At 41.9% G+C, this 576,716-nt stretch overlaps 2 protein-coding genes across 4 annotated transcripts in view; both read left to right on the plus strand.

Annotated features, from left to right (window-relative positions):
* LOC124712526 (GTPase-activating protein CdGAPr) overlaps positions 1–10,129 on the plus strand; it is a 456,387-nt gene extending 446,258 nt beyond the window's left edge. The window contains exons 17-18 of the mRNA XM_047242840.1: positions 5,736–6,185; positions 7,494–10,129. Coding sequence (XP_047098796.1) covers positions 5,736–6,170 — 435 coding nt within the window. The 3' untranslated portion in view covers positions 6,171–6,185; positions 7,494–10,129. The remainder of the gene's footprint in view (positions 1–5,735; positions 6,186–7,493) is intronic.
* A 38,266-nt stretch (positions 10,130–48,395) lies between these two features.
* Positions 48,396–482,377, plus strand: LOC124712504 (acetyl-CoA carboxylase). Of its 3 annotated transcripts, none has more exons than XM_047242805.1 (39): positions 48,396–48,586; positions 199,255–199,483; positions 338,674–338,791; positions 342,133–342,262; positions 352,996–353,295; positions 360,413–360,615; positions 362,850–363,059; positions 366,338–366,508; positions 366,618–366,780; positions 367,920–368,082; positions 377,759–378,013; positions 378,230–378,396; positions 378,679–378,890; positions 379,150–379,399; positions 384,365–384,468; positions 388,103–388,242; positions 388,328–388,497; positions 410,160–410,248; positions 414,570–414,719; positions 414,830–415,033; positions 420,751–420,869; positions 428,833–429,124; positions 434,694–434,851; positions 439,514–439,694; positions 442,582–442,818; positions 443,125–443,328; positions 443,567–443,768; positions 452,551–452,642; positions 454,865–455,134; positions 458,406–458,526; positions 461,854–462,062; positions 464,251–464,394; positions 465,253–465,373; positions 474,540–474,733; positions 474,853–474,988; positions 475,691–475,868; positions 477,294–477,564; positions 479,259–479,429; positions 481,775–482,377. In XM_047242805.1, exons 2-39 carry the CDS (start codon positions 199,263–199,265, stop codon positions 482,066–482,068), a joined length of 7,014 nt encoding a protein of 2,337 aa, XP_047098761.1. In that variant the 5' UTR covers positions 48,396–48,586; positions 199,255–199,262; the 3' UTR covers positions 482,069–482,377. The 3 variants fall into 3 exon arrangements, with proteins under 3 accessions (XP_047098761.1, XP_047098759.1, XP_047098760.1); XM_047242803.1 differs by lacking the exon at positions 48,396–48,586 and adding an exon at positions 80,245–80,319; XM_047242804.1 differs by lacking the exon at positions 48,396–48,586 and adding an exon at positions 153,883–153,981.
* Positions 482,378–576,716: the final 94,339 nt, after the last annotated feature.

Below are 576,716 nucleotides of genomic sequence, written 5' to 3' on the forward strand. Positions count from 1 at the left end.
CAAAACCAAACTGTTATTAATAACAGTGTCTTTGTAAAACAGAAATGATACCCTGTACAGGCATCTGGGAAAAGCTCTTAATTTTAAATGTGAACATTTTAGGTAATGCTTTGCAGTGAATGTTATAAAATAAAAACTGAAACTACAGTTTACTGTAATCAATCACATTTTATTTTTATTTCCATTGTGTTTTGGAGAGTTAAACCTCCATTATTGGTCAGATTTATGGTAGTAATTAAAGTATATATTACATGTACAACTTTTGGATAACCTGTGGCACTGCCTAGTGGAGGGATTGGGGAGGGGATGGGGGGGGGGGGGTGAGCTATTTTAGTACAGGATTCAAAGTTACTTGAAAAATTTTTATTGCTTATGTGAACAGTAATATATGTTATGTAAACAAAACAGAAAATGGAGCCTGTATCACTGAAAGGAGTTTTCATTTATGGTATATTAACCTATGCAATCAGAAACCTTCCCATAACTTTGAACCTTCTAATAAAGTAACACTTTTGTCTTCTGCTACCAGGCATTGCCTCAGGTTATGCAAAGGACATACATGTAATACACACATGCATTATTAAACAATGGAAAATCCAGGATGGAATGTAACAATACAATTAAAAGGATAGTTGCTACTCACTGTATAGCGGAGATGCTGAGTCACAGAAAGACACAACAAAAAGACTGTCGCAAAGTTAGCTTCCAGCCAACGAGGCCTTTGTCAAAAGTAGAAAACATACACAAATGCACACACTCACACAAATGCAACTAGTGCACACATGACCACAGTCTCTGGTAACTAGAGCCAGACTGCAGGCAGCACGGCGTTAAGGGAGAGGCAACCAGGTGGGGGTAAGGAGGAGGCTGGGGCAGGGAGGGGAAGGGATGTCAGGGTAGGGGTGGGGGATGGTAAAGTGCTGCTGAGAGAGTGCAGGGACGAGGTGGAGAATGGGGCAGCTAGGTGCAGTCAGGAGGTTAGACAGAGGGTGGGGGAAAGAAGGGGGCAGGGCGGAAAAGGAGAGAAGTAAAAAGACTGAGTGCATTGGTGGAATAGAGGGCTTTGTAGTGCTGAAATGGCAATGTGGAAGGGGCTAGATGGATAAGGACAATGACTAACGAAGGTTGAGGCCAGGAGGACTACAGGGACGTAGGATATATTTCAGGGAGAGTTCCCACCTGCACAGTTCAGAAAAGCTGGAGTTGGTGGGAAGGATCCAGATGCCACAGGCTGTGAAGCAGTCATTGAAATGAAAAACGTTGTGTTGGGCGGCGTGCTCAGCAACAGGGTGGTCAGTTGTTCCTTAGCCACAGTTTATTGGTGGCCATTTATGTGGACAGACAGCTTGTCGGTTGTCATGCCCTCGCAGTCTGACTCTAGCTGCCAGAGACTGTGGTCATGTGTATGTGAGTTGCATTTGCATGAGTGTGTGCATGTATGTATGTTGTCTACTTTTGACAAAGGCCTTGTTGGCCGAAAGTTAATTTCCCAACAGTCTTTCTATAGTGCCTTTCTGCTACTCAGCATCTCTGACACACGCATTATTAAAAGAGATAAATACACCTGATATTGAAGGTTTAACCCTCTGGGTCACACATTGGAAATAAAAAACTTGCAGTTTCAGTAAATTGAGATGCCTCTTAAAGTAATGGCTGAGTAATGCAAATTGCAAAGTGTATCCAACCATAACTTACACTGAATTGTATGCTGAAATGTATTTAGTCAGCACTTAAGTCCTACTGGAATCACCTCCATTGTCACCAATGGCTGACTGCACCTACATAATTGAAAAGCAACATAACTGGGGGTCCTGCATTCATGGTTAAAGCTTTATTGCGATTAAGTTGTCTCTGCGCTGCACCAATGTTAAATGCTGGTTACTAAAATGATAACCAAAAATTTGACTGCAGTTAACTCCTTGTTACAGAGAAAAGCACCCATTGTATGTGCAAAGATAATGGTAATCACTGTCTGTAGTACCTATGCATGGCTTCTCAGTTTGTTATCGTAAAGTGGGTAATGTTACTGAACCAAGGCGAATGAGGAAGGAGGCCTAATTTTTTAAAATTTGAAACTGATATCCTTTTAGAGCTAGTTAGTTGTAATGCAAAAATTTTAGTATGCAAAAAAATAAACTAGTGTATTGTTAAGAAGATTAACTCGTAGGGCTTTAACAGCAAATAATGCTGTACAACAATTTGAAATACATACTAGTAGAAGTTATTCATTAACTCAATTAAATGTGTATCCCATTTTCAGTTTCAAAATTGAATATAGTTAAACTGCGGTGTCTAATGTCTGTTTGCACAAGCTTCACATCCACATTCCCATTGTCACATTAACTAACATCACTTTGAATAATGTACTTCTTCACATAGATTTCAAAATTGAGATTTGTTGTGTAATTTAATTTCAATGGAAGAGGAGATTTTTTTGAAGTTGTTCATCATCACTGAAAAAGATATTTACTGATAAGATGCAAACATGAGGCAGTCCACAAAATTAAGATATAGGTATGTACACATCAACAAATGTTTGGAATATCGTAGAGTTTACTACGACGACTTTTTCTAGTACAGCCACTGAGGTTTGTACAATACCTTATCAACAAAATAAATATAATTCCTTCTGAAAACAACAATGATTTCAGTTACTTACAAAAAACTCATTACAAAACACAGCAGGCTCTCTCCTAAATGTATATTTTAAAAACAAAACAAAAATTGTAAATCTTTATCTCATCATGATGATTATCAGTCTTTATTAGTGAGTACATCATCCCTGCACACCAATGTGCTGTTACACTGTGCAAGGCATGTTCTAGATGAGACCATCAAGTTTATCTTTAGGTATGAGGTCCTGCTCCCAATGGTAGCATCAGTGAGGTCTTGAAAATTGTCAGGTGGATTTGGATGCTGTGCAACAGCCTCCTTAAACAGGCTCCTTGCATACTCAATTGCATTAATGTCTGGGGCTGTGCTGTGCAGTGTAGTTGGTTGACATTGCATCTTTGAAGGCACCGAGACTTTGTCATCGAATAGTATTAAGTCACCTCCGACTTCATGTCTGCAGGGATTTTCAGTCATTTGTAGGACCTCTTAGAGGTATTGGGGGCCAATCTAATTGCCATAGATGGTAATTAGAGGGATCTGCAGTCCCATCATTATAACTGCCCAGAATATTACACTTCCACCTGCAAATGGTTGGACTTCCTGAATGTATTGGTGTTCCTGCTGTCGTCTAGTGCTTCTCCAAACCCTAACACGTCTAGCGTCTAATAGCAAACCAATCCTGGTCTCATCAGTTGGTTGGACTTCCTGAACATATTGGTGTTCCTGGTGTCATCTAGCGCTTCTCCAAACCCTAACATGTCTAGCGTCTAATAGCAAACTAATCCTGGTCTCATCAGTAAATGTGACATTACTCCATTCTTCAACGGTCCAATGTTGATGTACAAGAGCCTAGGTCATTCCATTGCACCGGTTCTGTGACTCTGTGCAAAATTTCTCATCAGTATTATGGAATGAAGACCACCATGATGCAATGTTCTACACACTGTTTGGTCTGACATATGAATCTCTGTTGCCTGTGAGAAGTCATTTCCAAAATTTCTGGCAGCTGATATTGGGTGTCTCTAAGCCGACAGTTGGAGCAAACGATCGTGCATTTGTGTTGTCATATGAGGTTTATCATTCACATTTTCCGCCCCGATAGCTGCGTGGTCAGCGTGACGGAATGCCGTGCAAAGGGGCCTGGGTTCGGTTCCCGACTGGGTCAGAGATTTACTCCGCAGTTGGTCGGAGATTTTCTCCACTCAGGGACTGGATGTTGTGTTGTCCTCATCACCATCATATCATATCATATCATCCTCATCGACACCCAAGTCACCGAAATGGCGTCAACTCAAAAGATTGCACCAGGCGACTTGTCTACCCGACGGGAGGCCCTAGCCACAGGACATTTCATTTCATCCACATTACCAGTCTATCTGTACTTTCTCCACACCTTAGACATACCACTTTGAGTGACATGTAACTTACCGGCAAAATCTTACTGTGTATGACTTGCTGAAAGTAAAGCCACAATCCTGACTCTGTCAAAGTGCTGTATGCCTCTACATGGCATGTTGCTGCAGTCCTGAACACAAACTAAATGAACCTGTCGTTGATACTGGATTAATCATGATGTGCTGCTGTGGCAGCAGTTCGTTTACTGGACTGGGGAATGGCCACAAAGCATACCAATTGTAAACACCGTCCCGTATATGGGCTCCAACTGGACAAGGATCAGTGAGACCTCTAGTATCGTAGACTACATTTTGCAATAGAATTCCAAACCTTTTTTTGAGCAGTGTACCTTCTACAAGAAGTTTCATAATAACCAAAACTTCCAGCATGTAACTTGTGTTTTCTTTCTGACATAGACTAACAGTTATGTTAGAGAGTTATGACCACTGGAATAACATTCCAGACTTTGGCATTTGCAACAAGAATTGCAGCAAATGCATCATTTATAATAAATAACATTGACTAATGCATGTCATACATCTGTTAAATTAAGAAAAAAGACCCAGAATCTTTTAGAAAACAAAAGATGAAAAAAATTGGAAGGAGGTGGGCAAACTTGATACCTTTCTCTTCACAGCTTAAGTCACTGACAAGTAGGTTACAGTGTCAACCAGGGCAGCCATCTCTCCAAATCAGTATATACCGTGTAAATACCTTATCTGGAAATGTTATTATTTGATATTTAACTATGACAAATTATATCAAAATTATGTGCTTTTGACAGATCATCATTGTGCTGTAGCACTGAAATCCACCAATGAATCCACAAGTACATCAATACAGTTGAGGCAACAATTACAAGGTCAAGATATAATATGTTTCATCTTCTACACCATCTAAAACATCAAAAGTCACCACCACCTTAAGCAGTACATATTTACTTGTACAGAATAAAAGTGTATGTACAAATTGCAATGTGAATGTAAAATGACTCATTCCACATCATTACAATGCAACATGAAAAATCATCCACAGGACATGTAATTAAATAACTAAGTAACTATCAGTTAAAGATAAATGAGCCTCTTATGTTGGTTTCCCTTCCATGAAGTCCTGGATTTTTAACACTTTATCCATGAAAAGTCTCATATTTCCTCTCATTTCCAGATGATAAAACACCTCATTTTAAAAATTATGATTTTTGTCCTCTCTCTCTCTCTCCCTCTCTGATGTCTCCTACGCAATAGAAGCTTGAATTTTTACCTGATTAATGAAAAAATCTTTAAATTGCTAACCTGTTAATGATTTTCTGTCTAACAGCTAATAATGCTCAGGTCTACAAGGAAGATTTTAATAATCATAAGAAAGTAGACTACATGTACCATTTTTTACAAAAATTATATAATTATGAAAAATAAATTTATCTGAATTTTCTGTTATGGAAGCAATATTTTTTATCCAAAGTTTCTGCTGCTGTAGCTACTTTTACCAGTACCACAGCCACCACCACCACTGTTATGGAAACTACTACTATGGGAACTAACTAAATTGTGCTCTTTAAGTTATGGCCCCAGGCAATACAGCTGTATAATAAAAGAGGAAGGCTTTTAGTTTTCTATGCCTTCTGCAACTAGTTTTCTGATTGTAAATTATTAATAAAGTACATAAATTTTTGTGAAATTTTCTACCTTTTATGGCTTAGCATTCCTTTACATTGCATTTTGCAGCAGCCTCCTGAAGGCAACAGTGATCAAGCCAGTGTTCTGAGTGCCAGACTACATGAATCATCTGCTGGAGAACCTGAAAGAAGCCCTAATATGTCAAGGGATAGAGAAATCAGAAGAGTGTCTGATGATCAGAAAAGTAGTGATAGCACAAAAATAACAGAGAAAGTATTAACTGATGTAGCACGTGAAAGGCGGATATGCGAAGAAGATAGTGTTGTGACAAGAACACGTCCAGGAAGAGCTAGATACACGGACAGAACAGAAGAAGAATTGCGGACAGGTTCACTACGAAGGTCATCAGCACCTCAGCAAGGTCCTGGATGTATTCGTGATATGGCTGCACTATTTGAGGCTCGAGATATGTCTGGCTCAACATCTACACCACCATCACAGCCGACCACAGTGGCTGCAAAAACTTATGTGTCTTCTGTGTAGCACTGTTCAAGTGAGGTATGTTATTTATTTCATCAAAGTAGTCGTTAACATCTTACTCATAACAAAATTAATGATAGTAGTAGTAGTAGTAATAAAAATGTAATAATAATAATATTTTTTACTATTGTCCAGCAACATCCATACAGTTAATCATCAGTTCACTCTTTTGCTATTCTTATCACGTGATATACTGTGAGGATAAGATGATTTTGTCTTTGTAAATATTAATCCTTTGGTCATCATCAAACTTGATGCTTCACATCAGATTTCATTGTTACTTGGCAGTTTTAGATGGTGATGTGTACACAGAATACACATTACTTTCTCCTGTCTCGTCAGTTTGTTGATGTCTACTCTCAGGGGAAGTAATTTGCACGACCCTATTATGTGATGATTCAAAGCTGGAATTATTTTCTGCTTTATCATGACTAGATACTGCTTCTCACAATTTTGAATTATTTTGCATCTTTTTGTCTTTCTTGATGTCTTCTTCTCATGTCTGAGCCAGAGCTGACAGGTGGTACAAAAATTTTAGCATTCTAAAAGTTCCACTTTTTTTAAATAATATTCAACACCCTGTGTCTGAGGAACCTATTTCTTTTCTTAAGTGTCTCTTTAGCTTTTGATTTATATTGTTGTTGAAGGATTTTTGTCTGTGTTTGAAGAATGCCCTTTACATATGTTAGACTTTTTTAATGTATTGTAAATCTATTATTGGTGTTTCTTTACATTTTAATTTTTCCCTGAGTCAATAAACTGACTATTGATAATAGCTAGGAAATAATTCTCACTTCGAAAACTTAAAGAATGCAAAATGTTGTGAATTTTTCTCATTAATTCTCATGTTGCTAAGATGATAAAAAGATTGTTGCTAATCCACTGCAATTCGAATTTTTATCTGATGTTCCACTTTATTGTGACAGTAGTAGTGATTTGTCATTCCTTGATGTAGTTTTGTAAACACCTTAAATATTTAGATTTATTCATATCTTAACAACTTAAATAATGCATTTATACTATTTATATCAAAAGGAAAATTCATTTTAAAAGACTATGAAAATATGAGACAGAATTGTCAGCCAGTACTTACCTGCAACAGGTGAAATTCTTAGCATTGCGGATAGACACACACATGTAGGTACAAGAAACTATCCTGGCTTTGGGAACTTGAGTTCTTTGCTCAGAGAATACTAACCAGCAATTTTGTCTCATAATTTTATAATTGCCATATCTGTTTGATGACATGTGTATTATTGGTGAGTACCCTGTACATGTTAGAATATTTGCTATACTTACTTATAGCAGATATTTGTATTTTTGCAGCTATCGAGGGACCTGATTGGTGGAGTGAAGTTTCCTCAAACCAGACAGTTTCTGGAACTGTACATCTGTGATATATTGCATTTATAATGTTTCAAGACAGTTGCAAAACTGGCAACAGAAAAACAAGTAGCTGCAGTTTTAGCTTTTGCTTATGGAGAGGCATAAGGATCATTAAAGATCTGCTGTTTAACAGACTGCTTTCTGGACAATATTTATTTATTTATAAATATATTTTTACATTGTTAATTGTTTTGTAATGGATGCTGTGTTGTGTTCTGTGAAACACAGGGTATTTTTCATTTGCTGTAACAATTTTTACTGCATTTACTGGACCTCACTGATGTTATGAAGAGAAATAAGTTATAGCAAAAACTCAGAACTGGCTGAGATTTGAGGATATAATGCTGGACTTAATATCCATATTGCCAGGAAATATTCATTTCTGTTTAAGACACTGACATATGATTTGTAGTACACTCCTCCTGAAAAATTATCTTTGTACAGATGTTCTCTGTATGAGCTTTTTACAGAATTATGTAGAACTTTTGTTTACCTTTGATTAGTTAGCTCAACTTCACCCTTTCTTTTATCATTTTTATTTTTTTAAAATAATTATTGAAATTTGTATTTGTATTTCATATATGTCTTGTTACATTTCAAATATATTTGTTACTGTTTTCTACTTGATAGTTAACATATTAAACACTTTAATAGTGTTATATTCACTCCAGTTGGTAATTATCATTTTTACCAAGCTCAGTATTATGTAGAGTGTTTCACTTAGGAGAGAAAGAGATAATGTTTCATAATGGTGTCATTCCAGTGGAATGGATGAAATAAAATTCATCTAACTATTGACAAATGCTGAGTAAAGACATGCTTTGAACTTTCTTATCATCTCTGAAAAAAACTGTTGTACTCCAGTTTGGCTGTTGGGCTAATGTATGGACACACATGGCAACACATCAATTAGAGACACAGTGGCAACACTGGGACAGAATTTTACCATTATAATATTATAATATTGGGGATGTTGCTGATCATCAGTGTGCCATCTGCAAATCACTATTTTCAAGGCTATTTTTGTAATAATATTCACATAAGCATATGCAATTTCTGAAATAGCTATCGATAAATTTATGTCTCTTTCATGGATGAGAATACTGTGAAAAATTCGGTTTTTGTTGATGAAATAAATCTTAACACTTGTTCCTCTACATCTTCTCAAAACGAATTTCTGTAAAGAAACTTGTGTTTTCACTGAGCAGTACATGCTACAAGTATATCGTACACTACAAGGCATTTGTATTTTTAAGAGGAGTCTGGTAGTAATAAAGCAACATGAAATGATCATAGATATACTTCAAAGTATTTACTCAGTACATTCTTCATTCAAGAAATTATATGCAAAGGGACCATAACATTTGATTGCCCAAGTAAGTAGTTTTTCCTTATCAGGATCTTCCATAAAAAATGTGTTTTATCAGCTGATTATTATTTGTTAACCATCATGAGATTCCACACTGTTAGATGTATTGTTGTTGTCATTAATGTATATTTATATCTGTACTTTGTACAAACACGTGCAATGTAAACATCTTTTTCGGTATATGTATATAATATATGAATGCAAGTTGGTTGCTTATACATGTAGAATGTTAATGGTAAAAGATACATTTTTCCTGTTCCTAAGCAAGATAAACATAATGTCGTAACACTATGCTACATGCTACCTGCTTGTGAAATTTTCATTGTAAAAGTTTTGAACAGTCTTGTTGCAATAAGTTAGAAGCTTTAAGAACATTTATATTGTTCTTGGCATATCTGCTGTTTGAAACATAAAAGGCAAACATGTTAGATCAGTCTCAACTTTCGAAGTAATAAACACACACACACACACACACACACACACACACACACACACACACACAAAATTCACATGTTACTCCAATGACATTCATCATGCTAATGAAAGATTCAAAACCTCATACTGCAAAAATATATTTTCAGCAACCGAATGGTCGGTTTGTTAATAATTGCAGTGGGATATAATTATAGTAAATTATTATTGCATCAGTATTTTATTTCAGGTTGCTGTACATAAGATCTGAACAAGAAAATGTACTGTTCAGCACTGACACTGTGAGGTTCAGAGGACAATATTAGCTCAAAAATGAGAAATATGAAGCTGCATGTATGATTTATATAAATGGTGTGCATGTAACGTCTTCTAAGATAGGTGAGGTTATTTTTATACATATTTGACTTGATTTCTAATTGAAAAACTGAAGTTGGTTGATTGAAGCATTGCTTTGCCAGAGGAGTGAAAAACGCAGATGAAGGAATTATTTAAAATATTGATTGTGAGGGTGTGAGAGTTCCATAACTGTATTGATGTTAATGAAGCTGTATTTGGAATGAACTATTATTTTCTGCTTCATATTGCGGTGATGCACCAAAGGATGGATTCAGTATGTAATATAACGGAAACCCACACAGCAAGTTCAGTACTAACAGTGGTTTTTACTACGAGACTCTTATATTACTGAGTAAATTGCATGGGCATTATGAGTGTGACATACTTGAAATGTTCTTTTGCAACTAGTAAAGCATTTCAATAATTTTCAAAAAACTGATGATTGTATTGTGACTTATACATATTTTATCTCTTTAACTAAAAATCCAGGACTTGGCTAAATTGTAACACAGTAGAACATTGAGAAAGAAAAAAAAAGCTTTTACATTTGGCAAGTTCTGTGTCGCACCCTGAATGGCACTGTTTTTTGTGAAGAACTATTACTCAAATTAATTTATGTCTTCTAAGCAATGAGTGGGATCACTAGTGCACAAATTTAAGAACGCATTAATATATTCTGGCACTTTCCATTTGTAATGGTTTTATGGATGTGCTGTTTTATGACAAATATGCAATACCTGTGTTACTTTTAGCCAGAAAAGTGTTCCCTTGAACGTGATTGCTTAAATCTCAGACATATGAGAGTTGCTTGTTTTTAAAATCTGTGTTTTAGACAAAGAGCCTCCTATAAACAGTCATTTCTATCAAATACATAAAAAGCTGCAAATCTTTAAAAATTTCTCCAGAGTATTAATAAGGAAGTAATATCAATATAATGGAAGGAAACATTCCACGTGGGAAAAATTATATATAAATACAAAGATGAGGTGACTTACCGAACAAAAACGCTGGCAGGTCGATAGACACACAAACAAACACAAACATACACACAAAATTCAAGCTTTCGCAACAAATTGTTGCCTCATCAGGAAAGAGGGAAGGAGAGGGGAAGACGAAAGGAAGTGGGTTTTAAAGGAGAGGGTAAGGAGTCATTCCAATCCCGGGAGCGGAAAGACTTACCTTAGGGGGAAAAAAGGACAGGTATACACTCGCACACACGCACATATCCATCCACACATACAGACACAAGCAGACATATTTATGCATATGTCTGCTTGTGTCTGTATGTGTGGATGGATAATGTGCGTGTGTGCGAGTGTATACCTGTCCTTTTTTCCCCCTAAGGTAAGTCTTTCCGCTCCCGGGATTGGAATGACTCCTTACCCTCTCCTTTAAAACCCACTTCCTTTCGTCTTCCCCTCTCCTTCCCTCTTTCCTGATGAGGCAACAATTTGTTGCGAAAGCTTGAATTTTGTGTGTATGTTTGTGTTTGTTTGTGTGTCTATCGACCTGCCAGCGTTTTTGTTCGGTAAGTCACCTCATCTTTGTATTTATATATAAGGAAGTAATATCATTGATATCGTGAAATTCATAAAATATTCAGCACAGAGTCATGCAGTGAACAGTGACGTATCAACCTTCTGACACTGGGAAACTAAAGGACTACTTTTCATTAGTATTTGCCATGGGCACCTTGGTATAACAACAAGGCATGTGTTACGAGCATGCTACCGTGTAGAGAAACAGCATAGAGACCACTAGCTCTCGAGCTACCACTTTTTTTCTAGTTTAAAAAAACACACACACACAAATCACAGTTAAGGTGATGCTTAGTTTGGAGCATTTGGTGGGGTGTGTAGTTGTGTGTGCTCTTAAATTAAAAAAAAAAAAAAAAAAATACACTTCGACATAGTAAAGTCTCTGGATGTAACATTTGTATGTATCATACATCAAAGAGCTACAGGTGAGTGACTACAAATCCTTATTTTTGTTTGGCATCAATGTAAAGTGTTTTAAGAACTGAATAGGACAGAAGAATAGGAATATTTCCATAGTTGCTGTTGTGGTCTTAAATCCAAAGACTAGCAAGGAGAGCTACATCAAACCAGTCAACCCTGTGCAAGCTGCTTCATGTCTGAGTAACCACTGCAACCTTCATCCATTTGAACTTCCTTGCTGTCTTAAAATCAATTTTTACTCCCCACACTTACATTACCAAATTAGTTATTCTTTGATACCCTAAACGTGTCCTACTGATCCTCTCCTTTAGTCAAAATGTGCCAAAAATTCTTTTTTCCCCAATTCAATTCAGTACTTTATCATTAGTTATTTGATATATACACCCATCCAATATTCAGCAGTCTTCTGTAGCACCACATTTGACAAGCTTCTTTTCACTTAGATCTGCATAGGTAATGATGAAGTACCATGTACCAAGAATGTTTTTAGGGTTTTAAAAGAAATGATGTAGGGTGTGTAAAGAAAGAGCCAATCAAGGTATAATAATGGTCAACATCTTGCCTCTTCTGAACTGGCTTTTCATCCTTTCTATAAAAATTCTACCATTGTTGGTAAGATATTTTATTAATATGGTGGTGCCTTTTGATTTTTTTAGATGGCACAGAAGATGAAAAATATAATATCTTAACCATGTAAATTGTCGCCACAACTGTATTAGTGTACTCGTGGAAAGGGGAAATCTTTTTGAAGATTACAGGAGACAGTAAATTTGAAAGAAGACTTAATCTTTCAAGAGAAATAGTCTGGTGGTTATTATGATAGTTTCATTACCTTTTCGTTGGTTGCTGCTGATGGTAATACTGTTCTGTCTTTAAGGACGGCTTTTTTGTGTCAAACCTCTTTTTTTTCCCCTGAAGCATACTGCAGTTTGAGAGTGTTTCATAGCAGACACATCACTTTTGTTTACAAATCATCATTAGTCATAGTCTGTGTTTATTAGTCCTTTTTACACATTAAGAAGTCGGCCAGCTTTCCTCTATCATTAGCAGAGGTTGAAATAAAAAAGAACTTGGTTGCTCTATCACTGTTGGTGATTTTTTGTCTTTTAGGAACCTGCTTTTTCTCTTGCTGTACTGCTGTTCTATGCACTTTGCTTCACTTTTTGTAAAACTCTGCACAAATTATCTTTTATAGAAATTTTACAAAGCTCAGAGAGTAATAACAAAGTTTTTTTTGACTTCAGCCTCTGCTCTCGACATGGGGAAAAACCTGTAGACTACAGAACAAATAGAAAGGAGTAATAAACACAAATCACCACTGATGATGTTTTGTATATAAAAGCCAGTGTGTCTGCCCTCAAACAGCAGAATGTTGTAAGATGGGGGGGGGGGGGGGGGGGGGGGGAAATGATAATAATAATAATAATAATAATTACTGATATGTAACAGCTAGTGCAGGAGATGGACATGCCTATCCAAATAAACTTTTTCTTATTTTCATTGTGAACTGCAAGCCTACCTGAACTTCACCCCAAAAAGAAGCGTGCTACCCCCATTCCACTGTAACACAAGAAGGAAAATAATAATAAAAAAATTGTGAAGCTCAGTATGCTTTCTTCCAATTCACATCTGTATTTTACATTTCATTTCATTGCGATGTGACACAAGGTTTACATTACAATGCCAATCTAAGAATTGTGGTTCAACCTCATCCAAATCTAACAACTTTAGTTCTCTAAATATAATTCCAAAATATTTTGAATAAAGTCCTTTTGTCAGCTATCAAGCAAAACTGACATGATGACAATCTTTGCAGAGTTTTGCTAGTAAAAAAAAAAAAACTATGTGAGCTAACTTCCAAAAAGGATTTTATGCTAATTGACATTGGTCAGGAAACCATATGCACAAAATATTTTATCTCTCCTATCCAATAGCGATATTATTGCACTTGGCCTCCCGCAGCTGTTATCAGAAAAACACGGTGACATTACCGTAAACAAGTACAGTTGTGACTAAACGAAGTGCATCATATTTTAAATGATTTCAAGACAGTTGTGCACATCCACTATCAAGTGGTTCCGTGTGCCTTCGCGAAATATCACAATGAAAACTCATGATATGCTGACCAATGTGCTGTCACTCCCAGGTGCAATAATATTGTGGTTGACTAATAAATAAACATTTTATCTTGTTTGGAACACACAGCCATGCCACTTTGGAAGTAACTGCTATTTCATTGTATGTACCACTCTTCTGTTGAGTTTTACATGAAATGTAATCATTCTGTATAGACTATGAGAGATGCATTACATAGCTGTTTTCTGCATCCTTCCATAACAGTCAGATGTGCACAGAGCAATTATTTATCAATTACTTTGAAGCATATATGTCACATAAGTGTCAATAAAGTGATGAACAGAACCTTTTTATCAATTTGCAGCTAAAACATAAGTGGAGTGTAGCAAAATTTAAGTTGTCATGAAAAAGCCTGACTCATTTCTACAGACTGTTGTCAAGATATTTATTTATTTATTGCTCCTCTGGCAAAATATCCAGAATACAATTTTTTGAGAAGAATGAAATTTGAAGTAATATACTGACAATAACACCATTTTTGTAACCTCACTGGCTCATTATGTCTCATTCCCTTGTATATAAATAAGTGTAAGCAATCATGTAACAAAAATGATGAAATGCCACAGGACACAACTGCCTTAAAAAATATGTCTTGTGTGCTTAAAGAAATGTGCCTGCATTTGCCTACATATTTCAACAAACACCTTCTGTTAGCACATTTTATTAGTATAAATTCTGTATTCAAGTACCGACATTATAAATTGATATCATAAATATTTGACGTACATAATGCACAGTAAATTTCAGGACAGAAAAAAATTTAGAAAATTTGTGTAGCATATTCATTCAGTAGGTTTGTGTTTATTTTTGCTCAACAGTTAAGAATACTACTGTCTATCTTCCTCTCACTGGACTCAGTTTGGATGTCTTTTCTCCAGCCAGTTGGCAAGTGATAATGTTATGCCCATTTTTAATGTTATACCAAAGTGTGCAAAGAAATGTAGCAGTTAAAAGATCTTGATAAGATTTGTATTATAGGTGTAAATCGTATTTTTTCATCAGAATTTGTGTTGTCACTTGACATTATGTGCTCTTATATAGGAATAAGTAGTTTACATAATGTCAGTTGGGATGTGAAGAACTGTTACATACCACTTTCATAATTTTATTGTTGGGTGTACTTTTTTTAATGTCACATTCATAGTAGGAGCTAATATGTTACAAAATGTGCAGCACATACTGAAGGCAAGAGATATTCATTGGAAAATTTCATTTCATTGTCTGATATTGTTAAATATTTACTACATTTATTTTGTTTATGAAGAATGAGATTAATTTCATTTAAATGACTGTGTAGTCTTCACTGAATATTGTGATTAAAAGCATTAAAAAGCAACATGTGTAAATACATAATAATAATAAATACTACTATTTACTTCATATTATTTGAAATTCTATGTTGCTGGATAGCCCAGTATCCCCAATTTATACTCCCCCCCCCCCCCCCCCCCCCCCCATGAAGTCAAAACTTGAAATGTTCATTGAACAGTATATGTAACATAATAAGTGATGGATTCATATTTAACATCAAGAAGTTGCTACTGCCAGAAATGAATTTTATTTGTCTTTGTCACAATACTGTTTTATTGGTGTACCTGTAAAGCAAACACATGAAAACTTACAATAACTGGGATTTATTTTCTTGTAGATTCCAGCTAATGTGAAAGAAATTTGACTTTAGGATTGTTGTGTGTGTATCATGTTGTACAAATTTACAACACACATTTAGACAGTTTACTTATTCACACAAAAAAAACACACACACACACACACACACACACACACACACACACACACACACACAGGGAGAGGGAGAGGGGGGGGGGGGGGAGAGAGAGAGAGAGAGAGAGAGAGAGAGAGAGAGAGAGAGAGAGAGAGAGAGCTGTTGATACAGTTTATCAACAGATTATTAATTTTACCTTCCCAGTATAGTGAATATTTTTACTAATATAGAGAATATTATTTGCTACACAACTACACTAATTCCTACACATCAATATTTTAATTTTAAAAATACTATCAAAACAGCAGAAGAAATTGACTGAGACACATTACTAGAGTTTTTCATTAGTATTTTCCCTCCATTTCTTTGTGCAAGTTCTTTCAACAAATGATTATGGTAAGTGAGCTACTACACAAGACACATCTCAATCACTGTCATGTTATAAGTAATTAACTTCAGGCATGTCTACCGATGACCTTTGTAGTCCAGTCCCTTTCAAACCACAACCCACCCCCCATATCAGGCATGTCTATGGAAGTAGGTTATTAACCCTTTTAGTGCCAAATACGATGTAATCGGTTCGTGCCGACCATGCGAAAAGTGCCACATAAGATCTAATCATACTGCCATTTTCGCGCACTTTTCTTTCAGTTTCAAACTAAGGCGCAGATCGTGGTATATCGATGTCGTGAAGACAAACGAAGATCGAAAGATAGTCGTCAAGTACTTTGTTTCGATTGTCGATGCCAATAATCGACATTTTCAAGTTCCAAACAAGGTTGTTTTCCATTCGTTTTCTCATTTAGAATATTATTCAAAGAAAGTCTGTTTAACTACTTTGATTTTAACCACCTTATGTGAATAAGAAATTAAAAATTATTTAAAAATTTAGATCTAGAAACTTCATTTCAAATGCATACAAAAATCCTGAGAGTTCTTCCAATTCTCTCTTCTACAGCACTGGTTTACTACAGGACAAAACATGACTATTATTAGGTGCAGCACAGGCGCGGCTCGTGGTTTCTATACTGGGGAAGGCTGCGGCATGTATCAGTCGGAGCCAATATAGACTTCTGGTTACGCTACAGATTAGTCTGACATAAACAACTAAGAATTCAGGGGGAGGGGGGTGGGCAGATCACTCTCTACACATAATTTTACGTACTGTGTCTTCTATAATCAGGTATTAAATATCATTAGAAGCTAACTTCGAGTTAAAATCTTTGGTTATTGTTTTTATACGTTATCATTACATTTCCTGACACTTTGCAGCAAATCATATGAAAAGACGCATTTCGGAGAGATCTTTAATGTGATGAATGTTAACTTTGCGGCTGCTTAATATTTTTGGTGTTTTCAGTTCTAAATTTAAGGCGTTTATTGTAGTTTACCTCCAAAGCTCGAAGTTAAATGTTTTTCGCTGGAATTATGTTTTTTCACCTTTGCGTGAAAATTCTTTAAGTCAGTGATACCAGTTTCAGTCCAGGCACTATCAGTACTATTTGTACGAAGACAGGTGAAACAGAAAAATGCATTTTTCACTTCACAACCACACAACCACTCAGCTGCATCGTACATTGCTCTATTAAAACTGCGTTTGTATCCTCGCCTAGATTTGCACTGTTTCTGTTCTTGATTGATCGTTAGATCGGATCTGGGTGTACCAAGTTCTTTCACTTGCATCCTATGGCCGTGTCCCAAGTTTTTACCTATTAAATTGCAAATTGAATTCATATTGCGCTGGTTTTACACTCGCAGTATGTCGCAGATATTCACAAGCAAGTAAAACTCACTAAAATCTTGCAAAATACACTCCGAAAAAGAAACTTGCTAATATCACACGGTATCAACAAAAGCAGTCAGCATCAGCAAGCAAGGAAAGTAAATTAACGGGACAAATTTCGCGCGCTTTGTCCTCTCGCTAGATGGCAGTGCTGTTATGCTACGGTAGTCTAGTGCACTCTGGCGGGATATTTGCAAACTTATTCTAAATGTGGCTAAAATAGCCAATGGTAGAAACAAAACAACTATGTAAAACATTATCAAAACAATAATACTAAACGTCGATTAATGACGCATCGAAGCGTAGTAAAGATGTGCAGAGACAGAGATTGGATAGCGAAGTTTCGGCCACTCTACATTCCTTTATTACATAGATAGTGGAACGTGAAAAACGTGTGGTGGTTGGTATGACACCCTTAGGCTGCAAGCTCTGAGCCTTCGGGTCGCCCATAAAGAGCAGTACTATGTAGAAGCCACGCCCCCAAACCGCTACTACTGACGTTCCAAGGCGCAGCCTAAACACTACTAACTGTTCGGAAAACATCTATCGATACAAACAGTTGCAAAAACGTTGACCGTCGTTATTTTAATCGGAATGGGAAATGTGCGAAATTCGTCCTGATAATTTAAATTATGTAATATGTTCTTGCGAAATTTACTTTAACATATATTTTGGGGCGGCTCCGCCTCAGAGCCTTTAATTACGAGCCGCGCCTGGTGCAGCATGTCTTTCATCTTGGTAACAATCTCAGTTTTCTTGTGACAAATACAAGATGATAAATGTGTAAGGTTTAGTGCACCAGAGAACAATTATATTATTATTAAAACTTCGTAAGATGTGGTGCTCGAGTAGGTTCTTTGTTTGTACCTGTTATTTTTTAAATATCTGCTTATATATAGTAAGCTTATTATTTGTCGGTAGAAGATATAATATAACCATGTATAACTTGTCACATCCCTGATAATAACCAGTGAGCAAGACAAGATGTTTTCCAACTCCCATGTACCAAACATTATTTTGCAACCGGTTGGCTGTATAATCCTATGTTGTCCCATGGATTAATTATTGTGGAATCAATAAAAATTACAGCACACTGTCAAAAAATGAGGAGATGCCCATGTGCCTGCTGTTATGTTCCAATAGAATTCTGGGTGCCACCAGCACACACATATTGTTCGGGCTATTTAATCTGACAATATGGTAAGCTGGCATGTCAGCTGGTAGATTACATGTATGCTCCCATAGGTAGTCTTCCACGTGATAACATGTTTTTAGTTTGGTCACTGGTGGGCCTCTGTAATACATACATCCTGTCCTGCCTCATACTGGAAGCAAGTGGACTCAAATACGATTTACAATATTTTAGGATCTGAAAAGAATATTATAGATGTTATGTGGAGAACGTGGTATTACTTTTGTGGCTTATTAATGATTTGAGGCATTGTTTTTGGAATCTACTAAAATGGCACAGTTAAATAAAATACACTCTGTTTCCAAGTCACTTCAGTTGAGTTATAATTCCCAAGCTCTCTCTGCCATTGTCTTCAGGGGATAAAAGTACTGACTGCCAGGAATGGCGAGGTATCCTCCTTATCTTGCAAGTAGCTGAGTGCGTATTCTTCCACAGGTAGTTTGAATTTATTCACTAGCAGGAAAGAAAGCCGAGCATTGCATAGATGTGGCCGCACATGAAGCCCTGTGATATTATGGACTGATGGAATGTGAGATCCTTGTGCCACCCCTGAGATAGTTCTTCCTTGTAGCTGCTGAGCACCGTTTTTTGATTTTGTTCCTTGTAAAACCTTGACTCCATGGCCAGTTATATGCTTTTCTCCATGCTCAGTCATATATTACCCTGACCTCTATCAAAATTACACTCATACACTCCGTCGTGCAATAATTGCATTTTAGTTGCCTCTGCCTTTCCGTAAAATTAATTAATTGGAAAAGCTGAAAGAGAGAGGAAGAGGGGCAGAGAAAGTGAGTAGGAGGGGTAAGGGGAGAGGGGGGATGAAGAATAGCCTGTAAAGCATGTAGTTGTGAGTGCATTATGTTGGAGATAAGTGAATTCGAACATGGGCAAACTGTTGGTCCCCCCACGTGGGTGCTTCTGTAACCGAGGTAGTGGAACTCTTTGGTGTTTCAATAGACATAGCATTAAAGATTTAGATGGCATACAAGAAAAATGCAGAAACATCCTCTGCAAAGTGACAACGCGGATGGAAGTATTAGCTGAGTGATCGTGACAGATGGTCAGTGAAGAGGACTGTCGTCATTGCAGAGCTGAATTTTGCACTCACAAAACCTGTCAGCACCAAGACAACGTAAAGGGAGCTTCATACACACGGATATTTGCAGGCTGAGCTGGAACTTAAAAAGCAATTATCAGTGATCCAATTACTTGTAGCAGGAAATCATTGTGCCAACGCCATAAAACCTGGAAGAAAGTCATTTGGTCAGGTGAGTCTAGTTTCACGTTGTTTCCAACTTCTGTCCAAGTTTAAGTCCCTGGAGAGAAACATGGCGGGGGTTCAGTCACCATTTGGGTAGCTATATCACGGTATTCCACAGGCCCCACGTTTACTCTGCAGGGTCAGATTACTGCCGAGGATTAAGTGACGATTCTGACCGATCGGGTCCATCCCACAGCACGTGATGTTGTGTTCCGAGGTGAAAGGGCTCCTGCTCATGCAGACCACATCATCCAGGACTGGTTTTTTGAGTGTGAGGATGAATTGTTGCATCTCCCCTGGCCACCACAGCCACCACATCTCAAGATTATTGAGTCCTTGTGGCCTACTTTGGAGAGAAGGTTGCATGATTCCTATCCACCTCCCATTATTCATACCTGAGCTTTTTTGCAGGAAGAATGTATAAGAGTCTCTTGAAAACTGTACAGAACCTCTATTTATCCATTACAAGGTAAATGGAGACTGTTTTGAATGACAACGGGTTTTCTACACTGTAACACGCACGGTAATGCATTGTGTTTTTAGTATTTCCTTATTTTTGTCCAGCCCCTGTAAAATGGCCACCAGAATGCAGTAGGGTCTTTTAAGTTTAGTGATGATACCAAGCCTAGTAGGGTATATAAGGACACGAGCAGCATCAGATGTTATCTCTGTGAAAGACACTGAGATACTGCATACTCATATGAGACAGCATTAGCAGCACCTGCCAGAGTCTGAAAGGTGCTTCATTGCAGATCTCCATTTGGTCGGCCGGTCGAATTGTGGAATATCTGTATTTTTGGGGGATTTGTATGTGACAGTGATCCAATGTGGGACTGCATAAGGGCAGGCAGACTTGTTGTAAAGGTTCCTGTCCACCACATCCAACCACCACAAGGGAGGATTGCAGTACTGCGCACTGAGCACATTGTAACCCCTTCCCATCTGCGTATGCCAGCTAAGAAGAAATAGTGGACTCCTTGCAACACTCTGTGTCATCCCGTACAAATGGTTGTACACTAGCAGCAGCCTGACTAGGGAATTAACATCTGTCATCAACACAAACAGTTGTGTTTGGAATGGTGCCACGATCAGGAAGAATGGACAGCTGATGAATAACATCGCATTGTGTTCAGTGACAAATTGCGGTTCTGCACTATCGTGGATTACCGTCACTGGTGAATATGGTAGCGGCCTGGGGAGGTAACTCACAGGACAGTGCCTGTCCACATACGGCACCTATGTCTGTGTAACTGTGAGATACTCCTCTGGCCAGCAAGATCACCATATCTGTCCCCAACAGAATACGTGTGATACCAGTTCAAAAGTCAATTCCGATCCAGTTCCTGTATCCAGTTACAATAATTGTGGGCCAGCTTGCCTTAGGAGGGGATACAGCGGATTTATGACACAGTTCCAAATCAAATCAGTGCATCCATCCTGACCAGAGGGGGTGCAACACCATACTGATAAGTGAGCTCATACTGCCAAGGTCTTTATAAATTTGAATCGATTTTGTGATCACTGTAATAACATCACATCCCATGTGTAGGCTGTCATCAACAGAAACAGCTGTGTTTGGAATGGTGCCACGATCAGGAAGAATGGACAGCTGATGAATGACATCGCATTGTGTGCGGGGTGGTGGTTTTTTTTTTTTTTTTGCCAGAGAGAGAGAGAGAGAGAGAGAGAGAGAGAGAGAGTGCACGTTTGTGAGTGAGTGTGAGTCTGATTGTATTTAGGAATACAGTGGATAACCTAAATCTGGATAGTCAGGTGGACATTCAGACAAGGGTTGTACCATATGTAAGTCCAGTGCCTTAACCATAGTAGTATCTTGCTTTTTAACTGTGTGACAGATCAAGCTCTACAGTGCTTTAGAATGCATGGTCCTCTTTGAGATACACATCTGTGACTTCTTTGACCTGAGGAACAGCTCGCTCAATCAGTTACAGATAATTTAATCTCCAATCTGGACCACCAAGTAACTTGCATTTTCGCAGGTAGTCAAAGCATTGACACTGCAGGACATGAGAGATCATCCTCGAGATGTGTGGTCCTATACTTTCCCACTGAACCATGAAGTCAAAGTATCCTGAATGATAACTAAAAATTCTCTTTGCATGGGAGGACTGCACGAACATAAGAATTGATCCATAGTGCAAGTCAATGAAGTTATGCGTCAAAGTACTACTAGAGGCATATTCCATACAAAAAATGAGGCATGCTTGAGGTGGTGTTTAGGACGGAATTGCTGACGCATAGTCGCCTACAGAAGAATTATCTACATTACTGAGACACTATCCCAGAAACTGATACCAGTTGCATGTTCCTATCTAATGGCTACCAGGGACAACAAAAATTTGATTCTTCAGTATTTTGCAGTTATTGGTCGAGTTTAAAATGCCATCATAATCTACTCATTAAGATGTATAATCTTATGTAACATGGTCAGTACAATAAGACAAGTATTACGGTTAGAAACTGTTGGTTTGTCTTGAGGCAGCATAACTGACAGTGTGCAAATACACGGATTTTTTCATCCTGTATTTGAGAATGAGAACACTTAGTGACTTCCAACAAACTTCACACATAATTTCAAACATTTGCAAAACTTTTTCTCACCAACATCCCCTGCAAAATGATGAAAGGAAAAAAGTTTATGATTTGCTACATTTTCATTGTTGCATCAGACATGAGATTTTAATTTATTACTTCTTTACTAATATTCATAACACAGTTTGCAGACAGTATCCACATATATCACTGAATGTTTCCACAAAATTACATCACTGTGCAACACATAGTTCTGAGGATATGTTGCCACAGATGTTGGTGAGATGCATGAAAACTAGCTTTTGCTTAAAATGGAGCACAAATTAATGAGAGCATTTAGCGACTTCCAACAAACTTAAAGCATAATTTTGAATCTTTCCCAAACTTTGTCTCGCTTAACACATTAACTCATTTGTAAAATAATCAGAGATTTGAAGCTGTTTTATACATGGGATTTTGATTCTTTAAAGAACTGAGTGCCTATTGGTGCAATTTATAAACAGCGTAAATTTAACAATGGGAACCACAATGAAGGGGTGTAATAAGCTTCCAGCATTCTGGCATCCAGAAAGACTTATGATCTTCCAAACATTGCTAATTAGAATGACAAAGTAAGTACTGTGGTATATGTTGTCTTTCTCTAGTTTTAAGAATAATGTAATTATTTCCCCCATCCCCTTCTCAATGATCCTGGAATATGTCCAGTCAACCAAATTTAGTTGCAAAGGTTACATAACATTTTCTTTGGTTCATTGACAAGACAGTGCAATATGTTGACTGAAGTCAATCACAACAAGTGACAGTACAAAGAGCATCAGTTAGCACCTGTTTTAGTTCCCTTATGAAGAAAGAACTGTTCTGTACCTTGGCACTGTTGGAGTGAAAATCACTATTGACTCGTTCATTGAAGGAATACAGATTAGAGTTCAATGTCCCATAGGCGGAGTCAAAATGAGACAGAGCATAAGCTCAACAGGGGGATGGGAGTGAGATGTGTCGTAGATATCATCTAGTTGTTTACTACAAATGGTTTATAGAAACACTAGATACCCTAAATCTGGCTGACTAGGTGGTGATTTGAGATCTCTTTTCGTGAATGTGAGTCCAGTTCTTAATAACATTTTCAATAACAGAAAGACTATGGAGAAAATCTGCCTGTTGGTAGGTACTAGTGGAACACCAGAGAAATATCCTGATATTGTCTCCGTAGTGGCAACAATGTGGATGTCACAAGATTCTTTGTGAGTGATCCTCTTGAACGTATACTGAACAGCTTATGTACTGCATGTAGTTTTTAGTGTTCATATTGCCAATGGATCCTTGATAACCGTCCACTCCGATGGTCCACTTTTTAGAACTGCTGCTACTGTCTTATGACCAAATTTATGTTTTGAAATGAGGCTTTCAATAAATTGATCCCAACATGTCAAATGTACATAAAGTTCCATAACAAAGTGGTACACTAAAATCTCCAAGAATAGAAAATGACTATCAAGTTGTAATTTACTTGGGCTCTGTTTACATGTTTTACCATTTTTTGTACCCAACACTTTATGAATTTCTGTATCCAGTGTCATAATTGGGGTATCATTTCTATCCAAAGCATCTTGTAAAGTTTTGTTGCTAATCTCACCGGAAAAAAAATTAGTCACCACAGTGCTGATGCACAAATGAATTGTTAAGCCTTTACCAATGGCGCAGTGATCAAGTCATATGCTCAATTGCGCAGGCACTGCCTCTATGTGGGTGTAAAGTAGTAACAAGCAGTGAGACATTTATGTTTCAGGTAGAGATTGTACATGAACATGGGTAAATGTGTGACTGTGACAGAGTGGCAAAATGGGGCAATCCTATTCAGCTGCATCTATTTTCATAAGGTTCGAAGTTACTGGGCTAGGTGTTTTGCAATGGGCTGTTCTGTCTAGAAGCAGTAGTGTAACAAATGTGGCCACAAAACATGATGTCAAGATTGTGATCAGAAAAAATCCTGAATGGGAGCACCCAGAGCTGTATTTCATGGCATGTGAATCAAAATCACTTCCAAACTTGACAGGAATTGCTGCAGGCAATGAAGGAAGGTCCATCCCAATCTGTTAGTGAGATAACATTGCGATGGGAACTGCATGCAATGAACATTTGGAGTCTGTCACCTCACAAGAGACCATTGCTCACACATACACTTAGAGCAAATTTCATCAGGCTGGAATAATATGTGACTGGTTTTCTGAATACTCCCCCACCATATCACATCTCAACTGGCCTACAAAATCACCTGACTTGAATCCCATTGAAAGTCTGTGGGACATGTTGGAACAGCAAGTAATGTACCGATATCAGCATCCCTGAAATTTGGTGGAAACGTGTGATCCAATTCCCAGTGATTAACATGTATGCAGTGTAGCTGTACTATCTTGTGGATTCACATCTTAACTGAATCCAGGTAGTCATCATGTCCAGGGACAGAATTACATGGTATTAAATGATGGCAGTAATGATTTCTCTGGGGGAGGGGGGGTGACTAATTTTTTGTATGATGAGTTTACATTTTCATTGTTTATTCTCTTCATAGTCTTCCATGAATCCTGTTTCTGATGGGTGTTTTCTGCCTGCTGTTATTATAATAATTGCTGTTGTTGAGATATCTGATTAAAAATGTGTTTTCCATATTCTATCAAGTGTATTGGGATTTTCTATCAACCTACAAGTCTTGAGACAAATGGCTAAATTCTCATAATTTCATAGAGTATCTTGACAGACAGTGAACAGCATTGCAGTCTTTTGAGTGTGTATGAAAAGCATATCCAATTGTCCTTTGCAGGTACTTTTGGAAAACTTAACAGTCAGCTTCAGAACAATTACTCTGAGTATTTATGTGAAAAAATGCTTATTTATAAAAATAAGTGACACAGAAACCTTCCCAATTTATACTTTAGACACTCTTAAGGAATGAATAAAATGTATCACTTTTAACTGTGTGAAAGTGTATTGCTCTTCCCTTGAATTATTCTACAATTTAACTTGACTTCACACCAGTCTTTAAGCTGTTATAATAATTGATACAGTGAAAAAGACCAACAGTACGAAGTTTACAATAAAAATGCAGGGATGTAATAATAGGTAAATATGCCACAGTGCAACAATTCACTTATCAGTTCAGTGCAGGACAACAACAATCATTGAGCAGCCATATAGCAAAAAACCTTGTCCTTACTTAGGAATACATAAGCCATTATCACAAGTGTATAGCCCTGTATATTAAAACTGAAGAAATTGCAAAAAGGTGGGAACTTAAGGAGATGGGACCCGGATAAACTGAAAGAACCAGAGGTTGTACAGAGTTTCAGGGAGAGCATAAGGGAACAATTGACAGGATGGGGGATAGAAATACTGTAGAAGAAGAATGGGTAGCCTTGAGGGGTGAAGTAGTGAAGGCAGCAGAGGATCAAGTAGGTAAAAAGACAAGGGCTGGTAGAAATCCTTGGGTAACAGAAGAAATATTGAATTTAATTGATGAAAGGAGAAAATATAAAAATGCAGTAAATGAAGCAGGCAAAAAGGAATACAAAAGTCTCAAAAATGAGATTGACAGGAAGTGCAAAATGGCTAAGCACGGATGGCTAGAGGACAAATGTAAGGATGTAGAGGCTTATCTCACTAGGGGTAAGATAGATACTGCCTACAGGAAAATTAAAGAGACCTCCGGAGGTAAGAGAACCACTTGTATGAACATCAAGAGCTCAGATGGAAACCCAGTTCTAAGCAAAGAAGGGAAAGCAGAAAGGTGGAAGAAGTATATAGAGGGTCTATACAAGGGCGATGTACTTGAGGACAATATTATCGAAATGGAGGAGGATGTAGATGAAGATGAAATGGGAGATACGATACTGCGTGAAGAGTTTGACACAGCACTGAAAGACCTGAGTCGAAACAAGGCCGCAGGAGTAGACAACATTCCATTGGAACTACTGACGGCCTTGGGAGAGGCAGTCCTGACAAAACTCTACCATCTGGTGAACAAGATGTATGAAACAGGCGAAATACCCTCAGACTTCAAGAAGAATATAATAATTCCAATCCCAAAGAAAGCAGGTGTTGACAGATGTGAAAATTACCGTACAGTCAGTTTAATAAGCCATGCAAAATACTAACACGAATTCTTTACAGATGAATGGAAAAACTAGTAGAAGCCGATCTCGGGGAAGATCAGTTTGGATTCCGTAGAAATACTGGAACACGTGAGGCAATACTGACCTTACGACTTATCTTAGAAGAAAGATTAAGGAAAGGCAAACCTACATTTCTAGCATTTGTAGACTTAGAGAAAGCTTTTGACAATGTAGACTGGAATATACTGTTTCACATTCTGAAGGTGGCAGGGGTAAAATACAGGGAACGAAAGGCTATTTACAATTTGTACAAATACCAGATGGCAGTTATAAGAGTCGAGGGACATGAAAGGGAAGCAGTGGTTGGGAACAGCGTAAGACAGGGTTGTAGCCTCTCCCCGATGTTATTCAATCTGTATATTGAGCAAGCAGTGATGGAAACAAAAGAAAAATTCGGAGTAGGTATTAAAATCCTTGGAGGATAAATAAAAACTCTGAGGTTCGCCGATGACATTGTAATTCTGTCAGAGACAGCAAAGGACTTGGAAGAGCAGTTGAACGGAATGGATAGCGTCTTGAAAGGAGGATATAGGATGAACATCAACAAAAGCAAAACGAGGATAATGGAATGTAGTCGAATTAAGTCAGGTGATGCTGAGGGAATTAGATTAGGAAATGAGACACTTAAAGTAGTAAAGGAGTTTTGCTATTTGGGGAGCAAAATAACTGATGATGGTCGAAGTAGAGAGGCTATGAAATGTAGACTGGCAATGGCAAGGAAAGCGTTTCTGAAGAAGAGAAATTTGTTAATATCGAGTATAGATTTAAGTGCCAGGAAGTCATTTCTGAAAGTATTTGTATGGAGTGTAGCCATGTATGGAAGTGAAACATGGACGGTAAATAGTTTGGACAAGAAGAGAATAGAAGCTTTCGAAATGTGGTGCTACAGAAGAATGCTGAAGATTAGATGGGTAGATCACATAACTAATGAGGAAGTATTGAATAGGATTGGGGAGAAGAGACGTTTGTGGCACAACTTGACCAGAAGAAGGGATCGGTTGGTAGGACATGTTCTGAGGCATCATGGGATCACCAATTTAGTATTGGAGGGCAGCGTGGAGAGTAAAAATCATAAAGGGAGACCAAGAAATGAATACGCTAAGCAGATTCAGAAGTATGTAGGTTGCAGTAGGTACTGGGAGATAAAGAAGCTTGCACAGGATAGAGTAGTATGGAGAGCTGCATCAAACCAGTCTCAGGACTGAAGACCACAACAACAACATAGCCCTGTTTACGGACATCACTGGGGCAGCAGAGACATAGTCACAGGAGTATTGCCACTGGATGCTCAAAGCATGGAAACACGCCATCTCGACTAATGAGTCACAATACTTATCAATGATAGGACATGAGTATGTTATGCTTAACAGTTTAATGTATCATAGAGTTCTTGCTACAATGTGTTACTGTGCCATCAGTACAAAAGGAGGTAATGCGCACTACAAAGTAAGCATGTCTAATAGAAATGTACGTAATGAACTACATAAAAGAATTCCTAAATTAGATGTGCATCGTCTTACTTGGTTATTTTCTTGTTAGACTTTTACTGCTTTTAAGATGGGCTGTAAAGAATAAAAGGGAAAGCCACCTGGTTGAATTTTGCACATATCGAAATTCAATCACTGCAGACATTTTGTTTACAAATCGTGAAAGAAAATTGTACATGGAACATTGTGAACTTCTTTCAGTTTGCTGATGACATTGTACTTTAGCCTCTAGTGAAGATAAACTTCAATAATGCATGGAACAATTTAATAACACAAGTTTTAAAGTAGGACTGAAAATCAGTTACAGTGAGCCTAAAATAATGTGCAGGGTGCATAAAACAAAACTGGTCCAGAAATCATTAAAAAAATATGTGGTATTTGTGGTGTCACCGCCAGACACCACACTTGCTACGTGGTAGCCTTTAAATCGGCCGCGGTCCGTTAGTATACGTCGGACCCGCGTGTCGCCGCTGTCAGTAATTGCAGACCGAGTGCCGCCACACGGCAGGTCTAGAGAGACGTACTGGCACTCGCCCCAGTTGTACAGCCGACGTTGCTAGCCATGGTTCACTGACAAATTACGCTCTCATTTGCTGAGACGATAGTTAGCATAGCCTTCAGCTAAGTCAATTGCTACGACCTAGCAAGGCGCCATTTATCCTTTGCTATGTATCTAATGAAGCATGTACAGTAACAAGACCAATGTTCACCAATTGTGGATTAAAGTTAAGTATTCCAGCAGCTACGTACTTTTCTTTATAGCATTCATTACGTATCCTGTTTCAGACCTCACGCCAGCCTGCGTGAGTTTAAGCGCGTGCCTTTCGGTTACCCATCACTGTGGATTGGCTGTCTTGCCAGTCCACAACAGTATTGATTTAACAAACATCACTGAGTGGGAGATCAGAAGTCATACTGGCCGCACACAACATTACAAGTGCGGCACTCCAAAGGCAGCTAAGTACAAGAACTCCAAGGTGGTCACCAACAGGCACAGCACTTGCTCCTTATTCTCCATCATTCACTGCAAGACTGATGGGTGGTGTTACATGTGAAGATAGAGGGTGCTGCAAACAGCCACACTCAAAACAGAAGAAACAGTATTCTTCTGCACCCATTTATGTATTGGCACATGCGGAGATGTGGGAGAAGACCCACCAAAAACATGACTTACCTTTGAGGCCTGCCATTGATGCCTATACCACCAACATCAGTTACCAGAAGCAACTACTGAGAACTAAGGACTTTATTTACTAAGATGGAGCATTATAAATCCAACGGAAGAAGTTACGTATTTGTCTTTGCTAGCTTTGACTACATGTAAATATTGTAAACAAAAGTATGTGAATGTTTCCCACGAAACTATTTATACTTACCCTGTATCCACCATATACAACTGCAGATACAACACAAATATACTGGAAATGACTGACATTGACAATGATACAGCACTGTGCTTGATTTATTAAATTGTGAGACACACACAAAAGCTTGCCTGAGGGATAGCAGCAATTGTGTTTTCAGTGTTCTGCAGTAGCTCTTTCAGTGAGTGAGTGTTATTTGAGTACACCTGATCCTTCAATTTGCCCCACAGGTAAATCCCAGGAAGAGAGATTAGGCAATCAAGAATGCCAGGAGATGACACTGCCTTCACTGGTTGTCCACTGCTAACCGAACACGTCATGCACTTGTGACAGATTGTCAAGGCAGTGTGTGCTGTTACTCCGTCTTACTGAAAACATCCATACTGTCATTCAACTTCTGTGAAATGATCCACATATAAATTAAACAGTCTGTAGGCTTATCAATTAGCATTAATATTTTTGAAGAAAGTACATTACGAAGTGGATGCCAGACACTGCACATCAAACACCACATAGAGATTATGCAATCGCTCTTCAAAATACTGATCAGAATTTTCTGATGCATAATGGTGCACATTCTGTGAGTTTATGTACCGTGAAATGCTGAACCAGGCATCATCTGAAAAAATGAAAACTGAGAATCCAGACGTCCTGATTCCACTCCACTCAGAAACCACTCAGTGAACCCAACACACAAAAGTTCATGCAGACGCTCTAACTCATGCACAACAATAAATTTGTTTAGCTATAGATGCAGGTCTTTTAATTAATTATTCAACACAGTGATCTCTTAATTCCTACTTTCACGGATAAACAGCACTGAGGTTTTGTCAGACTTTGTTTTATCCTTTCCTTCACTCAGTGTTTTCTGGTGTTAACTCTTTTCTGATAGTTACAGTTTTAATTTACTACAGAGCCCGTTTCATGCCATTTTTCCACTAAGTTTTGCATTGCAGACTTTGCTGGAGGTTTTGCCAAAATACTTCATCTTAAAGTCTTGTGCAAATAGTTCTGCACACGTTTTCCGCTTATTGTGCTCTGCATAACACTTGACAATGGACACATGCTGCTTTATTTTGAGCACCATTTTGAGTTGCATTCAAGTGGTCACTAAATATATATGTTCCTCTTACTCACTCACTCACTCACGGGTTTCCACTTATTGTGCTCCGCATAACACTTGACAATGGACACATGCTGCTTTATTGTGAGCACCATTTTGAGTTGCTTTCAAGTGGTCACTAAATACATCTGTTCCTCTTACTCACTCACTCACGGGTAACAACATAACTGAGTTCTCCATCCATATTCTGTACTCCTTCGACTGTTCATTCCATTCACCACATCCCCTGAACTTCAATCCCACTCCTGGCCCTATTTTTTATTTCCATCATTGCTTCTTCTAGACTGTAACTCTCATCAACACCACGATAAGCAATAGATATTTCCCTGTTTACTTGGGAGACAATGTGAGCAAGGAGAGGAAATTAAGTAATGATCTACCACAGGGCTCCGTCAGGGCCTCTCTATCATTCAACCTATATATCTCTGATCTCCCCAATACCAGGTCAACAAAATTCTGCTAAGCAGACGATATCACTCTTGCTTGTAGAACCAAGGATCTTGGATGAGTGAAGACAATTTTCACAGATCTAGCCGTTATGAGTGCCTATTTTAGAAAGTGGCAACTTAAACCAAAGTGGCGACTTAAATCCAGAACAAGTAAAACTGAAGTATGTACATTCCATCTGACAAACAAACAAGCTAATGCGGAGCTCAGAGGGAAATTTAATGGAAGCACTCTTTGCCATAACAAGTACCCTAAGTACCTTGGTGTCACCCTTGACCACACCCTTTCATATAGAAAACATCTTGAAAATACTGCTGCCAAGATAAAAACTCGTAACAATATTATTCAAAAACCGTGTGGGAAAACATGGGGAGCTTCAGCAGATACCTTGCATTTACCATCCATTGCACTGGTCTTCTTAGCAGCCATGTGTGTGCCCCGGTGCGGCTAACAGCTGCCACATCAACTTGATCGATGTCCAGTTGAACCACTCTATGCAGCTAATAACTTGGGCAATCCGACCAACACTAATTTATTGGCTTCCTCTGCTGAGCAACATCGATCCACACACAATCCACAGAAGTGAGGCCTTGCATAAGGAATACCACAAGCTACAGGAGAATTTGGAATTACCCATACAGGAAGACATACCAAGATAGACACGAATCCCACAGCTCGTGTATATATTGTGTATTATTTGTCCCTCACTACAGGTTAGTCCTACTTTTCTAAGAATTTCTAACATCTTGCACAATTTTACATTGTCAAACACTTTTTCCAGATTGTCAGATCTTATGAATGTGCCTTGATTTTTCTTTTGGTTACATTACCAATTGCAGCATCAGAACTGCTTGTGCAGTACCCTTATCTTTCCAAAAGCCAAATTGATTGTCATCTAACAGATCCTCAATTTTCTTTTCCATTCTTCTGTGTATTATTCTTGTCAGCAACTTGGATGGATGAGCTGTTAAGTTGGCTGTGCAACAGGTCCTCGCACTGATCTGGCCACCTTGTTTCGGAATTATGTGCGTGACATTTGTCTGAAAGTCTGACGCTACGTCCCCAAACTCGTAATAGATTCTACACACCTACTTGAGTAGTAGCTTGGCTGCCACTTCTCCCAATGATTTTGGCACTGGCAGGGGTGAGGACTTATCAACGGGCAAACAGAGAAAGGAGAGTGGTGGTTCCAAGTCCATGGGCTCCATATTAGGCACCACAGGAACAATCACTGCCAGAGTCCTATTCTGTGGGCAAAAACAGGACAATGGAGGGCGCACTGAGGATGGTAGTGGATGTGCGAGCTGCCACAGTTGGGAGCCTCCTACAGGAAAACGTTGGAACTGACTCCTTTGCTGGTTGGCGTGGATGTAACTGATTAGAATGACTCCTAAGCTGGTTGAAATGGATGTAACTGATTAGAATGACAGGTCAGCTGTTCCCAGCTGACAAACGTCAACCTTCGTGGCCCAGCACTGCATCCAGCAGCTACTGCTGCAATAAATCTGGGCGCCCGTGCAAATGTTCTGTCAGACTGCACCTGTTAACTGGCATGGTCCAGTACACAGCTAGAAAACTAGACAGTGCACTGTTGCGAGACAAAACAGACCTCTTCATTTGGATCTGCAACATTTACTCAAAGCTTTCCACCTCTGGGTTAGCAGCTGGGTGAAATAAGGCATTATTCAGATGCTGGATACCATTGAAAATGCAAAAATCCTCAAATTACCACAACACAAACTTCCAACCAATATCGTGTATGAGGGTCTGAATGGAGCCTTGGGTAGCAAAAATTAATGACTACGAGTGAATAGGTGCTTCAATGTTTGGGAAGACAGTTTGGCAACATACAACAAATTGGAAAATGCATCCACTGCCCACAACCATATGCTTCACAAAAACAGGCTCACAAAGCAAATGAGCACCCTGTCCCAAAGGTGCCCTGGACTGGTCAAAGAGAAAAGTGATGTGGATGTGCAGCTTGTTTCTGAGCACAGGCCACATGATGGGTTCAATGTCATGACCAATTGCCAGCCAGTAGACATGACACTGTGCCAAAGCCTTCACACAATAAATGCGGCAGCTGGAGTATGAAAGGACACAGTGCCAGAGGGACGAAACTTGACAACTTTTCTCCTCCGTGTCAAGCATGAGTTCCTCGTGGACAATGCTGAGTTGGGTACAAAGAAGGAAAAACAAACGCCACACTGAATCCACTCCTGAAAGTGCATGCTCGGGCTATCTTGTATGGATTGCTGAAACGATTTTCTGGAAAAGTGGGCTTGCAGCCGTGACAACTGTCCCCTCCTGTGCTGTCAAAGGAACTTCTGCTAAAATCTGCTGCAAGGATCATGCAACACAAACACAAGAACCTTCTGTCAATCGAACTCTGGGTTGGGCCCTGCTGGCAACTGCGATGGTGCACCTGCATTGGCATGCTGAGCAGTGAACTGGCAATGAATGTTATAGCAATAATTACTGAGAAAGTGTGTCTACCTTTGCAGTTGATGGGAAGTCCCGTCTGGTAACTTAGAATGAGGGTTGAATAATGAAACCAGTGACTTGTGGTCAGTGATGAGTAAGAACTTTGCTCCGTAAAGAAAAATGTGAAAGTCTTTAATGCTAAAAATGATAGTTGGCACCTATTTTTGCACCTGTGAATAGTTATGTTGTGCCGCTGAAACCGTCTTCAATGTGTGAGCGATGGGTCCTTTGTGTCATCTGCCATCTGGGTTCCGATGCAGCAGAACAGCACCTATGCCTTTCTAGAATACATCAGTGGCCAAGGTTAGCGGTTTGCTCAGTGTAAAAGTAGCCTAACATGAAGCGTAGCACAAACACTGCTTGAGGGACTAAAAGCCTATTTACAGTCTGCACACCATATGAATTTGAAACCTTTTTGGAAAAGCTGGTTAAGAGAATGATGGATGTGCATAGCCTGGGGAATGAACTTAGCATAATAAGACATCTTGTCTAAAAAGGACTGGAGCACCTTCAGGTTCTTGGTTGCCATCAGGCTGATGATGGCCTCGATGTTCTCATCCGTAGGAATGAGACCATCTTTGCTACGCACATGTTCCAAAAAATGCATGTTTGTGGAAAAGAAATTACATATCTAATTTGTAACAAAGGCCATTCTCCAGACAGCATTGCAAAATTGCCTGCAGAGTTCACAAATCTTCCTTTCACATGGATCCCATGACCCAGATGTCAGTAAGGTATTTGATACAACTGGGAATGTTCTTAATCAAATTTTCAAATATCTTTGATAATTTCCTGGGGCAGACAAAACTCCAAAGAGAAAGTGATTAAACTGGTAAAGCTCAAAGATGGTGTTTAGTACTGAGAAACAGCATCCAATGTCAACTGCAGGTATGCATCACCCAAGCTGACGCAGGAAAAATACTGGCTCCCCGACAACTTCGCCAACAACTTCTCTGCACATGGAATCGGATATAAACCCACAATATGCTGTGCATTGTCCGTCTGTTTAAAATTGCTGCAAAGGCACATGGTGCCATTTGGCCTCTGAATCACCACCAAACAGGTGGCCCACTGACTAGACAAAATAGAAGTAATAACACCAAGTTTCTGCCACTGCTGCAACTTGCTCCGACCTTCTCATGCATGGAGAGGGGAATGGGGCAGGGTGACAAAATTTACGTATTTCTGACAGCTTCAGGGAGATATGGGTCTTGAAATTTTCTGTCAAACCCCACTCCAACAGCTGGTCACATATGACCATAGTATAGTACAGATCTTGAAAGGTGACCAACTGAGACACTAAAAGGACTTGGTAATGATCTGGAAGCCAAAGATAGAAAAAGTATCCAGCCTGAAAATATTTTGTGCCAACATTGAATTAACCACTTGCAACATAAGCTATCATTCCACATTCTTATAATTTGCTGAGATGGAGAATTGCCCCCACAATGGAATGATGTTGTGGCCATTGCAACATAGTGCAGCCCAAGAGCCTGTACGTGTGTAAATTAATTACGATGACTGTTACTCCCATGTCTACCTGAAATTCAGTAGGTCGTCCATCCATGACGATCATTAGCAGAATACACAGAAATGATTCTTGTGGAGTGTTATAAACAGTTTCCAAGTCCAGGGAAAACACTGGGACCTCTGAAGACTGTCCTGAGGCTTGCCATTTGCCCCAAACTGATGCCAAAAGGCTTACTTTATGGCATACTCTGCACATCTATATGTGGCCTTTCCTGTCTAATATGCACCAAATGACAATCAAGGGAAGACTACCAACTCACCTACTGAGGGAAATAGATTTCCAGGAGAATTATGCTGAGGACCAAAAAAAGTCATGAGTGGGAACCATAATGTTTTGAATTACTTGTTCCCACTGAGGTCAGTGTGAGTGAAGACAGGCAGCATTATGACATCTCTGGAATAGAATCATCAATGTCATCAACACAGAGCAGCTCAGCAAAAGTATCAGTTACCTGGCTAACCCCACAGGGCACCAATGGCTGTTTACTACGAGTATCTAACTTTGTCACCTGCTGATTCTGGGAAAGTACACCCTTTGCCACTGCCGTAAGTTCATGCAATTCAGTAATCAGAGCAGCTTCAGCTAAAGAAGGGTTGTACAAGACAATGTCCTAGTTGTGACTTGGGAGTTGGGTGCTAATTGGATGATCATGACCAAAATCAGAGAGTCCGTATACAAAATAGCACAGTGAGGACACTCAAACTGACACCAGCGTGAGAGGTCTTACAAGTCAGCAGTCCTGGACATATATGAATGCCCATGCACTTGTGGTGCTGGCTAAACTGCAACCATGCTGACACCACATAGGTTTGATGCCCAAAACACTGTGTGGGCACCTGACTGAGGGCTTCAAATTTTGCACAATTTTATACAATCTTGTGCTGCTGGACAATAACGAGGTAGCCTAATCAGCTAGACAGATGATGTGCTTTACCTGGAAATGCAGCACGAACTGGTGCACGTGATTCTCCGAACTTTCCGTAGACTTGGCAAACAGTGTCAGGGTTGGTGCTGTGCCCGCCACCAGTGTAGCATTGGAGCAGATCAATTTTTGGATTATGTTTGAGCAGCTCCTGCTGCAGCTTTTGTTGCTGCTCTTGGAGGTGCTACTATTCCTGCCAGTGCTGAATAAATGTCAATCCATGGCCACCACAAATTAACGCAATGAAAAAATTTAAAGTGTCAAATATGTAGGAATGTCCTTCGTCATCACTTTTGCATGATAATGCCTCAAAATCATGTTATTGGCACAAATGTAACTACTCAAGCCAGCGGTCACTCGACTATAGAAGCAGGGAGCTGGATCTGGAAGAGGAAACAAATTCAACATGTTGGTTAATCTACGATCGGTAGGGAAGGGGTGGGAGGGGGGAAGGGGGGGGGGGTGTCCGAACGCCGCACAGAGACAGGCCCAGCCTACTGCCACTGCCAAGTAAACACCTGGGTCTGCAGTTCTGCCCATACAATGCTATGAGTGTGCCATCCGTGATAGCTTGTCACACTACTCTGCCGCAAGACCCACACCAGTTCATCTGCATCCATGTACATGTCTGCTAGCAGTGATATGTAAGCCGAATACTCAATCTTTCTCTCATTGTCACCTTCCCCTCTGTATTCTCCTCCCAAAGATATGAATGGAGGACTAATCTGGAATCTTTTGGCAATGGAGAGATCATGACGATACTTTTCAATTACAAGCCATGTGTTCTGCGGATACACATTGTGTATCTTTAATGAAGTGGTTTTCATTGCCTTCAGCCTCCTCATGCTTCTGATCATTGCTGATTCTTCTGCTTTTTAGTGTCGGTTCTCCACCCCAAGGCCATGAGGTTGCCCGGAAAACCTGTCCAGTCCTGTGTCTTCTTTTGCAATGGCATTGGCAGAATGAGGGTGATTCCTCATACTGGGAGTCTTTGGTTGCTGTTGCTGATGATTTTTTATTCAAAATTTAGGCGACAACTGCATTCAAACTTGGGATATTTTGATTATTGGTCAGAGACATTATCCCTATACCATGGAATGTATCTCTGACCAATTGGTGCATCAAAAATCACTGTATGGGTCAATTCCGTGTCAGCCTTATAAACTGTAGCAGGGCAGCACTTCTCATGCCAGTTTTAGTGGGACATCAGGATGACGTGTAATTAGGTATCCTGTTACAGGTGTGATAATGGTGTGAGTTGATTAGCTGGGCAGTGAGTTTGGATCTAAGAAGATATCTTCCGATAAATCATAAAAGAAGACATAACATTTGTTTATTATTACATCAAGTATAGTGGTTTTGCTGTAGCAGTCAGCCACCAGTGTCGGACATCTGCCCTGGAGTGTGGTGAGGACGTTGAACTCAGAACTCAGGCCTTTATCGATACGGACAGCTCAATGTTTTAACAGGCCATAGTGAAGCATAATCATGCCATCAGCACTAAGGCAGCAAGGAAGCACAGTGTCAGTCACCCCAGGCTGGCAGGCAGCATGCCGCTAAGTCAGACTCTGCAGTCGCTCACGTTGGCTGGTGTGGCTGCACAACTCACTGTGGAAAGTTGAACCGAGGACTTCAACTTCGGTGGAAATGACAGTGGCCTGCAGTGGCAAGTCTACAGTAATAGAAAATGCCTGCACAAGGCAAGCAGCAGCTGGGCAGCTAGTCAAGCCCAGGTGCAAACCATGGACCTCTAGGTAGGCACCCTGAAGTTGATAGAAGTTGGCCAATAGGTGATCCCCTGGCTGGAAGGCACCAGTGGCATCAGGCCTCGCGCAGCCAGTAGTTCTACAGCTGGTGGAGTGGACGTCTAGTGGCAGCTGCTAGATGACCCATTTCAGGTCAACAGTGAGTGTGGATTAAGTCTTGTGACTGACACGGCACACCTGAAATGGTCAGTGTTTATGACAGTTTGGTCCACCAAGGTTTTGCCAAGCCATCAGTCCCTGTCATGTAGCACAAGGAAGTAGTTCAATGTCAGGCCTGGATCATGTCGAAATCCAGGCCGCTGTGGCTACAGTCTGCTTCCATGATGTCAGCAGTGTTACCATGCCAGCAACAATTCTTCTGGGCTGGCAGAGTTGCGCTTGGAAGCAACCAATCATAACTACTTTCCATCAGTTTCTGACTGGCAGGTAAATTCATGGCTGGTTTTGTATTGACACCCTTGGTTTCTGTTAGTGACATGATCTGATCATTTTGTGGCAGTGTCTGTGACACCATAATATCCTAATTTCTGTAAGAGAACATTACGGGTCACAGTGCCTTTGTCATGTCACAGCTTTGACATGTCACAGCAAATATCAGCAGTCTAACATTTGCTATGCATTCTTGCTAATAGCCTGCTCAATATTGTATCTCTTTAGAAACCTAACTGTAGTTTGAACTATATAACTTCTGTGGTTAGACAGAGAAGAAGTGACTTATATATAACATTGTTTAAAATTTTGGAAAATGCTGGCAGAAAGCTGAACTGCACTTAAGCTGGATGCTATTTCTACACGTCCTTATTTCTACAAAGGATTGATTTCAGTATATGTCCACTAATAGTAAATTTTTTAGTGATAAATCAATGGTTACATGGGTATCTAAAGCTGTTACTATACCGGTAACAACTGCTTTCATTTTAAAGATTTTATGGTAGATGTTATTTCTTCTGATGAAGTTAATGTCACATGCATGTTGATGATATATATCTAAATGGCAATGTTGAACATTCTAGTACATCATTTACTTAACCTGACAACTCTGTGTCATCATTAATCCCAGGTTGGAATAACAACAATATTAGGAATAGGATAGATAGCTACTCACAGTAAAGATGACCCATTGAGCTGCAGACAGGCGCAACAAAAGGACAGTTACACATGTAGTAATTGGCCAAGGCCTGAAGGAAACATAAATATTTTCACACAGGCAAGCACGCACTTCACTGGTCAGTGCAGCTGGTGGTGGCGGCTCAGTGTGCATATAGATGTAAAGACTTGTTATGCAAATACATCACACTACACTCATTTGAAATAATGAGACTATATGACATAACCTGCACAATTTTTCAGTTTCATTGGTCCCAATAATTATTTTTTCAATGAAGAAAGTCATGTTATGTAGTAGACTGCATACAAAATGTTCTACAAGAAAAAAAGGCATCACTGTTTCTGCCTGTAATATGTTTGTTACCTACACTTTCAACTAGTTTTGACTAAAATGCCTTTTTCACACTGAAAATAGTGCACACATGATGACAACAACAAAATAAGCCTACACCACTGATCTTCTTCTTCTGCACTTCAAGTATTAGGCATTTTCCTGGTATGGTGTCCTTCTCCTTCTTGGCCTTCCCAGACTTATTTGGCTTACTGGATCATAATTTCTGACTTTGTAAGGTAGTCTGCCACTATTCATTCTAACAAGAGGTTCACTCCATTTTCTTCTGTTGCCTTCAGTTTTGTTTCTTCCATTAAATATGTTTCATTCTTTCCTAATGTTGCTGTTTTTCGGTCTACATTCTCTAGTACAGCCTTTCACAGCTCCAAGCTGCCTGGATGTTACGTTCTTGTTTTTGTAAATGACTCAAGACATACTTTTGTACAGTAATGTGGGGACAGCCATTATTTTTATAAAACCTCATTTGTCTTATTGTTAGTTTCTAAAGTACCTATTTATTGTTGCACATATGTTTCCAAATTTTGCTACTTTCTTGTCTACAGGGTGAGTCACGAGGATTTCTCCTGGTTTCTGGAGGGTATTCCTTAGGTTATTTGGAACAAAAAATGTAAATAAAATAACAGGATCAGATCCATAACTGAGGAGTTACAGTAATTGAAAAAAAATCAGGAAAATGGCAGAACAAAACTTTTATTGGAGGATTACACGATCAAAAAAGCACATAATAATTAAACAATTTTGTAGCAGTCTCTTGCATTCAGAGTGGATTTAAAGCAAACGTTCAAAATTTCCTCCCTGCATTTGAAGGCAAAGATTCGCATGGGAGTGAGCTGCGCGAGTAGCATTTCCTAATTTCACTTGCTCGTTCCTTATTGATGTTGCGGCATCGAAAATGCATTGTATTAATTCTTCTCATATTTTCCACCTTAACTTCATACACAATGTTTTTCATCCACCCTGAGATGCAGTAATCTAGCGGTGTTAAATCTGGGGATCTGGCAGGCCAGTTGGTAGGGCTCCCACGCCCTAACCATCAATCTGGAAATTGTTGATTAAGATAAACTGTTACGACATGGTGGAAGTGTGCAGATCTTGTTTCAGAGGAACATCTTCAAGAAGATGCGGTAAGTCTTCTCGTAAAAAGTTACTGTACATCTGACCATTAAAATTTCCCAGAAGAATAAACAGCCCCAGTAACTAGTCACACACAACACCACATTAGACCAGACTTTGACACTGAATGTGCTTTGAAATTGAGATATTACCATGGCATGGCGATTTTCGTCTGCCCAGACAAGCACATTATGCATGTTGTTGATGCCATCTCTTGTAAAGGTTGCCTCGTCACTGAACATTATGAAGCGATAGAGCAGCCGATTTCCATTTCACCAGTTACAAAAGTGCAAACGGTTGGCACAATCATGTGGCTCTAAGTGGTGAACTTTCTGCTCATGAAAAGGACACAGTCCATTCTCATGAAGAATCCTACATACCTTAGAATGTGAAATGTTCAATCGAGTAGCTAGGCATCTTGTACTTGAATGAGGACTGCACTCTACTGAATTAAGAATGGTTTCCTCTTCTTGAACATCATGATGTCTTTCGGAGTGAATACGAATACTGGAAAGAGTACCAGTTTCTAGCAATGTTCAATATGTTCCACTAAATGTTTTGACACTCAGAATCCTATCATTAGGATACCGACGGTGATATTTGGCAACAGCAAATTTCACATTACTGTCACAGAAGTCCAAAATGTACACCATCTCTCCACACTCCTGCGATGAAAACTTGTATGGCATCACAAAGTGTACTGTACATACGAGACAACAACAGTAAACAGTGACTGCAGTATCAACAATATGGTTGTTATGCAAATATACCACTCGCTGCACTTGTCCACCTAAGACTGATCGTGTGCCCTGTGAACACAAGTGTTGTGCTCCATACACTGTGGCATGCTTCAGAACTGTTGTAGCTCCTTAATTATGGATCTGATCACATTACTGTATTTACATTTTTTTGTTCCAAATAACCTATGGAATAACCTCCAGCAACTGGGGGAAAACCTAGTGACTCATCCTGTACATCTCTATCATACTCATATGTGATATCACATCATACATAATTAAAATGGCTGACCTGTTGCTACTATTTTTGTTCTTATGCGGTCGGACTTATTGTTTTAGTTTTCTTTGTGGATATAATCATACAGTCTTCACCTATATTACTTAGAAGGTAATTTTCTTTTTGCATGACACCCTCTTTTTCTGTTTAAATCATGTCAGCATCTGCATATAAAACACAATTCAGAGTAGTCTTTGCCTATATTAAAACCTCCATGAAACTTTGTTTTCCATTCACACAGAATCATCTCGGTATGTATTAAAAAAGCATTGGCAAAATGCTACATCCTTGTCTGACACTCCTGTTACTGATGAAATGTGCTGTCAGTTCTCCATTTCCATCTAATGTGGTAATTGTATTTTCATATAGACTTCTTGAGGCACTTATTAAATGGAGTTGGTATCCTTTCTTCACTGTGCTCCACAATTTTCCCTATTACCTTTATCAAAAACACTTTACGCACCAACAAATCCTAAGTGATCCCTTGATTAAATTCTGTACGTTTTTCATTGATCATTTTCACCACAAATACTGCACCCATTGTTGGTCTTGCTCTAACAGAAACGCATTTGCTCTTCACTTAATAAGCACTCTGACATTACTGTTAATCTGGTGTTCAGTATCCTGGCATACCTTGTATGTGTACCCACTAGGCTAATCTCTATAGTTCTGGCAGTTACTTCTATCTCTGTTTTTAAACTACAGAATATGTTTTGCTTGTTGCCATATTCTTTTCCAACACATATTGAACAGATTTTGCAGTCTCAGGTGGATAATAGCTGGAATATGCAGCTGAAAACATGCTTCTGCTAAATCAGCTTTAAGGAATCAATTGTCATCTACTATGTTCGTGTGCTAACAATTTTTTCTAGATGCAAAAAGGAAGGAAGGGGGGGAAACTTGTGTTTCGATGTTCCATTGGTGGTGAGATCATTAGAGATACGAGTAGAGTCTCAGATTGGTGAAGCAAATTGATCATGTCCTTTTCACAAGAAACTGACCCAGATTCTAGATGTGACAAAGAATATACAACTGCAATGTACTTCACACTGATAGTGGGTCAAAAGGATAAAAACAAGGACAGGTTTGATGAAAAAGTACAATTATAAAACAAAAACAATTAGATTATTGACAGTGGGGATAGAGTAGCAAATAAAAAGGTGTTAGCATGACTGACGACTTAAACACTGTCCGTAAACACACAGATTGCAAGCAAATGTTGACACTTAGCAGGCTGCACTCTGTGATTGTGACTACGATGGTCCACTTTTCACCTTTGTATGTGTTGATGAAGTATTGCCAGTGATGTGGACCATTCAATGTGATCGCGTTCAGTGCATCCTGGTACTACAGTTCAAAGATAATGTGCCATTGTCTGGGCTATAACTCTTGGTAAATTCTACTGACTTTATCATCCTATCATTATTATTGAAACCCTCCATACAGTTTTGTCTGATTAATAAATTCAGAAAGTCATGTCCTCATGGTATCTAACTATGTTTGGATGTCTGTCAAATTTTCATCCTTGTCACTTGTGATATTATTTGCTACTGGACTGCCCTTGAATCTTCTTAATTCTTCCTACCTGTCCCTTATTGCATACTGACACTCAAAACATTCCCAAGAGTGACCTGTCGAAGTAGAGAAGACTGTGCTGGCAATATGGCACACGTGCTACAAACATGTCTTGGCATTCAAATTCAGACAACCTACTATACAGTGTCATATTTGTGTCGCTATACATCTGCTTCATAGTTTGCTTTCTGACTCTCCTCCTTTTGTCATATGGTGGAATTATCCGAATGTGATTACTGGAGGAAGTTCATTTCCCCCATTCCTACTGAATAGCCTCCATGAGAGCTGGAGAACAGTGTGAGATTCACGTTTGACAATAACCCTGGTATCATGACAAAATGGTTCATATCTATGGTATTGAGAATAACTGCTAATCATATTTGGTTCGCAATCATTCATTCTCTGGTCTAGGTGGAGATACAGTACATTAGTGCATGGTAGCTACTCTATGGCACAGCTTCCCTCCTCTTTTCCCAAACTCCGTACAGGCTCTCCCAAATTTCTGTGAAAGTAGCACCTCAAAGAGGAACAATACAGTAGGGAGTTTAGTTTATCAACAGCTTCAGCATTGTTGCTGAGAAAAAGCAGTAATTTCTTGCATAGTATACAGTGTGCTTTGTTTGTATGTGACAACATCCAAAGATTTTTTCTCATTTTCACATGTCTTTTAAGATTGCACTCAGTGCAACTGTGGATTGACTCCATTTCATCTGAGGATGACCTTTCTCCAGAACACACTGTTTCACATGCTATTCTTAGAAGATCATTTTCCAATATCACATCTATTTTGATAAATGTAGCTGCCAGAATACAAAATGACTTGGATAAGGTTTTCCTTAATCATTCTGGACACTGTGTCCATAACACACGAGACAAACTTGTTACCACCAGTTCAACCAAGGTCTCATCGAACCAACAGCACACCACATCATGACTTTCTGAATTATACATTGCAAAGTTAAAAAGAGCCAATTTTGTTTTATAATAAACTATGGTTGCCTATAAATATGGAGCTAATTTCATGGTCTGCAAGTCCATGATGTACACTAATCAGCACTTCCAATTGAAATCTTTCTTACTTTCATCTTTTTGTAGCCTCGCCTGCTCTTTCCACTCTATGTGCTGCTTCCAGGTCTCTTCATTCATGTTCCCAAACCTGTAACTGCCACATAAGTCACATTGTTCTTTCTTCAGGAAAGATAAGCTAAGGTTACTGTCTTTGAAAATCAAGTTAACAGTGTTCAACTTATTTGTTGAATATCTACCACATTTCAGTTTGCCTTTTGGAATGTGTAACAGTGTAGCTTGGATTGTACAGTAGGCTAAAGGTATAGCTTGGATGAGGATTTCCAGTCTTCTCATAATTATTCTTCATCTGTTTTATCTGAGAGCTTGAATTTTCTGAATTAGGGCTCATCTTACATGGAGAAATATCCAACCAATATAGGATTGTCCATTCTTTGGTTCCAGGAGTATTGAAGAAATATTCTTTGCATATTCCATATTTTCTCATCTCATTCCTCAATTAATAAACCACTGTATTCTTTCTCGCAGATTATCCAATGATTTTCACAAGATGTTCGGTTGGGGTCATGACCAGAAGCCTGGTTACACAACTTTTCTCTGATCCCACATAATCATCTTCCAGAATATGCCTCCCCACCTTCGTCAGAAAATTTGGCACTTTCTTTGAAAGGATTTCTGACATATCTTTGAAGTAAAGGACAGACCAAATTTTTCTGACTGACTACAATGAGCCTTCACTGCAGCTCGAATGGCTGAGTGGTTGCATTGGGTGGAGTGGTTAAGGGGAGGAACTGTCACTGAGGAAGTTATACGAATGAAAATTTTTATTATAGTATTAGACCTCACTTAATAGTGAGGGCCTGCTAAGAGTACCTATGAAAGATAAAGTACCACAAATTATTGATCTATGAACCAAATCAAGAAGAAGTTATGAAACAGAATGGTAACCGTCATCATTTATGCTGTGTTGCAGACTGAACTAATAACCATGTTCTGAATAAGGTACAAAAGACTTCAACTCGTAGTTTGTTCATTGTCATACTGGAGGATCCTGATTGTGGCTTTATCTATTTTTGTATTTTATTTCAACCAGACATCCATCAACCTGCTGAAATGAGCCTGGCAAAGGAGGAACAATGAGGTAGTTGATAGTACTTTTGCAAGGATAAGGACGTATGCATCTGTATGTGACTACAGAGGGAATTTAAAACTAGTATGACCAGAATATGTTATTCATAATATTTACACACAGTTTTGAACCACATGTTAATTTATACCTTCCATGTTTATGTTATGTTCCAAACTACATATTTCTTTACATGTGTTATCATACACAACAGTAGAAAATGATACAAGCAAATATAACACACTCAGTGTTACTGTATTTATGAAAATACAATATTACAAGAGAAAAAGGATGGCCATATTAACAAATGACAAATGATACAAAAGGATGTGGCACAGGAACTAATGGGCTTGGTAAGTTGCTCGGAGGTATCTCGGTATACCCTCATAAGCAAATGTATTACTTAATACATCTAAACAACCCAGAGTGCATATTGAATAAGCAACAACCAAGGAACTCAGTGCTCAGAATAACAGAATCACAAATTTTTAATAAGTATATAAACCATTCAGAGTGCATGTAGGATAAGAAATGACCAAAGAATGCAGTTCCCAAAAAAATTATGACTTACAATACAGACAAAGCACTATTAATTAACTTTCTCCAATAGAATCAATCAACTTGACAATACAGGAGCACAAATGAATATGCAATTAAACAACATACCAGTACCCAGACAGAATATTAATAAACCAGATCCTCTAAGTTCATCTAGGCTACAGCACAAGAGCACGAATTAGAATTAGACACACAAGTAACAATGAACAGTGAAAGGATACGAGGCACTCAGTACATATCTCACCCCCAAGACCAAATTCCAAAAATACCCATCCAAGGCCAACATCTTACTTAATGCTAAACACACAAGAGACAAAATTCACAGTGGAGTCAACGATCTATACATTCTGCTCCACACAGAATATCAGAATGCTAAAGCAAGGAAATCCAGCAGCAATGACAATTTAATTTTTTGTAGGTGCACTTCCTTCAGCCAGTACTCCTCAGCTGAATACGCTAAGCCTACCAGTGGCTTCCTTATGTTTCACTGTATAGTAAATCGAGTAGGCAAACCCTGCCTCACTCGTATGCAGTTACACCAGCACTGACTACAGGAAAGAGACATTCCTATAACTATCACACCTAGAAATGTACCACAGCAGCAAGTACTTCACTCCCATCTGCGCAGTATTCCTTGAATTCATGAAGTCCAGCATCACCCAGTGCTCCAGCTGACACAAAGTCCCTTGTTGACAGCAAATGCCTATCAGCCTTGGTCAGCTGTCCACCAGGCTGCCTCTCTGGTCCATCACATGTTGTCTGCTTCATTTCCCCTCACTCTCCAAGTTCTGGTTGTGTTTGATTCGTTGTCCAATTCCCATCTGCCTCTGTCCCACCATGGTTGCCTGCCACAGACCAGTGGTGGCACTCTAAACACTAGCTGCACTTTCCTCACATCATCTTATGTTTTCCACCCCTTCTATAAATTTGAACATGCAGTAACTGGGAAGATGAATGTGCAACAACTCATGGCACAAGGAATAAGACAAAATTCAAAGTGAGAAAACATTAAAAATGGTATCACACAACGTTTGGTGCCTGGCTCACTCCTGTTCTTGATCTATATAAATGACTTGCTAGGGGAATTGGGAGACACTTCAAAAACTGTGAAGTCTGCTGATGACACAAGTCTACTGATGAAGGGTCCAAACACATCCATACTTGACACACCCAGAAGAATATGGGAACCGATTTACAACTGGCCCACAGTAAATAGCTTAATCTTTATCCTTACAGCCATACTGTGCAATTCCAAACAAATCAAAATGAGTAATAGGTAGCAGAAGTAGAGACCAATGGAAACAAACCGGATGAATCTCCATGTGTGAAGTTCCTAGCAACCAGACGGATGATAAACTGAGGCAGCACCAGAATTGGTACAACTCAACCAAAAGGCTGTTTACTACCTGTTTTGTGATTCAGAATCTTTCTCAGTATTTTGAACTGCAGACACAATTTCTACAATACTTCCTTTCAGTTGTCATTGGACAATCTTCTCGGGCATTGCTATTGAAATAGAAAAGGTATTTATTCTGCAGAAGCATGCAATATGAATACTGTGTAAAACTGATAACAGAACATCTTGCACAAATCTCTTCAGGGAGCAAGAGATTCTTTCAATTTCATGCTAATACAGTTACTTCCTAAGGATATTTGTGGCTCATAACACAAGTGAATTTAGACTGAACCATGCAATGCACAACTACACAGCTTGAAGTAAAAAAAAAGATCTGTATCATACGTTGAGTTCTGAATTGATTTTCATATTCTAATGTATCAGTCTAGGTTGCTTATGGGTGTCATACAGGAAATCAGAAATTCCTCATTTATTCCAAAACAATGTGTAAGAGTACATTATAGCAACTCCTACAATTTATTATAACTTACAGAGCCATGGAGGTAAATTGAAGTTAACTCTAACCTTCAGATTAAAGAAGTTTAGACTTGGCCAGAAAATAAACTGCTGTTCTTTGTAAAGTTGCAATATGTTTTTTTTAAGTAACATTTTCTCCTAATATAAATAAAGTAATTGAAAAGAATTTTCAGTGAGTATCATTGTGAATAGACTAGTCATGATTTATTGCGAATACATTTTACTGAGCAGCTTGCAATGCCAGTCAATTTGTAATTTGACTTGTTCCACATCCCTAATCGCTCTTCATTATCAGATTTACTGAACGCAGTGTGGGAATGAATGAATGAGGACAACAGTTGCAGTGCCCAAATCATTACGTTGTAATCAAATGAACAGCAGTCGTTCTTAGCCATCCGCTGACATTACTGGTAGTAACACAGGTATATAAAAATGTATTTGTGACATGCTCTAACATAAATCTAGAATTCTGGTTTACGACCGCTGTCAGGGCCAAAGCTGTAGAGACTGACCCGCTATTTTTAATTTTATTATTCATTTCAACTGTATCAAAAGGAACTGGTTGCTCATACTCCTACATTTACGATAGAGTAGCACGACACTATGCATAGAAAACATAGATTGCAAATAGTTTGTTATACCGAAATATGGGCAATTAAAAGAAAATTCTGTAGGTATCATGCCACGGAACATAATTTGCTAAGGGCTGGACGCAAAATTTGAAAGCTCTTACACGCGCATTGTACTCCCTTGTAAGGTTGGAATCTTTGTGCGCAAAAAAATAAGGCTTCGTTATAAATATAGTTTGCACCTTCTCCAGAGAGTAAGTTTTGGATGTGTTAGCATTACACGAAAGACACGAGCCACAAATAATGGTTAGTGTTAAAGAATTTGACATCGTTGTCAGGTAGCACGGCAAAATTTGTATCACTCCCGCGGTTTCATTTGTTTTTATTTTCAGTGTGGTATAGAAGGCTACGACTGCACACTAGCGAGCTCTGTGGCAATACGCGTAATCGCGCGCAGAAGTGCGGATGGTTAGTGTATGTTTACGAGTGTGGGCCGGTTCGGAAGAGGTTAGATCTGCACGCGAACTTAGTAGTAAAAGTGAGATACGTGTTGTATGATTCTGCTCCGGCATTGTGATAACAACCAGATACATCTATATAAACTACCGGTTTTGAGACGCGCTATGTCATTAAGACCGGCGTGAACTACAGTGTGTGAACAGTCAATCACCATAGGAAGTTACTGGCGTAAGTACAGTTTTGCATGACGCTTTCTAAGTTTCCTTACCTTTCATTCTCACACATTTACTTAGTATGACGATGGAACTGAGTGGAAAAAAAGAGTTGATATGAATGCTGGATTCTGTCATGCTCTAAGGCTTGCTATAACCAATGGCAATTCATCTGGGCGTCTGATGATCGTCAAGTCGACCAATCACAGGCACCGTAGGGTGATGGCGGAAAATATGAATCTTATCGGCTAGCGTGCAAATATTGTATATAGTTGCACATGTCACGGACAGCTACACTGCTATATATTTCATACAGTGCCCTGAATTAATAATTACTGAAATAAAGTTTCACCACAAATAAACAAATTACTGATCTTCAGATTTGGCAAAGTATAATTTTCACCAGCGCTTATTTATTGGTACAACCATATTGTAAGATATAAAATTTTACCGTCAGATTTCTTACCGCGTGTTAGTATCCCGTCGTTGTGGTTACTTGAAACACGTTGTTAGAGTATTCCTGAACTGCGTCAATATTTCGTATGTGATTAAAGAGACTTAATCGAAGTACGGTATAGTATTATTTGTACTTTCTGTGATCTGGTCCATGTCTGCTAGTATAATATATCATATTGAATACTACAATTGTAGCGATTGTGAGACGATTAACCAAAACCCAACTACACTGCCGCAATTAAACACTGTAGAGACATTGTCTAGTGGTGCGAAATTTCAATATAAAAAGAAACGCGATGTGAGATACGGAGCCAAAAGTGGAAGCTTTTTCGTTATAGTGATAATTATGTAACGTGGAATGTAGCTTTTGCCTCTTGAAGTAATGCCATGGGTGGTATCTTGTTGAAAGTAGGAAAATAACTTTTTAGTGCAAAATACGCTGTCCTGGTCAAGTTCTTGCTTTTATTATCTTATATTCCGATGCGGAAATTGGAGACTAATCGGTCATTTTCCTAGACAAGCGTGGAAAACGCCATAAAACCACACTCATCTGACCGATGTCAGATTACCGACCTTTTGTCTAGTACAACGACCCAGGACTGTCTCACTTTCCAGTCTTACAAGCTAGCGTGCTGCGACTTTGTTCACAACATTTTAGTCAATAAATAACCTAGAAAAATTTACACAGCCACAATAACAGAAATAATTTTATTTCGTAATTTGTTTCACATTGTTTAGCATTTACACTTCAGTATAAACGTCTTGTAAGAAATTTAGATCCGTCCTTGAGTGAGTTCTTTGTTGACTGGTTTGTATGCAACGTTTTAAAATGGAAATTCCAGCGTCTGCTGCAGCACAGACAAGTAGTTCGACTTGAAAGCATAATACTAACTTACAATAGGAGATAATTCTTTCTTGAATTGCTGGTCTGTTGCAGTGTTACAGTTCTATTACAACACGAACTAGGGGAAAAACCACTCCTCTGCCTACAAAGTGACCTGATCTTTTCGGGAGTGTCTAATGAGAGAGGGATTAGCCACCATGGTGTTATCGAGTTAAGAGAGCTCTTGTGTTTGGTCGAACTGTTAGACAGCATACGGGAAGAACTGAGATCATTTACTACAGACTGGCAAAAGCAGGAGAATTATTAAATCACGGGCTAGGTAAACTGATGAGCCAAAATATTATGACCACTGCCTAATCGATCGTTTGTCCACCTTTGTAACGAAATGCATCACTAATTCTGCGAATCAGGGATTCGATAGATTGTTGGTAGGTTTATGTCTAAGCACAGGTCATGTAATTCGAGCAAGTAACGGGCCGCTGATTTGCATACGCAGTGATGGCGCGCTATAGCGACGCATATGGGTTCCTTAGGATTTACAACAGACGAATTTGGCCGCCTAGACGTAATGTGAGTTCACTATAATCGTGCCTAGCCAGCTCAGGCCGACGTGTAGTGCATTCACACTGCGCGCCGCGCCGAGCCGGGACGGCGAAATGGGGGAAAATCCACTTCTCCGATTATCATGTTTTAAGAATTCTTAGCGGTATATAAGACTTAGCCACCTCATTTTATGAACTTATTTTTTCCTTAAAAGCGTTACTTACGTCGTGAAAAAAGAAAAAGTCTACTTTTCGTTTCGCGTGATTTCTTAGTTTCGTAACGCTTCCCAACCGATTTTGAAGAAAGTATGCGGCTAAAAAGTCTGATTTTTGTACACGTGGTAGTGAAACATCTTAGCTTCGTATTGAATCATTTATCTTTCCATAATTCTTAACAGTCATTGTGAAATGATGCTATTTGTCAACGTTGTGCACTTGATTCACAAATCTTGTAGTGAAAAAGTTAGGTAGCGGGTAGCTTACGGTTAGATCCGTTTTAGACCATACATTGTTGGGAATGAAATGTAGCTAAAAGTACCAAAAAGTTTTTGAAATGATAATGATACTGATAACTGTCTCTGGTCACAAGTAATGCGAGCTATTCTGTGGCGTCAGTGCCGCGTCCGCAAGCCACGGAGTTCGCGCGGTTACAGCTTGGTTTAGTGTAGTCATATAATGCAGGGCAGAAAAGAACTAATTACTAGTGATCAGCGCAGACCTATTGCCGGTCCCTCGTATTATTTTAATGGTCTTATTGTCTATATAAAGTGTCTAGATAGAAGTGTCAATGACATAGGTCTGATAAAATTTGATGTAAAAGTAATCACAAAAACAAACCGGAAATTTATGATACGTTTACTGCAGAAACTGAAGCGCAATTCTGTAATCTATTTGTCTCCTTTGACAGAAAAAAATAATGGAGAGTTAATGAAACTACTGTAGATCTACACAGATGCGCGTTTCATTGTTCTTCATTGTTTTGTTTCTTTCTTGGCGGGCTGCGCTGCACTGTCAAGGTAATCCCCACTCTTTGGCTAAATGGCTGTTAGCTGCCGGAGGCCAAATAAATAAATTTTAAAAAAATCCCCACCCTTCGACAGCTGACAAGCAAGTCAGTAGAAAACTCAGCTGCAGTCAACAGTTGCTCACCTTTAGCTAGTCTGTGCTGTCGTGCAGAACAATGTCTTCACTCTTTTATTGGTCATGTTTTGACTCTGCAGTAACTCGTCGAGTTTTGAAGTATAGAAGAACTAGGTGGTTATGGATTCATCCCATTAATAGCGACAGACATTTAGGAGAGTTTTTTCTTTACATGAAGAACTTAGAAACTATCCTGAAAATTTTTATTCATATTACAGAATAAATCATAATACATTGACAGAGAAGGATGCAATGTTGAAGCTGAAAAGTTTTGTAACAATGCTGATATGCAGACAGCTGGTGCCACATTCAACAGAAATTCCACATTACGTTCGAAAACTATCAGAAACACTTTTGTTGAATATTTCGTTAAAAATGCAACTTAAAATAATTAAAAACCTTTCAAAAATAAATTTTGGAATTGAAAGTACTTAGCTATTTACTGTATTTTTGTGTATCTCGTTTCATTGTAAATAAAACAAATAAAATTATAAAGGAAAATAATTTATATTTGTGTGTACTATCTGAAGCACACTCCTTGGTTACTTCGTTCCATAATCTGGAAACTGCATCATTACTGTCATACTAGCCGAATTTCTGATACCAAGTTGATGGACACAAGTTAATGTCATGTATATGTTATTCTGCATTCATTAAAGTAAGAACATCGCAAAAAGATGTCACAGACAACAGCTTATAGTAACGTGCCACAGCATGACTTTAAAATGCATTGTCATCTGGTTCAAAAATGGTTCAAATGGCTCTGAGCACTTAACATCTATGGTCAGCAGTCCCCTAGAACTTAGAACTACTTAAACCTAACTAACCTAAGGAGATCACACAACACCAGTCATCACGAGGCAGAGAAAATCCCTGACCCCGCCGGGAAACGAACCTGGGAACCCGGGCGTAGGAAGCGAGAACGCTACCGCACGACCTCGAGCTGCGGACTGTCATCTGGTAGGGACACATTTCCATCCCTCAGTGACACTCATATCTGCCTCCGTTTACAAGTAAATGCGAACTATTCAGTGGCGGCACTACCGCGATCGCTGGCAAGCTATTGTTGTAAATGCATGTAAATACGGTAGATTAAATAAATGAAATAAAAGTAATTTCGCATGTATCATTATAATAAACGTAATTTTTCCTCTCTGATTGTGTAATGTGAGGTAACATCTTAAAATAAAAGACGTGTGCAGTCACACTTGTGATGAAGGCAGAAGGGAGACGTGTGATGCGTGTACTGCAGAAGCTGTAGTGCTGCTCCACAGGCTCGCGCCTGCGGTCGGCTCGCGCCGGCAATATTAAACACTCGGGATGTCGCCGGCTCGGCTCCGGGAGGCTCAGGCCGTGTCGGCGCGGCCCAGCCGCCAGTGTGAACACCGCAGTTCAAAACCATGTGTTTGATACCAAAGCGGGCGGCGGCCCGGCCAGGCTCGGCTCGGCCCGGCCGGCAGTGTGAACGCAGCCTATATACTGCTGAAAGATGACCCCGCTGTCGGACAAGACAACAAGCATGAAGGGATGCAGGTGGCTCGGAGCTGTCAGCATGTCTTCGATTACAACAGGTCCCATGCAAGCGAAGGAGAATGTCTCCCATAGCATAAAATGCTCCCACCAGCCTGCGCAGCCGCGCGTTTTAAGGCGCCTTGCAAGGTCCGTGCGGCTCCCCCCGTCGGAGGTTCGAGTCCTCCTGAGCGCTCCATTCGGCATGTTGTTGTGCCCATCTGTACTGCGCTGCATGGCGTCATGGTGGCAAAGATGGACCTCGCCATGGACGTCAGGAGTGAAGTTGCGCATCATGGAGCCTATTGCGCACAGTTCGAGTAGTAACATGACGTCCCGTGGCTGCACGAAATGCATTATTCAACATGGTAGAGCTGCTGTCAGGGTTTCTCCGAGCCACAATCCGCAGGTAGCCGTCATCCACTGCAGTATTAGCCCTTGGGCAGCTTGAGCGAGGCATGTTCTCGACAGTTCCTGTCTCTCTGTGTGCCCTCCATGTCCGAACAACATCGCTTTGGTTCACTCCGAGACGCCTAGACACTTTCCTCGTTGAGAGCCCTTCCTGGCACAAAGTAACAATGCGGATGCAATCGAACCTCGGTATTGAGCATCTAGACATGGTTGAACTACAGACAACACTAGCCGTTCACCTCCTTCCTGGTGGAATGACTGGACTGATAGGCTGTCGGACCCCCTCCGTCTAATATGCGCTGCTCATGCATGGTTGTTTACATCTTTGGGCGGATTTAGTGCCATCTCTGAACAGTCAAAGGGACCGTGTCTGTGATACAATATCCACAGTCAACGTCTATCTTCAGGAGTTCTGGGAACTGGGGTGATGCGAAACTTATTTTGATGTGTGTAGTTCTTCAATACATTGAATTGAACTACGCAAAAAGGAAGAACGTACTTTCCTTTATATATTTGCCCTACGTGGCAACACTATGTAGCATTGATACCTAGTGCAGTCAGGATAGAGAATGGAGAATGTTAGAGCGACGAATAATCCTGTCGAACGAGGCGCGACATCAGAGCGGGAGTGGAAAGGGTTAACGTATTGGCTTGAGAAAGCTCCGAAAGCCCGCGAGCTGTCTTCAACACTACTCACACACACAGCACTATAAAATGATTATTGCTGTTTATGAAATGATACATTAGTGTAGTATTGAGGTATTCACCATAAACAATCATCAAATCGAATAATGTGACTATAACACAGTTGTAAATTTTACCAACACACGCATGTATTCTCTCGTCCAAACTGGCCACACGGCTGTCTATGCAAGGACTGCGCGAGGGTGGGGGAGTGAGTGGGATACGAGCCACGTGCAGAGTGCGTGTGGCGCGCGGGATGGCAAACTTGAACCGTGTGCGAGTTTCTTGCGTCAATGTAAGACAAACGAATTAGCCGAGTCCTTACACAAAATCGGTACATAACAGATATACCGTCGGGATTGGGGCAAAACTGTGAAAATCGGGACTACCCCGGTAGAATAGGGACAAGTGGCAACTCTGCATTCTTTGCAGCATAATACTCAAAATGGATCACGGTACTAATGCTTGAAACTGAGTTGAAGTTATAAAGCAGAGGTTCAGACGGTTCTTTGACGGTATCGGATGTGCATTTCTCGACCTCCACTATCAGGTGGATAACAGTAGTGCTCCACCCAATAGGTTAGGTATGCACTTCACAAAGGAAATTTCTTATTTGTGTAGCAGAGTACGGGTAACGTGCACTGTTAGGTTATATAGGTTAGTGGGCCCCTCCAAAGCGTCGATTATGATTTATCTGCCTTGCTTGCATGAAGATCAGCCACGACACTCTCAAAAGAACGTTCCTTCTTGTAGATCAGCGACAGAAAATGTTAACGCGGTATTAGGAAATGGCTGGAGCAACCCTGATAAAGTCCCAGAGTTAGTCACACTTCTTACGGGTAATAATTACGAAGTGGTATTAACACAGAAAGCTGACCAACCGAAATTGAGTAGCAGTGAAATCGTAAATTCAAATTGCAGTATGTACCACAAGGATAGGCTAGACGCCGATGGTGGCGACGTATTTATTGCCGCAAAGACCCTGTAGTATCTACTGAAATTATTCCGGATTCCGAAAGTGAAGCCGGCGGGAGTGGTCTCGCGGTTCTAGGCGCTACAGTCTGGAACCGCGCGACCGCTACGGTCGCAGGTTCGAATCCTACCTCGGGCATGGACGTGTGTGATGTCCTTAGATTAGTTAGGTTTAAGTAGTTCTAAGTTCTAGGGGACTGATGACCTCAGAAGTTAAGCCCCATAGTGCTCAGAGCAATTTTTTGAACCGAAAGTGAAATGTTCTGGCCGAAAGTAAATATCAACAGTGGGACAAATATGGTAATCGGATGCATTCATGACTGTTTGCTCAGGAGGTGTAGTAGGAGAGCACTTCAGGCAGAACTTGGAGAATCTAGCGAGCAAGTCTCGTTATCATTCTGTTCTGCCATTCAACTGTGATAACGAAGATGTGGAGCACAAATGCATTAAATTCAAAAGCATTGTACAACCTTTTTGTGCAGAGGAAGTTTCTGAGGGATTGGAAAGACCTATCGTGGTTCAACAGCCGTATTAGCAGAATTAGATTTTCACTTTGCAGCGGAGTGTGCGCTGATATGAAACTTCCTGGCAGATTAAAACTGTGTGCCGGACCGAGACTCGAAATCGGGACCTTTGCCTTTCGCGGGCGAATGCTCTACCAGCTGAGCTACCCAAGCACGACTCACGCCATGTCCTCACAGCTGTACTTCTGCCAGTACCTCGTCTCCTACTTTCCAAACTCCACAGAAGCTCTCCTGCGAACCTTGCAGAACTAGCACTCCTGGAAGAAAGGATATTTCGGAGACATGGCTTAGCCACAGCCTGGGGGATGTTTCCAGAATGAGATTTTCACTCTGCAGCGGAGTGTGCGCTGATATGTAACTTCCTGGCAGATTAAAACTGTGTGCCGGACCGAGACTCGAACTCGACACAGTTTTAATCTGCCAAAAAGTTTCATATCAGCGCACAAACATCCCCCAGGCTGTGGCTAAGCCATGTCTCCGCAATATCCTTTCTTCCGGGAGTGCTAGTGCTGCAAGGTTCGCAGAAGAGCTTCTGTGAAGTTTGGAAAGTAGGAGACGAGGTACTGGCAGAAGTAAAGCTGTGAGGACGGGGCGTGAGTCGTGCTTAGGTAGCTCAGTTGGCAGAGCACTTGCCCGCGAAAGGCAAAGGTCCCGAGTTCGAGTCTCGGTGTGGCACACAGATTTAATCTGCCAGGAAGTTTCAGCCGTATTAGCAAATTGTAACGAAAGCGTAGAGAGCTTCATCACGGATTGAGGAGATGTAAAAGCCTTGTCAACAAACAAAAGTCGTACAAAGCCGAAATGAGCGCAAGGACAACATCGTCATAAGCATATATGAATTCGAAAATACCGTATAGCGTAGGACTTGGGTTGGGGGCTGTGAAGCCGGGGGCTCAATTTTGCAAAGAATTTATTGAACATAAAATATTCTTCTTTACAATCCAGAAATGTTAACGAACAGAACTTAATCTATAGTCCAATATAGCTCTTGGAGCAGGCTCTACAGTAGATTAACAACATGAAATGCTTTTAGCAAATGAAAACAAAATTCGAAAGAATTATTTAGCGTATGGCTAATACAGACGTATCATGAAATTAAATTACATATACATATGTACATATTGACACACAATAAACTTAAGTTTGTCTTTACAACTGAATATCCAGTCCTTCAATCCAGCGCACTGCATCTGGAGTTGCTAGCAGGAAGTCCTCTTTGGCGCCGTGATAAGCTCGAATCCTGCATTCACTGACAGTGTGGTGAACAGTCTGGTATGGAGCCCCGCAGTCACAGGCTGGATCAGGCATCTTCTTCCACTTAAAGAGAGCATCCCTGCATCGGCCATGGCCGGTACGGATTCTGTTCAGAGTAGTCCAGGTCTTGCGTGGTAGGTCGAATCGACTTGGAAGTTTAGCACCTGAGAAGATGTTATGCAGGTGCACATCTGTCACTGCTTCCCACCGACCGAGGAAACGTTGCTCACGTCCGTAGGTTTAACCTTAAAATACCCTACACGTGCCTCCTGGGTGGTGCTAATTGAGCAACAGTGATTACAGGCAGCCAGACTATCCATAGGATCTCCTGGCAATGACATATCACATAAATAGCAGAAACAGATCTTTTCAGAGCCCATTAACAAGAGACATTGGACCAACTATCAGACTCCTTCAACTGACTATCGAAAGCATTAGCAGGGCAAAGTGTGACTACCTGTCGACATTTTTGCTGGACAACAGTATTCGAGAGAAAGCCACAACAGAAGAAACTGGACCAACAACAACAATGGTTGTAATATATAGCCTCGGGCAACAGGCGTAAAAGTGACAGTAAAATTAGCTTCTGCAGTTACATGCAGGACAGCAAACTAAAAGACAACTTTCTGACTTAATAAAAGATACTCATATTCGCATTCAATTAAATATGTATCTACGGCCACTCCCAGCACCAAGTAGTGCCTAAAGCAAAGCTAGCCGGCCGGTGTGGCCGTGCGGTTCTAGGCGCTTCAGTCTGGAACCGCGTGACTGCTACGGTCGCAGGTTCGAATCCTGCCTCGGGCATGGATGTGTGTGATGTCCTTAGATTAGTTAGGTTTAAGCAGTTGTAAGTTCTAGGCGACTGATGACCTCAGAAGTTAAGTCGCATAGTGCTCAGAGCCATTTGAACCAAGAAAAGCTATAATAACCGTCTACAGTACTAGCTACCCAATTTTCTCAGTACAATTTTCTGTACATTTTGGCATACAAAAAGATCACTCTTAGGGGATAAAATAACAACGTAATTTTTGGCACAATGGCATTAACAAAACCAGTCACATTCACAGCACGGTAATAGCAGGATCACATTCTGTACAATGGCTCATACAAAATCAATCACACTCAAGGTGTATAAATAACAAAATTATTGTTTCTCTTGCTTTTAGTGAAAACATCCACACGTCCTGCGTGCCACTTCACAGCAAACTTACCATGTCGCACTGTGCCCACGGACCTTGAGTATGTAATAGTTCTGATCATCCGGTTCACTCAGTGCACAGCCTCCGTCCTTCACTGTATTCTGTGTCAAATCTGTTGACCGACCAAAACACTGCTGTCCGTCAGTGAAGTATCCCTTAAGTGCCCCAGGAAGCCGCTGTCTGCATCTCCTCTGGTGCTGCCGTTCTCTTGCCTGGAAAAGACAACTGCCCACCGAGTTGTTTGTGTCCACACAGCAGTCACACTCCGCACTGCCCGCTAATAAGCACCAGCTCGGGGAAGCCTTTCTGTTCTTGGCTTTCCATCAACTGGCTGCCTCCAACTGCTTCACAGGTAACCACCGGACCGAATAGGCGGCCCTGCTTGTCTCGCGCACGGCATCAAGAACATCCCATGCCGCCGCCCGACTGCTCTGCCCGCCTCGCCCGCTGGTCAGTTCATGACGCTGGCTCGAGTGCTGGGCAGCCCAAGGCTCTCTGCTCCCGCCCCGCTGTACCACGTTCAAGCTCTGAGTGGCGCCAGCAGCGACCCCTGTACAGGCGCTGGCGCCAGCACAGTTCTAACGAGGCCGGCTGGGCGAGGCAGGAGACAAGACGTGCCGCGAATCACAAGTTCACGGCACACCCCTCCCATGCAAAACTGGCCTCCACCCCTGCAGCAGACGAGAACGAGACGCACGTATGTTATAGAGGCACATGTCTTGACTGCGGCGGCCCCTAGGTTCCGAGGAAATCGATGTTGAAGTTTCATGCGTACCTCCTGTACCCATAACGTAAGCAAGCTAGACAAATAAAGCAACCACGCTGGTGAACGGACTCAAATCTCGCTTCCTTTCGAATTTCGTCGTGCAGAATATCATTAAATAGTATATCTCATGACATTTATTCAAAAATAGTCATATTCGTCTTATTCACTGTAGTAATTTCATTAATAAATCAGTTACCACAGCAAACTTTCTTCAAATGTGTGATCCGTTTGTTGCAGAACAGAGTACAGAGTCATCTTACTCGCTAATGCTTGCCGTGGTAGAACAGAATTCCGGATAGTATATATCGTAGAATAGTGAGACAGTTACCCTGTGTGCAGTCAGATATTATCCAGTACCTCCCCTTCCCCCTCCTCAAACCCGCCCCTCCCCACCCGCCATTATCAACATTAGCACCTAACTAAAATTTAGAATAAAAAAGAATTTTCTTTGAATAAATTCATTTTTAAAATGAAGAAAGATTAATGATATTTAGTTTTTGTAGGGATTTTATTAAACCACAAACTAATGAATCAGTGAGGCTGTGACAGCATCTGTGACGACTGGTCCTATGTTAAGAAAGGTAGGAGGATATATTTGCTCAGCAAGGGTGACAGGATACAAATTTCATAATATCTCAGCAGTCAGCATCAACTCGGTAATGTGGACGAAGATGTGGAGAACAAATGGAAAAAATTTCAAAGGCATCGTTCTGTATGCCCTAGACAAGTATGTTCTGAGTAAGGTTTTAAGGGACGAGAAAGATCCACCATGCTTTAATAGCCGTGTTAGAAAAGAGCTACGTGAACAAAGAGCACTTCGTCTCAGATTCAAGAGAAGTAAAAACCTAGCTGACAAACAAAAGCTGAACGAAGCGAAAATGAGCGTAAGGAGAGCAATGAGAGAAGCGTTCAATGATTTTGAAAGTAAGACATTGTCAACCGACCTAAGTAAAAACCCTAAGAGATTTCGGTCATATGTAAAATCAGTAAATGGGTCAAAATCATTCATTCTCTCAGCGACCACACCGGCACCGAAACGAAAGCTAACAGAGAGAAGACCGAATTACTGAAGTCGGTCTTCCGAAGTTGCTTCACCGCTGAAGAATGTAACACTGTCCCTCCTTTCAATCGTCGTACGAATGTAGGAATGGCAGATATTGAGACAACCGATCGCAGAATTGAAAAGCAGCTACAATCGCTTAGTAGCGGAAAGGCATCAGGACCAGATGAGATACCTATAAGATTCTATAAAGATTATGCGCCGGCCGTTGTGGCCGAGCGGTTCTAGGTGCTTCAGTCTGGAACCGCGCGACCGCTACAGTCGCAGGTTCGAATCCTGCCTCGGGCATGGATGTCTGTGATGTCCTTAGCTTTCAGTAGTTCTAGGTTCTGGAGAACGCTGACCTCAGATGTTAAGTCCCATAGTGCTCAGAGCCAAAGATTATGCGAAAGAACTTGCTCCCCTTCTAGCAGTAATTTATCATAGATCGCTTGAGCAACGAAAGGTACCTAACGACTGGAAAAAAGCGCAGGTTATTCCCGTTTCTAAGAAAGGCCGTAAGACAGATCCACACGATTATAGACCTATATCGTTGACGTCAATCTGTTGTAGAATTATGGAACATGTTTTATGGTCAAGAATTATGACGTTCTTAGAAAATGAAAATCTCCTCTATAAAAATCAACATGGATTCCGCCAACAGAGATCCTTCGAAACTCAGCTCGCTCTGTTCCTCCATGAGATCCACAGCGAAGTGGACAACGGCGCTCAGGCTGATGCCGTGTTCCTTGATTTCAGTGAGGCATTTGACACCGTCCAGCATTGCCGTTTAACGAAAAAAATACGCGCTTACGGAGTATCGGAGCAGACCTGCGACTGGATTCAAAACTTTCTTGCAGATAGAACTCAACACGTCACTCTTAACGGAACCAAATCGGCAGATGTAAAGGTTATATCCGAAGTACCACAGGGAAGTGTGATAGGACCGTTGCTGTCTACAATATATACAAATAATGATTGAGCAGAAAGCGTCGGACGCTCTTTAAGGCTATTCGCAGATGATGTAGCTGTCTGTACCAAAGTAGCAACGTCAGAAAATGATAAGAATTTGCAGAACGACCTGCAGAGGATTGATGAATGGTGCAGGCTCTGGCAGTTGAGCCTGAACGTAAGTAAAAGTAGCATATTGCGCATGCATAGGAAAACAAATCCACTACTGTACAGCTACACTATCGATGACGAACAGCTGGAGACAGCGTCTGCCGTAAAATATCTAGGCGTAACTGTCCAGAGCGACCTTAAGTGGAATGGCCACATAAAACAGTTGGTGGGAAAAGCATATACCAGACTCAGATTCATCGGAAGAATCTCAAGGAAAAGTAACATCCACGAAAGAAGTGACTTATAAGGCGCTTGTTCGCGCGATTCTTGAGTACTGTTCATCTATATGGGATCCCTATTAGGTAGGACTGATGGAGGAGATAGAGAAGATCCAACGAAGAGTGGCGCGTTTCGTCCCGGGATCGTTTAGCTGGCGAGAGAGCGTTACGGAGATGCTAAACAAACTCCACTGGCAGACGTTACAAGAGAGGCGTTGTGCATCACGGAGAGATTCACTATTGAAATTTGTCCGCAGCTCGTGGTCGTGTGGTAGCGTTCTCGCTTCCCGCGCCCGGGTTCGATTCCCGGTGGGGTCAGCGATTTTCTCTGCCTCGTGATGACTGGGTGTTGTGAGATGTCCTTAGGCTAGTTAGGTTTAAGTACTTCTAAGTTCTAGGGGACTGATGACCATAGTGCTCAGAGCCATTTGAACCAAGTATTGAAATTTCTGGAGGATGAGTCGGACTATATATTGCTTTCCCCTCACATACATCTCGCATATTGACCACGAGGAGAAAATTCGAGAAATTAGAGCCAATACAGAGGCTTACCGACAGTCATTCTTCCCAAGCATTATTCGCGAGTGGAACAGTGTTGGAGGGATCATATAGTGGTACCGATAGTACCCTCCGCCACACACCATTAGGTGGCTTGCGGACTATGATGTAGATGTAGATGAGATGAGTCGTACAATTTATTTCCAACAACCTTCTTTTGTAGGTTGATGAAGCGATTCTCAGTGCATCGTGAGCGCTACCTGCAACTCCTTAGAAAAGATAGTTGACGACCCACACTGAGAGTAGAGACTTGTTACGAAACATGCTTCATCTGCACCACTTCTCTTCGTAGCGATACTTGCTTCACCCGGATCCTGCGTGCCCTTTTAAAATCAACCAAATTAAAATGTGTGCTACGCCAAGGCCTACTTTCTGTAAATATTGATTGCTGGACTCCTTACTTCTGAAGTGGCAGCAATAGGCAAACTTCAGGCTGACGGTGCTTTGTGTCTATAATAATAATAATAATAATAATAATAATAATAACAATAACAATAATAAGCGGTGTAGGCCCCGCAGCAAGGTGGTAGCCGTTTCATAACTCCTATTGTGTTGTGCTGTCAATTACTTCGTTTATTGCGGGGAAGTGAATAATGAACTAATTATGGTCTACTGCGGGAGCTGTAAGGGCAGTCAAATGAAACGGAGACAGGTACGAAAAAGTAAGTAAACTGTTTATTATATCAAAAGTAGTCGCCATAATACAGTTATCCCGCTGTTAAAACATTTATCCCATTATGAGATAAGAGGGTAAAAGCCTTCATGGAAAAATGTCTTCAGTTTCCTTCGGAACCGGATTGTACTCGGGCGTGCCCTTCTTGGTCAGAAGCAAATAGACGGCCACTAATGTCTTTCTTCAGGGCATCAAAAATATGGAAGTCGTGTGGGGAGAGAATGTGTAAGAGCTTGCCAGCGAAACTCCAGCAGAGCATTCGAAACCACAGGCACGTCAGCTCCGGGGAGGCCTTAAACCATTTTCTTTGACTGAAAGAGCCGCCTGCTGCTCATTGATTTTCTGGAACAAGGCACCGTAATAAACGCACAGCGGTACGTGCGCACTTTGCAAAAATTGTAGCTTCCTATCAAGTCCAAACGCCCAAGAATGTTGACGGACAACATCGTTGTTTTGCTGGATAATGCCCCGCCCACATGTTGCCAAGGCTGTTTCGACTACGGCGCAGAAGTTTCGCTGGGAAGCCTTTACACATCCTTCATACAGTCCTGAAGAGAAAAAAAAATTGGCTGTTTGTTTGCTTCGAATGGAAAGGTGGCACGCCTGGGAACAGTCATCTTTCCGTAGGCAACCGCAAACATTTTTCCATGGAGGCTTTGACCGCATTGTCTTACAGAGGGATGATGTTTGAAAAGATAAACAGTTTACTTAGTTTTTTACCATCTGTCTCATTTTCACTAGACTCCTCCTTGTACTTAAAGCACGGAGAAGGCATTTTCGTGAGGTATTTAAGCATACGTGATGCACCTGTCTCATAGATGCATGGTACAAAGCGTTTGTGTAGTGGGTGGACTGTGTGTGGAAGATATTGTTCATACATTAGTTTCACAAGCTGTAACCACCACCACATTGTCATGCGTTAATGCTAGAACAGTACAGTATCGATAATTCGAGGTGAACGGGACCGAGAAAACCTCGAACTATTGAAAATCGGGTATTTTGAATTTTAACTACTAACGAAATACATATTTAAAGAAAGTGTGCTGTAGTGATTGATTTACTAATGAAATTACTATAGCGAATATGAAAACTTGTTGAATAATTTCATGCGATACACTATTTAATAATATTCTGTACGACGAAATTAAAATGCAAGCTGCTAGAACCCGTACCGCCAGCGTGGTAGCTCTGAAGCTTGGCCGCAATGCGCTACACTCATTTGGTAGGAACTTGACTAAAGTTATGAATATGGGAGATACGCATGAAAGTTCAGCATCGATTTTCTCGGAAACCAGGGACCGTCGAGTGAGAAGCCACTAGCCGCTCTACAACATAACGAAGACTCAACAAAATCTGTCATTAGCAGGTCTGATGGTCCCCTTGTAAGTAAAACTTCTACTCTAGTTATATTCTCCAGTAACGCAAACGACACAAATCTAGTTTCCCCAGTGACAACTGTCAACACGTCATTAATACGACAGAGATACAGATCTCGCGAAGCTCAGTTCGCTCCGTTGGCCCCTGAGATCTAGAGCGCAGTACACGACGGAGCCAAGGTCGCTTCCGTGCTCCCTGACTTTCGAAAGACACCACACACAGTTCCGCACTTGCGTTTAGTGAACAAAATTTGAACTTACCGAGTATCAAACTAGATTTGTGATTAGATTCGTGACGACTTTCTTGCAGATAAAACTCATAACGTCGTTCTTAACGGAACGATATCGACAAGTAAATGTAATTTCGGGGCTAGCCCTGAGAGCGTTTATAGGGTCGTTATTGTTCACAATACATGTATAGATTTAGTGGTCACGTCAGCATCTCCTCCTTGAGGCTGTTCACGAATGATTCTGTTATGCACAGATCGATTGCAACGCCAGAAGACTGTACCGAGACGCAGGTAGACTTGTTACGCTCGAGGATTAGCGTAGGGACTGGCATTTTGCCCTTGTAACGCCGGAAATGCATATCCTCCTATTTCCATCTATTGTACTATTATTTTTTTTCCTTGTTTTGTTACCTCAAGATATGACATTTCTGTCTCTTTATATATTGTAATTGTTTTACTGTTTGTATATATATATTTATGCACTCATGTCGATGTATAATTGGTTTGTTTCGTAAATATTATTTGTATTTTTACGCTGGGTCTTGCCTAGGGAAAACTGCTATCGAACGATTACGTCGATAGGTCGTGTGACGAATCAAAGTGTGTAGGATCTTTGGTAGTGTGAACTCTGCCGCGTGGAGCGCGGGCAGAACAGTCAGAGTCTGGCGGGAGTAGCGAGTGGAGCAGGTGTTGTGTGACGCTCCCGCGAGTTGCCGCGCTTTCGGGGTTTGGCAGCATGTAATTGCGCTCGACTCGCGATGATAGTTTCTGACATGGTGTCGCGGACGGGAAGCATTAGCTGGCGCACATCAAGAGCCCGTTTCGCCTGGTGACCGTGTCGAGAAGAAGGCGCGCCAACATCCAGCTTCTGCAACAGCGACGGCCGACAATGAGTGACTGTCGCCACCTCCTCGATCGACGGCTTCAAACCTTCAATCAACCAACAAGGAAGACTAAAAGCACGTAAAGTTTCAGAACTGTATGGCAGACCTCAGCTTTTCAAATTGTTCCATTTGCCTCGCAAAATTACAGCAACTTAGCATGAACCTTTGTTGCTCATTGTCCCGATTGCATTGCCAAGCATGGTCCCTTCCTTTTCCGAAATGAATCCGAGTGTCGTTGAAATTCAAACGCCAGCATTAAAATAATATAATTAGATTTCACTGCTTTAATTTCAAAGTTCAGTAGCTGGCTACAATATTTAGGTTACACGAGCACAAATTTAGAGTGCGAGTTTTGTTAGCATGTTTTAGCTTACCTGTGACTGCAGCTCAGCTTGGTACGTACTAAATTTTACTATTGTTAATAGTTCAGAATCATTTAATTCAAGTTCAAAGTTAAATCTCTTGTTTCTAAATTGCGTAGAGTCAAGTTGCTTTTGAAATGATTGTTGAGGTAGTCCAAGACTAACCGTATTTTACTGGATTTCGATGTGCTTCAGAAAGAAAGCTCACTATTAACTTCAGTCACTAAATTAACTTTCGATTTTCCGGTTTTATTAATTCTTTTGCTAAATTAAGTCAGAGTGTAGCGAAATTTATTACTTCTGGCAAACTTTCAGTTTTCACACTACACGTGTCAACCTTCAGTTGCCACGCTTCTAGTGTTAATTATATGTGTAATAACCTTTCTTTTTCAGTTACTATAGTAATTGTCCTTAGGACTGGCGACCGTGATTTCCCCCAAATCTCAAATATCTAATTACCGCTAGTTAATTGTTAACGTAACGGCCGCACATGTACTTTCTTTATTAACTTTACCCCTTTTCAAAATTAATTTCCACCAGTCATTTGCATTTTTCCTTTCATTTAGATGTAACCCTTTCCTCCCTCTTTACCGATAGATTAACTTCGGTGACGATTGCTTTTCCCAAATTTCCATTAGGTACATGCGGTTTAATTTTTCACTGTCATTAAGGTCGATAAGTGAGGGGGGAGGTTACACCCTCAACCAAAATAAATGTGTAAATTGGCGAAGAGATCCATTACTGTTCGATTACGTTGTGGTGATAAATGACTGGATACGTAACCATTGTAAAATACCTCTGAGTAACTGTCAGGAATGACGTATTACGTAAGACTAGTTTTAGAAAAAGCAGATGCCAGACTGAGATTCACTGGAAGAATCTTAATGTAGCTGCAATTCAACGATGAAAGAATTGGCTTATAAAACACTCCTCTGACCGATTCTTGAGTACTGCTCATCAGACTGGGATCCTTACCAGGTTGTATTAATAGAAGAGAGAAAGATCAAACAGAGAACGATGCTTTTCGTGACGGGATAGGCTTGTAATGCAAGAAGGTGTAGTCAACCTTTCATGCCTACCGCCCATTTTTTTTATCTATGTTCCACAGTAATGATGATTTATAACGTGAGGAAGTAATTTTACATTAAAAATTTTGAAATCACAGTTTCATCATGTTAAAGCAAATAATTAAAATTACTTATCAAATACTTTATGACAAAATTTTATGGAAACATAATGGGAATGTTTTTGAAACCCATACCGCCTGCCGCCCACGCTGTAAACTGTAAAGCACACCAGTGGGCGGTAGGGACAAGGCCGACCACCACTATGCTAGTGTCACGAAGCAGCCCAACAAAGTTCAGTGGCAGTCGCACGCATTTACCGTTGAAATTCCTATATCGTACGTTCCAGAAAGAACCGGGCTACATATTACATCCTCCCTCATAACGTCTTGCGAGTCATGTGTAGTGTTCCACGATAGTGCAAATACGAGGGTCACTCCAAAAGAAACGCACACTATTTTTTTTAAATCCATCTTTTATTCTACATGTTTGAAAATTTTACAGTGCGTAAATGGTTCAAATGGCTCTGAGCACTATGGGACTCAACTGCTGAGGTCATTAGTCCCCTAGAACTTAGAACTAGTTAAACCTAACTAACCTAAGGACATCACAAACATCCATGCCCGAGGCAGGATTCGAACCTGCGACCGTAGCGGTCTTGCGGTTCCAGACTGCAGCGCCTTTAACCGCACGGCCACTTCGGCCGGCTACAGTGCGTAGATACATCCTTTGGGAACAATATTTTCATTTCTCCACATAATTTCCATCCCTCTCAACTGCCTTACGCCATCTTGGAACCAGCGCCTGTATACCCGCGCGGTAAAATTCTGGACCGACCTGTTGGAGCCAATGTTTGGCCGCGTGCACAAGGGAGTCATCATCTTCAATCCTTGTTCTACGAAGAGAGTCTTTCAGTTTCCAAAAGAGATGATAGTCACATGGAGCCAGGTCAGGACTGTAAGACGGGTGTTTCAGTGTTGTCCACCCGAGTATTGTGATAGCTTTCATGGTTTTTTTGACTGACATGTGGCCGTGCATTGTCGTGCAACAGCAAAACATCCTGCTTTTGCCGATGTGGTCGAACACGACTCAGTCCAGCTTGAAGTTTCATCAGTGTCGTCACATATGCATCAGAATTTATGGTGGCTCCACTTGGCATGATGTCAACAAGCAAGAGTCCTTCGGAATCGAAAAACACCGTAGCCACAACTTTTCCAGCAGAAGGTGTGGTTTTGAAATTTTTTCTTGGGCGAATTTGCATGATGCCACTCCATTGGTTGCCTCTTCATCTCTGGTGAAAAATGATGGAGCCATGTTTCATCACCTGTCACAATTCTTCCAAGAAATTCATCTCCACCATTCTCGTACTGTTCCAAAAGTTCGCTGCATACCGTTTTTCTTGTTTCTTTGTGAGCCACTGTAAACATCCTGGGAACCCACCTGACACAAACCTTTTTTAACGGCAACACTTCCTTCCCCTATCCCAACGTAGCGTGACAATCCGTTCACTGTGATGTGTCTGTCAGCAGTCACCAATTCGTTACCTCTCTGCACATTGTCTGGAGTGTGTGTGTGCAATACGAGGCCTGCCGATGCGAGGACAATCCTCAATATTGCCGTGCCCGCTTTCATCACGTAACCTGCTTGCCCACCGACTAACTGTACTGCGATCGACAGCAGCATCTTTATACACCTTTTTCAACCTCTTGTGGATGTTTCCCACTGTCTCGTTTTCACAGCACAGGAATTCTATGACAGTACGTTGCTTCTGACGAACGTCAAATGTAGCAGCCATCTTGAAGACATACTGTAACGGCGCCACTCACGGGAACAGGTTGAACTAAGTTTGTAAACAAGCGGGAAGTATGTATCTACACACTGTAAAACTTCACACATGCAGAATTAAAATTGAATTTTTACAAAAATAGTGTGGATTTCTTTTGGAGTGACCCTCGTATATGCTTTGTGGGAGCGCAGCAACTTGAGTGTCACGGTATGTGTCTGATGATGCAGCCGTTTGAGTTTATGAATCGATCGTAATACATGAACGCTGTCAAATACAGCTGCTTGGAATTAATTTCATAACAAAGAGAATAAATAGTTATTCTTCGCAACAATAATATATCAGCTGAGTTTCCATCTCTTCAGCAAAATGAAAGATGAAAAATTCTCAAATATTTCTCCTCGTTCAACTAAAACTAAAATGAGTTGCCCACACTTGTAGGTAAGATCTCGGTTACGCTCTGGCTCTGGCTCTGGCTGATGGTTCTGAGCACTATGGGACTTAACATCTGTGGTCATCAGTCCCCTAGAACTTAGAACTACTTAAACCTAACTAACCTAAGGACAGCACACAACACCCAGTCATCACGAGGCAGAGAAAATCCCTGACCCCACCGGGAATCGAACCCGGGCGCGGGAAGCGAGAACGCTACCGCACGACCACGAGCTGCCGGCCGAAGTGGCCGTGCGGTTCTAGGCGCTGCAGTCTGGAACCGCGAGACCGCTACGGTCATAGGTTCGAATCCTGCCTCGGGCATGGATGTGTGTGATGTCCTTAGGTTAGTTAGGTTTAATTAGTTCTAAGTTCTAGGGGACTAATGACCTCAGAAGTTGAGTCCCATAGTGCTCAGAGCCATTTGAACCACGAGCTGCGGACTTACGCTCTGGAATTGATCGGTATGAAGCTTTGACGCACAACGCAATTTGTTTCGTAACTAGCACGGCTACTTCTGGGCTTAAAATCAATACACAGGTTGTCTGTAATATTTATGTTTGCGTAGCCATATACCACAGCAGCTGTTATAATCAATTAATATTGGTTGTACCGTCTTAAGCTTACTGCAATTAAAGGGTATTCATCACCAGACGCCTTTCGCTTTTATTTATAAATCATCATTTGTGGTCATTCTGGATATATGCGACCGTATGCATATGTCTACAGTTTGGTAGGTTAGAAACAGTTTTTCGTTATAAAATTGGCGCACTATGTACTTACGAGGTTCTCGTCTCTTCTTACACGTTGTGAAGTCCCGTGCATTTTTTCCTTCCTCCTCTCAGTTTTTCCCCCGAACCATAACTATCAATCTCGCCAGAACAGCCCCCCCCCCTCCTCCTCCTCCTCCTGCCGGGAGAATATGGTGGGTGTGACAGTACCTGGAACCCCATTTCAGCGATGGCAGCTATCTTTTTCCGACCTCTATGGGACAGGCGTCTTCATGTTGCAAGAGCACTTCTCGTGACCGTGCATACTCTCAACGCATACCCACCAGTGATTGTCGTACTGCCTGCAGGGAAAAAACGGTATGTCTTAAATATACAGTTGATACTCCATTAGACTCACTATTGAGGACTCAATAACCATGATTCAATAAAAGTGATTAGACGATGAACTGGGTTGAATATCATGCTTATTAGCGACGCTATTTATATTCTTTTCTCTTTAAACGACGTAAACCAAGGAGAATTTTTGCCTGTTCTTTGTGTAAAGTTTTGCCTCTTCTAATTTTAGATTGATTTAAATCTTTTCCCATTCTTGAAAGGTTCGTTTTAACAATAATGTTAATTGCAGTTCGTGATCATTGAAATCATATGTTTGTGGCATGTTGACTGCCAGCTTTAGTAGTCTGTTCAGATATTCGTTGAATATTATTCCTATAGGGCTTCCTTAAACACACAAATTGTACACTTTAGCCAATTGCTTTGCTTATTTTCCACTTACTGCTTGATTTGCAGAATAAGCTTATGATATGTCTGCATCATACTGGACGATTGCAAAGACTGAATTACACTATTGGTATATGAAATTATTAGAAACTGCTTAGGCAATCCTGACTTCCATACATCACTGTTTATGGAATGGCATATGCTTTCGCGGAGAGGACAGACATTTTACGAGAAAATGTTTGGTGGTACTTGGTGTTTCAGCAAGAAATAACACAGCCCACATTTTTTCCGTCAGAGATTTTGCACCATCGGTATAAATTTCGTGGAAGCCTTTGCACTTTTCATGAATGGCGTGGCAGAAATTTTTAAGCTGGAGATTAGGACAAATTTAAGGATTTAGAAGCATATATCACTAGCGGATAGATAAACACCGCCTACAAGAAAATTAAAGAGGCTTTTGAAAAACAAAAATAGTAACAGCTCTATGAATATCAAAAGCTTTGATGGAAAACCAGTTCTAAGCAAAGAAGGGAAAGCTGAAGGGTGGAAGGGATGTATAGAGGGTCGGTACTAAGAAGGTGTACTAGAAGGCAGTATTATAGAAATGGAAGAAGACGTAGATAAAGATGAAATGAAAGATATGATACTGCGAGAGCAGTTTGACAGAGCACTTAAAGACCTAAGTCGGAACAAGATCCCATTGTAGATGACATTCCGTCAGAATTACTGATAGCCTTGGGAGAGCCAGCCATATCAAAACTCTTCCATCTGCTGTACAAGATGTATGAGACAGGTGATACACCCTCAGATTTCAAGAAGAATGTAATTATTCCAATTCCAAAGAAAGCATGTGCTGACAGGTGTGAATATTACCGAACTATCAGTTTAATAAGTCACGGTTGCAAAATACAAACACGAATATTTTCCAGAAGAATGGAAATACTGGTAGAAGTTGACCTCGGGGAAGAATAGTTTGGATTCCGGAAAAATGAGGAACACGCGAGGCAATAATGACCCTACAACTTCTCTTAGAAAATTTTGACAATGTTGACTGGAATACTCGGTTTGAAATTCTGAAGGTAACAAGGGTTAAAATACGGGGAGCGAAAGGCTATTTCCAACTTTTACAGAAACCACACGGCAGTTATGACTCGAGGGGCATGAAAGGGAAGCAGTGGTTGTGAAGGGAGAACTTTTAACATTGTTTAACTTTAAATGCGAACATTTTTAGGTTAGGCTTTACCGTGACTGTTACTGACATTAAATGAAACAACAAGTTTACTGTTACCAGTCACCGTTTTATTTTTTCCACGACGCGTTTCGAAGGTTTAAACCTCCATCATCGGGTGGATTTACATTAGTTAGTATTACATATGTGTGTATGTTGTATTACGACATTTGGAGGAACTTGTGGCACTGCCTAGTGGAGAAACAAGACACTATTTCAGAATATGGTTTTGGATAACTTTTGACAAAAAATTAAAGTGATATTTAATGGTAAACTTTAATAAGTAAACTAGAGCACCTCCAGTGGTCACAGGTTCCTTTTTCTGTCGTAACACTTCACATGTATACTGCCACATTTGTAAACAAATATGGCGTCTGGAATCAGCTGGGTGCAAGGTTCGTGCAGCAGAAGAGGAGACATAATCGCAAAGTGCAAAGAATATACATTGTAACAACATTATTACAGAATAATCGTTTAAACCATTTGGAGGTGTTTGTTTTGAGGTGTCAAATATATGTGTGTGTACTTCAGGTGGTATATAAATCCAATTTTGAAAGGTTAAAGCAGCTAAACATTCGTATTCGTTTATGCAATCAGGTGAAATGTTAAAATGGCTTAAACTTCATACTTTTAACATTGTATTCTGCCTTACGGCAGGTCATGTCTTGGGGGAAGCCTCGTCAGAAAGGTCCACCGCATTAGCGTCTAGGGAAGTGATTCCAGTGGTGGTTACCCGTTGCCTTCCACTGATGATGATGAAATGATAATGAGGATAACACAACCAGTCCCTGAGCGGAGAAAATCTCCGACCCAGCCGGGAATCGAACCCGGGATCCTCGGCATGACAGACCGCCGCGCTGACCACTTTTTTTTGCTATAAAATTATTTTATGCCAGTTTTTTTTTTTTTTTTTTTTTTTTTTTTTTTTTTTTTTTTTTTTTAAGGAGTGTTCAGTTATGAGTAGGCAAAGACAAGGCGGGCAGGGGTCGGAACCCAAGGCCTGGCCGCGATGTCTCCCCCTCCCGTCCCTGAATCACTCCCTCAAAGTAGCTTTTTGATTTATTTGTATTTTATTTTATTATTTTTATGATTTTTTTACCAGGAACAGGGTAAATGAACAAAAGATCTTTATTGGTACAAACTTAAATACAACAGAAATGCCATCCTGCCGGCGAAAATAACACAAGACATTATACTCGTACAGGGCGAGCAAATTTTTATGAGCAAGGTGTAGGAAAAAAAAGAAAGAATAATAATAATAAAGATGTAAGCTAAGAGGTGTGAAGCAATATACAGTGGAGTGAGGGAAAAACCAGTGTTTTCTGGTATAGTGCATAAAAGAAAGGAGGCGCGTGTCCGTGCGCCTACTCCACTGTGGGTTACAATGTAGAGAGTAGCGCGTGGAGTCTCAGATGTCAGCAGGGGGGGCGGGAGTGCTGTCGGCGTGGGGCACCATCCAACTGAGCGGGGGGTGACGTAAAGATCGCATGTAGGTAATTGGCGAAGGAGGCGCGGTAGCGCGGTCGGTGTTCGACTTCACTGTGGGCGGTTTGTAAGTACTGCCAGAAATCAAGGCGTGATTTGTCGCCATCATTATACATGTAGGTGATTGTCCATCCCTTGACCCATACAATCGCATGATTTTTGGTGGCGGGGAAATAAGTGTTCTCAGGATGGATAAAAGTCCATGGGTCAATCGAGTCCGGCGGAACGCGGAGGTAACAGGCAACGAACTGTCGGGCGAGTTTCCAGACGGCACTGGAGGCAGCACAAGTCAGTTGATGGACATCGTCATCCACGAGGTGGCAAATGGAACAAAGTGGAGAGTCCTTTAGTCCGATGGCGTGAAGACGATGATTTGTGGCGAAGTTTTCATTTGCGACTTGGTACCATGTTGCCCGGACGTTGGAGGGAAGAAAAGACTGGTGGATGTGACGCCAAACCGTGGGCCACCGCGTGGATGGATGTCTCAGTTCGATATTGTTGCTAGATATGGAACGAAGGAGTGGGGCGTAAAAATCTTTAGGTCGAGGAGAACGCGTGGTTGGTAAGTGTGTGTGAGCATAACTGAAGTCGACGATGAAATCAGAAATGTGCGTCAGATGGTGCTTGATGTGTCCGACTGGTACTGGTGGTGTTGTGGTCGCGGGCACAGGAATTTCCAGCAAGCTGCGCGTAAGGGAGGTGCCCCCGTGCCACTGCTTGTGCTTGGTGGACATGTACAAGGACGCCGCGCCGAGTCGCACATTGACAAGCCCGAGGCCCCCCGCTCGCGGAGGAAGGGTGAGCGTGTCGTAGCGGACCTTAAAGAGCGTACCGACAGTAAGGAAGTATCCGAAGGCAGCCTGGAGGCTGCGTCCAATAGTTGATGGCAGCGGGAGGATCTGTGCGATGTGGACCATTCTGGACGCCACATGTTGATTGAGGTATTGGACACGTTGTAAAGAATCGAGTCGTCGGAGAAGATTTTGTCGCACCGTCATGCGGATAGTTTGGAGTGCACGCCGAAAATTGATGGCAGCGGAGCGGCGCACGGTGGAGGTGTATCGTAGTTTTTGTACACACGGGAGAGGTGCTAAGTCGGCGTGTGAGAGGCCGCGTCCAATGGACATCGCCGCGGATTTAGCCACATTCATGGCACTGCCCGCTGCAGTGCCGTACGTTGATATCAAATCAAGTACCGTGTGTGTTTCACTCCGTGAGCGGATCAAGAGGAGGAGGTCGTCCGCATACGCACGACATTTAAAACTGTGCTGTCGCAAGGTGAGACCAGAAAGGTGGCTCGTCAGACTCCCGATGAGTGGCTCCAGGCTTATGGCATAGAGTAGGGTCGAAAGTGGGCAGCCTTGCCGTACGGAACGCCGGATCCCCACTGGTCCCGCCACACGGCCATTATCCTGAATCAGCGATTCAGCTGTGCCGTACAGGTGCCGGATCACGTCAATAAAGGCTGGTGGAAAACCCACGCGGTTCATCACTGAGAAGAGAAAAAGATGCCGCACTTTGTCGAATGCGCTGTCAAAATCAATGGCAACCACTGCGGCGCGGAGTCTGCACGCCGCTGCCAGTGCAATTAAATCGCGACATTCTCCTGTGGCCGTTTGTATATTAACTGAGCCGCCCGGAGTTGTCTGTTCCGGGGATAGAATGCTGGGCAGGACCTTACGGCATCGCGTTGCCAGTAGCCGTGTAAAAATTTTACAGTCTGCGTTAAGCAGAGTCAGGGGACGGTAATGTGCAGTCGTCACACCTGGTGTCGGTTTGTGGATGGTTATAATAATTCCCGTGACGAAGGACGGCGGTACGGCGTTCCCCATCGTCAGCAGTTCATGAAACATCGTTGTCCACCGTGACGCCATTAGTGTGAAGAAGGCGCGATAAAATTCAATCGGCAATCCGTCGACACCAGGTGACTTATTCAGAGCACCTTTTTTGATTGCAACGTGGATTTCATCACGCGTAATGGGCTCCATCAGCTTCGTCGCTCGTGAGGGTGCGAGTTACGTGTGGTAACACAGACTCCTCAGCGTGGTTGTTGGTAGTCTCCTCCTGGTACATTGTGCGGTAGTGGTCGACAAAGGCACTGACGATTTCGGCCTGGCAAGTGACGTGCTTGCCGCGACAGGTGGTGATCTCGGTGATGAGTTGTTGTCGTCGATGTTTCCTATCGGAGGCGATATGATGCATGGTCGGATGTTCTTGTTCCGCCGAATCTTGACATTGGGTTCGCACCATAGCCCCCTGCAGTCTACGGCGTGTCAAAGTTACAATTTGCGCCTTAATCCTGCTGCGTTCCCTCTGGGTGTCGGGGGTGGGCGGTTGGGCGTCCAGGTCGCGGAGAACGGCGTAGAAATAGTCGGTAGTGTGCCGGCGCCACATAGCAACTTCCTTTCCATACTGAATCAAAGTACGTCGAATGGCAGGTTTGGCACATTCCAGCCACCAGGTCAAGGTCGTGCAGTATTTAGGTAAGCGACGTTCACAGGTGGCCCGTGTCTCGGTAACACGTTGAAGACATTCGGGATCATGAAGATGGGAGGTGTTTAGCTTCCACGGTGCACGACTACGCCAGACCACTTGCTTGGGGAAGAGAATGTTGCAGATGTAGGCACAGTGGTCCGAAAAGGTCAGGGGCCAGAGTTCTGCACCTTGGACTGCAGGTGTGAGTTCCCGAGAGACGTAAATTCTATCAAGGCGGCTCGCGGAGTGACTCGTCTGGTAAGTATGTCCAGGCGCGTCGCCGTGCTGAACTTCCCAAGTGTCGCGGAGCAACATATCTCGGACGACAAGACGCAGTTCTTGACAGGTATTGTAGTGGGGCACTTGATCTTTGGGGTGCAAGACACAATTAAAATCACCCCCAAGCAAGTAATGGTCGCAGCGTCCAAGAAACAAAGGAGCGATTTCTTCTGAATAGAAGAGTGCCCTGTCGCGTCTGCGGGTGGAGCCTGACGGAGCGTAAATGTTGACGATACGCGTCCCCATGACGGTGACGGCCATGCCTCTGGCAGATGGAAGGTATGTGATATCGGCCACTGGAATGCCTTCTCTGGCGTAGGTGGCTACGCCGCGTCCCAGGTGGTCACCAGGAGACGGATAAGTGTTATATCCCGCGACGTCTGGAAGTGTGGCCAAGTGTACTTCCTGTAGTAGTGCGATATCGACGTCCGACGCCCATATCATCTCTCGCAGCAGTTGAAGTTTCACGGGTGAGCTAATGGTGTTAGTGTTGATCGTCGCTATTCGGTAGGTTTGGAGCCGTAACGCGCCGTGGAGGGGAACTCCACCGGCGGAGGATGAAGAGGGGCGAGGCAACGGTGAGTCGCCACCTGACGGCATTATCAGCGGCGTAACGATGCTTCCGTCTGGGGTAACTCTGTCCCCAGCGTGTGGTCCGGGTCCTCATCGACGTCCTCACTCCACACCATTGATGGCGCTGTCGTTGTGATGGTCGTACGTTCCACTTCTGTCGTAGGGGCGGACGACGTCTCGGCGGCAGTCGCAACGGTGGAGTCCACTGGTTCAGGAGCACCTGAGCGAGCCAGTAGAGTAGGCATCGACACAGACACAGTCGGCGTCATGTTGTCGGCATTCGTATCGTCGTGTAGGTTCTCCGAGGCCTCGTCGGGTCGGACGGCCTCTGGAGCAACAGGGGGAGGTGACCCGTCTCGTTCCGAGACCGTACGGCGGGCGCCTCCTCTTGCGCCTCTTAGGTGAACGTTGTTTGCGGGCTCGTCCCTCCGAGTCGGAAGACGGAAGGGAGTCGCGTCGCTCTGAGAGGAAGGCCGTCGCGGGAACGTCAAATGAAGGGGCGTCCATATGTTCAGGCGGGTGGGTGTCGGAAGTCGTCGCTGTTGGGAGTGGCGCCGGAGTAGCGCCAGGCTTTGAGCGCGACGTGTCGGCCCCGGCGGTATCCGTAGCAGCTGGAAGAGTCCCGGTACATGGTCCGACGGGTGGCGGCCGGTGGGAGGAGAAGTGAGCGCCGATGCGTAGGTGACCGGTAAAACCGTCGTCGGAGCCGGAGGTGTCACGGTAGCGGCTGGCAATTGGGTGATTCGTCGCTGAAGACACTCAGATCTGAGGTGGCCTTCTTTGCCGCACCCGCAACAGGTCTTGGGTTGGCCGTCGTATATGACAACCGCGCGGCACCCGCTAATTTGCAGGTAAGATGGCACGTGGCGATGGAGATCGATGGTGATCTGCCGTACACCGTTAAGAACGGGGTACGTTTGGAATTGCGCCCAGCGTTCGGCAGTGTGGCCATGTACAGTGCCATATGGGCGGAAAGCCGCGATAACGTCTTCCGCCGGGAGCTCGAACGGGAGTTCGAAAACTCGTATGGTGCGCTTTCCTAAGCCGGCGTGGTCGACAGTGACCGCTTCGACATTGCCGTCGGTGTGGCAAAAGCGTAATCCATAGTTGGTGTCACGAAGTATTCTTTCACATACCACGTCACTGACGACTTTGTCGTACACCGTACTGCTTAATATGGACAAATGGATGCCCAAGATGTCGGAAGCTGGGATCTTAGCAACGTCGCGTAGGAAGCGTTCCATTTCCGAGGCGTTTGGTCGTGCGTATTCGTTGCAGAAGTTGAATCGTAATGTTGATTTCCTAAAACGGTTGGCCATGGTTCTAGTGCACGTAAGCGACACGTAAGTGACGGCCGCTGAAATGTAAACAACAGCGAGCGCGCAGGCGGAAACAACAACACGCCCGCACTGCACGGCGGCGAAAGCCGGACTGGAGCTACCACTCAGCTATCGGGGCGGACGAGAAGGGAGAGAGACAGGGTTGTAGCCTATCCCGATGTTATTCAACCTGTACATTGTGCAAGCAGTAAAGGAAAGCAAAGACAAATTTGGAGTAGCAATTGAAGTTCAGGGAGAAGAAATAAAAAAATTTTGAGGTTTGCCGATGACATTGTTATTCTGTCAGAGACAGCAAAGTCTTGGAAGAGCAGTTGAACGGAATGGAGTCTCTCTTGAGAGGAGGCTAGAAGATAAACATGAACATAAGCGAAGCAAGGATAATGGACCGTAGTCGAATTAAGTCAGGTAATCTCCTGAAGGAATTAGATTAGGAAAACGAGGCATTTGAAGTAGTAGATGAAATTTGCTGTTTGGGCAGCAAAATAACTGATGATGCCGATATAAAATGTGAACTGGCAATCGTAAGAAAAGCGTTACTGAAGAAGAGAGATCTGTTAACATTGAATGTATGTATAAGTGTTGGGAAAAGTATTTGTATAGTGTGCTGCCACGTACAGAAGTAAAAACATGGACGATAAACAGTTTAGGCAAGAAGAGAATAGAAGCTTTTCAAATTTTGAGCTACAGAAGAATGCTTAAGACTAGATGGGTGGATCACATAACTAATGAGGAGGTACTGAATACAATGGGGAGGAAAAAAAAGTTTGTGGCAAAACCTGACTAGAAGAGGGGGGTCTGTTGACAGAAACACACTCAGACATGGAGAGCTGCGTCAAACCAGTCTTCGGACTGGAGACCGCCATAACAACATACACAATGGCGTATCGTATTCCAGTGAGTGGGTTGCACGTCGATACCGTATAGATATTTTCGAATTTCTCCTGAAGTGGGAGAGTTTGATCAGTTGCTCTACTGACAAGGGAACCTCCCCATCGCACCCCCTTCAGATTTAGTTATAAGTTGGTACAGTGGATAGGCCTTGAAAAAACTGAAACACAGATCAATCGAGAAAACAGGAAGAAGTTGTGTGGAACTATGAAAAAATAAGCAAAATATACAAACTGAGTAGTCCATGTGGAAGATAAGCAACATCAAGGTTAGTATGAACCTAAGAGCGTCGTGGTCCCGTGGTTAGCGTGTGCAGCTGCGGAACGAGTGGCCCTTGGTTCATGTCTTCCCTCGAGTAAAAAGTTTAATTTTTTTATTTTCAGACAATTATCAAAGTTCAGGCACTCACACATAATCAACTTCGCTCTCCAAAATTCGAGGACATGTTCAGATTTGCTTGGACATATGCAGGATTTGACGGTCTACACACGGAAAAATTTGAAAAAGTTAAAAACTTATGTTTTGACAGAGCACAGGGAAAACTGTGCGACTGTGAAACTGTTGCATTCATTTGTTGCAGTTTATGTGACAAACTCTTATGTTTCCATCACTTTTTGGGAGTGATTATCACATCCACAAGAAAACCTAAATCGGGAAAGGTAGAAGAATCTTTTTACCCATTCGCCAAGGGTACAAAAAATGGTTCAAATGGCTCTGAGCACTGTGGGACTTAACTTCTGTGGTCATCAGTCCCCTATAACTTAGAACTACTTAAACCTAACTAACCTAAGGACATCACACACATCCATGCCCGATGCAGGATTCGAACCTGCGACCGTAGCAGTCGCGGGGTTCCGGACTGAGCGCCTTAACCGCGAGACCACCGCGGCCGGCGCCAAGGGTACAGGTTAGATGGGTCGACAACATATTTCTGTCATGTGACGAATATGCCGTCACCAGTGTCGTATAGAATATATCAGACGTGTTTTCCTGTGGAGGAATCGGTTGACCTATGACCTTGCGATCAAATGTTTTCGGTTCCCATTGGAGAGGCACGTCCTTTCGTCTACTAATCGCACGGTTTTACGGTGCGGTCGCAAAACACAGACACTAAACTTATTACAGTGAACAGAGACGTCAATGAACGAACGGACACGTCATAACTTTGCGAAAATAAAGGAAGTAAACTTTTCGCTCGATGGAAGACTTGAACCTAGGACCTCTCGTTCCGCAGCTGCTCACGCTAACTGCGGCGCTCCTGAGCTCACACTATCCTTGATGTTGCCTATCTTGCGTATGGACTACTCAGTTTGTATATTTTGCTTTTTTTTTCATAGTTCCACACAACTTCTTCCTGTGTTCTCGATTGATCTGTGTTCAGTTTTACAAGGCTTATCCACTGTACCAACTTGTAACTAAATCTGAGGGGGGTGCGATGGGGAGGTTCCCTTGTGAGGAAGAATTTTCTGCTCTCAGCTGTTTATTGTACGGAAATGTTTATTCTTATGCTTGTAGGTACCTTTGGCGACGATTTGATTGGCCCGGTTTCGATTTGTGCCTTTGTTGTGTAGTGGGCTATAAGAAAATGTGTTGGCAATTTTGAGCAGGCGTTTGTTTGACTGTTCGCGGCAGGCAGGCAGGCTGGCTGTATGCACTAGAGCGGCAACGGGAGCAGCCGTAGTTGGCCACATCCGGCGTTCGTCCTTTGTCCACGGTGACCAGCCTACGTCAGCCGTTCAGTCCGCTGCGGACACGAACGCACTGCGCCCTAGAACGTCACTTTGTAGACGTCAGATGGTCGCGAAGAAACACCCAGCAAAATTATTTCCTTAGTGCTCACGTGGCCAAACAAGTTCGTGGTAGTGACCTTCCAAGATGACTCTGGACAAGACTAAACAGAATAAGAACTGGAACGGATTATTGTAAAAGCTTAATGATAAGGTGGGATCTTGCAAATGACACTTTGTGCGAGTGCAGTGACTCTCAAGGTATGTATCATATTTTAAATGGTATAATTTATGATTTCAAAAGAGGAGGAATTAAAGACATCCACAATGTTTCCGGAGAAGCCCTCCAGTGACTCATTTCAGTGCGCCGGTTGACTGCAGTGTGTGTAGTATATACCTTACCCCACCAGTAGGCTTATGCTCATTTTAAAAAATAGTTCTTTTAGATTCGTGAGGCTTTGTGCTTTTCATTTGAGATGAGCTATCTGTTTGCATTTTATACGGGGGTCAAAAACGGCTAAAAAGCCTGTAAGGATATTACAGGGGAGGTTGTGCTGGGAAATAATTGTCAAGAGAAAAATTCCATACGTTTTCCCGTTTCGACGTGTGCAAATCAGGCCATTGAGCGCGCAAATTCAAGCGCTTGTACGCGCAAAAATGCACTGATGTACAGATATATGTGGGTCCGTGAGTTATCACTTGCTGAATGCTCATTACTAGTTAAAATATCCCCTTTTCGGAAATGATAAAATTAAGCTACATGAAAAACGGTACGATTGTTAGGTTTGAGGAAACCAGACGAAGAACACGTTTTGCGACACTGTCTCTTGAATTTGTGCGCGCGACGATCTGATTGGCTAACTTCAGTGCTAAATAACTCGGAAACGGCGCAACGTATCGATTGTTTCTCTTAACATTTAATAACATCCCGTAGCGACACCCTTACAAGTTTTTCAGACTGTTTCTGATCACTCTGTGTAGCGTATTATGCTATCTACTTAATTTTTTCCGATATATTTTCTAGTTTATTTAGTAGATTATCTGTTCCAAAAGGACTGATTGAGGTACTGTACAAGATGCCCCTTGTACCACCTATTGGCAGCAATCTCAAGGATAGAGGGTTCAGGACTGGCAGAAAGAGGATACAACACCAAATCTCCGAAGGTGCAGTCGTCGAGAAGCCTGTCGTTATTCACCCAGCCACCCTGCGAACCCCTGGTTTCCATCACGAACTGGATGTTGCTGAATGTGTGCTTAGCACGATTTATATTGCTCCTTACGTGGAGTTACAGGAATCCTATTTGTCGAAATCCAACCAAATTTTGTGTCAGACATTGTGGGGCGATTTGGTTTCCCTATTCCTTCATTGCCTGTGATATCAAAGAAAGCTGTTGCCCCGAGAATCATATTTTTTGTGACACGCCTGCACAAATCTGGATCATTAAGAGGCAGCCCAAACGGAATGTTCCAACTTCTGGTGTCTATGAACTCATATGGGCAGTTCACTGCTGACATTGTCCACAATATCACAAGTACTTTTAATATGAGAATCATTAAGCTTGGAAGACACTCCGGGCTTACAAGTGTGTGATACTGGAACTACAAAGGTATTGTTTATACTTTCCACAGGCAGTGACACTTTTACATGTCATTCTTCTCACCCCTCCCCAACTCCTAGGAGTGGTTTGTTTATGTAACGACGACAATATTTTTATGTTGATAATGTTAATTATATAGATTGTATAATCAATCATTATACAAATAATTATATATACAAATATATAGACTACCCGCCAGGGTAGCCGAGAGCGCTAACGCGCTGCTCCCTGGACTCGGGTAGGCACGCCGGCCCCGGATTGAATCCGCCCGGCGGGTTAACGACGAGGGCCGGTGTGCCGGCCAGTCTGCATGTGGTTTTTAGGCAGTTTTCCACATCCCGCTTCGTGAATACCGGGCTGGTCCCCACGTTCCGCCTCAGTTACACGCGTTGCAGACATTTGAAACACGTCCGCACTATTTCACGCTTTACACTAGACGCAGAGAGTTGGCGTACAGTGATTCCGTCCTGGGAGGTACGGGGTGGCGGCGGGAAGGGCGTCCGGCCATCCCTAAAACTAACCTTGCCAAATCCGTTGTAACGACGCCGACCCTGCGATCGCTGTGGGACCATGACGTCAGCGAAAGAAATGTATATACAGGGTGTTACAAAAAAGGTATGGCCAAACTTTCAGGAAACATTCCTCACACACAAACAAAGAAAATATGTTATGTGGACATGTGTCCGGAAATGCTTACTTTCCATGTTAGAGCTCATTTTATTACTTCTCTTCAAATCACATTAATCATGGAATGGAAACACACAGCAACAGAACGTACCATCGTGACTTCAAACACTTTGTTACAGGAAATGTTCAAAATGTCCTCCGTTAGCGAGGATACATGCATCCACCCTCCGTCGCATGGAATCCCTGATGCGTTGATGCAGCCCTGGAGAATGGCGTATTGTATCACAGCCGTCCACATTACGAGCACGAAGAGTCTCTACATTTGGTACCGGGGATGCGTAGAAAAGAGCTTTCAAATTCCCCCATAAATGAAAGTCAAGAGGGTTGAGGTCAGGAGAGCGTGGAGGCCATGGAATTGGTCCGCCTCTACCGATCCATCGGTCACCGAATCTGTTGTTGAGAAGCATACGAACACTTCGACTGAAATGTGCACGAGCTGCAGCGTGCATGAACCACATGTTGTGTCGTACTTGTAAAGGCGCATGTTCTAGCAGCACAGGTAGAGTATCCCGTATGAAATCTTGATAACGTGCTCCATTGAGCGTAGGTGGAAGAACATGGGGCCCAATCGAGACATCACCAACATTGCCTGCCCAAACGTTCACAGAAAATCTGTGTTGATGACCTGATTGCACAATTGCGTGCGGATTCTCGTCAGCCCACTCATGTTGATTGTGAAAATTTACAATTTGATCACGTGGGAATGAAGCCTCATCCGTAAAGAGAACATTTGCACTGAAATTAGGATTGACACATTGTTGGATGAACCATTCGCAGAAGTGTACCGGTGGAGGCCAATCAGCTGCTGATAGTGCCTGCACACGCTGTACATGGTACGGAAACAACTAGTTCTCCCGTAGCACTCTCCATACAGTGACGTGTCAACGTTACCTTGTACAGCAGCAACTTCTCTGACGCTGACATAAGGGTTATCGTCAACTGCACGAAGAATTGCCTCGTCCATTGCAGGTGTCTTCGTCGTTCTAGGTCTTCCCCAGTCGCGAGTCATAGGCTGGAATGTTCCGTGCTCCCTAAGACGCCGATCAATTGCTTCGAACGTCTTCCTGTCGGGACACCTTCGTTCTGGAAATCTGTCTCGATACAAACGTACCGCGCCACGGCTATTGCCCCGTGCTAATCCATACATCAAATGGGCATCTGTAAACATTGCACTGACTGCAAAACCACGTTCGTGATGAACACTGACCTGTTGATGCTACGTACTGATGTGCTCGATGCTAGTACTGTAGAGCAATGAGTCGCATGTCAACAAAAGCACCGAAGTCAACATTACCTTTCTTTAATTGGGCCAACTGGCGGTGAATCGAGGAAGTACAGTACATACTGACGAAACTAAAATGAGCTCTAACATGGAAATTAAGCGTTTCCGGACACATGTCCACATAACATCTTTTCTTTATTTGTGTGTGAGGAATGTTTCCTGAAAGTTTGGCCGTACCTTTTTGTAACGCCCTGTATAGGCCATATATACATAGAAATTGCTCCAAAAGTTGCAGAGTTAAGCTTCTACGTCACTCCGTTTCACCCCCACCTCTGTGGGTGGAAGGTGTTCTTAACCTCACAGAAACCTCTGTGGACGTTCACACAACTCACCATCGCTCGTTATCGAGCAAAATTTGTAGAAGACGAACAAAAATCCTCTCATCTCTTCTGTCACTGTCACCCATTTATATGCCAGGATTGTATTCTCGTGTCTGGCCTGAATACCGACGCTGTCAGAAATACAGGGTGTTTGTAAATTAGTTATATAAAAGTATCCTTAAATTGTGAAAAAGTTAAATAACTTACAGAAATGTCCGATACAGCACTGATTACAGTATGTCTTCAAGTTTTATTTACAAATGTCGGATGTAGCTTCCTTTTGTAACACGACACGTGTCCCATCTGTAATCAGTTTGCTGTCAAATCGTATGAAGCAAGTCTTGATGCATAGTGGCAGCTGCTTGTGTTATCGGTTCTCGCAGCTCATCGACGTTTCCAGGAATCGAAGGAACAAACTCTCTGCCTTTAATGTAACCCCGTACACAGAAGTCCATTAGGGTTAAATCAGGATATTCTTCCACCACGTGCAGTCCAAGTCCGCACATTCCTATGCAGATGCGCGACAACTTCACGACAATAATATGGTGACGCGCCATCTTGCTCGAAAGTAAATTCTGTACTCATATCTCGTAGTTGAGGCATTAGATAATGTTCAATTATATCCAGGTAAGATAGACAGGTACAGTTGACTCGGCAAAAAAAGGTACCGTGAATCTTGTTACAGCGCAAAAACAGTTACATTAGGCGAGTTCCGTACTTGTTCTATTAGTGACGTGGTTTCTGCTCACCCCAAATGAGAACGTTACGGCTTCGTCACTGTACACAATTTTAGTAAGAAAATCATCTTCAGTGCGCATTTTGTTACACATTTATACACAAAATTCAGCTCGTTGTTCTTTGTCACTTTCTCTTAAAGCTTGCAACAGTCTCAGTTTGTAGGTTTAGATGACAGGCGTTTTCGCAATACCTTTCACACTGCACCACTAGGCATATTCAATTCTAAGCTGCCACGTCTCGTTAATTCACCCAGGGTACGAATGTAAGACTGCTGAACGTGTTCAATTGCTGTCTCAGAGACTGCTGGTCGACCCTGACCCGGCGTCCTGTGTGTTTCGTAAAAACGATTTTGCCAATTAATAAAAGTTTATCTTTGAGGTGGTGGCTTGCGATATTTAGTCCTGAATTGTCTATCAACTGTAGTAGTGAATTTATATTCATGAAACCATGAACAACACTGTGCACGCTCTATACCGTTATACGACTCCATTGATGACTGCATTCGTGCATGCCACCTAGCGGGAACGTCGGGAAGTTCGGCGGGAATAAAATTTGAAGATGTATGCATTCAGTGCTGTCTCAAACATTTCTGTAAGCTATTTATCCTTTTCACAATTAAGGATTACTTTTGCATAATTAATTTACAAACACCGTGTACAACTTGTAGTTACCCCTTCTGTATGACGTACGGATATTACGTACCTTTCATGAATCTTGGCAATGCTGACTGCCGTTTAGCATGTATGCTATTTAAATGCTCACGTTTCTGGTTGGGAAAATTATTTGGATTTTAGTTGGGAACTCTTTCATTGTTAAAGACTGCTAACATAAGCAAGTACGGTCTTGGACCGAATTATGGTGGTCGGAAAAAAAATTTCAGCACCTCTGCGTGGCCAGCAAGAGAAACAGAGGTGGGGGTCTTTAAGTATCTGAACAGCAGACCAGAGTTCTGTGTTAAATTCCAACTCAAATGTCTCATTGAGACAGAGCGCCTGACCCTTTGGTGATGATCTGAGTATCGAATGAGGACGTTGAAGTTAGAAGTCCCCTCGGTGCCGTACGAGAAAAGTAGTTTAAATATCGGCATCTGTCCTCTCATTCATTCCAGGCTTCTCCATAAACACGCAAACAACACTACTCTAGACAAGTGCTCATTAGTGTCATCCACTGCACGTCATTTCAGAGGAAGCAAACGGCAGACGATCTTCTCTAGGAAGTTGTCCAGGACAGCAACGTAGGATTTCTGCATTGTACCCAACGCTCATTACCCGAGTATGGACTGACCCTTGTATATTGGTATATTTTCTGTAATGATTAACAGACTCGAAATTGATACCTTAAGTGAAATGCGAGCAGTAGCTAAAGCAGATGGTCATCAATAAATCGGCGAGGATTACGAGTCGGGTCAGTCTGTTTTAATATTTCACCCGAAGTGCGACAGGACACTCCGTCAGGCCGGCTGAAGTGGCCGTGCGGTTAAAGGCGCTGCAGTCTGGAACCGCAAGACCGCTACGGTCGCAGGTTCGAATCCTGCCTCGGGCGTGGATGTTTGTGATGTCCTTAGGTTAGTTAGGTTTAACTAGTTTTAAGTTCTAGGGGACTAATGACCTCAGCAGTTGAGTCCCATAGTGCTCAGAGCCATTTTGAGACACTCCGTCATTATCAAGGCACAAAAAACAAGAGTTTTGTGCATAGGAATTTGAACCCTCGGTGGATGGGACTACGTCAGCTGGGGATCAAAAGACGGTGTATGCGGAGTGGAAGCACTCACTGTGAACAACTAGATCTACCAAACAACTGGAGACGACCAACATTGGTTCATGTGGAGGAGGGGACCAAATAGCGAGGTCATGGGTCCCATCGGGTTAGGGAAAGAAGTCGGCCGTGATCTTTCAAAGGACCATCCCGGAATTTGCCTGAAGCGATTTAGAGAAATCACGGAAAATCTAAATCAGAACGTCCGGACGCGGGTTTGAACCGTCGTCCTCCCGAATGCGAGCCCAGTATGCTAACCACTGCAGCACCGCGCTCGGTCATCAGACGTCGTCGATAGTCGAATATTAATCAACAATGGGTGAACAAGTTGTCTCAACTCCTTACTTTATTTAGTTCTCAGAGCCCAGATAAAATTCAGTTTTTTTTACTCCCATGGAAGTGGCTAATCCGTTAAACATGTTCCCGAAGGCGAGATGAACGTCGCTTGAAGACATTATCGATGTGTCAAAAAGAAAAAGTCGCGTTTGGAGATTCGTCTTATTTTTTCCATATGAAAGTATCTAAGAAACTGTAAAATATAGAGGCCTACCACTTTAATGAATTAGGTTGGTGCATAAGTACTCGTTTTACATGTTGGTATTCTAGTTGCTATGGATTTATTAGTCGATTGTCATGTTTTATTTGTAGTTCACTGTTGCTATTTGAGTTTACATGTTTTCCTTTTGTCAGTTGGAGGTAGTGAATGGAGCAGTGGACGCTAGAAAATGGAGCCCCAAGTGGAGAAATCGGAACATTTCCGGCATACTCTTCTCTTTGAATTCAATAGAATGGTGACAGCAGAATGATTTTCTCGTTACAAAGAGGATGGTTTTGACGTTAGTGACTCTCCACGTCGACAAAGACCTTCGGGGTCTGATGAAGATCGTCTACACACATTAATCTACAAAGATCCACGTCGAGAACAGGTAAATGTGATGAACTGTGATCATTCCACCATCGTACGATATTTGTATGCACAGGGGAGGCTCAAAAATCAGGTGTACATAGACCACATGGTCTAAGCCAAAATCACAAAAATCTGCAGGTGGCCATATGTACATCTCTGCTTGTTCGTCATGAACTCACTCGCGAACAACGCCTACCATTCCCACCCTGTATCGTTAGTGGTGACGAGGAACTGTGTCTTTATGCTAACATAAGGAAAATAAAGACGTGGTTGACCCTAAACGAAGCAGCAACTCTCCGTACAAAAACATGCAGGCGTCCACAAAAGATAAAGTTATGCATCTGGTGGAACAGCGACGGTGTGCTATACTGCGAATTGCCTATCCAAGGTGCAACCATCAGTGCTGGCATTTAGTGGCAACAGCTGAGACATTTTGCAGACGCACTCCGAGAACAACGACCGGAGAGACTGCGTGAACTGATGCCACTCCAAGATAACGCCCGTCCTTATTCTGCTGTTGTTGTTGTTGTTGTTGTTGTTGTTGTGGTGGTCTTCAGTCCTGAGACTGGTTTGATGCAGCTGTCCATGCTACTCTATCCTGTGCAAGCTTCTTCATCTCCCAGTACCTACTGCAACCTACATCCTTCTGAATCTGCTTGGTGTATTCATCTCTTGGTCTCCCTTTACGATTTTTACCCTCCACGCTGCCCTACAATACTAAATTGGTGATCCCTTGATGCCTCAGAATATGTCCTACCAACCGATCCCTTCTTCTACTCAAGTTGAGCCACAAACTTCTCTTCTCCCCAATCCTATTCAATATCTCCTCATTAGTTATGTGATCTATCCATCTAATCTTCAGCATTCTTCTATAGCACCACATTTCTAAAGCTTCTATTCTCTTCTTGTCCAAACTAGTTATTGTCCATGTTTCACTTCCATACATGGCTACACTCCATACAAATACCTTCAGAAATGACTTCCTTACACTTAAATCTATACTCGACGTTAACAAATTTCTCTTCTTCAGAAACGCTTTCCTTGCCATTGCCAGTCTACATTTTATATCCTCTCTACTTCGACCATCATCAGTAATTTTGCTCCCCAAGTAGCAAAACTCCTTTACTACTTTAAGTGTCTCATTTCCTAATCTAATCCCCTCAGCATCACCCGATTTAATTTGACTACATTCCATTATCCTCGTTTTGCTTTTGTTGATGTTCATCTTATATCCTCCTTTCAAGACACTGTCCATTCCGTTCAACTGCTCTTCCAAGTCCTTTGCTGTCTCTGACAGAATTACAATGTCATCGGCGAACCTCAAGGTTTTTATTTCTTCTCCATGGATTTTAATACCTACTCCGAATTTTTCTTTTGTTTCCTTTACTGCTTGCTCAATATACAGATTGAATAACATCGGGGAGAGGCTACAACCCTGTCTCACTCCCTTCCCAACCACTGCTTCCCTTTCATGCCCCTCGACTCTTATAACTGCCATTTGGTTGCTGTACAAATTGGCAATAGCCTTTCGTTCCCTGTATTTTACCCCTGCCACCTTCAGAATTTGAAAGAGAGTATTCCAGTCAACATTGTCAAAAGCTTTCTCTAAGTCTACAAATGCTAGAAACGTAGGTTTGCCTTTCCTTAATCTTTCTTCTAAGATAAGTCGTAAGGTCAGTATTGCCTCATGTGTTCCAGTATTTCTACGGAATCCAAACTGATCTTCCCCGAGGTCGGCTTCTACTAGTTTTTCCATTCGTCTGTAAAGAATTCGTGTTAGTATTTTGCAGCTGTGGCTTATTAAACTGATTGTTCGGTAATTTTCACATCTGTCAACACCTGCTTTCTTTGGGATAAGAATTACTGTATTCTTCTTGAAGTCTGAAGGTATTTCGCCTCTCTCGTACAACTTGTTCACCAGATGGTAGAGTTTCGTCAGGACTGGCTCTCCCAAGGCCATCAGTAGTTCTAATGGAATGGTGTCTACTCCCGGGGCCTTGTTTCGACTCAGGTCTTTCAGTGCTCTGTCAAACTCTTCACGCAGTATCATATCTCCCATTTCATCTTCATCTACATCCTCTTCCATTTCCATAATATTGTCCTCAAGTACATCGCCCTTGTATAGGACCCCCTATATACTCCTTCCACCTTTCTGCTTTCCCTTCTTTTCTTAGAACTGGGTTTCCATCTGAGCTCTTGATATTCATACAAGTGGTTCTTTTTTCTCCAAAGGTCTCTTTAATTTTCCTGTAGGCAGTATCTATCTTACCCCTAGTGAGATAAGCCTCTACATCCTTACATTTGTCCTCTAGCCATCCCTGCTTAGCCATTTTGCACTTCCTGTCGATCTCATTTTTGAGACGTTTGTATTCCATTTTGCCTGCTTCATTTACTGCATTTTTATATTTTCTCCTTTCGTCAATTAAATTCAATATTTCTTCTGTTACCCAAGGATTTCTACTAGCTCTCGTCTTTTTACCTACTTGATCCTCTGCTGCCTTCACTACTTCATCCCTTAAAGCTACCCAATCTTCTTCTACTGTATTTCTTTCCCCCATTCCTGTCAGTTGTTCCCTTATGCTCTCCCTGAAACTCTGTACAACCTCTGGTTTAGTCAGTTTATCCAGGTCCCATCTCCTTAAATTTTGCATTTTCTTCAATTTTAATCTACAGTTCATAACCAATAGATTGTGGTCAGAGTCCACATCTGCCCCTGGAAGCCGGCCGAAGTGGCCGTGCGGTTAAAGGCGCTGCAGTCTGGAACCGCAAGACCGCTACGGTCGCAGGTTCGAATCCTGCCTCGGGCATGGATGTTTGTGATGTCCTTAGGTTAGTTAGGTTTAACTAGTTCTAAGTTCTAGGGGACTAATGACCTCAGCAGTTGAGTCCCATAGTGCTCAGAGCCATTTGAACCATTTTTTGCCCCTGGAAATGTCTTACAATTTAAAACCTGGTTCCTAAATCTCTGTCTTACCATTATATAATCTATCTGACACCTTCCGGTATCTCCAGGCTTCTTCCATGTATACAACCTTCTTTTATGATTCTTGAACCAAGTGTCAGCTATGATTAAGTTGTGCTCTGTGCAAAATTCTACTAGGCGGCTTCCTCTTTCATTTCTTACGCCCAATCCATATTCACCTACTACGTTTCCTTCTCTCCCTTTTCCTACTACCGAATTCCAGTCACCCATGACTATTAAATTTTCGTCTCCCTTCACTATCTGAATAATTTCTTTTATTTCGTCATACATTTCTTCAATTTCTTCGTCATCTGCAGAGCTAGTTGGCATATAAACTTGTATTACTGTAGTAGGCGTGGGCTTCGTGTCTATCTTGGCCACAATAATGCGTTCACTATGCTGTTTGTAGTAGCTTACCCGCATTCCTATTTTTTTTATTCATTATTAAACCTACTCCTGCATTACCCCTATTTGATTTTGTATTTATCACCCTGTATTCACCTGACCAAAAGTCTTGTTCCTCCTGCCACCGAACTTCACTAATTCCCACTATATCTAACTTTAACCTATCCATTTCCCTTTTCAAAATTTTCTAACCTACACGCCCGATTAAGGGATCTGACATTCCACGCTCCGATCCGTAGAACGCCAGTTTTCTTTCTCCTTTTAACGACATCCTCTTGAGTAGTCCCCGCCCGGAGATCCAAATGGGGTACTATTTTACCTCCGGAATATTTTACCCAAGAGGACGCCATCATTATTTAATCATACAGTAAAGCTGCATGCCCTCAGGAAAAATTACGGCCGTAGTTTCCCCTTACTTTCAGCCGTTCACAGTACCAGCACAGCAAGGCCGTTTTGGTTAGTGTTACAAGGCCAGATCAGTCAATCATCCAGAATGTTGCCCTTGCAACTACTGAAAAGGCTGCTGCCCCTCTTCAGGAACCACATGTTTGTCTGGCCTCTCAACAGATACCCCTCCGTTGTGGTTGCACCTAGTGTACGGCTATCTGTATCGCTGAGGCACGCGAGCCTCCCCACCAAGGTCCATGGTTCATTGGGGGGAGGGGGGGCTTTTGCTGCTAGAGTGACGAATTCTGCTAGACTGACGAAAAACACAATGCCGGAGTTGGGCTGGGAAGTCATTCTGCACCCACCCCATTCACCTGACCTGACATCCTCAGTTTTTCACCTTTTCCACTCTCTGTCGAACAATCTTGAACGAACTGCTTTGCCTCAAAACTACACGAGTTCTACAGTCGCCGATCGAAAAGTTACCTTAGAGTTGGCAGATAATTGTAAATAATGAAGGAGAATATGTTAGTGGTGACTAAAGTTTCTGTAGTGTGTATCGGTTGTGTTTGTTAAACTTATAGAAAAATGTTACGAACTTAGTGCAGCAACCCAATAGATACTGCGAGAGTGGCAAATAAATTACACTTGACTGCAAACATGAGACTAAAGGGTTCAAATGGCCCTGAGCACTATTGGACTTTACATCTGAGGTCATCAGTCCCCTAGAACTTAGAACTACTTAAACCTAACTAACCTAAGGACAGAACACACATCAATGCCCGAGGCAGGATTCGAACCTGTGACCGTAGCGGTCTCGCGGTTCCAGACTGAAGCGCCTAGAACCGCTCGGTCACTCCGGCCGGCCATGAGACTAAAGAACAACGGAAAGACTATTCGTGAAGTAAGGTCTCCGCCTGATGAAATAAACATGCTGGAAATGCTGGGGTGACTCATCTGCGTTGGCAAGACGCATAGCAGCCGTGCTTCCTTCTAAACGCGCTCTACGTCTTAGGAAGTAGTGGTGGCAGGCAGGAAATCCCGTATCTGTTACAGATTACAGTGATTGAGAAGTCAAAGATACCACAATAACAACTTTACAGAATCTAACTGCGATTTCAGTCACAATTAGCATTTTACATTCAACGCCGTGTGCCATCTGTTGGCCGAATTTCGTACTGCTTTCTGAAAACATGGGGTCATGCTATGGAATTAGCTGCGATTTGAATGACATGTCGCGACAAAGTCGCAAGTAGCAACTAAAAAGCACAGTTAACATTCTTTGCCGAGTGCCATCTGTTGACCGACGTTCGTACTTCGTTGTAAGAAACTTGTACCTCACGAGATCGATGTACTGTCTATGCATACTATATGCCGACATGCACATTCAGCACCAGTTGTGATTGGTCAAACACAGCTGTGACTCTGAATGTATTATATCAATAAGAAGCAACATTGCCTTTTTGCCCGGAAAATATCATTGAGAGACAAGTAAATTAAAAAATGTGTTTGATTCTGCTTCGAATATGACAGTTGTGGTTAATACTCCATATGTTTACAGGACTCTGCAATGTTAACACAGCAGAACTCAGACATCGGCATAAGTGCAATGAAATGAAAACAATATTATTGAGTCATATGAATCCCTCACTTTTGTTCCGAGACAGTTCAAGACTCTGGAGAAAAATTTTACACCTGGTGTTCTACATTGCAACTGCACACATAATAACTTTTTGCCGACACTACAACCACCTACACAAGAAAGCTTTTCCTGTGTTACCTTCAAGTACTGCACTTAAACTATTCTTGATTTAACTGGAAGATCCATACTTCCCATTTTCACATATTATAGACCATTTCGCATATTATAGACCTTGGGCTATGTTGCAGATCAGCGTCACCATACCAAGATAGAGGGGGAAAAGGGGGGGGAGGGGCACGCCGTGTCACTCTCCAACAGGTCTTTACCAATAATGAAATGGCGGAAAACTTACGGGTATAGGACGGCTTAACACGGGGAAAATGAGATTTTCATTATTCACTCACTGTATTTAACATTTGTTTATCATTCCTTTAACATCGCATAATAACTACAATTAAACATAGTTCAGTCACTCATTCTGCACACTTATTTCATAATTATGGCACTTTTAAGCTGCAAGTCCTCTAAGAGTTGTCTTGAATCTTCACGATTCTCTCTCAAGAGCCGTGATGTGGATAGTAATTAGAGTCGGAACTGCGTCTGCAAAAACACAAGGATTATTAAACATTTTTGCTGTCACTAATTACAAGCAGTGTAACCGACAGAGTAGTGTTGCTAATAATTCCTGTAATGAAAGCTACTTAATGGGGATTTTTCACATTTGCAGAACGATCTCACTTAAGTAATTAAGTTCATCGAAACACTTAGAAACTAATCTCTTGGTTGACGAAAACAGTCTAAAGACGCAGTGGCAATTTCTCCAGATCTGTTGACAATGATATTTTGAATTATCGCTATACTGAGTGACTAAAACGTGGTTCAGGCACCTGTGAACGTACCAATACGTTAGAATTCGTTTTCTAAACACGAACTATTACGGTACTGTATGGCTACTCACGTATTAATTACACTATTAATATTTTCACAATTGTTTCTTTAATACAAAATTTAAGGCCAACGGAAGAACACATGTAAAACATACTTACTAAAGACAGTTTTTTTTTGAGGTGCAATTTTCTGTGTGGATAAGTGTAACTTTTTCATACGATTAGGAAGTCGCAGAAGTCTCAGAAATAGCAGTGGTAGAGTGCGGAGGGATACAAGAACTGGATTCGTGAACTTCGGTTCTTAACTGCGACAAATCACAGTTAAGAATGACAGATACTGAAAAGTAGCGTTCACGGAAATCAGTGATATCGGAAAAATTGCAGTTTAGCCCGTCACTATTAGGGAGCAAATCGATGAGTTGGGCAGGTGCCATCTGTGTGACAGGAAATGGCGGCCAGTGGACGTGAGGTTGTATCCGGCGTTACTGATCAAGGCTGCCAACTCCGAGACTGTGACGCCTCGAGGCCTATCCACATTCGACGTCAGAACGGAACGCGACGCCACCGCCAAATCATAGTTAAATGGTGGTGTGCCCACACTAGACGGAGCGTCAACATGTCACTTCGCTTAGTCCCGTCAACGGTGAAATTGAACTTCCGGGATGCAAATAGTCTAACTATAGTGTCAGAATTAAGGACCTAGCAATCAAGGGAATCACGAAACCTGGCAGAAAATCCGAAGATATTCTGGTGTTATGTTGCTAAACACAGCTTTCCGAAATTTCTTCACCGAGAAAGACGATGTAAATATTCCAGAATTTGTCTCAAGAACAGCTGTCAACTTGAGTATCCTAGAAGTACGTACTCTCGGAGTAGTGAAGTAACTTAAATCACTTAATAAGAGCAACTCTTCCAGTCCAGGTTATATACCAATTAGGTTCCTTTCAGAGTATGCTGAAGCAATAGCTCCGTACTTAACAATCATATACAACCGCTCGCTCGTCGAGAGGTACGTACCCAAATATTGGAAAGTTGCACAAGTCACACCAGTATTCAAGTAAGGCAATAGGTGTAATCCACTAAATTACAGGCCCATATCATTAACGTCAATATGCAGCAGGATTTTGGAACATATATTATGTTCGAACATTATGAATTACTTCTAAGAAAACGGTATATTGACAAACAGTCAACACGGGTGTAGGAAATATCGTTCTTGAAAAAACAACTATCTCTTTAGTCACACGAAGAGTTGAGTGCTGTCGACAATGGATTTCAGATTGATTCTGTATTTCCAGATTTCCAGAAAACTTTTGACACCGTGCGTCACAAGCTGCATGTAATCAAAGTGCGAGCTTATGGAGTATCGTCTCAGTAATGAACTAGATCGTGATTTCCTGTCGCAGAGGTCAGAGTTCGTAGTAATTGACGGAAAGTCAGCGAATGAAGCCGAAGTGATTTCTGGCGTTCCCCGAGGTGGCGTTAAAGGCCCTGTGCTGTCCCTTGTGTATATAAACGATTTAGGAGACAATCTGTGCACCAGTCTTGAGTTTTTGCAGATGACGCTGTCGTTTACTGACTAGTAAAGCCATCAGAATATTAAAACAAATTGCAAAACGATTTAGAAAGGATATCTCTATGGTACGAAAATTGGCAGTTGACCCCAAGTAATGGGAAGTGTGAGGTCATGTACATTAGTGCCAAAAGGAATCCGTTAAACTTCGGTTACGCGATAAACCAATCAAATATAAAGGTCGTAAATTCGACTAATTTCTTAGGAATTACTGTTATGAAAACCTAAATTTTAAAGACCACAGAGACAGTGTTGTGAGGAAGGCGCACCAAAGTCTGAGTTTTATTGGCAGAACACTTGGAAGATGCAACAGATGTACTAAAGAGACTGCTTGTACTACGCCTGTCCGTCCTCTTTTGGAATACTGCTACGCGGTGTGGGATCCTTACCAGATGGCGTAATAAAGTTCAAAGAAGATCAGAACGTTTTGTTTTATCGACAAATGAGGGGGGAGAGTGTCACGGACATGATGCGGAATGGAGGTGGACGTCATTAAAACACAGGCGTTTCTCGTTGCGGCAGGATCTTCTCACGAAATTTCGGTCACCAACTATCCCCTCCGAATGCGAAAACATTTGGTTGATGTCGATTTACGTAGGGAGGAACGATCGTAATAATAAAATAAAGATATTGGTGTTTGTTTTCTCCGCGCGCTGTTCGAGAGTGGAACAATAGAGAATTCTTGTGAAGATGATCCGATGAACCCTCTGCCAGGCACTTCAGTGTGATTTGCAGAGTAGCCATGCAGATGTAGAAAGTTTGTTGACTACTAAATCTAGAATCAAAATTTATTAATGACCAAAGCAAGAACACATGTTATTGACAAAGTTTGTATTATAAACTACTGAGAAGTGAAAAATAGGAAAAGTGTCGTCCAAACGTTTCAAAACATTGTCATTTATTTGCTAATGAAAAATGTACGTACAAACACAAAATATTTTTCAGGACAATATGTAAATTTTATACCGTATCTGATATGGTTTTCTTTCCAAATACCAATTAATATGCTTTTCTTTTCAAATACCAATTAACGTCAAAAGTAACTTTGTCTGCTTCAATAGAGCTGACGTATTCGCTGTTAAAAATGTTATTTAATGAGAATTGTTTCATCACTTTATGTTCTTACCAGTGCACAGTGTAGAAACTGAAGCATCCCCAACTCTCTTGTGGTTCCCTTTGTAGGTACCCCACGTCGACGACTCTCCGATGAGGTGCTGGCCTTGTGTTTTGCTATTACTGCGAGTCTTGTAAATATCGCTTTTGTTTAGTAATATGCCCGGCTAAAACTCCCCCTTTCATGATTAGGACAATCTCCGCCACCTTTCGGAGGGAGTGGGGACGTCAAAGAGTCACAAAAGTTCATATTAAGAATCTCCGTAATATTCTAACAGTTTATCGTGAATCTTAACACGATAAAGTCCAATCTAATTATTGCCTCGCTGACTGACACGGGTTCCCCGCCCTTTAACGATACAATCAAGAGAGAAAAAGGCAGCAACAATGACGATCAGGCCTTTTTACAGGTTTTTCATCACAAGAGTTTAACGTCAGTGTCTTCTGCATGACGGACCTGCCGTGGCTTTGCCGTACTTAGACGTTGAACTACTTGCTGGTATACTATAATTTTGATCTGCAGTTACCAAACTCTGATTCTACACTATTTTCCCCTCTAAAAATTCTATTCTTAATTTTAAATTATTCTTTCTATAGCTTTTATCACTGTAAACTGAACCAAGGTGTTACAGAACCTTCGCAATGTGTCACGAGAACAAAGCGAACGCTTAATTTATTTTACCTATTTGTGACGAAATAGCTAACGAGTGAACGGGTGAATGCCAGTGTCCAGCGGGAACGATATTTCGGTAAGCGACCACGTTATCATCATCAGGTGCGCTGACGAATTTAAGTTCCCGTCCCCGTTGGATATTGACGTCTGGATGCTCACCCGTGAACAATTTCGTCAAGAATTACGCTGCGAGAATCTGAAGGATCACTTTTTTGTGCTCGAATAGCAAAGTTTTTCAGCCCAAGATTGGTCTATGACCAGTGGTTCTTTGCTCCCTTGCCACAGTTCACCGGGGGTACATTACTGAGGACAGGTCAGGAGGTGTTGCAAATCATGATATTCTCTACAATCACATCTATTGTCATATTCATCTATAAGGCCCCACGGTTTGCCTAAAATGGTCAACTGAGGCACTTTAAACAATGAAATCGAAACAAAACAAAAACAGCACGTAGCTGTAGATAAAATAAAGACTAAGAAGGTACTAAAAGTACGAAATACACTATAGAACATGAGCAAACGCGGTAAGAATACGTTAACTTTGATAGGAGGAGACGACACCAACGGTTTTCCCTCCCTCCAACCGTCTTTCAGCCCGATCAACTCTGACATTGATGTCATATTCTGTCAAGAGTGTCTGGCCTTTAAACACCTCTGCTTGGAATTTGAACAAAACTTTTTACCTCGACGTTCAATTGCTGGTAAAGGACAGTTATATAACACAAATTCTCAACCTAGGGACTCCTATTACTCACGGGATCCAAAGGGCTGCAGATGTGAAGGACGGTCAAAGAGTCTTTAATTATCATCTCTAAAAAAAAAAATAAACGTATTTAGTTAATTCTGTGTGTGTGTGTGTGTGTGTGTGTGTGTGTGTGTGCCGGCCGAAGTGGCCGTGCGGTTAAAGGCGCTGCAGTCTGGAACCGCGTGACCGCTCCGGTCGCAGGTTCGAATCCTGCCTCGGGCATGGATGTTTGTGATGTCCTTAGGTTAGTTAGGTTTAACTAGTTCTAAGTTCTAGGGGACTACTGACCTCAGCAGTTGAGTCCCATAGTGCTCAGAGCCATTTTGTGTGTGTGTGTGTGTGTGTGTGTGTGTGTGTGTGTGTGTGTGTATCTGCGGTCTTGGTACATTTTGAAACCCTGTGCCAGATTACCATAGTGCACCGCTAGAGAAGCCAAAATAAAACGGCGAAGCGTACCTCCAATTTATCAAAGGACTGCGCCATATTTTTGCTTCTTTAGTGGATTACTACGGTACTCTGGTACGCAGTTTCCAATATGTACCAGGACTGCAGACATTTACCTCCAAAGAAGAACAAAGAAATCTTATTAGGTGGCTTTATAAGGTATTATTTTTTTATTTTTGACTCAAATCACTTTTTTATGATACAATCATTACCGGTTTCGGTCTTCAACGACAATCTTCAGATGCTACAATACACAACAGAAAAGCTTAAATTAAGACCTGAAACAATTGCAATTATGTGGTATCAACGTTCGATACCACACCTGTGAGGGGTTGCAGGTATCGACCGCGGTCCGTAATAGATATCGCTGGACCCGCGATTCGCGACTAAATAGCACCGCTCCGCGGCTTGTGACAAGTCTCTAGCGAGCTCTCGCCTACTCTTGCTCGGGACGTCAACTAGGAATTTAGCATAGCCTTCAGCTGATAGGAAGCGACCTCTAACAAGGCGCTTAGTCAAGTATGGCATAAGTAATGCCTCTCCAGATATCTGTTTGTAGTTATATGTAAGCAGCATATGAAGAAGCCTGTAACACAAGTTAAATACAATATATGTTATTTTTTACCAACGACTACTAATTATTTCAGTCGTTGCAGATACAGACTATGCAGCCATCCCCTTACCGACTTCACTGCCAAACCTGCAATATTTTTCTATTTAGCTTTGGCCACCTGTCATCATAACAACCGACGAGGAGAATCATAACAAATTATTTTCACTAGATCTACTTGTGAGCCTTATACAGCGCTATTACAATGCACACGGTTCATACCTGTGGGCGGCATTTGATGAACAAGTGCCCATGCGTTGTCAGCTAAACATAAAATCAGAAACCAGCGAATTACATACATACAACCTAGTGTACTTTTCCTTCCGTACTCTTTGCGCTAGATGCGCGCGTCCTATGTAACAATCTTCCATCATAATAGCCATAAAACGTGACAGTTATTACAATATTATTTCAGTCATTTATTAATCAAATACGTAAGCAAATAAAGATCCTTAACATGGTTAAAATTTATGTGGAAGAAAGGGAGGCCTTTACAGTGAGAGACATGCAGACCGCAGTTGGTGGTCTAGTGAGTGACAGCCAGCACGGTAACTCAGCGTGTTCTGTCAGAGGGCTTAATCGCTCAACGATGAACTTGAACAAGCGTCATGGGACGTCCACCCCGAACAAATAGAACGAACGAAAATGAACAAAATGAAATCACAAAAAAAGAAAAAAGTGGCTAGCGTTGCTGCCTCTGGATCACGGGGTCCCGGGTTTGATTCTCGGCCAGGTTGGGGATTTTCTCTGCCCGGGGACTGGGTGTTTGTGTTGTTCTCATCGTATCATATCATCATCATAATTCGTGAGAAATGAAATGATCGTATGGCATTTATTGGCCGGGATATCCCCTTCGGTGTTCGGCCGCCGTATTGCAAGTCGTTTTAGTTGACGCCACTTCGCCGACTTGCGGGTCAGTGATGATGTTTTAACGTACTGTATTTACACTAGTATTTTATGAATACCTGACTGAAATATTACGGTAATAATTAAAGCTGTGGTTATTACCATTGACGAATGTTTTACAGAGAACGTGCACATCTAGCGCAAAGAATAGAGACGGGAAAGTACACGTGGTTGTTTGTATATAATTCCCTGATTTTTGATTTTGTGTTTAGTTGACAACGCGGTAACACTTATTCATTAAGTGCTGCCCATAGGTACGTACCTTATGCATTGTTAATAGCACCTTATTAAGCTAACAAGTAGATATTGTGAAAATAATTGCACTTGTTTCAGGTCTGTTTTCTGTTCTCTGTTGTAGCATATGAAGACAGCCTTTGGAGGCCGAAACCAGTAATGACTGTTTCATTAAAAAGTGAATTGTGTCAAACATAAAAATAAGTCAGTCACGTCTCTGCAAACGGAAAACGTTTTTTTCCAAAGGTACTGTTAAAGCTTTACTACCACCTCTCGTAAATGTTTTTGATCCATGCCACCTCTCTTTTATGTAGTAGTGCTTTAGCAGTTACAAGACGAGGACCCCATTAAACTCCATCACAGAGGGTAGAAGAATGCTGAAGATTAGATGGGTAGATCACATAACTAACGAGGAGGTATTGAGTAGAATTGGGGAGAAGAGGAGTTTGTGGCACAACTTGACTAGAAGAAGGGATCGGTTGGTAGGACATGTTCTGAGGCATCAGGGGATCACAAATTTAGCATTGGAGGGCAGTGCGGAGGGTAAAAATCGTAGATGGAGACCAAGAGATGAATACACTAAGCAGATTCAGAAGGATGTAGGTTGCAGTAAGTACTGGGAGATGAAGCTTGCTCAGGATAGAGTAGCATGGAGAGCTGCATCAAACCAGTCTCTGGACTGAAGACCACAACAACAACAACAGAGCGTAGGCGCCACGATGGTATGTCCATCATTCCATGCAAGGTTTCTCGACAGCGATATGCTCGCGGCCGTGCTCTTCCTTCCAGGAATTTTTACTAAAAGATAGTAAAATAAGCGCTTCTGAAATCCCCTACCACAATACAGCACGTGTCGAGCATCTCATCAACTTGACTTTGTTACACAAATACAAGCAGATACACATACACAACAGCCGGCCGTTGTGGCCGAGCGGTTCTAGGCGCTTCGGTCCGGAACCGCGCTGCTGCTACGGTCGCAGGTTCGAATCCTGCCTCGGGCATGGATGTGTGTGGTGTCCTTAGGTTAGTTAGGTTTAATTGGTGCTAAGTCTAGGGGGCTGATGACCTCGGATGTTAAGTCCCATAGTGTTCAGAGCCATTTTTGAACATACACAACAGGCATCTATATTTTTGTCTGGGGTATGTAGCCCAGGAAACATTTATAAATAGCTCCTACCCTGTTTCTGATCAAGATTTTTGGCGGGAGGTTTCACTTGGTAGTACGGCGAAGACCGAACTGGTAATCGAAATATTGCCAATCGGAAGGAAGTCCTATCGGGTGTGCAGCCGACCTGAAAATTTTCTGACATGTGAAATGCAGCATTTTCCTCTGGGTCATTAGTTATAAGAAACAATGTCCTAACAAGTTAGCGCATTCCTTAGAAGAAATTAAGGCTGTATGTAGGATCGTGATTGAAGCGGATGGTTCCTACAACAAGGGAACGGCTGAGTTCGTTTCCTGCCATCGCCCAGCTAACGTGGTGTTGGTCTCTAATGACATCAATGTTGAGGACACGCTCACCTCTTGCTTACCACTTACCGCTTTGCGGTAGAGGCGCCGCAATGCCAAGAAATGCTCAGAAAGAAGTTGAGTATGCTGCGACAAAAATTTTTTGGTCATTTGTTCAATAACATAAAATGTCTGACAGGCATCGAACCAAGTTTTAAATTAATCATTTCTCTTGGACAGCTCCCTCTATTCCACTGATGAATTTCAACGTAAAAACTGAAAGCCAATTAAAAATATAAAATAAAAAAATAGTAAGTGTAGTTGCATGAGTAGGAACTAAAAATAATAAAGTTTTCATTAATGTTAACACTAATCATGTATACGTATCCTGTAAACTGACTCATTCCACATCATTTCGAGAAAAGACTCGTTCAGATGGTAAAGGGGTCACGCAACCTACTAACTCAGAAGAAATTAGGTCGTATTGATAAGCGAACAGTCAATTATTTTTCTCGCACAGTATCCGTGACTGAAATAAAAAAATGGTTCAAATGGCTCTGAGCACTATGGGACTTAACTTCTAAGGTCATCAGTCCCCTAGAACTTAGAACTACTTAAACCTAACTAACCTAAGGACATCACACACATCCATGCCCGAAGCAGGATTCGAACCTCCGACCGTAGCGGTCGCCCCTAGAACCGCTCATCCACCCCGGCCGGCTTGACTGAAATAGCAAGGACAATTAGGAATATACACACATCAAAATAAGTTTTGCATCACCCCGCTTCCCAGAGCTCTTGAAGATAGACATTGACTGCGGACTGTTCAGAGATGTCACTAAACCCGGCCTTGATGAACTTCTTTGATGTATGCCACGACGAATACAGGCATGTATCATTGCAAGACGACGTGCTCCTGGGTATTAGAGGTACCGGTGTGTACAGCAGTCTGGATTTCCACCTCTGAAGGTCTCGTTGTATGGTGGTACAACATGCAGTGTGTGGTTTTCATGAGCAATAAAAAAGGCAGAAATGATGTTTATGTTGATCTGTATCCCAGTTTTCTGTACAGGTTCCGGAACTCTCGGAACCGAGGTGATGCAAAACTTTTCCTGATGTGTGTATTTTACAGCGGCTTGCGAGGTATTAAGTTCGGTTTTTCAAAATTTGGCATCTGTATCATATTTCCGGCTCATTAATGTTGGACTGGCAGCAATCTTTGGATATACTCATCACACATGGTGCACGCAGAGAATTTTCTCATCATTGATTCATATTCTGCGTCTATAGTAAACATGTCGTTCATAAGTGGGCATAATGACGGCACATTTAAAAACTCTACATTTCCTCAAGGATGTAGTCGAACTCGCGACTTCTGACTCCTACGCCGAGACTTCAGAGGAGGACAAATAAAGATTCGAATGAAGTAGGAGACTGCTGTGCATGCTGATGGTACGTGATGTCTAATGTCCTGTCAGTAGCGAGGTTACGAGAAACCGAGCATTGATCCAGTTCCGAGAAGAATGAAGGAGCAGATCGCCTGCAACTTTGCGTGAGGGACAGCCGTCAAAATATTCTTCGTCGTTGGTGGCGTAATAGAGTCCTTAATTCGTCACGGATTGGGCCACTTGCCCTGTCGATCAACCTTCTCGTAATAAAAGCTGGATAATGTCTTGTTGAAGTTTCAAGACGCATCTTTAATTTCGGTTTGTCATTTGTGATAGGAAACAGGCCATTTTCACGGTCTCATTTGGAGCAAACTTTTCCTTTTACTGTAAGTATAACTTCATTCCTGCTGTTTTGATCTGGTCGTTATCTTAGTTTTTGCATTCGGGGTTTTAAAATAATATTTTCTAGAAATTTTTGGTATCAGAAGAAGGTTTCTGTTCAGGTCATTCTCTGAAGCTGCCTGTGGAACCTTTTCAAGGCGAATGAGAAGGTGTTAAATGTCTTTCACTGACTTGGATGGATCCCACTAGGTGCTGCTTTCTATGCTAGATCATATCGTCAACATTTACAGTTAATATTGCTGAATTGCAGCATAATTTTCTTCATTGATTTACTATTGTGGGATTTACGAACTCGTCGAAATTCTTTCCTACCAATATTTATTATCTTTGTAACATTAGCGTCCGTCTCTATAGTTTAGCGGTCAGCTTATCGAATGCCATGCGGAGATCTAATTTCGGGTACTGATAGGCAATTTTCCTTGGTGAGAGTACTGGAAGGGGGTGCATTTAACCTCGTAAGGCCAATTGTGGAGCTACTTGAATGGGTAGCAGCGGCTCCAAGCTGTGGAAACCTGACAGGTGACCCCATGCCTCCCAATACCTCATCCAAATAATGCCACGTGGCAGAGCCTGTTGTTTGGCACTGAAAGAAACTGGAAGGCATAGAGTAGTCAAAATAAGTATCTGGGCCTGGTCGCGGAGTTATTTGTTGTCGCTGTCATATAAATTGGAAAGCCCTCGTCCATAGCTTGAGACTTGCAACGCTGTAATATGCGTTTTGTACAATCAGTGAATGGAATGTGTATGTCTAAGTTAAATTCGAGGATCTGTTGCGTGTGTACCAAACATGTAACACGAGCAATCTTTGCAGAATCAATTTTGATGTTCTCCAAAAAGATGTCTCTAATGCGGGCTAAAACTGAAAACAAAAGCTGCATTTGAATTATGGTGGATAGGGAAGGGGCACACCGTCAGTGAACTGATGAGTAATTATTGTAACAATAGGGTTACTGCACTAGTTATGGTTTTTTGTGTGTAACACATCGCGTTTCTAAAATTTATAACCATTTTCATGTGCTGTGTACATTAATTTATTAATAAAGGAAGTAAATATCCTGAATGAGTCCGCAAGCATTGCGAATGTTTTGTGAATAAAACCATATAGAACGCTTAACAAACGGTCTAGGCGCTTTTCTTCACAGAATACGTACAACAATATTGAGACATTACTATTTAAGTTGCGGGTGAATGTTTTGGGTTGTTTGGTGGTGGTAGGTTCTGTCAGCTGCTGGCAAATCTTACGGGTTGTATGGCCGTGGCCCATGGAACTTTTTCGTTCCTGACGTTTCGTAGAGGTTCGTTGTGCATCTTGGGAGGTGCTCACGGCTCTGCTGAGTCTTGCAGGCTAACGGACCCGACGTCGGAGGCAGACTTAAATACCGTGGAAATGGGGCGTACTAAAAGATGCCCAATGCAACTCTGGAGGAAACGCCAGCATCAAGAAAGTTTCATGAATAACGCCAGTATCGAAGACAACCGGCCTTTAAAACCTACATTGTGTGAAATATCATACTTCGTTGACTAGCAGGATTCTCACATTATACGTTTCCCCTGACGATGTCTCTCTGGCGTGTTAAATGTGACCATGGAACCAAAGTCCGGCTACGAGTAGATGAGGTGACGAGGTATCCAGCAACAAACCTGAATTTTACCGCCTGGTACACTCAGGGCCGTTGCTAGGTATTTTGCCGCCCTAGATGAGAACTGAAAAAAGCCGTCCCCTCTTTTTTCTACCTTTGGTCTCCCCGACATCCTCCCCCCCCCCCCCTCCCTCTAACACCGCCAACATCCAAGGGCACAACAGAGCCAGTCTCCTATTATACTTTTAATCATTGAATTAAGGTGACCAGACGTCCTCATTTTCTGGGAACAGACCTCAGTGTTCATGCTTTGTCTTCAGTTCCTTTCAAACTGACTGAGGACAGCAAATGTCCTTTCTTATTTTCTGTTCTGTTTTTGAAATTTCCCAAAGTAATTGAAATACGAAGAATGTGCTCAAAATTTTAAACTAAAACACAACTGAATACACCAGTGTAACCAAATTTGGCATCAATTACTTATTTTATTTAATTGCAAGGAAATGGGCTAATAAAGGTGTGAAACTATTTCCTGGTGCGAATGATTTTTTTCTTGAATTTATAAATTAAGCCGTAGGCCTTCTGTTGGATGATATGCCGAAGCATCAAACTAGGTTATCTGTATAACTATGTATTATTTCGTTTTTTATTTAATTGAAATATTTTTAGAATGTGGAATAAACCTCATCTGTGTCAGCAACCTTTCTCTTGCGACAAAATAAATAAATGGTGCTTTGTTTACATTTTCTTTTGAGAGCTCTACAACGTTTGCTAGCCGCCACGGTGGCGCAGTGATGTAAGCGATTGGCTTCAGATCGTTCGTCCGAGATGAGTCCAAGTTCGAATACAGGTGAAGCACGGATTTTGAGGTTGTCTAAAGGGGCTTTAATAATTCTGAATGTTGTGTAGAAAAAAATCTGTATATTACATCAGTAAATTATAATTATATTACATTGTAGTTCTCTTTTCACAGACAAATTTACCGACAGGCTCCAACTCATTTTTATGCATATGTTGAAAAAGAAGTACAAAACCAAGGTTGTGAATATGTGATCAGTTATCACAGGAAATAACAGTAGACCTAAAAACATCAGCGAACCACATAGTACGACTAACGCTTGAGAAATGACTAATAGAAAAAGAGGGACAGAGGGAGGTATGAGATCGAGTTGCAACACGATCGCAAGTAAGCGCACGTTCGCCACTTGACAGAGGTGAACCAAGGTAATGTTTGTTTCCGATCCGTACTCAGTAGCGGGTGCTTTAGTTTTCAGGTAGGTAGAGGCAATGTGTTTACTTTCGTCAAAGTAAGTAAGCACTTATTGAGTAACTGTTCGGTATGCTTTTGAAAACAATTTGATGTTTTAATTTGTTCTCCTCATTTGCTCAGTTTTTTCGCTGATTGCTTTGAAATTAGTATCTTCCGCTCTTTGCCGCCTCCCAAAATTTTGTTGCCCTAGGCGGCCGCCTAATATTGACTAATGTTAGAAACAGTCCTGGGTACACTTGCTTACAGTGCGGAGCTGCGGCACCAGTGTACGTACTGCTTTATGCACTTGACTGTTGTGGGTCGCAGCTTGCTAATATCGTCTGGCTGCTGCGCCTGCGTTCCCACACGGATATCGTCGCTGGACTTCGCCAAATACTGGGTTACCGCCGTCAGGTACAGCTGTGTTAGTCTGCTCAGAACAAACTCCAGCCGCTACCCCATTAGAGGCAGGGCACTCGCGGAAAGGACGCAGGAAGAAATCGTCCTTGACTTTGCTGAAGAAGCAATTGCGCTAATCCTAGCGGACTGTACGGGAATCCTTCAAGCAGATGGCAACCTCAGGTTTTGAACCCAGCTGTCGTCGAACACAACTACCAGTCTTCCCAGTGTGTCGTGAACTGTATAAAAATTCACGGGTTCTTGCTGAGGAGTTTCACCTTATTTTGGCACTGCATTACCCGGTTATTGGAATATTAATTTTTTTCAAATTTACGCACAATAAAGCAACAAATGTCCCACAAGTATTTCATCTAAAAGTATGAGGGTCATACTGAAAGTCGTTAGGGACCTTTTGCAATTCCTGCATTGTAACAAACACGACTGCGTTATCATTACCTTCATACTCTGCACTATGTGAAACAAAGATAGCTATTTATTCATACACAACATCTTGCAAATAATAGTTACAGGTGAACAAGTAGTTTCCGTCTTCCTAGATTTCCGAAAGGCGTTAGACATTGTACCATGTAATCGATTAAGAACCAATATGCAGGGCATCCCGCATAAACCTGATACGCCAGACGCACCATAAACCTGATACGCCAGACGCACGAGATTCAAGTAACAATGTATTAACTAAAAATAATAGGTAATTTTACTTATGGCTGTCAACCATCTGCTGCGAAGCGCGGTTTAAGAGTAGAAGTAATCAGTCGTCAGCTCCACAGATTTTTATTAAATTAACTTCTTGATTAGTTTTGGCAAACTAATTTGCCATCCTCAGAAGATCATGCATTTAAGCTTACATCGAAAGCAATCGTTAAGCGAACTCTGGAGGGTCTAGTCGTACAAAAATGAGTATAGAGTAAGAATTTAGTGATTTCCATGGTTGAATCACACCTATCTTCTCTCAGTGGAGACGTTATTCGCGCAGAATATGGGGGTTGTCCTGCGACCAGTATCTGCAATTCTGGGAGTTTGACCTGTTAACTGAAACCAGCCCTCATTTGACACGACGTAAAGCAAGGGTCCAAGTAACCATTAGCAATTAATATTAACGGCTAGATACAATAATGAACTCTCTTTTTTTTCCTGAGCCACAGATTTCAACTCTTGCATCACACTCACACGATAGGCCTTAAATTCCACACCTTTCAGTACACAGCGACACGCTCTGCGAGATACACCAACCTGCTGCCATAATCTACTTACCGACTTCCGGGGATTTCTCATAATCCCCAAACGAATACTGTCTGTAGTTTCAGGAGTCCTCACCGTAGGTCTCATATTCCTCTGCACATTCTGAACGGATCCTACAGCCGTCCATCTTGAATAGTGTTCGTTGTGCGGAGCTTCCTGCCAGGATACTCAGCTTGAAATATTTATTTACATTCCTATGGAGTCTGTCTTTATGTAACACTCCACACTATCAATTCGCTGTTCTAATGCAAACTGTCCTATTTCTGTAACAATGCAACACACAGTTCCACTCAACTTTCCGATAAAGTGCAGTGTAGCCAACTTTCGAGACAGTGTTGCCACTTCACAAGCAGTTCCACTAGAGACGATTAACCGATACGTGAGAGATGTACTGCTTTTATGTAGGATACCATGTGCACTATCATACAGAATATCTACAGAGCGAATATGTGATTGCTTTGAGGAATAATGCATTAAGAGAACCTAATATGTTATACCGGATCACAGATGTTCCACAGAAATGAAAGTAACATCACCTCTGCCTCTGGGAAGAATAATAAGACCTCTCATGTTATCAATATATATATGAACGAGTTATCATATAAGATCAGCACCACATAAGATTGTTCGCTGATCATGCAGTTATGTGCAGAAAAGTATTGTCGTCGGACGATGGTAAAGAATTACTGGGGCGTGTGGGCAAAATTTCCCACTTGCTGGGTGTAAGGAATTGTATACTATGTGATCAAAATATCCGGACACCCCAAAAACATACCGTTTTTCATATTAGGTGAATTGTGCTGTCACCTACTGCCAGATACTCCATATCAGCGACCTCAGCAGTCATCGTGAGAGAGCAGAATGGGGCGCTCCACGGAACTCATGCACTTATAACGTGGTCAGGTGATTGGGTGTCGCCGGCCGTGGTGGACGAGCGGTTCTAGGCGCTTCAGTCTGGAACTGCGTCCGCTACGGTCGCAGGTCCGAATCCTGCCTCGGGTATGGATGTGTGTGATGTCCTTAGATCACAACTAGATCCTCAGCTGTTAAGTCCCATAGTGCTCAGAGCCATTTGAACCATTTTGATCGGGTGTCACTTGTGTCGTACGTCTGTATGCCAGATGTCCACACTCCTATACATCCCTAGGTCCACTGTTTCTGATGTGATAGTGAATTGGAAAAGTGAAGGGTCGCGTACTGCATAAAAGTGTACAGGCCGACCTCGATGTTAACTGACAGATCGCCGACAGTTGAAGAGTGTCGTGATGTGTAACAGGCAGACATCTATCCAGACCATCACACAGGAATACCAAACTGCATCAGAATCCAATGCAAGTACTGTGACAGTTACGCGGGAGGTGAGAAAACTTGGATTTCATGGTCAAGCGGCTGCTCATAAGCCACACATCACGCCGGTGAATGCCAAACGACGCCTCGCTTGGTGTAAGGAGCGTAAACATTGGACGATTGAACAGTGGAAAAACGTTGTGTGGAGTGATAAATCACGGTACACACTGTGGCGATCCTATGGCAGGGTGTGAGTATGGCGAATGCCCGGTGAACGTCATCTGCCAGCGCGTGTAGTGCCAACAGTAAAATTCGGAGGTGGTGGTGTTATGGTGTGGTCGTTTTTTTTATGGAGGGGGTTTGCATCTCTTGTTCTTTTGTGTGGCACTATCACATTGATGTTGTAATCACCTTCTTGCTTCCCACTGTCGAAGAGCAATTCGGGAGTGGCGATTGCATCTTTCAACACGATCGAGCACCTGTTCATAATGCACGGTCCGTGGCGGAGGGGTTGCACGACAATAACATCCCTGTAATGGACTGCCTGCACAGTGTCTTGCCTGAATCCTATAGAACGCCTATGGGATGTTTTGGAACGCCGACTTCGTACCAGGCCTTACCGACCGACATCGAGACCTCTCGTCAGTGGAGCACTCCGTGAAGAATGGGCTCCAGTTCCCCAAGAAACCTTCCAGCACCCGATTGAACATGCGCCTGCGAAAGTGGAAGCTGTCATCAAGACTAAGGGTGGGCCAACACCATATTGTATTCCAGCATTACCGATGGAGGGCGCCACGAACTTTTAAGTCATTTTCAGCCAGGTGTAAGGATACTTTTGATCGCATATTGTAGCTCTCATTAAATTTGGATAAATGTGGGATAGTGCTTATAAAAAAGAGGAAGAACTCTACCGCAAGTGATTACAAGATTAGTGGTAACATCGTACGCACGTCACGGCATATAAGCACTCGTATTTAGGGGTAATACTAAAAAGCGGCATGAAGTGGGACAATCATGCAAAATCATTATTAGGGAAGGCGAATAAAAAACGTTATGGAAATGAATGCCTTAAACCAGCTGCATTAAGGTAATGTTTTTTTAATATTTTACACGACAGGCGTGTTGCGACTTATTACCACTTATCAGGTGACGTCTAGTTGGACGTGAGAACCATATTGGATCCATAGTAAAGTCATGTCTCGGTAAGTGTAATAGTTCTTGTAGTTACGAAACATAAAAATACGTTTTTGTCAGATATTTAGACGTGACGTAGCATCATAGTAAAGAACTGCCAAAGATGAACTGTCAAAATATCTGACAAAAACGTATTTTTACGTTTCGTAACTACAAGAACTATTATGTTTACCGAGACATGACGGTCGTCACTTCCAACTAGACGTCACTTGATAATGGCAATAGGCCGAAACAGGCCTGTCACGTAAAATAAATATATATATATATATATATATATATATATATATATATATATATAAAATTATCAGCCGGCCTTTGTGGCCGAGCGGTTCTAGGCGCTTCAGCCTGGAACCGAGCAACCGCTACGGTCGCAGGTTCGAATCCTGCCTCGGGCATGGATGTGTGTGATGTCCTTAGGTTAGTTAGGTTTAAGTAGTTCTAAGTTCTTGGGGACTGATGACCTCAGATGTCAAGTCCCATAGTGCTCAGAGCCATTTGAACCAAAAACATTATCTTATTGCAACTGGTTTGGAGCATTCATTTCCATAATTTCTTATACCAATGTGTACTACGCCCGCTGGCTAACGTAACGTAAAATTTTGCGAATGAAAGACTTAGAATGATTGGAGCGGTTCAGAGAAAACGCAGTGCATTTGCAAAGGAAATAACACAAGACGCAAGTGCTGTGGTTGCCAGCCTGTAGGTAATTATCCCTGAGAGGTAAAACGTAATTTTCTGAGAGATGAAAACAGAAGGGTTCAACTGTATTTCATTCGTGGTATAATTCTTTTTAACAGATAATTACTATTATCGGTGTTTCATGAGACTGTAACCCCGATTGTAAATTTTACCAACAACTTCATTTCTTTTCAATACTAGCATTAACTTGCGACACAGTGTGGTGGGGGTGACAGTTTGTGTAACAAATGTATGATCATCATCATCTTCATTAAAACTGTATCGCCAAAGAAACTGATGTAGGCATGCGTATTCAAATACAGGGATATGTAAACAGGCAGAATACGGCGCTGCGATCGGCAACGCCTATAGAAGACAAGTGTCTGGTGCAGTTGTTAGATCGGTTACCGCTGCTACTTGGTCCCTCCAATCCCACAAACCAAACAACTGCTGTTGCAGTGGCAGGTTATCAAGATTTAAGTGAGTTTGAACGAGGTTATAGTCGGCGCACGAACGATGGGACACAGCACTCCGAGGTAGCAATGGAATGGAGATTTTCCTGTACGGCCATTTCGCGAGTGTACCGTGAATACCAGGAGTTCGGTAAAACATCAGATCTCCGACAACGCTGTGGCGGAAAAAAGATCCTGCAAGAACGGACCAACGACGACTGAAGAGAATCATTCAACGTGACAAAAGTGGAATTCTTCCGGAAATTGCTGCCAATTTCAATGCTGGCCCATCAACAATTGTCAGCGTGCGAACCATTTAACGAAACGTCATCGATATGTGCGTGGGGTAGCTGCGTGGTCGTGGGCGCCTTGCCACGGTTCGCGCGGCTCCCCCTGTCGGAGGTTCGAGTCGTCCCTCGGGCATGGGTGTGTGTGTGTGTTGTCCTTAGCGTAAATTAAAGTTCGCGTCATGTAAGAAGGCGACCCAATTTTCAGCCGTTCTGCGCATCCCCTTCCGTTAGTCACTGGCAGCCAATAATATTCATCGAATAAAATGTTCTCGGGTTTCCAACCGCGTCATTTGCTTAAAACTACACGAGCTTTCGGCCAAGCACTCCTTGGCCATTGTCAAGTGGTATGATTGCCAGTGGGCTGTTGGTGCGCCCTTATACACGCTAGCTGCCGGCTCTGACGCCACTGGTGCCCGTGACATTGCCATATACGGGCATGTTTTGGGTCGGCGTTCGATGTGCCCTCTTCAACCGCGCGATCGCTGGATCCCACGCAGCGCTGAGCTGCAAGTCACCGTCTCCATTCGGGGTGGTAGCGGTAATTTTTATTTCAATAGCTTCCTTTATTAAACTGTCCCAGAAGCCGTTAGTGCGAGCCACGACAGAGGTATCGTCAAATTTTATGTGGTGACCGTTTTCTAACGCATGCTCAGCTAACACAGATTTCTCTGGATAGCGTAGGTGATAATACCTCTCATGTTCACCATGTAGGTGGAAAAAGATAATGCATTGCACTTCCTCGACGTCCTTGTCCACCGTAAACGAAATGGGTGCCTACAGAAAACCCACCCACGCAGACCTGTACCTGCACGCCACCAGCCATCATCATCCAGCACAGAAGCGCGCAGTTACAAACATTGGTGCATCGTGCAAGAGTAATATTAGACGACGATAACCTGCCCCATGAACTGAGCCACCTACGCAAGGTTTTCAGGAATAACGGTTGCAGCGGCCATCAAGTGAAAGAAGTGATTTCTGCGAAATATCAGAATAAGACCACCGACGAAGAGCAGGAAAAGAAACTTGCCTTGCTGCCATTCTGTGGCTCTGTGTCGGGAAAGATAAGCCGCCTGTTTGAAAGACACAAGATCAAATCAATATTCAGGCATCCAACGAAAATCCGTCATTTACTGAGACCAGTTAAAGATGCAGTAGGTCTCAGAACACCTGGAGTCTACGGAATACCTTGTGAGTGTGACCAGAAGTACATCGGACAAACAGTGCGCACTGTGGAACAACGCAGGAAAGAACACGAGAGGTATTATCGCCTACGCTATCCAGAGAAATCTGCGATAACTGAGCATGCGTTAGAAAACGGTCACCACATAAAATTTGACGATACCTCTGTCGTGACTCGCACTAACGGCTGCTGGGACAGTTTAATAGAGCCTAAAGGAAGCTATTGAAATAAAAATTACCGTTACCACTCTGAATGGAGACGGTGGCTTGCAGCTCAGCGCTGCGTGGGATCCAGCGATCGCGCGGTTGAAGAGGGCACATCGAACGCCGACTCAAAAACATGCCCGTATATGGCAATGTCACGGGCACCAGTGACGTCACAGCCGGCAGCTAGCGTGTATAAGGGCGCACCAACAGCCCACTGGCAGTCATACCACTTGACAATGGCCAAGGAGTGCTCGGCCGAAAGCTCGTGTAGTTTTAAGCAATTGACGCGGTTGGAAACCCGAGAACATTTTATTCGATGTTATCGCCGCGAGGCTCTGCATTCATACAGTAGTATTCATTCTCTTTCCGAGCGGCTAGCAGTGTTTTACAGTTAGAGAGCCAGCATCTCGCTTCTACATGCTGCGCCGTTGCCCTACTTCGCGACAACCGAATTATTTATTGAACTGCCAGTGTTTTCTTTTTTTCTTGCAGCAGTATAGCTGTGAATGTGCATATGTAGTTAATGTTTAAGTGCGATTTAAAAAAAAGTCAGAAGTCAGCAATAAATGTTAAGTGCTTCACAAGCAGGGGAGGGGGATTATTCACCGCATTTATAACTTTTTCAAACGTGAATTTGAAAGCAGGTCTCCTACTGTTGACATCTGAAGACAAAAGAACGGTCTTCAGAACCATGTTGTGTCGACAAGAGAACTGTAACGAGAATTGTAAACGAAAGTGTTAGAGCTGTAGGAACTATAGAAAAAGTTGGTTTCGTGTCGCCCAGTAAGCATCGAAATAGCAAGGAACCTGTAATACAAATGGATGGTTTTAACAACGATATTTTAAAGTGCTCCATTTGAATGATGAATGCCCGACATCACAGAAACGTGTTACAGTTATGCAGGAAAAATTGGCTTCAGTGGCAAGTGCTTCTTTAATGTAAAGAATTTAAAAAAAATTGGGTCCAGACATGTTAAGAAGAGAGTTTTTGGTTCAAAAGAGTGACATAGGTGCAGCACGAACTACATCTCACATAAAGAGTCACGATACAAGAGAAGGAGGCAGTTCAGCGGTGTATTACCTTGTTGAAACATGGGTCATTTAGAAACATTCTAGGAGGATCTGCTTGAAAATGAGTGATGGTACTGTCGATTTTGAAGTTCTCATAGGAATAGGTTCTCAGATAATTATTCTGTATGCTGACTCTTCTTCTGGTTTTGTTTCTGAGAATAACTTATATTTACGTGTAAGAAAAATAGCAGTGACTACCATTTGGAAATGAACACTGTCAGTTTTGTGATGTGGTTCACAATTCTTGTCATATCTTGCTTCGAAGTCGGTAATTGCCAGTGATAGTTCGACTGTTACAGAGAAAACACCAAGCACAAACACCAGAAAAGCGGATATTCTTCCCTGGCTTAAAAATAAAAATATTAACCACAGTATAAACCAGACTTGTGCCACTCTCCTGGGGCCCCACTCTGTATCTTTCCGCCATTTTGCCGATCGGTTCGGTACTCTTGTTTTCGAAGGAGAGCCTCAACATTATTCTGCAAGCATTTCAGAAGCGATGCCGAACAGTCGTAGCGAACCGAAACGGTGTTGTCAGTTCTCCTCGCGCCAACCAATCAAAAGCAATCTGCCTCAGATCCGCGCTTGCGCACTGCAGCGACACAGTGGCACGAACCCGAAGCGGCTAGCAGCCGACACGGGCACGCTTCACAGTACAGAAAAGTGTGGATAGAGTATGTGGGCTTAATACTGTTCAAATTTCGCTGACCACGTGCTTCCATGAATGCAAGATAACGATAGAATGTTAACTGTGTTCTGGAAACTGTCATAAATGCCACATTGTCATTTTATTCTCATTCACATCGATGTCTTGTTTTGGATTTTACGTTTCGGAATATGTGTTAGGAATGGAGTGTAATACCACACTGTACAAGTACATCTATAGAAACACCCGAAAAATTCGTATTTTTTCTGATTTCCGTCGTTCATTAGTTTGCTTCAAAATTCATGAAGGTATGTCCCGTCTATGCAACTAATTTGAAGGCAGTTTCTTTATTGCCATACGCGTTTCGCTTCTTTTGTTCGTGAAGATGCTTCACAAATAAAAGAAGCAAAACGCGTTTGACAATAAACTGCCTTCAGTTAGTTGCAGCCGGCCGCTGTGGCCGAGCGGTTCTATGCTCTTCAGTCTGGAACCGCGTGACCGCTACGGTCGCAGGTTCGTATCCTGCTTCGGGCATGGATGTGTGTGATGTCCTTAGGTTAGTTAGGTTTAAGTAGTTCTAAGTTCTAGGGTCTGATGACCTCAGATGTTAAGTCCCATAGTTTTCAGAGACATTTGAACCCTTTTGTAAGTTAGTTGCATGGACGTAACACATTTTCACGAATCTGAAAAATTGTTTAAGAGAGTGTCAAAGAATAAGAACATGCATAGAATGTGGTTGTATCTCGCTCCTAGAGATCAAATGATGAAGTAGCCTACTTCCGTATATGATACATCAACAATTTGGTTTATAAAAACAAAATTTAAAAAAGTCTTTTCGAGAGCGTGTGGCGTGTGCAGCTGTAGAAGTTCGCTGTAGTTTATAAAATGCATCTGATGAATCAAAATGTTTCATATATGGTGGTATAGTCTATAAATATTGTGGCGGGAATCTTTCATCTATGACTACTGTTGTTAAGGATTCGATCGCAGAAAAATACTTCTGACAAGCTAAAGTATAAAGACGATTGGTGCTCGTTTCACATGCAGTAAATTAAGTTGTGGTCTTAGATTCCTGTGTGCCCACAAACTCGGAAATCGTTACGTATTCAGAAAAAAATGGTGAATTATTTGTGACAAGAAAAAGTATAAATGTCACTGTCAGTGTGTCACAGACTGCAATTTCATCTGTCATACGGAAGTCACGAAATCGAAGATACTCATTACTGATAAAGCGCGGTCTTACGTGTAAATAACGATGAGTATATCAGGAAAATGCCTAGTTTTGACGATCAACGAAGTCTCAGAATGTGTTGCAAACACGAAGAGGAGAAAAAATATTTTGGTACCCAGCAGTTGGCGAACCTTTGACATGGCAGCTCATTGCCTTACCCACTGTACCACAACAAGTCGCTTGTCTGCAGCGCTTTATTCTATATAATTCGAGTCGAAAGAGACGCGGGCTGACTTCGTTGCCGAACGATGTGGGCATAAGCAGTAAATGCGTGAAATTTTGGAAGGTCTCCTCTATCAGGCTTCACAAAGTTCCTTTGCATTGTTATTTAAAAGTTTTAAATGTGTTTCTATAGTTAAGAAGTAAACCATTTGCGAATAAAGCTACGCGAAGTCACTAATAATTTCATCTAACACTCATGCGATATACATAAGCAGAGCCGACCTTTTGAAATTTAATGATTTCTTAAACTCCTAATTACGTAAAAAACGGGTATTATGTGAGAATATTGACCGAAACTGTTTTTTATGTTATAATGATTCACAGTAACAACGATACAAACCACATTTCTAACAAAGGAAAATAGTCGATTATGAACTCACTTTCCACCCGGACACCTCTGGCGATTCCTCTGTAACAGTCACTAAATCCGAAGTTAAAACCGCCCAATATGTTTAAAATAACACATTTAGGTGTAAATAAACCATACTGAGCCGAACGAGAGGGCCATACCGAAATTCAAAACCTCTCGGTACAGTTGTCGAAAAATCGACAGGGGGACCGATCGGTTACAGGTCTCAGAAGCTTACTGAATAGGAACTTTGGATAAAGAACCGAAAATGACGTCACTACCGTGGCTAACCTGGTGCACCGATCGGTATGAACGATACAGAATAGTCGCGTGACCGAACATACAAACTTGACTTCCTTGCATGTGAATGGGGTCTCACAGTTCTGCGTTTACCTACCTGTCACTGTCAGTGTATCCTCATGGAATCGATTTGGGCAAAGGGTTAAGGCTATGTGAGAGAAAGAGAAAAAAAAAACATTCAAGGCAATATACACTGGATTGCTTGTGCATGAAGCAGTAGACAACATCCCACCTTTACTGTGGGCACAGTCTATGCAGCATGCTGAAAAGCTTCAGAAAGAAGAATCTGACAGGGGAGTGATGATGGATATAAGCCTTGAACCTATCATCATAAATATGCAATCAGATTGTTTGGAAACAGACTCAGATAGAAGTGATGATGGTATTACAATTTACACTTTGGAACAAAGTAATAATATTTCTTAGTTTTAAAGACTTGTGGTTTAAACAATGTATTTGTCAACATATCAGTTGCATACATAATAATGAGAACTTCGTAGCCTTATGGATTAGGACTTTGTATGCTTTGAATTATGCAGACTATAATGTCCAACATATTGCCCAAGGAGAAGTTAAGCTTCTCTCACCATTTTGAGAGCCGGCCGGTGTGGCCGTGCGGTTCTAGGCGCTGCAGTCTGGAACCGAGCGACCGCTACGGTAGCAGGTTCGAATCCTGCCTCGGGCATGGATGTGTGTGATGTCCTTAGGTTAGTTAGGTATAACTAGTCCTAAGTTCTAGGCGACTGATGGCCTCAGAAGTGAAGTCGCATAGTGCTCAGAGCCATTTTGAGATGACTGCGACGCTCAAAAGGTGAGACCTGGAATGCCCAGTAGGAGCCTGCTAAGCGGTCGCCCTAAAACTGCCTCACAACCATACACAACTAAGTAAGAGATCACCAGTTCACTAGAGGGGACAAATGTTGCACTGTGAACGAAATCGCAATAAAAATTGCAAAATGAAGTAGTGGAGTGCAGGAAATGAGCCTTCTTTAGAAATTTCGAAACGAAGGTGACTTTTTTGTACGTATTGTGTCAGGTAGTGAAAGTTAGTTCCATCATCATGAGCCTGAAACAAAACAGAGTATGGAAAGGCATCATTTCGATTCTACAGCAAGAAGAAAGCAAGGACAATGCAATGTACTGGAAAAGTTATGGGAATCATATTCTAGTATGCAATAAGTTGTATTCTGGATGATTTTCTTAAATGGTATCCTTTACATCCAGAAAATATGGAGCTCCGTCGTACATTAGAAATCTAGGAGTTTCTAAGCCAAGTGATATAATACCACTTACATCTAGTCTTGGAAAAAGCAGGTTCCAGACAGATTTGTTGGGGGCAATCCTGAAAGTGTATTTCATGCTCGAAATACACCACTTGAAAGACTCTCGAATATTTTGATATTGTTATCAGGCTGGGACTCCCACCAAAGAAAAATTCCTGACTGTATCGAGAATTGAACCCGGGTTCTCCACATGGGAGTCAACGGCTCTAAGGGGTATTAAAAAAAGAGAAAAAACAAAACAAAACCGGCGCACCACCAAGGAATAATCCGAATGGTACGGAAGTATGTAGATGTGATAGATAAACAAATGATTACAATTTCAGAAAAAAAACTGGATGATTTGTTCAAGAGAAAGAGTTTCACATTTTACGCTAGTCAGTAGCGCGTTGATCAGCCACTGGCCTTTATGCAAGCAGTTATACGGCTTGCCGTTGATTTTTGATGTCTTCCTGCTAGATTTCGTTCCAAATTCTGTCCAGGTGGCGCGTTAGATCGTCAATATTCCGAGATGGTTGGAGGGCTCTGCCCATGATACTCTAAACGTTCTCAATAGAGGAGAGATCCGGCGATCGAACCGGCTAAGGTAGGGTTTGACAAGAACGAAGACAAGCATTAGAAACTCACGCCCTGTGGGGACGGGCATTATTTTGCTGAAATGTAAGCCCAGGATGGCTTGCCATAAAGGGCAACAAAACCGGGCGTAGAATGCCGTCGCCGTAGATGTCAACCAAAAGGGTCCTGCTACGAAACGGAGTGACACCACAGACCATCACTGTTGGTTGTCGGGCCGTCTGGCAAGCGACAGTCAGGTCGGTATTCCACCGCTATCCGGCGCGTCTCCAGACACATCTTCGGCCTGGAATCTTGTTGACAGGACTAGAATTGCTTTCGGTGACGAGTCCCGCTTCCGACTGAACCCACGAAGACTCTCCAATCGTCTCTGGTTTTTGACGATCCAACGCCCCCAGTTGCACAGAATGTGGCACCATATTCCTCAGGAGGACGTCCAACATTATCACTCAATGCCATTCCGAATAACTGCTTGCCTGAGGGCAAGATGTGGACCAACGCTAATTTAACTGCTCCATTTGTGAAGCCTTTGAATAAGTCATCCAATTTTTAAGAAACCGTAATTATTTATTTGCTGTACATGTACATCGTCGTTGTTGTTACGGTCTTCAGTCCAGAGACTGGTTAGATGCAGCTCTCCATGCTACCCCATCCTGTGCAAGGTTCATCTCTGATTAGTGTATTCATCCCTTGGTCTACCTCTGCGATTTTTACCATCCACGTTTCCCTCCAGTACTAAATTGGTGATCCCTTGATGCTTCAGAACGTGTCCTACCAAGTACCTCAAGTACCTCCTCATTAGTTACGTGATTTACCCATCTAATCTCCAGCATTCTTCTGTAGCACAACATTTCTAAAGCTTCTATTCTCTTCTTGTCTAAACTATTTATCGTCCATATTTTGCTTCCCTACATGGCTACACACCATACAAATACTGTCAGAAAGGAGTTCCTGACACTTAAATCTATACTCGATGTTAACAAATTTCTCTTCTTCAGAAACGCTTACCTTGCCATTGCCAATATAAAGTGTACAGCCATACAAACAGCTTTAGTCCATTACAGTCCATTTTATACATATACCTTTAGCTAAAATAAACAGAATCTACTCTTGATAATACCCCAGATCATGTTAACACAACAACAGAAATAAGTCAACAGTTCATCGGAAGATTTGTTATTTATGTAAATATAAAGGCCCTAGTCATACAGACATCTGCATCTCACTGCAGATACAATAACTCTGTATTATTGATTCCTGGGTATTCATGTCAATGCCAATCATGATAAAAAAAATTGCTATAAACTGCCCGTAATATACAAATAAGATATCAGATCACCTGAAGTTTGTTCTTGTAGTAACTTATTTATTTATTTTATCTTGTGCTCTCATGTTATCGCTATTCTGATTAAAATACTTGCCCGTATATCGACTTTAATACATGTAAAGAACAACAAATTACATCTCTGTAGACCTGTTGCATTTTCTAAGTGTTCTGTCAATACACCGCAGTCTTTGTTTCGCTTTCCCCACAACATTATCTGTGTGATCATTCGCTTTCCGGGGTGTCCGAGCGGTTCTGGGCGCTTCAGTCTGGAACCGCGCGACCGCTTCGGTCGCAGATTCGAATCCTGCCTCGGGCATGGATCTGTGTGATGTCCTTGGGTTAGTTAGGTTTAAGTAGTTCTAAGTTCTAGGGGACTGGTGACCTCAGATGTTAAGTCCCTTAGTGCTCAAAGTCATTTGAACTATTTTTTACATCTCTGTACAAAGTAGGCCTATGCCATATCTTTCTGTCAAGATCTTTGTTACAAGCAACAGTTGTAAAGCGCATGCTGGATGCTGGAAAGGTCTCGCTGTCAGAGTGTAAATTAATATAGTTTGTGTGGAAGTGTGTGTACTGATATAACTACTGGACATCAAAATGGAGGCAGACAGGTGGACACTAACCGAAAAAAGCCGCCTATACTGTCGCAGTAAGTAAAAATTAAATTTACATCCATATCGACAGATATGCTATAGTCATGGCGATATATTAAAGTGTGACCCATCTTTTTGTCATAGTGCCAGCTCCCACCATTATGCTAGCAGTAATGATGTAACTTCCTGAAACCATCTGAAGATGAACCTGAAAAGGTTCGAAAACCGGTTCATAGAATAAAACATAATTGTTCAATAAAGTGACTGGTTGCAGTTCTGTATAATTTATTTACATACTGTCCATTCCGTTGTCATCGGCAAATCTCAAAATTTTTATTTCTTCTCTATGGATTTTAATACCTACTCCGAACTTTTCTTTTGTTTCCTTTACTGCTTGCTCAATATACAGATTGAATAACATCGGGGATAGGCTACAACCCTGTCTCACTCCCTTCCCAACCACTGCTTCCCTTTCATGTCCCTCGACTCTTATAACTGCCATTTGGTTGCTGTACAAATTGGCAATAGCCTTTCGTTCCCTGTATTTTACCCCTGCCACCTTCAGAATCTGAAAGAGAGTATTCCAGTCAACATTGTCAAAAGCTTTCTCTAAGTCTGCAATGCTAAAAACGTAGGTTTGCCTTTCCTTAATCTAGCTTCCAAGATAAGTGGTAGGGTCAGTATTGCCTCACGTGTTCCAATATTTCTACAGAGGTCGGCTTCTACCAGTTTTTCCATTCGTCTGTAATGAATTCGCGTTAGTATTTTGCAGCCGTGACTTATTAAACCGATAGTTCGGTAATTTTCGCATCTGTCAACACCTGCTTTCTTTGGGATTGGAATTATTATATTCTTCTTGAAGTCTGAGGGTATTTCGCCTCTCTCGTACAACTTGTTCACCAGATGGTAGAGTTTCGTCAGGACTGGCTCTCCCAAGGCCATCAGTAGTTCTAATGGAATGGTGTCTACTCCCGGGGCCTTGTTTCGACTCAGGTCTTTCAGTGCTCTGTCAAACTCTTCACGCACTATCATATCTCCCATTTCATCTTCATCTACGTCCTCTTTCCATAATATTGCCCTCAAGTACATCGCCCTTGCATAGATCCTCTATATACTCCTTCCACCTTTCTGCTTTCCCTTCTTTGCTTAGAATCGGTTTTCCACAGTAGCTCTTGATATTCATACAGATAGTTCTCATTTCTCCAAAGGTCTCTTTAATTTTCCTGTAGGCAGTATCTATCTTACCCCTGGTCATAAATGCCTCTACATCCTTACATTTGTCCTCTAGCCATCCCTGCGTAGCCATTTTGCACTTCCTGTCGATCTCATTTTTGAGACGGTTGTATTCCTTTACTCCTGCGTCATTTACTGCATATTTTCTCCTTTCACCAATTAAATTCAATATCTGTTCTGTTACCCAAGGATTCGTACTAGCCCTCGTCTTTTTACCTACTTGATCCCCTGCTGCCTTCACTATTTGATGTACGTCATATCTACCGATTCCTGTTCCATTCGGATAATTCGTTTGTGGTGCATTGTTTTTTCTTTTTTTTCCCCTTGGAGTGTAAATTTGAGCCCGTAAAAAGGAGTGCCGATTGTTATTCTTCCCTTGTATTGTCCATGAATTGAGAAGAAGCGGGAGGGGGGGGGGATAATTCCTTTATACCTACTCCATTTGCAGAGTAGAGATGTAGATGTAGAAATGTTACTAAGTTTAACTTCTTGTGGCGTTATTGAATTGTACAGTATTGGGTTAAGTGTCTTAGAAACTGCATTAAGTGTGTGGTTCAAATGTACATCACTTAGCTTCTGTTAATTACTATTCACATATCAGTACATCTTTCGGCGAAAATGGTTTCGCCGGTCGGTGTGGCCGTGCGGTCTAGGCGCTTCAGTCTGGAACCGCGTGGCCGCTCCGGTCGCAGGTTCGAATCGTGCCTCGGGCATGGGTGTGTGTGATGTCCTTAGGTTAGTTAGGTTTAAGTAGTTCTAAGTTCTAGGGGACTGATGACCACAGATGTTAAGTCCCATAGTGCTCAGAGCCATTTTTTTTTTTTTTTTTTTTTTTTTTGAAAATGGTTTCATTGGGAATGCGAGGTATGTGCCTGTCACTAGAAGCACTGGAGAATTCACATAACGGCGCGAACATTCGCACACGCCCACTGTGTTTCTCTTGAGGTTTCTCGCATGTTTTTTGATAGGCTGCTACGTCTAATGTAAAGCGGGATCCAACAGGGTAAAACAGTATGTTGATTGATCGATAAGAAGGAATGAAGATTAGAGTTTAACGACCCGTCGTTAGGAACAGAGAACGAGATAGAATCAGGGAAGGATAGGTAGAAGTAAATTGGCCGTTTCGTTTTCAAGGGCATTTTAAGTTATTTAATAAAAAAATACGGAAACCTAAATACTTATAGACGGACGAAGATTTGAACTCTGCTGCTCCCGTATGCGCCACCTCCCCCGGTTTGATTAAAATATCTGGTAGAAGAACCCAGAAAATTTCAGCATGTGTAATGGTGGCCACGGAAAACTTCATTGTCACAGATCGTATTCCTCGTCTCCAGTTGTTTACTGGTTAACGCTGACGTAGAAACCTGGCAGTGCTTTACCAATTGCGTACGAACTGCTCGGGCGTTGCTGACCGGAAGATTTAGTCCGAATTGCATTCCTCGAGCGCAGCTATCTGTACCATCACACATCTGCGCAGATGTGATCGCCAGTACAGAGAGCGAACCAGGTTCTCGTCGAAACCAGTACATCAGCCTTGAAGGTTGTGACGGCCTGCGGGACGACTTGCCGCGGGTTTTACCTGCTGTCCGCCATACAGTGGTTCGAGGAACCGTAGTATCCTTGAGCGGTGCGCAGAAACGACTATTCCGCATTCTACTTGTTTTTCGGAAATGCGTAACCCGTGGCAGATACTGAACGTATGGCTGGTTCAAATGGCTCTGAGAACTATCGGACTTAACTTCTGAGGTCATCAGTCCCCTAGAACTTAGAAATAATTAAACCTAACTAACCTAAGGACATCACACACATCCCTGCCCGAGGCAGGATTCGAACCTGCGACCGAAGCGGTCGCTCGGCTTCAGACTGTAGCGACTAGAACCGCACGGCCACTCCGGCCGGCCTACTGAACGTACCCTGAAAGTTAAGACATTATGTCAGCCACCCATATATTCCCGTTTCTAGGACGACCAAAATATCTTTCAGGATTAGAGGGCACGCCACTGAAGGAGTGGAAAGATATAAGGGGCCTGTCTGTTTATTTAGAAATAAGGAGACAGCCGACAGATGTTGAAAAAAAGATTCGAAGTACCGAAATTTCGTCAAGAGAATACCAATACCAAACGCGTGCACTCATTTTGAGTTCCTTTGTACAACCATAGCCGTCGTCTGGGATTGCTTGAGCGCCGTTTGGATCTGAGTTTGTCTTTTGTCCATTTGTCAGCTGTTCATAGCGAAGCTGCCGCGTTCATTCTCGGATGATGCACGGATCACAGGTGTAGCTGAATAACGTACGTCACTAGTAGTAGCAAAATTGCGACTGCCTTTATTAAAAACCAGGCAATGTCGAGTAGGACTTGCGCCCTCAGGAGTTCGTACAAAATCTCTGTATATGAAAGGCGGTGTCCGAAATGACGTGACTCACCCACTGACGCGTCATCTCTTAGTTCACACTGTTAAGGGTAGAAACTTCAAATTTGTAGATGATGTTCATCTTGTACTGTACGCGTCACTTAAGAATGGATTTTTCCACTCCTAAGTAGGTGAAATAAGGAATGAAAGGCTCTTTCAAAATTTGTCGGTTTTAAGGCAATATTGAAGACTGAACTAGGAAAATTGGTATTTGCTTTCTCAATCAAAAATAAAAATATACGTGTTTTATCATTTTTGGAAATTCAACCACCTAGGAGTAAACAAGTGGATGAACTACTAAAGCGTTTTTAAAGCTAAATCTGTGAAAATTTGCTATTTGACTTCTCGGATGGAAATAAAAAAGTACATGCTCCAGTGTTTTTGGAAATTCAGTCCCCTAAGGTAGTGAAATGGGGGAAGAAAAGTTGTATGAAATGATTTCATTATAAAAATATTTTCAAAGCTATGGTAAATCTATGAAAATTTGTATTTGGCTTCTCCGTTAGAAATTAAAAAATCCGTGTTTCACTGTTTTAGGAAATTCAACCCCTTTGGGGGTTGAAACAGGGGGTGAAAACTTTAAGAAAATATTTCGTTAAATTAAGAAAGTTTTAAAGCTAGATCTACGAAAATTGCTATTTCTCGGTTGGATTTACAGAAATATGTGTTAGGGGATAGAAGTTTCTTCGGAAGCATCACCACAAGAACGCAAAAGGCATGATTAACAAAAATCTTGGACTCCAGCTGCCAGAATCACTCTTTCACCAGAAGTACATTCGGAAGGCATTGCCTCTAAGATTTTAATTAGCGTGGAAAGTTTAGCTGTTGCAATGTGTAAACAACGTAAAAATTGGATTAAAGAAAAACGAAGAAATCTGTGCAGGTCATACAGACTACGCGACCGAAGCAGCGGGCTCTAAGCTGAATATGTATATACATAATAACAGTAATGTCGTATGGCTCAATAGCCTGGTGCAAATCCATCTATTGGCCTCCACTTCGGCGACTTTTGTATCCCTGACCTACCCCCAGCCGTCCATCAGGAGAAAGGCGACCTATAGTTAAATGTGGAATCTGATCCACTTGTTTCTGGCGACTCCTCACATCGTTGAGAGGTGAAGACTAGGTTAAAACGGAGACTGAAAAACCTCTGGTCCCATCGAGATTCGATTCCGCGACCTCGCCGTAGTCAGGCACGCGCTTTACCGCAAGACCACCAGGCCCAACATCCATATAAAAAAAGAACTAAACTCCTCCCGAACAGACCGTGAACGCCCAACGGTACCGACCGGCCGCCGTGTCATTTCAGCGCACAGGCGTCACTGAATGCGGATATGGAGGAGCATGTGGTCAGCACACCGCTCTCCCGGCCCTGTGTCAGTTTACGAGACCGGAGCCGCTACTTCTCAATCAAGTAGCTTCTCAGTTTGCCTCACAAGGGCTGAGTGCACCCCACTTGCCAACAGAGCTCGGTAGACCGGATGGTCACCCAACCAAGTGCTAGCCCAGCCCGACAGTATTCAACTTCGCTGATCTGACGGGAACAAGTATTACCACTGCGGCAAGGGAGTTGGCCCAACATCCATGCAGGCTACATAATTCATCTGTCGGCTTTGATAAATCAGTTTTCGAGTATCAAACTACGTAACATATATGGCCGTATCGTTAATTGCGTTGACTTAGAAGCTTCAGTTTTTCGCGCCGCCAACGGACCGTAGACCTTAATATGTGACAAATTGCAGCTTCATATCTCTAGCCATTCCTAAGAAAAAGGGGTCTTATCATTCGAAGAGACACACAACAGAGATATGTTGTAAGGGTTCAGTTTTTACCGATTGAGGCACGGAACCCTAACACCGTAGATCTCAGACGTGTCACTGGTAACAATATCACCACCACCAGCGCTAACTACACTATTATTGTCAGAACCCAGCTTATAACATAAGCCTCTGATAGATACAGAGCGGCTTATCAACACTTTCTTGCATCTCATTTTGAAAAACATTTCAGTATTCTGAGCAGGAGTAAATGCGTTACAATCAGACTCTCTACGAGACGGAAAGCATTCTATTCTGAGGTGATATAACGAGTGAAGGACGGAGATTAACTGACGTTATAAAAAAATTAAAATCAGTAATGATCTTCTCGTTAATCAAAACAGTATTAATTTATTCATCAGTTCCACACTGACAGTGCCCCTGGTTTTATTAGATCAGTGCGACCTATAACGGCCGGCCGGTGTGGCCGAGCGGTTCTAGGCGCTTCAGTCTGGACCTGCGCGACCGCTACGGTCGCAGGTTCGAATCCTGCCTCGGGCATGGATGTGTGTGATGTCCTTAGGTTAGTTAGGTTTAAGTAGTTCTAAGTTCTAGGGGGCTGATGACCTCAGATGTTAAGTCCCATAGTGCTCAGAGCCATATGACCTATAACGACGATAACAAGACATAGCGGTACCATTAAAATGAATGTATCAGTAGATAATTAACATGAATTCCGGTAAGTTCGTCCTCTGTGCGGTGACAGATCCACCCGTCTTTTTATGAGACTATAGTACCATGAAGGAACAATGGCAATGATATGCAGCTTACTGAAAATTTGCAGCAGGTATCACATGTAGATGGTTACGTGTTACATAACATTAGCGTATACATGGAGGAGCAATTCTATCCAAACATTCACCGTACGTAGCACATAAACTGCTGTAGGAAATTTTAAAAGAATGCTTTGGCTTTTTGCCAGCGGTAAGCATTACTAAGAAAGCGTTATACCTTTCCGGGACCTCATTGTGATTTGTCATATCAACAAATGGCAGCTTTTACGGATCGTAATTCTGCAAGTGTTGCGTGAGTAAAATACCGCTCCCTGATTGTACTGCACAGGTTGGTGTTTACTTTATGATTTCGACATAAGATGGTGTATAAACAGTAGTTCTGAAGTGCCTGGCGGTCTCCAAGTTGAAGTACCAGCTCTACAACGTATTTCCACACTTTTCCATTCGTTCGTGTGCTTGTTTTCCAACGGAATCTTACTGAGCAGCTTGTTTACGCCGTATAATACAGAGCGAGATGTGACTGGTTAGGTAGATGTATGCACTGTATATGGTAAGCTAAAAACCAGAATACATTTGTGCTTCACAGTAGGTGATGCTTGTCAGAGGTACGACGGTTTGTAGAGAGCTACATTAGAGTTTGTGTTTTTTATTTGCTCACTATGCCTGTGCACAGATAATTAGTGAAATATGGCTTAGCTGCTGAGGCATTTAATGTCAATCCTCTTTAGCCTTACTCGTTGAGGTGGTCCCCTGTGTATAAAAATGTTTACGGAAACGAGTGACCATATACATCACTTGTTTACATAGGCTGTAAAGTGGCTCGCCCATATCATTTTTATATAAATCGTGCAAATCTATGGGGCGTGTAATTAACGGCGTATCTTCTGAAATAGAGTTATTTCTTCTGCATCGCACTAGAAATGAGCCGCGTGGTTTGAGGCGCCATGTCACGGACTGCGCGGCCTCTCCCTCGGGCATGGCTGTCTGTGTGTGTGTGTGTGTGTGTGTGTGTGTGTGTGTGTGTTTGTGTTGTTCTTCGCTTAAATTAGTTTAAGTACTGTATAAGTCTAGGGACCGATGACCTCAGCAGTTTGGTCCCTTAGGAATTCACACACATTTGAACATTTTTGAGCTAGAAACGTAATTGCCGAAGTTAGGTCTGTTGCAGCGAGCAGCTGACAGAATATAGATTCTACACTACTGGTCATTAAAATTGCTACACCGCGAAGATGACGTGATATAGACGCGAAATTTAACCTACAGGAAGAAGATGCTGTGATATGCAAATGATTAGCTTTTCAGAGCATTCACACAAGGTTGGCGCCGGTGGCGACACCTACAATGCGCTGACATGAGGAAAGTTTCCAACCGATTTCTCGTACACAAACAGCAGTTGACCGGCGTTGCCTGGTGAAAGGTTGTTGTGATGCCTCGTGTAAGGAGGAGAAATGCGTACCATTACGTTTCCGACTTTGATAAAGGTCGGATTGTATCCTATCACGATTGCGGTTTATCGTATGGCGACTTTGCTGCTCGCGTTGGTCGAGATCCAATGACTGTTAGCAGAATATGGAATCGGTGGGTTCAGGAGGGTAATACGGAACGCCGTGCTGGATCCCAACGGCCTCGTATTACTAGCAGTCGAGATGATAGGCATCTTATCCACATGGCTGTAACGGATCGTGCAGCCACGTCTCGATCCCTGAGTCAACAGACGGGGACATTTGCAAGACAACAACCATCTGCACGAACAGTTCGACGAAGTTTGCAGCAGCATGGACTATCAGCTCGGAGACCGTGGCTGCGGTTATTCTTGACGCTGCATCACAGACAGGAGCGCCTGCGATGGTGTACTCAACGACGAACCTGGGTGCACGAATGGCAAAACGTCATTTTTTCGGATGAATCCAGGTTCTGTTTACAGGATCACGATGGTCACATCCGTGTTTGGCGACATCGCGGTGAACGCACATTGGAAGCATGTATTCGTCATCGCCATACTGGCGTATCACCAGGCGTGATGGTATGGGGTGTCATTGGTTACACGTCTCGGTCACCTCTTGTTCGCATTGACGGCACGTTGAACAGTGGACGTTACATTTCAGATGTGTTACGAGCCGTGGCTCTACCCTTCATTCGATCCCTGCGAAACCCTACATTTGGGCATGATAATGCACGACCGCATATTGCAGGTCCTGTACGGGCCTTTCTGGATACAGAAAATGTTCGACTGCTGCTCTGGCCAGCACATTCTCCAGATCTCTCAGCAATTGAAAATGTCTGGTCAATGGTGGCCGAGCAACTGGCTCGTCACAATACGCCAGTCACTACTCTTGATGAACTGTGGTATTGTGTTGAAGCTGCCTGGGCAGCTGTACCTGTACACGCCATCCGAGCTCTGTTTGACTCAATGCCCAGGCGTAACAAGGCCGTTATTACGGCCAGAGGTGGTTGTTCTGGGTACTGATTTCTGAGGATCTATGCACCCAAATTGCGGAAAAATGTAATCACATGTCAGTTCTAGTATAATATATTTGTCCAATGAATACCCGTTTATCATCTGCATTTCTTCTTGGTGTAGCAATTTTATTGGCCAGTAGTGTAGTTGTGTAGACAGACTACCCACAGCTTATCAGGACCATTTGCACATCATAATATGAAGTATAGCATATGGGATTCCGTGTAGAAGACAACAAGAGTTGACCTGTGTCGTAAATTTTATTAGGAGAATTGAATATTGACGTTTTTCGAGCGGGATTGAGAACTGAATGGACGTCTGTGCGTGATCATGAAGACGGTTCTTCCACTGTGTGACACTTCGGTCCTCGTCATCCAGACTTATTTGTGCACAATGGAAGTGTCATATGTGTTGCTTTGTAGCCGCTACTTCCACCGTCTCAGTTTGGACTATTGCGACGTTGTTCCCGTTCAAATGAAGTAAACGAATTACCGCATGACACTCCACTTTACCAGGGGAATGCGCCATTTTCTTGTGGTTCATCTAGTGTCATGATACGGTGTAGTGGTGTCGCGGATTACAATGTGTGTCAGAACTGCAGACATATACTTGCAAACAAATAAAATGAGTTACTTTATTTTTTCGAGGTGATAATTAAAATGACTACCTTCGGTACATCAAAAGGCTGAGCGAACGGTAGTTAATCTTATCCGAGCCGGCCGTCGTGGACGAGCGGTTCTAGGCGCTACAGTCTGGAACCGCGCGACTGCTACGGTCGCAGGTTCGAATCCTGCCTCGGGCATGGATGTGTGTGATGTCCTTAGGTTAGTTAGTTTTAAGTAGTTCTAAGTTCTAGGTGACTGATGACCTCAGATGTTAAGTCCCATAGTGCTCAGAGCCATTTGAACCAATCTTATGCGACAAACAAATTTAAATTTGACGCTCTTCTGCAGGACAGATCAGCAGCCTAGCATCTGCTGTATCACGCCCACGGGCGAGTGGCGAGAAATGTTGCGGCGTGAGCAGCAGTGACCGTGACACCGTGAACTGTAGCGGAGCGACGGCTGACCCACGCGTGCGCAGCGCCTGCCTGCGATAACCCTGCAACCCGCAACTGCGAAATCTGATGTGAGACCAGCTGATCACATGCATTCGTCTCAAGGACACCTACACGCTAGCCGCTTCTTCCTGGCCTTTATCCCGTATCGTCGCGGGCTCGGCGTGATAATTATTGGATTTACACTACTGGCCGTTAAAATAGCTACACCAAGAAGAAATGCAGATGATAAACGGGTATTCGTTGGACAAATATATTATACTAGAACTGACATGTGATTACATTTTTCCGCAATTTGGGTGCATAGATCCTCAGAAATCAGTACCCAGAACAACCACCTCTGGCCGTAATAACGGCCTTGTTACGCCTGGGCATTGAGTCACACAGAGCTCGGATGGCGTGTACAGGTACAGCTGCCCAGGCAGCTTCAACACAATACCACAGTTCATCAAGAGTAGTGACTGGCGTATTGTGACGAGCCAGTTGCTCGGCCACCATTGACCAGACATTTTCAATTGCTGAGAGATCTGGAGAATGTGCTGGCCAGAACAGCAGGCGAACATTTTCTGTTCCAGAAAGGCCCGTACAGGACCTGCAACATGCGGTCGTGCATTATCATGCTGAAATGTAGGGTTTCGCAGGGATCGAATGAAGGGTAGAGCCACGGCTCGTAACACATCTGAAATGTATCGTCCACTGTTCAAAGTGCCGTCAATGCGAACAAGAGGTGACCGAGACGTGTAACCAATGGCACCCCATACCATCACGCCGGGTGATACTCTAGTATGGTGATGACGAATACATGCTTCCAATGTGCGTTCACCGCGATGTCGCCAAACACGGATGTGACCATCGTGATCCTGTAAACAGAACCTGGATTCATCCGAAAAAATGACGTTTTGCCATTCGTGCACCCAGGTTCGTCGTTGAGTACACCATCGCAGGCGCTCCTGTCTGTGATGCAGCGTCAAGAGTAACCGCAGCCACGGTCTCCGAGCTGATAGTCCATGCTGCTGCAAACTTCGTCGAACTGTTCGTGCAGATGGTTGTTGTCTTGCAAATGTCCCCGTCTGTTGACTCAGGGATCGAGACGTGGCTGCACGATCCGTTACAGCCGTGCGGATAAGATGCCTGTCATCTCGACTGCTAGTGATACGAGACCGTTGGGATCCAGCACGGCGTTCCGTATTACCCTCCTGAACCCACCGATTCCATATTCTGCTAACAGTCATTGGATCTCGACCAACGCGAGCAGCAGTGTCGCGATACGATAAACGGCAATCGGGATAGGCTACAATCTGACCTTTATCAAAGTCGGAAACGTGATGGTGCGCATTTCTCCTCCTTACACGAAGCATCACAACAACGTTTCACCAGGCAACGCCGGTCAACTGCTGTCTGTGTATGAAAAATCGGTTGGAAACTTTCCTCACGTGAGCACGTTGTAAGTGTCGCCACCGGCGCCAACCTTGTGTGAATGCTCTGAAAAGCTAATCATTTGCATATCACAGCATCTTCTTCCTGTCGGTTAAATGTCGCGTCTGTAGCACGCCATCTTCGTGGTGTAGCAATTTTAATGGCCAGTAGTGTAGTTTGTTAGTGGTAGAAGGTGGCCATACGCTGCTCCTGTCGTCAGCCCTCCCTTCACCTTCCTCCTCGCGCTATGAACTCCCCCCCCCCCCCCCACACACACACACACAGACACACCCATCTCCTCTGGACGGAATTTGTGTACTTCAACTGCCTACATCTTGTGTCATCCCGTGTAAAAGTATGCCAACGTTATCTGAATGTTTGCGGATCGTGTAACTAAGGCGAGACGTGGGTACCACCAAACCCGATATTCTTCTAGTCGGATGTGGAAAACAGACCGAAAACCACATATAGGCTGGCCAGCCCAGCGGCTGTCGTCGTTAATCCATCGTGGCCATTCGACCCGGAAGCGTCGTGTCTCCTTGAATCCTAGAAGCGCCGTACCAACACGCGTCGTTGTCCGGGCTGGTTCTTAATGAAACGTTGTCGCACGTTAAATAATACCGAGCATCCCGATGCTTTCCGTATCAACAGTGCTGCTCCTTCGTAACATCGAGCTTAATCTTCTGTTTGGGGCACGGGTGGTGGACTCTATTCTTTGTATTATTATGGCGTATTATCATTATTACTTACATCGCCGTAAGGGACTTTATTGTTTGCGCATAGGTAGTGGAACCGTAAGCATAAATTTTCTGTTTATATAGGTTCAGGTACAATGAGGCATCTCTAACAGAATTACCGTCTCCGTACCAACCGGCACGGGTTACGAAAACATCGGTTATGCGAAATCCAACTCGCACCTTTCTCTCATGACATTCTGAGAGCCTAGATCAGCATTTCTCGGCTTACTAAAGTAATTCAGTAGCACACCAACGGCTGTCAATGAAAGTACGATCAATGGCGTATTAAACGAAATTTGTGACTGCTTCGACAATTTATTGTTAGGGAAGACGCAGCATGGTGGAGGAGTCATCGATAGAAGTTGAAATAACTTCAGGCATATCACCAGGAACTCTTCTGGGACACTACGTTCTTGTTGTGTACTAATGACGTGCAACCATATTAATAGTAACCTCTGACGTTTCTCAGGTGATGCAGTTATCGACAATGAATTACTGTCTGTGTAACTGCATAAATATACAGTCAGACCTTGACAAGATTTCAAATTGATAGGAAGATTGGCGTCGTACTTTAAATGTTAAAAATGTAAAATCGTATACATCACAAAACGAAAAAAAACATAGTATTCTATGAGCACAATATCAGTGAAATAAAATGATCTCATAGGTCCAGCCAGAGTTAAAGCAGATGACAGACTTTAGGTCACATGAAAAATTTATTCATTCTACAAAATATGATGTTCACACGATTCTTGTGGGACCCCTCAATTACTGTTCAAATGTGTGGAAGGCGTACCAGATAGGACTATTGGGGAATACTGAACACATACAAGGAAGGGCGATACGTGTGGTTTTGGTTTATGCGACCCATGGCAGACCGTAAGGGAGATGCTGAAAAACCTGAACTGGCAGTGCCGAAAGCCTAATTAAAAATGTCAAGGAGAATCTACGAATATTATACAGGCGCCCGTAGGAAACCTGGAGACATTTTGAGACTAATTACAACTCGACCAGAGGGATTTAAGCAATCGTTCTTCCCACTCTCCACACATGAATGGAATGGCAAGAAGCGCTAGTATGTGGTACATTGGGAAATATCTTCTGTAGTGATAAACAGAGTGTAGATATAGATGCAGGCATCCACTCTTTGTGCAAAAATCTTCTAATAATGTTACACGTTAGTAATATAAAGACTTTATCGTCTTCAAACCCTCTTCAGTTTTTATAGAAATTCCTTGAAATTGCCTTTGTTACACAATTCAGTATAAGATATATTTCAACCCCATGCATAGGTCAGATATCTCTTAGGAACGATTGCCTCTTACTTTCTTCCCAGATTTCTTCCGATTTCTGTATACAGCGTGTTAGTGATACCTCCAATATCAACAATTTTTGTATTTTATGTAGGTGATGCTCTACAGCTTCTAATTATGTGAAAAAGGGGATTCGTGACCACAGGGAAGTTGCAGCGTAGTTAAATTCAACGAATAGTTTTCTATGACATCGTCATCATCTGGTGGAACGTAATACTGGCAAACTCTTGTGAGCCATTGTCGCCATGTGTCATAAAATCATTAAGCATACAAATGCTTATAACGTTTAGCGATTCGTGGTGCATGGTGACAACAGCTCGCCATAGTTAGTCAGTATAGGAACGCGGTTAAGCTTTTGTAACAGCTTAGTGAACGCATTATCGTAGCCAAGATAGACACAAAGCCAACACCCACCACAGAAGTACAAATTTATATGCCAGCTAAAGCCGCAGATGATGAAGATATTGAAAGAATATATGATGAGATAAAGGAAATTATTCAGGTAGTTAAGAGAGACGAAAATTAATTTGTGGTGGGTGACCGGAATTCGGTAATAGGAAAAGGCATGAAGGAAAAAAACAGGAGAATATGGCCTTAGGGGAAGGAGAGAAATAAAAAGCCGCCTGGTAGAATCTTACGCGGTACTTAACTTGGTTGGTTCAAATGGCTCTGAGCACTATGGGACTTAACATCTGTGGTCATCAGTCCCCTAGAACTTAGAACTACTTAAACCTAACTAACCTAAGGACATCTCACACATCCATGCCCGAGGCAGGATTCGAACCTGCGACCATAGCAGAACTTAATTTAATCTTACTTAATACTCATTTTAATAATCACAAAAGAAGGTTGTACATGTGGACGAGCCGGAGACACCGTAAGGTTTGAGGTTGATTGTATAATCGTAAGGCAAAGATTTCTGAACCAGATTTTAAACTATAAAACTTTCCCTCGGTCAGAAGCGGACAACGACCGCTATTTGCTGGTTATCAATTACATATTCAAATTAACAACGTTGCAAAAAGGTGGAAAGTTAAGGAGATGGGATATAGATATTTTGAAAGAACCAGGGGTTTTAAGGGTTCCAAAAGGGGACCCTTTAGGCAACAATTAACGGCAACAGAGGAAAAGAACACACTGGAAGCTGTGGGTAGCTTTGACAGATGAAACAGTGAAGGCAGTAGAGGATCAAATAGTTACAAAGACAAGGCCCAGTAGAAATCTTTGAACATCACAAGACATACTAAATCTAGTTGATGGAAGGAGAAAATATAAAAATGAAGCAGGCAAATGAGAATACAGCCATATAAAAAATGAAATTGACAAAGTGCAAAATGACCAAGAAGGAATGGATAAAAGACAAATGCAAAGCTTCAAAAGCATGTAAGCTAGAGGAAAGATAGATACCATCAGTAGGAAAATTAAATAGATCATTGGAGAAGAGAGAAGCAGCCATATGAACATCAAGAGCTGAGACACATAACCATTAATAAGCAAAAAAGGGAATCATCTTTATAAAAAAAAATATATCTCCCCTCCCTTCGCCTTCTGGACACACACACACACACACACACACACACACACATTATATATATATATATATATATATATATATATATACTACTGGCCATTAAAATTGCTACACCAAGAAGAAATGCAGATGATAAATGCGTATTCATTGGACAAATATATCATACTAGAACTGATATGTGATTACATTTTCACGCAATTTGGGTGCATAGATCCTGAGAAATCAGTACTCAGAACAACCACCTCTGGCCGTAATAACGGCCTTGATACGCCTGGGCATTGAGTCAAACGGACCTTGGATGGCGTGTACAGGTACAGCTGCCCAGGCAGCTTCAACACGATACCACAGTTCATCAAGGGTAGTGACTGGTGTATTGTGACGAGCCAGTTGCTCGGCCACCATTGACCAGACCTTTTCAGTTGGTGAGAGATCTGGAGAATGTGCTGGCCAGGGTAGCAGTCGAACATTTTCTGTATCCAGAAACACACTCCTTTCTGCAAACCCAACTTCATTTTGACGTCACACGCAATATCGACGACCGCAGGAACTGCTATCGATTTTCGTTGGCGTTGAGCGTGGGCCTCTCTCGCATGGGTAACAGCTCACACATATCCTTAGCGGCAGAAATATGTCAACCGGAAGTACGAGTGGTTTGCAGGACTTGTGAGAAGACCGTTACCAGCGAATTATTTGTAACAAGGAAGAATATGAATGTTATTGCTAATGGTTTCACTCGCAGCAATTTAAACCGTGTTGTTAGGTTTCTACCTGACCACACACTCGGAAATCGCCTCATACTGGGAAAAAAGAGCCAAATATAAATTTCATTTTTCGTTTTCTAATCAGACGGAAATTATAAATAACATCGAATATTGCAGAAATATACGTATTGCATTCGTAAGAATGTATTGCATTCATAAGAATGTGTTGGCCACCACGTCCCCATCGGCTGGGGCTACCGCTATGTCAGCGTAGGAAATGTATAGAATATTTTTTGTCGTTTTGTTATTTATTGTTTAATCTTTATTATTATTAGTGTACAAGTAACTCATTTTTTTATTTTCTTTTTTTTTGTCCCGTCTGTGGTCATTAATGGCATACTCAAGGCTCGCTAGTAAAGGACATGACAAGAAACAGAAACAAAAAGAGGAGGAATAAAGGAGAAAAGAAAGAAAGATAAGTTCTTCGAGCGCGACTTCCGCTCACTGGTCGGCTTTAGACTGTTACACCATACTGTCCCGTAAAACGGTGCCGTGAATCCATTGCGCTACAACCTACTCCTGTGATGTTTGTCTCAAGTGTCGGTTGTCATAGCACCTCCATAGAATTTCTTGAAGTCTTATATCGTTGATGCGTGATTAACTGACATTTAATGATAAGGCGGAGGTGTTTGCCATACATCTTAAGTGCATCTTTGCCCTGAAACGGCATACTGCAAATTATAAAACAAAGCAGCAAAATATACCAAAATAAATATGGCGCCTGCCGGATTTATTGTCAATATAGCGGTGGGCCTCGCGATGTTGCGCGTGACGTCAAAATGGCGTCACGATCGCAGGAAGTCTTGTGAGAGAAGTGTTACCTCTGAAGCTGCCGAAAGTAATTTTACCCAGATCGCGCAAATAAAAACATATAAAAATAAAGTGATCATAACATAAAAGAAAGATAACCGATAGTTACGCTCCAAGACGCAATATGAATGACGTTGTACCAGTTAAGATGTAAGCATAATGTACCATACGTAGGCACAATAACTGCCATAGACGTAATGAATAGTGTTATAACTATTATACCGTCTGCAAATGTACGCACGATAAAGGAAAAAAGCTGAAATGAGCTTGTCGTGTAACTTTGTAACCACTACCAGTGATGAAATCAACTGTGCAGCAGAAACCTGTACCAAAAATAAAGTATGTCGTTCTTCGACCCTTTTTGTTGTTCTCAGGTAGACCTACTATCCTATCGCCTTGCATCATATTCTTGCAATTTCTCACCGTACTGCAGTAGCAGGTACTACTTACCAGAACCTAATAAAAACTTGCAGTGCAGAAATTCAAAAATTATGCCTTTCATCTCCCTCTTGGCACATACTGCGGAAACAGGGGTCATTACAACTCGTCTCCCGTGAGCAGCACTGTAAACGTAAATCGGTTGAGCACTGGAATTTCGACAGAGACACAAATGACAGATAACAAGATGGCCTGCTTGACCTTCAGACACGAACTTGCAAGCTGTCGCCATATCACCGCTGACTGCGTGGTTGCACTTTGGTGCTCGGGGATAGTCTTGGAGCGAGGACAAGATTCGGAAGAGTAGTACGTTTAGAATTGATGTACTTTAAGGAGACGAAGTTCGTTTTTCTTAACTGTGGTCGCATGTACTTTTTATAAAGACGCCATGGAATACTGTCGAACAGCTACCGATCAGTGGCGAATATGCTTTTATCGATTCACTTTTTGACGCCTTTCAAGATGTTCATTTCCCTTTATGCTCTACACCTTGTATTTTATCACGTGCCAAGTAATTTCGTTGTTATTTGTGTGTAATGGCAATTAGGCAAGAGAGGCTAGAGCTTACTAGATCTTACGAAATGTGTCATACAGTTATCAAGGAAGTACAGTAGAACATTTATATGCAATTGTTGTTTACTGGTATACATGAAGTTTCAACAGTGGCCCCAGTCTCGTCGTAATAAATTATTTTCCTCCTGAGTAATTTGTTCGACAAATCACATGGACAGGAAGGCCTTCGCCAGCTTGTGTACCCTGCAGGTTCAAATAGTTTTGAGCACTATGGCACTTAACATCTGAAGTCATCAGTCCGCTAGAACTTAGAACTACTTGAACCTAACTTACCTAAGGACATCACACACATCCCTGCCCGAGGCAGGATTCGAACCTGCGACCGTAGCAGTCACGCGGATCCGGACTGAAGCGCTCAGAACCGCTCGGCCACAGCGGCCGGGACCCTGCAGGTGGCTCGTGTTCTTACTTACGTTTTGTCAATAACTATTGGTAATAATAAATGCGCTTGCCTGGCTGGCAGATCTTGTCCAGTGGATTTCGCCTGGATACGGTGCCATACGTCGCCTTCTGTGGCGGTCGACGATAGTGATTTGACAGAGGCGGTTTCACCGTAACCGAAATCGGTCGCTGCACAACTATGTTGTCGCAGATGGAAGAGTTATTTCCGTAACTATCATTTCTGGATAACAGCATATTGTGTAAAATTTTCAGTTTATTTACTTAAATAACCAAATTTTATCGTAATTTACTAACGAAATTAACAGTTACAAGATTGCATTGAAGGCCGAGATCCTATACAAAATCACGTGGCGAAACTTGACGATCCATCATTTCACAAATTAAATTGTGAATTTTCTTATTTAGGTTTCTACATATCCCATTTTACGTTTCATCAAGGAATCTAACCTTTTTGATCGTTTGTTACAGGGTGGCTGAAGTGGAAGATGGTGTAATAACACTTCTTTCATGTTTTAGTTCCCTGGATTCATCATATTCAGCAGTGTGTAAAGATACCAGATGTCCTTTTAAAGAAGTAATTCAATGTTCTTTTTGTGGAGTCACCGCCAGACACCACACTTGCTAGGTGGTAGCTTTTAAATCGGCCGCGGTCCGTTAGTATACGTCGGACCCGCGTGTCGCCACTGTCAGTGATAGCAGACCGAGCGCCACCATACGGCAGGTCTAGAGAGACGTACTAGCATTCGCCCCAGTTGTACAGCCGACTTAGCAAGGAACGGTTCACTGACAACTACGCTCTCATTTGCCGAGAAGATAGTTAGCATAGCCTTCAGCGACATTTGCTACGACCTAGCAAGGCGCCGTATTCAATTGATATTGAGATTCTATTAATGTATCATCAAGAGCGATGTTCTACAAATGTGGATTAAAGTTAAGTATTACATCAACTACGTACTTTATTTGCAATTCTCAAGATATTGTCCTGTTCCAGACCTCACGCCAATCTGCGTGAGCTTAACGCGTGCCTTTCGGCTAGCAAGGCGCCGTATTCAATTGATATTGAGATTCTATTAATGTATCATCAAGAGCGATGTTCTACAAATGTGGATTAAAGTTAAGTATTACATCAACTACGTACTTTATTTGCAATTCTCAAGATATTGTCCTGTTCCAGACCTCACGCCAATCTGCGTGAGCTTAACGCGTGCCTTTCGGCTTCCTCTCATTGTGACTTGGCTGTCTTGCCAAGTCACAACGCTTTTCATCACTACCTTTTCTTGTAAATTTTACACTTAAGAATTTTCTTGCATATTTTCAACAAATTATAATAATAATAATAATGGCGTGTGACGAGGGCCTCCCGTCGGGTAGACCGCTCGCCTGGTGCAAGTCTTTCGATTTGACGCCACTTCGGCGACTTGTGCGTCGATGGGGATGAAATGATGATGATTAGAACAACACAACACCCAGTCCCTGAGCGGAGAAAATGTCCGACCCAGCCGGGAATCGAACCCGGGCCCTTAGGATTGACAGCCTGTCGCACTGACCACTCAGCTACCGGGGGCGCACTTCAACAAATTAATAACGGGTAAATATTTTAAAATACTTTAATATCTGCCATAAGAGGTTAAGTAAAAGTTCCACTTTTAATGAGAAAATTTATAGAAACAAATTGGTTTCTATCCAATACAATAGATGTTGCTCTCATGACCGCCAAAACTAGGAAAAAAGTCGTGCTTGTCGCTCTGCCGTGTTCTCACGCGCACTCTCAATGACGTCACATCCGTCTGCCACAGAGGGGGCGCATTCAATAACCTGTCGCAATGTGCACTATATCTCTGAGCATATATTTAAATATTTATTGCATTTCAATGACTCGTACTGTCATACACTTCGCATTATTTACATGTAGTTCACTAAAGAAATTCAAAATCACACTTTTCTTAGGCTTAATCACGATTTTTACATAAACTGAAGGTGGACGGGCGGGAGGGGGGGGGGGGAGAAGGGATAGGAAAGGAACTGAAGATATCAGCTGCATCCGGACTTTACGTGGGATCAGCAGCGGGGTGTGAAAATGTATGTCGGACCGGGACTCAAACCCGGGATCTCTTGCTTACTAGACAGCTGTGTTAAGCACTGCGCCCACCTGGACAGAGTTTTAATTGCAAACGCGCGGACTGGACCATCTCGGCAAACTCCTCGGCTGACCGGCTTTCCCACCTGATGCAGTCCCCGCCCATGTCTTTCATACTCACTTGTTTTAGATTCCCCCTGGAGGTCAAACACAAATGTGCAGCTGCACTGGTGGCGCTGGATTCATAGCCCATCGAAGCGTATCTGTTACACACATCACAACAAGTTTTGCATCACCGGCCGGCCGAAGTGGCCGTGCGGTTAAAGGCGCTGCAGTCTGGAACCGCAAGACCGCTACGGTCGCAGGTTCGAATCCTGCCTCGGGCATGGATGTTTGTGATGTCCTTAGCTTAGTTAGGTTTAACTAGTTCTAAGTTCTAGGGGACTAATGACCTCAGAAGTTGAGTCCCATAGTGCTCAGAGCCATTTTTTTTTTTTTTTTGCATCACTTCGGTTCCGAGAGTTCCGGAACCTATACTGAAAATTGGAAGAGAGATCAGCATCATTTCCGCCCTTTTTATGCTCATGAAAACCCCACATTACATGTTGTACCACCATGTAGCGAGACCCTCAGAGGTGGTGGTCCAGATTGCTGTACACACCGGTACCATTAATACCCAGTAGCACGTCCTCTTGCATTGATGCATTCCGGTATTCGTCGTGGCATACTATCCACAAGTTCATCAAGGCACTGTTAGTCCAGATTGTCCCATTCATCAACGACGATTCGGCCTAGATCCCTCAGAGTGGTTGGTGGGACACGTCGTCCATAAACAGCCCTTTTCAGTCCATCCCAGGCATGTTCGACAGGGTTCATGTCTGGAGAACCTGCTGGCCACTCTAGTCGAGCGATGTCGTTATCCTGAAGGAAGTCATTCACAAGATGTGCACGATGGGGGCGCGAATTGTCGTCCATGAAAACGAATGCCTCGCCAATATGCTGCCGATATGGTTGCACTATCGGTGCACACATCAGAGGACGGCATTCACGTATCGTACAGCCGTTACGACGCCCTCCATGACCACCAGCGGCGTACGTCGGCCCCACATAATGCCACCCCAAAACAGCAGGGAACCTCCACCTTGCTGCTCTCTCTGGACAGTGTAGTGTATCTAAGGCGTTCAGCCGGACCGGGTTGCCTCCAAACACGTCTCCGACGATTGTCTGGTTGAAGGAATATGCGACACTCATCGGTGAAGAGAACGTGATGCCAATCCTGAGCGGTCCATTGGGCATGTTGTTGGGTCCATCTGTACCACGCTGCATGGTGTCGTGGTTGCAAAGATGGACCTCGCCGTGGACGTCGGGAATGAAGTTGCGCATCGTGCAGCCTATTGCGCACAGTTTGAGTCGTAACACGACGTCCTGTGGCTGCACGAAAAGCATTATTCTACATGGCGGCGTTGCTGTCAGGGTTTCTCCGAGCCATAACCCGTAGGTAGCCGTCACCCACTGCAGTAGTAGCCCTCGGGCGACCTGAGCGAGGCATGTCATCGACAGTTCCTGTCTCTCTGTAGCTCCTCCACGTCCGAACAACAACGATTTGGTTCGCTCCGAGGCGCCTGGACACTTCCCTTACTGAGAGCGCTTACTGGCACAAAGTAACAATGCGAATGCGAGCCAACTGTTGTATTGACCGTCTAGGCATGGCTAAACTACAGACAACACGAGTCGTGTACCTCCTGCCTGGTTGTACCTCTTGCCTGGTGGAATGACTGGACTGATAGGCTGTCCGACCCCGTCCGTCTAATAGGCGCTGCTCACGCAGCATGGTTGTTTACATCTTTGGGCAGGTTTAGTGACATCTCTGAACAGTCAAAGGGACTGTGTCTGTGATACAATATCCACAGCCAACGTCTATCTTCAGGAGTTGTGGGAACCGGGGTGATGCAAAACTTTTTTTGATGTGTGTATATTAATGCGTGGCGTTAGTTTTTTGGGACATGTCCGAAAGAGCAGACACCACGCATTAATATAATTGATTACGATTACTTTTCATGCCCATGCGCGGCTGATAAATTCAGATTGCTGCTTACGCGAAGCGACAAGAGATCACAGACTGCACGTAAAGACTGACTATATAGACTGTTTGGATATCTAGTCGTTGTCTGGAAGCCGTTTCTGTCGTGCTTCCAGTTTATATGGGGTGTCCCTCAAAAGGGGTTTACACTGTCTATTCCTTGCTCAGATCACACATACTACCTTCCTTCTCCAGTTTGTTGCGTAACTTCGTTATTGTTGCACATGGCGTTGGCGCAGTATGAAACCCTGTCCGACATCGTCTTTGCTCTTCTTTCATGTTTTCACACTTCAAGTAACACTGTAAAACCACTATTTTTGCTCCAAGGACAAGTTTCCAGCCGTCTTTTTATTTAGATGTAGTGACTTGCAACTGGAAATAAATAAAAGAAACGCATTAATTACTACACACGATGGTCATGAAGCAACTTATAATCACCATTGGATCAGGCAATTGGGTTTCATCGGGGGAAGAGGGAGATTGGGTCACATTTGTTTCCAATGCAGAAACGAACTCTTTTTTGCAGAGGCTGTACAAATGGCACTGACAACGTAAAAATATCTCCTGAAGAAGCAGCTGTGTTCAGTCGTATGTTGTCGAATGAATACAGCTCCGTAGCAATGCATAATTTTAACTTTTTGTTTTGTTTTCATATCTCCATTAGAGCCGTTTGAGGCAATACAGCTGGAGAAAACGCAGTTTTGCTCTTCAGTTCGTTTCGCAGAACGGATGTAGCGTTAGGACTTATATAAAATCTGATCTTTTATGTGACATGATTAAGATTTCAAATAATTAATTTTTTCAAGACCTCAAGACGTTTCGCATCCCTACACGTTAGCCGTGATTGGTATCCTTTGCCGCAAGTGCGCTGCGCCACAGTTCGTGACGTCATGCAGGACAAATACGTGAGCTCCTCATGAGCGCGCCTCTGGAGAACTCTGCTGCTCGTAACACGCTGTCTTAGTCGTTCGCGGAGTTTTCGTTTAGAACTTTCGAGAAACAGTTCAACATGATAACACACTTCCCTCTCTTTTCTGTTCATAAAATCAAGCTAAAGTTGGGCAGTGGTAATTTTTAAGTGAGATGGATTTGTTACTAACGTGACAATATTCTAAAAAATCCTGGTGATCTGGAACTGTATTCCTTTAAGTGAGGCAATGGATGACGTTTCAGTGACAGTACAAGTAGCTGCTCGTGCTTGCGTCTACAGGAAATGGAGATGCGGCTTGTTGCAGGCTCGGTCCTACATATCTTGTGTCGTAAAAGCTATTCACGGTTACTGGAAAATATCCCGAATGCGTCTGACCCGAAGTTATGAGACGTGAGGAGGTTTAGCTAAAATTAGTGGATAAATTTATTTCACTTTATCGAAGTAGCTGGTAATATTAGTGCATGAGACAGGAGAGCCTTTCAAGAAGTATATGTACATATTCACAGTGTCAAGTTGTGATTATGGCTACCATTAAGATGCGACGTCTACAGTACATCGCGTAACTGACGTATTTTACATGAGCGAAGTACGAGGTTTGTCCGGAAAATACGTATAAAAGTTGAATAATAACTTTATTTTACAATTATTCGGGTATTACAATATGGTCTCCTCCAAAGTACTCGCCCTGAGACGCGATACACTTCAGTCAATGCCGTTTCCACTGTTGATAACATTGCTGAAAGTCTTCAGTTGTGATGTTGTTTAGTTGCCGTGTCGTCTCCGACTTGATGGCTTCCACATCTCCCAAGTGCCGCCAGCGAAGCAACATTTTGCATTTCGGGAACATGAAGAAGTCACACGGGGCTAGATCGGGTGAATAAGGTGGGTGGTCTGTCACGGTGATTGAGCTTCGGGCCAAAAACTCGCGCACAACGAGTGACGTGTGAGCGGGCGCATTGTCGTGATGAAGGATCCACCTGCCCCCGTTTGCCAACTCCAGTCGAACTCGGGCCACACGAGCTCTGAGACGTGTCAGAACTTCAACGTAAAAATTTCCGTTCACTCTCTGGCCGGGAGGGACAAATTCCTTGTGAACAATGCCCCTAGAATCAAAGAAAGCAATCAACATTGTCTTCACATTGGACCTTGATTTTCGCGACTTTTTTGTTCTCGGTTCTCCTGCTAGTTTCCATTCCTCGCTTTGAGATTTGAGCTCCACATCGAATTCGTAAAACCAGGACTCGTCTCCAGTGATGACTCGGTTGAGAAAGTCCCCTCGTTCCTCTGCTTCCAACCAATCCTCACAGCACTCAACCCTCTTTGCTTTCTGTTCTGGCGTCAAGAGCTTCGGTACGATTTTCGCACACAATTTCTTCATTTCAAGTTTTTGTGTCAGGATTTCGTGAACGATTGTTTTGGGGATTGACTGCTCGTCAGCAATCATTCTGACTGTCAATCTACGGTCTTTAAGAACACAAGCCCGAATTCGTTCAACATTTGCATCGGAACTCGATGTCGACGGGTGTTCTGGGCGAGGGTCATCGTTCACTTCTTCTCGGCCATCCCGGAAGCTTTTTAACCGCTTGTTCACGGTTGGTTCCTTCAGAGAATTGTCTCCGTAAACCTGTTTCAAACACTCAAAAACCTTACGGCCATTCTTGCCTAGCTTTGCAAGAAACTTGATGTTGACGCGCTGTTCCTCAATCAGAGAGAGCTCCATGCCGACGGCAGGTGAAAAAGGGTAACTGTCAACAAGCTGCCGCACACTCCCACCTTCACGCAGAGTGCTCTGACTCGAACTGAGCGTTGATGGGATTGATTACAGCAGTAGTCCCACCTGGCGGTGACTGCAACTTGTAACATACAGACATTATTCAACTTTTATACGTATTTTCCGGACAAACCTCGCACACAAGGTGACTGACAAGCTTATGGTACACATTTAGCTCACTGATTTCATGAGTAAAGGAACGGTTTACTCTAGTGGCAAACGTCATAAGGATTAGTTTTCGGGTCAAGTTGCGGCAATGTTATTGGAATTCCTAAGCGTGAACTGTTGGTGCCTCTAATGTGAAAAAAATTGTCTTGAATGAGTATTTTGTGAACTGCCGTCGTGTAAACGCAAGACGCTTCACGTTAACACCGATGTCAATAGTGAACGTGAACTGTTAACTGCCTGTCAAGGCTAACCGGAACCACTGTCTAAACAAAAACGTATCTGCCTCAACCGATGAAAGAACCCTACCGCGAAAGGGACTGTCAAGTAACCATATGGTGTCTGCATCGATACTAGTTACTGCACATTTAAAGTGTAACTACAACTTAAGACTGAGCGTAGGGAATGCTAACAAACTCATTTGAAAGAATCCTCAGGAAGTGCAGTGCACCCATGACAGAGGTGCGGATCCAAGGTTCGATTTTACGGGCTCGTGGTGGGAGGGGGCAGGGGGATTGTCACAGTTTATTACTATCTTTCCTCCTCTACCCCCTTTGCCCAAATATGACAGCATCACGCCCACTTTTAATGTGCCGGTTATACCCAAGATTTTAATAACAACGAAAATAAAATACATAAAATGTTCTGATACAATAATAAATTGTTTACGTCAGCGGTTAGTACATTGCTTTAGCATAACTTTCAAGAAATTTTGATTTGGAGAAATACAGCGTTTTGTGAAAGCATTCGTCTGAAAATTCGAGAAGCAGATGTGTCGTGCAGTTAATGTAGGAACTATAACTGCAACAAACTCTCGTAACTTTGCTAGCGTTACAATGTACACAATATTAAAATCACTGTTTGCACCTACCATTGTTACTACTTCTCTTATCACTTCGATTGTAACGTTTGTCTGCAGTCTGTGGCTTTGGAAGCCACCCTGTGGATGTGAGGGACTGCTGTTTCTTTCAGTCGTTTCAGACGACGTTTGGCGAGACAGTATTTCTGTTATTGTTTCCTTGGGGCGGGGGGGGGGGGGGGGGGTTTGGTCTTCCCCTTTCTGTCTTGCTTTTTTCAGCTTCCTGTGGTTTACCGTTTCTACCTGCAGAGTCACGAACTGTGTCGGTCTGTTGACATCAGAGCGTGTTTTCTTAGCTGGGCTGTCCTTTGCAGCCAGTAAAGACGCAAGCGTAACTACGTGCGCCGGCTCTTACGCAAGATATTTTGTGTAGCTCGAAATTCGTCTTCCGAACTATTTTGGAGACTTAGTTTTCATGTACTTTGTTGTCAGAAAACTAGCTGAGAAGTTTGGAAATTTATATTCATAGAAATAAAAACGCATTTGGTGTGGGAGGAGGGGGGGGGGGGGAGAAACGAGAAAGGGCGTGTTGTCCATGAACCCCTTCCATCTGATCTGCGCCTGCCTGTTTGCAAAAAATATTGTTCGAGCTATACTTCATATTGCTTCTCACTCTGTGACACTTACCAGGTACGACTGAATGAGGAAATGGAGGAAACTCAAAGACGAGCAGCGCCTCAGGGAATCGTTTAAGTTCGAAAGTATTACGCAGTTGCTGATCCAGCTGCAATAGCAGACGCCACAAGAGATGCGATATGCGTCACGGTTCGGTTTACTGTTAAAATTGGGAGGGCATACGTGAAATACGACTAGCTCTTTATTCTCACGAAGTAATGAGTTCTATCGACAGGATATGTCAAACTGATTCCATATTTTTAGACTTCCAGAAGGTTTTTGTCACCGTCTCCACAGGCGACTTCTAATCAAACTGCGTGCGATTGGATTCGTGATCTCCTGTCAGAAAGTCACAGTTCGTCGAGTAAAACAGAAGTAATATCTGGTTTTACCCAAGGAAGTGTTACAGGTCCTGTGATGTCCCTGATCTAAGTAAAACGATTTAGGAGACAATCTGAGCAGCCCTTTGAGATTGTTTGCAGATTATGATGTCATTTACCGTCTTATAAAGTCATCAGATGATCAGTCGCAAAATAATTTAGACAAGATATCTGTGTCTTGCGAAAAGTGGCAGTTAACTCTAAATTATGAAAACTGTGAACTCATGCGCATACTCAAAGTGGTAAAAGGAATACACTAAATTTGGGTTACACGATAAATCACACAAATCTAAAGGCTGTGAATTCGGCTAAATACGTGCGGACTGGAATTACGAATAACAAACTGGAATGATCACACAGATAATGTGGGGAAAGCGAAACAAAGACTCCGGATTATTGACGGAACACAGAAAACGCAACAGGTCTACTAAAGAGACTGCCCACAGTGCACTTTTCCGTTCTCTTCTGACTGCCTTATCCAAAATTCTTGAAAAAGCAATGTATTGTAGAGTAGCTTCACACCTTTGTAAAAATAAAGTTTTAACAAAATGTCAGTTTGGTTTCCAGAAAGGTTTTTCAACGGAAAATGCTATATATACTTTCATTAATGAAGTATTAAATGCTCTGAGTAACCTGAAGTCACCCGTTGGGATTTTTTGTGATCTCTCAAAGACTTTTGGTTGTGTAAATCATGGAATACTTAGAGATAAGCTCAAGTACTGTGGTATGAATAGGACAGCGTTCAAATGGTTTAAATCATACCTAACTGGAAGAGTGCAGAAAGTTGAAATAAACAGTTCACATAATATGCAAAAAACTGGCGATTTCTGAAACTGGGGAACAATCAAGAATGGGGTGCCGCAAGGTTCGGTTTTGGGTCATCTGCTGTCCTTAATATATATTAATGACTTGCCATTCTATATTCGCGAAGATGCAAAGCTGATACCTTTTGCCGATGATACAAGTATAGCTATCACACCCAACAGACAAGAATTGACTGGTGAAATTGTAAACGATGTTTTTCAGAAAATCATTAAGTAGTTCTCTGCAAATGGACTCTCATTAAACTTTGACAAAACACAGTATATACAGTTCCACACAGTAAATGGAATGACACCATTAATAAATATAGACTTCGATCAAAAATCGGTAGCTAAGGTGGAATATTCACAATTTCTAGGTGTATGCATTGATGAGGGGTTGAACTGGAAAAAACGCACTGAGGATCTGCTGAAACGTTTGAGTTCAGCTTCTTATGCTATTAGGGTCATTGCAAATTTTGGCGATATACATCTCAGTAAACTAGCTTACCACGCCTATTTTCATTCTCTGCTTTCGTATGGTATCATATTCTGGGGTAACTCATCATTGAGTAAAAGAGTGTTCATTGCACAAAAGCGTGTAATCAGAATAATTGCTGAAGCTCATCCAAGATCATCCTGCAACACTTATTTAAAGAGCTAGAGGTCTTCACTGTAGCCTCACAATATATATATTTACTTATGAAATTAGTTAACAATCGGAACGAATTCAAAAGTAATAGCAGTGTACATGGCTACAACACTAGGAGAAAGGATGATCTTCACTACTCAAGGTTAAATCTAAGTTTGGCTCAGAAGGGGGTAAATTATGCTGCCACAAAAGTATTTGGTCACTTACCTAATAGCATCAAAAGTCTGACAGATAGCCATATAGCATTTAAAATGAAATTAAAAGAATTTCTTAATGGCAACTCCTTTTACTCATTAGATGAATTTTTGGATGTAGTAAGTAAGTATCTCTCCAACCCTTACAAAAAAATTAAAAATATTGAGTGTCATGTTATACACTCCTGGAAATGGAAAAAAGAACACATTGACACCGGTGTGTCAGACCCACCATACTTGCTCCGGACACTGCGAGAGGGCTGTACAAGCAATGATCACACGCACGGCACAGCGGACACACCAGGAACCGCGGTGTTGGCCGTCGAATGGCGCTAGCTGCGCAGCATTTGTGCACCGCCACCGTCAGTGTCAGCCAGTTTGCCGTGGCATACGGAGCTCCATCGCAGTCTTTAACACTGGTAGCATGCCGCGACAGCGTGGACGTGAACCGTATGTGCAGTTGACGGACTTTGAGCGAGGGCGTATAGTGGGCATGCGGGAGGCCGGGTGGACGTACCGCCGAATTGCTCAACACGTGGGGCGTGAGGTCTCCACAGTACATCGATGTTGTCGCCAGTGGTCGGCGGAAGGTGCACGTGCCCGTCGACCTGGGACCGGACCGCAGCGACGCACGGATGCACGCCAAGACCGTAGGATCCTACGCAGTGCCGTAGGGGACCGCACCGCCACTTCCCAGCAAATTAGGGACACTGTTGCTCCTGGGGTATCGGCGAGGACCATTCGCAACCGTCTCCATGAAGCTGGGCTACGGTCCCGCACACCGTTAGGCCGTCTTCCGCTCACGCCCCAACATCGTGCAGCCCGCCTCCAGTGGTGTCGCGACAGGCGTGAATGGAGGGACGAATGGAGACGTGTCGTCTTCAGCGATGAGAGTCGCTTCTGCCTTGGTGCCAATGATGGTCGTATGCGTGTTTGACGCCGTGCAGGTGAGCGCCACAATCAGGACTGCATACGACCGAGGCACACAGGGCCAACACCCGGCATCATGGTGTGGGGAGCGATCTCCTACACTGGCCGTACACCACTGGTGATCGTCGAGGGGACACTGAATAGTGCACGGTACATCCAAACCGTCATCGAACCCATCGTTCTACCATTCCTAGACCGGCAAGGGAACTTGCTGTTCCAACAGGACAATGCACGTCCGCATGTATCCCGTGCCACCCAACGTGCTCTAGAAGGTGTAAGTCAACTACCCTGGCCAGCAAGATCTCCGGACCTGTCCCCCATTGAGCATGTTTGGGACTGGATGAAGCGTCGTCTCACGCGGTCTGCACGTCCAGCACGAACGCTGGTCCAACTGAGGCGCCAGGTGGAAATGGCATGGCAAGCCGTTCCACAGGACTACATCCAGCATCTCTACGATCGTCTCCATGGGAGAATAGCAGCCTGCATTGCTGCGAAAGGTGGATATACACTGTACTAGTGCCGACATTGTGCATGCTCTGTTGCCTGTGTCTATGTGCCCGTGGTTCTGTCAGTGTGATCATGTGATGTATCTGACCCCAGGAATGTGTCAATAAAGTTTCCCCTTCCTGGGACAATGAATTCACGGTGTTCTTATTTCAATTTCCAGGAGTGTATTTTGTGTAATGTAATATCTTGTATAGACACCTTTTATTAACATGACATGTTCCACATCATTACGAAGTGTCGCATTCATGATCTATGGAACAAGTACTAATCTAATCTAATCTAATCTGTTACTACGTGGTATGGGATCCGTTAATACGGACAGAGCTGACGGAGGACAGTGGAAAAGCTCAAAGAAAGGTAACTCATTTTGTATTATGGCGAAATAGGGGGGGGGGGGGGGAGTGTGCCACGTACATGGTACGCGAATTGAGGTGGCAGTAATTAAAACAAAGGCGTTTTTTGTTGCGGCGGGATCATGTCGTGAAAACCACTAATTTTCTCCTCCGAACGCGAAAATATTTTGTTAGCGCCCACTTACTTACGGAGAAATGAGCATAGTAAAATAAGAGAAATCAGAACTCTCGCGGAAAGATTTAGGTTAGATTAGATTAGATTTACTTTCATTCCAATTGATCCGTAGTGAGGAGGTCCTCCAGGATGTGGAAGATATCAGAAAAACAACAATACATGACAAATATTTACAACTAAAAGAAATAAGCTAATGTACCATTCGACAGGTCCCAAGTGGAATGATCGTCATTTTTTAGTGAACACTATATGAAAGAGTCATTTTACAAATACTAATGCACTGAATTTAAAATAAAAAAGTTATTTATTTATTTATAAGGTAATACAATGAACACATTACTGCACTGAAATTGTGCCGAAGTTATATTGTTCTTTATATACAAATCAGTTGGTTTTACGGAGAAATTCATCAATGGAGTAGAAAGAGTTGGCCACCAATAAATCCTTTAGGCTTCTCTTAAACTGAATTTCATTGGTTGTTAAGCTTTTTATGGCTGCTGGCAAGTTATCGAAAATGTGTGTTCCTGAATGATGCACACCTTTTTGTACAAGCCTAAGTGACTATAAATCCTTGTGAAGATTATTCTTCTTTCTAGTATTGATTCCATGAATTGAGCTGTTGGTTTGAAAAAGTGATATATTTTTAATGACAAATTTCATTAAGGAATAAATATATTGGGAAGCAGTAGTTAGTATCCCTAGTTCCCTAAACAGGCTTCTGCAGGATGTTCTTGAGTTCACACCACATATAACTCTTACTGCACGTTTTTGTGCTCAGAAAACTTTAGCTTGGCTTGATGAATTGCCCCAAAAAATAATCCCATATGACATTATGGAACGAAAGTAAGCATAGTATGCCAGCTTTTTCACTTTTATATCCCCTATGTCTGACAAAATTCGCATTGCAAACAGAGATTTGTTAAGACGCTTCAGCAGTTCTGTGGTGCGCTCCTCCCAGTTGAATTTATTATCGAGCTGTAATCCCAAGATTTTAACACTGTCCACTTCTTCTGTCTTCTTGTCATCATATGTTACACATACACTCGTGGGACACCCCTTACAAGTTCTGAACTGCATGTAGTGTGTTTTTTCAAAGTTTAGTGACAAAGAATTGGCTGGGAACCAGTGACTAATGTCCACAAATATTTTATTAGCTGATCTTTCTAAGACTACACTTGATTTGCTATTTATTACAATATTTGTATCATCGGTAAACAAAAAACGAACTTGGCATCTGGTAATGTTACTGACGAAAGGTCATTGATATGTGTTCGATTTTGCCGCGCGCTGTTAGAGTGTGAAATGGTAGAGCTTGAAGGTGGTTGGAAGAATCGTCTGCCAAGCAGTTATTTGTGAATTGCGGAGTAATCATGCAGGTGTAGATTTTCCCAGACGACTCAACCAACATCTTGCGTCCTCCTCGCTAAAATACCATTAGGAGAAATGAGATTAGGCCTCATACGGAGCACCAACAGTCTTTCTTCACTCGCGCTGGGGGGGGGGGGGGGGGGGGGGGATGGGGGGGGGTTAAACGGCAACGAAGGCTTTTGACTGTGTTGACCACAAAATATTACTGCAGAAGTTGGACCATTATGGAGTAAGGGGAGTAGCTTACAATTGGTTCGCCTCTTACTTTAAGAACAGAAAGCAGAAGGTAATTCTCCGCAATATTGAGAGTGGTAATGATGTTCAGTCCCAATGGGGCACTGTTAAGTGGGGCGTTCCCCAAGGGTCAGTGCTGGGGCCACTGCTGTTTCTTATTTATATAAATGATATGCCTTCTAGTATTACAGGTGATTCAAAAAGATTTCTGTTTGCGGATGACACCAGCTTGGTAGTGAAGGATCTTGTGTGTAATATTGAAACAGTATCAAATACTGTAGTTCATGAAATAAGTTCGAGGCTTGTGGAAAATAATTTGATGCTAAATCACAGTAAGACTCAGTTTTTACAGTTTCTAACTCACAATTCAACGAGAACCGATATTTTGATCAGACAGAATGGGCATATTATAAGCGAGTCGGAACAGTTCAAGTTCCTAGGCATTCGGGTAGATAGTAAGCTGTTGTGGAAAGCCCATGTTCAGGATCTTGTTCGGAAACTAAATGCTGCTTTATTTACCATTAGAACAGTATCTGAAACAAGTGACACTTCAACACGAAAAGTAGTCTACTTCGCATATTTTCATAGGCTTATGTTGTATGGTATTATTTTTTGGGGTAATTCTTCTGATTCAAAAAGGGTATTTTTGGCTCAAAAACGGGCTGTTCGAGCTATGTGTGGTGTAAGTTCGAAAACCTCTTGTCGACCCCTATTCAATAGTCTGGGAATTTTGACATTGCCCTCACAGTATATATTTTCTTTAATGTCGTTTGTTGTTAGCAATATTAGCTTATTCCCAAGAGTTTGCAGCTTTGACTCAGTTAATACTAGGCAGAAATCAAATCTGCACGTGGAATGCACTTCCCTAACTCTTGCGCAGAAAGGAGTGCAGTATTCTGCTGCATCCATTTTCAATAAGCTACCACAAGAACTAAAAAATCTTAGCAGTAGCCCAAACACTTTTGAGAGTAAACTGAAGAGTTTCCTCATGGCTCACTCCTTCTGTTCTGTCGAGGAGCTCCTGGAAGAGCTGAAAAATTAAGCAAATTCCAGTGTTACATTGTTGATTTTCTTTATTTAAACTTACGAATTGTCGCCTGAATATGGTTTTTATATTTCATTTTAACTGTTTCTAATATCGTGTTATAATTCCATGTATTGACTCGTTCCATGGCCATGGAGACTTCTCCTTAATTTGGTCCCACGGAACAATAAATAAACAGAAAACAAATAAATAAATAAAAATGTGGCATGACGAAGTAGCATCTCCGACTGAAACCGTAAGGTGGCTTCAGCTGAGTAGTGTGGCTGTGGATGTAAAGTGTTGGATTTGCTGAGGGGAGGGGTGGGGGGGGGGAGGGGTGACGCTGGAGTAGTGGGAAGGTTGGTCAACCTGTCAACCTGCTGGGTGGGTGCAGGTGTTTGTAGGGACAGTAGCCGGTGCCCGCGGCCGCGGCCGTGGAGCGGGCCGTGGCGGGTTATCTGGAGGCCGGCTGGTGCACGCCGGACACATGCCGCCACAGGCGTCGCCTCCGCGTGCCGGCCAGCCCTTTAATCGGCCGCTCCGCACAGGCCAGCAGTCCGCGTCTGCCCGCTGTGCCGCGCAAACCAGCACCGCACTCTCGCGCTCCGCTCTTCGCTCTCTTCTCCACTGCGTCTCTCGCTCTACAGGTAAACCGTTCACCGCTCTTATGCGCGATTGTACTACTGGTGCCCTTGCACTGTCGTAAGCAAAGGCCGGATTTTTGCCTACGTGCGTTCGAGTCATTCGGTAGATTTTCAAGTCCGTATCCTCTTGTATGCATGCATAAAGTGTGTAGTCATCCACTTTTGCCTCTTTGTGTGCGTCTTCTGTTTTCCATGCCTCAGTCGGTAAAAATAGCCTTGTTGTTCGTCCGTCTGCCTGCTTGACAGACCTTTAAAAACCTTTATTCTTGGGAACGGGTAGATGTATAAAGTTGAAATGTGTCACATACTGAGGTATATGGTCTCTAGGCGGAGTGAAAAATTGAAGCATCTAAGTTGATGCAATCAAAAGATACGGACATTTTTGTTATATATTTTAATATTCGCGGACTCATTCGTCAAAGCCTACAGGCTACTTCCCGTTGGCCGATAAAGACGAAATTTGGGAAAAAGAAGGTTTCACAACAGAATTAAAGGAAAAAATTCGAAAACTGTAAATTTGTAATTATATCACACGTAAAAAAGCAACGGTAAGAATCAAACATCAGGCAAGGAATGACTTCATTGCTCATAGCCGCGCGGGATTAGCCGAGCGGTCTGAGGCGCTGCAGTCATGCATGGACTGTGCGGCTGGTCCCGGCGGAGGTTCGAGTCCTCTCTCGGGCATGGATGTGTGTGTTTGTCCTTAGGATAATTTAGGTTAAGTAGTGTGTAAGCTTAGGCACTGACGACCTTAGCACTTAAGTCCCATAACATTTCACACACACACACACACACACACACACACACACACACACACACACACATTGCTCATACGACGAGTAATGCGAATTAGTCTGCGAATCTTCGTTGATCCATTATGGATCGTGGGACGACGGCTGGCATGAACTTCTTGATGCAATAATTTACCAACAGCCGTATGTATTGTAGAAATACATACGGCTGTTGGTAAATTATTGCATCAAGAATTTAGTCTGCGAATGTTTGTTTCACTTACAACTTGAAACACCGTAACTACCTGCAGTATTCTCTCCTGGATATCAGATGATCGATAAATTCCGGAACGCGTCATATGAGTAACACAGTCATTCCTTGCCTGATGTTTGACTTACCATTGAGACCCAGTAAGCCTGAATAGAGAACTACTGATTATTGTAATAATGGCCGGCCGGCGTGGCCGTGCGGTTAAAGGCGCTTCAGTCTGGAACCGCGTGACCGCTACGGTCGCGGGTTCGAATCCTGCCTCGGGCATGGATGTGTGTGATGTCCTTAGGTTAGTTAGGTTTAATTAGTTCTAAGTTCTAGGCGACTGATGACCCCAGAAGTTGAGTCGCATAGTGCTCAGAGCCATTTGAACCATTTTATTATAATAATGGTCGCCTGTCTCTTGCGCGTCTGTCACATTTATATCATTGGAATGAAAACTTTCTAGAAAATCATCGAATCCCTACGACCAATATATTCACGCTATCGATGTCGATAACAGACAAAAACGGTCGAGATTCTTGATTTCCGGAATGGACGAATCTGGCCAGTTCTTTTTACAGAGGCGCTGTTAAATAAGGAAACCAGCTACACAGTACGCTTCATGCAATCACGTTTTTAAATTCTGAAATCTGGCGAAATCTCTTACCATGACAACGCCTTGTATGCTGCCTTTTAAGCAAAGCTTTTTGTACCGCTAATCTCCAAAGGTGAATTATTTTAGTCTGTGTTGGATACAAAATTATCATAGTAGTTGTTACGTGATGTTTATTCGCTACACGAGTCACCATTGCGGTGTTGTGTCGTGCTAGCAGGTACGATTTTCATTCTGTTTTCTGACTGTTTCTGCCGTTATTCCGAAGGAAAAAACAAATAATATAAATTCGCTGTGACACTGTGGTAGAGCAGAGAGAGCTTCAGAGGCGTACGCCGTTAGTGAATTCTACCAACTCTGTAACAAACCATTAAACATACAAATTAAACTATTAATTATTTTTGTTTTTGGTAGTGAAAAATGCACAGTTTTCGGATTAAATTAATAAACGCTTCGGTACTAGTCATAGACCGCTTGTAAAAAGCAAATTGACATTAAGCAACACGTCCGGACTTCATTGCGTGTCGGAGGGAAACCTTTAGTCCTAATCTCAAACGGGTTGCAGAATGGAATTCAAATTAAACAACATATCCGTGCAAGATAAAGAGGAACCGAAACATTACTGCAACCACTAGCCAAGTTTAGGAAATGGGGTTGGTACTGAAAGTGCTGCGTGGACCGAGCGAGGTGGCGCAGTGGTTAGCACACTGGACTCGCATTCGGGAGGACGACGGTTCAATCCCGTCTCCGGCCATCCTGATTTAGGTTTTCCGTGATTTCCCTAAATCGTTTCAGGCAAATGCCGGGATGGTTCCTTTGAAAGGGCACGGCCGTTTTCCTTCCCGATCCTTCCCTAACCCGAGCTTGCGCTCCGTCTCTAATGACCTCGTTGTCGACGGGACGTTAAACACTAACCACCACTGAAAGTGCTGCAGAAAACAACACGTTCTGATAAGATATGTGTTGGCCTCTCGTATCAGCACTTGCTTAGGTTCCTGCTGTGGATATACACAATTCCATTACAAAGGAGTAGCGATCTGGGCTATAGTGGGTATTCAGTTTTTGTTAAAATAAGTACCGTCGACTCAAGGAATGTAGGGATATGTTTTATTCGTGATGTCAGCTTAGTTCCAATGAGGAAGTCAGAAAATGTGGACTATTCTCCCAACTACATTGCTGCAGTTACATTCTGCCGTCTAACCTCAGAAGAAGGGGAGAGAACCGTTCCAAATAAGAACAAAAGGGTAGTCGAGAGAGGAGCGAAAGTAGTTTTCTGCAGATAATCTCAAAAAAATATATATATTGTAATGTAACGTAACAGAATGATCGATAGCAAGGTAATTTAATACTTTCGCTGTTATAAAATGCGAATAATGTACGAGTATCTTAGGTGTTTCTATCCTGTGTTGGTCCGTTCCGTTTAAGTGAGCGGTGGACGTGTTTTCAATTCATAATTGCAAACATATTTTGGTTATTTGCAGTGCTATCAGTGCGCGCTCTTGTAATAAGTATCGATATCAGGACAGCTGGCTCCACTTATAAAACTCGTTATGTTTCGCAACCGTCGCAAACGAGATTACGTGATTCCATTAGAGCCAGTCCCACTGCTGCGCGCTATGCTGTAGCCAGATCTGTAGGATTCGTGTTCTCAATACGTGGTGGAGTTAAACGTCTCCAGACCTGTTCGTCCAATGTTGAAAAGTACTGATGTGTCCTTTACTGTTCATTGTCTTCTTCGCTCTCTGTCTCTTCAGCTTTATTCTTCAGTGCTACCGGCTTCATGAGGCGCCAGCAGGTCAGGTCACTAATTAGTTTAGTTGTTTCCCAGGGGGTGATTTGTGCAGTAATGTAAGGACATAGAACGAGTCAGTTTACAAGTTATATGACGTAACTTGCTTCACTATGTCTTCATGTTAATTCCACATAATCACTTTACGACAAATAGCGGTCAACCATTTTTTTAACTTTATTTTACCAAGAAGGGTATTGAGTATCCCAGCCGGCCGCGGTGGCCAAGCGGTTCTAGGCGCTTCAGCCCGTAACCGCGCGACTGCTACAGTCGCAGGTTCGAATCCTGCCTTGGGCATGGATGTGTGTGATGTCCTTAGGTTAGTTAGGTTTAAGTAGTTCTAAGTTCTAGAGGACTGATGACCTCAGATGTTAAGTCCCATAGTGCTCAGAGCTATTTCAACCATTTGAGTATCCCATTTTCAATTTGCTTAATTTAGTTATGTATGTCGTCATTTTATCCCCATTGGTATTGTTGTAGCTATAACTGATTTACACTCGAAAAACATAAACTAAAGAACAGCAACTTTCAGTCACAAACTTTCTTTTCCTTTAAAAACTCTATGCATTTCGAGTCCTGAAGGCGATGAAATATTATATATAAAGTATCCGAAGTATTATTTCGTCATTTTTACATTCCATGCCCCTCTGGTTCTATTCAGTAAATGCATTCTAATCTGATGACCAAACAAATGCAGCTAAAATTCAATGCTGTCAAAAATTAATTACTGTTTCTATTAGCAGTCGTACGTAATTTAAGTTCAGATAATTTATTTAGAAGTAAATTATTTAAATAGAACGATAGCGATACATTATGTACTCTTCGCCAAGCACCATACGGTTGCTTGCAGAGGGCAGATATAAATGTGCCGTGAGGTTTAAAATATCTAAGCCCTGACAGTGATAGTGCGCGACTGCTGCGTACGTAAATGCTTTCTGTACGTTTTCGTTAGTGAAACATCTTTTTTTTTAAGGATATGTTACCCCTAGTACCCAGCCTAACCACCCATATTCCCCCGCATGATGTGTTTTACGGTTCTGTGAGAGGAACGTCTTCCCGCAGAAAGCGTAGACTGTTTGTCGCAACGTGTTAGCCCGTGGATAACAGTTGTGTGGAAGTGACGCTGCAAATGGAGCACGAAAGCTGGTGCCATATCCTGGATGCTCGGCAAGCGCCGATGTGCGTCCAGGCTGCGTTTCGGCAAACCACCGCTGCACACGCTATAACGGCGCCTTTGAGTGAAGCGGCCAGTTTACCACGGGGGCCAAACAAGCGCCAACATCGCCGCATTGGAAACATTACATTCTCGCGCAACTGAGGAAAGGCGTTCACTCAAGGAATTCCAGGAGGGAACTGGCATCCGTTAGGAGGTTATCGTATGGACCACTCTGATTGCAAGACATCACAAACGTACGAAGACATCACAGTACTAAATGGCTTTCAAGATACAGATGTGTTTTGCAAAAACAGACATAATGTCTTATGGGATAACAGCAATCAGTGATTTTATAATGTTACTTTAAATCCGTCTTGATTGCAAATTTTTTTTTATTATTCATTTGACCGGTTTCGGTTCATTCAGAACCATCTTCAGATCTGATATTTAAGTTACAGGAGTAACCCGTCCAATTCAGCAACTTTCACATGCTACGTAGCATGTGAAAGTTGCTGAATTGGACGGGTTACTCCTGTAACTTAAATATCAGATCTACGTAGCATGTGAAAGTTGCTGAATTGGACGGGTTACTCCTGTAACTTAAATATCAGATCTGAAGATGGTTCTGAATGAACCGAAACCGGTCAAATGAATAATAAAAAAAAATTTGCAATCAAGACGGATTTAAAGTAACATTATACAGATGTGTGAAGCTGTGTAGGACACGAAGTGTGTGCATGACAGTAAACTAACAAATCATTATTTGTATTTTCCTTTGAAGCCCATCTTCAGAAATGTCTAATGCATTTTGCATGTCGTGTACACACGTGTTGTAGTGCCGACTTGAGTCCAGTATTCTAAAATGGTTCAAATGGCTCTGAGCACTATGGGACTGAATTCTGAGGTCATCAGTCCCCTAGAACTTAGAACTACTTAAACCTAACTAACCTAAGGACATCACATACACCGATGCCCCAGGCAGGTTTCGAACCTGCGACCGTACCGCTCGCGCGGTTCCAGACTGTAGCGCCCAGAACCGCTCGGCCACTCCGCCGGCAGTCCATTATTCTCCTCCGTTTTGTTTCATTATTGTTTAATATGGGCGCAAACTTTTAAATCGAGACATCCGATATCTGCCGTATTTGCAGGTTTTTCTACAGCGACACCTACGTGATTACTCTGCTATTCACAATAAAGTGCCTGAACTACCTTCAAGCTGTCTCTCTACCGTTCCACTCTTGAACGGCGCGCGGGAAAAACGAGCACTTAAATTTTTCTGTGTGAGCCCTGATTTTTGGATCTACTTACGAAATAAAACTGATAATTACACACAGTAACAAGAGTGATGGCTTGTAGCCCTATTAAAAGAGGCACTGCTGAGGCAGCTAAATTTTACTTGGGCAGTAAAATAACTGGCGGCGATAGAAGTAGAGTGGAAATAAAATTATAGACTGGCAACAGCAAGAACATTTTTTCTGAAAGAGAAATTTCTTAACATTGAGTACAAATTTAAATGTTAGGAAGTGTTTTCTGAGGGTATTTGTCTGGAGTGTAGCTCGTATAGAAATGAAACGTGGACGATAAACGGTTCAGACAAGAAAAGAAGCTTTAACAATGTGTTGCTTCGGGAGAATAATTATTACAACAATTACCGATCTATATATCTCTCTTACAGGCAACATTGTCAGCCCGAAAAGGCCGTGTCTCGGAAAAGATCGGGAATAGATTATATTTTTGTATGGTGTTTTCCATCCAGATTAGTCCGCACTATAACCTCTATATCCTTTCCATGTTCAAAATGTGTGTGAAATCTTTTGGGACTTAACTGCTAAGGTCATCAGTACCTAAGCTTACACACTACTTAACCTAAATTATGCTAAGGACAAACACACACACCCATGCCCGATGGAGGACTCGAACCTCCGCCGGGACCAGCCGCACAGTCCATGACTGCAGCGCCTGAGACCGCTAGGCTATTCCCGCGCGGCTATCCTTTCCATGTCTTTTTTATTTGTTAACCGTGCTATCCCCAGCTGTTACTTATTTCTTATTTTGGGAGGGAAACAGCCTTAGTGGGTATTTGGAAAAATATGAGACGAGAGAAAACATCCTTGAAAAATGGGTTTCAGTTTAGCTAATCATAGGAAAAATTTGCCTTGAAATTCGGAGCCATACTCATTATTGCCTTCGTTTCATTTGATGAAACATCTGTTCACAACTACCTCATTGAATGTTTGTTTAGTGGACTAACTTTCTATCTCTCTCTGCTGCTAGAGCATTTCTTTTTGTGATCAGAATTTTATGAGAAAAGCTGACTGGGAAATTTAACTGGAAATATTTGAGCTCCACTGTCGGCCCAGCAGTTTGAAAAGTAGGAATCCCTGCTGTCGGACGTAGTACAGGAACTTGTCAAGATCACTTTCACCTTAAATCTTTGATGTACATGCAAGAGACTTCATTTTTTTCTTCGTCGTTAACATCAGATTCACTGGAACTTTTATCACTTCACACAATAAGAGATTCATCTAGCTACCTCATTAGCAAACATTGCTTCATCCTCAGTGTCCGCCTGTACCCAATGCACGGTATCATCACCACTTTTGTGGGAAAGGACACGATCTCTTGCACAAACCTTGCACGGGGGCTTAATTATAAAAAATGCAAATTTTTTAGTTAGCTGTTAGCTGTATGTCCGATTACCCTGTGTCTCGTAATCGGTTGGCCCTGACTAGTATTATTACGCTATCTGACTGCAAAGAACAACAACAAAGAATGAAATGAAATTTTCGTTAACACAATTAATTAATTAAGTCCCCAGCAACTATAAAACCTACAAAACCAAGGCACAAGTATAACTGTTCTGTGTGTGGAAGTATGACTCAACGTACACATCTGGCACGGTTCTTCTTCAATAAGACAAGACATTTCAAATACCATTTATACTGAAGTAATAAAAAAATAGAAATACTATAATTGCTCAAGAAAACCAGGATTACACTCTAATACAAGAACACAAGCCAGATGCTTTGTTGACTGAACCTGTAATGACGCATTATTTAGGCCACTGAAATAATGAGAAAAAAAAAGAAAAGTAGTTTGTTACCTTAATTTATATTGATGAAAAGCACTCTAATCATTACAATCTCTCCACACCGACTCGTTACTATCACATCTCAACCAGAACTCTCCAATATCACATCTCAGCAAGCACTGCCTACAAACACTCTGCTACGAGTTCTTAACAGGCACTGACTACTACGAGCTCTCCCCAAGCACTGTGGAGGCGGCTGAATAATACTCTTTGGCGCAATCTCTGGCGCAGTGGCTCAGTGTAGCCACCTTTCAACCTAACACATAACCTACTCTTACAAAAAGTGGAAAACTTATAGTTTACGACGATCAGAGTCGCTAAAACATCGCGAAACATATTTTAGTGCCTGCGAGAGCAAACGGGAAAGATAAAAATTAAAAAAATAAAAACGTGTTGGTCACTGGAGCCAATGCGGAAACCAATATGTTAAAGAGTCCTACCTGCGCCCGATTTCTCCTGACACACCCTGTGCTACTCCTTTCCGTCTGCTAGCCAGTGCAAATTTTTAAACAAAGTTGCACATTTTACAAGCGTTTCCAAGAATACATTAAGATGAAAAATTGATTGGAAACGTTTTTTAATTTCAACAGTCTTTATTAACAATATTTTATTGAAGAACGGTAAATAAGAATTTATATTTGGAATGAAAACTAGATTTTTGTGTGCAGTGTGTAATTAAAAATAAGAAGACATGGAATATCTCAAAAATGATACATAGTATTAATTAGCATATATTTAATGAAATTTATATTTAATGACGTAGGGTTTCGAAATTAATGGAAAAACAAAGAAAACAACCGAAATGAGGCTAACCAGCGATTACTAGTCTCGACCGCTACAGATTTTTCTGTATGTTTATGTATTTTATGTTTCACAGAAATTCTCGTGGAACATTATCTTTGTTTAAAAATTTGCGACAGCTGGGAACAGAATCCAGGCGTTCACATGGCAATTAAGCACTCTACCACAGAGCCATGCAGGCTGTTGAAAAGAATCGATCTTACTTTAGGGTCTTAAAGGCGCACGGAAAATTTCGTAGTCGATTTTCTCGAATGTTTATGAGAGCTGCATATAACTGCCTAGGGCGATTGATATTTGAGTTCTGAACTTCACATACCGTAAATATTAAAAATTTCAAAAATCCAATTACAGTGTCGTCTCCGTGTGAGACAGCTTCCGTTGATGTGCAGTCAACATCGAACACTTGGCACATGCGCGAGAAACACCACTTTGACAGTGTCGAAACGTTGCCCTATGCTTTCTGTGGCAATGTGCCCGTACTGAGTCCGTTGACCAAATCATCTGACTGGCTAACTTTTCTACTGCGTCACGCATACTCCTATAGAGCTTTTATTCAGACTCTTCACTTGTATGTACGATTTGATTCCCGTTTTACTATATTAAGATGCCATTCCCAAGCACTGAAGCAAATGATTGTTGTTCCACTTGCTTCAAAAATGGTTCAAATGGCTCTGAGCACTATGGGACTTAACATCTGTGGTCATCAGTCCCCTAGAACTTAGAACTACTTAAACCTAACTAGCCTAAGGACATCACACACATCCATGCCCGAGGCAGGATTCGAACCTGCGACCGTAGCATTCGCGCGGTTCCGGACTGCGCGCCTAGAACCGCTAGACCACCGCGGCCGGCCCCACTTGCTTCATGTTCTTGTTTTTAAATGATTGTTCACTGTTGTCTTCTTGTAGTATTATTTGTTTCAACTTTTTCGGGTTTTTTAGGAGCATGCACGTAAAACCAAAAACGTGGGATACTCTCAGTAGCTCCCGAACACTAGAATAGTTCGTCTCTGTTGACCTACATCGCTACTAAGGAAGCAACCACACATTTCTGTACTTACTCCTTCACCTTTACAGACTGAACATTACATATTAAAAATATAGAGTTTATGATAAAAAAAAATCGTGTGTTACCGGTAAATCCACTTACAAATATGCCGTGCTTTGAAGATCTTTAAAGGACATTTCATCTTTCCTCTTTTTGTTGTCACTTTAAGATCGCAGAGTACATTGCGTAAACATAAATTTATTCGTTTGAAAATCAAATTTGTTCGCTAATTATTTTAAGTAAAATGCCTTGGACTAAGCGACTTTAACCATACGAAAAGTAGCCGAGCGGTTAAAGGCGCTACAGTCTGGAACCGCACGACCGCTACCGTCGCAGTTTCGAATCCTGCCTCGGGCATGGATGTGTGTGATGTCCTTAGGTTAGTTAGGTTTAAGTAGTTCTAAGTTCTAGGGGACTTATGACCACAGCAGTTGAGTCCCATAGTGCTCAGAGCCATTTGAACCATACGAAAAAATTCAGTGAAACTGTACAGCAACGAAAATTAAAGTTTTAATACAATAGTGCAAATCATTATAGAGGCATAGATAATTGAAGGAAAATTAACATTGTCAGTTGGAATAGCTGTGCACAAAGCACATGCGTAGTATGATATCCAGTATACCGACAACTGCAATCAAATGGTATTGCATCTGATGTCAGTAGTACAATACGTAACAAGATATCAGTGTTTCAGGTGGTAGTGAGTGGAACTAAGTATAAAGATAGGCGGCAATGTGTGGTGTTAGTTGTTCGTACGTGGCTTCACTGCTGATAGAAAACAAACAATTAATGACGCGTGTTATGTGCGAAGACCAAGCTTGTGGCAGTGCCACGGGGAAAACCGGTATCATGTGAAGAAAAAGCAAACATCAGAACATACAAGGAAATGGAACACTCTGATTGGCAAATTGCTAAGAAGTTGAACTGTTCGAGTACAGTGATTGATAATTTCGTTAAATTGGGCGCACGATATGGGCAGAACGGAAAATATGGGCTAGCAGCAAATTGTTTCAGGCATAAGAGGAGGTATTTTTACGCAAAGCAAGGGCCACAAACTGTTATTCTACTCGACTTGTTGCTGATTTATAGTTGCTGGTAACTGCCAGGCATGTACGACAAATTTTGTCACATGAAAACATCTTGCATTCAAGAAGCGAATGCAGAATCCTGCTCTAGCATCCAAATATTAACAGGCTAGATAGGAGTTTGCTGAAAAAACATGTATCGTAGAATTGAGAATGGGATAAGTTATCTTTAGTGATGAGAAGTAGTTTAATTTCGATGGGCCAAAAGGATTTCACTATGATTGGCATGCTCTGAGAACAGAGCAGCAGGTGACCAGATGAAGTGTTTCAACAAGATAACCCATCTATGCATGTTTCTGCTACAACAAAAAAGTTGTTTGAAAATAAAGATAGCGGTGTCCTGCTCTGGTCTGCACATAGCCTAGATTTGAATACCGTGGAAGACCTTTGGGGAATACTTGCAAGGCGTGTTTAACGCAATGGAAGGCAATTTGAGACCGTATGTGAGCAGAAAGGAGCGATACGAGAAGAATGGGCAACAATTTCGCTGCTAGAGCCACAGACCCTAACGAAATCAATGCCGAAGAGAATTTTTGAGGTAATTAGGAAGAACGGAGGCTGGACAGTGTGCTAACAATGCAATGACACAGCAGGGCAGTCAGTGCCTTTGTACCAACTTCTATCTAGAAAATGCAAACGCTTTATTTTGTAACTAGCCTTATGAAATTAACTATGTAATTCCGTCCATGATTCTTTATGTCTTATTTGTATCCACTACTTTCGTAATAAATCCGATATATGTATGCTTCGGACTTTGTACTATTACTTTCCTGGAACCCTGCCTTTATACTGATTTCCAATACTGTTGCGCCACCGAAAAAGTACACAAGACGTCGCTGCGAACAAGAACGGTGATTTAAGTGAGCCATATTCAGGGATTCCAGTTCGCAATGATTTGCTAAACAGTAACACGTCTTAACGTGTACTGCTAACTAACCTGGCAAATTATTTATTTATTTATTTATTTACAGAAATAAACCAGAGCAACTGATTTCCCGGAAGGTGCATTCTACGTTAACAGCTTTTTATTTAACAGTCTGGGATCGGTTTTGGATTTACGAATGGTTCACTTTTACTTCTGTCTTTGTTGCTAAGTGAATCGTCGACTTAGCTCCTAAGTACCACATGTCAGAAAAACTCATTCCTTCGATATATGGAAACTAATTAAGTTTCCAAACTGTCGAGTTGCTTTGTAACAAGGCCATATCTTAACATTAAACCCTTTTTAAATCCGAAATCGGCCATACTGTAAAAAAAAATGACTGCAGTCCCAAATTCTTGAACAAGCACTTGTATAGACACTGTGTTCTTAATTCTTCTTCTTCTTTTCTTCTTCTTCTTTTCCCTAACGTTTATCCCGTTTAACACGAGGTCCGCAATTTCAGGAGCCGGCAATTTTTAAAAATTTGTTATTTAACTTTGTGACTGAATGCCCTTACTAACGCCACAGTCGCTAAGGTAATGTGCCTCAGTATACAGATTGAATATCACCGGGGACAGACTACAACCCTGTCTCACTCCCTTCCCAACCAATGCTTCCCTTTCGTGCCCCTGTTAATATTGTACTTCATGTTGGCTGACTCCCAGTAGGGCAGTGTCTAGTAAACCTCTGTGTTCAGACTCACCCTAAGGTTTGTAACTACCTTATTTACGTAACCTGAATACCTACGAACCACAGCTTGAATTGATCATTAGTTGACAGTGTTGTACGATAACGCTGATATGATTAACGACGTTCATGATTTATGACTTGCCAACGGGCTACTCCACCGCGCGGGCTACCCATTGTGCCGCAGAACAGTGATGCGTTACGCACAAGCATGCATGCTGATTAACTGAAGAGAGATTCATTCCGTACTGCAGACCGTATTACGGATCGTGCGCTCTGTATGCGGGCAGCTGGATCACATACCTTCTTTCACTATTTAGGAAGCTGACGAAACGGTCAGAACTACTGTCGTGGCCCGACTGCACACCCCTCACGTACGAGGGGAGACCCAAAAGAAACCGGATTGGTGTTATAAAAAGTTTATTGATGAACCTTTTTACAAAATTACTTCAGTCACCTTCAAAATACTCCCCATTACACGCGATGCACTTGTCAAGACTCTTTTCCCACTGTTGGAAGCATGTTTGGGACTCTTCAAGTTTGATATTGTCCAGTGCCCTTTGCGACGTTGTTTTTACCGCCTCCACATCGTCATAACGCTCCCCTTTTAGCGTTTTTTTCATTCGTGGAAACAGGAAAAAGTCGCACAGGGCTAGGTCCGGCGAATACGAAGCGTGGGGAACGACAGACCACCTCTGAGACGCCAAATAGTGGTTCACTCGTAAGGCCGTGTGTGCTGGAGCGTTGTCGCGAAGCAGAAACCAGTCACCTGATCGCCAAAGTTCCGGGCGTTTCCTCCTCACATCCTTTCGCAGACGCCTTAAAACATCCAAGTGCTGGTTAACAGTCTGGCCAGGGGGTACGAATTCCCGATGCACAATTCCACGAACATCAAAAAAGACAATGATCATCGTCTTTACATTTGACCCCACTTGCCTTGCTTTTTTTGGTCTGGGAGAGTTGGGAGTCCTGTACTGGCTTGACGCTTGCTTGGTTTCTGGGTCATACCCGTAAGACCAGCTCTCATCCCCTGTAAGGACTTGTTCAAGAAGTTTGGATCACGTGCAATCTCGCTGTTTTCAAGTCCTGACACACATTAATGCTGATGGTTTTTTGATCTTGTGTGAGAAGGCGCTGAACAGATTTAGCAGCAACACGTCTCATGTGCAAATCCTCACTGAAAATCCGCTGTCACGAGCTCCAACTGACTCCTGTCTCTGCTGAAATTTGGTCGATCGTTTGGCGACGATCCTCGTTGATCTTTTGGCGGACCTTTCCAATGTTCTCCTCATTTCGCGCGTCCAGAACGAGGTTGGTCTTCAACACACATCTCACCATGTTTAAAGCACCCAAACCACTCGAAAACCTGTGTGTGGCTAATAGCATCCTCCTGGAAAGCTTCCTGAAGCTTTTTTAAGCAAGAAACAAAATTTCAAACACACTCTTTGTTCTTTTAAAGTTGCCATAACGACTTCGCAGAGGTAACCCGCCAACAGTCAGAGAAACTTAATACCACACCTGCACGTTCAGCTCTATACTGACGCCGTCTGCACAGCTGTTTCATGATCTCTACTAACACCATCTAGCGTGAGAACCCTGCACTACGTCTACGAGTGGCAGCGCCCTCGGAGTCCGGCTTATTTTGGGTCCCCCTCGTAAACTTTAACGCAAACTGTGGAAAATATTTTCGATGGTGAATTTTGGCATTTGTTGCCTTTTTGTGTCGACTCCGTTTATTCTTTGGTTCCCGCGCAGCCGCGGAACGATGCGCCTTCCACTACTGACGCGACCTGACGCCTGGCTTCATTCTGTGGCAGACTACAAATTCCCCCGTGCCTCTTTTCCAGCAGCTGCCTTCACAGTGCGTATAAAGCTTTCCTGTATCTTGTAAGGAACAAGAACGCCTTGAGACGAGCTGGTTGGGCTACGTACGCACTGTGGAAACAAGCGGCATCGTTCTCCTTGAACAACTCTGATTAGTGACAAAAACTGGAAGCCAGTCGCCGTGTTAGAGATGTGGATGATGACGTTTGAGGAACTTTTCCCTCCAGGGTCTCAGGCGCTGCGTACAGCGAGTGGCGCAGTGGTTAAGGCGATGGACCGTATTCGGGAATGAGTGGGCGTTACTATTCACTTTTAGCTTTACCGCGGTTTCGCAGAGTCACATCAGGAGTTCAGAATGAATCTCATTTTCAACTAAATACGCGCTGTTATTAAGCTCACTGGCATATCAAAACTGAGTAAAAAAATACTTTTTTTGAAAGTCCAAAAATGGCTCCGAGCGCTATGGGACTTAACTTCTGAGGTCAGCAGCCCCCGAAAAATTAGAACTACTTGAACCTAACTAACCTAAGGACATGACACACATCCACACCCGAGGCACGATTCGAAACGCGACGTAGCGGTCGCGCGGTTCCAGACTGTAGCGCCTAGAACCGCTCGGCCACACCGGCCGGCTTTTTGAAAGTGCTTAGTATTTTCAAAACTAGTGTTAAAAGTTTACGGGCAGTAGTGCAAAGCAGGTTTGAGTATCGGAGTGGGACGTGGATAAACTTTCAAGAACAGTGGGTTGTTCAGCAATCAATGTTCGTAATCACTAGGAGACTCAGAACAAACAAGTGGGTCAGGAAACGCACTGGAGTGGAATGCTTAATTATGGCTGTCATTGAAATTTAATGGACTTGAACGATGCACGTAGTCAGATGTAGGTGGACCAAGGAATTTGTTAGTTAGGTTTTGCAAGCAACAGAAGACAAAGACGACGGCCTAACGGAAGGCGAATTACAAGACATGTAGGAGCAACAAGAATGCCTTCAGCTGGAGACGGCAGCGCATGCATAAGTCAAGAGAAAGCCTTTATCAGGTAGTGGATGTCAAATGGCTGACAAATTTCTGTCCTAGCTCGCGATTTCTTGAGCCGATGTGGACCAGCCTTAGAAACTGTCAGTATTTTTGCAAGTGTATCATGTTTCACATTGGCTGCATTTAATTTTTGAAAGTAACCGACTGTCATAGCAAGATTCATTTTCTGTGCTCTTGGGGAGCTTGCCTTCTTCACTCGAACACTCCCTCTCCCCCACCCCGAACTCCACTGGCAATATTTCGCCACTGACTTGCCCAGTTCAGAGCTTTGTGACCCAAAGTAAGTAGGCACTGACAGCTAGCTAAGAAAAGTGTAAACAGTGCACAGTTTCGTACATCTTGTTCCGTAAATCATGTCATGAAGGGGATCCTTCAGGGCAATGGAAGCAATCACGTTTCACAAACTGGCTGAAGTAGACGCTGTGGACTACTTCAGTAAAGTGCTGTATCAACAGATTGTTACTATGCTAATCTAGTCACACTGGTAATAAAGGAATTACTTCTAAATTACTTCGTAGCTGTTAATGTATATTCGGAGAAAACACCTACTTTGGAGAGAGAGAGAGAAAAAAAAAAAGACACTGCCTCTCCTCTTCTAGTACTCAGCTGCTGCTTTTATCTGACACTAAAAACAAAGCATTTGTGTAACTTTACACAGACCACTATTAGCTCTTTGTATACCAACAACTCTACATGTTTTTATTAAGCATTACAAACGTTTTCGATCTGAATTACAGGTATCAGCATTAGCTAGTCTAATATGCCACTAGCTAAGACGAGTTGCTAGCATCCAAAGCAGCCTGGGTCATATAGACCACGTGTCAACATTGACAAATTGAATTATTTTTTTGACAAACAGAGGTGTGTAAAATGTGAATAGCTAAAATAATTATAACAAAAAACTGTTGCTTCTAGGTCCTTGGTTACTTTTATCATCCTCTTGTGAGGTAGTTAACTCTATAAAATCCTCCCCTCTTTCTACTGATTTATATTTGAATTTCCTGATTTGGATTATTTTGGTCTATGTATAGAGTCTCACGTTTGGCAACTGTGTCTCTTTTCATGGGCGGCGTAATCTTGTAAAAACAATTTCTTTTACTTATGGCCCTGTGTCGTCAGTACGCTACGAACATAAAAATCTGGTTTCATTAATAACAAAGAAATCACGGAAGTAGAATTATTTTTACCCTCTTATTTATTTGCTTCGAGCAGCAAAATTGAGACACTGCTCTAAGCAATCACTTCTCACTTAAAAACGTTACTTCGGTTGATATTGCGAAGTAATTGAGAGTAATTATACCGCTTGCAATGGCAGATAACAATGAATGGCCCGGTTTCGTTACTTAAGCGTCTAATACTTTGAGTTGATAAACGTGAGCCGGCCAGAGTGGCCGAGCGGTTCTAGGCGCTACGGTCTGGAACCGCGCGACCGCTGCGGTCGCAGGTTCGAATCCTGCCTCGGGAATGGATGTGTGTGATGTCCTTAGGTTAGTTAGGTTTAAGTAGTTCTAAGTTCTAGGGGACTAATGACCTCGCAGTTAAGTCCCATAGTGCTCAGAGTCATTTGAACCATTTTTGATAAACGTGAATTTTACTTTCTTTGGTGTCGTCCCCGTATTCCTTAAGAGAGAGACAACTGGACACCCAGAGAGCAAGCTAAATCTTTGCTGTACCCATGGTAGAGGATAATATCTTTGACTTAATGCGTAGAGTTACCATACGTCTATCATAAGAAAAGATGACAGTGCATATAAAAAAAGAGGACGTAGTTTTTTGGTAATCTCATGTGGTATACAGCTTAAAAATAAACAATGTAAAACTATCCTAAATTAAAGCATTGACTTTCTGTGCTTATTTTAAGACTAAATATGCATTACCTTTATAGTATATTCGACATCGCTACACTCTTATTTCATTATTCTCTCTTTCACTGCTATGCCATGAATGTTTGGAGGATGAAAAAACCTATATTAAGAGTTTTTTCCTAAGTATTCATGAAAGGTCAGGCAGTTCTCAACTGGTTGAAATTGTACTGGACACACACTAACACCTTTTATGTTTTCTGTTTTAAATCTATTCCTTTCTTTGGTACGCTGTGCGTTTACAAGAGAAAAGACACGTTCTGTTTTAGCATTATGATTACGTACAGAGAAAAATTCTACAATTTTCAGCAGTTCAGAATAATATACAAAGCTAGGTGACTGACTGAAATATGCATACCGCACTTCAGCTGCTGGTTGATTTTGTTTCCTTTGATATTCTTTCCAAAATTTTATAAAATTACAAATCTGATCAAAGCACAATGTATCATTAACGCTTACTTTTGTTTGTTCTTTGAGATAAAAAAAAGTGTATGAAATCTTATGGGACTTAACTGCTAAGGTCATCAGTCCCTAAGCTTACACACTACTTAACCTAAATTATCCTAAGTACAAACATACACACCCATGCCTGAGGGAAGACTCGAACCTCCGTCGGGGCCAGCCGCACAGCCAATGACTGCAGCGCTTCAGACCGCTTTGAGATACGTGATGCAGTTTTCAGCATCCTCCCAAATAGGAATTCCTGAGAGCTGCATCCACTTGAATGGTTCGAACTGTTGATAATGAGCCAACTACTTCTCTAGATATTCAGTAGCAGAACTAGACACGACTGTCATCTCTTTGTCAAAGTTGTCACGCTACTGTGAGTGACTTTCTTCCCTTTTATGTGGAAGTATGGTCTTTATTTTTAGGGGCATATAAATATGTTTGTACCTTTACTCGAAAGTTTCTAAAGTAGATTCTAAAACAGAAACAGATTCAGCTACAGAATTTCATTCACTCTCCAAACTGACATCAGTCCTCAAAAAATCCATATCACAGGAATACAAAATTGAAAAAAAAAAAGCAAGATTTCAAACTGGAAACATCTGAATCAACCTCTCAATACAAGGAAATAGAGATAATCACCTAGTTTATGTGTGGTGTAACAGCTGCTGGTATCTAACCTCGCAAAAATCAGAAAGTTCTTTCAACTATTTTCTACTTAAAGTATAAATGGAAAAGTAACTGATAGATTCAACTGTTTTGAAAATATCCAGTCTTCAGCCCGGAATCAAAACCACATTGCACACAACTGTGCAGACCATGTGCTGGACAATCCATCTCGACCAATTTCTTACATAAACAATACAACTTTAAACTCAGCCTCCAAGGCTAGCAGATACTACATCAAAGAACATAGCGGTCAGAACATGAAAAATAAACATAGAGATTACGTAAACAAATCTATTCATGACAAACTTTTGAAAAAAGCATTTTATTTTATTCGTGAGATTACAATCTTATGATCTCGATAGAAAATAATTGAAAATTTTTGTGAATTACGTGGCTGTGGTCAGCGATGTATTTCCCTCACTCAATGCGACGCGTCACGCAAGTAAATGGAATTCGTGAACTTTTCTAACACTGGTTTTTTGTTCTTATGCATGTTTGTATTAAAAGATAGCAGTACATGTACGGCCACATTTCTCCAGCCAGATGCACTGTAATCAGATCTAAATTTAGTAGCACCCATTTCACGGGCCACCTTTGACATCTGAATGTACGGCCAGAATACTCGGTCCTCAGTTAAGTCAAGCTGAGTTTCACACGAGTGATGCTTGCTAAAACCGCGCTGATTTGTGGACAAAAGCTTTTCTGTGTCAAGGGAAATTATTAGTTCGAATCTGCTCTTGTGCAGCAAACCGGTGTTCTTTTATACTTCGTGTATACGGAAGTCAACTGCGTTTTCTTACAGTGGCGTGGGGCTTTGCGCTGGGCGAAAGATTCGCGATAAATGCAAGCGGAACAGCGGGCTAGTGCCGTGGAGTACACTGTGAAACCGAAATGGAATTCCGCCCGGACTCGGCGACCTATTTGTTTTCAAATCTTTCAGCTGCTTCCCTACACCAGGGGTGCGGAATCTCTTTGAAAAGGAAGAAGTGCGCACACATGCGTTAAAGCAGTCCTCTAGAAGTAATTAACCCGCCGTGAACTACGCTGATTGTAGTCGCCAAGTGATCCACCCCGAAATCTGAAGTACAGACTTTTATTCATTACCAAATTCTCACAGTTCTAGACATGACTCTGATAAACCATAGGTTGCCTAGAGTCAAGGGGAATTCTGTGGCCTTGGAAATCGTTGTGTAAGTTAGGTTTACTTTTTGTTGCCAAGCAGTTCACGGAAAATTGCTTCCTTCGCCTGACAGCGGTTCGACGCTGCGCTATGGTCAAAGCGGACCAGTACTGAAACCGGGTCTCCAATCTTTTGTCAAAGTTGTCTCTTCTTCGAACACACCGTTACCGATCTGCAGGATGGGACCGGTCCATCCCCTTAGTGCGAGGAGTGAAGCGACTTCGCAGGACGGTCCACTCCTCACCAAAGAGGTCAACATAAACATGACTTGCTGGCTGCCTGACCGACAACGGTACAAATTTCCGCTAGGACACCGTATTCTCAAGCCGCGCGGGGTAGCCGTGCGGTCTCGGGCGTCTTGTCACGGTTCGCGCGGCTGCCCCTCATCGGAGGTTCGGGTCTTCCGTCGGGCATGGATGTGTGTTGTCCTTAGCGTAAGTTACTTTAAGTTGGATTAAACAGTGCGTAAGCCTAGGGGCCGATGACCTCAGCAGTTTGGTCCCATTGTCGTCACCACAAATTTCCAATTTCTAATCACAACAGTTCGCGCACATAGAAAACATACGTCTAGTTTCTGAGATTATGTTTAGTTTTAGATGGCAGAAAGATTGTAGTAGGCCATGAAGATTAAGTCCATGTCATTTTGTAGATGTGCTTATGTGCAGAGTGTGTGTGTGTGTGTGTGTGTGTGTGTGTGTGTGTGTGTGTGAGAGAGAGAGAGAGAGAGAGAGAGAGAGAGAGAGAGAGAGAGAGAGAGAGAGAGGATTTCAAGCCCGGAAGGGTGCCTTTCCTGGAATTGACACCTTCTCGATTTCGACGGGTTGAGAACACACGCTCAGCATCCAGTTACAGAACCACAGATCCTGGAAGCAAATGGCGGGGCTACACGATAATGTGTCAGACTGGACAGGCGAAGACCATCTTGGTTTGATCCTAGGCTATTTATTATCGGACCTGTCGGCCACCTGAGCGTCGTTTTGGGGCGTTCCTCACATTCATGTAGTCGAATGATGGGCTTGCATTGCAATTTACGCAAACAAGTCGAAAAAACTCTCGTGTATTTTAGAACAGTTGTTTACTTCATTATGACATTCAACATTATAGAACAGAAGACCTAAAAATAATTCAATACATTCATTAATATTATCACTTACTAGATTCTGTAAGCAAACGAAGGTATTATAGATGACATCAAAATTGAATAAGCTTTATTTCTTGCATCTCGACTTTGAAGAGTAGTTAGTGGCGTTTTAATTGATTCTTGTGTTAATATCCAATATGATTTTCTCGCGTATTTTGATTTCTTTTCAGTTTCAGGTGTTCAATTTTCAGTGCTTACTGAAGTATCGGCCTTGGACCTTAATTGATGTCAAACACGCGAAAGTCACTACTGAGCTCAATACACACAACACGTAATATTATACTATAATTACCAACCTGAAGTGCCAGTTTACAGCAACTACTGTCGTTAGCCGCGAGGTTTGAGGCGCCGTCTCACAGACTGCGCGGTCCCGGCCGCCGGAAGTACCCAGTCCTTCCTCGGGCCTGGGTGTGTGTGTGTGTGTGTGTGTGTGTGTGTGTGTGTGTGTGTGTGTGTGTGTGTGTGTGTGTGTGTGTTGTTCTTAGCATAAGTTAGTTTACCTTAGTTTAAGTAGTGTGTAAGTAAAGGGACCGATGACCTCAACAGTTTGGTCCCTGAGGAATTCACTTGTACGGAGGCATATAAATAGTCGTTTTTTCCTCACTCTACTAGCGAGTGAAAAGGGAAAGGAAATGATGAACACTCATATATTGTACCCTCCGCCACGTGGCCTGCCGAGTAAGTATGTAGATATTAACCTAACGTTATTGCTGGATAGTTAGTCTGTGAGATCTTCTCATGGAATGAAGAAGTACGAGTTGAAGCACGGTCCCACTGGCGCGAAGTATTTATGTTATGATTATCGTCGTTCAATTTGAAACAATGAATTTTTATTTTCGGCTACCGGTCTGAATCTTGACGGGCAATGGTGAACTTAACGGGAAACGTGAATAGCGTGAGTGTTCATGTAATCTGAAAGATCTTTACATCGACTTAGGGACAAGATATAATAAACCCACTAGTAATCACGAACCTTTCACTTCTAAGAGCCTTTTTCAACATTTTAAGTTTATTCGGCCCAGTTATATTGAAGAGTAAAAGTACTACATTGAGAAAACGTGTATGACATAGGCACTTGACTATACAATGGTACGTATGTCTCGGCAGTGAGTTTGTCCGGTAAAGGTGTCTTCAGTTAGTCTGATGTCAAATCGATTCGAATGGAGACAACAGATCAAGCAAATCAACAGTTCATAAAATTTTTCAGAAACGACCGGTCAACTTAGATCTTTTAGCATCATAGAAATCTACCTACCAAATATTGTGTGCATGACTATAAGTGCTTCGTGATCCAGTAATGTATATCTCTTTTGAAATTTAGCTCTGGGAAATGAAACGTGATCAGACTCACCGAATTCTGCGGGTGCACGTGATTAAACAGTAGCTGGCTGGGTAGGACAGCTCAGAGTGTAGAGAAAGCCAGGGGCGTAGGACCATCCCTAGCGAAGCACTGTAGTGTCCAAACCAACCTTCGTATCGAGGTCTGCTTTACATATTATTGATAAGCAGTTCATTAATAGGTATAAGCTGTAGAGAAAGACCGGTAATATACGACATTTGCAGGAACGAAGAGGGGAAGGCGTGAGTTAACGTGCATTTCGCTCTCATTTAAGTATATGGCCGAAAGAGCCAGCCTTCAGGAATTGGGAAACGAGCCCTGACGTCCCGGACCGCGTGCCACAAAGGGCGGAGATTCGCCACGAGGTGAGGACATTCACGGGCGTCTATTGTGCTGAATGAGGCCTAAGCGCTGTAGTGTGCGAGTGAGACAGACGAGAACCCACGTCATAGGGAAACCCAGGGAAGCATAGCAGTGTTAAATGTGGCGGACCTAAGATCGACCCGTGGAGGTACCTCCATGGATCGGCCATAAAGGGAAACATTTATGAAAACCATTTAATTCTGTAGCAATTCAGAGAATTAAGCCACAGTTATTTTAATCTACCGTCCTTCATAAATTTTCATAGTGATCCAAATAAAACTGGAATAATGATAATATCTATAATAGTTTAGGATTTTCTGTTAAAGTGAAATTGACAAGTTTTGAAAGCAAGACCTGAATGCTAAAATCTGAACGCTTTGGTCGATCTTAACGATCGACATTTCATATACAAGCGCATCATTAAAATTACAAACGCTGTAAATGTCAACTCTGTAACTTTATTTGTTTAAAAGATAAAGCAAATTTAAATTATCTGTATTTTCAGTTAAGCATCAGATCATCATTTCCTCCACACAAAACACATTGAACGATGACAACATGACACTTTATTGAATCATTAGGTAATAGAATATTTGTTGTAAAGTTTAGTGCATAATACCTACTTTTGTTCTTTATTTATTTATCAGGAAGCACATTGGTGCAAGGCTACTGGCCGTGACATTCAAAGTTAAGAAGGAAATTGTGTTGGTTTTATGTAAAAGAATTTAACGTTTATTTTGTTATGGATATTATTGAGCGGTGAGATTGTGAATGATAGAACTGTATCAAATGGACATGCACTCGAGTGTAACAGTAACTCTAAATACGACCACTTTCGCTATTAGATTGCTTTCTGAATAAACAATATTCTAACCAAATCGCAACTGTGTGGCCCAAGTCATTTACGGGTCGTTAATTTAGTTCCCGATATTATTATTACTGTTATTATATGTTATATTAACTTTGTATTTCGCAAACTTGCCATCAGCCAGACAATTTAACTAAAGGGTCACAAGTGTCTAATTTAGGACGTGTAATGGGACACGTGCGGTTCATCCCCTAGACGAGTTTTCTTCGACGAAGAGGAACCGCATGTGAGACCGAACATCTTTGGGATGTTAGCTCGCAACGATAAGAATGCAAGTCCAACACGTAAGTGCTGAGATTAAAGATGATGTAAGGCAGAGATTCAGTCGTTTTCCTATTTTGTTCAACGTATATTTATAAGGAACAGTGAAGTAAATAAGAGTTTCAGGAATGGGATTAACACTCAGGGTGAAAGGATGTCAACAATAACATTGACTGATGATGTTGCTATTCCAAGACCTACAGCAGTTGTTGAATTGAATGAATAGCCTACTGGTCACGAAATAAGGACAAAAAAACCAAAGAAAGTCGAAAATAATGAGGCGTAACAGAAATAATATTAGCCGGAATTTAATATCAGAAGCGACTGGGGTGTTTTGCAGAGGGATTATGAAAGTTAAGCAGACTGGCAAGATACAGGATGAGGAGTTCCGCAGATTGACGAGCAGCGTTATATGTGGAAAAAATACCTAGAAGCATGGGCCTCCGCAGAAATTTAACCAAGTGGGGGCAAGATTTTAAAACAGATTTTTTTTTCTTTATACAGGGTGTTACAAAAAGGTACGGCCAAACTTTCAGGAAACATTCCTCACACACAAAGAAAGAAAATATGTTATGTGGACATGTGTCCGGAAATGCTTACTTTCCATGTTAGAGCTCATTTTATTACTTCTCTTCAAATCACATTAATCATGGAATGGAAACACACAGCAACAGAACGTACCATCGTGACAGGAAATGTTCAAAATGTCCTCCGTTAGCGAGGATACATGCATCCACCCTCCGTCGCATGGAATCCCTGATGTGCTGATGCAGCCCTGGAGAATGGCGTATTGTATCACAGCCGTTCACAATACGAGCACGAAGAGTCTCTACATTTGGTACCGGGGTTGCGTAGACAAGAGCTTTCAAATGCCCTCATAAATGAAAGTCAAGAAGGTTGAGGTCAGGAGAGCGTGGAGGCCATGGAATTGGTCCGCATCTACCAATCCATCGGTCACCGAATCTGTTGTTGAGAAGTGTACAAACACTTCGACTGAAATGCGCAGGAGCTGCATCGTGCATGAACCACATGTTGTGTCGTACTTGTAAAGGCACATGTTCTAGCAGCACAGGTAGAGTATCCCGTATGAAATCATGATAACATGCTCCATTGAGCGTAGGTGGAAGAACATGGGGCCCAATCAAGACATCACCAACAATGCCTGCCCAGACGTTCACAGAAAATCTGTGTTGATGACCTGATTGCACAATTGCGTGCGGATTCTCTTCAGCCCACTCATGTTGATTGTGAAAATTTACAATTTGATCACGTGGGAATGAAGCCTCATCCGTAAAGAGAACATTTGCACTGAAATGAGGATTGACACATTGTTGGATGAACCATTCGCAGAAGTGTACCCGTGGAGGCCAATCAGCTGCTGATAGTGCCTGCACACGCTGTCCATGGTACGGAAACAACTGGTTCTCCCGTAGCACTCTCCATACAGTGACGTGGTCAACGTTACCTTGTACAGCAGCAACTTCTCTGACGCTGACGCTGGCATTAAGGTAATCGTCGACTGCACGAAGAATTGCCTCGTCCGTTGCAGGTGTCCTCGTCGTTCTAGGTCTTCCCCAGTCGCGAGTCATAGGCTGGAATGTTCCGTGCTCCCCAAGACGCCGATCAATTGCTTCGAACGTCTTCCTGTCGGGACACCTTCGTTCTGGAAATCTGTCTCGATACAAACGTACCGCGCCACGGCTATTGCCCCGTGCCAATCCACACATCAAATGGGCATCTGCCAACTCCGCATTTGTAAACACTGCACTGACTGCAAAACTACGTTCGTGATGAACACTAACCTGTTGATGCTACGTACTGATGTGTTTGATGCTAGTACGGTAGAGCAATGAGTCGCATGTCAACACAAGCACCGAAGTCAACATTGCCTTCCTTCAATTAGGCCAACTGGCGGTGAATCGACGAAGTACAGTACATACTGACGAATCTAAAATGAGCTCTAACATGGAAATTAAGCGTTTCCGGACACATGTCCACATATCTTTTCTTTATTTGTGTGTGAGGAATGTTTCCTGAAAGTTTGGCCGTACCTTTTTGTAACACCCTGTATAACTGAGTAGGTGAATTTGAGACGACATAACGCCCCAAGAACCACATTTAACAAGAAAAATACTTAAGTTAGTTTATCGTTAAGTATTGAGGTTACTCAATCAGAATTTTGAGGTGCGTTACTTTGATAAACAGTAAATACATTACTACATGCAAAGTATATCTTACCAGTCGCCCGCCCGGTTAGTCATGCGGTCTAACGCACGGCTTTCCGGGTGGGAATAAGCGCCTGGTCCCCGGCACCAATCCGCACGGAGGATTTGTGTCGAGGTCCGGTGAGCCGGCCAGTCTGTGGATGGTTTTTAAGAGGGTTTTCCATCTGCCTCGGCGAATGCGGGCTGGTTCCTCTTATTCCTCCTCAGTTCCATTACGTCGGCGATTGCTGCGCAAACACTTTCCCTACATACGCGTACACCACCATTACTCTACCACGCAAACATAGGGGTTCCTGGGGGGTCCACTGGGGACGGAACCGCACAAAAACCCGGGTCGGCGGTGGGGTGAGTGGACAGCTGTAGCCTGCTGTGGTGGGGTTGTGAACCACTGAGGGCTACGGCTGGAACGAAGCCTCTCCGTCGTTTCTAGGTCCCCAGTTCCATACAATACAATACAATATCTTAACAGTATTAATGTGCCATCTCTACAATTCAGTTATCTGCAATTATATCTGCCTGTCATGAAACACAGGATATCCAACAAGTACCGAGCAGGATAGCACAGTGTTTCAGAAACGGGACTAGCATTCGGGAGGACGATGGTTCAAACCTGCGTCCCGCCATCCTGATTTAAATTTTCCGTGACTTCCCTAAATCGCTTAAGGCAAATGCCAGGGTGGTTCCTTCGAAAGGGCACGGCCGCTTTCCTCCTCTATCCTTCCCTAATCGGAGCTTCTGCTCCGTCACTAATGACCTCGATGCCGACGGGACGTTCAGCACCAATCATCTCCTCCGCTAACAAGACAGGAAGTGAAGCTGGGAGATACTAAAAAAAATTTTTTTCTTCCTCTATCAGTAATGTCGACCTTGAAAGTTCAAAATCTGAAATAGAAAAAAAAAAAAAAAATCAGAGTGAGTGAGGAAACACTGTTTGCATTAAATCCGATGGTTTTACGAGGGAGTGACAGAAAATATGATAGAGATTCTGTTCCAGCAATGTACTGCAAATCTTCACATTCGCCATGACTGCAGGGCAGCACCGAAATGGCTTTCAGCACCAAGATAACGGCATAATTTCCCGTGAACGGCATGACAGCCAAACCAACCCAAATTCTATTGCGATTCCTAAAACTACATCATACCCCGTCACGCTCGGCAGTACTAAATATGCGCTTTGGTAGAATCGAAATCAATCATTGACAAACTTCTGTAATAAACACGAAGTCTGTCCTCCTATTCCAGGATGAAGCAAGAGCGCACCCCCCCCCCCCCCCCCCCCCCCCGCACATATTAGTGTGTATTTTCGTGGTACTAAAGGGGGCCGTAAGGGACAGTAACTGTTGGGAGACGAGGATCGGAATATGTACAACAAACAGTTCAAGACGTTGAATGCAAGTGCTACAGTGAATGGAGAGACTGTGGCGAGCGGAAGCAGTTGCGCGGCGTATCAAACCAGCCAGAAGCCCGATTAAAAGGGCGTGCATTTATTTAGCCTATTTATTTGTATACTACTTAATGTTTTAGGTACATAAACTACTAGTATCTGTATTTTAACCACTGTAGTAAGCTCGAAGTAGGTGGCCTGTTTGCGGACATCAAGAGTACGGTGCTTGGCTGCGGCACAAACAATACGCTGCATCAACTGCCCCAAGACTAATTTGCTATGTGGGGAAGAGATATCGGAGTTTCCCAAGAGAGGCAGCCATAAGTGAGAAGAGCATTAAATCGGAAGATCTCGGTATTTTCATCCAGTAGAAGTAGGCTACCGTGTAGGTTTGATGACATTCTGGAGAAACTAGCAGCTGTGATTGGATACCCCTATCCCCAGGAAACAGCAGGAGTAGAGCGGTCCCACCTCTTCGGGAATAATCGTCTTTTGGTTTGTAATGACTTATAGTAGTCGTGTTTGCCAAGCAAAATTACGCAAATGGATTCGGCCTACTTTGTGAAAAATACACTGTCGGAAAAAAATCTCAACACCAAAAAAATAATGTTGAGAAACGAAATTTCGAGAATACATTTGTTTAGATAACATAGTTAAGTGATTAATATTGCAAGATCACAGGTTAATCTGTCCCTTCGTCATATATATATATATATATATATCGGACTAGGAATAACCCTCAGAAGAAGGATACAAAAGGCAAATCGTGGGAAGTTCGACTGTAAGCAAGGTAAAATGAGACAGGGATAAAATCAAAGAGAAATAGAGAGAAATGAGAGGGGTAAGGTGAGCCAACTGCTCTCCCCAGAATGCAAATTTGAAAATGGTTCAAATGGCTCTGAGCACTATGGGACTTAACTTCTGAGGTCATCAGTCCCGTAGAACTTAGAACTACTTAAACCTAACTAACCTTAGGACATCACACACGTCCATGCCCGAAGCAGGATTCGAACCTGCGACCGTAGCGATCGCGCGGTTCCAGACTGTAGCGCCTAGAACCGCTCGGCCACCACGACCGGCTGCAAATTTGAATAGACATCTTTCCCTTGTAGAAACACGCATACCAACTTTCGTTTATGTCGCACAACTCCTTTTTTCCGTCAGTTTATTGTCGTTTTCCTGTTTGCCAAACGTTTCAGCACATCAGTGGCATGCCTCTGTGTACTTTTATTACATACATTAAAATTTTGAATATGTAATAAAACCAACTGTGAGTAAGTGGATAAGTATCGGGTTAGAAATAGAAATGGTCAACTTTCAGTCTTCTGTCGGTTCTAGGATGTTTTCTGTCACTTAGCATTTTTCACATTAACAGATCGTTGCTAGCGGCGGAAGAAACGCTAAGTTGCACTGGGGTCGTGAGTCCACGTTGAAGAGTAGGTCTCCCTATACAGGATGGTAAGGTAGAGGCATAGCGGCAGTCATAGGAAGAAGCGCAGTAAAGCACTCCGGGAAGTTAACAAGTGCAGTGGAGCCTTGTTTATTCGCCCATCATTAATCTGGATTTTGGTCCGTCTGTGTGTGTGTTTGTCAGAATCAGACCCAGCTCGTTTTTATGGCTTTTCCTCAGTTATGCCAGCGCTCTATCTCACGTAGACAAGTGGGAATAGTCTCAGATTCGTGAGCAGAATTGGGTTGTGACAAAGAGGGTTTCTAACTACTTTCGGCAGCCTGCTAATGAGAAGAAATATCTGAATTTTACGTCCCTATCGACACAAAGCGTGTTAAAAACAGATCACTCATTTTGATTGATCAAGTGTGGAGGAAGGAATCCTCCTTGTTGTCTGAGGTTCGATCCCGCCGTCCGCTTGAAGTATTATTTATTTATTTATGTATTTTCGTTTGAACACATTGCTTTATGAATAACAGGTATACACCATAGAGACGAACAGTTATTGCACAAACATGATGAAAGATGTGTAAAATGAGAAATTTAAAGTAAACAGGTGACTGTTTTCAGCCAGTAACAAAGCCGAACTGACTGTAACGATCTCCTAGCGAACACATTGCGATGCCAAATCCAAATCTTCTAGTGATGGAATATTTTAAACTATAGAAAATTTGAACGTGAAGGCTAGATAGGGATGTGAACTCTGCCCCTCGCGATTACGCGACTATTGCAACTAAACGCTCATGTCAGGCATCTGTAGAAGTAACACGAGCCAGCGTTAATCATTTTATACACGCATGAAAACGAAGCCATCAGCCGTCCACATATGAAGAAAAGTTACATTTAGAAAATCTGTCGTTACTTTATGCCCATCGAACGAGGTATGTTCCACGTTCTAACCAGTGATCTCTCTGTAGTGCTGTTGGTCACAAATTAACTGTTTCCTCATTTTCGTTAACGTTTCTCCCAGTAAGCTCGACGAAGTCAACGGCTTGCAGTACGAGTCAAATTTCAAATATCCTGTGTCATGCAGAGCAAAGTGGTTAATATGTTCCTTTACATTTTAAACGTGGAAAAAAGAAATTGCTGAAGAGTACGGGAATCAACGAGTAATTCACTGCATTTGTTGCTTTTACAGTTTCGTTTACAATTACTTCATAGATCTTCTACAAATAATAATAATGCATAATAATGGAAAATGGAATTGAAGTCCCATGCTTCTTGACAGAGCATAGAGCAACGATGCGGGAGACCCGCACCGACGTACCAGGCAAGGTCCTACTGGAGGTGGTTAGTCGTTGCCTTCCTCCGACCGTAACGGGGATGAATGATGATGATGAAGGTGACACAACACCATCCAGTCATCTCGGGGCAGGTGAAAATACCTGACCCCGCCGGGAATCGAACCCGGGACCCGCGCTCGGGAAGTGAGAATGCTAAAGCTATTAGTATACTCTTGTAAAAGCTATTATTGCCAAGAAGTGTAGTAGATACACGAGGCTGACAAAGGGCTAAATGTTAGTTATAATTTACGTTGAAATTGCCTTGTAAATCGTTGTTCGTGTTATGGTCTTCAGTCCAAAGACTGGTCTGATACAGCTCTCCATGTTACTCTATCCTGTGCAAGTCTCTTCATGTTCGAGTAACTGCTGCAACCTACGCCCTTCTGAATCTGCTCGGGGGACTATTTTACCTCCGAAATATTTTACCCAAGATAATATCATCCTTTAACCATACAGTAGCCCTACATGCCCTCGAGAAAAAATTACGGCTGTAGTTTCCCCTTGCTTTCAGCCGTTCGCAGTACCAGCACAGCAAGGCCGGTTTGGTTGATGTTAAAAGGCCAGCTCAGACAATCATCCAGACTCTTGTCCCTCTTCAAGAGCTACACGTTTATCCCTCCACTGTGGTTGCACCCATGGCACCGGTATCTGTACCCCTGAGGCACGCAAGCCTCGCATCGGCCATGGCATTTTAATTTATCACTTTTTTACTACTAACTCTCTTAGCAACACATCTTGCTGACAGTATCCACATTACTGTTGAATGTCCCTATCTTTCAAAGGCGTATAGTTCGGGAGATGTGACATAATCTGAGAAGCGTGAAAAACTAGCTTTCTCTTAAAATGAAGCGCAAATTACCCAGTATTTGACGCTGGGAGCGCTTAGTGACTTCCAACAAATCTTAAACATAATTTCAAACCTGTTCTAAACTTTTTCTCGTTTATCTGCCTAAGAGTCAGATATTTAACACATGAACTCATTTGTAAAGTAATCACATATATGAAGCTGTTTTCGAATCTTTACGGGAGCTGGTTTGCTGGTCACTTTCCTGAAACAGTAAGGTGCAGTTCTCAGTAAGACAGGAAAAAAACCTTTCAAAACTTCAGAGCGCTATTAAGTGCAAAAAATTTCTGATTCATTAACAGAGTGCGAGAAATGAGTTTTCTAACTGCGAAATCGCTGACAGCAAGTCTTTTAATATTTATTTAAATCCTGTCTTTGTTATGAAATGGAAATTTTAATTAAAAGTATTGAATAAATTTTTAATAAAAATAACAGTTTTAATTACTAATCACAAGACAATATTTGATGCAGACAAGCAAAATATTTCATTGTGAAATGAAAAAATAATATGTTGGTCGGTAATACAGTTCAGCCTCTGGAAATAAAATATTTTTTCTATTTCATATTTCAGATTTTTGCACTTAAAATTAAGTCATTGTGAATATTCGCATTTTCACGCAATTTGTAATTAAATTATAAATATTTTGTTTTTATTAAAAATTATGATTCAATTCTTGTTAATTAACATTTCCTTTTCGTAATAAATGTAGAATTTTAAAGAAGCAGAAGAAAATGATTATTAGCTGAGGCCTACTTACTGTTTATTTTATTTGGCGTTTTTTCGAGTTCCCATTTATAACGTAAAATTCCGAAATCCAAAAGTTTGTGGATATACTTATCTTGTAGCCATTTGTTGTCTAGGGATGCAGGTCAATGTTTGTTTGTGGTGATCGTATAGTGTTATTAAGAACAAACATTTCAAATAGGCTTGGTTCGTTATGGTTTTCTTCATAAACAACCAAGGATCGGTGCACTGAACGACTGATGCATCTCTGCCTCAGTGAGTCAGGTTTGCCATCTTGACCGCAGGCAGAAACTGCATCCCCATTTTGGAAACATACGCACATCTGTGACCTGCTAAAGCGTCTACTAAGTCTCTCACCACAACAACCGCCCACGCAAGTGATACAGCGAAAAATACCTCCCCTGCCCCTGCCCCTGCCCCTGCCCCTGCCCCCTCCAACAACCTTTTTTCGACTGAGGCTTAGGCTTTTGTTCTGGAGGTTAATGGCGTCATTCCCGTGGCATCAGACAATGCCTACGCTCGCATTTACGACACGTCTTATGACTAAGTATCATGTAATTTTATGTTGACGGTTAATAATGCAGATAGTTCATTGCATCCAGTTGGCATTGTAAGTCCCTCAAATTGGCGGTTCTAGTCTAATGCAAATTGTATCTTTAATACCCTGATTGAACTCGACTTGATAGGGGTGAAAAGGGTTAAAATATACAAAAATCACTAGAAAAGTGACAAAATAAAAATCTAACAACGTTTTCATGATATACTTCAAACGATTCTGTTTGACGAGAGGATTACAAAACAGGAATTAGGTTTCGCTGATGCAAAGTGTTATGATGATAATTATTACTTTAGAACTGTGCAAACTCAACTAAACAAACAATTTTTTTTTCTTGTCGCACATGTTTCCCCATTATTATTTGCAGGGCTCTTCAGTATGATTAAACTATTTTGCTTTACATTTTGGACTTTACATATTGAAGTTATAAAAAGTTCTGGCATTTTCTGCTTATCTATGATGTAGTGATAATATAAATTTGTACTAACAAATTTCATAGATTCTGTTCAGTGTTGTTGTTCTGCTTACTGCAGTAAGGAATTTCGTTCTTACAGCACTAGAAAGCGAACATTTGTTTACTTTTATTTAATGAAATTATGCGCTTTGTTACCTTTGAGCTAGAACGTCGAAGAATGGAGAATGATGAATGCCGGAGACGTAAACTCGTCCAGGCGCAGCCACGTCCTCCACCTTCCATCAGCTGTAGTGTCTGTGGCCGCCTGTTCCACGCTAGGATTGGACTGCTGGGCCATCGACGACGCTTCCAGGCCTGAACCGTGCCAAGCGAAATCTCAGGAGAGAAATGAAAACTCGGATAAGAGTATCAGCCGACGACGACGAAATGAAATTACATTTTCGCGGGGACATGTATCTCAACTTTACTTTCAATAAAGATAGAAGGTGTGGTAATGAATTAAAATTTGTATCACGGCTGGGACTTGAACCCAGGCCTCATATTTACCAGGCAGATTGCAAACCACTACACCACGGTCGCATTCTGGCTACAACAACTGCACGGACTGTACTACTACAATGCCCGCCCTGACACGCTTGATATTATGTTTTGTATAGTGTTGGTATTTCCAATTGGTGAATTACAAACTGTTCAATGTGTCTTCGTGATAGCGATAAGTGATATGTGTGTCTATTTAAACATGGTTGATGTATTGTTTTGACGTGGTATTAAGTAAGCATTATGATTTTTTTTATTGCTTGGTACCGCCTTAGGAAAATATACCCAGTCACTGACATTCAAACCCTGTAAGAATGAAGAAAATCGAGGACGGGCAGTTTGCAGGGCTCCTTCGTCAGATTTATTGAAATAATCCTCAGGAACTGTATATAATTCATGGACGAAAGAGATTGCATGAAAGACACATTGGAGCAATTCATGACTATTGTCCATCAGTCTTTGACTGTTATCGAGTTTAAGGAAAGGAAGACGTAGAAAACATTTAAACAAGAGCTGCACAATTCTTCACGCCTGTATTTAGTCAGTGAGATTGTGAGCCCTCAACAAACTGCTGTGGAAGACGGTACCAGGAGAACGCCCATGTTCCAAAACGAGTCAACACACGCCTCACGTAACGGCCACGACGCTAAAATTAGAGAAATTAGGAGTCACACAGACCGGCAGTCGGTCTTCTCGTAAACACCCGCGAATCAATACTCTGCCGGCTGAGTGCAGATGACATCAGCATGGGAGCACAGTGCGTGGAATTCTTCTGCCATTCGTCGTTCTGCCACCCTACTCAGTCATCGTCCATCATACTCTAAATCAAGCGTGTCCTCGCTAATTTCATGACTTCGGCCATTTCCGAGTCAGTTGCAGACTGTGGTGCAAGGTATCCGACGAGGTGTAAAGCAGACAGTAATTTGTCGTTTGTCTGTTTACACGGGCAATGCTCTTACTAACTGAGCTATCCAAGCACGACTGACGATCTGCTTTCACAGCCTGAGTTCTGCCAGTATGTCTCTCTCCCACTTTTCAAACTTCTCTCTTGCTCTCGTGTTGGACTGTAACTCCCGGTAGAAAGGATATATGGAGAAGTGGCTTAGTTACAGCCTGTGAGTTGCTTGCAGAAAGCATCCTTTAACTCTGTAACAGAATGGAAGATTCATTATAGAACAAATGCGATAGGAGGAGCTGATGTGTCTTGCAGTATTGCTATTATTCTGTATAGATTTAAGTTCACATATATTTATGGCGGCTGTGAAGTGTTTTCAAGGCGCAAAAACTATTTTTGTCTAGTTACGAATGCTCTTTAAATGAGTGAAATGGTGATACTGTCGTTGAGGTTCGCAATGTATCGTTTTTCAGAAACATCTGGATAACGTCTTCATTTGAGGACGGACACAACTTCATTCAGACCGCTGTAATCAACTTTTCATTACCCCATTTTGTAATTTTTATTTCACAGCAGGAGTAAAACTATTGTGGACGATTAATTCCTTGTACCAATCTGATACATTTCCCGGTTGTTCTTGTGAACCTATTTATTTTTTCAGGTGTTACTCTGTCCTTGTGGGAGTTCGCTAAATGATCTTCCATTCACAGCACAAAAGGAACTGTTTCTCAATTACTTCAGCTGACTAATGAAGCGAGCACCATTCTTCACTGAAAATTTTGTGGACACTGTCGTGGACAGCAGAACTGACAGTGTAAACATAAACGTAACGAAGCCGAAAACACGCTCTTCGGGTGTTATTAGGGATCGATAACCTCGTTTCTTGATGTGCAGATGTGAAGTTAAATGTGTTTTTATTGACTGGACAGCCTGTGAGTGAATTTGTGTGTCGTCTCTAATGCAACAAAACCATTGCTGTTCTCCAATTGCAGTAGGTGAAACACGTGAGTAACAAGGGCAGGCCACGACGTTGGCATCACGGATTTACTTCAAACTTTGTACACCTTTAGTAGGCCATTAACGTAACATAATGGGCAAGTATTAAGATGCACTACTCTGGCAGTTCCGAGAAAATCGCAATAGTAGTTTTACGCGACTATTAGTAACTGTCGTATCTGTGCGAAGGTGCCGGGCATAAGAAGTCAGGTGGTCAGCATTCGCGCTTTGCAAGAGGATCGTGGACGAGGCGACGGTTCGAATCGTCATCAAATTTATTATCTGCAGTAGCCGAAGAACAGAGTCCCTTTCATTTCTGTGGTGCACGTGTAAATTCTGTGATATTCAAGAAATTTGCACCTACGCTACCCGTTCTTGGGACATTAGCAACGTCTCACCGCTGCACGTGTGACGGATTTCGCAAATCACGACAGGTGTACATTTTCAGGAAAACTCTATGCGTTTCGTTCTTTACTTGTCGACATTTATAAATATGTTTCTTCTAACAATTAAATTTAATTAAAAATAGTAAGTAGTCAAATAACATTAAATTCACTAAAACTTCAGACAAATAAACGTGGTTTCTTTTAATTATATTATCTCTCAAATGTGATCTAAAACAATATGATCAATGATGGAAAAAATATAGCTTAAAAATTGTTTGAGCGGAAGTCGAACAGTCGCCTCATACACGTTCGTTTTACGGAGCTCGAACGCTAACCATTTGGCCAATATGAGCTCTAACGCCTAGCATCTACGCACAGATAGATAAACCACATAACAGACGCTCAAAATTTGTCTTGCGATTTTCTCGGAGTGCTAGAGTAGTGCACCTTACTGGTAGCACATTATGTTGTTTTAATGGCCTACTAAAGGTATACAAAGTTTGAAGTAAATCTGTAATCCCAACGTCGTGGCATCCCCTTGTAAGTCAGCGTTACAGATTGCAATAGATATGGTAAACTTGGTAAGAAAATTCTTTAATTTTCCTATTAATTTTAGAAACTCTTTCGGGCATATGGTACGAAATTGCTTGGCAGTGATTCCCACTATCTTTATGAAACTTGCCGGCCGGAGTGGCCGAGCGGTTCTAGGCGCTACAGTCTGGAACCGCGCGACCACTACGGTCGCAGGTTCGAATCCTGCCTCGGGCATGGATGTGTGTGATGTCCTTAGGTTAGTTAGGTTTAAGTAGTTCTAAGTTCTTGGGGACTGATCACCTCAGAAGTTAAGTCCCATAGTGCTCAGAGCCATTTGAACCATTTTTTATGAAACTTAATTAAGCGTACCAAATTCGACCTGTTTTGGCTTAGTGAAATGTGTGTTTAGCCTGTCACTTTTGTTGTTCACGACGGTCACCGTGAGTTTTTCAGTGAACAGTGAACAGTGAAGAGTGGTGCTCACTTCATTAGCCAGGGAAATTCATTCACGCGCAACTGCTACACAAAGGTTGATTAATATTCAACACTTCCGACCTGCAGCGCGTCGTTTTGAAACACTTCTGTTTAGACACGCTTTCTGGAAAAAAAATTTTCACTGTCGGGTACTACAAAAAATTGCCGGTTCTAAGAAATTGTGAAGTTCTGTTTGTAATCTGGCGATGTTGTAGCTCGTATTATTGTTATATTCTGTCCTTATTGCGTCCATGTCATTTCCGTAAAACGTACTTTCCCGTTGCCTGTATCGATTACGATCGATAGTTTTCACTAGTCTATATTCCGCTCACCTTGTCGAGCGTTACTGTTTGCAATGTGTAATACGGCGGAGGAATTTACATTGCCTGCTTCTAGGGAAAAGACGAACCACAAAGCACTTAAGTTTTGTCAAAAATGTGGGAATTTACGGCTTCCCGTGTTCAGCGTGTAAGCTTCGAGCTACGCTATTTCATGATAAACCAACTGCATTTTAATAGCTTGAAAGTGAGTTAAAACATCCGTCACCTGTCAGATGATTTTATTAATATTGAACCATGCGGTCAAGGCTTTAATCCTGACCTCTAAGTAGTCATGGTCTAAATTTCATCCGCGGCATTTACGTTGATATCCATATGTCTGTCACTGTTGTGTAACAAGAAGACTAACTGTTTCTCATCGCTAGATACAGCCAGACAAACAGTTATTTCACTTCAGACTTTCACTTTCATAACCTAATTTCATACGAATGTCAGGTTTTTTTCTCTCGTTTTACGGTCATGGCAGACTGAAATAACTCTAGAAATAATATACAATTAGAATTTTAGTTTTAATGCAGCTCTAGGAATATTACAGTGTTTTTGTTTACAGTAATTATGTGTAAAATACTCCGCGGGCAACAGCAGAAATGCCTGGCATAGAAATACCTATTTTCATTGCCTTAACCAGGTTGTTAGATAGAAACATTCTTTATCCACGCATCTCTCCTCTTCCTTTAACACTTTTAGTTAAACATCATTGCAGATTCATACATTCCATTGGTCATTATCCATTATAATACGACACAAGCGTATAAATGCCTGTACAGTATCACACTTAACACTTTCATCTCTACACTGCATCTATACTATACCAGCCATCTTTCGGTACCTCTCGTACCGTTATCTTTTCCCTCTTCACTCTTCCATTCGCGAATGGTACTGCGAAGAATGGCTCTCAGTATATCACAGTATTAACACTAATTTCTCGGATTTTCCTATTGTGGTTATTTCGCAAGACGTATTTGGGGGAAGGTAACAGGTTGCCGGCACTTCCCAGAACATACTGTGTCGGAATTTCAATAGTAAACCACTGTGATGGACAACGCGTCTCTCTCAGCGTCTGCTACCGGACTTCGTTGAGCGTCTCCGCCTACATGTATATCACTACCCTGCAATTGACACTAAGTGCTACGCAGAAGGTTCATCGAATGACTTTCAGTCTGAAGCTTCCTGGTAGGTTAAAAACTGCGGGACCCGATATCGAAGCTGGGACCTTTGCCTTTTGCAGGTCAGTACTCGCCAAACTGAGCCACCCGACGACGGCTCACAGCTTTACTTCCAGCGGTGCCTCATCTACTGTACGTTCCTAGTTGCCAGCGACAGGGAAAGATATCGGGCTCTACTCCCGCTCCGGCGCACACCTTTCATATGCCAGGAAGCTTCATTTGGCGCTCACTCCGCAGCAGAGTGAATATTCGTTCTGAAAATAGTTCCCCAGGCTGTGGCTAAGCCATGTCTCCGCAGTTTCCATTCTTCCAGGAGTGCTATTACCGCAAGTTTCGGAGGAGAACATCTGTGAAGCTTGCAAGGAAAGAGATCGGGTATTGGCGGAAGCAAATCTGTGTTGGCGGGTCGTCAGTCGAGTTCGGGTAGCTCAGTCGGCAGAACATTTGGCAGTGAAAGACAATGGTTCCCGGTCGAGTTCCGGTCTGGGGCACAGTTTTAATCTGTCAAGAAGTTTTATAACAGCACACACTTCGCAACACAGTGATTTTTTTTAACACTTTCGTACAATTTCTCTACCGCTCCACTCTACAATAGCACGTGGGAAAAAGAATAGTTAAACCTGTCTGTGCGAGCTTCGATTTCCCTTATTTTATTATGATGATCACTTTTCCTCTAAGTAGGTGAGAGTCAATAACATATGCTATAAGAAAAACAAAAACCGAACACCATGAAGGTATTATCCGAATGTGACGGAAATCTGTAGATGTGATGTACATTTACAGACAAACATCCGGCCTCAGTTGGAAATAGGACTCACCAGTGACGCCAATTCTACTCCAGGCAGTGAGATTCTGGGCCGAAGATGAGTCGTGCCGGACAGCAGTGGGATACCAACCTGACCGTCCGGACAGCAGTGGGATACCAACCTGACCGTCCGGACAGCAGTGGGACACCAACCTGACTGCCCGGACAGCAGTGGGACACCAACCTGACTGCCCGGACAGCAGTGGGACACCAACCTGACCGGCCGGACAGCAGTGGGACACCAACCTGACCGGCCGGACAGCAGTGGGACACCAACCTGACCGGCCGGACAGCAGTGGGACACCAACCTGACCGGCCGGACAGCAGTGGGACACCAACCTGACCGGCCGGACAGCAGTGGGACACCAACCTGACCGGCCGGACAGCAGTGGGACACCAACCTGACCGGCCGGACAGCAGTGGGACACCAACCTGACCGGCCGGACAGCAGTGGGACACCAACCTGACCGGCCGGACAGCAGTGGGACACCAACCTGACCGTCACCTGCAATAGTGTCCGACGATCAGGAGTGATGGTCTGGATGCCATTTCTTTCCGTAGCAGGACCCGTTTGTTTGTCATCCGCGGCACTCTCACAGAACAACGGTAGGTCGACGATATTCTGCGCCCCGTTTTGTTGCCCTTCACGGCTAGCCATCCTGGGGGTACACTTCAGCGAGATAATGTCCGTCCGCATAGGGCGAGAGTTTCTACTGCATGTCTTCGTGCTTGCCAAACCCTACCGTAGCTGTCAGGGTCGCCGCATCTCTCCCCTGTTGAGAATGTTTGGAGCAGTGTGGGCTGGGCTTTCTAACCAGCTCGCCGATTGGACAGAATTTGGCACGATATCCCTTACGAAGACATCTAACAACTATCAGTCAATGGCACGCCGACTAAGTGCTTACGTAAGGGCCAGAGGTGAACCAACGCGTTATTGACTTGCTTCATTTGTGTACATCTCTCTCCTGAATAAATCATCTAATTTTTCTGAAATTTTAATCATTTGTTTGCCCTTACAAGTATATCACATCTACACTACTGGCCATTAAAATTGCTACAATACGAAGATGACGTGCTACACACGCGAAATTTAATCAACAGGATCCTGTGATATGCAAATGATTAGCTTTTCAGAGCATTCACACAACGTTGGCGCCGGTGGTGACACCTACAACGTGCTGACATGAGGAAAGTTTCCAACTGATTTCTCATACACAAACAGCAAGCAGTTGACCGGTGTTGCCTGGTGAAACGTTGTTGTGATGCCTCGTGTAAGGAGGAGAAATGCGTACCGTCACGTTTCCGACTTTGATAAAGGTCGGATTGTAGCCTATCGCGATGGCGGTTTATCTTATCGCGACACTGCTACTCGCATTGGTCGAGATCCAATGAGTGTTAGCAGAATATGGAATCGGTGGGTTCAGGAGGGTAATACGGAACGCCGTGCTGGATCCCAAAGGCCTCGTATCACTAGCAGTCGAGATGACAGGCATCTTACCCGCTTGGCTGCAACGGATCGTGCAGCCACGTCTCGATCCCTGAGTCAACAGATGGGGACGTTTGCAAGACAACAACCATTTGCACGAACAGTTCGACGACGTTTGCAGTAGCACGGAGTATCAGCTCGGAGACCGTGGCTGCCGTTACCCTTGACGCTGCATCACAGACAGGAGCGCCTGCGATGCTGTACTCGACGACGAACCTGGGTGCACGAATGGCAAAACGTCATTTTTTCGGATGAATCCAGGTTCTGTTTACACCACCATGACGGTCGCATCCGTGTTTGGCGACATCGCGGTGAACGCACATTGGAAGCGTGTATTCGTCATCGCCATACTGGCGTATCACCCGGCGTGATAGTATGGGGTGCTATTGGTTACACGTCTCGGTCACCTCTTGTTCGCATTGACGGCACTTTGAACAGCGGACGTTACATTTCAGATGTGTTACGACCCGTGGCTCTACCATTCATTCGATCCCTGCGAAACCCTACAATTCAGCATGATAATGCAAGACCGCATGTTGCAGGTCCTGCACGGGCTTCTCTGGATACAGAAAATGTTCGACTGCTGCCCTGGCCAGCACATTCTCCAGATCTCTCACCAATTGAAAAGGTCTGGTCAATGGTGGCCGAGCAACTGGCTCGTCACAATACACCAGTCACTACTCTTGATGAACTGTGGTATCATGTTGAAGCTGCATGGGCAGCTGTAGCTGTACACGCCATCCAAGCTCTGTTTGACTCAATGTCCAGGCGTAACAAGGCCGTTATTACGGCCAGAGGTGGTTGTTCTGGGTACTGATTTCTCAGGATCTATGCACCCAAATTGCGTGAAAATGTGATTACATGTCAGTTCTAGTATAGTATATTTGTCCAATGAATACCCGTTTATCATCTGCATTTCTTATTGGTGTAGCAATTTTAATGGCCAGTAGTGTATTATCTTCAAATAATGTAAGAAGTGTGCTCAGATTACCTTCTTAATGTAGTTTAGGAACAGCAGAGGGCCTAAAGCATTTCCTTGCGGAACGGCAGATATCACTTCTGTTTTTCTCGATGATTTTCCGCCGATTCTGACAGGGAATCGCTAATACAGTCGCCAACTGAAGCGATGCTCCATAGGCGCGCAGTTTGATTGTGTCTCTTGTGAGGAACGGTGTCAAGTGACTTCTGGAAATCTGGAAACATGGAATCAGTTGGAGATCCCTTGCTGATAGCACTCATGACTGTGTGCGAATAAAAGAGCTAGTTGTGTTTCACGGGAACGATATCTTCTGAATCCATGCTACGTGTCAATAAATCGTTTTCTTCGACGTAATTCATAACATTCAGACACAGCGTATGTTCCAAAATCCTACAGCAAATCAACGTAGTGATACGAGTCTGTAAGTCAGCTGATTACTCCTATTTCCTTTCCTGAGTGTTGGTGTGAAATATTGAGCCAAGCTGCTGCCTCTACAGCCGGAGATACTTAACTGTAGAAAGGTGCAAAGTGCCAAATTTATGAACTGAAGTTATTACAAACGAACTGTCTGTAGTGCAATGTTTTAATTATTGATTCCTCAAACTTTTCCATGTTACAAATGAGAATATGTTATCGTATATTAGTGGTGGTTTCATGACGCAAACAGAAACACTTATGAAAGGTGCTAAATGCCATCGAATTATTCTAGGTGCTGTGTTCTTAGTCACTCTCTACAGATCGGTATATAATAGTCTTTATATTCATTCTTTTCCGGGTAAGGAATCATAGCCTTTAAATCTTTCTTCTTTTCATCTGTAATTGAATCGATTGAGGAAATAGATTCAAAGGTAGCAGATTGAATGTTTCATGCGGGTTTCCCTTTTTTTTTTGAGCACATTCACCTTACGGATCCTTTCCATGTCGGTGTAACATTCCCTTATTGCTACAAGTGCTACATCTGTTGAATGATATGTGACGCTGACAGCCTTCGAAATGTTCAGCTTTTTTGTGGAGAGTATCTCGGCTGCTACACCTTGAATATTAAAAAAAATTGGAAGTATTCATAGACATTACTTTGAAAGGTCTAACAACTTTTGCTTCCTCGACCATTTTGCATAGGTCGTTGGGTACAAATGCCTTCGTCACCGACTTCCTTCTCTCTGTCAGGGCAAACTCAGAGTCGCGGGGGAGGAAGCTGTGCCCACTAACAAGAAACCGTCGTTCTGGTCGTGTGAACAACGCATTTGCCACCAGAAAAAGAAATACCATCATTCAATTTTTGTTTTGTGAAGCACAGTTGTCACTCCAAACAGTAAGGTTTTTCTTCGTTGTTCCCCCGGTGTTTAACACTTTCCCAATGCATGACGCGATTTCATTTCCACCCCCACCAGCGATATTCTCATCCCACATGCACATGCAAGACTGAAGAGTGTTACTTACAGATACTGCCACGTTGTAACAAGATAAGTGGCGGCGATATAACACGTTGGAGTGCGTTAGAGTGGACACAAATATAACCTGCTGCATATCAGTCGATATGCAGCAAAGTGAAACAAACAGAACTGAATGGCACACTGCACCATTCTTATGAAATCAGCAGGCAACTTTAGCTGCCATCTAGTGGTGGCAAATGTACCCACTTGCAATTTTCGGTCGACATGGCACTTTTCGTATGTAATCTTCCTCGGTATCCTGAACCTTTCAAACCACTTATCACATTTTTCATGAAGTTGGCATTTAACACCTTTCTACAGTTAAGTCTCCAGTTGCGAAAGGGTTGCTGGTGCAGCATTTTGTGCACGAACTGACCTCTCGATTACGTCCCATAAATGTTCGATGGATTTCATGTCGGACGATCTGGATGGCCAAATCATTCGCTCGAAATGTTCGGTGTGTTCTTCAAACTAATTGCTTACAATTATGGCCCGGTGATATAGCACCTTGTCATCCGTAAAAATTCCGTCGTTGTTTGCGAACATGAGGACCGTGAATGGCTGCAAATGGTGTCCAAGTAGCCCAACATAACCATTTCCAGCCAATGATCGGTTCACATCATTACGGAGCCACCACCAGGTTGCACAGTACCTTGTTAACAACTTGGGTCCATGGCTTCGCGGGATCTGCGCCATAATCGAACCACACCGTCAGCTGAAATTGGGACTCATCCGAGCAGGCCACGGTTTTCCAGTCGTCCAGGGTCCAACCGACACGGTCACGAGTCCACGAGAGGCGCTGCAGGGGATGCCGTGCTGTTAGCAAAGGCACTCGCGTCGGTCGTCTCTTGCAATAGCCCATTAAAGCCAAATTTCGATGCACTGTCCCAAAGGATACGTTCGTCATACGTCCTACATTCATTTCTGCGGTTATCTCACTCAGAGTTCCTTGTCTGTTAGCTCTGACAACTCTACCTAAACGCCGCTATTCTCGGTTTTTAAGTGTAGGCCATCGGCCACTGCGTTGTCCGTGGGGAGACGTTCTACCTGAAATTTGGTATTCTCCGCACACTCTTGAAACTGAGGACCTCGGAGTATTGAATTCCCGAAAGATTTCCGAAATGGGATGTCCCATGCGTGTAGCTCCAACTACCATTCCGCGTTGGAAGTCTGTTAATTGCGTTAATCACGTCGAAAACCTTTTTACGCGAGTCACCAGAGTACAAATGCACTGCCTATTTATTCCATTTTTTTTTAAACGGAGGTGGAGCCCCTCCACGCCCACACCGGCATTATGGCCAACTCAATAGGTCTACTGCCATCTCTGCATAAGGGCCAGTTTTCACTAATGTGAGGTGTCGCAGGATGTGGGTACTGCGATGTTTGCGTACGTCTGGTTAAGGTTAACCATTAATCATCTGGAGATAGATCGGGTCGAAGTCGAACGAAGGGTAGCGGTTTGAAGGGGAGAAGAAGAAAAGGGCCAAGGCAAGTGCCAAGGGAAAGAAAACCTCTGCGATAGTTACGTCGGGTGGTAAGAGCAGTAGCGGATGTCTTGTTGCCTGCTATAGGTCGTGCAAGGGAAGGCTTTGTTAATAATGGGTATCATGCATGTCGATACCTTTGACGTTGTGCGGTTTTGTTGCTCGGAGGCTGCCGCTGGGTGCCGGTGTTGGGCTCTCGTTCAGCGTCAGCGACCTGCAACAGTTAGGTTTATCATCATTTTTGTGTCAGATAGGTCATATATCGGATGCACAGTGTAGGGTGATGTTGGCGGTTTGTTTGTGCGTCAGTGGGCGAGCTCGTCGGTTTCCCTGCTGTGGCCTGTTGGTCGGCTCTAGTAGCAGCTGGTAACTACCAGTCAGTGTTGCTGATATGCAGGGGCTTGCCGACGTTTGTTGCTTGTTAGTGTATGTTAGTTTACCACAGGTGGCTATGCCCTAGCTAGTAGTGTCTTTGGCCTCTTGTGCTTCCACCTATGGTTGTGATCGTAGTTTCCCAGAGTGAGGATGAAAGGATTGTTCGAGTGTCTCGAGTTCCTGTATAGTCGTGTGGCGTGTTTTTTTAATACTTCCTTGAGGGTATCAAGGCGGTATTCATGGTGAAGATCCACGGTGCGTGTGTAGCGTGGGGCGTTGCTAATGCTTCGTAGCGCTTTGTACTGTATGATCTGCAGACGGCGCAGTCGTGTAGGAGCTGCGTATCCCCAGACGGGAGCTGCGTACGTCATCAAAGGTCTAATCAGTGTCATGTATATGGACCTCGACACCCTCCTATTCAGTGTAGTGTGCTTTCCCTGTTGAGCATTGGGTAGAGGTGTTTGAGCCTCCGCGTGCGCTCTGTTGGCAACGTACTCGATGTGCTCGTCCCCCCCCCCCCCCCCCCCATGTAAGTTTCCGGTCCAGCCAGACACCTAGGTATCTGACTTTCTCTCGGAAACGTATTGGGCGTGTGTGTAGTGTTATCGGTCTACTGTGTTGATGTTTGCGCAGTAGTTGCGGTCTACGCGTGAACAGAACTGCTTTGCACTTGTCGACCTTTACTTTAATACGCCATCGCTCCAGCCAAGGCTCAGCTGTTCTGAGTGCTGTCTGTATTCGTGAACTAATGTTCGACGGTTTCCAATCTTGCGCAAGGATGGCGGTGTCATACGCGTAGATGGCTAACGTCGTGTTTTGTGTTGCTGGGAAGTCGTTAATGTACAGGTTGAACAAGATGGGCCCTAGGATGCTTCCTTGGGGTACTCCAGCTTGCATACCATGTTGTGTCGATTGTTTATCCTGCACGTTAGTGTTGAAACATCTGTTTGTGAGATCTGAGTGTATGAGACGTACGAGTCCGTCCGGGAAACCAGCTTCGCTTAGTTTGCGTACGAGTCCGTTGTGCCAGAGGCGGTCGAAAGCCTTTTCGATGTCCAGGAACACGGCCCCTGTGGCTTTGTTCATGTTGTAGCCGTGTGTTACATGTGTACGCCATATTACCGCCATCTCTTCATGTGCGTAACGTAATCCCAAGACTTTTGTCACCTCAGTGGGGGCGTTGTGGTATACGCCAGCTGCGACGAGTAGCAGATTGAGACAAGACAGTTGCTCCTGCAGAAGGGGGGGAACGGACAGACGTCGGACGTGGCAGTACGCTTAAAAAAAGTTAAAGATGGGTGTTGTTTTGGGTGTTGCAGCAAAGGTGATGTCTGGCGAGAAGCCGAGCTTCACGGTGGGCGATGAGGAGGAGACGGCGCCGGCGGACGACGACGCGCAGACCGACGCCACCGGCGGCGGCGCCACCGGCGAGGAGGCGGACCAGTTTCCGCAGCAGTCGGCCCGCCCAGGCGCGGGGGCGGGCGCTGGGGCGGGGGCGGCCGGCCCCCTGCTGCTGCTGGGGCTCACCGAGCGCCGCAAGAGGCTCAGGTCAGTACCGGCCCGTCCACAGGCCTGACACGTCGTCACTAGACAGCTGCCTCTTTTCCACTGTTCCGGGGTCTACGGAAGCGTCCGATCCCACCCGTCAGCTTTGACCCGTGACGTAAGGCTATTGTGGTGTGAGACGTCACGACGGCGCGGAATTTAGTTTGTGAGAGTGGCGTGTTTGTAGGAGTCGTTTTGATGCGATCGGTGGTGCTCTCTGGTGGTATGTTAGGTGACGTTTTTAGTTTAGTTTCCGCGTGTGGCGTCGTGTGTGAATTTTGGTAAACTGCTTTTTTTATGTCTTTAGCAAGTATGGATATGACTGACAGGGTCATCGGTTTTCGGTTGTCGGCCATGATGGGGGGCAGCAGCTATGATGGAGGACAGTGCATTGTCTCTAATAAAATTTCTTCAACTATTCGTATTTTTGGATAAAATCGTGAAGTGTTCAGTATGTCGTGAAGAAATGGGGCTTACTTAAAGTTCCGGCGTCTCGGACCAGGGACGGCTGTATGTGGAGATGTCTTGATAACAGGTCAAGGGAAGTGTTTGATCCCAATGTGTGGCTATGAATGTTGCTATTGGTATTGGGAGATGTTTTTGAGCTATATAGGTCAAGGGAAGTGTTAGGTCCTAATTTATGGGATCGGGAGCTGCTGTTGAGCTATATAGGTCAAGGAAAGTGTCCGATTCCAGATGATATTTTGTTTAGTGGTATTTGGGGATTTTTGTGATGTCTGTTTTTTTCGTCATTTTGCGTCGTTTTGTATGGGGGTGGGTGTCTAAATTTGTTTATATTTAGTTTGTCCCCACCCAAAAACCCCCTATTTCCCGCGCTTGCCCCCTTAGTGTCATTAGGCTTTTTGTGGAACGTGTGTGTGTTTTTTGATGTATTTTCGTCCTCATAATGTGTGCGTAACGACTTAATATGCGCCATATTGGAATTGTGGTTTATGGTCGTTTCCGCCATATTTGTGACGTCATGAGTCAAAGCAGACTGGCGGGATCGGACGCTTCCGTATTTCCCTGTTCCGACTGGTTTGATGCGGCCCTCCACGATTTTCTCTCCTGCGCCACTCTCTTAGTCTCAGAATACCACCTGTACACAAGACCTCATTTATTTGTTGGATATTTTCCATCCCTTTCTTTCTCTATAGTTGTTAACTAATACAACTTCCTCAGGCGCCATGGAACCAATTCCCTGATCTCGTAACACGTGTCCTATCATTATGTCTCTTCTTCTTGTGAGTGTCGTCTACACGTTCCTCTTTGTTGTGCGGCACGGTGTTGAGTTCTTAGATTTACTTCGGGAGGGAGCTGCTTGGATGCTATAACACACACAAAATATTAGGTCACCTTATTGTAAGTTGCCAACGGCCTTGCCGGAGTGGGGCTTTCGTCAGGTCACCGAAGTTGAGCGCTATCGGGTTTGGCTATCACTCTGATGGGTGACCGTCCGGGTGTGACGATCGCTGTTTGCAAGCGGGGTGCAGTCAGTCATTTTGAGTCCATCTGAGGAACTACTTCATAGACAAGATGGCGGCTCCGGTCGCGAAAACTGACAATGGCCGGGAGAGCGCTGTACTGACCACATACCCCTCCCTCCATATCTACATCCAGCGATGCCTATCGATTGAGGATGGCACGGCGGTCAGTCGGTACCGCTGGGTCTTCCGAGTCCTGTTCGGACGGAGTTTTTGTCATAACTTTGAAGCAATCCATTGCCATAGGAAAATTATGTGTACTGTTACTGTCTCTGAACACTAACGTATCACTTGATAACTGTTATGTATGAGGCGGAGCTGTGGGCCTCATGGAAAAAGGGTTACCCGGCTGAGTCACGCAATTTGACTCTTAGGCTGATCACGAGAGGTGGCCATTTTTGCACTTGCTGATTACGTAGGCTGGCTTGAGGATCAATGAACTATACTTGACGGGATGTATCTGGAAAATCTTAGGTGATTAGAAAGTTAGTAGACAGGAATACAATTAAATACTTAGCTTTAATTCAGGATCAGCGGTGAACGTCGATTTTGACTTTGTACAATAATATTTAAAAGTGCAGTTCTAGACTGGACTGCGAATACTTCTTTACAATTCTGATTGCTTCACACTTATAGATCAATTGTCAATGCATAAACTGTATATGTCGCCTGGCTAGGTCGTAGCTACTGACTTAGCTGAAGGCTTTGCTAACTAGCGTCTCTGCAAATGAGATCTCTGAAGCTATAACGAGTGAACCATTCGTATTAAAGTCGGCTGTAGAAGTGGCCAGTGCGCAAGCTTGTCTCGTAAGACCAGCCGAGTGGCATCGCTCGGTCTGCTAGCGTCGACAGTGGCGACTCGCGGGTCCGATGTGTACTGACGGACCGCGGCCGATTTGAAGCCTACAGGCTACAACCTAGCAAGCGTGGTGCCTTGCGGTGACACCACAACAACAGTACTAGATAGTAGTCTCTTCTCTCAATGTACAATCGTGTATAACTTTACTGCAGTGCTGTCTTTATTCTCGCACTACTGTACACGATCGATGGTGTCGTCTTCGGTGATGACTTCAGACGGGGCTAACCGGCACTCCATTCTGCTCCCTCGGCGACGTATGGAAACTCTTGAAGGCTTGTCTACGCCAACGTTTCTCTTTCGTCGTTGCTTCTGGCAGCGACTATGCTTACTTGGGGTTCCGTCGCGAGGTACCAACCTAGCATTGAGACCTTGTTCTTTGGACGGAGCCCGAAACAAGAATAACCAGTAGCTGAAATCGGAAAGCGGTCGCGAGACGCCCCTAGCTTTTTGTGTGGTGCGACCTTTGTTTGACCGCTAGATTTACGAAAGCGTTGTTAAGGGTTCGATCACAGCTAAATATCTGTGACAATCAACATTATAAATATGACTGGTGCTCGTTTCATTCGCAGCAATTTATGTTGTACTCTTAGGTTTCTACTTAACTACACCTTCGAAAATCGCGACATATTCCGAATAAACAGTGAAGTATTGGTGCCGTGTAAGACTATAAATACATTGCAGCAATTTAAGCTGTGATCCTAGGTTTCTGCCTATCCGCACCGTCGGAAATCGTCAGCAGTTTCATCTTTGGTTTTTTGATCAGACTGAAGCCACGAAATGGAAGAAACTCATTGCCGAGAGACCATGATCTTACATGCAAACAACATACAAAGTGTACAACTTTGCTTCCGCCGTTTTTTCCCCAACATTTGAGGCTTTCATGAAAAATATTGGTTACACACGTATCATTCAAAGTATTTTCCATCGCTGGCCATTACTGTCTCCCATCTTTCGGACAGTGTACGAATCTCGCGTCGAAAAAACTGTTCATTTTTTGAAGCGATCCAATTTGTCACTTCTTCATGAGATCGGAAGTGTTGGTCAGCCAGGCCATGCGCCATTGATCTTAACAGGTGATAGTCAGAGGGAGCAATGTCTGGAGAATACGGCGGGTGGGGTTGCACTTCTCATTTTAACTTTTCCAAGTACGTTTTAATCTCTTTTGCAACGTGGACTCGAGCGTTGTCGTGCTGCAAAATCACTTTATCGTGCCTCTCGCTGTATTCCGGCCGTTTGTCTTTTAATGCTCTGCTCAAACGCATTAATTGCGTTCGATAACGAGCACCTGTGATTGTTTAGCTTGATTTTAACACCTTATAGTACACGACGCCGAATTGGTCCCACCAAATGCAGAGCATGATCTTGGAGCCGTGAATATTCGGTTTGGCCGTCGACGTGGAAGCATGGTCGGGATATCCACATGATTTTTTGCGTTTAGGGCTATCTTAATGAACACATTTTTCGTCTCCGGTCACAATGCGATGCAGAAATCCCTTCTGTTTTTGCCTCTGAAGCAACTGTTCACAAACACACAAACGTCGTTCAAGGTCTCTTGGTTTCAGCTCACACGGGACCCAAGTTTCTTCTTTCTGAATCATGCCCATAGCCTTTAGACGTTTTGAAATGGCTTGCTGTGTCACTCCCACTAATCATGCCAATTCCTCTTGAGTTTGCCGCGAGTCTTCACTCAGCAATGTCTCCAGTTCTGCATCTTCGAAAACATTCTCTCTTCCACCACTATGCCGGTCTACGACGTTAAAATGACCGTTCTTGAAGCGTTGAAACCACTCACGACACGTTCGTTCTCTAATAGCGTTCTTACCATATGTACTTGAGAGCATTCGATGAAACTCAGCCATTGTTTTCTTCATATTGAAACAAGACAGTAACACCTCCCGCAAATGACGAGAATTACGCTCGTAAACTGACATTTTCAATCAAGAACAACTTTATGATGCAGACACAAATCGACTAATGTTTGAATGAGGTCATGTTGACCGAAGTCCAAGCTAACTGCCTGACGTCTGCGATCTGTTTCTTTCGACCGCTACTTACCGTTGTCGCCACCTATCGGCAAACGGCGGAAGCAACATTGTACACCTTGTAGAATATTGCAGAACATACCTCTCTTACATGAATAAAATAGTCACGGAATGTGTTACAAACGCGGGGATGGACAAAAGCACGCTCCGGGACGCGAAATTCCGTCCCTGTGCTCATCAACTGCATGTCTCTAGCCACAAGACCACAGCGATCGCTGTCCAGTTTCGCATTTCTTACCGTTCATATTTTACAGCCGAGGTGACATTAATTGACATTTGGTTATAACACGCCGTACGTAGAGTTATATGTTTGTGATAAATCTTCTTTGGCCTTTGCCTTGAAACGGCATACTGCCATTACACCCAAATTATACCCAAATACGACGAACCCATTATGACGTCACATACGTAGCGAGCAAGGGACGTTACGTGATCGGCATGCCAGATGCACGCCGTGGTTGTTGCGAAGCAATCCTATGGGCTCTCGCTACGATGAAATTCTATTGGTTATTCTTGTTTCGGGGCGAGCTCTTCTTAACCGTAAGTACTATACCACACTCTCCTCGCCGATTCTGCTGTCAACCTCCCCGTATCTTACCTTACCAGTCTATCTAATTTTCAACATCTTTGTACAGCACCACTTCTCAAAAGCTTAGATTCTCTTCTTTCCCAGTTTTCCCACAGTCCATTATTCATTTCCGTGCTGTGAGGTGCGTCAAAATGTTCTATGTTCAATACTAGGCCAGGAATGACTTTTATGTCGTCTTTCTTTCGTCCGCATTGTGTTGTTTTGCTTCTAGGATAGCATAATTCCTTCACTTCATTTACTTCATGCTCCTAAATTTTAATATTCAATCCATCGCTAATCTTATTTCGTTTTTCTTCAGTTTACACTCAATCCATAGTGTGTGCTCATTAGATTGTTCATTCCATTACACGGATTGTGCAATTTGTTATACCGAAGCCAAGGTAGCCCCTGAGAGCTGGCAACCCATATTACACCACAGAGGACGAGGTTGTCTATGCCCAAGGCGTACCAAAATGACCATGGTAAACAACGGCTATTTACATACAAGATAATGGAAACAGACATTCCGAGCACTACTTCCTGCAGAGGGAGCTCGAGTCACGGCCTGCAGGAAGTATCACTACGCCAAAACCTGATTGGCTGGACACAGCTATTTAGGGGCTAGAACCAACCCCGAAGTTCAGTTACTACCCGTCCTACTGTCGCAGAGGTTTTTTTCCCTTGGCGCTGGCCTTGGCACTTTTTTTTCCTCTGCTCTTACAACCGCTACCCTTCGATCGCTTTCGACCACTTCTATCTCCTGATGGACCATGTTAATGAGTAGTCTTACCCAGACGCATGGATAACATCACAGCCTGCATCCTGTGACGCCTTGATTCAAAACTAACATGCATACGGAGGTGACAGTAGAACTTTTGTGATGGTCACCACGTTGGTGCGGGCGTGGAGGGGCCCCATCCTTTGTGAAAAGTCCCGAAGTTCAGTTTACGCTGGATGCCGACCTTCTGTACTGCAAAAACGTTGAATATTACGTCTTCGTCTTTAAATTGGACTGTTACTAGTGGTGTGTGTGTGTGTGTGTGAATTAGAAGTGAACTTTTGTTTGCCTCAATTAGGAAACTTTTACTGGCATCGTTACTGTTACCTTTCGTTTGTTGTTCTGTCATCATCCTTGTGAACTTACATCAGTAAAAGTTGTGTTTGTGAAAAATTGCGAATTGTCAGTCACAACACAATTCTTCACATTCACTAGTTGTTCTTTTAGGTTGACGAATCCTATGTTACCGAACAATCTCCTTTACCTTCGCCTTTTCCAGTTTTTGTATGGGGGTCGGCATTGTTGTATGAGTTCTGGCACAGTTGGTGACAGCTGGTGGTCGGTTGCCCTTCCTAGCATTATATATATTACCGAAAAATAACTTTCATAGATCACGATTACAGAGTAGTGTCACGAATTGCCCGTAGAAGAATGAAAGACCGGTAGGGGCTGACCTCGAGGTAGATCAGTTTGAGTTACGCAGAAATGTAGGAACACGGGAGGCAATACTGACCTTACGGTTTATCTCAGAAAATAAAGAAAGGCAAGGCCATATTTTAGCACTGTACGGTTGGTCCCGACGGAGGTTCGAGTCCTCCCTCGGGCATGTGTGTGTGTGTGTGTGTGTGTGTGTGTGTGTGTGTGTGTGTGTGTGTGTGTGTGTCCTTAGGATAATTTAGGTTAAGTAGTGTGTAAGCTTAGGGACTGATGACCTTAGCAGTTAAGTCCCATAACATTTCACACACAGTTTAACATTTTTGAACATATTTTAGCATTCGTAGATTTATAGAAAACTTTTGACGATGTTGAAAGGAAAACAGTCTTTGGAATTCTAAAGTAATCACGAATAACATACAGAGAGCGAAAGGTTATCTATAATTTGAACAGAAACGAGTCTGCAGTTGTAACACTCAAAGGTGCATAAAAGGTATGCAATAGTTGAGAAGAGAAAGAGAGACGGTTATATAGTATATTCCATGTTAGCCAATCTGTACGTTGACGAAACAGTAAAGGAAATCTGGGAATTAAAGTTCAGGGGAAGAAATAAAAATGTTAATGCTTTCTGCTGACATCCTAACACTGACAGAGACACCAAATAACTTAAAAATGTTCAAATGTGTGTGAAATCTTATGGGACTTAACTGCTAAGGTCATCAGTCCCTAAGCTTACACACTACTTAAGCTAAATTATCCTAAGGACGAACACACACACCCATGCCCGAGGGAGGACTCGAACCTCCGCCGAGACCAGCACCAAATGACATAGAATATCAGTTGCAGTAAATGGAAAACAAACAAAGGATGACGGAGTTTGAGATTATTAAATCAGATAAACCTGAAGGAATTATATTAGAAAATTAGACACTAAAAAGTAGTTAAGATATGCTATTTGGGCGGAAAAATAACTGTCGATGGCCGTAGTAAAGAGAATACAAAATCAGATTTGCAAAAGTAAGAAAAGCGTTTATGAGAAAAATTATTTGTTAACACTGAATATAAATTTAACTGTTCGGAGGTCTTTTCTGACAGTACACTGAGGTGACAAAAGTCATGGGATACCTTCTACTGTCATGTCCGGCGTAGTACAGCAACTCGACGTGGCGTGCACTCAACAAGTCGTTGGAAGGCCCCTGGAGAGATATGGAGCAATACTCCTCTATTAAAAAAAGAAGAAAAAATAAGCAAACACCGCCCGAACAATAATTGCGAAAATATTGCCGATGCAGGCGTTTGTGCACGAACTGACTTGACGATTATGACCCATAGATGCTCGATGGGATTCATGTCGAGCGATCTGGGTGATCAAATCACTCGCTCGCACTGTCCAGAATGTTCTTCAAACCTGTCGCAAACAACTGTGGCCTGGTGATATGGCTCACTGGCATCCAAAAAAATTCCAGTGTTGTGTGGGAACAAAAGGTTTCCAAGTACCTGAAAGTAACCATTTCCAGTCAGTGATCGGTTCAGTTGGACCAGAGGTCTCAGTCCGTTCCATGTAAACAGAGTCCATACACTTCTGGAGACACCACCAGCTTACACAGTGCCTTGTTGATAACATGTGTCCACGGCTTCGTGGGTCTGCGCCATACTCGAAAGCTACCATCAGTCCTTACCAACTGAAATCGGGACTCACCTGACCAGGCCACGGTTTTCCTGTCATCACCGTTATGGTCAGGAGCCCAGGAGAGACCTTGCAGACGATGTCGTGCTGTCAGCAGAGGCACGCGCGTCGGTCGTCCGCTGCCACAGCCCATTAGGGCCAGATTTCGCCGCACTGTCCTAACTGATGCGTACGCCCACATTGATTTCTGCGGTTATTTCACGCAGTGTTGCTTGTCTGTTAGCACTGATAACTCTACGCAAGTGCTGCTGCTCTCGGTCGTTAAGTGAAGGCCGTCGGCCACTGCGTTGTCCTTGGTGAGAAAAGTAATGCCTGAAACTTGGGTATTCTCGGTTCTCGGCACACTCGTGAAACCGCGTCGCGGATCTGAAATACTGAAATCCCTAACGGTTTCCGAAATGGAAAAATGCTTCTTGTTCCAACTGTCATTCAGCGTTCAAAGTCTGTGTAGTCCCGTCGTGTGGCCATAATCACGTCGCAGACTTTTTCACACGAATCGCCTAAGTGCAAATGACAGCTCGGCAAGAGCACTTCCCTTTTATACTTTGTGTGCGCGATACTACCGCCGTCTGTGTGACTTTTTCACCTCAATGTATTTGTCTGACTTTTTCACCTCAATGTATTTGTCTGGAGTGCAGTCATGGGAAAGTGAAGCGTAGACGCTGAGCTGTATAGAGAATATAAGCTACTGAAATATGAAGCTACAGAACAGTGCTGAAGATTATTTGGTGGATCAAGTAACTAATGAGGAGATAGTGAATCGAATCGGAGAGAAAAAAAAATGGTACAATTTGACTAAAAGGATAGATCGATAGGATATACCCCGAGCCATCTAGGGGGTAATTAGTTTAGTAATGAAGGAAAGTGTGGGGGGTAAGGTTTGTAGAGGGAAACCATATGTCGTCTGCAGTAAACAGGTTCAAATGGATGTAGGCTGGAGTAGTTATGCAGATATGAAATGATATGCGCAAGAGAGGTTGCGGTGGAGAGCTACATCAAACTAGTCTTCGAACTGACAGTTACAAAAGCAACGGAAATTTCTGCTGTACCGGAACTCGAATCTGAATTTCCCACTTATCGCAAACATTAGTTCAAAATGGTTCAAATGGCTCTGAGCACTATGGGACTTAACATCTATGGTCATCAGTCCCCTAGAACTTAGAACTACTTAAACCTAGCTAACCTAAGGACATCACACACATCCATGCCCGAGGCAGGATTCGAACCTGCGACCGTAGCAGTCGCGCGGCTCCGGACTGAGCGCCTAGAACCACTAGACCACCGCGGCCGGCGCAAACATTAGTATCAAGCAATAAGCTATATGAGCACGCCTCCAGACCTGACACTAACTTCCACTTGTAATTTTAGAACACTGCTGACAGAGGCTCTTCAAGGCTCATGTAGGAACATACCCACTGGGGGCACGAGTTTGCAGGAGGACCGTGGCATACTCTGCTCTAAGTTGGCATACTTTGCCCTTAGTGACGTAATCCCCTACCATGAGTATTTGCGAATCATGGATGGAAATTTTGCCAACCGATGTGACTAAAACCCTACGAAGGCTTTCGTAAAATCAGTAAGCGAATCAAAGTCATCTATTCACTCGCTCAGTGACAATACTGGCACCGGAATGGAAGATTACAGAAGAGTGAAATACTGAACTCGGTCTTCTGCAACTGTTTCTCGGCAGAAGATCCTTACACCACCTCACCTTTCAGTCAAGGTACGAATGCCGAAATGGCAGATACCCAGATTAGTCATCGCGGAACAGAAAAGCAGCCGCAATTGCATAATAGCGGGAAGGCTTCTGAGCAAGATGAAATACTTGCAAGTTGCTACAGAGATTATGCAGAAGCACTTGCTTTCCATCTAGAAGTACGAGGGGTGTTCAGTAAGTACGAGGTGCAGTCAAGTTCTAAGGCCTCCGATTTTTTTTTCTAATTAACTACTCACCCGAAATCGATGAAACTGGCGTTACTTCTCGACGTAATCGCCCTGCAGACGTACACATTTTTCACAACGCTGACGCCATGATTCCATGGCAGCGGCGAAGGCTTCTTTAGGAGTCTGTTTTGACCACTGGAAAATCGCTGAGGCAATAGCAGCACGGCTGGTGAATGTGCGGCCACGGAGAGTGTCTTTCATTGTTGGAAAAAGCCAAAAGTCACTAGGAGCCAGGTCAGGTGAGTAGGGAGCATGAGGAATCACTTCAAAGTTATCACGAAGAAACTGTTGCGTAACGTTAGCTCGATGTGCGGGTGCGTTGTCTTGGTGAAACAGCACACGCGTAGCCCTTCCCGGACGTTTTTGTTGCAGTGCAGGAAGGAATTTGTTCTTCAAAACATTTTCGTAGGATGCACCTGTTACCGTAGTGCCCTTTGGAACGCAATGGGTAAGGATTATGCCCTCGCTGTCCCAGAACATGGACACCATCATTTTTTCAGCACTGGCGGTTACCCGAAATTTTTTTGGTGGCGGTGAATCTGTGTGCTTCCATTGAGCTGACTGGCGCTTTGTTTCTGGATTGAAAAATGGCATCCACGTCTCATCCATTGTCACAACAGACGAAAAGAAAGTCCCATTCGTGCTGTCGTTGCGCGTCAACATTGCTTGTCAACATACCACACGGGCAGCCATGTGGTCGTCCGTCAGCATTCGTGGCACCCACCTGGATGACATTTTTCGCATTTTCAGGTCGTCATGCAGGATTGTGTGCACAGAACCAGCAGAAATGCCAACTCTGGAGGCGATCTGGTCAACAGTCATTCGGCGATCCCCCAAAACAATTCTCTCCACTTTCTCGATCATGTCATCAGACCGGCTTGTGCGAGCCCGAGGTTGTTTCGGTTTGTTGTCACATGATGTTCTGCCTTCATTAAACTGTCGCACCCACGAACGCTCTTTCGACACATCCATAACTCCATCACCACATGTGTCCTTCAACTGTCAATGAATTTCAATTGGTTTCACACCACGCAAATTCAGAAAACGAATGATTGCACGCTGTTCAAGTAAGGAAAACGTCGCCATTTTAAGTATTTAAAACAGTTCTCATTCTCGCCGCTGGCGGTAAAATTCCATCTCTATGACGTATTGACAATGAACGCAGCCTCATTTTAAAACAATGCGCATGTTTCTATCTCTTTCCAGTCCAGAGAAAAAAAATCGGAGGCCTTAGAACTTGAATGCACCTCGTAATGAAAGACTTTTTTCTCGGCAAATTTCGGTTGGAAAAATGCACAGGTTGTTGTGGAACATCGTGGAATGTTCCCGCTTCGGTCCCTATAGTTCCATGAAATTCCGATAGGTGGCGGCGCTATATATGGCCTTGAAATGGATCGTAGGTATGTCCGAGCAGTGCTGTTATCGAGTTTCATTTGGTGGAACACGAGAGCATTGCAGGTTTTCACAGGCGCTTGCAGAATGTCTACGGAGACATGCGAGTGAACTGAAGCACAGTGGGTCGTTGGGCGGGGTCATCATCGCAAGGAGCGCAAACCCGTCCTACTGAGCGAGGGGCCACAGTGGTTAGCACACTGGACTTACATTCGGATGGACGACGGTCCAGACCCGCGTCCAGCCATACAGATTTAAGTTTTCCTTGATTTGCCTAAATCGCGCCAGACAAATGTTGGATTGTTTTCTTTGAAAGGACACAGCCGATTACCTTCCACATCCTTCTCTAATCCGAGCTTGTGTTCCGTCTCTAATGACCTCGTTGTCAACGGGACGTTCAACACTGATCTCCTCCTGTTCCTCCTCCAAACCTGTCAGATCTTCAAATGGTTCAAAATAACTCTAAGCACTATGGGACTTAACATCTGAGGTCATCAGTCCCCTAGACTTAGAGCTACTTAAACCTAACTAACCTAAGGACATCACACACATCATTGCCCGAGGCAGGATTCGAACCTGCGACCGTAGCAACAGTGCGGTTCAGGACTAAAGCGCCTAAAACCGCTCGGCCACAGCGGCCGGCTTGTCCGATCTTCCGCGTGCCTGCAGGCTGGCCGCACACGGCTGTGACTACTGAAATATTGTAACGAGTGGAGAGTCTCATTCGAGGTGATCGGCGGATCTCAATCAACCATCTTGCTGCACAACTGGACGTCACTGTTGGTAGTGCTGACACATTCGACCACCAGCTGGGGTACTCAAAGGTGTGTGCCCGTTGGATTTCTCACCGGCCAACAGAAGACCACAAAGAGCAACGAAGGACCATCTGTTTGGCCCAATGAAGGATGCACTCCAGGGGAACCAGAACGTGGATGATGGGGAGGTTACTGATGCAGCAAGATGTTGCCTCCAACATCGGCCACTCGAGTCACCACTAGCTACATGCGGACATGCAGGGCCTCCCGGTAAGGCGCATCGAACCGAGATTATGCTGAAAAATAGCGTTTTGTAGCGAAAAGAGTGTTGCATAATATTATGTATTAAAATCCTAAATAAAACCAACCTCCTTTCAGAAAAAAGTGTCCCCTTCTTTCTGGAACGCCCTCGTAGTCTAACATACACTACTGGACATTAAAATCGCTACACCAAGAACAAATGGCAGATGATAAACGGGTAGTCATTGGACAAATATACTAGAAATGACATGTGATTATATTTTCACGCAATTTGAGTGCATAGATTCTGAGAAACCAGTACCCAGAACAACCACCTCTGGTCCTAATAACAGCCTTGATACGCCTGGGCATTGAGTCAAACAGAGCTTGGATGGCGTGTACAGGTACAGCTGCCCATGCAGCTTCAACACGATACCACAGTTCATCAAGAGTAGTGACTGGCGTATTGTGACGAGCCAGTTGCTCGGCCACCATTGACCAGACGTTTAAAAATTGGTGATAGATCTGGAGAATGTGCTGGCAATGGCAGCAGTCGAACATTTTCTGTATCTAGAAAGGCCCGTACAGGACATGCAATATGCGGTCGTGCATTATCCTGCTGAAATGTAGGGTTTAGCAGGGATCGAATGAAGGGTGGAGGCACGGGTCGTAACACATCTGAAATGTAACGTCCACTGTTCAAAGTGCCGTCAGTGCGAACAAGAGGTGAACGAGACGTGTAACAAATGGCACCCCATACCATCACGCCGGGTGATACGCCAGTATGGCGATGACGAATACACGCTTTCAATGTGCGTTCACCGCGATGTCGCCAAACACGGATGCGACCATCGTGATGCTGTAAACAGAACCTGAATTCATCCGAAAAAATTACGTTTTGCCATTCATGTACCCAGGTTCGTCGTTGAGTACACCATCGCGGGCGCTCCTGTCTGTGATGCAGCGTCAAGGGTAACCGCAGCCATGGTCTCCGAGCTGATAGTCCATGCTGATGCAAACGTCGTCGGACTGTTCGTGCAGATGGTTGTCGTCTTGCAAACGTTTCCCTCTGTTGAATCAGGGATCGAGACGTGGCTGCACGATCCGTTACAGCCATGCGGATTAAATGCCTGTCATCTCGACTGCTAGTAATACGAGGCCGTTGGGATCCAGCACGGCGTTCCGTATTACCCTCCTGAACCCACCCATTCCTTATTCTGCTAACAGTCATTGGATCTCGCCCAACGCGAGCAGCAGTGTCGCGATACGATAAACCGCAATCGCGATAGGCTACAATCTGATCTTTATCAAAGTCGGAAACGTGATGGTACGCATTTCTCCTCCTTACACGAGGCATCACGACAACGTTTCACCAGGCAACGTTGGTCAACTGCTGTTTGTGTATGAGAAATCGGTTGGAAACTTTCCTCATGCCAGCCCGTTATAGGTGTCGCCACCGGCGCCAACCTTGTGTGAATGCTCTGAAAAGCTTATCATTTACATATCACAGCATCTTCTTCCTGTCGGTTAAATTTCGCTTGTGTATCACGTCATCTTCGGGGTGTAGCAATTTTAATGGCCAATAGTGTAGATCGCAGGAACATCGAAGGGTACCTAAGCACTGGAAAACAGCGCAGGTCATTTCCGCCTTCAGCAAGTGTCGTTGGATAGATGCAAGTAATTGTAGTCCTATATCGCTAACATCAATCTGTTTTAGAACTATGGAACATGTTGTGTACTCATGTATTATGACATTTTTGAAGAACGAAAATCTCCTCTGTAAAAATCAACGTGTATTCCGCAGACAGAGGCCTCTGGAACACTTAGCTCACTCTGTTCGTCCATGAGACCCAGAGCTTCGTTGACATCGGCGTTCAGGCTGACGCCGTTATCTTTGCCATCGGGAAGGCATTTGATAAAATTCTGCACTGTCGTTTAGTCAACTAAGTACGAGCTTGCAGAGTATCGGACCAGATTTGTGACTGGATCCAGGAGGTTTTCCTTGCAGGTCGAACTCAATACGTCGCTTTTAAAAGAACAAAATCGTCAGATGTAGTGGTAATTTCAAAAGTACCCTAAGAAAGCGTGATAAGGCTCTTACTGTTTACAATATGTACACTTATCAACCCGAACATTGTGATCACCGACCTACTATCGATATAAACCCATCCAGGCGACAGCAGCGTCGCCTGGCGAGGAATGACTGCTAGTTAGACACACGCACGGCCAGGTAGTATCGGTGAGCGTGATGTCCGTGGGTAGAACGGGGAAGGCGCGCGATTTATCTGAGTTTGACCGCCGGCCGCTGTGGCCGAGCGGTTCTAGGCGCTACAGTCTGGAGCCGCGCGACTGGTACGGTCGCAGGTTCGAATCCTGCCTCGTGCATGGATGTGTGTGATGTCCTTAGGTTAGTTAGGTTTAAGGAGTTCTAAGTTCTTGAGGACTGATGACCTCAGAAGTTAAGTCCCATAGTACTCAGAGCCATTTTTTGAGTTTGACCGAGGACAGATTTGTGATGACCCAGAAGCTCGGCACAAGCATTTCTGAAACTGCACGAGTCGTCGGGTGTTCGAGGAGTTCTGTCGAGAGTGTCCGCAACACGTGGAAAGCTAAGGTCGAATCACGTCTAGGCGTCGTGGGGCTTAGCGGCCACCCCTCATTACAGATGTCCGACGTTGTAGGTTGGCAGACTGGTGAAACAGGAGAGGCGGCGAACTGTGGCGGAACTAACATCGCACATTAAAGCTGGGCGGAGTACAAGTGTGTCAGAACACACAGTGCACCGAACGCTGCTAACGACGGGCCTCTGCAGCCAACGACCCATGCGTGTGCCAACTTTAACACCAAGACATAGCAACTACGACGTTGGCACAGAGGCAGAGCGTTGCATGGTCTCGTAAGTCCCGCTACCTTCTTCACCATGCCGATGGGAGGGTGAAAATCTTTCGTCTTTCAGGGTTACAGCTCTTTGACACCTGTACTGCGGGACGGAGACAAGTTGGCGGCGGCTACATTATGCTCTGGGGAACATTCTCGTGGGCATCCATGTGCCCAGTGGAGCTCCGACAAGGCACCGTGACGGGCAAGGAGTACCGTACATTGGTTGCAGACCAAGTACATCCCTTTATGACGATCATATTTCCCGACAGCAGTGGCATTTTTCAACAGGATAACGCGCCATGTTACAAGGCCACGAGTGTGATAGAGTGCTTCGAGGAAGAGAGTGGCGAGTTCCAGTTGATGTGCCGGGCCCACAATTCGCCAGATCTGAACCCGATCGAACACATCTGGGATGTGACTGAGCTTGGTGTCAGCGCTCAGCACCCCACTCCTCTGAACTTAGTGGCAACGCCGGAAGACTGTATCGAAGAGTGGGACGGCCTGCAAAGGATCAGTGGTTGGTGCAGCAACTAGTAGTTGACACTGAACGTAAGTAATTGCGCACAAATAGGCACACTGTTGCTGACAAATCGCTGTTAACTACCGTAAAACATGTAGGAGTAACCACCTGGTACGTGGTATGACCACACAAAACAAATAGTAGGAAAGGCAGGCGCAAGACAGATTCATACGAAGAATATTAAGGAAATGTGATTCATCCACTTTTTCGACCGATTCTCGAAGATCGCTCGTCAGTCTCGAACCTTCAGCGGGTTATATAAATAGAAGAGAGATACAAGATCCGACAAAGAGTGGCGCGTTTCGTCGCGGAATCGATTAGTCGGGGTAAGAGCGTTACGGAAATGGCAGGCTACAAGACCGGCGTTGTGCATCGTGGAGAGATTTACTATTATAATTCCGAGAAAGTTCATTCCGGAAAGAGTCGGGCGACATATTACATCCTCCAACATGCGTATCGCAAAATTATCACAACGAGAAAATCGGTGAAATTACAGGTAGTACCGATAATAATCATTCCTCCCTCCAGCCATCGCGAATGGAACAGGGAAGGGGAGGATTCTTTTTTATTTATTGGCTTTCGGTATGTGCCCATACAGCCATTTCAACAGTAGAATGCCATTTCTGACGATACGAACGTGAGGACAACACCCTGTCACAGAGCGGAGAAAATCTCTGAGCCGACCGGGAATCGAACCCGGACACCTTTCGGTTAGCAGTCGGCCGCGCTGAGAGCGCGGGTACCGAGGCGGACGGGAGGGGAGGATCAGATGTGGCACCACAAGTAGCCTCCGTCACACACCGTAACGCGGCTTGTGGAGTATAGATGTAGATGAAACATCAATGAAGATGGAGGATTAAGTCGACTACTCGCGGAAAGCTGGAATTCCAGATTCAAGTTTCATTCTGGCATAAATTTCCTTTCATAGCAACATATTCATTCTATTGGATGTTCAGCATTCCTGACAGGTTGTTGCCGATACAGCTTCACTGAACGTAAGCCAATCACATTGTATTTTTCTTTATAAGAAAGGAATTTTTGCGAGCTCCATTGCAGATATATATTTTTTATTTACCTGAAATATGTTTCTTCACTGCTTTAAAATGCGTCGTAATTGAACATTCTGAAATGACACGATTTTTGGTGGTACAAGCTTTAAATTACATATGTAAAATAGTTCACATTTAGATTTTTGGCTAAAATGCAAATATGATGACAATTAATTTTACATGCCTAACCAATATGTTTTTATGTGGCTACAGTTTGAAAGACGCATTTCCACTGTGCTTTCGTGCACTTAAGTATTCTCTGTGAAATGGCTGGATTCCCTTTTCACGTTCAAAAGTTGTTCTGCGCACACGCTTTTGATGGTGATCTAGTCTCTAATTGAGATGTTTACGGCGATAACAATTGTATCTTTGAAAGCAGATCAGTTTGTTTGCCCGATGTTAGCCGTTATATTTTTGTGTGCAAGTTTCGTAAAAGTCGATTATTGAGCACTGAAAAGACAATTTTATTTAAAATATGGCCATTTTCAAACTGACTTTAGGGAAGTATTTGGGGATTCAACATGAGTACTCACTAGCTTACTAGCTATCGAATTTGAACATGGTCGTAGATTTACCACGTACCGATCACCTGTTTGGAATTTATTATAAGAAAATGCTTGATAAAATTGATGCGGCATTTTCTCTAATTAGGCTGTTATTTGTTTAATCTTTCTTTCTTTTCACATCCGGTTTCGGTTTATGAAATCATTTTATAGTGATTATCTGCGTGAAAAAGCACACTCTGTTCAAATGTTCAAATGTGGGTGAAATCTTATGGGACTTAACTGCTAAGGTCACCAGTCCCTAAGCTTACACACTACTTAACCTAAATTATCCTAAGGACAAACATACACACCCATGCCCGAAGGAGGACTCGAACCTCCGCCGGGACCAACCGCACAGTCCATGACTGCAGCGCCTGAGACCGCTAGGCTATTCCCGCGCGGCCAGCACACTGTGTTATCAATAAGAAATGATAACACAATGTGATAAAAGGAAGATTAAATAACTAACAACCTAAATAGAAAAAAATGTCGCATTCATTTAATAAATATTTGGCTGTGATACTCTACCTGTAGAAGGTGGTTGACAAAAATTGCAGTGTCGCGTAAAAACATTTTCGCTTTATGATAGTAGACTTTTCATATGGACAGGTATGTAATATACTGGATAAAGTTCTGCATTTTAAGAAGTTTTAAAAATTATACTTGAGAAAGTTGAAACATAACTCGTGGGATGTCTAACGTCATTATATGACGGAACAAATCGCCTATGCAACATTACACACCATAAACAAAGCTGCAGTAAGAAAGTGAAAATGAAACTGAACTGAAACAGGTAAAAACCGTCATATTGGCGAGAAAAGTGATAGCGACTGTTTTGGGGTTCAAATATTTAGCGTGGTAGGTACAGTCAATGGATCGACTGGCTTGCGAGTCAAGTGAGAAACGAGCGAGATTAACGCGCAGATGAATAATCCTGCGCCTGAACAACGCTCGTTCTCATTTAGTGGCCTCGTTGTGGCGACAAAGTCCGCGAAATGGTTCTCCATCTATCCATCCATCCCTCCATCCAGACTCAATCCTTCTCCCACATTGTGCACCGTGCAACATTTTTTCTGTTTCCTAACCTCTAAACATGTTTTACATGGAATAAATACGCGCCGAATAGAGAGATTGTACAAGATGTTTAAAAGAAAATTGGGAAGACATTATCACAGGAAGTAATATTGGTCAAACTAGAAGAAACGTCCGTAACTCGTGGTCGTGCGGTAGCGTTCTCGCTTCCCACGCCCGGGTTCCCGGGTTCGATTCCCGGCGGGGTCAGGTATTTTCTCTGCCTCGTGATGACTGAGTGTTGTGTGATGTCCTTAGGTTAGGTAGCTTTTAGTTGTTCTAAGTTCTAGGGGACTGATGACCATAGGTGTTAAGTCCCATAGTGCTCAGAGCCATTTAGAAGAAACGTTTATATAATTATACGCCCGGAAACCAGTACCTCTTTGGGATATGGGCCATTTCACTTGTGAGGAGTAATGTATAGCAATCGGGAGTAATGTGCGGTAATCAGTGGTGTCGGCCGTCACAAAAGATGACATAGTAACTAGCACAATATGTATATGTGGGCATATGCAGCTCCTCGAGCAGTCATGGAGATGAGGCATCAGGATCGCTTCAGTTTCGATGTATGGGCGGAAATTGTTGGTTGACAGACTCATAGAGCTATACACTTTGCCAAACAGACTAACAGGTGCTGTGTGTCACATGACAATGAATTACAAGTGCTGTTGGAGAATGTTAAACTTGTTCAGATAGATGGCGTCTACAACGGAGGTGCGTTCCAAGCAGAGAGCTGTCATTGAGTTTGTTTTGGTGGGAAACTAGAGCATCGCAGATATTGATAGGCGCATGCAGAATTTCTGCGGAGACCTGGCAGTGTACAAAAGCACGGCGAGTCTTTGGGCGGGGCGTCTGTCATCGCAACGAGGTCTCGCAGACCTGTCCGATCCCCCGCGTACCGGCCAGCCGCAAACAGCTGTGAGTGTTGTAATGTTGGAACATGGGAACAGTCTCCTTCGAAGTCAATGACGGATCAAATACCTCGCTTACCAACTGGACGTCACTGTTGGTAGTGCGGATACACTCGTCAACCATTGGGGTATGTACCCACTGGGTTCCTCGCCACCTAACACAAGACCATAAAGAGCAGCGAAGGACCGCCTGTGCTGAATTGCTTGCGCGTTACGAAGCTGATTGTGACGATTTTTTTGGCGAACATTGTCACAGGCGATGAAATACGGGTTCGGCGCTTCGAACCGGAAACGAAATGACAGTCCATGGATTGGCGCCATACAACCTGCACTCTGAAGAAAATGTTCAAAGCCGCACCCGCAGCCGCAGCCGGTGAAGGCATGGTGGCGGTCTTCTGGGACTCTGAAGGGGTTATTGTGGTTGACGTCATTCCTCACGGTGCGAAGGTCAACTCTTCAATGTATTATGCTACCTTCAGGAAACTGAAGAAGCGACTTCATCGTGTTCGTCCCCACAAAAATGCAGACGAACTTCTCTTTCTCCATGGCAACACAAGAGCCTCACACAAGTCTGCGCACCCGAAAAGTGTCCACGAAACTCCATTGGACTGTTCTTCCTCATCCACCTTGCAGCTTCCATCTGTTTGGTCCAATGAAGGATGCACTCTTCGGGAAGCATTTGTGGATGATTGGGAGGTTACTGATGCAGCAAGACGTCTGCTGCGACGTCGACCAGCCGAGTGCTATTGTGCGGGCATACAGGCCCTCACACTAAAGTGGCGTAAGGCCGTCGCACTGAACCGTGATTATTCTGGAAAACAGACTGGGGGATAATATGGTGCATTTGAATCCTGAAAAAAAACTAATCTGTTTTCAAAAAGAAATGTGCTGCTTTGCTTATCGAACCCACTTCGTACGTTATAGAGAGGACAGACCATATCCCAACACAAATTGGTTTCCGCGCATATTATTATAGGAACTTCTCTTCTAGTTTTGAAAAGTACTACCCAGGTAGGAAAATGTAAACCTTTTATAAACACCCATATGTGCTGTAAGCAGAGCGTCTGGAATTAATAAGGAAGCACATTTGTTACCAGTCGTTTTGTTCAGTGCTACGTGAGCTTAGTTGGGGTCGTTGACAGAAAGGAACAAAATTTAGGACTTGAAAAAAGGCATTCATGCAATCGTTTTTCCCGCATCCTGTTTGCAAGTGGAACAGGAAAGGGAATGGTTAGCAGTGGAAGAAATTACGATCCGCTGTGCACTGTTCAGTGGCTTGCGGAATATGTCTATAGATGTACATGCGTAATCATCCATCGTACATGAAATTCGTGCAAGAATTCCGAGCACAGTCACGATCCACGAAGAGTCAAGCAACATATTACTTCATCCCGTATCTCTCTCCTCTTGTCGTATGGAATGCACTGTTTTCATGATTTGGCAGGTTTATTTTTGTTTTAGCTTTGTGTCCCAATGCCGCTCCTGCGCTCCCAGTGATCAGTTAACCTAAGGGATGGAAGTCGTGTGCGCAATCAATATGTGCATCGTGTACACTTTGTTATGTGATTGTCGCATTTTATCTGTTCGTGTATCTTATTTTCTAAGATTGGAGACCAACCTAGCATTTACTTAAACGAGTGTGGAGAACTGCTTAAAAACCACACTCAGTCTGTGCGGCAAACTGTCCAACGGTCCTTAATCCTCACTGCGGATTCGATTCGAGTCAGATTCAGAAATTAATGTCTCGCAAGCTATGTCAGAAATATCATTCATCAGTCTCTCGCAATAAAGTGCTTCGACGAAAAAAAAAAAAAAAAAAACCGAACGTTCTGCCTCCACATTCCACGAAATCATTTGTTTATTCCCTATATCGATGTTGTATAAAAATCACTTGTCGACAGCTTTGCCTATTCTGGTGAGGGTGGATTAGCGTCTTACTCTATTCAATTTTTTTTTTACAGAACAGCTTCTCTTCCAGAACTTCGTTTTCGTCGCCTGAATGTTTCTTTCCACTCTTCTCCACGGCGCTTACTGTGAGTGAAACATGTTTCAGAACGCTGATGGTATAATCATTTCACGTTCGCTTTTGTGTGACTGCTTGTCGAAGGCACCGTCTACTATGCTTGATTAGCACGTTTGCACCTTGCCGTACACTTTAAGATATCGGTAAACTTCAGTCCATAGTTGCAGCTACTTCCCGGTATCTTTCGTGCTGCACGTAAAAACTAGAGACTAGCACATATCTTGCTCTCCTGTAACAGATGATAAAACTTTGAGATTATTCAGGGACGTAAGTCTTTTAATCTGAAATATGAACGAAAATAATGCGCAGTAAGTAAAATTCTAAACTAGTAAATCAAAAAGAGCGCCATAGCATCGGCATGTAAGACGGTTGCGCCTGGCGTTCAGGCAACCGCACAGGAATGCTTGTCGGTCGGGAAACAGGAACGCAAGGGGCAACTTAGGTTTTAAATCTACCTTTGTCCGGTGGTCGCGAGGTTTGCTTTTATTCTTCTTTGTGTCAACGTTTCTGGGAAAATACTGAGTTAATTCTGTATCACATAGGTGAGTAAGAACATTACATATTAAAGAGCACAACTTTTTCGTGTCTTACCGGAGATACTAACCATCCCATATGAAGTTCTACTTTTTAGACATGATGATTTTCCTTATTTCAGATGGGGATGTGACATTAATTTTTAATTCACTTAGTGTCCTCTGTATTGCTTCTTCAGTGTACGATTTTGCTTTATATTCTGAGCCATTTGCGCCCCTTTTGTCACCTTCTTTTAAAAAAGTTAGTGAAATTATCTGCTACATATGAAATTCCTTTTGCAATGCTCCCATTCTCTTTAACGGAAACAATGTCATCTGCTATGACTTTTCCCCCCTCTCTCTCTTTTAATAACATTTCGTACTGATTTTATTTCATTATATGATCTGTCGATTTCTGACAAGATGTGCACACACCTGGATTTTTTACACCTTTTCTTAACATGTTACACTGATGTTTATAATAAGAAAGTATTTTTGGGTCGGCACATATTCTGTTAATTCTGGTCAAACCCTTTTTTTCGTCGTGAAGAACACTGATACCTGTAGTGATCCAAGGTTTCTATGTAATTATCTTATTAAGAGAAGTGCTTTCAAGCATGAATACAAACACATTAAGAAATATATTGTATTTAGAGATAGCATTAGGCTCATTGTGAACTTAAGCGCAGTCAACGTTTTTAAGCTGTCTTTAAAATCTTCGGTAGTTTTGCTGTCAATCAGACTGACTGTCTTCTTAGAGTGTTATCGAACTGTGCATGGAGCTAAGTTATGTACTGTAACTAATTGTGCCTCGTGTGCTGTCAGTATGTTTACCACCGCACAGGCACGAGTCTCTTTAACTTCTACTTGTTGAATGATTATATTTTCTATTTATTATCATATGTATCGCATTCGATGGAAGACTGCACAGACTTTTCCAGTTACGCTGCTGTTCTGTGTGTCAATGTCCCCATTATTACATATAAGGCTGCAGAGATATGGAAATCGATCAGTATCTTGTAGTACTTTTGTTGCACTGTAATTAGAGTAGGTAAATTTCCACTTTTATGCACACTGTATTTTTCTTGTTACCATTTATTTTTAGGCCTACAGAACTTGCCATTCCATCAAGCTTGCTAGTCATTAGTTGTAAAATTTGTGGTATTTTTGCTAGAAGAACGATGTCTTCAGCAAAATCCAGATCCAGAGGCCTAAATTCTCAGTGAAACGTATGTCCATATTGAATTGTCCCTAGTTTTTTTCATTGTGAAAACTGTGTTATATTTTCTTTCTTCGGTAGTTAAACAATGATGCCACGCAAACAATCTTTTGGAACTTGGCTTGTTTGCCAACAGTTATTGCACAGTAGGGGTAAAAAGATCAGCACAAAATAAGAAGAAATGGAGCACAGCTTCAGACCAGTCGGAAAAATAACGAGAAACTAAACTTGGTTTAGGATTTATTTCTGATTAAAATGTTTATTTCATTCTATCTACTGTCTCCTGTTTATGTGGACAAGGAATTGAGTGAAGTGGCACAGTCTGGAGGAAGACGGTTTAGATAACTCTCCAGTCATCCAGATTAAAGCTTCCCATGGTGTCTCGGAATCGCGTAAGGCAAATGCCGGGATGCTTCCTTTGAAAGGGCACAACTGATTTCCTTCCCCAACCTCGTCTGTTCCGAGCTTGTGTTACGCCTCTATTAGAAGCACTCTAATGATAGAAAATTAGTTTAATGGTCCTTTATACAGTGTGTTAGGGGTATAAATGCATATACTTCTAATAATGACTCAGGACAGTGTACAGAACAACATTACATCAGTATTTACTTCGTTTGCAGACTAGTAACTACAGCTACTACCAGTAGTATGTTATTAGGTGGGCTAGGATCTTCAAGTACCCGTGGTACAAGCAAGCCATTGAAGTTTGGAAGGTAGGAGACGAGGTACTGGCAGAAGTAAAGCTGTGAGGACGGGGCGTGAGTCGTGCTTGGGTAGCTCAGTTGGTAGAGCATTTGCCCGCGAATGGCAAAGGTCCCGAGGTCGAGTCACGGTCCGGCACACAGTTTTAATCTGCCAGAAAGTTTCAACCCATTAATATTTATTTTCCCATGGGCAGCAGGTCGGGTACTGAAGTGTGGACGTGTGGTTGCAGAATGGATAGTTATTACTGACGGGTGTAGTCCACTTTACGGCACAGTTACGACGGCGCAACAAACATTAGGTAAATTATGTTTTGTATTTGTAGGAATGCTATTAGACTCCGAGTAAAAACAACTAACTCACTGAAGGGTACCAGTTATCACAATATTTGTACCTATAGACTTAGCTTCTTCTTCACCGTTGTCGATGGGACATTAAACATTAATCTTTCTTCTTCATATCACTTTGAATATTCGCAAAGTATTCCTCTTCTTTTTGCAGCAGGTTCATCACGTCTTCATAGTATGTGCACTCTAAGAGAAAGACCTCTGAGAGAACGACTTTAAAACCGCCTCTGTGAATTCATTGCGCACTTTGTCTTTCAGTGTTACTGCTCGCGCCCGTCGGAACGTGAGAATTTCTGTTGTGTGGAGCTTCTGTTCGTGAGTGTGTTTCGATGGCCACACTTCACTGCCACTCAATAGCGCTGATAAAATAGCTCTGAGCACTATGGGACTCAACTGCTGAGGTCATTAGTCCCCTAGAACTTAGAACTAGGTAAACCTAACTAACCTAAGGACATCACAAACATCCATGCCCGAGGCAGGATTCGAACCTGCGACCGTAGCGGTCTTGCGGTTCCAGACTGCAGCGCCTTTAACAATAGCGCTGATCTTACAGCTATTCTATAAATTTTACTAGCGGTTTTTACAGGCATTTTTGTATCACACAGAAGCGCTGAAAACATACGCCAAGTGTTCGAATCAAATATTATTCTGTGCGTTATGTCTGCTTCAGCTGATCTTTACGCGTATGTGTACGTTGCTAGTTAATATGTGTGTCTCAGTAATCAGATAATAAAACTCGCAGATTCGTAAGGCGCCCAAACTGTTAGTCGCCCAAACCAGACGGAGCCAGCGACCGAGACTGTGGTTTTTTATTGTCGCAAAACGTAATACTGTAAGCTAATCCTGTGGCTCAGTTCAGGCACTTGTAGAGCGAACGCCTGCTGTACGGCGACCCGCACAGCAGGGTAGAAACGCGCGATCGCTGCAGCCAATAGAGCCGTCGTAAGAGCGTGAGGCTAGGCGCAAATTGAGACGCATATAGCGCGTGTGGCGCGACGCAGAGCAGCGCGCGTTTTTGTAACATCACAGGTTCAAATGGGACCGCGCAAATTGCGACGCGGCGCGACGCGACTGGGACGCGACACGCGCCTGCGCCAGGTCGCGCGGCGTTGTGGTTGAGGCACAGTTTCTCGCGCCGCGCGTCGCGCGTGCCTCGCTAGCACCGTGGGGAATTTGAAGAGGGGAGCGGAAAAGTAGCCCGGCCATGTGCTCACATCGGCACGGCGCATATCAGCAGTGGTAGTATTGCCTTACTGTGTACTAAATTTTATTGCCTTTGGGTAGTGTTTCGTTTTTCGCCATTTAAACGCTCCATCTTTCTTCGTTAGTACATTATATTTCTCTGTTATTTACATCTGTATAGTTTTGTTTTGTTTTGTTTTTCTTCTGTCAAGACAAATGCATACTTCAGTAACCGATGAGCCTTTGGCCGCTGGAATTGTATCATATGCCTCCGCGATGTTTTCAGATCGCAAGAAGGGACAGGGGGTAGTGAATAAGGAAGCAAGGAATATTATAAAATCATGTGATTAGGGGTCAAGGTAGAAAAGTAAAACAAGGTTATCTTCTAGCTGCCTAGTATGCTGGCGTATCTGTACGATCTGTTACAAAAATTTAGAAAAGGATAATCTCCACAGGTGTGATCCCTTTGTGCTCCTGGTAAAAAGCGTCCAAGATGTGAAGTATAGAAGTTTCACTGTGATTACACTGCTACGTATGTAATAATGTAATACGACACACTGTACTACATGCATGTGAACATTACATTTCCACTGCAAGCCAGAAACAGTCGAAAAGCAGTCACAAATAACAATGTTTTAATTGGTTCGCCGTGATGTGAAAAAGCATTTCAATTGTTGCTAGCACATTATCAGCATAAATAAACTAATTATACAACAGGCTACATAGCTTAAGAAAATGGTCGGTATTATTACGAAAGTAGGAATATACTAAAAGAGTGTCATGATTAGAAATATTTAATACTGCTGCAGATCTACTTTCATGACAATGTTTTTCGAACTCCATCTCACAAGGCACACATGGCTAGCTTGTGCATTCCTGTCGCGCGCATTATCCTTCGCTGCTGACAATACACTGACCATTGTGTTGAGCGACAGATCAATTGTTTATTTTTCTCAATAACAACTATTTTATTCGCGATCACACATTGTCAATTTGGCAAGCCGTAGGTGAGTAACCAGTATCTAGCATGTGCCTATCATTCCGCCTGAAGGAACGCTCGTCATTTTAAGACTACTCAGATCAAGAGAATGACTAAAATACTTTGATAAGTTTTCATTACAGTCGCTTAGTGTTAAAAATACGATGGCTTACGGGTATTCCACCAAAATTCCTACAGAATTGGCAATCTATTCTTCTGTGATTTGTTAACCTTTTCTCATTCGAAGAAGCATCACAGTTTGTGAGTAACGGCCATATTTATCTTGGTGACTGCCTTAATTGTACTTCCTTTGTCACACTGTAATTTGTCAAACTCATCTCACAGCAGCTATTGCGACAGAATTCTGAAACACGGAGTGCAAACAAGTAATTGGCAATCACGGAGCTCAATAGCTTACCAAAAACCTTATAGTGTCGGTTTGCAGTAACATAAAAGAAGAAATTTCATGCTTATTTACATACTAGAAAGCTCTTGTTTCGCTAGCTGTCGATAACTCTTAAAAAATTACAGTCACTGGAGTGAAATAAATAAAAGGGGAAGTATATGTACTGATATATCACCATAGATAAGGAAGTTCCGTGTGTTTAAGAATTGACAAAACACTCTCCTCCTTGTGTGCTATCATTCGCCAGACGTTCGTTTCGATGTCTCGAGCGGTTTAGGAGATATGAGCGATGTTGCGAGTATTTCATTCTCGCGGGCGTGAGATCGGAAGTGAGCGCTCTACATGGGATCCATTTTCTCGAGATCGGAGGCAGATAGAGACCTCCTCCCAAGTCCATGCAAAAATTCAACATGTTAGCTAAATTTCATACGCAGCAACATATGGTGTAATACGCACCAAACACAATGTCACAGCGACCCCTAATTTTCTATGCAAACTTTTTGAGTTTTGCGTAGTGTCTTACTAAAATGTGTACATCACAATAAGAATGGTCATTAGCGAGATGATAGGCACTTTGCCACGAAGCTGACAGATAACGCTACAAGTAAGGTAAAAATCAAATATTTTCAGTGAATAGTTTCTGTAAAATCGTTGGAGAAAGATAACAGGTTACGCGCGCTTCGGTTCTGTCAGCGCAGAGCGTCGCCAGTCGGCGCGTGCGAAGTATGGTGTTGTTGTTGTTGTTGTGGTCTTCAGTCCTGAGACTGGTTTGATGCAGTTCTCCAGGCTACTCTATCCTGTGCAAGCTTCTTCATCTCCCAGTACCTACTGCAGCCTACATCCTTCTGAATCTGCTTAGTGTATTCATCTCTTGGTCTCCCTCTACGATTTTTACCCTCCACGCTGCCCTCCAATACTAAATTGGTGATCCCTTGATGCCTCAGAACATGTCCTACCAACCGATCCCTTCTTCTAGTCAAGTTGTGCCACAAATGTCTCTTCTCCCCAATTCTATTCAATACCTCCTCATTAGTTATGTGATATACCCATCTAATTTTCAGCATTCTTCTGTAGCACCACATTTCGAAAGCTTCTATTCTCTTCTTGTCCAAACTATTTATCGTCCATGTTTCACTTCCATACATGGCTACACTCCATACAAATACTTTCAGAAACGACTTCCTGACACTTAAATCTATACTCGATGTTAACAAATTTCTCTTCTTCAGAAACGCTTTCCTTGCCATTGCCAGTCTACATTTTATATCCTCCCTACTTCGACCATCATCAGTTATTTTGCTACCAAAATAGCAAAACTCATTTACTACTTTAAGCGTCTCATTTCCTAATCTAATTCCTGAAGCATCACCCGATTTAATTCGACTACATTCCATTATTATCGTTTTGCTTTTGTTGATGTTCATCTTATATCCTCCTTTCAAGACACTGTATGGTGTACGCGTCGCAATATGCGCTGCACCCGCGCGACTCGTGCTGCACGTGCGTGTCGCGCTGTAAAGTGTCGTGTCACGTCACACGTGCTATACGCGTCTCAATTTGCGCCTAGTCTCTGACGTTACCCGCGAGTGAACGCGCGTTATTTTTTAGAGGGTTGCAGAGGTTCATGTGCACCGCTTGACAATGAATCAGCTGTCTCAGGCGAATAGCGAAATTCTGCGTGACCAGCTGAAACGTCGGGACAGCAATGCTGCCGATAATCTCCTGAATGGCTATTTTCAGCTCACCAATGGTTTTGAGGTTATTGCTGTACACCTTGTACAGCCCATAGCCAGAATGCGGTTCCCAAAGTGTTCGGTAGTCACCGAGCCATCAAGGAACGTCGCACCGATTATTCCGTGACTTGACATTGTACACCACACAGTCAGCCGTTGGGGATGAAGAGCGAAATGCGGATTCTCTGTCCCCCAAAATGTGCCAATTTTGTTTGTTGACGAATCCATGCAAATGAAAGTCGGCTTCGTCGCTAAACCAAACTAGCATATGCATACTAATTCGCATCGTGCCCCGCGGCCAACCGTGCAGTTTGAACGCCCTAACGCAAGCTGTTCAATAATTGTCACTCTGTATCTGATAAAGAGTCCCACATTGATGACCGTCATCCAAATATCGATCGAACGAAGGTTTTGCAAGCTATGTCTTTCGTGGATGAAGTACATTTCCTTGTTAGCCACCTATTTTAAAATAGCATTCACGCGTTTGGAAAAATGGGGCCGTCGAAAAAACGGATACCTCTGCAGTCGACGTCATTATGTTGTAGCATGATGGAACACGTTTTATGCTACATTATGACGTTTTCGGAGGACGAAAATCTCTTCTGTAAAAATCAACATGGGCTCTACAGTCTTGCGAAACTTAGCTCCATGAGACTAGAGCTCCGTAGGCAACTGCGCACATGTTGATCCCGGGCATTGGATCCAGTTCTGCTTTGGCGTTTAGTGAACAAAGTACGAGATTGCGGTGTACCGCCGGAATGGAGTCTGAAGTCAGGATTTCCTTGCACATAGAACTCAACAAGTCGTTCTTAATGGATCGATGTCGACACGTGAAAGTACAGTGGTGGAACTATTTATTGCATCACCTTTATAATTCAATACTTTTTTTATAATCGTTGAGTATCTTAGGCAAATTGGCTTGATTTCTCTCTGTTTCTATAGGAAGCAAATGTACACAGTAATTTGTATCAATTTTATACTATTCTCGTTATTTATTTCTATAACATGGTTAGTTATTTACATTTTAATACTTCCTTAGTGTTGTAACGGCGACCGGTTGCGGGGTTGAAGTGACGGAAAAAGCGGCGGAATCCGGGGAGCGTACCGCGAACGACAACACAACGGGAGAGGACGGACACGACCAACGAAGGACCTTACGACAACAACAAGAACGAAACAACAAAGTCAAGAAAACCTAACTAGACAACCACGTCCACTCGTAAACATAACACGAAAGTAAATACGCTGTCTAATGCGAGGCGATATGTCCTGAGATGTACGCGATGTTAGACTGGCAGGCTAAGCTTTTTTTTTTTCTTTATTGAGTTTCAATTCCCCCCGAAGGGGGCGGGCTGGCAGCAGCTTACTACGCTGCTCTACAGCCTACAGACTTTTTTGTTAAATAAAGGAAGAAGAACGAAACAAGAAAAAACAGGCGATAAAATGGTGATTTAAAGTGTAAAATGGCGTAAAATTGCGGAAAGTTAAAACAGAAAGCAAAAGGGGTGGGCAATGTAGATAAAAGACACAGGAATCAGACAAGTAACATAGTAGACACACAATTAAAAAAAAACATGGCGACAGTCTGGTTTCTGTTCGCAAGAGATAAAAGGCACACCCAGCGACAGTATGATGGCCGTTCGCAACAAGTCCCAAAAAACACAACACGGAAGACTCACTGTAAGACACGCACTGTAGAGCACCCACTGTAGAACACTGCACGAAAGTGGCAGCACAAAGACGACACTCCCGAGCCAAAGGCAGTTGGGGGGCGGGGGGGACCTGCAGGAGGGGGAAAAACAAGGAGGGAGGAGAGGAAAAAACGAAAAGGGGGGGGGGGGAACCAAGGAGGGAGAGGACTAATAAAGGGGGAGAAGGGCAGACGCGAGAGGGAATGAGAGGAGGCAGAGGAGGGAGATGGAAAAGGACGCGGGGGAGAGGGAGCCCGGGAAAAGGACAGAGGAAAGGAGGGGGGCGTGAGGATCAGAGTTGGGCAGGCTGAGCGACAGACGGGCTCTTAAATACTCTATCGGGGACGCCGCTACTGTCCGCTGGAACCACGCGTTCCACTGTAGCGCCCTCACTCTTAAATGCGGGCCAGGAGGCGCGCGCCGCCACAGCTTACGGCGCGATGGTGCAGAGACCTCTAGGGGTCTTCGACGTCCATGACGTATAGCGGGGATTCAAATTCCGCGGCGCGCGGTACCAGACTTAGGGAATGGGGTGGAAGTGCATATGTTATCTGATCTGTTTTTTCTTCTGAACACAACTCTGATAGTTTTTAGTGTTTGTGCAAACACAGTTACCTCATCTGAATCCACTGTTGCCATTTAATATTTGGTCGGTCCTCCAGGTGCCTTAAGCGCCGTTTTGCATCGTGTTGGCATTGAGAGAACTAAATTTTTGAAGCATTCGCCAGTCGGTTCATGAAACTATACACGAACGTTTCCTATAATCTTCCAACAGTTCTCAGTAGGATTGAAATCGGGGGCTATTGCCAGACCATTCTAAAATTTGAACTCCATTTTGTCTAAGGAAAGTTATTGCCTCAAATGCAGAAACATTTAACAATTGAGCTGGAAAATTATTTACTTCATTCTTGATGCAAATACTGATCACAGGACATAACTTCAAATTTCTGTGGCAAGGAACAGAATCATTCTATAAAGTGCAACTGGAAAATCTTCAAACTGGTCTCCTATTGTGGTTATAAGCATGAAAGGGAAGCAGTGGTTGGGAAGGGAGTGAGACAGGGTTGTAGCCTCTCCCCGGTGTTATTCAATTTGTATATTGAGCAAGCAGTAAAGGAAACAAAAGAAATATTTGGGGTAGGAATTAAAAACCATGGAGAAGAAATAAAAACTTTGAGGTTCGCCGATGACATTGTAATTCTGTCAGAGACAGCAAAGGATTTGGAAGAGCAGCTGAACGGAATGGACAGGGTCTTGAAAGGAGGATATACTATGAACATCAACAAAAGCAAAACGAGAATAATGGAATGTAGTCGAATTAAATCGGGTGATGCTGAGGGAATTAGATTAGGAAATGAGACGCTTAAAGTAGTAAATGAGTTTTGCTATTTTGGGAGCAAAATAACTGATGATGGTCGAAGTAGGGAGGATATAAAATGTAGACTGGCAATGGCAAGGAAAGCGTTTCTGAAGAAGAGAAATTTGTTAACATCGAGTATAGATTTAAATGTCAGGAAGTCGTTTCTGAAAGTATTTGTATGGAGTGTAGCCATGTATGGAAGTGAAACATGGACGATAACCAGTTTGGACAAGAAGAGAATAGAAGCTTTCGAAATGTGGTGCTACAGAAGAATGCTGAAGATAAGGTGGGTAGATCACGTAACTAATGAGGAGGTGTTGAATAGAATTGGGGAAAAGAGACATTTGTGGCACAACTTGACTAGAAGAAGGGATCGGTTGGTAGGACATGTTCTGAGGCATCAAGGGATCACCAATTTAGTATTGGAGGGCAGCGTGGAGGGTAAAAATCGTAGAGGAAGACCAAGAGATGAATGCGCTAAGCAGATTCAGAAGGATGTAGGTTGCAGTAGGTACTGGGAGATGAAGAACCTTCACAGGATAGAGGAGCATGGAGAGCTGCATCAAACCAGTCTCTGGACTGAAGACCACAACAACAAGAAGCTTCCTTTCAAGGATGCCGATGTATACATTTGCATCGACTGTGCCATTTATGAAGACCAGATGACCTATCCGTAGACCATCTGTCGTGCTGGATGTTTGAGTGTTTCTGTTGCGCACAAAGGCAAAAATTCTTCACCTGCTCTGCGACACAAACACTTTGCCATGGATAAATGCAGATTAAATTTAGATTCATCTGAAAATTTGCTTTGTTCCAAATCTCCGGCGTCCATGTCACATGTGCTATAGCCCATTTTAGTCACTGTCGTAGCATTGTTTATGTCAATAAGGCTTCTTTCTAGACTGGGCTGTTGCCAAGAGTTTTGCCGCCCTAGGCGAGAACTGTAAAATCACTGCCCCTCTTTTTTACTACCATCGGTCTCCCAGATAGCCGCCCCCCCCCCCTCTCCACCTCCTTCAATCTCCAACGGCACAACAACAACGTAGGTCTTCTGTTACATTGTTAACTATTAAGCCAAGGTTACCAGACGTCCTCACTTCCTGGGGAGAGAAAAGACAACAAATGTACTCACTTACTTACTTTTCGTCTTCAATTTTTGAAATTTCCCAAAATCACTGAAGTAGGAAGAATGTGCTGAACATTTTAAACCAGAACTCAACTGAATATACCAAAGCAACCAAATTTGGCATTACTTATCATATTTAATTACAAGAAATTGGACTAACAGAGATGTGGAATCATTTTCTGGTGTGAATGAATTTTCCCTTGAATTTAGAAATATGCAGTACCGATGGGAGACATCAGACTAGGTCATGTAGATAATCATACTATCATTTCGTTTGTTTTAACTGAAACATTTTTAGGATGAGGAATAAATCTCATCTTTTTCAGTATCCACTTTCTCGCGGTTACATAAATAAATGGCACCTTGTGTGTACTTTCTATTGGCAGTCCAACAACTTTTAGTAGCCGCCTCGGTATTCCAGCGTTCTAAGCGACTGGCTTCTGATTATTCATTCCAGATGAGTCCGTGTTCGAATCCCAGTGAGGGACGAATGTTGTGTTTGTCTAAAGGCACTGGCTTTTCCCCTTTCCTGGAGTCAGTGACCATAAATTAGGGGCGGGAGCCCGTTGAGTTGCTCACGGTGGTCGTTAAAACCTAAGTGAAAAATAATCTTTTTTTAAGTAAATTTTTACATTAAACTGGTTTTTCAATCAAAATTACTGGACCTTCGTTTGTTCCTCCTTATTTGCTCAATTTTTTCGCTGTTTAATTTGAAATTAATTTTTCCGCCCTTTGCCGCCGCAAAGATTTTGCCGCCCCAGCCGGCCGCTTATTCTTCCCTAGTAAGAGACCTTCTTTCTGGGTCGGCGGGCAGCGAGTCCAGCTTTGAGCAGTCTAACTGTTCTACTGGTTACAGAGAGGCCATCAATTTCTTGTCAGTTTCTTTCAGCTGAGGGCAGGCGACGATCCATGAGAGAAAGTCTTTTCAATAATCTACCCTGTTTGACAGTAAAAGCCATTTTTCTACCTCTTCCATTTTCATAATTAAAATTCTATTTCTCCCTGCTTTTTTTCAGTAACCTCGACATTTAAGATAGGTTAACAGGATATTTCTCGTGTGCTGAGACCAGCTGACTCATAAGTAAGTATAACAGCTTTCTTCTTTGGCGTTAATTCCACAGACCTGCCCATCTTTTCACTTCAGTGTGTCAACATGAAATTACTGTATGAACACTGCTTTATTTTAGACGACAACAGTGGCAGCAGTGAATTGGGTATTGCTGGAAAAAATGTGATAGGTAGTGAAACAATAAAGGCAAGAATATGTAACCGAAGACTTAACGACAATGGACTAGTATAATCTGAAGCAAACAGCCGCCAATGACAGAATAATGAAGTAATAATTGGTGATGCAATAAATAATTCCTTTCTTCTTTGTCTTGTTCCTATTCGTTCCGGATGTTGGCAACCGTCTTGGCAGTGCTTTTCGTGTCACTTGCAGCTCTAAATAGCTCTGTAGATGTTTTAGAGGTCCACGTTCTGATGTTCTTAATCCAGGATATTCTTCTCCGGCCAACGCTTCTCTTCCCTGGTATTTTTTCTTGCAGGATGGTCTGGAGGAGATGGTATCTGTTTTAGTTCCGCATGATGTGTCCTAGGGACTGGATCTTTCTTGCTTTCACGGTGACCACTTCTTCTGTCTCTGTCTTCATTCTTCGTAGAACCTCGACATTTGTGACATGCGCTGTCCACGGTATTCTTAACATTCTCCTGTACAGCCACATCTCAAAAACCTCCAGCCGCTTACCCAACGATTCTATCAGCGTCCATGATTCAACACCATAGAAGGGGCTGGAAAATACGTATCAGCGTAGAAGTCTGATCTTCGTCGTCATTACTAAGCCATGAGTCTTGAAAAGGTTACTCATGTTATTGAAGACAGCCCTGGCTTTTCCAATTCGTGTTCTCACCTCATGAGAAAGATCCCTCTGGTCATTTATTGTAGTGCCAAGGTACGTGTAGTTATGTACTTGCTCTATGTGATTTTGGCTTATCTTAATGTGACATGCAGGGACTCCGTTTTTATTGATTATCCCTGTTTTCGTTTCTTGAGGGTTGACATCTAGACCGTTCAAGGTACCCCGAGGGTGGGTTATGGGGCCGCTACTAAACTCACGTGGCACCCCACTGTGCATGCACAGATGATTCGTTAAGCCTTTACAGGAGGTACGGCGGTCGAGTAACCTGCTGATCTGTGCACGCGCTGCCCCTGCGTGAGCGTAAAGCAGTAGCGATCAGCGAGACATTTGCGTTTCAAGCAGACATCGTACGTAAACATGGGTAAGTATAAGGACGTGACAGAGTGGCAAAAAGGTGCAAACGCCGCCGTGCCCATGGCCATACGGCGGACTGTCCAACGTGTTTACAAGAAGTGATGTAACAGACGTGTCCACGAAACACGACGTCAGAATTGTGGTCGGAAAGAGATCGTAACTGACAGCTACCGGAGACGCGTTTCACAGCTTGTGAATCATAGTTGCTTCCAAACTTGACAGGAATTGCTGCAGGCAGTGAATGAAGGTCCGTCCCAACTTGTTAGCGAGAGAACATTGCGTCGGTAACTGCATGCAGTTATCATTTGGAGTCAGTCACTGTGCAAGACGCCATTGCTCACACAGGCAGATATAGACCACAACAGAAAAATTCATCACAAAATGCCGACATCAACATCCCCGCAATTGGGTGGAACTGCGCGACCAAATCCTCAGTGATTGGTTTAACTATGATGCGACATTCCTAGGGGTGCCATCCGTCCCGATATTTGGGGACCGTCACCCTTGTGGACCTTCTTGTGCCGACATCCCGACAAGGCCCAATTTTGTCCCGATTTTGCAAAGTACTGTTACGAGCTTGGCTCAAGTTCTTAAGTAACGTCATCTGTTAGCGCAACATGTAAATGCAACCACAGTTAGTTTTATTTATCTCAAGGTCGTCTCACAGATGGCGTAGCATGTTGCGTGTTCTGTATCGACGAAGCAAGCACCTTCTAGATTTAGCGGCATCATTCGAGGAAATACCAGACTTCTCTAGTAATACGGGGCTGGAACTATTTAAGCAGCACCACGCGTAAGAATCGCCCAGTTCCTGGAGGTGTTCTGCTTATTCGTTGATGTCAATCACCAGACTTTTCTATCTCACTCAGAAACACGATGGCTGACGTTAATGCTCGCAGTTGAGAGAATTCCTAAGGTTTGGATTCCATTAAAACAGTTTTTTGACCCCGAAGACAGGTCGCCTAAAATAATATCAGATATTTTCAGTAGTACGATCAGTGAAATTTACTTCATGCTTCTGCAGTCAATATTGGCTGTGTTTGAAAAAGAAATATAAAAAGCATGGAGGAGAATAAAGACTAGATAATTGAAATAAGAAATGTATTAATGGACACGCAAAGATGTCTGGATGGAATGAAAGGAAGACTCCCAATTTGAGTGGCATGCAAACGAAGATGAATTTGAACAAAGTAAAGAATTAAACCGTAAGCAAGAAATAATTTGATTCCGAAACTTGAGGAAGAGACAATGGCTTTCTATACCATAACAGAAATGGTTCAAATGGCTCTGAGCACTATGGGACTTAACTTCTGAGGTCATCAGTCTCCTAGAACTTAGAACTACTTAAACCTAACTAACCTAAGGACATCACACACATCCATGCCCGAGGCAGGATTCGAACCTGCGACCGTAGCGGTCGCGCGGTTCCGGACTTACGGCCCTAGAACCGCACGGCCACCGCGGCCGGCTATACCATAACATCTGATTACTTTCTTTTAATAAATATCGAGTATTTGATTGAATGACGCTATCTGAAACCCCAGAATGGGTGATGATTGGAAACACTATTATGTACGTGACTAAAAATGATATGAAGATTTCAGGCACATTTGTTTTCGGGAATATATGCATCTGAAGAGCTTTTTAGAAACTTAGCGTGACTCGGAAGAATGGAAATCTAAACACTCCATGGAAGAAAGTTTGATTTACTTTCTTAAGGAATCTGAAAATCCAGAACGCAAATGCCAACTGCTAACATTATGTACGTTTTCTTTTCCCACACACATCGTCACTGGGGAAATAGTATTTTCGCTGATATTGGCGTAGTGAATTGATGAAGGAAATCAACTGCTACCAGGGACTGTGGAATCAATCTTACAGTGCCAGTTTAAGTGCAAGCCAACTAGCATGGAGTGTTATAAATACATAAAAAGGAAAAAAGACGTGCTGAAAAAGGAAAAATCTTCGGAAAGATATGCTGTACCAATACTTCGCCGCAACAAATTCCATGTAATTGTGTTCTAAATAAAAAGCAATTATGTCAAAGTTTTTAATTCATTTCTACACCCGTATCTCAGAGTGTCCCGACGAGGTCCCAGCTGGAAATGACAACGCTAGACGTATCGCACGACCGCGTGGACTCACTTCCTAACCGAATCCAGGCGGTCATCAGGTCCAGGGGCGGAATTACACGGCATTCAAGTATGTTTGTTATGATTTCTTTAAGGGTGACTAATTTTTTGTCCATTGAGCTTATTCACACAATATATATATATATATATATATATATATATATATATATATATATATATATATACACTCCTGGAAATGGAAAAAAAGAACACATTGACACCGGTGTGTCAGACCCACCATACTTGCTCCGGACACTGCGAGAGGGCTGTACAAGCAATGATCACACGCACGGCACAGCGGACACGCCAGGAACCGCGGTGTTGGCCGTCGAATGGCGCTAGCTGCGCAGCATTTGTGCACCGCCGCCGTCAGTGTCAGCCAGTTTGCCGTGGCATACGGAGCTCCATCGCAGTCTTTAACACTGGTAGCACGCCGCGACAGCGTGGACGTGAACCGTATGTGCAGTTGACGGACTTTGAGCGAGGGCGTATAGTGGGCATGCGGGAGGCCGGGTGGACGTACCGCCGAATTGCTCAACACGTGGGGCGTGAGGTCTCCACAGTACATCGATGTTGTCGCCAGTGGTCGGCGGAAGGTGCACGTGCCCGTCGACCTGGGACCGGACCGCAGCGACGCACGGATGCACGCCAAGACCGTAGGATCCTACGCAGTGCCGTAGGGGACCGCACCGCCACTTCCCAGCAAATTAGGGACACTGTTGCTCCTGAGGTATCGGCGAGGACCATTCGCAACCGTCTCCATGAAGCTGGGCTACGGTCCCGCACACCGTTAGGCCGTCTTCCGCTCACGCCCCAACATCGTGCAGCCCGCCTCCAGTGGTGTCGCGACAGGCGTGAATGGAGGGACGAATGGAGACGTGTCGTCTTCAGCGATGAGAGTCGCTTCTGCCTTGGTGCCAATGATGGTCGTATGCGTGTTTGGCGCCGTGCAGGTGAGCGCCACATCAGGACTGCATACGACCGAGGCACACAGGGCCAACACCCGGCATCATGGTGTGGGGAGCGATCTCCTACACTGGCCGTACACCACTGGTGATCGTCGAGGGGACACTGAATAGTGCACGGTACATCCAAACCGTCATCGAACCCATCGTTCTACCATTCCTAGACCGGCAAGGGAACTTGCCGTTCCAACAGGACAGTGCACGTCCGCATGTATCCCGTGCCACCCAACGTGCTCTAGAAGGTGTAAGTCAACTACCCTGGCCAGCAAGAACTCCGGATCTGTCCCCCATTGAGCATGTTTGGGACTGGATGAAGCGTCGTCTCACGCGGTCTGCACGTCCAGCACGAACGCTGGTCCAACTGAGGCGCCAGGTGGAAATGGCATGGCAAGCCGTTCCACAGGACTACATCCAGCATCTCTACGATCGTCTCCATGGGAGAATAGCAGCCTGCATTGCTGCGAAAGGTGGATATACACTGTACTAGTGCCGACATTGTGCATGCTCTGTTGCCTGTGTCTATGTGCCTGTGGTTCTGTCAGTGTGATCATGTGATGTATCTGACCCCAGGAATGTGTCAATAAAGTTTCCCCTTCCTGGGACAATGAATTCACGGTGTTCTTATTTCAATTTCCAGGAGTGTATATATATACACGAGTATACAACTCCGCAAGCTTTGTGAGCCTGTCCAAGAAAGATGATGTTATCTGCAGGAAGGTTGCAACGCCAGAAGAATGGCGAAATGCAAAAAGTAAATACCTTAACATACCCTGGGGTAACTTCTCGGAGCGGCCATAAGTGGAATGACCACGTAAAACAAATTGTAGAAAATGTAGATACCAGAATGAATCCGGTAGGACAACTTTTTTTTTTGTGGTGGGGTGGGGGGAGTCATCAGTCTTCTGACTGGTTTGATGCGGCTCGCCACGAATTCCTCTTCATGTTGCAAGTGATTCTCTAACATTCGTCCTCAGTTATTTGCTGGATGTATTCCGATCTCTGCCTTCCTCTACAGTTTTTGCCTTCTACAGCTCCCTCTAATACCATGGAAGTCATTCCCTCATGTCTTAGATGTCCTATCATCCTGTCCCTTCTCCTTATCAGTGATTTCCACATATTCCTTTCCTCTCCGATTCTGCACAGAACCACCTCATTCCTTGTCTTATCAGTCCACCCAATTTTCAACAATCATCTGTAGCACCACATCTCAAATGCTTCGATTCTCTTGTGTTCCGGTTTTCCCACAGTCCATGTTTCATTACCATACAATGCTGTACTCCAGACGTACATTCTTAGAAATGTCTTCCTCAAATTAAGGTCTATGTTTGATACTAATAGACTTCTCATGGCCAGGAATGAACTTTTTGCCATAGCGAGTCTGCTTTTGATGTCCTCCTTGCTCCGTCCGTCATTGGTTATTTTACTGCTAGGTGGCAGAATTCCGTAACTACATCTACTTTTTGACCTTGGATACTGATGTTAAGTTTCTCCTTGTTCTCATTTCTACTACTTCTCATTACTTTTGTCTTTCTTCAATTTACTCTCAATCCATACTCTTTGCTCATTAGACTGTTCATTCCATTTAGATCATGGAATTCTTCTTCACTTTCACTCAGGATAGCAATGTCATCAGCGAATCGTGTCATTGATATCATTTCACCTTGAATTTTAATTCCACTCCTGAACCTTTCTTTTATTTCCATTACTGCTTCCTCGATGTACAGATTGAACAGAAAGACTACATCCTTGTCTTGCACTCTTTTTAATACGAGCACTTCATTCTTGGTCGTCCACTCTTATTATTCCCTCTTGGCTGTTGTACATATTGCATATGACGCGTCTCTCCCTATAGCTTGCCCTTATTTTTCTCAGAATTTCTAACGTCTTGCATCATTTTACATTGTCGAACGCTTTTTCCAGGTCGACAAATCCTATGAACGTTTCTTTAGTCATGCTTCCATTATCAACCGCAATGTCAGAATTGCCTCTCTCGTGCCTTTGCCTTTCCTTAAGCCAAACTGATCGTCATCTAGCGCATCCTTAATTTTCTTTTCCATTCTGCTGTATATTATTCTTGTCAGCAGATTGGATGCATGAGCTGTTAATCTGATTGTGCGATAATTCTCGCACTTGTCAGCTCTTGTCGTCTTCGGAATTGTGTGGATGATGTTTTCCCGAAAGTAAGATGGTATGTCGCTAGACTCGTACAGTCTACACATCAAAGTGAACAGTCGTTTTGTTGCCACTTCCCCCAACGACTTTAGAATTTCTGATGGAATGTTATCTATCCCTTCTGCCTTATTTGATTTTACAAAGCTCCTTCAAGGCTCTTTTAAATTCTGATTCTAATACCGGGTCACCTATCTCTTCTAAATCGACTCCTGTTTCTTCTTCTGCCACATCAGAGAAATCTTTCCACCTATCCGCTCTCTCGTCTGCATTTAACAGTGGATTCCCGCTGCACTCTTAATTTTATCACCCTTGATTTTAATATCACCGGAGGTTGTTTTTTCTTTCCTGTATGCTGAGTCAGTCCTGCCGGCAATCATTTCTTTTTCGATTTCTTCGCATTTTTTTCCTGCAGCCATATCGTCTTAGCTTCGCTGCACTTCCTGTTTATTTCATTCCTCAGCGACTTGTATTTCTGTATTCCTGAGTCTCCCGGAACATTTTTGTACTTCCTCCTTTCATCGATCAGTTGAAGTATTTCTTCTATTACACATGGTTTCTTCGCAATTATCTTCTTTGTACCTATATTTTCCGTACCAACTTCTGATATCGCCCTTTTTAGGGATGTCCGTTCCTCTTCAACTGTACTGCCTACTGAGCTATTCCTTATTGCTGTATCTATAGCCCTAGAGAACTTCAAGCGTATCTCGTCATTCCTTAGTACTTCCGTATCCCACTACTTTGCGTATTGATTCTTCCTGACTAATGTCTTGAACTTCAGCCTACTCTTCATCACTACTATATTGTGATCTGAGTCTATATCTGCTCCTGGGTACGCCTTACAATCCAGTATCTGATTTCGGAATCTCTTTCTGACCATGATGTAATCTAATTGAAATCTTCCCGTATCTCCCGGCCTTTTCCAAGTATACCTCCTCCTCTTGTGATTCTTGAACAGGGTATTCGCTATTGCTAGCTGAAACTTGTTACAGAACTCAGTTAGTCTTTCTCCTCTTTCATTCCTTGTCCCAAGCCCATATTCTCCTGTAACCTTTTCTTCTACTCCTTCCCCTACAACTGCATTCCCGTCGCCCATGACTATTAGATTTTCGTCCCCCTTTACATACTGCATTATCCTTTCAATATCCTCATACACTTTCTCTATCTGTTCATCTTCAGCTTGCGACGTCGGCATGTATACCTGAACTATCGCTGTCGGTGTTGGTCTGCTGTCGATTCTGATTAGAACAACCCGGTCACTGAACTGTTCACAGTAACACACCCGCTGACCTACCTTCACTTCCTATTCATAACGAATCCTACACCTGTTATACCATTTTCTGCTGCTGTTGATATTACCCGATACTCATCTGACCAGAAATCCTTGTCTTCCTTCCACTTCACTTCACTGACCCCTACTACATCTAGACTGAGCCTTTGGATTTCCCTTTCCAGATTTTCTAGTTTCCCTACCACGTTCGGGCTTCTGACATTCCACGCCCCAACTCGTAGAACGTTATCCTTTCGTTGATTATTCAATCTTTTTCTCACGGTAACCTCCCCCTTGGCAGTCCCCTCCCGGAGATCCGAATGGGGGACTATTCCGGAATCTTTTGCCAATGGAGAGATCATCGTGACACTTGTTCAATTACAGGCCACATGTCCTGTGGATACACGTTACGTGTCTTTAATGCTATGGCTTTCATTGCCTTCTGCATATTCATGTTGTTGATCTTTGTTGATTCTTCCGCCTTCAGGGCCAGTTTCCCACCCCTAGGACAAGAGAGTACCCTGAACCTCTTTGACAAGGCCGTTGGTAGAATGGGGGTGACTACTTATGCCGGAAGTCTTCGGCTTCCAATGTTGACTATTAATCAAAATTTAAGCAGCGGCGGGATTCGAATCCGGGACCGAAGACGTTTTGGTTATGAATAAAAGTCGCTACCCCAAGACCACAACATCAAGGAAATGTATTCGATCGATTGTTGAGTTTTGCTCATGAGTGTGAGACCTAGCAAATTGGATTAATACAAGAGATTGCGGAGATGCTACACAGATCGGCTCGTTTCCTTACAGGATGTAATAGCCATCGCGTTACGAAGGTGCTCACCAAACTGCAGTGGCAGTCTTTGCAAGACAGGCGTAGTGGTCACGGAGGAATACCAAGAGCGTATGTTCCGGGAAGAGTAGGCAACAAATTACTTCCTCTTGCATACGTTAGTATGCGTAGTATGGATGTTGATCAGTCTCTTTGGTTTCGTGATGTACTCGTGTTGTGTATTTCTCAGGCTGTTGGTGGCAACATCGTGTGGTGCAGTCGAGTCCGAGAACCACCGAAAACGTTGAGGGAGCCGTCCTTGTTCATGATGGCTCAAGACAAGCCCGCAGCTCACGGTTTTAGATCGCAGCTGGATCCAAGGCGCGCTCATCTCTGTCGATGACGTCCCAGATATGTTTAACAGCACCGGGGTCAAGAACTCTCATGTCCTTGGACGTGTTCCTGAAAAGGTGGAGTGCTCCGTTATCGTGTTGAACGTACAGTTCACCTGTGGAGTGCTGTAGTCAGACACACAAGTTTGAGATGTAGGTTTCTGTATCTTTCAACGATTAAATACTCAAGTTCGGCAAGACATTGTTCCTGACTTTACCTAATAGAGCTAGGATCCTGCAACTTGCCACCCCGACATACTTTTTGCGCAGAACACGGAAATAACAAATGAAGACCAGAAAGTAATGCACATGGCCCAATATCTCAACAAAAGTGCTGAAAAGTTTAGGCTTGAGAAAATTATTCCTTGTTATAACAAGGACTAAAAAGTGACTAAAGGGCCCTGGGAACATGATTGACAGTGCGTTGCCAATTTGCCTGACTGGAAAGTTCATAATTCACCAATTTCCTGAGGCCTTTGAAGAAAAGAGAATATCAAGAGCTCAGACGGAAAATCAGTTCTGGGCAAAGAACGGAAAGCTGAAAGATGGAGGGAACACATATTGGGTCTGTACAAGGGAGATGTACTTGATGGCAGTGTTACAGAAATGGAAGAGAATGTAGATAAAGATGAGGTGGGAGATATATGATACGGCGAGAAGAATTTGACAGAACACTGAAAGACCTAAGTCGAAACGACATCCCGGTAGTAGACAACATTACGTTAGAACTACTGATAGCCTGGGAGAGCCAACCGTGACGAAATTCTTCCGCCGGCCGCTGTGGCCGAGCGGTTCTAGGTGCTTCAGTCTGGAACCGCGCGACCGCTACGGTCGCAGGTTCGAATCCTGCCTCTGGCATGGATGTGTGTGTGATGTCCTTAGGTTTAAGTAGTTCTAAGTTATGGGGGTCAGATGACCTCAGACGTTGAGTCCCATAGTGCTCAGAGCCCTTTGAACCATTTTTGAAATTCTTCCATCTCGTGAGAGCAATGTGTAAGACAGGCGAAATATCCTCAGATTTCAAAAAGAATATTGTAGTTTAAATTCCAAAGAAAGCAGGTGCTGCCAGGTGTGAATGTTATCGAACTATTAGTTTAGTAAGTCATGGTTACAAAATAAGAACACAAATTCTTTACAGAAGAATGGGAGAACTGGTAGACTTCGGGGAAGATGAGTTTGGGTTATAGAGAAATGTAGGAGAACGCGGGGCAATACTGGGCCAACGATTTCTCAAAGGAAATAGGTTAAGGAAAGACTAAACCAACGTTTATAGCATTTGTCCCTTGGAGAAAGCTTTTGACAATGTCGACTGGAATACTCACTTTGAAGTTCTGAGAGTAGTAGGGGTAAAATACAAGGAGCGAAAGGCTATTTACAACTAATACAGAAACCAGACGGCAGTTATGAGTCAAGGGCATGAAAGGGAAGCAGTGGTTGAGAAGGGAGTGAGACAGGTTGCAGCCTATCCCGGCTGTTATTCAGTCTGTACAGTGAGGAAGCCGTAAAAGAAACGGAACAAAAATTTGGAAGAGGAATTAAGGTCCAGGGAAAAGAAATAAAAACTTTGAGGTTTGCCACTGACATTGTAATTCTGTCAGAGACAGCAACGGACTTGGAAGACGGGGAGGATATGAGATGAACGTCAACAAAAGCAAAACAAGGATAATGGAATGTTGTTGTTGTTGTTGTGGTCTTCAGTCCTGAGACTGGTTTGATGCAGTTCTCCAGGCTACTCTATCCTGTGCAAGCTTCTTCATCTCCCAGTACCTACTGCAACCTACATCCTTCTGAATCTGCTTAGAGTATTCATCTCTTGATCTCCCTCTACGATTTTTACCCTCCACGCTGCCCTCCAATACTAAATTGGTGATCCCTTGATGCCTCAGAACATGTCCTACCAACCGATCCCTTCTTCTAGTCAAGTTGTGCCACAAACTTCTCTTCTCCCCAATTCTATAGAATACCTCCTCATTAGTTATGTGATATACCCATCTAATCTCCAGCATTCTTCTGTAGCACCACATTTCGAAAGCTTCTATTGTCTTCTTGGTTAAACTATTTACCGTCCATGTTTCACTTCCATACGTGGCTACACTCCATACAAATACTTTCAGAAACGACTTCCTGACACTTAAATCAATACCCGATGTTAACAAATTTCTCTTCTTCAGAAACGCTTTCCTTGCCATTGCCAGTCTACATTTGATATCCTCTCTACTTAGACCATCATCAGTTATTTTGCTCCCCAAATAGCAAAACTCCCTTACTACTTTAAGTGTCTCATTTCCTAATCTAATTCCCTCAGCATCACCCGATTTAATTCCACTACATTCCATTATCCTCGTTTTGCTTTTGTTGATGTTCATCTTATACCCTCCTTTCAAGACACTGTCCATTCCGTTCAACTGCTCTTGCAAGTCCTTTGCTGTCTCTGGCAGAATTACAATGTCATCGGCGAACCTCAAAGTTTTTATTTCTTCTCCGTGGGTTTTAATGCCTACTCCGAAATTATATCAGGTGATGCTGAGGGAACTAGATTAGGAAACGAGAAACTTAAGATAGCAGAAAAATTTTGGTATTTTGGCAGCAATAAAGATGATATAAAATGTAGACTGGCAGTGACAAGAAAAGCGTTTCTGAAGCAGAAAAATCTGTTAACATCAGGTATAGTTTTAGGTGTCAGGAAGTCTTTTCTGAAAGTATTTAGAGTGTAGCCATGAATGGGAGTGAAACATGGACGATAAACAGTTTAGACAAGAAGAGAATGGAAGCTTTTGAAATGTGGTGCAACAGAATGCTGAAAACCATGAAACTTCCTGGCAGATTAAAACTGTGTGCCGGACCGATACTCGAACTCGGGACCTTTGCCTTTCACGGGCAAGTGCTCTACCATCTGAGCTACCCAAGCACGACTCATGTCCGGTACTCACAGCTTTACTTCTGCCAGTACCTCGTCTCCTACCTTCCAAACTTCACAGAAGCACTCCTGCATACCTTGCAGAACTAGCACTCCTGAAAGAAAGGATATTGCAGAGACATTGCTTAGCCACAGCCTGGGGGATGTTTCCAGAATGAGATTTTCACTCTGCAGGGGAGTGTGCGCTGATATGAAACTTCCTGGCAGATTAAAACTGCGTGCCGAACCGTGCTCAGTTGGTAGGGCAGTTGCCCGCGAAAGGCAAAGGTCCCGAGTTCGAGTCTCGGTCAGGCACACAGTTTTAATCTGCCAGGAAGTTTCATACCAGCGCACACTCTGCCGCAGAGTGAAAATCTCATTCTGCTGAAAACTAGATGGGTAGTTCGTTTAACTAGTGAGAAAGTACCTGACTAGAAAAAGCGATTGGGTGACAAGAGACATTCCGAGGCATCAGTAGATTATGAATATTAGCGTTGGAGGGAAGTGTGTGGGGTAAGAACCGTGAGAGAGAGGGACCAAGAGATTAATACTGAAAGCAGATTCAGAAGGATGTAGGCTGCAGTAGTTGCTCGGAGGTGAAGATGATGATGTTTGGTTTGTAGGGCGCTTAACTGCGCGGTCATCAGCACCAGTGCAAAGTCCCAATTTTTACCCAATCCAATCTAGCCACTGTCACGATGATGAAAATGATCGTACTGCATTTATTGGCCGGGATATCCCCTTTAGGGTACGGTCGCCGTATTGCGAGTCTCTTTAGTTTACGCTGCTTCGAATGATGATGATGATGATGATGATGATGAGAGAGGAGGAGGAGGACAACATAAACACCCAGTCCGCGGGCAGGGAAAATCCCCGACCCGGTCGGGAATCGAACCTGGGACCCCGTAATACAGGAACAGCAACGCTAGCCACTAGACCGCGAGCTGCGGACTCGGAGATGATGAGGCTTCCACACGACAGAGTAGCATGGAGTGCTACATCAAACCTGTTTTTGAACCGAAGACTACAACAACAAATCTTTCGCACAAATGTGTTCCCCATGTTATTGCTCACTGATGTCACCTTTCATACCAAGTGTGAAGAGCTGTAAGAGCCTCGTCAGTGTAAGCTCGTGGGTGGCGGAAGCAGCGGTTGTCGCGCCAGTATGTGGTGTGACGCTGCCTTCGATCTTCCAGGCGGTACGCGGATACACTCACTTAGGTGGCTTCTGACTGACGGCGGCGGTGAGGGGTTGCAGCGGCTAAAGCTGTTGCAGGCGCCGTGCGCTCGCGCCACCTAACATAACCTAACCTAACTAAACTGAACCTGCGCACGGCGGTGGCGCTCGGCGCGCCGTTATACTGGGTCAGCAGCGAGCGGGTGGCCGGGGGGGAACGGTAGCGCAGCACAGGGCGGGGAAAACACGCCACGCCACGCCACGCCAAGCCGCGGCAGTTGGCCGCCATGCAGCGAATCAAACGGTTTGTGCTCGCGCAGCAGAGCAGCGAGGACGAGGCGTGGCATCTGCCCGAGATGCACGGGCTCACGTGAGTACCCCGTCTGCATTCTACGTAGTTTCTGCAGAAAACAGTTACTCCGCCACGTGCGGAGCTCTCGGAAATCTCTGAGACAACGTCGTATTTTTGCAGCGTCGCTCTGAACGGGCTTCGCTCGTCTCGTGAGGTCGGCTGTGGTGCAGTGAAGTGCTTCGCAGTCGACGCGAAGTGGCCAAAGGCGCGACAGTTTGTAAGCGCTTCTGCTTCGCCAGCGATGTTTACGTGACCGGCACGCTGCGTGAGGGAAAGTTATACGCGCATCGCGACTTCCCGTCCCGTAATAGTGGCATAGCTTGCCCGCTCACACGAGCTGGAAAGAGGACGTATTACTGCAGGCAAAGTCGGTGACTTAACTGTACCTCGTGAAAAATCCGTCGCTTAGACGGAAAACGCCGTCACATTATTTCTGAGCTTGTCTGAACACACCTTAATGTTTTTATATTTTGACTAAAGTTCAGTCTTGATCACACCATTTATGTTTCAATGACATAGGTAACCGGTTTCAGTTATTTTTACATAACCATCATCAGACCCATGGCTCCCTTAGGATGGTAGGCGGAGCTCTCCTCAGCTGCTACGAAGTCAACTGATCAGTTGAGGAGAGCTCCGCCTACCATCCTAAGGGAGCCATGGGTCTGATGATACTTATGTAAAAATAACCGAAACCGGTTACCTATGTCATTGAAACATAAATGGTGTGATCAAGACTGAACTTCAGTCAAAATATAATAATCTATTGATCACTGTATTCCAAAAATGTTTACTAAAATTAATGTTTTTGTTTTCGTTTTCGAGAGTGAAAACAAACCACCTGCCGCTTGGTGACTTCGGCTGAGCTCTTTCATCTCGTGAAATATTCCCTGGACAATTGATTGATCCGTAGGTTCGAGGTTTTAAATGTTTTAGATAGCAGTAGATTGAAAGCGGTTTTTTTGTGAAGTGTCACATTCAAACTGTTATGCGGAAGCTAAGGTTTACTGTCTTCACAGTCAGAATAATGTTCCCTGTTTACGACACTGAAACGTAAACGTTTGTTTATTTTCACTCTGTTCTGAAGAATGATATTTTGGGGTAACTCCTCATTCGGAATTGATATTCTGAGCATACTGAACGGCCATTAGACTGATCTGTGGAATCAGCTCTAACACTTCCGTTCATGTTCATGTATTCCCTCGTGCTATTTGTGATTAATAAAAACTCTTAGATATACAAATTATTTACACCGAAATAAAACTTCCTCAACCGTTGTACAGAAAGGTGTGCAGTGTTCGGCGGATTTTATTTTCAGTGGGCTTCCTACAGAAATGAAGTTGTGAGAGTTAAACCGAATGTACTGCTTTTATTCTACATAGGAATTTTTCGCAGCAATTAAGGAATGTTGTCTGTAATATAACTCTGAAGTATTGAAGTATGGTGTAGCTCATACGATACGATGGTGCGGGAGACTATAAATCAGTCAGCTTTCAAAACATTTCCGTTTTGTCCTCTAGTTCTTCTGTCGTACAGATCTGGGTGGTCTTAGAGAAATCGAATTTTGTCATTTTCATTTTTGGAGGTGTGTAAACAACACTGCAACTTCATGTGCTTTTTTACCCTGATAACCTGCCGTAATTGGCTAGGGCAATGTGCAGCTGAGGTAAGGTGGTTTACGATAGCATCTTTCTGGACAAGTCGTCATCGAATGATACTGTATAACAGTACAAAGATTTTTCTTAAATTATAACTATATTTTACGTATATACACCTTCTTTTTATGGCGAGGTGATACCCGCGACATGGTGCGTTTTTTTTAAAAAGCGAGGGATAGATATAGAACATTATATCTTTAGGATCAAAGCTTTAAGACACGAAAATCCATCTCGACACGGGCGTCTACGTTTATTCACATGCCACATTCGTATATTGCAGAGAGTTCAAAGAGCACCAACATCATTGGTCCCCTGCGAATGGCATGTCTGCCTCTATATAAGTTAGAGATTCGTTGTGGTCATGTACCATCTCAAAGTACACGGTGCTGAGAACGTATTCGTTTTCCTGAGATCTTTCGTTAAAGACAGAGTAGTTTCTCAGTGTTGTTCAGCCGCCTGTCGAGGAATATTCGCTTTCTTCGCGCAGGTTGCCATCGTTTTCTCGCGACGCTTGAAATGTAACCTGTCAGTTCAGCTTAGAGGAGCGTCGAGTTCTTGCGGAATATGATGTCATATTTTTTTATGTTGATGCGTGGACATAAAGAATGGAAACGGGTGCTGGTTCATAGCCTTATCTCGAGTAGCAATAAATTGGTCCGACGAACCAATCAGTACCAGAAGTGTCGAGCGCAGCCACTTTAAACACATTGCGTAGATATTTTTGAACTAACCCAGAATATTAGGGGACAGTACAGTGAGCAGCAACTATACGGAATCATCTCTCTTCCCTCGCCGGCTATGTCTCGGCGATGAATATGTCTTCAGCCACCGGCATTCGAACTGTTTATCACCAGACCGACACCACCGCAGTAGCTTACGCTAAATATCTTGGTAATGGAGGACGGTAAAATTCCAGTTACCTTCGTTGCTATCGGACCTTTGAGCATTTTCATGTCATCAGCTTTCATACTTGGAATTAACAAATGACGGATCCATTAGGCATTTTCCTCGATGCGAAGTGCTGACAATCCGAAAGTATCATCATCATCATCATCATCATCATCATCGAGATTCACTGACACTTAGAAAATTGAGTTTCGGCTGAAAAATGTTAGTTCTGTTGACTGCTATGTCCTTGTATAGTGAGTCGTCTATTTGATCCCTTTCTGCATTTCGCCATTTTTTCTACGCGAAATAGTATCCACCATAGGTGAATTTAAATCCTTGGTGACAATTTCACACATTAGGTCCTACGTGATATTAAGAAATGCGGCTGCAGGGGTGAAACATGCACGACACAGAAAATGTTTCCACCGTGTTGTAATATGTATGGCAAGACAGCAACATTTTCCTTATCAGCCACGGAACGTTATATGTAGGGCTAATGCTTGTACAGAAAAATAGATCGATTTGTGAAATTGACATTAGACGAATAGTTTTCAGTAAAACAGTGAAAAACGACATGAGCGCTCGACCACTAAATTGTAGAGATTTTTTTGTTATAGTCGAAGCATCATCTCTTTTACGAAACTATGATGGCATGTCTTTAATGCAACTGCCACAGTAGATGGTTGGGTGTGCTTTTGTTGCATACGCGAAATGAGAGTGAATGAATAAAACCCAGCGCTAGTCCTCTCAAACAGCACACTGGGAGCGGTCGAGCTGAAAGTCCCCCCCCCTCCCCCTCCCCCCCCCCACACGATGGACGGATGATATTCATTTGTGTTAATATCCTCTTTCCACCCACTGGGCAGATGTTTCAGATTCAGTTTAGAGCTTTGAGGGCGCCGTATGGTAATCAGGAAATGTACGCATCAGCATGTCTTGGAAATGTAAACATCCGCATATCTTCACATTTCGTCGAGGTACTTCATAATGTTCGAATACAGTATACTCTGCTGCAAATTGACATTAGTGATATGGATCTGGATTTCAGCTGATTACTCCTACTTCTCTTTTTGGGGTATTGGTGTGACTTGAGCAATTTTCCACTCTTTAGGTACGGATCATTCAGTGAGCGAGCGGTTGTATATAATTCGTAAATATGAAGCTGTTATATCAGCATACTGTGAGAGGAACCTGACCAGTATACAATTTGGACCGGAGGCCTTGGCTTTATTAAGTGATCTAAACTGCTTTGTTACACGGAGGATATCTGCTTCTATATTTGTCATATTGTCAGTTGTTTTCCGTCGGAAATCAGGAATATTTACTTCGTCTTCTTTGGTGAAAGAGTTTTGGAAAACCGTGTTTAATAACTCTGCTTTACTGCCTCTGTCATCAGTGAATTTACCGTTGTCGCTCAGTGAAGGTATTGCTTCTTGCCACTGGTGTGCTTTGTGTACGACCAGAATTTCTTTGGGTTTTCTGCCAGATTTCGAGACAAAATTTCGTTGTGGAAATTATTAAAAGCATCTCGCATTTAAGTACGCGCTGTATTTCGAACTTCTGCACAACTTTGCTAATCTTGGGGAATTTGCGTTCTTTTAAATTTGGATTCCGTTTTTCGCTGCTTCTGCAACAGCGATCGGACTCGTTTTGTGTACCATGGGGGATCAGTGCCATCACTTATAAATTTATGTGGTATATATCTCTCAACTGCTGTCTATACTTCGATACAATCTCTTTGAAATCATTCCACAACTTTTCTGCGCTCACATAATCAGATCGGAAGAAGTGAAGACTGTCTTTTAAAAAGGCGGTAAGAGCATTTTTATCAGCTTTTATAATAGATTGCGTTTCTTTTTGATGGCTGTTATGGTATTGAGCCTAGTTCGACTGGTTCCGGGGGGGGGGGGGGGGTGTTGGATAAGAGCAGTGGGGTAAGGAGAACGGGAGCCTTCAGCACAGCGAACGGATCATCACAGTGTCTGATAAGAAAGATAAGGTGATAAACATGGTATTAAGTCTTGCATGTAGATAAAAGATAACGAAGGGGACATATTTTTTGTGCGTCTTTCCGAGTTCGCCAATCTTTGGGAGATGACGAATAAGGCGGCCAAATACCAGATGGGGGCGCTTTATACTCTTTATCTACCCTGCTTCACAGAAAATATAGTTCGATGGTGGTCTTGAGAATGCCTTCTTGTTTTACCCTCAGCGTTCTCATGGGCTGCAATCGCCAAGTTACCTTCTAATCACTTCCACGGCATTGTAGCAACAATGTTGAATGTATTTTGTAGCCATTCATGATCTGTCTGTCTCTATCTTACGCATCGGTAGTCCGACAGAATATCGCCAGAAACAGTGTTGTTGAAATGTGAAGTTATTCTAACGGCGCTCCAACAAACGGATCTGGGAATTTATTGCCACAAAGGATGTATACAAATACATAATCTTTTTTTCTGAATACGCTCTCACTGCGAAATACGAAACGACATCTTGTTGAATTGCGCTGCTCGCAAGAATTACGCACCAGTAACTATGATTTACGTCTATTGCAGGTATCTAGAGCGTATGCTAAGTTCAAACATAATGACGTTGCTGGAAGAAAAGAAGGTTGGCTATTTCAAAGAATCTACACGAATTCAGAAAAATGCACTCACTTAAGACAGTCTGCTGTAGTCGTATACGGTATCTTGAGAACAGTAGATAAACGTCAGCAGGTAGATCCGCCTCCATAGATTTCAGGAAGGCGCTTCCGCACTGTATCATCGAATAACAATAATAATAATAATAATAAAAAATACACCACCATCCGGAGTATCTTAAGAAATGCGATTGGATCAAAGAATTTTTGACTAATCGACCACAGAACGCTATATTTGACGGCCAATGCTCAGTCGAAACGAAAGGGACATCGTATGTGTCCCAGGGAAGCGGAATAGGGCATATAAGGTTTTCAGCATACGTAAAAGACTTGATCAGCAGCACTGTCAGACTGTACTCCGACAATGTTTTTCTTCTGCATGAAACTACCATCATTGGACGGTCGTAAGGAAATGCGGAAAGACTTAACAAAATTTCCACTTTTGCAATAAAAATGGGAGCTCTCGTTAAATGTGGATAAAGGGTAGGAAATTCCCGTGGCAGAGAGAACCCGGTAGTGTACGAGTGCTACACTCATGCTCATAAATTAAGGATAGTTGCAGAATGTGGTGTCACACAACGTGGCACTACACGAAACTGACATAGGGAACACACACGACACAGATCTGTAAGTCCACGGTATTGGTATGTTTTCAGCATACGTAAAAGACTTGATGAGCAGCACGGCAAGTTGAGAAAACGGTCCCGAAACACACGTGCTACAAAACGCCACTGTTTCCTGCGCATGTACCCTGACATCAGTATGGGATATGATCACCATGCACACGTACACAGGCTGCACAACGGGTTGGCATATTCTGGATCAGGTGGTCGAGCAGATGCTGGGGTATAGCCTCCCATTCTTGCACCAGTGCTTGTTCGAATTCCTGAAGTGTCCTAGGGATTTGAAGACGTGCAGCGATACGTCGACCCGGAGCATCCCAGACTTGCTCGATGGGGTTTAGATCTGGAGAACAGGCAGGCCACTCCATTCGTCTGATATCTTCTGTACCAAGGTACTCCTCCACGGTGGCAGCTCTGTGGGGCCGTGCGGTATCATCCATTAGGAGGAATGTGGGATCCACTGCACCTCTGAAAAGGCGGACATACTGGTGCAAAATGACGTCCCGATACACCTGACCTGTTACAGTTCCTCTGTCAAAGACATGCAGGGGTGTACATGCACCAATCATAATCCCACTCCACTCCATCAAACCACGACCTCCATACAGGTCCCTTTCAAGAACATTAAGGGGTTGGTATCTGGTTCCTGGTTCACGCCAGATGAAAACCTGGCGAGAATCACTGTTCACACTATACCTGGACTCGTCCGTGAACATAATGTGGGACCACTGTTCCATTGACAACGTGCTGTGTTCGTGACACCAGGCTTTACGGGCTCTCCTCTGACCAGGGGTCAGTGGAATGCACCTTGCAGCTCTCCGGGTGAATAAACCGTGTCTGTTAAGTCGTATGTAGACTGTGTGTCTGGAGGCAACTGTTGCAGTCGCTGCGGTAAGGTCCAGAGCAAGGCTACCTGCAGTACTCCGTGGCCGTCTGCGGGCACAGGTAGTGAGATATCGGTCTTTTAGTGGTGTTGTACACTGTGGACGTCCCGTACTGTAGCGCCTGGACACGTTTCCTGTCTGCTGGAATTGTTGCCATAATCTTGAGATCACACGTTTTGGCACACGGAGGGCCCGTGCTACGAGCTGCTGTGTTTGACCAGCCTCCAGTCGCCCTAATATTCTACTCCTCATAACATAAGTATGTGTTCTTTGAGCCATTTTCAACACACAGTCACCATTAGCACGTCTGAAAACGTCTGCACACTTACTCGCTGCACCGTACTCTGACATGCACCAATACACCTCTGCATATGTGGACTGCTGCCAGCGCCACCGTGCGACGACCGCAGGTCAAATGCACAGCACGGTCATACCCTGAGGTGATTTAAACCCGCAAACCGTCCACCAGAGCGTTGTTTCACCATGCATCAGCATTATCCTTAATTTATGAGCATGAGTGTAGATTAGTGGTTTACATCTGGAAAACATGACATCGTTTAAATGTGTAGGCGCAATACTGAGAAGCAATTTGGAGAGATACGAACGCATAGAATACGTAATAGGCAAGGCGAAAGCCGATTTGTTGTAAGGGCCCTGTGAAAGTGCACGACATTTGTAAAGGACGGTAGCATACAAGACGCCAGTGTGACCTACGAGTAATATAAGCCAGCGTTTTGAGGCATGACAGCAAATGCTAGGATCATAACTAGTCGATAGCCCATATAAAAGTCAATCAGAGATAAATAGGAGTCCTTGAAAGAAAGGCGACGTAGTTCTCACAAAATCCTTCTGGGTAAATTTAGGCACACTGTGTTCCACGAAAATTGTGCGAAAACTCTGTTGCCATTCTCGCATATCCTGGGTAGATATCGTAAGGACGAGATAATGGAGGTTGTGGCGAGGACAGTGAATATACACTGTCTGATCAAAAGCACGCTGACACCTATTACTGGACATTAATATCGGGTGTCTCCACTCTTTGGCTTTGTGACGGCTTGGACTCTGCTGTGGACAATGTAACAGAGATGCCTGATGTCGGTGAAGGAATGGCGGCCTGTGCTTCCGCAAGAGCCGAAAGCAGAAAAGGGGTCTGGAGCGAAGTCGACTCGTACCAAAGGTGCTCCATTGGGGAACTCTTGGCAGGTCAGTCCATTTCAGGAATGTTGTTGTCCACAAAGCATTGCCTCACCCTCACTCCTTTATGGCAGGACGCAGTATCAGACTGACATAGCCATCGTTTTCAATCTGTTTCTCTACTTACGTAGTACACAATGCCGTAAAATGTGGTCATGTACTTCCGCATTTGGCATATTATTAAGCGTAGTAAGGGGACCACACCACAAGCAGTAAAAATACCCCCACACCGTTGTCGTGTCCAGACACAGGATTAGAGGGAAGGCAGGAATTTTAAGGTTAGTATGAAATTTACGAGTGGTGAGGAGCAAATGCAGGAGGACAAATTCCCAGTGAAGGCAGAATGACGACTTGGATCAGCCCCAAACCCTGTCACGGGCGCCTACAAGTGATGCAGATTCTGGTATTCGGCAGGCTGCTTGGAGCTGGAACAAGACTCGTGGAATTCAGGGGTCCGCCTAACACTAGTAATTTGTGACCAGAGTAACTACTACATTGAAGGCTGATGCTAAACATTAAAAAAAGCAAAGGAGGCAATTGGTTGCACAACAGAAGTGGGTGCCTGAAGCCACGGCGGCAGGTGGTAACAGAAGTAGCGAACACTACCAGCACGTCAAGTGAGAAAAACAGATACACTATGTGATCAAAACTACCCGGACACCCCCAAAAACATACGTTTTTCATATGAGGTACATTGTGCTGCCACTTACTGCCACGTATTCCATATTGGCGACCTCAGTAGTCGTTAGACATCGTGAGAGAGCAGAATGGGGCCCTCCGCGGAATCACGGACTTCCAACGTGATGAGGTGATCGGGTGTCACTTGTGTCATACATACGTCTATACACGATATTTGCAAACTACTATACGTCCCTAGGTCCACTGTTTCCGAAGTGATAGTGAAGTGTAAACGTGAAGGGACACTTACAGCACAAAAGCGTACAGGCCAACATTTGAAGAGGGTTGTAATGTGTAATAGACAGACATCTATCCAGACCATCATACAGGAATTCCAAACCGCATCAGGAGCCTCTGCAAGTACTATGACAGTTAGGCGGGAGAAGAGAGAACTTGGATTTCATGGTCGAGCGGCTGCTCATAAGTCACACATCATGCCGGTAAATGCTTGGTGTAAGGAGCATAACCATTGGACGATTGAAGAGTGGAAAAACGGTGTGTGGAGTGACGAATCACGGTACACACTGTGGCGATCCGATGGTGTGGGTATGGCGAATGCCCGGTTAACGTCATCTGTCAGCGTGCCTGTGCCAACAGCCCGTGATGGGCTCACATAACTGCAGTGGACTGTTCATCTTCATCCACCCTACAACCCGGATCTCGCACCTTCAGACTTCCATACGTTTGGCGCAAAGAATGGTGCACTCCAAGGAAAGCAATACGCGGATCGTGGGGAGATTGTTCATATAGCAAGACGTTGGCTCCGACGTCTACCGGTAGAGTGGTACTATGCGGGATACAACGCTCCCAGTGAGACAGCGTAATGCCATCACATTTAACGGAGATTAGCTGCGTTAAAAAATAGGGTTTTGTAGCCAGAAGAGTGGGGAATAATATGGTTTACCGGAATCCTGAATAAAACCAACCTGCTTTCAGAATAAATAAATGTCGTGTGACTAGACTCCCGTCGGATAGACCGTTCGCAGTGTGCAAGTATTTCGATTTGACGCCACTTCGGCGACTTGCGCGTCGGTGGGGATGAAATGATGATTATTAGGACAACACAACACCCAGTCCCTGAGTGGAGCAAATCTGCGACCCAGCCGGGAATCGAACCCGGGCCCTTAGGATTGACATTCTGTCGCACTGACCACTCAGCTACCGGGGGCGGACTGCTTTCAGACGAAAAAGTATTTCGTTACATATTGAACTCCCATCGTAGATGTTACTTTACGTGAGATTGCTGTTAGCAATGCTTTCTATGCGTAGCTACTTCAGAGAGTAAGTTACATGTGTCGTTCCAGGCTAAGACAATTACACAAAAGGAGTGGAACATTGTTGGAAGAAACTTAATGTTTCGAGTTTTCTGCATAGGGAGTTCTGCTGCGGTGCGGATAGCAGGCGCATCGCAACGTGAGACTGAAATTGTGCGGCAGCTGGAAACCTACTCCAGACATGAAGTATGCGGAACAGTACGATTCTTGTGGGCGAAGCGTCTAAATTGCGTACAGGTTCAACGTGAAATTCTGGCGGTATCTGGACCAAGTGCAATGTCGCGCCCAAACGTAGCGAAATGGTGCCAACAATTTGACTAAGGCCGCTCAGACGTGGCTGATGGTGATCAGGAAGTCTGGATGTTGTGTCATGCGATTTCCATCTTTTCGGCAAGCTGAAAGAAAATTTGGAGGGCAAGAGTTTTTCCAACGATGAGGACGTTCACACAGCTGTTCTCGAATGGATACCAACCGAGGAGTCGAGAAATTGAACGATTGATAGAACGTACACACCGTTGTTTACCCAAATTGTGTGACTATGGTAAAAAATGGTGTCGTGTGACTCTGTGACTTGGAAGTGTAGTGCAACATTCAATGAAAGTTACTTGGCCTGCGTAATGAGGTATAACATACTTTTCGAAGTCCCCTCGTGCTCTTGTCGTAATCCGTATACTGTATACAGACGACTCTTGACCATTGGCCGCCAGTTTGCGGACATCAGCGACTTGGACAATCGTAAGAGTGAGAGGATTCCGAGGAAAAACTGGGCGGTTCGTCACGGGTTTATTTAGCCGGCGAGAGAGCATCACAGATAGGCTCAACTATCCCCCACTGAGAGACTCTGCAGCAAGACCTTGTGCATCCCTTGATGCTGAAAGCATCCCAACTCGAGACGAGTAGAGGGAGGCACATTTCATCCACTTTTAAATCATTTGATGACCACGACGAGAAACAGATTATGGCTTAATGGGATACGGAATCACCTATCCCCGCAATGTTAATATATGCCTACTATAGGGAACATTTTCTCACAAACTACTGGAGACAGAGAGGTAAAAATTTTACTGTATGTGCATTCATATGTTACAACAATACTGAAACAACAGTTTATTGTCAAAGTATTTTCTTACAGAGATATTGTACATTTATTTTTAAGTAAATTTTTTCCATCGCTTTTTACTAGACTATCACCCCTAAGTCTTTTGTAAATCAAGTAATTAAAAAATCGTTGTTTCAGTATGTAATAGGGACCTATGTCACTACGTCATAAAAATTTCAGACTTCTAGGTTGACCAGTACCTGAGATAATGTTCCTAGATGAAGTAAAAAGTAAACTTACGGGAAACGGAGGAAGAAGATTAAAACATTCCTGATCCGTAGCTAATACCCCCTTCACAGTCTTCATAATCATCTTCAAGTCTTCTTTTGGCACCCCTCTGCACCTGTCTTGCTTTTTTCACTAATGTCTTGATTATATTATCAGCATGCCTTAGTCTGTGCTGATATAAAAAGAACATAGCACGTACCGTACAGGAACCAACACACATACCCAACTTTTGAAGGACCTGGCATTTAGTTATATTTCCAAGATTGAAGGTTGCCACAGCATCATACACACCAAAATGTAGTGTATTAATTCCGACAAACACTGTTTTTGGGAGACGATGCCATATCACACTATTCAAGCACTCGTTGGGGTTCTGCGTTTTTCCGTGAAGACATTTCATCAGAAGACTTCTGTCAGCCAGATCTCTGAAAATGGGCTTTATTTCTGCCATGATGGCTGATGGTAGACTGTGGTGGTGAATGTATTTCTCTCCTGTTGTTAGTCCCCTATTGTATTTACACCAGCTGTTTTCACCTTTGGGGCACAAACCATGTTGTGGATGCTCATCCGTGGATGCGGTGTGGAAATATAAAGCCCATATAGCTCTCCTCATTTCTTCAAGATTGCCTGTATTTTGCCTGATTGCAAGGCCATAGCAGTTCTGAATGTGGTCTATTATGGAATCAGTCAATCTTCCTCTGCCATCCAAGGTTTTCCCATCATCTAGTTTTTTCCCTTTCATAACTGATTTTAACCTTCTCAGCCTGGCACCCATTCTCTTCTGCACATGTCCTATACATTCAAGTTTGCTTATATTTACACTGTTCCCATATGGTTTGCTTTCCAAAACTTCTTTGAATGCTTTAGAGTCACCATCTCCCAGATATTTGACATAGCGAACATTATACCACTGTGAAGAGCGGTGAAAAATTTTCTTCACCCCAGCAACCTCCATGCCACCACTACTACCATAATAATTAGCAATACAGTCATCACTGTGTTCATTTTTCAGCCTGCCTGTGCACCTACAGTATTTAGACATTATTGCAACATCAATAACCTTGCCAGTATCAACACTAGTTGCTGTTACAACACCATTGTTGGAGGTGTGGCCCCTTTTCTGCCACGTGCCATCAAACGCCACTGTGAGGTCACGACTGCCGTCATTTTCTTCCACTGCTTCTTCCACAGCAACCTGCATTGACTTCTGTGCTACATCTTCAACTGCAGATCCTAGTACATAATTGTAAGCTTCAAACTTTGAAGGTGCACTTGGAAGATTTAGAACACCACATAGCATATCACCAGCTGCTTTGCCCTTACCAATTGCTCGCAATCCATAAACTAACCTAATATTTACACTATAAAGTTCAGTTTTCTTGTATCCATTATTTACAGTTACTGAAACCGAACTTGGAAACTTACAGCTGTATTTACAAACACTGCATATTAAATTAAACTGGGCAGCCAGGCCAACATGGGTTTCTACTTTCAGAGAAACGTTTCCATGACATTTTTTGCAGCACAAACTGTTTTCAAGAGCTTCACACAATATATTCGTATCAATGAGTTCAAAAACTTCATTCCCTCTATCAAGTAAATTATATTTCTCTTCCAAATCTCTTAGTTTTTTATGAGAAGCACTGTTTTCATTTGGTGTAAGTTCGTTCGGCAAATCAGTAATAAGTGGATTCACATTTTCCAACAGTGATGATGATGAACTGCTTTGCTTTGCTAATGAATCATTATTTCTTTTCTTTTGCCAGTTCACACGCTTTTTAAATACTTTTGCTTTAGCTCTAGGCATTTTCACTGCGAAAAATGAAGCACTAAATACGAAATAACTCAACAACAACTACTTTCTTGTATCACACTGTTTACAAAACAGTCCCGCCACAAAGTCAAAGAGTAACTTGAGGAAACCAGAGAGAAACATTTTCGGGCAACTAGTGTATAAATAGTCGCTGGAAACCGGGATATTTGAATTCATGTCACTTTAAAGGTACTGCCAAAAAGTTCATGGTCAGCCACGAGAGACGTGTATAACTAAAGCGCAATACCCGATCTCACAAATATATAAAAATAAAATAGTTATAATTGTAGTAGAGCTATGTATGATACGTCATTTTAAAGAGGAAACATGGCAGAATATAATACGCCAATAAAAAAAAATTCGATTTTTTAACCCAAAATCCGATTCCGTATCCCCTTAAAAAGAAGGAAGGAAGGAAGGAAGGAAGGAAGGGAGGGAGGAAGGAAGGAAGACAGAAAGAAAGATTAGGGTTTAACGTCTCGTCGACATCTAGATCTTTAGAGACGGAGTACAAGCCCGGCTTGTTTCGAGGATGGGGAACGAAATAGGTCATGCCCTTTCGAAGGGAGCATCCCGGCATTTGCCTGGCGCGATTTAGGGAAAACACATGGCTGGATGCGGATTTGAACCGTCGTCCTCGAATATGAGCCGAGTGTGCTAACTACTGCGCCACCTCGGTCTGTGCCGAAGAAAAGGCTTACCGAAAGGTTTGATATCGGGCACCATGTAGAAGTGGTGTTGGACGAGGTAAAATGGTCGCCAGCACCTGCTTGCGGGCTTCACATCTAGAAACAGAGGTGGCTCAGCACTCTCCAGAAGTTTTTTGTTCGTCTTTTCTGCTACTGTTGCTTAAAAAGCTAAGTGGGAATCTACGATGTGGTAGCACGTGTCCCATTGACATTTGTACCGTCGTTTTACTGTAAACCCATCATCGCTATTTCCTCGTATTACAAGTGCCGCGAGTCGCTTTATATTGAAAAAAGGGGACTATTGAAGGAATTTTTTAAAGCAAGTGATCCTTTCGTTAATTACAGAATGCGGCTAGCAGTCTTTTCCGCTCGCCCTCTTTGAGAAGTTCCGTAAATCATCAAGTAGTTTTTGTCGCTGCTTCTCTGCGCGACTGGAGAAGGAAATCTTTTATTTGCTTTATTCGATATTCTCAGCTTCTGCCTGTCTTTGAACGCAGATATTAAATGATTAAAAACGACAATAGTTTCTACAAATGAAATGACAGTTTCAGAGACTTTACGAGTCTCATACAGATATAATTTAATGTGAATAGGCTGAAGTGGCGAGTGAAAATGTTCGATGCTCTTCCAGAAGATGGAGAAGCGCGGCAATTTTGTTTGTGGGTAAGCGGGAATTTAAAGTGGGGTGGGGGGCAGTGGGAATTTGGATCGAGGAGGGAGACGTGCCAGGGTGGTGCAGGTGTGTGAACAGCTATGCCAAGGTGGCGCAGTGGCTAATGCGCCTGCCTATCAGCACAATAATCGGGTTCGATTCCCGGCCGTGGTACAAATTTTCAGTCGCCGTTTCAGTCCATGTGAATAAGATCGTACCTATATGAGACCAGTGAAGTCTGTGTCTTTTCATTTATATAAGTATCTGCTCCTGGGTTTCTGGCTGGATCCCCCATTTAAGTTCGATGCTGAGGTGCTAATCCAGAACAGGGAGTATCTCGGCATTTCTGTTCGTGTGCAAGGTGGAATTTTAAAGTAGACTGGAGCGGCAGAATTTGGCTCGAGGAGGGAGGGTGCCTAGGTAATCCGAGCACTTGTGTGAACTGCTGTGTCAAGGTGGCTCAGTGGCTAACGCACCTGCCTAATAAGCAGGGGATCCGGGTTCGGCCCCCGGCCTTGGTACAAATTTTCACTCGCGGCTTCAGCCCTTATACATAAAAGGACAATAGTTTATGTAGTTCACGCCATCGTATTTTGAGACTCACCGTTTATTTTAGCAAGTCCGTTACAAAAAGTAGAGCGCGCCTCCATTTGTGTCCGCTCAGCTTAAAAAATCCGCGGTGAAGTCAAGTAATATTATCTGCGCCTCCGTCTTTTCATTTATTTCAAGGCAACTGAAAATGGGACGGCGGCAAACAAAGATAAAATTGCCGAAGTGAGCGCCTAACCGATAATAAAGAATACGTAAGGAGAAAAAATAAGGAGAGAACATTACGTACTCACAAAACTAAACAGAAAGAGTTACAGTATGTCGCAGCCACATGGGGTGAGATAAAAAATGGCTCTGGGCACTACGGGACTTAACATCTGAGGTCATCAGTCCCCTAGAACTTAGAACTACTTAAACCTAACTAATCTAAGGACATCACACACATCCATGCCCGAGGCAGGATTCGAACCTGCTACCGTAGCGGTCGCACGGTTCCAGACTGAAGCGCCTAGAACCGCTCGGACACAGCGGCCGGCGGTGTGAGATACATACGCACAACTCCCACTGTACTTCCTGCTGGTTAAACTATTCTTTTGTCAAAGATAATCATTATTATTTTATATTTTGTGTGCCGAATCCAAAGATACTTGTCTTAATAAAGTAATATTTATGTGCTGTCCGAATGTAAATAGTTTCATATAAAACAGTGAATTTACGAAGGGACTTGGAAAAGTAAGGTACTCGTTGTTATGGCAGGTGAATTGACTTTTATTGAATGCTCCACAGCACTTCACAGTGACATAGATACATGACACTATTTTTCAGCATATTCACCAAGTTACTGTAAGCAACGCTCGGAACGTTCTGTCAGTCGTTGAATTTTTCGACGGCAGAAATCCGCTCGTCGGTCTCGAGAACTGTTTTATGAACGTTTGAAAAACGCTTTTGCCCCAACGTTCTTTCAGCTTGCCAAAAGATGGAAATCGCATCGTACAACATGTGCAAAACTGTTCTGACAGTGCACTACTCTTGTTCCTCTTAGCATGGGACGACAAGTTTAACTTACTTTCTGTAGTCACTTAGTGTAATGCTTGTTGCAATGTAGCAGACATCCACATTCACTTGATACGTACGTTAACTGCATACGTACACCGTGAAGAGGGAGAATCGTATATATCTAAGCCCGAATTAATAGCAGGTTTTTTTTGCAACTCCTCAAATCAAGGCGCTTTCAAAAAATGATAAATTCTAGGAAATTATGGTGGTAATCAGAAAATTTCAAGACATAGATTGGGATAAAGACACAAAGGTCTTGCTTATGAAAAGGTTGAGAAGATCTCGCAGAACCTTCCAAGATTTTTGATGCACCTAAATCCACGTATATGCTATTTGACGCGAAAAAAAAACACCTAACTGGCGGTGCATGACAAGTCTTAAGCGTATGTAACTTCGTAACAGGGTACAACTTCAAACTAGTGTAAATTCTGCGTTGTCAAAACAAACGTATCACCTTTCCCTGTCGAGATGGCTGCATTGGGACGAACCGAAAGCCAATAAATTAAAAAAAGAAAAACTTGAAGTCTTTCGATTTTGGTTTATAATAGTGAACTGTTACGCCGTTAAGTTTTTGTGTTATTTTCTGGGGAAGTTGCAAGCAACCAGTCGAAGGCGTTGTTGACCGTTAGCGGTGTAAGTTTTCCACTCCATCGATCGGATCTTGGAGTATTTCTGAACGCAGTTAAGGGCCGCACACACGAGCGACGGATCGCAGCGATATTCCCTGCCAATCGGGCACTGTCTACACCCCACACACGAGCAATTTGCCAAGCAATTTCAGTCAGTATCATGAACGTCACTGTGTTGAGGAGTTCTGGTATAAAAAATGAATTCGTATGTTTATCAGCAGTTGCAGTATATATATATTCACTAATGCAAATGGTTTGTGTATAGCTTTCTACAGTGTCGTTGCAAATCGTCTCACGTTAATTTGTCTTCAATTCCTTTTTTTATTCATTAATGTTATAGTGTAAGTGCAAGTTTTTACACAGTTTGTTCGATGTATCTGTAGAGATGTTGTCAAGATCAGCTCTAGTGATTACCATAACTCTTGTTATAAATTGTATGAAGGAGAACTGGATTATAGGAAATGACAAGGTGTTTGAATATTACTGTGTAATAGATCTGTGCAGAACATTTAACTAAAAATGTCTTCTTAATGTTACGTACGGTAGATACGCATGACGCTTTGTTTAGAAGTTAAAAACTTTAATAACGCACGTAATCATTTCATAAATAACTGATTCATAAGATGGATCCCATTGTATCGCGACCATTAATATGAACTTCTTATCAGTTATACTTCTATTACACGAACCTGAAAATGCTGATCACCGCAAAATCGGAGGGTGTACCGAGCGAGGTGGCGCAGTGGTTAGCACACTGGACTCGCATTCGGGAGGACGACGGTTCAATCCCGTCTCCGGCCATCCTGATTTAGGTTTTCCGTGATTTCCCTAAATCGTTTCAGGCGAATGCCGGGATGGTTCCTTTGAAAGGGCACGGCCGATTTCCTTTCCAATCCTTCCCTAACACGAGCTTGCGCTCCGTCTCTAATGACCTCGTTGTCGACGGGACGTTAAACACTAACCACCACCACCATCGGAGGGTGTATTTCGTATTATTTCTTAATGTAAATGGCAACTCCGGCTTCCACTTCACTTCTCAGAGTAGTTCGTGGTCCCTGGATAACTTTAAATTCTTACTCAACTTGGGCAAAGAAAAACGAAACAAAACTGCACAACCATTCTTGATAAACAGAGGAACGAGTCGGTGCCATATTGCCACGCACCGCTGCTAACCAGACAGGCAGGCAGTTGCTCGCACGAATCCCTTGCGAACCATCAGACTGCCAGGGATTTCCATGCTAACCAGCGATCAGCGACCGATCGCTGCGATTTGCCGACACACTTGCGCTCTACGGAGCGATCGGTCGTCCATACCACGGATCGCTGCCCTCTTGTCTCTCGTGTGTAGAGACCTTTAGATTACTATGGAGTGCGTAATCATTGGTTTTGTAGCAGTAACCATATTAACCTTGTCTCGTGGGTCCGTCCAAATGAGGCTGCTGGCCCTTATTAGGCCTGTCTGACAAGCATGACAGGGCCGAGCGAGCATTGATCGCCGTCCGGCAATAAACGATTTCCAGTTAGTGAGCGGTGCAGTGCCTCGAATAATTTTCATCGAGCGGCGCTCAGCGCTACGTGTGCGCGGATTCCTGCAAGGACGCGACGCCACCACATTGCGGTGGACGAACTCTAGAAACTTTCACACCGGCGCACTTTATTCCCACCGGAATCAGTTGCTGTTGTTGCCTCATACGAGTGCTACGTAATGTTACATTTCTGCACGTCGTAAAGGCATTACATAAACATAAAAAAAATTGTTTCATTGGACGGCGCTTGGATATGGTAGGATAGGAATTACTTGCGTACTTGCCTCTGCGGTTGCTTACCGTTCCTCACCGGGATCTGTTCCCCATAGCTGACTACAGTTTCCAGCTGTCTTGCTTTTATCTCACTTTTAACCGTCTGACTTACGTAAATTACTGTCACGCATATTTTCAACGACGACGAAAAGGGCAGAGACCATGGAGCTGACCATTATCATTCACGTCATTTCACGTGAATCTACAGTGGGACGAGAGACTGATGACCAAGATGTTTTTTTATTTATTTTCTTTGAACCATAATCATCGTACTTGTGTTTGTATATACAAGGGACGTCCATATTGATTCCCCCCCCCCCCCCCCTTCCTCCCCGCTTCCCAACCCCTGTAGTTCAGTATTGCGTTTAGAGCCTGCACTTTTTTCACGAAAAATGTCCAAAGTAACTATGGCGTTGAATCGCTTTTTTTTCCCCACATGCTTCAGAACATTCAGTGGTCCAAACAGGATGACTTTGAAAATTATTCGTAGTTTCAAAACGATTGACACATGGACCGCACATTCATCGTTAATTCTTTTTATTTTTCAGTATCTGTCTTCGGATCATATGACCATTTTACGTGGGTAACACTGGCTGACCGGCTCAGTAAACTGAATTGACTCCGTATTCTTTTTACCTTCTGGACTACCTCAAAATGAAGGGAGGAATACTTGAATCATATTAGAAATGTTGAAAAGTTAAAGGAACCGAAACTATAAAAGGTTGCCGCAATTCCACATGCAATGACGGCCAGTGTCAGATACGTTTCCAACAGTCTGTCATCATCATCATCATCAACAACAACAGCTAGTGCGATGTTATCTTCTAGAGCAGCTAAAAGAAAAATATAATCTGGACTTTTATAAAATCATATTACCTTTCGTGTTCATGAAGTCGTCGTCATTCTCTCTCTCTCTCTCTCTCTCTCTCTCTCTCTCTCTCCCTCCCCCTGTCTCACGCTCTCCCCCTCCCCCCTCCTTCCATCTTCCTCTATGCTGATGATACCTTAGGTCAGAAAGGTAGGTTGGAATTAACGTCCTGCCATTGTTGAGGCTGTTAGACAAAGAACATTAGCTCGAATTAGAGAAGAATGAAGTAGAAATTTCACTTTCTGCCCATATAAAGAAACCACCCAGATCTTTCCGTATCGTGCAGTATAGAGAACACTGCAAAAAACAAAAATCCTTTTTGGCTGTTAACGAACTTGCAAACATGCACGCTTTTGTATATTCACGCTCGAGATTCGTTCGAAAACGATTCGTGCATACACAAATGCACTTACTTTTGTGGGTACGGAAAAATGTAATCTGGAAGCCTGTTAGGCTAAAGGCCTATTTGATAAGATTTTGTGGGGAACATTCAAAGAAATCACTGGATGTTTCAATGGAATATATATAATCTTTTTTTTTTTGTTGGAAGTGGAAAGAAGGAAGGTTAGGGTAGAGCCACGTAAACAATGAGATCAACCACCCTGGCATTCCCGTATCAGTTTTGGGAACCCACAGATTATTATCATAATTACAATATCTATTCCTTCAGACATGCGTGCTTATTTGGAGGAACATAAATTGGTGACGATCTGCCGCTGTAGTAGTTACGAAGTTTAGTCGCAGTTGCGAATATTTTTGACATCAGATTTATTAGACATGAAAAGTATTTCAGCCTAGACGGGCAAAGCGACTGCAGTACCAACGGTTGAACACGTTTGTCTCATTTATCCTGTTGCAGGAATGCAGGTAATCTGAGAACCACGGAAGAGTAGACACTGTGACATATGGAGGTTGGGATCCGTCCTAGAAACGCGCACGGATAGCCGAGGTGGTTAAGGCGACCGCTCTCGGTAAGCGGGACATCCGGGTTAGAGTCCCGGTCCATCACAAATTTTCGTGTGTCACAAATAGGTATGATTTCCGTGGCTAATACAGCCGATGTCAAAAAATATTCGCAGTTGCAGCAAAAATTTCCTAATAGAACCACAGGTAATCTACATGTCGATGCCCCCCCTGCGGGTCCGGGGTAAGAATAGGCCCGAGGTATTCCTGCCTGTCGTAAGAGGCGACTAAAAGGAGTTTCAACCGTTTCGGCCTTCCATGTGATGGTCCCCCTCGTGGTTTGACCTCCATGTTTCAAAATTCTACAGAAGTACGAGCCTTTTGGGGAAGGACACCTTACGTGGTGTACCACTGGTCCTAAGTGCACTAAGACCTTGGCACTCAGCATTGTACCGGCGTTGTAACCATACCCACTATTCCTCAAATTGGGCCTAAACGCCTGATGGGTTGTCCAAGTTACGCCCATAGTGCGTCCCCATCTGCACCTACGATCATGATGGACTTTCCATGGCACCAGAAATCCAGCACGGTAGCCAGCCCGTTGTGGTGGGGTCGTCATGTACCCTCTAGGTTGTAGCCCCCTGACAACACAGGGATCGTACTGCCGATACCTGAGCTGCACCCTCCCCACGTCGGCCAAGGAGTAGATGCCCGTCTCCTTGGGGCATCAGGACTCCCGGCAATGGTCATCCTGCCAGGTGGCCCTTGCTGCGGCTGGGTGGCGCCCGTGGGGAGAGCCCCTGGTCGGAGTGGGTGGTATCGGGGCGGACGTTTCGCAGATGAAACGTCAACACGTATCAGGTCCCTCTGCGGCCGAGTCTTTCAAAAGAAAAGGTACCGTTTCTAGTTCTGGTTCTCCTGCCCTTTCCCCCTTGGCCACTCCCTGGGAGGAGGGACAGGCCCGCCGGCTTGGGGCGAAGTACTTCCCCCGCTATTTGGTCTGTTCTCGAACCGATGGGGGGACGTTCGCCACCTCCAAGCCCATGTTCTTTGTTCAGCACATTGAGGACATCTTCGGGGAAATCGAGGCTCTCAGCAAGATGCGTTCAGGGTCCGTTCTTATCAAGACCGCCTCCGCCACACAGTCGGCGGCGCTCCAGGCGTGCGACCGCCTAGGGGACGTCCCAGTATCCATTGTCCCACATCTGGCACTAAATAGGACGCAGGGGGTTATTTTTCATCGGGACCTCCTGCTACAATCTGATGAGGAGCTCAGGGCCAACCTGGAGCGCCGAGGCGTGCATTTCGTCCGGCGAGGCCCCAAAGACCGTCGCATCGACACCGGGGCCTTTATCCTCGCCTTCGAGGGGGACGTTCTCCCGGAGAAGGTAAAGGTGATGTGCTACCGGTGCGACGTGCGGCCTTACGTCCCGCCTGCCTCCTATGCGCTGTTTCCGGTGTTTGCGCTTTGGGCACATGTCGTCACGGTGTGAGGCTGAGCCCCTTTGTGGCGATTGTGGACGTCCTCTTCGTGAGGAACATACATGCACCCCACCACCTCGGTGCATTAATTGTCCTGGCGTCCACTCGCCTAGATCCTCAGACTGCCCCGCATATCAACGGACTCCGCGCGTGAGGACCTTCTTCGGGTCCAGCCCACCATCCCTGTGCCTCCTCGGCCTTCCAAGAAGGCCTCCAAGAAGACGTCTCTATCCCCCTCTCCAACCCGGCGCGTTTCGTCTGACGCTCCATCCGTGAGTCGCTGCTCCCGGCCGTCCTCAGTTTCGCCGGGACGCTCTGCTGCCAGGCGCTCAGCTGGCCTCTCGTCGGCGAATGATGCGGCCCCTCCTACACAACCAGGGACAGCGGCCGCAGCTGGCGACGAGTCGATGGAACAGGATCCGCCTCCCGCCGGTTGTAGCGTTGTTCCCTCGCAACCTGGCCCTCCGCGGCCGTCGAGGTGACCAGCTCTTCCCCCGTCTCGTTCCCCCAACCTTTTGACTGGCGATGGCGTTGTTACATTGGAACGTAAGAGGTATTCGATCTAATCGGGAGGAATTACAACTGCTCCTCCGCCTGCACTGTCCGCTTGTCCTTGGTCTCCAGGAAACCAAGTTGCGCCCGACTGACCGTATTGCCTTTACCCACTATACCTCGGAGCGGTATGACCTCACCCCTGTGGACGGTATCCCAGCTCATGGTGGGGTCATGTTGCTCGTTCGGGACGATGTCTATTACCATCCCATCCCATTGACCACCCCACTCCAAGCAATAGCTGTCCGTATTACTCTTTCTGCTTTTACTTTTTCAGTTTGTACCATCTACACTCCACCGTCATCTGCAGTTAGTCGGGCTGACATGATGCACCTGATCGTTCAGCTTCCTTCGCCGTTTTTATTGTTTGGCGACTTCACTGCCCATCATCCCCTTTTGGGCTCTCCTGCATCCTGTCAAAGAGGCTCACTCTTGGCGGATGTCTTCAACCATCTCAATCTTGTCTGCCTCAATACCGGCGCCCCGACTTTCCTCTCGGACTCTACTCATACCTACTCCCACTTGGACCTCTCGATCTGTTCTACCACTCTTCCCCGTCGGCTCGAGTGGTATGTCCTTTCTGACACCTATTCGAGCGACCACTTCCCCTGTGTCGTTCGTCTCCTGCACCACACCCCATCCCCACGTCCTTCGCACTGGAACATACTGAAAGCTGACTGGGGACTTTACTCCTCCCTGGCGACCTTTCCGTACCTCGATTTTCTCAGTTGTGACAGTCAGGCCGAATATCTCACGGCTGTTATCATCAATGCTGCCGAACGTTCCATTCCTCGTACTACCTCTTCTTCACGTCGCGTTTCCGTCCCCTGGTGGAATGAGGCTTGTAGAGGCGCTATCCGTGCTCGACGACGTGCTTTACGCACCTTTCGCCGCCATCCTACGTTGGCGAATTGTATTGCATACAAACGACTCCGAGCGCAATGCCGTAGAGTCATCAAAGACAGCAAAAGAGCTTGTTGGGCCTCTTTCACCAGCTCCTTTAACAGTTTTACTCCCTCTTCCGTCGTTTGGGGCGGCCTGCGCCGGCTGTCGGGCATTAAGGCCCACTCCTCGGTACCTGGCCTGACCTCAGGTAATGACGTCCTTGTTGATCCTGTGGCTGTCTCCAACGCCTTTGGCCGCTTTTTCGCGGAGGTTTCAAGCTCCGCCCATTACCACCCTGCCTTCCTTCCCAGGGAAGAGGCAGAAGAGGCTCAGCGACCTTCCTTCCACTCGCTGAATCTGGAAACTTATAATGTCCCCTTTACTATGCGGGAACTCGAACGTGCGCTTGAACTGTCCCGATCCTCTGCTCCGGGGCCAGATGCCATTCACGTTCAGATGCTGGCACACCTTTCTCCGGCAGGCAAAAGCTTCCTTCTTCGTACCTACAATCGCGTCTGGACCGAAGGTCAGGTCCCCATGCGTTGGCGTGACGCCGTCGTTGTTCCTATACCCAAACCCGGGAAGAATAGACACCTTCCTTCTAGTTACCGCCCCATTTCTCTTACAAGCTGTGTCTGTAAGGTGATGGAGCGCATGGTTAATGCTCGGTTAGTCTGGATTCTTGAATCTCGACGGCTACTTACTAATGTCCAATGCGGCTTTCGTCGCCGCCGCTCCGCTGTTGACCACCTTGTGACCTTGTCGACATTCATCATGAACAACTTTTTGCGAAGGCGCCAAACGGTAGCCGTGTTCTTCGACTTGGAGAAGGCTTGTGATACCTGTTGGAGAGGAGGTATCCTCCGCACTATGCACAGGTGGGGCCTACGCGGTCGCCTGCCCCTTTTTATTGATTCCTTTTTAACGGATCGAAAGTTTAGGGTACGTGTGGGTTCCGTATTGTCGGACGTCTTCCTCCAGGAGAACGGAGTGCCTCAGGGCTCCGTCTTGAGCGTAGCCCTTTTTGCCATCGCGATCAATCCAATTATGGATTGTATTCCACCTAATGTCTCAGGCTCTCTCTTTGTCGATGACTTCGCGATCTACTGCAGTGCCCAGAGAACATGCCTCCTGGAGCGCTGCCTTCACCGTTGTCTAGACAGCCTCTGCTCATGGAGCATGGCAAATGGCTTCCGGTTCTCTGAAGAGAAGACGGTTTGTATCAACTTTTGGCGATATAAAGCGTTCCTTCCGCCATCCTTACATCTCGGACCCGTTGTTCTCCCATTCGTGGAAACAAATAAGTTTCTAGGGCTCACGTTGGACAGGAAACTGTGTTGGTCACCACATGTCTCTTATTTGGCGGCCCGTTGTACTCGTTCCCTTAATGTCCTCAGAGTTCTTAGCGGTTCATCTTGGGGAGCGGATCGCACTGTCCTGCTTCGCTTGTATCGGTCCATTGTCCGATCGAAGCTGGATTATGGGAGCTTCGTCTACTCGTCCGCTCGGCCATCCCTCTTACGCCGGCTCAACTCCATCCACCATCGGGGGATACGTCTTGCGACCGGAGCCTTCTACACTAGTCCTGTCGAGAGTCTTTATGCTGAAGCTGCCGAATTACCATTGACCTACCGGCGCGACGTACTGCTGTGTCGGTATGCCTGCCGGCTGTTGTCCATGCCCGACCACCCCTCTTACCAGTCCTTCTTCGCCGATTCTCTCGACCGTCAGTACGGGTTGTATGTGTCTGCCCTGCTGCCCCCCGGAGTCCGCTTCCGTCGCCTGCTTCGACAATTGGATTTTGCCCTCCCTACCACCTTCAGAGAGGGTGAGAGCCCGACACCACGTTGGCTCCAGGCTCCGGTTCATATTTATCTCGACCTCAGCTCACTCCCGAAGGAGGGTACTCCGGCTGCAGTGTATTGATCACGGTTTGTCGAACTTCGTGCTCGACTTGCCGGTCACACCTTTATTTACACCGATGGCTCCAAAACTGACGATGGTGTCGGCTGTGCCTTTGTCGTCGGGGCCGCCACATTTAAATACCGGCTCCTTGACCAATGTTCGAGCTTTACGGCCGAGCTTTTTGCTCTCCATCAGGCCGTTCAGTATGCCCGCCGCCACTGCCATTCATCATATGTACTCTGCTCTGACTCACTCAGTGCTCTTCAGAGCCTTGGAGCTCCCTATCCGGTCCATCCCTTGATTCAACGGATACAGCAGTCCCTCCATTCTTTCGCTGATAATGGTGGTTCTGTCAGCTGTCTGTGGGTTCCCGGACATGTAGGAGTGCCTGGGAATGAGGCTGCGGATGCTGCAGCCAAGGCTGCAGTCCTCCTGCCTCGGCCAGCCTCCCATTGTGTCCCGTCATCTGACGTTCGTGGGGATGTAAGTAAGAGGCTTGTGTCGTTGTGGTGGGATGCTTGGTCGTCCCTCCAAGGAAACAAGCTCCGGGCAGTAAAACCGCTCCCAACTGCTTGGACAACCTCCTCCCGACCATCTCGGCGAGAGGAGGTCCTTCTGACCAGGTTGCGGATTGGGCATTGCCGGTTTAGCCACCGCTACCTGCTCTCCGGTGACCCAGCCCCGCAGTGCCCTTGTGGTCAGGCATTAACAGTGCGCCATGTTTTATTGTCGTGTCCCCGTTTTAGTCAATTTCGTGTTGTCCTGTCCCTGCCATCTACTTTACCAGATGTTTTAGCTGATGACGCTCGAGCAGCTGCTCGTATTCTGCGTTTTATAACTTTAACTGGTTTGTCCAAAGACATCTAACCTTTTTACTTATTTTATCTGCATCTTTGTCAGGTCCTTCTGGTGTCCCCCCATGTACTAGATTCTATGTGCTCTAACAACAGTGACTGGGCGCTAATGACCTCAGCAGTTGAGCGCCCTTAAACCCCATAAAAAAAAAAAAATGTCGATGCTTGTACGGAGGTTTATTCATTGGTCCACTTCATTCCTTTTCTTGCGAGTGAGGTAGGAGACCGGGGGGGGGGGGGGGGGTCATATACTAATTTTCGAAGACTTCAGATCTTAGCCAACTTTTACTTACTTGTGTTTGCTAAAACTTGGTTTTCGCTCTGAGGCACGCCTTTTTTCGGACTTAATCTCGACTGTTAATCCCGAGTACGAACTGACTGACACAGGGGCCTACTCGTATACTGTAAACAACAAGCAGATTATCAACGATGGTTTAGCGTTGGTCTGGCAGAGTGTAAGATGCTCGGGATGGAAGCAGGTCCGTTAATCGTGAGCTAATCGCGCTCCAATTAAAAACAAACAATTGGCACTGGTATCTGTTAAATTCTTTCGTAGAAACTGTTCGATTTGCTTCCACACCATAATATTGCCTGCTTTGGCTAGCATGGCGTCGGAGGAGACCAGTACCGTAGCGTATTACAGGAAAAAAAGACAACAGTCGTCTTTCAGTATCGTGTGTGAGACGTTATTGCTTAGCGTAGCGGTAAGTAGAAAATGAAGAGCGATAGCAATCTTGTAACACGCCGAGCTATTTTGAAACAGAATAAATTAAACTGTATTACATACACCACTGAGAGAGGTGGCGCAGTGCTTAGGACACTAGCCTCTGAGTCAGGTAGACGGCGGTTCAAAGCCCGTCCGACCATCCAGATGTAGACGTTCTGTGGTTTCCTTAATTTGCTTATGGGAAATGGCAGAATAATTCCTCAAAACAGAACACGTTCAGGTTAGTTCTCCATCTTTCCTCCAATGTGGTCTATTGCTCGGTCTCTAATGACCTTGCTATCGACGAGACGTTAGCCCCCTTGTCTCCTATCCTTGTGTTGTAAATTGAATACGTGTTTATATTATTTGCTCATATTGTCATAAACACACACAAAATGCTTTTGTGCTATTCGAAGGGCCTCGTTTATTTCTACTGCAAATACTGATTACCTTTCGTTAGATACTTGCTAAATTCCTGTTACTTGTCTTTGCCTTTGCCGTCGCGATTGCAAGCAATTTGCGGTGGCCTTTTTTAATTGAATCCTGCATCGCTGAATGTTCAGTTTGAAGCGGACCTTGGCTCCTTTTTGGGTTTGCTAAACAATAGCGAAGATAGTTGAGATAGTGCACGTTCACGTTTAATAACAACGTGTTGACAGCATCATTTGTTGCCGCTCATCGCGTCGTTACCAGTGAGTTCCGTGCAGGACGGTAAATCTGTGTTGACTTCGACCCTTGGGAAAAGCTTCCTGACGTAAGATAACGCGCTGCCGTCACCTTCGGAAGCCAATGACGAAAGAACTCATTAGCAGCTACCGGCAACAACACATTAAACTTCTCAGGAAGAAAGAGAACTTCGCGCTTCAGGACTTTAAGCTGTGACCACAGGACCGTGGTGCCATGTGTCAACGAGTGCTACAGTTCGTGAATTTCATCAGTTAACCGAAAGTGCTCTCATGAATGCAACGAAAGTTCAGTTGGGATGATATTAGCTTCACTAACAGCGACCACAAATGTAGGAGATCTTTAAAGAACCAGAAGGCACTCAAATACGCAGCAGAAGCGTCAGAAAACTGATGTGATGCAGCTGTCAACGCTACTCCATCCTGTGCAGCCTTTTCATCTCTCTGTAACCACTGTAACCTGCATCTATTTGAATCTGCTTTCTTTAATTTCCCTCCATTCGGGTCAGTAGTTCTTTATTAGTCACCCGAAGTATCCATCTAATCTTCAACATTCTTCTATAGTACACACTTCAAATGCTTCTTTTTTCTTCTTGTCTGAACTATTTATGATCCCCATTTCACTTCCGTAAAACTCTACATTCCAGATAAATACCTCCTGAAATGACCATCTAACACTTATATTTATATTCGATGTTAACAAATTTCTCTTTTTCTTGTTAATGCCAGTCTTTTTTTTATATTCTCGCTATTTCAGCCATCGACAGTTATTTTGCTCCCCAACTTTCAAACCTCATCTACTACATTTAGTGACTCATTTCATAATCAAATTTCCTGAGTATCACCTGATTCAACTCGCTTACATTCCATTCACTTTGTGTTAATTTTGTTAACATTCATACTGTAATATCATTCTAAGATACTATCGTGACAATATCTAACTCTCGGACAACCTTATAGCGCCTTAAAGATAAATTTTAAAAAATAAACACTGTAAGCGTTATAGTAATAATCCTCGTGTGTGGAATTTGTGATTAGGCGTAGTACAGTTTGCTGCAGAGGGGAAACTTCTTTGTGAAACCAACCTCTAAGCTGGGGTTAAGCAATGTCTCCGCGATGTCCTATAAGATGTGGAGCACAAATGAGTAAATCTCAAAAGCCTTTTACAACGCGCCTTACACAAGTATGTGCCGAGAGCAAGGTTGTGAGGGATGGAAAAGACCCACCGTTGTTCAGTAGCTGTGTTAGAGCTTCATCTCCGATCAAAGCGAAGTCAAACCTCGGTAGACAAACAGAAGATGAAAGAAGCCAAATGAGCGTGAGAGATGTGAGAAGTATACAGTAAATTTCAAAGCAAAATTTTGCCAAACGATCTGACTGAAAATCGTAAGAAGTTTTGGCTTTACGTAGACTCAGTAAGCGGATCGAAGCCATCTATTCAATCGTTTGCTGACCATGCAACTACCAAAGCCGATAATGGCAGAACATGCTAACTTTCTCGAAATCTCGGACGTGTTACTTGTGGATTCCTCTGTCTCCCCCATGCATGTGTTGTATCGGCTAACCTTTCCCGAAAGATAAAAAGTGGCTCCTTTACTGAAGATTAATTTTTTAGCGAAGTCGTTATTTTCAAAGTGGTTCTGCATATCAAAGCAGAACTGCAGGAAGACGCAATTTGTCTTCACGGTTTACGGCTTGCAGAAGTTGCAATTTGTACCGCTTCACTCTTAATCGCTTACGAAGGATTTTCCACTCTGTTGGCTGAGGGATATTAAATTCTAATATTAAATTCTACACTAGCTCGATTGGACTTTGTGGGTTTCTCAGCATCATGTCCCTCAAAGGGTCTACCGTCTTCTCTGACACGCCCGGTCGGTCCGAACGTTTTGCATCGCACAGAAAACAATCCTCCTCGAATTTATTGTACCACTTCCTTGTGCCCTTATAAACTGGCGGTGTCTTGTGAAACTCGTTACGGAAAGCTCTTTGCACATGCCCTATCGATTGGCAGTGGGCAAATTCTAGCACACAGAGAACGCTTTCTCTGCTTGGATTGCTGACATTTTGAGCAACTGCGCTCGATGGTGACTTTGTCGGCGATTTTTCCATACTAACTTGCTGGCAGCAAGCTAAAAAGTTTGCTCTGAGAGTGTGTCTTTCACGTACTGTATCCTTTATTATGTTATATACGACTTCATTCGTAATCGCTTGTTTTCCAAGTAGCCGATTTTTTAAAATGTTTCGTGGACTTCATAGTTACCCTGTAGTTTTCCGATCATTTCTGTGACGCTCCCGTGCTGACTAAACGCAGCCGTAACGAAGTGTACTGCTGCTCTTTGAATATTCTCTCTCTTCCGTAAATCCTACTTGGCATCGGTCCCTAACCGACGAAAAGAAATTCAAGAACTTGTCTAGTGAGGGTACTGTAACTAACCTCCTTCGTGGATGCATTAGAATTCCTTAAGATTCTTCTGATAAATTTCAACCTGTCGCCTATCCTTCCACAGGATAAACTTCTGTACTCATCGTACATTTAGTCGCTCGAGACAGGTACATTGAAATCTCAATAACTAGAAATCCGAATTATAGAAATGTTTTCTAAAATAGTTACCTTGAGCTGCAGTTAGAAATGTTACATGCAGTGTATGTAGCGGTTAAATAAAAACTAGAGGAATTGTACAGAGGGTTGTCGTTTTTAACAGGTCTGCGCAGCATCATCAATTGTGATCCCTTTTGATACAGTTGTCCGTTTTCGTTTTCCCACTAGTTCGTTGTGTTTTAGAACAAATTCCAAAGTTTTACTGATATTTTATTTTAATCTCGTTAAAAGTCGACTTAGCTACGCCAGACTCTACTATAAAGCCACTGGGAAGCGACGGGATGCGTTCATCGTTTTACGATAAACGAGCTTGACGCGAATGATGTACGGTTTAGTAAGGTGACGTTTGACTTCACGATAAAAACCAGTCCGAATTATATTGAATTCCGAATTAGTGATGGTCTCCTGTACTTGTACACACACAACGCTTTTGACTGAGACTATTAATTTATTGCTGATTGTCTAGTCAAATGGTATCAGACCCTTTCACTTATTTACGCTCTCTACATTAAACAAATTTACGTTGATCACCAGCTGTCAGTCTTTGCGCCAAGTTCTGACATTTTCAAGTCTTCCGCATTTCCTGACAATTTTATGCAGATGTGAACTCCCTGTAAACAAATGGAACGTCTTCCAATAAGATGAGAAGACGAGCTATGTGATTATTGTCCTCATCCGCAGATGACCGTAGTCATATATATTTGAGAAACCAGAAATACAGCAGTACAATAAATAGAAACGAGCTGGCGTTAATAAGAATTGTGATAAATGTAATCAGTCCAAAACAGTCATTGTTCCCGTGTAACTCTATCCACCCACGTATGGAAACTGTTGTATACTAATGACTCATAGCGAACTGTACGCATTGCGTAGTCAGTAAATGAACAGAAACTGCTGGCACTTCCTCGCCACGAAGCATTACAACTTATAGACAGGAAATAGAAAGAAAACTTCGCTCAGTTTTTGATAGTAGCGTTAACATAGTAATCGTCGTAAGTAATGTAGAAAAGCAGTGCATATAATGTAGAAAAACAGAAGAAAATTTTAAGTTTTTACTGAAATTGTCATGAGGTTGTCATGAACCTCCTATTTTCCCTGAAGTTAAATGTATCTGGTCAGCCGAAGGGAACGTGTTTTCTTGTCAGTCAACATCTCGACTTTGTGGTGTGGCGGGGGGGTGGGGGGGGGGGGGTGTATTTTGTTGTATACCGCTGTCACTACCTCCCTTACCTGTTCCAGTCACTAATGGATCCGGGGAAGAATGATTATTGGTAAGCCTCCGTGTTAACTAGACTTTTTCTCATTTCAAGTTCACCGTCTTTTCGGGAGATATACGTACGGGGACTCTTCTCACGGAATTTTAACAGTAAACCACACCGTGACACACAAGACCTCTCTTGCAGCTCGTGCCATAGCTGAGCACCGCTGTTACGCTTTCCAGATTACTCGTTGTCAGTCCACGTGGTGTAGGCCGTTCTATGTTATGCTCCTCAGAATCGCCTCTGAAGCTTTCACTGACAGACTTTCATTATAATCACTATGTTCCTTAAGATCGTTTGTAGGAAAAAGCCGCACGGTGCCAGGTCTGGACCGTAAAGTGCATGGGGCACCATTGAAATGGACACAGTTCACATATTTCATTTCAGCTCTTTTTCTCAACGTATTTGGTAGAGAAATAGTCTGAGCGTGGTTCTGTGAACACCAACCCAAACACTTAAATATGAATTACGGAGCAATCATGTAGATATAGTTGAGAGCAGGCAGGCAAAATTTAATGATGGTCTTGATAATCACTTATTTTCACTGGGTGTAGCCATCTGAAGATGGCCAACAGGCTGTCGAAACCAGTCATGACACAATTATGATTGTCAATAAATTTAATATAAGCTGATGACGTGACTGCTATCATTAGTAACAAAGCTAACTAATAAACTCGGTACAGCCAGATTACACCCCTTGTGGAATGTTCCCTCGTCCACCAATTTTGCTTCCCATCAATTAACAACTTTATCTTTTTTTCCGTTAATTTTGTTACGTGAAATGTATGTAAAAAGCTCGTCAGCAATGAAACGGCGAGAGCACCGTCAGCCGTGATACCTTTGTATGAATGTCAAATTAGAATGTCGTACTGGATGAATTCCCTTCGGGAAAATTGCGTGTGTGTTGGTAGACGCGGCCCAAGGTTCTTCCAACACCAGTGTGTCTTTGCGAGAGGTTTGAGCATCGTGTCTCATCGAAAATTTAAAGTTCGGGTTCTTCCGAGGGGAACAGTCATACTCACCAGTTCTTCACGGTGGGACAAGAGGATCCCGCTTCTTCCAGTTCACCCGCAGGCGAACAGGCCAAGGACAGCTTGTCCATGGCTTTCGACCGGTTGCTTCCTCGCTAGAGACGATTGCAGAACAATCACTAGAAGTAGTCTCAACCAAAAAATTACGGAGAGATGTAAAGTGGAATGACCACATAAAATTAATCGTGGATAAGGAAGATTGAAGACATTCAGCGGAAGAATCCTCAGGAAGTTTAGTACACCCACAAAGGAGGTGGCTTACAAAACCCTCGTTCGGTAGATATTTGAATATTGCTTGCCGTCTGGGATCCGTACCAGATAAGATTGATAAATGAACTAGAGAAGATCCAAAGGGAAAAAAACACCTTATTTGGGGAGGATATTGCAAAGGTTGGAGTTTAACTACTGAAACAGAGCCTTTAGAAAAAAAGTCATTTTGCCGTTCTTGCCATATGCTTTACTTTCTTAGTACGGTGTTTACGAATGCAAGCCGAAAAGAACGCGGCCTGCCAGTAAATGATGTGCTTTTTCCCCCGAAGTACTCCCTATTTAGGCCAATTTTGACCGACTGTTTTACATTGTATAGAATACATCTACGACGTGTGATTCTGCAACGTCTGCGATAACCCATATCTACGAATTACCATAATGACTCCATTGTTTGACGCAAAAAGTTTTCCAACCACGGATTTCCGTGAATATCAGGTTAAGGTTTGTGTGTTGGTGAGTGTTCCAACAATTCGTTCGTCAAATTCATTGGCTTTTCTATTGCCAGGGCATCTGTATTGCCTGATGAAGATAATTTCTTGTTTTTTCTGCAACTCTGGATCATCTCGCGTCTCGCGTGGATTATTATCTAAAAGGGATAGTCAAATGATAACGGGGCAGATGGAAAAACTTAACTAACCTGTTTATCATTTCAAAAGTAATCGCTATAACTGTTACTACATTAATCTAACTGTGGAACAGATGGTCAATGCCGTCAAGGAAAAATGTTGACGGTTGTCTACGGAACTATGATTGTACTCAGAGTTGCACCTCATCGTCCGAAGCAAATCGACAACCACAAGTGTCTTTCTTCAGGGCTCCAAAAATATGAAAATCGCATGGGGAGAGATCGGGACTGTATGGAGGATGTTTAAGGACTTTCTAGCGAAACTTCTGCAGCATATCTGAAACAACGTTGGCAACACATGGGCGGACATAAACCTGAAACAGAGTGCTGCCGTACGTCAACATTCTCGGGCGTCTGGGCTTAATACCGCCCACAGCGGCACGTGGACATTTTGCAAAAACTGAACCGTTTCATAAAGCCCAAACTTGCAGAAATGCCGACAGACTACATCATTATGTTGCAAGGATAATGCCAGCCCACATGTTGGCAACGTTGTTTAGACTACGCTGCGAACGTTTCGCTGGTAAGTCCTTGTACACCTCCCGTATAGTCCCGATCTCTCCCCATGCATTTTCCATATGTTGGAGTCCTGAAGAAAAACGTTCGTGGCCGTCTATTTCCTCCGGACGAAGAGGTGCACGCCGGGGGGCACTATCATGGTTCCGTAGGCAGCCGCAGACGTTTTTCGATGAAGGCCTTGATCGTCTTGTGTTTCAGTGGCATAAATGTATAAACAGTCATGGTGATTACTTTTGAAGTAATAAACAGTTTACTTATTTTTCCCATCTGTCTCGATTTCACTTGACTGCCCCTTGTAGTTGCTCCAGAAGACTTCGATAATACCTGAGAGTTTCTAATTTTTCTTTTTCAAAGCTGTTGGCAAGAAGAATCCCTGTTATAACTCAGCAAACTCTGCCAATAACATTACCTGCAGTCGAGATCGAGTTCGTCTTTTTTTATTGTGCAGAGCCACCAGTTTATATCCATTGATATGGTATCTCTCGTGATGCATTGGATCAACCACAGTAACAAATCGACGCACAAAGCAAGTTAGATTTCTTTTTAACAGGGTCCCGACATTGCTAAGAGATAGTTTTCGCATTTTTCTTTTGGTTAGTGTTCAACAGATGCTCCGTCCATTTAGCACATAATTTTTTCATAGTTAATTCTTCATGAAATATATACCAATCTCTGTTTTCAAAAATGCCCATGGTGCCAGCTATTTTTCAGAGCTTGAAACATCGAGCCTTAGTTTGCATGTGGTGCTCTTTCTCGATATTTTCTATGGCTGCAGTTTTGGCACGTCATTCACGTGTTTCACCTTCAAGAGAAATACGGCCACATTTGAATTCGGAAGACTGTACAGGCTTTTGAAAAATAAAACAGCAGCATCCTTATCAACTTTTACGAACGCTAGACGAAAAACGCAGAATTTACCAGGGCACAGTACTTTGTTAATCCATTAAAAAAAAAGTTCAACACTGCTACTTGAAGAAGGCGTACTAACAAAATTATCGCGTACATCAAATTGACATTTGACTTATGTTATGCCGCAACTGATACAACAGAACCTAAAAGAAATTTTATTTATATAAATTTCATTCATGTCTGTGCGAAACCAGTTTACCTTGCTCGGGGAAACTCTGCCATGCGGAATTTTATAATGCCGCCCGTAATTTCCGCTGAGTCGCAGACACCTAGCTCAACTAATTCACGGAGGAGCTGTTTTGTGTGAGATTACTCGATATGTTTAAATTTTTGTTACCCTTTCACGTATATTTAAACTCTAAATGTGCTGGTGCAAAGCACAAACACTGAGCCACATCCATCTTTTTGGCTGAGGGAAGAGGCGATAGTTCGTTGCACTCCACACATCCCTCCAAGAAAGTGAGAAGCTGTGCAAAAAAGCACGAATGTGAAGCCCAGGCAGCTGTCCACAGAGTTACATATTATGGTACAAGTGCTGTTGTTGTTCTTGTGGTGTTGTTGTTGTTGTTGTTGTTGTTGTCTTCGTCTTCAGTCCAGACACTGGTTTGGTGCAGCTCTCCAAGCTACTCTATACTGTGCAGGCTTCTTCATCTCCTACCTACTGCAACCTACATCTTTATGAATCTCCATAGTGTATTCATCTCTTGGTCTCCCTCTATGATTTTTACCCTCCACGCTGCCCTCCAGTACTAAATTGGTGATCCATTGATGCCTCAGAACATGTCCTACCAACCGATCGCTTCTTCTAGTCAAGTTGTGCCACAAATTCCTCTTCTCCCCAATTCTATTCAATTCCTCCTCATTAATTACGTGATCTGCCCATCTACCCATCTTCTGCAACACCACATTTCGAAAGCTTCTATTCTCTTCTTGTCCAAACTATTTATCGTCTATGTTTCACTTCCATACATGGCTACACTCCATACAAATACTTTCAGAAACGACTTCCTGACACTTAAATCTATACTCGATCCTAACAAACTTCTCTTCTTCAGAAACTCTTTCCTTGCCATTGCCAGTCTACATTTTATATCCTCTCTACTTCGACCATCATCAGTTATTTTGCTTCTCAAATAGCAAAACTCCTTTACTACTGTAAGTGTCTCATTTCCTAATCTAATTCGTCAGCATCACCTGATTTAATTCGACTACATTCCATTATCCTCGTTTTGCTATTGTTGAGGTACAAGTGTGATGAGTGAGCAATAGTGAAACAACTAGTAGAAAACTTTTTCGTCCACGCAGCATGACCATGATGACGATGACGATTACGATGTTACGATGGCGGAGACGTGGCTTCCAGAATTTGAGAGTACTGGACACTCTCATCAAAAGCTCAATCAAGGATCCACTAATGAGAGATAAGATTTATGAGATCTGCTTCTGCAGTGTCTGCATTGATTATGTCAGTATTCTTATTCAGTAAATAAAACAGTCTAAAGTATAGAGAGAACTGGGAACACTACACTGACGTAAATGAAAATCTGAATTACGGTACCGTAAGCAAATGCTGCCATGAAGTCGTCGGAATAGACCATTCATGTTGCCCTTCGGAAGCAAAAGTGTGTGTGTGTGTGTGTGTGTGTGTGTGTGTGTGTGTGTTATGTAAGAATATAAAATGTATATTAGTATTCGACGTATATGCACGCCTCAGGCACCACAAATCGTTAATCTCTTCGTAGGAGTAGAAAAAAATGACTCGGAGCAGAGTTCGGTGCAAAGTCAGGTTCAGATTATTGTGTAATTAATGTATGATCAGAAAGCAATACACCACGGCATGTCAGTTATTTTCATTGGCTGGAACTTTTAGTTAATCTTTTCCAGCCAGTCTTCCATACCAGTGACGCGTGAACTTCCGTCTCAAACTGCGACGCTACTGATGCTGGACTCGAAATAACAACCCTCCGATCAATAACGTCTCTTATACGGTAGACCCTCTCATTGGATGACAGCTAACATTTCGCGCTATGATTAAGCTAGCTGCTTATTTGCTTCTACCGCACCCACCATTTCTCCGATGCTACTGTCTTACGTGAACACGCAGACAATCTTGCGAGCCACAGTTCCTCTTTTCTACTACACTGTGTTTTACACACAATCGACCAAGGAATCTGGACACTATTTTTCGTACAAGTAGCAAATTAATCGTCAGAATCTGAGCAAATGGCAACTGTCCCGATAAGCAGTTTGTGTTACTCAATTCTAACTCTTCCGTTATTTCGTATGAATTGAATCTTTAAGAGCGTTTTCGCGGTATCTCTGGTTATCATATCGACCCTGAGCTTATTTTCTTTATGATTATCACGCAAAGATAATTTGTAATCTCTCCGTTGTACATATTTTCAGTATTTTAAAAATTTTGCCAATTCATCTGTACCCCAGCTTTCGTATACACCTTGGGTAATTTGTCGGCATTTCGCCAATAATCTGCTGCCATGTGTAGTATCCTCCGTACCCTCGTGGCGTGAATTGCAAGTGCACACTGACCAACGAATTCCTCCATCTGATGAACGTTTTCTACCAGTTAATTCCGTACTGCAGCAACGTGCTCATTAGCGACGGACGGAGATGACTGACTTGATCAGGGAGCATCTTCGATGCAGAATTTCCCATCTGAAGTTCTCCGTGTCATCAGGGTACTATAAGAGTGATGTGGTTAGTGCTGTCAAAGCAAAGGGAAGTTTTGCTGAAACTGCAACATCTATCGACACCACATTGTCGCTTGTCACCTCACATAGCAGCACTGTCTTGCTTTAACACTCCTTTAATCCAAACCAACGGGAGGGGGGGGGGTTTATAATCCACCTTGGTTGGCGACTACTTGGATGTGTTAACACTTCACATACGTCAAACTGAATGAAACGTGAAAGGAAGTTGACCTGTATCCTACATGTCAGTTGAAATTGTATGCTGGCGGGCACACTAACTAAAGATGTTTAATCCTGTCCAGTGCACCTGATACCAAACGTTTGAGTATGCTTTGTAGCAGTTGGTTGTTTTGTGGCGAAATGCACGTCACTTGTACACAAGGCTAGGAGTACATCTCAAGCGATGTGTTTGCTGACAGTGGCCTTCACCAGTTAACGCCCGTCAATGTAAACAGACAAAGTCCGGCTGCAGAATGATTGTCAACTTTTAGTGGAAGTTACATCACGTTTCAGTCGCTTGTCAAGAGACGTTGCAGATGAGAATTTTCCAGGAGGTACTTGGTAATTACAGTTGTAAGAACGGCTGCATGCTTCAACGACCTTCGTATTAAAGACTGACTTCTTCGTCTGAGAATTACTTCGTTACTTATTTTTATATGAAACAGGAGTAACTGGGCTTGCAGAGCACGTAACATCTTATCTTGTCTTGTACTGTATTGGGTGGTTCAAGATCAGGCCGAAAAAATTCCAGGCATTGAAAGGGGCTAGAACGAACGAACTTGAGATGTTTATATTTTCCCACCTCCGCGTTGCAATTGTTTTAGTGAAATGCCCGGTCGATGCGCTGTTGTTTTCACGTCAATTCTACCAACATTGAGAGTTGTTTAGTTCTCGGGGTTTTGTAAAATTCCTGGATTCATGTCTCGACGCTGTGCAGCCTATGAAAAGAATTGCGGAAGACTCCCAAATAAATTCCAAAGTACAGTGCAGTTTTAATACCAATATATTTCCAGGACTCTGGTGTCCGAGCCTGGTGAACTGTACCGGTTTCATCACATGTATCCAAAGTTGACATCAAACGACACAGAGTTCACAACAATCAACAAACGAGTGAGCTTACAATACATTTGCTCGCAACCCTAGCCAAAAAACGAGTGCCCAAAGGCGTCTGCGTGACCTCTGTTTATACTTTTGTTAACAATTACCTACAATGAAAATTACAGTTTTATGTAAAATCACAATGAAAAGTTAAACCGAATATGAGATACACATTGCCAGAAACTTAACAATCTCAGTGCTGAACAAGGTGAGCTTATTTTCAACTTAGTTACGAGTTAATATAACATTTTCTGACTAATTATGTCACAGGTAACAATTACATTTCTAAATTTGTTTATAACAAATCAACTAGTGCCCGAATTTTAGTGCTAACAGATATTGGAGATTCAATTAACGTGCTTTATTTATGTGTTCTATTTAATTTGCTGTAGTAATTTTATACTGATAGGTTTACTGGTACATCCTGACCATGTGCTACATTTCTTTCGAGTAGTTACAGTATTAATTTCACATTTATATTATGTTTCTCACAAAAGAACAATGTTAATCAGCAAAGCATCGTTTTCGAATTATATGTATACTGAAATAGTGGTTACTTTTGTATGTAATTTGGAAACAGGTCACTTCACAATTGGACAATTAGGACTGGTGTTTATCTTTAATTCTCTCCGATGGGTTCTGATACATAGCAATGAGATAGAGTAATATTTCAAACTGAAGACAGAAACACACATTTGAATTCCTCGTCCAGTGACTGTATGGGGCGTGGAATGGTGGAGAACGATGAGAGTCAATTTTCTTTTCTTTTAAAAATATGTTTTTGCAGCTATTTGTAATCTATGAGATGTAGCCTCTTAAAGTGAACACTAGGTTCTAGAAAGTTCCCGACGTTTGTGGTTTTCACGAACTGTTTTCTGATAGTTGAAGCTAGAGGTTCTTAAGATGTCCTTCTTGCAATGGTTTGGAGGCCTTTCGTGTGGGTGGATCCTCTCTCTTCGGGCTGCCACTGGACCAGTGTGTCCGTCCGCCTGCCATTGTTTCTTCTTGCCATATGTGCAGCACTGACTTCGATCACTCCACCAATATTGTCAACAGTTTCGTTATCCCTCCGATTTAACCCTGGCATCGGTGTTTCCTTGGGTAGTTTTCGATTCCCGTTTCGCGAATTCACTTAGTCTCAAAGTTCAGCAGGTACAAATTAAAGCCGGAAATTATTATTTTGAAGCCTACTTACTTTTTTTAAAAGCACAAACACGAACATGAAACAGAAGAATTACTCAACAAAGCGAAGAAGAAAGGAAAGAAAATGGAATGTGCAAACCAAATGTTAAAGCTGAGAAAGACTGCAGCGGAAATTACAGCACGAGTACACCATGACGATTGTAGTGGGATACAAGTAGCTAGAAGCAACGCTACGCCACATAAGTCATGCGTCCGTAGATTGGTGGTAAGTTCTATGGGACCAAACTGCTGATGTCATCGGTCCCTAGGCTTACACACTAATTAATCTGACTTAAACTAATTTACGGTAAGGACAACACATATACCCATGCCCAAGGGAGGACTCGAATCTCCGACGGGGGGAGCTGCGCGAACCGTGTCAAGTCCGTAGATACCGGGTCGTTATACTAGGGTTGGTACTTGAATAGTGACAACTATTTATTCACAACTGATACAAAAGAGTTACATGTTTGCACCTGTTCCAGTCCTCAAAGTAGTCACCAGCGTTGTGTAGAACCCGTTGCCAGCGATGTGGAAGGCGTAGTATACCGTTAGCAGAGCTTGTTCTGTTGGTGGTGCGAATGGAGCGGTCTACTGCCTGTCGAATCTCTGGAACAATTCCGAAGCGAATGCCACGGAATGGTTGCTTCATCTTCGGAATCAAACCAAAGTCACAAGGACTTAAGTCCGGGAAGTATGGTGGATGGTACAGTGCTTCCCAGTCCCATCTACCGGACAGAGCAGCCACAGCTTGCGCTGTATGCGCCCGCGCAATGTTGTGCAAAATGTTTTGTGGGTTGCGCAGAGTGTCTCTCCGCTTCTTTCGCAAAGCTGATCGCAGGTGATGCTCCAAAAACGAACAGTAATACTGTGCATTGACGGTCTGCCGTGGAGGAACGTAATGCGTTAGGATAACACCATCACAGTCTTACACGAGAATCACCATAACTTTAGACCGCTCCATTCACACCGTCAACAGAACAGGCGCTGCTAACGGTATACCACGCCATCCACATCGCTGGCAACGGGGTTCTACACAACGCTGGTGACTACTTTGAGGGACAGTAACAGGTGTAAACTTGTAACTCTTTTGTATCGGTTGTGAATAAGTAGTTGCCACTATTTAAGTTCCAACCCTCATAATTAAATTTTCGCTACTTGAGTCAGCGTAGAAGGAAAACTATTTACCATATGGCACCCAGCTTTACAGGAATAACGTTCATGACTTACTGCTGGGCGCCGATACTGATATGGCGACGTAGGGTTGAAACTCGAGCATCAGTGTCCAATACTTTTACACACAGTCAACATGCGTCTGGACGGCGGTAGTATCGCACGCACACAAGGCGTAAAAGGGCAGTGCATTGGCGGAGCTGTAATTTGTACTCAGGTGAGACGTGTGAAACGGTTTCCGACGTGGTTAAGCCGCAAGACGTGAGTTAACAGACCTTGAACGCGGAGTGGCAGTTGGAGCTAGACGCATGGGACATTTCATATCGGAAATTTTTCCGGAATTCAATATTCCGAGATCCACAGTGTCAAGAGTGTGTCGAGAAAACCACATTTCAGGCATTGCGTATCACCATGGACAAGGCAGGGGCAGGTGGCCTTCACCTAACGACCGACAGCAGCGTTTGCACAGCGTTGTCAGTGCTAACAGACAAGCAATACTACATGAAATAACCTCAGAAGTCAGTGTGGGACGTACGGCGAACGTGTCCGTTAGGACATTGCGTTAATGTGCTATGGCAGCATACGACCGAGGTGACTGCCTTTGCTAACAGCACATCGCCTGCAGCCCCTTTCGTAGGTTTGTGACGACATCGGTTGGATCCTGGACGTCTGGAAAACGGTGGCCTGGTCAGATGAGTGCCGATTTCAGTTGGTAAGAGCTGATCGTAGGGTTCGAGTGTAGCGCATACCCCGCGAAGCCATGGATCCAAATTATTAACAAGGCACTGTGCAAGGTGATGGTGGCTCCATAATGGTGTGGGCTGTGTTTACATGGAATAGACTAGGGACTCTGGTCCAACTGAACCGATCATTGACTGGAAGTGGTTATGTTCGGCTACTTAGAGACCATTTTCAGCCAAGCAACGATGGAATTTTTGTGGATGACAGAGCACCGTGTCACCGGACCACTGTTGTTCGCTATTGGTTGAAGGACATTCTGCAAAATTCGAGCGAACGATTTGGCCACCCATATCGGCCGACGTGAGTCCCATCGAACATTTACGGGACATAATCGAGAGGTCAGTTCGTGCACAAAATCCTACACCGGTACCACTTTAGCAATTATGGACGGCTATAGAGGTAACAATACACTAAGCAGATTCAGAAGGATGTAGGTTGCAGTAGGTACTGGGAGATGAAGAAGCTTGCACTGGATAGAGTAGCATGGAGAGCTGCATCAAACCAGTCTCAGGACTGAAGACCACAACAACAACAATAGAGGTAACATGGCTCAATTTTTGTGCGAGGGATTTGTTGAGTCTATGCCAAGTCGCGTTGCTGCACTACGCCGGGCAAAAGGGGGCCGACACGGTATTAGGAGGTACCCCACGACTTTTGTCATGTTGTTTCGAGCAGCAGTAGAGCAGTCTCTAGTGCGGTTCTACGCGACAGTCGATGTAGATGGCTGTTGCTTTGAGGAACGAATGTAACCTGGAACGTAAACATGGTACGCAATTAACAAATGTTAGTCTCTCAAGTGGAAATTAAAATGTATTTCTTTTAACGGTTTATTCGTTGTCTCTCTTCCGCATATCCTTACCAAAGTTTCCACTAACTTTAATTCTCCTACGATCACTTGTCATGGGAGCTCTCTAGAGTAGCGAAAGCTTAATCATAAACACTTTTGTACTCATTGCTAACCGTGCAAAGCTGGGGCGGATAGCTAGAGTTGGATGCAGATGAACAGACTGTTACTAGCTGCTCTCGCTGTTTCTCGGGCGTAAACACGACAGTACTACTACCTGGCCAAATGTTCAAAAAAATGGTTCAAATGACTCTGAGCACTATGGGACTTAACATCTGATGTCATCAGTCCCCTAGAACTTAGAACTACTTAAACCTAACTAACCTAAGGACATCACACACATCCATGCCCGAGGCAGGATTGGAGCCTGCGACTGTAGCGGTCGCTCGGTTCCAAACTAGAGCGCCTAGAACCGCTCGTCCACATCGGCCGGCGACAAGTGTTCATTTCGCTTTGCTGTTTAATGATTATAAATTACCTATGGAGATCGACAAAATACACAAAAAGTGTTAAGCAGAAGGCTGTATTACTCAAGCTAGTGCTAAAAGGAAACTGATGTTCCAGAAATGCTAAGAGCCCCGCCTCTGGTATTGCAGCAAGCGTACTGTTGACTGACGAACGCCTTCGAAGAAGCCCGGCGCGCCGGGTAACCATGGCCTCGCTGCCTAACATAGCGGACGTCACAGGTTCGACTCACCGTTGTGTCTTTTGAATGTGTTGTTACTGTACATGTGCTTTTAGGGTGCAGCCGTTGTTGTATAAACTTGGCGATAGTGAATGATACAGAGCATAAAAAAGCTGGTGTAGTGCGAGCATCCCCACACGCTGCAGGTATCCTACCAGCTAAATACTTGTCAAAAACTATGCAGTTGTCACGACACCAGAAAAGAGCATCCAACAGGTTTGCGTAATGTAGTCGAAGTGTTGCTTTCCACATTTTGAATGTTCTGTGAACTCTAAAAAAAAAAAATGGCTCTGAGCACTATGGGACTTAACTTCTGTGGTCATCAGTCCCCTAGAACTTAGAACTACTTAAACCTAACTAACCTAAGGACATCACACACATCCATGCCCGAGGCAGGATTCGAACCTGCGACCGTAGCAGCCCCGCGGTTCCGGACTGCGCGCCTAGAACCACTAGACCACCGCGGCTGGCTCTGTGAACTCTCTCGATGCCTTTTTGTTCATGGGTTCCCATCTTAAGCTTTTCCGCATCCATCCTCTATAATCATTATTACCGTCAACCGTTTGACATCCGTGGCTGGAAAACGTCTCCTCTAGACTTATCAAAAATGGTTCAAATGGCTCTGAGCACTATGGGACTCAACTGCTGAGGTCATTAGTCCCCTAGAACTTAGAACTAGTTAAACCTAACTAACCTAAGGACATCACAAACATCCATGCCCGAGGCAGGATTCGAACCTGCGACCGTAGCGGTCTTGCGGTTCCAGACTGCAGCGCCTTTAACCGCACGGCCACTTCGGCCGGCCACTAGACTTATCTGTGCTTTACTCATCCACGTTGTTCCTTTGTTTCCTAATGTCGTATGCCCTCCTTCCTTAGTTCTCTGTGCACCTATTGGAATCCCGTAAAACAGTTACTTTGTCCAATCTACCAAGCATTTATCTGGCTACATGTCCTGCAAACCTCTATTTCGTTTTCATTACAGTCGTAATTAAGAAGTGCACTCCAGTTTCATCACTGATCGATTTGTTGCTTTTTTTTTCTCTCTTCTAGTAATTTCCAGAATCCATCTTCATTTTTGCTGAGTAGCGCACTGTTTTTCAATAATTTTTATCCATGGCCGCCTGGTTCGAGGCGCCATGTCACGGATTGCGCGGCTCCTCCGGCCGGAGGTTCGAGTCCTCCCTCGGGCATTGGTGTTGTTCTTAGCATAAGTTAGTTTCAGTAGTAAGTAAGTCCAGGGATCGATGACTTCATCAGTTTGCTCCCTTAGGAATTCACGCACAAACAAACAATTTTTTCATGCAACATCCATGTTGCAATACTATAAGTCAGAACTGATATATACACTAATTGTAAACTGCCCATTTAAGGCACGTCGAAAGCTTCGTTTTTAAAAATGTGTGTCGTTTAACGAAAGTTTTTCATATCCAATCATCTTCAAATGCCCTAAATCCGAAAACACGTCGGCTGGTTATACATCTTAATTTTTAATTTGTTGGCCTACTCTTTCCTTTCTTATATTTATTCTTAGCCGTAAGCAATCTTCAAGTCCACTTTTAAATATGCATTTTCCATTCTTCGTTAAACATTACGTTCGCTAGACGCAAGCAGGACGAAGTTATCTGGAAAACGAAGGTGGTTCTTGTAGGTTCCATTAAGAATTATTCCTTTCTTTTTCCTAGTTTAGGGATCTAAGGCCGCCTGATACAGTGAATAGTTTACTGGTGATTAAATCTCTGTGCCTTAATCCTACTTATAAATTTCTCACTGTTGTGATCAAGTCTGACGGGAGCTGTAAAATTGGTGTATATATTATTCAGTGTGCTGAGAAAGATTCAAACAAAGCTTTACCGGCTCGTTCTAAAACCTTCGATATAATACGGGCGTTGTTGTACTCTTGTATCCATTATGTCTTAAGTAGGTCTTACGAAACGAGGAAAAGAGACGAGTTATTAATGTCATTTTAGTTATAATATTTATTACGAAGACTTATCATTATCCACGTACGTGAGTGCACAGTAACTAAGGATGTTGTTACCCGGTGAAAGGAGGTCGTTAGGTAATGGTAATATTGGTTGACGTAATCATTTTGGAAAAAAATGGATTATCTGAGTTCCTCTGTTTCAGAGGAAAGCCTGCAGATTCAGTATCCTTTATTATAAAAGACAAAACTCTGCTTAAACAGAAGTATGGAGGGAAAAAAATGAACTGATGATGATTCGGAAAAAGTAATATTGTCTGGCGATTCGTATTTAACATTGTCTCACACGAAGAATGTCCTTTTTGTAAGGAGAATGTCCAAAGAAGTTTGTGATCTAACTTCGTCAGTCTTTATTGTAAATTCTACCCGTACGATGTTCTCCAAGTAATTTTAAGATTTCTGCTTCAAACAACCGTCACCGATTATCTCCACGCTCATTACTGTAATAAAATTATGGGTATGACAGTTTACTTATGTTTCATCTGAAACTAGAAGCTTATGTTTCATCGGAAACTAGAAGCTACGTAATAAGTGCAATGAGATAATAGGAAGAGGTGGACTTGCCAAAAAGCTGGCCTGTGTTTATTTCAGTTTGACATTATTTGTTATTCGTAGAACATAACATCTGCCCGCTTCAGACTTATTTTAGGTTGTGGTTTGGTAATTACGTACATATTATAACTTTTCGAACGTTTATTGCCGAATCACAGTTACACAGGTCGTGCGGAAGCGTTCTCGCTTCCCGCGCCCGGGTTCCCGGGTTCGATACCCGGCGGGGTCAGGGATTTTCTCTGCCTCGTGATGACTGGGTGTTGTATGATGTCCTTAGGTTAGTTAGGTTTAAGTAGTTCTAAGTGCTAGGGGACTGATGACCATAGATGTCAACTCCCATAGTGCTCAGAGCCATTTGAATTTGAACAGTTACACATTGTATTTTCAAGAAAGAATGATTTCTATAAGTAGATTTTACTGTGAATCAGTGATCCATATGTGCGAGGCTCCAGCACTGATGGTTCAAATGGCTCTGAGCACTATGGGACTTAACAGCTGTGGTCATCAGTCCCCTAGAACTTAGAACTACTTAAACCTAACTAACCTAAGGACATCACACACATCCATGCCCGAGGCAGGATTCGAACCTGCGACCGTAGCAGTCGCGCGGTTCCGGACTGCGCGCCTAGAACCGCGAGACCACTGCGGCCGGCCGCTCCAGCACTGATTTTGTTTTTGACTGAAAAGTGTGCTGGCGACAGTCACATTGCAGTAAGAAGCACAATAAAACATAACAAATGATATTTTTCGTGTTTTATACTATTACTTTAAAAAATGATTCCTGTTTGATTTTTATTGTTGTTATGCATTTCGTTTATTTTTGCCCACAACAAACAATATCTCCAAAGATGTACCAAACGCGACAGCTGTGTGAACTGTTGTGAAAGTAACACGCCCAACCAGAGACAGAGAGCTGCTCTCGCTTCTCTCGCCGTGTTTGTTCTCTCCTGTTCGTAAGAAAAAAAATTAAAAAAAATAAATTCTGTCGCACTGCCACCAGAGAACTCTGATTTCGTCCTGCAGTGTCCTTACTTGGCAGCATGAATTCCACTCACAAAGAGAAATGCGCAGCTGTTCATCTGACTAATTGCAGTACAGCGGTCTCAAATATCGCTGGGCGGAATCCTGCGCCATGTAATGTCTCCAATGATGATTTCTGTCGGGACGTCAATGCCTTTATCCCAGTTGCTAGTGTTGCCGATTTCCGTCAGCGCTCCGCCACCCCCTTACTTCCACCCCTCAGCTTTGCCGCAAAGTAAGTCTTTCCAGTTACTCCTGCAACCTGAAATTACCAGACTGATTGGACTGCGTCTGTATAGTTGGCTTATGTTCGACCTTGTGCAAAGGCAATGAGAGAGGAGGAAGAAAAATAAAACAAGAAGTAAGGATACGGCGCTTAGAGGATCTCCGGCCAGGCCAGCAACTTATTTGCGTCCTAGCTGACGTCCAGTGATGTTTCCCTCCGCAGGATCTGATGAAACCTGCTACAGAAGACCGGAACTATGTACGGCCTGGCACAAAGACGCATAAAACGAACAAGCGCCTCCAGACGTTCGAACGGAACACAGGGGAGGAATACTGAAAGGGTGAGCCTAATGTAGTGCGAATACCACCAAAAACCAAAGTGGGGTTGTTACGTGATTTGTTTACATTTTGCGCTAAGTGCGAAACTTAAATAATGCACATATTTGCCCTGTTTTTAAATATTTAGTTATTAGTGTCAGTAGCGGTGTACGATTGTTGCTACTGCGGATGCAAATCGAAATACGCGAAGGAGAAAAAATTAAATTTCATAGGCAATTTTCACAAATGCTAGTATGTATTGTAAAATATCAGGACTGCAGTGTTATTTCATTTAACTGAATGGCAGTATGTTTAAGAGACAAATGCTAGAAACATTCGGTAGTGGTGCAGTGTGCTGGCAGTCTGTCCGTCCGTTGAATGTATATACACTGCGAGTAATGTTCATTCGCAGATGGTGTTTATATATGAATAATTGGCGTGAGAGGAATGGAGAGGAAACGGTATGCGAAAGCGGTAGGAAGGAAATAATGACTTCGACCCGCGCAGGGCATTGCGGCAAAGCACCGGCGACAGTTGAGAATTTGTGGCAGACGAGGGCAAGAAATTTGCATGCTCCTCTCTTGTAGAACTAGTGCCTTAACCACCTCGGCTATCCGGACACGCTCTCTGTCACTCAAATTCCTAACTTCCCGCACCGCAAAGACTCCCGCCAGTTAACCCCTACTCGCAGATTTCTGACTCCCGTAACAGTTCGGGCGTTGGTTGTGCATCCGTTGTGTAACTTCTTCTTCAAACAGCCGTCACACCCTTAGAATGAAAGAGATGCGTAATGTCTCTCCGATGGAACAGACATCACACATTTTTAAGATATAAAACTAAACAACGGTAGTGACTAGTTCGCACACTCTCTGGCGTCCTTGGAGAACTAGTTGTACTATTTTAAATAACAACTGAATTAAAACTGTAGTGTTCTCGCAGTCATGTCCCTTCCAAACACCTCATTCTAGGCATTTTTAGCTGAAGGTTCCACAGCAAACCTTAACAGATTTTCCATCACTACACTGGTCTCTACCAGATTTCTCGGACTCTGTTAAAGAGGTGTAGGATCCTGTTTAAAGAAACTCACGTGTGTGTGTGCGAATCACTGGATAGGAGCGTTAAGATTAATTATCAACCATACTTCATAATACGCACCTATCTTTGTACGATCGTTTGTTGAAAATGCTGTTAAAATATCTGGAACAGTTTGCGATTATGACATGCCAGGAGTACCCACACTAATTGAGGAGGTACTGTTGAAAATATTTAATGATCTATACCCAAAAATATTTTTGAGTAAAAAGTTGAAATTTTCAATTTTCGATAGGTTCGCTCCCATTCGGAGTTGACTCGTACCATTACAGTACAATCTTACACGCCATTCTGCTACTGCTGAAACACACTGCCTGTCATTAAAAGAGAAGTACCTAGAAAGGGAGGAGGAAACGAAACAAAACTTCACGGTTTGGGAAGGTATGTGTAATTAATTCAGCGATTACAATACCGCATCATATTTACAAAGCATATGAGCCCCTTATCAGTATGGCATTGTTTTTGACATGAAGTTCTTCATTAGGTCATGACGTTGCACCCCCTATGGGGATGAGTGTGATAAACCTGTTGTAACGCCTCCTAAGACAAGATGGTCAACGACTGTTGTAATTGCCGGCCGAAGTGGCCGTGCGGTTAAAGGCGCTGCAGTCTGGAACCGCAAGACCGCTACGGTCGCAGGTTCGAATCCTGCCTCGGGCATGGATGTTTGTGATGTCCTTAGGTTAGTTAGGTTTAACTAGTTCTAAGTTCTAGGGGACTAATGACCTCAGCAGTTGAGTCCCATAGTGCTCAGAGCCATTTGAACTGTTGTAATTGGTCCTTAATATCCTGTTGTGTGCAGCAGATGGGACTGAGTTGACATCCTGTCTGATCTCGTGTGTTCCATTGACGACAGATCTAGGGATCTTGCTGGTCACATGGTGTGATTTACTGTTAACATTTCGAGATTATACGTTCCTCGAAGAATCAATCAAAATAGTTACTGCTTCCACCTACGTATAAAGACGAAAAGACCGTGTAAGTAATATTAGACAGACTGGAGATCACACGGAGCCCTACCATTCGCGTCTGGAACAGAATAAGAAGGAAGTGAAAGTGGTAGACAATGTACCCTCTACTAAGCACCACAAGGAGGGCTGCGGAGTGCAGATGTACGTGAACCCAAGTCCAGAGATCCTATATTCTTGTTCTGCGTGTGAGTTGTGTGTCCTGGATGTTCTGCCTTACTTTTTTGTTACACTCTGTAGCACAATACACAAACCATTTATAGGTAAACGTTGTCAGCTGACCAGAATTAGTTCCTCCATTTCAGCCTTTGGAGGAGTGCGTTTCGTATCACGCACAACGAGACAGTGATGCGACTTCTGCGTGAGAATAGGTGTTATTAAAGGTAGTCCGTTACCTGTATGTTCCGTAGATCATGTGTAAGATTTTTATCGGAATGATACAAAATTTGAGAGTATGGCTACTTGCTGACATTTCCTGGCATATTAAAACTGTGTGCCCGACCAAGACTCGAACTCGGGACCTTTGCCTTTCGCGGGCAAGTGGTAGAGCACTTGCCCGCGAAAGGCAAAGGTCCTGAGTTCGAGTCTCGGTCGGGCACACAGTTTTAATATGCCAGGAAGTTTCACATCAGCGCACACTCCGCTGCAGAGTGAAAATCTCATTCTACTTGCTGACAGTTCACAAGTTACCAAACAGCATAATGGCCTTAATTTAATACGAATAAACAAACAGCGAAGTACCAGTGTGCGGACAATCCGGCTTGCCGATGACCCGTGCGTAGTTCGACGATTTTTGAAAAAAGAAACAAAGCGTGACGTGTTGTGTTGTAAGTTGAACGATTATTTTCACTTTAAATTTGTGGTTGTGAAGACGTAGATGATGAAAACATCCGCAGATGGTTAGATATCGATGGTTATGAACCGGTATTTAGATAGTTGAGTGGCACTGATATAATGAAAAATGTGTGTTCGGATGAGGAAGAGAGCGAAGACTAGGCGACCGAGGAACCTGTTACCACACGCTACCGAGGCACTTCAATGAATTGATCTACTGTTCAAATAGTAGGTAAAAAATCCGTTTGACTGTACCAGATTTTTGACTCCCTTGAAAATGAGAACCGTTGTCAGGAAAGAAAAGAATATGGACGATTATTTCGTAAAAGAGAATTGAAAACAATTGATACGAAATACAAAGTGCTTTTTTCGGTTGTCCTTGTAATATCAGACCCACATTGGTCTGGATTATCCCCCCGTTTGCTACATTAGCCGTTAACACTAGTCATAAAGCTATGATACTCTGAACTTTTCTTAAAGAAAGGCTGATTCATATGCTGCGAGGTTTTAATCAAAAATCGTCTGTGGAATATTACGAGTTGTCCAAAAACAATTATTTGAAGCTAAATTTTAAATGTGCTTTGTTACTTGCGAGACATTTTGTATTAGCGGACAAACGATCAAAGTAGTTCTGTATCTCAAGTATGCTGGGGTTAAAATGGATCCGGAAATTCTGTTGTATTTACAATAACCACTATGAAAAAAGTTTTAAGTTGCACAGGAAGAACGTTTATTTGTTGAGGACCGATTTCCGACTATTTGTCTATTATCAAATGAGCCAAAAATGCAACTTTGACGTTACACCAGTCATACAAGTGGGAACGCAAGTTAGAGATGAACACATGTGGAGGGCACGTTATCTACTACAGCACTTACAGACTTTATGGGCCATTTTTCCACTTGTATGACTGGTGTAATGCAAGACGCCGGCCGGGGTGGCCGAGCGGTTCTAGGCGCTTCAGTCCGGAACCGCGCTGCGGCTACGGTCGCAGATTCGAATCCTGCCTCGGGCATGGATATGTGTGATGTTCTTAGGTTAGTTAGGCTTAAGCAGTTCTATTTGTAGGGGACTGATGACCTCAGATGTTAAGTCCCATGGTACTTAGAGCCATTTGAACCATTTTTTTTATGCAAGACTTGCGTTTATGGTTGATTTGATAAAGGACAAACAGTGCGGAACCGTCTATCAGTGAATAAATATTCTTCCAGTACCACTTAAGATGGTTTTCATAACGGTTGTTTTAAACGACCAAACATTTTTGCGGCTGCATGTAACTCCATTCTTAGCCATTTACAGCTTTATTAATGAATAACAGAGGTAATTTTTTTCCCTGAACTTTTGTGGTTTTGACCATCACAATTTTTTTAAAAATTTTGGTCATTATTTATGATGAGTTGCAATAGTGAATACGCATGTTGTGAACAAACAGATAAAATACTTGACTCCTTGAGAAGACGTCTACCACATGATTGTTGGCGAACACGACACATTATTCCCACTGGTTGCCTTTCTGCAGTCAATATTTGTTTTTATTGGTTAACTACCCAAGAAACTTGCGCTAACAGATTGACCTGAGCACCCGGCGTCATACCGCTATCTCATACAGCTGTTGCTATCTCCCGCCAAACATCGGACACCGATGTGTGCGTTGCGACGGTATTGCTTATCGCGGTTTCGCTTCCTGCTCTCGAGCGCTTGCTATGTGGAAACGGGCAGCCGAAAGACGCTAGGATCAGCGTGTTGGCGGAGGGGCAGAGGAGGGGTGGGTGCCGCGAATACGTCATCAGAGTGGTTTGTGGCGTGGCGCGCAAGCCGCCAGTACAGCCTTCACACCTTCGCGGCGCGGACCAACTCCTCGCTGCCTGCTAGAAGTGGGCGTCGCGTGCACACAAAGTGCCGAGTGCTGTCTGTCTACGCACGGCTGGAGCTCTAGGTCTGTGTTGTTTCTACGGACAACCGGCAGCTTTCCCCAGAGTGAAGGAGAAAGTGGCGCACGCGCGTGGTTACGGCAGCACGCAGAGATGGACGGGTCACAGCCTCGTAGGTGAGTGGCAGCGTGGTCGGGCCAGCGAACGATGCAGTGCTCGCCTTTTTCCATCTTTGTGACATACTCGTAGCGCGCGAGTGGCGCGATGTATTTTGTCACGCTAGTCCAAGTTCTGGGTAATCCCTGCAATTGGTCAGCGCCCCACCCCCCCTCCCCCACTTCCGCGGAAGTAAGTTCTCTCTTGTGCTAAGCGGTGATCGTGATGTTTTTTCTGAGTACATTTCTCACACCGATCGTAAACAGCTACCTTTTTAACATTAGTGTATCTTAAAACTACTGTTCTTTTCTTTTTAAAAACGTCATATATGAGAACCGCCAAGAGCAGCTGATAAATGGAATATTAGTAACCATCGGTTTCGATCATCTGTTCATTTTCAGGTACCATAAAATTATATGTATTGTAACTAGTTAATCTTTGTGCTGTGTCATAAACGGGTTCCATCCTTCTATGTGGAGTACGTTGTGCACACTGACGTATGGGCAGTATTGTGTGTGCAGCGTACACTCCACCCAGAAGAACGGAATAGCTTTATGACAGTTTTCAAAGATTGAAATTATTTATATTGTAATTAGTTATTGTCCCTGAAGATGATCAGACGATCGAAACGGATGGTAAATGATTTATTTATCATCAGCTCTTGGCAGTTCTGAAGTACAACTTTTATTTTCAAACCTTTACGAACTGTGGGGCACCATCTTTACAAAATACACTATCCTAACTGGTCCACCTGGAAACGCTAGGTAGTAAATGGGACACAGAGAGAAAGAGAATGAGAATGACAATGACAGTTATCATATTAGCAGATCGTTACACAGCCGACATAACGGCGTACGTTTACCGTTTTAAATGATTATAAGGTCAGCATCAGTACACATTTCAGCATACCAATGTTTCCAGTATGGTTCAAATGGCTCTCAGCACTATGGGACTTAACATCTGAGGTCATCAGTCCCCTAGACTTAGAACTACTTAAACCTAACTAACCTAAGGACATCACACACGTCCATGCCCGAGGCAGGATTCGAACCTGCGACCGTAGCAGCAGCACGGTTTCAGACTGAAGTGCCTAGAAGCGCTCGGCCACAGTGGTCGGCTTTCCAGTATGTGGCGCAGGTTAATGAATAACGTCGATCTCGCCATAAACGATGCCAGGACTAGTCGCTAAACGAGATGCAGTCCAGAGCTAGTTTCAGCTTACTGCATTCTTCTTAATAGTCACTCCTTTAGCGTTCTTGTTTTTATGTCAAAACCGTTACCTCAACTTCAGGGAAATAATTTATCGAGTATTAGTGTCTTCATCGCTTTCGCTCTTTACCGTTGTAGTGGCCATTCATTTAATAGAGATGTGACATCGCCCGTAGAAATCGTTGTGATCCAGTCATAATCTACAATTTGTTTTGCAGCAGACTGACAATTTTATCTTTGATCTCTCGAAAACCTACCACTCTACCAGACTTCTTTCATTTGAATGTAGTGTACCACTGTACTTCATTGCACTGTGTGTAGCGTCGTATGTGGAACATGCAGAACTGTTAGTCAATATTAAAAAGCAAGTTCTCTTCACCTCCGTGTCCTACATGATTATAATATGTTTTACCGATTAAATTGGAACCTAATTTGCCGCTTAACCGACTGTTTCCCGACCGAGCAAGTTATACTGACTTGCGATTTTTAAAGACAGCGATCGTGGGCTTCTTAGATTTTCGACACGTGTTCTCCCTTCACGTACAACAAATTTTCAGCATTTCTTTGACTTACTTGCTCAGAATTTACGACGATATTCCTCTGTAGGAAAACTAGTATTTCTTTCCTAGCCTCTCTGAAAGTAAAGTTGTAAGGACATAGCGCTCGGCTATGCTCATCCAAGGACGCGGGAAGAGAGACGTAGCGGCCTTGGTTGGACGTCCGACCTGGTTTTCCCTGTCACTGAACTACGGAAATCCCAAAACAGGTTGACGAGATCTTCACTAACAAACAATAACATAGGGTACCTGCACGACTGAGCTCTTACGTCGGCACCGAGAGTTTTACAGTGGTCACGTGCAAACCACAGTGTACTCGTCTTATCAAGTGATTATCTGCAATGTTGTTAAACACAGTAATGAAATAAAAGCCTCACTTTTAAATGTATCCACGTTCGTCGTCTCCTCTATCCCACAGCTGTACGCGTTTTGTCTCGCATTCCTTTTGCGGTACGGATTCGTAGTGGTCTCGCTTAAACGTTCCACTCAGTAAGTCATTAAATGATTCAGGGTTACCTATTGTGATTTACATTTTTCCATTGTTCCAGTATCGAATATTTCGGTGTATAATGATGTGCATATCAGCTGAAATGTTATTAAATGTCTATTTTCGTGAAAATAAGAACGTGATTTTTAAATAACACAATCTTTAGAGATATAGAACGCAAAGGATTTCCACTATATCCGCGTTGCTCTCTATTCTGTACGAAAACAAGAGTTCCAGTCATCACTTTCCAACATACAGTACGCGAATGCGATTTTACCAACATACTTGAGCCATTTATTTTACAGAGCGTATCCTTTACGTCTTTCGAGGTTCAGTTTCATACCAGAAGTTATTGCCTACTAATGGAGACGACAATCGGCCACACTGAGGCGTGCAGTTCGCCGCTGTTTTTCCAGCGTCCTTGCGTTGAGTTCGTCCACAGCGTAGGCAAGGTGGGCGTGGCCTTCGCAACACGTGGCTGCACGGGATGTGTAATCTGACACTGGCTGTAGCCGAGTAACCGTGCTCTGCCCAGCACCTGTTGCGTTTCGCCTTCCTCCTTGCGCAAGGTCACTGACTTGCAGCAGCAGTGCGAGCGACAGGATAAACATTTTGTGTGCGAGGTGCCGCAGTCGCCAGCACACTGGACTCGCATTCGGTCCTCCCAACCAGATTTATGTTTTCCGTGATTTCCCTAAATCGCTCCAGGCAAATGCCGGGAAAGTCCCTTCGACGGGGCCCATCGTTGAGGCAATCCGAGGCTGAGCTCCGTCTCTAATGACACCGATGTCGACGGGACGTGAAACCCCAATCTTGCTTCCTTATTTTTTTATTTATTTATTTTTTTTGCAAGTTTTGGAGTGCATATTACCATGCACAGTGTTCGTTCGTTGAGTTTGTGCTAAGCATAAGCGAGCAGCGTCCGTGTGTTAATGAAGTCAAGTGAGAGCTGTGGTGCTAAACTGACCGACAAACTGCGAGATAATTTTTAATTTAATGAACACTCTGTCTTCTTCACATGGCTGCATGTACGCGTGGCGAGTCGCGTAAGATGTAACACCCATTTTATTTCGTGGACAGTTCAAGTTATCGATCCGAAATTTTTTCAACAAATGATACTACACAGAGAGGCATTTAATTTTGTTGCATAGTTAATGCTCGTAAGTCGTACATTGACCAAAATATTGCAGCAAATACAATTTTTTTGTGTAAATATGTACTATCATTAACGACATTTGAAATCTCGTGAAGAGACGAATACAGTGAAATAGCGGTTGTTAGTGTCTGCGTTGAAACTTTTCGCAAATGTACTCAAGAAATGTGCTCTTATTGAAAGGCAAGGCGGACGGTCATAATTGGCTAATGCGATGTAAATGGTGCCAAGTGGCGTTATTATGCCAGTTTATATGCAGCAGGAAGACAGGCCTACTTTACTAACAGTAACATAAAACTTATTTCCCCATGGCCCTACTTTATTCGACGTAGGTACAGGTCAGCTACGAGTTTTGTAAATGGAACTGTATGCTAACTTATAGAGCATCGGATGCGTGTTAGGAAAACTGTTTTATTTACTTATTTGGCCTTCGGCATCTGACGGCCATTTTAGGCAACTAAAAGGTAAACAAGTGACAGAATACAAGACGTAAATTGATAACATAAAAGAAGCCTGCTGTTGATTAACATGCTTGTAAAATGTTGAGCAGTAGGTTTTGATAATTTAATGGAAAAGACCTAGGAAAAATACAATAATATTAACGACTAACAGTTCCGTTGCGGCACAAATATAAGTTACAAACACAAAGTTTACAAAGGCGTTTGAGATACTGTGGAAAAAAAAGAAATGTTTAAAATGTGTCTCTGTACAAAGGTTTAACCGAACAGCTTTCACGGAAACAGGTAAACAGTCGATAGGCTTAATACAGCGGCGTATCCTCGTCTGAGAGAGCCACTTGATGGTGTTTACATCGCTATAGCGATTCGGCCACCTTGCCTTTCAGCTTTAGCACATTTCTCCGATTCTCTGCGAAAATGTTCAAGGACAACATTAACAACCGGTTTATCATTTTACTCAAATATTCGAGAGCCTTCGAATGCCGCTTAACAAACTATGGCGTTTCATTAAAAAACGTCATAGAATACTTCGATTGATGTAGTAGAGCAACAATAATACAAAAAAAACTATCTGCCCAGTGAGTACTATCATGTTCCGAAATATTCGTTTCGATGTCTTGAACCTTCCACGAAATAAGAAATGTTCTCTCTCTCTCTCTCTCTCTCTCTCTCTCTCTCTCTCTCTCTCTCTCTCTCCCTCCTTTTTCATTTCTTTTTTTAAGCCCTTTCTCCTTTACCTAAGTTAACTTATTGTGTGAGCATCATCTAAAAGCTTTTAAACGATACAATTGAACCATTGGAAACTGTAAAACTGCTTTTAAAATTCAATCGAAAAATTATTTTTTAAATATTTTGCAATTTTTTATACGCAATTCGTTATTTACAGCAAGCAGTCAAGTATAGTAATATAACATTTCGCGGTGCACGGACTAATTTTTCTTCTTGATCAATCCGAATATTTCCAGGTTGAAATTTTCGTTCTTCTGCGTAGAGTGCGTTGATATGATACTTCCTGACAGTTTAAAACTGTTTGCCGAACCTGCACTCGAACCCAGAACGTTTGCCTTTCGTGATCAAGTATTCTACCAACGGAGCTATCACGGCACGATTCTAGACCCGTCCGCTCAGGTTTAGTTCCGTCAGTGCCTCATATCCTACCTTCCACACTGAAACTTGAGAGATCCCGGGCTCGAATCCTGGCCCGGCACACAGCTTTAATCCACCAGAAAGTATCAATCCGAGTATTGGTTGGCAGCAGATCTCCATTCTTCATGTCGTTCCAGTTTTCTCTTCATTTCTCCGTAGACTTTAAATTCCACATTTTGCGTAATCTAGTCTGTGTGCCTTAGTCGCTGTCTTGCTTTAGGTCTCTTTCCGTTATGATAACCCTCCATTGTTGTCTTCAAAAGTCCCTCATCTATCGTTAGATGAAAGGCAAACATAAATGTTTGACTAGTGAAAGGCGAAAATACCGGGTGATCCAAATGTCAGTATAAATTTGAAAACTTAGTAAACCACTGAATAATGTAGATAGAGAGGTAAAAATTGACATACATGCTTGGAATGACATGGGGTTTTATTAGAACAAAAAAAAAAAAAAAACACCCTCCCCGTACTGCTAGACGCGTGAAAGATCTCTTGCGCGCGTCGTTTGGTGATGATCGTGCGCTCAGCCGCCACTTTCGTCATGCTTGGTCTCGCAGGTCCCCAGACCTCAGTCGGTGCGATTATTGGCTCTGGGGTTACCTGAAGACGCAAGTGTATCGTGATCGACCGACATCTCTAGGGATGCTGAAAGACAACATCCGACGCCAATGCCTCACCATAACTCCGGACATGCTTTGCAGTGCTTTTCACAACATTATTCCTCGACTACAGCTATTGTTGAGGAATGATGGTGGACATATTGAGCATTTCCTGTAAAGAACATCGTCTTTGCTTTGTCTTACTTTGTTATGGTAATTATTGCCATTCTGATCAGATGAAGCGCCATCTGTCGGACATTTTTTGAACGTTTGTATTTTTTTGGTTCTAATAAAACCCCATGTCATTCCAAGCATGTGTGTCAATTTGTACCTCTCTATCTACATTATTCCGTGATTTATTCAGTTTTCAAATTTATACTGACTTTTTGATCACCCGGTAACTAACCCTATACACTAAAGGGGGTAAAATGCTACTTTGCTACCAACCATCGTAAATTTCACTACTCTGTATTTTATTCGAAGAAAGACGTAAGTTATGGTTTGTGCACCAGTTAATTACAATTATAAGGCATCCGACTGCCGACGGCCTTGCCGCAGTGGTGGACACGTATCACGGTTCCCGTCAGACCACCGCAGTTAAGCGCTGTCCCGCATGGGGCTTGCGCTGGGTGAGTCACCGCCCGGGTCTGCCGAACGCTGTTGGCAAGCGGGCTGCACTCAGCCCTTGTGAGGCAAACTGAGGAGCTACTTGATTGAGGAGTAGCGTGGCACCGGTCAGGAAAACAGAACGGCCGGGAGGGCGGTGTGCTGGCCACGCGGCCCACCGCATCCGCATCCAGTGACGTCTAAGGGTGAGCACGTACCGTTGGGCCTTCAGGACCTGTTCGGACGGTGTTTGTTTGTTTTCTTTTTTTTAATCTTTATTCACAAAACTGTTGGAATTATACATTCTTAACCCACTTCCTCATGTGATTAGTGCATCCTAAAACTTTATACAAAACATTAATTGCAGCTAATTACAATTTCTTTGAGTGAGCTACAGCCAGATCTAATTAACAATGGGCAACTTAATTATTATTATTATTATTATTCTCTTTGGAAAGCCTACCTATAACTAGTCTCTACTGTCTGCAGCGTCACAGGCGTGTCAGCAGTTTACAAACCTATATCATCGAGTTAACCCCGATGACCCTGCCGCTGACCCTGGGCAGACCAACGATGTTAGTCGCTGCAGGTTCCCAACTAATTTCCTAATTCTAAGTCCTGCTAACTAATTCTATTTTATGTCATATCCGGTGCTTGTCCTATATCGGTGGCGTTGTACCCCACTCCCCCTTGTCCTGTACGTGGCGGATTCCAGACTGTGAGGAAAGTCGGCCGCTCCACGCACGGCGGTATGGGAATAGGGCACTGGACTCAGCTGGTATTAGGTATGTCTCAGATTGTTAATTAACTAATGTCCCTCAGGTAGTCTATCAACACTTTTCGTGATACCTCGTTAGCCAATTTATTCAGAGTTTGAGAAGTGTCTTCTCGTCGAAATAAGTGGTAAGTGTCGTGGTCGGGCAGTTGTTATCGTAATGTAGATGCTACGTCATTGAAAAGGGGGCACTCGTAAACCACATGATCGGGAGTACCCTCTAATGCACCACATTCCCAAATCGACATAGATATTCGGGTAGGGCCCATGACCAGTGAGAAAGTGGAATAATCCCCGGGTTGGTTCAAAGTATTTCGTGGCCAGTCGTTCCCTAACATCCGGTACAAATTCAAATGCTCTACGACCTTTTTCTTCTGCTTCCCACGATTCCTGCCACAACTGCTCACCTCTCCGCCTTATCTCACCCTTATTCTCAACCCTAATGCCTAATATGTCCTCTGTTTTCGCAGTATTCCCTTTTTTGGCCCAGTTCCATGCAGCCTGTTCTCGAAGTTTGATGTCCAGGGGGGCAGAGCCCCATTATAATTAATAGGGCTCCCCCTGTAGACCCCCCACAGATCTATACCCTATTTCTCTGAACTCTTCTCACTGTGAAGGCGGCCACTACCCTCGTGAGTCTCTGCGCCCGGGCTCCCGAGCCATAACCCACTATTGATGTCAGGATACTATTGTGATATATTTCTTTGTCTTATAAGTTATTCATTTGTAGGTCACATACAAAATAAGTACAAAATGTCTTGTTTTACATCCATACTGGCGATACCAGATTGGCGGGAACCGCGATTTAGCACCAGCTGCAATCATGTGTTTTGTTATGATTGAAGCAGCAGTTCCAGTGATCAGAATTTCTGCTCTAATAAGATGCACACAGACTGTCAACGATGAATTAACTATAGAGAGCATAAGGAGTTTTTCAGGCTAAGCTGCACTTGAGAACGTTGAGTTAAAGATCTTAATACACTACTGGCCATTAAAATTGCTACACCACGAAGATGACGTGCTACAGACGCGAAATTTAACCGACAGGAAGAAAATGCTGCATATATATATATATATATATATATAAATGATTAGCTCTTCAGACCATTCACACAAGGTTGGCGCCGGTGGCGACACCTACAGCGTGCTGACATGAGGAAAGTTTCCAACCGATTTCTCATACACAAACAGCAGTTGACCGGCGTTGCCTTGTACAACGTTGTTGTGATGCCTCGTGTAAGGAGGAGAAATGCGTACCATCACGTTTCCGACTTTGATAAAGGTCGGATTGTAGCCTATCGCGATTGCGGTTTATCGTATCGCGACAGACACTGCTGCTCGCGTTGGTCGAGAACCAATGACTGTTAGCAGAATATGGAATCGGTGGGTTCAGGAGGGTAATACGGAACGCCGTGCTGGATCCCAACGGTCTCGTATCACTAGCAGTCGAGATGACAGGCATCTTATCCGCATGGCTGTAACGGATAGTGCAGCCACGTCTCGATCCCTGAGTCAACAGATGGGGACATTTGCAAGACAACAACCATCTGCACGAACAGTTCGACGACGTTTGCAGCAGCATGGACTATTAGCTCGGACACCATGGCTGCGGTTACCCTTGACGCTGCATCACAGACAGGAGCGCCTGCGAACATGGGTGCACGAATGGCAAAACGTAATTTTTTCGGATGAACCCAGGTTCTGTTTACAGCATCATGTTGGTCGCATCCGTGTTTGGCGACATCGCGGCGAACGCACATTGGAAGCGTGTATTCGTCATCGCCATACTGTCGTATTACCCGGCGTGATGGTATGGGGTGCCATTGGTTACACGTCTCTGTCACCTCTTGTTCGCATTGACGGCACTTTGAACAGTGGACGTTACATTTCAGATGTGTTACAACCCGTGGCACTACCCTTCATTCGATCCGTGCGAAATCCTACATTTCAGCAGAATAATGCATGACCGCATGTTGCAGGTCCTGTACGGGCCTTTCTGGATACATAAAATGTTTGACTGCTGCCCTGGCCAGCACATTCTCCAGATCTCTCACCAATTGAAAACGTTTGGTCAATGGTGACCAAGCAACTGGCTCGTCACAATACGCCAGGCACTTCTCTTGATGAACTGTGGTATCGTGTTGAAGCTGCATGGGCAGCTGTACCTTTACACGCCATCCAAGCTCTGTTTGACTTAATGCGCAGGCGTATCAAGGCCGTTATTACGGCCAGAGGTAGTTGTTCTGGGTACTGATTTCTCAGGACCTATGCACCCAAATTGCGTGAAAATGTAATCCAATGAATACCCGTTTATCATCTGCATTTCTTCTTGGTGTAGCAATTTTAATGGCCAGTAGTGTATTATATAGATTATATAATGGTAAGACAGAGATTTAGGAACCAGGTTTTAAACTGTAAGACATTTCCAGGGGCAGATGTGGACTCTGACCACAATCTATTGGTTATGACCTGTAGATTAAAACTGAAGAAACTGCAAAAAGGTGGGAAATTAAGGAGATGGGACCTGGATAAACTGACTAAACCAGAGGTTGTACAGAGTTTCAGGGAGAGCGTAAGGGAACAATTGACAGGAATGGGGGAAAGAAATACAGTAGAAGAAGAATGGGTAGCTTTGAGGGATGAAGTAGTGAAGGCAGCAGAGGACCAAGTAGGTAAAAAGACGAGGGCTGGTAGAAATCCTTGGGTAACAGAAGAAATATTGAATTTAATTGATGAAAGGAGAAAATATAAAAATGCAGTAAATGAAGCAGGCAAAAAGGAATACAAACGTCTCAAAAATGAGATCGACAGGAAGTGCTAAGCAGGGATGGCTAGAGGACAAATGTAAGGATGTAGAGGCTTATCCCACTAGGGGAAAGATAGATACTGCCTACAGGAAAATTAAAGAGACCTTTGGAGAGAAGAGAACCACTTGTGTGAATATCAAGAACTCTGATGGCAACCCAGTTCTAAGCAAAGAAGGGAAGGCAGAAAGGTGGAAGGAGTATATAGGGGATTTATACAAGGGTGATGTACTTGAGGACAATATTATGGAAATGGAAGAGGATGTAGATGAAGATGAAATGGGAGATACGATACTGCGTGAAGAGTTTGACAGAGCACTGAAAGACCTGAGTCGAAACAAGGCCCCCGAAGTAGACAACATTCCATTGGAACTACTGACGGCCTTGGGAGAGCCAGTCCTGACAAAACTCTACCATCTGGTGAGCAAGACGTATGAGACAGGCGAAATACCCTCAGACTTCAAGAAGAATATAATAATTCCAATCCCAAAGAAAGCAGGTGTTGACAGATGTGAAAATTACCGAACTATCAGTTTAATAAGCCACGGCTGCAAAATATTAACACGAATTCTTTACAGACGAATGGAAAAACTAGTAGAAGCCGACCTCGGGGAAGATCAGTTTGGATTCCGTAGAAATACTGGAACACGTGAGGCAATACTGACCTTACGACTTATCTTAGAAGAAAGATTAAGGAAAGGCAAACCTACGTTTCTAGCATTTGTAGACTTAGAGAAAGCTTTTGACAATGTTGACTGGAATACTCTCTTTCAAATTCTAGAGGGGGCAGGAGTAAAATACAGGGAGCGAAAGGCTATTTACAATTTGTACAGAAACCAGATGACAATTATAAGAGTCGAGGGACATGAAAGGGAAGCAGTGGTTGGGAAGGGAGTGAGACAGGGTTGTAGCCTCTCCCCAATGTTATTCAATCTGTATATTGAGCAAGCAGTAAAGGAAACAAAAGAAAACTTCGGAGTAGGTATTAAAATCCATGGAGAAGAAATAAAAACTTTGAGGTTCGCCGATGACATTGTAAATCTGTCAGAGACAGCAAAGGACTTGGAAGAGCAGTTGAACGGAATGGATAGCGTCTTGAAAGGAGGATACAAGATGAACATCAACAAAAGCAAAACGAGGATAATAGAATGTAGTCGTATTAAGTCGGGTGATGCTGAGGGAATTAGATTAGGAAATGAGACACTTAAAGTAGTAAAGGAGTTTTGCTATTTAGGGAGTAAAATAACTGATGATGGTCGATGTAGAGAGGATATAAAATGTAGACTGGCAATGGCAAGGAAATCGTTTCTGAAGAAGAGAAATTTGTTAACATCGAGTATAGATTTAAGTGTCAGCAAGTCGTTTCTGAAAGTATTTGTATGGAGTGTAGCCATGTATGGAAGTGAAACATGGACGATAAATAGTTTGGACAAGAAGAGAATAGAAGCTTTCGAAATGTGGTGCTACAGAAGAATGCTGAAGATTAGATGGGTAGATCACATAACTAATGAGGAAGTATTGAATAGGATTGGGGAGCAGAGAAGTTTGTGGCACAACTTGACCAGAAGAAGGGATCGGTTGGTAGGACATGTTCTGAGGCATCAAGGGATCACCAATTTAGTATTGGAGGGCAGCGTGGGGGGTAAAAATCGTAGAGGGAGACCAAGAGATGAATACACTAAGCAGATTCAGAAGGATGTAGGTTGCAGTAGGTACTGGGAGATGAAGAAGTTTGCACAGGATAGAGTAGCATGGAGAGCTGCATCAAACCAGCCTCAGGACTGAAGACGACAACAACAACAGTGTATTTCCCAGCGCGGCACGACACTTCGTCGTATTAACAACTTGGGAGACAGACGCTGAATATTTGCTTCCTCCAAGCGAGTAATACTTGATCTCATATCTGTCAGGCAGTGCGCCAAAAAGAGGCCGTGAGAAAGAAACGAGTAGCCTGTACAGCAACTCAGGTTGAAAGATAAAGGAGTGCGATGGTATCTCCATTCGATGTAATCTTACCAGCTTTTATCACAGGTACACAACCAGCTGACGCGCAGTTTAATGCTGCTTTTTTGTATAATCGTTACTCCGTACACAACCCTGCGGCCATACAGAAGCTTGTTATTGCTGCAACTGTTTTGCGGCACTCGTGCAAAACAACGTAAAATTACCACTTCGTGTTGAGACTGAGGTTTCTGCCGCAGGATAATTTCCTCGGTCGTTCTTTGACTTTTCGAAATCGACAGTACTTGCGAGACTGACAATTAACAGCTGGGTTTTACATTTCTTAAAACTAGTCGTTTTGGCTACATTAATGTCAGATTCCTACTAACTTCTTTTAGTGGCCAAGATGAAATTGATAGATAGCGGTTCTGATATGTACGTTGCTTTGTATTCTCGAAACGGGCACTAGAAAGAGATGTATACGGTAGCTGTTTGTCGTTTTGATTTGATTAAAATTTATAGTGTCCGCTAACAGGGATTATAGATTAAATTACTATTCAATTCTCGTGATTCATGTGTTAATCACAGCCCCGAAACACAATGCTCAAAAAAAAAGAAAAAATATTCACTTGTTATTGCTGCAGTTACTTTGCAGCATCCGTAAGAAACGGCATAAAATTACTCACCAATTCGTGTTTGAATAGTTGCTTGTTCAAACTGGTAATGCGCATGAATACTAAATGTTTTTTTCTATATGCTACTGAAAATGAAAAGTTACCAACAAACTGATGTTTCAGACATTTTAACAAGTAAGCAGAAAGAATCCATAATTCATATGTCACACACATTTGAAAATAATTCTGTCACTAATGTGCAATGCGGTAGGTAAGAAAGAATTTACTTACCGTGGAATGGATTGTGCAGCAACATACCAATTGGAGAGGATGCGTAATATTTCATATACAACTGTTAATCAGTTGTCTCAGCGAGTTTATACGAAAATTAGTCATATTATCAAAATTGTGTCAACTTTGTTACTGCTTTAATCTTAATAAATTTCCACAAAGTAACCACATGTAGTTTTCTACCTACACGCCTGGTGAAATGAATGTATGTACAATTTACTGGTGCAAAAAGGGCTTTCCACACACAAAAAATCCACGTGTTTGACGCAGGTTTTTTTTCTTGCCTGTATTTAATTTAAAATTGAGGTCCGACGATTCAGAAATCTAGCCTGAGATTCATAACATACTTCGTGTGCCATAATGATGTAATATCCCTCAGCAAAACAGAAACTATTACTATGGGAGAATGCTCACATTTCAGTCACAAATAATTAAATTCATCGCACCTTGTAACCTCCCCCCCTCACTTATCGACCTTAATGACAGTGAAAAATGAAACCGCGTGTACCTAATGGGAGTTTTGGAAAAGCAATCGTCACCGAAGTTAACCTGTCGGTAAAGAGGGAGGAAAGGGTTACATCTAAATGAAAGGAAATGTGCTAATGAAACTGGTGGAAATTAATTTTGAAAAGGGGTAAAGTTAATAAAGAAGGTAAATGTGCAGCCGTTACGTTAACAATTAAGTAGCGGTAATTAGGTATTTGAGATTTGGGGGAAATCACGGTCGCCAGTCCTAAGGACAATTACTATAGTAACTGAAAAAGAAAGGTTATTACACATATAATTAGCACTAGAAGCGTGGCAACTGTAGGTTGACACGTGTAGTGTGAAAACTGAAAGTTTGTCAGAAGTAATAAATTTCTCTACACTCTGACTTAATTTAGCAAAAGAATTACTAAAACCGGAAAATCGAAAGTTAATTTAGTGACTGAAGTTAATAGTGAGCTTTCTTTCTGAAGCACATCGAAATTCAGTAAAATACGGTTAGTCTTGGACAACCTCAACAATCATTTCAAAAGCTACTTGAATCTACGCAATTTAGAAAGAAGAGATTTAACTTTGAACTTGAATTAAATGATTCTGAACAATTAACAATAGGAAAATTTAGTACGTACCAAGCTGAGCTGCAGTCACAGGTAACTAAAATACGGTAACAAAACTCGCACTCTTAATTTGTGCTTGTGCAATTTAAATATTGTAGCCAGCTGAACTTTGAAATTAAAGCAGTGAAATCGAATGATGCTGGCGTTTGAATTTCAACGACCCTCGGGCTCATTTCGGAAAAGGAAGGGACCCTGCTTGGCAATGCAATTGGGACAATGAGCAACAAAGGTTCATGCTAAGTTGCTGTAATTTTGCGAGGCAAATGGAACAAGATTAAAAGCTGAGGTCTGCCATACAGTTCTAAAACTTTACGTGCTTCCAGTCTTCCTTGTTGGTTTATTGAAGGTTCGAAGCCGTCGATCGAGGAGGTGGCGACAGTCACTCATTGTCGGCCGTCGCTGTTGCAGAAGCTGGATGTTGGCGCGCCTTCTTCTCGACACGGTCACCAGGCGAAACGGGCTCTTGATGTGCGCCAGCTAATGCTTCCCGTCCGCGACACCATGTCAGAAACTATCATCGCGAGTCGAGCGCAATTACATGCTGCCAAACCCCGAAAGCGCGGCAACTCGCGGGAGCGTCACACAACACACCTGCTCCACTCGCTACTCCCGCCAGACTCCCACTTACTGTTCTGCCCGCGCTCCACGCGGCAGAGTTCTCACTACCAAAGATCCTACACACTTTGATTCTTCACACGACCTATCGACGTAATCGTTCGATAGCAGTTTTCCCTAGGCAAGACCCAGCGTAAAAATACAAATAATATTTACGAAACAAACCAATTATACATCGACATAAGTGCATAAATATATATATATCCAAACAGTAAAGCAATTACAATATATAAAGAGACAGAAATGTCATATCTTGAGGTAACAAAACAAGGAAAAAAATAATAGTACAATAGATGGAAATAGGAGGATATGCATTTCCGGCGTTACACGTGCCCCACATTGTCTGAGGATGTTCGTGTAACGTAAACAGACTCAGAAAATGTCACAAAAAAGAAACAGCGGAAATGCATATGCTCAAAACATCAACAAAATTTAGCATTCGCCTAATTAACCATAAACCAATTTTTAGACAATAATAATTGAGTGGAGACACTCCTAATCTTATTCCACTCTGTCATCTTGCACAAAATAAAACAGGTTGACAACATATTAAAATTCATAGAAAACGTAGAAAATGGTTTAGCTATTCTAAAATTGTCAAAATTCCCAACAGTATCAAGAAATGGAATACTATTTACAAAATTAATTAGATTGCATGGTCATAAAAACAGGTAGATCAAAATACGCAAATAAATAATTAAATGACTACACATTTTATATAACCTTTTCATAATTAATATTCTCGTCACGAGAATCTACTTAACGCTAAACAAGAAAATAATATTCAGTAGATCGAAAAAAACATAAATATTGACAGCAGAATTCTTTCACATCAGCTGTCCGGGAAGAAAAACTATTCCGCCTTTCGTACCCGCAAGTACAAAGGATGCCGACAGCGGCACAAGAGCCAACAGCGGCACAAGAGCCGACAGCGGCTCGCCTCGCCAGTATTGTTGCGCCCGCGTGTGCGGCACGCTTGATCTCACTCGCCCTTGTGGCGGCGTTTCCAGAACGTCCGCTTCACTGAATTCTTTAGGAAAAACTCACTCCCGAGTAATCTCAAGGAGTCCCTTAATACTATCACAGTGGATAACTCAACACTGTCCATCATCACACGCATGTACTAGCCTGAAACTTAAAACAGCGTCTAAGTACATCGGCAATGACTAGTAAATCACATATTTATGAAATCTTACAGCTATTTACAAAATCATATTTACATTCCTTAATCTACTGTGACTCAGCTGAAAACTTAAACTAGCAGCTTGGATTTTTCAGTTGATTAGATCATGGTTAAATTGATTAAAATTAAATTGATTAATCAAAACGCGCTTTAGTGTCATGACGACGTATGCGAGCATCGGCTTTTAGCTTCATTACTTCTCGCAAACGATCCTTTTTCACACCAATACTAATGTTAATCCGTGGAGGGAATTTGATTATCTCTTCCAATTCACTTTCTACACTTTTGTCAGTGCCGAAATTCCTCATGTTACGGCAGTTTAAACTCATTCCTACGTCAATGTTATCCGGCCAGTTAACAATATGTATAGGCTGGTATTGCCTATGCACACCGTCTCCTGCCTCGTCAAAACCAACTACCATTGTTTTATCTAGTGACACACATGTCAAAGTTTTGCTTTCGCAGTTAATCACTGCACGGTACTTTAATAGCCAATCTAACCTGATAATTACTTCCGTAGTTAAGTCTGGCACGACGACAAACTCTTGTTCAAATCGTGCCCCACATATCTCGAAGTTGACAAAAATCTGTTTTGTGACCGGTTTACTGGCCTTCCCAGTAGCACCGATAATTTTCACTCCTGTTACTGGCATAACTACGATGCCAGGTCTGTCTTTCAGTAACTCAAATATTTTCCCAGATACAGCACTCAATTCTGCACCGGTGTCAATCAACACGTTTAGTTGTAGGTCGTGCATATTAACAGACACCACTATCTGTCTACACTTGTCCTCGACTGTTTCTTTATTTTCCCACAGTAAATCCTCGTCTATATCCAGGTCATTCCAGAAAAAACCATCCGGCTTTGATCCTAAATCCGGTTTATCTGGCGGCTTTTTCAGCCTCTGTTCACATACAGTTTTAATTTCAACACGTCTGTCCTGAGGCTTAGTCTGTAGCTTCGCCTCCAATACCGAAACCTTTTCCTGTAACTCGTCAACTAGTGAGTGTTGCATTGCTATCAATTCACTAATTGTCACCTTCGTTGATTCCACTTTCGTCAGATTGATCCCATCTGCCAATCTACCTGGAGAAATGTGCCCAGTAGCATCCGAAATTACTTCCTCTGGATCTGCGCAACCCACACTGCTACCGTCTGACCGTACAACGTCAGCTCTAACCTCATACACGCTGTAATCTACGTGCTTTTCTACCAATCGTTTCCGGCTATCACTAAAATTTTCGTAATCTTTCTCCTTAATACTCTCGCAATGTTTAAACTGGATGTTCGCGTCGGATGGGTCGGCTACTTCTACCACTACAACTTTCGGTAAAGTCTGCCGGTTAGGGCCAGAACTTTCCGTTACTACTTCAACATTCAACTCCTGCGGGACGAAACACGACGCATCTTGCTCGTGCTCCCCCTTAACATCAACTATTTCTAGTAAAGTCTGCCGGTTAGGGCCAGAACTTTCTATCACTTCACAATCACTATCTTCCTGCGGGACGAGACGCGGCAAATCCTGCCCGTGCTCCCCATAAACACTTCTCCCATACAGACCCCTATAATCTCTTAGTTCGTCGTATAAGCGACCGAACTGCCTTAACCAGACCTCATCCCTCTCTGCATCCCCTCGCTCGATGACGGACGTGTTATCCGACATCTGATCTTCTCTCAACAATTGCGAATCATTCTTAAACTCAATCTCCAGTTCCGCTGTGGGTATTACAGCTGCCACTTTATAATCGATTTCCGGAACACTACTTAAATTGTTCTCACTGACAGTGAATGTATTTTCTACTGCCGTGTCTACAGCTGATCTACTACTTGTGGGCGCACTCCTTTCTCCTAATACTGGCACACTCTCCCGCCGTTGATTATTCCATACGGAATTTTCATAACGACGACACCTGGGTTTTCTCCTGTTATTGGGCCGCCAAAATTTCTCCACGCCCGGTCGGCCCCTCACCGGCGCGGCTAATGGTTTCCCTGTCTCGTCCCAGCAGATACGCTCCCCGGATGCTGCTGAGGCGGCTGATCACACCCTCTGGCGTTATTACTATTCTGTGAAGCCCGTATCACGTTAGTATGATACTGGTTTCCGTCATTCCTGTTATTATTTGCATTGTACCGATTGTTATTACGGTCCGAACCATTATTGTTATTGCTGCCATGGTTGCGGTATGCATTATTCCCATGGTTATCGTTGTTGTGGTTGCTGTGGTACCCGTTGTTGTTACCACGGCCTCTACCACTGTCGCGATTATTGCGCCAATTGTCCTCGTCCTCCACTCTTTCCAGGAAATCATTTATTGTCCTGTAATTGCTTCCTACGTAGCGTTTTGTATCATCTGGAAGCTTTTTGTAGAGTTCCCAGACTATTTCGGATTCCGTGCGGCGATCACGCAAATATTCCAACTTGCGGATCCAGCCCTCACAAAACTCCTTCATCGAGCCACGCGAATTCGCATCGAAAGGCCTCGATACAACAAATTCGCGCCAGACACTTTGCTGTTTTTGCTCTGACCAGTATTCAGCCAGAAACAAATTTTTAAACTCGTCAAAAGTCAGGTTCGTAATGTTGAGGTTTAGGCCCCAACGCTTGGCATCACCAGCCAACACATCAATAACCGCATTAATTTTTCTCTCATTAGTCCATGATCTGGGTAAAACTCTTTCACAATTTTTAATGAAATCCGTCGGGTGTATACCGCCTTTTTTCAAGGGGTCGAACCGCTCCTCTTTCGTCAACAACTCCGAACTATGTGCACAGATTGGCACATAGCTCTGTTTTTCGTCAAGTTTCCTTTCTAATTCCGACACCCTCGTAATCACTTGGCAAGTGGTTGTCGCAAGCGTTTCCACTTCCCTCTTTTTCTCTTCGCAGGTGTTAGCCTGCTTCGTCACTTTGGTATCTACTTCGGATACTAAAGCCTTTAAAGTTTCCACCTTCTGTTGATCCTCTTTTCTCACTAATTGAATTTGTTCCGTCACCTTATTCTCGATGATCGGAGCAACTGCGTCTCCTACACTTTTCTCGATTCTGCTAATTTCGGAATCAAAACGAGTATTTATGCTCGCAATTTCCGCCTGAACGCCTATCATTTCCTGTTTAAGGTTACCGATTTCGGTATTAATCACGACAATATCGTCTTTGATTTTATCAACTTTTGTGTTAACAACTTCAACATTGTTGTTAACAACATTAATAGCTTTGTTCTGATTGTCTAGCATTCGTTCAATTTTTTCAGACTGAGCTACTTGCTTGGCAGCCTGAGCTGCTTGCTCGGCAGCCTGAGCTTCTTGCTTGGCAGCCTGATCTTTAATTTCTGCCGATTGACTCTTGATTTCGTTAATCAAAACATTCAATAAATCAGTTAAATTCCCGGAAACCACCGGTTTTACTTCCGTAGCGGCTTCCTCTTTCATTGTCCCCCCGTATTCGTTATCAAGGGATTCAGATTTGATTTTCACTTCCGATTCCGAAACATTTTCTAAATTCTGGAATTCCATTTCTGCTCTTTGTTGCGTTTCGGCGGTCGCATCTTTCATGCTAGCCGCCTGCCCCGGAACAATGGGTACCGCTGTGCGCGTTTCCCACTGTTCGACCGATTGTTCCGTATCTAAGTCTAACAAATTTTGGTAATTGTTGTCTTCACTCATTTTAATAATTTTCAATATAAATGCAAAATCTCAACTCTAATTAGGATTCCTCACACGAATATTCTCGCTGACGTATCGACCATTTCGTAACCAGTACTTTGTTACGAGATTTGCACAATGCAAAATTCGTGTCCAGAACAACCTCAAATTTGAAGATTGTCCTGTCACCAGGTCGCCACGTGTAACCTCCCCCCCTCACTTATCGACCTTAATGACAGTGAAAAATGAAACCGCGTGTACCTAATGGGAGTTTTGGAAAAGCAATCGTCACCGAAGTTAACCTGTCGGTAAAGAGGGAGGAAAGGGTTACATCTAAATGAAAGGAAATGTGCTAATGAAACTGGTGGAAATTAATTTTGAAAAGGGGTAAAGTTAATAAAGAAGGTAAATGTGCAGCCGTTACGTTAACAATTAAGTAGCGGTAATTAGGTATTTGAGATTTGGGGGAAATCACGGTCGCCAGTCCTAAGGACAATTACTATAGTAACTGAAAAAGAAAGGTTATTACACATATAATTAGCACTAGAAGCGTGGCAACTGTAGGTTGACACGTGTAGTGTGAAAACTGAAAGTTTGTCAGAAGTAATAAATTTCTCTACACTCTGACTTAATTTAGCAAAAGAATTACTAAAACCGGAAAATCGAAAGTTAATTTAGTGACTGAAGTTAATAGTGAGCTTTCTTTCTGAAGCACATCGAAATTCAGTAAAATACGGTTAGTCTTGGACAACCTCAACAATCATTTCAAAAGCTACTTGAATCTACGCAATTTAGAAAGAAGAGATTTAACTTTGAACTTGAATTAAATGATTCTGAACAATTAACAATAGGAAAATTTAGTACGTACCAAGCTGAGCTGCAGTCACAGGTAACTAAAATACGGTAACAAAACTCGCACTCTTAATTTGTGCTTGTGCAATTTAAATATTGTAGCCAGCTGAACTTTGAAATTAAAGCAGTGAAATCGAATGATGCTGGCGTTTGAATTTCAACGACCCTCGGGCTCATTTCGGAAAAGGAAGGGACTCTGCTTGGCAATGCAATTGGGACAATGAGCAACAAAGGTTCATGCTAAGTTGCTGTAATTTTGCGAGGCAAATGGAACAAGATTAAAAGCTGAGGTCTGCCATACAGTTCTAAAACTTTACGTGCTTCCAGTCTTCCTTGTTGGTTTATTGAAGGTTCGAAGCCGTCGATCGAGGAGGTGGCGACAGTCACTCATTGTCGGCCGTCGCTGTTGCAGAAGCTGGATGTTGGCGCGCCTTCTTCTCGACACGGTCACCAGGCGAAACGGGCTCTTGATGTGCGCCAGCTAATGCTTCCCGTCCGCGACACCATGTCAGAAACTATCATCGCGAGTCGAGCGCAATTACATGCTGCCAAACCCCGAAAGCGCGGCAACTCGCGGGAGCGTCACACAACACACCTGCTCCACTCGCTACTCCCGCCAGACTCCCACTTACTGTTCTGCCCGCGCTCCACGCGGCAGAGTTCTCACTACCAAAGATCCTACACACTTTGATTCTTCACACGACCTATCGACGTAATCGTTCGATAGCAGTTTTCCCTAGGCAAGACCCAGCGTAAAAATACAAATAATATTTACGAAACAAACCAATTATACATCGACATAAGTGCATAAATATATATATATCCAAACAGTAAAGCAATTACAATATATAAAGAGACAGAAATGTCATATCTTGAGGTAACAAAACAAGGAAAAAAATAATAGTACAATAGATGGAAATAGGAGGATATGCATTTCCGGCGTTACAACCTCAAGCAAAGTATCCAAAGAAAGCGGCGGCTGCCTGCTGACGGCTGTTGTGTTGTAACACGGGGTCTCTGATATTGCCAAACCGCCGGAGTGGCACGTCCCTCGTTCTTCAAGATTGCGCCGGTTTTGTGAAGATGTATTAGGTTGGCACATAAGTTCTTAGCTGTGGATTGATTTATCGCTTGTCGTTTTTTTATTTGTTGTTCACTATTGTTTTTGAGTTTACGTATTGTCATTTTTTCATTTGGAGATAGTGAATGGAGCTGTGGACGCTAGAAAATGGAGTGCCAAGTGGAGAAATAGAAACATTTCCAACATATTCTTCTTTTGAGTTTAATAGAGGGCTGACAGCAGCGGAGAAGGCCAGAAACATTTGGGCCTTGTTTGGGGATAATGCCGTTGGACAGAGCACGGCAAGAAAGTAGTTGTCTCGTTTTAAGGAGGATGGTTTTGAAATTAGCGACTCTCCACGTTCAGGAAGACCTTCGGGGTTTGGTGAAACCAGTTTAAATGCGTTAATCTGCAATGATCTACCTCAGTCTACTCGAGAACTGGCGAATGCGATCATTCTATCATCATGCGCCATTTGCATGCAGTGGGTAAGGTTAAAAAATCGAGTGTATGGGTCCCGCACGCTCTAAGCGAAAATCACAAAAATCAGCGGTAGGCCATGTGTGCATCTCCGCTCGCTCGTGATCAGTTGTCTCGTGAACAACACCGACCGTTCCTATCTTGCATCGTTACTGGTGACGATAAATGGTGTCTTTATGTTAACTTACGTAAAAGAAAGGAATGGTTGAGCCCAAGAAAAGCAACAAATTCCCGTAAAAAGACCTGGGCGGATCCACAAAAGATAATATTATTCATCTGGAGGAACAGCAACGGTGTGGTGTATTACTAATTTCTTCCCCAAGGTTTATCCATCAATGCTACATTTGTCAACAGCTGAGACGTCTTGCAGATGCGAACCAAGAACAACGACCAAGAAGACTGCGTGAAGTGATGCTACACGAAAACAGCCGCCCGCATTCTTCTACATTGACAAAAAGCAATAAACAGGAATTGGGTTGGGAAGTCATTACGCACTAGCCTTATTCTACTGATCTTGCGCCCTCAGATTTTCGTTTTTTATGCAATCTGTAGAACAACCTTCAAGGAACTTCCTTTGCCGGCCGGTGTGGCCGTGCGGTTCTAGGCGTTTCAGTCTGGAACCGCGTGACCGCTACGGTCGCAGGTTCGAATCCTGCCTCTGGATGTGTGTGATGTCCTTAGGTTAGTTAGGTTTAAGTAGTTCTAAGTTCTAGGGGACTGATGACCACAGATGTTAAGTCCCATAGTGCTCGGAGCCATTTGAACCATTTTTTTGAACTTCCTTTCTGGATGAAAATGTGCTCCGAAAATTGATCGACGAGTTCTTCGCCTCAAAACCATGCGATTTCCACAATCGCGGACTCGAAAAGTTACCCCAGCGTTGGCAGACTGTTGTAAACAGTGAAGGAGAATATACACTGAAGAGCCAAAAAACTGGTACACCTGCCTAATACCGTGTAGGGCCCCCGCCAGTACACACAAGTGCCGCAACATGGCATGGACTCGACTAATGTCTGAAGTAGTGCTGGAGGGAATTCGCATCATGAATCCTGCAGGGCTGTCCGTAAACCCGTAAGAGTATGAGGAAGTGTAGATCACTTCTGAACAGTACGTTGCAAGGCATCCCAGATATGATCAATAATGTTTATGTGTGGGGAGTTTGATGGCCAGCGGAAGCGTGTAAACTCAGAAGAGACTTCCTGGAGCCAATCTGTAGCAATTCTGGACGGGTGGGGTGTGACATTGTCCTGCTGGAATTGCCCAAGTCCGTCGGAATGCACAATGGACATGAATGGATGCGGGTGATAAGACATGATGCTTACGTACGTGTCACCTGTCAGTATCGTGTCTAGACACATCAGGGGTCCCATATCACTCCAGCTGCACACGCCCCACACCATTAAAGAGCCTCCATCAGCTTGAACAGCCCCCTGTTGACATGCAGGGTCCACGGATTCATGAGGTTGTCTCCATACCCGTAGAAGTTCATCAGCTCGATACAATTTGAAACGAGACCCGTCCGATCAGGCAACAAGTTTCCAGTCATCAACAATCCAGTGTCGTTACTGACGGGCCCTGGCGAGGCGTAAAGCATTGTGTCGTGCAGTCATCAAGGGTACATGAGTGAACCTTCGGCTCCGAAAGCCCATGCCGATGATGTTTCGTTGAATGGTTCGCACGCTGACATTCGTTGATGGCCCAGCACTGAAATCTGCAGCCATTTGCGGAAGGGTTGTACTTCTGTCACCGATTCTCTTCAGTCGTCGTTGGCCCCGTTGTTTCAGGATCTTTTTCCGGCCGCAGCTATGTCGGAGATTTGATGTTTCACCAGATTCCTGATATTCACGGTACGCTCGTGAAATGTTCTTACGAGAAAATCCACATTTCATCGCTACCTCTGAGATGCTATGTTCCATCGCTCGTGCCCCGACTACAACACAACGTTCATACTCACTTAAACCTTGATAACCTGCCATTGTAGCACCAGTAACCGATCTAACAGCTGTACCAGACACTTGTCTTACTATTTACATATCTCTGTATTTGAATAGGCATGCCTATACCAGTTTCTTTGGCGCTTCAGTGTATTATTGATACCCGAAAGTCACTGTTATGTGTACCTGTTTGTGATTATTAAACTTATGGAAAAACGCCACTAACTAATGCACTAACCGATTAATTAAGAATGAACAGACCTACTGTTGCTGTATGATGTTCTGCTATTAACCTACAGTTTGATAGTGTTGAGAGTATAACTCTTCGTCAGTAGTCGTAGTATTCTCACATAGAACGTCTGTAAGGTATTCTCAGAGGTTAGAAAGGATAGGTCAACGATTTGCTTGTCAGTAGTGTACTTTGACAGTAACCTTGTATCTATTGTACCCACAAAAGATGTTCGTGCGATAACATTCGAAATAATGATTCAGCATGTTACACTGGTTTCATCTGAATAAAAATGCCTTTTGTTTAAATATATCGGCTCAGATGGTTGGATATGAGGGTCAGCATGTGCATCAGTTCTATGATAAAATGTTCTCACTTCTCTGTGACCTAGTACGTTGTTGTGCTGCAAAAGAATACTTTTCTTCTGCCTAGGGAAGGATTACAGTCGAAGAGGCGCGCGATTTGCCACGTTCCATTTGGCTTTCAGAATGCTAATAGTCCCGGTGGGGTGGGTGTCATATCTTTGACATTTGTGATAAACAAAGCCAGCTTTATTTCTCTGCTATTCAGACTCCTTCAGTCTCACCTTCGTGGTAGAATCTTCGTATGGTAAAGCGCGAAACTAAGGATGTTGTTTACTTTAGAATGTATAGATAACTGTGGTATGCTGGCTGAGTGGGTTAGTGACATACTACAAACACAAAATCAGAGAGATTGAATTCTATTCTCAGTCGGCCCTAGGATTTTTTTCTGTCACTTATAACCTCTGTGGAACTCCGGTACGTAGTGACATCGACTGATAGACGACGCAGTGTACGCACTTTATTTTACAGAAACTCGGTACATGTGCAGGAATACATAACACACTCGAGTCACAGAGAGAACTGAACGACTCCCGACACATGTCAAAGATAAGATTGTGAGTCGTTTTCTCTGGCCAGCGATGCTAATGTTCCCATACCTTTCTCACCTCTGTCAACGATTTGTTGATGTACAAAATGTCAAACTGCATTGCGGTTGTAAATGAACATGAAATTACTGGCCCTCCTATAACTGGCAGAGTAAAGCAACTCAAACGACGGAGGAAGGCAAGGGCATACATATTAGGCTAGTGAAGCATTGCGACTGTGGTGCTCAAACCAAGATTCAGGCGACATAAACCTGCATATTAACTACGCCGTTAGTGTCCTTAGAATCTCGTCGCTTAGAATTTTAGAACATGGATAGTGTCCACTTGATCAGATCAGTTTACACTAAAAAAATACTTGAGACAGCTGGGACACATTTCTGCTTTCAGGCCAGGTTTCGGAGGATGTAATAAACCTTTTTCCTTCTACTGAAGCGAATGACGAAATGCAATAGTTAGCAGTCCCACAACAGATATATCACGACTGTTGTGTGCCACGTCGCCGTGTTTTTTGTCTAACTGTAAGTGAAAATTTGCCGTGTAACTGTAAGTGAAAATCGCAACTGTTCAGGAGCGGCTTTACATGTATCTTACAATCACCTATAGAAGGAGGGAGATGAAGTGTTCCTTAAAATTAAGCATTGGAACTACAATATTTTCATTTTACATTGTCTTCGTGCCATCACAGTAGATACCAGTGCTGTCTAGACGTTTCATGGTATAATCTGCTGGCATAGAGCTGTGCTAATTTTTGTCGACGGTCATGTTTGTATATGAAATTCGCCCCCAACTCGTCTCATTTAGAGCCTGAAAAACAGTCATAAAACATCTGAGTTTAATTTGGACTCATTTACACATAGTTCCATCGTGTATTATTGTACATGACAGAAATTTCTTTCTGCTCCTTAGTGAAAAACTTGGTGATGATGTATGACCAAGTAAACATGACACAAGAATCGTTATATGCTTGACTGGCGTCATTTGTCGCTGAAATATTGAGGAACATAAAAAAAATAATAATCCCACTAAAATAGAAAAGAAATGATTCAGCGCGTCACATGTCTGTCCTTGACTACTGCGACGTCATAAGACAAGGACAGACGTAATACACCACGTGGAACCTTGACCTCGCCCGAGACTCATGCGTGCGATTTGTATCTGACGTCTGACTATACAAGCACGATACCCTACCTCCCTATCTGGACTGTGTGCTGGCCGTCACGAGAACTTCTCCATGCAATGCGCGTATCTGTCGCTCAATCAAGTTTCACATTCAGATATAAGCATGTTACCATCGTGTGCAAGATTTCGACCGAACTGCACACAAACTCCCTTTCGCAAGGCGGTCTATCCAAGACGTATCTGTGGCGCTTAACATCAAATTGAACTGTCCGCAGCTGAGAAGATTATGCGATGTAGGAATGCGCCTGCGAATGTGGTATTGTTACTGTGACTGACATTAAGATGTTCGCTCGACGTAAATACATTAAATCCTCGGACCCTTTCAGCGCACTGATAGTTCCAGTTCCGAAACACTCGTTCTTTATTTGTGTGTGCTGATGTCAGTTGCTGTATTAATAATTTATTTAATAGTCACGATAGAACTTTTGATTTGTTCGGATAAAGGGTCGACAATGATAGTTTTAACGTCTTTTATTTTTTATCATCATATTTTGTCATTTCCCAGGATTCAGCTAAATATAAACAAATGCTTTGTGTCTTTGATTCATGTAACTTTTTTTCGTCTTTGCCGTAATTTTATTTGACCAAAGGCTGGAATTTAGCTTATTTATTGCTTTTTTAGCTTGAATAGTCCTCTGCCTTATTTCTTGTTTACTGGAACCCTGATCTGTCACTGTAACTCCCATAATTATACTTATGAAATGCCTGAATAGTACTTCCATCTATGATGTGTCATATTGCTTACTTCCAATAGAGAGAGATTTTGTTTTAGAAAAAATGATTTGTTCCGTTTTATTGTATGTTTCTATGCATCCTCGTGTACTCTGTTTCAAGGTAATCTGCAGCCAGTATTCTCTGATCATCGGCGAATAGTTAACTCGACAGGTAATCTCCATCTATGTTTAGGTCCATTTCTTCACACTTTTTCATGCATTTTTAAGAACTCCGTTAAGGTAATATTTAAACATAGTATATGCTATACAGCACCCATCTGTAAGGCCTTTCGTTGGTCGCATTACTCTGGAGATCCCCTTCATATTTTAATTCTTGTCTTAATTCTTGGTAAACTTTCTTAACAAGAGAACATATTTCGGATGGCCAACATTACGCACGATTACGATACGATATTGCAGTGCCTGTGTTATTCTGATTACGATGCAAAGTTCCTTTACACGTACGTGCATGTCCAAAGGAACAGCCACTGCGGCGACTACAGCCGTTATGTAATAAATTAAATGTATTCGCGAATGCGAATAATGACAACCGTCAGCTGTAGAATGGAATGACGACAGTGAAAATTTGTGCCGGATTAGGACTCGAACAGCATCGTAATCCGAATTGCACAGTCTCAGCAATATCGTATTTACCTGTCGATACGGGGCAAGCGACTTTCGAGTACAACGTCTGACCTGTACGGGAATACACGTAGTGGATGAACGAGTGCAGATCTCAGATGCGTGACTGACGACACACGGACCGTGAGCCGTGCACGGCTAGCCAAATGGTGAGGCGGCCGTTCGCGATAGGCGGCAAATCCGGCTTCGAGTCCCGGTCCGGCACAAATTTTTATTGTCGTCATTCCATTCTACAGCTGATGGTTGTCGTTATTCGCCACTGTGAATACATTTAATGTATCACAGACGATTTGTGGCCCGTGGCCGGAAGTGAGCGTGGGGAAGAACTGTTTCCCCCGCCTTATAGGCATCCTGCTCAGCTGTCGGCTGTAATTAGCCTCTCATGACACGTGTAGTACCAGCACGAAGAAAAGCGTGTCGGAGAAAGAAGAAGTTGTGGCCATCGAGGAGACACACAACGGGAAGGCTAAGCCAAAAGAGAAGACAGGTTACTCATCCAGTGACAACAGTTTCCAGCGGTGTTAGTACGAGGTGGAATCCGCTTTTCGTCTTCAGTGAGGCTCGAGAGGACACTGGATAGTGCACAAAGCGGCATTATTATGCTGCGACCTTGGGTTAGTGCTCCGCAAAATACCGGTAGTACTCGGATTCTTTGTGATCTGTGGCTTGACAGTACTGCCCCAATTATTAATCCAAAGATTTTGTAATAAAATATAGAGCCATTTTCCAACACTACCTACATCATGACAGGACGGCATCCAATCTTTTTTTGTGGGGGGTTGGGGGGGAGGTGAGGGAGGCATACCAACTGAAGAAAATGAAGACAGACAATCTCCTGAAGTGACTATACAATTTGAATGTCAAGAGCTCCTTAAAGGTACCACTCTTTTATCAACGGAAGATTTTAGAGCATTCAATCTAACCGTACAGTGCCTCGACGGTGTGTGGATAGTGTAGCTCAATATAAAGGCGCACTGGCCAATTTCAACAGAGATCTGGGCATTCTATGGAGAACAGTTTTAGAAAAGAACCCAACAACGGTAAACAGACGAGAATCTGAGACATTGAAATATGGGACCTGTACATCAAAACTACTAATAGTGTATTAACAACTCTCCTGTGACTCTGACGTAATCTGCTGCTAATTTCAGCTATTTTTTGTGTCATCTGCTACTAACTTCGTCCGTTTTTAATGTCATCCAGCATATTTTCCTCCCTTCCTTTCCTTTGCAATCTTTCCATCGTTGCAGGTAATTTCTTCGTCGTTATGTTATTATTTCCACCAGTTTTCTTTCCTCGCCTTTTCGTAGTAGTACATTCTTCAGACTTTCAGTCCATTTCACTTTTAGTATTTTTCTCCACATCCAAATTTCAAAAGTAACAAAGTATTCTTTTCTCTTTCTTTTTGACTGCCATATAACACCACACTCCACGTAAAACACTTGGCGATTCTCTTAATTTTAAGGGAATTCTGTTTGCTTTAACTAAGCACTCAACTTTTATAAAGCTCTTTTAGCCATAGAAATTCTACTTCCTATTTCCTCGACGCAGCTTTCATTTTCTGTCACCGAAAAGTGTCATAACATTTTACCTGTCCCAAGTTCTTTTCTCTCGGTGATCATTTGACCCAGTATTCATATTTGTTGATTCTGATCACTTGGTCCCTTCCTTACATTTATCGTCATTACATACTCTTCTTCTACTTTTACGATCCAGTCCATAATAAACTGTAAACTCTGATTCAGCCAACACTGCTTGATTAGCTGCGTAGTTAAATTTCTTTATCCTTTATTCTTTCTCATACTGTTGTGCCTCTTGCTTCTTGCAATGCTTTGTCTGTTTCTTTCTCAGCAAAAATATTGAAAAGCGTTTGTGAAAATCAACAATACTCATCTCCTCTGTTTCCTCATGGCCACTCTTTTAATTCCTATTACCATTTCGTCATGTGTGTATCTCCTTTATCAGTCGTCAATCTTTCCAGGTAACTCTGTCAGACACCTTTTTTCAATCAGCTAAACAAATGTACATATACCTGTTAACTAATAGCATTTTTTTGGTTCTCAAACAGTCGCGAGAAAGAGCGTAGGGGAGCAGATGAACGAATCTGCCATTCTAGGCACATATGTAGGAAGTGTCGTGTGTTTACAATCTTATTCAGTTCTACCTGGTTTCCACTACATCTCCGCTAGTTATTTTTATCACAAAACGCAGCTCCTCATTAATAAATGCGCTACTGTCCACAGATTTTGTTTATTCTGATGTACACGCTCAGTTGGCGTGATGGCCGGCACACAAGTCTTACGAGCGGCCAGAATGCGTTCTCAGGCTTTCTAATCGCGCTCGACATATTGTCGTTTCTTTCTCCTGTAAAAAGACACTGTCGACCTCGAAAGGCGCTTGCAGCTGTAGCAGTAGTTGCCATAATCAGTACAGCAACATTGCTACACAGGAGTGATCGCATGTAAAGGTCGCAGAACTGGCGAGGAGAAAGAAGTGGCGTTGCGAAACGTCAGAGGCCGTGGGACTCGATACCCCCCGTCGGAGTGACGTCTGCCCAGAGCGTGGTGCCACCGGGCTGGCCGCGATACCACAACTCACACACTCGCGGGGTTCGGCACTGCGCTACGCCTCTTCTCTTCTGCGGCCGAGTTACCGCGTCACTCACACAGTACCGCGGGCAGGCGGCGCTAGCGCTCTACCAAGGTCAGTCGTTTCTGTTTCGTTCTTCCATTTGAACTCTTCCATAGATTACAGTACTAACTTTGTGAGTCGGTACCAAAGCATTTTCCGTGTTGGGCGCTAACGTCGAATTTGGATGGTCTTCGGCGAGAGAAAAAGGAAAATGCTTGAATTAAATGTAGGACAGGTACATCTTCAACGGGTTTATCAAATGACAGTGAACGTTTCATCTACAGCCCTAGTGCTCGACCGTTGTAAGCTCACAGATAACGAGCAAGATAGTGCAGAGGTGCTCATCATTCCATGAATTCATTCATTCATTCATTCATTCATTGTGTTGAGTCTCACATCATACAGTAGTACATTCAGAAATGTGGAATAGGCCAAGGAATTCGTTAACCGACAGAAGCACCGTTTGCAAACTTCATGCTTCAGTAACCAGTTGTTTACATCTATCATTCGTGGGACGCGTATATCTCACTAAAGTAATACGCCGTATTATATCCCGATATCTGTCTAGTGCTACAATCGAACAAGAAGCTTTCGGAAATTGGAAAAGATACCGTGGAACGTGGGGTAGGTGTATAGAGGGCTGTGAGCGGCATGTGTTTGTAACTGGTCCAGTGCGTCTAGTTCACGAAAATCAGATCAAATCACCGACTTCTCCTTTCTTAGAATGTCTGAAGTAACTGTGTTCTTTATGCTTCACAGACATTCTTACTTCATATAAAGTAGAAAACATTGGTATGTGCTGTGCCAAAGCCATCATAAAATTTTATATTGAGGATTTTTGTACGATATTTCATGTTTTTAACTGTAGTGAGAATAAAATGTGTGTCGGTGCTGATTTGTTACGCTTTCTCCATATTTACCATACTAGTAAGGTCATTGTACAGATAACAATTTAACGCTGAAAATCCTAGGTTCACATGAAAACATGGACCTTGTTAGGTTCGTGGGACACGTTTGTCCCTCCTCACCGATTTTCAAAATCGGTCACATTAAAATTTTTTTGATAGGTTAGCGTATTACAGATCAAAAGAAAACCCTATTTAACCTTTTATTTTTCAAATATATGCAAAATAAATTAAATTTTAACAGCCTAATGGTTAAAGAAGAGCAGTGGATGTTCTCTGTGTATTTTACGACTGACTACAAATTAATGACTGCTTAATTGGCAGGAAAAGCACTACACTGAAATTTAAAAAAAAGTTAAAACAGTTGCAGTATCTACCTACCTGCCTTATTTTATATCTGCCTAGCTTTATCACCTCAAATAACTTCTGATTAGTTAAAGATATCTGTAATCTCTTTTCATCATGGCTAACAATGATCATTGGCGCTTGAATCAGCGACTAACACGTTCGGTAGAAACGGGGATCAATTTAAAAAAAATGAACTGTATTATTGTTTTGTGACAAAATACCAGATCTGAACGAAACCAGTTCATTATAACCCTTATGTAGGTGTGACAAAAAGTTACGGAGTGAAAATACGTTGAATAACGGTATTACATTGAGATGACGAAAGTCATGGTATAGCGATATACACATATACAGATGGCTGTAGTACCGCGTATGCAAGGTGTAAACAGGGCAGTGCATTGGCACAGTTGACATTTATACTCAAGTGATTTACGTGAAAAGGTTTCCGACGTGATTGTGGAGGCACGATGGGTTGGTTCAAATGGCTCTGAGCACTATGGGACTTAACTTCTGAGGTCATCAGTCCCCTAGAACTTAGAACTACTTGAACCTAACTAACCTACGGACATCACACACATCCATGACCGAGGCAGGATTCGAACCTGCGACCGTAGCAGTCACGCGGTTCCAAACTGTAGCGCGTAGAACCGCTCGGCCACTCGAGGCACGATGGGAATTAAAACTTTGAACGCGGAACGGTAGATGGACCTGGGCGCAGGGGACGTTCCATTTCGGAAATCATTAGAGAATTCACTAGTCAGAGATACACAGTGCCAAAAGTGTGCCGAGAATACCACATTTCAGTCATTACCTCACACCACAGATAACACAGTGGCCGACGGCCTTCGCTTAACCACCGAGAGCAGCTCGCGTAGAGTTGTCAGTGCTGCAAGACAAGCAACACTGCGTGACATAACGACTGAAATCAATGTGGGGCATACGTCGAACGCATCCGTTAAGACAGTGCAGCGAAATTTGCCGTTAATGGGCAATGGCAGCAGTCGATCGACCGCGAGTGCCTTTGCTAACAGCACATCGCCTTCGGTTCCTCTCCAGGGCTCGTGACATATCGGTTGGATCCTGGACGACTGGAAAACCTGGCCTGGTCGGATGAATCCCGGTTTCAGTTGTTAACACCTCTTGGTAGGGCTCGAGTGTGGCGCAGATCCCTCGAAGCCATGGACCCACGTTGTCGATAAGACACTTTGCAAGTTGGTGATGGCTGCCTGATGGTGCGAGCCATGTTAACATGGAATGGACTGGGTCCTCTGGCCAAATTTAACCGATCAGTAACTGGAAATGGTTATGTTCGAGCACTTCGAGAGCATTTGCAGCCATTCATGGACTTTCATGTTCCCAAACAACGATGCCATGTCACCGGGTCACTGTTGATCGCGATTGTTTTGAGGAACATTCTGGACAATTCGAGCGAATGATTTGGCCACCGAGATTACCCGACATCAACCCCATCGAACATTTATGGGACATAATCGAGAGGCCGGTTCGTGTACATAATCCTGCACCGGCAACACTTTCGCAATTATGGACGGCTACAGAGGTAGCATGGCTCAGTATTTCAGACGACTTTTGAGTCCATGCCACTTAGAGATTTTGCACTACGCAGGGTAAAAGGCCGACACGATATTAGTAGGTATCCCATGACATCTGACACCTCACTGCGTTGTGTTGTTGTTGCAGCCGCTTGTGTGAATGGCGTGCAGCCTAACGCTTGTTACTATAGAGCAGTGATTTCCAAACAGGGGAGGTAATTACAGCTAGAGGGCTAAAATGTAATCATCTGAGAAGTGAAAACAAAAGGGTTCATTTTCGCTTTGGGCACGAAACTTTTTTTAAACGATCATTACTATTATCACTATTTCGTAAGACAGTAACACTAATTACGTAAGTAGCGATGGTGTGGAGATCTCAGCTTATCGAACGAAAGTATGAACAACATAGCCCCACGTAGGCCACCAAGTGTGCACACACTTAGCAGTTCGTACAGTTCATCGGTGACTGTAGGACTGAGACATATATATCGCATATGGTTAAATATCTCATGAGAATGCCTTCTGCGAATTGTGGATTGTTCCCACAATAGACTAGAAATTGCTTGACTGCTCACTTTGCAACAGTAAGCGAACTAGACAGCACAACACAACAATGACTGCATAATGTCTATTGCACTGCTATAGGGTCTGCACTGTATTATTATTATTAATATTATTAGTATTGTTGTTATTTCTTTCCTTTCTCAGACGTTATGTCTGGTTAAAAATGGAAAGTGAAACGGACCTTGATCAAGCGTGACTTCCTTTTAACTGTACGGTATATGTTACATTGCATTTAGGAACTTTCGGGTAATTGAACATGTATCAATAATTACAGATTTGGATGTAGCTGTATGAAGGATTCCCTCACTTCCGCCCGAATCCTACGAGTAATCTATCATAATCATTGCTAAAATGAATGGTTTTGGAAGTCCATACCATTCTAAGAACCTTCTGTGATTGTGTATGATCGAAATCTAAAAGTATGCATAAGTTATTGTAGAAAACAAATGTGCATGTACGATTTTGAGACTAAAAATTAACTCGTCTAATCTGTTCGTCGGGCGTTTTACTGTCGACTCTTTCGGTTTTGTCTGCCGACTTTTCACAGGAACCATCCCGGCATTTACCAGTACCCATTTAGGGAAATTACGAAAAACCTAAGTCAGGATGGTTCAAAATGGTTCAAATGGTTCTGAGCACTATGGGACTTAACATCTGTGGTCATCAGTCCCCTAGAACTTAGAATTACTTAAACCTAACTAACCTAAGGACACCACACACATCCATGCCCGAGGCAGGATTCGAACCTGCGACCGTAGCAGTCGCGCGGTTCCGGACTGCGCGCCTAGAACCGCTAGACCACCGCGGCCGGCAAATCAGGATGGTCGGACGCGGATTTGAACCGTTGTCCTCCCAAATGGGAGTCCAGTGTACTAGCCACTGCGCCACCTCCCTTGATATAATGATGCTGCTGTAACATAGCCGTTGTCAGTTTAAACCACGTTCCATATCTCAGTAGTGTTCTCTCTCTCTCTCTCTCTCTCTCTCTCTCTCTCTCTCTCTCTCTCTCTCTCTCTCTCTAGTAATGTTCAGTTTGAAGATGAGATATGAACACAGTATTATATTCTTCTTTCTTGTGGCTTAGCTCAATGGTCATTTTGAAGATGAGACGTGAACGCAGTATTATATTCTTCTTTTTTGTGGATTAACTCTGCAAAATGTATTTTTGAATCCATACAAGAAATTATTATTTAATTCTTTAAACGTATCGTTTCGCTATACTTTGTCACAGAACATGTAGCAGAATACTGTCATGGTTGTTATTAAAGGTCTACAGTTTTATTCGTATGCTTTAATAATGTAGATTATATGAATGGTTTTTTTTTTTGTTAAATTCATGGAAGAAACAGACTTCGCAAAAGTGTAAGGACATTTCAGCTCGTTAGTTCCTGAAGTATGTTAAAATTAGCGGTGTCCACCTTGCTACTCGACGCAGAGCTGTTCAACATTGCAATCTGTTTCAGTTTGTTATTCATTTTCAAACAGCCAACATAACTCAGAATATAGGCGTCCGTAAGGGGAGGTGGGTGGGGGAAGCATTGTCACTTGCGCGGGTGGGAGGGAGCGGCATTTACTCCCCGACCCTCCTCTGGAATGCTTTTCAGTTCATTATAGGTGATTTCCCCCCCCCCCCCCCCCCCCCCCCCCCCCATGAACCATGGACCTTGCCGTTGGTGGGGAGGCTTGCGTGCCTCAGCGATACAGATAGCCCTACCGTAGGTGCAACCACAACGGAGGGGTATCTGTTGAGAGGCCAGACAAACGTGTGGCTCCTGAAGAGGGGCAGCAGCCTTTTCAGTAGTTGCAGGGGCAACAGTCTGGATAATTGACTGATCTGGCCTTGTAACACTAACCAAAACGGCCTTGCTGTTCTGGTACTGCGAACGGCTGAAAGCAATGGGAAACTACAGCCGTTATTTTTCCCGAGGACATGCAGATTTACTGTATGATTAAATGATGATGGCGTCCTCTTGGGTAAAATATTCCGGAGGTAAAATAGTCCCCCATTCGGATCTCCGGGCGGGGACTACTCAAGAGAACGTCATTATCAGGAGAAAGAAAACTGGCATTCTACGGATCGGAGCGTGGAATGTTAGATCCCTTAATCGGGCAGGTAGGTTAGAAAATTTAAAAAGGGAAATGGATAGGCTAAAGTTAGATATAGTGGGAATTAGTGAAGTTCGGTGGCAGGAGGAACAAGACTTTTGGTCAGGTGATTACAGGGTTATAAATACAAAATCAAATAGGGGTAATGCAGGAGTAGGTTTAATAATGAATAAAAAAAATAGGAGTGCGGGTTAGCTACTACAAACAGCATAGTGAGCGCATTATTGTGGCCAAGATAGACACAAAGCCTATGGCTACTACAGTAGTACAAGTTTATATGCCAACTAGCTCTGCAGATGACGAAGAAATAGATGAAATGTATGACGAGATAAAAGAAATTATTCAGGTAGTGAAGGGAGACGAAAATTTAATAGTCATGGGTGACTGGAATTCGTCAGTAGGAAAAGGGAGAGAAGGAAACATAGTAGGTGAATATGGATTGGGGGGAAGGAATGAGAGAGGAAGCCGCCTTGTAGAATTTTGCACAGAGCACAACTTAATCATGGCTAACACTTGGTTCAAGAATCATAAAAGAAGGTTGTATACCTGGAAGAATCCTGGAGATACTAAAAGATATCAGATAGATTATATAATGGTAAGACAGAGATTTAGGAACCAGGTTTTAAATTGTAAGACATTTCCAGGGGCAGATGTGGATTCTGACCACAATCTATTGGTTATGAACTGCAGATTGAAACTGAAGAAACTGCAAAAAGGTGGGAATTTAAGGAGATGGGACCTGGATAAACTGAAAGAACCAGAGGTTGTAGAGAGTTTCAGGGAGAGCATAAAGGAACAATTGACAGGAATGGGGGAAAGAAATACAGTAGAAGAAGAATGGGTAGCTCTGAGGGAGGAAGTAGTGAAGGCAGCAGACGATCAAGTAGGTAAAAAGACGAGGGCTAATATAAATCCTTGGGTAACAGAAGAAATATTGAATTTAATTGATGAAAGGAGAAAATATAAAAAATGCAGTAAATGAAGCAGGCAAAAAGGAATACAAACGTCTCAAAAATGATATCGACAGGAAGTGCAAAATGGCTAAGCAGGGATGGCTAGAGGACAAATGTAAGGATGTAGAGGCTTATCTCACTAGGGGTAAGATAGGTACTGCCTACAGGAAAATTAAAGAGACCTTTGGAGAGAAGAGAACCACTTGCATGAATATCAAGAGCTCAGATGGCAACCCAGTTCTAAGCAAAGAAGGGAAAGCAGAAAGGTGGAAGGAGTATATAGAGGATTTATACAAGGGTGATGTACTTGAGGACAATATTATGGAAATGGAAGAGGATGTAGATGAAGACGAAATGGGAGATAAGATACTGCGTGAAGGGTTTGACAGAGCACTGAAAGACCTGAGGCGAAACAAGGCCCCGGGAGTAGACAACATCCCATTAGAACTACTGATGGCCTCGGGAGAGCCAGTCATGACAAAACTCTACCATCTGGTGAGCACGATGTATGAGACAGGCGAAATACCTTCAGACTTCAAGAATAATATAATAATTCCAATCCCAAAGAAAGCAGGTGTTAACAGATGTGAAAATTACCGAACTATCAGTTTAATAAGTCACAGCTGCAAAATACTAACGCGAATTCTTTACAGACGAATGGGAAAACTGGTAGAAGCGGACCTCGGGGAAGATCAGTTTGGATTCCGTAGAAATATTGGAACACGTGAGGCAATACTAACCTTACGACTTATCTTAGAAGAAAGATTAAGAAAAGGCAAACCTACGTTTCTAGCATTTGTAGACTTAGAGAAAGCTTTTGACAATGTTAACTGGAATACTCTCTTTCAAATTCTGAAGGTGGCAGGGGTAAAATACAGGGAGCGAAAGGCTATGTACAACTTGTACAGAAACCAGATGGCAATTATAAGAGTCGAGGGGCATGAAAGGGAAGCAGTGGTTGGAAAAGGAGTGAGACAGGGTTGTAGCCTTTCCCCGATGTTATTTAATCTGTATATTGAGCAAGCAGTAAAGGAAACAAAAGAAAACTTCGGAGTAGGTATTAAAATTCATGGAGAAGAAGTAAAAACTTTGAGGTTCGCCGATGACATTGTAATTCTGTCAGAGACAGCAAAGGACTTGGAAGAGCAGTTGAACGGAATGGACAGTGTCTTGAAAGGAGCATATAAGATGAACATCAACAAAAGCAAAACGAGGATAATGGAATGTAGTCGAATTAAGTCGGGTGATGCTGAGGGAATTAGATTAGGAAATGAGACACTTAGAGTAGTAAAGGAGTTTTGCTATTTAGGGAGTAAAATAACCGATGATGGTCGAAGCAGAGAGGATATAAAATGTAGACTGGCAATGGCAAGGAAAGCGTTTCTCAAGAAGAGAAACTTGTTAACATCGAGTATAGATTTAAGTGTCAGGAAGTTGTTTCTGGAAGTATTTGTATGGAGTATAGCCATGTATGGAAGTGAAACATGGACGATAACTAGTTTGGACAAGAAGAGAATAGAAGCTTTCGAAATGTGGTGCTAGAGAAGAATGCTGAAGATAAGGTGGGTAGATCACGTAACTAATGAGGAGGTATTGAGTAGGATTGGGGAGAAGAGGAGTTTGTGGCACAACTTGACTAGAAGAAGGGATCGGTTGGTAGGACATGTTTTGAGGCATCGAGGGCTCACAAATTTAGCATTGGAGGGCACCGTGGAGGGTAAAAATCGTAGAGGGAGACCAAGAGATGAATACACTAAGCAGATTCAGAAGGATGTAGGCTGCAGTAGGTACTGGGAGATGAAGAAGCTTGCACAGGATAGAGTAGCATGGAGAGCTGCATCAAACCAGTCTCAGGACTGAAGACCACAACAACAATAGGTGATTTTCCGTGATGGCGATAAGACTCATGTTTAGAAAGTTGTAGCATTACGTGGCTGATCACAGTGTGATAGTTCTATGAATACTTCGAACTGGCCGACTCATTTATAATTTAAAAAAATGGTAATTTTAAACAAATGCCCCCTCCCCTCCGTGTATAAATTTCTGCAGACGGCCATGGTTCAGAACACTGGATACTGTGATTGGATGTGGATGTTTTATGGTCTCTCTCCTCGGGAGAGAGAGAGAGAGAGAGAGAGAGAGAGAGAGAGACTGCTAGTAACTTAGTGACGCACATCTTGCGACTGTATTTTTGATGAATATACACATAAGAACAGATAATACCGTTAAGCATTGGAAGACACGTGCGAGCTCAGCCTTTTATCCAATCAGCAGGCCACAGGCAAGGTGGTAACTACCGTAAGCCATACATCAAGCAAGAACGAAGGCCGTGGGAACCCATTGTGACTGTCAATAGCAGGACGTAAGTACTATCCCATGCCCACTGTCATGCAGTACCTAAATCGTAGCCGAGCTCGTACCAGAAGTTGCGAATCTGTATTGTCGTGTAGTTATTCTTGCAACGCGTACGGTTTTTCGAAAAAATGATAAGGTAACAGTATCCCATACTTTGTTTCTCACTTAAGGTTCCGTGTTGGTGTGTACAACACGTCTTTCAAATGTTTAACAAGAACTTCTAGTTTGAACAGAAATGGCCTTCTGATCTGCAGTCCAGCCCCTGAGTTCGGATTTTGTGAAGCAGAACTCGTATTTGCCGGAGCTGAGAGTTGGGAAGGCGCTGATCAACTATTCATAAGTGATAATGAATAAATTTTTCTTGGAAGCTACGGATAATTAAATACTACTAATACGTATATGAGCACTGAGCCGTCAGTAACTAATTTTTGGTTAATTACTGTTTTATCCCTAGAGAGAATAATTCTGCGCAACAGTGTTTTTAACTTTTAATTGTTACTCTGCGATAATAATGCACGAGATAGAAAAGGTGTATAATAACTTTGGAGTTACGAAAAGAAAAAAAACATGCCTCATTTTTTTTTCTTTTTTGTTTAAAACATGTCTATTAAAAACCAGGTAGCAGTTAGGTGTCAGATTACTTTTAGGGATATGTGCTGACAACTTCGCAATGTTCATAGGAGATTGCAATCCATGGTTACAGGCAGTTAACAGTAAAGCAAATTTCATTCAGACTCAACTTTTCATTGAATACGATATTCTTGCCTACAAAAACGGGTCGTAAATTTCGTTTTGTGGATTTTTTGCTGTACTTGATTACCATGCTATTTTTCATTCGTTTATATCTTATAATTAAGCTGTTCATAGACGCCTGAAACGAAAAATTTCAGACACACAGTCATATATCTGTTTCTTATTTGTGTAAACTTTGCAAGTAAAAAAGATTTATTGTCTCAAGTGTTTTACATGTCCAATACATGACTTTGTTATGGAGCTTATATTTTCATTTCTCTCTCATTGTTTAACAGAAATACACTCCCAACATGTCCGAAAATTTGGATCACAACTTCAGTGTAGTTACTTTTTCCTGTGATGTTTAAACATTATAACTGCTGGTTATAGAGACATAATTTCGACGCCAAAATCAGACCGCCATAACTTTTTTGTAGTAAATTCGTTTCCTTCAGCTACACAAAATATGTATGAGCATTGGAACCTTTTCAAAATGATAACATTGTTTTACAACTAACCAACTGTTTGTGCAAAGATGCCCTTGTAATACAAAAAAGAATAAGAGATCTGTACTGATACCCATTTAAACGCGTGTTTTCGGTATTTAGTAATTTTTTGGAGAGGTATGTTTCACCTATAAAGCTAAGTATCATGCTCAACGTTGCTATGTAATTGTCCAGTTGCAGCGTAGCAAGAGAACTGCCAAATTTTCTTAGACATTCCATTTTATTAGTTTTTAAACAAATTTTATTGCCTATTTTATTTTTGTTTTATTTTTTGTCTATTTCTGTCTGTAGTGTGTAAATTTTTTATGGTTATCAAGTCAGAGTTGAAGATCAGCATTTTGAGATGCAGGGGGAACTGAGACGTGTAAACTTGTGTGACTTAGGTTCACAACATGTGGAATTCTATATTGTATTTAGCATTGTAGCATCATTTGCACAGTTTGTTTTTCTGTTTATAGGCCCAGTATGTCCCAGGGCACAGTGATGGTTCAGCCTCGGTTTCAAGAGAAGGACTTTACTGTTGCAACACCAGAAGAATTTGTTAGGAGGTTTGGTGGCACGAAAGTCATCAACAAAGTAAGTGTAATTCATTTATTTTGGAGTGAGCAGGAATAGCAGTTGCAGTTCGTTAACACAGTGCTGAAAATTAGTCATAAAAATCTGGCTGAGATTGTAGGTAACAAGACTATTCAGTGATCAAATAGACAGCTAACTGGATCACTGAAAGGACAGTACCGTAGGGAGAGATGGAAATTTAAATTTCAGCCATTCTTTCCCTAACCTTCTGTCTGAGTCAAGTTTTCAGTATAATCCTTGAATTATTCCTGTTTCTTCCACACCTTTGTTTGTGACTGATGAAGGAATCAATTAATCTGAAATCTAATGTTTGTGTTGTTCTTCGCTCGTAACTAGACTTGTTGCATTGTAACTAAAAGTTTTTCATGCAGTGGTTTCCCGTTTTGGTTTTATTATTTGTGAGGGAATGTCGTGTTGTGTTGTATTGCATGGAACTGGGGACCTAGAAATGATGGAGAGGCTTCGTCCCCGCCATAGCCCTCAGTGGCTCACAACCCCACAACAGCCCCTCCCCCTCCAGGGAATGTCTCACACCAGACGAGTGTTGTTTGCATGGTAGAGTAATTATGGTGTACGCATTCATGGAGAAAGTGTTTGCGCAGTAACCGCCGACATAGTGTAACTGAGGTGCAATAAGAGGAACCAGCCTGCATTTGCCGAGGCATATGGAAAACCGCCTTAAAAACCATCCACAGATTGGCCGGCACACCAGACTTTGACACTAATCTGCTGGACAGATTCGTGCCGGAAACTGGCAAGCCTTCCCGCCTAGAAAGCAGTGCGTTAGACCACACAGCTAACCGGGCGGACTGATGGAATGTTACACACATCAAAAAAAGTTTTGCATCGCCCCGATTCCCAAAACTCCTGAAGATAGACATTGACTGAGGATAGTGTATCACAGACACAGTCCCTTTGACTGTTCAGAGATGTTGCTAAACCTGCCCAAAGAAGTAAACAACCATGCATGAGCAGCTCCTATTAGATGGAGGGGATTCGACAGCCGATCAGTTCCAGTCACTCCATCAGGAAGGAAGTACACAGCTCATGTTGTGTGTATTCCAACCATGCCTAGAAGGTCAATATTGCAGTTCGATCGCATCTGCATTGTCATTTTGTGCCAGGAAGGGCTCTCAACAAGGGAAGTGTCCAGACGTCTCGGAGTGAACCAAAGCGATGTTGTTCGGACATGGAGGAGATACAGAGAGACAGGAACTGTCAATGACATGCCTCGTTCAGGCTGCCCAAGGGCTACTACTGCAATGGATGACCACTACCTACGTCTTATTGCTGGAAGGAATGCCACCATGTTGAATAATGCTTTTTGCACAGCCACAGAATGTCGTGTTATAACTCAAAACTGTGCGCAATAGGCTGGACGATGCGCAACTTCACTCCCGATGTCCATTGCGAGGTCTATCTTAGCAGCCACGACACCATGCAGCACGATACAAATGGGTCCATCAAATTTCCGAATGGACCGCTCAGTTTTGGCATCATGTTCTCTTCATCAATGAGTGTCGCATATGCCTCCAGCCAGACAATCGTCAGAGACGTGTTTGGAGGCAACACGGCCAGGCTTGAACACCTTGGACACACTGTCCAGCGAGTGCAGCAGGGTGGTGGTTCCCTGCTGTTTTGGGGTGGCATTATGTGGGGCCGATGTACGTCGGTGGTGATGGAAGGCGCCGTAAGGGCTGTGCGATACACGAATGCCATCCTCCAACCGATGGTGCAACCATATTGGCAGCATACTGGTCAGACATTCGTCTTCATGGATGACAGTTCGCACCCCCATCATGCACATCTTGTGAATGAATGACTTCCTTCAGGATAACGACATCACTCGACTAGAGTAGGCAGCTTGTTCTCCAGACAGGAACCCTATCAAACATGCCTGGCATAGATTGAAAAGGGCTGTTTATGGACGACGTGACCCACCAACCACTGAGGGATCTACACCAAATCGCCATTGAGGAGTGGGACAATCTGGACCAACAGTACCCTGATGGATTTGTGGATAGTATGCCACGATGAATACAGGCATGTGTCAATGCAAGAGGACATGCTGCTGAGTATTTGAGGTACCGCTGTTTACAGCAATGTGGACCACCACCTTTGAAGGTCTCACTGTATGGTGGTACAACATGCAGTGCGTGGTTTTCATGAGCAATAAAAAGGGCGGAAATGATGTTTATGTTGATCTCTATTCCCACTTTCTGTACAGGTTCTGGAACGCTCGGACCAGAGGTGATGTAAAACTTTTTTTGATGTGTGTATATGTGCCCAATAGTGAAAAAGGAAAAACGAGGCCCCAGTTTAAATTGATTTTGCGCACAGAGAAATCATACATATACTTATGAAAATTACAATCCTCATAAAAATGGGCCAAATAAACCTCACTTGGATGATAAGCAGAAAAATGTACCAGCAATAAGCAATTACGGTTGCAAATAGATGATAAACACTGAGACTTAGCAGCACCCTCTCTTATCAAGATCAGTCAATATTCTGTCAGATGATTTGAGACTGGTTTCATTGTACCTTTTAGACACCTAATGCCACAATAACAGAATGACAGTAACTTTGAACTGGGCTATGATGCAAATACGGGTAGAAGTGGACTGTACACAGCTATCTGATAGTCTTGTGTGTATCACATTTCTGTGGTGATTGCAATCTAGCAGTGCGCATTGTTAGTGGAATAGCAGGCATACTTAGACTGTGATGGTTTGGGGTGCCAGAATGGCTGGCCACTGCTTGTCATTAGGAGGCAAATATTGAATACTGCCAATAGTTACATACAAAAGTACATGGCACTATCCTAGCTTATGAAACTATCAGTTTGTGTCTTGGAGAGGATTAAAAAGGAAGAGAATGTCATTCAGATCCAGGATGAGAGGGACCCAATGTTTTGACGAGGGAAGATCCATTATGTTGTAGTTTTCTCAAGTGAATTTTCCTTTGGATAAAACTGCGGTTTATTGTTAACACATAGGCCTAATGAGTATCTTCATGTTTTCATGTTGCATTTCTTGAGCCATTCCTGGAACTTCATGGGTCAATATGTGATGACTTTCTTGTTTTAACTCTCTCTCTCTCTCTCTCTCTCACACACACACACACACACACACACACACACACACACACACACACACACACACACACACACACACTTTTTTGTTTTTTACATTTAGTTGATATTGCTGGTGTTACATTTGGCTCATTTTTAATGGTTCTGTAGCACTTGTTTTATATAAAAACATCATATTTTTTATATAATTTTCTGTTGTAAAATGTTGTAGTTCTATCATATATTTAAAAGTTAACAAATTTTGCAGGTGCTGATAGCAAACAATGGAATCGCAGCTGTGAAATGCATGAGATCTATACGACGTTGGTCTTACGAGATGTTTAAAAATGAACGTGCTGTCCGCTTTGTAGTGATGGTGACACCGGAGGACCTTAAAGGTACCATGTACATCTAAACTAGATAAATATGGTAATGAAAATTCCTTGTTGGAATATAAACAGTTTATGGAGTAAGAGTGATAACTCACCCACATGGTTGAGATGCTGATTCTTCGATAGACACATAAAGAAGACTGAGAACGTTATTACTTTTCGGATGAATCCTCATTCACACATGCACATGCACATGTACAGTTCCAATGCCCCAGCTAACTATATTGTGTTGGCACAGCAAGTGATTGAATTAGAGGCTAGCAGAGATTGATGCCAGAAGGGTAACAGGATTGAAGGATAGTTCCTGCCTATGTAATTCAGAGAACCTGGCATTGGGGAGCGGGGAGAGATAAAAATGACAGAGATTGTGAAGCATCCATTGTAACTGAGCATTTTGTGCCTGACAACATGTACACCACTGGGTGGTAAACTCTGCTCTTGGGCTCTTCATCTCACTTCGATAATGGCCTTTCATTTGGGTGGACAGCTGGTTGTAATGCGCACACAAATTGTGTGGAGAAATACAGCAGATCTGCTAAATGATTGACTGTTTTCACAGGTGGCTCTGCACTGATAGAATAGCATAAACCAGTGATGGTAAAAGGTTGTGTAGTGCTGGTTCCTACACCTGAGTCAACAGTGTTTGACCCATGTGGCATGAGATTTGGTGTAAGTGTCGTGTAATGATCTACATGGTTACAACTTTGCTTCTACCATTTTTTCCCCAACATTTGAGGCATTAATGAAACAAGTTGGTTACACATGTATCATTCAAAGTATTTTCCATCGCTGGCCTCTTCCTTCTCCTACCTTTCGGGCAGTGTATGAATCCCGGGTAAAAAAAATTGTTTTATCTTTTGAAACGACCCACGAATCAATCCAATTTGTGACTTCTTCATGGGATCAGAAGTGTTGGTCCACCGGGCCGTGCGCCATTGATCTAAACAGGTGATAGTCAGAGGGATCAATGTCTGGAGAATACGGCCTGTGGGGGCAGGACTTTCCATTTTAATGTTTCCAAGTACGTTTTGACCTCTTTTGCAATGTGGAGTCGAGCGTTGTCGTACTGCAAAATCACTTTATCGTGCCTCTCACTGTATTGTGGCTGTTTGTCTTTTAATGCTCTGCTCAAATGGATTAATTGCATTCAATAATGAGCACCTGTGGTTGTTTCACTTGGTTTTAACACCTCATAGTACACGACGCCGAGCTGATCTCACCAAATACAGAGTGTGATCTTGGAACTGTGAATATTCGGTTTGGCCGTCGACGTGGAAGCATGGCTGGGATATCCCCATGATTTTTGCGTTTAGGGTTATCATGATGAACCCATTTTTCATCCCCGGTCACACTGCGATGCAGAAATTCCTTCCGTTTTTGCCTCTGAAGCAACTGTTCACAAACACACGCATGCCGTTCAATGTCTCTTGGTTTCAGCTCACACGGGACCCAAGTTCCTTTTTTCTTAATCATGCCTATGGCCGTGAGACATTTTGAAATGGTTTTCTGTGTCACTCCCACCAATTGTACCAATTCTTCTTGAGTTTGATGCGAGTCTTTGCTCAGCAATGTCTCCAATTCTGCATCTTCAAAAACATTCTTTCTTCCATCACTACGCTGGTCTACGACATTAAAATCACCATTCTTGAGGCATTGAAACCACTCATGACACATTCTTTAACAGTGTCCTTACCATACATATTTGAGAGCATTCAATGAGACTCAGCTGCTGTTTTCTTCATATTGAAATAAACCAGTAACACCTCCCACAAATGACAAGAATTAGGCTCGTAAACTGACATTTTGAATCAAGAACAATTTTATGATGCAGACACAAATCAACTAATGTTTTAATGAGGTTTTGTTGACCGAGGTCCAAGCTAACTGCCTGACATCTGTTATCTTTTTCTTTCGCCCGCTACTTACCATTGTCGCCATGTATCGGCAAACAGCAGAAGCAGAGTTGCACACCTTGTGCTAGGATATAACTTGTATTGGTGGATGGTGCAGTATCATTTGGAGGTGGTGGAAGGGATTGTAGTTATGATTTTCCTCACTCCCTTCACCTGACTCTCCCCTAACCCCAGTCAAACTGCAGTGCCAATACAATGTATTCATCCAAGATGACATAACCAAGTAGGTGCATGTGGGTGTGTGAAGAAGCATTGGTCCAAAATCTACCATTGTTCTCAGTCTTGATTATATTCCTATTGATGACTCAGCTCCTCAACTATTTGTTGAATTGTAAAATTCTTCTTAAATGATTTAAGTTAGATAATTCTCTGCTTACAAGGGAACCTCCCCATCGCACCCCCCTCAGATTTAATTATAAGTTGGCACAGTGGATAGGCCTTGAAAAACTGAAAACAGATCAATTGAGAAAACAGGAAGAAGTTGTGTGGAACTGTGAAAAAATAAGCAAACTGAGTAGCCCATGCGCAAGATAGGCAACATCAAGGACAGTGGGACCACAGGAGCGCCGTAGTCTCGTGGTAATGTGAGCAGCTGCGGAACGAAAGGTCCTTGGTTCAAATCTTCCGTCAAGTGAAAAGTTTAATTTTTTTATTTTCAGTTTATGTGACAAACTCTTATGTTTTCATCACTTTCTTGGGAGTGATTATCACATCCACAAGAAAACCTAAATCGGGCAAGGTAGAAGAATCTTTTTATCCATTCGCCAAGTGTACAAGTTAGGTGGGTCGACAACATATTCCTGTCATGTGACGCACATGCCGTCACCAGTGTCGTATAGAATACATCAGATGTGTTTTCCTGTCGAGGAATCCGTTGACCTATGACCGTGCGATCAAATGTTTTCGGTTCCCATTGGAGAGGCACGTCCTTTCGCCTACTAATCGCACGGTTTTGCGGTGCGGTCGCAAAACACAGACACTAAACTTATTACAGTGAACAGAGATGTCAATGAACGAACGGACAGATAATAACCATGCAAAAATAAAGAAAGTAAAATTTTCACTCGAGGGAAGACTAGAACCAAGGACCTCTCGTTTAGCAGCCACTCACGCAACCACGGGACCACAGCACTCCTGAGCTCACATTGTCCATGATGTTGCCTATGTGGCCCATGGACTTCTCAGTTTGTAAATTTTGCTTATTTTTTCACAGTACCACACAACTTCTTCCTGTTTTCTCAATTGATGTGTGTACAGTTTTTCAAGGCGTATCCACTGTGCCAACTTATAACTAAATCTGAGGGGGGTGCAATGGGGAGGTTCCCTTGTTAGTAAACTGTTGAGTTGTTTGATCAACCAGGTTCATTGATTGAATGATGATGGCATATTTTGATGTTAAGGGTGTCAGGAATGTTCGCTAATTGGATGGAAAAGTCACACGTAGGAAGTATATTCTGTGCTGACTCTTCCATATTGCAATATTGAGTGTGAAGGAAACAGATTGGCTTTAGAAAAGTGAATATAGTACAATGGACCATGTGAAAGTTTTTAACAGAATTGTAAAACAGAGCAATTTGCCAATTGTTCTGGATTCATAAATTTTGAGAAAGCTTTTTACTCAGTTTCAGCAAAATCTGTTGGAATGACTGTCACAAAATTGTCCATACAAACCTATATTTGTATACAGAAAGATATAAAATATACGGGGTGAGTCACCTAACGTTACCGCTGGATATATTTCGTAAACCACATCAAATACTGACGAACCGATTCCACAGACCAAACGTGAGGAGAGGGGCTAGTGTAATTGTTTAATACAAACCATACAAAAATGCACGGAAGTATGTTTTTTAACACGAACCTACGTTTTTTTAAATGGAACCACGTTAGTTTTGTTAGCACATCTGAACATATAAACAAATACGTAATCAGTGCCGTTTGTTGCATTGTAAAATGTTAATTTCATCCGGAGATATTGAAACCTCTGACGTTCAGTTGCGTGTTGTAACAAACACGGGCCACGGTCGGCGAGCAGCATCTGCAGGGACATGTTTACGATGACGACCGTGTTTACGAGTGTGGCTGTAGTGCACTGTTGTCATTTGGTCTAGCTGTCGCAGTGTCCGCATGTAGCGCTTGCTGCTATTGTTATTCTGCATTCGTCTCCGCATGCAGACCAACTGTAGTACACCGCGTTACCAGACGTCTGTGATAGTGTAGTGTTGTAGGAACTGTGACCATGGTGTATTCGAACTCTGAAAAGGCGGAGATGATACTCATCTATGGCGAGTGTCGACGAAATGCAGCTGAAGCCTGCAGGGTGTATGCAGAATGGTACCCGGACAGAGAGCATCGAACGTGCCGCACATTGTAAAACATCTACTGCCAACTGTATGCAACAGGTATGGTCGTAGCACGCAAACGGGTCCGTAACAGGCCCGTCACAGGAGAAGCGGGTGCAGTTGGTGTGTTAGCTGCTGTTGCCATGAACCCACACATGAGTACACGGGACATTGCGAGAGCCGGTGGACTGAGTCAAAGTAGTGTCATGCGCATACTGCATCGTCATCGCTTTCACCCGTTTCATGTGTCGCTACATCAGCAATTACACGGTGATGACTTTAATCATCGAGTGCAATTCTGTCAATGGGCATTAACAGAGAATGCGTTGCAGTTCTACCTGTTTACCGATGAAGCGGTTTTCACAAACCACGGGGCAGTGAATCTACGGAACATGCATTACTGGTCTGTGGACAATCCTCGCTGGCTCAGACAGGTAGAACGACAGCGACCGTGGACTGTAAATGTATGGTGCAGAATCATTGGCGACCACCTCATTGGTCCTTACTTCATTGCAGGGGCCCAAACAGCTGCAACATACATCGCGTTTCTACAGAATGATCTGCCAACGTTGCTCGAAAATGTCCCACTGGAAATGCATCGACGTATGTGGTATTAGCATGATGGTGCACCTGCACATTCCGCAATTAACACTAGGCTGACCCTTGACAGGATGTTCGACGGGCATTTCATAGGACGTGGAGGACGCATAAATTGGCCAGCCCATTCTCCTGATCTTACACCTCTGGACTTCTTTCTGTGGGGTACGTTAAAGGAGAATGTGTACCGCGATGTGCCTACACCCCAGAGGATATGAAACAACGTATTGTGGCAGCCTGCGGTGACATTACACCAGATGTACTGCGGCATGTACGACATTCATTACGCCAGAGACTGCAGTTGTGTGCAGCAAATGATGGCCACCACATTGAACATCTATTGGCCTGACATGTCGGGACACACTCTATTCCACTCTGTAATTGAAAACGGAAACCACATGTGTACGTGTACATCACCCCTCATGGTAATGTACATGTGCGTCAGTGAAAAAGTCAATAAAAAGGTGTTAGCATGTGGACGTAATGTGCTGTTCCAGTCTCTTCTGTACCTAAGGTCCATCACGGTTCCCTTTGGATCCCTACGTCATTCGGTGCTCTCCGATACACACGATCGAACAGCGGAGGAGTGGTACTCAAGCATCAACTTTAGGTTACAATATCTCCGGATGTAATTAACATTTTACAATGCAACAAACGGCACTGATTACGTATTTGTTTATATGTTCAGATGTGCTAACAAAACTAACGGGGTTCCATTTAAAAAAACGTAGGTTTGCGTTAAAAAACATACTCCCGTGCATTTTTTTATGGTTTGTATTAACCAATTACACTAGCCCCTCTCCTCACATTCGGTCTGTGGAATCGATTCGTCAGTATTTGATGTGGCTTACGAAATATATCCAGCGGTAATGTTAGGTGACTCACCCTGAATAAGTCAGTGCCATGGATTCCATCAGAATTTATCAAAATACTGGGAAATTCAGAATTGACAGAAGAGTCCACATTACCAAAACTACTTGTGATAACCCTAGATGGTGTTTCCATATTATTAAACTGCAAAAAAGGAGAAATGTGAGTTCATGGAACAAATCCGAACGACCTTCATTTTGATGTACTGTTGACATCAAATCCAGATAAATTTTAACAGTGGATGGATCTTTATAGAAAAGATTTGGAAAAAAGGGTAAAACGCAATAATAATAAAACCAAAAATAATGTATTGATAATTTGAAAAGAAAATAGTAAAAATTAATAATACAGTTGTAGAACAATTTGAAATGTTTTTAGAATTCAAAGTAGTTTAATATGACGACTGACAGGACAAGAAAATAAATAAACATAAAGAGTAAAAATGATTTGGAGAGTTTCTGGTAACCAAACATAATTTTCAAAATGGAAGTTTGAATGTGCCCAAAAAGAAAAGTTTGTAACTGGTATGACTTACAGCAGTGAGTCAAGGACTGCTGATGCAAAATCTGATGGTTGCGCAACAAACAATCTGGAGATACACATTGGGAATCACTAAAGAGACAAAAAAAAAAGAAGAAAAAACCAGATTGATCAAGGAACATAATGGAGTGGAAGACATAATTACAGCTGTAATGAAAATGAAATGGAGGGGAGGGAGGGAGATGGTAACCAAGAATATGGGTAATAAAAGGACCAAGGAAGTCCTTTTCTGGGTTGTAAGTGTAAGAGGTAATAGAAAATGAAGGAGACGATGAAATGTAAGATGGATAGATAGCAACAGAAAATGTGCAGGAGTAACAGGGATAAATGTCATTGAAGACTATACTACATATCAAACTCTAGAGCAGGGCTGGCCACAGCATGCCACACTTCACACATGCAGCATGTGCGGGCCGCAGGCATGCCAAAGCCCAGCCTGTCACTTGGGTTAGCTCAGTCTTTCTCGCAAGTACCTGGAACAGGGTGACATTTCACTTAGCATTGCAGTGTGACATTCTTCTGTTGGCACAACTCTGTGAGTTTGGCAGAATTGTGGTGTCAGCAGTGTTTGCCTTATGCTCTTTCTCCATGATATGAAGGATGTTCACGGGTGCAGTGGATATTTGCACAAAAAGAGGCAGTTTAGCAGTCTGTTGCCACAATTCTTTAAAATTAATGGGAATGACAGAAGACAGGGCTGAGAATTCTCAATTCAAATAAGTGATGGGTACTACTTATTTGCTATGAAACGAAATTACAGTACAGTGCAGAGAGAATTTAAACTTTCAGATGTCAATGAAAGAGCAAAAAATTACAATTAAATTCATTGTTCTGTTCATCAATAAGTACTAAATTTGCAGGCATGGAGCACTTCAAAAGATTTTGTGGTGCTACTAGTAAAATTCCTGAAGTCGCATCCATTGTTCCAATGGTTTTCAGTGGAAATGAACAAAGAGTGTGGAGACTTCATATAGTACTGGAAAGTACATTGGTTAGGTCAAGGACATGCCGGAATGATTTTTTAATTTAAAGCTCACCGTTGTTGAGTTTATGAAGAAAGGAATGGATGAATGAAAAATTCGAACATCTGGAATGGATTGCAGACTTTGCCTTTGTAAGTGGTCTTGTTTGCACAATGCCCACAGTAAAACATTGCAAGGTAACTTCTATCTGATTCGATGGGGGTGCATTTAAAAAGAAAATCACAATGTTGAACAGACACATTTTGACAAAGACAGTTCAGTTCCCAGAGCTCACTGGTGTTAAAGAAAGTGCGAGATTTGAAGAATTCATTGTGGTCTTGCAAGGTTTTGAGGACACTGTCAGTCTTACATCTCTTTTCGAGCTGTTTTCAAGACCGTTTGCTGTTTCAGTTGAAAGTGTCCTGTGCATGTGCAGATGTGACTGATCGATCTGCAAAGTAATTTCAGTCTCAGTGATAAATCTTTTCACGTTAAAACTGTCCAGGACATCTACAACAATTTCCTCAGATGAATTTTCCAAGTCTCCATAATGAGATTGCAGAAGTTCTATATTTCAGTTGACCTCTTTGTGTGATGGACCTTTTTTTTAAATTATGAAACTAAACAAGTCATGTTTACTTGGCAACTTGAATGTGAACCTGTGTTAAACTTTGTGTGTATGTGCATGTGCTGAGAGTTTGTACCAGATAAAAACTATATTTTGTCTTCTGCAAGCCAATTAATTAATAGTGAAAACTTATTTTGTTTGTGATCTGTGCTGTTGAGAAGTGTGAAATACAAAACAAAGTCGCATGCAATGTGACTCTACGACCATTTAAATGCAGCACATTCGCTGTTTTCTCCATCTTCTCGCTTCTTGCATTCAGACAGCGTGGCGTGGTGGTGGGGGAAACGTAAAGTGAGGCGGAGCACTTTGCACTTGGGCCTGGGCATGGCCCATGAGCTGAAATCTTGGCCACCCATCCTCTGGAGAATTACCAACATGCAGTCTTATGTTACCCTGTTGAAAGAAAACATTGTGAAGATGTCAGAGATTGAGCACAGCCACTGCCCCTAAAAGGTAATGTCTGCTGTCCAGTTTTCAGACTATGCGAACCAGATGTGACTGTGTTTTGTGCCAAATGGTGCTCCATAAGATCAGACTAGGATAGGAGCTGGTCCCAAATGATGATGACAATTAAAATGTGACAACATATGGATACATACATCCTGTTACTGTATGCAGAACTGAAACTTGTCCAAAAAGTTGACGTGATGCCACTCCTGTGTCCAGTATTGTTGGACACACCATTGTCGGGACACCTGTCACTGCCGTTATGTCAAGGGAATGGCCTCTTGAGCGTGAGACTGTTTTTTAGTTTAAAAAAAAAATGGACAACCAGCTAGTATGTATGACTGTTGTGTATACAAATAATGTATGGAACATAGAGGCTATGAATCATAAACAAAATTTTCGTACTCATTATTATAATTATTATTATTGCACAAAGGAATTAATAGCATTTAGCTGCTAGTGGGCATTGATTTATGTCAGTGGTGAAAGTTGAAAATTTGTGATGGACTGGAATTCAATCAGGGTCACGTGCTCATTTGGCAGATGCTCTGTCCACTAAGTTGTGTATATACACTGACTGGCATGAAAAATGCAACATCCAATAAATGATGTGTAATTATTGAATTATCTATTTCATCGAAGTGAAGCACTTCAGTTTTTTGAGAAGGGTTATGTTATTGGCCTTGCTTGTGAGCAACAATGAAGTGTTGATTGTTTATTGCACCAGCCTCAATTGTTTTTTTCCATGCAACCTGGAAAAGACATCATTGAATGTGAGCAAGTAATGTTTTCCCGCTCTTTTAGCGCTTATTGTTGTACCCTGAATTGTTCCTTTTTCAATCACACATGTTTGTAGGGTCTTTTTGTGATTGTTGTAATCAGCTTTCTGGAGTAAACTTGCTGTTAAGCCCTGAACAAGCTGCAAAAGTTGTTGCTTTGGTGGAAGATGTCCGTAGCATGCATTACGTTGCAGAAGTGTAGGGGACTACACCTTTCACGATTTCCAGATCTGTACGAAGGTCCAGGGAAACTGGTGATTTTGCAAGGAGACCAGGAACAGGCCTGAGAAGAGCAACAGCGGAGAGAGATGACCGCTTCTTACAACTGGAGCCGTCGAACCAACACTAGTGAAGCGCGAAAACGACTCCACCAGGTTCAGGGGTTCAATGTTAGTGAGCAATTGTTCGAAGAAGACTGGAAGAAGCCCATCTTCAGTCTGGAAGACCTGCTACAGGTCCTGGACCCACCACATATCATTGCACAGCTTGACTACGTTTTGCAAGGGAACATCTTGGCTGGACAGTACAATAATGGGATCAAGTGTTGTTCACCAATGGGTCACGATTTGGCCTCCAATCACCTGACGGAAGAGAGAGTGTCTGAAGAAGGCCATGGGAAAGATGTTCCACTTGCACAGTCTCATCTAGGATGCCTTTTCAGGTTGGTTCTGTGCTGGGATGGGTAGGAATCAATACAGCCGCAAGGACGGATTCGATCTTCGTGGAGCATCGTAGCCTTACCGCACATCAATATGCGGAGGAAATTCTTCTGGAGCATGTTGTGCCTTTCGCTTCATTTATTGGTAATGATTTTACACTAGTGCACATCATTTCAGTTTTTGTAAGGAATTGAGGTGTTGCTTTTCTTGCCAGTCAGTGTATATACACAAGAGACTTATCAGAAGTCACAATTGCGTTAAGTCTCAATTCTCTCACCCATCTTTATTGACTGATTTTACATTATTGGATGACACTTATTTGTTTTCATTCGTATCTCTTTGGCTGGTGTGGAGGCACTTACAAGTACAGAACTCTTGTCAATTGACAGTGAAAGTAGAATCATTATGAGAGATCTGTTTTGTGTTGCACACAATTATTTAATATAGTTTGTAGTAATAAATTTTCAAGGATGATTTCAGCTTCAATGCATGAAAGATAGCTACATCCTGCTACTTGTGCACGTGAGTGTGAGTGTACTGAGTGTAATGTCACTGCAGTATGTAGTTAAATCTACTGTCAACTGTATCAGTGCAGGCCGGCCACTAAGGCAGCCTGTAGGAAGTGTGCACACAGGACGGTCTCTGCCTTGCCATCTATCGGTGACTCGCGCCTAAATAAACGCAGACCAACAATGACTCACTATGTTTTTTTAGTTTGTACCGCTCACATCAGTTGTTCTGTATATCACGTATGTTGCACATTCTGTTTGCATCATTACGTGCGGAGTCACAAGATGCTTATTTCCGTTATTCTTCAGAGGTTTATGAATAGAGCCATATTTGTGTTACTTGAATTTGGTTTTGTGTATTACTTGGTTACTATAATGACTGATTGTAACGTGGTATTTGACAGCAGAAAAACTCTCACAGATCGAACAATTTGATTGTTGTTGTAGATTTCATTGTTCCTTATTCATGGTGACCTTTTTTTTTCTTTTCCAGCGAATGCTGAGTACATAAAAATGGCAGACCACTATGTACCTGTACCTGGAGGTACTAACAACAACAATTATGCAAATGTTGAGCTGATTGTTGACATAGCTATGCGAACACAAGTTCAGGCTGTTTGGGCAGGGTGGGGTCATGCCTCAGAGAATCCAAAGCTTCCAGAGCTGCTGCACAAACACAACATAACCTTCATAGGTCCACCAGAGAAGGCAATGTGGGCACTGGGTGACAAAATAGCCTCTAGTATTGTTGCTCAGACTGCAGACATTCCAACACTTGCATGGTCTGGAAGTGGTGAGTTTTCTTGCTTGTTTAATACATTTTTTGTACTACATTAAAATAATAAGTTGGTGGTGGTGGTGGTGGTGGTGGTGGTGGTTGTGGCTGTGGCTGTGGCGGTCTTCAGTTTGAAGACTTGTTTGATGCAGCTCTCCACAGTAGTATATCCTGCACAAGACTCTTCATCGCAGCAAAACTGATGTAACCTACAAACTCAACCATCTGGATCCTCCCCTTCACCACCAGCTTTTCTGAACTGTACAGTTATCCTTACAACACATTCTCCACTCCTGTAATTATCCCGGCCTCAACCTATAGTAACCTACTGCCCCTGCACCCAGCACCCAACAGTTCACACCTCCTATGTCCTATCACCTTCTCCCTGTTCTCATCCCCCACCCTCTTTTTGTGCCGGCCTCTGCCAATGCACCCACCCGTAATTTTTTTTTCTCCCTCCTTAAACTTCTCCTTTCTTGCACCTCCCCCTCCTCCCCCTTTTCTACCTCCCTGCCCCACAATCATGCGACACTGTAGCTGTTTGCAGTCTAGTCCCTGCACACTCCACCAGACAGTGCTCCCCTCCCCACCCCCCCCTCCCTTCCACCCCACCTCAGGCCCTGCTATCCCTTCCCCTTCCGTGCCATCTCCAGATTGCTACTTCCATTCTGTGTGGCAGTTGCATTCCAGTCCGAGCTGCCAGAGATGGCAGTTGTGTGTGCGAGGTGTGCCTGCTTGTATGAACCTGTGTGTGTGTGTGTGTGTGTGTGTGTGTGTGTGTGTGTGTGTGAGAGAGAGAGAGAGAGAGAGGGGGAGAGAGAGAGAGAGAGAGAGAGAGAGAGAGAGAGAGAGAGAGAGAGAGAGAGAGAGAGAGAGGTTTCTTTACTGATGAAGGCTGTGGCTGAAAGCTAATGTGTAAGTGTCTTTTTGTTGCACCTGCCTGCAACGTTACGTGTGATCTTTATGATAAGTAGTAATCTATATTTTCGTTATGTTGTTAACCTACATCCAATTGAATCTGAACTCTTTTTGGCCTAATTCCTCTCAGTGCCTCCTCATTAGTTATTTGATGTATCCATATAATCTTCAACTTCCTTATGTAGCACCACATTTCAAGAGCTTCTATTCTCTTCTTGTCTGAACTTCTCACTTAAGTTCTACTAGATATAGAAATGTAATATTTGTAAGGCATAACATGAATAAGTGAGCTATCTCAATGTTTATGACTAATGATTGTGGGTTCTTAATTTGTCTACCAGCTTGAAAAATGGGGAAAATATTGTACGCTTTGGGAAAACTTCTGCACTACTGCTTCAGTATACCTACCATTTTGACACTTTTTTCATGTTCGCTGCTTTTTATTTTGTTTAGTATATTTTGTCCTTACTCTCAGTTTCTTGAATGAGAGACGTTCAATTTTATTCATAAACTCAACAGGTTCAACAGCAATGTTGTCAAACAGCATATTCTTGGTATTTTGTAATGTTTTAATGTTGTTAATAGTATTTTGCAAATTTAGTCATTCTTTGCCTTTACAAATGTCTGCTTGTGTCTGTGTATGTGTGGATGGATATGTGTGTGTGTGCGAGTGTATACCTGTCCTTTTTTCCCCCTAAGGTAAGTCTTTCCGCTCCCGGGATTGGAATGACTCCTTACCCTCTCCCTTAAAACCCATATCCTTTTGTCTTTCCTTCTCCTTCCCTCTTTCCTGACGAGGCAACCATTGGTTGCGAAAGCTAGAATTTTGTGTGTATGTTTGTGTTTGTTTGTGTGTCTATCGACCTGCCAGCGCTTTTGTTTGGTAAGTTTCATCATCTTTCTTTTTTAGATATATTTTTTCCCACGTGGAATGTTTCCCTCTATTATATTCATATCATTAATTTGAAGCCAACAATCACGTTTGTTATTGTTATCGTTATTGTTATTGTCACTGTTACATTTCGAAGTCTTTTCTGTCGTCTTATTTCCTCCTTCTGTTTTTGCCATCACTTTCTATTCACCTTCTCCTTTTTTACCGTAATCCAGTATACAATTTTATCCCGTCGATATACACTCAATAATACGTAATAATACGTAAATCACTTCCAAACCATAACCAAAAAAATTTTTTTTTCCGCTTTGCTGCTATAAAATCCACCGTTTCCAGTCCACAAAAAGTTCCTTTCAGCTATTAAACAACCCTTTCGGCAGTTTTAATAACTTTTGCTTTATTTCCATTTCCGTTTTTCTCACATCACCGATCATTTTTAGCCGCTTCCCACAGGTTTTAACGTCATTATTTCTTCATCAAACAATTGTTAGCTTCATTTCCATAATCTGCCACCACCAAACCACTCCTTTTAATACATCCTCACGTAGTTTTTTCGAAATTTTCCCGAATTTCTCCACCCTTTAACGTGTTTTGGCGGCAACACAACCACCTAACCTTTATGCACATCATTATCTACCTACACAAGTTCACCACAGGATCAACATAGCCCAGCCCTAACCAACCCTTTTTCGCCTTTTTTCACACCAGATCTCCATTTGCTTTCTAATTTTACCTTTATCTCTCCCCATATATTTTTTCATATTTATTCTCATTTTCATTTCAGCCTCGTGTTCCACTTTCCACCTTCTAGTACCATGTCACCCTCACAACACCTTCACAACGACCCCATTAAGTTTTATTTACATTCCCTCCGCAAACATGCCTTCGCCCTAGCCAGATTACACTCCCATATTTTATTTTCTCAGGCTTGTCTGACATTTGGCATCACCCCCAAAGGCCTCACACTTAAAGTTCCCATCTCTGGCTGAAAAACTCTTTGCCTTTACAAATGTCTGCTTGTGTCTGTGTATGTGTGGATGGATATGTGTGTGTGTGCGAGTGTATACCTGTCCTTTTTTCCCCCTAAGGTAAGTCTTTCCGCTCCCGGGATTGGAATGACTCCTTACCCTCTCCCTTAAAACCCATATCCTTTTGTCTTTCCTTCTCCTTCCCTCTTTCCTGACGAGGCAACCATTGGTTGCGAAAGCTAGAATTTTGTGTGTATGTTTGTGTTTGTTTGTGTGTCTATCGACCTGCCAGCGCTTTTGTTTGGTAAGTTTCATCATCTTTCTTTTTTAGATATATTTTTTCCCACGTGGAATGTTTCCCTCTATTATATTCACAACATTATTAGATTATAGAAATAGGAATCAATTTGTATTCCGTTCAGTCACATTTACCAGAGATGTCTTGATCATTCCAGTAAACCCTAATGTTGGAGAAGTACTTTGGCTATCTTCATAACAAACTATTCTAGTTTGATTTAAACCATTTTGCAGTTTTCTTCCCAGTTGTTCAAGTGCTTTGCAAGTATATCAAATACGGAAGCTGTTGCCATTTTTTTCTTAATGTAAGAGTAGAGTTCACCATGAAAACAGTCGTGTAATTGCATGTATTCGCAACTTTTCTTCCATGTCACATGTAGCTGTAAAAAAGTTCTTGCAAATGGTACACACTGCCTGGGAGACTGTGTCATTTTATTAAGTGTATTTTAACTTGATATTTCCATGCGAGTGTGTGTATACTATTAGCTTGCCTCAGTTGATAAGGTAATTTAGAAATACATGCTTGAAGTTCATCATAGCTAAATAATGCACTGTTATGTCTGTCCTGGCTTTATTTCCAAACTTTTACACATCTGTACAAAACAAATAACTTGCATTACATTCTGTTTCTGCGTAATTTTCTTTCCATTCAATTCATGGTGGTCCCACAAGATTCTGATTCTTCATAGGTAGCAGATTGCTATACAGAATTCAGCAATAGAGCTCTAAATGTCTTTAGAACATAATTGCCATTCTGCTGTTCGACACCATACTTTTATCATGTGCTATAATGTAAGTTGGGGGAGGGGAGAAGGTTAAGAAAATCTCCCACATATCACCATTCAGTACAAATCAGTGTACTGTTGTTCCTTTTTTTTGCCACCAATGCTAAAAGTGTAGCTATGTACCAACTCGGATGCTCAAGTTCTTTGAAGGAAACTTGTCATTGCAAGGTGTTCTCTTTGTTGTATCATATTGATGGTAGGCAATGAAAACTTTGTTACTCCATTTTGCTAAATTTTACAGGTGAACCAAAAATGATTAAAAAAAAAAATACATAAAGTGATACAGTTAAAGTGCTACATGTGCAGCTATGTATTAGATGCCTACTTTTGACACATTAGTGAAAGCCATGCACTTTCAAATCTCTCTTTATAAAACAGAGCTACTGGTTACTGGAAGTATAAGGTTTTCACAGGCAGATGGAGTTACCTAGGTTTTCGTTGCCTACCAGCAATACGCTTTAAATTTGAAAATTTGCAGAAGACATTAAATTTGTGTCTTTGTAAATTCTGGTCTAAGTGCATTTGAACATATGAATTTGAATCACAGAAACTGGTGTGGTTTCCCAAACTTGGTGGTGCCAGCTAAATAAATTTTTTCTCAGGAGTTACATTAATAGCATATATTTATGGTGGCAGGAGCCTATGAAAATATACATTACAATTTAATATATCTGTTACTGAATCTTCATCCAATGTTCAAGAATGGAATAGAATAGATTATTAATCTTTGAGCATTTTCCATGCAGTCTACATGTCATTGCAACTATAACTGCAGAAATACTTCATACATTAGATTTGCACATTGTTACCATATTTCAGATAATTATAGCAATACTTCATATTATGTTCACACACATGGCTATATACATTACATCTACATCAGACATTGAACACACATGGCTATATACATTACATCTACATCAGACATTGAACACACATGACTTTATACACTACATCTACATCACACATTGACTTGCTCAACATTGCATATGTACACTATTGCATTTTCTTTCATTGTATGGTATTATCTACTTTTAATACTTTTAATCCATTTCCAGTCTTATTTTTGAATTTATTCAGACAGGCTGTATGGGAACTTTGTGGGAATTTGTTAAAGAACAAATGCTACCTGAAAGAATCTGTTGCACAGTTTGTCTGTATTAGTTTCCCATGTAAGTCCTTGGTCAGTATAAAAATGAAGAAATTTTACTGACTTATATTCCTGTTTCACAACATTTAAATTGAACAATTTGTCTTCAGTTTTTGTATCATTTATATACAGCGTATTTTGCTTAAACTGTGTGCTGTGGGTATGCCTATTGCTGTTGCTTCTTTAAGTTGTGGCCCCTCCACACTACTGTCTTGTGCAATTAGTTTATTATATGTGTAGAGCAGTGTTCCACAAGGCAGTGGTGTGGGAAGCTCAGCCATGAAATATGATAAAATAAAAAGGGTCCAAGAACTGAGCTCTGAGGCACTCCTTTTGTGATTAAACGACTTTGTGATTTTTGATTGTGTACACAGACAATCTGCTTGCTATCACTTGTGTAAGACTGCAGTGTTGCAGGTTTTTAATTTGTGTGTTATGCGAGACTGTGTCAGAGGCTGTGCCCAAATAAAATTGCGTTGCAGAACTAATTGCCTAATTCTCAGAGCAGTTATACACTTTTGCAATAATGTTTTCAACTGCTTTAACGGTAGAGAGCCAGGCCTGAGGCCGTTCTGTTCAGAACTGAGGAAGTTATTGTGTTCACAATGCTGGCTAAACTGTTGTTGCATACAGTTCTCAATCATCTTAGAAATGGGGAAAATTGAGATTAGTTGTTAATTATATGGTGTCATTTTTATAAATAGGTTTAACTGTAGAGATTTTCAAGCATTCTGTGTAGACACTTTCATATGGCATCTTGTTTATGATATTTGTTAATGGCATTAAGATTTCTTCTATTATATTTCAGTTACAAAGTGTGAGATAGCGTAATAATCTTCAGCTCTTGCGTTGGTCCGAGTTTGTTTGATAGGTCACTGATTTGTCTACTAGTTACGTTAGTTCATCTAAAACTAACATTTGTATTTTTTTCTATAGTGCTTCAACTTTATTCACATCTTCCTATTAGTTGAGTCCTGAAAGAGGTTTAGCAAAATGTTAGTCTAATTAATCTAGTGGGATTGGCTTTCTTTTGGCAGTTTACTCCTGTTTAAATGATGTCCCATGTTGGATTACATCGGTGACCTGTCATATCAAAGTTGTATCAGGATTCTCACATTATTTAGTTGTGATATATATCACTTGCACAGTATTTTAGGTTTAGTGGGATGTTTCTGCTTTCTTGTAATATATATAACAAATTTCATTAAAGGTGTCCACTAAGACGATTAAAAATTTTGTTGCTGACTTATTTGCTTTCATAACCTGCAGGGTCAGTTTATTCTGGTTTATAAAGTTTGCTCTGTTTTTTAGCTGACTTAATTTGTGATGATTAATTGTTTGGATTACACTCCCATGTTCAGTAGCTATTTCTTTTATTATTTACAAGAAATCTAAACCACATCCCTTCACGATCTCAGATACCTAGATTAATAGTATTTGACTGTGTTCTGTTTAATTCAGAGTTGCACACTGTGTTATCCAAGCATACTGCAAATCTGGTGGGGTTATCATTTATGCTGTTAAACACTTTTCATGGTCATATGGAATTGAATGATCCACTGGCATCACAGGATTTCATGTACTGACAAGGTATGGCAGATCATGGGTTGAACTGAGATACTGATTGTTTAAATCCTGGAGGGGGCTCTGTATCTGCCTTCAGTATTCGTTCTTGTTTCTTGATATAGTTGGTGTGGCATAACTACTAATCTTCTCGCAAAATAAAATGAGAATTTATTATTCACTTACAGGTATTAGTATCATTTCCCTACAGATCTTACTTAGGAAGTATCTTTATTGAGATTTTGAATATCATCCACATATTATCTGATCTCACTTGTGGTTACAAATACAGAAAAAAGTGCTTCCCTTCTCATTATGTCAGAGTGCTTGTAGGGCATCTATACTTGCACAAGGACCATTTTTTTAATGTATAGCTGTTTTAAAACTACTAGTGGGCATTATGTAATCCCCTGTTTAGTATTACTTTTTTGTTGCCAAAAATATAGATACTAATTGGATATCTTTTGCAATTCTTCAAAAAAACTGAAACATTTAGTTAATAAATGATGATTTGTTAAAGTGTGTGTTTTCGTATTATAAAGAATACTACTTTTTTTGTTAGAGCTGAAAGCACAATATGGTGGAAAGAAGATAAAAATCTCATCAGAACTGTATAAGAAAGGTTGTGTAAGTACGATAGAAGATGGGTTACAGGCAGCTCAGAGGATTGGATTTCCTGTTATGATAAAAGCAAGTGAAGGAGGTGGCGGCAAAGGAATCCGTAAAGCAGAAAATACTGAAGAGTTTCCAAATCTTTTTAGACAGGTGAGTTAATGACACCTTTATTGTACGGCTAAGTTTTCGCCTTCAGTACGTGAGACCTAAGAGAGAGTGTCTTAACATTATGTGTACAGGTGCTTGCGGGTAAGTGAAGCAGTATAAGCAAAACTATTGATTTATGGGTTGCAAAAAGTATTTTCTGATATTTTTCTTATAATTTTAGTCAGTAGATTACTTGCATGCTGTTGAATCAGAGGCTTTTTTAAATCGATATTTTTCAGGTACAAATAAAAATAAAACAGTAAAAACATGTTACTTCTTTCTTTGGATTGAGTTCACATATGTGTCTATTTCTAAACGAAAGCACATGACAATTTGTATGATTAGCAAATACAGGGTGGGGAAAATAAAAGTGGCCTGGAAAATACGTGGTCCAGTCACATTAATGTGACCACTTGTCAGAAGCCTGAATAACTGCCTTTTGCAGTGCAGACCACTGCGAGAAACACAGGGAGTGTGTTGTTGAGGTTCCCGAAGGAGCTGGCAGGGACATGGAGCCGTGCCGACTCCAGCACTGTGGCCAGCTGCATTAGGTTTCTCGATTGAGGGTCCATGGCAAGAACAGCCCAATGGATATGGTCCCACCGATTCTCTATTAGATTTAACTCTGGGAAGTTTGGTGGCCCAGGGGGTGCAGTAAACTCATTCTGGTGCTCTTTGGACCACACTCGTACACTGTGAACTGTGCAACACATTGCAATGTCATGCTGGTAGATGCCATCATGTCAAGGAAAAAACAACCTGCATGTAGGGGCGGAACTGGTCTCCAAGGTTAGATTCATGTGTGTGTTGATCAGTTGTGTCTTCCAGAATGACGAGATCACCCAGGGAACGCCACAAAAAACCCCCCAGACCATAATCCTTCTTCCTATGGCCTGGACCCTTCTGACAATTGTTGTAGGGAGTTTGCTTTCAGATGTTTCACGCCGTTCACTCCAGCAGCCACCTATCCGAAGGAGGATAAAATGTGATTCATCTGAAGAGGCCGTTGCCACTGAGTGGAGGTCCAGTTGCATTCGTCGCCAGCGAACAGCAATATGCACGGATGCATGCGTGCACTAGTTTTGGATAATGCCTTTTTGCCATGAACGGTGCATTTCAACCACAGCGGCATGCGAAGAGTTTACAAACTTAGCTGTTTCGCGAATACTTGCACCCTTGGTTTGAAAGTCAATGATCGCACCTTTTTTGGATGTCAGAGATATTGCTCAATCACTCCGCTCTGCATTACAACTACTGCACTGTTTTCCGTGTTTCTCTGATGTGCTTTAGGTAACCTCCCATGCTAGTGCTACCACCTGCTGTCTGCAAGTGGTTATTGCTTGTTGACATCGAACATAAGTGGAGGTCACATAATATGACTGGACTGTGTACTAATAAGACTGATGTAGAATTGCCCCTATTCTTAATGAACAGGAGAGCTGCCCATTACAAAAAACCTTGGAAACTTGAGTTTGATACACCAATCAGCTGCTGCCGCATGTTTGCACATATGCATCTTCCGCCTGCTCTGTCCCGAGTATTTTGCTACGTCATTATGTTTGAGTGAATGAGAGGAGCAGAAGTTAAAGTAGCATGTGTTCTTTATCAAGTGGTATGCAGATACACATGTGGAAGTGTTTGCATGAGAGTTAAAGACTGGAAATTCTTTGATGAAACCCCTAGAAAAGGCTGTAATGCAAAACTTGGTGGTAAAATGGCACGAAGTGAACCCTGTGATGAGTAAAAGCCATAACTATCTGCAAAGAGTTCAATAACCAGAAAACATTGCTCGAATGAAGGAAAGTCTGGAACAAAGTTTGGCCAAATATCTGTATTTGATATCTGTGCAAGTGGAAATTGAGAGATTGTCATGTTGAAACATTGTCAAAAAGGACTTGCTTCTGTATCCTAATAAATTTACTGTTGTACACAAGCTAAAGCATCTACACATATGGAGGAATCTGCTTATCCCTTCTGTCTGCTTCCGATGTATTTGCATGGTCAGTTGTGATACAACGTGTTTGCAAATTGTCTACTTGAGGCGGGACCTGGAAAATAGCCCAGTATTTACCCATGTAGTAACCACATCCAGGATGGCCAGCACAATGTTTAACCTTTCATCACTGTGCAATTCATGTTGCTTATCTACAACAAGAGAAATTTTTGAAAGTCATCTGAATGCTCATGCAGAAAAATATTGTGTCTAATTTGAATTATAAATAAAATTGTTGTTTTAGGTACAAGCTGAAGTTCCAGGATCACCAATTTTTATTATGAAGCTGGCTCGATGTGCACGGCATTTGGAAGTTCAGCTTCTGGCTGATCAGTACGGCAATGCAATCTCTCTTTTTGGTCGAGACTGCTCCATACAGAGGCGTCACCAAAAGATTATTGAAGAGGCTCCTGCTGTCATTGCCAAACCTGAAGTGTTTGAGGATATGGAAAAGGTATAATTTCTTGGCTCACTTCATTTACTTGAACTAAATTATTTTAAGGATTAATAATTAAGATGGCTGAAGATGTTAATTGAAGTAAGTAATGTTTTACTAAATTGTTCTCAGAGTTAATGCCAGTCACAGATAGGTCACACTCATGCTAAGGCCTGACTCACTTGCTCTTTCTTTTTACTCTTCCCCAACCCATAACTCTCTCCATCTCAAGGAGGGAAGTATTGGTTCTGACAGCTAGGTAGTGTGTCACATTTGTGTGTGACTATCAACAGTACTACACATTTTTCCTCCTGAAGTTAAGCACTGGTCAACAGTTCTCTCTCTTTAATTTATTTTTCTTAGTGTTTATTTCCACCAGGAACAGGAAGCTGCATGACCAGTTTCATGAGATCCAAGATAGGAGGAAGGGCAACATCGGTAGTAAATTTTTCTTAATTTGTTTATTGCAACAGATTAAAAAAAATATGACTGATGCTATCCTTCTTCCTGTCTTGGATCTTAGTTTATTAGTTTCCTTGATTGAATTTTCCTTAGTTCAACAACTTGTGCAAATTTTTCAGTGTTATCTTATATAATTTTGCCTGTACTCGAATTGCCTAGTTATTGCCTGGATTTTCTTTTTTATTGTAAAATGAAGAAGAGAAATTTTAATTTTAGAGAGATAATGATCAGAATAAATTCCCAATTTCTGATCACTTTAACGTTCTTAATATCCTTGAAATTCCTCTTTATTTATTTACTTAATTATTATTTCTTTCTTTTCTCAGACGTTATGTCTGGTCAAAAATGGAAAGTGACGCGGACCTTGATCAAGCATGACTTCCTTTTAATTGTACGGTATATGTTATATTGCATTTAGGAACTTTCGGGTGATTGAACATGTATCAATAATTACGGATTTCTGTAGTTGTATATATAAGTTTGGATGTAGCTGTATTGCATTGATGTACTGATGGATATTGTGTGGTATGACTCCTGTAGTTGATAGTATAATTGGTATAACGTCAACTTTATCCTGATGCCATATGTCCTTGACTTCCTCAGCCAGTTGGATGTATTTTTCAATTTTTTCTCCTGTTTTCTTTTGTATATTTGTTGTATTGGGTATGGATATTTTGATTAGTTGTGTTAATTTCTTCTTTTTATTGGTGAGTATGATGTCAGGTTTGTTATGTGGTGTTGTTTTTATCTGTTATAATGGTTCTGTTCTAGTATAATTTGTATTCATCTTTCTCCAGTACATTTTGTGGTGCATACTTGTATGTGGGAACATGTTGTTTTATAAGTTTATGTTGTAAGGCAAGCTGTTGATGTATTATTTTTGCTACATTGTCATGTCTTCTGGGGTATTCTGTATTTGCTAGTATTGTACACCCGCTTGTGATGTGATCTACTGTTTCTGTTTGTTGTTTGCAAAGTCTGCATTTATCTGTTGTGGTATTGGGATCTTTAATAATATGCTTGCTGTAATATCTGGTGTTTGTTTGATCCTGTATTGCAATCATGAATCCTTCAGTCTCACTGTATATATTGCCTTTTCTTAGCCATGTGTTGGATGCGTCTTGATCGATGTGTGGCTGTGTTAGATGATACTGGTGCTTGCCATGTAGTGTTTTCTTTTTCCAATTTACTTTCTTCGTATCTGTTGATGTTATGTGATCTAAAGGGTTGTAAAAGTGGTTATGAAATTGCAGTGGTGTAGCCGATGTATTTATATGAGTGATTGCTTTGTGTCTTTTGCTCGTTTCTGCTCGATCTGGAAAGAATTTTCTTAAATTGTCTGCCTGTTCATAATGTAGGTTTTTTATGTCGATAAATCCCCTTCCTCCTTCCTTTCTGCTTAATGTGAATCTTTCAGTTGCTGAATGTATGTGATGTATTCTATATTTGTGGCATTGTGATCATGTAAGTGTATTGAGTGCTTCTAAGTCTGTGTTACTCCATTTCACTACTCCAGATGAGTAGGTCAATATTGGTACAGCATAAGTATTTATAGTTTTTGTCTTGTTTCTTGCTGTCAGTTCTGTTTTCAGTATTTTTGTTAGTCTTTGTCTATATTTTTCTTTTAGTTCTTCTTTAATATATGTATTATCTATTCCTATTTTTTGTCTGTATCCTAGATTTTTGTAGGCATCTGTTTTTTCCATCGCTTCTATGCAGTCGCTGTGGTTATCCAATAAGTAATCTTCCTGTTTAGTGTGTTTTCCCTTGACTATGCTATTTTTCTTACATTTGTCTGTTCCAAAAGCCATATTTATGTCATTGCTGAATACTTCTGTTATCTTTAGTAATTGGTAGAGTTGTTGATTTGTTGCTGCCAGTAGTTTTAGATCATCCATGTATAGCAAATGTGTGATTTTGTGTGGGTGTGTTCCAGTAATATTGTATCCACAATTTGTATTATTTAGCATGTTGGATAGTGGGTTCAGAGCAAGGCAGAACCAGAAAGGACTTAATGAGTCTCTTTGGTATATTGCACGCGTAATCTGTATTGGCTGTGATGTGATATTATTTGAATTTGTTTGGATATTAAGTGTGGTTTTCCAATTTTTCATTACTATGTTTAGGAACTGTATCAATTTAGGATCTACTTTGTATATTTCCAATATTTGTAGTAACCATGAGTGGGGTACACTATCAAAAGCTTTTTGGTAATCAATGTATGCGTAGTGTAGCAACCTTTGTTTAGTTTTAGCTTGATATGTCACATCTGCATCTATTACCAGTTGCTCTTTACATCCTCGTGCTCCTTTGCAACAGCCTTTTTGTTCTTCATTTATAATTTTGTTCTGTGTTGTATGTGTCATTAATTTCTGTGTAATGACTGAAGTTAATATTTTGTATATTGTTGGTAGGCATGTTATGGGGCGATATTTTGCTGGGTTTGCTGTGTCTGCTTGATCTTTAGGTTTCAGATAAGTTATTCCAAATGTAAGTGTATCAGGGAATGTGTATGGGTCTGCAATGTAACTGTTGTTGTTGTTGTTGTTATTATTATTATTATTATTATTATTATTTGCTATCATTTCCCTTTTTCCACTTATTATGCCCAGCATCAGTAGAACAAATTCTATTTTAGTACATTGAAAATGTATTACCATTAATGTAATGTCGTAGTAATCGACACTTATAGTGAAATTGAGGTATTTATATTTATTGTTAATAGGTTCATGTGCTTGCCATTTCCTGTATATTTGTATAGTAATGTGGTTTAAAGGCTCATCTCATGTGCTAAAAGTGTATAATAATGTGGTGTTTATTGTAATTCTCAATAGGCAGCTGTCCGACTTGCAAAAATGGTGGGCTACGTAAGTGCAGGAACTGTGGAATATCTTTATGACATAAACGGCAATTACTACTTCTTAGAACTGAACCCTAGGCTGCAGGTTGAGCACCCATGTACAGAAATGGTGGCAGATGTGAATCTTCCTGCAGCTCAGTTACAGGTACTTTTATTACATTGGCTTAGCAATTCAATACAGTCTCACAATTTCGTGGATTGTTTGTGGGTATATGTTACCTTCATATCATATTAATATAGTTTTCCACTTGCAGATTGCTATGGGTTTGCCATTAGACCGGATCAAAGACATTCGTCTTTTATATGGCGAGTCACCATGGGGCGATTCACCTATTGATTTTGATAATCCACGGCACAAGCCCCAGCCCTGGGGACATGTAATTGCTGCTCGGATAACTAGTGAAAATCCTGATGAAGGTATAGTAATTCTTTAATTACCGATACCAGCTTGTGTATCTATTCTGTAATATTAATTCTGATGACATTTTGATAGTGTGTTCAACCATCAGGCAATTTTTCGACTCCTTCCATCTCAGAATTGGAGGAATCCGGTGCACAACTGGAGGTTTCACATGCTACATGATTCAGAACCAGTCGACAGCAGTGTTAATGAAGCCCCCCAGCTCCAACACATGCACCTTTGACCACACAGCTGTATTCACAAAATTGGCTCATTGTCCCAACGTAGATGATTTTCATTTATTGGTCTGGTCAGGCATAGACAATTGGTCAGGCATAGACAGTTTACCTGTGTTCTGTTTTTCTTTATGCAAACCTCTTTCTCTCTGCCTTGCAATGAATTTTTGCACCATCCTTCACTAAAAAATATGAAGAAACTTCAAACATTTTCACAGCAGTTCCTAATGACAAGACCACATAAGATGACTGGTGGGACAAAGAAAGCAACTGTCGAGTAAAATTTGAAATAAGAACTGTGCATGTTAGACTTTTGGCATGGTGATTCGCAAAAACATTGAAGACTTGGTGTACATTCACTGCACCCAACAATCAGTTATTGAATGTGGAACTTCCTGGCAGATTAAAACTGTGTGCCGGACCAAGACTCGAACTCGGGGTCTTTGCAGGAGAGCTTCTGTAAAGTTTGGAAGGTAGGAGATGAGGTACTGGCAGAAATAAAGCTGTGAGGACGGGGCGTGAGTCGTACTTGGGTAGCTCAGATGGTAGAGCACTTGCCCGCAAAAGGCAAAGGTCTCGAGTTCGGGTCCCGGTCCGGCACACAGTTTTAATCTGTCAGGAAGTTTCATATCAGTGCACACTCCGCTGCAGAGTGAAAATCTCATTCTGGAATTATTGAGTGTGCTACGTGGATGTTTGGTTTTGCATTAGTGTTGAACTTACGACGAATAAAGTATGGTAGTTACAGTTAACCCATGTTCATTGTTGTTTGCTCATTGTACGGTATTCACTTACGTCGTCAGTTGTGCAACATGATCGGTGAAAAATCTCCAAGCCATGCCTTGGGAATGTAAATAACAAATAGGTTTATTGAAAAGGTTCACATTTTACCTGAAATGTTTTTTCTCCCTTCTCTTTAGGCTTCAAACCAAGTTCTGGCACAGTACAAGAACTTAACTTCAGATCATCAAAAAATGTCTGGGGCTACTTCAGTGTGGCTGCATCTGGTGGTTTACATGAATTTGCAGACTCTCAGTTTGGACATTGCTTCTCATGGGGTGAAAATCGAGAGCAAGCCAGGGAGTAAGTAAGCATTATGAGCTTGTACACTGTACAGTGAAACAATTAACTTGTTTATTATACCTTCACAGTTGCACCATTGCTTTCTTCTTCTTCTTCTTCTTCTTCTTCTTCTTCTTAGACTACTATACCCGGGCTGGTGAAACAAGTCACTCGACAGCTTGCATGGAGTTGGCTATAGTGAGATTGCGAGGTTGCAATAGCTGCCACAGCACACGCCCACAGCTCCAAAGTACATTTCGTAAATGTAAGCTACAATCAATGTTTATACATAAGTGTAACAAAGTGCATTTTTCTATCAATGGAGAGAACAACAATGGAGACTAAGCGTTTGATAGCATATGAAACTGGGAAATAAAAACAACGAAAGTTAATGACAATATCTATGAAAAGTCATTCCATATTTTTACCGTAATAGGTGCCTGTAAAAAGTCGTATAATATTGTAAACCTAAGCATACCAGAGAACATGCTATCCACACTTGTAGAAAGAAATAACGCAAAACATGCGTAACCTACTAGATTGCAAAGAGAGAGAATTAATTCTGTATACATTTACACTCACCAGTTTACAATGTCGGTGGCGGAATTCCATCCAGTTCTCCTTCACTATCATCGGAATCGATGCCGAAACCTTTGCCTTCATCATCATCATCATCAAGAGAAATCATTAATTGTTAGTTTTCATTTACAATTCTTCTATAGTGTGTTTCTCTTATGAGTTTAGCAACATGGTAGTGTGTGCAGTAGCAAGACCTCCACTTAGCAGTGTTTCCGCTTCTGTTGTAGAAAAAGTCTTGTTGTTACTTCTAATGTATGCCTTGACTCCTCTACAAAATATTTAGGCGTCACAGGCTTTGTTTTATGAGCGAGTATAACAACAGCTTTGTCATACTCATCTCTGCAGCAATCTCTCTCGCCTGCAACCACTGCACCATAGTTGCTTCACAGTCACTGGAAGTGGGAGTTTTATCTAAAATCACGGAATGGGCATTGCATTGTCCATCATAAACACTGTTGGAACACTAAACTGGAGCAACAAATTTTTAAACCACTGTAGAAACCGTGTCTAGTTCATACCCTCATGACATTCACCAGTTTTTCTGGATCGAAAAACTAAAAGACCTTGAAGCACAAAGCCGTTTGAAGATCCTGTATGGGCCACAATTAATTGGGATCCTCCTCCTGTTGGCTGATGACTGCTGCTATTCGGAGTATCGTCTGTTTAGAATTTATCAACTGGTTCTCCAGCGTTGACCCAGGTTTCGCCTAACCATATGACTGAGTGTATGTCCTTTCCTAGAATTTTGTGTAAGAAAATGGTATGAGCTGCAACGACGTGAGCTTTTTCAAAAATTTTTGTCCATCTAATTATTTAAAATGGAAGGCCAAACTTTTTAATACCATCTTAAAAGACCTTTTCCCCTGTGAGAAAAGTTCACTTTCTTTTAAAAAAATTAGCAACTTAGCTATTGTGGGGTATTCTTTCCTTCTATAATATCTGTACGTGTGCTGACGAATTGCATTGGTTTGGAAAGAATCAATATCTGTAACAGGACAAGGTTGTTTTTTTTGTCTTTCCAGGAGTATTTAAAAACACGCTGTTTGTCCTACGGGCTTTATTCCACACTGTTTATTTCAGTGTTTTGTAAGCCTTGAAGTAGCGCCCATTTCCTTATAAACTGTTCTTTGACAGAGTCCTAGAGTTTTTGAGGTATGCTTTAAAATTTTGTCGGCAGGAATTGACGCGTGCGCATGAACAGAAACAAATTTTATATCTTGATCATAAAACTCGTGCTTCCTCCATAGCAATTCCAAAGCTTGACTGTTTAATGGCTCCCAGGCACAACGGATTGGCACTTGGTGAATGATATCGTTTTGGTGACATTGTTTAGTAAACAGAAACTGTAGTCGAGGCAGTAACACAACACAAAAGCAGGCAGTCGTGCACTATCATACAGTGTTTACATGGAAGCCAGTAATGGAGTAGCATCAATGCCGGAAGCAGCTTTTGTTCAGTGCTGCAATTGGTTCAGACGATGCAGCACCTCGCGTTCCTCACATGTTTGTCAGTTATATTTGCCAACTTTATGGTGCTTGGGGAGTGACCTTGAAGTGACATGTTTCAGTGGCCTGGATATACTTCTTTCTTTTTTTTTAAGTGATTGTTTTTGAACACTTGCATTCAAACAATTTGGTATATCAGAAGGTACAATATTAATAAAACATAAAATACCAAATGTTAAAATACATAAATAGTTATCCAACATTGTGTATGCACAGATTACAGTAGAGCAGTACATTGTTTATGACATACCTGCATCTCTAATATTTGACTGTACATTATTCCAATGGCACATCCAAAGATTTGTTCATATATCATGTCAAATTAACAATTGTGATCTGACTGTAACATAATTCCAATGGTACATTCAAAACTTGACTGGTGTCCGTAGTTCTTCATACAGTCGGAACTTCAGACACCTTCAGTTGTTTATGTAATCATGCACATTGTCTCTCCAGAGATTATACAGTTAAAATGAAGTACATCAATACTGAACAATGGAAAATCCAGGATGGAATGTAACAATTCTGTGAAAAGGAAAGTTGCTACTCACCATGTAGCGGAGACGCTGAGTCGCAGTTAGGCACAACAAAAAGACTGTCACAAAAAATAGCTTTTGGCCAGTGAGGCCTTTGTCAGAATTAGATGGCAAACACACATACATGCAAACGCAACTCGCACACACGCCTGCAGTCTCAGGCAACTGAAGCCACACTGCGAGCAGCAGCACCGGTGGATGATGGGAGTGGTGGCTGGGTGGGGATAAGGAGGAGGCTGAGACAGGGAGGGGGAGGGATAGTAGGATAGCATGGCAGACAGTGACATGCTTTCGGGGAAGGAAAGAGGGTAGGTTAGATGGAGGGAGGGGAGGTTGGGGGGGGGGGGGACACAGCTTAAAAAGAGAAAAGTACAAAGACTGTGCGCAATGGGGGAATGAGGGCTGTGCAGTGCTGGAATGGGAACATAGAAGGGGCTGGATGAGGGAGGACAATAACTAACGAAGGTTGAGGCCAGTAGGGTTATGGGAACTTAAGATGTATTGCGCGGGACGTTCCCACCTGCACAATTAAGAAAAGCTGGTGTTGGTGGGAAGGATCCATATGGCACAGACTGTGGAGCAATCATTGAAATGAAGGATGTCCTGTTTAGCAGCATGCTCAGCAACAGTGTGATCCACTTGTTTCTTGGCCACAGTTCATTGGTGGCTATTCATGTGGACAGACAGTTTGTTGGTTGTCATGCCCAGCACAGTGGTTGCAGCATAGCTTGTAGATCGTATGACCGGTTTCACAGGTAGCCCTGCCTTTGATGGGATAGGTGATGTTTATGACCAGACTGGAGTAGGTGGTGGTGGGAGGATGTATAGGACAGGTCTTGCATCTAGGTCTATTACAGGGAATGAGCAATGAGGTAAGGTGTTGGGAGCAAGGGTTGTGTATGGATGGACAAGTATATTGTATATGTTCGGTGGACTGTGGAATACCACTGTGGGAGGGGTGGGAAGGGTAGTGGGCAGGACATTCCTCATTTCAGGGCACGGCAAGAGGTAGTTGAAACTTTGGTGAAGAATGTAATCGAGTTGCTCCAGTCCTGAGTTATAAGGATAATGCTCCTCTGTGGCCGGACAGTGAGACTGTGAGGTGGTGGGAGACTGGATAAATAAGGCACAGGAGATTTGATTTTGTACAAAGTTGAGAGGATAATTACAGTTTGTGAAGGCTTCAGTGAGACCCTCTGTATATTTCAAGAGGGCCGCTCATCACAGCATATGCGACAACCTCGGGTGGCTAGGCTGTATGGAAGGGACTTCTTGGTATGGAAAGGGTGGCAGCTGTCGAAGTGGAGGTATTGGAGGTATTGCTGGTCGTTAGTAGGTTTGATATGGACAGAGGTACTGATGTAGCCATCTTTGAGGTGGAGGTCAACATCAGGAGTGTGGCTTGTTGGGTTGGGTATTACCAGGTGAAGCAAATGGGAGAGAAGTTGAGGTTCTGGAGGAAGGTGGATAGGGTGTCCTCACCTTTGATCCAGATAGCAAAGATATCATTAATGAATCTGAACCAGGTGAGGGGTTTAGGATTCTGGGTTTTTAGGAAGGATTTCTCTAGATGGCCCATGAATAGGTTGACATAGGATAGTGCCATGTGGGTGCTCGTAGCTGTACCCTGGATTTGCCTTCAAAGGAGAAGTAATTGTGGCTGAGGATATAGTTGGTCATGGCAACTAGGAAGGAGGTTGTTGGTTTGGAACCTGTTGGGTGTTGGGAAAGGTAGTGCTCAATAGCGGAAAGGCCGTGGGCATTAGGAATATTAGTGTATAGGGAGGTGGCATCAATAGTGACAAGCAGGGCACCATGTGGTAATTGGACAGTAGCTGTGGAGAGTTGGTGGAGGAAATGATTGGTATCTTTTATACATGGGGGTAGGTTCCGGGTAATAGCTTGAAGGTGTTGGTCTATGACAGCAGAGATTCTCTCAGTGAGGACACAGTAACTGGCTTCAATGGAGCCTCCTGGGCGGTTAGGCTTATGGACTTTAGGAAGCATGCAGAAAGTGGGAGTGTGGGAGGGGTGAGTAGAGAGATGGACTGTGGGGAGAGGTTCTGGGAAGGGCCTAAGAATTTGCGGAGTGACTGGAGATCCTTCTGGATTTCTGGAATGGGGTCACTGTGGCAAGGTTTGTAGGTGGATGTATCTGACAGCTGATGTAGTCCTTCTGCCAGAAAATCCTTGCAGTTCAAAACAACAGTGGTGGAGCCTTTATCCACAGGCAGGATTATAAGATCAGGATCAGTTAAGATGGCAGACTGCCGGTCTTTCTGTTTATGTAAGGTTGGTTAGCATGTTGAGGGATTTGGGGAATGATGGTAAGGCAAGGTTCGAGGTTAAGAAATTCTGGAAAGTTAAGAAAGTGTGGTTTAGGGCAGTGGGGGTGGACCACGGTTGGATGGAGGAGTGAACTGAGTTAGGCAGGGTTCAACATTGGTCGTTGGTTGAGGAGAGAATGTCTTTAACAAATCCTGCATGACTGAATTTGGGAGTGGGGCAAAAAGTGAGGCCTTTGGAAAGGATTGATATTTCTATGGGGCTAAGGCTTCTGGAAGAAAGGGTCATGGCTGTGCTTCTGGTCTGTGTAGGTTCTGGATCTATGTAGTGGTGGGAGGGAGTTTTGGAGAGTGAGGTAAATGTAGTAGGTCTGCGAGACAGGGTTTGTCAGCTATGAGATGATGTGGAGGAGGTTTGGAGGTTGTTGTAGAGGGGGGGAGGGGGGTGGGGAGTGGTACTCCAAGGCAGGAGTAGGAAGTGAGCAGGGGGGGGGGGAGGAGCTTTTTGAGGTGGTGTTGTGTATGTTGCTCTAGTTCCTGGAGGGCAAGAGTTTCAATGTGTGTTATTAGTTCCAGGAATTTGGGACTGCGTAGCAGGAGAATTTTGTGGATGGAGAGAAGGTACTGCAAGGAGATTTGGGCTTAGTTGATATGGTTTTGCAGGCCTATGTTGGTGAGGTCCGATTGGCGGAATCTGAACAGGTGGTCATTGTGGCAGGGGAGATGGCAGCCAGAGATGGGTGATTTGATGGTAAGGCCATTTGGGGGGATTCCATGAACCAAGCAACAATGCAGGAATGGTATGTGGGACTAGGTTCTGGCTAGGAATAAGGAAACTTTTCTGTATTGATACAGGTGGAAGGAGCAAGAATCCGGGGTGGTGGAAAATACGTGAAAAATTACGTGAATAACATAGAATTATGTCCGAAAAAAATCCCAAAAAAAGACTAAAAAATCACGAGGATGAAATGAAGGCAAAAGGGGGAATCAAGATGAAATCTGTGGGAGTAACTGGTAGTGAAAGTTGAAAACTCACTAAAATTGGCGAGAAAGAACAGTGAAATCAATGAAAAGATATATATAATATACAAATACATTTTACTGTGGGTAGCGGAATGGATAAGTATGAAGAAAGGGGATGGCATATGTGACTGGATGAGGTGGAATTAGTTGGTGCGAACTGGGATAGAACGGAGAAAGAGGGGGGGGGGGGGAGATGGGGAGATGGGGAGAGGTTCGTAGGATGAGATTAAAGATCGTGTAGCACCGGAAAGGTGCGGGGAAATAACACACGAAAATACCAGAGAGTGACGCAGGGAGAGTGATAAAGTAGGCTGTATGGATTAATGATATCGGTCGGAGTGATGTGGGACATAAGATGCTGCAACAACAGTCAGTGTGATCTCATAGCTGTCTGTTGTGTGCGACTGAGACAGTTGATACAGTGTGGCTCGTAAGTAGAGCATGAAGTGCAGCTTGTAAGGTGACAAGGAAACACAGGAAAGAAGAGAAAGGAGGATGGACATTGAGTATAGTGATGCATTAGAAAATAGTAACAAAGGAAGACAGCACTGGGTTAGGATTGAAGAAAAGCCGTCGGGCAAAAATCAAACAATGGAAAATCCAGGATGGATTGTAACAATATTAATATTGTGAAAAGGAAAGTTGCAACTCACCATATAGTGTAGATGCTGAGTCACAGATAGGCACAACAAAAAGACTGTCACCAATAATAGCTTTTGGTGAGAAAGGCCTTCGTCAGAATTAGATGGCAAAAACACACACACACACACACACACACACACACACACACACACACGCACACACACGACTGCAGTCTCGGGCAACTGAGGCCACACTGCGAGCAGCAGCACTGGTGCATGATGGGAGTGGTGAATAAGTGGGGCTAAGGAGGAGGCTAGGACAGGGAGAGGGAGGGATATTAGGTTAGGCATGGTGGACAGTGGCATGCTGTTAGGGAGTGTGGAGGGACAAGGTGGAAAGAGGACTGGGCAGTCGGGAGGTTAGATGGGGGGAGCAGAGAGGTGGGGAGGGAGGGGGGGGGGGTTAGCGGGAAAGGAGAGGAGTAAAAAGACTGCATGCGATGGAGGAATGAGGGCTGTGTAGTGCTGTAATGGGAACATAGAAGGGGCTGGTTGGGAGATGACGATGACGAACATAGGTTGAGGCCAGGAGGGTTATGGAAATATAGGATATATTGCGCAGAAAGTTCCCACCTGCAAAATTCAGAAAAGCTGGTGTTGGTGGGAAGGATCCATATGGCACAGACTGTGGAGCAGTCATTGAAATGAAGGATGTCATGTTTGGCAGCATGCTCAGCAACAGTGTGGTCCACTTGTTTCTTGGCCACAGTTCATTGGTGACCATTCATGCAGACAGACAGCTTGTTGGTTGTCATGCCCAGCACAGTGGTTGCAGCATAGCTTGTAGATCATATGACTGGTTTCACAGGTAGCTCTGTCTTTGATGGGATAGGTGATGTTTATGACCAGACTGGAGTAGGTGGTGGTGGGAGGATGTATAGGACAGGTCTTGCATCTAGGTCTATTACAGGTATATGAGCCATGAGGTAAGGTGTTGGGAGCAAGGGTTGTGTATGGATGGACAAGTATATTATGTAGGTTCAGTGGGCCTCGGAATACCACTGTGGGGTGGGGGGGATATTTCTCATTTCAGGGCACGACGGAGAGGTAGTCAAAACCCTGGTGAAGAATGTATACATCAATAGGGTATTGATAAAGGCCCCAGACATTGTCACATTGTTTTACAAAATACTGACATGAACGGCCATCAGATGACTGATTGGAATTTTATAACTAGGTACAAGGAGCATAGCCTGAACAGCAAGACTACTTTTGGCCATAATTTATAAAAGCACAAAACACGTAATTGGTAGTATTGAAAATATCATGAAAATTGAAGTGCAAGAGTGGATGCAGTTGTAGATCTGTCAGCAGACGACCATGTTCTACGAAACAGGAATTGATTATCTTGTCTCAACATTGGAATAAATGTCTGAATGCATGTTACGATTACTTTTGAATGGAACGATTCCATGGTCCCGTTGTGGTGGGTGTTTGATTTTCGTTTGACTGCCCGTGTGTAAAACAAATTGTTGCAGTGTACTTCTGAGTAAGTGAATTATCAGTGTAACTCAATTTGTATCTGTTGTCTTGTATATTTATAATATTAGTGTCAAGAATAACATTTTGGATACTGTAATGTTTTTTGCGTAAAACAATGGCTTCTGAGACATGAAAAATAGTCACTCATCTCTCAGTTGGCAATTATGATAGTGCTAGTGATTCAGTAACATAGGTTAATGATTGGTGTGTGCTAGAAATTAATAGTTACATTTCACTGATTTTCATACTGTGTTGGTTGTTCACAAAACTATACCCTGTATATTGGGAGCTGACACAGTATAAGAGTAAGATTCTGGGATAGTCTGCTGTGTTTGAATGAATTTCTTAGAGAAACCCAGTGTCACACCTGTGACTGTGAAGGACATCTTTAAGGTGGGTTGTAGCTTCTGTGAAGGTCCAGTTCGCACCCTTGGTTAATACTGGCTGAGGTAAAATTTTGTTTTTATATGCTCCGTCCTGGAGACTGAAGCCTGGCCTCATGTTTTTAAAAACTTGAGTGCAAATTTACCATGATTGTTTTCTGTCAGGCATTATTCTATTGTTTCACGGTGCAATATTAGTACAGATTGTTTTCAGGACTGGAATCCTGCGATTTCATCAGTTTCATCACCTCTCCTGCCCCTCCCCTACCCATCTAATTAAAGTATTGTAGTGAAAATTATGACTTATTGACAATATAATGTAAATGGACAGATAAAGATAATCTGCTCACCAAGTGCTGGAAGGCAACACACACACACACACAAAAGATTGAACTTTCACAAGTTTGAACTTTCACAAGTTTTCAGAGGCAGTGGCTCCTTCTTCTGGTGAAAGAGTTGAAGGGGAAGGAGGAGGGGTGAAGGAAAAGGACTTGAGAGGTTTAGGGAAAGGGATACAGTTTAGAAAAGTCACCCAGGATCCCGAGTCAGAGGAGACTTATGGGACGGTATGAGAAGGAAAGACTGATTGTAGGAGACTGCATCGGATGAGATTTGAAATCCCAAGAGCTTGAGGGTGGAAGACAGGGTAATATGGGTGACAGATTACTACTAAAACATTGCCAACATTCATACAGTGCATTTTTGTAAAATAATAACTTTTTGACTTAAAAATGTAATGTTGAACGATACTGGTCAAAGTATTACTTTGTGTTATCTGATATGTTTTAGAAAAGACACAGTGAAATGTTTAGGAAATAATTCCAGGGACAGCTGCTAGAGAAAATTGTACATAGTGTGCTGGTAAAAAGAGATGAGTTTCTACCCTCCATCTGTCTTTTCCCTATCTATCTCCCCCTCTCTTTATGTTGAAGTTAATATATAATTTTACATTCATGAACTGCCATAATTTGACCATGAATTATGTTTTAGATCACTAATCTCTGGCCCTGAAAATAGGTAAAAGTAGACAGATGAAATATGACTAAGATGGTGCCAACAAACTGTAAACAAGTATTGTAATAAACAACATAAGGACTAAATACAACACAACGAACAGACTTTTTTGGTAGCTTCCTTGTGACTTAGTGTATATCTATATGAAACTATTTTAAATGAGTGGCACTGTGCTTTATTAAAATGATGTGCTAAGAAATATCTGAAACTATTACCTTTTTGGAATACAAATATTATGTTATTTTTCAGGAATCTTGTGATAGCTTTAAAGGAACTCTCAATCAGGGGTGACTTCCGTACAACAGTTGAGTATCTCATCAAGCTGCTAGAGACATCAAGCTTCCAGAACAATACTATAGACACTTCATGGCTAGATATTCTCATTGCAGAGCGAATCCAGGCAGAAAAGCCTGATATTTTGCTAGGTGTAATTTGTGGTGCTCTTCATATAGCTGACCGAGCGATCATCACTGCATTTCAGAACTTCCAGACGTCTTTGGAGAAGTATGTAGTCCTGCATATTGCTGTTTTACATAAAGTACTCAGTATTTTGAACTAAAAAATACATAATAATAGTTTATTGTTATCTTACACAGTAAGAAAGGAAAAAGTATATTTTTATACGCGTAATGAAATGTTTCATAGTCCCTAGAGAGTGCATTCACTTATTAAACTTTCAAAGAAATATGCACCAGGCTCAGGCAATGGTTTTATTTCCAGGGGGCAAGTTCAAGGATCTAATACTCTGTTCAACACAGTTGATGTTGAATTAATAAATGAAGGGTACAAATACAAGGTACAAGCCACCAAATCTGGACCAAACAATTATTTTATTGTATTGAATGGCTCCTTTAAGGAAATAGAAGTCCATAGGCTTTCTGATGGAGGTTTGTTATATAATGTTTAAAGTAATTTGTAGCAGTGTTTCTACTAATTTGTGAATGTGTTTCATTTTCCTGTTGATCATCAATGATAATAGACTATTATTGCTATTATTATTAATAATGTGTTTTTAATTATTGATCATGCAATATATTTCCATAATATGTGTGGTTGTGTTACAGTGCAGTAAAATAAAACAATACATAATTAAAAAAATATGTTGAAGTATCTTTCATAAGCAGATGTTAATAGAATTTATTTATAATGTATTTTGTGTGTCTGATCAGGCATCTTGCTTTCAATTGATGGTTCAAGTTACACAACATACATGCGCGAAGAAGTTGATCGCTATCGCATTGTTATTGGAAACCAAACGTGCATTTTTGAAAAGGAGAAAGACCCTTCCCTTCTGCGTTCACCGTCACCGGGCAAACTTCTGTCTTTTCTTGTAGAAGACGGAGGACATGTGGACAGAGGACAAGCGTATGCTGAAATAGAGGTGTGAATTTTGAAAACTGTTCATTGTGTACCACCATGACTCTCTCTCTCTCTCTCTCTCTCTCTCTCTCTCTCTGTGTGTGTGTGTGTGTGTGTGTGTGTGTGTAAAAGCCATGCTAAATATGTGATTATGACAGTTTCATTTTATTCATTAAAAATATAATGTAGAGCATATACAGAATAGGTCACTAAAATGTTAGTATGTTTGGTTTTTTTTTCCAAATTAATGTCCAGTAACCTCCTTTTTCCCCCTCTCTTAGGTCATGAAAATGGTGATGACACTCACAGCAAGTGAAGCTGGCTGTGTGTTTTATGTGAAACGACCTGGCGCCCTTCTTGAACTTGGGACACTGATTGCTCACCTTGAACTCGATGATGCCTCCCTTGTTACAAAGGCACAGGAATACAGAGGAGGTTTTCCAGATAATGACAGTTCAGCTCCTGGTGTCGCAGAAAAGCTGAATCACCTACACAATAAATACAGAGTAACACTTGAGAATATATTAGCTGGTGAGTGTGATCATCCTGTCAAATGTTCTTGATTGGGTTTTTAAGACCCACTTTGTGCAAAATACAAAATGTTTTTCTCTCCTTTTTTGTTGCCTAGGTATGGTTAGATACCTGTGTACAAACTTTGTAACTAGATAGATAAAAAAAAGGAAAGTCTTTCCTTCTCATTGCCTCTGGTAAGTCTCCCCTGACCAGCGGTTCTGTGCGACTTTCCCGAAATCTATTCCTTTTCCTAGACCTCTCCAGTCCTTTTCCTTCACCCTTCTTACTTCCTCTTCAAACCTTCTGCCTGAAGGAGGAGCCACTGGCTCCGAAAGCTTACCTAATTATAACCTTCTTTTATGTATGTGTTCTGCTGCCACTTTGTGAGTAATCTTTTATTTGCTTATATATAAAATCAAAGATGAGGTGACTTACCGAACGAAAGCGCTGGCAGGTCGATAGACACACAAACAAACACAAACATACACACAAAATTCAAGCTTTCGCAACAAACTGTTGCCTCATCAGGAAAGAGGGAAGGAGAGGGGAAGACGAAAGGAAGTGGGTTTTAAGGGAGAGGGTAAGGAGTCATTCCAATCCCGGGAGCGGAAAGACTTACCTTAGGGGGAAAAAAGGACAGGTATACACTCGCACACACGCACATATCCATCCACACATACAGACACAAGCAGTTGGTCTGCTTGTGTCTGTCTGTATGTGTGGATGGATATGTGCGTGTGTGCGAGTGTATACCTGTCCTTTTTTCCCCCTAAGGTAAGTCTTTCCGCTCCCGGGATTGGAATGACTCCTTACCCTCTCCCTTAAAACCCACTTCCTTTCGTCTTCCCCTCTCCTTCCCTCTTTCCTGATGAGGCAACAGTTTGTTGCGAAAGCTTGAATTTTGTGTGTATGTTTGTGTTTGTTTGTGTGTCTATCGACCTGCCAGCGCTTTCGTTCGGTAAGTCACCTCATCTTTGATTTTATATATAATTTTTCCCACGTGGAATGTTTCCTTCTATTATATTGATATCTTTTATTTGCTTAATTAGATTCTTTTGGCAAAAATTGATTGTTTTTTTTTGTTATATGTACTAACTTTGATTGGTTGGTTGATTCCGGGGGAGGGGACCAAACAGTGAGATCATTGGTCCCATCGGATTAGGGAAGGAAGTCGGTCACACCCTTTCAAAGGAACCATTCTGGCGTTTGCCTGAAGAGACTTAGGGAAATCACAGGAAACCTAAATCAGGATGGCCGGATGCCGATTTGAACTGTCATCCTCCTGAATTCAAGTCCAGTGTGCTAACCACTGTGCCATCTCGCTCGGTAGCTTTGATAGATCTAACTTCATCTCTAAATACATGATACAGGTTTGATTAAGTTTGAATAAACCTGTACCATATTTGTATAAAAATAAAGTACGAATCCATGGAAAGTGGAACATGGGTACTGAAACATGCCACCCCCTTTTTTCCCAGAAGTTGAAGTTAGAAAACTTTTGTTTGCTCAGAAGCAGCCATTGTAAATTCAAAAATTAAACTGTTATTGGAGCTGTTCTATCACTTAAAATAGCACACTGATTATTTTATTGTCTGTATTTAATAGTGCAAATGGTTCTACAAAGACAAACACTGTAAATCAGTTTAGGATGAAATTGGTTCTAAAGGCAAGGAAGCTTGTTTATGGGCCATACAGTTCATTGCATGGCTGTTCAACAATTTTTGATGCTGCTTGCTTTCGCAGAAATGTCTACTGTGTGACTTGTAAAACATGCATTCACTCATTAAGCATGCAAAATGAGGCAGAAAAACAAAAACAAAAACAAATATGTGGTATCAAAATTCAGTTCAGTATTAATTTCTGTTATCCTCTAGAACAGCACACAACAACCAATTTCCCCAAAATTTCTTCACTTAGACTCATTGTTCTTATTATTAATTTGGTATCCAGGACAGTAAATTACAGCTGTTTACAAATTCAAGACAAATATACAATACATACACAATTTTGGCATATGTGTTTATCAGATAGAACATTTTTGAACATAGAATTTTTTTTTATGTCACAAGAAGCGGGAGATGCATACTTTAGAGAATAAATTTTAGACAAAGTTGGGTCAAGTTGAGAGTCTTATACATTCTTGCCACAAAAATGTTTCTGTCAATTTCATAATAGTAGAATCAGGATTTGATCCGAAAACTGTGTTCACCTTAACTTTTGCTGCTGCACACACTTCTTCATAGGCTGATTGCAAAGATTTTTCAACCTTCACAAAAGTTTTTGATTTGGTGTGAATTAGGTCTCACTTCAAATCTGTAAATCTGCTTTCTTGAATGCCACTTCCACACTTTTAATGCAAGCTCCATTGGTGGCTTTGAAAGTGTTTACACTTCCTCACTGGAAAATAAATAAATAAATTTGGGGCCAGTAATGTAATGCTTTTCAATAGAATGAAACAAATAAATGTTAAATTCAATAACTTTTGGGGAATTTATAGTTTCTTACCAACTTCATGATAGTTATTGCAGTAAAAGGTGACAGCAGTTATCCATTATTCCATCTGGTTAAAATACATAGACTGCTGCAGCAAAGCCAAGTCTGGCAGCACATCTCTAAATGTGGCAAAATGGATTTTCAGTAGGAGAAAAGTCAGCCTGTGTCTTAGTTAATGCTGTCAGAATTATCAAATTTTGTGCATCAGTTTCCCTTGTTTTTGGAGGATGTGAGAGTATTCACATTGTTTCAGCAACACAATGTAATATATGGGCTTAAAACGCTTTACATCATTATCAAGATATTTTAATTGCTTCCCTTCGCACATACGATGAAGCATCACTTAACAACATACTGACTTCTGCCAGCATCTACAGAGCCAAGCTAGGTAGCTTGAGCTCACTATGAAGGTTGCAGACTGTAGCAAAAGTTGCGAAATTACTCACTTCCTGTACTTTTCGCATATTTCATGTGAAAAAATCTAAATAAAAGGCACTATTGTGCAAGTTACTGCAATATATGTAGTGAGGTCAGAAAAATGATGCAGTGTGCCAGGTAATGTCTAAGTACATGCAATTATATTGATGAAATATTCAGAAGGTGCGTTTACTACCCAAGTAATCAGAACATGCAAACACTCATGCAGCATGCTTGGAAATGCAGGCTGTAGTGATAATTAAATAAAGGAAGCAATGAAAGGAAGAGAGAGGTTATAAGCCATGCAAAGAGAGAGAAATGAAGTGAGAAGTGGAAAGTGAACATGAGGGCAGGGGGAATGAGATATCATTGACTACAACTGGGGAAGACTTCAAGAGGAGCAAGCCCAATGGACCTTTAGAACAAGAAGTGAAAGAAATTTAAACTTTTTAAAGATATAACTTCACTTAGGGTGACCAGATGCAATTGTTTAAAAAGGAGGACAAACAGCTTCAAAAAGGAGGACAAAATAAGAAAAAATAGGACACATCAAATGGATCAAGTGCAGATGAGGATACTACCCGTCAGCTTTGGACAAGTCGCGTGACTGCTGGGAATTACCAGTAAAACTAGTAGGTAATTGTTACTGATGGTCAGGTGGTGGTTCACCGAGCAATATAAAAAAAAATTAAAAACGTTGATTGTGGTGACAGTGTGGCGTCAATTGTTTTGTTATGTCAACAACACAGAATTGCTTACAAAGCGAAAAATGTAAGGCCATTCACCTCCCTTCATTCGACGCACCGCTACCAACATCTACAATTCAAGCAGCAGCTGACGACATGAAAACTGCACTTTAATCTTCCGAATACAAATAAATTGAATGACTATGAAAAAATGAAATAAAACCATGACAGTTAATCTGTCAAGTTATTTCTTACCTTTATTGGCCACTGAGACGTACATTCCAGCTCCACATATCTTACATTCCACTTCAAATTCATTTCTCCCTTTCTTAAAGCCGGACATTTGCAAGAAAGGACATCAGAAAATGTACACTTTCGTTTAGGCATAGCCAAATATTTTACGTAACTCACTCGGTTAAGAATTACACTCACAAATCACACGTACGCTACAGGAAGCCAAGCCAATACAAAGCGAAGATACGAAACGGAAATTTTAAATAATCGATATTTGCATTCGCTCATAGGTAGATCAACAATAACATCGATGATCCTGGTGCCACCTACTAACACTGCCTTCGTACTTGTTTATCACGAAGGCTGTGCCAATAGTTAAAGTACTTAAGAAAAGAGCAATAGAACAGGACAAATTGTAAATTTAACTGTATTACGCTCAACTTTGTGGAAAAGCCAGACACCGTAAAAATCCGCCCAGACCGCGGACAAAGAGCTAAAAAGGAGGACATGTTCGGATTAATCCGGACGTCTGGTCACCCTAACTTCACTTGAAAGTTCTAAGAATTTTTCATTTAAGTGAGCTGTATTACCTCTTTTGATTATAAATAACAGAAGGAGTAAAGCAGACAATGTACTGAGTAGTTGATAGGCACATAAACAAGACTGTGAACTGCATTACAATCCTTATGGGTATTATGCCATATCGTAAGATGATGCAGCAGTACAAATCTGAGAACATAGTTTGAGGAATCCTTCTTAAGAGCTGTAGAATACATGTGCATATACACACATAACACCAGCACAGTTTTACAGTTTTCATACTATTGTTGCATTCCTTCCTGGATTTTCCATTGTTTGATTTTACTTCCACAGTGGCATCATTCCAGCTGACCACATAGTGTGTGCATTGTAGATCAACTTTGCTTCAGTGCCAGCGCAATATAGTTGGTTGAGAAAACTCCTATAATTTGCAGATTGCTTGAAAAATTGTTGTTTTAAGGTAATCTCACGGAACTATAAAACGGGTGGACATGTCAAATGTAATAGTGTAGCTGTAATGTAGGAATAAGTAGGCAATTTTGGTGTAGCAGAGATAATAGAGGGGAGAGGTTTCCATTGTTCTGTATTTTGACAATATTGTTTTCTATTTTAGGTTACTGTCTTCCTGATCCATATCACTTAGCTCGATTAAGAGATGTGATAGAGAAGTTCATGAGTTCTCTCCGTGACCCTAGCCTTCCTCTGCTTGAGCTCCAAGTAAGTTCGAATATCAACTAAATCTTCAGGTTAAATTTCAGAAAATTTTCTAAGTGTTACGCTACATAAAAAAGTACTGTGAAGTTATATGTATGATTAATGTGCTTTTCAGAAACTGTGAGCTAAAATAATAATCCTCATTTTTATTTTATGAAACTTTGATGCTGCAGTAATGTATTCTGAATGCAGTATTTACTCTGTTTGTGAGATACCTGATTCTAGTTTCATCCAGAGAACTTGTCAGCATATGTTTAACTGACTACTACTATTAAGTGCATGTGTGCTGTTAATTCATTTGTTGATTCTTCTTGCAAAAATTTACTGTATAAATATTTTTAAATGTGTATAAAATGTTGTAAGCTAATCTTGACAAGTGCTCTTTACAGGTTCAATTAATTCATATTCTAATAAATTTTTGTTTTGTCCTCCAGCTGTTTGATTTGGTTTTAAAATCAGAGCTATCTAAATCTGACAGAAAATGTGTGAAATCATAAAGTTAAAAAATTGCATTCTTCTCGACTTATTGTCTGACGTTAACTTTTAAAATGTTTGTAAATGACACACAGGAATTCTTGCAGACATGATTTACTATTACTTAACCAGTGAGGGAATAGTCAAATCTGACATGTTGAAACATGCCCAGACATTGTTTATACAGGAAGAATGAACTGTAAGAAAGACTCTGTCAAAGTTTTAGCTGCTAAGACACATTGCAAGTATTTTAAAAAATGTTTAAAAATTCATAGCTTGCCAGGCAGCTGGATGATTGTACACCCCTACCTGAGCTGTAATGGACTGCACTTGTGCATATCATTGGTTGACAGTGCATCGTTAAACAGATAACATGACTGAGTTTGATCGTAATTTGTAAAGCTAATTTCAGTTTACAGTTATCCACAATTCATTTAATATTTGTAATAATTACAAGTTTTAGTATTAACAATGATGATAAAACTGAATTAATACTCATTGTGTTTAAAGGTTAATGTTCAGCAGTGTGCAAACCCAGTTTTGCTTCATAAAATCTAACAGCAAGTAAAAGTGAATAGCACATGCTGACGTGAAGTCAAAACTTGCTGTTATCCCCACATGTACTGTATGAAACACCAATTGGTCAGGTTTTGTGAAAGAACTGCGAGCAATCCGCACTTTATCATTTCGATGTGAAAAAAAGACAGTGTGTGTTGTGCAACTGATTATTGCTATGACACGTTCATATTCAACAATGATAGTGGTAAGAATGAGTGTATTAATGTTTGCGCAGCTTTATATCTGTCTTCAGGGACCTCAAGGCATATGAGGACCAAAAATTAAGAAAAAGAACTGTTTAGTAGCAAAAATCATATGATTGACCTGTCAAAATCTGGAAAAATAGGAACAAAGGATTTTTAACATTTCATTCGGAACACTATCTGACCAGTTACATGAAATTAATTCATGTCTTTTGTTGGACTCTTCGTCTGGACATAACAGTACTTCTGCCATTCAGGAGGATGACAAAAAAGACTCTTTGATATTATTCAGCTTTCATCCAGAACAACCAATGGAACTCTTAATAAAAAAGTTTTTCAGCTGTTTAAAGTATTTTTAAAGAAATTATCAGACAATATAAGTATTTTTAAAGAAATTATCAGACAATATAATTTCCAATAACTTCATGTCATTTGAGGGTTATCAGGATAACAGTATTCTTAAATTTCATTCATTTGTGCATTATCGGTTTGCATCAGCACGTTTTATGAACTGTTTTAAGTATGCCCAGTATGCAGCACAATAAGCAGAACAGCAGCCACGGCTGTTTCTTACTCCTCCACAATTCAGTCTAAATAAAACTATTAATTACTGTGACACACGTGAAAGCATTAATTTTTCTTTCATCAGGTGTGTCTAATGTAAGGAAAATTATTGTTTTCATCATACAAATTACACTTCATTTTATTGTGATGACTGTGGGGAATAAACGAAGAACTGTTTCATTGTTACTACATTATTCAAAAATTATCACATGAACTGTGCTACAGAAATGATTATAAAATGATGTATGTGTAAGAAATATTGCTTTTCAATAAATTAAAGTAAAAATTAATGGACGTTGTCTGTAATGTGACATTAAACACTGCCTTGATTTATTCCCCTCTGCTAGTCATGTTTGTAAGAATTACATGTGGACCATTTTAGCTTTGATGTGAAATGTCTTACTCAAAACATTAATGATACGTGACCTTTTTTGTATGGTTTAGCCGCTTGAAATTTGCTTGTGTCACTCTGGATATGAGCACTATGTGCTACTATGCTCTCTTGTAAAAGCACATCATGTGATAGGCAGGAAGAGCTGTACAAACCACTGTTATAAGTGGTTCTTCATGTGTCAAAAACAAGTTACTTCTAAAATTCTTGCAATGCATCTTATCAGCTAAAATTTTTACAGTGCATTTGTTTTTTGTTGTATTCTTCCTGGATAAAAAATTTCAGGGTAGTTTGTGACATGTCGGATTGGGCCATTCCCTTTTATGTGAATTGCAGACACAGTAATTGGGGAAACTAACTTGGTCATGCAACCAGGTGCAGCCAAATTAACATACTCTGTTACTTCACAGTGCAGGCACAAATAGTGATTGTGAAAAGTGCTTTTGCAGGCAGCTGTGACAGCTTGCTGTTAACACCGTTAAATTTATTGATGATGAGCAGAAAAAAGGAGTGACAGTGCTGAAAGAAAAGGTGATGGAACATGCACACAACATTTTATGATTATGTCATGGTATGCAAATTTCATGTGGAGGGACATTATTATGGAACAGAGTGGAATGCAGTTTCTGTCCAGCAGCAGAAGAAGAAGAAGAAGAAGAAGAATGCTCTCAGTAGATATGCTGCTGACAGTATGGATTACTGTGATAGTTGACAGCAATTTTTCTTATACGAACACTCCGAAGAAACACTAACTTTGTGATAAGTTTTCAGCTTTTGTTGCAGAGAAGTGAATGTCAGCGGTAGCAAGGGAATTGTGAGAAAAATTGTTCTATGGGATTTGGTTCTAAAAGGTGCCAACATAAACAAGTCATCGTGTGCAAGTGTGTTGATGTAGTTAATTTTTTAACATGGGGCTGGGCATACAACATTAAATTTTTAAGAAAAAGTAGATCATCGTATTTAAAATAGCCAGTGCCTTATTCATTTATGTTACACTGTAAATAAATTTTGTCACAATGATAGTGTGTGAGAAGTATTGTCAAAAAAAAAAGCATTAGTAATGTGTAATTATTGTGCTATGCATGGAATTTGAAATTGGATGCCTAGCGTGTGTCAGTGTTCCACTAGTAACAATATTGGAGTGTGCACTGTTGCTGTCTATGTTACCTGTTTGTTGGGCATAAACACGACAGTGCTGCCATCCTGACCAGGTATTCAGTTCGCTTTGCTTGATAATACTTTGCTCGCATTGTGATTGATAATACATGCCGAGCATTGCTAGTGATACTTCAAAAAATTGCTTTTCTATGTTGTATGTATCCCAATATTAGTGTAGTTACATTCTACAGATCATCATTATTATGTGTACTCTAATACCTTTTCATGAAACCTCCTATTTCTTGAATATAAGCACAGTCATCTTAAAACAAGTGTTTTATTTTTGCAGGAGGTGATTGCTTCAATTTCTGGGCGTATCCCTATTTCAGTTGAAAAAAAGATTCGAAAACTGATGACCTTATATGAAAGGAACATTACTTCAGTATTAGCTCAGTTTCCAAGCCAGCAAATAGCTGGTGTTATTGATGGGTACGTTAAGCTGTTTCCTTTCAGTCATAGGCTAATAACAACTGTCTGACTGCACTTTTTCAATCTTTGTTACTGTTATTTACAGACATGCAGCAACACTGCAGAAGCGCTCAGATCGTGATGTGTTCTTTATGACAACACAAGGAATTGTTCAGCTTGTCCAGAGGTATCGAAATGGCATAAGAGGGCGTATGAAAGCTGCTGTCCATGAACTTCTGCGTCAATATTATGCCGTTGAGAGCCAGTTCCAGCAAGGTAATATCGATGGCAGATGTCTGCATTTTGATATATCTAGTTATATCACATATCTGAACTAATACGAGGGTAATCCCAAAAGTAAGGTCTCCAATTTTTTTATATGTACATAGACCTATTTATTTCTACAATGGTTTACATCAGTTTACAGCTTGCACATGTGGCTATTTGTCGACATAATCGCCATTTTTGTCGATGCATTTTTGTAGATGCTATTGCATTTTTTGTATACCCATGTCATACCAGCTCGCTGCCATGCTGTTCAGAAAGCTACGAACCGCTCTTTCACCTCGTCGTCGGAGCTTAATTGCTTTCTGGCCAAATGTTCTTTTAACATAGGGCACAGGTGATAGTCACTGGCGCCAAGTCAGGACTATAGGGTGGGTGGGTGATTATGTTTTACTGAAACTGTGGCAGGAGAGCAACGGTTTGCTGAGCGATGTGTGGGCGAGCGTTGTCATGGAGAATGTGTACGCCCTTGCTCAACATTCCTCTTCTCCAGTTCTGAATTGCCGTTTGAGGTTTTTCAGAGTCTCACAGTACCTGTCAGCGTTAATTGTGGTCCCAGTGATTCATCTCGGAAGACGAGGTGAAAGAAGAGGTTCATAACTTTCTGAACAGCATGTTGGTGAGCTGGTATGACATGGGCATATAAAAACTGCCACAGCATCTACAAAAATGCATTGACAAAAATGGTGATTATGTCGAAAAATAGCTAAATGTTCAAGCTGTAAAGTGATGTAAACCGTTGTAGAAATAAACAGGTCAATGTAATTATAAAAAAAATAGGAGACCTTACTTTTGGGATTACCATCGTATATTGGCTAATAAAATTAGTTACAGTAGTTACTATTTACTGAAGGAAAATTTTCTGTTAAGTTTGTAATAGCCCAGCAAATGTGTACCCAAAATGGACATAAAGGCTTATGCAAGTTGGAGAAAATCACATACTCACAATCATGCTGAAATCTTGTTTATAGAGAGCAGCAGATTCATTTCTGATATTGTTCCACTTTTTTTTTTTTTTTTTGTAGAAATATAGTGTTTCATGTTTGGAATTTGTCAAAAATGCTTGGGTTTTGACCATCCTATTGACAGACCTACTTTCATTGCAGGACAAGATTTATGAAGTAGTTAAAGTTATTTTATAGCTCTTCAACTTCGGTCTGCATGTATTTATTTAGCAATTCATCACTGTTGCGTATTTTTCTTTTTTCACTGAACCAGTAGCTATCAATTTTCTTCTTCAATCAGTTCCAGTTGCTGGTTTGTATGTACACCTTTCACACCATTTCATGCTTGATGTGCTACTAGCAATACATTTGTAACCTTGTCTTGTCAGTTGACTTTTGGATACTGGTTTACATTTTTATGAGGTGGAGTGCACAGTTTTGTTACAACAGTTTTGATGTTGGTCAGGCCACTCAAACCTGTGTATAATCCTTGTTTATGTATATAGCTTGTGGTGTTACCTTTATTATCTTCTCCTCATTAGCTATTGAAACAACCTCGCTTTGTAATGTGATTTTAATTTTCACCCAAAGGCACATTCAACACAGCGCGGGAAAATACACGTCTTTCGTATCAAGACAAGAGAGAGAGAGTCATCAATTAGTTCTTAAAAAGAGAAACAAAAAAAAAAAAAAAACCTATGCAAAAGTAAAGAGACGAACAAAATTATTTATAAAATCGGTCGCTGGCGGAGGCGCGGAAGTCAAAGTACCATTACAATGCCTCCTCTACTGACACGCTCCGCAAGCGAGCATGGCAGTATAGAAAATTTACATAGATACATATATATATATATATGAGAAAATTAGAAATTTACATATTACAAAAAATATTTCTGAGCACAATGCTCTTTGCATATCAGTCTTTGTATACAGTCTTTTTGGTGTGTATCTTCTTTATGAGTCGTAATATTAATGTCTTTGAATTGCAGCGTATTATCGTTGCTTAGCACAGCGTTTGAATTCAGTTCACATGATTCGTGTTTACAATGGAATTAATTCGAACAATAAATGTATCTATTATATTGCTCCAATGTCTTTAAACGTAGTATCGGATTCTGAGTGTGTGTGTACTGCCTGGATCTCTTGCGTGTGACTTGAAGAAAATCCAAAGTTTGTTCAATGTGTCAACACGAAATTGTGATCTCCAGCAGTCGAATTTTGGTGGCGTCTACCGGGGTATAAATGGTCAATGAGGGCACAGGAAACACCTCACTGCCTACGACAGGTGATGAGCTTGTCTTTTACACCAACCTGAAGACCTGCCGGCTTCCACAACACCATACACTTCTAAGCATATTGACACTACGTAAATATTGCTTGACCAGTGTTCCATCACGTTGGTTTCTTCTTTTCATTTTCAGTTCCATTTATATGAATCATGTGCTACATGCACAAGTCCTTTGCAGCTCATTAACATCTACTTAAAATACATTTCTTGATATAGTAAGTACATAAATATACAAATATTTACAATTAATCATTACATGAGATAGTTACATTGTTGTCATATAGCACATATACAGAATTAAATGAAAAATATAGTAAATTTTAACGTTACATTCAATATCATTGTGCTGACATGTGAATTACATTACATTCAGATTGAAATATACATTTTATTTGTTAGCTCATTCTCTCTCTCTCTCTTTTTTTTTTTTCTTTTTTCTTTTCTTTTTTTTCTTTTTTTTTTTTTTTCTTTTTTTTCTTTTTTTTACACTTGCAACATTTGAAGATAATTGTGGCAACTCGCTAGAATATTCAACTTAAAGTTCATCTTGCCTCCTGGAATAAAATTTACACATATTTCAAGCTTCAAGACAGCCCTCTGTAGGAGGATAGGTTCATGGGATGGTTGCTAACTACTTCATAAATGCTAGTAAAGTCATCCCCTACAGTGGACTACACAAAATAAAATATGATAAATAAAATACATGTTAACTTAATATAATGTAAAAGTTCCTATACCTAATACCGTTTCTAAGTGTGGTGTCCCCACTATTGCTGTTTCCAAGAGCGGTACCCCTCTATTACCATTTCTAAGAGTGGTGCCCCTCTAAATATCTTAGGATCCTACAAGTATGTACATCAGTGTGGTAAGTGTGTGTGTGTATATATATATAATAGAGGGAAACATTCCACATAGGAAATATATATCTAAAAACAAAGATGATGTGACTTACCAAATGAAAGTGCTGGCAGGTCGACACACAAACAAACACAAACATACACACAAAATTCAAGCTTTCGCAACAAACTGTTGCCTCATCAGGAAAGAGGGAAGGAGAGGGAAAGACGAAAGGAAGTGGGTTTTAAGGGGGAGGGTAAGGAGTCATTCCAATCCCGGGAGCGGAAAGACTTAGCTTAGGGGGAAAAAAGGACGGGTATACACTCGCACACACACACATATCCATCCACACATATACAGACACAAGCAGACATATTTAAAGACAAAGAGTTTGGGCAGAGATGTCAGTCGAGGCGGAAGTGCAGAGGCAAAGATGTTGTTGAATGACAGGTGAGGTATGAGTGGCGGCAACTATTCATGGGTCGCTTAGAGGAAGCCTTCTTGGTTACCCAGGCCTGCCAACCCAAAGTTTGGTACAGATTTATTGATGACATCTTCATGATCTGGACTCACAGTGAAGAAGAACTCCAGAATTTCCTCTCCAACCTCAACTCCTTTGGTTCCATCAGATTCACCTGGTCGTACTCCAAATCCCATGCCACTTTCCTTGATGTTGACCTCCACCTGTCCAATGGCCAGCTTCACATGTCCGTCCACATCAAACCCACCAACAAGCAACAGTACCTCCATTACGACAGCTGCCACCCATTCCACATCAAACGGTCCCTTCCCTACAGCCTAGGTCTTTGTGGCAAAAGAATCTGCTCCAGTCCGGAATCCCTGAAGCACTACACCAACAACCTGACAACAGCTTTCGCATCCCGCAACTACCCTCCCGACCTGGTACAGAAGCAAATAACCAGAGCCACTTCCTCATCCTCTCAAACCCAGAACCTCCCACAGAAGAACCACAAAAGTGCCCCACTTGTGACAGGGTACTTTCCGGGACTGGATCAGATTCTGAATGTGGCTCTCCAGCAGGGAAACGACTTCCTCAAATCCTGCCCTGAAATGAGATCCATCCTTTATGAAATCCTCCCCACTCCACCAAGAGTGTCTTTCCGCTGTCCACCTAACCTTCGTAACCTCTTAGTTCATCCCTATGAAATCCCCAAACCACCTTCCCTACCCTCTGGCTCCTACCCTTGTAACCGCCCCCGGTGTAAAACCTGTCCCATGCACCCTCCCACCACCACCTACTCCAGTCCTGTAACCCGGAAGGTGTACACGATCAAAGGCAGAGCCACTTGTGAAAGCACACACGTGATCTACCAACTGACCTGCCTACACTGTGACGCATTCTATGTGGGAATGACCAGCAACAAACTGTCCATTCGCATGAATGGACACAGGCAGACAGTGTTTGTTGGTAATGAGGATCACCCTGTGGCTAAACATGCCTTGGTGCACGGCCAGCACATCTTGGCACAGTGTTACACCGTCCGGGTTATCTGGATACTTCCCACTAACACCAACCTATCCGAACTCCGGAGATGGGAACTTGCTCTTCAACATATCCTCTCTTCTCGTTATCCACCAGGCCTCAATCTCCGCTAATTTCAAGTTGCCGCCACTCATACCTCACCTGTCATACAACAACATCTTTGCCCCTGCACTTCTGCCTCGACTGACATCTCTGCCCAAACTCTTTGTGTTTAAATATGTCTGCTTGTGTCTGTATATGTGTGGATGGATATGTGTGCGTGTGTGTGCGAGTGTATACCCGTCCTTTTTTCCCCCTAAGGTAAATCTTTCCGCTCCCGGGATTGGAATGACTCCTTACCCTCTCCCTTAAAACCCACATCCTTTCGTCTTTCCCTCTCCTTCCTTCTTTCCTGATGAGGCAACAGTTTGTTGCGAAAGCTTGAATTTTGTGTGTATGTTTGTGTTTGTTTGTGTGTCTGTCGACCTGCCAACACTTTCATTTTGGTATAATAGAGGGAAACATTCCACACTGGAAAAATATATTTAAAAACAAAGATGATGTGACTTACCATACGAAAGCGCTGGCAGGTCGATAGAAACACAAACAGACACATACATACACACAAAATTCAAGCTTTCACAACAAACTGTTGCCTCATCAGGAAAGAGGGAAGGAGAGGGAAAGACGAAAGGAAGTGGGTTTTAAGGTAGAGGGTAAGGAGTCATTCCAATCCCGGGAGTTCAAGTCAATCATGTTCCTATAAAGTTTGTGTAGTTCATCTCCTTCCTTTCATGAGTATCAAGCGATATAAATAAATGTTTTTCTTAATAAATAAATAAATCTTCTTAGATAATTGCTGCTGCGTTCCGTGCTGTATATCCATTCTGTATTTACCTTGTGGTACCTGTAAAATTCTATTCATAAATAAATATGTGTGTATGTCTCTCCATACTGCCAGATAATCACGAATTATATAATGTCAAATATTTAATCAACATGTATAAATTTTTGTAAGGGAGGGATGAGAGTATGAGCCGCAACAGAGGACTGACATTTTGTTTTCTCCTTATTCTCCTTTCTATTTAATGGCGCATTAGTTCAGTACAGTAGATGAGCTTTAATTATGTCATTAGATGACTGCTAAATATGTTCTCTTAAATAATTCTTCCAATCTGAAGTGTCAAGCCTACATAACTCCAAAAATTTCATTACAAGTTCCCATTAGATTAGTGTTAGTGTTATAGATTTAAATCTTCTGGTATATTTCCAACAGTGGCTGCTGTAAATAATTCTTTCCACATAAATCTATACTTTCACCTTTAGTTATGAGAATATATAAGACATCACATAAGTTATTATCTCAGGCATACCAATCTTTCAATAAATAATATTCTTTCCACTACTTTCATTCTGTATTCCATGAGTACATGTGATATAGCGTTCAAATCTAGTTTCTCCCCTCTCAACATATTCTCAATTACTCATAACATTCTCACCTATCCATTATTCACAAAATAACATATACTTATTCCTCAGCATTATATATATATATTTTCCTCGTATTCATCACCACTTACTTTTTACTTCAACAACAACAACAATAATAATAATAATAATAATAATAATAATAATAATAATGCCCTTTTCTCATCTTATATTCCATTTACCTCTCTCTGTATTACTATTTGTCCTCTTATTAAACTAAAATTACATTCACTCATCTCATTCAGTCACTCACATCACTCATATCAACATTACTATTATCACATGCCTCCTAAAGAAAATAATTCTGTTCAGTTCTCTGCCTCCTCTAATGTGTATATGCCTCAATAGCAACTCCTCTTATAACCAAATATCTTCTTAGCTATTGGATGGTTCACATTGCTCTCTAGACTTACCTGCATTCATTAGATTGTAAGTATCTGTATAACTTAAATGTAGGCTCATCATAACTGTATATCATATTAATTATCTTCTCCTCATTAGCTAACATTTTACTGTATGTATTTTTTCAAATGTCTGTGTGGATGTAGACCTCTGGGTTTGTGTGTTAATGGATATTATAATGAATAACAGGCAGGGTGTGGAATATTTGCAATTCGGTATGGTCCAGAGTATAAGATCTGCCATTTCCTGTTTAAATGTTTCAGTTTTGTGGGTTTAGGATGTGTTCTTAGTAAAACTAACTCATCAACTTGAAATGTTTGTGCTTTCCTGACACCTTTGTCATATTTCTGCTTTCTTTCCTTAGCTTTGTCACATAATGTTGTGTAAGCTTGTCTTACCTTTTCTTCTAAACTAACATGATTTGTTGTTGCTGTAAATTTAGGTAGAGGGTCTGTCCATTCATTTCTTTCTGTTTTATCCATAATTAATTCAGTTGGTGTGTATCCAGTAGAAATGTGAGTTAAATTGTTCACTATTTGTTCAAATGGTGCTAGGTATTCTACCCATTTTGTGTGCTTCTCTGGTGTGTGTGTTCTCATAAACTGTCCAAATTCTCGAAATGTTCTTTCTACTGGGTTACCTGCTGCGTGAAATCTTGAAATTAAAATATGTTTAACATTCTGTTCTTCAATAAAAGTCTTCCATTTTAAACTGGTAAAATATGCTGCATTATCCGTGATCATAACTTCAGGTTTTCCTATTCTTACAAAATAATCTGTTAATAGACGTCTGGTAATAGCAGTGGTAGAAACTGAACTTAAAGCATATAATTTTAAATACTTTGTGAAAACATCTAACACAGCAAGGATGTATTTCATTCCTCCACGTGCTTGTGGATAGGGTCCTGCAATATCTAAAGAAATTAGCTGTAATGGCCTCTTAGGTATGATTGGGTGCAATTCATTCATGCTTGTGCGATTAGAATATTTGGCTTTCTGACATATGATGCATTTCCTAATATTACTCAATACTCTTCGCCTTAAATTTGGAAAGTAGCATTATTGTATAATCTTATCTGTACATTTGGTTACACCATAGTGTCCACAAGTTCTGTGTGTAAATAAAATAAAATCATCAACATGAGCTTCAGGTAAGCAAACACACCAATGCTGTGATTCAGGGTTTCGTCGGTGAAATAATACTTCTTTGTGTAATGTGTAATATTTTTCAAGATGTGGGTCTGTTCCTGATGTAATTTATTCTTTATCTGGATCCACCTGGGATCATTGTCCTGCAATATGGCTAACTTCCTGCACATGTTTTTGTAGTAAGGTGCAAATGTACCGTCATACATGAGTAAAATTTTGAAATCTGATGTTTGTTCTGTCACATCTGAAAATTCTTGTAGGGCTTGTGGCAAACGAGATAGAGCATCGGCTATAATGTTGGATTCTCCTTTTATATATATAATATCAAAATCATATTCTTGTAGTGATGCACACCAGCGTGCAAGACGTGAATGTAATAACTTGCATGATAGCAGGAAAGAAAGAGCTTGATGATCAGTATAAAGCTTAGTACGTTTTCCCCATAGAAAGTGGCGAAACTTGCGAAATGCCCATACTATGGCAAGTGTTTCGCGCTCGGTCACTGAATATGACATTTCGCATTCAGTGAGTGTGCGGCTAGCAAAACTTATAGGTTTGATGACTGTTTGTTCATCTTCTACATGAATTTGGAATAAAAATGCTCAGAGTTCATAGGAACTTGCATCTGTTACTAGGCAAAAGTCTGACATCATGTCAGGATGACATAACAACCATGCATTAGCTAAAGCATTCTTAATCGCTTCAAAATCTGTCTGACAGAACTCTGTCCATTTCCAAATATTATTTCTTTTGAGTAAAGATAGAAGATGTGGACTGTTAAGAAGGTGGTAGGGTACAAATTTCCTGAAGAATGAAGATAGACCAAGAAAGGCTTTGAGTTGTTTACGATTCTGTGGGGATGGAAAATTCTTTATTGCATCAATTTTTCTTGAGTCTGGATAAATGCCTTCGGTTGATATGATGTGACCAAGGAATTTGATTTCTCTCCTCCCTAATTTCGTCTTTGATAAATTGATAGTGACACCTGCGTCAGAAAATTTAGTCAGAAGTTGCTTCAAAAGATTTACATGTTCTTCCCAAGTAGTGGTGGCAGTGACAATGTCGTCAACATAAACTGTGATTTGCGATAACAATTGTGGTCCAAGAACAGCATCTAAGGCTTCAATAAATACTCCAGCACTCACTCGTAGACCAAAGGGTAGAACACAAAATTGATAACTACGTCCCTCACATAGAAATGCAGTGTATTTACGACTGTTTTTATGGAGGTTCACCTGCCAAAATGATGAGCGGAGGTCGATATTGGTTAAATACTGTACATTATGAAATTTTAAAAGTTGTTCTTCCAAATTAATAGGTCGTGTGTTGATTGGGATTATAACTTTGTTAATTTCTCGTGCGTCCAGCACTAACCTTACACTACCATTCTCTTTATTAACTGCTAGTATCGGACTGCAATATGGTGAATGTGACCTTTCAATGATACCCCAAGCTTGCATTTTTTCAATCTCTTTCAAAACTGCGGGTTTCTTTGACCAAGGAATATTATAATATGTTCTACAGTATGTTTTGTGTGGTTTAACATCCATCTCATAAGTATAGCCTCTAATAATTCCAGGTTTCTCCACAAATACCTCAGCAAATTGCTGCAAAACTTCAAGTAATTCAAGTTGTTGTTCCTTCGTCAGATATTCAGATTCTGTGCATTTCTCATATAAATCATTAGGTTTAACTCCCTGAGATACAGCTTCATTAAAAGTTAAATCACATATGTTTATTGCTGGTGGATACACAAAATGTAACTGTTCAAATTTACCTTGTTTACTGTTTAAGTTTTTACCCTGTGTTAACTCTGTTGGTTTACGGTTAAATAACATTTCCCTTTTCCTAAATCTATGATTGCTTGATATTCATTCAAAAAGTCAATTCCTAATATGCAATGCATAACTAATTTGTCTACTACCAGAAAACTGTAATTGAGTGGTATATTTGAAAATGTGAAGTTAATTAGCACTTGAAATTTCACATTCTTTGATTTGTTACCGGTGGCACTTATAATGTGACAATTCTGTACTGGCAATGTTTGTATGTTCATTATTTGTTTGAGTTCATTATATAAGAACATTGAAATGACACTTGCTGCTGCTCCTGTATCTAACATTACTTCCACTTCATAACTACCAATCATAACTCTTGTTATAGCCTGAATAATCTTCCTTGTTTTACTGGTAGTATAAAAATCTACATCCTGATATAATTCTTTTTCTATTTTCTTACTGTCATCATATCGGAGAAAACAAATCGTCGGTTCCGTTGCACTCTGCTCCCTATTGACCGTAACTCGAGCCCTTAGCTCGGTCGTCGTTCGTTTTCCGGCAAATTCGGTTGTTGCTGCGGGTTGGGTTCATTGCCCAACTCAATAATATTTACATTTCTGTCACGCGTCACCCAAGTATCAGCTGTTTGGTTGTTGACATTACCTCGCGTTGCATTGGGAGTTCCGTTCGGTAGGAATTGAGGGTTGCTGTATTGCATGTGTCGTGGCGGTGGTCCATTGTGATTTCCCCATACATTATTTCGCCCATGACTGTAACTGGTATTGTCATTACTGTTATTCCTGCAATACATGTTTGGATGTTGTTGGATGTTGTTTCTCTGAAAATATCCTGGATGGTACCTGTTATCCTCTCTTCTTTGATCTCTATGATTTCAGTTCCTTCTTCTGTTGTTGTTATTTTGAATATAACTGTTATTGTTCTGATTGTAATTACTGTTTGGATAACCATTATAGTAATAATTACTGTTTCCTTGCCAATGCTGCGAGTTGTTTCTCCTAATATTGAATGGATTTGTCCCAGTGTAGTGTGAATTGTTTCTTTGAGTGTTTTGTTGTGGTGTCGGAGGCGGATTCCAATAGCCTCTGTCATTTCTGTTGTGCGTACGCGAATTGCTTGGATGGATCGGATACAATTGATTGAAATTCCTGATCTCATCTCTGTAAACAACATCTATCTCAGCAACATAACTAAAAAAATTCTTTATGTTGTCCTCGGACACTCCTATTAATTTATCACGGTAAGGAAATGGTAAGTGGCTTTTAAGTGTTCTAATTACGTCTGGTAAATCTGCTGGTTTCGTCCAATATAATGTTTTGTCTAGGTAGCGTTCAAAGTATTGTCGTAAAGTCTCTTTCTTCGGGTTGTAAATTTCTGGATTGTATAATTCTCGTTTTAAACTTTGCTGTTCTGTGATCGACCAGAATTCCTCAAGAAATGCTTGTTCAAACTGTTTAAATGTTAAACATCATCTTTTCATTGCTGCTCCCCACGTAGCTGCTCTTCCACGTAACAAATTTGTAACATATCGAATTTTATCGGCTTCTAACCAACGTCTCGGGAAAATACCATCAAAAGAGCGGATGAAAACAATCGGATGCACTTTGTCTTTCTCATCACATGAAAATGTCTGAAAGTATCTATGTCGTACTAATGTTTCATCAGCTACCCCCAATGGTATTATGGGTCCTGCATTTTGTGTCAAACTGTGCATAGTATGTGGTGATGTCTGATAGTAATTTTGATCTTGTGGTAGCATTGAAAATGGTTCATTGGGATTTGTATCACTCATTGGTAATTCTATTTTCGGCTGTGCGCTGGGTCTAGCATTATTATGATTCTCATTTATGTTTTGGTTGCCTGTTATGGGTTTTGGTATCACTGACGAACTTGGTATTACATTTTCTTTAAGTTTACGTACCTCTTTCTGAATATTATCTGTTTCTCCCTTTACTTGTTCCTTTGTCTTATTTAAAATGATCTGTGTCATTGTCTCAAACTTCTCATCTAAATAATCATCACATAATTTGCATTCATGTACAAGTTTTTCTGCTAGAGTTGTGTCATTCTTTAAAGATGCTACATCTGCTCTGTCTTCAAGTTTTTCCAACTTTTCCTGTAAGGATTTCTGCTCCAATGTTACATCATTTAATCTGTCTGAAAGGTCTGTAATCGTCAGGTCTAAGTGTTCTTGGTTTGTTTTTACGGAATTGTGTGATTGTCGTAATTCGTCAACTTGGGTACTGGTTTTCTGTTGTTCAAAAACTACTGTTAACAATTTCTCATAACATCGTTGTAAGTCAGTTTTTGTCTCGTCACTGAATTCCACGAATACCTTTTCTTGTCTCATAACCTTGTCTGATAAGTCAGTAAATTTCCTTCCAAGACTACTGGTAGTTTCTGTCAAGTCGGCAATTTGTCTCGATTGTTTTTCAAAATTTTGTTTTATGTCCCATGTCAGTTCATCGAATTTAGTGTCAAATTTGCCAATGTCACGTTTTAAATTGTCGTGTAAAGCGTCAAATCTTTTGTCTAAAGTGTCAAATTTTCTGTTTTGGTCACCAAGTAACTTCAGAATCTGGTTGAGCATGTCAGAGTCCTGTGTCTTAGTTTCGTCATTTTTTCGTGTCTGATTGATGTCTGGTTCTGAAGTTGACGTTGGATCCGGTAAAATTATGTCTTCAACATCCTCACTATTAAGTTCAATATTCATTTGACTGTCGGACATGTTTTGCAATGTGTCACTTTCACTAAGCTCGTCCGCGGAAACAATTTCTACGCGTCTAGCGTCCATCTTGCGATTTGCGTAATTAATTGCAAATGAAATTTTCCAATAGTAAATAAAATTTTTTTAATATGATATGTTGAAATCTGAAATTTCTCTTATGGAAATGGATATTTCTATATGATTTCTAATTAGAAATTGAATTATTAAACTGGTACTGAAATTTCCCTCTCACAAATAAATGACTGTGAATATGCTCTTCACTTATCATTTGCAATAATAGTAGTAAATCAATTTTACCTACAATTTGAAAAAATAATTTCGAAATAAATGGATCGGAATAATTTCAAATTGTAGTTAAAATTAATATATATATATATATATATATATATATATATATATATATATATATATATATATATATATATATATTTGACGCTACATTTGCAACATGTCTTATGTTGCAAATGTAGCGTCAAATATACAGTTTACAATCCAAAATTTTTCTTTCGCGTCCGTGCAAATTATTTTATGGAACGTTATTCTTTTTTTTATCAAATTAATTTCCTCATTATGAAAATGAAAATTAACACGAATTAATAACAGGGAAAACAATATTGTTGTAAATTTCATGCACGTAACACTACAATTGAAATGAATGAGACTTAGTCCAAATACATTTTCTGATGCTATTAAGTGGTTAAAATTAGATAAAATGTCCAAAATTTATAATAACTGCACTTGTATCAAATCCAAACTGCACTTGTATCAAATCCGAAGATTGCAAGTCCTGTCACCAGGACGCCAATTGTAGTGTTACCTTTAATTATCTTCTCCTCATTAGCTATTGAAACAACCTCGCTTTGTAATGTAGTTTTAATTTTCACCCAAAAGCACATTCAACACAGCGCGGAAAATACACGTCTTTCGTATCAAGACAAGAGAGAGAGAGTCATCAATTAGTTCTTAAAAAAAACCTACGCAAAAGTAAAAAGACGAACAAAATTATTTATAAAATCGGTCGCTGGCGCAGCGCTCTTCGTAAATTATATCTTTGTATTGGCGGAGGCGCGGAAGTCAAAGTACCATTACAAGCTATGTGTGTGTTTGTGAGAAATCCGTTTAGTTTGTGACCAGTAAACATCATTGTGCACTTAATTTCCACAGAAATTCTGAAAAATGGTAGTATGAAGGCATTTAGTGTTTTAAAACTAAGTGTGGTTAGGGTGGTCTAATAAGAGAGGCAGAAGCCCATAACTATCAGTTTTCTTCTTCAGTCAGTCCAAGTTGCTGTTCTATATCTGTATTTTGCACACTGTTTCATTCTCAATGAGAAAAATTTATGTTCATTAATATGGAAGAAGTTGATGAGTTTTGCAATATTAGCTTTGTGGGGAGTCAGTGGGAACTGGAATGCAAACTTATTACATTGGAGTAGAGAGAAGACAAATAGATGGTTGGTTGGTTTCGGGTGTAAAGGGACCAAACTACAGGGTCATCAATCCCTTTTTCCACTTGCAAACAATTCTCAAGTTATAACAATTCTCTAAAGGAGTCAGGGAAAGTGAAAGGGCGTAAAACTAACGGGGAACCACTCTGAAAGAGTGAACCAAAAGGGGAAAATGTACACTAAAACGAAATGTAATGGAAGATATTAAAATAGTATAGCAGATGGCCTGGGCTGACTGATCACAAGAGTAAAAAAGGATGTGCCAGCCACTCTGCAACACACTAAAATCTCCAGCTTAAAGACAAGGCGAGATGAACATACACAGCAACAAGATGAACAGCAAGGCAAAGAAAGTGTGAGGAAGAGTTAAAAATGGAGAGAGGGTGGAAGCCTGGGAGAGAGGGCCAGATGCCCACCCTTAGATTGTGTGATAAAAATCCCCCTCACGAATAAAACGTGAAACTAAATCAGACATTGAGGCATTCTCACGCAACATTGGAGGTAAAGTGCTTTGAAGGTGAAAAGTCTGCTACAGAGTGGCTAAAACTGGGGAGTCCAACAAGATGTGGACACCAGTCGAGGGGGAACCACAGCGACACTGAGGCGATGGAGAAGGTGTCTACGGGTCAGCCACTAGGCCGATGTGGAGCCGGCAAAGAACGACGGATTCCTTGCGAGTGGCTCGCACGGATGACCACCACACATTCATTGTCTCCTCAAAACACACAGTTTATTGAGTGCGCCATTCAGCATCCCAGATCATGGAAACATCATGACGGAAGACCGATCGGAGATCGGTCTCCAGCAGGCAGATCTCCAGAGTCGGTTTACCGGTAGTCTGTTTGGCCGGCCTGTCGGCAAGTTCGTTGCCTGGAATCCCGACATATCCTGGGGTTCAAATGAAGGACACTAAACATCCACTGTTTCTGAGGGCGTAAAGTGACTCCTGGATAGTCCTTACCAAAGGATGACGAGGGAAGCACTGGTTGAGAGCTTGTATGCTACTTAAGGCATCACTACAGATGACGAAGAACTCACTTATGCAGGAGCTGATATGCTAAAGGGCACAAGAGAGGGCTACCAACTCAGCAGCGAAAACATTGCTGCCATACGTCAAGGAGTGCTTTTCAGTACAGCCAGCGTGAACATAAGCGAAGCCGACGTGACCATCGACCACTGAGCCATCAGTTCTGAAGCTGTGGTCGAGGCGTGGACCATGGAGGTGTACGTAAGTGGACCCGCAGGAAAGGTGGTCGAGGGAAAGTGTCGAATTCAGTAAGAAGTGATTGGACGTGGACTGCAGTTGGAATCCCTGTTCTGGGTCACCATTGCAGGATATTGAGCTCCGTGTTATGGAAAAGGAGACGGTAATGTGGATGGGGAGGAGGCGCACTATGAATGTGGACAGTATAGTTCACAAGCAGTAGTTGCCACCTGACCGCACTGGAGGAACACCTGCGTCTACGAGGAGGCTGTTCTCTGGGCTTGTTCAGAAAGCTCCCATCGCAAGTTGAACTCCACAGTGGTGTATAGGGTCCAGCTGCCGTAACGCAGAGGGCAATGCTGAACCGTATACCGGGCTCCCATAGTCCAGATGGGACTGCATGAGGGTGTTTTACAGCTGCAGCAGTGTAGGGCAATCAGCACTGCAGTCAATGTGGCTCAGGAATCGAATAATATTAAGATGCCGCCACACTTTCCTTTAAGCTGATGAAGATGGGGAAGCCAAGCTAAGCAGGTGTCGGAAGACCGGTCCCGAAAAGTGGTAAGTTTCCACTACATTAAGTAGTTGGTCATCGAGGTAAAGTTTGGGTCGGCGGTGGAGATTGTGACGATGTCAGAAGTGTGTGGCACAAGTCTTGGTGGCTAAAAACTGAAAGCCGTGAGTGAGAGCCCGTGTCTGCACCTTTTGTATGGCTCCCTGCAGTCGACGTTCAGCCACACAGATAGAAGAGGAGCGGAATGAAATACAAAAATAGTCAGCATATTGGAGGGGAGACACTGAGGACCCTGCTACTAGTCGAGACCATTAACATCAATTAAAAAGAGTGGGACACTCAGAACAGATCCCTGCGGGACCCCGTTCTCTTGGATATGCGGCAAACTGTGGGAAGCACCAACTCGAACTCTGAAAGTGCGAAGCGACAAGAGGTTCCGTATAAAAATCAGGAGCAGTCCCCAGAGACTCCACTCGTGGAGAGTAGTGAGGATGTGGTGTCACCAAGTGCTATTGTAAGTCTTCATCAGGTCAAAAAAGATGGCAATAAGGTGTTGATGCCAGGAAAAGACTGATTGGATGCAGACTCCAGGTGGACCAAGTTGGTGGTGGAGTTACCTTTGCGAAAACTATCCTGGGACAGAGCCAGAACACCCTGAGACTAAAGGGGCTAACACAACCACTGGCTCACCATATATTTCAGCAGGTTGCACAGAACGTTGGTGAGGCTGATAGGATGATAGCTATCCACATCGAAAGGGTTCTTACCAGTCTTTAGCAATGGAACTATTATACATTCCCACCATTGCAACGGGAATTTGCCAATGCTCCAGATGCGGTTGAAGATGGCAAGGAGGTGACACTGGTGCGCTGCTGACAGGTGCTTAATCATTTGGGAATGGATATGGTCTCAGCCATGGGATGTGTCAGGACAGTAGGCTGTTTGAGGAGATGAAAGGCGGAGCAGTAATTCTGAGACACAGAGCTACGACCATAATGCTCGGCAAAATGCTCTGCGATTATGTCTGGATCGGCAGGTAGAGCTCCATGTGTGGAAATTCCAGGTACACCTGCAGGGGTCTGATAGCTGCAAAGTTGTTGGAACTTGGTCCAAGCCTGAGAGGAGAGGTTCCTGTTCCAGTGGTGGAGATGCAGTGTTCCCAACACTCCCGCTTCCTTCGTTTGATGAGTAGGTGGACCTGGGCACGGAGCCGTTTTAAGGCAATGAGGTTCTCCAGGGATTGGTGGCACTTATTATGGTGGAGGGCCCACCTACAGTCTCTGATGGCTGCAGTGATTTCCGGCATCCGTCAAGGTACTAACTTCCACTGGGGGCAAGCCGAGTTATGAGGGAGTGCCAATTCAGCTGTGGTAACAATTGTGGTAGTGACACTGTGGATCACATCGTCAATGTTGCCATGCAACAGAGATTCAGCGGTGGTGGCAGCTGTGAAAGCATCCCAGTCAGCCTTCGTAAGAGCCCATCTGGGCAAGTGTCCAGAGGAAAAACACTGGGGAAGGGACAGGAAGAGTGGAAAGTGGTCACTACCACACTAGTTGTCGTGAGCTCTCGATTGGATAGACGGGAGAGGGCCAGGACTGCAAACAGAGAGATCAGTGGCCAAGTATGTGCCGTGAGCCACACTGAAATTCATGGGGGCGCCTGTATTTAGGAGCCAAAAGGTTGAGTTGAGTTATTAGGTCCTCGACATCTTCACCATGGCCAGTAACCTTGGTTCCACCCCACAAAGTGTTATGGGCATTAAAACCCCCAGAAGTAGAAAAGGTGGGGGGGGGGGGGGGGGGAATTAGTGCAGCCAATATATGGTGTGGTGCTTCACCATCTAAAGGGAAGTAGATGTTGCAGATTGTAATTTCCTATGTTGTCCTCACCCTGACAACCACAGGTCCTAAAGGTGTTTGAAGGGAGCAAGGTTTGCTAGAGACAGAGGTAAGTAGATAGATACAATTGCCACCCTGCGTCTGTTACAGTAGTACTGTTTTTGTAGTATCCCCGATACATACAAAGGGTGAGGGACCGCATCATGAGAAACCAGGTTTTCTGCAGGGCAACGCAGAAGGCAGATGTAACACTTAAGAGTTGTCGTGACTCGCCCAGGTGGCAGAAAAAACCGCTACAATTTCCCTGGAGAATGATACTTTCTGTTGTCTGGGAAGGCGTGAAGGGACCAAGGAGGTAGATTATGCCTCTTGGTTACCTGCTGCCATTGGTTGAGTGTTCACATCCAGTATCATTGCATCCAAGGTGGCAGCAAAATCTAGGTCCTCAGGGGATGCCAGAATCTCCACCTCGTCCTCGGACGCAGAATTATTAACGAGTGGTGGTACGGGGGCCACTGGAGTCTGTCCTTTCCTAACAGACTACTTCTTTGTTTGTTCACCCTCTCGCCACTCCTTAGGGTCTTGCTGGGAGGGCTTCTCAGAAGTAGCCTCAGGGATAGAGGAAGACCATGAAGCTCTTCAACCAGCAACTAGTAGCTCCTTCAGTCACTGGCTTCTGTCCAATTGGCCACGGGGGAAACCGTGGAAGGTAGTCCTGAGGGACCCCTTCTGTGCGAGAGGTGCCGGAGGAGGGTGTTGCTTCTCCAGTTGGGGGGAGGCAACTGATGTCCCCGGCATTTGGGGGTGGGGGTGGGGGGGGGGGGACGATGCTCCCAAAGTAGAAGCTTTGGGAGCAATAGAGGAAGACGTGCCCCCAGCCAGCGGGAGGGGAGATGAAGATGGGTAGCCCTGAGGGACCACTGGAGAAAGCTTAGAGTGCCGTAATGGCATCACGGAGGGTGGCGCTGTCGTAGCAACAGCGTAAGATGATAGCATTCGAACATGGTTCAATGTTTTGTATTTCAGCTTAGCCTCGCGGTAAGACAGTCCGTTCAGGGCATTGTACTGCATAATTTTCTGCTTGTTTTGTAGTACCATGTAGTCTGGTGAGTAGTTGGAATAGTGCTTTCCACAGATGACACAGGTGGGAGGAAGTGCACATGGGGTATTCGAATGCAGTGAATGTCCGCAGTCTCTACATGTGATTCTGGAATTGCACCAGGAGCACATGTGCTCGAATTTAAACACTTAAAGCACATCATAGGGGGAGGGATCTATGGTTTGACATCACATTGGTATACCATCAGTTTGATCTTTTCAGGTAATGAATCACCCTCAATGCCAAGTTGAAGGCACATGTGGCAACCCTATTGTGTTAAGGTCACCTATAGACATGACCCCTTACAGACGTCCCAGACGAAGTGAACACCCCGTCGTTCTAAATTGGTGCATATCTCATCGTCGGAGTGTGACAGTAGATCGCAATGATGGGCCACGTTGAAGCTTTTATGAGGAGTGACCAAAACAGGAATATCGCCCTGTTTGTCACAGGCGAGTAACACCTGGGACTGGGCTGGGGATGCCGTCTGAATCTGGACTGACCCACTGCACATTTTGGACAGCTCTGTCACTTCCCCAAACTTATCCTCCAGGTGCTCAACAAAAAACAGAGGCTTCATATTCAGAAAGGAGTTCCCATCGGTTCTGCTAAATAACAACATGAATATGGCTCTCCTCATTCTGTAGCCCTAAGTTCCTCCCAGTGTTGCTAGGGAGGGGACAACTTGGGGTCTATGTTGCAGCACTGTATTCTATCTTCCCTTTCTTTGTCTGTTTCATCGCGGGTCATCTGCCCTGATGCCACCCACTCCAATCAGGGGCTCTCACGATGGGTGCCAGCCAGCCACAGAAAAGGACGCCTGGCGCGATGGCTGTTGCAGGGAGTCCCAATGCCCCAAGAAGATGGGTGTCTACTCCTTGGCATACATGAGGAGGGTGCAGCTCAGGCATCAGTAGTGCGATCCCTGTGTAATCAGGGGGCTACGACCAAGAGGGTACATGTTGACCCCACCACGATGGACTGACTGGATACAGGATGCGTGAAAATCCAGTATTGTCATATGGCAAAAGTGGACAATGGATGGAGATTATGCACCACATAAGGTATCCTTGTCCAAATAGCTGGAATAGTGGTGGAGTGGCAGTGCTATGACAACAATGGATGCAGAAGATCTTAATGCGCGAGGGATATAAGATTCACCACATAAGGCACATAGATGAAGTGATTTCACTGTGAGCACTGCTCTAATCTCAGAAATTTCACGATAAGCAGAAACTGGTGTTCATATTTCAGGAGTAGAAGTTAAAAATCGTGAAAGTGGGCCCAAGAGGATGTAGCAACTATACATCTGAAGCGGTTGTGAGCAAAGACATATGAGTCCTGCGTGATAAAGCAAATATTTATGCCAAAATAAATCTGCAAGACAGATGCAGGGGAATTCATGAAGAATGTGTGAAGAGTAAACAGCAGCTGACATAAGAAGGGGAGAAGGCAACCATCATAAACCATTGAAAGGATAAAGAAAAGTGCTAAAGTCAACTAAGCCAAGAGTAAACTGAGCAAGTGGGAAGACAGGCATAAAAATACAGGAAAAGGATGAAATTTTTCAAGAAATGAAAAATATCTACAAGAATGAAGATAGCATGTTAAAAAAAGAACACAGTGCAAAACCAGTAAAACTCCATTAAAATTTAGTTTTGGGAGGAAAGAAAGGATTAGTGCTTCTTTATTGATCCTTTGAATCTTCAGGAAAACTTAAATTTGTTCAGCATGTACTATATCTACAAATTAATTTGCAATGTGAACTTAAAATGACTCATTCCACATAATTACGATTTATCGTGCAAAATGATCCATGGAACCAAAAGTAATTACACATACACACACACTTGTGATTGACTTAAAAGGGGGACTTTTAAGGCAGGGGTTTGAGTTGTATGGACATGAAGTTCAATTTTCTGCCTTGTACTGTAAGCATGGACATTTAATTTCATTTTTTTCTTTTTTCTTTTTTTTTTTTTTTAAATGTATACTTTTGACAAACACAGACATTTATGATAATATGCAGCAGTTCTAAGAGTTGAAGGACATGAAAGGGATTGAGTGGGTTTGTAGTGTATCCCCTCGTCTGTGCTGTGAGCAAGCAGTAAAGGAAATAAGAAGATGTTTGGAAAGGAAATTAAAATTATGGAAGAAGAAATAAAAACTTTGAAATTTGCAGATGACCTTTTAATTCTTTCACAGACTGCTAAGGACTCAGAAGACCATTTCAGCAGAACAGATTTTTTGGCAACTTAGAGACGTACCTTAATAAATGAAAGTAAAAGAGGCATATTGGAGTGTAGATGAATGAAGTCAGCTAATACCGGGAAATTAGATTAGCATATGAGATGCTGAAGGTAGGAGGCGAGTTTTGTTATTTTGGCAAGAAAATAACTGACAACAGCAGGAGGATAGAACATAAAAAGCAAACTGGCAATAGCAAGAGAAGCTTCCCTGAAAAGGAGAAGTATATTAACATTGAATACAAATTTGACTACTGGAAAGTGTAAGCACACCATATATAACTTAATTACCTCCAGAGACATCGCAGTAATACCATGTAACACCACCTCTAGTATTGATAATGGCCTCAGTTCACTGAGGAAAAGAGTCCACCTGTTTCTCCTGGTATACCGTACGCAGTCAAGCCACCCAGTGATGATTGGCTACTATAGAGCAACCAAATTGCAGAGATGTTGATTGCTTTGTTTCTCACTGTTCCAGATAGGTGGGATTAAGATAGGGTGATTTAGCAAGCCAGCTGAGTTGTGATAAGAGTACCTGAGTGTTCGTCAAACTAGGAACATATGCTTGCAACCCAGCGAACACAACTGTCGTCATCTCATAAGATAAGTGTGTTTACAGCATACATACATGAAAGTGTAGAAGAAAGGGCAATATTTGGCCATTTAAATGGGTGGGCCCAAGTCATTATGACTTCTTCCTTCACACAGTATGGGTTAAACAGTGTTTGGCTGTCCGTGTATTCAACACCTTGCATAATTTTAAGAGAAAACAGCAACTTGTAAGGCTCCAGTACTTGCCTGCAGGCATCAGTTGTTCCGTTTCTGAGAGTTTGACCACTGAAGGTGGGCAGCTTTATGCCGCTATGGACAGTGGCCTTCTATGGGATACCCAATATTAAATGTTATGGAAATGAACAAGAGCTCCTTTACTGGTTCTGCTTTTGAGACTACATTGTTTGTAACATTGTTGGTGTTGTTGTTTAAAAAGACAATTCAATCAAGAAGCCTTTGTTCTGCTAAAAATCAGTTTAGTTTCTCTGCTTTATTGCTGTGTGCAGTTTTTTCTTTCAAGAAACATTAATGTGTGTTAAACATCTGTTCATTCTACTGCAACAGTTTACTGTCATTAATGTTATTTGCAGCTATAGCATGGATGTGCTTATAGATTTTTTGTTGTTGTTGCAGGAAGCTATGACAAATGTGTGACAGCCCTACGTGATAAACACAAAGATGACATGGCTGCCGTTACTGCAACCATCTTTTCACATTCACAGGTGAGAACCAAAATCACTGAAGTATGTTGAGACAGTGTGAAGAGCTTGAGTGATAATCCCATTTTGTCTTTATTTGGTGATGTAGTACAACAACATTATACTCCTTAATGATTTTAGATGTCAGTTTAAAGGATAGGTGAACTATTTTTCATAATTAAATTAACATTCACATTAATGGTGATAGATATGATTTAGTAGACAGTGGAAGTTGGTTTCTGCAACATTTCCTTGCACTAGTTGAACACTGCAGCTGGAAAGTTCTTTGCATTCATGTGTATTCACCAGAATCAAACAATGGAAACTCCAGGTAGGAATATCAGCGATGTAGGAAAACATAGATTGCTACTTGCTGTAAAGAAGACATGTTAAGTTGCAGACAGACATAATAAAAACACTTACACAAAGCTTTTGGGCCACACCCTTCATCAGCAATTCATACATGCAAGCAAGTTCACCTCACACACACACACGGCCACCAACTCTAGCAGCTTGGGCCTGAGCTGCCGGAGTTGGCACTCGTGTGCGTGAAGTGGGGGGGGGGGGGGCTAACTGGGGTATCTGCCCTGGACTGCAATTTCAGGAGGTGCCAAATTCATATTCTACAAGAAAAAAATCTTTTCACAGAGTACCTAGCATCTAGTGTACGTTGGTCTATTGATTATTCAGATGATTTTGAAATGCATTCCTGTTGGTTTTTGAACATTTTTGAACACATTCTAAGTTAATTTATTGATTTATGATTGTGTGCGTAGTTGTGCTGAACAAACCCGAACGGGTTAATGTCGGTCACTGTCTATTGATGTGGTTGATTGCGTGTGTGAATGATAAGCTTTGTTATAATTATTAGTGAAATCTGTAGGTTCAGACTACCAAAGCGGAAATAAACGGCTAATGGGAAGTAAAGGTAAGAAAAAGTACGTATTATCTTCTCAGTGTACCCTAGAAAATGAACAATTTTGACAGAAAATTTTTGCCAGATTGCTACACTACTAACAGCCAGCTGTACAGTCTCTGGTTAGCAGCCGCTTGAGTTCTGTTCACAGAATAGTGCAGAAAGCTCATTGTACAAACACATAATAATGCCTAACCAGAGAATAAACGTGGATAACTGAACCGGTGATACTGGCAGGGTTAGTGAAATTAACTGGAGAATAAGTTTTGACAATGGCAGGAATCATTACAGAATTACTGATGACAAGATTGTTTGTTAGAACAAGGAAGGAGAAGAAATGGAGACATCACACAAATTATATGGAAAACTGTGACAGTTCCAAGTTTATATAAAAATTTCGTACTGCTACTACTTTTTGATCTCATGCTTGAGAAAGTGCAGCACATGAATGAAGTGTGAAACTATCTCCTAACATAAAACTTCTTGCTTGTAGTAGGACTAGACATCTGATATTGGTACTTAATGAATTATATTCTTTCATAAATTAGGTAGATAAAAATGACCATTTGTGCCAAAACATTCTCACTTATACAGTGTGTGTTACAATTGCCACAATATTAGAAAGATCTGTTTCATTTTATCTAGCAGACAGTGTCAAAGTAGATGTAAATATCAAGAAACCATGCTGGTCTGGGGTACTATTTATATTAACAGCTTTTTCAGTATTAGACGACAACATTTTGATTTTTCATGTAGCAAAATGTTTGCCAAACTTTGATGATGTAATAGATTCTTTCACAGAAAGGAAAGCACGCCATGTAAAGCTGTAGCAAGATTAGAGAGAGAGAGAGAGAGAGAGAGAGAGAGAGAGAGGGGGGGGGGGGGGGATGCTGTGATGTAAGAATTGAAGAAATGCGTACTGTCTAGCTTGTCTCTTGTCTTTACTGCTTTTACATTTCCTATATTTAATTTTATGTCGTATAACCCCACTGAATTCCACAGAGTGAAGACAGTGACGTGCAATAGAAGAATGCTGTGTGGAGAGGTATGGTGCTGCACTTTGGCACACTTAAGACCACATAACATGTCTTGCGTTTCCTTGAACATATATGTTTTATATATCAAACGTTTCAGAAAAATGTGCTCTACAAAATGAACATATTTTTGAAAAATTGATTTTTTAAAAATATTTTTATGTCCTGTCTCACACTTGAGGGGGAGGGAGGGGGGGGGGGGGGCACCACTATCAAGTTTTTGCACCAGTTCGGAAATATTGTAGGTTTGGGGCTGCTTTTCACTATTACTACTCGCAGAACACAGACTAAGTATTCTTTTCCTATTACTCAGTCTGGGACTGAACTGGGCCGACCAGCAACTGGTGGCTGGTTAAGTCAGCATCGACAGGGGGTGCTAAACTCTGTCTTCCTGCCCTCTCTTTCCATTGGCGTGCAGATCAGCACCTTCTTGATGCACTGGTCGGTGTGCAGTCAATGGTTTAGAACTGCACATTCCTTGTCCAACGCCCCCCCCCCCCCCCCCCCCAAAAAAAAAAAAAAACAAAAAAAAAGAGAAAAATGCTGCACCATTGTATTGTAGGGAGCCATCTTACGACACTGGAGGAGGAGGAGGAGGGAGGGAGGCAGGAAGCTGGGTGGTGCGATGAGCCATAACTGGGACTGACGCTTAACCCCCTGCTGCACCCCGACAACCATCCTGCACTCAGAGGGGAACGTCGTTCGCAAAACCCCCGAAAAGGTTGACGCCCTCTTTCTGAGCCAGTCTGAGGGAAAACAGAGGGTGGCGATGATAATGGCAGGCCGCCTGCGATGCCGGGTCCATGGCGGGTGCTGGGATGAGTGCAAGAAAGTTGAGCTCCTGCGGTGGCAAAATCGATGAGTCTAGTTCCATCTTTGGTGGTACCAGAGAGACACCCAAAGGGGGCCTTGCCGGCTCCCCTTTAAGGGGTGGAAAATGTGCGGAAAAATCTTGTAATCGACAAGCAAAAATCTGGTTCTGATTATGGCGCAGCAACCCAGCAGGACGTTGAATTGAATACATGCAAGTGCTCAAATTTTGAAGAATTGTTCCTCTTGTGCAGCACCTATTGTGACCAAAAACTCTGAAGAAATACAATCATTAGGCATAAAGCAATACTTGAGGCGTGTCGGAGGCACTGTTCGCTGCAGTGGGTGTAGCAAATGGAGCAGCGTGTGGTGGTGCCGGCCATGTAGAAGCTCTGCCAGCGACGGACCGTCACAAGGCTGGGGGCAGCAAGTCGCGAGGAAGAGCAGCAGAGCTCATTCCTGTGTGTGAAAGGCACATAAATTGTTCATCTGTTGCTTGAACGTACGCACAAATCGTTCAGTTTCACCACTCAACAGAGGATGAAATGGAGCAGTGGTAAGATGAATGATACCATAGACTGTACAAAACTGTTTAAAGTCCTGAGCCATAAACTGTGTCCGCAGCTCGTGGTCGTGCGGTAGCGTTCTCGCTTCTCACGCCCGGGTTCCCGGGTTCGATTCCCGGCGGGGTCAGGGATTTTCTCTGCCTCGTGATGACTGGGTGTTGTGTGATTTCCTTAGGTTAGTTAGGTTTAAGTAGTTCTAAGTTCTAGGGGACTGATGACCACAGATGTTAAGTCCCATAGTGCTCAGAGCCATTTGAACCATTTGTGAACCATAAACTGTGGTCCATTGTCTGTAACCAAAACTTGAGGCAAATCTTCCAACTAAAAGTTGTTGACAAAGCGTGACTGGTACTTTGCAATGTAGTAGAGTTCATGGGCACTGCAAATGGATATTTGCTAAAAGAGCCCACAAAAATAAGCCAAAAAGTGTTTGAAAGGGGACCAGCAAAGTTGATATGCGCTTGTCACTACTGTACACGAGTCCTCCAGACATGAACCTTTATTCTGCTCTTACATTTTGTGATTATTCTGTTAATAATTTGTGATACTTGTGTTCTCTTAATTTTTCCTCTTCTATGTTTATGGTTATTTCTGTTATTAATTTTCTTATCTACTCTTTTTCTGCCCTCTGATTACATTTCCTTTTGTCTAGATTTATTTGAATACCTATTTTGCCTGGACGTGTACTTCGTAACTATACATTAAGCACTTTTTGAAAACGGTTTTTTCTTCCTCCTTTTATCTTTATTTGCTACCTCTTTGTCATTGTTCCATTTTGTCCTTTTTGTTATTCTCCAGTGTTCTGAGTGAATTACCCGTGCTCATACCATATGAAAATTATTTTAATTTTTCAGTTCAGAATGTCATTGTTAATCATGATCTGCTGTTAGTTCTTGAAGTAAGCTTACCTGCATGTGAGACTCCTATACCTTTCTGTTTGTATTTTATAATTTGTTTCTGTTTATAGAAACACCCAATACTTTCACTTTTATTTATTTACATTTTGGTTTATATTTTAGGTAGCTAAGAAGAATATGCTTGTAACTATGCTAATAGATCATTTATGGTCAAATGAACCGGGTCTCACAGATGAATTAGCAACTACATTGAATGAATTGACTTCACTGAACCGTAGCGAGCACTCTAGAGTTGCCCTAAGAGCAAGACAAGTAAGTAACCATGACTTTAAAGAAAACTAATTTATTAAGATCATATTTTATTTAAACAAATCTCAACTAGCATTTTTTTAACTGGATGCATTATTCTTTATTTTCTGCAGGTGTTAATAGCTGCTCACCAGCCAGCTTATGAACTGCGGCACAATCAAATGGAATCAATTTTTCTGTCTGCAGTTGACATGTATGGCCACGATTTTCATCCTGAAAACTTGCAGAAACTCATCATGTCTGAAACATCCATCTTTGATATCTTGCACGATTTCTTTTTCCATACCAATAAAGCAGTGTGCAATGCATCTCTAGAGGTTAGTATAATTAAATTGTTATCTCTGTTGCTTAAAGAAATGACATGCATTTACATTTATGTTGCAAAAGCTTCAAGTTTACAAAAAATGTGATATTTAAGGCTCTATTTGTGTGTTTTTTTTATATATATATATATATATATATATATATATATATATATATATATATATATATATATATATATGATGGATAAATTTTATGCTACTTATACAGGTTACAGGTGTCAGTTGAAGTACACAGTAATACAACAATGGCCTTGTCTTTGTTGTTATTGAGACCTTCAATCCAAAGACTGGTTTGTTGCAGCTCACCATGCTAGTCTATTTTGTGCCAATCTCTACTTATCTGAATAACTACTGCAACATGCTTTGAGTTGAACCTGCTTTCTGTGCTTCTGTGCTCAAGCCTTGGTCTCCCTCTAAAAGTTCTCTCTCTCTCTCTCTCTCTCTCTCTCTCTCTCTCTCTCCCCCCCCCCCCCCCCCCCCCCCTCCCTCTCTCTCCCATCCATCCATTACTAAATGGATGATTCCTTGATGCTTCATTGTGTTCCCTATTCTTTAGTCAATCTGCGCCATAAATTACTTTTTGTCCCAGTTTGATTAAGTACATCTTCATTAGTTACTCAATCTGACCTCGGGTGTTGTGCACTCTTCTTTAGCACCACTCTATAAAATCTTGTATTGTTTTCTGGCCTGAACCTTTTATTTTCTATGTTTCACTTCCATACAAGGGTACAGAGTGGACAGTGTCTTGAAAGGAGGCTATAAGATGAAAATCAACAAAAGCAAAACGAGGAAAATGTAATGTAGTCGAATTAAATCGGGTGATGCTGAGGGAATTAGATTAGGGAATGAGAGACTTAATTTAGTAAATGAGTTTTGCTATTTGGGGAGCAAAATAACTAACTGTGTTACAGAACACAGCATGTCATTCTCAATGGAGAGAAGTCTTCCGAAGTAAGAGTGATTTCAGGTGTGCCGCAGGGGAGTGTTGTAGGACCATTGCTATTTGCATTATATATAAATGACCTTGTGGATAACATCGGAAGTTCACTGAGGCTTTTTGCGGATGATGCGATGGTATATCGAGAGGTTGGAACAATGGAAAATTGTACTGAAATGCAGGAGGATCTGCAATGAATTGACGCATGGTGCAGGGAATGGCAATTGAATCTCAATGTAGAAAGGTGTAATGTGCTGCGAATACATAGAAAGAAAGATCCTTTATCATTTAGCTACAATATAGTAGGTCAGCAACTGGAAGCAGTTAATTCCATAAATTATCTGGGAGTAGGCATTAGGAGTGATTTAAAATGGAATGATCATATAAAGTTGATCGTCGGTAAAGCAGATGCCACACTGAGATTCATTGGAAGAGTCCTAAGGAAATGCAATCCAAAAACAAAGGAAGTAGGTTACAGTACACTTGTTCGCCCAGTGCTTGAATACTGCTCACCAGTGTGGGATCCGTACCAGATAGGGTTGATAGAGAAGATCCAATGGAGAGTGGCGTGCTTTGTTACAGGATCATTTGGTAATCGTGAAAGCATTACGGAGATGATAGATAAACTCCAGTGGAAGACTTTGCAGGAGAGATGCTCAGTAGCTCGGTAAGGGCTTTTGTTGAAGTTTCGAGAACGTACCTTCACCGAGGAATCAAGCAGTATATTGCTCCCTCCTACGTATATCTCGCAAAGAGACCATGAGGGTAAAGTCAGAGAGATTAGAGCCCACACAGAGGCAGACTGTCAATCTTTCTTTCCACGAACAATATGAGACTGGAATAAAAGGGGGAACCGATAGAGGTACTCAAAGTACCCTCCGCCACACACCGCCAGGTGGCTTGTGGAGTATGGATGTAGATGTAGATGTAATGATGCTCGAAGTAGAAAGGATACAAAATGTAGACTGACAGTGGCAAGGAAAGCGTTTCTGAGAAAGAGAAATTTGTTAGCATCGAATATAGATTTAAGTGTCAGGAAGTTGTTTCTGAAAGTATTTGTATGGAGTGTAGCCATCTATGGAAGTGAAACATGGATGATAAATAGTTTGGACAAGAAGAGAATAGAAGCTTTCGAAATGTGGTGCTACAGAAGAATGCTGAAGATTAGATGGGTAGATCACATAACTAATGAGGAGGTATTGAATAGAATTGGGGAGAAGAGAAATTTGTGGCACAACTTGACTAGAAGAAGGGATCGGTTGGTAGGACATGTTCTGAGGCATCAAGGGATCACCAGTTTGGTATTGGAGGGTAGCATGGAGGGTAAAAATCGTAGAGGGAGACCAAGAGATGAATACTATAAGCAGATTCAGAAGGATGTAGGTTGCAGTAGGTATTGTGAGATGAAGCAGTTTGCACAGGATAGAGTAGCATGGAAAGTTGCATCAAACTAGTCTCTGGATTGAAGACCACAATGGTACACTTCAGAGAGAGAAATTCGGATTAGATATACTAACACTTAAAATTATATTCATTGTTAGAAAATACCTCTTTTTAAGAACCACTTTTCTTGCTATTGCTAGTCTGCTTTTCACATCCTCTTTACTTTGCTGCTAAGAGAACAAAACTTATCTATTACTTCTAATGCTTCATTTCCTAACGTAATTCTCTCTGTGTCACTTGATTTGGTGCAATTTAACTAAACTCCAGTACCCTTGATTTACTTTTGTTCATAGTTATCCGATATCCTCTTTCAAGACACAATTCGTTCTGTTCATCTGCCCTTCCAAGTCCTTCGACAGAATTGCAATGTTACCAACATACCTCAAAGTTTTTATGTCTACTGCTTGAGACTTAACCACTTTCCAAATTTCTCCATGGTTTCCTTTATGGCTGTTTTGGAAGAGGTATTTGAAATAGAACTTCAGAAACTAGTTTGGTGTTTACAACTAAATGGTGAGTCATTAACCTTTGAAAATTTTAAAAACATGGTTTTGAGTAAACTTTGTTGAATAAATTTGGATGTCCCATAACCAATGTAAATACGTATCATATTTCTTCACAGCATGTAAAAGTGTTTGAAGAAAGGATCTGGTGATTACTCCGTCATGAGAAGTAGAGTTTTTAGTGGTAATACTTGTGTTATATGACAGAAATTTGTGCAACTTACTTAAAAGTAATTTAAAACGTTTAAACTTCTATTCTCTAATTAAATGGGATCGATTTTCTGTTTGGATTATAAAATCTGTCTCTCTCCTCCATCTGATACAGTATGAAAACACATGATGACATCTGAGTGAGTGATTTTGTATCTGAATTTGTTAGCTATCATCTCAGTGTATTTCATTTCTGTTGTGTTGAAATCCATTTGGTACTTAGTGTGTCTGCCCAATAGATTGCGCCAGGTCATATTGAACTTATTTCTTACTAAGTGTACACACGCGCACACACACACACACACACACACACACACACACACACACACACTATGTTATAAAGACAGTTGCTAGCCACTAATTTGAAGCCTTTTTTCTCAACACATTTTATTTCTCCGTGCCATTTCTGGTTTTGAGCTTTAGTTAATAATAAGTTGGCTGCATTACAAGATAAACTGCTAATCAGACATTGGTTGTTTTGTTTGCTATGATGCCAATGAACATGGCTGATACCAGACAAAACAAAACAACTAACATCTGATTAGCAGTTCATCTCATAATGCAGCCATCTGATGGTGAATGAAAGTTTGAAACCAGTAATGGCATGGAAAAATAAATGTCTTCAGGGGATTGGGGGATCCCAATAGGTCTTTAAATTAGTTGTGGTTAGGTGTTTCTATAACGTAGTTTATAATACAGCTACGAATTCTCACAGTGTCAGCTACTGACAAAGTAGCTGTTCATAAGTGTGCCCATAATTTTTAATACATTATGTAATCAGTGGCAACCAGGCACGCACTGGTTCCCATAATTTTAGTTTTGTGTCCTCGTTCTGGGTTAGAAATGTTATTTGTTATTTCAAAAATTTTAGCTTCTTTATGCAACATTGATTCAACAACTGCACATAGTGGTCAGCTTTCAGTGAAAGTAATCGACAAAGAAACCTGAGAGCCATTATTGTGTCTAAATACTTGTCTCAGAATGAACCAAGGGCCTTCAGTGGCTTATTTACTTCCCTCTCTCTCTCACACACACACACACACACACACACAACACACACACACACACACACACACACACACACACGTGCGAGCGCGCGCTCCCCACCCCGCATGATTGAATGGCCAGTGCGAAATGTGACTTCTTTAAAACTAGACTGTTTTATTCATTTCTACAAATAAACAGAATTAAAGTGTACACCAATACTGAAGTGGCAGTTGTTTACTGCACATGTCTACAGGTGACAAGGGAGCGATGAATTGTGATTTTTTGGTGTCCATGGATTGGGCAAGCAGATTTGAGACACCTAGGTTGGGATGGGGATATGAAGAATGTAATCAGTGGGAGAGAAGGTATCCTTCACAATGATGAGATGCATGGTCAGAACACACATAACCAAGCTTTTGGACAAAGTCTTATCCCTAAACTTCCATTAAAAAAAAAAGAAAAGAAAATCCACTGCTACATTGAGTACATTGTGCATGTGCTGTAGCCCATATTCAGTACCATAAAATGATACAGAAATCAAATTTTGGATTTAAAATTCTTGAAAATAACCTTTCTTCTGAGTGAGGATTCTGCATCCTAATATTGTGTTTCATGTAGAGCAGACAGTGCTTAATGATGTCTGAGTGTCTTAGCTACTACAGTTAGTTGTGAAGCTCATAGTTTTTTGCATGTTACCTACAGTATCTCTTCTGCTGATATAATTGATTTATTTTTCACAAAATACATTTGTTAATCCAAGGATCTATATTTTAAAAAGTTCTGTACCACTGAAATTTGCGACTAACACTTCCCTTGTCAGACAATGTGCAAACCATAGATCAGGTATTTCTATGAACGCATGATTGGTGCCTTGAGATATGGTTATGGAAGTCAGTGTGAATTGATCTTTTGTAGCTACCAAGGCCCAGGAATCATTCATTGGTGCTTCCCTTCAAAAATGCACTGAAAAATGCAAAATCTCCATTTTCTTTACTTCATATAAATATAATACTGGAAAGGAATGTGTTACAAAGGCACCAGAAATCTTGATGATTTTCAGTTTCACGTGGCCAGAGAACAATCTTGTTCAGCCATGTTGTCACAACCACCAGTTGAATATATCCTGAAAGACAGTTTGATCACCATGCCACACACCAACTAGAGTCTACATGACAAGGAAATCTCATCTGTTTATTCATACAACGAGACAGACAATTGGGGCAGTTATCAGAATATTTGATGTGGAAAAATAAACATTTCTTTTGGACTGATATACACAAATTTGTGTAACATGAAAATATGCCGAGATAACGTCCAATTTGACCTTTTATAATTGTGCTCTGTGCGTGCCACTCCAAGGTCATTGAAGACCTATATATTTCTTTTTATGAGCACACTCATGCAGCCCCCCCCCCCCCCCCCCCCCCCCGCCACACACACACACACACACACACACACACACACACACACACACACACACACACACACACACAGACAGACAGACAGACAGACAGACAGAGAGAGAGAGAGAGAGAGAGAGAGAGAGAGGTCCTACGCGATAGTATAACATTTTATTTTTTTATTTGTGGAAATAACTTATGTGAAAAATTTATGATTTTCTCTTGTTGTAGGTTTATGTTCGCAGAGCCTACATATCCTATGAAGTGACATCACTGCAACTGTTAGAGCTTTCTGATGAGATCAGTTTAGTACACTTTCAGTTCCTGCTACCATCCTCTCATCCCAACAGGTAAAACTGAATGCTTTATGCTTTTTTTATATAAAGCATGATTTTTTGGTAATTTGGAAAGTATATGTTGAGTAGGAGGGAGACACTAAAAATACAAATGCTGTGCTTATTTAATAAATGTATGATATTTGTTTAAAAAGATGACTATACAAGAGATAAATAGAAAAACCACTTGAGAGTGATATCCACCAAGAAAGGGTACTGCGTTGGCCTAAAACAACACACTCGTAGCATAGTTCTCAAGTTTTGGAATTTTAAGAGTTTACACTATGAGAAGAGAAATCTTTTGATGATGCAAGTCTTGTTTGGAAAGTAATGTTCGATTCCTTATAAAACATAAACTATCACAGATTTTTTTCAAAAAACTGTTATTATTTAATTCCTTACATTTTTCTATTTTTCATCTTGGTTTCCATATTTGTTTAAAATTTTGTCATAACATTCTACAAGCTTTTGTATTCCTAAGTCACAGATGTTTGCAGAGTGTGAGGATAACCATTCTTTAACTGCTTCTTTCACCTCGTCATCTGTCGTGAAGCACTTGCCGGTGAGAAACTCCTTTATGTAGCAGACCAGGTGAAAATCACTCATTGGCAAGTCTGGACTGTACAGCGTGTGGACAGTCGCTTCTCATCCAAAAGATCTGATCAGATTTTGGGTGTGAATGGCAGAAAGGGGTCTGACATTGTCATGTAGCAACAAAACACCAGATGTTAGAGGGCCATGTTGCTTTTTATGTATTGCATGGCAAAGTTTAGTTAGGGTAGTGCAGAAAGCAGGTGCACGTATTGTTGTCCATTGGTGCATAAACTCGACTGACAAGACTCCATGTGCATTCCAAAACATAGTTGGTCATAACACTGTGTGTTGAGAATGTTTGCTTGGCCTTGACTTTGACTGGTGATATCATGTGACACCATTTCACTGACTGATATTTAAACTCTGGTATTGTGTGAGAAACCCATGTCCCCTGCGACAGTGTTCTCTAAAAATTGATTACCTTTCTTATGATATCAGTAAAAAATAAGAGCACAAGCCATTCTCTCCATTTTGTGTTTCTCAGTAAGCTGTCTGGGAGCCCAACTTGCACACAATTTGTGAAACTGAAACTCATCAGAGACAGTTTTGTGAAAAGTTGTTCTACCCACACTGGGTAATTCCAATACTCAAGTTGAAATTAAGAATCGTCAGTCTTCACAAATCTTTTTGGCCACAGCATTAACCAAATCTTCTGAGATCACTGATGGTCAGCTTGATCACGATTTGTCATGGGCATCTTCCCATCTCTCCTTGAAAGCTCTTATGAACTTACACACTTTGGTTGGGCCATACAACACACTTACCTGCCAGTCTTCACAAATCTTTTTGGCCACAGCATTAACCAAATCTTCTGAGATCACTGATGGTCAGCTTGATCACGATTTGTCATGGGCATCTTCCCATCTCTCCTTGAAAGCTCTTATGAACTTACACACTTTGGTTGGGCCATACAACACACTTACCTGCCAGTGAATTTCCACTTAGCAACATTTCTTACTCTCAGAAACCAAATCATTGACTATTTAACAGTCGGCAGACTGATCAGTTGTTTTAAACATTTTTAACCGACGTGTAAACACTGTATCAGCACCAATGCAAATGGCGTCATTTGAGGAGCAAGGTGTGCTGGGGGTCGGTGTGAATGTGCACTTCAATGTATACTTGACCATAGCCGACTAGTACGCTCTTAACGGCCTTGGCACTCCATTTCTCTGCTTGTTACACCGTCTAGTTCAGCCAGCTGCTACGGAGCACTGCCTGCTGACTGTTCAGTTGTTTTAGCAGAGGAGGGTATCTGCTTCAGTGAAACTGGCAAAACCATTAACACACTGGAGCACAAAGAAGTAACATATGGTTTCGCCAATTCTGTTTATTGTCAAAAAAAAAAAAACTAAAACTTCTCTATAAAGTAGATTAAATCAGTTTTTATTGGTATCCTACGTATATGTGTGCGACACTGATTGTCTGCATGTCACGCTGTATGGTGTTATACACACAGCACCTTTAGGTTTGGTGGTTTGGAGTTCAAGAACTTTGGTTTTTCATAAGCTTCTCTGGTGAATGAAGTTATCTGCTTCAGCACAATTGGTAAGAAATATTTGCACGTAAGGACACTAAGAAGTTTTGAGTGATTTTTCCCGCTGTTACAACATAAGCAAGCTGCTTTTTCTAGTTCTGGCATTATATGCATTTCCAAATGTTTTCTCACACCATTAATTCGAAAGTACGGTAGAGCACTTGCCACAAAATCTGACGCAGTATTTAGCAGATTCACGAAGGGCATTGACGGGTAAGTCAAGCTGTTTTCTGTGATGTTATGGGAATATATTAGATACATTAAGGAAAATTTGTGCAGACTGGTTAAAATCTGAAGTTCGTGGGATGAACAGGATATTTCATATAATACTTTCTTTATGACACATCCACTGACGTACACCATTGATGATAATTTAACAGTATTAAGCTGTGTATTTAAAAAAAAGATATATAAAACTCATTATTAGCATGCGTAGGTTAAAAAAAAAAGTTAAACTTGGCAAAAGTGATTTACATAGGGAGAAAATTTTACTTTCTAAGGAGGATATACTAGATTGCTCTAATAATGGTAGGAGCATAAGAGAGTTTTAATAACCCCAAGGACTTAAGTTGCATTTCACACATGGCAGCTTGTATCTGGGTAATATGAGCTGGCAACTGCTCTTTCTCTTTGTTTACCTCTTGACTATTGGGTGTTGATGGTTTTGCATGTGAATTTCTCCATACTGGAAGTGCTTTTTCGTCCGTGTCTGTATTGGTACCCAAAGTCACTGATAACAAACCTGTTTTCAAAATTCTTTTCATACTAAAAGTCAATGTTCTGCACTCCAACATGTCGTTACTGCCGGCTGTTTGCTGCAGTCTACTGAAGAAGATTTCTACACAGTCGCTGCTAAAACTGTGACTGAGACAAAGTGAAAGCCATTATTTAGCATATATTTTATGCATTCAATTGTTGAGGTAAATGTTAGTTTTTATTGCTTCATATATTTCATTACTTAATAATTACTTCTCAGATCTAATGCTTTCATTTTTAATAGAGTCTAGGTACAGTAGGAATTGATTTTGTAGCCATTCTAGCCTTTCATCATCAACTGAAAGTTATTGCTTTCTGCCATCATTGCGAATTCGTGTATGACGTGATGTATTGCTAACATCATGAAGTGTATACCATTTTAACACATGCCCCATGTATTTTCTCGTAGCTCCTGAAGAAATGAAATCCAAAGCTTTCTCGTGAATGTGACTACTGTATTTAAGCTTTAGTGCAGAAATTATTTCTGGCGAAAATGCCTGCTTAGCACGCTTAACGTTCATTTTTTCAAAGTTAGTGGGATCAATGTGCTTCGTAGAAAGAAAAGTAACAGGTTTTATAATTTCTGAAGCTTGTAGTTTGTGTAGCTGTTTCACGTATTTCCCAGAAATCACTCCCTCGCCATCAAACATATCTCTTTCTAAAAAGAGAGATCTCAGATTCTTTAAAATGTGACACTGATCGAAAGTTAGAAACAGCGGCCGTTCAGTTTTCTGGACGTGACACTCTGATACAGTGATTTTCTTCCGCACAACTTTTCATCATTTTGATGTTTGTTTTATGATTATCTGTTACAATGTGAAGCACAAAAGAACCACATTGTTCGGTCTTGTAAATCAAAGACAACATAAGTTTATATAGTTGTGCACCAGAAAGTTGTTTAGTGAAAAAATATGCTGCTGGCAACCTGAATTTAGTTGAAAGTCCACTTATCATGAAACATAACAAATGATTAGCCAGAATTGGTAATTTTCTTTGCCCACATTATTTTGACTCGCTACCATTTTCAAGATGCTGCTCCTGCATTGAATCTTGTTCTTGGAAGAATGCATCTAATTTCCTGTCCTACTGGAGTTGTTGCTTAATTGATATTTCATCAATTACTAAGCGACATAGCATCTCTGCCTTGTTTAGACAGGTAGCTTCTGCTTCCAACTTTGACTTTATCAGAGATGTAACTGCTGTCTCCTGTGAAATATCACCAACAAACCGAGAAAGAGTACGGTCACTGGGCAATTTTAGCACAAAATCTCTGGCATATTTTAACCTTTGGGTGAGCAGTGTTGCAAAGTGACGCACTGTTTTATTACATTCTTGCCCCATTGCGGCAATTTATCATCTTATTTTTTATTTGCACTAGCAAAAATTCAGTTTTAAAAGTCTTACTTTCTTGTGATAATGACCCCAGGGTTTTATGATACTCATTATTTTCATATTATATATAAAAACAAAGATGAGGTGACTTACCGAACAAAAGCGCTGGCAGGTCGATAGACACACAAACAAACAAACAAAAATATGTCTGCTTGTGTCTGTATGTGTGGATGGATATGTGCGTGTGTGCGAGTGTATACCTGTCCTTTTTTCCCCCTAAGGTAAGTCTTTCCGCTCCCGGGATTGGAATGACTCCTTACCCTCTCCCTTAAAACCCACTTCCTTTCGTCTTCCCCTCTCCTTCCCTCTTTCCTGATGAGGCAACAGTTTGTTGCGAAAGCTTGAATTTTGTGTGTATGTTTGTGTTTGTTTGTGTGTCTATCGACCTGCCAGCGCTTTTGTTCGGTAAGTCACCTCATCTTTGTTTTTATATATAATTTTTCCCACGTGGAATGTTTCCTTCCATTATATTGATATCATTAATTTGAATCCAACAATTACGTTTGTTATTGTCACTGTTGCATTTCGAAATCTTTTCTGTCGTCTTATTTTCCTCTTTCTGTTTTTGCCAGTAGTTTCACTTTGTATTCACCTTCTCCTTTTTACCGTAATCTGCTATACTATTTTATCCCGCCTATATATATACTCAATAATACGTAACCCACTTCCAAACCATAACCAAAAAAATATTTTTTTGTTTGCCGCTTTCAGCACTACCGCCACTATAATATCCACAGTTTCTAGTTCAAAAACAGCTCCTTTCACCTTTTAAACAACCATTTCGGCCAGTTCTAATAACTTTCGCTTTATTTCCATTTCCGTTTTTCCCACATCACTGATCATTTTTAGCCGCTTCCCACAGGTTTTAACGGAAATATGTCTGCTTGTGTCTGTATGTGTGGATGGATATGTGCTTGTGTGCGAGTGTATACCTGTCCTTTTTTCCCCCTAAGGTAAGTCTTTCCGCTCCCGGGATTGGAATGACTCCTTACCCTCTCCCTTAAAACCCACTTCCTTTCGTCTTCCCCTCTCCTTCCCTCTTTCCTGATGAGGCAACAGTTTGTTGCGAAAGCTTGAATTTTGTGTGTATGTTTGTGTTTGTTTGTGTGTCTATCGACCTGCCAGCGCTTTTGTTCGGTAAGTCACCTCATCTTTGTTTTTATATATAATTTTTCCCACGTGGAATGTTTCCTTCCATTATATTGATATCATTATTTTCATAGTGTGAAAGTCGTTCTTATAGCACGCAGATGTTACATTCCTGCCTTTTCAATCTGCTCTTTAGTCTCCATGCCTTAGTTTTCTGTGACCTTAGTTCTTTTTCTAAGAGTTTCAGTCTGGAAAGCACGTTGTCTTCTGTCTGAACTCCAGCTGATGTGACTTCATTTGATGGAACGTTTGTGCAGGTTTCTTGCCCAGAGTCTGCACATCATTTATGTTTACGGTATATTTGATTATTTGGAGGCTTCTTTTCAACTTGTCGTCTCGATATTACAGTTATGGGAATTTTATGGGGAGGATAATCAGGAAATCTGCTAGGAATTCTATCTGTTTTGAGAATCTTTATCTTGGAACTTGATTTATAATCTGCCTCCATAAAATGTTCACTGCAAACTACTGATGAGTTTGTCCGTGTATTAGGCATGAAGTTACCTCGAGAAATCGGTCTTGACCATGTTTGCCTTAGGTAATTATTAATCGAAAACTCGTGGTTGATGCCAACCGTTTTTACTCTTTTGTTTTTGCAGAATGGTACGCAGCAGTATGGCATCTGTAAAAAATTACTGATTTTCAGACTAATATACATCGCAGAAGCGTAGTAGCAACATACTTTTATTTCAAATATTTCTACCTATCGGCAACATGTACAACTGTAGTACGAGTGGAAATACTACAAAATTTTTAATACTATATGCTTTCTGTATTAGTTACTGTACCTTGGTTAAAAGATGACTTCAGTCAGATGATAATCTTCGGAAACAATAATGCAGCAAACCACTATTCACAGACAGATAACATCACCCACTGTTCACAGCCTACACAAGCACATGTAATTTTAGCAACAACAGTTCCTCAGTACAGTCCGATAATGCCTTTGCGTAGCATACTATTAGGCTGGGAACAGTTGGCCAGTGGCACCGTGTGCAGCAACTGTGGGAACTTCCACAGACATGCTAAATCCCATTAGATTCTGCAAAGCGCCAAGGCTGTTAACAGCATACTAATGGGCTGTGGATTGACATTTGATTATTTACAGTTACTAGGACCTTTATTCCTGAATTAAGTTAGAAAAATATCATTAATTGACAAATAGAAAACATGTTTTCATTTTAACAAGCTAACAGCCATGTATTTTGCATTTCAGCTAGATATCTGGAACCTTCGTGTAGGTTACTTATTCTAATTCATTGCTGACTCCTTGTCATTATTCGAATTTTTGCTCTCAGATAAAAAAAACTTAAAAAAGTTCATTTTTATCCTACGATTATACTCCATTTAAATTTTCGAGATCTGTGCCACCTTAACATGATATTAACAATATTATGAAAAGCATAAATTGCTACTCATTGTAAAGATGACCCAGTGAGTTGGCAGACAGACACAACAAAAAGACTGAGCTTTCGGCCAGTATTGTTAATATTCCAACCTGGAATTACCATTATTTAACATATTTTAAGTTATACTCTCACTTCTTTTGCACAAGTTCGTTTGCAAATGCTATGAGACACCATGATTCTCAGCAGATTAAAAAATATCCCATCAGGTTGGGGATGTTTATTTTGTGTTAGTATTTGATCAGTCAGAGTAAATACTCAACCTGTGTTAAAGTTAAAAATTTTTAGTTACTGCAGCCAATTTAGCAGCCCTGCCCCCTTTGCAGTTTCAGTCATTTATGCAATATTGTTATCTAAGGAAAGGTCAACGACTCAGTCTTATCTACTGTTGCGTCAGATGTACCTCAAACACAAAACAATTTGGATGCAAGTATGTGATGACTAACTCCATAAGTAACTAGTGTCTTATTTTAGTAACTGAACTCTAGAGATCATAAGCAGAATCTCATTTCCAGTTGCTGCCATTGAAGTATAAATAAGAAAATTTCAGTTGTGGTAGAGGCGTGTATTGAAATCGTGCTCCACATTATTATTATTATTATTATTATTATTGTTATTGTTATTGTTATTAACATTGTTATTGGGTATTACTCAGTACTGCATTGCTATATAACACTGAAACAGGCTTTGGTCTACTTCAGACGGCAGCTATAACAATAATAATTTACAACATGGAAGCTTTAGCTGATTGGTGACAGATTTATTAATATGTACGGGATAACTTTCCACACTGAAATAGTTATTTCAGATGAACATTACCTTGAAACTGCCATTAAAGTGTAGAATATTATCTTTCCCAGGTATCACAAGCTATCATGCTTGTTGTAATAAATACCAACATCTCTACAGGAACAGAACTCGTGTGCTAATATTACCTGAAGAGTCAAGCTATTGTGGCAGGATACAGTACTTAGCAACATTCAGTGAATTCCTGTTGATTCTGAAGAAGTACTTTTTCCAAATATTTGACAATTTATTGTCCTTTTATGCACTTGTGTGCATTAATTACTTTTATATTTTGTGACTAGTAATGGATTTTTCTAGTTTTGCAGCATTGGCACAAATTTATTGTTTGTTTTTCCAGGATTGCAAGATACACTACAGAAGCACAGGATGTTGAACTGTCTGCTGTTGCTCCAACTGCAACCTGGCAGCGAACTGGTTGCATGGCTGCATTTGAGACTTTTGAGCAATTTGAACAACATGCAGATGAGATGTTAGATTTAATTGAAGACTTTGCTTCACCAGCTACTGTCTCTGCGAGAGTGCTGGATGCACTTGAAAGTGGTGGCAGTGAGTCGCGTGTGTCTACCAGCATAAACATCAGCATGTCTCTTGGAGACAATAGGGCAAATAGTCAAGATCTAGAAGACAGGGTAAGCACGCAGTTTTACAAGAGGAAAAAGCTAATTTATTCTTATTGTTGCATAGGAGTTACCTCTACGAATATATTTATGGAGGGATTTCTTGTCCTAAGTTGACTATCATTTTCTTTGGCAATTTTTTATTACTTTATCTTCCTATTATGATTTTGTAAACACCTGAGGCACTGTGATTACTGCTTCACAGTACATTTATTCCATCATGAATTTTGTTGTAAATAATCCACTGCAGGTCAAAAGGAACAATGATGTACATAATTACAATACCAGAAGGAAAAATGACATTCATTAATCCACATTAAGGTTTTCTTTAGCACAAAAAGTGCTGCACAATGTGGCAGCTAAAATTTTGGATAACTTACCCAATAATATAAAATGTCTGATATATAAAGAAGTAAAATTTGAAAACAAACTGAAAAAGTTCTTCTTAACAACTCCTTCCATTCTGTAGGAGAATTTCTATTATTGTGATTGTAAAAGTGGCAGGTAGGAATTACTAACTCACATCAGTATATTTAATGATGATGATGATAATAATAATAATAATAATAATAATAATAATAATAAAACTTATAAATGTTTAGCATATAGCCATATTTAGAAATTAATTTGTGATGCGACTGTAAAATTATTCATTCCACATTGTTATGATTTATCGTGCAAATGATCCTTGCTAGATGAAACTAACTGTTACCCACATGTATTTGTTTTTGGCTACTTATTGCCTCTCCTTTCTCATCATTACTACCAGTGGAGTCACTGCTAGTAATCAGTTCTTGTCTTCTGTTGTTGCATGAGTTAAAGACTCATCTCCATAAAGTAAGTACAGTAGATGGCCAGTAATCGAACCCTGTTGGACGCCCTTTGTAATTTTTCTCCATGAAAATGATGTGGTGTCCCTCTTTGTGGTATTTGAACAACCAGGGTAACTTTCTGCATTCTGTTTCTTAAATAAGAACTAAATGAGGCATTTGCTGAACAGTTTATTCCAAAAAACTTAACTTCTGTTATAGAGTATTAATATTATGAAGAGGGAAGTTGCTACTCGCCATATAGCGGAGATGCTGAGTTCCAGATAGGCACAGTGAAAAGGCTTCACAAATAAGCTTTCGGCCAATGAGGCCTTTGTCAGAAATAGACAGGGCGCACACACACACACACACACACACACACACACACACACACACACACAAATGCAAACGCAACTCTCACACCCAACTGGAGTCTCTGGCAGCTGAAGTCACACTTGGCCGCCTTCAGCTGCAGAGACTCTAGACATATGTACGTGTGTGTGTGTGTGTGTGTGTGTGTGTGTGTGTTTGTATTTTTGACAAAGGCCTCATTGATCCGAAGCTTATTTGTGACAGTATTTCTGTTGTGCCTATCTGGAACTCAACATCTCCGCTATATGGCAAGTAGCAACTTCACTTTTCATAATATTGTTGCTCTCCAACCTGGATTCTCCAGTGTTTGGTCATAGAGTATTATAATTTCACAATTAAATGCCTTCAACAAATAGCAGAAAACCCCAACTGGTGATATTTTATTGTTTAAAGAGTTTGTTATGAGCTCGGTTTGTGTAGAAATAACTAATTCAGTAGAGTAGTCCTTTTAAAATACGGACTATTTGTTAAACAGTGGAATGTCCTGGATGGAGCAATGTCAATATTATGAAAAATATAGTTGCTACTCACCACTTTTGTTGTGCCTATCTGAAACTATTTGCTAAGTATCCCAGTATTGCAAAGGTTGGAGACAATCCTTGAGTTGATTAACTTCTCAAAAATTTTGGAAAAAGAAAGGAAGATTAGGGTTTGACATCCCATCAATGTCAAGGTCATAAGTCGTGGAGCACATGTTCAGAACATTACAGGGATGGGGAAGTAAAACGGCTGTGTCCTTTGAATAGAACCATCTTGGCTTTTGCCTGGAGCGATTTAGGGAAATCACGGAAAATGCAAACTGAGATGGCCAGACACAGATTTGACTTGTCCTACTGAAAGCAAGTCGGGTGTGGTAACAACTTCATCACCTTGTTATAACAGATAAAGTAAGGGCAGTATTATGAAAAAGACAGATTGCTACTCATCATGTTGTGGAGTTGTTGAGTCGCAGACAGGCACAACAAAGACTGCTACACAAGTAAGTTTCACCCAAAAGACCTCCTTCTGGAGTACACACACACACACACACACACACACACACACACACACACACACACACACAAACCACTGTCTCTAATTGCAGAGGCTGGACTGCTATACCTCAGTGGCAATATGTGTATGAGTCTTGTATGTGTGAATGCATGTGTGTTGCTACTCAATGTCTCCGCTATATGGTGAGTAGCCTTTCCAAAATACTTTCATTGATCCTGGATTTCCATTTGTGTCATAAATTAAGTTGTTTAATTCACTCATTTGCTTTATTTTTTACCCCCATTAATAAAGCAAGTTGATGCCACTTTTCTCTTTATTATTGTAAGATGAATTGGGAATCGGTTTCAATTTAATTTCCTTTAATGCTATCTGAATTTGACCTATCAGTGTCTCACCTGATGCCAATAACTACAGAGCCACGTCACCACCACAGCTCTCTTTCAAGAGCACTGACAAGGCACGTGTTTACAGGCAACAGTCCAATGAATATCACCTGAACAACTCATTGTGCTAGCGCTGACCTCTTGTGGTGATTCTGACAACTTTTCAAACCATCCTCATATTATGCCATAATAAAGAACACAACATGAGATAATACAGTAGTGATATTCTGAGAAAATTTACATCACAAAAACCTCACCGAAAAGCTTACTATCAGGTTGGGGCCTACATCATTGTGAATCTGTACATACAAAAGTGCACTTTAAGCCAGATTATGCATTTTAGTATGGTTTACGAAATTCTGATGCTCTTAGAGTATCCTCTGATATCCTGTTTTTGTTAGGACATAATGTAAGATCTCTTATTGCTTTATATGTACGTACGAACATAGGGGCTTCCTACATCACGAGCTGTAATGCCTGTTTCATGGTGCTCCCTGGCAACTGCTGAAACGAACCTATTTCTAACAGGTAATGGGAATGAGGGTTTTGAAAAGCATTACTTTCAAAGCAAAATTTCTCTTACGCAAAATGTCAGCAGGTAAAATAACAATACTGGGACAAGGGCAATGCCACCGTTGTTTTAAATAAACATGATTATGTACAAAAGATGCAACGTTTACTATCTGATTCAACGTATCGCAGAATCGATGCTGACCCCACGAAAAGTGTTGAGAGAAAGACCAACAGCCTTCTGAAGAAAAGTGGTTTGTCGCAGGACACAATCAAGAGGCTTAACACCTATAGTGCGGTTCCCCCTAGGTTATATGGCCTTCCAAAGGTTCATAAGGAAGGGGTTCCTTTCCGTCCTATAGTGAGTAAGATCGGCGCCCCTACATATCGTGTATCCAAGCATCTTGCATCTCTGTTGAGTCCACAAGTAGGACAGTGTGAACATCATATCAGGAACTCAGCTGTTTTTTTACGTCGTTTGGAGGGACTGAGGCTGAATGACTCTGATATTTTAGTGAGTTTCGATGTGGTCTCTCTCTTCACTCGTGTTCCTCTGTCTGATTCGTTGCGGTTAATTGAAGCCAGGTTTGGTGCTGATTTAACTAATCTCTTTAGGCATGTGTTGACATCCACTTACTTTTTATTTAATGACCAGTATTACGAGCAGACAGATGGAGTTGCGATGGGTAGTCCGTTGTCTCCTGTGATCGCAAATTTGTTTATGGAAGACTTCGAGGAACGTGCATTGGAGTCGGCGCCTTTAAAACCCGCCTGTTTCTATAGATATGTTGACGATACCTTCGTTGTTTGGCCTCACGGTAGGGAGAATTTGAATGTCTTTCTAGAACATCTGAACTCGATCCACCCGAACATTCGTTTTACGATGGAGGTGGAAAAGGATGGTTGCCTTCCCTTTCTCGACGTGTTGGTTAGGAGGAAGGATGATGGATCATTGCAGTCTACAGGAAACGTACTCACACCGACTTGTACTTACAAGCTAATAGTTGTCACCATTCGGCTCAGCGTGAAGGGGTACTTCGTACCTTGGTACACAGGGCACATATCGTTTCTGACGCTGAGACTTTGCCAGCTGAGCTGTCCCATCTTGAAGTTACATTTCGTCAAAATGGTTACAGTGATAGACAGATTGAACGTGCGTTGCGCTATCGACCAACTGTACATCAGGTGATTGATGATAATTCTGAGTCAACACCTAAGTCTACTGCCTTCTTGCCTTACGTAGGAAACACGTCCAAGATCGGTCGTATTTTACGGAAATACGATGTGAAATGTGTTTTCCGACCTCCGTCTAAAATTAGAGCACTTTTGAGTTCCGTTAAGGATGATCTTGGACTGCGTAAGGCGGGTGTATATCGTGTCCCTTGTAGCTGCGGCATGGCATATATTGGTCAAACTATCAGGACCGTGGAGGACAGATGTACTGAGCATAAACGGCACACACGATTACAGCAGCCAAATAGATCTGCTATTGCCGAACATTGCTTGGATACTGGTCACTCCATGTTATATAATAACACCGAGATATTGGCATGCACGTCCAGCTATTGGGACAGTGTGATTCGGGAGGCAGTTGAGATTAAATTAGCGAGCAATCTTGTTAACAGGGATGGAGGTTTCTGTTTAAACTCTGTTTGGAATCCGGCTCTCTCCCTTGTCAAGAAACAGAGGGACAGACTCAATGCTACCTCACCTGCGAATTCATAGTCTCACTATCGATAGCTCTGACTTTGGCCATCTTTGGTGGCACTAGTGTTCAGTGTGTGTGTGTTATCTTTCCTGCTTGGGTCCGAGAACCTAGGTATTAAATTTGCATGTACGTCGCCTGTCCGTTGCAGTTTGCCTTGAAAATGGCGGGGTGTTCTCCCGCCGAAATATCGGCGGTCGCTGAAAGTGTTACCTGGCTGAATTCCCGGAAGTTATTTGAAAATACATGATGCTGCACATCGGAGATCTTTCAAAAATGTGTTTTTTTTTTTTTTTTTTTTTTTTTTTTTTTTTATTTTTCCCTTAAATGCCGGGAAGTTCGATAACAGTTTATAAAACCTTAGCCATTGAAAGGGCTGATGACATTTAAAATTCCGAGTGAAAGTATACTAACACTTAAAACAAACAAAAAAGTGAATTTTCACCTGGGGAAAAAAACTGTATTTTTTTAAGTGGGAAATTCGGGAAAAATCTGGGAATTTTTTTTTCCTTGTCCGCATATACATTCTGTTTATTGCTTACTTGCTGTCTATTACTCTGTTTCATATACTACTTATACAATCAGAAATATTAAATGATACAGTGCACGGACATCTGTGCTCAAAGAACTCTTGTATGTTTCACCTCACTTAGCAATTTTCTACTGTGTTACAGTATAATAAAGTAGATTTTAAAATTTGCTGTGCAGTGTTTTATTCAGTGGTGTGTTACAGCGTTGTTGTACAGTAATAATGTTAAAATATCGATTGGCATTGATTTGCAATGAAATATGTTGTATGGTATTTATAGCTGGTGGAGCCAATTCATATAATTAATGTTGGAGTTAAGGATAGAGGAGACACAGATGATGCAACATTGAGCAGAAGATTTGGAGACTTTTGTGCCAGACACATAGACGAGCTCAAACGAAGAGGGATCCGTCGAATAACATTCCTTGTGCTCATCAGGCAAGTCCAGTAAATGTGTACTTGTGTATGTATAAAACTTACAGTACAAGAAATGCTGTTTTTATATATATTGAAGGAACATTTCACAGAACTTGGCAAATATAATTTATCTAAGAAGAAAAAATTTGGTTGTTTTACCTCTCATTCGTGTTGTTCCATACAAATATTTTGTTGTTGTCATGGTCATGCAGCAGTCACTGTAAAATTGCAAGGGGATAGATGACCGGCCAATACTTACCTTCGGGAGGCAAAATTACTTGTGATGGACATGTAAAGTAGAAAAGCCTATTGTAGCTTTCAGAAATATTAGTTCCTACCTCAGGGAGGGATATGTTAAAGAAGCAAAGGCGGTCGGGTTCTCTGACCTCAGGATGAGAGTGACCGACTTCTTGTGAGGATGAGGGGAAACAAAGATAAATGGAGAGATGTCAGAGGTCAAAGACAGTACATGGGATGAGCCAAAAAGGGCTTTACAACTTTGGAAGAATATGGAAATTTATTGAGATAACTTACCGAATCTGGAGATACGTCATTTTGTTGCAAAAAACATCAAATTTGATTCACATGGTGCATCAGTACCCCATTCCATCACCAGAAGTGTAGCATAGTGCACAGTTAAAGTGGCTGCTTTCACTGGTGTGGAATGTGCTCGTTGTGTGTTTTGGTTTCATGAAATGAACTCTGCAGAAACTGTTTGGTGTAAATTTTGCACTGAATATGCTAAGGACCCTCCAGGCAGGTCTACAATTTACTCTTGACCAAAGAACTTTGTTGAGACAGGTTGTTCACTGAGACATAATAAATCACCAAATCTCCTGCATTTTGATGATTATGTCGAACAGGCTAGAGAGGAACGTTGCCCAAAGTCCACAAAAATCAATGAGGCATGCATCTCATGAAACTGCCATTCCGCAAAAAACTTTGTGGCAAGTACTGCATAGACATTTACATGTTGAACCATACAGATTCACAATGGCACAGCATAACAATGATTCAGGTAAGGTTGCTCGTGGGGGAATTCTGTGCAGAAATGTTGTATTGGATAGAGGACGATGAGACAGTCCTGAACACATCTTCAGTGATAAGTCAACATTTAATGTCAGTGGCTTGGTGAACACCACACAACTGCAGAATATGAAGCAGCGAAAATCCACATGCAATCCTGGAACATGCTTGTGACAGCCCCAAAGTTAGTGTGTTTTGTGCCTTTAGCAAATTGAAAGGGTATGGCCATTTCTTCTTCATGGAGAAGACTGTCACTGTTGTTGTGTACCTGGATATGCTTGAAAAGTTTTTAATTCCACAAATCAATGAAGATGATGTCACTGTAATCGTATACTTGGATATGCTTGACAACATTTTAATTCCACAAATCGATGAAGATGATGAGATGGGATGGTTTACTACCAGCAGGACGGTGCACCACCTAATGTCCTAATGGAAGTTAAAGATTTCCTCGGTAATCACTTCCCATGTCAGTGGATTGACCACAAGGCCACCTTGCTCCCCAGACTTAACACTTGTGGGGTTCCATTAAAGACAGTTTAGCTGACCTGAAAAATTAAATCTACACTGCCGTTGCACAAGCTACGCACAGTTGGCTATGCACAGTTGGCTGCAGCAAGTGTGAGAAGAAACTGATTGTGGTGCAGCAAACATCCCACCCCCAAATATTAGTCACTCTGAACCAAAATGTCACATGACACTTTTATTTGATACTTGAGGTTATTTGCTATAAAATGACACATCTGCTGATTGTGTATGTTATCTGAATGAATTTCTATGTCATTCCAAAGTTGCATAAAGCTTTTTGACTCACCCGGTATTGGCAATCCTCAATCCAGAGACAATAGGAGGACAGAATGAGAAGGAAAGGTGGATTAAGTGTAAGAAAAACGAGAAGTGAACTGTTTATTGAATAGTGCAGTTAAGAATTAAGAGGAAAGTGGAAAAGGAAACAGGGCAAACCAGAGATTGGGGGGGGGGGGGGGGGATAGGAGATAGGATTCCAGTAATTTATTTCCTTTTTACAGTGTGGGACAGTAACTTCACATGTAAAATTTTCTGAAGAAAGTATCAATATCTAAAAGGAATAGTGCATTTTCTTGACATATGCCAAGAAGTATCTGGTTTGCAATTCTTTTCAGAAATAGTGAAATACTTGGAATGTTTTTTGCGTGCTTCATTTTGTACATAGGTACGTAGCTCGACACTGCCATTTCATGTAAGTTTTCACAGTTAAATCTTGAATAGAATTTATTGTTTAAAGGAATAACCTAAATGATGATATATTGGAACAATTTGATAAATTAATAAGAAGTGTTTTCTGAGAGCATTAACAGGATTCTATAAAGAATTTGGCAGTATTTCATTTTCTGAATGTGTGCCTAGCCTGACCATCTTCAGATTTCCTGTTATGGTGGGTTAACTACTCATTATGTGTAAGTGAAGGTTTAAGCTCTAGCATACATCTATAGTTACATATCAAGAGCCATATTACTGTCGTATTACTCATTCAAGTGAGCATGCAATATTGAAATTTATAGACTACTGTTTCATATAGAAAGCACTGAACATTTTTTTAGTTTTAGAATTTCGTTGCTGATTGAGACAAAAGTTTTCTTGTTTCAAGATTTCAAAGCTCGTATTTCGGTTACAAGTCACACATACCATTAACATAAAATTAAAATTGCATTTTAATGTCATTTGCAAATATGAATTTTTATCTGATATTGTTTACACGTATATGAAAATTTTCAGAATTAAGTTTCAACTAATTTTTGATTGATTAATTGGATTCTTTTGCATCATTTTTATTTCTGTGTAATTGTTGATCATACATACAGCAGTAGTAATAAAGTTTTAATTATCTCCACTTTTATCAGCGGGCTGCATCCTTTTGTCTTGGCTCCTGTAGCGGCATGCTGTAGTACTGTGGTGTGGGAATTTCATTGTGTGCCAGGATTGCAGGTATATACCTGCAAAGAAACTAAAAAATAATTACGTGTCTGTGTTTTTCAAACTGATGATAAAAACTTTGACTACCTCCGTGTATTACTAACTTCAACTTATGGTACTGTATAGAAGGGGCATTCAATAAGTAATACAACACATTTTTTTCTGAAAGCAGGTTGGTTTTATTCAGAATTACAATACGCCATGTTATTCCCCACTCTTTTGGCTACAAAACCCTCTTTTTCAATGTAATCTCCATTCAGTGTGACAGCCTTATGTCACCTTACTGTTAGGGCCTGCATCCCTGCATGGTAACACTCTTCTTGTCAACATTGGAGCCCATGTCTTGCTGCATCAATAACATGCCTATCATTCGTGTATTGCTTCCTGTGTTGTGCATCCTTCATTGCACCAAATAGTCGGAAGTTGAAAGTGTGAGATCCGGGCTGTAGGGTGGATGAGAAAGAACTGTCCAGTGAAGTTTCATGAGCAGGCTTGTCAGAGCTTGGACTGTCATGGAGAAAGATAAGTTCGTTTGCATTTTTGTGACAATGAACGTGCTGAATTCATTTCTTTATTTTCCTGAGGGTAGCACAGTACACTTCGGAGTCGAGTGTTGCACCATGGGGGAGGACATTAAATGGAATAACCCCTTCAGTGTCCCAGAAGACTTTACTGGCTGAGAGTGTGGCTTCAAACTTTTTCTTCTAGGGAGAGGAGGTGTGATGCGACTCCAGGTATTGCCATTTTTTTTCCTGTTCAAATTGATGAACCCATATTTCATTGCACGTGATGATACTCAACAAAGAACCGCCACGATCTGCCTTACAACGTGTAAGCAATTCTGCATAGATGGTCCTTAGTTGCCTTTTATGATCTTCTGTTAGGTGGTGAGGAACCCGACAGGCACACACATGTGAGTAGCTCAACTGGTAATGAGAGTGCCGGCATTACCATCAGAGATGTCCAGTAGTGCAGTGATGAGTATGATGGTGATTCATCAATCACCTCAAATTCTGACATTTGGGAGATTAGACAGGTTCGTGCGACCTGTTTGTGAAGAAGACAGGTGACTTGCCTAATGACTCAACATACTTTTGTTCACCACCACGTTTCCATAGACTTTCTGCACTGGTTTTCTGGCAAAGAAACCGTTACAGATGCCATTTTGAAAGTTACAACTAGCGCCACCACCTGTCGGAATTTGATGAAACTGCAGGGGCTGAAGCACGAGTATTCCATGATGTTCCACGACAAATTCTGCATTCTGATACTGAAATTGGCTGAGAAAAAAAAAGTGTTGCGTTTCTTATTGGACTTGCCTCGTTTGTAGAAGATGGTAGAAATGAGTCGTGGATAAAATTTTAGAATTCATTTGTTGACCTCAGAAAAGGGACAGGTTTGTGTTTAAAGTAAAATAATTTTTCAATAGTGTTTTCAAAAATATTAGTGTAGGTAAGCTTGCTGTTCAACTAAAATAAATGTTGTCATTACAAATAATTTTCTGCTAGAATTTCGTAATATAAAATGCCAAACACTGTGCAGTTTTTATAGTAGCCATATTTAGCAAGATCAGTGATCACCGTGGCAGCATATTTGGCATTTGTTATGACTACTGTTATTAGTTTATTATTAATAGTGATCAAAATAACAGCTTTTAAGTTGATGAAACCGTATCATTTAATTCACTGAATTCTATCTTTTCAGGCGCCAGTTTCCTAAGTTCTTCACTTACCGGTATCGTGATAACTATTCAGAAGATCGCATTTATCGACATTTAGAGCCCGCCATGGCATTCCAATTAGAACTCAACAGAATGCGTACCTATGACTTGGAAGCCCTTCCTACGTCAAATCAAAGGATGCATCTGTATCTTGGAAAGGCAAAGGTAAAAAATCAATACTTTCTTTATTACTGAAGCTGATGGTAACTTTGTTGTTGTTGTTGTTATTCACCAAAAGATGGTTGTTTATGTACATGTTGTACGAAAAGCAGAAGTGGTAAGCAAGCTGATAGCTTCAGAGTGGTGAGCATAGACCAGGAGTAAGTGGAACTAAAATAGTAAGTTACTAGGAGAGAAGGAAATTGGCAACTTCCAGTCGATAGTACGGAACTAAAGGAGTAAATTACTCCAGGAGTAAATTTCTCCAGGAGTAAATTTTTATTTACTTTCGAAGTAAATTTATTTACTCCTTTACTGGTGGTGAACACCATTGGAGAGTTCGCTACTATGTTAGCAAATTAAGGAGGAAATAAGACCAAAATTTACTACTAGGCAGTAGTAGGAATGAAGTAAGAGAGTAAGGTGTGATCTTTGAGTTATGTGTTTTTTAGTGTTGAATTCTGTCGATTACCGAGAGTACAAAGAATAAATGGAGATGGAGCAAGAGATGAACATCCCAAGAATGAGTGAGGATTGTAATGAATAGAAGAGACCCATTTGTGATGTTTAGCGGCTGTGATTTCAAATAGTGGTTTAGGTTTCTTAAGGAATCTTTTGAGGTCTGCTTGGTATACAGGAGCCATTACTGTTGCATAATTCTGACAGGAGCCATGCTTTGTCTCCTAGGCTGCAACTTCTTTGTGGACTGTGAATCTTTCGCACAGGTACTTACAGGGAATCTCATTAATATCCACCATACTACTGCTGGAAGAGCTTTTAATAGTGTGATAAACAGTTTGTCTTAAAGCCACTGTATGTGTCCATGCCACAGACCTAAGAAAATATATCAAAGAATAAAAGGAAAATCTATTGTACTACTTCTATCCTTTTTAGCATGTTGCATCATGCCTTTTAGATTCAATAGTAGTTATTTACTTTTTCTTTATTTAAGCAAACTGATCTTTTTCATTTTCTGGTATGTTTTTTGAACGTTTCTTGGCTACTGCTGCTAGTTTGTATCTCAAACTGGCACTTTAATTAACATGTCTCACCAACCAACAACAGACGTTGGTAGCTGTAGATGGCAGGGTTAACAATAGATTCATCCATTAATAGCACGTTTCTTTTTCATAATTTATAGATCTTGCCATTAATTAGTACATTAGCATTTAGATTTTCAAATTTTAATAATTCAATTTAATAATCATTTCTACCTTCTAAAATTATACCGATGAACATAAATTACGCAAAAGATGATGCAATAATGTCTGCCGGCAATCAGTATTTTCCGAGAGGCAACGTACTGCACATGCCAGCAGTGTGCAGAAATGACTTACTTCTTTAGTTAAAAGGCGTTACTACTTTAGTTACAACTAAAGAAGTAAATAGAAATTGTACTCTCCAAAAGTTTCTAAAGCAGTATATTACTACAGAAGTAGTCCAGACTGATGAAGTAAGAGTTACTACAAGAGTAATTTGTACTATTTTGGTGCTCCCCACCCTCAGTGTTAAGTAAAATTTACATTAATGTAGACAACCAAACATACATTTCGTAGAAATGAAAATATGACTGATGAGCAGACAGTGTATTTTTCAGCCGGTTGATAAGCTGTATGAATGCACCCAAGGGAAATCTACACTAGGAAACAGGAAGGCTGCAGTAAGAACCAAATAAGTTAATCAGAAACCTATACAAAATTATTGAATATGAGTTCTGCTCTTTTTCTCCATCCTGAATTTGAACAGAATTCTCTCACTGTTCTGTTTCTTACTGTTTCTGTAGTACCACTGTTTTGGTGCAAGAAAGTTATGTTCCTGAAGCTCAAATAATTGTAAACATGTACACAAAGTTTCATGAATGTAATAAATGAAAAGCGCTCTGTTGCATTTGTTGTAAAGGATTAATTTATTCAAGTTATATGGTTTTCAGATAACAAGGCCATCTTCAGACATTCAGGAGTTACAGTGTTTGTAAACAACACTGCAAAAGATGTTAACTCATCTAGATCAAGGCAGAAATGCACAATAATAGTCTACTTTTACAGTGCGCCAGTAACATAATTCAAATGGAACCATAAATAAGGTGGCAAACCAGGAAAAACATTAACACTAAACTCAAGAAACAGTGCCTGTATAACAATGTACACTAAATCTACAAAACCAACAAAATAAAATTTATACTTGACAAGACTACTTAAATAGGTTTTACACGTGGAAAGTGATACAGAAATCAAGTAAAACAAAAAAATTAAAAATTGTAACAACAGAATATATGGAGTACATAGGCAATCACAATAAAACAAAAAGAAATGAATAAATATAGGAAAATTGAGGAATAAGAGTGACTAGTTGCTATCACTCTGCTATCTTTGCTACTGAAAATATATGGGGCTGTGATGTTCTTCATATAGTAAGAAATTTTACTCACTTTATATTTATTTATTGTTCAGCTTCACATTTCTTAAACTGCATTACCACCACAATGTCGAAGATGACATGTACCATGTCTTTGTGCCTCAGTTTGGATGAGTAACATCTTTTCTAATGTTATTTAAAAACACTGTAACTTCTTTGACCAGTACAGTCATTTAAAGTATGATGATGGCCTTGTAAGCCGAAAACTGGTTAACCTGAATAAATTAAACCTGTAAAACATACACTATATAGTACTTTTCATTTATCATTATGGTGGTCTACTAAGAAGGTAGGTTTAGAGTTAACTATATTTGTTGTGGCCCATATCTTTAAATTTTCTTTATTGAGATTATAATTCATCTTTTTTTTATGAAAACAATAAGAGATTCATTCTGTTACAGCAACTTGTCTCAATAAGTTTTAAAATGGCATTACATTTGTATTGTACTATTGCAGTATAATTTTCCTGTTTTGGCAGGTGGCTAAAGGGCAAGAGGTGACAGATTATCGCTTTTTCATTCGCTGCATCATTAGACATTCAGATCTCATCACAAAGGAAGCATCTTTTGAGTATTTACAAAATGAAGCAGAACGTGTTCTGTTGGAGGCTATGGATGAGCTAGAGGTTGCCTTCTCCCATCCAGATTCACGACGAACAGACTGCAACCATATATTCCTCAATTTTGTGCCTACTGTCATCATGGATCCTGTGAAGGTAAATGATAATAAACAGAATTGTATATCATATTTGTTTGGTTGTTAAGGTTTCATTGGTAGAACAATAATATACAGTTTCTTGCTATTAAACATCATTAAAAAAGTTCTTAGAAGATAACCCTTCTGTCAAAAGAATGCATTATGAGGTAATTTTAGGACTGGTCCCAAAATTGGATTATTTGCCTGGAAATAATAATACTGAAACATCTTTGAGTTAATGATAGTGCCGGTTTCCCTCTTGCAATAAAATTTTTCAATATTTTAGAAACTTAGCAAGTGTTCTAACATTTTGTTGACATCACAGATTGAGGAGGCTGTAACAGATATGGTGAAGCGTTATGGTCCCCGTCTTTGGAAGCTGCGAGTACTGCAGGCTGAGCTTAAAATGTTAATTCGTCAGACACCAAATTCACCTACAACAAGTGTGCGACTTTGCTTAGCAAATGACAGTGGTTATTCATTGGATCTATGGTTATATCGAGAAGTCACAGACCCTAAAACAGGTGTTGTAAGTATCTTAAAAACATTTCTGTAAGTTCCAAGTTGTGTAAACAATGTAAAAATTGCTGTGTCTTTATATCACTAGTATATCTGATTTTTATGGCTTTCTTGTTACTTACTATGCAGCTAAAATATTCTAAGATCTTAGAAATTTCACATTTGTTCGCAGAAGAAGTTGAAAGATTCTGTTGCTGCCAATGTAACTATACAAACTGATTAGTTATTTCTTGTTTTCCTTTTTCTAGATAAAATTTGAGTCATATGGTGAAAAACAAGGGCCAATGCATGGCTTAGCAATTTCCACACCGTATGTCACAAAGGACTATCTGCAGCAAAAGAGATTCACTGCACAGAGTGCAGGCACAAGCTATTGTTACGATATCCCTGATATGTTTCGTCAGATGAATGAAAAGTGTTGGAAGGAGATTGCAGCTACTAATTCTGAAGGTATGTCAGTGAAAAACTGTTCAAAATTTTAACAGATGTTTGAAGAGAAGTTTAACAAATGCATCTTCCAAATGTTACCATCTTTTTGTGCCTTCCAATATAGGTAAAATAATTTGCTATGTTTCTTAGAATATAGTTTCTTTTGGTCCTGTCATTAGCGTTACTACTACTACTACTACTACTACTTCTACTTGCTTATGAACAGTTGTAGTGGCCCCTTATTGTTAGAGGACCCACAGAACGGACACACAACAGAAGTGCTGAGAGAAACATTGCCAGCAGACAGAAACAATAACAGACTTTCCAAATAAACACAGAACTACTTCACCAGACAACATGTGACAGTGTTCATATGACTGATGTAGCACACCACCAACCTGGTTTTATAAGCACACTTAGACTGGCAGTGTTAACCAACTGCTAGCAACAGCTCTGGCCAGTTCTTATGCCGGCCCTAGCACTGTATTCACTCTCCCCAGCATTGTAGTAGCACACTGTATTTTGTATTTTGGTAGAGTAGATTTTGGTCAGTATTTCTTCCATTGTCTTGTTTCCTTATCTGGTTTGCCACCACAAGAGTTGTGGAGGTTTTTTCTGTTTGTTCTTGCGTTTAACACTTAGTGTATGCCAAGAAGGCATTTTTCTTTAATTATATTAAAGTGTGGTCAAATTGACTGTTCTTTTTCTTGCCAACTATAGTGCCTCTGAGGAGGCCATTCCGTTCGAAAATGAAAGTTTTATCCTCGTCGCCAATATCAGTTGTGTCACAACGAGGATAAAACTTTCTTTTTCGAACGGGATGGCCTCCTCAGAGGCACTTCTTCAGTCCTTGGTGGAAACTTGATAGCAGATTCAGGCCGCGCTCACAAGGTCAGAACATCACTCTCACTCGTCGCCAATATCAGTTCTGTCGCAATGAGGATAAAACTTTCGTTTTCGAACGGAATGGCCTCCTCAGAGGCACTTCTTCAGTCCTTTGTGGAAACTTGATAGCAGATTCAGGCCGCGCTCACACGGTCAGAACATCACTCTCACTCGTCGCCAATATCAGTTGTGTCACAACGAGGATAAAACTTTCTTTTTCGAACGGGATGGCCTCCTCAGAGGCACTTCTTCAGTCCTTGGTGGAAACTTGATAGCAGATTCAGGCCGCACTCACAAGGTCAGAACATCACTCTCACTCGTCGCCAATATCAGTTCTGTCACAACGAGGATAAAACTTTCGTTTTTCGAACGGAATGGCCTCCTCAGAGGCACTTCTTCAGTCCTTGGTGGAAACTTGATAGCAGATTCAGGCCACGCTCACAAGGTCATAACATCACTCTCACTCCCCAACATTGCAAGAGGTAGCTCATAGAGTAGATTCCATTGTAGGTAAATTGAACACTTTTCACATGGCTCCACCAACATTTCCGGCTTTCCATAGGTCTGTTGAACCATGGTCAAATTGTGTAGAATGGTTGCAACAACACTTACTGGCACATGGGATCCACAACAAAAATTAAAGTCAGGCTTTCTTTTTAGCAACAGTCAGTCCACAGGTTTAATTGAACCCTGAGCAGTCCCCTCGCGATCTCTCATTTATCCATATTAAGGGCTGCCGTTTTGAGTACTTTGACGCACAAATACACGCCACCTCTGCCCATCACAGTTTCTTCTCTTGTTGCAAGTCATCAGGTCAGACTTATCAGGAATGGATTACATCACTCCAGTGTCTCTCTGGTGATTGTAAATTCTGGCGCACCAACGTTGCCTGCAAGCAGTCTTATGCCTCTTCGTTGATTTGCAATATGGTGGTGTTTCAGGCACCAGACGAGAATCTTCGGGCTGATATTTTGAAGTTACATGACCCGTACCTTGACACCTGTCTGCCTATCATTCGTGGGTTTGAACAGTCCCACCAACTATAACCACTGCATCTTGATCCAGCTGTTTGTGCGGTCTTCCAGTTGCCTAGCGCCATGCGGGAGTCTCGTCAATCCGTTGGTCCATCCCGTGACAGGAAGTCTTTCACGCAGCTTCCCTCCTGTCCAGACTGTTTCGAGACTCACCAGTGGTCGGAGTGCCCCACCAGCAAGCAAGATGAACGGCTTGCAGCCGAGTGGGCCATATCGCCGTGGTGTGTCAGGCTACGCAGAAACATCGCGTGGGTGCCATGCTTCCTGATGATGCACAGGCTCATCTTGAATCATAACCTCAGGACCTGAACGCCCCGCATTCCATTGACGGTGAAGTATTCTCCATCTTTCCCCAGTTGGGTGCCTGTTTTCTCTTTACCCTGCAGGTCGCGCATATTCTGCTGGTCTTCCAAACTGACACGGCATCATCCGTTTCTATTGTGGACTGTACCACATACTGATGCTTGGGCTAGCCAGCTTTATTCCCATACACTCGTGCCTTATGCAGCTTCAGTAATCACTCTGTATCAGTCAACAGCGTTTTTTCCACACAAATATCTTACAACGGTCGTTCCTTCACCACTCAGTTTTTGGTGGTTGGATACCCCGGTGCTACTAACTTTCTGGGTATGGACATTTTTGGTCGTCCGGGGTTATCAGTGCAGGACGCAGTATAGGCAGTATAGATTCCCTCATTGGATACCCTACTCGCCCCGTTGCTCTGCAAATATGAAACATGTTCTATCCTCCACAGCAGGGGTGAAGGGTTTCACCGTGCATGTTCAGCTTCTTCCCTTTGCTGTCCCTCATTTTTTTAAATTTTTTTAAGGCCCGCCCAATCCCCTTTGCTCTCAGAGACAAGCTTCAGGTGGAACTTCGCCGCTTAAAAGATGAAGGCATCCTTTCTGCTGTCGTGCACAGTTGCTGGGCGATGCCTATCATGATAGTCGAGAAGCCGAACGGGACTTTACGCACCTATGGCGATATTAAGGTCATGGTAAATTCTCAGTCCGTCATCGATGCCTATCCTGTCCCCTTCGGTGGATGACATACTGGCACATCTTGCGGGCTTGACCATTATCGCCAAAATTGATTTGCGCGATGCTTATTTCTTATTTGCAGCTGCCGTTGTAGGAGGAAGCAAGCAGATCCTAGTCATCAATACTCCTTGTGGCCTTTACCGGTACAACCTCCTCCCGTTTGGTATCATCAGCACCCCCGCTGTTTTCCAACATTATTTGGAATACCTTACAAGCCAGGTGCCTGGGGCGGCCACTTATCTGGACAATGTCATCATTGGTGGCTCATCCGGGATGGACCTCGCGGACAAGCTGGATTGGCTGTTTCAGGTTTTTGCTGAGGCTAACCTGCGTTGCCAGAAAGGAAAGTGTGACTTTTTTGCACGAGGGGTCAGCTATTTTGGGTTCACGATTGATCCTCGAGGCCTACACGCCTCTAAGGAGTATGTCGAGGTGATTCAAAACATTCTCCTCTGACCAATGTGAAGTAACTGCAATCCATTCTCAGTCAAGTCAACTATTATTGGCATTTTATACCCCATGCCACCAAGATTTCGGCGCCCCTGACCTGATTATTGCGCAAGGGTGCGCATTGGGTTTGGAACAGTGCGTGTGAGCAGGCTTTCACACATCTCAAGTCAGCTCTCTCCCGCCATCCTTGCCTGGCCACTTACAATCCTTCCGTGCCTCTCATTGTTGCCGCCGATGCCTCGGACAATGGCTTGGGTGAGGTCCTCTAGAAAGTGGTGGTTTTGACATTCAAACAATTGACCATCACACAAATAAAATATAGTGAAATTGAAAAGGAAGCTTTGGCGCTGGTTTTTGCCCCGACAAGATTCTAAGATTTCGTATATGGTCATCATTTCACACTGCAGACCAATCACAAAACTTTGGTTTCTTTGTTTCATCTGGGTGCTGCACTGCCCACCTGGACAGCATGCTGCCTCCAGCATTGGGTGCTCTTCCTGGGGATGTTCAACTTTGATACTGTCTATTGCACCTCTGAATGGCATGCAAATGCCAATTTTCTGTCCCGGCTTCCTCCCAGGGCGGACTGTAAGTTTGACGCTTCCCCCTTGGTTTTTTTCCATGTGAAACTGGACATGGACACAGCTCTGGAAGCACTTCTGTTGGATGCCGATACGGTCCGGCAAGCCGCTGCTCAGTATTGGACACTGCAAGCTCTCCACTGCCAAATCGCTGGGGGTTGGCCGACCAGCTGTCATAGCATCCGAACTGCAGAGGTCGAGTATTTTTTTGAGATCATCGGCACACTCTCTTTTTCCACAGTGGCGTCATCGTTTTCCATAGTGATTCTGACATTCCTCGGGTGGTAATACCACATACGTTGTGCCGCCATGTCCAACATTCTCTATGCTGGCCATTGGGGCATTGGCCTCACCAAACAGCTGACCCGCCGACATCTTCATTGGCGTGGAATGGATAAAGACATTGCCTCCCTCGTGTCAGCCTGCACCACATGCCAAACACATCAGGCAGCACCCACGCACCAGTATTTATCATGGACGGATACAGCTGCTCCAAGGGAACATCTCCATTTGGATTTTGCAAGACAGTTTCATGGTTCCCACTGGCTCATGTTGATCAACTCCGGGTCGGGATGCCCTTATGTCTACCGCATGATGACCGCCACTTCTGCTGAGACTATAAAAATTCTCCCGTGCCTTTTTGCTGTTCATGGACTCTCCGAAATGATTGTTACAGATAAGAGTCCACAGTTTACTTAGACTGAGTTTTAGCAACTCTGTACTGCCAGTGGAATTTCCCTAATCCATACCGCCCCATTTCACCCTGCATCAAACGGCCGGGCAGAATGATTTGTGCAGGTGTTCAAGACCCGTTCGATAAGCTGCTGAGCCATTACCTGCTGGAGGAGGTGGTGCTTCTTTTCTTGGCTACGTACCACACCACTCCCCCAGCTGGTAAAAGTCCAGTGTAGATACTTCACGGTCGACCGTTCCATTCTCCCTTATCCATACTGCTTCCTTAGGCTTCTTATCCTCCCACCCGCATGCCGATTTACTCCTTTGCGCATGGGGCAGGAGGTATGGGCATCGACCTTCTCTCATCCACTGGCATGGTGGGCACCTGTGGTTATCACCGAGTTCTGCAGCTGGGCAATGACGTCTCTCTGGTGGGCCGACGGTTCTGCTGCCTGCCGGCACCTAAACCATCTCCGCCCCCCGTCTGGTGGACCATAATGCCCCAGGGGAGCTACCAGTGCCTATCGATAACTGCCCTGTGGCAGAACCTCCACTTCTGTCTCCGCCTAAGCTGCTGTCTCCACCGCCAGCTGCCCTTTCTGCATTGCTGCCGCCTGCCCCTGCCAGCCACAAACCCATGGACATTGACCTGGACGCCCCTACTTTTAAGGACACTTGTGGTACTGTGCACTTACTTTTCCCAAAATGTCGTATCAGTCCCTTATTTTTAGAGGGTTCGCAGAACTGAAACGCAAGATGGGTTCCTGACCCCCTTTCAAGTGCACGGAGAGAAACATGGAACTACTTCGCCAGACAACATGTGACAGTGTTCCACCAATCTGAACTCATATGACTGATGTAGCACTCCACCGACCTGGCTTTATAAGTACACCTAGACCGTCAAACCGGCAGTGTTTACCAACTGCTAGGAACAACTCTAGCCAGTACTTACACCGACCCAAGCATTGTATTCACTCGCCATAGTATTGTAGTAGCACACTGTATTTTGTATTTTGGTAGAGTAGAGTTTGGTCAATATTTCTTCTATTGTCTTGTTTCCTTATCTGGTTTGCCACCATAGGAGTAGTGGAGGTTTTTTCTGTTTGTTCACGAGTTTAACACTTAGCATATGCCAAGAAGCCATTTTTCTTTAATTATATTGAAGTGTGTTCAAATTGACTGTTGGTACTTTTTCCTTCCGACCGCAATACACAACATGAACCATTTTGGATCACACAGTGCAGATTTGTTCTTGTAATCGTCCTCATAGCTCTAACTGTGTCTGTGTTGTGTGTATTTATTTCTTGAGTCCACTTAGTTCTGGGTTGTTGATTTTCATCTAATTCTCTAACTGTACAACCCAACAATTTCTTTTGACTATGCACATTTTGTCTACTGCTTCCACTGTATCTATGTGGTTTTTTTGGGGAGTTTTTAAGTTGTTGGTTCCATGGTATATTCTTTAATTTTGTGATGTATATCATGTATTCCAGTGCTTGATTTGTACAAAAAAAAAGGCTCTGTTACTGTGGCCTTCGAAGGAGGATGGGGTGTTTCTGAAATTTATTTATTTATTTATGACAAAAGAGATTTGTTTGGCCCACTTTTTCAGCTCATTCTTTGAAGAATGATTGCTGTGCTTTCACTGTCCACTAGTATTGCTGAAACGTCTGTGAAAGCTAAGTGAGAGATCTTAACGTTGTCTTCTGTTTGTCCAAGTTGGGTAAGCTTCCGTTGGTTGTGGCTTTTTAATTCTTTTTCCCATTCCCTAATGAGTTTGTTATAATTGAAGAGGAGTGGCAACTGTCCATCTCTTTGGTGAACTTCAGTTTTACTTTCAGAGGGCCCTGATAGTTTCCTCATTAATTTTATTTTGTACTTTGGGCCTGTGAGTGTTTGCTTTATGAGACTCACTGTTTTTGGGTGCAGTCTTTGCCCATTTTAGGAGACAAATATGCAAATCATTGGGCTGTTTCAGGTTGAAGATCTGTTCTATGCATGAGCGTTCTGGTCAAAGGCCCAGTTGGTATTTTCAGCGCAATGTTTAAGCTGTCCTTGTGCTCTTTAAATTAAACATGCTGAGAATATCATGTACGTATTTCAAAGGAGAGAGCTCCTCTCTCTCTCTCTCTCTCTCTCTCTCTCTCTCTCTCTCTCTCCCTCCCCTACCCCCCCTCCCTTTCTCCCCCCTGCCCCCCCACCCTTCATCCTCCCCCCCCCCCCACCCACCCACCCCTTCCGTCCCTCACTTGGCAGCTTACCAGCTAATGAATAATAAACACTGCAAGGAGTAACGACAACCGCCACCATATACAGAGCGCTTAAAAGTATTTTTACAATTTAAAATTCGTTATTATTTCTTGAAAGTAAAACACTACCAGACAGTGTCTTGAGTATAGTGGAGAGCAGTATAACTGCGATTATATGAAGGTAATAGGTTGCAACTTGTTTGTTTACACTTTGCACTGCAGACGAATGTGACTTTCAGTGAGCTCAAAGGTATTTTGACATGAAGTTTTCTCCCAAAATTTGTAGACTGTACTTGCTTCTTAGTTCTGACTTTTACTGATATCTACTTACAGTGATTATTTCAAATGCTGAAACATAAGAAATATTCCAGTGACTTTAGAAATGCCTTGATAAGTGCACTAAAGGAGGTCCGAGACAAACCGAAGTTGTTCTTATTTTTATAAAGTGTCTTGTCAGCTTGTTAGTACAGGGAAAAAAAACTTTATAGTAAATGAAAGGCTGCCAAAAATAAGCCTTGAACTGGACATCCGAAAAAAGTCTCCTATAATCGGTCATATCATAAAAAAGTTATCAACAAGTGATGTTTGCAAGTCGGCTGTAATGATGCAAAGATAATTAAAAGAAAAATAGAATGTGGACATTCATATTTCCACCGTCAAATGATGCTTGAAACTCTTTGGATTACATGGATGAAAACCAGCAAAAAAGCCTTTAGTATCTATGAAAAACAGGAAGGCCCAACTTGCATTAGCAAAATGGCACAGATCATGGTCAAGTTTAGACTGGTCTAAAATTCTGTGGAGTGATGAGAGCAAATTTAAATTAATGTTTGATGTCCTGTAAATAAAAGACATGACTTTAGGTACCAAATTCCCATGGTCAAATATGTAGGTGGCAGGATGATGGTTTGGGGATGGTTCTTCACACTCTGAAGTTGGACCATTAGTTCGAATTGAAGGTAATACAGATCAGTTCATTTACAAAAAAGTATTGAAGACTTAAATGCTACCATACGCTAAACAACACATGCCAGCTGTGTGGTATTTTCAACAAGATAACAATCTCGAGCACAAGTCCAGGTACAGTAGTGATTTTTTTAAATGCAAAAAAGTCAAGGGTTTGGAGTGGCCAAGTCAAAGTCCAGATTTGAATCCTATAGAACATCTGTGGGAGGAGTTGGATTGCAGAATAAGAATAAAAAATTATTCGAACAAAGATGCTATTTTTTTAAGCTGTCAGAAATGAGTGGAATAAAATTCCAATTGATCGTTTTCAAAAGTCGGTCACCTCAACGCTGGCAGGGTGTGAGGTTGTCATAAAAGCCAAGGGATATCCCACTAAATATTGATTTTCTTATTACAGTAGATGATAATTATGTGTTTAAAAGTGTTTTTTTCAACAATGTAGATGATAATTATGTGTTTAAAAGTGTTTTTTTCAACAATGTCAAAATACTTTTGCGCCACCGTTGTTCTCATTAAAAAAATTACACTCTATTATGTTGCAAACAAGGGCTAATTGGTCACTGTTCTGTAGAACATTGAATATCTGTCAGTGAAATAAATTACTGATTTTGATGTTTCATATTTGTTCTTAATTAATCCAGTTAATGTGTTTGTCAAAATACTTTTGAGCACTACTGTACTTTAACATAAGCCTGTTCTGTCACGCATTTCTTTTTTAAGTTTTTTTGTTAACTTCTTCCTTTTTGTATTCCAGTCAAAACTTTCTAATGTTGTAGTAAAGTTGAGTTATGTTACTTGTCAGGTAACCATAACCCCTCTTCTTCTCCTTCATGTCATTCTCCTCCCCACCAACTACCTGTTTCTTGCATTTACTGTTCACAGTTGATAAAATAATGTTCAACAGAATTTATCTTGTGTTTCAGTTGTTGTTCCAACCCAGCTACTGGAGTATGTGGAATTAGTTCTTGTGGACGATCATCTAGAGGAGCAGAAGAGATTGCCAGGAGAGAATGACGTATGTTAACTGTATTATTAAATTTTTGTTAACAATAATACTCAAAGAACCTAACTTTTCAGAAGAGAACAATCTAAGCCAACAAAAACATACTCGTATTGAACTGCACAGTGAATGTTGGCTGTGCATTGTACCAGCACTCTGGTTATTGTTTTGAAATTTATGTTAAACGGTCTGCTGACTTTGGTTTATTGATGCTTTCACCTCTGTGGATTTTTTGCATTATGTCTTCATTTTCATGCGATTTATAAAAACATTACAATAAAAGAAGACAGCTGCGCATTATATTAACAAATCTCCTGTATAGTAGTTTCCTGGTAGCACAGCAGCTGCATAGCACACTGGTTGTTCTAAATAGTTGTTTTAAGTTCACTATGTTTGTAGTTTTGTTTATCTTAATTTACAAGAAAGAATGTAGTATGGCTATAGCTGTTTACTTCACAGTCTTTTACTTTTCAAATCTTATTACTTGTTTGTACAGTGTTTTGAAATTATTTAACCGGGAAATGCAGGAACAATCCGGGAATTTTTTTTTTTCCTTGTCCTTGTATACACCCTGTAATAGTGTATAGGGCTAATTCTACCAGCCAACAGTAGTCGTCGTACATAGCCACACTACCAATGATTGACATTATTTCTACGACTAGCATCCTAGTGCATGAGTGTTGTAACATGGTACAAAATGACAAAGGGCACATTAACATATCTGTCTCAACATAAACCACTGTTAACATAATAGCAGCTCATGACTCTTTATGACAAATTCCTATGGGAGCATTGCCCTAAAACATTAGTTTATCTCAAAAGATAATCATACAATCATATGGCACAATTGAGTAACTTATAGTGCCTATCTGCTATGCCCAATATAGGCTGAAAACCTTCATGGAAGCTGGAACTTTTCAAATAACACTGATAATTCAGTAAATTCCCACTGTCAAACTTTTTGTGCTTGTATATCTGCACCTCCTCCAATAAATCTAATTTCATACCCTTTGCTTGTTTACACAATAGTTTGGTGTCGTTAACAGGTAGGGGCCATATGTCCTTCTTCGATGATATGTTCAACAGACGTTGACCCATTCTTATTCTTATCCAACCTCGACAGCGTGTGTTCTTTATATCTTATGGCTATAGACCCACCTGTTTCCCCTATGTAATATGCCAGGCAATCATTACATTTATTATAAACTCCTGATTGCAATAGCTCAATATAATTGTTATTGCTGAAACAAACAAAATTCCATTTAAGCTATTGTTGGTGGAAAATGGTACATTACAGTCATGTCCATGGAGCACACATTGCATTTTATAAGATATGTTTCCTAGAAACAGAATAGCTATAAATCTCTTGTGTTCATCCCTGTTGTTCACGGACTTCATCAGTGTGGAAACTGTCTTTTTCATTTTGCACTCAGTTATATTATCGACTATGTTGGGGTTATAACCATTATTACTGGCAATCTCTTTTAGTACACACTTCTTTTTGAAAGTTAGCTTGGGTAAATGTACCTCTTACCCAGGCCTGGGTAAAAGTTTAAATTATGGAGGAAAATCATTTACAAATTCATTGCAGTATTTGTTTAATTGATTATGTATAATATTTTTAGTTTCCCCTCCAGTCCAAGAATTAAGAAATTGTTTAGTGAAACCATTCTTGCGCAAACATAAAGTACCCCATAGGAGAAAACATGTTGATCTCAGATCCATTCCACAGTACTGAATGGACACTCTTGTAATGTTATCAAAAAGAAAATTCTCTTGAGGCAGTTTGCTGACCAGTACTTAATCAGGAAGTGAAATTTCAGTCCTGCTGATAATACACTTAGAGAATCTCGAGCGTCTAGGCTAATAGTCCCTTTCTTGGGAGGGGACGTTAGAAAGGAAGGGCAGCGCATTCCCACCCTACAATGCGTAAGATGCAGCTCACAACAGATGGTTCCCTTGTGAAAGCAGTTTCAAGAAATAAATGACACTTCTAGTTGTGGGTTTTTCTATGCATTTTTCTTTAAAGTTTGTGACAGCTTCTGTTACATATTTAGTGGAAAAACTTAAAATTCTACCTTTCCAACATATTTATAATTTATTGCACTTGATGCTCTTTGATTCTCAAAGAAACATGTAGTATGCATTGTATTATGTTAAAAATTTTGTTTTCATGTAGATGATGCACTTGTAGAACTAGTTTGAGTACAGTAAAAATGAATTATTGAATGTTTCAGGTTGGTATGGTAGCATGGCGCATGACCCTTTTCACACCAGAATATCCTGATGGACGTGACATTATTGTAATTGCTAATGACATTACATATCTTATTGGATCCTTTGGGCCCCGAGAAGACTTGGTATTCCAGTTGGCTTCAGAGTTAGCTCGAAAACTTCAGATACCTCGAATATATATAGCTGCCAACAGTGGCGCTCGTATTGGTCTTGCTGAGGAAGTCAAGAGCCTGTTCAGAGTTGCGTGGGAAGATGCAGAGGAGCCTGACAAGGTAGAATGTTTTAGGCTGAAATTTTAATTGTTGTAAATTATAATCCTTATGACTAGTTGGAAAAACTAAAAATGAAAAACTCGGTAACAAGAACCTACAAAAATGGTTTTTGCATATTGTTTTCTCCTACTTCTATTGCTTAGTAACCAATTACTGTGGTCAATAATGATAATTTTAAATAATAATGATTTTATTTATAAGAGTACCTGACATAACAACTGCTTATCCCCCTTCTTGCGCAAATGCTAACTTCTTTTGAGTGTATGAAAATGATCAGTGTTCTCTCTCTTTCTGTCTTTTTAAATTGAGTGCAATACATTCTGTAATTCTTTTGTGGGCTGTAGATGCTAATCAGATACGAATTTTTATAACAGTTAGATACTTTGTGTCGCTACATAAGTGGTGAACGATATCTATGGCAAATACTCCAATCTTTTCTGTGTCGTGCTGTAGTTGAAGGATATAACTACAAATCATTTTCTGTATTTAGTGTTATATTTATGAGTGTTGCTGTTGTTTCCAAACACTGATTTATGGTTGCCAATAAATTTCATAAAACTGTAGAGTGGCCACTACATATAATCATTATTACACACTGGAATCACGTTCAAGAGGAGCTACCATCCAAATTTAGGTTTTTTTTTTCTTTTTTTTTTGTGATTTCTCTAAATTGTTAAGAGTGAGCTGTTCCAGCTCTAGTGCCTGCGAATGGGTAGCGTGATACCTATGGGGTCTGATGGACAGATGTAAGCAAACATATAGTGCAAGTGCAGCCAGCCAGCTGTGTGATCATACTGTCCTGGCTGAACGCCCTTGGTCACGGGTGACAAAGTGCCTCACGTATGGGCAGATTGTGTGTTACAGAACTGTCTGGCGGGAGCCTGTACTACTTGTCTGTCTGTGGGCGAACTGATGGGCACTTGTGGGCAAATATGCCCCAGGGGACAACATTAGAGTATCATAGCATAGCAGAAAACTGCGATGGTTCCATTGAAAATGGATCAGCTGATTTCCCCCCCCCCTCCCCCTCCCCTGTTTTAGAGTGTACTCTGTGTCCAATGACTTTAAATCTTGATCTTATTTCCTTCCTTTTTCTTTTTTTTCTTTCCTTACTCTTTTTACACACTTCTGCATAATGAAAATATCATTATTCAATGGTGAGCTGCCTCAGAATGCGATCCAATAAGACATTCAGCAAGTGTAAATATGATGAGAAAGTAAACTTACTGATATTTTCATCGTCAAAGTCTGCTGTTACCTGTAATGCAGAAGTCTGAGCTTCGGTGTGTAAGATGAACTATAATACATGACTTCTAATCCAGGTTAATGTCAATATAAACTCCAAAGTTCAAAAAATTATGTTTCTTTTATAGATTTTTCCCCACATGTGTGTTTTAGGCGGCAAGACTACAGTGGCACGAATTGCATTAGTGATATTCCATTTGCTGAGGACCAGTTAATAGTGTTCACAAAATTTTGTTTTGAAATGTCTCCATTAGGTTCTATTGTATAACACTTCCATCATCTACAAAGAGAGCTATTTCAATTTGTTGGTTGTACTGTGGCAATTAATTTATATACACTCCTGGAAATAGAAAAAAGAACACATTGACACCGGTGTGTCAGACCCACCATACTTGCTCCGGACACTGCGAGAGGGCTGTACAAGCAATGATCACACGCACGGCACAGCGGACACACCAGGAACCGCGGTGTTGGCCGTCGAATGGCGCTAGCTGCGCAGCATTTGTGCACCACCGCCGTCAGTGTCAGCCAGTTTGCCGTGGCATACGGAGCTCCATCGCAGTCTTTAACACTGGTAGCATGCCGCGACAGCGTGGACGTGAACCGTATGTGCAGTTGACGGACTTTGAGCGAGGGCGTATAGTGGGCATGCGGGAGGCCGGGTGGACGTACCGCCGAATTGCTCAACACGTGGGGCGTGAGGTCTCCACAGTACATCGATGTTGTCGCCAGTGGTCGGCGGAAGGTGCACTTGCCCGTCGACCTGGGACCGGACCGCAGCGACGCACGGATGCACGCCAAGACCGTAGGATCCTACGCAGTGCCGTAGAGGACCGCACCGCCACTTCCCAGCAAATTAGGGACACTGTTGCTCCTGGGGTATCGGCGAGGACCATTCCCAACCGTCTCCATGAAGCTGGGCTACGGTCCCGCACACCGTTAGGCCGTCTTCCGCTCACGCCCCAACATCGTGCAGCCCGCCTCCAGTGGTGTCGCGACAGGCGTGAATGGAGGGACGAATGGAGACGTGTCGTCTTCAGCGATGAGAGTCACTTCTGCCTTGGTGCCAATGATGGTCGTATGCGTGTTTGGCGCCGTGCAGGTGAGCGCCACAATCAGGACTGCATACGACCGAGGCACACAGGGCCAACACCCGGCATCATGGTGTGGGGAGCGATCTCCTACACTGGCCGTACACCACTGGTGATCGTCGAGGGGACACTGAATAGTGCACGGTACATCCAAACCGTCATCGAACCCATCGTTCTACCATTCCTAGACCGGCAAGGGAACTTGCTGTTCCAACAGGACAATGCACGTCCGCATGTATCACGTGCCACCCAACGTGCTCTAGAAGGTGTAAGTCAAGTACCCTGGCCAGCAAGATCTCCGGATCTGTCCCCCATTGAGCATGTTTGGGACTGGATGAAGCGTCGTCTCACGCGGTCTGCACGTCCAGCACGAACGCTGGTCCAACTGAGGCGCCAGGTGGAAATGGCATGGCAAGCCGTTCCACAGGACTACATCCAGCATCTCTACGATCGTCTCCATGGGAGAATAGCAGCCTGCATTGCTGCGAAAGGTGGATATACACTGTACTAGTGCCGACATTGTGCATGCTCTGTTGCCTGTGTCTATGTGCCTGTGGTTCTGTCAGTGTGATCATGTGATGTATCTGACCCCAGGAATGTGTCAATAAAGTTTCCCCTTCCTGGGACAATGAATTCACGGTGTTCTTATTTCAATTTCCAGGAGTGTACAACAATAAGAGAAGTATCGATGTCTGTGGTACGTCCACAGTGATTATTTTATTGACTCTGCAAATTCTTTTAATTAAATAGAATGAAAACCAGTTCCAGCAGATCCTTGATATCACAGTATTTGAGGTTTTCTAAGAGAATACTAAGACTGTCACTTTAATGTACTTTTGACAAGTGCTAGTTGGCAATATTGTTTCATTTAAATTTTGTGGAATTTGATGTGTGAATTTAAGATGGTGGATCATAATTTGTTTTCTTAATTTCAGGGGTTCAAGTATCTTTACCTTACCACTGAAGACTTTGCTAAGGTGTCGGCAATGAATTCAGTGAGAGCAGTGCTTATTGAAGATGAGGGTGAGGCACGATACAAGATTACTGACATAATTGGTAAGATACATAACCCTCAAATGTTGACTTATGCTGTCTTCTATTCCTGTTGGATTATTTTTAATTCTTTCTCTTTTTTTGTGTGTTTGGTTTTGTCTGCTTTTGTATTCAACTTTGGTTCTGTAGTCTATTACTTGGAAATAGATGAGGTGGCACAAATATTAAGACACTGAATCATTTGGGAGAAGTGGGATTCAGCCGTTTGCCTATACATTATAATTTAAGTTTCCTATGATGCCACATAATCACTACTGTTGAATATCAGGAAGCTTCCACCAACAAATCAAGGAAGGTAACACAGTGGTTAAGGCAGTCAACTGAGGAATGAGTTTCAAATCCCCATATGGCTATACAAATTTAGGCAAGTTAAGATGAACACTGGGATTGAAATGCGATAACTTGGTTGTGAGCTGGTGAAGCTAATGAATGTGAAAGACAAATAAATGTTATGATAACACATTGACATGTAACATAGTCTAATGTCCATGCCATGTAATTTTCCTCATTGAAACTCAATGTGTGTGCGTGTGTCCGTGTGTGCGTGCATGCCAGGTACTCCACATCAGCGACCTCACTAGTCACTAGACATTGTGTGAGAGCAGAATGGGGCACTCCACGGAACTCACGGAGTTTGAACGTGGTCATGTGATTGGGTGTCACTTGTGTCATACGTCTGTAGGCGAGATTTCCGCACTCCTAAACATCCCTAGGTCCACTGTTTCCAATGTGATAGTGAAGTGGAAATGTGAAGGGACACGTACAGCACAGACATCTATCCAGACCATCAAACAGGAATTCCAAACTTCATCAGGATCCACTGCAAGTACTATGAGAGTTCGGCAGGAGATGAGAAAACTTGGATTTCGTGGTCGACATCATGCCGGTAAATGCCAAATGATGCCTCGCTTGGTGTAAGGAGCATAAACATTGTACAACTGAACAGTGGAAAAACGTTATGTGGAATGACGAATCACGGTACACAATGTGGCGGCGGTCCAATGGCAGGGTGTGGGTATGGCTAATTCCCAGTGAACGTCATCTGCCAGCGTGTGTAGTGCCAACAGTAAAATTTGGAGGTGGTGGTGTTATGGTGTGCTAGTGTTTTTCATGGAGGGGGCTTGCACCCCTTGTTGATTTGCATGGCACTTTCACAGCACAGGCCTACATTGATGTTTTAAGCACCTTCTTGCTTCCCACTGTTGAAGAGCAATTTGGGGATGACAATTACATCTTTCAAAATGATTGAGCACCTGTTCATAATGCACGGACTGTGGCGGAGTGGTTGCACGACAATAACATCCCTGTAATGGACTGGCCTGCATAGAGTCCTGACTTGAATCCTATAGAACACCTTAGAGATGTTTTGGAACGCCGACTTCTTGCCAGGTCTTACCGACCGACATCGATTCCTCTCCTCAGTGCAGCACTCGTGAAGAATGGGCTGCCATTCCCCAAGAAACCTTCCAGCACCTGATTGAATGTATGCCTGCAAGAGTGGAAGCTGTCATCAAGGCTAAGGGTGGGCCAACACCATATTAGATTCCAGCATTGCCAATGGAGGGTGCCACGAACTTGTAAGTCATTTTCAGTGAGGCGTCCAGATACTTTTGATCACGTAGTGTATATAAAAAAGTGCATGTTAGATAATAGACAAGTCTCCAATGAGTATTTTGATGCATAGTATGTACATGCAACATACATAAACCACTAAAAATGCAAGGGAGGTTCATTACTTAACTTTTACCCAGAATTTCACCAATATGTCAAAACACTATTTCACATATCTTGTACAAGCAGTTGGTCTGAGAACTGCTAAAACTGGCACAAATGTGAGAAAGTGTATACCAGTTATAACCCGATTGGTGTTCATCAGTTTTTAGCTGCTGGTGATTTGCACTTAAATTTGCTTTACCTCTCTTAACGTATACTATTCATCAGTAAGCCTCATGCTACCAGTAATATGTAATGCTTTTGTAGGAGGACTGAAAGATCTCATTAATGGATGTTTGGGAAAAAATATATATATTTGTTCATCAGTACACACCATTGTTACTGTTTCAGCTTCTGCTTCAGGTATGTCTGGAGACAGTATGAAATTCATGGCATCAAATGAAAATCATTGCATCAGATGAAGATTCACCTGCACTTCCACTCTCGCTGTGTGATTTCTTTGATTCACATTTGACATAGGTTCGAAGGCTTCAAAATTTTTTTGTAGGTTTCATTAAGTATGATTCCTGAGCTCATTGGCAACAGCTTGCCAACTGTTTTCTTCATATTTCTATCTTTATATACATTACTTTCAGAGTCTTATAGTCCTGGTTCATAGACAAATTTTATTTATAAAATTCATAGTCCTCTCTTTTCCTCAGTTTTCCACTAACCACTACACAACAGGAAATATTCTCCACCATTTGTGGACAACACTGGCAACCTCTCTCCAATATGTCGCCAACTGCACGCAACAGTCTGCAACATCAGCGATATTGCCCAACCATACTGCAAAATTTCCATGTATCGCAGCAGTGTTGACGGGAACACTATTGGGCCAAATACTGCCATAAACTATGGTACATCTAAATGCTCCTTTTTCATTTGAGTAAAGATTACTGTTTTGTAGAGAGTGCTTAGATGTTTGTCTCTATCAGTTGTGTGTAAAACTGACAGGCAATTTGCTACATCTGTTGCTTCATGATTTTGCTGTCTCAAATGTGTACTTAATGCTGATGAATTAGTTTCACTATTATTCATTTGTTCATGGACTCTCATGTTACAATATCTGCTTTTATCAATGCATATTTGTTCATAGTCTTTACATTTTATAAACTTAATGAAGGTTGCAGGATGCTGTGAATACAAAATACATACATTTTATTTTACTAGAAATGTGAATATTATTTGGACACACATTCAGCCCATGTACTGTCCATGGAAAAGTGAAGTTCAAATCTCTGTTTGACATTCCCAAGGATATTCCCCCCATACATTACTGAAGGCAAATGCGTGGTTGCTGCTTTTGATAAGACAGCCCCATACATTACTGAAGGCAAATGCGTGGTTGCTGCTTTTGATAAGACAGTGGCCTATTCCCTCCAAATTGTTTGTGAGACAATGAAACATGTTATTTCCTAAGGACAGCTGTAATATGATATTTTTATTTCTTAGAAAGATGGTGATATTCTGTCAGTAATGTGATGTATTAATCTGACACTAATCTTAATTTCTTCTTATAGATTTCAATGTTTTATTTTTGTCTTTGTATTTGTAGATTATAACTGTATTGGGTTTGAATCAAATTTAATAATCTGACAAATAAATTTCCTTCAGGAAAGGAAGACGGGCTGGGTGTAGAAAACTTACGAGCTGCTGGAGCCATTGCAGGTGAAACTTCCCAAGCTTACAAAGAGATAGTTACTATATCAATGGTGACCTGCCGTGCCATTGGCATAGGGTCTTACTTGGTGCGGCTGGGCCAACGTGTTATTCAGATTGAAAATTCACATATCATTCTGACAGGTTACAGTGCTCTGAACAAAGTAAGTTATTATTATTAAAAGAATACAAACTTTCATAAGGATAAGAAAACTGTATTTGAAACATCCTGCAAATTAAAACTGTGTGCTGGGCTAGGATTTGAACCTGGTACCTTTGCCTTTTGGCTGCAGAGTGAAAATGCCATCGGAAAACTGTACTTAATTAACAGTATTTAAAGACAGCTTGACTTTCAAGAATTAGAAAAAGAAAGGAACTTTGTGGTATTTTCTTTGAAAGACAAATGGGTGGAATTAAACAAAGATTTTTAAAAAAATCCTCATTAAACTATGCAGCTGTAGGTCATCTATTACATCACACTTTCCAATTGTGCATGTTCTGTTTAACTATTGAAGACTAACACTTATTTGGTCTGCGCAGGCTGATTTACACCTTACAGTTTGTCTTATAGCTTTTACATTATTAGAAAAAGCTTCAGGTTAACTATCAATATTGTGCAATAAAAAGGTGAAGAATGTAACACCACTGCTGGCCATTAAAATTGCAACCCCATGTATTCCATATGCAACAAATGTCTAGTTTGGATGAAGCATATTACATGCTTGGATACACAAATGATTAGTATTTCAGCACAGTTGCACAAAATTGGTAGGAGTAATGCCTTCTACATTATGTATGTAAGGGTTTCACATTTGAATGTTGAAACTTCCATGTGCCAGACCGAGACTGGAACTTGGGACCTTTGCCTTTCGTGGAAAAGAGCTCTCCTGACTGAGCTACCCAAGCACAGCTCATGACCTCTTTGAGGATGAGTCATGCTTGGGTAACTCAGTAGAGCACTTGCTGATGAAAGACAAAGGTCCTGAGTTTGAGTCTTGGTCTGGCACACAGTTTTAGTCTGCCAGGAAGTTTCATATCAGTGCACACTTTGCTACAGAGTGAAATTTTCACTCTGGACACCTGGGAATGTTGTTAGTTTATGAAATGTTAAGCCTTGTGTGAGGAGGATAGATGGCTACCAGCACATGCCAGACTAGATGATGACAGGATTATGGCCTGTTGGTAGGATTATGGCCTGTTGGTACCATGGTATATCCCATTCTGTGATATTGCTAGCTTTTTCAGGATCCCGTGACTGTCAAGTGAATATGGACTTGGTGGGTTCTGGAGGGCCATAATCAATGCCATATAGATGTCAAATGGCGCCATGCATCTAGTGTCCGAGAGGACCGGCACATTGTTCGCTCAGTTGTGGAGAATTGTAAACCCCCTGTCAGGAATTAAGCTTGGTTGTAGCAAGGCAAGCATCTGTACAATGTGGTGGCATATGGAGTGCCACAAACTGGCAGAAAAGTGACCATTATTGCAACTTCCCTTGTTTCAGCATCAGAGAGAGGTGTGCCAGCAGTGGCGTGGACACAGTTCTGCATACAGGATCCCGGTGGATGTATCCATATTTGTGAGCTCCAATGATGACAGACGTTGCCATATTCATTTAGTCATTATCATATAGGCCCAGCACCTGGTGTGATGATACAGGGTGCCATTGGACACATAACATGATTAACTCTTGTTTGCGTAGTCTGTAATTTCATTTCTGATCTGTTAAGGTCAATGGCTGTCTAGATAACACAAGATTGCATATTGCCTGTGCTGTCCTGAATTGCCTCTGTGTAGAGGGTATTTGACTGTTGCCCTAGCACATCGCCACTCGCCAGTCACTGTGATCGGTGAGATCTGGCATAGTTGAAGTAGCATGAAAATACATACCCATATCTGACAACCAAGCTCAGTTCAACTCTCTGCCCATCTGTGTAAAAGCCATTGTTGCTGCCAGAGGTGGCAGCTCTGTGTATTAAATTATCACCAAATTCAAATGTATATTTTTTCTGCTGTGTTGGATATATGTAAGTAAAATTTTGTCAGTTTTTACTCTTCCTGGTGTAGCAATTTTAATGGCCAACGATGCATAAGAAAACAAAGATAAAGCATGTGGTTTCTTTGTTTCATCAGAACAGAGAGAAAGGATGGTAAGCCTGCACAGAATCCAAACAGTCCAAGGGGAACACAGGTGTTTAATTCGTCTTCTCCTTAGTTAATTGAAGCTTCAAATTGGTGGGGAGAGATCTTCCAAATAACACGTGTTTTGTACTGTATCAGTGACACACCTAAAAGCAGATGAAACATAGTATTTGATTTGCACATTAAAAAATAAAAATATTTCCCTTTCAGTTGTTGGGCCGTGAGGTTTATGCTTCAAATAATCAACTCGGTGGCACACAGATAATGTACAATAATGGTGTTTCACACAAGACTGAGTCGAGAGATTTGGATGGTATCTACACAATTCTGAAGTGGCTCTCATATGTTCCCAAGGTATGTTCTATCTCCCTAGGCATGTTTTGTTTGTAGATCAGCTGATGAAATAATGTAACTTAATAAAAAACAAATTTAAAAAAAATTGAGAATATGTTTTGTAAATCAATCTGTCACCAAATTTCTTGTTTAATGAAGTTTATGGTTTACTAAGTATCAAGTACAGTATGGAAAGTTCTGGCAGTGCATAACTAATTTAGCAGTAAAATTAACAACTCAACGAATAGCAAAGGCATTGAGTTGTCACTAGATATACAAACAAGAATGAAATCTTCATCTCTGGCTTTTGCCCAAATGCTATTTCCTCTCTCTCTCTCTCTCTCTCTCTCTCTCTCTCTCTCTCTCTCTCTCTCTCTGTGTGTGTGTGTGTGTGTGTGTGTGTGTGTGTGTGTGTGTGTGTGTGTGTGGGAGGGGGGGGGGGGGCTGAAAGCAGGATAGTTAAAATTTCAGTTTTGTTTGTCTGCTCAGTATCTCTACTATTCAGTGAGTTGTTAACTTTACTCCTAAATTATTTATATAAATAGAGAGACATCACAGTTTCCTTTCACTGTGCTTTGAAAACTAATATTATTCCCTCTTGGATTTTCCATTATTCAAAACTAATATTTCTCTTTTGGCACATGAGGCATAATAATGAAAAAGAAAGTCTTGCTAAACACTAAATGTTCTAATTCTAACACTAGCTTCTTGGTGCACTATAAATGTACATTTTACTTTCTTGTCATAACTACATTTTTCATGTACATATCTTGAGTTTTTAAAAATATTTGCATAAATAACTAAGTTCACTTGACAGTGTCATCATGACTCCAAACGTTTTGCTGGCAAGTTCATGTATTGCATGATGTGTGTGTTTAGGATAAGCAATCGCCACTGCCGATCATTCAGCCAGTTGACCCAATAGAGAGAGAAGTTACGTACATGCCAACTAAGGCGCCCTATGACCCGAGGTGGATGCTTGCTGGAAGGCCTTCACCAAGTAAGTTGTAATATTATATTAATAAACATGAAACTGCTTTTTACATTGTTTGTAAGCTGATATATATATATAAATGTTAAGATCATTAAGCAAGACCAGGACTCCAACCTGGGATCATCGTCTTTTGTGGGCAAGTGCTCTATCAACTGAGCTACCCGAACATGAGTCACCTGTACTACAGCTTTACTTCCACCAGCACCTAATCTTCTACCTGCAAAACTTCACAGAAGTTCTCCTGCAAAACTTGGGGATTAACACTCTTGGGAAAAAAAGAATATTGCGGAGACAAGACTTAACCACAGCCTGGAGGATTGTTTCCAGAATGAATTTTTACTCTTCAGCGTGTGTGCACTGATATGAAACTTCCTGTCAGATTAAAACTGTGTGCCTGGCTGGGACTCGACCAATTGGTAGAGCACTTGCCCATGAAAGGCAAAGGTCCTGGGTTTGAGTCCCGGTTCAGCACACCATTTTAATCTGCCAGGAAGTTTCATATCGGTGCACACTCTGCTGCAGAGTGAAAATTCATTCTGGATCAGTAAGCAAATTGATTCAATAGAAAGAAAAGTTCCTTCGCTCCCTTTTAAACTGTAGTAGTTTTTGTATAATGAACAAAATTTTTTGATTAATATTATTTTTACAGCTGCTAGAAGATGATCTGGGAAAACATTAGTTTACATTTCAGGAAAATGTTGAAATATGCGAGGCATTATTAACCCTCCTATTTAGAAGGTAGATTAAAAAAAGTTGAACCTACATTTATAGCATTTGTAGATTTAGAAGCAGCTTTTGATAATGTTTACTGGAAATTCTGAATTTAACGGGAGTAAAATACAGTAACAGAAAGGTTACCTGCAACTTGTTCAAAAACCAGATCACATTTATAAGAGTTCAAGAACATGAAAGGAAGACAGCGGTTTAGAAAGGAGTGAGACAGAATTGTAGCCTGTACCCCATGTTATTGAATGTGTACTTTGAGCAGGTACAAAAGGGACCGAAGAAAAGTTTTAATAGGGAATTAAAGTTCAGGGAGAAGAAATAGAAACTAAGTTTTCCGGTACTGTCAGAAGTGGCAAAGACCTTGGAAATTCTGTTGAATGGAATGAACCATATCTTGAAAAAGAGATTATAAGATGAATTAATTTGACTAAATTAAATTAGTTGCAGCTTGAGGGGTTTATATTAAGAAATGTGACTCTAAAAATTCCTATTTCAGTAGCAAAATAACTAATGATGATGACCAAAGTGCAGACCAGCAATAGCAACAGCCAAAGAGAAGTATGTGGAATGTGTTAACATCGAACATAGTTAAAATCTTAGGAAATCTTTTCTGTAGATATTTGTCTGGTGTATAGCCTATAAGGGAGTAAAAAATGAACAATAAGTATTACGGATGAGAATGGACTAAATGATTTTGAAATGAGGCGTTACAAAAGAATTTTTGAAGAATAGATAGGTATATCAGATAATCTGTGAAGAGATACTGAAATTGGGAGAAAAGAAATTCATGGCACAACTTGAGAATAGGTTGATAGGACACACTTTGAGGCATCATAGATAATTATAAGGGTGCTTTGAAAAGCTCTCAGAACGGAATAGAAAAAAAGTACTTACATCACTGAAACTTTATTTTTCCATGTAGTCTCCTTATAGATTAATGCACTTTGTCAAACAATGTTCTAATGCCTTGATCCCATCTCAAAAATCAGTTTCCTCCAGGCCTGCAAAATAGTTATCAACTCCGGCTACCAATTCTTTGTTTGAAGTGAATCTTTGTTCACCAAGAAAAATTTTCAGTTTTGGGAAGAGTTTGAAGTTTGACGGAGCCATATCAGGTGAATAAGACAGGTGTGGCAACAATTCATACCTTAGTTCGTGTAATTTTGGCATGGCGATGGCACATGTGTGCAGACGCGTGTCAAGAGTCACGGCACCCATCTTGAAGACAATTTTTTCATTTCTAATTCTTCAGTTAAAATTTAATATACCCTTTCAGATGACATCTGGCAAGCGTGAGCAATTTCGTGCACTTTCAATCGGTGATCCTCCATGAACATTTTGAGCACTTTTGCAATGATGTCTGGAATAGTGACACATCTTGGCCAACCACTGTGCGGATCATCATCTAAGCTGTTCCGACCAAATTTAAATTCCTTTGTCCACTTGGCAACAGTTGAATATGAAGGAGCAGATTCCCCCAGTATGTTCTGGAATTCAGCATGAATGTCCTTCGCTTTCATACCATTCTTTACGAAGTACTTAATCACTGCTCGAATCTAGATTTTTTTCCATCTTCGCAAATCACTACACAACAACAACGCCACATCACTGCCACAGCTCTCTTCCCAGAGCACTGATGTGGCACGTGTTTACAGGCAACAATCCAATGAATGTCATGTGAACAACTCTTTGCGCTAGCACTGACCTATCGTGGTAATTCCGAGAACTTTACAAACCACCCTTGTAATTTGGAGATAGAGGTAAGTGTGCGTGTGTTTGGGAGAGAGAACTTGTAGAGCAAGACGAAGGCCTGACTACAGTGAATAGCTTCAAGAGGATGTTTGTTCCAACAGTTATGCAAAGATGAAGAGGCATCCAAAAGATAGACTTCCATGGAGAGCTACATCAAAATTGACATTGATGTAAAGGACACAATAACAATATTCTCTTCTGGTAAAAAGCTTACATATTCATGTGCTCTGTTACCATTCAGTCACTGTTAAAATTATGCTCACATATGGTGACTTATGTTGCAGTGCCAACAATCTATAATTCCATATAAACCTGTCAGTTTGATGCAGTAATATTAGTAGTTTTCTAAAGCTTGCAGTAAAGTAAAGGATTTTTGTGGGGGTGTATGACCCTAATCGCAATTTACAAAACTTCTCAATTCACATGCAAGAGGTTCTTATAAAAACAAATCCATTTTCCCAGTGCACATATAGTGCAGTGCAATTATTGTTTTGTAGCAGAACTGGTAAAGGAAAAGTGAATGGTAGAATATGTAAAAGAAAAATTGTTTTAAAAAGCTACAGTTCATACCAAACACACAAAGAACGATCTGCTCAGTTACATCTACATCTATACTCTGCAAACCACTGTGAGATGCATGGCAGAGGCTACGTTCCATTGTACCAGTTATTCGGTTTTCTTTGTTTTCCATTCACATATGGAGTGTAGGAAGAATGATTGATTGAATGTGTCTGTTTTTGTGTGCAGTAATTATTCTAATCTCATCCTTATGGTCCCTATGTGAGTAATACTTAGGGGGTTGTAGTATAGTCCTAGAGTAATCACTTAAAACCAGTTCTTGAAATTTTGTTAATAGACTCTCTCGGGATTGTTTACATCAGTCGTAAAGAGTCTTCCAGACCAGCTCCTTCATTGTCTCTGTGACCCTCTCCCATGAATTAAACAAACCTGTGACCATTCACGCTGCCCTTCTCTGTATACATTCAATATTCCCTGTTAGTCCTATCTGGTAAGGGTTCAACACACTTCAGCAATGTTCTAGAACTGGTTGCATGAGTGATTTGTAAACTATCTCCTTTGTAGACTTCCTAGATATTATACCAATAATCTGAAGCCTACCACCTGCTTTACCCACGACTGAACCTGTGTGAGCATTCCATTTCATATCCCTACAAAGTGTTAAACCCAGGTATTTATACGAGTTGGCCGCCGATTCCAGCAGTAACTTGATATTATAGTCATAGGATATTGTGTTATTTCATTTTGTGAAGTGTACAGTTTTACATTTCTGAGCATTTGGAACAAGTTGCCAGTCTCTGCACCACATTGAAATCTTATCAACATCTGACTGAATATTTATGCAGCTTCTTCCAGATAGTACTTCATTATAGATAACTGCATCAGCTGCAAAAAGCATGGTTTTACCATTAATATTGTCTGCAAGGTCATTAATATACGACATGAACAGCATGGGTCCCAGCACACTTCCCTGGTGCACATCCAAAGTTACTTCATCTGATGATGACTCCCCATCCAAGATAACATTATGTGTCCTCCATACCAAAAAGTCCTCAGTCCAGTCACAAATTTTGCTTGTTACCTCATATGATTGTACTTTTGACAATAAGTGTTGGTGTGGTACTGAGTGGAATGCTTTTCGAAAAGCAAGAAATATTGCATCTACCTTGTTGCCTCGATCCAAAGCATTCAGTATGTCGTCAGGAAAGTGCGAGTTGAGTTTCACATGATTGATGTTTGCAAAATCCATGCTGGCTAACATTGAGGAGGTCATTCTGTCCAAGAGACTTCATTACTTTTGAGCTCAGAATATGTTCTAAGATTCTACAATAAATTGATGTCAAGGATATTGGACGGTAGTTTTATAGCTCACTTGTACTACCCTTCTTGTAGTCAGATGTGACTTGTGCCTTATTCGAAGAACTGGACACAATTTTTTGTTTAAGGGCTCTATGACAGATTATAGTTAGAAGAGGGGCTCACTCAGCCTCAAATTCGGTACAGAATCTGACAGGGATTCCATCGGGGCCTGGAGTTTTGTTCAATTTTAATGATTTCAGCAGATTCTCAACACCTTTTCAGTGGTACAAGGATTAAATTGTAGCAATTCTCGTGGTTTTTCCTTTGTAAAGGAACACTGGAAAATGAAGTTAAGTATTTGAGCTTTTGCTTTGCTATCCTCAATTTCAGTTTCTGTCTCATTCACAAGGGACTGAATGCTAACTTTGGTGCCACTAACGGCCTTTACATATGATCAGAATTTCTTTGAGTTCTGTGACAGACCACTTGACAATATTCTGCTTTGGTAGCCATTGAAGGCATCATGCATTACTCTATTGACAGCCAGATGTGTTTCATTCAGCATTTCACTGTCTATAGCCCTATGCCTTGTTTTACACCTATTATGCAGTAAGCTCTGTTTCTTTAGAAGTTTCTTTATAGTGACTGTATACGATGGAAGTTCCCTCCCTTTATGGACTGTTCTACTGGGTACATATCTATCCAGTACATGGTCAACTATTCTTTCAAAGCCAGAGTTCCTCTGCTTACTCCTGCCTTGTGCGGAAAGTTTCAAGTTCCTCATTGAGATATGACACTACTGATTTTCTGTCTAGTTTACTGAGCATATATATCTCTCTGCTTGTTTTAGTTGTCCTCTGTACTTTGGTAATCATTGTTGCCACAACCACATCATGGTCACTGATGACACTTTAAATATGGGCATCCTCAGAGAGGTCGGGTCTATTTGTTGCCATTAGATCCAGTATATTTCCATCATGAGTGGGGTTGCTAACTATCTGTTCTAGGTAGTTGTCTGAGAAGGCATGTAGTAAAGTTTCACAGGATGTCTTGTCATGCCCACCACTAACAAAACTGTAATTTTCCCAATTAATTGTTGGATGATTAAAATCTCCACCAGTGATTACAGTATGTGAATGGCAGCAGATACAGATTTAATAAACACTAAATTATTAGAACCAGAATCAAGGTTCTGCTTACTGACTAGAGAAGGAAGAGGACGACAGAAGATCAGACTATTCAGGAATAAATTATCAAGAAAATCACAGTTCAAGGTTGGGAAATTAACAGGGGAAGGCTAATACTGATGAAATGTTAAAAGTGGCAAAAAGGGCAGTTCATGACTCATAAGACGGCATGCAGAAAATAAATAGGTAAGAGAAAAATACAGAGCAACAGAAAAAAGGACAGAAGTAACAAACAGTGAATAGTGAAAATCAAAGCACATCTTCAAGAAAAAGTGATTGGCGATAATGGAAATGGGTGTGATGAGGCGGGTCACAACGGAAATGAAAAAGAGGTAAGTAGCAGCATGAGCGATTGACATTAAGTTGAGCCCAAGTGAGTGGTAGCTAACCAAGCAATATTCCATGTGTGAAGTTGTGATATACTAGTGCTAGGAGGAAAAATCTAAGTTCTATTCAGGGTAAAACAGACACAAAGGCAATAATTATTATTTTTCTGAGTTTGGAGAGTACTGCTGCTCCACAACTGTGTACTAAATTCATGAATAACAGGAGCAGTTAATCAGTTCAACCAAGACAATGGATGGTGACTTAGAATGTGGTCAGAGACATGTCTTTGTGTGTTACCAGTATATATTCACCTTGCTGATAGTTTAGTGGTTGGCAATGGGTCATTTAGGAAGAATAATATAAGGGATGAGCTTCAAAAAATTGTAAGCTTGGCTGTCCAGTGAAATAGTTGTTCCCCAGTAATTAAAATTCGGTATATTTAAATACATGTGCCACACATTTAGTGCAAATTGATGAATCCTGTGTCCAATATTAAAAAAGGGTCAAAATTTCTTAACAACATAGAATTCCAAAGGTTTGTTAAAACTGATGTCTATCCCTGAAAGCATTGTTCAGTGGAAGGCAGTACCTGTATGTGGGGAGTGTTTGTGCTATGGGAATGGGGCAAACACAGATTGCAGTATTATGGAGTCCCTTGAGAAACAGCTTGTACATGTTGGTTCAGCCATAGTAAAAACCCATGCAGTTGGCGTTTTGATGCCTATAACTGTTAGATGGTCAGTATGAATAACTTTGTGTGTCCTTAGAAGAAGGCACAAGTTGGATAAATTTTGACTTTACTTGAGTCATATCAGTTGATTTGAGTAAAAAATCTCTGTAGAAAAGGTGATGAAACCATGCTGGTTGTAAGTAATTCTTGAAGATGCCCACAGTGGATGGTCCTGTATATGTGGTAGTGGTTCAAGTTGCGATTGTGAGGGAAAAACTCTTCGAGGCAAGGTCCATGGTCATGCTTAGTAGTAAAAAGAAAGTTTCTTATTTTGAGTGCCAGAGTGAAATTCCTGGTAAGATCGTGAATGCGAATTATTTTGACATTGCAGAGAGATTAATGACATCAGTTTTCCCAATAAATTTATTATGTAGCTGTAGATTCTATGCCGGCCGGGGTGGCCAAGCGGTTCTAGGCACTACAGTTGGAACCGCGCAACCACTACGGTCGCAGGTTCGAATCCTGTCTCGGGCATGGGTGTGTGTGATGTCCTTCGGTTAGTTAGGTTTAAGTAGTTCTAAGTTCTAGGGGACTAATGACCTTAGAAGTTGAGTCTCATAGTGCTCAGAGCCATTTGAACCATTTGTAGATTCTATTCTAGGTGATTAAGAAATTTTAACCTGCATTCAGTCAGGATACTATCCTCTTGACACACTGAATTTTATCCTGCAAGAGTATCCATCAGTTTGCACTGAGTATGTGGCAGATGTATTTCAGTATACTAGCTTTTAATGACTGAAGAGCAGCTATTTTACTGAGCTGCCAAGGTTACAGTTATGTGTGTTATTTTTGTATGTCTCCAGTTGTTTAACATTCCATAAATAATTTGAAATGCATAAAATTGTTATAAATATAAAAGAGTAACTGAGGGTATTAGCTACATATTTTCGAAGCCCCCCTGTTACTTATTCACAAGTTGATTGTTTCAAATATTTTTATAGCAATTCTCTGAACGCTCTCTTTTGAAGCTTGCTAGTCTCCACGCAACATGAGAAACTCTTCGAACACAGGTTGAATGCAATGTCAGGTGTCCTCCAACTCGGAGCTTGAAGGGGAAAAAAAAGTGTGAAGTATTAACACTTTGAGATACAGCCACTTAGAAAAAATTCAGGTCCAGAAAACCAACCATTTATGTTGTTATTTAAAATGTTACTGGCACATCTGTGTTTAGTATATCGTAAAGGATAATATACGTGAAGTTCAAGGTTTATTTTATTTTAGTTCAGTGATAGACTACAAATGACAGAAATTCCTGATTTTATTCATAGCTGTTATTTTCTCAGCAACTGAAGTATGTATTTCAGAATAAAATTCAACTGTCAGTTGCACAATTATTTTTATTCGATTTACCACTTTATCGATTTCAACAGATTGATCCGTCTTCTTCAGATATCTTTTGTAGGCTTCTGAAAATAACGAATTAATTCGTAAAGCAAAATGAAAAATAATTGTGCAACTGCCAAGTGAATCTTATTCTGAAATTAAATTTTTCTGTAAAAAAAGGTGTGGTGTGAGCTCTTGAGCAATTTTCCAGCTAGCTGGCTTTTGTATGAAGTCTGAAGTATTCTGGCATGCGGAGAGGTATATTGCAATCAGGGCAATACTAGCTTGTTGCTTTCTTGCTTGCTTTTCCAGTAGCATCTTCTCTGAAACTGATATTGCATGCTGATTTGTCATGAGATTCATCTCTTGAAGAGACAAGATGAATACAAACAAAACAGAAATAAACTGTAATTATGGCAGCAGTATGTGCAACAACAACGCTAGCAACAAAAAATTGTAACAGATTATAGCGTACCTGAATACAAACCTCCTTCAAATTGTTCTCACACTGATGTTTCTCACTCCGGGGCAGAATTGTTGATTCTTCCTCTAGAGCTTCCAAAATTTATTGCTCACAGAACAAGTGTGACATATTTGTAGCAGAATGAAGCAAATTCTAAAACCTAACGAGTACGAACATTAATGTCGTGAGAGGGCAACCTTACAGTGGCTCAGTTGTGATACCAGCTCTTATGTTCACTACTGTTTCTTTTGAATTAATTATAAAAATTTACAACAAAAGATAGCACCTGAAAAGTGACAGGTAGCAAGATGTCCATGGATATTTCTCACATGAAGTATGTGGCTGAAAGCTCATGTGTAAGTGTCTTTTAATTGTGTGTGTTTGCAACTTAACATGTCATCTGTACAGTAAGTAGCAGTCTGTCTTTTCCTACATTGTTCACATGAAATTAGTTCAGTTTGCAAGCAATGGGTAGCTCATGTATCTTGAAAATCACAGCCTGAGGTATGCTTGAGTATTGTTCTTTGAATGCAGTGCTGTAGCCCCCAAGTTGCACTTGGGCTTATTCGCCAAAATGTTAATTAAAATGACAAAACCATTTTCATTTCCACTGTGTATGCCTTGTGTTGTGAAGCTAGGAAGTTGTGCGTATCCATCTGTTACTTATACTGATGATTAAATCCAGTCTCTTACCTATGGTTTTGTCATTGTTTATGATTTGCCTTCAATGTTCTGATTGTGTGAATCTGTATGAGGGGTCTGTGTGGTTACTGTGTTCTTATTGCATCTTTTATGTTTTTCACAAAGAAAATAAAATGTGGTTTCTAAAACCTTACCACTTTGCAGCAAATTCAGGTGAATGGGAATCTGGATTCTTTGATGCTGGCAGTTGGGATGAGATCATGAGACCATGGGCCCAGACAGTAGTCTGTGGTCGTGCACGCTTGGGAGGAATTCCAGTTGGTGTGATTGCTGTAGAGACACGCACAGTGGAACTGACATTACCGGCAGATCCCGCAAATCTTGATTCTGAAGCTAAGGTTGGCAGATGATTGTGGATAATACATAATAAGAAACAGTTTTTAGCACATTTTAAATTGTATTTGTTGCATTTTATCATTTAACATGATTATGTGTTTGTAATTTGATGTTTTCTCAGACTGTATCGCAAGCAGGTCAAGTGTGGTTTCCAGATTCTGCGTATAAAACTGCGCAAGCAATACAAGATTTTAGCAAAGAAGATTTGCCACTGTTTATTTTTGCTAACTGGAGAGGTTTCTCTGGTGGAATGAAAGGTAAGCAAAAACGCATACTAAACTGACAGTTAATTTTGAAGTATGTTATTGAACCTTGGTTTGTAATAGTGAGTAGTTGGATATGGTTATAATAGAGGGAAACATTCCACGTAGGAAATATATATCTAAAAACAAAGATGATGTGACTTACCAAATGAAAGTGCTGGCAGGTCGACAGACACACAAACAAACACAAACATACACACAAAATTCAAGCTTTCGCAACAAACTGTTGCCTCATCAGGAAAGAGGGAAGGAGAGGGGAAGACGAAAGGAAGTGGGTTTTAAAGGAGAGGGTAAGGAGTCATTCCAATCCCGGGAGCGGAAAGACTTACCTTAGGGGGAAAAAAGGACAGGTATACACTCGCACACACGCACATATCCATCCACACATACAGACACAAGCAGACATATGTCTGCTTGTGTCTGTATGTGTGGATGGATATGTGCGTGTGTGCGAGTGACCCACTTCCTTTCGTCTTCCCCTCTCCTTCCCTCTTTCCTGATGAGGCAACAGTTTGTTGCGAAAGCTTGAATTTTGTGTGTATGTTTGTGTTTGTTTGTGTGTCTGTCGACCTGCCAGCACTTTCATTTGGTAAGTCACATCATCTTTGTTTTTAGATATATATTTCCTGAGTAGTTGGATAGTCACACTTAATTGCTATGATTCACCTCAATGTAATGAAAATAAATGTTTCACAGATATGTACGAGCAGATTGTCAAATTTGGAGCATATATTGTGGATGGACTCCGGGAGTACCAGCAGCCCATTATCATATATATTCCACCAAATGGTGAACTCAGAGGTGGTGCCTGGGCTGTAGTTGACCCAACAATAAATCCTCGTCACATGGAGATGTATGCTGATCCAGAGAGTAGGTGAGTTTTCTGGATCATGTGGGATAATCCTTAGAAAAAATGTCTGATATGGTTAGAACATTCTTGGAATTAATCTGCGATCGTGGTTTCTCGTACACTATATGGTATTTCTCAAAAGCTGCTGTATTAAAAAAGAAAATTTCAGTGAAAGAAAATTTGTTTCATTGTAAATTACATGTGTGAGCTTCCATGTGTCAGAATTCATAATGTTCAGTGACCAGTATTCATGTGGTGACTGTCCTCATCTCTAAACAGTTGAAACGGATGGAGCATTCTGTGAAAGAGTTGTGGCATTCATATGGTGTTATTTTTGAAGAATAGCATCACTTTTTGCACAAATATATTCTGAATTTTCAAACACTTGTTTACCCTTGACTCACTATGTCAACAAAGATGTCTAGGAACATTTCACATCTATTGATGTAGATGACTGCAATAAATGTGACAAGGATACACCTGGTTTTATCTCACTAATTCGTAAATTTGTGTGTCTTGTGGAACCACCTTTCAAATTGTTGTCCGACGTTTTATCTACCAAGTGAAAACAAAAACTGAATCCTGTACAATCTGTGTATTGATGTGATCAGAAACCAAAGATGTTAACTGATAGTACACACACAAAAATGTATTTATGCATGTTAAGCATGCAACACAATCTCCAATATTGAAGGAAGATAACAGACACATAATCTGCCAGTTTTGATGCATCCACTGCACATTGTTTTATGTGGGTATGACCATGAACAAACTATTGTCCCACATGAATTGCCCTGCCAAATTGTAGCCCATGACCAACAATACTACCCAGTTACAGAGTCTGCTGCTAAACATAAAGTGGTGTTCTTAACTGAATGTATCACAACCTGTGCCATGTGGATCCTTCTCCAGTTGCAGCTCTTTCAAATTGTGCCAGTGGGAACTCCCTTTCAACATATTTAACATACTGTTTTTGTCACCCCCCCCCCCCCCTCCCCACACACACACAAAGCATCATTCTCTTCAATTCCCTTCCTACCCCCCATGCTCTATATTACTAGTGCAATTCCCCGCCCTTCCCACAGTCATGATTTCAACTGGCCCCTGCATGTTCACCTACATGTTCCCCACTGGCACAGTCTTTCCTAATACGCTCTCTTTCTCCACCACCATGCCTTCCATGATTCAACCATCCAACTTGTTACTTGTTACTTTCAGGCACTAAGGAGATGATCATCATCATCCCCCCCCCCCCCCCCCCCCCCCGGCTCTCTCTCTCTCTCTCTCTCTCTCTCTCTCTCTCTCTCTCTCTCTCTCTCTCTCTCTCTGCCTCACTCTCTCCCTCTGTGTTTGTTTGTTTGTTTGTGTGTGTGTGGGGGGGGGGGGGGAAATAAGTATTGATGGTAAAATTAATTAATGTTGTGTTAAACTCCTCCATTCACATTTTAGGGGTGGTGTGTTGGAACCAGAAGGAATTGTGGAAATAAAGTTCCGTATGAAAGATATTGTGAAAGCAATGCAGCGATTAGATCCAGTGATTCGACAGCTTCGGTCCCAACTGCTGTCCTCTCCTAACCTTTCAAATGAAGAGAAAGTAATACTGGAGAACAAAATAAGTGAAAGAGAACGTTTCCTAAGACCTATGTACCATCAAGTAGCAGTACATTTCGCTGACCTTCATGATACTCCTGAGAGGATGCATGAGAAAGGTACTATACAGGTAAGTCTGGTTTCATTGTTAATGGGTTTTATACATGTTTATGGTAGTGAAGTCCAGGTGGAATATAAGTAATTTAAGAGTGAAGTTAACAATACACTGAAATGTTGTCAAAAGGGACATAAACAAGACTGAAATATTTGTGAGCTTTCAGGTGAATCGTTTTTTGACCTAGAGGACACACACACACACACACACACACACACACACACACACACACACAGTTATATTAAGCTGGCTGAAAACACTATGCCGGGAATGCAGTTTTGCAGCTCGACTAGGGAGTGAAGCAGGCGAGGAGAGAAAGGAGATGGAGAGTGGAAGGTAGGGTTGGGGTGTGGCTGATGGTTCAGAGGGATGCAGCAGGTATGCAGGAGAGGACAGGCAGAGACAGCAGGTGCATGGAGGAATGCAACAGCAGAACTGGTACTGGTGAGTTTGTGCAGCACATGATGACAATAACAAGACATGGAGAATTTAGTTGGGAGGGGAAGAGAGAAAAGAGGAATAGAAGTCTAACAATTAATAAAATATTCCGGGATGTCAGGCCATGATTGAAAGGATTTCACTTTAAAATGTGACGTTTCATCCCCAAATGTGGAGGACATTTTCAAGGGGGATCGTAGCTTTGTTCAATGTCAGATTCACACCTTGGCTTGCTGTTTTATTAATTATGACAATTCCGGCCATGGAAGTTTGTATTTGATGAATAGAAGACTGTGGAGAAGAGTATGCGGCAGTATGTGGACAGTAAAGGTGGAGGTGAACATGGAGCAAATGTCTAGTGGACATTGAGGCTAGGAGCAGGATGATTACATCTACGAAGGATGCACTGCAAGGATGACTCCCATGTATGTAGTTCAGAGAGGAAGGGGGGGGGGGGGATCAAGATGGCAGAGGTTGTTTAACAGCCATTGAAATCAGCCATGTTATGCTAAGCACAGTTCACCAATGGGTGGTCAAACACCCATTGGGTGGTCCAAACAGGCCTTGAAGGTCCGTTGTTACCAACCAGCCGCCATGTCGTCCTCAGCCCCTAGGTATCATCAGAAGTGGATACAGAAGGGCATGTGGTCAGCACTCTGCTCTCCCAGCCATTGTAAGTTTTCGTGACTGATGCTGCAACTTCTCAATCAAGTAGTTCCTCAAATGGCTTCATAAGGACTGAGTGCACCGTTTTGCCTACAGCACTTGGCAGACCCAGACGGTGACCCTTCCAAGTGCTAGCCAAGCCTACAGTGCTAAACTTTGGTGATCTATCAGGAACTGGTGTTACCACTGTGGTAAGGCCGTTGGCTGCTCATATAAAATACAGTGCAAAAATTGCAGTAGAGCTGGTATATAATATGATGGTTTTCACATGCGGTCCTGCTTCCAATAGAGTATCATGGCTACCTGTAAAAGGTGTGTGTGTGTGTGTGTGTGTGTGTGTGTGTGTGTGTGTGTGTGTGTGTGTGTTGGGGGGGGGGGGGGGGGGTGGCATCATTCTCACACACTTTTTGTGTATTTGTACCCTAGCTCAAAATAAGATTCATCCAAAAGCTAGCAAAGGCTTTAGTATTGTTTATATGCCCTCTATGGCTCAAAATCTGTACCATTTGGTGAGTTGTTACCTTTACTCTTAAATTAGATTCTTATATATTCCTCTGTTTCACATGTTGTATGTTACTCTAATCATAATGTATTTATTTGATCAGGATATTGTGCCATGGCGCAAATCGCGATGTATTTTATATTGGAGATTACGCCGGCTTTTATTGGAGAATGAGCTAAAAACAAAGCTTCTGGAAATCCAGCCTGACCTCAGTGTCGGCCAGGCAGAAGCCAGATTGCGGCGATGGTTTATTGAGGACAGAGGAGCCACTGAGGTAAGGGCCAAAACCCAAACCGTTACTGAATGAGAGTTCAGGGATCCCAAACAGTCTGCAATGTCCCTTCTTTTTTGTCTTAAGTGTTGTCGAACATTTCATAACCGTTATCATTCATTGCACATATGAAGTAAGGCTTAATTTGCAGTGTCACAGAAACCGATAATTGAGAGATGCATATTTGAGTTGGATTGTTTTTGATTACATTAAATATGAAAGTTTGCCAGTCCATGAGGGCACAGGCTATTGCAAACTAATTTGTTAGAAGTGTAAAATTAGGTCACCTCTAGCACAAGGATCATAGCTAAAATACAATCAGCTAGGCACCAACAGAACCACACACACCTTTTTCGTGGACTTCGTATACTAATTATTTAATATTAATATATTTCACTCATAAATGAACATAGCAACACAGGAACAACACTGTTTCCATGAACAAAGCATAGGAAGAAACAGAAAAATTTGCACCTACAAGTATTTATTGCAATGCATCACATTTGAAAGTAAAAGTTTTTATTTTAAAATTGAGCAAATTTTTGAATGGTATTGAATTTAAGTTTAGTTTTCAAATTGTAATCATTCAGTAAGTTAACTGATTTTGACAGGCAAAACTGGTTCACTTATGGACTAGGTACAAGATATTATCATAGGACTAGAGCTTCAGGGCAGTTGTAGTTTGTTACAGATTTAACATTTAGCAACTATATTGGCACAATTTGTAATTTCACTGGTCTGGTCCTGAAAATGTATTAATGGATGTTAATGCTTTGCTGTAAGATGAGATGCAGGAGAATATGAACTGTAGTGGAGTCAGTATAAGAAGCTCCCTCGCAGCACTGTTGCCAGAGGTGCATATTGCTGGTGGCTGTAGGTGAAAGCAGTAGTGGTCTATATAGCTGTGACAACACTGTGGTATTGCCATAGGGGCGTTTACAAAATTGTGTTACATAACTGGTTGAGGTAGCTGCATGAAGTTGTGGTGTCCAACCCACTGCAACTGTCATCGATCTACTTAGACTGACTCGACTATAATACTGGTACTGTACTTCAGTCATCTCATACACAGTTGCAATTGACTCATAATTGTTACAGGAAGAATAGTATAGTTGTTTCCATTGAGTCAATTTCTTCACGGCTAAGGAGTATATCAGTCCATATAGCGAACTTCCTTATGTGTCCGTAACTGTGCATCATCTGAGGTCATGCCTTTTGCGTCTGGCCTGCATGACCTCTTGTATTGGACACTTGTAGTAGTTACCCTATGAAGTCTAGATGTCTCTCATCTATTGAGCAATTTTGGTTGATTTGTGTCCTATGATCACTTATATCAATATGTCATTTTGATTTTCGTGTGGCACTTGAAAGAAGGAATTACAGTATGATCATCCTCAACGAATCAGTTTCGGATAAAGAATTTAGTATTTTGGCCTTCTCTCTGTCAAACTGCATTTTGATGTTGTTATGGTCACTTACAGTCTGAACAGATGGTTATCATCTGTTTACTGGTTCAAAATAAGACCAAAATTTTTAGGTATTTCTGCGAGTTAGTAGACAGAAGTTTACGTATTGCTTCCTACTTCAGGGCATGTTTCAGTGTTAACATCTGGAGTGTAATCATTATTCTATTTGTGAAGCTCAGTAATGACCGTTTCAGTTGACCTACCTCCTTATCCCCACTAAACTTTGATGCCTGTTGGAAGCTCTGTAATGGTCTTGGCAGTCCTCTCATTATTTTCACCCAGTCTTACTATCACTCTGGAAGAAAATGCTACTGGTAAGCTCTATTATGAAACATTTTAGATGACAATGTCCGGTTCACAGTGTAGGCGTTGTTTCCTCTAAGGCTGTGGATCTTCCGAGGTGAGTCTATTCACTCACTTGGCTGTAAACTGCAGAGAAGTGTTTGAATAGCTCAGGAGTGGAGTGAAATAGCATGATTTCCCTTGCATCAGTTGCTTTGTGGGAATTGTTTAAAATACCATTGTCTGTCATTGCAGATACATGCATATTGATTCTTGGGAGGATTCATGCAGTTCTGAAAGTTTCATGTGGTCATGAATGTTCGTACTAGTTTTTCCTAATCCCTGTATTTTGGTCACAACAGGGAGACCGGAATGATGAAGAAAATAATTCAAGACATGTGTAAGAAATATTCTAACCTTTATTTTCTGCTATGGCACTTCGTATTCGTAGCTAACCTTCTGAATTTGTAAAATCAATTTATATTTACATTTATAAAAACTATATTCCTTCATTTGTAAAAATGTTTTCCAGACTGCTACTTCCATTTGAGTTCTATTTTTGATAGTGACAAGCATTAACATAAGAAAAATGTTTTGCAGGCATACGTTTGGGATAACAACAGTGCTGTGGTAGAATGGTTGACTGAACAGCTACAGGAAGGCTCAACATTCTGGCACAATGTGCGCAGTATGAAGCACGAAGCTGTCGTACAACGAATCAAATCTGCTCTGGCAGAATGCCCGGACAGAGCCTTGGAAGCAGCAGTTACTGCCATCATGGAGACCTTATCGCAAGAAGAGCGAGCTGAACTGGTCTGGGCTCTTTCTCAAGAAGAACCGTCACAGAAACGTCTTTCAATTACAGGAGATGCACCCTCTATTTCTTCCCAGTAGTATTACAGGAGCTCAGTGTAATGTTTTGCTGGTTGCTGAAAGGCTGTGACTGTGCTGTGTATTTTTCATGGCTGATTACCGAATTTTTTGAACATTGATGGTGCAAGCAGTCTATGACAAGTGCTACTTTGTTCAAGTGTCATGTATGCTGTGCTAGGATCCTAGTTGTTAACTGGATGTTAGATCCTGCTGACACTTTGTCCTGCATAGTTCTTTATGGTGGTTATGAAGCAGTCTTGTGTGCTCCTAAACAGTGTGTGTCTGTGGTTACTTATATGTAATGAATGGATATTAAAAGTGAGAAATTGTTACAGTTGTGTTAAAATGTACAGCAGTGATGACGCACACTTTGTATGTTCAAAAAAATTTTTGCTCACTACTATCAGACCATACATGCTGTAGATGTTGCAAGTAAATGGGAATATGTATTGGGAAAATACTGATTGCCTGCAACACTGTGTAAGAAGTACTTTGAGAAAGTCACACATTAATGAGGACTCAGCTATTTTTGTTAACATCAGTTCCCATCAAGATGGAAGTGGTAGGATATAATTGTACTTGCAGTATGTGTTTGGTTAGATGTACAATGTATGAGAATGCCTTTCCTCTTTATGAATCTGAAATTGTGTTACAGGATCTTAACCAGTCTGTTGGATTTGCATTGTAAGTAGCAGTTGTTATAGTTCAACAAGAGACTTGTGTAAGCAAGTGTATAGTTAAATGCACATGCATAATTTTGGTTTCAGTATTTGTTACGCAGTTACTGGTTAAGAGTATGCTTTACTAGCCCTTTGAAATGGAAGTACAGTGAACATACATTTAAAAAATTATAACTGGTTGTACAACAAACATGTACAGCATTCAGTATTCTCGTTTCCGAAGGAAACAAGAAAGGTAGATTGTATGTTTTCAGAACATCTTGATCCTTTTTCTTTCAACTCACAGTCAGTGCTGAATGAAGTGGAACTACTTAATTTTTGAAAAACAAGGAATAGTTATAATGATATGGGATGTTGTTATATATTAATAAGAAAAATGGTACAAAATTACATTCCAGTCTGTCAGAAGTGTAGAAAATGGTATTATTTAAAGTCCTCCTGTGTTTTCTTAATTCTTAAAACTTGTTAAACATGATTTCTCTACTTAATTATTATTTTGATTCACTAGTATAGTGCAGTACAAAGACAAAAATAGCATTATCAGAAATGAAAGGCACAAAGTTAGCATAAAAAAGTGTGTGTTCCTTCTGTTTGTGTTTTTCCTCGGTAACATTGTTCAGGGACCAGCTCACCAAAGTAGTAAAAAATGCTCTAAACTTTCATGTTTTGTGCAGTAAGCAGTCACATATTCTCTAACTGTATTTCCAAGAACTGTGTTTTGCAAACAAAGTCTTGGTACAGGGAAAAAAGGAATGGTTTTGAGAAGAAATGTTTTAATGATATGCAAATCCATGAAGTGAAAGATGATAATGTTTTACAAAGCTTGCAGTGAGTGGGTCAGTGAAGAGACAGACTGAGTTTCTCCACTGACAATAGACCTCTTTTTTGCAGAAGGGAACTTTGTTTTAAAAGTGACCAAAGAATGTGTGTGTGTGTGTGTGTGTGTGTGTGTGTGTGTGTGTGTGTGTGTGTGTGTGTGTAGGCATGCGCGCGCAGATGTACATGCGGGTGTGCAGTGCACGCACACACATTCATATTTTTCTTGTGTGTACCACAGTCAGAGGTGAAGTTAGAAGAGGTTTTCCAGTGTTGTATTTCATCTTCTTCAAAGAAAGGTTCACTTCAAGATAATAGGTGTAAATGTGATAGTGTATATTACTATAATCGTTGACACTTTGTTTTCTTTTTTGAAAAGTGATATGAAAATAAGTGTTTCTGTGTTTCAGATCAAGTTATTAAATTTATATTAACAACAGCTATATTTTACACGTGCCTAAGAAGTATTTTTTCAGCATGTTGTTGATTTTCCAGAAGTTTTAGAGGGCAGTAACACCGTAGAGTCGTGTTAATTGTTACTTATTAATAAATGTGCCTTCTTTGTAGAAACATTGAGAAGCAAATTTTTCTTAAATGAGGTTTGATAAAAAGAATATCCTGAATTGATTTGAGTACATTGCATACTGATGGGTTAGTTAATTTCCACCCATTGCTCAGCTCCCTTTTGCAACTACAGGCATCCTTTGTCCTCTATGAGGAATGAAAGTCACTATACTTTTTATTTTCAGCAAAATATCTTCAAAGTTCACTGTGGATATAAACTGATTGTTTATGACTGGGTGGTTGTTAAACAGGGATGTTTCAAGAAAACTTGTTCTGATGATTGTATTGCTTGGATAGATAGTCATGACTATATTGATACACATGCCAAAGTTTGGAGTAACAGAACATCTGAGATGGAAAAAAAGGCACATTCTTCACATTGGTGTTACTGCATTTACATATTTCTCCATTTTTTACATAACCTGATGGAGGTGCCTGTTTCTGCCATATAACAAAAGTGATAATCACAAGACTAAAGGAATCGTTGCACATCATTTGCATAGCAGCAGTCTATTTCAATGTGTAGAAGTCCACTGCCAGTTTCTACTGACTTGTTGATTCCACACTTTTTAAGATGTTATTCAGGATATTTTTTTGTCACCTGCTTGTTCGCCAATGATAAACCAAAAGTTATCTTTATCATGGCAGCTGTAAATCAGAGTTCCCAAACCTAAGGCAGTTAATGTGTTTTTTTGTGATATATGTATATTTGTGTTCTGAATTTGCTTGTAAAAAGACTTCAAATAGCTGCACAAAAGTGTAATTTATACAACTGAAATCTATTTATATGTATTTAGAAATGGTTCAATATATGTTATTATATTTTTTGCAGTCCGAAATAAAAATTTATATATAAAAGAAACTAAAAATGTGTTATCTGTTGTGAGTGAGTGAGTCTATCCTCATTTTTAGCTGTTTGCAAATTCACTGGCAGTTGATAGCTTATGGTATCTTTTTTAAATTCCAGTGATTATTGCTCTCTTCTTGTTTTTATTTAATTATTCACTTATCAAATTAGTTGCAGACATTAAGTCTTCCTTCAGATGTTGCTGTGAAAGAGAGTGGCCTGATTATACAGAGCAAAAGTTTTGAAAATGACAAATCAGAAACTATTGTATTAAAACAGTACCTTGTGGAGCACTGAGATAGTTAAAATTCTTCACAGAAACTTGATGAAATTACAAACAATTAAAATAATTTGACAGCTGAGTTTCAGGATGGAAGAATAAATTCATTCATTGTGTTCTGTATATCCAATCATGGAGGACAACCTTCCAGTGTGTAGAATTATGCAATGATTCAAGGTGTACCTTAATAAAAGAAAAAAAGTTAGAAACAGTGCTAATAATTATCATTAAACTGCTACAAACTATTTGCTTTTATTAACACTAAATTTAACATATAACAGTCAGTAGGAAAGCTGACACTTTGAAAAACCTACTGACTTCTCCAGTTATTTTAAATAGCAGTTCTCTCTCTACTGTATCCATAACCAGACTGACAATTATCCAGTCAAGTCCATGTAAGCCCAGGTAATATATAGCATTAATACGTGGGGGGGGGGGGGGGGGCAGTGTTAAGAGAGACTACATTAATTTAAGAAAAATGACTATCGTGATTGGTTTTATAAAATGTGCATGTTACAGAGAAATACATACAGGCTTATTACAAATGATTGAAGCGATTTCACAGCTCTACAATAACTTTATTATTTGAGATATTTTCACAATGCTTTGCACACACATACAAAAACTCAAAAAGTTTTTTTAGGCATTCACAAATGTTCGATATGTGCCCCTTTAGTGATTCGGCAGACATCAAGCCAATAATCAAGTTCCTCCCACACTCGGCGCAGCATGTCCCCATCAATGAGTTCGAAAGCATCGTTGATGTGAGCTCGCAGTTCTGGCAAGTTTCTTGGTAGAGGAAGTTTGAACACTGAATCTTTAACATAACCCCACAGAAAGAAATCGCATGGGGTTAAGTCGGGAGAGTGTGGAGGCCATGACATGAATTGCTGATCATGATCTCCACCACGACCGATCCATCGGTTTTCCAATCTCCTGTTTAAGAAATGCTGAACATCATGATTGAAGTGCGGTGGAGCACCATCCTGCTGAAAGATGAAGTCGGCGCTGTCGGTCTCCAGTTGTGGCATGAGCCAATTTTCCAGCATGTCCAGATACACGTGTCCCGTAACGTTTTTTTCGCAGAAGAAAAAGGGGCCGTAAACTTTAAACCGTGAGATTGCACAAAACACGTTAACTTTTGGTGAATTGCGAATTTGCTGCACGAATGCGTGAGGATTCTCTACCGCCCAGATTCGCACATTGTGTCTGTTCACTTCACCATTAAGAAAAAATGTTGTTTCATCACTGAAAACAAGTTTCGCACTGAACACATCCTCTTCCACGAGCTGTTGCAACCGCGCCGAAAATTCAAAGCGTTTGACTTTGTCATCGGGTGTCAGGGCTTGTAGCATTTGTAAATGGTAAGGCTGCTGCTTTAGCCTTTTTCGTAAGATTTTCCAAACCGTCGGCTGTGGTACGTTTAGCTCCCTGCTTGCTTTATTCGTCGACTTCCGCGGGCTACGCGTGAAACTTGCCCGCATGCGTTCAACCGTTTCTTCGCTCACTGCAGGCCGACCTGTTGATTTCCCCTTAAAGAGGCATCCAGAAGCTTTAAACTGCACATACCATCGCCGAATGGAGTTAGCAGTTAGTGGATCTTTGTTGAACTTCATCCTGAAGTGTCGTTGCACTGTTATGACTGATGTGAGTGCATTTCAAGCACGACATACGCTTTCTCGGCTCCTGTCGCCATTTTGTCTCACTGCGCCCTCGAGCGCTCTGGCGGCAGAAACCTGAAGTGCGGCTTTAGCCGAACAAAACTTTGAGTTTTTCTACGTATCTGTAGTGTGTCGTGACCATATGTCAATGAATGGAGCTACAGTGAATTTATGAAATCGTTTCAGTCATTTGTAATAGCCCTGTATATTGGGTTATTTGTTGAAGACCGTATGCCGACTGTGAATCTAAATTGCTAAGGTGCAGCTTATTTGCAAGTGCATAACTGTTGCAGTTATCAATAGGATGCTTCTAATAGTCATATTTTATGTAAGTGCATTATGAAAGAGTTCTTTTAAAAGCGAATCTTGATGACAACTCAGTTTAGAAGCTTAAGACATCCGACACTTTATAATGAAGGTTTGAATTAGCAGTTCATTCCCATCTTATCAGATATATAAATGATCATAGTTCTGCATACAAGCTAGTAAGCTTCTCCACACTGTGTACTCATCTCAGTGTAAGCATTCCAAAGCCACCTAAATGTAGCAATTGTACTACAAACAGGAACACCTATGTTCCTGTGGCCTAACCACATAAGTAATACATTGTTTAACGTTGAGCATAAAACGCTAATTATTAACACTCAGTAATATGCACTTGATCGGATCACAGTTATATTGCGTGTTGTTTAAGGAAAGCACAGTATTTAGCCAGTGATGACACTCACTGTATGTGACATCACGATGACCGTCGGTACGATCTTCTAGCAACAATTAATACAAGTGCTGCTAAGGACTCACTTATGAGTATTGTATGAACTATCTTACTTGCGTGTCTACAGTGAACAACAGTTCCCCTGAAAATATTAGGTAAACATGATTCTTGAATTTTCTTAGAATATTTCTCGATTTCTTAACATTCATGAAAGTAGGGAAATAGCATTGCCCCAAGTTTAACACAATTTTTGCTTGGATGAAAATGATAATACTGTGATGAACAATATCTTCAAAGAACATTCTAGATTGTTATATTGAGTTATTTGTGCGATACTGACCATCTGAATCACTACAAACATAATTTACTCTGGATATAAAGTGATAATTAAATTAAATTGTAGACTAAAGTAGCCTTTAGCATTTCATTTTGCTACACATTACTCACAGCAAGGAATGTCCCAGTCTTCATTGGTATGTATTGGATACTATTATTTCCTCATTATCTTTCCTTGACCCAACCATCAACTAAGCAGATATGGAATATGTTCCCTTGACAGCTAGTCAACAAATGCATAATCAGAGGACATTTTGCGAGATACTTTAAAATCTCTTATTGAACATGATGCAAATTTGTTTAAATACTTCAGATCTGTATGCTTCGCATTAGAAGGCTAGGTAATTGAATCAAAAAATTTTGTGTTTTTTATTTATGGAACCTATTAAGTAAGGCTATCACAGTAAGCATATTAAACAGTGAAGAAAATGCCATTGGAGCATACTTGTGTTAGGCTGCTGTTCATGACCTGTCATCTCTGAACTACAAATCTTGGGTTGTGGCTTGCACTTTATTTACAAATAAATTCTGGTGAAACCCATAGTGAGCAATGTGTTGCTGTCTTTTTTTCCAGTGATGGTTATTATTTATTCTTTGTCGCAAGGTGTATCTTGATGTTTGACACTGTAAAGTTTAATTTTTCTCTATTCATTGGTTTATTAATTCTTTGTGGTAAACAACATGGTCATGTTAGCTGGTTTGGTTGGATTGAATTCGTATTATAGCTGCCACATTTTTCTTTGTCTTACGTGATGCCAGCTCTCATGACTTCGTACCCTGTGCCGATTTCTTCTTCACTGCATATGTACTAAATCGTGTCTTAACCCTAGGATGCATATAGAGGGCCAGGCCCTTGTATGCCTTCATTTTTAAAAAATTCTGTAATTTTTTGTTTGATTTCGAACTGCTTTCCAGTACTCTTTCACTAACACTGTGACATTCCTCCTATCAAGTATGAACGAGATATCTTTTTAAGTTTTTTGTATAATTCAATACGTTTACCCATACACCATGAATGCATAAGCAGGGCTTCAGAAGCCCTCACACATTTATAAATGTTCTTTAGCCTATATTGTCTTCAACATTTTTTTGGGAGCAGTTATTAATTCAACAATAACTGTAGTGCTATTTTCAGCAACAGGAGTGCCAACAGCAGCAGTAGCTGTAGTAGTAATAGTATAACTAAAAAGTAATACACACTACTTTCACATATAGGCGATGTCGATGTATTATTGATCTTTTTGCTATCAAATGTTGTATTAGTGCATAGTATTGTTATCCTGTGCTGCTCTTGTCAGCCTCGTTGTTACTGTAGTTTGTTTGTTGCTACAAGGCTCATATTGTTAGGAGTATGACTCATTTAGTGCTGCACAAGCTGCTGTTCGAGAGACAACACCTTTTGCTATGGCTTCGACACGCAAAGCAAGAGAGTCAGTATGTGCAAATGCAGATAATTTTGAAAGTGTTGTAGCTCAGTGGTTTGAAGAAGATGATTCTTGCAAGGAAGGAAATATTTTTGAAGATGCAAGTAGTGAAGAATCAGCCAATGAACCTGCAGATGTGAATATTGAGGCAGATGACAGTCGTTCCGATAATATTACTTCATCAGAGTCTGAAAATGAAGAACCACCGTAAAAAGGTATAGAAGACCACACTTAAGTTAGTCGGAATGGAATGATTTGGAAATTACATCCTCTTGTAACTTTTCGTACACCTGTCCATAATATTGTAAAGAAGGCACCTGGTCTAGCCCGTGGTTTGGAAACCTGTAAACCTAAGGATGCCTGGGACTATTTCATCTCCAAGGAAATACTAGAGGAAATTATCAACTGCACAAATATTGAAAGCAGAAGAGTGGCTGCTTTACGTGGTAAAACGTGGAAAAAAGTTTCGCTTGCTGAAATGCAGGGTTTTCTTGGTCTTTTACTGCTTTCTGGTGTTGAGAAGAGTTGGGATGTCCCTGTTAGAGAATTATTCTTGGATGAAAAGGCAAATCCTACATACACTCCTGGAAATGGAAAAAAGAACACATTGACACCGGTGTGTCAGACCCACCATACTTGCTCCGGACACTGCGAGAGGGCTGTACAAGCAATGATCACATGCACGGCACAGCGGACACACCAGGAACCGCGGTGTTGGCCGTCGAATGGCGCTAGCTGCGCAGCATTTGTGCACCGCTGCCGTCAGTGTCAGCCAGTTTGCCGTGGCATACGGAGCTCCATCGCAGTCTTTAACACTGGTAGCATGCCGCGACAGCGTGGACGTGAACCGTATGTGCAGTTGACGGACTTTGAGCGAGGGCGTATAGTGGGCATGCGGGAGGCCGGGTGGACGTACCGCCGAATTGCTCAACACGTGGGGCGTGAGGTCTCCACAGTACATCGATGTTGTCGCCAGTGGTCGGCGGAAGGTGCACGTGCCCGTCGACCTGGGACCGGACCGCAGCGACGCACGGATGCACGCCAAGACCGTAGGATCCTACGCAGTGCCGTAGGGGACCGCACCGCCACTTCCCAGCAAATTAGGGACACTGTTGCTCCTGGGGTATCGGCGAGGACCATTCGCAACCGTCTCCATGAAGCTGGGCTACGGTCCCGCACACCGTTAGGCCGTCTTCCGCTCACGCCCCAACATCGTGCAGCCTGCCTCCAGTGGTGTCGCGACAGGCGTGAATGGAGGGACGAATGGAGACGTGTCGTCTTCAGCGATGAGAGTCGCTTCTGCCTTGGTGCCAATGATGGTCGTATGCGTGTTTGGCGCCGTGCAGGTGAGCGCCACAATCAGGACTGCATACGACCGAGGCACACAGGGCCAACACCCGGCATCATGGTGTGGGGAGCGATCTCCTACACTGGCCGTACACCACTGGTGATCGTCGAGGGGACACTGAATAGTGCACGGTACATCCAAACCGTCATCGAACCCATCGTTCTACCATTCCTAGACCGGCAAGGGAACTTGCTGTTCCAACAGGACAATGCACGTCCGCATGTATCCCGTGCCACCCAACGTGCTCTAGAAGGTGTAAGTCAACTACCCTGGCCAGCAAGATCTCCGGATCTGTCCCCCATTGAGCATGTTTGGGACTGGATGAAGCGTCGTCTCACGCGGTCTGCACGTCCAGCACGAACGCTGGTCCAACTGAGGCGCCAGGTGGAAATGGCATGGCAAGCCGTTCCACAGGACTACATCCAGCATCTCTACGATCGTCTCCATGGGAGAATAGCAGCCTGCATTGCTGCGAAAGGTGGATATACACTGTACTAGTGCCGACATTGTGCATGCTCTGTTGCCTGTGTCTATGTGCCTGTGGTTCTGTCAGTGTGATCATGTGATGTATCTGACCCCAGGAATGTGTCAATAAAGTTTCCCCGTCCTGGGACAATGAATTCACGGTGTTCTTATTTCAATTTCCAGGAGTGTATAAGGCCACCATGTCAGTAAATAGATTTGAGGATATAAGAAGAATAATTAGATTTGATGACAGGCATACCCGTGAAGCTCGATCTGCAGATGACAAACTTGCAGCTGTTCGCTATGTATGGGAATTATTTCTTGACAAGTGTAGAAATAGAATGATTCCCAATGATTCGCTCACAGTTGACAAACAGCTAGTCCCATTCCCTGGAAGATGCAGCTTCACCCAGTATATGCCCTCTAAACCAGCCAAGTATGCCATAAAAATATGTGCTGCTACATCTGCATATGCTTTAGACAGAATTGTTTACATGGGAAGGAAGCCCCATGAACCTACTCAGAAAAATCTTGGATTGAATGTGGTGAAAGATCTTGCTAAAAGCATTGAAGGATCATCAAAAAATATTACTGTTGACAACTTCTTTACTAGTGTTTAGCTGGCAGAAGAGATGCTTCAGAAGCAAATTACAGTGGTGGGAGCAATCAAACAAAATAAACCAGAAATTCCTAATGAGATGAAACCATCTACCTCAAGAGCGATTCATTCCTCTTTGTTTGCATTTAGATGTGACATTACAATGGTGAGTTATGTTCCCAAAAAGAAAAAGTCTGTAGTTCTCATTAGCACAATGCATCATGACAGAAACATTGATGAAACTCGAGCAAAAAAGAAACCAGATATAATAAAGTTCTATAACTCTATGAAGGGTGGAGTAGATCAAATGGACCAGAAAAATCGTTATTACACTTGCAAGAGACAAACAAGAAGATGGCCATTTGCATTATTGATGAATATGATGGACGTCACAGCCATGAACAGTGAAATTTTATTTTCTGCCCAACATCTGACATACCATAGTGGAAGAAGTGATAAAAGGCGTTTGTTCCGAAGAGATTTAGCAGAGGAAATAGTAAGACCACTAATGGAACTTCGTATTCAGATCCCTAATCTTCCAAAGAAAATCGTTGATGCCATGCAAAGATGTGGTGTTCAAAAAGATGTCATATTGCCGTACCAACTACCTGTCTCAGGAAAACACAGGAAAAGTGCTATGACATGCATTAAGTGTAAAACCAACATTTTTAAGGAACATAGTGGCGTTCTTTGTGCTTCTTGTTTGTCACATGTTGAAAATTAAGAAAAATGCAATTTTATGTGAACAATGAAAATAACTTTTTGTCAAAATATTGCCTATATACACGATATTGTGAATAATGAGTATGTTTCAATTGAAGTAATTTGTTGTAATAAATGTTATAAAATGTAAACTGCAACTTATAAGTGAATTAATAAAATTATTTGTATATGTTGTATGTAAATGGATGTAACTAATAAAAATTCACTCTTAGAGATTTTTTAAAAAATTAATGAAATGTTAATCAGGCCCATCAGATCCTGTTAATGTATCTTAGGAATCTTTCAATATGACAATAAATTTGACAGAAATAAATTTAACTCCAAACAATGATTATATGAAAAGAGGAAAATCTTAAATTAGGGGAGGGCCTTGGAGGCCCTGCATATGCATTCATGTGTGTTTTCGGCACCATGCATCCTAGGTTAAATAACTACGTAAGTACATTGGACTACAAATTAGTCACCTTGAAACAACATGAAGCTTATAGTGTGTCCAAAAAGAGTAGAGGGCTCCCTAGTTCCAAACCTGCAATAGTCTGTAGAAGTCGGTCGACTTCAGCCCACTTGTGTTTTATGTCTGGTCGCTGCTAACCTCAGCAATCTAATAAAGAACCTTGTTGTGTGTAACCATTGTGAAGTGACTGTTAAGCTGTGTTGTGTGTCTACATCTACTGATGGCAAAGCGTTTCTTCACACATCATGGGTAGCGTCAGATAAACTTTCTCCTCCTCGTATAAGGACAAGTATTAGTACTTTATGGAAAGGAGCAAGAAAAATAATTAATAATGTTGCAAGCAGGAGAGAAAAAAATAGAGCTGCTTACTCTGTCTCTCAGCTGACAAGTCAAACAGGACACACTTGCAAAGATAGTTCAAGGAAATCACCAGAAACGTCCAGCAAAAGAGGTAAATTTGAGTACAAATCTTTCAATTAGACAGCACTTTGAAATTGCCTTCCCCTTTGCCTGAATTACTTTAAAGTGGTAGGTTTATTTGTGTATGTAAAAGCACTGCTATTGATTGTAGGAATTTGTGGTACTCTTTCCATTATAGAGAGACTTCTTGAAACCACATATGTGGTTGTATAACATAGAGTACTGGGTGTTGTCATGTCCTGCAACCATTTATTCTGGTAATAAAATAAATAAATAAATAAAATAAAATAAAATAAATCCTGTGATCCACTACATGACTAAAGTCGTAATAACAGTGGTTGGTGGTTATTGAAATTCTTCTGTAACATAGTAAAGAAGTTAAGCTGGTATGTTGAAGGTAGTGGGTATGAGTCGCATCACTTCTCAATTTTTTTTACATCTTTATAGATACGACAGTCATCATCAAAGACAGGTTTGAAGCTCGTCAGGTGACAGGTGTGGTATTTGGTGACTTATGAGCAGCGTATGGCATTGTCAGTCACCAGCTACTACCAGCCAAGCTGTAAAACCTGACCAAAGATTTTAGCGTAACTAAGCGACTTTCTAGAACAGCATAACTGTTGGAGACCAGAAAAATGGCCTTCCACAGTGAAGCGTGCTGGCTTCAGTTCTGTTCAATATATACAAGAATGATCCACCTGTAGCAGCCAATAGCAAGAGCTTCTTTTATGCTGATGATCTTGCCTGAGCCACCCAGAGCCCAGATTTTGAATCAGTGGAGAACACACTCATGAGTGCCCTTAAACAACTTTCCACATACTGCAACACAAACCAGCTTAAACCATTTCCTACAGAGAGACAAGTGTGTGCATTTCATTTGAGAAACTGGAAAGCTAGTTACAGATTAAAGACAATATGGTCAGTTGTTGAATAGGTACACTGTAAGAACCCAAAATATCTAGGAGTGACACTTAATAGATCTCTTACTTCCAAGAAGTAACATGCATGAACTACAAGTAAAAAATTCTACCAGGAACTATCTTCTATGCAAACGGACCCAGTCACAGTGGAGTAGTCAACCCGAACCTCCGCAGTGGTACTGTGCCGTTCTGCAGCAAAGTATACATATCCTGTTTGATATAATTCAACACATGTCCAAAATGTGGGCATAGCTCTCAATGACATCTGCAGAATGACAAGAAGTTGCTCCAGTCAGATGGCTGTACTACCTCGCAGGAACAGCACCGTCCACATCTACTCTACCTCTACATCTACTTCACACTCCACAAGCCACGTAGTGGTGTGCAGTGAACGGTACTTCTTGTACCACTGACTGATTCCTCCTACCCTGTTCCACTCGCGAACGGCATGTGGGAAGAATGAGTGTCGGTAAGCCTCTGTATTAGTTCAAATTTCTCGAATTTTCTCATTGTGGTCATTACACGAGATGTATGTTGGGGGAAGAAGTATGTTGTCCAATCCTTCCTGGAAAATGTTCTCTCGAAATTTCAGTAGTAAACCTCTTCGTGATGCACAATGCCTCTCTTGTAATGTCTGCCACTGGAGTTTCTTGAGCATCTCGACAATGCTGTTGCCAGCTAAATGAACCCATGACATAACATGCCACTCTTCTTTGGATCTCCCCCTCCCTCTCCCCCTCCCCCTTCACCCTCTCCCCCCTCCCCCTCTCCTCCTGCCCTCTCCCTCCCCTTCCCCCTCTCCCTCTCTTATCAGGCCTAGCTTGTAAGTATCCTATATTGATGAACGATACTTGAGAACTGGTGAAACAAGTGCCTTATAAGCCATTTTCTTCATAGCTGAGTTACATTCCTTCAGATTCTTCCTATGAATCTGAGCCTGGCATCTGCTTTTCCTATTGTTTGTTTTTATGTGGTCATTCCACTTAATGTTGCTCCAGATAGCTACTCATAGACATTTTACAGAAGATACTGTTTCCAGTAGTTTCTTGTCAGTAGTGTAGTTGTACTGTAGTGACTTTCTTTTCCTATATAAGTGCAGTATATTACATTTACTTACTTTCAGGGCCAACTGCCGGAACCTTCACCAATCATCAATCCTCTGCTGGTCACTCCGCAAATCATTACTTTTTTTGCCATTGCTACTTTGTTGCAGACAACCGCATCATCTGTGAACAATCTTAAAAAACATCTGACACTTTCTACTAGATGATTTATATATGTTGTAAACAGCAATGCTCGTATCATAATTCTTGGGGTACTGTGGAAATTACTTTCACATCTGTCAATTTTTTTTCCATTAAGAGCAACATTTTGAGTTGTATCTGCAGGGAAGTCCTGAATCCAGCTGCAAATCTGGTCCAGTACTTGATAAGGTCATATTTTTTTCACTAAACGGCAGTGCGGGATGGTATCAAATGTCTTCCTGAAGACATGGAACGCAGCATCAATCTGGTTGCCATTGTCTACAGCACTACGGATCTCACGGAGGAACAGAGCAAGCTGAGTTTCACGAGATCTCTGTTTGCAGAATGCATGTTGGTTTTTATGGAGTAGATTTGTGTTCTCCAGAAACATCACAATTTTTGAACATAAAACATGTTCCATAATTCTACAACAGATTGACATCAACAATATGCCTTTATAATAGTGTGCATCTGTCCTATGGCCCCTTCCTGAAAACAAGAATAACCTGCACTTTGTTTCAGCCACTAGGTACCCTCTGTTGCTCCAGTGGTCTTTGATAAAATGCCTCTAGAATGGGAGCAAATTCTTTCGGGTAATCTTTATAGAATCATATAGGTATTTCATCTGGTCCTGATGCTTTTCCACTACCAAATGATTGTAGTTGCTTTTCTATTCTGCACTAACTTACAGGGGTGCATAGAAGCCACATTCGTGAGAAAAACGTAACACCAAGTCAGCCGAGTTGGCACTGTCTGCGAGCACCAGAGATAGCATGTCATAAAGATTAAGGTGCCGCCTCAAAGAGCCGCTGTCAGGCAGCCTCCACATCAGCAGTGAGGGGGATCCTCGCATTGGAGAATGTGGCCATTGGTCAGCCAACTGTGGCTAATGCAGAGTCGACAGAGGACAGTGGATTCCCTGCTAGAAGCACACAGGGAAGACTGCCACATGGCTGTGGTCTCCTTTATTATTGTCAGTTTGTTTGGGAAGATGAGATCACACCATTGTGAGTTCCAGACTTCCAGCAATGTATGGAGTGTAAACTACCAAAGGTCTGGTTCTGGGACCCCTAATTTTCAGAAACAGCATTCTGTTGGCCAGTTTGGCCAACTGGTCAGCTTGTTTGTTTCCTGAAATCCCAACATGACCAGGGATTGAAACGAAAATGACTGTCCAGCTTGATGGAGGTCAGAGACAAGATCCTGGATTGTCTTAACCAGTGGGTGAAGAGAGAACTGGTCTATAGCCTTCATGCTCGTAAGGGAGTACCTACAGATTAGGATAGTCTTGCCAGTGCAAGAACAAACATGGCTAAAGGCTAGTGTAACGGCCATTAATTCAGCAGTGAAGACACTGCGGCCATTTGGCAGAGAGCAGAGATCACTACACTGTGCATGTGTTTAAGCAGAGTCTGTTACCCCATTGATTGTCGAGCTATCTATGAATACCACTTCCAAACCTGGATACATCCCAAGAATGGGTGGCAAAAAACCAAGAGATCTGTGGAATCTTTTGAGACAAATCCGAGGTCAGGGCACGGAAGTTGCAGTTCTGAACAGAGGCACTGGAGAGGTTCAGCAATTGTAAACCCAATTCCGGGTTGCCATTGTGGGAGGTGGAGCTCCCTTTCAGGGCAAAGGACATGATAGTTGGGATGCTCAGGGAAGCTACAAATGCATGCAGTGTAATTCAGCAGCTGTTGTCAGCACCTGATAGGTAATGGAGGGACTACTGCCTCGGCTAGTAGGCTGTTCACAAGGCTAGTTCAGAAGGCTCTGTAGCAAGTCAGACTCCACAATGATGAATGGGGTCCAGCATCCACAATGATGAGGGTAATGCTGAGCCTTATACAAGACTCCAATAATCAAAACAGGGCACAATCAGGGCTTTGTAAAGATGCAAAAGGGTAGAGCAATCTGCACCCCCACTGAGTGTTACTGAGGCAGTGAAGTGTATTAAGGTGTCACCAGCACTTTCGCTTAAGTTGGTGATATGGGGAAGCCATGTCAGTCGGGAATCGAAGACCAGTCCCAAAAAGTGTACATCTCAACTACAGGAAGTAACTGATCATCCAGGTAAAGCTCTCAGTATGGATAGGCAGTAACACAGCAACAGAAGTGCATTACACAAGTCTTGGTGGTTGTAAACCGAAAGCCATGGGTGAGAGTCCATGACTGTGACTTTTGTATGGTGCCCTGTAGGCACACCCATACTAGAGAAGCAATAATAAAAGCAAAAATCGTCAGCATATAAGGAGGGCGATACTGAAGACCCCACAGCCACTGCTAGACCATTGATGGCAACCAGAAAGAGGGGGATGCTCAGTACAGTCCCCATATCTCTTGAATATGGGGCATACTGAGCAAAGTACCCACTTGGACCCAGAACGTACGGTATGACAGGAAGTTCTTGACAAGAATCGGAAGTGGATCCCAGGGACCTCACTCTTGTAATGTAAGGATGTGGTGATGCCATGTTGTGTCACAAGCCTTATGTAGGTCAAAAAAGACAGTGATGGGGTGCTGACGACGTGCAAAGCCTGGCTGGCTGGTGGACTCCAGGTGCACTAAATTATCAGCAGTGGAACGGTCTTTGTGAAAACTGCACTGAGATGCAGCCAAAAGGCCCTGAGGCTCAAGGAGCCAACACAGCCGCTTGCTCGTGATTTGAGCAACTTACAGAGAATGTCAGTAAGACTGATTGGCCAATAATTGGCCATCTCTAGGGGGTTCGTACCCGGTTTCAGTACTGGTACTATTGCACTTCCTCGCCACTGAGATGGGAACTCATCCTCATTGCAGATCCAATTAAAGAAGGCGAGGGGATGTGACACTGACAGTTCACTGAGAGATGTTTCAGCATTTAGTTGTGGAAGCAGTCTGGTCCTGAGGTCATATCAGGGCAATGGGATAGGCCACTGGGGAGTTCCCATTCACTGAATTGAATGTTACATGGCTCCAGGTTGTGGGTTGTAAAAGATAAGCAAATTCGCTCCACCCACTGTTTAACAAGCCAAAAGGTGGAGTTGTAGTTCTCGGATGCAGCAAAATGTTCCGTGACAGTGTCTGGATCATTATAAATGATACTATCTAATGAAATACTTGGTACATGTGCAGGGGATTGGAAGCCGTAAAGGTGTCTGATTGTTGCCTATACCTGTGATGGAGAGGTAAGTGATCCAGCGGTTGAAACATACCATTCCCAGGATTCTTGCTTTCATTGTTTCATAAGGTAGTGAACGGAGGCACGGAAACATTTACAGGCAATGAGAGGTGCGCTTATGGTGTTGGAGAGCCTACCTACGACCTCTACTGATCACAGCACTCTCTGAGCTCCACCAGGGTATGGTCTTCTGACAATGATATCCTGAGGAAGAGGGGATGGCTTGGTTGGCTGCCAAAAGAAGGGCTGCCATTGTATGCTGAAAAGCCACATCGATACTGCCTTGCGATGGTGAGCTAAGGATAACAGCAGAAGTGAACCCATTCCAGTCAGCATTACAGAGAACCCATCTTGGCAGTCATCCAGGGTAGCAATGATAAGGCAAGGACAGAAAGATCAGGAAACAGAAGTAAAGCTGTGAGGACGGGGCGTGAGTCGTGCTTGGGTAGCTCAGTGGGTAGAGCACTTGCCTGCGAAAGGCAAGGTCCCAAGTTCGAGTCTCAGTCCGGCACACAGTTTTAATCTGTCAGGAAGTTTCAAAATTGAAGTTACATCAACGAAAATGTTCTCAGAGAATGCTCATCCTCACAGATCAGGAACAGAAAAGATTAATACGATACTAGTAAACTGCTGGAGCATCCAAGGAAAGGTCCCAGAATTAGTATTGCTTACTGAAGGTAATAATGCCCAGATAGTATTAAGAGTTCTACCAAGTTCTCATGTGTCTTGAATGTGAATTAATCTGGATGATGTCAACCATCAAAGCATAAGATTTGGTAGGAAGGACATCTGCACCTGAGCTTCATAGTAGAATCAGATCCCTCACTTCAGCTGTAAACAGTTTTATTAAGCAGCTGATTTCTGATTCTACAGAGTGTCAAAGGCCAGTCAAAAATGATTATCAGATGCTTCTATAGACCACATTGGGTCAGGAGCAGTAGTGGTAGAGTGCTTCAGAGAGAATTTATGGAATATCGTTTCCTGATCACGCTATAGTAATGGGGGATGACTTCAGTTTGCCAGGTATAGACCCCAGAGTCATGCCATTAAAACTGGTACCAGAGACGGGGATTTGTGTGACATTCTAAATATCTTGTCTGAAAATTACTTTGAGCAGATAGAGAACCAACTCATGAACATAACATCTTAGACCTCCTAGCAACAAACAGACCTGAACTTCCAGAATCAGTTAAGCTAGAGGGAAGTATTAATGATCATAAGGTTGTGATAGCAACTATGACTAAGGGTTCTACAAAGATTGTTAAGAAAGCTAGGAAGATATTTTTGTGTAGCAAGAGTGACAGGATACAAACTGCAGACTATCTGAGTAGTCAGCATCAAATATTCAGTGATACGGATGAAGATGCAAAATGTGGAAAAAATTCAAAAGCATTGTTCAATGTTCATTAAACAAGTATGTTCTGAGCAAGGTTTTAAGGGATGGGAAAGACCCACTATTGTTTAATAGCTCTGTTACAAAAGTGCTACATAAACAAAGAGAGCCTCATCTCAGATTCAAGGAAAGTGAAAACTTAGTTGACAAACTAAAGTTGAATGAAGTGAAAATGAGCATTGAGGAGAACAAAGAGATAAGCGTTCAATGACTTTGAAAGAAAAATTTTGTCAACTGATCTGAGGACTTTTGGTCTTATGTAAAATCAAGAAGTCCCAAAGGGCACTCATAACTCTTTGGTGAGTATGTGCTTGGCTACTATGAGGCGCCAACCCTTGCTGCATTGCTTCCTCTTTCTGTGCTGCAAACCTGCACTTTGACTATCTTTTGCCTCCTCTGGCTTTCCATCGGATGGTCCTTTTGGTGCAGAGTCTGCTTGAACTTGCTTCACGATTTTGATCTTGATTTCTAGTTTCACTCCCAGTGCTACCTTCACCTTCCGTTAATGATCATGGTTTGACCTTCCATCTTATCCAGATTTTACTGAAGTGCTTGTCGTGCAAGGAATGTTGCCCAGTGTGGCGTATGCTCCACATCTGTGCCCTTCCGCCGTAACACCCTTCCTTCCTGTTGTTGTAGTACATCCAAAACCCCGCACAGTAACCATCCCATTATGAAGTGGGGGTTGTCAAGTAACTGCACAAGCGAAATACCTGCTCGGGAAAAAGAGTTTCAGAAACTCTACCTCCTGGCTGTGATGAGAAATGGACAACTTGGAAGTCTTTAAATAGACTGAAATCTGGAGTTGGCAGATCAAAGGTTAATTTGGCAAGATGATAGTGTGAGTGCAAAGAAGATTAGACTGCTGATCATATGTTTCAATGCCAACTGTGTTCAGATCCTGCATAGATGATGAACTTCATCAAGGAACAGAAACTGCACTGGAAGTAGCCAAGTTGTGGGCAAATGTAGTATAGTCACCTCTCAGTTAATATATGTTTTTCTGATACGAGAATAAGTAAATAAAAAAATAGTTTCATTCATTTAATTGTGGCTGTGTAGCATGATACCTGCGACTGTAACCTACATGCACAACCATAAAGGGGTTTCAAAATGTTGATCCCATACCTGTGGACTTCTCCTTGTTAGTTGCAACCATACATTCTGCATAGAAGGCAGTCATACTTTATGATTTTTTTAATAATTCTCTTTCAATTAGCCCAAGATCCACTGGGAAAATCCATTCAATAACTTTGACAGGGTTGTCATGAGGCAAACAATGGAAGACTACTTCTAGGTGCAGAAGATCATTCCCAGTGTGCGGAAACTTCGACCAGTACTCGAGGAGATCAGCTTAATTTGGCTTATTAAATCTCTGTGAGCTACTTTGTTGTCCATGGGATTCATATGGAAGAAAGTGCAGAATAAGAGATCTTTATTGCTAGAGCAGGGATCACCATTGATCAGCTGTCACAGTTCATTGTAGAAACAAAACATATTAGGGAAGCAGCTACAGAAATATTCTCTCTGGATGAAACATGGATAGACAGTAATATAATGACTGGGAGATGTTAGCAGAAAGATGATGTTGGCATTATGGGATGGGGAACTTATTATTGAAGTGTTGTATCAGGAAGGGAATTATCAGGGATCTGGGTTAGATCCACAAAAGGTGACTACCATGGTCAGATGAACTCTGAAAACTTTGAAGGTGGTTTGAGAATATGGTTCTCCCAAATCTTCCTCCAAAGTCAGTCATTGTTATTAACATTGGTCCATACCATAATGGACAGGTGGACAATACACCCATATGGTAGGATACCAAAGTGAGGATATTGGAATGGCTGCAAAAGACGTGTATTGTCTGCAATGAGAGCATGAGGAATTCAAAAACTTAGACCTGCTAAAAATTGTATGTGATAAGTGAAATTGACAAAGAGAAAGTGAGCATGGTTTTCGAAAGTGTCATTCTTATGAAACTCAGCTTGCCCTTTTCTCACATGAGATCCTACGAACCATGGATGGAGGTGTAACGTTCCATAGCAAACTCACACTATTAATAAACTAAAATTTAATTGTACCACATACGCCGCTATGAAGCAATTTGTATATACTGTAATTATTTAACAAAAAATATTATTTAATTTTGTGTAAAGGACATTCGTTATTATTGTAATATTTTCTGTAGTAATATTCTCGATGTATTTAAGATTGTAATATTTCTATACTTATAATGTAATTGCGAAATGTGTCAATATCTCTGATAACAAAAATGTAAAATTCAGCCACAGAGGAAAATAATGTTGTAAGATTACAAAGAGATGTTAATGGTCAGCAATAATATAAATAACACTGAATGGTGTGCGTTCTTTGTCGTCCTCCTGGAGAGCTGAAAGTGAGAGCAAGCTGTGACGTAGCATTTTATGAATGGGTAGACTTCTTTTGTCTGTATCTAGATTTAGCTGCCATTAGAGGAGAAATTACAAACTAATGTAAGTTGAATTATTGTTGTGGTCTAAATATATTATAATTTAACAAAAGTGTGTATTATTAATGTAAATTAGCTTGCCCATGTCATCTATAATATTTCTTTAAAGAATTTTCAGCATTTTTAGCGGTGTTGCTGGGCTGTGCCGCGACCGAACGATTTGCAGCGGCGGCACATTTAAAAAATTGTCCCACTAGGAAAAATTAACCAAACCCGTAAATCGGGAGCAGATAAAAATTAGCACTGCATTTAAGAAAATGTTTTTCTTTTACAGTGATCCTGAGACTGACGGAATTTATTACTAGTTTCACATTTGTGCATTCATAGGCGGATAGTTAATGTTGAAATTTAACAATTTTGGTTCTTTCAAATAACTTAAATGTATAGTGAAGTGTGTTTTATCAGTGATAATTAAACGTCGGCTTGGCAATATTTAACCATTTTCTGCTAATAGAGACAGTCTTGTGTTCCATAGCTAACGCCGGGAAAGAATTCAGTAAATATTTAAAAAAAACCACTGCATTTAGAAAATGTGTGCCAAGGCCGAATTATATAAAGGATTTAATTCTCAACTAAATATTCTTAATCAGTTAATATGAATTCACGTAATTTTAAATGTACTTAATTCTGTGTAAATGAATTTTTATTACCACACGTAAATAAGAGGTCCTACAACAAAGTTCGTACGTACAGAAGGAAAGAAAGGTAAATTAACTAAAAAACAAATATTTAAAGAAAAGGTAACTGTTGATTATGATTATTTTCTTTTTCTTTTTAATGAAATTTCATTAAAGTCAGTCATTGTTATTAACAATGGTCCATACCATAATGGACAGGTGGACAATACACCCATATGGTAGGATACCAAAGTGAGGATATTGGAATGGCTGCAAAAGACGTGTATTGCCTGCAATGAGAACATGAGGAATTCAAAAACTTAGACCTGCTAAAAAATGTATGTGATAAGTGAAATTGAGAAAGAGAAAGTGAGCATGGTTTTCGAAAGTGTCATTCTTATGAAACTCAGCTTGCCCTTTTCTCACATGAGATCCTACGAACCATGGATGGAGGGCAACAGGCAGATTTGATATTGCCAGATTTCCGTAAAGCACCTGATACAATGCCACACTGCTGACTACTAATGAAGGTACAGGCGTATGGAGTAGGCTCCCAGGTACATGAGTGACTTGAACGTCTTTTAAAATAACAGAACCTAGTATGTTGTCCTCGATTGCATGTGTTCATCAGAGACAAGGGTATTGACAGGAGTGTCCCATGGAAATGTGATAGGACCACTGTCATTTTTATGTACATAAATGATCTGGCAGATAGGGTATACAGCAGTCTGCAAGCATTTGCTGATGATGCTGTGATGTATGGAAAGATGTTGTCGTTGAAGGAGTGTTGGAGGATACAAGATGACTTAGGCAAAATTTCTAATTGGTGTGATGAATGGCATCTAGTTGCAAATGTAAAAAATGTAAATTAATGCAAATTAGTAGCAAAAACAGACACATGATGTTTGAATATAGTATTAGTAATATGCTGCTTGATACAGTCACCTCAATCAAATATCAAGGCATAACACTGCAAAGCAATCCGGAACGGAATGCGCATGCAAGGGCTATAGTGAAGGTCGATTTTGGTTTACTGGAAGAATTTTGGGAAAGTGTGGTTTATCTGTAGAGAAGGCCACATATAGAACACTAGTGCAGTGGTTGAGTGCTGTTCGAGTTTTTGTGATCCACACCAGGTCGGATTAAAGGAAGATGTTGAAACAATTCTGAGACATGCTCCTAGATTCGTTGTCAGTAGGTTTGAACAACACGCAAATATTATAGAGGTGCTTCAGGAACTCAAATGGGAATCAATGGAGGAAAGGCAATTTTCTTTCCAAGGAGTGCTGCCGAGAAAACTTAGAGAACCGGCATTTCTGACTGATGGCAGTATGATTCTACTGCTGCCAGTGTACATTTCACATAAGGACCATGAAGTAGTGATTAGAAAAATTTGCGCTTCTACGGAGACATGTAGGCAGTTCTTTTTTCCGCACTCTCTTTGTGAGGGAAACAGAAAAGGGAATGACTAACAGTGTGTGAGGTAACGGGCGAGTTGCGGCGCCCTGGAAATATTCTAAGTTCAGAGTTGGCGGCCACCGCGCAGCAGGGCCGAGCTCGTTAGCATCCGCGTGGTGCCTCACAACGGCCGGAGCATGTGGTCCATCGAGCACTTGGCTGGGAATTCCTTGGTGATGCTGTGCACCGGGAGGGCCAAAGATGACGGACTTTGTGAAACCTTAATGGCAGACATTTCACAGTTCGTATAGAAATTAATAGTAGTCAGATGAATCATGATACTTCAAAAAGAAACATTTACATTACCATTATTTGCACGACGATTCTGATGGTGTAATCAGATTTTCAATATCTCTATTAGTTTAAAGTTTAGTATCTGATGATAAATTATATAAATAACACCCCGCAATGAATTTACAAAATCCAAACGCTTCATCCGATTTCATCGACCGATGTGTCTTTAGAAAGCCATTAGTGTAAATCTAAATTGGTATAAATTACAGGGTAACTTGAATAGTACATGAGTTATTGGAGGTCAAGGTGGCTGATTACTATCGATCACAACAGGCCGTAAGTACTTCCACAGTTACACGAAAAAATGGTAGCAGCATGCTTATAAATATATTTATTCATCTATGTCTTTGTTTATATCCGATATATACTATTCATGAAGAAATTGGTTAAATATTTACTGTCACTTAGAAAGCACAGAGACAGTAAGGCTACTGGCCTACCTTTTGTTCTATTCCTTTGATATATGTTTATTTAATTTGTTTAGGTATTTAATAATATGTGTTAAGAAGAGCGTGTTTATGGTCCAGCTGTAGGAATATTTATTTAATTTCAAGTTATTTAAATGTAAATCCAATATTTCAAATGTGTCTCATTATATTTGTGTGGTTGGTTGACTTGAAGACTGGAATGAGCGCTCCAGCCAATCACAGCGCTCGTTACTAAGAGACGTATGGAGGTTGGGGAGGAGCACGGTTTCCGGAGAGGACACGAGGCAGTTTGGAACAGTGTGGCACGAGGGACAGTCGCACAGGACATAGGAGGTGCTGGACCGCGCTACGGACACACAGTGGCGGGAAAGACTTGGAGTGGAGCAGTTTGCGTGTGGTAGCAAGAGAGAGAAATATTTTGTAGTGCTGACTTGTGTACTTGGGAGATTTCAGTGGCTTCTGCAGTGAAGACGTAGTACGCATTTGGAAGTGAATATTTCGTGAGCTATGTTGTTGTTCATAATTAATTACGTGAAGTAGGAATCTATTGTTTCCCTGTTATTCAACTTATATTTTATTTAATTGTTGGACCATCTACACCAATAAGTGTTTTACAGAAATATACCGCAGTCTCAAAAGTACTTCTACTATCGTACTCATCATTTAAATTCATTAATATAGTACCTGCAGATTTTATTTAATTGCAATCTTTCATGTATAAATTTATATGTTACTTTCATTATTCATAATTGCCGAGTGATACAAACCTTCGGCCATTTGATTCATGTGTGTTTTCATATTGTATTCTGTACACTCAGCAGTATTTGGCTTGTAATGCAGCAACTAGGTATCCCCAGCCCCTAGACAACGAAACCAGGCAAAACTTTTAATATTTCAACTCTGAGTCTGAGGGAACATAGTTGAGGGCCACCCCACACCACCATACATTTCTGTTTTTGAAAGTCCGCAACTGGGGGCTCATCTGGGATTTGTGCCCAGCAGAGTGGTAATTCCTTTGCTCTCTGTTATTGAGCATACCATGCAAGGTGTAAAAACCTTTGCAAAGCCAGTAGAGACTTCTGTAGAGTGAACCTGTCACTAAACACAGTGTGAGATTGGTTTTTTCTTCTGCAAGTAGGTCTCTGGAAATAGGTTCCGCAGTAATTTTCACAACTAACACATGCTATCGATAGAGGTCCTAATCTATCACATTGAAGGCAATTTGCATGGGGGCTCAGAGTCTAAATGAGTTGAGTGCAGGGAACAGTAGTGGTTAGTGCATTTAATGGACAGCTGCATCGGAGACTGTTTGAATACGTGGTAACCAAAAGCAGCTACAGTTACATCGGGCAATTTCTCTAGTGGCGGACACAGATCCAACAGCAGTACGATGGCAGCATCTCCAAGTACTCCAGGGCAGTCTTCAATGTCTTCTTCCACTACAACTGATGGCATCACCATGGCAGAGGGTACCATATCTGATCAGATAGGCACCTGCACAAGTAATGAAACAGTTTTTGTTTCTGAAGTTGAAGCTCTACTTATGGATCTCACGGGTATAAAACAGCCACCCAGTATGTGTAATTCTGAAAATGGGACTGAGCCTGTTATTCCAAAATCAGAGCGCGAAAGTGTAACTAGTAGGAATTCAGGCAAGGGGAATGAATGTGGGGGAGATATGATGTCTCAGCTAATGCGAATGGTCCAGGGAATGGCAAATAATATCAGCAGAATTCGAACAGATATGGGTACAATGCCAACTGAAATAGGTTCCGCTGTGAAAGAGGAAGTTGAAAAAATTACGGGTAACCTTGAAAAAGCAATTCATGATAAATTAAAATGTGTCTGAGTGGATATCGGGAAAATTACAGATGAAGTTGTAATAGTAAAATCTAAAACTGAATCAGTGGAAAAAGATCTCGGGGAAAAAATGGATAAGATACAGATGGAACTTGGGGGCAAGGTAAGCGAGTGTATAAAAGTGCAAGATGCTCATAAATAAGGTATAAATTTAGCAATTAGTAACATTTACAATTGTGTTGGTGAGGGAGAGAAAGAAGTGGGCAAAATTAAAGATAAAACAGAGTCCAGTATCACTAGTGAAAATGAATTTAAAAAACAAATGCAGCAGATAAAAAGTAATTTAAATTCGTTAGCCTCCCAACAAGCCACATCTGTTATAAATACCGGATCTGTGAAATGTTACACAGATGATGGAAGATATGACCAAGTAAATTTCTTGGCTGCGTGTAGGGACGCTTTTGTTCATGGCATGTCGGATGAAGCGAAAATAAAATACATTAAATGGCATTTGGAGGGAGACCCAAAGTCTTGGGCAAATGTTAGATGTAGTTCATGTGAATCGTTCGAAGAGTTCAAAAAGTGTTTTTTGAACAAATTTTGGAGCGAGGCAAAACAGACGCAGGTCCAAAATGAATTTTTAAATGGGCCAAGTTACAGGTATGGTAATGGGACGATGAGAGATTTTTGCGAGCACGAACTTGGCAAACTTATGTATGTGAAAAATCCGTTGGGGGTTTTAACAGAAATCACCACATTAAAAAGGCAATTACCCGAAGATTTGCAGTGGGATCTTGTCCATAGTCCATGTGATTTCGTGGATGAATTTCTAGAATTTGTAGAAAAATTAAAGAGGGCTTTGAAGTTCAAACCTCAGAGCAAACCGGGTGGTAGTTATCAAAGTGGGAATCCAAATAATCACCACCAAAATAGTAATCGTGAGAGAAATCAAAGGAATTCTCAGGGAGATAGTAGCTGGAATGAGCAAAATGGTCGGAGAATGAACAGGAGTGATAACTTCCATGAATGGGATCCAAATAAAGAACGCAGATTTGACAGCAGAATTTTGTGCGAAGTGCAGTCGCGTAATAACTGGTCGGGAAACGTGTTCGCCACATCTCAGGTCCAGGGATGGTGATCAAAACAGGCGATGAAAAGGACTGGAGATAATGGTAATGGTAGAAATGTTGATAGGTTTGGAGAAAGGCAACAAATATGTAATATGGAGTATGTTAAAGAGGAAGGCTATGTAGGTGGCTCTTTCAAAAAAAGCAGGTGTGAACGGCAGAAGCATAGATTTGTGAGAGATTTAAGTAAAAGTGATGGGAATAAATTTGTGGGGAATGTTGTAAATTATGGATGTGTAATGAATGAGTGTGTGAATGGTGATAAATGGAAAGATTTAGAGGTTCAAAAGGGAGTTAAAGAGGAGATGAATTTTGTGAAAACGAATTGTGTGGAGAGTTCTGAAGAGGTATTAGCAAATAGTAGCAATTGTGGTAAGGAAGGTATTGTAGTAGCAAGTATTTGTGAACTGGTGAAAAGCGTCGATGTTAGTGAAGGCGGCGTAGCTTTGGTCTCGGCTGCTGCAAGTGAGGGTGATTGCGTTTAGACGAAAACATCAATGTTACTAAGGGAGGCTTAGCATTGGTCTCACCAGCAGTTGAAGTTAAAAATGTATCTGCAGAGTTAGATGATTTCTGTTCAAAGGAACAGAGTAATGGTAATTTATGCAATGATGTAAAAGCCACTGGTATTGATACTTCGGAGGAAGGAATTTATGCATTTCTAGTCACAAATGAAGGTGAAACAAAACTTATTGATGAATGTGTGGATCTAAAACGTTTGTCAGAGTATGAATGTGAGAATGTATGTAAAATAGGATCATGGATGAATCTGGATGAAAGGTGTGTAGAAATGGCAGTGTGTGCTGATTTTTGTCTGATCACAGCAGAATGTAGCAAGTCTGGAACTCCCGAAATTGTATGAGAAGGTAGCAGCAATTTGGGTAATTTAGCGGCAGAGGATAAAGTTGTGTACAATTCTTGTAAAGTTAATTTGTGATGGAGGGAAGTAAGGTTTCTGATGTGAATTTTAGTACTGATTTAAATGATGTGTCAGCAGATAAGGTTGCTGACATGAATATTTATGGTGATGATGGCTTAGGCATTGATGTATCATTTCAGGAAGATAAAGTGTTTAACAGTGAATTGATGTGTAATTTTGTTGAAGCTGCAAGTGTTGATGTTTTGGAGGGAAAAACAGTAAAGCTGTGCATGCTGTGGGAAGTAAATTGGTGAAATGTGTGGAAGAACTTACAGAAAATTTAGAGAGGGCTGAAGTAAATAGTGTGGATGGGGATAGTTTGTATATTGAAGTTCTTACGAATTGGTATGTGAAGGAGTGTGATTTTAGTGTGACTGATTGGTGTTGGTGCAGTAGAACTTTATGGTCATTACTGCAGCATATGTGGAAATGAGAGAAGTTTAAGATTGCTAGAGGTTTAGAAAAGGGAAGGAATGAATTTGGGGTGAAAGAAATATTTAATGAATTATTTTGGGATGAACGTGAGATTGAGGGATGGATAGAACAGGATGTGTGTAAGCTAGAATTGGAAGAGAAGGGACAAGACATAGAACATTATTTATTAAGGGAAAAATATTTAGAACAAAAGGAAATGGTAAATGTACAGCCAATTATTGAAATTAAAGTTGGCAAAGAAATGGTAGATGCACTTCTAGATTCAGGTAGTAATGTGTCAGCAGTATTGGAAAGTTTTATGAACATGATCAAAAATACGAAACTAGTAATCTTCCCAGTCACTGGCGTTCAGGTTAAAACGGCAGTTGGTGGTATGAGTAAGCCAATAAGACAACAAACACTTTTAGAATTTAAATGTGGAGAAAATAAATTTGATATAGAATGTTTTGTAGTGAGTGGTCTAGTAAAGGAGGTAATTTTAGGAACTGACTTCCTGTGAAAATACAATACTTCACTTAATTGTGTAGGAAAATGCCTAGAATTTGATTTCAGAATGAGAAAAGGCAAGTAAAATTTAAAAGACTTTTAACAAGTGAAAATCAGATTGCTCTTACCATAGTTACTGAGGGTTGGAGTAAGGAAGTCGATATGCATAACAGCATTAAGGAAGTGATTTGATGCAGTCAAGAGTATATAGAGAAAGGGGAGAAATGAAAAACTGTACTAACCTGTAATTAGTGGTAGTAATTTTGGAGGGATAATTTATATGTTTTACATGCGGATTCATTTGTAATTTGTTACTTTATTATGGCACTGTATGTGTGCAAAATGGGGAAGTTTAGGCACTGAGGGTGCGTGTAGGTCAGTGACCTCATGAATTTAAGTAAAATATGTATTGATTTATGCTTTGTATAAGAGTATGGCAAGGAATTTAGTGGTCAATTTGAAGGGTATTAAAATTGTAATTGTATGTGCACGCAATTTTTGGTGCGTGGAGATAGGAAGGATTGATTAAAGTCAATTAAACAGAACTTAAGGGAATTTGAGCTTATGTGATTCAGTCGTTTGCCATGTGACTTTGTTCCTTAAGTATCATTTCTGCTGGAGGGGATGTTTAGCCAGCATCCTGGTTGTTTGAAAAATGGTTTGTTGAGGAGTTTCTACTTTTGGTTTTCGTTGTAGACAGATTTGTCATGATAAACGGTGGAGCTCGGAATTCAGGGGCAGACACGATTTCTGCGAGGCACTTGGTCAAAAGACTGATGTGAGTTGATCAATATTTCGTGCAAAAATCCGTGTGAGCATGTGTAGTGCGATGGAAAAAATTTGTGCAAGAAGGTGCCTTAGCGCAGAGTGAGTGGGACAAGAAGTGCTTACAAAATCGTACATACATGAAAGTGCATTTAAAAATTTCTATATATTGTGTCAAAAAAAAAAAAAAAACCAAAAAAAGTTGCATGCAGGCATTTATTTAATGTGCCGGTTAGTTCAAATTTGTGTTGGTTTAAGTTTATTTCGAAATTCATGCTGCTCCCACACCACTACAAAAAATTTTTGTAAACACTATTGGGCTGGCGTTTAATCATAAAATTCTTTTCTTTGAAATTTGGTTTATATTACTTGTATGAACTAAAGGGTGCTACTTCTGCACATTCCGGCATTCTAGAATGTTAATAAGTGGAGGTGTGTGAGGTAAAGGGGATGTTGGGCCGCCATGGAAATATTCTAAGTTCAGAGTTGGCGGCCCTCGCTCTGGCACTGCGGCAGGGCCAAGCTCGTTAGCGTCTGCGTGGTGCCTCACAACGGCCAGACCACGTGGTCCATCGAGCACTTGCCTGGGAACTCCTTGGTGACGCTGTGCGCCGGGAGTGCCAAAGATGGCAGACTTTGTGAAACCATAATGGCAGACATTTCACAGTTCGTATAGAAATTAATAGTCGCCAGATGAATCATGATACTTCAAAAAGAAACATGTACGTTACCATTATTTGCATGACGATTCTGATGATGTAATCAGATTTTCAATATCTCTATTAGTTTAAAGAATTACATAAGTAACACTCAGCAACAAATTTCCAAAATCCAAACGCTTCATCCGATTTCGTCAATCGATGTGTCTTTAGAAAGCTATTAGTGTAAACCTAAATTGGTATAAATTACAGGCATGTAACATGAATAGTACAAGAGTTATTGGAGGTCAAAGTGGCCGATTACTATCGATCGCGTCAGGCCGTAAGTACTCCACAGTTACACGAAAAAATGGTAGCAGCATGCTTATAAATATATTTATTCATCTATGTCTTTGTTTATATCCAATATATACTATTCATGAAGAAATTGGTTAAATATTTACTGTTATTTAGAAAGCATAGAGACATTAGCTTTTGTTTTATTCCTTTGATATATGTTTATTTAATTTGTTTAAGTCGCACAGGACACAGGTAGTGCTGGGCCGCGCAACGGACGCACAGTTGCGGGAAAGATTTGGAGTGGAGATATAAATATTTCGTAGTGCTGACTTGTGTACTTGTGAGATTTCAGTGGCTTCTGCAGTGAAGACGTAGTACGCGTTTGGAAGTGAATATCTCGTGAATTATGTTGTTGTTCGTAACTAATTACGTGAAGTAGGAATCTATTGTTTCCCTGTTATTCAACTTATATTTTATTTAATTGCTGGACTATCGACACCAATAAGTGTTTTGCAGAAATATACCGTGTTCTGAAATGTACTTCTACTATCTTACTCATCATTTAAAGTTATTAAGCTAGTACTAGCAAATTTTATTTAATCGCTATCATTCATTTACAAATTAATGTGTTACTTTCATAATTCGCAATTGCCGAGTGATAGAAACCTTCGACCATTCATGTGTGTATTCATATTGTATACTGTAGACTCAGCAATATTTGGCTTGTAATGCAGCAACTAGGTATCCCCAGCCCCTAGACAACAAAACCAGGCAAAACTTTTAATATTTCAACTCTGAGTCAGAGGGTACGTAGTTGAGGGCCACATCATTTCGTCATTTTCATATTGTTTGAAAGCCCGCAAGTGGTACAGGGCATCCTCCACCACCCATCATACAGAGGCTTGCTGGAGTGTGTATGTAGATGTAGATATGGTTGTCTGCTTGCCACATGAACTGTGATTTAAATTGGCATGGGAAAAAGTGAAGAAGTTGTTTAGGGAGCACAACATTTCAGGCAACATGTACAATAACAGTGTGTTTAAAACTGCCAGTGAATCCTTTCCATCAGTAACTGCTGATGACTGCGGGAGGTACTGCAGAAAGGCCCAACAACTGGAACAAGATTACTGGATGCATAATGGGGGTCGTGGAACTTTCAGTAGGCAAAATCATTATTAAAGTTGTTGAACTGGACAGTAGAAAAGGTAAATAATGAGTCATGCACAGATGCGGAAAATACTGAGACTGATTATGAGTGACTTATGCATACTTACAATTCAGCATTACATTTGTAAATAAATGTTCAAGATTTAACCATTCTTGCTGTTGCCACAATGTGAGTTATACTAATAGCTCTTTTTAATTTCAAACTGACCATTAGAATTGATACATAATGAGTAACAACAAGCACTATTACTCAACATGAAACCTTCAATTTTGATTTCACAGATCCTATAAGTGTTTCCTATACTCCTTTCTCAATTTTTACTTTTGTAGACGCTCAATATGTAGCAGTTGACAACTGGTACAGAGGCCAATAGATGCCACTGTCAAAGCTGCTGCACTGTTATGTGAGCCAAAGTGTAGGACCAGCACTGTGTGACATAAGCATGGTTTGTTCCCCCCTCTCTACCCCTCATCCCTCGGCAGCCTGTGTGCTAGAAGTTGATGGGCAGAGCTCACTTCCTCCGCTCCCCAAACCCCTCTTAGAATTCGTTGTTCTCCTTGTGAACAGACTGGATGTCGTGCAACATCACCTTTATCCCTGATAATGGCCTCAATACTGCAAGAGAGAAAGTCCACAAGCTTCTTCAGATATATCACATCCAGCTGAAGTCACTCATTAATGATTAGATCCTGTGGATCTACCATATTAGAGGGATATTTACTGCTACATTTCAGTTCCTGTTGTAAGTAGTCCCAGACATTTTCTACAGGTATAAGATCAGGGTGATTCAGCAGACTGCCAGGGCACAATAGGGTGCCTGAGTGTTCATCAAACCGAGGGCATACACCTGCAGCCCTGCATGCATGGTTGTTGTCACTTGGGAATATGAGTGAATGCACAGTATATTCATGAAGATGTAGAGAAATGGCAATACTTGATCTCTGACAATGTTGTGATAAACATTTGGTTCATGTCTGAACAAGTGGGCCCAAGTGATAGTGGAAAAAAAATGCCCTCAAAACACCTGAAGTGCACCCTCTACACATTGCGGGCTAATGCTTTATTGGGCTATCAGTGCACTCAACGCCTCGCATAATTTGAAAAGTGACAAAATTTTGACTCATCAGACCACATTATCATCTCCTGTTAGTTACGGTCAAGTTTTTGTGTTTGTCCCTTTGAAGACAAGCAGCTTTAGGTGCCGCTGCTGTGAACAACGGCCTTTTGTGAACTGCCTGCCTCCAGACATCCGTTCCATGCATTTCCTTCATACTGTTTGCTTAGAAACTGACATGAATCCATATGGAGCATTTCTAGTTGGTTTTGATACCAAATGACATTGAAAAGGTGTTATTTTCATTTCCAATTCCTGTCAGTTAGTGTCTTTATACAACGACTGTTCTTAAGGTGTTATGTGTCTGCCAGTGGTACACTTTTCCTTGAAGACACGTTGGGTAGTCTGCATTGAGACCCAACAAAATTGGGGAACTTCATATTTGCTCCAAACGTGAAAACTCCTTTTTGCAATTCTATCTCATCTCCATGTTGACCCATCTAGCTATGCTGATCCCATACAATTGACTTACACGTAGACATCACTTCCCCATAACTAATGTCAGTGCTGGAGTGTCACATGAGCACTTGTTACCAGTTCTACAGTGTCTAAAGCACTCCAAAGCAACCAGTGTGTTCCCGTTATGGGATGACTAATATTTAGTCAGGTGGGCTTATTCCACCCTGCTTATTCTTCTGTGACCATTTTTTCAACCTCAAACCTGCTTTCAATTGCCAATAGACAAGCTTCAGATGCTCTAACAACCTGCACCTACTTCTGTTAAGAGCTAAGAAAAATTTTCTTTCATTGTGTATACTGTTTTGTTTTTGCAGTTTACATGTCCAATGAATAATCATCATCAGTCTGTCGAATCATATTTGAAATTTTTGTAGTTTTGTGTTATACACTGACAGAAAAAATCACAACACCAAAAAATAATTAGTGTTGAGGACTGAAATTTTGGGAAGACATTTACTAGGTATCAAATTTATGTGATTAACATTGCAAGATCACATGTTAATGTAAGTGTGCAATACTGGTACATTAATAACCAGTGTAATCATCAGAATGTTGAATGCAAGTACGCAAATGTCCATGCATTGTGCTGTACAGGTACCAGATGTTTGTGGGGTGGAGTTCCTCGCCTGTCGCACTCGGTCGGTCAACACAGAAGACGGTTAATGCTGTTTGTGTACGATGCTAGAGTTGCCGTCCAATAGTCCCACATTTGCTCGATTGGAGACAGATCTGGCGTTTGAGGAGGCCGAGGCAACATGCTGACACACTGTAGAGAATGTCGGGTTACAACTGCAGTATGTAGGCGAGTGTTATCCTGTTGGAAAATACCACAGAATGCTGTTCGTGAATGGCAGCACAACAGGTTGAATCACCAGATTGAAGTACAGTTTTGCAGTCAGTGTGCACGAGATAACCACAAAAGTGATCCTGCTGTCATACGAAATCCCACCTTAGGCCATAACTCCAGGTGTAGACTCAGTGCGTCTAGCACGCACACAGGTCGGGTGCAGGTCCTCGACTGGTCTCCTCTTAACCTACACACAGCTACCACTGACACTGAGGCAGAATTAGCTTTCATCAGGGAACACAGCAGACTCACCCTGCCCTCCAGTGTGCTCTCACTTGACACTACTGAAGTCACAAATGGTGGTGGTTTGGGTTCATTGGAATGCATGCTACAGGGCTTCTGGCTCAGAGCTACCCTTGAAGTAACTGTTTGTTGTGTCACTGCAGTGCCAACTGCTGCTCAGACTGTTGCTGCAGATGCAGCTAGATGTAGCAGAGCCATATGCCAAACACGGTGGTGTTCCCTCTCATTAGTGCCACGTGGCCATCCAGAACCCTGTCTTCTTGCAGCCATACATTCTCACGACCACTGCTGCCAGCAATCGTGTACAGTAGCTACACTCCTGCCTAGTGTTTGTGCAGCATCGCGAAAGGAAAATCCGACTTCTCGCAGATTTATTACGTGATCTGTTCAAACTCAGTGAGGTTCTGATGATGGCATCTTGGTCACCTTACTGACATCAACTCACCACGTCCAATCTCAAAGGTAAGTAATGCTCGAGACTGTTACAGCACGTATTTAAATCAAACCTTATTTGCATCCTCATAGAGGCACTACTAGCGCCACTCTTAGGCCACTGGCACAAAATTTAAAGAGACATCATCTTCCAGATGTAAAAACACACCTACTGTCTTTTATTTATGTCATATAACTCCTTCTGAGTGTTGTCCTTTCTTTTCCATCAGTGTATTACATTCTACTGTACCATTTCAGGTCCATACACTGATGTGAAACTAATCAGAATTATTTTGTCCTTCGAAGGACAGACTCTGAAACAAATATAGGGTGGTCCACATCTGTGGAACCATTCTTCTAAAGCAAAAACAAGTGGATAAACACAAATTTAAAGTCAGGTAGTGCGAGACAGGAGAGAAGGGAAAACTTACGAGTCTACTTTCCCAACATGTGGCCCAGTTTGAATGCAACTCGTAAATTTTAAATGGAATGGGAGCCGTGTGATGCCTCAGACAGATTGGGAATTACACAAGAAAAACAATGACGACTTTCATTCAAGCATAGTTTTATTCACATTTAAGTTATGTTGCATTGCTCGTTTTCAAAATTAGTATGGCTGAACCTGTGAGGTGCGGTGAGTGCTGTGTTTTGGACTCTTACTGAACGATACCAGATAAGTGGTTGATGTTGCTTCATCCACAGCTGTTTTCTATTGTCCAGCTTTCAGTTTACCTGCGACAGAGCTAGTTTCGTGGAATTTCACGAGAAGATTTAGCAAGGGGTTGTCTGTCTTTGGCGTTGGTTGAAACCTCCTGCCATAACACATGTGCTACTGTCTCCTGATATCAGGACAATCTCAGTGTGTTCAGTTTGTGTTAACATGATCAGCTTTCATATTGCCAGAATGGAAGAAAACATCAGTCATAACTTGAGAATGAATAAAGCTTTTCTCAGATGAAACGCTCCATTGTTTTTCTCACGTAATTCTCTAGCTCTCTGATGTATCACATGACTGGTTTTCCATTTGAAAGAAAAGAATTGCATCTAAGATAGCAGCCTCCAAAATAGCAGTCATGTTGGTAATATACCCTCACAGGTTACCCTCCCCCTCTCTCTCCCATCTCATATTCACTGACTTTAAATTTTTGTTTATCCATGTGTTTGTTTCAGAAGAGTAGTTCCACAATCATGGACCATCCTGTAGATGATTACTGTTGAAAAGGCGCTCTTTGGCTGTTCTTTATGGCCTCTTTGCTTTCTGTGTATTGGGTTGTCATACTTCTGACATTGATTTACATTTACTATAACACCTCACTCATTAGCTGGGCCATTATGCATGTGTTTGTTTTGTTTATTTGTATGGAAATTAAGATACAAATTCAGTGCCTGTCTACTGGTCAACATGTCATCTTTATGGCAATTGATTACCTTTACTGCTTGCATTACTTTAATTTTATGTTCAATGGGCAGTTTTTGTTTTTGCAATATTTAACTATATTTTTATATGTTTCTACAACAGTTTTAAAATCCAGCATTGAATTTAAACAATCATTAAGAAGGAAAGCCATAATGTTAACATTAGAGATGAACTGTTACATACCGTAAAAAAAGTTCTGCAGATAGGAAGAGGATGTGTGGATATGGAATGGAACCACACGATCAATTAAAAACAGGACAGGAAGTCTGAGAAGGAAATTATGACACGATATTCAACAACATAGATAATCTGCCTACTTCTACAATAATTACCATTTACTACTCCTTCGAATACTGAACAAAATTTTAACTAACTGTAACACTGTTGCCAACAGTTAATGCTGATCCTGAGAATATTTGAACTATTTTATTAGTATGGTATGGAAAATACTGGCAGAATGTAAAAAAATTTTTGAGTTAAGGTAATAACACATCACATGGCAGAAGGTTTGACAGACACACAAAGAAGGAACACCCTCTCCCTCACACTCTCTCCTTTCTCTGTTCTGTCACCCCCTCCCAATCAACTCTCCACATCATTGTCACTGTGCATGGCATGAACTCACTGGTTCCAGTGCCCGTGTGTTGAATTCTTAACCTGTGCAGCTGGTGCCTCTCCCTCCTATGTTCCTACCTGCCTCCCTCTGAACTATCACCCACCATTTTCCAACTCTCCTGTCTGCTCTTTGCCTCCTTTCTCCCTTCTTCCACTCCACCTGACACAACCCCTCACACCAGTCTACCTGCCAAACTGCAGTGTCGATCTTTTGTATTCAGCTAGAACAATGTAGCTGTGCAGGTGTATGTGTAAGTATGTGTACTCTAGTTCTAAAATGAGTTTATCTGAAAACTAACACAGTTTTCAGTCTTGTTCAATTGCCTATTGATGACTCAATCAATGCCTCTACTATCTGGTGAGCTGTTACCTTTACCCCTAAATTATGTAGAGACTACTTTATTCAAAGTGTTGGGTCACAATTTTTTAAAAGCCATATAATTAATTTCCTTTAGTGAGGAACACATTCAGATCTGCGTAATAACATGTACAAATCTTAAACAATTAGGCAACTCTACCAACAGGCTGAAATAATGCAAATAAGTCTCATTCAAAATTAGAATTTGTGTAAAACAGCAGCTCATTAAAATTCATGTTACGAATGCTCAGATTCATCATAACAGAGTCAGTTAGCATCGGATTGACAGAGTCTGTTAGCATCAGACTGCGTCTCCAGCAGCAGCTGCCTTCTAAAGTAACTATAAGTCATCAAATAAGAGTGTGAGCTAAAGTTAATGTTGGCTATTTTCAATAGGGTATGCAAATGGAAATCTGAGAGTGAACATTTGATGAAGATTTTGACATGGTGAGAACAGTTTGGAAATTGTGGATATTTGGGATGTATTTTGTGATTTCAGTCGAAACATTTTGACTGCAGAAATTTTCGATCAAGGTTTATATTCTTGGAATAGTATCTCTCTCAGTTTGGGAATTGCAGCAGTTTCATTGATAATGTTTTTCCTTCTGTTGCTCTTCATACTCAGCATCTAATAATGTCTCTGGGGATCGTGGGAAGTAGGTGGTGTCAAGCCTGTGAGCTACTGGATTTGCTAAGGTCACCACCATTCACAAAAGTCAAAGAAATTGTGGTAATTTATGAATGTTGTCAGTAACAACAAAGGTAATATGCAGACACCCTTGGATGACAAAAGAACTAAAACTGAGCACAGCAAATTAAAAGCAGTTGTGCTGCAAAGGTAAATGAAGAAGATATTAGAGTCAGTGAGATTGCAACAATACCAACAACAGCAATTTCAGACGTTTCTCAAACTTCAAACCAAAGATAATTTGTGCAGCTCTCCAAGCTAGTCTGTCCTGTGCAAGTCTCTTCATCTCTGCATCCTACATCCATTTGGACATAGTTTCTTTTGTCAAGACTTGGTTTCCCACTACAATTTTTAGCCCCTTCACTTCCCTTAATTACCGATTTAACTATTCTTTGATGCCTCGGGACATGTCCTATCAACTGATCCCTTCTTTGAGTAAGCTCTGCCATAAATTTCTTTTTCCTCTGTGTGGTTCAGTGAGTCATTATTAGCTATCCACATAACTTTCAACAATTTTCTGCAGCAGCATGTACTGTATCCAAAGCTTTAATTCTCTTCTGACCTGAGCTGTTGTTTACTCATGTTTTCCTTCTGTGCAAGGGTACATTCTAGACAAATACCTCCACAAAACACTTCTTAATAATTATATTTATTCACGACATCAACAAATTTCTCTGCTCCAAAAACACTTCTCTGATTACTGCCAGACAATTAGGTCACACTAACCCATGGTTCCTCAAGAGGGGGCAGCATCCTTTTTAGTAGTTGCAGCAGGGGTAGCAGTCTGAATTACTGGCTAATCTGGCCTTGTGAGATTAGTCAACATGGCCTTGCTGTGCTTGTACTGCAACATTTTACAAGTTGGAATGCAGAATGTTAGATGCCTTTAATCAGTTAGGCAGGGGAGAAAAACTTAAAAAGGGAAGTGAATAGGCAGAAGTTAGAAATAGTAGAATGGAATGGCAGGAAGAGCAGGACTTCTGGTCGGGTGAGTACAGAGTTATAAATACAAAATCAAATAGGCATAATGCAGGAGTAGATCTAATAATAGATAAGAAAACAGGAATACAGTTAAGCTACTACGAGCAGCTTAATGGATGTGTTATTGTAACCAAGATAAACACAAAGCCAACATCTATCATAGTAGTGTAAGTTTATATATCAACTACATCTGCAGATGCAGATTGAAAGAATGTATGATAATATAGAGAAAATCACTCAGATAGTTAAAGGAGATGAAATTTTAATTGTGATAGGCGATTGGAATTCGGTAGTAGGAAAAGAAAGCAAACGAAAAATAGCAGTAGAAAATGGATTGGCGCAAAGAAAAGAAAGAGGAAGCCGCTTCGTAGAACTTTGTACAGATTATAATTTAATCATCAATAATGGCTGGTTTAACAATCCTGAAATGAGGTCCTGTAGGTGGAAGAGAGCTGGTGACAATGGAAGGTTTCTGATTGATTATACAATGGAAAGATAGATACAACGATGGTTTAAAAAGTTCTCGGAATCACCACGAGAGGTCAACGCTAGCGCAACAAGTTGTTCATATTCATTGGACTGTCGCCCGTAAACATGTGCCATGTCAATGCTCTTTGAAGAGAGCTGTGGCAGTGACGTGGCTCTGTTATGGTTCCTGTGTAGTGATTTGCAAAGATGGAAAAAAATCGAGATTCAAGCAGTAATTAAGTATGTCGTAAAAAAAAGAAAGAAAGCAAGCAAAGGACATTCAAGACGGTTTCCAGAATACACTGGGAGACTCTGCTCCTTCATATTCAACTGTTACCAAGTGAACAAATGAATTTAAATTTGGTTGCGAGGGCTTCGATGATCCGCGCAGTGGTCGGCCAAGATGTTTCACTACTCCAGAGATCATTGCAAAAGTGCACAAAATGGTCATGGAGGATCGCCAATTGAAAGTGCGTGAAACTGCTCACGTTTGCCTGATGTCATCTGAACAGATATTTTAACTGAAGAATTAGCAATGAAAAAATTATCTGCTAGATGGGTGCTGAAACTCTTGACGCTGGATCAAAAACGCATGAGAATCGACATATAAGAACAATGTTTGGCCGACTTTAGGAGGAACGAAAAAGATTTTTTGCGCCGGTTTTTGACCACAGATGAAACTTGGGTGCACTACTATACCCCAGAGACAAAACAACAGTCAAAGCAGTGGTGACATGCTGATTCTCGCCACCAAAGAAAGCAAAGACAATTTCTGCGGCAGGAAAGGTAATCGCATCAGAGCTCTGGGATGCAAAGGGGATTTTATTTGTAGATTATCTGCCCAATGGGCAAAAAATACTGGAGAATGTTATGCTAACCTCCTGGACAAATTGCAACAAAAGATACACGAAAAAAAGCCAGGTTTAGCAAGGAAGAAAGTCATATTCCATCAAGACAATGTGTGCCCACACACATGCGCCATCCCCATGGAAAAATTACACGAACTAAGGTATGAATTGTTGCTACACCCGCCTTACTCATCTGATATGGCTCCATCAGACTTCCAGCTCTGCTCAACACTGAAAATTTTTCTTGGTGGAGAAGATTCACTTCAAACAAAGAACTGATAGCCGGAGTTTACAACTATTTTGCAGGCCTGGAGGGAAACTCATTTTCGAGATGGAATCAAGTCGCTGGAACATTTGTCTACAAGGAGACTACATTGAAAACTAAAAAAAGTTTCAGTGACATAAGTACTTTTGTTCTATTCTGTTAAACTGTAAAACACTTCACGGTGCACAGGTGAAGTCCTACTAAATTTGTTGGTTATGAACTGCTCATTAAAACTGAAGGTATCTGTCTCAAGAGTAGGCTTGTATGGAAGTGAAATGTGGATGATAGACAATTCAGACAAGAAGCAGCTTTTGAAATATGATGCTATAGAAAAATGCTGGAAATTAAATGTAACTGAATAAGAGATGGAGAGGTACTGTACTGAATTAGGAAAAAAATAAATTTCTGGCGCAGTTTCACTAAAAGAAGGCATCGTCTGATGGAACACTTCCTGAGGCATCAATGAATTGTCAGTTTGGTAATAGAGGGAAGTGTGGGAAGCAAAAATTTTGTGGGAAATAGTGCTTGAAAACAGTAAGTAGGTTCAAATGGATGTAGGTTGTGGTGGTTATGATATTATGTGAAGAGGCTTGCACAGGATAACTACCATGGAGAGCTGCATAAACCAGCCTTCCGACTGAGGACAATGACAAGAAGTTAACTGCAAGTAAATGGTTTAATTACAAATGTAAGTAGATTAACACTAGCTTTCTTTAGCTGTTTTGTTGATACACTGCAGAAGTAAGCTGAAGATGCTTTTTCTGGCTGTTAATGTATAACTTGACTGATTACATATTCCTGAAAGGAATATATGAAGTAACGTGAATCAATTAATGAATCTACGCAGCCACCCACCAACCCACATTACGACAGGGTCAGTTTGAGGACATCAGTTTTTGCTACGAATTGTGATATCCCCTGTATACAACTCTGCTCTTGTGTGTCTCACTGAGTTTGGTGCCTATAGCAGCTGCTACTAATTGTTATGAGTCCTGCATGGAAATCTTATAGTTATGGTGCCTCTGGCACCACTCTCAGCTTGGTGTCCAAAGTGGCCCTTGTGTTCCTTGGGCCTTAAATTGGCCCTGCATTACGACATCCGTGTTGTATTCTTGTTGCGTATGTGTTGTGGAATGTCTATAACGTTTAACAACACACAGGGTTTGGCACTCCAAGCGGTCACTACTAACTTTTTATGCCCTTTATAGGAATGCTACAGTTGTGGGGCCTCTGGTGTCCCTCAAAGCTCGGCACTCCATCTGTGACTATGTCGCTCGGGCCTTAAACTGGTCCAGTAACCCACTACAATGCTTGGAGCAACAGATAACTCAGTGGAGTACTAGTCCAACCGTTACGCTCATTTTTCGTTTCCCACTCCGTCTGCAGCATTGTATTTTCTATCTGTGCCCCCATGCAAATACACAATTTCTGCTCTGTCTTTTGAGAGGTAATCATTTTTGTAGGTGGTCATGAATGAATTGCGAAGAATAGTCGAGTGTCCTCCCAAGGCAGACGTTTGTCTTCAGGGCGGGACCTTCGCTAGTACTTTCTCGATTTACACTGGGCGTTCGTCCAGAATGTGCCCGCAACCGCCTTCTGCCAACTGAGCGTCAAATTGTCATTCTTGTGAGCGGGCGAAGCAAAGCAACGCCTCCCCCCCCCCCCCCCCTCGCCGCCCACCCTAGTCTCTTTTTGCTCATTTGTATGCTCGCAATACAGGCCCGAGATACCGTGAAGCAGGAGCGAAACGAGAGAAAACAACTGCTGACTGGCGATTGTCCAGACGAGAAATGGTACTACATGTTTCCCAGCTGATGTAGGCATTGCTTCCAGTTTACTTTACAACCACTATTTCCGGCTTTTATCATTAAATACTTTTCCTCTAATGTGCTTTTGGCCATTATTCAATGCATCCATCACAGAATCAATCTTCCACAATACCAAGGAGTGTGAATCACAATGGAATTTCTTGAAATATTAAGACTGTGTGTCAGCTGATAAATTGAAAGAGGAGTTATTTTCTCTCTAACATTGCGTTTTGAGTGCTTCAAATAGCCTCATGGCTGCAGTCACAGTGTTTGTCTGGCAGTAGCTTCCTCCTGACCTTTACGTTTACAAAGCTTTTCTGCAGTCTTGTTGAACTGCACTTATCAGGGAAAGGATAAGGTGCAGAATGGCTTACCCACAGCCAAAGACGTTTTCGCAGGATGGATTTTTTGCTCTGCGGCAAAGTGTTTTTTTTTTTTTTTTTTTTTTTTTTTTTGTAATGACACCATTTCGACCAGAAGTGCTAATACAGGAAGATATTGCAAAACAGGAGTGGGAAAGTGAATGAAGGAGGTACTGCTTCTTGTAGATACAGCCTGTATACAAGGTATCGTGGACCTTGATGTTCAGTCGACAAGGGCAGTTGGGCAAAGGTCTGGTTTGATTCTCGGTACAGTACTGAGCTCAAGTCGGTCAGGAATTTATGCCATCGGGTACATGCCATTTTATATAATCCGTCCATCATAAAAATAAACCAGATGTAAAGATTGTGCCATAAGTACTTCCGCCTCTGCTTGAATTTCGTTGGATTTAGTTTCATGCGGAGAGAAAGCCAAGGTGTGGCCAGTACAGTCAAGTACGATCATAAGGATACGTTCCGCAGCTCGTGGTCTTGCGGTAGCGTTCTTGCTTCCCGCGCACGGGGTCCCGGGCTCGATTCCCGACGGGGGATTTTCTTTGCCTCGTAATGACTGCATGTTGTGTGACCTTCATCATCATTGACATGCAAGTCGCCGAAGTGGCGTCAACTAAAGAGGACTTGGAATACGGCGGCCGAAATTCTCCGCATGGGGCCTCCCGGTCAACAATGCCGAATGATCATTTCATTTCATAAGGATATGTTGTATTACACGGACATAGATTGAGACAGCAACTTTAAACTTGGACAGCACTGGCGGTCCTACTAACCTGCAATGATGCGAGCAGTTGCAGTTCAGACGTAAAAAGAGACGAGCAAAGAAATAATATAGCTTCAAATGTCACTTGATTTATAATGAGAATGAAATATTTTTCTGAGCGAGTTATGTGTGATACAAAAGCATACTGTAGGGGTTTCACAGTACTGTTGAATACTGAAGCCACTGAAGTTATTAGTTAGACTGTTGTCTAGCAATCTCTTAGTTCCTTCCTTATGCGAATCCAAGAAACACATTTCAGTTCTGGAATTATTATGTGCAAGTGGAGGATACAGAGAAACCTTAAGGAAGGGGCGCTAAAGATATCTTGAGTTACCTCTACCTTTACCGTAATAATCAAGTTACATGCAAATTTTAAGAAAGTTTTATTTAAACTGATTGTACACGTATACAAGACAATGCCAGCCACCTTATGATATAAAAAAAAGTTGCAATTGTGGTTCTCAGCGTGCGGGCTGACTGGCGGGGGCGGCGCGGGTGGCAATGCGTTGGCCCCGCAGGGGGTGCGGGTGGGTGGCGCCCCCCCCCCCCCCTGTATGTATCCTCAACTGTCTGCTACGCTGATAACGAGTCGATCAACAAAAAAACCTACGAAGCCAACCAAGCGCAGCACTTTCTCCTTTTCTTTTATGACGTACCGTTCTATATATCGCCAACGTTCGAGAGTGACATGTGAAAAAGCTGCGTGTGTTAGTTCCAGTACCTCCGGCAGCTTAAGTCTTGGTATTTCTCGGGCCAAATGCCTTAAAATGGCTCCATACAAGTTCTGTTGGTTCAAAAGGTTCTGATCACTATGGGACTTAACATCTGTGGTCATCAGTGTCCTAGAACTTAGAACTACTTAAACCTAACTAACCTAAGGACATCACACACATCCATGCCCGAGGCAGGATTCGAACCTGCGACCGTAGCAGTCGCGCGGTTCTGGACTGCGCGCCTAGAACCGCTAGACCACCGCGGCCGGCTAAGTTCTGTTGGGTTCATATAGTAATGGACCAGTGGAAAATGTAAAAATGCAGCATTTGTATGGTGTGATCGATGCTGTGAAAATGATTGTTTTGCATGTTTCTACGACACATAAGCATCTGTGATATAAAACAACGGACATAGTCCAGATAAAGAGTATTTGGTTTTTCAGTTTTGCCTTAATAAAGTAAACTGTTGTGTTTTCTTAATTTAAGCAACATTTATTAACAGTCTTTCATAATATCGGCAATTAAGAATTTATATTTGAATTGAAACAGGAATTTCGCGTGCAATATGTATGGAACAGAATTGGGGGAAGAGGAGTTTGTGGCACAACTTGACAAAAAGAAGGGATCGGTTGGTAGGACATGTTCTGAGGCAGCAAGGAATCATCATTTAAGTATTGGAGGCCAGCGTGGAGGGTAAAAATCGTAGAGGGAGACCAAGAGATGAATACACTAAGCAGATTCAGAAGGATGTAGGCTGCAGTACGTACTGGGAGATGAAGCAGCTTGCACAGGATAGAGTAGTATGGAGAGCTCCATCAAACCAGTATCAGGACTGAAGACCACAACAACAACAACAACAATGACAACAATGTAATTAGAAACAAGAAGATGTGCATTATTCATAAAAATGACGATGAATTTTACAATTACGAGATGCAGGTATTTGAAATTGAGCGAGGAAAAAATGACTTTGGGAAGACTTGAACCAGCGGACCACGAACTGCAGTAAATTGTCATTCCATATCGCCGTCGATTCCGCTATGCATGCAAAAGGAGGTTGTGTACAAACTGCATCTAACACAGTCTATCAAAAAGTTTTAAAGCCGATTAACTCTGTACATTTATGAAAAACATTAAGAACTACCTATTTCTCGGTACTTTTTAACCGTGTTCCACTACGGAACAAGAAGTAACCTCAGCCATTTTCATACTGTGGATCAACAGCGCGACAATCGGAGCACAACAGTGCAGAGGCACACGATTTTTGGAATAAAAACTACACAGCTGAAGCGTTGATGGCTGTTAACATATTTGAATATCTTAAAGTTTCATTTAACGTAATTGAGTAATAATGTATCTGTTATAGTGGAAGTGGAAGATTAGGTAAACCTTCACTACTGGATGTACACCATCCCTAAAATGATCAGTGAGAGCTTACAATAACTGAAAAAAACGCATCCATTTGTGAAGGTTGACCATCACTGTACTCGGCTAGGGAGTGTGTACAGTAGCATATTATCCTAAACCAAGCTTCAAACAATGGGGAACATTTAAATCTCACTAGCTGATACCCATGACTGCGCTCGCATATCAGTAGCTTCAACATGATGAGTAATGGAGAGTTAGTTATCTAATATACGTGCAATAACATCAGTTTTCATCGCGTGTCCGCTTGTTCAGGTAGCTTATGAGCACCCCGCTCCCCTCCCGCGCAATCCGTCCGAACGCGCGATGCGTTAGCATGCACAGTGTCGGCGCCAAACCGGTCGTGTGTCATGCTACTATGCTACAGAAGTGGTACTACATTGTACAACATGTACTTTATGCAACAAATAGTGGGGAGGTATAACATACAGAGATGTCCAAATGTATCTTAGTTGGTGTGAGCCTTGTTTACAAAAGCAAAAAGTCACAAAAAATTGAATATTAGTGAAGCCAGAGCTGTTCAAGGAGGTAAATTCCGGATGTCAAGTTGATCTCATATCACCTCACTAACTTCGTTGTTCTCAGGCTGCTGAAGTCCAAAACAGCTGGAGAGGTATGTGATAACATTATTGGCATTTTTACATTGTTAGGAACTCCCTCAGTATTGCTCTCTGACAATGATAGAGAGTTCATTAACAGAATAGTGAGCATCTTAACTGAACTATGGCCCAATTGTAAGATTGTCCACAGTAAATCTAGACACACTCAGAGTCAAGGCAGTGAAGGGAGAGCAAATCAAGACATAGAAAATATGCTAACTACACGGATGCAGGAACACAACACCGCTGAGTGGAGCCGTGCGTTAAGGTATGAGCAGTTAATGAAGAATAGCACTGTAAATTTCGGAATTAAAAGACCTCCGTACGAAGTGATGTTTGGTTGCCCTCCTAAACATGGTTTGTCTTCAACAAGTCTACCTCCTGAAGCACTGATGAACATTCACTCTGAGGATGACCATGAAAATATAATTAATCAAGTGGGTGTTAGCAGTGAGACAGGGACTGAAATGTCGCAGGATAATGATCACAGTAAATCTCCACTGAAATAGGATAACATCCCAATCGGAGCAGAGGTTGAGAACAGACAGACAGAAAGTATTCCTGACAATAATTACTAATGCATGACTGATTTAGACGCGTCAGCTTATGCTATTACAAAACACAAAAATGAAGTGTACAAGTGCTTAGAAGATCAAGTGCAAAGAATGTGTAGTGTTCAGATCGCTGCTTTCCAAAAGTGGAAAAGCGCTGTACTGTGAGAGTTCCAGTTCCCAACTTCGACACAAGAAGAGGAGATGCTGCTAGGTCGATCCCGTGTGTCGTCTCGAGACAACGGCCAATGCTTCTACCGAATTGGGACGAGAGATGGTGTGCTGAGCCAACTATACGCATGATAATAAATTGTTTGTTTTTAAGCAATTGTGGAAGGGACGATACGATATACCACTGCGACTACAACTACAACGTTTTGTTTCAGGTCCCAGTTCAGTACTTGCCCTGTGAGAATAATCTCAGAGGAGGAAGTTACAGCAGAGGAAACTGTTGCCCCGAGGACAGCTGCGACGTCTCAGTCGATGGGAAGCGGCCAGGGACTCCCCAAATGCAACTGCCGGCAAAAATGTCAGACTCTGAGATGCTTTTGAAAAACAAAAATTTGTTGTGCAACTCTAAGTGCCAAGGTGCACATCCTTGCTGCAATAAATGAATTTTACATGTTGTGACTATGTTTTTAAACTACAGGTGATAAATGCAAGTTCCGAAGTATGACTGCTTTGTTACTGGAGCCATGGTTCACATTCCTTACCTCTTGGCACCGAAGGTACACATTATTCACTAGTGATAGTGCACTATCCCTAGTTAATGTGTATTGTTTGACAGAACTGGAGTCAGTAATCCACTTTCAGTGAATGTGAAGGTGCACTATCACCACTGATGGTATACTTTCCCTGAAAATTCCACTTCCAATGCAGGTCCACAAAGCCCAGTGCCATACTTTGAAGCCTGCAAACACCGCAGTACAACAAGGTGAAACCTTAGCAGAGATCTTGCAGGATGGAAGTCTTTATCCCAGACAAAAGACGAGTCCATCCCGTAGTTTTTATACATTCATTCCGCAATGTATTGCCTACGTCATGGAATGAGAGGCAGAGAATAAAATTCATTGTCTTACACATACAAGGAGACGGTGTCTTATAGGCTACTGAAGTCACAGAGAACTATGTACATCATGAGCAATTCGAAATGGCTCTTCTCACTATGTACTGCTCAGTGGGCATACAAGAACGCCGTAGAAAGCAAGTCTTCGGCCCAGAAATTTACAACCCAAATCAGGGTGGATTTAGGAAGTATTTCGAAAAATACATTAATTTAACGAGACACTGAGACGAGCTGGTCGCGCACAATGCTGTATTATGCATCTTGAAACAAAGTTGCCTGTGCACATAAGGGAAAAGTTAATAACAGTCCTTGATTTTGACCTTGAACACTTTTTGTCAGTGCCGGCTACCATGGATCTAACACAAGAAAATGTGAAAAGCTGCACTGGTAACTAGGGCTCACAGTCCGTGAGTAAGAACAGACATGGCCACAGTAATACCAGGTCGCAGAGTAATGGCGGCACAACGCAAACTGCGGACAGACATTCTTTCAAAGGCAGACACGAAATAATAGTCGGTACCATCCCGATTATCAAAATAGTCGAAAAGGGAATTGACATAACAATAATAGGAGTCTAGGTCACAATAATCAGTCGTTGCAAAGAAATCAAGGGGAAGGTACGCATGTAGACCAAAACAGGAATAACTATAATCAGGACATCCGGATAATTGAGGAAATTGAAGCGTCACCAATGATAACATCCGGGGCGTCAAACTAAATGCGACTATATCGAGCTCCCTGGTGGCAGCTGTGGGACAGAATGGAGGCAATAGTTTGAATGAACAGATAAACATGCTCCGATATAACGGATGAGTCTGACATCCGTCAAGAGCTATTTAACGAAGTAGACAATAATACTGAAAGTCCCTCGGAGTATGTACAAGCCGCTGTTCAAGCAGTTGTGGGAGGTACTGGCACGGCACTGATTTTAGACACTGGTGCAAGCGGAAAAGTGATAGAAGCTAATTTCTTTAAGAAAATAGCACAGTCTGCAAAGATTCCGACTTTGCCAGTTCAAAACTGCGTGGTATCCGGTGCTACTGGCGCCAGAGGCCAGAAACGTTACAGGCACGGATAGGTGTAGAATTTGAGAACGGAACGGATCAATGCAGGCTTCTCGTCGTGAAAAATTTAACCGTGTCCTGTCCCGTAGGCATGGAATTCATGCGGGAACGGAACATGAAGATCGAACTCCCGCATGGGAAATAAAATTTAAAGTTAGGAGGTGTGGAGTTTATTTTGAATCTGATAAAGGCAAAAACGAAACACAGCAGACTGTGGCAAGGAATATGAGTTAAAATTATTAAGAATAGAGTGCCTTCAGTGCAAAGCCACCCACAGTACACGAAGCTTGCACCTGGACTAAAGAACAGTGGGAAAATCGGAATAGATTCTTCGCTCATACGAAGCAAATCCGATGAGGCGAAAACCTTATCTGACAAACAGAATGAAGTGTATTACTGGAGAAATATGCCCAGGTATTTTCATTAAAGCCTGGCGTGATTAAGGATTATGTTTACCGGATGGAAGTCATACCGCATAAAACTTACTGACAAGTTACCTTTTCCGTCCCGTGGTCAAAAAGGGAGGCTGTCAAACAGGAACTCCAGAAAATGATACAGTGGCGTGTTAATATAGCCTTTGCAGCCCATTATTAGTTGCGGACAAGGCAGGAGGAAGAGTGCGCCTTGTTCTTGAAGCCAGATCTATCAACAAAATAATTGTTCCGGTAAGAGCCGGGCCAGAAGTTTTGTTATCGCCAAAAAGATCTGAAGAAATATTTTCAGTAATTTTCAGTAAGGATGTTTGCCCTGATGTTAAAGTATTTTACTTTTTATATTTTATCTACCACCCCCCCCCCCCCCCTCCCTCCCCAATGAACCATGGACCTTGCCGTTGGTGGGGAGGCTTGTGTGCCTCAGCGATACAGATAGCCGTACCATAGGTGCAACCACAGCGGAGGGGTATCTGTTGAGAGGCCAGACAAACGTGTGTTTCCTGAAGAGGGGCAGCAGCCTTTTCAGTAGTTGTACGGGAAACAGTCTGGATGATTGACTGATCTGGCCTTGTAACACTAACCAAAACGGCCTTGCTGTGCTGGTACTGTGAACGGCTTAAAGCGAGGGGAAACTACAGCCGTAAGTTTTCCCGAGGGCATGCAGCTTTACTGTATGGTTAAATGATGATGGCGTCCTCTTGGGTAAAATATTCCGGAGGTAAAATAGTCCGCCATTCGGATCTCCGGGCGGGGACTACTCAAGAGGATGTCGTTATCATGAGAAAGAAAACTGGCGTTCTACGGGTCTGAGCGTGGAATGTCAGATCACTTAATCGGGCAGGTAGATTAGAAAATTTAAAAAAGGGAAATGGACAGGTTAAAGTTAGATATAGTGGGAATTAGTGAAGTTCGGTGGCATACAACCTCCTCCTCCTCCTCGGCCTCAACGTCCGACGTGTCCGACGCCACCTCCTCCTTCATATGTAAACAATGCATTATGTGGCAGTCAGCATGCACAACGTTTAACCATGATATTAATGCCTCATTTCCAATAGTAAATTCATTAGACACAAATATAACCAGCCCTCTGTGTTTTATAACCATTCCCGGCTTATTTTTAACATTGACAGTTACTGGACGTCCTTCGACAACACGTTTCAAAATAGACGCATAAGGACGCCACCGTAACCACTCAAATTCCTCGAACACAATGACATTATGCACACGAGGGTCGTAACCGCCAAAGCCAAATTCTGAGCAAAATGGTAGATAGACGATGTTGTACAAAGTGAAGTAAAATATGTAACGTTTGTAGTTAGGAACAGAGTGTATATGACTTTCTGTAAATGTAAAGGTACGGTTACATTCTAAATAAAGATTATTCTTTACAGTATATGTCTGCGTTGGAATTTTTTTTATGGAAACTGGGACCATATCCGGAACTACCCGGACGACCTGCGCCTGGCCTTCCTTGTTCCTACCACTCAACAACGAATCGACGATTTAGCTTTAACATTTTATGGAAATAAGATTAATTATTCTGCTGCTGTAATTGTATTAGAGGAGTCAGGTGAATACAGGGTTATAAATACAGGGTTATAAATACAAAATCAAATAGGGGTAATGCAGGAGTAGGTTTGATAATGAATAAAAAAATAGGAGTGCGGGTAAGCTACTACAAACAGCATAGTGAAAGTATTATAGTGGCCAAGATAGACACGAAGCCCATGCCTACTATAGTAGTACAAGTTTATATGCCAACTAGCTCTGCAGATGACGAAGAAATCGAAGAAATGTATGATGAGATAAAAGAAATTATTCAGGTAGTGAACAGAGATGAAAATTTAATAGTCATGGGTGACTGGAATCCGACAGTAGGAAAAGGGAGAGAAGGAAACATAGTAGGTGAATATGGATTGGGGCTAAGAAATGAAAGAGGAAGCCGTCTGTTAGAATTTTGCACAGAGCCTAACTCAATCATAGCTAACACTTGGTTCAAGAATCATGAGAGAAGGTTGTATAGATGGAAGAATCCTGGAGACACTAAAAGGTATCAGATAAATTATATAATGGTAAGACAGAGATTTAGGAACCAGGTTTTAAATTGTAGGACATTTCCAGGGGCAGATGTGGACTCTGACCACAATCTATTGGTTATGAACTGTAGATTAAAAGTGAAGAAACTGAAAAAAGGTGGGAATTTAAGGAGATGGGACGTGGATAAACTGACTAAACCAGAAGTTGTACAGAGTTTCAGGGAGAGCATGAGGGAACAACTGATACGAATGGGGGAAAGAAATACAGTAGAAGAAGAATGGGTAGCTTTGAGGGATGCAATGGTGAAGGCAGCAGAGCATCAAGTAGGTAAAAAGACGAGGGCTACTAGAAATCCTTGGGTAACAGAAGAAATATTGAACTTAACTGATGAAAGGAGAAAATATAAAAATGCAGTAAATGAAGCAGGCAAAAAGGAATACAAACGTGAACAGGAAGTGCAAAATGGCTAAGCAGGGATGGCTAGAGGACAAATGTAAGGATGTAGAGGCTTATCTCACCAGGGGTAAGATAGATAATGCCTACAGAAAAATTAAAGAGACCTTTGGAGAAAAGAGAACCACTTGTATGAGTATCAAGAGCTCAGATGGAAACCCAGTTCTAAGCAAAGAAGGGAAAGCAGATAAATGGAAGGAGTATATAGAGGGTCTATACAAAGGCGATATACTTGAGGCGAATATTACGGAAATGGAATAGAATGTAGATGAAGATGAAAGGGGAGATATGATACTGCGTGAAGAGTTTGACAGAGTACTGAAAGACCTGAGCCGAAACAAGGCCCCGGGAGTAGACAATATTCCATTAGAAGTACTGACAGCCTTGGGAGAGCCAGTCCTGACAAAACTCCACCGTCTGGTGAGCAAGATATGTGAGACAGGCGAAATACCCTAAGACTTCAAGAAAAATATAATAATTCCAATCCCAAAGAAGGCAGGTGTTGACAGATCAGTTTAATAAGTCACGGCTGCAAAATTCTAACGTGAATTCTTTACAGACGAATGGAAGAACTAGTAGAAGCCGACCTCAAGGAAGACCAGTTTGGATTCCTTAGAAATATTGGAACACGTGAGGCAATACTGACCCTACGACTTACCTTAGAAGAGAGATTAAGGAAAGGCAAACCTAGGTTTCTAGCATTTGTAGACTTAGAGAAGGCTTTTGACAATGTGGACTGGAATACTCTCTTTCAAATTCTGAAGGTGGCAGGGGTAAAATACAGGGAGCGAAAGGCTATTTACAATTTGTACAGAAATCGGAAGGCAGTTATAAGAGTTGAGGGGCATGAAAGGGAAGCAGTGGTTGGGAAGGGAGTGAGACAGGGTTGTAGCCTATCCCTGATGTTATTCAATCTGTATATTGAGCAAGCAGTGAAGGAAACAAAAGAAAAATTCGGAGTAGGTATTAAAACCCATGGAGAAGAAATAAAAACTTTGAGGTTCGCCGATGACATTGTAATTCTGTCAGAGACAGCAAAGGACTTGGAAGAGTAGTTGAACGGAATGGACAGTGTCTTGAAGGGAGGATATAAGATGAACTTCAACAAAAGCAAAACGAGGATAATGGAATGTAATCGTATTAAGTCGGGTGATGCTGAGGGAATTAGATTAGGAAATGAGACACTTAAAGTAGTAAAGGAGTTTTGCTATTTGGGGAGCAAAATAACTGATGATGGTCGAAGTAGAGAGGAAATAAAATGTAGACTGACAATGGCAAGGAAAGCGTTTCTGAAGAAGACAAATTTGTTAACATCGAGTATAGATTTAAGTGTCAGGAAGTCGTTTCTGACAGTATTTGTATGGAGTGTAGCCATGTATGGAAGTGAAACATGGACGATAAATAGTTTGGACAAGAAGAGAATAGAAGCTTTCGAAATGTGGTGCTACAGAAGAATGCTGAAGATTAGATGGGTAGATCACATAACTAATGAGGAAGTATTGAATAGAATTGGGGATAAGAGGAGTTTGTGGCATAAGTAGAGTAGAAGAAGGGATCGGTTGGTAGGACACGTTCTGAGGCATCAAGGGATCACCAATTTAGTATTGGAGGACAGCGTGGAGGGTAAAAATCATGGAGGGGGATCAAGAGATGAATACACTAAGGAGATTTGGAAAGATGTAGGTTGCAGTAGTTACTGGGAGATGAAGAAGTTTGCACAGGATAGAGTAGCATGGAGAGCTGCATCAAACCAGTCTCAGGACTGAGGACCACAACAACAACAACAACATTTTATCTACCACTCTGTATTGTGAATGAATACACTTTTCGAAGTTTTATGCTGAACCTGTCATACTATGAAAGTGTATTGCGCAATGATGAATGAGTACTAGTGTACCAAAACTAATGGACGTAAATACTACCAGATTATTTATACGTAGCAGTAGAAGGCGCATAAAACTACTGACATCTGTTTGACATTGGAAGCAGTAATGATCTTTCAGTTTTCAGTATAATGTAAGTAGTAGTTAGGAAATTTTTCCATGTGTTTTCATAAAAATATGTTTATGTTGTCCAAAGTGACTAAGTAATGAGAAAGTATCCCACTACAGCAATAGAATTGTGAAATACGAAAATGAGGGCTGAGTATTTTGGCAGTGAAAAGATTATTTTCAGTATCAGTTCTATGAAGTCTATAAGTGACAAGTTTGTTATGGAAGACATTTCTGTGTAGTTCATTTAAAGTATAGGATTAAAGAAAGTAATGAATAAAAGTCACATAAGAACTAAAGCTAGGTTTTTATAATTTGTTAGCTAGTACAACTGTAAACAGATGAACTGTTTCTGGCAACTACCTGTATATAGAGCAAGAGACAGTAATATTCAGTGTAACTGGTTACACTGGTTCCTTCTGAGTATCAAAAGGTGTGAGACAGGGTTGTGTCCTGTCCCCACAGCTGTACAACATCTACGCAGAACAAAACATGTCATTGGAAAAGCTCTCGATGGTCGGAGCAAAGGCATCTCAGTTGGTGGGAGAACTATCAACAACCTCTGTTTTGCTGGTGACACTGTGCTTTAAGCCAACAGCGAAGATGAACTTGCTGAGCAACTAACAAGGATAAAGGACATTAGTATAGCATATGGATTAGTCATCAACCTCAGCAAGTCCAAGCCCATGACAACTGATCAAGAAGAAGAGTTCCAGCTCACAGGCCGATTGAAGGAACTAGAAGTCGTGCATTCCTTCATCTATCTTGGTTCAACCATCTGCAGCACGAGAAGTTGTGAAGATGAGATAAGAAGACGGATCACGCTAGGGCGAGTGGCTATGAAGAAGCTCAAAATGGCTCTGAGCACTATGGGACTTAACTTCTGTGGTCATCAGTCCCCTAGAACTTAGAACTACTTAAACCTAACTAGCCTAAGAACATCACATACATCCATGCCCGAGGCAGGATTCGAACCTGCGACCGTAGTGGTCGCGCGGTTCCAGACTGTAGCGCCTAGAACCGCTCGGCCACGAAGAAGCTCACCAAGATCTGGCAGAGCAGAACAATAACAACTGGCACAAAGATCCAGCTAGTTGAAACACTCGTGTTTTCTGTCTTCTTTTATGGTTGCAAAACATGTACACTTAAGACCAGACACAAACAGTGCATTGATGCGTTTGAGCTTTGGTTCTGGCGTAGGATGCTACGCATAAAATGGACCAAAAGAGGAACAAATGTGTCCATTATTGAACAACTCGATATCTCCAGACGCCTTTCTTCTCGAGTAACCGAAAAAATTCTCCAGCTCTTTGGCCATATTGTGAGAAGAGATGGAGACAATCTATAGAAAATAATCTTGCAAGGAAAGATAGAGGGCACGAGACCAAGAGGAAGAGCAGCGAGCAGATGGACAGACCAGATCAAGACGATCTCCGGCCTACCTCATCAGCAGCCACTAAGAGAGGCTGGCAACCGTCCGGTGTGGAGACACGTGGTCAATGGGGTCACGACGCTCAGTAATGGGCACAATGACTGCTGATGATGAGTTACCGTGGAGTAAACATTTTTTTTTTCAAGTTTAATTCCTATATCATAAATATGTGATGTACTTATACATCGAATACTACCACTCTAAGAACAGTTAGTTAAACCTGGTAGTAAACTGAGCGAATTCTCTGGTCACACTTGTGCTATAAGAGTGACACTAAATTGAACTGGCCATTTATTGAAGGGAAGATGTACAGGCGATGCAATAACTATACTCAAACTGTAATAGTAGCATGTAAGCAGCATGAAGGACAGCATTGCTAGTTGATAACTAAAGCAGAAGCCATTACAATGTGCGACTCGACTGATATTTTATTTTGTATGTAAATATTTATGTGTATGCTAATCTCTTATTTATCTATTTAATGTGAGTTGATAGGAATTCTATTTTGAATTAGAGAACTGCTATGCAAAGGTATTCTGACACAGTTTAATCAGCATGATCCATTACGTGTTAAATGATGTGAGACCATGAGTTATGCGAGTTTATGCGGAGCAGGAGTTAGATTTCTGCCACATGCGATTTCGGAGGCATGTATTAATTTAGTGATCGCGGTCTGTGTTGCTTGGATTTTGTTGTGCTTTGCTCTTTGCCGATCCGTATCTAGAATAGGATTATTTCATGGGTACATGGTAACACGGCGATAACCTAGGTAATGATACTCAACCTGTGAAATCTAAAATGAGGGAAGTAAAGAATTTTGTGAACATCAGGCCACGAGCAATGCATTGTAACAAATACATCTAACATACCAAAAACACACGAGCGACACATTATTCGTGTAAAGTACGCCATTTGTAAGAAAGATTGATGTGAAAACTATATCAGTTAATTTGTACAAAAAGTACGTGCGACCCAGAGAACGAATAGATCTGGTGGGTAAGAAAAGGGGACTTTCTTATTTGTGGGCGTTTCTATAAGTGAAGATTGTGACGTGAACTGGTGGACAATGGTCGCAATAGGACACTCGAGCAAGTGATATTGTGAATCCAAAATATATAAAGTAAATAAGTGTTACGTGAAGTGAACAGTTTAAATGTCCGACTCACCAATGTGAACTGCAAACCAGCCAAGGCAGGGAGAAGTACTGTGCACATGACTTTTGTCTTCGATGTGTATACGCACGTTGATGCAAGTATCCGCACACAAAAGTGACTTGGTGAACTTATAAAAGGTATGAAACTTCCTGGCAGATTAAAACTGTGTGCCCGACCGAGACTCGAACTCGGGACCTTTGCCTTTCGCGGGCAAGTGCTCTACCATCTGAGCTACCGAAGCACGACTCACGCCCGGTACTCACAGCTTTACTTCTGCCAGTATTATTGCACTGACGAGGTAATAGACAAGTAAAAATACCGATTCGTCAATAACAAACAACGTGTGAAAGCGTGATTAATTGTCGCCACACACAAACTCTGCAATTATACACTGAGTGGTTTTTATTTATGTAACAACTCTAAGCAGTGACTCTACAGAGACATTATTGAAATGCCTGTGGTGAATACTAAAAAGCATAAACGAGTACTGTTTGTTGTCGAACTCAGTGGACAAGAACTTTGACTCACTTACAAGGGAAACTAAACTCCACATCGCACCCCCCCCCCCCCCCCCCCCCTCAGATTTAGTGGTAAGTTGGCCTATTGGATACTCCATCAAAAACTGAAATATCAAGTATGAAAACAGGAAGAAGGTGTACTGAACTGTGGGAGAAAGAAGAAAAATAGGAACGGTGAATGGTCCAAATTTAATATGTGTAATAGCGAGAAACGTTAATAGTCGTCGTGACGTGGTTCTGTGATCACGGTGGAGGATTCCGACGCGAGAGATTCAATTTTTTTTTTTTTTCCCGTCACAAAGTTACGAACTTTCCGTCCGGTCACTGACGTGTCTGTTCGCGGTATTCAAGTATGTGTCGTGGCGTAATGTCAGTTTGCAACAGCGACGTGTAACATAGGGACGTCCAGACGTACGCGCCTCCTATTTGTACTGCGCAGGTGCCACATGTTATGCCTCTTACGTTCCGTTTTGGAAGTTTTGACTCTTGAATTCCTCTTGTGTAACATAGGTCACACCCCTTTATTTGTTATTTTCATTTCTGTGAGAGGTCTATGCGGCATCTCGCCTGCTCTCACTATTCGTAATATATTTTTACCACATAACTTATATTCTGTGATGAATAATTAATAGAATATGCCCCAAAAGTTTAATTAAGCCTAAATACATAATTTCTCTGTGTAAACAAAGTAAGGAGAAATGGTCATGATTTACGATAGGGCATGCGGGCAAGATAATTACGCAAACTGCGTAATTTTGAGGTCGGTCACTGGTCCCTAAACAATGCCATCGGTCAGTGTTCTCGACGGTCTGATGGGAATCTGCTGCTGGATGAAGTTTCATTATTAACAAAAAAAATCTATCCACCATTCAGGGGCGTTGTCGCCAGCAGAGGTGATTATAGAGTGTTCTACAACACAGTTTTTTTGAACATCGGTAATATTATATAGAAATGGGAAGACTGCGGACTATTAATGCTTTGTGTCTGACCGAAGCCACTGATAGTAATAATAATAATAATAATGTGTACAGCACTATGGTAGCCCTTATGAAGTTAGTGCTGTGTCGTGCCTCAATTAATTCATTTGTCTGTTTCGAAGCGAGTAATGAAGCAATTTCTGGACTACTGCAGGTTCTATCCACAACTTGGAGGAGACATTTTCTGAAGATATTTAGTATGTGTTACGTATACGTCTCACTTTTATCACAGCGATGCACGGGATAAAGCGCAACGTGTGTGGTGGGTGGACTATGTGAGGAACTTGTAACCTCCACCGCATTAATGCTACTAATTGAGAAAAAGTCATTATTGATAATTTATAGAATCAGTATCAGAGTCTTACAAAGTTGTGCTAGTAGTGACGACCTTTCGAAAATAATTTAGTTTCATGACTGAAACAGAATCGAATCGTTTAGTTATCCCTCTGAAAATTTCATTTTACCCCTCAGGTAGTAATTACCCCCAAGATGAGAACCACACGTAATATTAGCCACTTACCAAACATTTAACGAGCACTAATGACAACAAGGCGCTTGACAATGTGACCGCCATTTCCTTGCAACACTGAGTGCAAGAACAGATTATTAATCACAGCCATTGTGACTGTCCTCTAAATTTCAGCTAGATTTCCGGAGTCAGTTCAAATGTAATGAGTCAGCTAGAAGCTGAAATCTAATGCATGATCAGTGGAAGCAGTTAACTGGATTTAAAATAAAGTGCTACGAGTCCTACCATTTCCATCTACAAGTGTACAAGTGTCTTGATTCGCAGTGGTAGCAAGAGATCTCATAGATGTCATTCACAGAGTGTCTCTGCTCCTTCGAAACTATCCAGTTACAATAAGGAAAACGATTCGAATGTAATCAAAATACATTCTTTTTTCGTATCTTCCTCTGTTCCTACCAGAAACATTAGTTCTAAACGCAAAACCAAAGTTCGTAAATATCAACTTGATTATCTGACGTCAGACCTTATCAGCATTCTTTTGAAAAATGAGCAACGACCACAATAAGTTCTTTGTTTGGAGATTTTACCCGACGACACCCCGAAGTCTATAAAACTAAAGAGACACTTGCAGACAAAACATCCAGACCATGCAGCAACTAAAAGGAACTCTCAGATTTCTCAGAAACAGGTATCAATTCCTAAGAAAGCCTCAAGAGCATCCTTGGAGGTATCCTACGTGTATGCAAAATCCAAATCATCACACATTATTGGTGAGAAATTATTTCTTCCCGCAGCCGTCAAAATGTGCAAAATCTTGCACAGAGAAAGGTTTGGCGAGTATCGGAAATAGATGTTACTCTCAGATCGTCATATTGAGCAGTAGAAACTGACGTAAGAAAATCAATTGCTTCATGAGAGTCCAAAATTCGTTCCACAACTTGATCACAGTATTTATATCGGAAATCTTTTCTAGCTTCTTCTTTTGTACGCTATTGTTGTGAAAATGAAATACACGAGGACTTTCTCTTTTGTAAAGCTCTCGAACGGTGGACTATAGGTGGAGACAATTATTTTCTTTCTTGTGAATTCCTCTTTTGTTGATAACAATCTGTCATGGACTAACTGTGTTGGTATCTATACCGATGAAGCGGCAGCATTTACTGGAACTAAAAAGAAGTTCATGGCAAGGTGTGTGCTATTTCTCCTTCTATGAAATGACCACATTGTATGATACATGGAAGGGCATCAGGTTCTTATAAAACCGGTAGTCAGTAAGTGCTGAACAATGCTGTCAGGGTCGTATATTTTGTGAAAGCACAAGCTTTAAGCTGTAGGCTATTTTCCATTCTTTCCGAGTATGTGCGTTCTGCTCATGTTTGGTTCTATTGTACATGGAGGTACATTGGTTTATCATGGTACGTTAAAGTGACCAGACGTCACGATTTGGCTGGGACAGTTCCGGTTTTTGGAGTCTTGTACCCCCCTGTCCCGACCGGGTTCAGCCGGGACGCTTAAATGTTCCGGTTTTTACAAATGAAATCCAAGTCTCGGTCATGGGATGTTTCAACATGTAACTTCCCACATTTTTAGCATAGTAGAAGTGTTTTACACTTTATTTCCATATCGTATCCCAAACCTAACATACCACATTATAGAATGCGTTTACACGACCTGTCCGTTGGCGAGTTCAAGATCTTCAATAATACTTGCGCTGAAGTTAGTATTACTGAGTTGGATTTCCCTAGCGGTAGCCCTTTCGTGATTGTTTTGTTGGCGTGAGTATTGTAGCGCATACAGATTGTAACCAGCTCCGCAATGCCCGAACGTCGCTGCGTTTTCAGTCCCGAACTTCAAGGTAAGTAGCCGTATTCATAATTCAGTGTCATAAACAGTGTGGTATCTCTGCTTTTAATTAACCTCAACTACTATGGATTGTCTCTCAGAGCACAACACATTTTTTCTATTGTGATACATGACACACCCACGAAAGGGCTCTTCCTATTGGATGTGATGCATGGATGCCACAACTCTAGACTATTACTGCACATTTTTCATTTTTAACCGGCGACGCAAACAGAGGAGTGTTACAAGTTTAACTTGTGTTTGTGCGTCTATGCCAGTAGCGTCATAACTTCCAAACGAAAGGTCCGATTTTAATGCAGTTTTTTTTTATTTGACAGCTGGTTTAATCAGAATGGTTCTTAGCTATACTCCTTGAAAGTTTGTACAGCCTTCCAAATTTCACCAGCTGAATTTTAAGTGAAAATGTTAAACGCTAGCTCCCCTGATAACAGATATACAATACGATTCATAAGAGCTACAAGAAGTTACGTAGTGTCAGATTGCAGAGCTTAACACGTTGCCTGCCAACTACGGGTTATCTCGTAGGAACTGCGAGTTAACTCTTAGGAAACGAGCTTCTGCATAAAGCCAGATACAAAAACATTCGTAGCAAACACGTGTGATTTACAGGTTTTGGGCGTCAGGAACAGGTATAATCAGTGTGAAACAGAATTTTTATTTTCCCACTTGGAATAAAGTAAGAGAAAAGAGCACACAAAAATTCATAGAAATATTTTAGTTTCAGACGAGAAAAATGGCTCTAAGCACTATGGGACTTAACATCTGAGGTCATCAGTCCTCTAGACTGAGAACTACTTAAACCTAACTAACCTAAGGGCATCACACACATCCATGCCCGAGGCAGGATTCGAACCTGCGACCGTAGCAGCAGCGCGGTTCCGGAACTAAGCGACTAGAACCGCTGGGTCACATCGGCCGGCCAGTTTGAGACGAAAAATTAATACTGTTTGCCGCTAATGGTAATGGAAACAAAGGTCTATTTTAATTGTTAATATGTCTTACACCTACAAATTATTATTGTCAGTTGCGTTATCGCCTTATTTGATTGTTACTGACATGTGTTGTTGACATGTGATGGTGTCACCTGGACTGCGCTTCGTGAACTACGCACCTGTTTTCGTCAGTTCAGTACAAAATGTGTTCGCAAGAATGTGCAATTTTACACACTCTAAGTTCGATGAAAATTTTAGTCAGTGGATGGAGAATGATGTCAGTGACATAGAACAAGTAGTAGACAAAGAAAGTAACGATTTGTCAATAGCCAGTCTTCAGAATTCTCCTAACGAACAAGAGGACCATTCAGAGGAAGAACTTCGGGACAATGGTGATGAGCACCTTTCTGTTCTCCAACAAAATACTTAAAGTGTTAGTTAAAATTAAATCTGTTCTGAGTGGTGGTAAAGAAAAATGTAGATCTCAATTCTGAATGTTAAATTTGCAGCCTTTCTTTTTCTGACTATCGAGTTCAGTTTTTATATGCAAGTTTAAACCCCGGGAATTAGTTTTATGTCAAAATTTGCGTTCCACAGATATACCATAATTTTTCAGAACGTAAAATTCAGTTCTCTAACAGTTCGTTTATGTGTACTATTGAAAAAAATTTCTCAAAAGTTTGTGATTTTTGCATGATACAAAAATAAAATACTGCTGGCTTTATTTACGGCAATAAAATCAACGAGAAGTATTTAAACAATACATATATATTTGTAACCATAAATGTTCTGTATATAAAATTAAATTTTCAAATTATTGACAGCTTAAATATTGGTTTAAAGATAGGGGTCCGAGAGACCACATCTCGCAGTATACGTTACAGAAAAGTCACCTCTTAAGTTAGGGTTAAAGCAGAGGTTCCAAAATTTTTCGATCTGGCCAGGTTATTTTTTTTGCCTTCCCTTCCTGAAGCACTGATTTTTTTTAGTATATAGTAGAACATTTGAAAGAGCTACCGCCCCCACCGCCAGTTCTTCTCCTGCCTTTTCACACTGATGCCAACACTTGCGAAAGTACAGTCTTTGGCACAGAGGAGATACATTTCTCAAGTTCGTGAGCTCTGCGCGAGTAAACGTTGTCAGCCCTACTGCTTTGCCCCTTCTCCCTCACATCTCGCTCAAGTGAACTTTTAAAAAAAGTGATTTGGCGTTACAGAGACTTATTTTCATATACAGTACTGGTAAGTAGCAAAGAATATAAAATTAAACTCAACTTGTTATTGTAACAACACTTTGCCACGCAGCTATAGCGCAAAAATTGTTAGATCTAATCACGTTGGCAACAATGAGAAAATGAGCACAGCTGACACGATTAACATTTCTAATAATGCCACCAAGATCCCAACAGCACTAATGGGAGGCAAAAAGCTCAAATTCTAGTGTGGCTGATAATGAAGCAAATTAAAACACTTTCTAAAGTCTACACAGTATACAACTATTTCTAGCGTCAACTTTTAACAATAAAATAATAATTACAGTTTAACAGTTGTATTACCTCAGCTGTACTCTAGTAGTTAGAAGTATGTTGCTGTTTATTTTTGACTATGAACTCCAAATTCGATTCAAAAGAGGCCTATTTATTTCTTCAGGGACACCAGTGTTGAAAACCCTGATTCACACTTATGTATCGAATCTAAAGGCATTAGAAATTTCATCGCTTGCTCTGTTAAAGCGGGATCTCTTGACGACAAAATATCAAAAAATCTGTTACACGACAGCACAGCTTACCAGACAGCATTTGAATCTGACAAATTACACGATTCTAAATTAACTGAAAAAAAAAGTTTCTTATCCATGCTCGGTTGCTTTCGATTGAAGGAAAATATTATTTCAGATTGCTGTCCACTGTCGAGTTCCAGCAAATGCTCCTTGATAAGAGTTGCTGTATCGTATGTTGTACTCTCTCTGAAATTCTCGAGCTTTGTGAGCTTCAGTGTCAGGCCAACCGCAGGACGATCGTCGTTTGGGGAACGTTGTCTTAAAGCATTCTTGCACGCAAAGACTTGGTGTTTCTTCAGAAACTGGACAAAAAACCACGGGATAACTGGTAAAAGGCGATTAACAATAAAGTCATTAAATAAGTACACAGACGTACACAATTCATTTGAAAAATGTAATTTCTCCTTCTCCATTTCTTTAAGGTGTAAGAGGATATTATTGCACATCTGAGCTAAACTTTCCACTCTTTACGCCAACTACAAGATAATTCGCAGGCTCTATTTTCTCGTCAGTAATTAGTTTTTAAAAAAATTCGGAGACAGATGGGTTACAACTGAGATGACGAATCAAATAGCGTGAACCGTTTAACATGGATTATGGGAGAGTTACTCATTTTGGCCGTGACTGTCAACGTGTTAAAAAGATCTAAATTAAAGTCTTCGAGAATGTATGTTTATCTAATATAACTGACCAACGATGATAATTTCTGTCTTTTGAAGTTACTCGGTTCAGCACTACAAAGCAGGAAAAATCAGGAAATCATAAACATTCACCAGAACAATTGTTCTACATAATAAAAATAAATAGATTACGTAGTAATTGTGTTCCTGTAGGCACCCATAGATAGCAGACGGGTTAAATAAATTTAAGCGAACAAACTCTATTACACAGTCATTTATTTACTTTTAACACAGGTATCCATTCATCAAAAAAGAGGGATAACAGACGACGATGTCTGTTGCACGAAATGTGGAAGAAAATTTTCTGTTTCACATGGAGGGAAGTACGACATAGAATATCACTTGAAAACGGCTAAACACAAGTCATCAGATATCAGTGCCGCATCATCGAGAAGTTTAACAGATTTCTTTCGACAAGTTGTTCCCAGTGACCACGAACTTAAACTAGCTGCAGCGGAAGGCACATGTGCGTTCCATTTAGTACAAGAGAACCATAACTTTCGTTCAAGTGACTGTACTTCTAAACTCATCCAGAAGTGCTTTGAGCCTAAGTACAAAATAGGAAGCCATTGCTGTTAACGTTCTTGCTCCACACTGTCGTCATGAATTGCAGCGAGAAATGTGCAAAGTGAATGAATCACCTCGGAGGGAACGATCTATTGATACGTAATCAGCATGGTTTCAGAAAACATCGTTCTTGTGCAACCCAACTAGCTCTTTATTCGCACGAACTAATGGCCGCTATCGACAGGGGATCTCAAGTTGATTCCGTATTTCTAGATTTCCGGAAAGCTTTTGACACCGTTCCTCACAAGCGACTTCTAATCAAGCTGCGGGCCTATTGGGTATCGTCTCAGTTGTGCGACTGGATTCGTGGTTTCCCGTCAGGAAGGTCGCAGTTCGTAGTAATAGACGGCAAATCATCGAGTAAAACTGAAGTGATATCAGGTGTTCCCCAGGGAAGCATCCTGAGACCTCTGCTGTTCCTGATCTATATAAATGACCTGGGTGACAATATGAGCAGTTCTCTTAGGTTGTTCGCAGATGATGCTGTAATTTACCGTCTAGTAAGGTCATCCGAAGACCAGTATCAGTTGCAAAGCGATTTAGAAAAGATTGCTGTATGGTGTGGCAGGTGGCAGTTGACGCTAAATAACGAAAAGTGTGAGGTGATCCACATGAGTTCCAAAAGAAATCCGTTGGTATTCGATTACTCGATAAATAGTACAGTTCTCAAGGCTGTCAATCCAACTAAGTACCTGGGTATTAAAATTACGAACAACTTCAGTTGGAAAGACCACATAGATAATTTTGTGGGGAAGGCGAGCCAAAGGTTGCGTTTTATTGGCAGGAAACTTAGAAGATGCAACAAGACCACTAAAGAGACAGCTTACACTACACTCGTTCGTCCTCTGTTAGAATATTGCTGCGCGGTGTGGGATCCTTACCAGGTGGGATTGACGGAGCTCGTTTTGTATTATCACGCAATAGGGGAGAGAGTGTGGCAGATATGATACGCGAGTTGGGATGGAAGTCATTAAAGCAAAGACGTTTTTCGTCGCGGCGAGATCTATATACGAAATTTCAGTCACCAACTTTCTCTTCCGAATGGGAAAATATTTTGTTGAGCCCAACCTACATAGGTAGGAATGATCATCAAAATAAAATAAGAGAAATCAGAGCTCGAACAAAAAGGTTTAGGTGTTCGTTTTTCCCGCGCGCTGTTCGGGAGTGGAATGGTAGAGAAATGATTGTGGTTCGATGAACCCTCTGCCAAGCATTTAAATGTGAATTGCAGAGTAATCGTGTAGATGTAGATGTAGATGTAGATGTAGAAGTGAACTGCTTACTCTTTTCTCTGATTTACCTCATCATGAAAACACAAAGCTCTTTCCTGTACTTGTTCGATATTTCTTGCCTCCTGAAGACATGTGTGAAAATTCTCCAATTTGAAGAGCAGCCTGGTGAAACAGCAGATATTGTTGGAAACTATCTATGTGACACCATCACAGAATATAATTTGAGTGATAAGGCTGTGGCATTCTGCGGGGACAATGCCAACAGGAAATTTGGTGGACGGCTTCGAAGAGGGGCAAACATTATTTCCAAAAATTAAAAGGCTGGTTTGGTCGTGATATCATTGGTGTAGGATGTGCAGCGCTTTACCAGTCGATCTAGAGTGTGTCATTCACAAGATTTAATACTACTTCAACGTATATTCTGCGCGTGTAGAAAGCCCAAAAGAATTTTGTACGTTTTTAGAGGTAGAGTACAAACAATTACTTGGATACTGCAGTACCAGACAGTTGGCATTGATGCCAGAGCCATTGAGAGCGTTTTACGGCTCTATCGACCACTAAAATCATATTTTTTGAGTGAAGAAAAGTGCCCAACAATACTAAGGAAATTTTCTGAAAACCCATGTTCAGAAACCGTCCTTATGTTTTTACATAATCAAGCGTCAACTTTTCATGCAGCAATATTGAAGATAGAAGACCAGCATGTGACATATGCAGAGGTTGGAGAAGCTCTTCATGATTTAAAAGTAAATAAAACAGAAAAACGGAAAACCAGATCCGTGCCACACGTTATAAGAAGTGCTTTAAGCAAACTTGAATCTGAGGGGGACATAAACGTTGTAAAGTTTACTGAAACCATCTGTGAATTTTATGACAGCAGTGCAAAATATATTGAGCAGTGGACGGATCATCTTAATGCCTTTTTCGGACTTCAAATGGGTTCTTTTAAACGATGTACCTACGTGGGCTCAGGTCCAAAAGTGCCACGAATCTCTCATAAACGTACTGCCAAACTGTAACATCAATCAAATGGCTCTGAGCACTATGGGACTTAACATCTATGGTCATGAGTCCCCTAGAACTTAGAACTACTTAAACCTAACTAACCTAAGGACAGCACACAACACCCAGCCATCACGAGGCAAAGAAAATCCCTGACCCCGCCGGGAATCGAACTCGGGAACCCGGGCGTGGGAAGCGAGAACGCTACCGCACGACCACGAGATGCGGGCTAACATCAATCACAATGAATTATTTCAAGAGTGTCTTAATATGCAGCAGTTTGTCACTCCTCAGTAAATAGACAAATGGAACGTAGAAAAAACTGACACTGATATGTGTTGGGTACAGATGTTTCAGCACTTCATATCGAAACAAATTCCTTATGAGAATATTTCAAGGATTGCGGAATTTACGTTGTGTCTTGCAGGTACAAATGCAGCAGCCGAGCGTGTCTTTTCTTTGGTGAATAAGATATGGAGATCTGAGAAAACTCAAATGAAAATAGAGACTTTGAAATCAATTCTGAAGGTTAAAATTAATCCGAAATACAGTTGTCCAGAATTCTATGACTTTCTAAACTTTTAAAAAAGTAAACATTTGTTAAATAAAATTCATTCATCGCAGAAATATGGGGCATGAGCAATTGAATTTTTAAAAGTGGTATATTTTTATCTGAGCAAATGTTTTATTAACTTTCCATATTTTGGTGCATCATTATTGTTCAGTAACTGTGAATGTGTCTTATGTCTTATTTTACATTTATGATATTGTCATTTGATGCCTGTTAGTTATTTCAGTGTAAACTTTAATAACAATTAAAAGAAAAACAGCCCTCGGTCACTATTTTTAACAAATTAGCCTGGTTTCAACACTGCTAGGAGTGTCTTCTCCAGAATTTAAAACAAAGAATGGTCTATATTCTGAAACATGGTCACAGAATAATGACTAAAAACGTATGATAGGGTATAAGTACGGAATCATCGTAAAAGACTGATAGTACTTATATGCCCGTACTTCTGGCGAGGCCACAGGAGGCTGCCAAGACGAAGATTCGCGCGAAGCTACCCAAAGGGTTTTCTTGCTCCAGGACATCGCCCCCCACCTTATTCTCCCCAGGACGCAGTCACATATGCTGCTTCTTTGAATTATCAGACTTTGCCTCACCCATCGCATTCTCCACGATACGGCAGCCAGTGACTACTTACTCTTTCCACAGAGGGATAAACTGTTGCGAGGCAGGCATTTCCAGCATTTGCTGCTTCCGCAGCGCTGGACGGACACATTCGCGGCCACAGTGCACACACTCTGAAGCCGGTATTATACGTCACACGTATCGAACACGAGTCGGCATCTGCTGCTCGAGCATAAAGTCTGGAACTGCCAACTTACACCGAACTGTAGTAAGTCTCTAACAGCGCCCTAAAGGTGCGTATTCGGAACTGCAGACCTGTTGACTGTAAAGGATATTTTTGTAAAGCTGCAATTTACTCTTTGTGAAACTTCTTAGAGGTCTGTGTTCATGTTTATTAAGTAGGTATTGTTATCTTGTGCAGCTGAAATGAAATTACGATATGGTTATACAGAATTATGGACTAAAATGTTTGCTTTATGTCATGCTGGTAAAGCTTATGATTATGTACACTTTTTGACATAAAACTCGACCGGCGGCCAGCCGCTTCAGAGGCCAAGTCCGCGCCGATCGAGACATGGGACAAATAAACTGACCAACTCGCTAATTCTCTAAGTCCGGCTTTCTGCAAAATCTGGCAACACTGTAGACTGCGGCACTTCCTGGAGGAGGTCTTGTCCGATGTTAGCGAAAACAGATCCTGTTTACGCCCGTGGTATAGCGGTAGCAAGCGTTCTTTCTGTCTACGATGTCTGAGGATCGAGACCGGCTGGAGTAAAACGTTTTTATAGCCTCTTCTGTCTGAATGGTGAAGACGCGAATTTAATGGTAGCGCAGATTCGATCTATTTCACTTTCTGACACACCGATAACAAAATTTATACAGTAACCATTTTGCGGCAGATTTCTCGAAGACTGTCCTCCTCTGGACGCTGTATGCGGTCAGGCTCCGGGATCCACCTGCTGGCTACCGGCAGCGGCTGTGGCGACAGCAGCGGCGCTGCACTCCGCCGTTCTTTATCGAAAGCGCCTGCTACCGCTCATCGCTTTTGATAATTTAAAACGCTTTATTATTATTAAATGTAGCTCCACAGAAAATTTCTACGATTTCCATTCACGCTCGAAAGCAACGGAGATTACTGTATTACATTAATCGGCAAGAGCTGAGTATGGCCCGACCTTAATTTTATAGACTGAGACGAAATTAAACCAACACACTACATTCGATGAATTTATAAATGCTTCATACCTCGCTTCTTTTTCTTCCAAACTTAATTATTTGTGCAACTTTTGGCCAATATTCGGATGTTTTCGTCAAGGCAGAGTGAGCGTCTGTGGTGTAAAGTGTATTACAGTTTTTGTTTCATTCCTTATGGTAAGTCTATGCGATAAACTGTGTGAATACCTTGCAATGCATGCTCTGTAGCAGTGCAGGAACACTGCACATTTCGAGTTCGATGTATGGATTCATGAAGTATTTAACGTTGATCGGAAGTGATAGTTAATGTCATCAGATTTAAACCAGAAAGAGTTATTGTTTTTGAGGTTTCAGAGAACGGAAAGGAATTGCAAACGCCGGTGTCAGAAAAACTACAGTTAAATGCTATTGCAAAAATTTAGAGGAGAGGAAGTCCACTTCATAAACCGCCTCCTGACATGTTAGACCTATATGACGAACAAAGCTCAAATTCGTATCGTTGACAGTCGGTTTGAAACTTGTCCGAAACTATTTACAGTGAAGCACCTTGACATATGCAAAGTAGACATCCGTGATGTTAACATAACTTACTAAGTCGAAATTGCACGAAGATTTGTGCGTAAAGCCATTCTTCAGATTTCGTGTAAGGAATTTTTACTAGCAGTTTGCAATTTCATTAATTTAAATTGAATATAAAAAGGTCGTGTTCAGCGGCTTTCTCCGAGATTGGAACTGCCATCTCATATAGCACTATCATCGCAACGCATAAGGGAACCACTGGGCTAACGACACACTCGCGGCAACAGGCGGACTATAGTCTTTGCAATATTGCCTGAGCCTCAAAGCGCAACATTAAACACGCAAACAGATGTTACTTATGTGAAGAACGCCGTCCTTGGAGTCCAGAAATTAAATACAGTTTCTAAGTGTCTCATCTTACAGTGGACTATATCGTATGAGTCTTCGATGTGAAAAACGAATGCCAAGTGAATTTAGCGAGGTAATGCCGGGCTTCACCCAGAACTAAATGCACTATCACAGTGTTGACAAATATTTGCTACGACGCTGCCTATTCTCAGTTCTCTTACGAGGCAGCTCTTCAGCGAAATGCTTGTCGTGATTGTCCGATACGGTTCTTCAGAGGGGAGACGTGCGCGCACGTTTGGCTCTTATGCGGCGTTCCCTCCTGATAGTTTCTGACGTCGCTTTGTGGGCTATGTATACATTTGAAGCATTCAATTATCATTAATCCAGAATGATACAAGTTTCAGCTTCCGGCGTGGGAGAAGGCTGTTGACAACCGACATTATATCATTTCAACGTAGGAAATCAAAACGCATGATTCAGTATTTCTCATTCAGCATAAAGCATCTAAAATAATTTTCCGTGATGTTCATAATCATCTCAAACTACAGACGAAGTAAAAATACATCTTAATCTTATTTGAATTGAATATAATGTAAGATATCAAACGCTTTGTACCTGGATGTCGAATGTGTCCACGTGCAATCTTTTGCAGCATACATATAGAATGTCACGATTACCACGAGAATGAAGAAATATGTTGGTAGGGATGGAAGTAAAAAGAGACACAGTTAACAAATATTCGATTCCTCATGGTATTCATTTCATTTGAGATTTAAGAAGAAGTAAAGCGGGATATTTATTTCGTTAACACGAAAGATATGCCGCACATATGGATAACGAGGAAGTCTGCGTCATCATTCGTTTCCTCCTTGAAATCTGTATGCTCTCTTACATACTAAGTAGCATGATAATTGTTTCTATAATGTTACCCTCTTGTTTGGCCCCTCAACGATCAGTAGATTCCAAATGCATGTCTCTACAAGAAAGTAGTTGTTTGAACCCTTCCTGTATTGTTTTTGTGTTTTTTTGCTTGGAATTCATGAAGCAGACCACTCTGCCTCTCCACACCCTCCCCCCTCGAGGGTTAGGTCTCAAAACTAAACCGTTTTCTATCCAATGGCATAATTTATTCAGATAGCATCACCACAAAACTATCAAACAAATTCTTCCATTTACAGTTGCAACACTCTAACCAGCAGCTGACCCAAGTGTGATCCACGGTCATGGTCTGAAATTAGCAGCTCTCTGCTACTGTGGCAAAGTCCGTACTACATTTTCGATCCCGCAGCACCAGTTTATCTGGTAACACTGTGTTAAATCAACAGGAGTAGTTGCTGAGTTGTGCCAGTGTATCTGTCCTCCCATTGTCAACTTTATGTATCTCACTTCTCCTGTAGCGTTGATCACGAGGTGCCGAAGTAAAGCAGTGTATTCTTCATGACGTAACATTCAGTATTCCCATCTTTCATAGCCACTCTTCATGTGCATCGATACCAAATAGGGATGTGAAAACTCTTGCGAGTGGGAGAATGACAGTAATAATCGTAGTAAGACCAAGCAAATAATGAGTGAAGTTTATTGCAATGCAGAACGAGAATGGCTGTGAAAATAAAAATCTATAAAAATAGGTTGATCGTTGCGTTGGCACAATGCAAATATCTCCTTAGCATTTTATTACTGAATTTAGTTCTGGATGTTTGCATAGAAAAAGGAAAATTGGGTACTTCTCGCTAGAGTAATCTAATGTGAACCAACATCTACGCTTTCCTTAGAACACGACTCAAGCGGGTCCCCAAGTACAGGGTGTTTCAAAAATGACCGGTATATTTGAAACGGCAATAAAAACTAAACGAGCAGCGATAGAAATACACCGTTTGTTGCAATATGCTTGGGACAACAGTACATTTTCAGGCAGACAAACTTTCGAAATTACAGTAGTTACAATTTTTAACAACAGATGGCGCTGCGGTCTGGGATACTCTGTAGTACGATATTTTCCACATATCCACCATGCGTAGCAATAATATGGCGTAGTCTCTGAATGAAATTACCCGAAACCTTTGACAACGTGTCTGGCGGAATGGCTTCACACGCAGCTGAGATGTACTGCTTCAGCTGTTCAATTGTTTCTGGATTCTGGCGGTACACCTGGTCTTTCAACTGTCCCCACAGAAAGAAGTCACAGGGGTTCATGTCTGGCGAATAGGGAGGCCAATCCACGCCGCTTCCTGTATGTTTCGGATAGCCCAAAGCAATCACACGATCATCGAAATATTCATTCAGGAAATTAAAGACGTCGGCCGTGCGATGTGACCAGGCACCATCTTGCATAAACCACGAGGTGTTCGCAGTGTCGTCTAAGGCAGTTTGTACCGCCACAAATTCACGAAGAATGTCCAGATAGCGTGATGCAGTAATCGTTTCGGATCTGAAAAATGGGCCAATGATTCCTTTGGAAGAAATGGCGGCCCAGACCAGTACTTTTTGAGGATGCAGGGACGATGGGACTGCAACATGGGGCTTTTCGGTTCCCCATATGCGCCAGTTCTGTTTATTGACGAAGCCGTCCAGGTAAAAATAAGCTTCGTCAGTAAACCAAATGCTGCCCACATGCATATCGCCGTCATCAATCCTGTGCACTATACTGTTAGCGAATGTCTCTCGTGCAGCAATGGTAGCGGCGCTGAGGGGTTGCCGCGTTTGAATTTTGTATGGATAGAGGTGTAAACTCTGGCGCATGAGACGATACGTGGACGTTGGCGTCATTTGGACCGCAGCTGCAACACGGCAAATGGAAACCCGAGGCCGCTGTTGGATCACCTGCTGCACTAGCTGCGCGTTGCCCTCTGTGGTTGCCGTACGCGGTCGCCCTACCTTTCCAGCACGTTCATCCGTCACGTTCCCAGTCCGTTGAAATGTTTCAAACAGATCCTTTATTGTATCGCTTTTCGGTTCTTTGGTTACATTAAACCTCCGTTGAAAACTTCATCTTGTTGCAACAACACTGTGTTCTAGGCGGTGGAATTCCAACACCAGAAAAATCCTCTGTTCTAAGGAATAAACCATGTTGTCTACAGGACACTTGCACGTTGTGAACAGCACACGCTTACAGCAGAAAGACGACGTACAGAATGGCGCACCCACAGACTGTGTTGTCTTTGTATCTTTCACATCACTTGCAGCGCCATCTGTTGTTGAAAATTGTAACTACCGTAATTTCGAAAGTTTGTCCGCCTGAAAATGTGCTGTTGTCCCAAGCATATTGCAACAATCGGTGTATTTCTATCGCTGCTCGTTTAGTTTTTATTGCCGTTTCAAATATACTGGTCATTTTTGAAACACCCTGTAGCTACCAAGGCATTGCTGGATTCTGACTCTGACATTGCTCTGATGACGGTTAATGCAGATAGTTCCGATTATGAAATACAAAACTTATTGCAGATTAGTTCCTAGGATCGTAATATTAAATTTGCGAAGTGAAGACTATCCAGATTACTCGTCAATGTAAAAAGGCAAAATTACGGGAATTGAGCATTGTTCTAGGGCACCAATGCTGAAAGAGAGTGAATGACCACATTCGTGCCCAACACTTTCAAAAGGTCTGCCAAGTACCAAAGACAGCAGCAATATGAAGAAAGCATTGGACAGATCAAAAAGGCTTCACTGCTATCCACAGCCTGTTTGTGTCAGCCCTAGTGGTGCTGCGCCGCCAGACGCCAACCTGATAGCACGTCACACCACTGAAATCTACGAGTGAATTGTCTACTTATACTGATCAGCTTCAGTGAAATTTTTTTATACATCACTAGAATATCAGGTGTTATTATGGATAATAGTCCAACACATCGAAATCATTTGGCGGATTCACAAAGAATGTGTAAGACGTCGTGGTCTCCTGACCCTCATTGCTTACATATTCCGCCCTCACAATCATATTCCGCACATCAAGACGCTTCATTCGAACCCAAACTCGATAAGATAAAGTCAATGTTGTATGAATTCATGTAAACGATATGCAGTTAACAAGTAAGGGGACTGTGGTTGAAATACTCGAGGCTGGCGTACACACATACATTCCAGACACGACAGTCACAGAAGCTTTTAGCTCGGGAGAGAAACTGCACAACGGGACGCTGGTCCCTTCAGAGGACGACCCAGCCTATGTCACCTGGTGACCGCCCGTGTAGCGGACAGTGTGGGCCCGTGTGAAAGGGGGGAACAACCCCATATTCAGCTTAAAAGCAAATTCCACTACATTGTGTGGGAGCAGCCAGCCTACGCATTCTTTACACATAGCATCCAGTTTCAGAGATTTTCACAGGGAGACAGCAAATGCCAATGCTACAGGTTTCCAGATTGGTCGCCTTAAACGAAACGTCATTCTCCTGTTTTAGAAGAGCAATGCTGATTGGCAGACGATATTTCTGATGCCTTGAGCTGAAGGAATAATGGAAAGGACCGAAAGATACACCCCTTCACGTCTGGCGTGGAGAGACGCCGTTCTGTTGTCGCTCTTGCAGCGAGGAACAAGTCTCTTCTCAGTACTTCACTGGGAGAGCACCTCTGTCGGAGCGAATCGAAGTGCAACTCTATATTGAGTCCTTGCAATTAAGCGTTGTTCACTTATTGTGCTGTGTGAACGAACAGAGTTATAGTTAAACGCCTGCGAGCGAATTTTGAGTGCCATCGTGGTGGACTGGTTATCTGACCGATGTACCACACCAATAGTTAGACTAGGGGTGAATAGGAATCCTTGACTTCATCAAGGCATAGGGAGAGTTTGATTTGCGAAGGTCAATCCAGATAGAACGAGAGTTATCTTATTTGTCAGCAGCGAGCGGCGCAGACAACAGTCATCACAGCTTACGGTATTGTGCGCTACAGCTATTGCGAGCCCCATATTTCCTCCACAACAGTACACTTCACTGCATTTCACACGCGACAGCCTCAACCGTACCTAGCAACATTCTAAAGGATAATTATTCAAGTTGAGTAGGCGCACCTCTCAGCCATTCTGCCAAGTCAACAACCATCTTAAACTTTGTATAGAAATTTCATTAGCGAATCCTATGCTTGAGAGGTAACTTGACATTCTGAAAAGAACCAGGATATAACTTGTTCAATTCATAACTAAAAGTGCCATTGTGATTTCTCAGAATTTTTGCAAAATAGATAATAACTTTCGTTAGTTTCATGTTTTTCTTACACTAACTAGCACTACTCCAGTACCCAAGTATCCCACTAGTTATGTAAGAAATTTTGTGAATTTTTGTGTCATTTCCTTACAGCGGACGACTCCAGAAGATATTTATTGCTGAAAGTTTTTCAGGCATTTCTCTTTAGAACGTTAGGAGCGTCTGTCTGACTTCTGTAGTAGTGTGGGGGTGGAAATTGCATCTTGCAGGAGCCACAGTGTAAAGGGTACATCTCAGATTAATCCAGGTAAGCTACCAGTACAGGAAAGTGTCAGGAAGGTACGGCAGTTCGCAGCAGTAGCACTTTGAAGAACTTTCTTTCATGTATTAAATAGCTATTTGCAAGGATTAGGATCAGAATAGATACAGGTAGTGAAGAAAGCAGAATTGTAGGGAAAAGGTCGTGTGTTATTGTGTTGGAAAATTTTACATATTTTTACTATTTTTGTTTTACATTTTTTAACTATTTTTGTGTACCTGTTAGGGCATAGGATTTTCAGGTGATAGGCACAGACGCGGAGTGACGCAAAGACGCAATGTGAGCAGCATCATATAAATTAGAATTAAGAAATAATATTTTTCTCCCTTTGCAAGCGCACAGGTAGAGATTGGAGACTGTAGCAGAGCAGACAGAACAATAGCCGAGAAGTCACGACGTTGTTGTTGTTGTTGGTTCAACCAACTGGTAAGTGGTCGTACAGTTTTGTAGATAGGGTTGTGATGTGTTGAAAGAATTTCCATGTTAACGAGAGCACAAGCCAAAAGGTTACGTAAGGGACAGCAAGTAGACAAGATGGCGGAGAATCAACCATATAGACAGCAAGTAAACGAGCTTATTGAGAATAGGACAGAAGGTGAACCTGAAAATAGGACAGACGGTGAATCAGAGAATAGGACAGTCGGGGAGCTGCAGCAGCAGCAGGCTCAGTTAGACTAGGATAAAATTGAGACAGATCAGACAGATGGGAATCGAAGGGATGAGACCATCGAATTTCCAGAATATGAAATTCGAGGTAGGGCACATTCTGAGCCAGAAATAGACAGCCCACGTAGGAAATGGCAAAGATTAGAAGCGAAACGAGCACAGGAAACGCGTGTGTTTGCCGCATTTTCAGGGACAGAATACGCGTCAATACAGTCAATGAACCGGCAGTTAGCTAACGTTCAAAGAGAAGTAGACAGTGAGGAAGAGGGGGAACATTTAGAATACGTCGAACCTATCGTACACATTCTAAATATGCCCCAACAGCAGTCACAGAATTTTGCGGAGTTACGAGCGCCACGAAAAGGTTCCGTAACAGACGCAACTGAATCTGCAAACATAAGACATACACAACAGAGAGGGCAGAATGCGGAGTTGTTTGCGCCACGTAATGGTTCAATGACAAACGCAACTAGTCCTCAACATAGACAGCACGGGTTATTGCAGTTATCAAACTTAGAAACGCCACAGCATAGCCCAGTAAACGACGTAACTGACCGAGTAGAAAACAATAGATCGAGAATACATAGTTCAGCAGAAGGTAGCATTACAGGACAGGACGCGATCATGGAGATGTTACAAAAAATGAACGCCAGTATGACGAAACAGATTGCACAGATAACAAAACAGTATCAGGAATTGAAACAGGATAATCAAGAACTGAAACAGGACAATCAGGCTATTAAGACACAGATCAAACAGGTTAAAATCCAGATGGAAGAAGGGATCGCCAGAATTGATAGTCAGATCACTCAGATAAACAAAGACACGAAAGAATCTAGAGAAAGAATTCAGGTACTAACACAAGGTCAGCAGCAATTACGCACTGACGTGGACAAGGTCCAATTGGACATCGTAAACGTTGACAAAAAGGTGGAACGTTTTACGAAAAAAGCCACTCGAACAGCGATACAAATTTCGTAAGAACAAGCAATTCAAAGCAAGGTCGCAAAGGTTGCACTGAAAAAGTATGATCAGAGGATTAATAAAATAGAACTTAAAAACAAAGATCAGTTTGAAAATCTTCGAACAGAGTTGATACAAACCATCGAAGAAAAGATCGAGACCGATTACACCTGTAGCGAAACAACTGACGCGTCAAGCATTAATTCAGTACACGAACATGCGCCGTCTAAGAAAGTCCAAGTAAAACCAAGGCTAGACGTAACACTCGCGCAGAAATCGAAACAGAAAAACCCGATTAAAGTAATACATGACATGCCACAGGACCAGGCACAGTACCCAGAAAAACGGAACGCATACTTTCAGCCGATACCAATCGAAAGACAGGCAACTGAACCAGTAAATCCAACGACACAACATAATAGCAGCACAGGTACTATACCGCAACGACGAGAGTGGAAACACACGAACAACACTTTTGTTCACCAATGATACGATATGACGCGGATATGAGTCAGGAAATTGAGAATAGGCAGACAGGCAGTAGATCACCAGAGAATAAATACGACGTCACAAGCAATGGCAGATTATTTGAGTCCATGAATCAGCCACAAACCGGATTTATGAGTAGATGTGATACAGACCACTTCCTTACAGTTAGAAAATTTCAACATTTCAAGGGAGGAGGCGGTAGCTTGCATGCACGCACATTCATCGACCAGTTTCAAGTAGGCTTACTAAACCACTGGAGCGTAGCTCACAAACTTTATTTGTGCACACATGTCAGGGACAGTAGCAGAGGTGATGCAAAATATCGCGGCTACCTGCGCGTCTTACCTACAGTTCAGAACAGCATTTCTCGAAAGATATTGGTCCAAGGAGGCGCAAAATAAAATTAAATACGAGTTACTTCAGATGACACCATATGAAAACTCAGGAGAGAAAAGCGTGGTGAAATTCTTTGTTACAATGGACAAAAAGAATCAGTGCGTAGACAAACCATACAGTAACGGAGAGCTGATACGTCTATGTCGAATGAAATTACCGGTAAAGTATCAACAGGCAACAGTAGGAAAAAATGAAAACACCGAAGAATTCAAAGAGGTTTTAAGGGAACTTGAATTTATGTCTAAAGAAGCCGAGGTGAAAGAAAAAAGAAAGGAGAGGGAACAGCACAAGGAGAGGACTAGGAACGAATATTCCAATAACAATAATAATAATCGTAATCCTAACACCAATAATTTCAGGCAATTTAAAAATGGCTCTGAGCACTATGGGACTAAACTTCTTAGGTCATCAGTCCCCTAGAACTTAGAACTACTTAAACCTAACTAACCTAAGGACATCACACACATCCATGCCCGAGGCAGGATTCGAACCTGCGACCGTAGCGGTCGCGCGGTTCCACACTGTAGCGCCTAGAACCGCTCGGCCACAGCGGCCGGCCTCAGGCAATTTAAATGACAAGGACAGTGTCACAATGGAGACAATTGGCATAGAAACGATAACTGGAATAATTGGTACCGAAATAGGAACGGTAATGGACACTCATACAGTGGCGGATATGGATTTAGGAATCAAAATGCCAACGGTCAAGGGTACTTTGAAAGAGGTCACGATGTTAGAAACAGGCGCGAATAATTACCGAGGAAATTATGGTCCACAAAGACAAGAACAACACAGCAAAGGGAAACCAGAAGTAGACATTAGACCACCAAATCCTGAAAAACGTAAAGATTGACGGGAAAATCCGGAAGAGGTTAGGCAAACTGACGTCCATTCATTAAAACACTCAAAAAAGGACATTCATGATTTGGAAGTAGCTAGATCAAAATTAGAAAAAACTGAAAATAGCCAAAATTCAGACAAACGGCGACTTACGAAAATTTCCGATAAAGAGTCAGCACCAGATACACTTGAATTACGCTACATAGCCTGGGAAAACAGCATACAATGGGAAAATTCTGAAAGCGAGGATGAACTGCCACCACTTCCGTGTATTAAAGAGTTAAGCGATGAAGAATTGTTAACCGGACTTAGCAATATATTTGACGAGAAGCAAGTAAATGAACACGATAAAACAGAGCAGAGTATCCTAGATAAAAACAAAACACAGACGCCACGAACACAAAAGACGTATAATGTATATAACATGGGTGACTATGAGGAGATAGAGAGAGAGTACATTCGGGAATGTTTGGAAATGAAGGAAAAGGAGAGACAGGAGCTAGAAAACAGACGAAAAGAGGTAGATAGGTCGCAAACGGTTTTGCTCACGGAGTTAACATCAAAGCAAACACAAACACAAAGGGAAGGTACAATTATCCACATGTTAAGCTATGAATCTATAGCAGAGGATTTGATGCAAGAAAAGGAAATCGTAACAAAACAATAGCTTTTGCAAGCAGAGTAGTATCGAAAGCAGAAAAGAATTATTCCATAAGAGAATTAGAAACTCTAGCCATAGTATGGGCATTTCAAAAATTTCGACATTTGGCAGAAAAAGACAAGTATACACAGACCATAAAGCATTAGAGTCTTTAATCTCCTCCAAATTAACCCTCGGACGTTTGGCAAGATGGATGCAAATACTGCAGGAGTATGACTTTTCAATCACATACATACCAGGACCTGAAAATATTCTGGCCGATGCATTGTCTCGTCTACCACAGATAATGGCAGAGGACCAGAAAATCAACACTGAAGATGAAGAACGGACTGTCCATTATCTAAAAAACGTACCATTCGAAAATTTTATCACAAATGCTTTAAAAAATTCATCTGACGAACAAAACAAAGATCAGACCCTCCTCAAGATTAAACACCAACTTACCGATAAAACCAACACAGAAATTAGAAAAAATTACATAGTAAAGGATAATATCTTATTTTTCAAACATGGTAATGATGCTTCACAATGGTTAGCATTCATCCCTGACGATCGTATAAATAAATACATTTGGTGCACTCACTTTAGCAGTGGACATTTTGGACCCAAGAAATGCTATCTAAAAATGAAACAAACAGTACACTTCCCAAACGTGGAGCGACGTATTCGACGCGTTCTTACAAGTTGTAAAAAATGCATACAGTCAAAACAAGTGACATATCAGACCAGACCCCCAAAGTTTCCAATTATCCCTGATAAATTAAGACAGATTGATGCAACCGATATTTATGGTCCAATTCCACGAACAAGGAAAGGCTTCACCTACATATTTGTTGTAATTGAACTAGCATCAAAATACACTACACTTACACCCTTAAAGAAAGGCACTGGATTTACAATTAGTAACGTATTTCAAAAGGACTTTATACAACAAGTTGGGAGAGTGCTCCCTGCCGCCGTTGGATAAGCAGCTGCAGCAGCAAGTCGTATACGCCTAGCTCACTCATTTGCTACATAGTTTAATTCTTAATTTCTTTGCGTGTTTTTGGTACTTGCATTGTTTAATTCGTAAATTTCGGGCGTATTATAGTATTTGAGAGTTTTAGCATCGCGTTTTAGTACCTGAATAGTGTAAATTCGCGTAGTCTCCTTCCGCCGCCGAGCAGTGTCAGCAGTGCGCAAGTAGCAGCATTACTGCATTTACTAGGCAATCTTGTATTTTAATAACCGTTTAAATATTGTCGATTTGTTTTGCGCTCTCTGTAGATTAGTTCAGACGTTCTTTGCAAAACAGTTTTTAGCATGGATAGGGACTGCAACTGCTGTGTTCGGATGCAGGCTGAGTTGGCATCCCTTTGCTCCCAGCTTCAGGCAGTGTTGGCTTCGGTCACATAGCTTGAGGCTGTTGCCAATGGGCATCACTGTGGGGGTCCGGATGGGGGTTTGTTGGGGACGGCCAGCTCGTCCCACGCATCCCCCGATCGGACTACGACTGTGGTTGCCTGGGATACTGCCCGCATTGGGGCTGATCCCTCACCCGTGGTAGAGTGGGAGGTCGTCTCAAGGTGTGGCAGGGGGCGAAAGACATTCCGGAGGGCTGAACGGAAGGCCTCTCCAGTTTGTCTGACGAACCGGTTTCAGGCTCTGTCTCAGGCTGATACTGATCTTCGGCCTGACATGGCTGCTTGTCCTGTTCCAGAGGTTGCTCCTCAGTCTGCAAGATCCGGGCGGTCGCAGAGGGTGGGCTTACTGGTAGTTGGGAGCTCCAACGTCAGGCGCGTAATGGGGCCCCTTAGGGAAATGGCAGCAAGAGAGGGGAAGAAAACCAATGTGCATTCCGTGTGCATACCGGGGGGAGTCATTCCAGATGTGGAAAGGGTCCTACCGGATGCCATGAAGGGTACAGGGTGCACCCATCTGCAGGTGGTCGCTCATGTCGGCCCCAGTGATGTGTGTCGCTATGGATCGGAGGAAATCCTCTCTGGCTTCCGGCGGCTATCTGATTTGGTGAAGACTGCCAGTCTCGCTAGCGGGATGAAAGCAGAGCTCACCATCTGCAGCATCGTCGACAGGACTGACTGCGGACCTTTGGTACAGAGCCGAGTGGAGGGTCTGAATCAGAGGCTGAGACGGTTCTGCGACCGTGTGGGCTGCAGATTCCTCAACTTGCGCCATAGGGTGGTGGGGTTTCGGGTTCTGCTGGATAGGTCAGGAGTCCACTACACGCAACAAGCGGCTACACGGGTAGCAGGGGTTGTGTGGCGTGGACTGGGCGGTTTTTTTAGGTTAGATGGCCTTGGGCAAGTACAGAAAGGGCAACAGCCTCAACGGGTGCGGGGCAAAGTCAGGACATGCGGGGACCAAGCAGCAATCGGAATTGTAATTGTCAACTGTCGAAGCTGCGTTGGTAAAGTACCAGAACTTCAAGCGCTGATAGAAAGCACCGAAGCTGAAATCGTTATAGGTACAGAAAGCTGGCTTAAGCCAGAGATAAATTCTGCCGAAATTTTTACAAAGGTACAGACGGTGTTTAGAAAGGATGGATTGCATGCAACCGGTGGTGGAGTGTTCGTCGCTGTTAGTAGTAGTTTATCCTGTAGTGAAGTAGAAGTGGATAGTTCCTGTGAATTATTATGGGCGGAGGCTACACTCAACAACCGAGCTAGGTTAATAATTGGCTCCTTTTACCGACCTCCCGACTCAGCAGCATTAGTGGCAGAACAACTGAGAGAAAATTTGGAATACATTTCACATAAATTTTCTCAGCATGTTATAGTCTTAGGTGGAGATTTCAATTTACCAGATATAGACTGGGACACTCAGATGTTTAGGACGGGTGGTAGGGACAGAGCATCGAGTGACATTATACTGAGTGCACTATCCGAAAATTACCTCGAGCAATTAAACAGAGAACCGACTCGTGGAGATAACATCTTGGACCTACTGATAACAAACAGACCCGAACTTTTCGACTCTTTAAGTGCAGAACAGGGAATCAGTGATCATAAGACCGTTGCAGCATCCCTGAATATGGAAGTTAATAGGAATATAAAAAAAGGGAGGAAGGTTTATCTGTTTAGCAAGAGTAATAGAAGGCAGATTTCAGACTACCCAACAGATCAAAGCGAAAATTTCTGTTCCGACACTGACAATGTTGAGTGTTTATGGAAAAAGTTCAAGGCAATCGTAAAATGCGTTTTAGACAGGTACGTGCCGAGCAAAACTGTGAGGGACGGGAAAAACCCACCGTGGTACAACAACAAAGTTAGAAAACTACTGCGAAAGCAAAGAGAGCTTCACTCCAAGTTTAAACGCAGCCAAAACCTCTCAGACAAACAGAAGCTAAACGATGTCAAAGTTAGCGTAAGGAGGGCTATGCGTGAAGCGTTCAGTGAATTCGAAAGTAAAATTCTATGTACCGACTTGGCAGAAAATCCTAGGAAGTTCTGGTCTTACGTTAAATCAGTAAGTGGCTCGAAACAGCATATCCAGACACTCCGGGATGATGATGGCATTGACACAGAGGATGACACGTGTAAAGCTGAAATACTAAACACCTTTTTCCAAAGCTGTTTCATAGAGGAAGACCGCACTGCAATTCCTTCTCTAAATTCTTGCACGAACGAAAAAATGGCTGACATCGAAATAAGTGTCCAAGGAATAGAAAAGCAACTGGAATCACTCAATAGAGGAAAGTCCACTGGACCTGACGGGATACCAATTCGATTCTACACAGAGTACGCGAAAGAACTTGCCCCCCTTCTAACAGCCGTGTACCGCAATTCTCTAGAGGAACGGAGGGTTCCAAATGATTGGAAAAGAGCACAGGTAGTCCCAGACTTCAAGAAGGGTCGTCGAGCAGTTGCGCAAAACTATAGACCTATATCTCTGACGTCGATCTGTTGTAGAATTTTAGAACATGTTTTTTGCTCGAGTATCATTTCGTTTCTGGAAACCCAGAATCTACTATGTAGGAATCAACATGGATTCCGGAAACAGCGATCGTGTGAGACCCAACTCGCTTTATTTGTTCATGAGACTCAGAAAATATTAGATACAGGCTCCCAGGTAGATGCTATTTTTCTTGACTTCCGGAAGGCGTTCGATACAGTTCCGCACTGTCGCCTGATAAACAAAGTAAGAGCCTACGGAATATCAGACCAGCTGTGTGGCTGGATTGAAGAGTTTTTAGCAAACAGAACACAGCATGTTGTTATCAATGGAGAGACGTCTACAGACGTTAAAGTAACCTCTGGCGTGCCACAGGGGAGTGTTACGGGACCATTGCTTTTCACAATAAATATAAATGACCTAGTAGATAGTGTCGGAAGTTCCATGCGGCTTTTCGCGGATGATGCTGTAGTATACAGAGAAGTTGCAGCATTAGAAAATTGTAGCGAAATGCAGGAAGATCTGCAGCGGATCGGCACTAGGTGCAGGGAGTGGCAACTGTCCCTTAACATAGACAAATGTAATGTATTGCGAATACATAGAAAGAAGGATCCTTTATTGTATAATGCTAGAGTGCTTCTCTCATGATTTGTGATACCCAACAAATGAGTCGACGCCTTCCAGCATTTCAGTGGGGATCATCGAGCACAGATCTGATGCAGCAAAAAAGAAAAATCATTAAACACAAATGTAGAGTTAAGAAAATGATATATTTGTAAAAGTACCTTTTTCCTTTCTTGTAAAAGTAATTATTTTTATTATGTATGTAAAATCCATAATTTATAGATACCTTAAACCTTTTGTTAAGAAACTTGGTTAGTATAGTTATATAATCTCACAAACTCATGGAAAGTCTATTTCTTTTATATATAAAATTAGAAAAGGATTTGTGCAGGATTTTTCTTCTTTAAGTAACATTCAAAAACACCTTTTTGGGGTAATAATATTAATACTGAGGATAGAATTAAGAGGAAACGCTTCTTCATTCTTACAAAACAATGACACATAAAGAAAAAGATAATGCCTAAATAAATAAAACAAAGTAACACAACAGAGCTTGTGCGAACATTTACGCAAGCTTGACTAAAGAAAAGATATAACCACACTAAAACATGATACACTGTACACTTACGAGTTCAGAAAAATTAATATTGTAAAAATGGACCTTAGGAAATGAAAAAGAAAAACAGACACACGTACTGGCAACGACAAAGAATAACAATCTGTGTAAAGCCTATATTTGCCTAACAACAAAACATAAATTGTAAAATTAAAAGATAGAAACAATAGCTATAAAGAAATCATTAGAAAAAAATTGTTAAGAAAGGCTGAGAAAAATGTATTGGAAAATCTATAAGAACAATTTTTGCCTGACTTTGTCAATGTTTTCCTCGGCATTAACAAACTCCAGACAAAATTTTGTCAGAAGGAGGGAGGTATGTAAGACGTCGTGGTCTCCTGACCTTCATTGCTTACATATTCCGCCCTCACAATCATATTCCACACATCAAGACGCTTCATTCGAACCCAAACTCGATAAGATAAAGTCAATGTTGTATGAATTCATGTAAACGATATGCAATTAACAAATAATCGCACCGTGGTTGAAATACTCAAGGCTGGTGTACACACATACATTCCAGACACGACGGTCACAGAAGATTTTAGTTCGGGAGAGAAACTGCACAACTGTCCCTTAACATAGACAAATGCAATGTATTGCGAATACATAGAAAGAAGGATCCTTTATTGTATAATTATATGATAGCGGAACAAACACTGGTAGCAGTTACTTCTGTAAAATATCTGGGAGTATGCGTGTGGAACGATTTGAAGTGGAATGATCATATAAAATTAATTGTTGGTAAGGCGGGTACCAGGTTGAGATTCATTGGGAGAGTGCTTAGAAAATGTAGTCCATCAACGAAGGAGGTGGCTTACAAAACACTCGTTCGACCTATACTTGAGTATTGCTCATCAGTGTGGGATCCGTACCAGATCGGTTTGACGGAAGAGATAGAGAAGAGCAGCGCGTTTCGTCACAGGGTTATTTGGTAACCGTGATAGCGTTACGGAGATGTTTAATAAACTCAAGTGGCAGACTCTGCAAGAGAGGCACTCTGCATCGCGGTGTAGATTGCTCGCCAGGTTTCGAGAGGGTGCGTTTCTGGATGAGGTATCGAATATATTGCTTCCCCCTACTTATACTTCCCGAGGAGATCACGAATGTAAAATTAGAGAGATTAGAGCGCGCACGGAGGCTTTCAGACAGTTGTTCTTCCCGCGAACCATACGCGACTGGAACAGGAAAGGGAGGTAATGACAGTGGCACGTAAAGTGCCCTCCGCCACACACCTTTGGGTGGCTTGCGGAGTATAAATGTAGATGTAGATGTAGATGTAGAACGGGACGCCGGTCCCTTCAGAGGATGACCCAGCCTATGTCAACTGGTGACTGCCTGTGTAGCGGACAGCGTGGCCCAAGTGAAAGGGGGGAACAACCTCATGTTCAGGTTAAAAGCAAATTCCACTACATTGTGTGGGAGCGGCCAGCCTATGCGTTCTTTACACATAGCACGCAATTTCAGAGATTTTCACAGGGAGACAGCAAACGCCAATGCTACAGGTTTCCGGATTGGTCGCCTTAAACGAAACATCATTCTCTCGTTTTAGAAGAGCAATGCTGATTGGCAGACGATATTTCTGATGCCTTGAGCTGAAGGAATAATTGAAGAGACCGAATGATATAGCCCTTCATATCTGGCATGGAGAGGCACCATTCTGTTGTCGCTCTTGCAGCGAGGAAGAAGTCTCTCCTCAGTACTTCACTGGGAGAGCACCTCTGTCAGAGCGAATCGAAGTGCAACTCTATATTGAGTCCTTGCAATTAAGCGTTGTTCACTTATTGTGCTGTGTGAACGAACAGAGTTATAGTTAAACGCCTGCGAGCGAATTTTGAGTGCCATCGCGGTGGACTGGTTATCTGACCGATGTACCACACCAATAGTTAGACTAGGGGTGAATAGGAATCCTTGACTTCATCAAGGCGTAGGGAGAGTTTGATTGGCGAAGGTCAATCCAGATAGAAGGAGAGTTATCTTATTTGTCAGCAGCGAGCGGCGCAGACAGCAGTCATCGCAGCTTACAGTATTGTGCGCTACAGCTATTGCGAGCCCCATATTTCCTCCACAACAGTACACTTCACTGCATTTCACACGCGACAGCCTCAACCGTACCTAGCAACATTCTAAAGGATAATTATTCAAGTTGAGTAGGCGCACCTCTCAGCCATTCTGCCAAGTCAACAACCATCTTAAACTTTGTATAGAAATTTCATTAGCGAATCCTATGCTTGAGAGGTAACTTGACATTCTGAAAAGAACCAGGATATAACTTGTTCAATTCATAACTAAAAGTGCCATTGTGATTTCTCAGAATTTTTGCAAAATAGATAATAACTTTCGTTAGTTTCATGTTTTTCTTACACTAACTAGCACTACTCCAGTTCCCAAGTATCCCACTAGTTACGTAAGAAATTTTGTGAATTTTTGTCATTTCCTTACAGCAGACGACTCCAGAAGATATTTATTGCTGAAAGTTTTTCAGGCATTTCTCTTTAGAACGTTAGGAGCGTCTGTCTGACTTATGTAGTAGTGTGGGGGTGGAAATTGCATCTTGCAGGAGCCACAGGGTAAAGGGTACATCTCAGATTAATCCGTTGCGCAGAATAACAGATCAACCCCACACCTCAGAAATGTAATAGATTACAGAAGAAGAAAGGAAGCAATGGGAAAATGCGCTGATGTGCATTTTCATACGTTTATATGTTCATAGCTGCCATAGTTAATACATCAATAATAACCTCGTTTATTGCTTCAGTAACTGTTACCTTCCTGTTTGACACTGAGGTGATGTAAACAACACAAAAAAATGGCTCTGAGCACTATGGGAGTCAACTTCTAAGCTCATCAGTCCCCTAGAACTTAGAACTACTTAAACCTAACCAACATAAGGACGGCACACACATTCATGCCCGAGGCAGGATTCGAACCGTAGCGGTCGCGAGGTGTAAACAACACAAATTCGTGTCACTGACAGTTAATTCTAGTCTCTTCCGGGGGTTAGTATTGTTTTGTTGCTGATGTAAATTGGTATTCGCGAAGAATACTACTGTCGCAAATCCAGAGAGGTTTCCAGAACACATATGAATCTGAGGGTTTGGAATAGTCTCGCAGCTGTGACCTGAATAGCAGTTGCCGCGTGGGGTGGGCGCGCTGGCTGGGGCGCCGTGTCACAGATTTCGCGGCTGCTTCCGCCGGAGCTTCTAGTCCTCCCCGGGGCATGGAAGTGTGTGTTGTCCATAGAATAAGTTAGTTAGTGTACGTAGTGTCTACGTTTTGGGGCTGATGACCCTAGCAGTTTGGTCCATTAGGCATTAGAACTTAAAAAATAGCAATAGCGGAGGGAACTGATAAGATAAAGCTTTTGCAGAAAAACTGGAACTAATGATAAAAACAGCTATAGTTATGTAAATTGAGCACTTTACTGTAGCAGTGCCTTGTTCTCACAGTAGTAAATACTGCCCTTACCATAATCGTTGCTGACGTACACAGCTCGCAACGTGAAGCATGAGAGTAGGACCACCTCTTGCATTAAGCGACCATTTTGAACTGAAATACGTTTCCTAACTCAAAACCACTCCTTCTGTGGTCATTATTCACAATATTTGATCGACATGACAAGAAAATATTTAATGGATGTAGCAGATAAAACACAGTCCAACAGCCGCACATCATTCTCATACCAACACAGTTGCCAAATAAGGCGTACGACGTCGTGAGTCCTATGTTAGTGGCAAGAAGATTCCGTTTTCTTAGCAGGAATTCTTCACGAACGGTTGGGGATACAATGCAATCCGAATGACAGATATGGCTGTATGCCTACATGTCTAAAATGAGCAGAAAATCTAATTGTTAACCCTCTGAGCAATATTGCCACGTCTGTGACTCGTATCATGGTTAAAGCCCATTACCAATGTTCATGCTTACCGACTATTACCTACACCATCAAATAACAGCAGGAAACGAGAGAAATTCTTTCGGAGTATACACCTTGATATTTGAATTAATTTTCGGATGTAGCAGGTTTTCTTTTTCAATAAAGCTATTGTTTCTATTTCCAGACATTTCATATCCTTCTTACTTCTGCTGCGGCAGTTATTTTGCTGTCCACATGGGAAACCATGCCTACGACTACCATCGTCTCATTTCCTCTGATTGGCCTTACTAAATTTTACTACTGCACATTACTCTTTTATTAAAGGCTATACACCAAGGAAAGAGAAATAACATCTACATGTAACGTTTACTGCGATGCAATCAGGAAATTATGCTTATAAAAGCGCTCAGAACAGCTGAACGAGCCTTTCAATTTGCAGCACACTCCAGACCGAATGAAAGAAAATAATATTAAGAGGAGCAAGAAAGAAAATAATATTAAGAGGAGCAAGTTGGCCATAACGAGGGTGGGGAGGGTTTGATGTAGTGCCGTGAAGTTAGACCAGTTTCCGTCGCATTTAGTTCCTGATAGACTAAAATGTGATCTTGACACAAAAGCATCAGTGTACTCATATGGGAGCTATTTCCAACGTGTAATTGATAGAATACCTGGTCACGTTAGGTAGCGTTTCGCTTGCGGACATCAATAATTTTAATTACAGTCCATTCCTTGATGACGCACTGAAATCTTTTCGAACTTTTCTCATTGATTCCTACCTTAGAGATTTCCTAAAGCGTTATATCGCGTGTTAGTCACACCGTAAGTTCGACAACCATAAAGCTCTTACTTGATGTAGAGCATCAAATCATTTGAGCATCGATTCGAAAATACAAAAGACCACTTCTGAAGAAGGGCCTGCTGGCAGCAAGTCCTGGAATACAACACTGTGGGCAGTAACAATGCCCATGTTTTACGTTACAAGATGCAGAAGTGATGTATGCTTTTCGAAAAAATAATTTCAAGAATGCTTTCGAGTCTGGTAACGTATGGGAAGGGTGATTTGTGGCGATAAAAAGTTGGGTAACACAGATTTCACTAGTTTCGGTGGATTTGAAAATGGGAGTCAGTTTTTGGGTAGTCGAGTGATGTGATGATGGTCAAGACCGACTGCTATTTCTACATCACAGTGGCTGCCGCAGCGTTCATGTTTCGGCAACACAAACACCACGTGACTGGGCACACTGCTCACCACGTCACGTGCTGCGAGTGGCCGCGTCAAGTATGGAGTACTGGCAAGAGTAGCTAGACGCTGGTGGAAAGAATACCAGCAAAGGGGCTATAACGGGTGGAAAAGAGGAAGTGGCCACGGGACCATGCTCAAATCCCATAATATTGTCATTTTATATTGACGAGTAATCAGGATAGTCTTCACTTCGCAAATTTAATATTACGATCCTAGGAACTAACCTGCAGTAAGTATTGTACTTCATAATCGTAACTATCTGCATTAACCATCATCAGAGCAATGTCAGGCAACAGAATGCAGCAGTGCCTTGGTAGCTACTTGGGGACCTGCCTGAGTCGTGTTCTAAGGAAAGCGTAATTGCTGGTTCACATTATATCATTCTAGCGAGAAGTACCGAATTTTGCTTTTTCTCTACAAACATCCAGAACTAAGTTCAGTAATAAAATGCTAAGAAGATATTTGCATTGTGCCAACGCAACGATCAACCTATTTTTATAGATTTTTATTTTCACAGCCATTCTCGTTCTGCATTGCAATAAACTTCACTCATTATTTGCTTGTTCTTATTACGATTATTGCCGGCCGAAGTGGCCGTGCGGTTAAAGGCGCTGCAGTCTGGAACCGCAAGACCGCTACGGTCGCAGGTTCAAATCCTGCCTCGGGCATGGATGTTTGTGATGTCCTTAGGTTAGTTAGGTTTAACTAGCTCTAAGTTGTAGGGGACTCATGACCTCAGCAGTTGAGTCCCATAGTGCTCAGAGCCATTTGAACCATTTATTACGATTATTACTGTCATTCTCTCACTCGCAAGAGTTTTCACATCCCTATCTGGTATCGATGCACATGAAGAGTGGCTATGAAAGATGGGAATACTGAATGTTACGTCATGAAGAATACACTCCTTTGCTTCGGCACCTCGTGATCAACGCTACAGGAGAAATGAGATACATAAAGTTGACAATGGGAGGACAGATACGCTGGCACAACTCAGCAACTACTCCTGTTGATTTAACACAGTGTTACCAGATAAACTGGTGCTGCGGAATCGAAAATGTAGTACGGACTTTGCCACAGTAGCAGAGAGCTGCTAATTTCAGACCATGACCGTGGATCACACTTGGGTCAGCTGCTGGTTAGAGTGTTGCAACTGTAAATGGAAGACTTTGTTTGATAGTTTTGTGGTGATGCTGTATGAATAAATTATGCCATTGGATAAAAAACGGTTTAGTTTTGAGACCTAACCCTCGAGGGGGGAGGGTGTGGAGAGGCAGAGTGGTCTGCTTCATGAATTCCAAGCAAAAAAACACAAAAACAATACAGGAAGGGTTCAAACAACTACTTTCTTGTAGAGACATGCATTTGGAATCTACTGATCGTTGAGGGGCCAAACAAGAGGGTAACATTATAGAAGCAATTATCATGCTACTTAGTATGTAAGAGAGCATACAGATTTCAAGGAGGAAACGAATGATGACGCAGACTTCCTCGTTATCCATATGTGCGGCATATCTTTCGTGTTAACGAAATAAATATCCCGCTTTACTTCTTCTTAAATCTCAAATGAAATGAATACCATGAGGAATCGAATATTTGTTAACTGTGTCTCTTTTTACTTCCATTCCTACCAACATATTTCTTCATTCTCGTGATAATCGTGACATTCTAAATGTATGCTGCAAAAGATTGCACGTGGACACATTCGACATAGAGGTGCAAAGCGTTTGATATCTTACATTATATTCAATTCAAATAAGGTTAAGATTTATTTTTACTTCGTCTGTAGTTTGAGAAAATTATGAACGTTATGGAAAATTATTTTACATGCTTTATGCTGAATGAGAAACACTGAACCATCCGTTTTGATTTCCTACGTTGAAATGATATAATGTCGGTTGTCAACAGCCTTCTTCCACGCCGGAAGCTGAAACTTGTATCATTCTGGATTAATGATAATTGAATGCTTCAAATGTATACATAGCCCACAAAGCGACGTCAGAAACTATCAGGAGGGAACGCCGCATAAGAGCCAAACGTGCGCGCACGTCTCCCCTCTGAAGAACCGTATCGGACAATCACGACAAGCATTTCGCTGAAGAGCTGCCTCGTAAGAGAACTGAGAATAGGCAGCGTCGTAGCAAATATTTGTCAACACTGTGATAGTGCATTTAGTTCCGAGTGTAGACCGGTATTACTTCGCTAAATTCACATGGCGTTCGTTTTTCACATCGAAGACTCATACGATATAACCCACTGTACGACGAGACACTTAGAAAGTATATTTAAGAACGGCGTTCTTCACATATGTAACACCTGTTTGCGTGTTTAATGTTGCGCTTTGAGGCTCAGGCAATATCGCAAAGACTATAGTCCGCCTGTTGTCGCGAGTGTGTCGTTAGCCCAGTGGTTCCCTTATGCGTTGCGATGATAGTGCTATATGAGATGGCAGTTCCAATCTCGGAGAAAGCCGCTGACCACGACCTTTTTATATTCAATTTTAATTAATGGAGTTGCAAACTGCTAGCAAAAATTCCTTACACGAAATCTGAGGAATGCCTTTACACACAAATCTTCGTGCAATTTGGACTTAGTAAATGATGTTAACATCACGGATGTCTACTTTGCAAATGTCAAGGTGCTTCACTGTAAATAGTTTCGGACAAGATTCAAACCGACTGTCAACGATACGAATTTGAGCTTTGTTCGTCATATAGGTCTAACATGTCAGGAGGTGGTTTATGAAGTGGACTTCCTCTCCTCTAAATTTTTGCAATAGCATTTAACTGTAGTTTTTCTGACACCGGCGTTATCAATTCCTTTCCGTTCTCTGAAACCTCAAAAACAATAACTCTTTCTGGTTTAAATCTGATGACATTAACTATCACTTCCGATCAACGTTAAATACTTCATGAATCCATACATCGAACTCGAAATGTGCAGGGTTCCTGCACTGCTACAGAGCATGCATTGCAAGGTATTCACACAGTTTATCGCATAGACTTACCATAAGGAATGAAACAAAAACTGTAATACACTTTACGCCACAGACGCTCACTCTGCCTTGACGAAAACATCCGAATATTGGCCAAAAGTTGCACAAATAATTTACTTTGGAAGAAAAAGAAGTGAGGTATGAAGCATTTATAAATTCATCGAATGTAGTGTGTTGGTTTAATTTCGTCCCGGCCCATACTCAGCTGTTGCCGATTAATGTAATACAGTAATCACCGTTGCTTTGGAGCGTGAGTGAAAATCGTAGAAATTTTCTGTGGGACAACATTTAATAATAATAAAGCGTTTTAAATTATCAAAAGCGATGAGCGGTAGCAGTAGCTTTCGATAAAGAACGGGGGAGTGCAGCGCCGCTGCTGTCGCCACGGCCGCTGCTGGTAGCCAGCAAGTGGATCCCGGAGCTTTACCGCATACAGCGTCCAGAGGAGGACAGTCTTCGAGAAATCTGCCGCAAAATGGTTACTGGTTAAAATTTTGCTATCGGTGTGTCAGAAGTAAAATAGATCTGCGCTACCATTAAATTCACGTCTTCACCATTCAGACAGAAGAGGCTTTAAAAAACGGTTTACCCCAGGTCGTCTCGCCGGCCGCAGTGGCCATGCGGTTAAAGGCGCTGCAGTCTGGAACCGCAAGACCGCTACGGTCGCAGGTTCGAATCCTGCCTCGGGCATGGATGTTTGTGATGTCCTTAGGTTGGTTAGGTTTAACTAGTTCTCAGTTCTAGGGGACTAATGACCTCAGCAGTTGAGTCCCATAGTGCTCAGAGCCATTTGAATTTGAACCAGGTCGTCTCGATTCACAGACATTGTACACATTAGAAGAACGCGTGGTACCACTAGACCACGGGCCTAAACAGACTACGTTTTCTCTAACATCGGACAAGACATCCTCCAGGAAGTGCCGCAGTCTACAGTGTTTCCAGATTGTGCAGATAGCCGGACTCAGAGAATTAGCGAGTTGGTCAGTTTATTTTCCCATGTCGCGATCGACGCGGACTTTGCCTCTGCAGCGGCCAGCCGCCGGTCGAGTTTTATGTGAAAGAGTGTACGTTTACTTTTCACGGCATTTTACATGTGGAGGACACAATTATCTATATGGTGTTTGCAATGTCAGCCTTAGTCATTAGGAGAAGGGTAGAACGAAGACGTAATACTAAGAGAAGGAATTGGGTTCGATCCTGACTGAGAAGCAGTGGTGAAAGCAGGACCATATACTCCTTGTTAATGAAGGAGTTGCCTCGCAAAGTGGGCGCGCGATCTAAGGTGTCATGTCACGGACTGCGCGGCCGCTCCCGCCAGAGGTTCGAGTCCTGCCTCGGGGCCGGCTGGTGTGGCCGAGCGGTTCTAGGCGCTACAGTCTGGAACCGCGCGACCGCTACGGTCGCAGGTACGAATCCTGCCTCGGGCATGGACGTGTGTGATGTCCTTAGGTTAGTTAGGTTTAAGTAGTTCTAAGTTATGGGGGACTGATGACCTCAGAAGTTAAGTCCCATAGTGCTCAGAGCCATTTGAACCTCCCTCGGGCGTGTGTTTTGCTCTTAGCATAAATTAGTTTAAGCAATGTGGAAGTCTAAGGACCGATGACCTCAGCAAAAATGGTTCAAATGGCTCTGAGCACTATGGGACTTAACATCGATGGTCATCAGTCCCCTAGAACTTCAGAACTACTTAAACCTAACTAACCTAAGGACATCACACAACACCCAGTCGTCACGAGGCAGCGAGATGACCTCAGCACTTAGAAATTCACACACATTTGAATGAAAGGGGTTGGAGCCCTAAGATCCACAGGGATTTAGGAACTTCGTCAGAATAGCTGGGCCTCGATTTGACAAGCTGCTGTAGATCGCACATAACGGGATTCGCGCAAGTTACTGAAAGAAGCTATTTCACAACAGTGCGATCGCAAAGATGCAAACCGACTTTTTACAGCCCTCACTGGTCGAGGCCGGTAAAACATACAGATTCTGAATTAAACATTTGTAAACGTACCTTTTCTTGTACAGCGTATCTAGAGAATCATATAGACACCTTTCTTTGCTCTGTGTCTCAATAAGTATGCTTGTACTTTCTTTGTTTCGTTCCATTTCTACAATAAGAAGCTATCATTAGATATATAGCTTTTCTCAACGGTGATACTGGTATGCACTACTGGCGTAAGTTTGTATAGGAGTGGAAGGACCTGGCAAAATAAGAACTGAACATCTTTCGTATCAAGATTTTTAGTAATACTCCTCAGGAAAAATCACTTTACCAGTTAGCCCCACAGGGTCTTGACATTTTAAGACGAAACTGTGCAATTAGATAAAAAAGTTAACAATTACTGATAATCGATCAACGGTGTAAACAAATATTTCAGTGAGATCAAATAACAAGAAGTTATAGTGTTGACTCAAATACTTGCTCCCTCAACTCCCCAAGGTCATTCATGGGAACCTAAAGTATGAAAGTTCAAAATTATAACAAACGTTATTCTCTTTTCAAAAATATACATATTTTGTGTGCCACGGGCTACTATTGTTGAAATATTTACAGCAAATTTCAGTAAGAGAGGCAAGATAATATTTCACCAATTGAAGTTACACAGCAATCTCTTCAAAGGTTCTAAGGAAACAGTATTCAAAACAGGCAGGCCACATCCATCTTTAAAATCTGTTTGACTAAAATACAACAAATAATTCAGGTTTCTTACAAAGGAGTTCATTAAAAGGAAACAAAAACAATTAAAATTGCTTGATATGAAACTACCACGCGGCAGTGTGCTCCGGACGAATGGACCCGAAATTATTTAGGGTACACCGGATCCGTGAAGTAATCAAAACGCCCTCGGTCCCGGGTTCGAGTCCCACCGCTGCTTAAATTTTGATTAGTAATCAGCATTGGCGGTCGAAGACTTCCGACATAAGAAGTCACCCTCGTTCTGCCAACGGCCTTGTCAAAGAGGGCGGAGGAGCGGACAGAGGTTCAGGGCACTCTCTTGTCCTAGATGTGGGAAACTGCCCCTAAAGGCAGAAGAACCAGCAGTTCAAAATGGTTCAAATGGCTCTGAGCACTATGTGACTTAACTTCTGAGGTCATCAGTCGCCTAGAACTTAGAACTAATTAAACCTAACTAACCTAAGGACATCCCACACATCCATGCCCGAGGCAGGATTCGGACCTGCGACCGTAGCGGTCGCTCGGTTCCAGACTGTGGCGCCTAGAACCGCACGG

The sequence above is a fragment of the Schistocerca piceifrons genome, chromosome 8, assembly GCF_021461385.2.
Source record: "Schistocerca piceifrons isolate TAMUIC-IGC-003096 chromosome 8, iqSchPice1.1, whole genome shotgun sequence".
Lineage (NCBI taxonomy): Eukaryota > Metazoa > Arthropoda > Insecta > Orthoptera > Acrididae > Schistocerca > Schistocerca piceifrons.

Excerpts from the sequence above, each read along its gene's own strand:
- LOC124712504 (XM_047242803.1), top strand. The coding sequence starts at position 80,265 with ATGATAAGGTGGGATCTTGCAAATGACACTTTGTGCGAGTGCAGTGAC. Across the intron at positions 384,469-388,102 it reads TTCCTCTGCTTGAGCTCCAA|GAGGTGATTGCTTCAATTTC; the intron begins GTAAGTTCGAAT and ends TTATTTTTGCAG. Across the intron at positions 388,498-410,159 it reads TGAGAGCCAGTTCCAGCAAG|GAAGCTATGACAAATGTGTG; the intron begins GTAATATCGATG and ends TTGTTGTTGCAG.